Source organism: Dermacentor andersoni, chromosome 11 (genome assembly GCF_023375885.2).
Source record: "Dermacentor andersoni chromosome 11, qqDerAnde1_hic_scaffold, whole genome shotgun sequence".
In the NCBI taxonomy this organism is placed as follows: domain Eukaryota; kingdom Metazoa; phylum Arthropoda; class Arachnida; order Ixodida; family Ixodidae; genus Dermacentor; species Dermacentor andersoni.
The window spans coordinates 113,646,253-114,213,234 of record NC_092824.1 but is presented as its reverse complement, the minus strand read 5'-3'; the positions used below and the strand labels follow the sequence as shown (position 1 = coordinate 114,213,234).

Here is a 566,982-nt window from a genome sequence, read left to right as displayed (position 1 = left end):
ATACCAGAATTGTGCTGCATGCCACGGGTAATACAGGGTCCATTATGAAAGTAATGCGCATTTTCTGGGAAAAATAGATTTATTGACTGGACCCGTACAAATGGTTAAAATTCTTCAAAATACTCCCCCCTGCATCAATACACTTGTGGAGACGTGTTATACAATTCCGGAAAGGCACCCTGAAAGTCCTCGACAGGAATGTCACTCAGGAACGCTGCAACATGCTTTTAGATGTTTTCCACGGTCTCCCAATGCTTTCCTTTCAGCTTTCTCTTCAGTCGGGGAAACAAAAAGAAAGTAGCACGGAGCTAAGTCGGGACTGTAAGGGAGATGGGGGACCACCCCCTTGCTCCGGGCCAGGAAGTTGGTAACATTAGAGGACGTGTGGCTGGGGGCATTGTCATGGTGGAGCTTGACCGTGTCTTTGATGTCAGCCTTCACGTGCGCATCCCGGCGTTTCAATCTCTTGAGCACCTCCAGGTAAAAGGCCAAGTTGACAGTTTCTCTCTGCAATACAAACTCAAAATGGACGATTCTTCAGGTGTCAAAAAAGACAATGAGCATCGTTTTGATGCGAATCTTGCTCATTCGCGCTTTCTTGGGGCGGAGGGATGATTTTGTGTGCCACTCGCTGCTCTGCCTTTTCGATTCTGGGTCGTACTCGGACATCCAGGATTTGTCTTTGGTTACGACACAGTTAAGAAAGTCCGGCTCATTTTGAATCAAATCCAACAATACTTGACAGTGCAAAACTTGAAGTTCTTTCTGACCTTCCATCAACACTTTTGGCACAAGCTTCGTGCAGACCTTGCACATTTGCAGATTCTCGTTCACTATCCCATGCTCGGAGTAAACTGGCGACCGGCTGAGTTGGCAGGGCAGAACCTTCGCCGCATATCCCAACTGGTTTTACCGCGCCGCCATGGATAGTCGCGTCATAATAAAATCATGCGCATTACTTTCATATGGACCCTGTACTTGAAGTTTCTTTACTGAGAAAAGAATTTCCTATCTATTTCTTGAATTTATTATTCAACCACTCAACTGACTTGAATAAGATTTGTTTGGTTTAAAACATGACCGTACTGTAGTGACAGTTGCAGCTTGTTTCTGGTTTAAGTGCAGTATGATATTACCAAACTTAGCAAAAATGAGAATCCTTGACAAAATGTGTTTACAGCTCTAACTTTGCCATTAGAATGAATGTCATAGTTTCTAAACTGCATCTATTGGTGCGCCTGTATTGGCCAAAATTGATGTCATCACTTGATCTTTTAGTTACCAATAATTTGTGAATGCAACTTCTGCAAAACTCTTGTAAACTTATATATTTCTCCACCTACATGCTGTAGCGCTAGCTACACAGTCATGCCCACATCTATTCAAACACTTGCAACTCTTCCTTATTTTTTGTGTTAACTGCTTGTCGGCATTTTGAAATGCGTAATGACATCCCATGGCTGTTTTGGGCAATTCTGCGTAAGCACTTATTTCGTGTAAACTCCTAGTGGTTTCAGCGACCAAGATTTCGCTAATAGACCAAACTTGCAACAAGTCTTACCATAGACCATAGCTGTCTTAAATGTTGCCGGTCAGGCTAGTGCTTAGAGGGCTAAAAGGCAACTATAATAAAGGGGCCCTGAACCACTTGATTGAAGTCGAGGAATGCATTTGAAGTTAAAATGGACTATTTCAGAAATAGTTTGCTGCAAAAACTTCTTCGTTGATATTCAGCAGAAGCGGAGTTATCGGCAATCAAAGGTTGCATGTGATCCCCTTCAGGGTGCTTCCGTTTCTTCTTCAATGCCTTGCACTGCAAAGGTTGCAGTGGAGCAAACAGATGGGTATTGTTGAACCCTTTCAATCAGGAGGCGGCTCACGCCACCTAACCGTTACTAGTAACATATTTTGTACTAAGTTGAGGGCTAAATTTCGCTCTTGCCTTGATTTTAGGCACGAATCAGATAACCTCCATTTGGTTATTTCTACCGGCTTAAAGCCTACTTTGCCTCCACTGTCCATAAACCCCAATGCTTTGAAAAAATCAGCCTGTTGCTTTGAACAGTAGGGTGAAGCCCTTTATAGAAAAGTATCAGGTGCTCAGACATTTCCTCTTCATCTCCACACGCACCATGTTATGCGTCTAACGTGTCGGCAATGTGCCTGTCCTGGCTTCAAATAACAAAGACCTTCCTCTAGAGTTATTGTAGATATTTTCTCAGGCAATTTTCCTGCTTGAAAGTTCTGTACATGCTCCTAATGCTGACTTCGTCTGCACGCCTGTTTTCCACAGACCCCGCTCTGTTTCTTTAACCATTTTCCTAACCACTGTTTCGTGGTTAAGCTGTGTCTTCTACACCACGTAGAAGATGCAGCTATATGCTTTTGTAGTGCCTATGCGCAGCATTTGCTATGTGTACGACTGTGTGTGCTCATGTGCTCCAGCGTGGCCGTGCTACGTGGTGTGGACCTGCTTTGTTCTGCACCAGCTTGAACCACGTATAGTAGCCAGAATCACTTGCACATTTTGAAGCATTATCAGTATCTCAATGCGAGCAGTGAGAAATGAGTGTGTGCTGTGAAGCGTTTCGGAATGGTTCAAGCTAGTTTAGTGTTCAGAACTAATCGAAATTAGCAAGACCAAAAGGCTGGGACACCCATAAGCAGGGTGGCGAAAGTTTAATTCCTACGCGGGTGGCTGTTGTCGAGCGTCAGCTGAAAAACAAAAAAGAAACAGAAGAAAAAAACTTTTAGAGAAATCACTCACAGGGGCACAAAGGTAGGTCATGAGGAGATTAAGTCAAGTCGTCCATTTTGATGCAGTTGGTTCAAATTGACGAGCAGCAGCAGGACCTTTGGCGGCAATTTTCTGCGCGACAATGTGCTGTTTTGGCACAAGTGGAACGATGACAGACTTCTAGACGAATACTCTGTCTAACGTGACTGAATATTTTCGTTTAGAGTTCTTCTAATGGCGAATTTGGCAAATCGCACTGGGGCGCCCCAATGCCCCATTTCATCCAATCATCGTCGCCCCAGGGTGCCCCGGTGCGCGTCGGTGCGATTTGCCGAATTCGTCATGAGTGTCCTTGTGTGATTATTAAGAAGCGCATAGCTTTCTTAACCATCGTAGACCGCTAGAAACCCTTGAGCTTTGATAAGGCAGTGAAGTCAAGAGGAAGAGATGTTGCAGCAGGAGTAAGATTGAGGCGATGCGCACTTTCATTGCGTTCTTAACGATTCCCTGAAGAAAATCCACACTGGTATTGTTCTCGGCATTCCTTTTAAGAGCATGCTTTCCCCCGGGGCCAACTCCAATTTTCCCATACAAACACACGTAAAATGCAGAAATTCCTTCATGACGCAATCGCTTAAACCAATTTTAATTAAAGTTCTTGCATTTGGGTGATAAACATTGAATTATAGCAAGACATAGAAACACAAAGTAGATTGACGACATGATATTTATTACTAGCATTCCAGGTAATTGCTAAGTTAAAAAATATTAAAGCGCAATGTTTTCAAGTTCGAACCATATGCAGGAAAAATAGGTATTGCAGTTATGTAAACTGCGTCTGTTAGGTCATCTAAAGCTGACACAAATAATGTATGATAAATTTTAGGCGTAGATTGCTTTCGAGGGTTTTAAAAATTCCTACTCGCGAACCAATGGTATAATTGAGAGTGGTGTATAATTCATGTTCCTATGGGTGGGCTGTGCAACCCGGATGGAAGACAAGAGGAAGCTCACGATACGAGTGTCTTTCGTCCGGGTTGCGCTGCCCACCCATAGGAACATGTTCAATCACCAACTCGCCCAACTTGCCGTGCCAATTCAGTATATAATTCATCAGTTATGTGTGCTTTTGATGTCTTAGGTGCACTTTACAGGATTGTGATGTCTTTATTTGTTACTAAGTTGCAGGGTTGTAAATTGGGCACTTGGGTGGGAGGTTCGAGTTTTAAATTTGGTACTCGAGTGGATTTTGTAAATATAATTTTGCCATTTTCAACAGACTTTCGTCTCTGGCGTTGGCGAGCGTCGCGACACACATGGCAGGACTCACCCCCTGTTGCAGTTCGCGTCCTGGCAGCCTCTTACGTTTAGAATTGCCGCCATCCGCCGGCTGTGCCGACGTCTCGCACCGCACGAATTGCCCGTTCTCCCCCGCAAGGAGAGGCACGGTTCCTCGTGGCTACCGCGTGCTGTTGCAGCGTGGAGACGGCTTCCGTGACTGTCACCAGAACATTCCCTCCTAAAATGCAAGTCATCGGGCATGTCTTAAAGGCCGCACAGCGTTTCTGCCATCCTTCAGCGAACAGGTGCAGTCGTCACTCCATCTCTTTCGGTTTCCTTTTGCACGTAAGCCACCCCGGCTTGTGTGGGCAGTTTTGCCTTTTGCGGTCCTTGATACCTGGTCACACCCTTTCTAAGTACGAATTATAATTATAATTATTATTATTATTATTATTATTATTATTATTATTATTATTATTATTATTGCATGTTGTTGTTGTTCGTTTGTTTGGGCTGTGCACTTATAAATATTGGGATGGTTGATCGCGCAGCGCTCTCAACAGACCTTTATGCACCTAATTATGTGCTTATAACTGGATATATTCATCATTACTTTCGCAATTCATTGTATAGCGTAGCCTTCCTTTATAGTGTGTTTAACGGCATTTTCGGAAGCTCTTTTTAGAGCGCTCCAAGCTTTAGTGTGATTATGAGAGGTCCCCGATGGCGATGACGAAACCAGATTATCACTAATGCATCCGCTAATTCTAGTAATACTGCTACCCTTGTAGCGCAGCGAGAGCGCTATGAAGCTACCGGATGTGGCGCATCAAGACATGACATGCTGTCAATGCCTAGGTGCCTTAGAAGCATGACATAATGGGCAAGTTGGTTGTATTCAGAAAGGGATATCAACACTTGTTGTCCCCTTTTTGCCATTCCTGTAATCTGCCATACCGCTGTTACTGTACTAGGCAGCTGTCTAGTACAGTAACATTGGTATGGCTGGTGACACTGGCCGTTGCGCCTGGGTCTCGGAATAGAGTCGACGCGGGTTCGACCCTAGCTAGCACGCGTTTACCAGTTATATAATCTTGACGACGCTCACCGTTGCCGTGGTAGCGTTGTGGGTTACATGCGCTCGTCCACACATTTTCTGTAACCAAGCTGTCTCTTCTAAAGCGAAGGATAATACTGAAGTGGGCTTCTCCCCATCAAGATTTTTATTGCGACGAAACCTGCTTTCAAGGACGATATTATAGGGAGCTTAGGAAGCACGTAGGACTCTTTCGAGCCACTTCGCAATTGCACAAGAACGCCCAAAAAAATGTAGCAGGGTACGTTATGTGATGATCACAAAGTCTAATCCCGATGAGTAATAGGAGAAAGACTGAAAAACCAACTGCAACAAAAAATTCAGCGAAGATTACGATACTGCCTAATACGAAATTTGAGGGCAGCTCTAACGTGTTTTAATTTAGCGATATATTGGCTGGCGAGGACAGCCTGTTTCGTGCGGCACGTTCCATACGGAGCGAAGTCTGGAACGACTGCCTGACTAATCGGGAGATCGCTAGAGACAGCGCGTGGATGACGCGTAGGCGAAATTCACAGCAGCCGCCGCAGACGTCCGCTCATGCAGCGCTTTGGTGAACAGACGACGCGTAGATTGCCTCGATGCGCGTGCCACCGCGAACGGAGCAGAGGCGAGCGAGCACATCGAGGCAAGCTAACGACGCGCGCTTCTCTGGCGCCATCTTGTAGCCATCGTCACCATAGTCCGTCTTGCGCGGCACTACGCTTTTATTCTCATGCTTTCGCCGTAGCCTCCGCTTTCCGCCTCATGGTTCCGCTGCAGCCTCCTCCTACGCTTTCTTCCTCACGCTATTTTTTGCTCTCGCCCTCTTTCATCGTCCGATGAGCTCTGCTTTCACTCTCATCTTTCGCTGAGCTCGTTCGTTCGGTTACGAGGCACGACGCCGATGCTCACCGCAAGAACGGGCGCCGAAGAGCTGCGCTCTAAAAGTGCTATTTTCGATAGCTTATCGTGACGTTTCTACTCTTATAATATGTATGCACTATCTTAGACTTGACTATTACGCCGTCCAAAATTCCGTTGCACTTGGCCTGTGGGGAAGCAGCGTCTGAGTTTCTTGCAGTTATTGCGAGAGGGAACTCTGGCGCTATAGTGTCTTCTTGGGCTGCGAGCAAGGCTGTTCAGCTAGCGTGAGAACGTTAGTGCATGAATTTGCCATAGCTTCGTTCTTCTGGCTTTAAAAGGGTCCTGAACCACCCCTCGAGCTTGGCCAAAAAACATTCCGCGGATCGCGCATGCGCTTCTGTGAAGATCTCAGCGAAATCTCGCACTCGCGCGCGGCGCGGGGGGCTCACAAGCGGACGCAAAGTCGCCTTTTTCTCAAACACTCTCGCTTCATCAGAAACGTTCTCTTCACCTTTCGTAATATATCAGATTTCCATACACGGCTGCTATTGGCCAATAGCTTACATCAATCAAGGAGCATGAGCTGACTACCGTCTGCTCACGTTCTTACGCACCCGCCCACCTAGGAATGAAACTTTGGCCACACTGCTTATCGCGGTATCGTAGCCGTCGACACTCGTTAATTTCGATTAGTCTTGAAAACTCGACTAGCTGTGAACTACGAAAAACTTAAGCCAAGACCACATGTATAGTGCGTTATATCTGCCGCCCCTCGAGATGAATAGCGCATAGCATCTACAAGGTACGCGCGCTAGTGCATGCACGCTCACTCTCCGCCGCTCCTGGCCTGACGAGCTTCGTATTGAGCTTCGTATTGAGCGCTAGAAAGCGCGCAACCTGTAGGTGTCTGCGATTTGATTGCATTTTCTGCACCAGTTCCGTTGGGGTATAATGTGTGAAAGCAGCCGAGTGAAGTGACAGTTCAGAAAGCCCAAGTGCAGTGCCTGCACTATAGTGCTGCATGTTTGTTTCGAAAATTAATAGAAAAGTGCAAGCATTGTGGTCTGCTGGGCATATTTCTCTCGTTTGGAGCATTGTGTCATAGCGTCTGCTTTCTGACGCGCCACAGCGGGGTGCGGGGCGCGTCGCAGCTGTTGTTGTAGCAACTACTGACGCGTTTGTAGTTTGTGCTGCTGGGCGCGGTTCAAGAAATGTTTTGTTTTCAAGTACGCTGTGCTCAAGCTTTTGCTCGTGTGTAGACGTCGACATACTGCTGCGATCTCGTAGCACCTCCCGTCAACCTAGTGGGCTGGCGTGAACTATTTCGGCTAATGTTCATGTAGCGAAAGAAAGGCATTTTCCTTTCGCTTTCGTAATAATCGCTAATATGGTAGTACTGTATACGTTGTGAATATGGAATAGTGGGCGTGGACGCAGTTTTTACGCAGTTTTTCGTCAGAGAACACATGTGATCGAAAGCAATTTAACACGTCACATGGCTTTACTAAGTTGCCCTCACAGCCATTCAGGCATCGAACTTGTAACGCATATTCGTATTTACGCGTATTATTGCAGTAGCAATTACATGGACACTGCAGGCGCACTTCTGCTGTCGCCGTGATGTTCCGTATAAAATCTAAGGGCGATAAGATCGTCGCCGCGTGCCGTATGCTGTAAGTGCGAGTGAAAGCATGCGAGGGTGAGCCGACCATGGTGGCTTAATCTCGCGCATGCAAGGGAGGAAAGCGCCGAGGTAGCGCGTCTTTCCCCATCGCGGGCAAGGCTCCGGGTGGAGGGGAGGGAGAGGGGGGGGGGCGTTGTTCTACTTCGGCGGCGGTAGCGTATGGTGCGTCCGCGCGTGCTCTGTCTTGAAAGCGATCTGCGATAGGAACACAGTGCGCGGAGTGCTGATAGCTTCTTGTCCGCGATGTTCGCGCCGCTTACTTCGCGTTGAAGCGAGAGGCAGCACAAAGGTCAATTCGCTCGCTGCTGCTGCCGCTCTTTCTCGCTTCAGCGTTTCGACAGGGAGTGTGCGCGGTCATCGAGTGAGATGTGTTCGTGTTTGTGAATTGCTTCTTAATTCAGTTAGTAAGCATTAAACAAACTGCCAATCGCGATGGATATTATTGCCGAAGGAGCAAAAATACAGACGGAATACAAGTACACGATGCAGAGAAAGTGAAACAAGCTGGCTAGATTGGAAAATGAAGATGTAGTTAATATAAAGTTTAGCTTATGTTGAAGGAAATAACTTAGTAAATGCTATGAACTAACAAGATGCATACAGGACATAGATGTAGCGACCAAGAAGACCACTTTCACACACACACACACACACACACACACACACACACACACACACACACACATATATATATATATATATATATATATATATATATATATATATATATATATATATATATATATATATATATATATATATATATATATATCTATATACCATTCAGTCACTATCATTATACCTTATCTAAAACGAATTCTGTTTGGAAATCCATGTCAAATACTTCCGTCAATTAGGAGGGTGGTGCTAACGCAGAAACATACAGGCAATAAATTGTTGAGTTATACAAGGTAAGCAAACACTTAGTAAGACAGTTTTTTTTTTTAATATAGTCACTGTGCAGCACTAAGTGTGCTTCCTAGGACTGCAAAATTGACCCTAATAATGGACTATTTAGAATGCGTACTTGCGGATAAGTTATTCCATTCTCTAATACCTTGAGCCAGCTGTTGTAATTAAAAAATTGGGGGATGCTTATAAGCTTCGCTTTTAAGAGTGGAACGCGATAGCATTCAAGGATCCCTGACTGCTCCTCAGATATCCCGGCAACTGCAGCATATGTAACCGTAATGCCTACCGGGAAACGCTGGCCGCGAACGCTATTGCACGAAGGCGAGCTTTCCGGTAGAAACGCGGCCTCCTGCGTGGGCCGCGATGCGGCGGGGGCGAGTACCATCTAGAGGTGTTGCAAGGAACCGGGCGCGCCGCTCCGTGACCTCCAAGATATTTACGCACCGACACGCGCAAATGGTGGACGCCATGGCCGGCCTATGAGTGGTATAAACGCTAGAAAAGGAGTTTGTTTGAGTTTTCGGCTAACATAATTATGCTTTCTCGTATATTCAAATTACAATCAGACGCTATCAAGTCTGTAGGTTGTTTGTAAGTCGTACTTTACAATTTCTCTACGTATTTTATCGTTAGAACTACAATCAGTTCAGTAACTTCCTTGCGCCACATGGAGGGCCTGGGTAGTTAGAAAGTCGTTTTGCCGAAATGACATCTGACGCTGGACGCCGACGCAGTATCTTCTGCTACACGGGGCCCTTAGCGCTGTCGTGTTAAAACGGGCGATATTTGCGTCCGCGTACCAAGAATCTGCTATCGCTGCGCCATGTGGTCGGCTACAATGATTTGGTACAATGGCTACGCTCCCGAAGTAGGGTGATTCCAGAGAGATCAACGCGGGTCGAAAAATTCACATTTTAGATTCTCTTGAATATTTTATATTTTTGCGCACATCACTCGGCAGCACGAAAGTGAACGTGGCTTCTTGCCAAATGGATATTTTAGGAGGAAGAAAAGCTACTGAAATTCTTCAATGTGGAGGCGCCATTTTCATGCACTGGGCATTATTGCAAATTCACAACAATGTGAAATAGAAAATATTACGGCTACAAATAACACATCTTTTTGTTTAAGCCGTATACGTAAAGAATAGTCAGCTAGCATTGTTTGAGGTTTCTGTGCAAAACGGAAGTGTTTAAAAAAAATTCCTTGATTTATATACTTCTCAAAAGCTGCTGTATTTACGAAATTTTTTCTACTAAGCCAGTGCATGTAGCCTTGAACTTTTGTGGGATGTCATACCTTAACCTATTCAACTATTTTGCTGAGTATTGTTGGTGCATCACAGATTACTGTTTTTACAGTTTACCTTAAGTATGACGCTTTCACGAAAACGAACACTAAAAATGAAAAAAAAAACACAGCTATTTTTTCTCAAAATCTCGTAAACAGCTGTTCACAGACACTGGAAAAATAACATTAGAAAGCAGGTTGCATTTTTTTTCTTTGTAATAACAATACAGGTAGTAGAAATGAGAGCTTAGGCAGGATGCAGCAAGGTGCTAAAGAAAGCGACATCGGGTAAAAAGGTCGTGCGTAAGCGTCTGACTTGCCTAAACTTTACTTTGATTGCGACATAAAGACAATTTTGGCCTTATGTTAATACTTGTGCATAAAAGTGCGTTTAGTACAATTCTCATTCGCTTGAACGCAAATAAAGGTACGTCAAAAGAACAACCTTTGCATGGCTCGTTTTATCTAACGGCAAGTCTCCGTAACTTGCAGCGCAGATAATTTGTTCTTTCTGTTAATGTAGCTTCCTATTTTCTTGTTCGCTGCAGATTGAATGGTGAACTCCTTGTGCATGTACACAAGTAACAGAAGTTACGGCAGGCAAATGTCCTTAAAAATCTCGTACTGGCCATGGCTCCGTCAGAAACGACATTATATAACCTAAGATCGGGTGATGTGACTGGCGATAGTGTTGTTTAGAGCAGGGTTAGCTGGCAGATAGTGCCGGTGATTGCTCTGTTCTACCGCCTATTTAAAAAAAAAAGTTGCTAGATTATTACATAACGAAAAGTTCAAAGTCTCTAAGAATGACCACCACTTGTCTGAAAGTTCACAGATTCTTAGAAAAGCTGGAAAGAGGCGCGATACTTCCTCTCTCAGAAACTACGGTGTCTTGGGAAACACTACATGTTCTGTGCACTCATGAGGAAATTTTCTTCTTTGCAAAGCCTCAAGTAGAGCATTTTTCTTTTCATCGAAGTATTGGCAGGACCAGATGAACTGTTCTGCGTCACCAGTTTCGTCACAATCAATGCAGAGCGGCTTCTCGAACCTTGAAGACCGAAGCTGGGGTGTTCACAGCACTATATATAGTTCTTAGTCTATGAAACAGCGTATACCTTATGCGTGGTGGTTTCTCTGAATCACTCCTGGATCGTGAGGTGATATATAAAGTGCCCAGAAGTGCCTTATCTTTATATTAGAGGTGATCCAGTGGCACTCTTAATTTCATCTGTTGTTTCATTGCCTGAAAGTCCAACATTTGGCGGTGTCACTGAAACTTCACACTGAAATGGATATTGCTGAGCTCCTTCACCAACATCGATGACAGTCAGCGCACCCGAAATAGCCGGAGTGCACGTAGCTTCTGGTTAATGCGGCTGCCGCAGCGCCAGACACTTTCAATGTATTTCGCTTCACTTGCTCCGTCTGCCACCGCCTCCCATGGAACAAGTCTCCATTCTACTGCAGTTTACAACTGGAACTAGCCATCTTTATGACATCATTACCATGGTGGCAGAACGATTGCAGCGCCAGAGTTCTGTCTAGTAATTATTGTAGGAAACTCTATTGTTAATTGGAAAGGCTGTCCGTTTGCCTTCACACCTCGTCCCAATTTTACTTCCTGTGTTGTCAACATATGTGACTTCACAGGGACCCGACTGAGTAAGTTTGAGACGACATCGCTGCTCATTCTTCTCATGGCTTACCGTGCCTCTGGTGTAGGCTGACGAAACGCTTTTGTTATTCGAGAGGTGTACTCTACATGTGTGTTGGCAATACTTCTCCGAGTATTCTTTTGCAGAAATGCGCGACGCAAGGTAGATCGCGCTTTGCTTGGTACGCCTCGCGAAGTGTCAAACATCTATGACGATCTTTGCAAAACCAGAAAATGCAAGAATACATGTTAGTTACTTTTAAGCTATATATTGATGACATTTAACATTCGCGCGCGCACAGGAGCTCCTTTCTGCTAGTTTGGTAGGTTTCTTTATTGGTTTCTGAATGGTTAAAAGAAAATTTGTTGCCTGACTTGGTGGGTATTAATCGTAGAAGCCCCCAATAATGTTTTAGATGTAATGAATCCCGCTCCGTTTTCACAAGGGTCCCCTAATCACGAGAGGCTCTGTGACAACCTTGCAGCGTCGCACGAAGCAGGTTGGAGACGCAGCCTTCACGTGTCAGAGAAACATGGGTGTTTCGCACAACTCGAATGATGCTCCACGTTAGCCACCCTGGGTACTTAGTGGCTTTAGCGTTGCACTGCTAAGCATGGTGGTCGGGGAATCAAATCGTGGCTGCTGCGGTCTCGTTTTAATGAAAAAAAACGCCTGTGTGCCTGGCATTAGGTGCACGTTAAAGAACCCCAGGTCGTCGAAATTAATCCGGAGTCGCTCACTACGGCGCGCCTCATTAATATCTACATGTTGGCTTTGGCACGTATTGTGCCGGAATTTAATTTGAATATGTTAGCATCTTTAGGCTACTTCACGCATTTTCCCGGGGGCCAACTATCTATGTAGGTACGTATGTTTACATATAACCGTTTTCCCGCCTACGTGGGTCACTGATCAGTCGGTGGTGGAATTGGCAGCGCATCGGAAAGCTGTGCTGAGGTAACAGGGTTCGAAACTGACCGTTGGACCGACTTGGGTCACTGAGTGTGTGGAAATGTGTACATATGTGCCGGTATTCGACGAACCTCTTTTGTGCCGACAAGGGCCACTTTAGATGCGGGGCTGCGTGGGTACCGTTGTTTGGAGAAACTATTCGATATCGAGTGGAACTTCGTTTGTTCCACTTGGGCTGAGCTGGTATTCAATGAACCTCTTTGAGATTCATTGAATACCTATGATGATAGTATGACGGTAACTTGGGTCATTGGGAATGTGCTAGTAGGTGTATGCCACTCTTCAATAAACGTATTTGACGCCAACTATGTCAACTAGGTATGTGTCACTGGGAATGTACCGCTCTAGAATGACAGAAAAGATCTCTTAAATTTCTCCGTTGCTAAGCGGAATCGTACCCACGTCACAAGGGTTCCTCCTGGAGAGCAACTGGGGGCTTTATTTGACGGCGCCATAAATGCACTGGGTGTGGATCGCTTTTCAGTGATCGTCTTTCACGCGAACGCTTTAACGAGCTGCGACATGAATGTACTTGGTATGTAAGTTCTTCACGAACATCGTGCCAACTTGAGGAGTCGCTGAGTATGTGCTACTTATGGTGCGGCAAGCGACGGGACAATTCTCAGCGTTCGCAGGCGCACCACGCTTCTAGTTTCAGAGGCCACGCGTGGATTTCTCGGTGGCGCCACTAGATGACGCCGCCTGTTCAAAAAGGAGCGCGCGATTGGAGCCTCGTTTACGCATGACGCATTTCTGAGCGTTCGCGCGCCCCGGCCCGCCATGCATTTCGGAGGCTACTCGCAGGCTTCGCGGCTGCGGCGATAGATGGCGCCGAGTATTGTTGGGCAAGCGCCAAAGAGGAATCCGGTTGCAGTACACGTTTCCTACACAACTCGTTTCGATGGTAACAGCACGTTGTGTCGCTGTATTGAGTCAACACTCAACGGGTTACTGTCGGCAGTCATCTTGAGATGGGTTGTGCTGAATTTCTCGTTTAATGTTCCACGTCCGCCGCCATGACTGTGAGTGGCGTTGATTAAGAATCCTAGAACTCGGGAGATTTGGTACTTGTGCACGTAACTAGCTTCCTCTGCTGCATATGATTAACATGAATTCTGAGACACAAGTGAGTCAACACAAACCACTGGCATTCAGATGTTTTATCCAAAAAATGTGTACAAGGAATACAAGATCAGACAGGCGTTTCGGGCCTCGTCGCAGAAGAGGCGACGGTGTACTGCGTGAAAAAATAAATACTACACACCCTACACAAATGAGCTACAGCCTTTTGCAAAATGCCCGTGAGGATTTGAAACAAAAAAAATTTTTGAATGTCCAACCTCGGCCCGCCTGTGTCGTATAAGTACTTGGCACGGTGGTCGCAATAACGTTTTCCTTTCGCTGTATTGTTAGCAGGAGCAAATTGACAGGCAACCGACGCATAGGATAAGACCAAGGTTGTCATTGCCCAGAAGAGAGAGAGAGAAAAAAAAACGAGAGAACGAAAATATTGATCGCGCAAGAAGTGGCAGAACGTGCTGATTGAATGTAAGATATCTTTAGGCACGAAGTGACGTGAAATGTTCGAAAGCGTACCTTGTTTATCATGTGCATGTAAATTGTCCAGCAGCATACGGCATACAGAAGCAGAAATGTGCAAACTCGAACCGTGCATCGTCTGCTCGGCATCACCACGGACGACTAGCAGAAACGAAGACATTTGACTAAAGCTCAAGCCGAAATTCTTTGACTTTCTACGCAACATCGAAATTTCATTATTGAGGCGAAGACTATTGCTAGAAAATTGCATAACTGTTTTTGTATGTGTTCGATACACTGTTTTAATCAGTTTGTTTGAAACAATTCAGTTGACGCTTGCACAAATCGAGTGCTGTTTAGTGTTTGTGCAAAAGTCTCATTATGTACAGTGCGAAGCGCAGTAGGGGTTAGTTTAATAATGTTGAATGAACGCATAAAGGACGAGTGAGTTTTTAGATAATAGTCTTAGAGGAAATGCGTTAAATGATACTCCCTGAGTCAGTCATAAAAAATTAAAATGAGAATTTCTTGAGTCTTAGTTTGTAGTCGTAGTGTCACTTCGTGCCTAACTCGGACAGCTCGGCATTGTCATTGGGATGTCCTCCACAAGCGCTGTTAAGAATAAGAATAATAAAGCTAGTGTCCGAATTATTGCAATTACGGCTCTCAAGCACAGATTTATTATCACCGGGTGGCATTCACAGGTGGGTTTTCGAAGAAAATCCCTCGGGAATCCTCTAAGGCGAGATCGGGCAAGCTCGCCGCTATCCACAAACAGAAAATTAAAAAAAAAAATGTGATTAAAAGAACCATCGAAGCAATGGAACGAAGCACTCTTGCAATTGTTTAAACATTCCAAAAAAATACAACACAACTTCACACACAAGAAACACGCTTACAAACCGCGGGCCACGCTGAAGAGTTAATCGAGATGTGCATTGAATGCCGCAAAGTTACTCAATAGTAAATTATAATAATAATAACCGGAACATAAAATAGGACTAACCGAAATGCTAAGAACTGACGATGGTGGGAAGGAGAAAACGGTGGACTTGCTTTTTTTATATATATATATATATTGAAGATGAGTGGTGATGGCGTTCGTCTGATGTTTGCATTCGAGAGCGATTGCTGCGTTGCAGCTGATGGCGCATCCGATGATAACGCCCGCACTCTAGCATATATAACTAGATGACGACTGCTGTGACGTAAAAAAAAAAAAAAACTGTTGACCGAAATGCTCTCGAAGACGGAACATGATGCGTGTGCTGTCCATAAGATCACGTTCTTGACTGCTCAATGAAGCAGACGATAATTTCAGCTTTGAGAGGGAAAGAAAACAGGTGTAAAGTGAATGTCGTCTGCTCCATTCGCTGACGGCACCATACTGCATGGAGTTCCGCACAAGACTTATTCAAAGGTTGCGCCACTGTTGGCGTTGCTCGCTCGAGCAGGAGTTCGTAACGCGGATTTTTGGAACTGCCGACAGTGGACATCCATTTACATGGTATGCAGGTAAGTTCCAGACGACACGTGCTTATTTTGGAGTCGTAGGCGAACGAGCGCTGCACTATGTTTTTTTTTTTTAGCTTCAAATGCAGATGGCGCTCGTGTAAGCTACACTCGCCTTCGCCACACGATTTGAAAAGAGCATAAATAAGTGACAAGACAAATGGATGTGAAAAAAGCCGGAAGCGATAGATATGCCTGACATACAATCTACTAGAATCTTGTTTAGATTTCAGGAAATGAAGAAAACAAGGACTGTAACAAATATTTCGAGGCACTGCGCAGGGACTCGTTATAAAGCTGTAATTGACACTTTTAGGGGACTATTAGCCAGAAAAATACACGAAGAACATTAAATCTCATGATAAAGAATCGTTCGGTTGCGTTCACTGTCCTTGCCAAACTTCCAACGGCGATGTCCTTTTCCGCGACTGGAGGGGGGGGGGGGGGGTTAGCGGCTGCGTTTGATCATCGCTACCACAACTGCAAGTGCAGCTTTTTTTTTATTGCTTTGAAAACTAGTGCAAATTAAAAAAATATACTGTAACCGCCTACTTACACTCTTCCCAGTTTGCGCTTGGGAGGATTATTTGTCTTTTTCGCCATTTGCTTTTGGACTTGATAGATCGGATCCCGTGTTCAGCGAAATGATAAACATCAGCGATATCTTAGGGAACCTCGCGAAGTTAGGTTAAGCACTTCTAAAATCCCCGTTTCTTGAAGAAATCTTTCCAGACACTCCTGCAGGACGTTCAAGAAAGCCGCTGACGTTTTTCCGCGTGCATAAACTGAAAGCAGCTTATGACGAAACTGATCCGGCGCACTGCATCTCAATTAATGGTCGCCACGGGAATTAAGTCGTTCAATTACGTCTTTCAACAGTTTTCCTACTTTTTTTTCTTTGTCTTTATTTCCTGGTGGTGCGCCCTTGCAGTATACTTGTCTTATTCGTATAATGTAGCTCTGGCAATGTGAGACTGGTTCTCGTTCAGAAAAGCTCTTTTTCTTCTCTACATGGATACGTGAACGGTTAGCATACCTCCAGAAGTCCTTTTGCCGCGCGATTGCTTGTGACCTGACCTGGGCATTGAAAATCTACCGGACCCAAGAGACAACCGCAGAAACGAGACTCTGTCGCAGTCCCGCGTGTCACGTGGCCAACTCCTATCCTTCGGGAGCTGTTCGTCGCTTTCTGGACAAGGAGGGAAATGCGACGCGTTCATTCATCGTCACTTTGCCGTCGTCAGTCTACCACGTAAGCGAACTTTTGATCTCGAAACGTAACTATCCCAAACGTTCGAATCACGTGCGTTCTCCACCCGACCTCTTGGAGAAGTGACAAGATTCGATTAAAAAAAAGTGTTACTCTATTATATGGACGGCAATGCGAGGGCAGTGAAGAGCAGAGTCGGGATATGAGCGAGAAGGTGGGTCGTAAGCCGCGACACGCCTTCGAAACGACCACGTTTCGGAAGCGGTTAACTGCTTTTTTCTGTTTCTTTTCTTTTTCTTAGTTCTTAACGCTCGGAGGATGGCGGTGCTTTGTCTGTATTCGTCGTCATCGTCGTCGTGGATGGGTGGGCTGCGTGGTGCTTATGGTGGACCCAGGGGCGCCGCCACGCTGCGGCGTTCAGCACTTGTAGCGGGAGCACTTGGTGGTGTCGACGGTCAGAGCTGCGGACTTGAACACGCCCACTTTGTTGTTCATCCAGCCGGGTGCGAACTTCTCCATTACCCTGCGACAATTAGAGTGACATAAGGCTAATGCATATGAATGAATGAGCAAGTTAGTAAATGAAGACAAAAAAGCTGTTGATGGTATTTGACGCCTTCGAGGAGCACTGTATGGGGAACGCCACGTCATAGGTTCCTCGGTTATATCTTTGGTGAGAAAGGGAGACACGAAGAAGGGAAGGCAGGAAGGTTAACCAAGCCCTTGCCTCGTTGGCTAGCCAAAGGGTTTAGGTATGCAAGAAAAAGGAAAGATATAATAAAGAGACAATCAGTGACACAACACTCCCAGACGAATGTTCAGCGATAGCCCCAGGCGGTCCAACAGTCCGGTTGCGTTCAAAAAGCGCAATAGGGCTTTTGCGGCCTTGTCGGCCTTTTGCGATCTCTTCTTACGAGAGTGATTTGTCATCTAGGCGGCTTGATCTAGCTCGCAGAAAAGGCGGCTGACCGTCGAAAAATGGTAGAATGACCAGTTTAGGTTCTATACAGTGAGCCTAAATTGTTGCCCTCAGACATTTTTACATATTCTGTCTGCATCTAGCACCTTTAGGTGTTCTATAGTGGGCGAATAGGGGCACGCAGAAGTGCTTCAAAAGAGCTCCAACGACAAGTGCCGTTTGGAGTTTTAACGTTAAGTGTTAACGTTGTACGTTTTAAACGGCGTTGGAGTTATTTGAGCGCTCCATGCTTTCCAGCGGGTGAACGGCAACTCTCGCGAGTGCTTCGAAAGGGCTCCGGTTACCGCTCGGCCCGGTGGCTCGTCCGGAGCGTTCACTCACGTGAGCAGCGCCGACTTTCCGCGCACGTTGCTGACGGCGTCTCCCAGCTCGCAGATGATGCGGTTCATGCACTCCTCGCTCTCGACGGCGGCCCGGTAGATCTTGAAGTACCGCTCCAGCCGCTCGGCGTAGTCGCCCAGGTGCGCCCGGTTCGCGTCGTCGATGGACCGCTTCTTCTTGCCGCTCAGGCTGGTCACCGTGGGGATGAGCAGGCCCAGACCCGCCAGCGCCAGCAGCGGCATGATCACCGAGCCCAGGCCGTAGTACCTGAAAAACCACGAGTGATCGAAGGGCGCCGTTGGGCTTCTGCCCTCCCGTTCCTCCTGTTGGCTGCCTTTACTTGGTATTTTCTTTACTTGGTATTTTCTTTACTCGGGCTTTACGGCAGTGTTGAGTTCGTTATTTTGGCCGTTGCTTAGAAACGCTTATTCAGGGCCCTGCTCATGTCTTTAACGAGAGTCCGTACATAGCGTGGAGTCGAGTTGGACAGGGAAGCACGTTTACTAACTTACCGTTCTAGTCTAGAACTTTGTTTAGCGTCCATATTATAGTTAAGACACGTTGTCTATTCGTCATTAGATTCCAACTTCGTCTACAACCTTGTTCAATTTCTAAATGAAGCGACGGCAAGAAGATGATGCCTGGCCTTGCTCCAGCTACTCTTGCTAACGACGTTCGCTTTGGATCTGCATGTTTTAGTTTGGGATATCACACACCTTCATTTTAATATTTAGATTAGTCACATTGCCTCAGTCGTTTACGGTCATGTTTAGAGCCTTGCTGAGGTCTTTCTTTAGGTCTCCTTCAAGTACCCTGTTTTTTATTTCGTGTCCTTGTCTAGACTGTTGGTGACGGGTGGAACTCGTCCATGTGCCACTTTTTCGCGATGTCGTGTAGCTGTAGTGGATTGTACGCGATGTGTATGATGCTGGATAATGAACACTTTATGCTGTAATGTTGAGGGACACGCGGTTTAGAGACACGTTCGCATAACTCTTCCGATTGACATAAAGCAGCTCTAGTTTCCAATCCAACGCCACGTGATTTTTGAACAGAGCTTAGATCATCGAGCAATAACGTATATGTTTCGAAAGGGGGCACGTTCCGCTTCCAGCAAGACATCTTTGGACGTCGTCAAAACGATAGCCCGACTATGTGAGCGCACATGGTGATACGTTTTAAAGCAGTAGACAGACAGAAAGAAAAAAAAGTCAGCATGTTTTGTTCCTTCGGGCTAAAACTCCGGACGAGACATGCCGTGTAACTTCGATTGAAGTATTTGAGGCTAATGAAAAACCTTTAGTTGAAGCCGGGGGCAGTGCGTCGAGCACCGCAAATGAAAACGGACGGACTGGCGCTAAATAGCAGCGCACTGGCTCAAGCGGACTGGTCACAGCACGACGTAAGCAGAGAAGAAAAGGTATTCTAGCAAAGTGGCAGTTTGGCCCAGTTTCTTCATGTTCCCATTCAAGCTGGAAAACAGCGCCGAAGAAATATGAGCCTGAGAAGGCTTACAGTATGAATAAATAAAAAAAAATTAAGAAGGGGGAATAGGGACGAAGAAAGCAGGGCGCAGCACCTTCGTCCTCTAGTATTTGGCGCTGTTCTCTAGTACGAGTATGAGCAGGAGGGAGAGTTTAATGGAAACTGAAGGTGTCAGCCCTGCTACATGCAGAGATTTCTACTTCACAAGGGCACCATGGTAGGCTAGTTGCTCATTTCGCTGCATGCCGGCAATTGTGAGGGACGTTTCTAAGCGTGGAAGATACTATTAAGAAAAAGAAAAGGAAAGGACGCACGAAAACTAATGTAGACTCATCACATTATGAAAAGAGGGAGTGCCTGTGCGAGTGACTCCTCGGCATCGCTGTAAAGCTCTGAGATATCCTTCCTGGATCGCGCTGCTGCTTATTGATGCGCCCGTCCGCCTTCTGTTTGCGTAAGTGCACCACGGAGTGCGCCGACGTGTGCATTCTTACGCGAAGCAGACACTGAGTTCTATTAAATTCACGTTTGTAACTTTCGCTGTTCGGTTCAATATCGCCTTTGTGCGTGTGTGCGCGCGTGTGTGTTTTGTGTTTCCATTATTATTTATATTTTGAAATAGCAAGAAACTTGCTATTCCGGATCAGGTGTGCGAGAGAGCAGGGGAGTGCAGTATCCGCGGGTTCGCATTGTATTGCGGGAACTGACCTCTTGGACGTGTCGTAGCTTCCCTGGAAGGAAGGTGATGGATAGGACCCTCCGCCGCCTCCTCCTCCTCCGTAGTGGCCCGTGCCGGGCTGGGCGTACTGGGCATACTGCTGGGCGGCTGCCAGCTGGGGTCCGTACTGCTGCGCCAGCTGGCTCAGGTGGGCGTACTGCGCCGCGCCTGGGTAGTTCGAGAAAACCGCGCGGAAACAGAAAAACGGGGCTCGCCTTCGCACTCGCGCGCGTCAAGCACTGCAAAAGGCGGCTGGCGGCGTCTTGCAACCGCAGTGTACGTATCGCAATTATTCCCCGGGACTTCGTCGGACGGCGCTGTTGTGGGAGAGCGCTCAGGCTGGCCTTACCAGCGCATTTCTTTTGAACAATGGCCGAAATGGATCGCGACGTCACCGTTGAGGCACTCGCCACCCGTCACGCCCGGTTACACGCTTGTCCATGGGCCGTGTCGGGCCGAATGCGCCGGTTCGCGTCAGGACATTGAAGCTAAGTAGCGCTGGTCCCCGCCAGCGCTTGGGAGGGAAACGCTTAGCGTAACGCTAAGTGTTTACTGTTGCCGCGGAATGGGCTGCCGTGTTTCGCATTAGCAAACAGCCTACTTTCGTTTAAAAGTGCACGCTTCTTCAACGAGAGGTTTAACCCCAAAGAAAGTCGAGTGTGGTCCCGAAGGCTGCTTGTGCCCGTTTCTTCGACTGGTAACCTGCGAGAGCGAATGTCGAACCCGCGTCCTCCCGCAGCCTGGACGTATTCGATGCTCCCTCATTGAGGACTTTTTTTTTTCTAAACCGAGGAAAGGGTATAGTCCGTCCTGCACCGTTCCGACTCCGTTCCGGGGTGACCCCCGCGCCGCCGCATCGGTGCACTCACTGGGTCCGTAGTGTCCGCCACCCTGGGCGGCGTACGCCTGCAGCTGCTGCTGGTAGCTGGCGGCCGCGGCCGCGTTGTAGGCGGCCGCCGCGGCGCTCGAGTCGTGCTCGTAGCCCGACGAGGACGGGCCCCCGTCGGCCGAGGCGCCGTAGCCCGAGGACGAGGAGGCGCTGGCCGCTTGGTCGTAGCCGCCCGACGAGGACGGGGAGCCCGACGAGCCGCTGCCGGGCGCCGACACGCCCGCGTAGTTCTGCGCTGCGCTCGCCTGCGACAGGGGCGAGACACGCGGACGCGTATTGATTGATTGATTGATTGATTGATTGATTGATTGATTGATTGATTGATTACTAGTTCACAAGTAGACAGGCAGATGCACGTAAAGGAAGCGCTGCTCACGCGAGAGAACACCAGGACAAAGGTAAGCAAGGTTCACAGGCTAGGTGACTTTGCAATATAAAGCAGCGGCAGGCAGCATGCTATCTTACGCTATACACCACGTCATTAGCTCACGCAGGTCTCGGTGACTAATTTGCTGCCATCCCTACTGGAAGTAGCAATCATCATAATCACAGTACCACCACCGTCGTCGAATGTCTGAACCATCGTCGTGCAATCCCCAATTGACTCACAGCATAGTATACCTGGTATTCGGCGTCCGAGGCGCTAGAGGCCTGCTGGCCGCTGTTCTTAGACACCGGATAGTAGTAGTAGTACAGGTTGCTGTTGGGGCTCGCCTGGCTGTGGTACGTGTTGCTCGACGCGGCCGCCTCGTAAGCGCCCGCCGAGCCGCCCGCCGAGCCGTAGCTGCAATCGAAACGGCGACGATGTTAAATGCGGTAGTGGTAGGCGCGTGTGTTAGCGTCAAGGCGTCTACCAAAACCCGGAATATTCGGGACACTTGTCAGTTCTGCGCCATTCGGGGAACATACAAGGAATAATAATAATAATAATAATAATAATAATCAGGTCAATAGGTACCTGCAGTAGATATGGCTAATCTATAGCATGCCCAAAAGGAGCAGCATTTTCCAACTAAGCTTGCACAATCCATGAATAACCGTCTTGGCTATGTGACTGTCATCTAGGCCAGGCCGTTGGCAACACAGGATGCAGTCAGATCTGATAGCTCATTCCGCATGATTTACATCGTGCTGGTAGTAGTTCAAAATTGTGGGCTGCCATGCTAACTTGACAAGCTGTAAGCTACCATTTTTTTCTTTTGAGTCCGAACCTCCAATGGCATGGACTACTACGGATTCCAAGTAAATAAATAAATAAATAAATAATCAGCGAGAAGGTTAAGAAATCTGAGAATACAAAAATGACGAGGTAGCAGACGCCCTGGGCTGGGCCTTTTAAAGAGTAGATCGTTAGGTGTTCTTCGCATTCGTCCTGCGTGCCGCTGCCGACGCGTGCATGAGGGGTGCAAACCGGATTCCTGTGGTACACGCAAACGTTCTCTGCAAGAATTACCAGAGGGAACCACGGATGCAAAGATGCGACAATAAGCTGAAGTTGAAGCAACTCTGGCCTTGCTGTCGTTCAACTACCAAGGAGATTATGTGCAGCGCATGGGTTTGTCTAGCCCTCGTGCTCGCCGCTTCGGGCGTCCTCGTGGTGTGATTTAGGAGCCCTTCTATTTGGAAAGTTCCAAGAAATCGTCTCTTTTTCTGAACGCATCAATGCAGCGAGTCTCTGCGCGTGCTGCAATCACTGAAAATAACCGTTCGCAGTGATAGCGCAACATTTTGTCGCAGACGGTCAATTTGTAAAGCCATAAAGCTTGAAGCCATGGAGTCAAGAGCTGTGCCAGTTGATGCATGACTGCACTTGAAAAACCAGTCGAGAACACAGTGGGGACAGACTGAAACTAAAAACTGTCTTTTTTTTTTTTAACGGGAAGTGAGCATATGACCGCCGGCAGTCGTTTGGCACATGTGCGAAACCCATCGCAAAACAAACTCCAGAATCTCTAATCCAGAAACAAATCACGCGACATGCTACCGATCGATAAACGTCATTCTTTGTCACGTGAGCCTAAGGACGTCGCGCTCACGCACTTGTTTCCCAACCTAATGATGTAATCGGTCTCCAACATTTCTCTCTCTGCTTTAGTCTTTCGGCTGCCCTAAATACTGGAACATACCAGCCTCGTCCCGTCTTCTTCCTCCTTGTGTACGCTCAGATATTTTGCTCGTTTTCACGTTCAATCATTTGAATCCGGAATGTCAGAGTTTAGGCAAATCCACGTGCTACGCACTATTTACGTGCTGGCTGCACCGCCATACTTACTCAGCTGCAGCAGACACTAGTGCCACACTTCACCCAAGTTTTTTTTTTCTTCTTTAATATAGGACTCTGGAAGCTCACCGAAAGTTTCTAGTGTAGACAAGTATAGGGCGCTCGGTCGTGCACATCTTCGTGGATCATATTCGTACAGCGGTGAAAACTGGTGCGTGGAGTCGTCAATGAGGAAGCGCCACCGATGGTGCGACATTTATCGGCAAACGCTGGCGCCATACCGGACTCCTGGAAATGCTAGCGAGTGGCCCGTAACTCCACCTTTACGGCCGCACACATTAGTTGCTCCGTCACAATTGATGTGTGTGCATGCTAAATGCTTGTCGATAGATATCGGGCGGAATTTCTTTCCGCGAGAAATGTGTCGCGCCCGCTGCTTTTATGGTAAGCAATACATCTAGTCCTATATTGTGAGAGGTGGGGTTTCCCTGCTTTAATAAATAGGAGCTTTGCGTTCCGTGCTTCCAACTGATACGTACGCCACTGTATTACATAAATATGTGAGTCGGACCGCTCGTATACAGCAGTAATGTCTACTGGACAACCGAAATATCTTTGATGCCTTTGTCAGTAGTTTTAAGCGCCAGTACAACGTATAGGCTGATTCCTAGAGTGCAATAGATATAGTAAAACCTGATTATCTTAGGCAGGCCAAGTGACTATCTTTCGCTAGCCCTTTTCAAAAGGGACACCATTAGCAATTATTAATATCATTGTCGTTTTACGCGCGCGATAAATCGTGCCCACAGAGTAACCTTCGCCCGCTGTTGGACCCCAAATAACAGTACTGTAAAATACTCCATCCTTTACAAGAACGATAAACAAATGAGATCGTCTGCATGGCTGTGATGTGCATTTTTTGCTAGGATCGCCTCTAGCCTACGGCGCTCTCAGTAACACGCAGAATCGCTATTCTAATGTATCTGCTCATTCACAATTCATTTTGAAAACGTTTTCATGACTGGTGATGTTGAGTTATGCTCTGTTTATATTAGCTGTAGAGCCATAACTCGCAATCAGTTCTTGTGCATGGATGACGGATTGTTATCGCATGTTCTGTTTGTTATCTTTCCATTAAAATCGATGCGATGTGGGTATTGTGCAAACATTAAATGTTGGCAACGTGGACAAAATTAAGTGAATAAAGAAGGACCGTCTAGAAAACATCCAGGCGTTTATCATAGAACCTCATAAAAATAAAATATAATGCCGAATCTTGGCCGTAATTGGTGCCTTGAAGTTGACTTCTCCTGACATTAACTCAGTATGCGGAGAAGCACGCTTCTCGGTTATATGACGGTTTCGTGCAGACGTTCTACGTTCTGAAAGGAACTTAAGGCGATATTACATCGCTTAGGTTACCTAAAGCGTAACATGAACATCCTCTCTAGGGTCATTACAGCGGGCAAAAGATAATATTTACTAATAATTTCTATAAATACGTTGCGGTGCGGTGCCGTGCGAAGACGCGCAGCATTCGGTATGTTTGAGTGGCACATTTGTGAAGCACGTCATTGGTGCAGCCGATCTTTGGCCCACGATAGGCCGGCGCACATGTCAAAGCTATTCTAGCCAATAAAGATATAGCTTCTAGTGTAACGTGTGCAATAATGCGACACGCACCCTAGTTGCGGTGCGTACGTGAGCGCTTCGGATCGACAGTGGCGTACTGACGGCTTGCTCGCTCGCCTTTGTTTATAGATTCAAGTAATCGTCTTGTTAAGGCCCCTCTGTCTCGCTCTATTTTCACCTGTTCCGCATACTGCGCGTATCTTGTGACAGTTTGCTTTGCGTTGTCGGATAGCTTTAGCTGGGGAGTACTCTGGAATTGCCTTTCTGCAGGAATCAAGAAGTGCGTGTGTTCATGGTGCCGATAAGTGTTAATAAATACGAGGGCATATATTTCTCGGAAGTTGTGCTCCGGTTTATTGCTTAACGGGCGTGGCTTCGTGAATGCTTGGGTTCGACTCTGCACGCGGGAGGTGCGCCCTGGAGTGAATCTTTACAAGGTGATTGGTGAAACTTTTGTCAATTAGCTAATGCCGCACGTAGATTTATCGTGCGAGTTGTGTCCGCCTATTCGAGCAATTCAGCTGGCGTTACCTAACTGCAGTAACAGCGGTCGAACAAAAAATCTTGCTAGGAGTCAAAGTTTCGCTCTGACGAAGACCAGTCTCTCGCCGAAATGTTGGCTCCATCGGCATTCCTTGTGCGACAATTGCTATTCTCTTAAAGCCTTCATAACCTTGTGAAACATTATAAACATTATATGACTACGTGCCATATAATGCTTTCTTTTTAAATGTATGTCTGCACTAAAGGCAGTCAGCTGGCATATCTGCGATGAGCTTGCAAAGAGCTCCGAGGGAGCAATCTGGTCACCGAAAGGAAGACTCACCCCCCGGCTCCCGCTCCGGAGTAACCGGAACCGGACGTTCCGTACGGCGAAGAGGCTCCGTACGCAGACGACGGGGAGCCGACCGAGGGCGAGTACACCGGGTGGCTGGACGACGCGGCGGCGCTGAAGTCGTCCCTCTTGGTCGACGTCGAACTGGACGAAGATACGACGGAAGTGGACTGCGAAGATGGCGGCGACGAACCCGTCGACGATGACTGCGACGAGGAAGATGAGGGGGACGCCGCCAGCGACGCACCCAGCATGCACAGGAGCACAGCGGCTCTCGTCATCGTGATGCACCTGCGCAAGAGAGAGAGAGAGAGAGAGAGAGAGCAGACGGTCACTTGGCAGGCGACAAACAGGTACGCGGCTGAAAAGAATGCTTAGTCTGGAGGGAGCTTGAGTAAAGCTCGTTCTTAACAAACGTTATCCTTCTTTTTTCTTTCTTAGATATTTCTGGTCAGAGCGCCAGGCTGAGTCAGGATTTCGGTGAGGAACAATAATGCGCAAGAACTGTCACTGGCGCATCGCGATACCAAACAAGATGACAACAAAAACAGGATGGTGATAGCTTAAATGACAGACGACCATTGTGAATCTGAGTCCAAATCACTGTCTGGTGAAATGAATTTTAGAATACGTGAGTTGCGATCTCCGGCGTTACCTGCTTTCCCGAATGCGATTGCACTACGACCTGAAGGCCAGGTGGCACGGTGCTTGATTTCTAATCATAAGAAAACAAGTTGTTCTCGCGTTTCTTTTTCTTTCGTTGGTCTCGCTATCCGGCGTGTCAAACGTAGGTCGTAGCTAGCGGTCAACTTGCGCAGCAGGTATTACTGCCTCACTTGCCTCTCTTTATTATATCTGAACTGCGCAAAACCCATCGCGAACACATGACGTGGAACTCACAATCACTGCCGGTACGACGCATAAGTTGTCTGCATCTTCCGAGTTGGTTTCATCTACGCCCAGTTTAGCCGTAATTATCATTAGTTTATATCTCGCGGAGCTTACTGTTTTGGAAAGGTCACTTTGATTTTAATAAGGCTTCTAGGCTGGTGTAAATCTCGGCGTTTAGTCTGCAGAGTGCGTCGTTTCTACTTGGACGCAGGGACTGAGGCGTGATAGAAAATTCGAGATGTCGTTGAACCAACGTTGCTCGACGATGAGTTCACTCGCCGCACTTATGTTTCACATATGCACCCTGGAAACTACGTGCATTGCTATCATTGTGTGCATACGCGAACAGATATTTAACTTTTGTTTTTCGTGCGCTATACGTGCACTTATATTTGACATGCACTCACAAAGCCGTTATGAGAGCAGTGCAGCCCAAAGAACCCTACGGAAAAAACGGCCAGATTTTTTTGTCGCATATGGGAACGTCACTCGACAAAATGTGGAGCAAAAATGTCACGTCTGGCGAATGTGGTGATCGTCTAGAAGCGGCGACAAAAACGACGTGCGAGAAATTATACGTACTAATATTATATGTTGTACGCGAGGTCTCGCTGGAAATCTTGCGGCTAACACTCAAATATTCTATTACTGGGGCCAAGGGAAACTCTTTAACAGGTTTTTTAATCGCGCCAAAAACATTTCGCCAGAGCTGTTTCACTTGATGTTCTTAAAGATCATTATTTGAGTGTAAAATCTCGCAAGCGTCGAAGCAGACGTTTTTGTGGGAGATAAACTGCTTACTTCCATATTATTTTTTGTGAAATATTGTGGCCGTGACCTGCATCAGTGGTGGAAGAGCTGCGCCAAACTGTGCCGAGAGCGGTCCTTTGCGTTATTCTTCGCCAAAACGGCATTTTAGCGGAAAACTGCGCCTAGCCTGCGCCAAAGGATGTCTAAGAGCGAAACGCTCCTTACATCGATGCTTCGCAGCTAGCAAAACTGAAATCAAAACCAACAGTACGTTATCTTCATCACGATAGAAGGAAGCGGAGGCCCGTGCATAGAGTTACGAGTACTGTGGGCTCTTTGGGAGTCGTCCGGTTCGCCATTCACGCATTTTTCTCTAACGGACGTAGAACGTAGTGCCGCTGCACCGCCTTGCTATCGCTTTATTTCGGTGTTCATTGAACCCACCCACCCAGTACCTCGGAATTCGCCAAAAGAGGATGTCAGATTTTAGGATTGAAAGGAAGCTCTATCCCGGGTGCTCCTACCTAAATACATGTAAAAGGATCATTTGTTTTTCTCGGCAACCACTGCACCAAATTTGACGACGTTTGTTGCATCTAAAAGAAATACTTAAAATAGAGTGACTGTTGGTTTCGAATTTTCGATTTAGGTCGTCAATTTTTTATTAAAAATAACACTAATCGAAAATTTTCAGATAATGAAACTATCAGGTTTACAACTCTGGTAACTCATCAATGAAGAATGATATCACAATTATGTGAATTGAATCTGATAGTACATTTAAAGCGTAGAAAATTGATATCTTACACATGAAACTAAAAAAAAAATATCAGTAACATGGATAAACAGCTTTCGCAGAACCCTCGTACACATCGTAACAAATTGACGTAAGATATAAATTCACATACCAAATTTGTGCGCTTTGAATGTTCTAATAGATGCCGTTTACAGAACCGCGATATCTTTTCTTGGTGCAGCGCTATAAATTTATAAACTTCGTGCTTCGATTGAGGAATGAACGGAAAAGGAAGCGCGCCACCGCTTCCTAGAAGGAGCTTGAGCTCAGAAAAACGAAATGTTGGCTGACGCCGAGATGCAGGTGTCCCTCATTCAAACCAAAACAGACTGTAAAGCAGTGAAACACAACACTGAGGTGGTGTGCGCGGGCTGAGAGTTTGTCAGGACAGTTGAGGGTGACTTACCAGCTCTTGCGAGAAAATATCACTTGTGACAAAATTCGGGCCTCATACCAATGAGCTTGCCACCAGTTATAGAAATGGCTCATATTTGAAAATATTTGCTTCCGTATGCATGTCCTTTTTTATCGTATTTGAAAATGTTCGACTCGATTAGCAATGGGTTTTACGACTTTTCTCGAATATATTTTATCCGCTGTGCATTTTACAAGCCCCCTCCCTTCTGTTTTCTTCTGGAATAAAATAAACGCTACTCCTTACTATTCAAACTGGATTAAGTAGTTTTTTATGTTTTAACATAATTTCTAGATTGTGACAGCAAAGTCCTAGGTCACTCAGGTTATTTTATAAAGGCACTCAGGGAAAACCTGGAAAACTCAGGGAATTTGGAAATGTCAATTTGGTAGACCACCCTGCCATACCTTGTCTTTCATTCTTTACAAAGTTATGTCTCGAAATTTTGAGAACGGCAACTCACAAACAAATATAATGAAGAAAAAAAAACACCGACAGCGCATATCTTTCATGGTAGCTCTTCTCAAACTTATTGTTTCACACTTCTGAGAAGTGTGAAACAATAACAGGAAATCGACCCACGCAGGAGGCTGCGTTTCTACCAGAAAGCTTGCTTTCGTGCATAGCGTTCGTCGCCAGCGTTTCCCGGTAAACGTTACGGTTACATAAGCTGCAGTTGCCGCGAAGCATGAAAAGCAGTAAGGGGTCCCTCAATGCTGTCGCGTTCCACTCTTAAAGGCGAAGCTTAAGCGTCCTCCAAATTTTGATAGCGAGTGTCCGCGCTGACATCAAGCTTGTTAATTCAATTATCAAGCGAATGTTTCTAAGTATATACAGCCGATAAAACTACTATCCTTACTTCGCATAGCTCTCCACTAATTTGCTATCGCAATCGATACTTCGGCTTTCCGGCGAAACTGCGATGTTTATTAATGAAAGTATCGTGCGTCTCCGCAAACTTTGGAGCTGTCTGTGGAATTTTGTCTTTTTGACGTCGTCTGAATTGAAACAGCATTCAGCATTGTGATTGTCTAACTTACACGGACAAGGACTTGTCCGTACGTTGAAAAGATCAGGACGACCAATGATTATACGACGTGTTCAACGCTACAGCTCAGTTACCGCTTCGTTTGCATTTGTTTTAATGTAACGTGAACCTTCTGTTCCGGTCACTATGTATAGTGTGACTGCTGCCGTGAATACTAACATGGCGTAACGACTGCGACGTAGTGGTACTGTTTTAAGCAGCAGCCCGCCTTTTGTGGCTCTGTGTCTATGAGGTTCGTGCCACTGAGCACCATCTCAGTGGTTCGATTCCAAGCTGCCTCGGCCGCGTCGTAATTGGAGCGGGATGCAGAAACCGCTCGTGCATTTGGGTTATGATGAAAGCTAAGGCAGGTCGGCTTTGCGTGCTCAGACGTCGGGTGCGAATGTATGATGACACAGAGCCTCTCGTACGTCTGTCCCATGCAGTGTATGTGTGTAGCATGCTGCCCCTATGTCTTTATCCATTCTCCGACTGACGTCTGAAGGTGCATTTAGTTCTCGTTTAAGAACTCAGGGTAACCAAAGTTGATCTCATCTTCTTCCCTCCCTCCTTTCTGTACTTCGTTTTTCACAGCCCCTGCGTTAGGTCGCGACGTAAAACCTCACCGATAAATTTTTGAGCGACACGCTTGCTGTGTCAACATTGAATGTGTGCACCCTTCTCGAATCTCCAACACGAAGGGGATGTGTTGACCGCGCACTTGTGGGCACTGCCCTTGAAGGCAGAATTTCATTTGTTGTAATCTGGTGCATGTCATCAAGATTCCAGCGCAAGCATCCGGAAACCGGAGACTGCGTGACCTCCGTACTTGGTGGAGCTATCGCCTGAATGGCAAATTTCCATGAACCAAGTGAACTCCCGTTGACGGATACGAAAACCTGTAGACCGTGACGTCGCTTCAGGAAAAGCATACATAAATATGGGAGCAGGTAAAAATGGCTCCGCTGTAACGAATGGCGAAATTATTTATCGCAGAAAGAGATTAGCGCTGTACCTTTAGTCATTGAAACGTTTACAACTGTTGTAACGCCGGCAAAAATGGTGTTAACATATTGTGGAGCAATTCCACTTTGTCAAGGAGTTGACTAGCCAAGCTGTAGCACATCACCGAGGGTTTGACAAGGGTAAATGTATATTTTCGTCATTTGGTAATGGCAGTGATGATATTTTTGTGGTTACTGTGCTATACACTGATTCGTTCAGTTACAACCTTAGACAAAATCTTGGTCAATGTTAAATCTACACACGACGGTTGAGAAGTTGGGTGTCTCGGTTTGGTGTGGCACTTCAATCCAAACTTTTCTAGGATAAACTGAGGGAAGCATCTCTTTCCTGGTTTTGAAATTCCCACATCGAAGTCTCCACTCCCTTTTCGGTCCCGACATATCCACATAACGAGCACAGGGGTAGTGCCATCGCTACCAATCCACGCACAGTGAGTAGCCATAAACGTTACGGGGCTAGAAGCCATTGCTTCCGGGGTACGAGGCATTGATGATGACAGTTTTCTTCATGTTCTTTACGTTGTATGCGTCATTAGAAAGAATGTAAGCATTGTTTCCTGCACTTTGCTGAGTGCTTGTAGCCTCTGCTTCACGGGGCTATGAGTCATTGGATATTTTTCTTGCTTACGGGGGTATGAACCATTGATGAGGATAGTTTTTTTGACGCACACGAAAAATACACGGAACGCTACCTATATACAGGTCACAGCACATGCAAACAGCGACTGTCATAGCCGGCGTTGACATTCCAGAAGTAGGGCTTGACACACTCGCCTTCTGAATGCCGGATTGGAGCATTTTGCAACTTCTTATATTGATTATTTGGCCTTAACTAACGATACATGGCATTTTAGTGCGAAGGAACATGAGGGAGTGTTCCCTATGCAGCCTTGGACGAAACGAGATTCGAAAGGACGTTGCACACTCAGTTTGCGTGCAAGCTTTAAGAAACAAATCCAACATGTGGCCTTCGGAGTTCTCTAGTTGAGGGCTTGTCGGCCTGCTTTGATTGGTGGTTTAGGCCTTAATCGACAACACACGAGTTGGGCGTCGAAGCCACACCCGTGACACATACGATACCGTTGTAGAAGTGCAAAAATATTAAAGTGCACCACATGAGCGTCGGCAACGTTTTTTCGGACGAAAGGTGTGCCGGACCCATGCATCCGCATCCGGTTCATGCGGGCGGGGTTCGAACACGTGACTTTCGTCAGATCGTTAATCACAATGAAAAAAAAAAAGAACAAGAGCAAGAAAAGAAGCCCCAGGCCGCCCCTCTAGCAGCGATGGTCTACTGCAGTTCAGTTTCGTTCGATCGAATAATCGGCTTCTTTTGAAGCAACAGAAAAGGCGTGCGTGCGTGCGTGCGAAGAAATATGTTGAACGTATACTGCACTGCAACATCGCCGCTGAAGAAAAATAAAGATGCTGCAAAGGCATAGGAATCGGAGGGACAAAGACGATGAGAAGGAAAAAGAGGACGAGGATGAGGAAGGGAATAAGAAAAAAGAAGCGAATGAGAAGGAACGAAAAAGCAGACGAATAAGAAGGCCAAGAGCGCCATTATGTCTGGGACCTCATCCTCTCCCTGGCAAATGGGCGAGGGCAGACAGAGGATAGCTTGGGCGAGGGAGAGCAAAATACCGGGTCTTCGCTTGGCGCCGCCGGAAATTTCGTAACTAGGTCAGTGATGCCTCGCCGCGACCTGCGAGCGGTCACGCCTCGTGGATGGGACGTCATTCCTGACCTTGATCGTTGCGTAAGAACAGACGCCAAGGAGACAAAAAAAGAAAAAAAAAAAACGAAACTACCATGAGCGTCGCCGGCAAGACTAGCTACGAGCCGACGATAAAAGAAGCAACGTGGGAGAAGAAACTAGCCAAACTTCTTTGAACTCCACCGCCGGGCCGTGGGAAGTGGAGACGGCGACCGTGTTCCGTGAACGCAGTTGTTTTGGATATTGATGGGGCATGTTTGTTTCTCATGCTTCGTATACTGCATTTGTATTTTGCAGTGCCTGTCGCGTGTGTTTTGAAATGTCTCGTCCGTATAAACTTTTCGTCTGCTCAATAGGCGACTGCGGAGCGCTATGTGAGACGCTCTCGTTTCTTTCTTCGGGGTATCTCTTTAATTTTACTTTTTCAATGTTAGTCCCTTGAATTATTCTGAACCAGTGCCGGTATTATCGTCTGCTAATCTTTCCGTTCAGGACTTAGATACACTTTCTTTGTCCTTTTCGTTCAGGTCTTAGACCTATTTGTCCTTTGTTTTTTCTCTCTATGGAGGCTTGGAGCGTGGGGGTGACTAGTTTATGTTTTGTCTGATACAGCTTATAAGTAGCCTGTGCTCTCCTTGCCGTTGCCTAAAAATATATCGTCTGTTTCTAGTTCGGCATAATTTGCTTGTTGTTAATAACATGCGTTTTGCTTGTCCCTGCTTCGTGCTAAAGGAGGTGGTAAGAAGACATCTATCATGCTCAAACACTGTTCTCCCTGCGTTTCTTTCTTCTTGGGTGTTTGTTAGAAGTTATAAATTGCGCTACGCAACTTTCCGCCACATGTTGTCACTTTTAGTAGTAGTCGTTTGTTACGTGGGACATACGTGTTTCACATCTGTATCAATTTACCCGCGCCCGATATGGCGCCTGCTGATCGGTTTAAGACATGGTAAAATATGGTGATCGGTAGGAAATGGCAGGGGAGACAGCATAAAGATTGTCACTGGGTTAATAATTTGAACATCACTTTGCATTTCGAACAGTTGGTAGTCAAGTCCTTGCAGATCCTTGTGCGTTTTCTTCCTCTTTGTGGTTCTGCTGGGGAAAGCGAATAGAAGTGGAGTCCAGCTACGGAACTGTTGTTGCTTGCGGCTCAATTGTTTCTCATCCTTTCTCATCTTTTTTTTTATGTTTGTATACGTGTGTGTGTGTGTGTCAACTAGGACGACAGACTATAGATTATCGCAACTGAAGGTAATTGCGAAGGCGCAAGTACGCTACCGGTACCACGAAGCAATGACACTCGTATGCGAGCGCGTAACATGTCGTTTTTGGCTCAAGACTCGGCAATCGCACAGTAACTCTGACCAGTTGATGTCTGTCAAAAGTCAGATATAGGAGAAGTAACGATAAGCTAGCCATCGGGTACGTTCTATTGGCACATGCAGCATTTCACTAGCCACCAGATGACGCACACAGGAGAAGACAGCATTTATACTCGCCTCGATGTATATAACTTCGCTGCGGAATGTTCTCGCCTCTCACGATATATGTGATACTCTGGGTAACGCCGTAATAGCACCATCGTAATCTTCTATAGGTATTCATAGCTCCCATTACAGCTCACCAACCGTTGTTACCCTAATAACAATTTTGAAATTCCCAATGGGGGCGACATTTCAGTGACGGACACTAAATTTGGGTCAGTATTTCGAGGTCTGGGTGCATTTGCGTGTCTCGTGCTCGCCAAATATCACGCGCTCGCCACATGCTGTTTCTCCGCCCTCAGAGGACGCATACATCGCCCGCTGGCTGGCGAAATTGCGTCGCGATGAGTTGCAACGAAGTTTGGAACACAATTTCGCCACTCGCATGGTGAAAAGGACTGTCACGATTACATTCGCGGTGATCATGACAGCACTTTTATGGTCATCGTCATTATCTTAAGAAAGGACCACGTGGTAAAGCATTTGACGATGTCGCCTGAAGCGTGAGCTCGCGTGTACTTTCGACCGAATCGCCCCGAACGTGCTGATAATAGTTCCACGCGAATATCCGTTAGAAGAAGCCGCCGTAAAATCGGGCCGGATCACGAGGCCACGGAGTGGGGGCACCACAACCGCTGCGACGTCGGAAGGAAGGAACAAAACGCTCTGAGCGCCCCCACATATGGCCCCGTAATGACAACTGCAAAGCTGCGAAACGACAGACCTGCGTGCCCTGTTATTTTCGCGGAACCGCCTATTATCGGACCTTTGCGTGTGTATTGTACGCAACTGAAAACATAGTGAGGTCAGTAGCACGCTCCGTATAGCGTAGTTTTTATTATTCTATTTTTGTAGTCGGGAATCATGGTCTGAGGTGTGCGAAATACCATGGGACCGTGACGATGGTTTAAGCCTTCTGCATATAGTTGTTTTTCTCGTCGTCTGCGTGCACCAAACGGTTTCGTCTGCCCCCCTGACAAGAGCGTACTTCACGCCGTATGCTCGCTCTGTCTGCTCTTCCCGAGTACTATCATTGATCTTAGCTTGGCCGACGGTGGTTGGAATTATGAGCAATTCCGGTCCTGCGTGCTCACCGGCCTCACTTTTACAACCAGCTTGCCGTATTTAATTCCTCTAGACTGCCGAGACAGGTGACCTAATGCTCCAATGCTTTCTTCTACTTGCCTTATAGACATTTCGTCGTCGGCAGTCCTCTTAACATACTAAGGTATGCGCGTCTTTCGAGCTGGCGGGCGTCAATTTGTTCGCCTGATAATACAGCAGACGACGCCTCGGCGCCCCTTAATCGTCTGCCTGAAAACGGGGACCGCTCTCATGTCGTGCTAGAAGACGTGCAGAAAATGACTGCATGGAGGATCGTGAAGAAGTCGTGAAACCCCTGCGCGGTTCTGTGCTCCCATGTCCATTGCGACCGTTCAAAAAGATCATTAAAACAGCCGCTTTCTATGCAAAGGTTCAAACGTGCGCGTCTGCGTCCGTAGTCGTAATTCTTGTCGTCCGTTTATGGTATGTAAGAGAGTGAAAGTGCATTAGGATGGGCGTGTTTGCGCGAGCCAATTCGCTTTACGAGCCTCAGGTCGTAAATATGACTGCACCGAGACAACGTTCGACGGATCGCAGTTCTGTGTCAAATTTTGTCGCTCCATTATTATAGCACGACCATAACAGAGGATATGAGTGCATGTTGCGTAATTCGAATAATGCTTTGCTAAAATGAGTATAATTCTGTACGTCGAATGATTACGCGGCGTTCCGGGCTTATATTCGAATGCGGGCCTATCCTTACTAACATAACATTGCAAAGTACAAAACACTCCAACTGCCTTCCTAGTGAGGAAAAAGAAAAGAAACGAAAAGGAGGACGGAAACACGACGTAGTTGGTGTTTTTCTCACGTGCTGGATACATTTCTGGAAAAAATGCAGTGATTATGACGTAACAGGTAAGTGTGCTAGTTGAACGGAATTAATCATCTCACATTCACTGTAAATTATAACACTCACTGTAATTACTCCCCTGCATTTGTTTTCGCGGTTCTTAACGATGCATTATAGCAGAGTGTACGCAGCAATTAGACTTACTGATGCGAGAACATCTGCAACGAAAGAAAGAAACCGCTGAAGAACACGTCACGCTCGCTGCCTTGGTGTACAGTGTACGCACAGTATAGGAACGCGTACTACTTCAACGCTTTCGCTTTAACCGCTGTAGTTTTTTTTTAAGATTTCCGCAGGCACATTCGCGTTCGTGGGCGAAGGTGTTCAGCGAAGCCCAGCCGTTCTTTGGGCGGACACGAAATATCGTGATCCACTGGGCGTGAAAGGTGAGCACGCGGAACGAACTAAAGATGGTGTTGAACGTGAGTTCGCATTCAAAATATGCGAGTGAAAAAAAAAAAGTGACACGGATGCGTTACGGCTATGTGGGTTGCTAAAGATTAGACCTGCGTCTACACGACCGAACAAAAGCACGGCATGGTCACGCCCTGTGGGATGTGCGAACGTGTCCGTCGAAAAAGAGAGGTGTTGCTTTCTCTCTGAATAAGCAACACGTGGGACTTGGAAAGTGCGTCGCGTTGCGTACCTGGCGGTTTGCGCGATTTCATCGGGAAATGCCCAGTTTTTAGAGCTCGTTTACGATTGTCGTATTGACACCGATTATATCGCGACATCTTATTCGCGTGTAGTTTAGAGCAAAGCTGAATCGCTGACTGATTTCTTTTTCTGAGCCTAATTTTTCGAAGCCGACGATTATGCCGACCCTTCCGCAATCACGACATCAACCTCAACGACCAATGCATCACGATTGCTGGCCGCCTTACGCGACTATTTCGGTAATAATTCGTAAACAGTTATGTTATTCTTAGGTGCAGATAATCATAGCTGCCGATTTTAAACAAACAATCGAAATGTTGATTTATCAAACAGTTTTTAGTATACTTCATCAAGTATTGGTATTTTTATTGAGTTAGGTTGTAGCACAATTTTAATTTTATTTTATTCTGACATTGGGAGGGCTGAGTCGGTGTTGGCAGGCCTCATGTTTGCAAACGAAAGGGGCACTGCAGATCGCGGGTTCGCCTCCAGCTCACACTATACCATCCACCAAATTTGCTGATTCACCCCTAAATTTTTTTCTGGTTTGTCGTTTCCTTTCCTCCCACTTAGGTAGCAAAAAAGTAGCAGTTCGAGTAATGACAGGGACGAAGAAAGCGACAAGAACAGCGCTGACTTCACGCGGCTTGTACTATATGTTTTTCAAATGAACTTGACATGCGGTATCGTTATTTCAAAAGTGCAAGAAAAGGAAAGACGTGCAAGGCGAAATAAAATAAAACATATATAAAACAGATAGCAATTACATTAATAACAAGCAATCGAGCGAAAGAAAACAATAAATTAAGAAACGCGACACTATTGCTGAAGTGACATGGTTACCATGAATAAAAAAAAATTACCTCTTGAGTTTATCAACTAAGGAACTAAATGTTTCTGGTTGCATGTGGAAGCAATATCACTTAGACAACCGCATATATATATATATAAATATTTTAACAATTGTGTGTCTTATTATTATTATTTTGTTTGTTTCTTTCACGAATATTGTTTCTCTTGCATTTTTCTTCGTGGTGATACTGTATATCACATTGTTCTTGGCAAAAGAAAAGATAGTTGAAAGTTAGCACTGGTTCTGTCGATTTCTGTGTCCTCGCCAGCTAAACTCTACGCTAGACAGAATGCGACAGAAGGCGCAAAAAAAAAAAAGACAAGAAACATACAAGACGCGCAAAGAAGAAACGATAGAAATGCGCTACAAGAAAGCACAACAATCTCCTTCCAGGCAGAATATTTTTTAGTGAATATCGTAACGGAAATCGCATTTAATAATGCGAATACAGAAAGATACACTGACGTACGGCACGCCTGGACGCCATGGCCGTTAGATAGGCGAAGCAAAGAAGCAGTATCGACCAGATAATACTGAATCACTGGGCGCTCGTAAAATGAGACCCTGTCGTATTTTTCGGTAGGGATAGGAACCCGGTCCCGTGTTTTGAAAAACAAGCCGCCAGCAACTGCGTTCTCCCATGAAGTGCATCCACTTATAGATAACCCCGTCGTCTTTCTCGTTGCGACCGGGAACATCCACGTACGGTATCAAAGGACTCCCGCCAGTCTGAATCAGTCTGCGCCGCCCGACTCGCATCGTTAGACAAAGTAGACCTTACTACGCTGGCCGCGCGCTTCGAGATTCGAGCGCGATATGTGGAGCAATCCATTAAAAGCGGACGATAAATTCCGCCGGAAACTTGAGATAACTACCGTGGACTCGATATATGCCGCTAAACGGGAGGGGGATACCCTGGGAACTGGTCTCTGGAAGCGGTGCAGGTGCGTATACGAACGTGGTGGTGAGGAGGAAAAGACCGAAACGACAACCACGGCGGCCGGGGGGATCGCACCCCGCTTCGCTTCGATATCCGAGGCGCATCTGTAATGCCTTTCGGGTGGTGCGATCCGGTCTGCATTCTGGATGCTGCTGCCTTCCGCGCCCGCCTTTTTCCTTCCTTCCTCGAAGGCGCGTCGTGAGGCGGTCGCCGCGGCCATACGCTGACCTACTGGCTTCGACCGGCTAGTAGCCAGTCTTCCTCGTCGTCCCGTCGTCGGGGATTACCGGGTCAACGGGCCGGACGGACGACCGGGCCCCAACTGGCAACCAAGACGGCAACACGCAGCGACAGGAAAGAGCGTAGGAAGAAGCAGAAGGAATAAAGAGGAGCAGACTGGGGATCGCAGACGACGCATGCCGTGGGAGGAGAAACGCGTACAACGCAAGAAAAAAAAAAGATAACGTCAAATAAAACAGAAGATAATGAAGACGTAGAGGGAAACAAAAGAAAACAGACGCACAAACAAAGAAGCAGACGAAATAGAGGGAAGAAGAAACTGTCAAGCGACGAAGTAAACACAAGACGCGCAAGGTGAAGAAGAAGAAGCAGACGAGGACACAAAAACAGAAGCGCTATGCAACCAAGAAGCAGAACAGGGCAGACGACGCTTCACAAACGCGTAGTCGTGAGAGCCGAAGAGTAGGCAGTTCCGTTTCTGCTAGAAGAACGATGAAGGAAAGAGGGGAATTGGTAGGGGCTCGTGAGATTGCGTTCGTTGAGAGGTCGACCGCCGTAAAAATGACGGCACCGTCGCCTCCTTTCCGCAGCGTACGTATTCCGTGTCAAGGACGTACGGGCCCCGTCCGTGTTTTGTGCCGCGAACTTGACCTGCCTGACTGCCTTACGCCTCGTGTATAAACTTCTGCGTACAGCCTCCCCATCGAAGAATGACGGCGCGTCGCTTTTGAGGAAAGAAGCGGATGGAAGGACGCTTGCAGAGATAGAGATGTCGTTTATTTCAGTCACGGCCTGTTCGTTCCCGTATGCAACCGTGTATACTATGGTAGAACCTATTATAAAGCAAATAAAAATTATGATATGAAGCTCGGCTAGTGCTTCAATAATGCCGCTTTATCTACTGCACTTTGCCTGAACTTTATTCGACTTTCCGCCTGCAATAACGTTATTAAATTAATATTCTGACTATTATATATGTATAAGGAGATAACTCTGTTGCATTTAAGTTGAGCAGATACACAAGTCGTCTGCAAGGTCGCACTTGTCTTCAGTTGCGACAGAAAGCAGGACCCATTGTTAACAACGATCTGTTTTCAAACAATGGTACTCCGAGAACGGAAGAGGCAACTTGCGTCTCGTAGTTATCGCCGTCCTAGAATGCGAGGTGCCTCTGCGGAATAAGATGTGAGGTTGGCCGCCCGCTTAGCTAGGGACTGGCATGACCGCTTCCTGTGTCAAGACGGGCATGGCCTGTTGAACTTGACCTGATCTAGTTTCTTGGTCAATCGCGGCGCAAGGCCTTTCAGGGGTGTGCTGATTGGATTCCACATTAAGAGTATGTTCGAAGTGCCCGAGCTGTTCTTTTTATGGGCACACCAACGCGCCAAGATATCCAAGCTATCCAGGTGGTTCATTTACCAACAATAATTTAGGATGCGACCATGCCTGATCATTTGGTTTTCTTTAGAAGGAGTGGCCAACTTTGATTTTCATTTCAAATTGGTGTCCGGTGACACTTTCTCCACTGAGGTCCTAGAAGACAAGTATAAAGTCGGTGCCTTGGCGATAACTTCTTTTTACGAGAAAAAGGAAACGAAAAGGTACCTGTACAGCGGCCCCCACGTTTCGCCTTAATGAAGTTGAGATACTCATACTATTCCACCGAGAAATACCCAGTGATCCGCTCTGACATTATTATGAATGAAGCAACTAGGTGCGTGGCATTTGACTGAAAATTCGCTAAGCGTTGAATTGACAATATAGTATGTGGACATATCTAAAAAAAAAGAATCCAATGCTACAACCGTCGGTCAGTGGGACGCCCAGATTACAAGCCCGACCCCCGAAGACCAGCATTGTCTGGTGAGAAGGGCCAGCTCAGGCCCACGGCATCCTGGACAAAGGGACGCCGCCCACCTCGGACGATTTCACCGCCAGCTCATTTCTATGAATAAAGTTTATTCCTCTAAACATGTTAACCGACATAAAGAGAAAGCAGCCATTGCAGAATTTTGAGGTGATTCCACATGAAAGAGAGAGAGCGGGAGAGAGATAGAAGAAGTCGAAGAAGTAACAAGGAGGCTGGGCACATAGTATTTTGTATCAAACTGAATAATAAAGAAAAATGGAATATGTAGCTGATGTTCCCTCAGGGTTCTTTCTTTTAGTGACTTTCCGCTTTTTCACTAAGCTTTGTGAGGCACACCCAAAAATCTAGAAGGATCGATTGAACAAGGACCTTTAAGACCCAAACAATGCAGCTGCTGTCAGAGATGCCACACAGTGAAAGGCTCTGGATTTATTTGGCCACCTCGGGTTTTTAATGTGTACCTAAATCTTAGCATAAACAAGCGTTTTCGTATTCCGCGCCCGTGGGAATGCGCTGACCGCGGCCGGCTACCCAGCACTCGACCACGAGCTGCGGAGCAGGACGCCACAAATACTGAGCCACCGCGGAAAGTGTGTAGCTTGTAAAGCACCCTCATGTTGGTGGTGCAAAAGTGACATTCTGGGGAAAAACGAAAAAACTACAGAGGCATGTCTCTCTTTCTCCCTCTCTCTATTTAAGTCATCTTTGCGCTACCACTACGACAGTATGTGAGGGCACAGGCCGCCTTGAGGAACTTGAGAAGCACCACGAGTGTGTCCCTCGCGGAATTCGTGTGGCAGCTGGGCCCACTCCTCGAATGATTTGATTCGGTGGGCTCGATACATAGTGCGCGTATACGTAACGCCTCGTGTCTTTTTTGCAAGGCGTCTCCGGATGAAATGCTCCATTTTCGTTGTGTTGTTTGGGTGTCCGTGATTTCGGGCCTTCGCACCCAACAAGTCAGAGAAGTAAAACTACACAGAGAGAGAAAACAAAAACGTGCGCTGTTTTGAGCGTCAGTCTCGCTAGTTTGACACGACAAGCTAGTCTCCTCACTCGCGCGACACGGAAGCAAGGAGAAGCAGAAGTTCTCGTCAATCGTGTATTTTCATTTAATTTAATAAATACTTTGTCCTCCTCGATCATCTCGCCTTTTTTTTTATCATAACTTAAGGTCTCGCTAATCACGCGTGCTTTGTGCGTTTCTTTCTTCTTCTTTTTAAAAGGTTTTACGAACGCTTTTCGGCTACAATAGCGACATTGCCGCTCGTTGTAGTCATGTTCCATGAATGATCACCGTGGAATCGTCGTGACAGCCCACGAGTTGCGTTACGACAAATAAACGATTCAATGAATAAATAATCAAATAAAACAGATATGCATAGCCGCTTTCTGAGAGATTGGAACAAGTGAAACCGCTACAGTGTTCGATGGTCCAACCACGTTATTGATAAAGATTTCGCGGATCCCACGCACTGTGGGAATCGGTGGACCTAACTCTTCTCGATGTCTTCCATACTCTCGCAATACCAGGTTTTGTGGGGCAGGTAGAACACGCCAGTACGGGTGGCCATATTGAAAAGTACGAAACGCAGCGCTAGACCCGAGACGTGTCAATACCCCTCTCAAAAGCATGATCACTTGCCTATCCCAACCGGCGCCTGTAGCTCTTGCTATGACGGTTCGCTGCTGAGGCCGAGGTCGCTGGTTTGGATCCCTGCATCGGCAGCCGCATTTAGATGGAGGCGAATTGCAATAACGCTCGTTTACTTAGATTTAGGTGCACGTTAAAGAACCCCCAGGTGGTCAAAGTTAATTTGGAGTCCCCCACATACGGTGTGCCTCATCATAAGATCCTGGTTTTGACACGTAAAACCCCAGGATTGTGTTAGATTAACTTGCCCCTCCCAATCGAGGCGTTGGTCAAGTGTCCTTTAGCGCAACCACGGACTGTACGAGCATCATTTGCGACATGTGAAATCCAGCTCCGCTACGCCAATAGAGTGTTCACCAAACTCTTCCTCTACAACGCCGCAGCTCTCCTTCGTGTTTCCTCTCTAAGCGCGCAACTTTGTAAGAAACGCGCTCCTCCGCTATGTCTACTCGGCGAGACGTCGACTCGAAATCCAGAGGAACAAGCAAAGAAGCTTGGTCAACATGCTACACCTGAGCGTCTCTAATGCGATAACATCATTGAGGGTCAACCCACCTAAGCCTATGATTGCGTTCGCTCCAAGTCCGGGATTACAAAGCATGACGACGCCCTTTCGAGGACATTTTGCACTTATAATGCTAGGATCTGCACAACAACTTCCCATCTCTTATTGCCACTCTTCGGGATTGGCCCAGTTTGGATTATATCTGCGGTATCGGTCCGTTTTACTCGGCGAGACACGCCACGACACGTCGAACGCCGGGGGGGGGCAAAGAAACATTTTGCCCTATAAGGTAGGAAACCAGGGCTGGGATTCGGACGCACCGCTGGTATCTCCGAATTGGATCGCTGATCGCTCACCAAGCGTAATCGAATTCCTCCTTATCGGATCGATGCACGGACGCGCACCGACGCGAGAGATGCTTAACTGGTGAGCGCATAACGGGTATCTTGGTTTGTTGGTTCTGCATGTATGTGCAGTGGAATTCGGCCAGCTAGATAGTGAAATGAAATATGACTTGCTAAACAGTTGCAAATGTGTACTTCCAGGGTCGTATGAAGGAAGTCGTGCTTTTAGACGCTAGGAGATTCTCTCGTTCTTCGGGTGTTCTCAGTTTAAAATAAAATATTATCTCTCTTATTTCGTCGCGTGATGTTCGCTAGATTTACGAATACCAAGCTCGCTTATAAAATTAACTTATATTGCGTTTTAACTATAGCACTCTGCAATACTCCTGTTTCCCACTCGCACAACGGAAAAAAAAAGTTTGACATTCCAAGTTATTTAATGAGGAGTGACCTTGCAATGCACTCCTAACCAGCGGTCATTATCGGGGTGCGATATAGATGCATGTTTAATCAAAGTATTTTGAACGCAGCACACAGCACCACGTATAGCTTAATTTGAAAAGCGAATGCTATTTTCACTGGAGTATGACTAAGCATCCTCGTTCCGTATGACTATGATTATGGCTGCACAAAGCGTGAGCGCCACTGAAGAAATAGCATGTAAGAAATGCGAGGTTACACAATCTGCAATAGGGGGGGTGATTCTGTAAGAATCCACCTAGTGGACTATCCATTTCGGCCGCTGCTGATTGTATGCAGCTGTACGAGCGAGGAGGAAACGAGCGGCCCTAGCCAATCAGCAGCGCCCGAAATGGACAGTGCACTAGGTGGACTTTTACAGAATAGTTAACCAGGTCCTGCGCTTACAACGCGTACAACTTTTTTCCGTTATACGTCTTGAACGTAGAAATCACTTGGAGCAAACGAGTACTTTCACCAACCATGGGCATGAGCATCGATGAAATGCGTATGGCGCATCAATTTGATGTGTGGTGCCCTAAACGAAAGTGACACGACGCAGCACTCGCTGCAATATGACAATTTGAACGTAAACACATGAGCAACAATAAGAGAATAGAACTCTACGGAGGCAGTCATCCTATTGAACTAACGACATTCATTAATAGATTCATCGATCGATTGATTGATTTTCTGTTATAACCGCGCTTCGGAGGTGGTCCTGTGGCCGTAACTGCATGATTTGAAGTGCACCACTCGTTTCGTTGAAGCTTAATAGTTTTGAGGTCAGGAATGCCAGCCATGCCATGTGCAGAGGTTTCACTTTGGGACAAAGTTTCACGTTGAATTTGTGAACTTTTAGTTAAGCGTAAAGAACTTCCCCAAACAATTCACGCGGGCTAATGGAAATTCCTGGGGCCTTTCAATCCGTAATCACCTTTCCCCATGCGAAGTAACACATAGGGGAACATGCACACGCCGGCAGAAACCCCTGCATATCATTATAAAACTTTTTTTCTCTTTCTCCCTTGACTCTCTGTTAAATCATGAGAGAGAGAGAGAGAGAAAAAAAAATTATGTCGCAATACGAGAGGATGTGGACAGGTATTGGTTTACCTAGCACTGCAAAGAAATTTCTGCAGTTCCAATAACTTCAACCTTTCTTTCTTTCTTTTTTTTTTTGAGTAATTGATGATGGTGTACGTGACGTCAGCTTCGCCATTACCGTCGGATAGGTGCTAACACTGCACGCATTTTTACAACAAAAATAAAGTATTTTTGTACAATTACACTCAATTTCATTTTCTTGAAGTGTGACCATGAATCCCAAATTTTAAGTTCAGCGAAATGAGCTTTGGGGGTGTTTACAGTGTTGCCGAACTCATTGGGCTTCGGTGATGTGTAATTTTTTTTTCTCGCACGAACTGAGAAAAGAATAGATACGCAAACAATGGTTGTGATTCAGCCATTATAGAGCGCCTGTCGTAAGACGGCAGCATACCTGTATTTTACTCCCTAGGACCCAATAAAAATGCATTAACCTCTGGCTGTGCGACCCATGCTTTATGTTAAGTAGCAAACAAACTGCTGTAAAAACAACAAAATTGTACATGTAAGTACACTACTTAGGTTTGCTGAAATTGTAGCGTCAGACCCACAATTCGTCATATTATATATATGGATCTGTAAGGGGCTAAGTATGAATTCTGGCACTTTGCATGCGAAGGAATCCTCCAAAAACGGTCTTATCAGTGTGCTTTATGTCATGCGGATATGTGAATTCTCGCACATGTCGTCTGCTTGCAGTGAAAGAGGTCTCAGTTTCGTGACGGTAACACTGTCAGACAATTCGCTTGCAACGTGACGTCGAAGGAAATCCAACATGGCGATAGGTCGCACCGTGGTACTCTCATACGTGTTTTTGGCGTTGATTCATTTGAGTTTGGTGTCTCGTTCGTCTCACAAGTTCGACTGGATGGAGAGGAAAATGAGGGTGAAGCCAATTGAGTATACGTCTATCGTATTGGTAACTGCCTCTGCTTCGCGGCGATTGCATAAGTGCGTCTGGGACGAGTAAGTGACGCACACTGGAAAAAAAAAAATTTCAGAACTGCAGGTTACATGTAGCATCGACTCACCTGTTATTCGAGTAGCTCGCTGAGAAGTGACGTTGCCTCTGCGGAGACATCGACTGTGGTGGCGGTTTGGGAGAGGAGTACGGCGGAGGGAGACCGACGGTCACAAATCCAGGGTCGTCGCGTCACGAGAGAGAGAGAATCAAACAAAACAAAAACAAAATGCGCGCTAGGCCGGCGGCAAGGCTTGTCTGCAGCCGGTGCGCGTGTGTCTCTTGTGCAGACGTCGTCCGTTCGGCTGTGGGGGTCCTCACTTGCTCGCTTGCCGGACACGAGTGTGATTGTGCGGACAGTTTACCTAGGTGCCCTCACTTTACGTTAAATAACACGCCAGGCGGCGCCACGGGCGCGCCGTCACGTGACTCGCCGCATCCTCTTTCTCCGGACGCTGCCATTGGCCCGCCGCCCTCGAATCGGTCGTCACCTACTTTGCCCCGCAGCAGCGGAGAACGACGCGGACGTTTCGGCTACGCCGTAAGACGCTGCCGCCGTAACGTTACGCAGCTTGCGCGACGAAAGGAGGGGCGAGGAGGTACTCGGAGACGCAGAGAGGCTCCATCACACGGAGCGAAGAGCGCAGGAAAAGAAAGATAGAGGAATAGAAGAACGTGCGGGCCGAGGAGGACATGTGTCGCGTCGCTCTCTCCCAAATTCGAAATAAATGGTGGACGGCGCTTCTGCCTCGCTAGCTTAATTTTCGTGGGCTGCTTCTGCTTTTTCTGTTATTTTTCTTTTCGTCTGTTTGTCTTCTGCTACTTCCTTCTGGCGCCTCGCTTCGATCGGGAACCGTGCAACCTTGACCGAATCAAAGGAGCGTGCGCGCTCCGAACCGCCCCCCCCCCCTCCCCTTGCTTTCCTCTCTCACTCCTCCTCTCCGCCTTCCGCATACCTGGCGAGTCGTTCAACCGCCATGTTAAGGTGAAGGTCACTTGCGAGCTTCAACTTCTTGTTTTGCTCTCCTTCTGTTGCACTTTGTACGCGTGTTTTTGTTTCTAAATATGTCTCCCCCTTACCATCCACCGGTGTTCGTGGCTTCCCCTCCCGCTGTACCGAAGGAAGCAACCTACGAGCGAGCGAGGAATCCTTGCCGAGAAGAGACGACGCTCAGGGAAGCGCGGAAACGCGGCGTTTGCGTCTGTACGCGACCGCCTAACGGTTTTTCTGTCTCGATCTTCTGCACGAAGACGTGCGCACTGTTCGGCGTCTGTTTCCGCGTTGCACACGACGACGTGGAGGGGATACGCCTTTTCCTCGTAGGTTTGCCGGACGCGATAGATCCGGGCGCCAGGATTCGCCAACGATAAGGGGGCCGTCACGCTCCGTTCCGTCTGCTTCGGGTCATTTTTGGAGCAGACGATGACTTTAGGAACAGTCATTGCAGACGTCTCCCAGGAAAGCAAGTAGAGGATAGGAAAAATATGGTATACCGAGAGAGAAATAAATAAACGATAACGAAACGAGGCAAGCACGAACTACAAACTGCACCTGGTCGCGAGAGGGAGGCAGGAAGCAGTTTTGGGGCAGTGTTATTGTGTAATACAGAAGCAGACGGCGAGGAAACCGCTGCGCGCCGATGTAGAAATTGAATGGAGTACTTTATGACGACACGAAGTGGGGGGAAGGACGCCCGTGAAACTTAAGGCGTTTCCGCTGTAGGGGATGGTGTTTTGAAATCACGAAAGCTAGGATCTTGGTGGGAGCAAAGCCGCAATAAAGAACGTGGTGTGACAGGTTCTGGGGCAGTTTCCGCCAACGACAAGGAAGATTTAAGCATCTTTCCATTTGCTTCAGGCCATTTTCAGAGAAGGTACGATGTCTTTATTAGCAGTGGTAACAGACAGAATAGCTTGGATGGAATTTTCTCTCTAGAAAATAAAATATGGCAGTGTAAAAGCGAACGAGATAAACACGCTTTACATGAAGACAGTCGCTTGCGAATTCGAGAAAGTAATTCGGAACAGCAATTTACGTAATACAATAACGGGCGGCATCTAATCTCTATAGAATTTATGTTAAATTTGAATGGACTGATCGTAACACGTAAAACTACCGTATATCGCGACGACTTTGCGCCTGGAGAAGCTCTTCTGAAACCATCGAAGAAGGAAAGAAATTATTAATCTTTTTATGCGTCTCGAGGCCGCAAGTCTGGAGATGTCTGAAATACGTATAGCTCAGGTATATTCTTTATTGTCGAATGTAACACAAAGTAAACCCCCATAATCTTTAATCTGAATGCATTAGGGCATATAAACCTCCTCCATTGAAATATACAAATGTGATGGAGATTGTGTATGTGTGTCTGTCGTGGTTATGATGATGATGAATGATGTTCCACATGCCCGACAATGACTAAAGAGGTGAGCACGTGGCGAGCATTTCCATAGCGGCCTATAAGCATATCAGCCCAGGCTTTTCTTTGTATGATGTACTGTTTGCTGCACGTTAGTGAAATTTATTAAACCACACCACAAGCCCGCGCAGTTGTATAGTTCTTAACATAGCATTTCTAGGCACTGCCCTCCTTTCAATAGAAACTCGCCTATTGCTTACTAGCTATAATGAATATAAGCAACAACATTGTATTTATTCGATCATGTTGCCAAGCTTGTGTGGTACATCTCTAAATTTGCTTTGTCGCGTGATTTCCAGCCTTTCTGTGGTAACCTTGTCCTCGGTAAGTTTGTAGGTCTTTGCAAGAACACTTTTTGATGTTATTGTTGTTCTTCCTTTGGAGAGATGGCACATACTCACCGTGGTGGATCGGTTAAGAATGGGGCTGTTTTCAGAAAATGGATTAAAGAAGTTTTGAGAAAAAAAAAATACTAGGGAGACGCGTATTCTGCTTTGTGTTCAAAGTGGAAAAGTGACAACAGTTAAAAGCGGGCACCGACCGCGAAAGTTTATCAAAAGAAAGACGTTGCCTGTATATTCCCGACCAGATGGGTTTCCGTCCAATTCTTGATTTCTAAGTGGAAAAGTCGCCATGCTAAAGCTAATCGAAAAATAGGTAAATATCAGGATTTACTGTTTTAGGAAGGCAGCCGATTCGTGTCAGGAATAAAGTCTATCTCTGTGCAAACATTCTGGTAGCTGCATCCCAACGTGGAAGCTCCAAACGAAAACAAGACGGGGACGTTCATGCTGGCGCTACGCTTGCGTGTAGGGGCCTCGAGCAAACTTATTCCCAATCGCTGGCACGCAAGGAGAGAGGGGTCAATTGTGTCCGGTTCACCGCGCTGTATACACAACGGAGATGCCGCGAAATCGTCCCTGTGTGTATAGAGAGAGAGAGAGAAAACAAGGGTAGGAAAGGCAGGGAGGTCAACCAGAACAGCATCCGGTTTGCTACCCTACACTGGGGGTGGGGGAAAGGGGAATAGAAAGAGGAAGAAAGGGAGAGAGGAAGCACTGAGTACGTGTGGGAGCGACACCATACACAAGGACACTATAAACGGTCTGTTAAGCCCGTGCACTTCAAGTACCGCACTAGTGCACGAATCGCTTTTCGAGCCAGTGACGGGTGTGGCCACGGTCCGAGTATCTTTGACTCGGTGAAACATCTCGAGTCCAGTCTGCGTAAAGTTGCCCGCAGAGAGAGGCGTTGGACATCGTAGCGAGGGCAGGTACACAATAGGTGCTCGATGGTCTCCTCGCACCCACAGGAGTCGCACATCGGGCTCTCGGCCATTCCCATACGGTAGGAGTATGCGTTCGTGAACGCCACTCCCAGCCACAAGCGACACAACAAGGTTGCTTCGCCGCGGTATGCGGCAGCGTAGGCTCGTTAGTGTAACCTCTAATTTGCGTGTTGGGCAGAATTGACGGCTCCAGGGGTGGCGGTGGTAGCCAGAATACGAGGCCAGGCTCGGTCGTCGTTGTTAATCTCCGCTAGCGGCAGTGATATAGGCGGTCGGGGCAACGGCAGATTTAGTTTGGTTTGGTTTGGTGCCTACGGATATGACTCAACCCACTACGGGGGATCGGCGATGAATCAGGTGGCAGTAGGTAAAAAGGGAAAAATACTTAAATTGAATTAAATAATTTATGAATGATATAATTAATACTAATCGTTAATATCAATTTTCAGGCCATATATTTGTAAAACTTGAAGTTCATATTTTTGTGCTAATATTGAGGAAAGTAAGACCATAGTAAGACAATAAAATTAACATGGCACTCCTTTTTTCTTTCAATTACAAAATTAAATAAGGCATCACATACGTTCCTATCGCAATGCATTAGTGCCGACGCCCCATGAGGCACTATCGCTGGAAGCGTAATGACCAATCCAAGTTTTCGAAGGGGACCTTCTGGAAGTCGTTTTCGGTGCACGTCGAATCTGCGACACTGTATAAAGAAATGTTCCATAGTTTCAGGTCCGTTGCAATAAAGACATTGCGGGGAAGGTGCCAAATTAGACCTTTCGGGATAAAAATTAGGTAGTGGTATTCCGCAATCCATTCTCGTGAATGAAACTTCAAATTTTCTTGTTGAACACCATCTGTTATGCCAAGGGAACCTAAGGTGCTGAAAATCGGTATTATTTAGTACACACTATTTGTTATGTTTTCTTGTACACAAGATTTTTAAAATCTTGCGGCCGTGGTGTATTCCGAAGGCATCAGGATCCTCAGTACCGGTCCTTTAAGAGATGCCGCTGCTAGCGCGTCTTCTGACTCGTTTAAAGTGAGTCCCCTGTGTCCTCGTACCCATATCAAACGGATGAGCGTAAATGTTGAGGTATAGATGAATAAAATTGTCGGAGAATGGTACATGAATTTGGCACTAATAGAGCACAACAAATGGATAAGGAGTCGGCTATGATTACGGCTGAATAAATAGATGATTTGAGTTTTCGTGGAGCTAGAATGATAGCCTATAAGTATTGGTGTAATGTCGGGCAGTCAAAAAGCGGCAGGATCTCACTGTTCACACGCTGTTCACGTATGCCTCTTCGTTTTTTCTTTGTCTCTTAAAGTCTCGTGTACCGTAATAAGTTTGCACTCAAAATTGTAGGGCCGTAAGTTCATGGACATTCTACAAAGTTCGCAGAAAGACATCTGCAGGCTTTCTATTGGCTGTCTAAATGGATATTTTTGAAGACTGCAGTAGTTACGCTTTCTAGGGCGCCGCTGATTCAGGCAAAGATTTAAAAAAACAGACAATTTGGCGCGCGAGATCGAACCCACGAGGCTTACGTGGCAGAAGACGTGTGCCCTACGCTGCCGAATCCACCACCGTTACACCAAGAACTCGAAGCTGTCCGGCAGGTTCGAAGCGAGTTTGCTGGCTGCAAGCCCGTCTGGACGTCCTGCCACAAGGGCGCCGGTGCCCATCCACGTCGTCTGGCCTTCCCCACGCGCAGTCATCGGACGAATGCAGACGACGTAGCAGCTCGTCTGGCACGTATCCACGAAGTTGAGCGCGTCGTCTGGAACCGACCTACTGCTTCTGCCGCGCAGACTACGCCAGAATCCTCGAGACGGAAGTCTTCGGAAGCCAAAGATCGCGACGATGGACGCCGCTGCTCAACCTGTCCCTGTGATCATATTAGATCCCCGAGGCATGAGACCGAGGCGTTGCTGGAACGCCAGGTCCACTCAGGTGTCCATTATCCGGTCATTGCTCAGTTGGCCTCCGCAATCCTTCACCTCAACAGCAACTGCTCCGTGGCCACGTATGAGAAGACCCGCCAGGATCATCAGGTCGACTCCAGTGTTCTCCACTCAGCCATCTCACGCCGTTTGGCTGCGAACTTTAGCCTCGACATAAGGCCAATACTGATCGGCACTTCGATGACCCGCCAGAATAGCCAAAAAGCGTCCAGTGTGCTCCACCCGGGAATAGCGCACCTTGCCGCTCCGAACTTTAGTTCTCGTGACAAGAACGCTTCTGTCTTGGCGACGTAAACAGTCTTGCCTCGTCTCGCTTGTCACGGCTGCGAATAAGACTTCGTCCCTGCGTCGTGCTTACACAGCTATAGATCAGCATTGTTTGTTTATATTAATGTTTATTTTATATTGAAGAAGTAAATTACTGCGTTTCCTTCGTTGCGATTTTTGGCCTTTCTTGTGTATTACATGTAGCTGTCACGTGTAGCTGGCACACGCAGGTGTCACATCCAGCTATTCTCTGCAATCAGTAACCTGCTATTGTTGGCGCATTGTTTCTCGATCACATAACGGGCTTTTCTGTCTGTACAGGGCCTGTTAACTCGCACACCTGATGCTGAATTCGCAAAGCTTTTTATCCGTAAGGGCTCTTCGCCATTGGCTGTGCGGCTTCCGTATCGTGTGCACCGGTGTTGTGCACTCCCTCTTGATTCCCGTTTCTTCAAGCGTTTTACACCCGTTCATAAACAATACAATAACACTAGTAAGCTGGTAAAGTCCAGTTCGAGACGACGGGGAAACGCACTGGTGAAGAAGCTGGAGAGGCAGCGTCGTGTTGCAGACGACACTTTCGATTGTCGCCTTTGGACCTTGTGTAACTACCAGAGAACGTGCTGTCTGCTCTCATTTGTGTAGTAAGCATCCACTTGTCACACTTTGCCCGGTTCGTAAAACAGGCGGCAGGAGATTCCTGTCCCTCGACTCACGTGACAGCGTCGAGGAATTCGAACCCAAAACGGCGCAAGGCACAATGATAGGGGAGACCAACGTTACGTTGAACTTGAAATCATCCTACGGTTTGGTCATCTTGTTGTTTCATGCTTATTGTTTACGTGCCGTGTTCATGTTGCCGTGCTTAGCAGTGAGCTCGTTGTAATGATTTTAGCCCGACCAGGACGCTGCATTTGGGACTTTGTGGCTGTATGGATATCGCTAATTTATCAATACTTTCACGAGCAGCGAGAAAGACCGTGAAGATAGACAAATTTCGCGGAAGAAAACGCAGTTGACAAACAGAATGAGAAAAAAAAATGTTTTCTTGTGCTTAAGTTGCGTAGTGCCTCCTTACCTGACGGTTTTTATTTCTTCGTTTTATTATTTGTTGTGTGTACTCTTCATTACCTCTAGTGTGGCCAATCACCCTCATGGGTATGACGCACCTGCGTAGGCCATAGCAACAACAAATGTGGGTACGTGCTATTGATGGGAATCGTTATTCTCACCGTCATCATCCTCCTCATCATGTAGGAAGACGACCATTTCTTACAATGAGTACCAAACACCCCTAGCTTTCGGAACGTATGCAACTGGACCGCTGATGGTGAAGATTAGGGTTAGTCGGTTAATCTTGTCGAATATTCAGGCGCCGACAGGCAGTTTCGTTTCCCGCTGTTCTTCGAAAACATGCACACGATAAGGTATATCGGTGTTCTCTTTCCATCACTGTTCTAGGCAATTATATCAGTTTTCTTTATTGTTAATATTGTTTGGTAGCCCGAAGAAAAACAAAAAGACGCATTGGATAGTCTTTGGCCAATAGTTAATCTTATGTTACAGGACGCAAACGACTTGCGTGTTCAAGAATACGTGTGGCGTTAATGTGCAATGACACAAACAACAGTTGACTACCGTTAACGAACTCGAAGGGACTGTGAAACCAGAACGAAGTTTATAAATCCCTAATTCTGCAACAGAAACAGATATCGAAGTTCTATACACTGCACCTGTTAAAAGCGTATGTATATATATATATATATATATATATATATATATATATATATATATATATATATATATATATATATATATATATATATATATATATATATATATATATATATATATATATATAGATATTACAACTTACGTGAAATTAGTGTTTCCGAATGTCTGGCAAAAGCTCTATTCATAAATATCGCATAATAGTGATATCGTTTTTTATTGCTTATACTCTGTAATGCTGTACAATGATGCATTTTTAACGTATCATCAACATTAAAACAAAATAAGGTTCTTGGTTTGATTGATAATGCCCTTGTTTATTGTAGCCTGCCCCCCTTCCCCTCCTCCCACACACACGCACACCTTTTAGCTTTTTTTTATGCTCTGAAGGACACCTCTGTCCTGGCCAGAGCTATGTTGGTAAAAAAAGGGGAAAAAATTATTTTCGAGACCTTTGCTTCAGAACTCAGTTGTAATCAATCCTGAAATACTAGCATTGTATATATGCGTCACATTGCTCCTCATTTCAGACTTCGAAATTGGAGTAACAGAACAATGAAATGGAGGTACAAATTGCAGCGACACCAGAGGAGCATGTGAAGAGGTACATAACAGTACTAGGGACAGATGATCACTGGCATCGAACAGAAAACAGAAAATTTAACCTGAACTCGCGTTCTTGAGAAAAATGATGTCAGTGCGTGGTGCTAGCGTTGTTCACGTCGTGAAATGATGTTCAGCAGTTTCACAGCATTAACATACGTAGTTGTAAAAATAAGAAAAAGTTATGTATAACAATTTGGAAAGCGAGCGCGTGTTTCGAAAATGTATTGCATCAATCTGAGTTATTCAGTGTATCTATTCTAAGAATAGTGGAAAATATGTTCTGTTGTGCTTGCGCTCAACTTTATTTTGCTGGCAGCATTCTTTCATACGAGACGACGATGCCTTTGCCTGGTTAAAGTTCGGTGCTCATAGGCTGCGTGCTACCGGCGACGGATTACCTTCGCGGTTGTAACGAGGAACCCACGTCAGCTTTCGACATTTTTTTTCAACCACCGTCCTTAGACTATCTTCTTATTTTCTCGCTTATCGTCCACATAAACTAAGCAACAATGCTTATGCAGCCCAGTGAATCCATATACGTTTTGTACCGCCTGATGTCGGAGCAAATTTCACCAAATTCAAGACGATTCCGCAAAACATTCTGCATCACCGCCGCTTATCGTGCAGAAAACGTGTGGAATTATTGCGCCGCATATATAGAACGTTTGAGTTTGGGGAAAAAACAGATAGTGTGACGGATCTCGAGAACCGCGAGGCGTTCTTTGGTGGTGTATAGGCTCGCTCGGTCAGACGGGGTAGGTGAACTCGACTGACCCGTTTAGGCGAAACAGCCGGAGGCCCTCTATTCACAACTTCGTTCAACTTCGCCTCTTTCGCTTGAATTTCTCTTCGGGCGGCAGAGAAAGATAGAAAGACGAAAATGGCGAGAAACTAACGAATGAAGAAGAAAAATGGCAAAAGCAAAACAACAGACCCGTGTCCGTGCGAGCTTAAGAGAGGCGCGAAAAAAAAGAAAGAAGAATACCCCTCAACGCCGTGTTTGTACGTACAGTCATGGTATGGTGGGTGCTGTGTACGACGGCGATCCCGAGGCCGTTGCTCGCTTCGCTAGCGCGTGGTGTTGGAAGCGGCGAAAGCAAAGGCCGTTCTTCGAGACGGCCTCGAGGCGTTCGCGGCAACGCACAGCTCAACCCTGTGCCCCGTCCAGGGCAAAGACCTCTCGGCCGCGCTCAATCATGTCTGCACCGCGCACGGCGGACCTGCTCGAAGGTCGCGGATGGCTTCGTCAGGCGGTTCCCGAGCCACCTGCAGGTTCGTCTCGTGTTCTTTGAAGAAGCCGTGCCCAGGGTGGTGTGTGCAACCGTACGGGAAAACAGGGCCCACCCAATCCTGCTCACGCAGGCTGTTTACGTCCGAAAGAACATCCCGAATGTCCGCGCCGAATATTCATCAAAGGCGGTCGTGCCTCGAGCTACGACTCGTGCTTGGATCCTCTCTCTGCGTGTGCGTCCCGCGTAGCTGACGTGTTCAGTGTAGTTTATGTGTGACGGTCACTGTTCACATATCATTTCCGTTTTCATCGTTCCCATCTGGCGGAGCATGCTAGGCGTGCTAGGCAAGCTTTCCCAGGATTCCTTAAAAAGCTCATCTTTCTGGTCGCAGGATTGAGCTTGTTTTGTTGCTCTCCTTGAAGTAAGGAGCACAGCAGAAATATGTAAGGAAAATTGGGGGGGGGGGGGGGGGGGAGGCTTTTCATTTTGAGTTCACAGCTGACTTTAAGTTACGTACAACTTAGTCCGAATAACAGCTACAGTTGTTTAAGACAGCCACTGAATACAAGATAAGTTAACAAAAAGGGCAGGGCTTAATGCTGCTTTGATACACAGTGCCAGGGGCCTAATATGCGCCTTAGTGTTAAATGGCCTTCATTGAGTACTGCCTTATTTATTTGTACAGAGTCATTCCGTGAGCTCTGTAGTCTCTATATATATAGTAAAATGTGCTCGACCGAAAAATTATGGGGTTTTACGTGCCAAAACCACTTTCTGATTATGAGACACGCCGTAGTGGGGGGACTCCGGAAATTTCGACCACCTGGGGTTCTTTAACGGGCACCTAAATCTAAGTACACGGGTGTTTTCGCTTCGCCCCCATCGAAATGCGGCCGCCGTGGCCGGGATTCGATCCCGCGACCTCGTGTTCAGCAGCCTAACACCACAGCCACTGAGCAACCGCGGCGGGTTAGAACTTCCAAAGTGCCGCCTAGGGGGTGTTTAACAGCAAGAACTTTTCAAATTGGTTCATTATTAGAGGAGATACGAGAAATTGAAGTGCTCGACCGATTCCAAAATGTCACAGCTGTCATACTAAGGACTTGCATACTTTTGGCCGAGGTGGTAGGCGGGGTGTTATGTGTGTGAAAGAAAAAGAGGGTTTTGACGATGTGGACAGAAGGCGTGAATAAGTCGTCTTGCAGATGCAATCAGTGGCCTGAGAGGTCCGATTGTGTCAATGCTCTCGCATTACAGTCACTCAACTATAGCATATGAGGACCTGTTAGTTATTTTTAAGTATTTAAAAGAGCGATTTGTTTTGATGCTCGGAGGTTTTTTTTTTTTTTCTTTCGTGACGCTAGTGACCTACAAACTTTCGCCTTCGATAGGTACGTCCTTGTGAAAGCTCAGTTTCCCCGAGTATTTTTTTCTTGTGAAGTGCACATCACTCTATTCGAAGATGGACTTGGTGCGAAAATGAAAAAGATAGTCCAAGACTCACTGAATGCCAGTCTGAACAAGGAAAAAGGGGGTTAACCGAGGGTCCCGATTTTTATTAATCATAAAATGAGAAGCAAACAAACAAAGACGCCAAGGACAACATAGGGAAAATTACTTGTATTGATAACTGAATTAAAGAAATGATAAATTAATGGCAATGAAAGTGGATGAAAAAACACCTTGCCGCAGGTGGGGAACGGTCCCACGTCTTCGCATTACGTGTGCGATGCTCTAACCAATTTTGTGAGTGGTGCCGCTGGCTAACACTCCCAAGGTGAGTTGTAATAGTAAAACATGAATACCCAAGAAAGTCGATGGGGAAACGGCAGCGCGGTAGCTCGATTGGTTAGAGCATCGTACGCGTAATGCGATGACGTGGGATCGTTCCCCACCTGCGACAAGTTATTTTTTGAACCACTTTCATTGCCATTAATTTATCATTTCTTTAATTCAATTAGTAAGTACAAGTAATTTCCCCTATGTTGTCCTTGGCGTCTTTGTTGGCTTCTCATTGTACGATTAATGCCAGTCTGGTGGCGTTTGGCAGTTGTCTCCAGCGTCCACCTAAGGTCCATGAGAGGAGCTTCCCTGATCATGCGGGTCATAAACAGAGTAGCCGAGAAACAGAGCGCGTGTTCTCTGTTCGTGCCAAATTTCGCATCTGGATGAGCGGAGTATGAGCGGCCGGCTAAACACGTTCACTCACGGCACATCCGGGCGCGTCGCGTTTCATGCGAATCTGGTTTGCGTGCGGGCGATGCACTAAGCGTAACCAGCTAAGGAGGAAAGGGAACGCGAGGAAACAACTCGAACAGAGCAAACTTGAATGTTGCGTGTCTGCTCGTCCCCACCCGGATTTGAAAGAGAAATACTCTCGCACGTGCACAAATGCACTTTCGATACCGGTCAGCCCACGGAGTGAAGGACCTCCTCTGTTGGAGGTCGCTGTCGCTTGCCACCCGTTGAAATGAAAGGACGTACGCGCTCGCCCAAGTTCTTATTCTTTCTTATAAGAAAGTAAAGGGCGTCGATAATCGATGGATTCGTTAACCCCATGAGCCCCGCAAATCGAGGCGTACACGGGTGCCCATTCCGGTTGCGCGTTTCAAAAGGGCGAACGGTTTCACGTGAGAAGAGATTTATCACTCTCCAGGAGGCTGTGCGTGCCATCTTGCGATCGGTTTCGCTTTTGCTTAATGGTGTACGTCTGTGCTTGAAGGCAGGGGAGTGGGGAGGTTTGGGGTAGTCGATCTTGTATTCCATTCCAGCGGCAAGAACTAATCGATTCGAAGAGGGTGAAAGGACAAACACCTTTGAACTTCCGGCATGTTCTAGCTCACCTAGGAGACTGCAGTTCAGGCGCTGGAGTGGCGCTCAGCTTGCTGTGCCGTAATGTCGCTTAGCAAGAGGTCAAGGGTTCGATTCCCGGCCGCAGGGGTCGGCATGCAGATACGGTCGTCTGCCGAGATTTCATTGCACGTTAGGACACCCTGGTTGTTGGACAGTAATAGTTCTCTGCTGAAGGAACAACAAGGACAACACACATGTTTTGATGTCTTCGGGTGTGTATGTTTCCAAGCCTGCTTTTCAGTAACATAAATTGCTGACAACTTGCTCAACGTTCAGTCGTCCTAATGCATATATGATGTCCCATCTGCTGCTGCTTTATAAGGATAAAGCAATGACTCAAGCAATGAATCAGTTAAATAAATAATGCATCCGAATAAAGGATTCATGTAAGATAATGGAAGAGGCTTACATATATAACAGTGCTATTGAATGGTTCTTCCTATATGCAGCAAGGTGGAAACTTCCCTGCACAGACGATGTAATCGCCTCAAAAATATCGCGACGCGACCATCGATAGCGATGCCTACCGGTGCCTAACCACACGGCGTACAGCTTAGTAGAACCGACAAAAATAAATAAGTAAACCTGTGCCATTTATACCGAACACGATTTAGACATTTGAAGAACTGTACTATGCAGCGAAAACGCAAGAAGCCAAAAACCCCGAGTTTCATCACCAGAACAAAGGACATCACCAGAACAAGGACAAAGTGGAAGCAGATGGCACGCAAGGAGGGGGTGGTGGTGGTAGAAACATTTTATTCAAGAAGTTAATAAGAGAGTTGCTTGCTGTGGGCCTGAGTGGCAGCCCCTATTCCGGGACGCCATTAGAGATGGTCGCTGCCCGGGCGCGCGCCACCAAGGAACGTTGAGCTTCCAAGGTAGAGCAGCCGAGCAGAAGGCTATGGTACAAGAGCTTACTCGGAACTTTCATTCGTACACAAGGTAATATGTACACACGATATCATGTCATGATCTTTTACATAAGCACAAGCTTTTTAAACGAATGAATTAGAACACGAGGTTAATATTCGAAGCAGTACACATCGCACACAGTTGTGCTGGCTGCATTAGCCAGCCTTCGATATCGCTCTCGCAGAAGGGTACTGTACTATACAGGCGGTGACATGTACGTGCTCTTCCTTGTGCATATGTAAAACGTGTTGGCTTAACGTTGTGTGTGAATAAAATTTAGTTGCGAGACAGCGCTTGTCTGGTAGCCTTCTTCGTTTGTGTGATTTGTCTGTTTGGGCTTCTGTTACAAAATATAGTTATAACAATTCGCGCAACTGTCCATGCTATTGTTTTAAATCCTCGTCGCGTTGTTACGCGGAACACAAAAAACGTGAATGGATCGAACGAACCAAAGGCGCAGAGCCATACGGGATATCCGGAATTTTTTGCCCTCGCAGCAGCGTGCTTGTGACGTCACGTTTTTTAATCTCTTTAATAAAAGCTTGTGTGAAAGCTAAATGTAGTGTGGGTGCCCTAACCTGCGGACTCCGCTTTCCTCCTTCGGAGGGTGTACACGGACCCTAAAGGCTAGGTACGCTAAGGCTATGTTTCATTGCCGGTTTAGACGCTTCCTTTCTTATTTTTCGTACCACTATAGAGGCGCATAGGTACCCGAAGGACGGTTCGTATAAGGAAACACTGACGGAATAATTGCGATAATGTTGAGCCGCCCCGAAATGTAGTTTACCCTTGTTTCTGGGAGTTGTATGGGTGTTGTCCAAATTCACGCCTCAGCGATGGGTGCCCCGGCATGAGTAACAGAAACAGACCTCGAAGTCTATGTATTTGGGGCTGTATTCGCCGGAAATGATCGCGGAGCCGGAAACACGTCATTGCGGCCATGTTTCACATAGCACCTATAGCTACGATTCTAACGCGGCGCGTGGAGTAGGGGGGGGGGGGGGGGGGTCGTAGCGTAGAACAGGAAGCAGGCTGTGCGGGAGGTGTTGGTGATCGGCTGCTTCAAGTCGCAAACAGTAGCAATCTTTTGTAGGTGTGGCCACATACCGTCCTCGTCGACGAGATATTTCAGCACGGGGGCCTGACGCTCACAGAAATGACACTTGGTGTTTGAAATGAGGCCAGCTTCTTTGATGCAGTCCAGGACAACGCCGAACCATAACAATATGAAGCAAACAGACAGCGGAGCCAGAAAACTGTTATGCTTAACTGAATTGGAGAAATAGCAAGGGAAAAAAAAGGAATTAAAAGGACAAAAAGATAAGTTGATGCGGGTGCGGGTCGTGCCCTACAGCGTTTCCAGTGGGATGCTTTACCAATTAAGCTATGGCGGCGGCCATTCTGCCGTTGACATTCTTGGGCATTTGTGTATGTGACGAGGGGACGAGGGGGGTGTTATGCAGCGCCACTCGCGGATCTCCGGGCTTGTTGGGCACAATTCGTACTTGAATGAACTGCGCCTAAAATGACCAAGCAGCTTATAGAGCGGGACGATGCCTGTCTGTCAAGTGCAAATATTTGTCACGCTGGAGCGAGCATAATATACACGGGGCCAAGCTGTGCTTGAAAGGTGGAACTGCGTCACCAACATACGAGCGAGTGGCAATCGCTTAACTAAACAGAGTTTCGATGAGATGGGCAGGCATCAGTCGCAGAGTCAACAATAATTGTGTCGAAAACTTTCGCCACTTCACACAGAACAAACCTCAAAGAAATTGGGGAGTAACTGAATCTCACGTTTGGCAACTTATGCAGCTTCAACGCAGGCCATCTTGTCTTCCATTAGAGGCGACTTGTTCCTGGGATTTATTTTGGATATTTCTATTTTCAGTTAGTAGATCTAGAAATGACCCTCCTACTGTAAGCTTCAGATAATGGTGACCGCGGAGGTAGACCCGGAAGACTTCGTGAAAAGCGTGAGGAAGTGCGAACAATGGGTGACTTAGATGGCTTGAAGGAAGCCCTGGTTCCGTCTGCCCTTGCTTCGTAACAGGTTTTGAATGTGTAGAGCATATATACTAACACCTTTCATGAACGTTGCAGCAGCTTGACGACAGTATACGACTTTGAATTTCAGCGTCCGCTCAGCATTGCATTCCGATACCGGTTTTCTGGTCTTTCAATACGTACATCACCAATTTAATTACCGAAGCCTAATTTACTGACTTTATTAAGTAGGATCCATTAAGCCTAATTAATTTCTCGGCTACACCCGTCCTGGCGGCTCAGTGGTTACGGTGGTCTGCTGCTGAACGGGAGGTCATGGGTTAGATTCCCAGAAGCCGCATTGCGGTGGGGGCGGAATGCAAAAACGCTTATCGTATCATGTTTTTGGTGCACGTTAATATAGCCCTCTGTGGCCAGAATTAATTCGTAGGCGTCCACTACGCCGTGCCCATTAACTAACTCTACAGATTCAGGGCATTAAACTCAATAATAATAACAAAAAAGATTGTCCGGTAACAGAAGCTTTCTTCTGAGACTATATTTGGGGAATTTGGTGCATTTCTCGTGAGATATTCTTGGCTTCACATCGATAGTTAGCTCATCTTATTATTTAGATGCGATGTTGTTGTCTTTTTAAGTAAAAGGGTCATTATAATTTCGCACAGTGTGCATTACTTCATGAATTTTGCCGTTCATCGTCCCCGAATCCCTTCGAAATTCGGTTGCGCTAGCTTCAGTGGCAAACAAAATTATTTGACATTTATTTTGTATTTATAAGTAAATAAGAAATAAATGCGGCGAAATTCGGAGCCCGCATTCTTTGCCACATCTATCGCGCAAGTAAATATAGGTGGGGACCGAGAGCAGTGGAAGCTAGTATGCTACAAAAAAAAAAAAAAGGAAGCCAGTAAGACATTGTAGCAAATGTGTAATGTTTACAATGTATCTTTAGCATCAATAACAGCTTCATTGTAGCATGTCAGGCGTGCTGCTCTGTCTCTCATGTTGTCGGTCGTGTCTCGTTGCGAGAAACATTGTGCACCTTTTTGGCGTGCTAAATGGGAGCCGTATAGTCATTGCTCTCGCTGAGCGCACGCTGCGTTTCTGGATCCGCATTCACGAAAACGTCTTGTGCTAGAATTGTTTGTAAGACGGAATTTCAGCCACTCCTTATGCTGGACATATCTTTAGCGAAGTCAGTGGTTAGCAGCACTTACGATCGAAGAGCTTTGTGAATTCGGGCCCTGATTCGCGCCTGCTGTATGACAGGCATACAGTCCTCTATCGTTGGTTATGCATATATGCATGCAAGAAAGAGATAGAGAAAAATAACCTTAATTAGTCCCAAAGGGACTGAGGCCCCAGTCCGCGCCTCCTGGTAGGCTCATGCCACCTGGCCCAGCACGTTCTCGACGTGCTGCGCCAAGAGCGGCCACCATAGTTTTTCAAACTTTCGCAGGGGGAGGGGGGGGGGGGGGATTGGTCCACCCCTGCTAGCTGCCGGAACGCTGATTCTGTGGTGGTTTAGAAAGTATTGTCTTTCTGAAGATGAAGTTGCCAGGGCACTCCCACAAGGTGTGTTTATTTGATGGATAGGCCCCGCGTTGTTTGCAAGTAGGGTTGCCTGGGTCCCTGTTAACATAATGCGTGTAGTGCGGTGTAAGTATTAAGTGTCTGTGCTTTTCGTATGATTGAGGCTTCCTCTCTCGAATGCGAGTAGGATGGTGCATTGTGAAGGGCATACGCTTCCCTGCGAGTCTTCAAAATGTGTAGCCTTTCGTTCCGCTGCATCTACCGCTTTTTTCTGGGGTTGTAAATGTCTTCAACAGGCCAAAGGATGGTAGGTCCCGTATCTTCTGCGCGGGAGAGCTGGTGTGCTCTTAAGTTTCTCGCAGTCCTTGATGGCCTGGAACACATTATATGCGTCCATGTAGAAGTCGGTGAGCATGCATGTAGATGTGGAGCTTTGCGCGTGTGTGCAAAGGCGTGTCATTATTTTGAATGTCTCTGCAAGCCCTTTCCTTGACTGTCTGTTCGGATTGTAATCGTGTCATATTGTATGTGCAATTTCTGTTACGGCAAGCATTATAGCCAGCAATTCCGCGTCTTGAGGCGTTGGGACTCTCGAGTAACTTTTCACGAGTGCCAAGTCATGGCCCACGACCTGCTGCTTTTGGCATTATGACTGGCATCTGTATTGTATGTGTTTTTATCGTCTGTCTGTTGCATTATATTTATTCGTTTTCACCGCCGTTTTCGATTCGTTTCCGAGTGCATATTTTTGGAATGGGGCCTACTTTTATCCTTGGCAAGACATCCAATGGTTATAATTTGAGCAGAATTGGGGGGTAGGTTAGCAGTTTCGTATCCCAGTATGTTCAGCATTCATCGACCCTGATGAGATAGTTGAAGCCTTTATACTTGCACCTGATATTAGATGTCTGTTCCGTCTTCCAGGGAGTCAAGGGATGTGGCGTCTGTTAGTGCAGCCTGTCGTAGCATGTTCGATGGTTTGTTTATTCTTCATAAGGTCAGCAGACATCACATCGGTTATGGTTATCACTCAATCTGCCGTTCTTTCTTCTTGTACTTCAGCGCTTCCTTTCACACCATGTGATCACACCATGTGACGAACAATGGCTGAGCCTTCACCCACTTCTGACCATCTGTCTTCGTAGTTATCATGTGTGTAAATGCATGACCAAGTTTCAAGAGGTTAGTAAATATTGAGCAGCAAACCGCATTAGTAAATCGATGAATTTGTCTTCCAACAGCCGACCGTTTCCATTACGGATGGAACGAGCTCAGTTTATTGTAAGGTACCCTTTGTAAATGTATGTATGTATGTATGTATGTATGTATGTATGTATGTATGTATGTATGTATGTATGTATGTATGTATGTATGTATGTATGTATGTGTGTGTGTGTGTGCGTGCGTGCGTGTGTGTGTGTGTGTGTGTGTGTGTGTGTGTGTGTGTGTGTGTGTGTGTGTGTGTGTGTGTGTGTACGTACGTACGTACGTACGTAGCAGTTTGGAAACAATGCGCTTTCTGTGCAAGGCCAAGGGAGACTCTACGAACTGAGCTACTCGTAAATAACGGACAACAGACGGTATAGGACAAGGAACAAGCCGCGTCAATCACGAACTCGTTGCGTAAGCAGTGAACTCGTGGCGTCTGTAACCGCGTCAACTACGGTGATTTCGACTCTCATGACACGACCAGCACCGCGACTGACCGAGAAATTGATCTTGCGGCGCACGCGGCATTTGGCGCCGATAGTTTCGACAAACGACGATGCCGCGTCTTCCCCTGCCGCACACCCGAAGAGTAGTTTTCGCACGGCCCCCTTTCTCGAGAAGATGCCGCGGCGCATGGCCGAGCGCCGCTGGAATCGCGAAACTTCCGCTCCGAGGACTGGAAGCTGCAGTACCGAGGGAGGGAACAGCCCGGCTCGGATGCGAGGCTTTTCCCCTCCGCGTCTTCTTCTTCCTCCTCTTCTTCAGGCGGCTAAACCCGAAGAGGCAGAAGAAGGCACGCGGCGCACGCACCGCCAGTGACCCAGTGACCTCCGGCAACCTAGAATCGCGCGCGATGCTGGCATTCTCCGGTAGACTCCTCGCCCTCGAGCCATCTACAGGTGCTGCTGCCGCCGCCGCTCCTTTCTTGACTCGCTTTAGACTGCCCACGTTTTTTTTTTTTCTTTTTTGTGCGTTTCTTTCCGACCGGCCCCCTCATCGCGTCTTTCTGTATCGTGTTCATTGTGGATTTGTCGTTTCTTTTCCCAGCGCGCTCGGCCCCTAAAGCGCCTCAGCCGGACGCGCGCGTCGTCTGCTACTCGTTTCCGAGCGACGTCGTTTGCTTCCTCTGCCGGCGGCGGAGCAGGCAGGCACCATGCTGGCGCCCGGGTGATTATTGCTCGCCGCTTTCCAGTCGTCCTCATACCCTAAAGCTCGCGTTCTTGGTGTTGTTCACGTGTTTAGGTTTCTCTCTTCTTATTTTTCTCTCTCTCTGGGATGTAATATGTATGCGTATCCTTCCTTTTGTTTCTCTTGTCGCAAAGTTCATACTGCAAACCTAGTTTTCGGCCAAGTCCAGTCGTCTGCTTCGGACGTGACGCGTTGTTTCTAACTTGCCGACCGCGCACTATCGTCTGTTGCTTCTGTAGTCTGCGTTCTCTCCGTTTGTCATCTGTTTTAGAAAACGTCGCTTATATCACACTTTTCCCATCACCTGCTCGTCGTATACAGCTACTCCGTCCTGAAACTTTTATACGAACATTCGCTGAGTTTGCTCCACGTTCATGGCAGATAACTAGAACAATCTAGGTGTTCAATAAGGAACCGTGTCTGGTGTAATGTCGTTAGCTCAGTTCCCACAGTATCGCTGCAACCGTCTTGTATTAAATTTGGTAACTCCCCAGTTTCCGAATGTTCCTTGCCGTCTTGACCCGTTTCCCTGTTGATGCATTCAGAGGGCATACATCTATGTGCTCCTTACTTCATTAGCCGTCGTTATCGGCGCTTTCTGTTTTCTGGCACATGCCACTCCTACTTCCACTCCCATCCCGTTTCAAACATCCTCGGAGCACACCGTGGCATCTTATATACCCACGGCAGTCAATTTAAAAGATAACATGAAAATATTGCCCCGCCCTTTCCAACTCGCGATAGCAAGCAGAAGTTCAAATAAACAAGAGCAGGCGAAGAAGACATACAGCCTCCTCGGCTGATAGGCGTCGTTTCCGAAACATCCCGGTAAGCCTGGGGAAGTACGGACGTTAATTGTTATTCCTCTCGAGTTCGAGAGGTCTGGCGTCGATCCGCCTCTTGCTTTCTTTTTGCGTTTATTTTTGTTGTTGATGCTGATATTGCTCCATTCCTTGCTAATCCTCCAGAGTTCGCATTGAAACCCTCCCTGTTTTTTTTCCCCCACACGCCACCCCCACTTCTGCCATACGTGCTAACTCCGGTTGGCTGTTGTACAGGCCCGAAAAAATTAAGCCAAGCAGACGACGCTAAAAAGATCAAAGCGGAGGGCCCCGCACTGAACACATGCGATAAGAAAAATGTTCAAGAGATATCGTGACCGCGGGTTCGCAAGCGTTTCACTGAGGACCCTGCCGCAGACTCGCGTGACCGCCAAATGTGTGCTCTCCATAGAGAGCTTCCGGCCATTGCGGTGGTCTCGCCCAAGTGTATATATGTGTGGGGTAATCCCAGCTTCGGCTCGGCTTCAACTGCTGACTTCCATTTATCACCGTTTGTTGGCCAAAACGAAGCGGGACCGGGATACGGGAATACTTAGTGGGTGGGAGGTGCTTGGTGCGGGCATTCCATGCCAAGATATATATCGTGTGCAAAGCGTGTACGCCAAACGCTCTTCAGGCCAAGAAGCAATTTGTATTGGGGTGTAAGACCTGACGGTAGCTCGACTTGCGCTCCTTTTACGGTCCCCGCATCTTCATTCAGGCCAGAGAGCTTTTGAAATACTACTTCACTGGAATGGGGTCATGTTGTGCGCGTGTGTGACTGACTGCGGCGCTGTTCTGAGAACCGTATACAGAAGTGGTGCGAGCAAATAGATGTCATGTATGCCGTTGTGGTGTGCAGCTATTACGCATTCTTGCTCGACCGCTGCATTTGCTTCTGCCGTGTATGCTGGTCCGTATAGGCCTTGTCGAGCTCATTTAGGTACTTTTTGATCACGGACGTCAGGATGCGTCTTATAGAACTCTGATGTTGGAATAAAGATTTGATTTGCGGTGTAACCGTATCTCGGTAAATGTTTTCTTTTTCTATTACAGCATTCAGCGACAACGTATCGTTAAATCTTGCGGAGAGCATGGTAACGCAATGTGTAAGGGTTGGGGTCGGGCATGAAATAGATGGTAGCTGGCCCATGCCGTCGTCCAACTCATCCACGCTGAGGACGTTGTTGAAGGGAAAGACTTGTTCTCATCGAGAACGAGGAATATGGGATTCATTTACAGTATCTACATGAGAACGTTACAGTTCATCAGTCTAGCATGACTGAAAGAGAATGCACACTGAGGAGCCGACAACGGCTGCTTATAAACACTCTGTTCTCCCTAGATCCCTAGGTGAGGGAAAACGGCCGTTCAACCTTCGACCAATTCGGAGCGTCCAAAGTCATCGCAGCCAACCCGCCTTTGAGGGGGAGGGTTTACGCACTCACTTCCGCACAGGTTTCACTGACCACACCAAGGGGAGAGGGGTTTCGCAGACACGGGTCTTGCCCTGAGCAGGCGCCTCTTGATCCCAGAGTTGACCCCGCAGACAGTGGCCGCCGCGTCTGCCCATTGACTGACGAAAGGCCCGTGAGGCGGCGCCGCAAAACATCTTCTTCCAAAAGTTCCCCCGCTCTAAACAAACCGTGACGGTGACGACGAATCCACTAACAATACTTGGTCCGCCGTCTGCATCTAGACAACCCGGCGCCGTACGGCTGGGGACGCGTCGCATTGTCGTCCTTACAAAGCGAGTCGCCGCAGCGGGCTGGGAGAGTTCGGCAGTCGCTTCTCCGTAGATCGCCAGCCCCAGCTGGCCTATCGTAACAAATACCATGCTCGTCGTACTAAATTAAGTGCTACACTAGCGGCGTCGCACTGTATAGAAGCCGCGTTGGAACAACAACAACGTCGTTGTTCTGTGAGCACAAAGTCTTGAGTTCGATTGCTAGCCACGGATACGGCGTTGAGATGGAGGGGAGTGCAAAAGCACTCAAGTTGGCTACAATGAATTAGGCGCGCATTAAAGAATCCCAAGTGGTCGGAATTACTCCGGGCACTTCCAGTACAAGGTCCCCGGAAGCCATTTGTGCACCCGAAAGCCGTTTGTGCAGCGTTTAGATGTATAAAGACTGAATCAATCAATCAACAAATCAATCAGCCAATCAATCAGTACGTTCCGGCACACGTCTTTCCGTCTTACATGTGTCATTTACATCATAAGAAGGCAACAAATGAAATGCGAAAGTTGTGGGTTCGGTCCCCACCTGCGGCAAGTTGTTTTTTCATCCACTTTCATTTCCATTAATTTATCGTTTCTTTATTTTATTTATTAAGCACAAGTAATTTACCCTATGTTGTCCTTGGTGTCAGTGTTTGTTGGTTTCTTATGATATGACTGAAAAAAAAATCGGGCCCCTCGGTTAATCCTCTTCATTCTCATGTCATTTTACGTAGCTCACGAGTCCGTTGCTCTTTTTGTTTCGATCGATCGATTAATCAATCAATTAATCTGCCTACATTTTTACCATGGCATTGAAGGCACATTTAGTTCCGATGTAAAGTGCTAATTTGACCCAAGTTGCTAATTCACACGTCTGGAATCCTGTAAACAGGCGCGACCCTTTACAGCATCTATGGTAGCCACAGCTAGCCTTGGCGCGTCAAGCCCGTGATAGGGCTAGGAGGCCTAACCTCCCGGTCCCAACATGGGACTAGCCTGGCAGGTGGCAACACCTTGTACAAGACCTGAATAAATTTTTTTTCTCCTCCTCATCCTCCTCGTCAAGCCCGGTCAGTCGCCCATGAAGCAGCTGCGAAAATTTTGTCGTGGCTTCTGGCTGAATTAAAACGAAGTTTCTAGAGTTGTCGTACAATGAAGCTCCACGAAATCCACTGAACGGAAATCAAGTAGATAATCACAATATAGCGAAGCAGAAAGCAGACGCGCACAAGAAAAAAAAAATAAAGCTTCACGTTTTCTGTAGCACAGCCGAAAGGCAGACGGTAGAAAAGCTTGCGAAAACGAAAAGCGTGACAGGCTTGGACTGTTCCTGAGATAATGGGAGATCTATAGCAGGAAAGAACGAAATGAGTCAGTTGCAACACAGCTCTGGATGGAAAAGATACAGACTGACTGACCTTCCGGCACTGATATGGCAGCTATAAAGATGTCACGTGCGTACGCTCGCTAAAGAGAGACGATAATAAAGGAGACCTCCTGAGAGAAACGAATGGTCCAAGCATAAACGACGATAACGGTTTCGATAAACGGTAGCGTGCCTACGTGCAACCTCTTTTGCCTATAAATTGTCTTCAAGCTATGTAACTCATTAAGGTTTTTTTTTTTATCTCTCTGTTTTGTTGTAAAAGACACTTCACCGGCGGGATGGCGCCATGGTCGAACCGCCGGGGTTTCGCGTACGCATGAACAAAAGAAACGGTATCGAGAAGTGAGGTAGGGAAGTGATATCTTAATTCGGAGATTGTATCTCGACCGTAACTTTTTCTCTCATGTGGCGACTGAATAGAGGAACGTGTCCTCTTTTATGCGAGTGGATACGGACTGCTTCACCAAATTCTCGCATAAGAAAAATAAATATCGTAACAAACTATAATGCGTGACATTCCTTCTGAACCCGACACGATGTAGAGTAGCGTGAGAAGACGGTACACATCATTAGAAATATGTAGAGAGAAGCGTAGAGGCACTACACCCACGGATTCGTTCTTTAATTTGTTGTCCAGTATGTAGACTGGCAGCGGTGGTGTAGAGGTAGAGTATCCGCCTCGCGTGCAAGAAGACCGTGGTTCGAATCCCGGTGCCACGCAATTTTCCACCGGACAAAAAAAGTTTTAAAATCCGCGTGTTGATAAAATTGCATAAACAGGCCTGGTTTGAGGCCTGATCCCGGTGACCAGAACCGGCAACGCACTCCCTCACCAGAGCAGCATTGGCCACCCTGGTGCAGTACTTGGCCACAACCTCCTATATGAATACAACAATCAAACCCCGGCCCTCAGTCCCCAGCGGCTGCGAAGCAACTGACCACAGCGGCGGTCAGACCTGTGATGCAGCAGAGGGTGCTAAGAATACCTGGTTCTGAACAGGCCGCCATTGGAATCTGAACCTGGCAACGTTTAACGCTAGAACGTTATCTAGTGAGTGCCATTGGAGGAATTAGAGAGCACTAAATGGGATATAATAGGGCTCAGTGAAGTTAAGAGGACAGAGAAGCACATACAGTGCTAAAAAGCGGGCACGTCCTGTGCTACCGAGGCTCAGCGGAGAGACGAGAACTAGGAGTCGGATTCCTGATTATTAAGCATATAGCTGGTAACATACAGGAATGCTATAGCATTAACGAGAGGGTGGCAGGTCTTGTTGTGAAACTTAATAAGAGGTACAAATTGAAGGTCGTCTACCCTACATCCAGGTCTACGCCCCTACATCCAGTCATGATGACCAGGAAGTCGAAAGCTTCTATGAAGACGTGGAATGGGCGATGGGTAAAGTCAAAACAAAATACACTATACTGATGGACGACTTCAATGCCAGAGTAGGCAAGAAGCAGGCTGGAGACAAGTCAATGGGGGAATATGGCATAGGCTCTAGGAATAGCAGGGGAGAGTTATTAGTAGAGTTTGCAGAACAGAATAATATGCGGATAATAAATACCTCCTTCCGCAAGCGGGATAGCCGAAAGTGGACGTGGAGGAGCCCGAATGGCGAGACTAGAAATGAAATAGACCTTATACTCTGCGCTAACCCTGGCATTATACAAGATGTGGACGTGCTCGGCAAGGTCCGCTGCAGTGACGATAGGATGGTAAGAACTCGAATTAGCCTAGACTAGAGGAGGGAACGGAAGAAACTGGTACATAAGAAGCCGATCAATGAGTTAGCGGTAAAAGGTAAAAAGAGGAATTCCGGATCAAGCTACAGAACAGGTATTCGGCTTTGACTCAGGAAGAGGACCTTAGTGTTGAAGCAATGAACGACAATCTTATGGGCATCATTAAGGAGTGTGCAATACAAGTCGGTGGTAACTCTGTTAGACAGGATACCAGCAAGCTATCGCATGGGACGAAAGATCTGATCAAGAAACGCCAATGTATGAAACCCTCTAACCCTATAGCTAGAATAGAACTGGCAGAACTTTCGAAGTTAATTAACAAGCGTAAGACAGCTGACATAAGGAAGTATAATATGGATAGAATTTAACATGCTCTCAGGAACGGAGGAAGCCTAAAAGCAGTGAAGAAGAAACTAGGAATAGGCAATAATCAGATGTATGCGTTAAGAGACAAAGCTGGCAATATCATTACTAATATGGATGAGATAGTTAAAGTGGCTGAGGAGTTCTATATAGATTTATACAGTACCAGTGGCACCCACGACGATAATGGAAGAGAGAATAGTCTAGATGAATTGGAAATCCCGCAAGTAACGCCGGAAGAAGTAAAGAAAGCCTTGGGAGCTATGCAAAGGGGGAAGGCAGCTAGGGAGGATGAGGTAACAGCAGACTTGTTGAAGGATCGTGGGCAGATTGTTCTAGAAAAACTGGCCACCCTGTATAAGCAATGCCTCATAACCTCGAGCCTACCGGAATCTTGGAAGAACGCTAGCATAATCCTAATCCATAAGAAAGGGGACGCCAAGGACTTGAAAAATTTAGACCGATCAGCTTACTGTCAGTTGCCTACAAAGTATTTACTAAGGTAATCGCAAATAGAATCAGGAACACCTAAGACTTCTGTCAACGAAAGGACCAGGCAGGATTCCGTAAAGGCTACTCAACAATAGACCATATTCACACTATCAATAAGGTGACAGAGAAATGTGCGGAATATAGCCAACCCTTATATATAGCTGTTATTGTATACGAGAAAGCGTTTGATTCAGTCGAAACCTCAGCAGTCATGGAGGCATTGCGGAATCAGGGTGTAGACGAGGCGTATGTAAAGATACTGAAAGATATCTATAGCGGCTCCACAGCCACCGTAGTCCTCCATAAAGAAAGCAACAAAATCCCAATAAAGAAAGGCGTGAGGCAGGGAGATACGATCTCTCCAACGCTATTCACAGCATGTTTACAGGAGGTATTCAGAGACCTGGATTAGGAAGAATTGGGGATAAGAGTTAATGGAGAATACCTTAATAACTTGCGATTGGCTGATGATATTGCCTTGCTTAGTAACTCAGGGGACCAATTGCAATGCATGCTCACTGATCTGGAGAGGCAAAGCAGAAGGGTGGGTCTAAAAATGAATCTGCAGAAAACTAAAGTAATGTTTAACAGTCTCGGAAGAGAACAGCAGTTTACGATAAGTAGCGAGGCATTGGAAGTGGTAAGGGAATACATCTACTTAGGGCAGGCAGTGACCGCGGATCCGAATCATGAAACTGAAATAATCAGAAGAATAAAAATGGGCTGGGGTGCGTTTGGCAGGCATTCTCAGATCATGAACAGCAGGTTGTCATCCCTCAAAAGAAAAGTGTATAACAGCTGTGTCTTACCAGTAGTCACGTACGGGGCAGAAACCTGGAGGCTTACGAAAAGGGTTCTACTTAAATTGAGGAGGACGCAACGAGCTATGGAAAGAAGAATGATGGGTGTAACGTTAAGGGATAAGAAAAGAGCAGATTGGATGAGGAAACAAACGCGAGTTAATGACATCTTAGTTGAAATCAAGAAAAAGAAATGGGCATGGGCAGGACATGTAATGAGGAGGGAAGATAACCGATGGTCATTAAGGGTTACGGACTGGATTCCAAGGGAAGGGAAGCGTAGCAGGGGGCGGCAGAAAGTTAGGTGGGCGGATGAGATTAAGAAGTTTGGAGGTACAACATGGCCACAATTAGTACATGACCGGGGTAGTTGGAGAAGTATGGGAGAGGCCTTTGCCCTGCAGTGGGCGTAACCAGGCCGATGATGCTGATGATGTATGTATGTATGTATGTATGTATGTATGTATGTATGTATGTATGTATGTATGTATGTATGTATGTATGTATGTATGTATGGTGTCTCTTTACTGTCACTCTGTATGCAAACTCCAGCTAACCGGCTTGTATAGCACTGAATGTTTACTGACAAAGTATAGTACCAGTGAGCGCATAAAACGTGCGCATATAATGCCGGCTTCTAGGTAGGACACATACCTTTAGTAGCGCATTATATTGCTACGGCACAATATGCGCGATCACGAAAGGCCAGCAGTGTGAAGACGACGACGACGATGAGAAGCTAGCGCGGGCTGTTGCCTCTTGGCCAAGCGCAGCGTATTTTCCTTGTAAATATATTTGTACATAGCTTTTCGTCTGCGTCTTCCTACGTAACATATCTGGTGGAGGTGGACGTTCCCTGTACCTCGTCACGGAGCTTCGCAGTGGACGGTACGTCGAGCCTTCCTTCATGGCTCCCGGCGACGACAACCCGACTCCGCCGGCTCCGACACCTGCTGCCACTTCGACGACCTACATCACTCTCCCCGCTCCCCGTGATCCTGGCGTATTCTCGGGCCAAGATGGGGAAGACGTCGATGACTGGATCAGCCTGTATGAACACGTCAGCCGCAATAACCGGTGGGACCCTACTATTATGCTCGCCAACGTAGTCTTTTACCTCGGTGGCACACCTCGAGTTTGGTATCGCACGCACGAAGATGAGCTCACCAGTTGGGATTCACTTAAGACACAGCTTCGAGACTTGTTCGGCAACCCCTACGGTCAACAACTTGCCGCGCAGAAGGCGCTTTCCGGCCGTGTGCAGACGTCAACAGAGCCCTATGTCACGTACATTCAGGACGTCTTGGCTCTGTGCCGCAAAGTTGACACCCACATGACTGAGTCAGACAAGGTTTCCCACATCCTCAAAGGCATTGCCGATGACGCCTTCAACTTGCTCGTTTGCAACAACGTAGCCACGGTGGATGCTGTTATAAGAGAGTGCCGCCGCCTGGAACTCGCCAAAAGCCGACGTATTGACCAGCAGTTTGCCCGTCTGCCCAACACCCCAGCGACATCTTCCTGTGCCGACGCTCCTCGTCCCAACAACACTGCCGATGTTACCAGGATCGTCCGGCGTGAGATCGAGGCCGCCTATCCGGCTGCCTTCGACTCCAGTCCCACCAACACATCTGCAGTCACGGTCTCACTGATCCAGGCAGTTGTCCGCCAGGAGTTTGAAAACATGGGTCTTCACACCATCTGCTCGGCCCATCGCCCTAATACCCGCCCGGCTTCTTCGATTTCGCCCCGTCCCGCATCTTCTTACCCACCACGTTTCCGCAACCCATCTGAATGGCGCACTGCTGACGACAAGCCTATTTGTTTCCACTGCCATCGAATCGGGCACATTTCTCGGCACTGTCGTAGTCGCTGGAGTTCCCCGAGCCGGCCTACTTATACTGCCTACTCTCGCCCCTCAGGTGGCCCTTCTCGTCCCTATGCCGCACGCTCCGATAATGCCGCCACTGATTCTCCTGCAACGAACCGCCCCTATTCTCGTTCGCCTTCGCCCCAACGACGACAATCTCGCTCTCCCCAGCCCCGTCGCTCCTATTCGCCGACTCCCTTCGGACGCCGCTCCCAGCCGGAAAACTAGACGATGCAGCGCCTCGAGGTGACGCTGCATTGCTCCCTACGCCGCCAAATCCTCTACTGACTTTGCCCACTCATCTGAACCTTCTTGACGTGCAAGTCGACGGTGTTTCTGTGTCTGCTCTCATAGACACCGGGGCGCATTTGTCCGTAATGAGCGCTGACCTTCGTAACCGGCTCAAGAAAATTATCACGCCCGCCACGACGCCTGTTGTCCGTGTCGCCGATGGCGGAACAGCCCCCGTAATTGGTATGTGTACCGCCCGCGTCTCCTTCGCCGATCGCTCAACAATCGTGCTATTCACAGTCATCGCCCACTGTCCCCACGACATCATCCTCGGCTTAGACTTCCTTTCCGCACATTCTGCTCTCATCGATTGTTCCGCCAGTACTCTCCGCCTTGACCTGCCTGTTCTGGATCCTGCCGAACCACACCCCAGTCGCCTCAGTTCCGCCGACTTCGTTCGCTTGCCACCTTCGGCACTGACCTACGTTGACCTAGTGTCATCCCCACCAGTCCCCGACGGTCACTACATCGCGGCTCCTATGCAAGACGTCCTCCTTACACATGGGATCACAGTACCCCATACAGTTTTATCTATTACGGCGAATTGCGTCTGCCTGCCAGTGGTCAACTTTGGCTTGACGACACAAGTGCTGCCACGTGGGATGTCTTTGGCCCAGCTTTGTTCATTCGAGGATCACTCAGTAGCATCCATTGCAGTAGACGACACTTCATCCGATACTCCTCTACCATCGCAGTCGGCAAATTGTACCATCGCTGACTTACGGAAAATGATTGCCCCCGACTTGCCCTCCGAGCACGCTCGTGAACTCTACCGCGTTCTGTTTTCCTACCACGATATTTTTGACTTTAACGATCGTCCTTTAGCCCAAACTACAGCTGTCAAACATCGCATTAATACCGGCGATGCCCCTCCTATTCATCGCCGCCCGTATCGAGTGTCACCAGCTGAGCGTCAAGTTATTCACGCAGAAGTTCGCAAAATGCTTGCCAAGAACATTATTGAACCATCATATAGTCCATGGGCGTCACCTGTAGTACTGGTCAAAAAGAAGGATGGCTCATGGCGCTTTTGCGTGGATTATCGGCACCTTAACAGGGTTACCAAAAAGGACGTGTATCCCCTACCTCGGATTGATGACGCCCTTGACTGCCTCCACGGTGCTCGCTATTTCTCTTCTATTGACCTTCGCTCCGGCTACTGGCAGATTGCCGTGGACGATCTCGACCGCGAGAAGACTGCTTTTGTCACACCCGACGGTCTTTATCAATTCAAAGTGATGCCGTTCGGTCTATGTAACGCCCCTGCCACTTTTGAACGCATGATGGACTCCCTTCTTCACGGTTTCAAATGGTCCACGTGCCTGTGCTACTTGGACGACGTTATCGTATTCTCCCCAACGTTCGCTACGCACCTCGAGCGCCTCTCAGCAGTCCTGGACGTTTTTCGGCGAGCCGGTCTGCAACTCAACGCATCGAAGTGCCAATTCGGCCGTCGCCAGATTACCGTCCTTGGACATCTCGTTGACGCGAACGGAGTGCAACCGGACCCAGGCAAGATCCATGCTGTTACGCACTTCCCTGTTCCGAAGTGTGTCAAGGATGTGCGCAGCTTCATCGGCCTTTGTTCGTACTTCCGCCGTTTCGTGAGAAATTTCGCCGCCATAGCACGACCACTAACCGACCTTTTGAAAAAAGACGCTCCTTTCCAGTGGGGCGATAACGAGGCCTCTGCATTCTCTCATCTAATCGACATTCTCACAACGCCTCCCGTTTTGGCCCATTTCGATCCTTCTGCGCCTACCGAAGTCCGTACTGATGCCAGCGGTCACGGAATTGGAGCAGTACTGGCACAACGCCAGCGTGGCCACGACCGTGTTATCGCTTACGCCAGCAGGCTCCTCTCACCCGCGGAGCGCAACTATTCCATCACTGAGCGTGAGTGTCTGGCCCTAGTTTGGGCGGTTGCGAAATTCCGCCCATACTTATATGGCCGATCCTTTTCCGTTGTCACAGACCATCACGCGCTTTGCTGGTTATGCTCACTGAAAGATCCTACAGGAAGACTTGGTCGCTGGGCCTTACGCCTCCAAGAATATTCGTATACTGTCACCTATAAATCTGGCCGACTACACAAGGACGCTGACTGCCTGTCTCGCTACCCGGTCGACGAGCCTGACGACGCCGACAGTAGTAGCGCCAACGGCATTTTCTCTGTCTCTGCCTTCGGTAACATCGCCGATGAGCAGTACCGAGACCTATCGCTGCGAGCACTTATCGAGCGTCTGCGCTCTACACCTACCGACGCATCCGTTCGCCGATATGTCCTCCAGGGTGGCATTCTGTATCGAAGGAACTTCCTCCCTGACGGCTCTGACCTTCTTCTTGTCGTGCCAAAACAGCTACGACAGACTGTGCTCTTTGAGATGCATGACGCACCCACTTCAGGACATCTTGGGGTAACCCGCACGTACGACCGCGTCCGCCGCCGCTTCTATTGGCCTGGTCTCGCTCGCTCCGTTCGACGCTATGTTGCTGCCTGTGATCCCTGCCAGCGTCGGAAGACACCTCAGGTGCTACCTGCCGGTCATCTCCAGCCGATCACCGTCCCTGTGGAACCGTTCTTTCGTGTTGGATTAGACCTGCTCGGTCCCTTTCCCACGTCATCTTCTGGGAACAAATGGGTAGCCGTCGCGACTGATTACGCCACCCGATACGCTATCACTCGGGCTCTCCCTACCAGCTGCGCCACTGACGTCGCGGACTTTCTCTTGCGTGACATTATCTTGCTTCATGGCGCCCCGCGACAGCTGCTTACTGACCGTGGTCGAAACTTCCTCTCGAAAGTTATCGCTGACATTGTGCGTTCCTGCTCCATTCAACACAAACTGACTACTTCATACCATCCTCAAACCAATGGCCTGACAGAGCGGTTAAACCGTACTCTTACCGATATGCTGGCCAAGTACGTTTCCAAGGACCACCACGACTGGGACATTGCCCTTCCTTACGTAACATTTGCGTACAATTCTTCCCGGCACGACACCGCCGGATTTTCTCCCTTTTATCTACTGTACGGTCGCGAACCTACCTTGCCCCTAGACACGGCACTTCCTCCTGCTGCGGTCTCAACAAGCGAGTATGCGCGCGACGCCATCGCCCTCGCTGACCATGCACGCCAGCTTGCCCGTGCTCGACTGACGGCCTCACAGACCACTCAGCAGTGTCAGTACAACGCCCGCCATCGTGACGTACAGTTTTCACCTGGTGCGCTCGTGCTCCTGTGGTCGCCCTCTCGTCACGTCGGACTTTCAGAGAAGCTCCTTTCGCGATACACAGGGCCCTACCGCGTGCTGCGCCAGGTGACGCCTGTGACTTACGAAATTGCTCCTGTGGCCTCAACCTCGTCCTCTCCTGTGGCATCTAGTGATGTCGTACACGTCAGTAGGCTCAAGGCCTACTACACTGCTTCCGAGTCCGATCTTTAGTCGCTCCGGGACGGCGCTTTTGCAGCCGGGGGTAGTGCTACGGCACAATATGCGCGATCACGAAAGGCCAGCAGTGTGAAGACGACGACGACGATGAGAAGCTAGCGCGGGCTGTTGCCTCTTGGCCAAGCGCAGCGTATTTTCCTTGTAAATATATTTGTACATAGCTTTTCGTCTGCGTCTTCCTACGTAACAATATTTACCAGTTTCAATCATATTTTTATAAATTGCATTTCGGGAACACCATCTTTGGACAAGAGGATATGTCCTGCGGGTGCTCTGACTTATATGGCAGACCATTTTGGCAGACATTCTAGTGCCAGTAAGCGCACCCCTGTTCTACGTAGAAAGCAATAAATTGCGACCTAAGACTTGTCCATATGATGTTCCCTTATGTTAGTTAATTTGTTAGTTGGTTGGTTGGTAGGCTAAAATTCGCGGCAAGAAGGCGCGCGATGCCTGGAGAGAGCAGACAGAAGTCTTGGTGATCCTGGCGGGTCTGCGCAAATATTGCCAGGAAGCAGCTGCTACGGAGTGTGGAAGCCAACCGAGCAGTGACGGATGATGGACGCTGGAGCAGACCTGGCGCTCCCAGCAAAGCGTCTGTGTAATGCCCGGCATGTCGAAGGTGACCACAGGCGCATGCTTACCAGCGGCGTCTATCGTCGCGATCTTTGACTTCCGAAGACATCCGCCTCGAAGAGTATGGTGTCGTCTTCGCGCCATAGGAGAACGCTTCCGCTAGAGTGTACTAGAATACGCTTACGCCAGCTGCCCTCCTCCTCCGCGACGCTCAGGCTTTTTCCTCCCCACTTCGCTCAACGCCGCCCAGACTTTCCTCGAGTTGACGTTGCTGTGCCGCGCGCTCAGCGCACTACCCGATACTTTCGATATGACTGCGCAGCGCTAAAGACGGGGACGTAAGAAAAGACACGACACTGGCGCTGTTCGTCAACTAAGCTTTATTTGCGAAACCGCCAGAAATATGTTTAGATCTGAACAAAAAATGAAACTAATCGCGAATTGGGCAAATCGCACCGGTCGGTGCGCGACGGGGCCCCGCCCCAATGCGCCGTTTAACCCAATCATCGTCGTCATAGGGCGGCCCTGTACGCGCCTGTGCGATTTGCCGAACTCGCCAAAAGGCTTTTGCATGACGTCACACTTCTCATGATCCCTTATCGCATCGCAGCCAGATACTTAATTTAGTTTTTGGTGAGAGCAATAAACATGCCGTCTATTGTTGGTGCAAAGGCCTCCCAGCCGCTGTATCTTGTCGGTTTCCATAATCTCACGGGTAAGCTGTTCTCGGTGTTTGGAAATTACGGCACATCTATCAAATTCAGGCACGCAACCGCAGTCTGCAGTAAATCCTTAGATTACCTTGAACGGCTGTGTGAACATTCTGAATATGCTCTTCCTGTCTCACGATTACTCTCTACATTATTGCGAATAACATTCAAGCAATGTAGCGACACCCCGTATTGCTGAATATGCCTCTGTTCAGAATCTGTTGTTATTCTTAGATTCCTAACACTTCTGATATATGCGACATACACTGTCCTCGGCATCACTCCACTGCGTGACGACAACGCAATGACAACGGTACCATGGCAACGGCGGAATAATCACGAATGGACGACGGCAACGCGATTACGATAGATGACAGCGAAGGAATGACGTCGACGGCAGGATGACGTCGAAGGAACGATAAAGGCGGTATGACGAGGATGCGAGGGTGTTTCTGAAACGATGGTGATAGTACGGCGATAAAAGGACGACAATGGGATGACGACGTCACGACGGGTGCCGCATGACGACGCTGGAATGTTGACAATGTAACGACCTCGACGGCATGACGACCACGAGCACGTATTTAGTAGTCCAAGGTAGTAGACAACTCGGACCACTGGGTCAGCGTAAGATAGATAGATAGATAGATAGATAGATAGATAGATAGATAGATAGATAGATAGATAGATAGATAGATAGATAGATGAAAGTTCGTGAAATATTTTAAGAGTGCTAATCGCATTAAAACGTTGGACGGCACGCAACATATCAAACTTTAGTAATAACACAAGGTTTGCAACACTATCACATGGTCACAATGTGATTCTTACACATAGTCACGTAGCATAGTAACCGCGGCTTTCCTACCGTGGAATCTTTCCGAACAGTCAACACTGTCATCTGGCTTTTTCCCGCTCTACTCCAGTAAGTGTAGTTTTTCCCTATATTAGAATCGATATCAATATTCTACAACTTAGAATATTAAATTCTGGAATAGAATTACAAAGACTACTCGATTTTTTCGCAGTTTCGCGCACCTTTAAATTGTAATGTTCCACCTTCGCCCATTGCACTAATCAGGCTTGTGTCGTGTAGAGCTATCATGGGAGAAGAATGAAGAGGAAGAAGAAGAGCAGATGCGTGGCATTATCGCGTACGACCCACACGCTGGTTGCAACTATTACCACTACAAGAAACTGTCTTGCGTTTCCGTCTCGCAGCACACAACGCCCCTGAAGCAATGGCAGCGGAACAGAAGATTTCGCCGTCGGTGAAAGATGAACGCAGGCCATCTGCTTCGCTGTACGATATGCGCAACCTCATGGTGAGATAGCGCTGTTCCTCGCTTCTGAGAGAGAGATAAACTTTATTTAATCTTACGCGTCATTTTTGGCTTTGGCGTTGCGCTGTTCTGTAAGAGGTCGCGGGTTCGATTCGCGGCCGCGTTTCAATGGGGGTGAAATTCAAGAATGCTCGTGTACCGTGCATGAGTGTGCAATGAACAACCTCAGGTAGTCAAATTTATCGGCAGTCCCCTCCCTCCATTATGGGGCCCCCCGTAGTGTGGAAATAAAATATACATATGGCTTTATTGTGGCATGCTCTCGGAGAAGGCGCTTCCGGTAAGGTCGACGACTGAGAAAAATCGTCCGTGAGAGATTCTCTGGCATCAAGTTGTAAGGCGGCCATCGCTATCGAGCCACAGCCGTTCTTCCCAAATCTCCCGAATTTTTCATAAATGCCGCGAATTTGGGTTCGTTGTGCGATCGTACGAATGTTCCGTTAAATTTGACAAAGCATTCTGTTTGTGAAAAAGTGTTGCTCATCGGTTTCTAGAGATACACGAGCAGATTATACGGGCAAGTTCCTATAGCAAGAAAATTCGGCAACCTCAAATTCACTGCAAAAGTCACTGTTATCTAAAAAACAATGTATTGCTTGTCAGTTGATTGTTGTTCTGCGCTGTGCAGTGCGTCTAAAGGTAAATCATCATTAATAAAATGCGTATGTATACCGCATAAGGTGCGTGCTCAGGTGAAGTCTGTCTGTCTGTCTGTCTGTCTGTCTGTCTGTCTGTCTGTCTGTCTGTCTGTCTGTCTGTCTGTCTGTCTGTCTGTCTGTCTGTCTGTCTGTCTGTCTGTCTGTCTGTCTGTCTGTCTGTCTGTCTGTCTGTCTGTCTTGCTTTACTTGGAAGTCTCCATCTCTGACACTTTATTCTTCCTGCGTTGTCCTGCAGCTGTCGCAATAGTGAATTTAATGGCTTGCAGCAGTGCGTTCGCACAGCCGGTATCCACGGAGGGTCAACTAACCGCAGTTGTGCAAGTTGATACCATCCGCGTTCCCCAATCTACAACATGCCTTATGACAAACGTACGACTTCTTTCTTTGAAGCCAGTAACGTCAGTGCCAGTCAGTGAGTCGGTCCGTCGGCGCAATGGCGAGTGGTGGCGCTCCTTGGACCGCGCAGGTGTGCACTCCTGTAGGTTCCGCGGCCGGCGGGTTCCGACCACTGAGGGCGGTGACGGCGTGGAAAGTAGAAGCGCCCAACCCGACCACCGTGGTGGCATCGGTGTTTGTAATCTCTTGCGCCACATTCGCTCTGGCGGCCGTGGTTCTCATCAGGTGCACAAATCTATCTATCTATCTATCTATCTATCTATCTATCTATCTATCTATCTATCTATCTATCTATCTATCTATCTATCTATCTATCTATCTATCTATCTATCTATCTATCTATCTATCTATCTATCTATCTATCTATCTATCTACCTATCTATCTATCTATCTATCTATCTAATCTTGCGCACTGCAAATTCTGCTCCGTTCGGGTGCATACAGCTCTAGGCTAGCAGACTCACCGACAGAGCTACTCAAACAAGCCGGGATGCTAACCCTCCAAAACAGAGCAAAACTAGCGCGCCTTAAAACCATTTACCAACTCATAAATAATCAATTAAATCTGGATACCTCACGATACATAACGAAATCTCAAACGAGGAAAACACGTCATAACCCCCCCCCACACACACACACTAAACGAGTATTCATTCCGCACTGACACTTTCAGGTACTCATTCTTTCCACAGACTATACGCGATTGGAACGCTTTGAACGTGGGCTCTATTAATAGTTCATCACTAACTGCTTTTATCACGCTTGTTGAAAACGATCTACTTACATCTCAGTAATTATTTTGTTTACTGTCAGTATCACTTGGTTACTACCTTTGTTTTGCATTTTAACACATTTATCTGTCCAACCCAAATCTTGCAGCGTGAACCTGATTGTATATTTTTTACTGCTACTGATGTATAAGTTTATTCTGTGTATTAATGTGTATTTCCAAACCGTTATTATTGTCATGTTTGTATGTCAGTGTACTTTTTTGAATGCCCTTTCTGTTACGATCCCTGACGGGATTGACAGTATTGAATAAATAAATATTCAGCTGGGAACATGGCTGGCGCGCCACCGATCCCCTGTGCACGACGGACGACTGCCGCCAGCACGCGCAGCGTCTGTCGCGAGCCCTGGATCGCAAGGCGGGTCCCTGCGGAGACCTTCAGCGCTTCACGTGCGGCTCCTGGTCGTACGACAAGCAGGTGCCTCTGGTCACGACCGTTATCCAGGCATCCGAGAGGTCCTGGTTCAGCCGCATCGCCGATCCGGCCTTCCTCGTTCCGCGCGGGATGCCGGCGACAGCAGCAAAGGTCGGCGAGGGAGCATGCATCACCTTTATGACCGAAAAAGAAACTTAGACCATGCTTGTATATCTTCCTCACAACCTAAGACAGCTCAGGAATATTATCGCTTTTCATCTTGGTTATCATTACCATCTGGTATGTTAAGAATGCGAAAAAAACTGCTTTTTTTTTCGCGATAGCAGTATCACCGTGCGCATTGACAAAATAACCGTCGCATGTACTCCTTAAATGCGAGTGGCTTTTTTGGGATACCTCACGCACTATTGGGTATCTGTGCCGCTGTCTAACCGTTATCCTTTCGCGCCATCATGTGTCACTGGGTGTGTGCCACTGGTTGGTGTGCCACTCATCAATGAGAAAAGAAAGATGTTTAAAAATTTTACGTTACTCTGCAGAATCGAACACGCGTTATATATTTAGACACTCGCCTCGCGGCGGCGCTACTATATGGCGCATCGTGTCCAGAGAGAAGCGCGGGAGTGGAGCCTGGCTGCAGCACACGCCTAATACATGACGCGTTTCGCTGGTGGCAATACAGTGTGAATGGCTAAATTGCTTCATTGCTAATTACATTTATGTCTACGGTCACCCTGAGATGGTTTCTGCCGGAATTTTTTATTGCAATAGCAATTATATGGACACTCCAGGTGCATTTCTGCCACGGCGTGATGTTCCAGATATGTAGTAAGATCGCGCGGCGTGTGCCTTTTTCGTGAATGCGAAGAAAACTTGAATATGTGCTGAAAAATATTGTGGCTTGATGCGCGCAGTCTCCAGAGTGCCCAATGTTGAAGGTCACGTGATTAAATGCGCAGCTAGGGCGGGAGGGGGCGATGATGACGGGGGAGGCGAGCGCTTGGTAACGTTACCAAGCACGCGCGAGGTGTGAGGGGCCGGTGGATGCGCGTCTCCTCTAAGCTGGCCGTATCCACGCGCGTTAGAGTGCATGCACAGCCCGGCACCCTATCTTGGGGGTAATCTGCGGCGGGTGCAAGGCCGGGCGAGCCGGTATGGCTGGTGGCCTCATAAGTGCTGTCTTACCGCGCGCCAAGGGTTAAAAGTCTCGTAATCTGAAGTCTCGAAGACGCGTTGAAGCGAGAGGCAGTTTGAAGCATTCGCTTCCAGAGTCCGGCGCTCTACATCACATCTTCGCTTTCTGAAAGCGTGTGTTTGCGATCTTCGAATGGGTTTTGTTAATGGTCGCCTTCGCGGGCGTGACACCGCGCTTGTGAATTAATAAGTGAATGTTTACTGCAACTCATACGGCCGATAAAGCTACGAACTTTCGTGTGGTTGCCCAATACTTTCGTTATGCTACCATTTTTTTTATCGCTATCACTATCACTCGCGCTATTCTAAACGCAATCCAAGAATGCTTTTTGTCCTCTGAGGCGGCGCAACGGTCTATACCAAATTTGTGCCAACTTTCGGGAATGCTGACGGCAAGGATATGATTAAACGACTTCCATACACTTCCGCACTATTCTCTGTAAACGCGTCCGTGTTCATAAAATCATTCTCCTTTATAAATTGTACAAGTGTTCGTACGAGGGTGTGTGCAGTTAGAAAAATCCAAAATTAGTTTCGTACCATTTGCAAACACCGAGTGAATTTTGGGGGCTTACAAACAAGAGGTTCTCTGGGGCGAAAAAAATGCTCTTATATAGATACGTACGTTTTGTGAATGTGCGTGCTTTGAATCGGAAGGCGAAGCTCATCGCAGCTTATCGTTGCCTGAGAAACAGTTGGCGTGGTGGAGATGCCATCTTTGGACCTGAATAGATGCGTAGGCGTCTATTCAGGTGCAACATGGATCGCATAGACACCCACTTGGGTACGAAGAAATATGACACTTCTGTGTGGTGAAGTGTTCTCAGCGTACAAAAATATACATAATTCTATATACTTTCATTACAACATGTGGAGATGGGTTTGCCCGAGGCTCACCCTACGAGCGACGGTCAGGAAAGGGCACGACGCTCCTCCACTCCGCAACGCACAAGGGCGCTACGGCAGGGTTCGTCGACTCTCCGACACGGCGCAGAGAAGGCTCCAGAGTCAGATCGCCAACAAACTCGGGTTTATTCACCCGAGATACAGAGCAGGGCGACAGTCGTGGCGCTTACGAGCAAATGCTCACCGCAACACCGATCGAGTACGCGCGCCCGCTGCGCTAGGGCTAACCGGGAAGCGGTCCACCAAGCGCGAGAACGAGAAGTCGCGGGAGGAAATGTCCCATACGACCAACTCGTTGCGGGCCTGTGAGCATCTGCCGCGGTAATGAAGCGCTCAGCGGAAGAGAGCTCGGGTGGAGAGGGCGCCCGGGCACCGCCACTCGGAAGGCCAATCAGGGCGCGTCCCGGTGACAGCTGCTCGCGCAGCTATTCGAATCCAGTAAGGGAGAAGCACGGTTTGCGCGGGAAATTAGCTCCGGCGCGCCAGCCGCGTCCGCCATGTTGCCATTACGGCGGCGGTTCCTGGAGACCGAGCTAAGCACAACGCGCGAACTGGGGGACGAGGCGCAGGGAGTCACCTCGATCCCCACAAACGCCAAAATAAAGCCTGTTTTACAGCGAAGCTGTGTATGGCTAGCCGATTCGTCCGTCCTTCCGTTCGTCTGTCGTCTGTATGTGGAAAACTCCTCCGGCGCAACCCCATGCGCATGCGCGAAAAAGTTAAAAAGAAGAGGTGCGCGATTGCCTGCGCTAGTAGTCACGTCGCTGCTCTCTGTCGCAACCGAGCGCGCGCGCCGCAGTTTCTCTCCGGCTCCGAAATCGGTAGGCCACGTGTCATACCTACCCCTGAGGAACAGGCAGCTTTCGATCAACAACGCCGCGAGCAGAACCGGGAACGAGCTCGTCTACGCCGTGCCGATGCTGTAGTCCAGGCACAAGAACAGGCTCGTGCAGCCGATGGCAAGCAGCAACTGTGTGCCGAGGATCCGGCAGCCTTCCAAGCCGTCATTTAAAGAACTGTTGGGATCAACCCAGTGATAAACACCAGGGCCGCATGTTTCAGCTTCACTGCAGTTAACCATCTGTACGGAATGCTTGGGCGGTGATTTTTATAAGTTGAACCCCTAGAACACCGTTACAACGACTTTTAATCGCCTTGTGAATCAAGGTTTGAATTTGATTTTCTGCTGTACTTCCAATGTACTTTTTGTAAAAGCAAATGAGATGCAAGGTTATAATATTGCGTCTTCGCGTGCGCAGTTCGAACCGTCGGCGGGCGTCCGCAAGGCTGTGGAGCTGGTGCGCCAGTGCATCGACAGGGAAGGCGAGACGCCCGAGGCTACGGAGCAGCTATGGCGTAAGGTGGGCCCGTTGCGTGTTCATAAGGTCGCACTTAGCATATTCCGTTGCTCTATCCGGTGTATAACCCAACGGACAGTCAGAGAATAAGACTCGTTAAATTTGTGCATTTTTGTGTTTTTACTGCTACATTGTCTGTCTTTCGGTCGGTGTGTCTGTCGGTGTCTCCCGTCTTACCGTGTCACTCACATTGTCACTGTGCTTCTCACTACCTCAATAATTAATCACCTACGTGCAGGCGGAGCTAACGGCGTATAACCGAACTGGTGTTGATTTATTTCGAAAGCCTCCTCCTTGCGTTTCTTCTGCGGGCTCCCGCAGTTCCTGGACGACAACGCGTTCATCTGGCACCGGCTCAACGAGAACGTGACCGGCCACTCGGTTAGCGCCATCGAGCGACTCGTCGTGTTTGCCGTGCGCTGGCGACTCCCCATTTGGTTGGACGTGCACCTGACGCCGGCGACCGAAAGCGCAGCCCGGACCATCCACCTGCTGAGCTCGCCTTTTGTGCCGCTTCTGCATCGGGTGACCCCATTTGGCCACAGCTATTTCGATGGATTGGTCAACCTTGTACATAGATTTTTTTTTTTTCGAGGCCAAAAAGTGCAGCGAATGAGAAAACATTATGAGGATCCCACGCACTGTGGGAGCCTGTGGGCGCGAACCATTGTCGACAGCTTCCATCACACTCTCAATACCGAGACGCTGTCGATATCGCGATACGGGTGAAAATCCTATTCATTTTAAAGCAGGTGTTTACGAGTTTAAACTGGCAAAAAACGTGTTCAAACAGAAACTACTGACACACAAACAAGTCGGCATGGGGGCTTGTTTGGAACACATACCGATCATATAGCCGTTTGGTAGCCCTACTGTACCAGATCATACCAGTTTAGTGCTTGAATAGGTTTGAATGTGAACTATTTATGTGGCTATTTACACTTTAGCACACAGTAGAGCACGCACATAGCCATTCCTAGACCGAACAGTAATCGCGTGATAATAGCTAGCAATGAATGAACAGGCTTTTAATGAAGCTACACACACTATAGCACGCACACGTAGGCACGCACTCATGCACACAGTTGTTAAAGTATATTTTCCTTAATTCTCACATGTTTGCAGCATCTTTAATCCTGAAACGTGTGACCGTACATGTCTTGTAGAATTAATAACTATGTTGCTAGAAAGGGGTGCACATGTATCCGTAGTACCACGTTCTAGCAACTAAAAATTCAATTAAGAGCCATGGATTTCCTTTTAACGTAACGTAGCGCCAAATAAAGGAAATAAAGGGATGTGCGCACGAAGAACGAGCACAGGGGGGCAGGGCATGCAGAAGTGTGAAGTATAGGGACATAAGTTAGTATTCGTTTTTGCCTATTTATCGACAAGACAACCTCTGCTATGGTCCTAATGGAATGCGAAGGTATTCACCCAGCGATATCCATAATTACGTCCACCTTCCAGCTAGGAGCGCTGGGATTGAAAGCGGATGGAAGAATTAAGCGGTGGGCAGATGCCAATTGATTACTTCATCAACTCAAGCAAATTGGGTGACCGATTGTCGACACTCGGTTTCTAAGGGGATCCAAATAAATCGCCATCTTGGAAAGCGGCCTGTTGAAAAAACTGGCCTCGGTGCTTGCACCAGACGCCCGACGCTCCGTCGGCTGTTTGTTTACATCGAGGTTGCGTGTTCTCTCGTCGCACGTGACGCTCGCTTTGTGTGTTGAACAGCAACGCGTGGACTGGTTGCGAAACGACAGTGTGTAGAGCGCCGTGCCGTTTCCAGAAACTCGCTGACGCAGAACACCATTTTCGCGGCGAGAACACCAAGAAAGGCGAACCTTTTTGTGCCCGTTATATTAGAACGCCAAATGAAATGCAGACATCGGACGCAGTTAGCTTCGCACGTCAGACGCAAGTATGCTGTGTACATCAGTGAAGACGTTTTCTGCAGCAGCGAGCTTGAGGCATACGCCGATTCAATTCAAAAGAAGCCACCATGCATGCTTAGAAATGTGTGCAACAAAGACGAGTACTGTTTATTTCCTTCCTATGTGAAGCACGCTAGTAACTTTTTTGTGGAGCTTAATGCAATCTTTTTTGTAGGTGCATCTAAATGCAACCGATCAGCTTTTTTTTTTATTGCTAGTTTGCCTCAAACACTGGTCCGACAGCTCTGTGCAACCGATTTCAATGGCTTCGTACACGTTAGTCGCATGTCTTACAAAGGAAAAACCATTTTAAGAAGGAAACCGCATCAGAGAAATTTCTGTTGAGCGATTATAACGTCGTTGCCTGTTTAAAAGAAGAAAAAAAAACGTCAAGTAGCTTTTACTAGTGACCTTGCGTAGTTCAAGAACGCTTGCCATCAGTTAGTAGGTGAAGGACATATTTAAAAGAATGATAAAGTACCTTTCTTTGCGGTAACGGCTACGTGCAAATTGTAGTGCAGAGACTTCCGAAGGCTTATTAAATTAAACCTAATGTTTCATGATAAACACTGTGCAATAGCCAATTGTGTAAACTACTACAACAGTAGTTTTCTCACGGGCTGTTTAACAGGCTCGTAGAGCACGGGTTGAATTCCCGAATAACACCCATTATATTTGCCCTTTTCATTGCTGCCGAAAAATGATATATCGCACATACAGCGTTTCTAAGAGCCTGCAGCGTGCTCTTAACCGCGAAAATGTTCCTCGTGAGCTAGTCCTACACAGCGCGCTCGATCTTTCCCGAAAGGGGCCTGCATTGAGTAAACGCCTCCGTATGCACGAAGCTTATTAAACTCTATCGCTGTGTACGCAAGCGCCGCTAGATTTACCAGACGACGCGGGTCAAAAGAAAGCGTGCGAACAGAAATAACGTGCGATTTCACTCTGCATACAGGTCGGCGCTTGTCTCGCCGGCGAAGTTTTCTGAAATAGGCAGTTTTACGGCTGCTTTCAGTGTGTTGTGTTTTCGAGGCCATCGTGTCGCTGAAAGACAAAAAAAAAAAAAAAAAAAAAAGAAAAAAAAAAATGTCAGGGGCACTTAAGTATCTCTACGCGGATGAATGCGAAAGCCTTGCGACGTCTTGCCGGTGACGCCTCGTCCTCGTTCGCGTACTTGTGTCGACGTCCAAAGGAGCCGGGCGCAGCTACTGACTGAGAAGTGACACGCTTGCGGCGAACGCTATGCGCGAAGGCGAGCTTTCCGGTTCTGTTTATCCTCTCCCCCGCACGGACGGCGCCGCCGCGGATGGATGGATGGATGGATGTTATGGATGGATGTTATGAGCGTCCCCTTTGTAACGGGGAGGTGGGTAACGCCACCAAGCTCTTGTTGTTGTACTGCCTAATGTCCTACCTAGGTTAAACAAGAAAAAAAGTGAAAAACACCTGTGAACTCCCACAACCAAATTTTCTGATCCCCTATTGCGAACTGTGCTTTTGTACGTCTCCGTTTTGTGTCGTTTCCCTACTTTTATTCCACCAATCCTCCTATCGCCTCTTACTAATCCCTATTGCGGACGTGTTTACCTTTCCACTGCTCCCGCTGAACCCAAGGGCTTCAAGGAGGCCAGTGGTACTTAAATCGACCGCTGGGTAGACGTCTTCGCATTCTAATAAAACATGCTCCATAGTTTCCCTAGCTTTACCGCAGCAAGCACATGCTTCTTCTTCCGTCTTATATCTCGCTTTATAGGTGCGTGTTCTAAGGCATCCCGATCTCGCTTCGAAAAGTAATGAGCTTCCCTTTGAATTATCATAAATTGTTCCTTTCCTGATTTCGTTTTTTTCCTCTTAAGTAGTTTTTCCTCTTTCCGCGGGTGCGGGGAGGTGAGCGCTATCCGGTGTGTGCTTCGAGGAACCTAGCTTCCAGGTGGCCTACCGTTGATCGGCTGTGACAACTTGACTTTTCTGTACCATCTCCGGGGACGCCGCCGGATTTTCCGCTTCATGAGCCATATGTGATGCTTTCGCACTAATGATGTCTGCCAAACTTGCGGGATGACGAGGCCGCGCATGCCACCGTGGAAACGCAACCACCGGTTGCACGTGCTCCATCGCAGATAAACACGCTACGGTGGGACAGGAGGCGGGAGAGGGGGCGACGTTCGAATGGGAGGACAGGAATCGGCGCTAGCGTCACGGGCGGAAACTTGAAGTTTCCTGCTCTCTACAACAACATTAAGACAACTGCGAAAGTTGAAAAGAAGAGACTGTTACGGGCGCGCTGCAGGAGGAGAGGGAGTGTAAATGTAGTCTAATCTTTATCTATACCTTGTTTTTTTTTTTTTTCGTGTTGTATCAGGTCAGCACTTATTCTACTGAAGTTTGTACTACGTAATTAGTGTTCGTGGGTCTCTTTCAGTGAAGCAACATAACATTCAAAGGTATACGTGACAGTGGTATTCTCGCAGTGTACCTCATTAGGAGGCGGAGGAGGAAATAAGTTTATTGCGTGTCCTGCGAGTTGTTGGGTGGGGTCGAAGGCCCCGCCTAGGTGACGGCCAGGAGTTCGTGGGTGCTGACGGCATGCTCGGCCCGCTGGACGGCCCATAGTTGATCCTCGAAGGCGGGGCTGAGCAGCGCGGCTCCCCAGCGCGTGCGAAGGCTGTTGCTAGAGGCAGCGTTCTCGTTATTGTTATATATCCCTCGGCATTCCCATAATATATGCTCGAGAGTGGCTCTGGATTCACATGTGTTGCATTTTTCCGTTTGATATATATCCGGATATATGATGTGCAAGAGCGCAGGATTCGGATACGTCCTAGTTTGTAACTGCCGCCATGCGACAGACTTCTTTTTTGTCAATTTTGGGTGAGGTCGCGGGAATATGCCCCTCTATAACCTATAGCGTTTCGTGATGTCATTATACGTTGTCATTCTGTCCTACCACTCCCACTCATTTACTGCACCGTCACGTCCGGAGGGTGTCGGGGCGTCACTTGCGACTGCGGCTCGGTCCGTAAGCCCTCGAGCCGCGTCGTGTGCCGCCTCGTTGTTGCCGTCCTCCGAGAGGGTGTGAGCGGTTGTCCATGTGATGTACACCTTTCTTTTGGAATTTTGACCTCATTAGGTGCTAAAATAAATTCTGGGCTATTACGCGCTAACGCTACGATCTATTAGACATATGGTATACTGGGGATTCCGTATTAGTGTGAATCCTTGGGCGTCTTTAACTTGCACGTAAATATAGATACACGAGCGTTTCTGCATATCGCCTCCATCGAAATGCGGCCGCCGCTACCGGGATCGAACCCGCGATCTCGAGTTGATCAGCACAACGCCGTGGCCGCTGGGCATACTGCTGTGTGTTCATAATTCAGTGTTGTCCTCGTGTCTAATTGCAAGCGCTCAGATATGTTACAGTGAACGTTTTTAAGCGATATCAAGCCACCGGGGCAAATATGTTTGAACGGAGTTAAGCAGGACAGAACCAAACGGGTTCAAACGACGCCAAACAGGACACCGTTAGACGGGTTCAAACAGGATTGAACAGCAAAAGACTAAATGGATGCAAACGCGGATAAACACGACCGGACTAAGCGTGTTCAAACTAGATTTAGCAGGACCGGGGTTAAGCGGGTTCAAACGGGGCTAAAGAGAATCTAATGGTTAAACAGAACAGAACTAAGCGGGTCCAAAGAGGAGATAACAGAACTGGTCTAACTGGTTCAAACGGGTTTACACGAGACCTGGCAGGCTTAAACAGAACAAGACTAAACGAGTCCAAAGAGTATTGAACGACTAGACTAAACGTGTTCAAACTGGATTTGGTAGGACCGGGCTAAGCGGGTTCAAACGGGGTTACCCGCCGTGGTTGCTCAGTGGCTATGGTGTTGGGCTGCTGAGCACGAGGTCGTGTGATCAAATCCCATGGCCACGGCGGCCGCATTTCGCTGGGGGCGCAATGCGAAAACACCCGTGTACTTAGATTTTTGGTGCACGTTAAAGAAAGCGAGGTGGTCGAAATTTCCGCAGTCCTCCACTACGGCGTGCCTCATAATAAGAAAGTGGTTTTGGCACGTAAAACCCAATAATTTAATTTTCAAACGGGGTTAAACAGGTATGAACTAAACGGGTCAAAAGAGAAATAGGTTTGGACTCTACTGGATCCAATGAGATGGCTAAACTTGCTCGAACGGGTTTAAACGGAACCCAGCGGGATTGAAGAGAACGAAGCTGAACTGGCTCTAAGATGATTCACTACCACCGGACTAAACAGATTCAAGTGATAATAAACAGGACCAGGCTCAACGGGTTGGAACGGGCTAAACAGGCTTGGACTAAACATGTTTAAATGGGATTAGGCTGGACCGGTGTAAACGCGTTCAAACTGGATTAAAGAGGACATGACTAAATAGCTTCAAGCGACATTAGACACGACTTGTCTAAGCGTCTTCTATGTGTTACACTGTTTTGATACCTCACAGTTTTGAATTAAGCCATAGCCTGTAGTTGTGTATCCCGTGAGCTTAGAGAGCCTGTATAGTGGTGTTGAAGTCGGCAAACCAATTTTAAAAAATAATGACGTACTAAAGGAGCTACTGTTCGAATAACAATTCATTGCATGGTTTCTCATATGTACTCTCCATGGCCAGGAATAAAAAGTCAAAAAGTTCAAATTCCAACTAGCGATTAGAAGATATAAATGCGAAAGGCTATTTGTTAACTAATTTTTTTTCTTTCTGCTCGCCCCTTGATGGCCACTGCAGATGCACAACGATCTGGGTTTCATGTCGGCTGGAACCAAGTGGGTGTGGAGCTTCTTGCTTAGCGCCGCGGGGCGCGCCATGACGGACGTCGACAAAGAGTGGCTCGAGAGGACCACGGCGTTTCACGCACGTGTCACGCAGCTCCTGTACGGGCTGCGGCAGGTATGTATATATATGTGCGCGCTTGATCGTGGAAATGCACGTAGGCACGGGGACACTTCGTTGCCGTCGCGTTGTACCGGTACAGCATTAGCAGTAGCTTCAGTGTAAGTAGGCGAGGCTAAAAAGGACATTGGACTGCTCTTAGAAGCTAATGCCGTCACTGTCATCTAAGTTTATTTCCTTATTTCAGATGGTGTTATCCTTTGAAGGAACTGCAAAGCTCCTAAATAGCTTTTTCTTTTGTTTTCTTTTTCCATAGACTAAATACCTGCGCCATTGTGAAACCTACCCTGCGAACTGTCTGCCTCTTCTACGCCTCGTCTCTAATGTCATCGTAGAGTGTCGATTATCGACAAACGAAGCACTCGTGTATATACCATTTCTAGAGCATATCAGGAAGGGAATGTTCTGAAACTGTAGGGGGATAACTACACTTGCAACATTATGGCTGCCTGTTATCGCTGCTTAAGTTCAAAGAACAAAACCAGAAGTCCCCCAAAGTTTTTATTTGTGTAAACAGGGGAATATTCACCGTCACATTTTTAACCACTCTATGGGAAGTTTCGCGTTTTACACCCTGTGTACGCCACGCCTGTAAGAGTTCCTCCCATGATCGCAGGTTTCCGAAGCCCGTCGTGACGTCGACGCCCATCTTCGTCCTATCTATATTTTTTTTTTTGCTTGCATCCGCTGTCGCACGTGACACAGATAAATACCAAAGGGTGCATCCATCACCCGTGGTACCTGATAGATACACCCCTTTTTTTACCGATGCTATGTCTGTCATGTTACGACTGATAGATGCCCGTTGGTAGCTCAGAGCTGTACCATGTCAGGTGACGGCTGATAGCTAGATGCTTGTTGGTCGCTCAAAACTGTACGAGTTCCTACGATGACCGCAGGCGCAGGGCGTTCGGAAACCCGCGGTCATTCCGCTCTCGAAGATGGCGACGGTCGGCGGGTCGCTGTCGCCGCACGCGTGGGCGTCGGCGCTGCAGGCGGCCTTCCAGCTGGACCCGGCCGTCGCTGCATACCGGGACGCGCTGCACGTGTCCGACGTCCGGCTGCTGGAGACCCTTGAGCTGCTGTTCGCCGAGCACGGCGACCGCCAGATGATGGTGGACGTCGAGTGGTCCGTCGGTCAGCTGTTCGGTCCCTTGATCCTCTCCAAGATGGTGCACGTCCTCAGGTGGGGCGCCGTCGTTTAGGACTGGCCCTAAAGCATTGTGACGAGAGCATTGCGTTGCCGCTTGTTTCCAACGCCCACCATGTCATATCGTTGCCCTGGTATTGATTGATTGATTGATTGATTGATTGATTGATTGATTGATTGATTGATTGATTGATTGATTGATTGATTGTAGTTTCATGGCGCAAAGACATCTGAAGCTCGGAACTCCATGACTAAAATATTGACGATAGGCATAGGTTGAAATATCGGATCGATATTGTGAGATTCCCTCAAGTGTGCCGTTTAAAATTCAAAAATACGTTGTCCCGGTAAGAGGATAATTGTATCAGTGGATATCTGTCGTTTGATAGCTGATAAATTTCCTGAGCGATTAGAGTAAGGGGAACCACGTGGGGCTCGAAGTTTGGTAATTACAACCCCGTGAAACCAATTGAGAGACAACCAAGCCAGGATATACAGGCATATAGTTGAAACGTTTTAACTTTAGTGTAGAAATAATTTGGAAAATGGAAATAAAAAATGTACAAAAAGGTTACTTGCCGCCTGTGGGAGTCGAACCCACGTCTTTCTCATTAGGCGAAAGCCGTGAGTGGGACTGGCTAACTTTTCCGCGGCTAGATCTGTTAACGTACGCAAATACCCAGGAAAGTGGATGGGAGGATGGACCCTGCGGTAGCCTTATAGGTAATGTCTAAAACGTGGCGGCCTTACGTGTTTTCGGCTCTGCAATCACTTCCCACGCACGCAGTCCGCAAGAGGCGTACGTTTCGAAATTCGCGCGTGTCACTCAGAGGCAACGTACCGTCGCTGGGGCGTGGATTCGGGCGCCGCCTATTGGTGAAGCACCGCACGCGTAATTTCAGAAGATTTGGATTCGGCTTCTACCGGCGTCAAGTTGTCTTTTCGCGCACTCTCTTTTCTCTATTATTCTGACATTTGAACGGAAAAAAAGGAACAGTTATTTTTCTCCGAATCTATATCCCTGGCTTCGTTGTCTGTTATGTTGATGTGACTGATGTGTTATTTATTGCCTGCGATATAGATACCCGGGTATTTGTCACCCATGATTCCTGATCCGGGTGTTGATCAGAGGGTACGAGCCGATAAGTAATACCCGTTTATGAAATAAAGCTGATATACCGCGACCTTTGACGCTTAAGGAGGATCGAGGTCGCATAATTTGTTAAATTACCCGCGTGCTGCGTGGGAAGTTCAAATGCTACTGATACTCGCTTATTCTACGTATAACACTAACTTCGGTTTCATGTTGAGGCAGTCGACGCTGTAATCGTGTCGATCTCGTTGACAGGAACGACCGGTACACCTCGGGCTTTCTGGAGCGGCTCTGCGGCCTGCACGTGCAGTCCGTGTTCGGCTACGCCCTGGCGCAGTACGACAAGGAGCTGCGCGGCGCCGAGGAGCGGGAGAGGCTCTACGAAATGCTCGGCGTTATCAAAGACACCGCCGTGGAGAAAGTGCGTTCGGCCGAGAAGGCCTCGTTTCATACGTAGAGTGCAACGCTGCGGAGGCTGTCTAGACTTTTTGCTGTGGCATGCATTTGCACCAAGAAATAGTTCGTTGTTGTTTTTCACGAGCAATCGTACGAACTCGTTATATGAACTGGTTATACGGCTCGTAATGTACTGTTTCAGATCACTTAATTTTTCGTTGTTTTCCTTTTTAGGTTTTTCATTTCCGACCCCTCACGGCAGCTTCGCGTGCCGCCTCGCGCGAGCATATACGATTGCTCGACCAGGTTCGACCGCGAAGCTTGACCGCGGGGCGCACGGAGTGGTACATTTTGATTAACGAACTTCTTGCGTAGCTTCCTCAGCGTTGCAAGCTAAGTATGAAACGGTGTACATAGTCAGTCTGCCGAAATGCTTAAAGCAAGGCCAAAAGGAATATCGACGTGAACTGGGTGCTAGCGCTTTGAAGGGACGCCAAAGGCCAATATTAAAATAAACTGTACTGGTAAAATAAGGTTTTGCCATGGCAAAGCGACCAATGTTACTGCAGATAAGTTTTGTGGAAAGACGTCATGTAGTGGAAACCTTCGTGAAAGGAAGGAATGGCCATCCGGCCTGTCTATTATAACTGGAAAGCTACAAAGGAAGCCCGCGTGGATTTCTCAGAAAGAAAGTTTCGCAGTTCATGAAAAATTTGTCCTGGACCGGAGATTGAACCCGCGACCAACGCGTTTCTGGGGCGATCGCTGTACCATCTGAACTAATCAGGAGCCTAGCGAATCGCTGTGTGAGGCCGCATTAGTTAATCAACCGCACCCGCAAGGACGTTGGTCCCAGGTTCGATTCCCAGACCCCTTATTCAACTGCGATTGTAGTTGCGTGCTAAACTGTTGGCCGGATGACCACTCTTATTGTGAGAAAAAGTAGAACTGCCATCAAGTTTCACTTTGGGAGAGTTTGTATACATATGCGTAGCCTAAACTTGGCAAAGCTGCATGCACGGCTTGTCATTGTTTAATTTTCTTACGATCAGCCTTTAAACAGACCCAAAGCAGACGACGTGACGTAAGCAGGACGTGACGTAAATCCCCGCATGTTGCCTCCGAGATTTTTCAATGCGCCGCGGGGCGCCACAGCAGCCGCCTAATCCCGGAGGCAGTGCTGAGGAGCCGCACTAGTTGTCGACGTTCTGAATCTTGCGCCACTTCCGTCGAGCGGTTATGGAGGCGTTTTTTATATTTTTAATATTTTTATCCCACTTTCGGCATCAAAAACGTCAATTGCGAACTTTGCGTGACACATCCACTGGCATTACAAACGTAAAATTTTGCACACAAGCACGCTCTTCATCTATGCGCTCTCGTGTACTAAACGCCCTTTAAGGGGTAGAGAAAAAAAAAATGGTGGCGATGCCGCGTTTACCTTTTCGTACTAACTTGACGTGACTTTGTATATTGCGACAGCGTCTGCTCTGGTCGAGTTATTTGTTTATCGATTATGAAGCAGCTACATTCCATTCTCAAGGGACCAAGCATTCTGGCGAGTTTCGAGGTCTTCGCCTCGGCCAAAACGGTGCAAAAGCAGAAAGGTACTCCTAAATCTGCGACGTCACACTGTCATATTGGCGCTCGGACTTCATTGCGAATTTAAAAAGAAGGGCGCGCGGCCTTGCAATATCCTGCGCTATTCCACAAAGTGAATAAATTATGATTCTGAAAAAGCCACTCTAGACAAAATTATGGGTTCTAGAGTGGCGCCTTTAATACCTTTTAGTTTATGAGTTTGACTTCGCACAGGGGCATAGTGGATTATGAGTAGGAACCTTCCTTTACGAATGAAACCATAAACTCTTGATTTTTACTCCACGTACAAAATTTACGCAAATCGCGTGAAACCCGATTCCTCCTCAATGTTTGTCATTTAGCAAAGAAGGAAAATAAATGCAGGTGTTACAATACCGACGAACACTCCACGCCTTTTGTGAGCAAGTGGTCAAGACATATCATATTAGTATTAATTTATATATATTATTATGTTATAGACCTCGTTTTCGCATAAGTGAAATGAAAACCGGCACATATAAAAATATAATGCCTTCAGTGCCATGCTGGCCTTGAGTGAATGAAAGCTTGTCGCTTTTTTTACTATCGGCGTTTACATGAATACGCATTGCATCAAATTTCCCGCGTGTCGCATACATGTGAACGACGGTAATGCGCTTCAAAGTGAATTAACGCAGTGCTTACGCTGCTCTGGATTGCGAACGGTGGCTGTGACGTTTAGAGGATATTTACCCAATTACTTTACGTTCAAAAGTCGCAATTTCCCCAGAAAGGCGAAACTTTGATAGCGATAGCAAGTTATTACACAGCTATATGCAGCAAGGTTCGTAGATTTGTGGGCCGTATAAATTGCAGAAAGCATTCGCTTACCGATTAACAAGCATTGTGTCACGGGCGTACAGGCGAAGATAAATAGATCTCACTCGATGACTGCGGGTACTCGCTGCCAGGACGCTGGAGCGATGAAGTGCGGCAGCAGTAGCGAGCGAATTCCCCTTCGTGCTTCAACTTTAACTAGTGTTAAGAACGGCCAGCTGAGGTGCAAGTTTTGCCAGCCAGTTGCGACAGCGGCGTCAACTTTTCTTGGAGAGCCACCGTTACGCTCTAGCCTCGGCGCCGTTGTGACTAAACGCGCTCGGCAGGCCAACTATTGTTACCGAACCCGCCACCGCCGACCTGGTCTGCTGTGAACAAGGGAGTCCCCGAGGGAACGTAGTCGGAGGCCCCTGCCCACGCATCGTTCCTGACGTCAGCTGCGAGTTCTGCGAAGGTCGTCTGCCCTCGGTGGGGACCGTGAACCTGTGCGGAAGTGTGTGTGTGTGATCCCCCGCGCAATGAGGCGGCTCGTCTACTGGTTGAACGTTTCCCTCACCTTGGGATCGAGGGAAGATCGAGTGTTTATAAACCGCTGTTGTGCGGCTGCTCAGTGTACTTTTCTCTCGCATTCATGCTAGACTGATGAACTGCAACGTCCTTATGTAGATACTGTAAATAAACCTATATTCCTCGTTCTCGATGAGAAGCAATCCTTCCCTTCACCAACGTCCTCAGCGTGGATAAGTTGGACGACGGATATCCTCACAACTGGATATCAGCGCTGGGATCGTCCTACAACTCTAACACTAGGCGTGCGGAAACACAGCGCACACGAAGCCACCAGCTTTCTTGGCCTCCGAAACCACCGCAAATTATCTCCAACACATATGACGCGCTGTTAGGAATGGCCTGCCGAGGTGGCAACATGCAAGTTTTCGCAGCCAGCTGCAGCTGCGAGCGTGGCGAGCTTCCCCGAAGATACCATGGAAGCCTTCAACACCCGCCGCGATGACTCGTTTCGTAGGGACCACGAGGTGGCGCGTCAACAACCCCTCGGTGCCGCTATGACTAAACGCGATCGGCGGACCAACTATTGTCAGTGAAATCGCCAACGCCTTCGCGGTTCGACTGAAGCAGGGGGATTTCCTGGAAGGAGATGCCTTGCGGTGCCTTTTCACGGGCCTTTGAAGACGCCAGACAATGGACAGCGGCGGAGGCCACTGTGCGAGGTCCGCTCTGGAAGAGGCGCCGGCTGGGGTCGGGCGTGACCACCTGGCTAAGGGGACGCGCTCAACACGGGTTCTAGGAATCCAAAGTGCGTGAGCCCCCCTCCTCCAAGTGTGCGAGCCCTCCTCCTCCAAGTCGGGTTGACTACGCCCCATCGACTAGGGACAGTCCGATTGGACAGCAGTTTCCCTCACCTAGGGAAGTAGGGACCAATGGAGTGTTTATAAGCAGCTGTTGTCGGCTGCTAGAGTGTGCTCGTCGTCGTACTCGTGAGCTGCGTGCTCGTCAGTGTGCTCTGTGCTCGTACTCGTAAGCTGTGTGCTGTATGTTCGTCTTGCGGGCTCCATTTGGGAGTCACGCTAGACTGTGTAAATGTACCACTTGTTTAAAATGTAAATGCTGTAAATGAACCCTGTTCACCTAGTTCCTCCCAAGTTCCTCTCTACGACCTTTAACCCTTACAAATGGTGGCAGCGGCGAAATCGTCCGACAACTCTTACAACTGTGTGCCAGCGGTGTGACCGTCCGACAACTCTTACAGCGCCCAGCCGCGGCCGGAGTAGAAGCGGTATCATACGCTCCCCTGCCCCCCTCTCCTCTTAGCGCGCACGCATCTCACTGCTCCCCCCTCTCACGCGCGTGAAGTCGGCGCGCACCTTTCCTGTTTTCCTCCCTTGCGCACTCGTGAATGCGCCACCGCCACAAGCCACCACCCTTCTCGGCTCACCCTCGCATGCTTTCGCTCGCACCCACAGCACAAGGCGCGCGGCTGCAGTCTTATCGTACCTGTACTTTATACGGAACAACATGGCGACGGCGACGATGGCGGCGGCCCTTGTAATTGCTATCGCAGTAAATTGGGTGACGGATTCGTCTGGTTTGATATTCCTTGAATTTTGTGCAGGAGTGTATGCTGCGTACTAAAACAGAACGACACAGAAGAACGAAAGGCCCGGCATAGTCCTAGGATGGACACGGAAGTGCTCCTAATGCATATGATAATGTAGGTTAACAAGGTCTTGTAAGACACAGAAGAGCATCAAACATCTTGCGAAGCATACCGCCATGCCTGTGTGCACTACTATTTGTACATGTATTGCTTTGCTAAAAAAAATTGCAGACAACACATAAAGAAACTATCGCGAAATCATCTCTGTTTCATCAATCATTTGGACACTGCAGACAAATCGCCGTCGTCGTGAGGTTCCGTATGAAGTCTTAAGTGCGACAAGCTTGCGTCCGTGCATCGTGTGCTGTAGGAGCGAGGGAAAGCATGCTAGGGTGAGCCGGGAAGGATTGTGACTTGATGCGCGCCGTCTCCTCGTGCGCGCAATGGGGAGGGGGGTGCAGGTTAGCGGACGTCCTCTCTTCTAGCCCTACCGCGGCTGCGCATGGCACGGCTTAATGCCGCGCCTGTACTTGTCTTGGAGGTAAGTTGCGCAGTGGATGCAAAGGTAGGTAAGTCGAGATGGTCGACATTACCGGTGACTTCTTGTGGCGCTATGGTTTCGCGCGCCTAGTGCACGTCGAGGTGACAGGGAACACTAAGGGGAATTCGCTCGCCGCTGCTGCCGCTTTTCAGCACGCCAGCGTTGTGACAGCGAGTGTCCGCTGCCATCGAGTGGGATCTGTCCATCTTTGCCTGCCGCCCGTGACACCATGGCTGTTAATTTAATCACTACTAAGCGAATGTCCACTGCAATTTATACGGCCGGCAAATCTACGAACCTTACATTGTGTAATTGTCTAATACTTTACTTTCGCTGTCGCTGATTCACCTTTCGGGCGAAACTGCAACTATTTTGTAAATATGGTTTCCTTTAAATGCAATCATAATGCCTGACTACGACTATATGTAGAGACGAGTTCGTAACATGATTTGCGAGCAGCTCTCATTGACATCGCATGCCCTGTGAGTGATTCAGCTTGTTTAAATAGAACGTCTGTGTCCAAGAGGTCACTATTGCTTGCGGTAATCGTTTGTACAAGTTACCAAAAAAAATATGCCCGAAGTTTGGGCTGCAAGACAACAAAACATCCGATTTTTCCCCTGCTTGACAGCAAAGCCCGCGATTTCTTCCCAGTTTTCCTAATTGAAAATAACACCCCGTTTTTACCTCTGGAATTTAAAATATCTATATAAATCCCGAAAATGATGGACGACGTGGCGGAGGACTGTGTCTTAGATTTACCAACCATAGTTCTTCTTTTAACGTGCATCCGAAATACGTTGCACGAGTTCCCTTCTTCTTTTTTTTTTTTTTCTTCACGTACATCGGACTGCGGTCGTCGCCACAAGGAGTCCCACGCGCGACCGCGTGCTCAACGGCACATGACCGTGGATTCTGAACGACCGAAGTGCGCCTGTAGTACAGTCAATCTCCTTCTGCCAAATGAGCGAGGTTAGAGTATCGAACAAGTGCTTTAACAGTTTAAAGTGGTTCCATGGCTTTGAGTGCCTCTTGAATATCTTAACCACACCATCACGATGCTCAAGCTCGAGAAGGCAGCTTGCGACAGACAAGAACCAGAATAAAGAAGACCAGCAGAATACAAGTGTATTGCAAGATCTTGATGTTCTTTCTAGCTGCGAATTTGAAACCTGGGACAGCGAACCGAAATTAGCGAAGCCGTCGACGATCTCGACGAGTGAGCTCATCGGTCGTTCGCAGGTGAGCGGCGCCGTGTGGATCGAGCCGCCGGAGCTGAGGGCGGCCATCGCGAGTCACGTGAACGCCACGAAGACCGTGGTGTGGGGCGATTCCCGAGACGTCTCGGAGGCCGCTAACAAAGACTTGGCGGGCGAGAGCGAGGACGAGGAGTGGCTCATCTTCTGGACGTTCTACGCCAACGTGCCCGTCGACGGGTCGCTGTACTTCGAGCGATGGCACTCGGCCCTGCGATACACGCTCGAGTGGCGCAGCCCGCTCAAGCACGTGCTCTTTCAAAGGTACACTGGTTCCACCTGGGGATTCGGAAAGCGATCTTATTTTTGGCTAAAGTATCGTGTATACGAGAGACAGCGAGCTGTGTGTGGGTGTGTGCGCGTGTTGCTTGCTCCGTGCTTTTCGCATTACCTTGTAAATATTGACACGGGAGCAAGCGATAGTCCACGTTAGGCTGAAAAAAAAATAGCGATAGGCCCTTCGCCGACCATACAGTCCGGTCCTCTTCAATTCTTCGCCTGTAGTAGCTGCAACCTCAACACAAGGTAGCATCAGCCTTCTTCTAGGGGCTATGACTCCTACCTGCGCAGTTTCTTTTCCTTTGTTTGGGGGAGGGGGGTGCTGAAGAAATACAGATGACAGAGAATTAGCATTGCTACGACTGGAACTAGTTCGTTGAACACACGGGCCAGACGTGCTCCTTCGTAGCGTAACAGAAGACAAACTAGCGTCAAGGCGAGGCAGGCAGGATGGTGCACCAACTCACAAATGTTTATTTTCACTTAAAATATGTCGAATATCTTCGTTATAACACCTGTATATATGCGACAGGCTCTAACTAAAGAAAATAAAGGAATTATGGTATGGTTTCGCGCTCGTTGCTGTGACAAAAGTAGCGGAACAGCGGTTACATCGAAGAAAGACAGCTGGCTTTTTTTTTTTTTTTTGCGCATTAGTGTGCCATTTCGTTTGTTGTTTAGTGTGCGCTGCCGATATCTCACGAACCCCAAATTGATCCGGTCTCCAAAGAATATCTTGCATGTCTTCAAAAAGCAGACAGAAACGCCCGTCAAAACAGCTATAGTATATTTATATCATGGCGGCAGTCGAAATAGATGTATGCAGGTCTCCATACCATGTGGGAAGTGTTCGTGCTCTTTCAGGCGACAGTGCAGGATACCTGGAAAACCCCAACACTGAGCCATGTGCTGTCAGGTGCAGGCAGTGGGACTGTGGAGTCGAGATGGCCGGAGTATAGAACTAAACGACGCAAGAGGACGCCGAGCGCGCTGGTTTTCACCGGTACTTTGCCCCGTCCTTCGAATGCATTCGGAGCGGAGATACTTATTCTTTTTTTTTTTTTGCCACCAGAGAATTTTAATATTCACGGCGGCGCCGCGCCGTACTGAAGAATGATGATGCCCCATATGTTCTGTGTCTATAATACCGTATGATCGATCATAGCGGATCATGTATGAATACCTGTACGTTCGCGTGTCAACCATATAATCGTATAGGATTATTGTACGCGGTATGAACCATGGCCATGGCACTTTTGATTTCTTTTTTTTTTTCAACCGAGCGGGAATGGAGCGAAGTGGTTGCAAGCAATTTCCACCAGCCTGGCCCACTAGTCCTCTTGCGACTATATCACGGCAGGCTGGTTTGAAATTACGTCAGGCGGCCACGTTGTGCTGCAGTCATTTAGGAACTGCAGCACGTGGTTGGAAAGTTTTCGTTCTGCCGCTGTTGATAGTGATTGCGAGCCGATGCTAACGCGCGCTCACGGCAAGTCCAGGAGGTATCACGGTGGCACCCATTGGGCATCTCGGTGGGAAGGGTGACAAATATCGGCACAAGAACGGCATTGGTGTTAGAAACCGAGAAGTTCTGAATCGCGTATTCGCAGGCTTCGTCGCATTTGCTTGGATAGCCTCGTCCAGTATGACCCCGCTGCGAACGCCGTCGTATTGAGCCCGGCGTGTTTGGGCGCGCCGTTCTTCTACGGCCGCGCACAGAATGCTGTGCTATACGGCGGCCTGGGCTACCTGTACGCGCGCGCGCTGGCCTCGGGCGTGGACTACGCGCCTCCCTTCTGGTCCACCACCGCCAACGCCACGTCGTCCCAAATTGCTGCGTCAGTGACGTCTAGCGTGGTCGTCAAGCGATTCAGGAGGAACGTGAGCCCGTTTCCCGAGGAAAATGTACCGCATGGCTCGAATATCTCAACACTGAAAGCTGCCTTGATTGAAAACACGGAAGTCAGCTCGAACGGTCTATCATCGACATCGATATCTCCAGCGCGAGGCTTGCGCAAAGATGATGGAACGCCTTGGTCCGCAACGCCGGCATTAACAAAGTCGACCCCGCCACTCAAGCAGACGTCGATAGTTGCTGCATCCTCCACGCCCGTGATGCCGGTTGGGGCACAACTTTTCGCCATTGAATCCGGTGCTGAAGTGCTCGCGTCGAACCCGAACCAGGCGTCGATGAATCGGACGCAGACTGACATCTGCAAGTCGAGTTCTCTATCACCGGCCTGTCTGTCTCTACGAAGAGTTAAAAGAGGAGCCCGCCACATTGCGGCGTCGGGGCGTTCCTGGAGCTCCGTGAAAGAACCGTCGCACCTAGAAGCAGCATGGCCTCCGGTACCGGATGGCGCCCACGGGCTTCCAGGAGACGCCGGCTTGTCTTCCGGGCCGAAATCGCCTGCGGTATCGCCGGGCGCCGCGACGTCCGCGCGCGTCTCGAGGTTGAGCGAGCAGGCGTCCGCGCTTCGGGAGCGGGGACCGTGCAGCAGCGGCGGCGAGCTCGCCGGCGACGCCTCGTTTCCGGACGTGGCCGCGCTCGAGATCGCGTACGAGGCCTTCGCGAAGCTCCTGAGTCGCGGCGAGAACGTGCGCCTCAAGGACCTGCCCGAGTTCAGCACCGAGCAGCTCTTCTTCCTGACGGCGTGCCACACCCACTGCGAGCGGGTCCTGCGTCCGGAGCGCAGAGTGTGCAACGATGCCGCCCTCAACGTCGAGGCGTTCGCCGCGGCGTTCGGCTGTCCCGCCGGAACGTTTATGAACCCGGCCGTTCGCTGCCCTTTCACCTGGCCGCGTCCCACGACGCATTGACAGTAACCGCTGTTGGGGCCAGTTATTGGCGATATATTTTAGACGGCGTGGTCCGCTTAACGACCACGAACAGTGCCAGCACGAAAAAAAAATTATCGGTGACGACACCTACAAAAGCAGCACTAATGTATTATAGCTCATTTCTTTTGTCGTTTATCCTATGGTTCACGATTTACATTGCTGCATGTGGCCATGTTTCGCCATATTACGGTTATGCGGTTCACGTTTTTCGCAGCATCTTATATATACTTGTTTCCTAATTATGTAGTCGCCAAACGCCAGCCGTCTTTTTTTCTTTTTTAACCCCGATTTCTTTTGTTTCGTGCTTCGTCCATTGAAAACCATCTTCACAAACAATTCGCAGCCTGTACTGGATCCGCATCTGCCTGTCTGCATGTGCTAGCAATCTAAATGCATGTGACGTACTTTAGTTTACCTGGCGAAGTTATGCTTGAACTGCAGACTCCTCTGTAGACGTATAACAAGTACGGTCATTATTATTATGCGTTAAATCGTATAAACTGCAGTGCCGAACACTGTGTACGTGCGCCTTAGCTGGTTCTTTTTTTTTTTGTTGTTGTTGGTACGGACGCGTCGGAATACTGTTGTTCACTGAGTCCTGACTTCGTTCCCAGTGTCCACTTGGTGTGTGTGTTTATGTAACCGTAACGGTCATTTGAATGGCACGTTTTCGTGCGCTCGTTTTCCCCAAGTTCCGCAGTTCTTTTACTGCTACGAAGAAGGCATTAACAGAATGTGTATGCTAATGACCACTTAGCTTACGCAATCAGTTTTCCCGATGGCGCTACGCATGCGCATGACTTTGACCTGTGTTTGTATTTTTCGTACTGCGGGCTGACGTCATCAGCTACCTTTATGTCTACTGTTTCTAAAGCTTCTTATAGCTTGCACCATGGTTGGCATTCTCGAGAGTTGTGTATCTTTTTCAGCTTTCTTGCTGAATATGTAACTAGTGATTGATTACTAGAGTGCACACCTGCCAGCCCTCCTAAGTTTTCCTTAAAGTTTACGAATTCGAGATCGTTCTGTTAGTTTACAGATGTGCCGTCAAGAAATACGAAAAATAAGTTCCGTTTGCTGAAGTTCTTTTGATAGATCTCTGGCCATACCCTTGTCAGACTTCAAATTTTGAAAATACAGCTGACAGTGCCTGCATCGGGCAAGTTTGTTCAGGCAATTTCCCGAAGAAGGCGAAATTGGCAACAACATAACAGCCTGTGATCTAAAAACATTGTCTTGTCGGTTTGTTGTGCTGCTTTCAAATTTGCTGCTACTTGTGTACTGGTGCCTAAAAATGAATCATTTTAACAAAGTGCTTATACAAGTTTCCCAAAAAAGGTGCCTGCTGAGGGTGAACTGTAAGAAAACAAAAGGTGTTATTACCCTCTACTCCCTTTTGAGCTTGTGTTCGCTGAATTGCTACGAATTTGAAATTTCACAGGTTTGGAAGGTATGCCAGAGAGCAATTGAACCACCGCCTACATTACCGCTGGAAAAAATGTTCTCGATGAATCACAAAATTATGAAAAAATGTAAACCGATTATGGGTAGCCAATCGCTCATGGCGCGTTACACGTAGAAGCCTAGGACTCGAAAACGCACTCGACGAAGACAACGCCGTTGCTCGCTTTTCACACCGCTTTCCGGTCATGCGAGCAGGGGGCATGCGGAGTTATGCTGGCGTGTGCGTCACCGGTGACGTCATATACAGGCTGGGGGCCGCCCGTGACCCCGATGTATCGTCGTGAAGTTATGTGCCCGGTGCTCTCGAACATCACAAAATGGCTCCCGGTGGAGCGCACACGCTTTCGCGTACGTAACAACCTGCAACAGGGCCCGCTTTTTCTTGCCCGCCCCCCGGCTACGGCGGAGGTATGCGCGACCAAAATTTTCGGGGCGTCGTCGCCTGGAGGCAGGTACCAGCCCGTATCATCTTGCGCCCAAATGTTTGCTTCGCTGCTTTTGACGGCTTTTGGATGCGCGTTCCCGCGTCATGTTTCTGCTCTTTGCTCGAGGTGCGGTTGCGGATGTGTATATCGTCTGCGAGACGCGCGCGCACACACAGCCGCCGTCGTCTGCTTGCTTTCTGCGCTCGCGGAGCGTGCAACGGTCGCGGATATATAGATCGTCTGCTCTCATATACACACGAACGCGAACACGTACTCGGAGAATCGTCCGCTTTCCGAGTGACATGGTCGTCTGCACACTCGAGCATCGCCTGCGCAGTTTCTGTTCACGGATGTAGTTTTTATCGTCTGCTAAGCGCATGGAAGCTTTTTCAGCGCTCGCGCTTTTTTGGGGGCCCGTGCATGCAGCTGTGTCATTACGGATGTCAACGTCTGCTCCAGAGTGCTCTGTGCACTTACATCGCACGTGCCTTAGTGCACTGTCTGCATTAGCGGGGGCGCTGGCGCGTTGCAGACGATGTGTTGAGCAAGGCAGACGACATCGGCCGAGATGGACATAGGACGCATCCTGGATTGCAGGCGTGTGACGAAATTGTCAGAAGAACTTAAAGATTTGCGAAGCAATATTTTCTTCATTTTGTGTTTGTGGTGGGAGGGTTGAGGTGAATATAGGTGACTGCACAGCTAACGAGAAAGAATTGACAAGAACACGGATTGACCACTCCTCTTTCAATGATCAAAGCACAGGTAAATTATAAAAGGAAAAATACTAATAGATACCTTCACTGGAAAGACACAATATAGTCGCGTCCCAGGCTTCTCTAATGTAAAACTTAAAAAGCAACAATTCCTGATGAAGTTGTTTAAGACAAACTCTTCTGTACTGAACAAAACGATGACAAATGGAAAACAGGACGCGAAGTTTTATGCATCAGTGAAAGTGCTAATTAACAGCAATACATTCTAATACACAGGCTGCCTTCAAGTAGTCAGTATAGTTACCTATATAGTACTGTAAACTCTGTTGTCGTCGTTTGGCGTTCTTTTCGCAAACACAAAATACTATATCTAGCCGTGACGCACGCCTTAGCCTTTCCATCTACCCACCGAACACAAACCATTCGTCCGCACTTCTGCGTTGACACACTTCCTTGAACGCGAAACTCATTTTGTTTCCGAATTTATCACATATAGTTACCGCATATAGTACGGCATATCAGAGCCAAGAACGCTTTGATCGCATGCAAACCTAACATATTCGGCTATCGGTTTGCAATGCAAGATAAGTGTTTTAAATGGCTATCGGGACAACCACTTGTTGAAGAATGCGATTTTTGGATCGTACATTGTAACTAAAGCTTCATTGATCCAAGTGTGTACCTTTTTTCTTTGTTACGCTCGTAATAACTCACGTGCTGTTTCATTCTTGCTTTTTGCTATGGAATCATAAATTTCCTAGTGTGATTCGAAGAAGGAACAGACGTGCTACAAGCTAGGACATCTCGCCATCAAGCTGTCACAAAAAGCAACAGAAATGGCGAGAAATGAGCTCCATGTCCGCCCGTGACAAGATAGCCAGCCGAAGCGATGTCGCTGTACAATTAGGCACAGGTCTCACTCAAAACGCTCTCGTTCAACATACTCGAAACGCTTTCGCGCTTGTGAACTGGCTCATGCGAGTCGCGGACCGAAGACGGCGTCCTGCGTCTCGGCTGCGAAACAAGTGGAGCTAAGGCGAAAATGAAAAAAAAAAAAAGAAAGGAGAATCTTGCAAGGTTCAAGGTCAAGCGCCCTGCGGCGAACAAAGACGGCTTCAGAAGACGCGCCCGCGGTGGAATCGGCCGCTGGATCTCCAGCACGACATTTAAAAAAGAACAAGAACTTGAGAAGGGCAAAACAAAATGAGCGAAAAAGCGGCGAAGAACGAAGCAGGATAACTGGTTTCACGTGCCGCTAGTTTCGGGACGAGTTTTGGAAAGTAGGCTTAGCCGGCCGACTCATATTTTTCGCGCCGTTGCCCTCGCCATCCCGAGTTTTTCGAAGCAGCGCGAGGTTATCGCGTACGAGTGGGGCCGGGGAAATGCTCGGCGTTAATCACCTTCAAACGCCACAAGTCAAGTGCAAAAGCGCGTGGCGAGATCTGAAAGAATGGCGGCACGCATATGTATGTAGCGTGCACACACCGGTTACACGGGAAATTGAAAACAAGCTCGGGCTTTCGCACACCGGAGACGCCGCCAGCCTGCAACGAGGAAAAAAAAAAAAAAAAAAAACGCCTTCGCGTTCTATTTTATTTTCACCCCCCCCGCATTCAGTTACTTTTTTTTTTTTTTTCCACAACGACGTATGGTCTCGGCGACCCGTCATGTCTGCGTTGCAGTGTATATATATGTACGGCGTCGTCGTCTGCACCAGCGAAACTCTTGCACCTTGGGAAGTGGGCCGCCGTCTGGCTCGGTGTTTCCAACAAGAATCGGTGTATAGTGGCACTAGTGTTTACGGGAGCTGCCAGCTCGGTGGTTCAGTCGTGGTGGGAATGATACGGCTATATAGTGCATGGATTGGCCTAGACTTCATCCTTCTGGCTTCGAAAGCCTTTGCGACATTGCGAAGTGATGATTTTCGGCGAAACGTTGCGTCACCAAAATCCATCAATACCAAATTCTTAATTTCCCCAATGGTGATACGGTGATATCGCCGTGCTCCCCATCGCTTATTATTATTTTCCTTTTTATAACCGAAACAAATTATTATTCTAGCATCGCCACGCGTGAGGCTGAGATGTATATACGTCTCTTTGTGGCGCAATAGTGCCATGCATTGTGCAATTATAGACATGGAGCATAAAATTATTTTAATGCATTTCTGCAAAGGTTTGATCGAACGAAACGATATAAACAACGCGAGGACATAGACAGAAGGAAGTGCTTTCGTTTGTTTACCGTTGTCCTTGCGTAAACGAAGTTAGGTTTTATATATATATATATATATATATATATATATATATATATAGAATATAATATAATAGAATAGAATATAATATATATATATATATATATATATATATATATATATATATATATATGTATAGATACACACAGCAAGGGGCCCACAGCGAGGGATTTGCGGAGTTGAACTCCGCAAACTAACTGGCCGGATCAGGACCGATTAAAACTGCGGACGGTTGTGATTGCTGCGTGTGTGTGTGTGCGTATATATATATATATATATATATATATATATAATGTTGTCACGGGCGACGAAGGGTGAAACGGGGAGAATAGATCTATATCCAGAGCATATATTTACAAGGCACAGCGCTGCAGCTATGGTGACGCTAATGCGTGCACACCAGATAGCCAGCCGGGTGCGCGTTTTATCGCGTTTTGCTGGACCCAATAAAAGTTTGTTCGCTCATACCGTCGTCGTTGTCGTCGTAATCGTCCAAGCACCGACCAAAGGATCGCCGTTCGTGACGTTATATATATATATATATATATATATATATATATATATATATACTTCAGCAACGACGAGCAAATTTGAATAATTATACATCATTATTGTGACTATGATGATGGTGATGATGACGTTGGAGGTCGCATTCTTACGAAAACGTCTTTAATTTGCGTAATCTCCGCTCTCCTACATTTTTCCGCGTTATTTTAGCCAATGTTTAGTTGACTTATGTTTAATTTCTTTAACGTTTAAATCACCTCCGAGAAAACTACGCATTAACACTTCCGAGCTAAAAACCAGATTAACAAGCTGTGTACGAGGTCGCGAAAAGAAAGAAGCACCGGGGCACGTGAGCGCGTGGCAGAAGAAGAATCGCCCTGCCGGCTGCTGCTGCCGAGTCCGCCCGGTCCCCGGTCACGACAAAACGACCCGGACTAGGACTCCGAGTTGGCTGGTAACGACAGCGGATCCAGCCGGCGGGAGGAGGGCAACGCCTCGCCAGGAGAGGCCCGTCGTCTTCACGACTCCGGGTTGGCAGCATATTTCGCTCAGGAGGCGACGGGCGGCGACAGGCGTCGAATGGCGACGGCCGCCATGCTGCACAGTACTTCGTCGCGGACGGAGCTGAACTTCCTGCGCAGGCGCCGACGCCACACGACACCGTTCCACAGCCATCGTGGTCTTGGACTTCACGAGTTAAAGAACGAGCTAACGTATGTCGGCGCGCAGGATGCTCCCCCAGCTTCCGGTTGCCATTGTCGCTTCCATCCTGACTGTCCTGCACCACCGATAAGACCAGCTGGACTTAGGACCTGTTCGTAGTTGTGCTGTCCGCGGCATGGTGGGCCGTCACCTGCACGGCTGACCTCTCGTTCGACCAACACGAACACGTCTCTCGGGCCGGCGACTCATGGTCGGCTGCGTACGGCTTGTCTCGGCTGTGTGCGACCTTCTGGTGTCCGTGACTTCAACGAGGGGCACGCGTTGAGCGATCCAAGAATTCACTAAGATGAACTCTGTATAACCGACTCGCTCAAGCAGGACCGGTGTCCTCGAAAATAAAAGCAGCCGTGGACTGTGATTGCTGCCATGTATTTCTTTATGCCGAACAAGTGTGCATGGTGGTATGTGTGTGCATTTAAAGGAAGGTGTGCATTTAAAGGAAGGTGTGCAGGCTCTCCTGGTGTAAAAAAATTGCTTCAAAAACTGCTTTATAACTTGAATATTCAAACACGTATAACTTTTTGCTCTGGTCTGTATACAAGATGACTGCTCTTCATCGTCCTCATCATCATCATCATCATCCTGGCTACGCCGTCACTGCACTACGCCCTCTGCAACTACCCCGGTCATGTGCTAATTGTGGCCATGTTGTCCCTGCAAGCTTCTTAATCTCATCCGCCCACCTAACTTTCTGCCGCCCCCTGCTACGCTTCCCTTCTCTTGGAATGCAGTCCGTAACCCTTAATGACCATCGGTTATCTTCCCTCCTCATTACATGCCCTGCCCATGCCCATTTCTTTTTCTTGATTTCAACTAGGATGTCACGAACTCGCGTTTGTTCCCTCACCCAATCTGCTCTCTTATCCCTCCCCTTAACGTTACACCCATCATTGTTCTTTTCATAGCTCGTTGCGTCGTCCTCAATTTAAGTAGAACCCTTTTCGTAAGCCTCCAGGTTTGTCTCCCGTAGGTGAGTACTGGTAAGACAGCTGTTATACACTTTTCTCAGTTCTTAGTCTCTTAGACTCAGTGAAACATTCCTGATTGTTTGAGTGAGCGTAGTGGCTTGTCGTGCAAGCAATCTACATTTGAAGATATTACGATGTCAGCGATACAATGTGTGCAATAGTCAAAAGCACTAAGGCTTGTCGATTTCCATCGAAAGCTGCAGGGAGACAGGGTATGAGCGTGGAATCGAAGAGGAAATTAGGGAAAAGCGTGACGAAGAGGCGGAAACAGGTGATTACGCCAACCTCACGTCACAACGCGGCATCATTTTCGCTCGTTGGGTTGCGAAAATACGTTAATTGTGCTTTCTTACTGTATACGTGGAGATGCGGCACCTTCGTATATCGTCGCGGCAACTTGTTCGAATTGAAAGAAAGAAATCAGGGCGATCACAGCAGTCCACAGCTGCATTTTTATTTTCGACGCAATGGATCCTGCTCCGGCCAGTCAAAGTCTTGCGGAGTTCGTCAGTCAATTCCTGGACGGCGCAAAGCGGGCAGGCCTCTCGTCAAAGTCGCGCGTACTAAACGGCTGCGGGTGACCGTATGGTCACCCGCAGCCGCGCCAAGCCGTGCGCAGCCATGGGTCGCCGCCCCGGCAGACGCGTTCATGTTGGCCGAACGAGAAGTCGGCCGACGAGCCATGTGCGGAAGAAACGCAGAGCAAAAAAGCTTATTACAATTTTTTTTATCGCCATTGTAAGTTACGGATGCTTTCCATGTTTTGGAGCGTCGTCGCATGACGTCAATGTGACACCACGTCACACATCAGGGAGCTTTCATTGTGATCACGAAGTTTGTTCCGCCATCCATTGGCTGAAAACGGCTTGTAATGCTGAACGAAAGAGTGAATATCGGATGCCGAGTCAATTTTGTTTCCTTAAGTAGTTCTCATAACTGTTTAACTCCGCATTCCGAGCATTTCACTCGCCTGACGCACATGAGAGTGATGTATGGATGGATGAATGGATAAGGCTGAAACGTACTTACTGGAGGGTGAAATTTAACTATGCCTTGATTTTAGCCGCAAATCAGATAACTTCCGTTTGGTTATTTCTACCTGCTTAAAGTCTATTTTGCCTCCACTGTCCCTAAACCCCAACCTTTAAAAAAAAAAAAAAAAGAACGTTGCTTTCAACTGTAGGGCGAAGCACTCCACAGAAAAGTAACAAGTGTTCAGCCTTTTTCACCTCCTCTCCTAACGGACCGCATACCGTGTTTTCCCTTGCATACCGTGCATCCCTTGGTACTTGACTCGGTACGTCTTAGTCTGCTATACTCCCGTTTTGGCTCCAAACAACAAAGATATTCCTCTAAAATTATCGTAGATATTATAAAGGAGATTTATTGGGGTTCGTAGCGAGCGCCGGTTCTAGGATGCACCGAGCAGTTCCCGAGCTCGAGCCTCTGCTGCGCGCTTGATGCTGCCGATGCTGCTGTCTCTGTGCGCACGTTCGTTCTCTTCCTTACAATGGCCCCGCGGAAATAAAGGAGCCATCCTGGCGACTTGGTTTTCTGGAAGGACGGCAGAATGGTGACACGGCTTGAGACGCCGAGCGTGAACGACTTCGCGGTTACGACGTCGCATATCGGAGGGCGGCGTTAGCGGCTCAACCAGTTAATTAACGAGTGATGTTCTCTCTAGAACGCGGTATGGCCCGTCGTACTTCGGAAGGAGTTTTGAAGCGAGCCCAGGCGTGCCGTTTGGCACTAAGAACCAAACGAGAGCGCCCGGGAGAAAAGTGGGAGTCGAGGGGCCATTGCAGCAACCGTAGCATAAGTGACTGGTGTAGTCACGACCTCTACGCCACCGCTGCATTCTGGATTGGGTGAGGGAACAAACGCGCGTTAATGACATCTTAGTTGAAATCAAGAAAAAGAAATGGGCATGGGCAGGACATGTAATGAGGAGGGAAGATAACCGATGGTCATTAAGGGTTACGGACTGGATTCCGAGGGAAGGGAAGCGTAGCAGGGGGCGACAGAAAGTTAGGTGGGCAGATGAGATTAGGAAGTTTGGAGGGTCAACATGGCCACAATTAGTACATGACCGGGGTAGTTGGAGAAGTATGGGAGAGGCCTTTGCCCTGCAGTGGGCGTAATCAGGCTGATGATGATGATGATGATGATGATGATGATGTAGTCACGACATCCTGCTGTGAACAGCCGGCAGCGCTTCCGCGACCTCTTCATGGATCATGTTACGGAGATGAGACGGCAAAGTGCTGGCAGATTCCTGAGTGACGGACACCAGAGATAGCTGTCGTTTGACTTCTTCGCGCACGAACTCCTTGATTTGGGTTATCAGGGAGGCTTGTTCTGGGCCGGTGGTCAGGCTGCAGAGTGACGCCGCATTTGGTGTGGGATGTCGCCTTGTCAGAGCTCGCTGCTTGCGTAATTCATCATAGCTCTGGCACAAGCTGATGACGTCGCCAAGAGTGCGCGGGTCCTTGGCCAGAAGCATCTGGAACGCGTCATCATCGATTCCCTTCATGACGTGCTTGATCTCTTCCGTTTCCGTCATGGCAGCGTTCACGCGCCTGCACGAGCCCCAATAAATCTCCTTTATAATATTTTCTTTGGCAATTTCCTGCTTAAAGTTCTGATGTTCCCAGCGCTGATTTTTTCTGCATCCCTAGTTTCCACAGACCCCTATATATCTGTTTCTTTAACCTTTTTCTTAACCGACGATTCCACGCCCCTCGCTGCTGTCCAAATATTTTCTTACCAATTCTCTGGTTTGTTTCCTCCATTTTGTGTCAACATTCCTCATGCACAAGTAACTGAAAAAATCTTTCCCAGACACCCCCCCCCCCCCCCCCTTCTCTCAATCGCTCCAAATATTTTGTCTTGCTGCAAGCTTCCCTGCCCTCGAATGATGTCCATCCCATGTCACCCTGTACGCCCTGATTTGACGTATTTTCGTGTGCTCCCAAAAGAAGCCTGCCTTACCCACGTTGCTTAATTTCCAACTTTGCTAGAATCTCTTATCTCGTGCACAGGATCGCGTTACCGAAAGTCAGACTAAGAACCATCACCGCATTTACAAATCCCTTTCTCCACTTCGTGCCTGTTGTAGTTCTACAGTGCCCTATTTTTAATCACAGCTGCATTAATTCCTGCTCCCTTTAGTCGTTACATATTTTTCGTGTTCCGTTAGGTGCTCAAGTCGATTGTTTATCCACACACCAAGATATTTGTACTTGTCCACTACCTCCAACGTGACTTCGTTCATCATATGCTCGCCGCCCTAATTATAATTAAAAATCATGGCTGCCTACTTTTCGTTACAAAACTTCGAACCTAATCTTTCTCCTTCTTTACTGGAGATGTCCATCAATCCCTGCAAATCTTCCTTTGTGTCAGCCCTTAGTACTATATCATCCGCGTACATCAGTCCTGGTAATGACTTTTCAATGAATTCTCCTTGCTTGAAAAAAAAAAAAAAAAAAAAAGGTTGAAGCCAAGCGCATTCCTCTCTAATTTGGTCTCTAATCCTTGTAGGTACAACATGAACAACAAAGGTGACAGAGGGCACCCTTGTCTAAGCCCTGCCTATACTTGCATAGGCTCAGGTAAATTTTTTCTTTTATTTTTCCATATTATAACTACCTTGTTACTTTTGTAGATACCTTTTGAAAGATTAGTTACTCCGTCTTCCACATCTGGTGTGCCCAGTATATCCCACAAGTGCGCGTTTTGTGCACTTGCGCCATCTGTGAACTGAACGCAAACTGTTTCGAACAATGCATGGCCTCCGAAATTTACGAGCTACAGAGGCCAGCGTCTGTGGCTGGGCTTGGCTCAACTATGCTGCATTTGCAGCCAGTATTTATTTAGAAACTCTATCATATTGACTCTCTGAAAGTGGTTTTGGCACGTAAAATCCCATAATTTAATTTAATATTGACTCTATGTTCGCAACGCTTTTGTGCTACTTCGCAGTAGCTGCCCATACACGTACGCGTGATACCTTTGCGAAGTTGTACAGCTACATACCGTTACAGCGCTTAATTGACAGCACAAGTCGGTCACTCGAACTACACTGTTTTCTTTATCTGTCCGAACTTCAGCTATTGACTTTTGTCCTGAAATAGTCCTTTGCGGTCTTTTGCAATTATCTTCTGGCAGCGGTTGCAGAAAATTAGCCAGAACATCTAATAGAGAGACAACACACATACATATGTATGACATTGACCTGTGATGGTGCTTAAAAAATTTTGCCATAAAATTAGCATCGCAAACTCAACCCTAAGTGACGACATGCGCACAATAGACTTCTTATCGGCAATTTTTTCACCACAAAGCAGGGAAAACGTTAACGTCATGCTGAATTGATTACTATAACGCGATGTGAGCCCTAAGAGCTAAGAAACCTAGCTGTAAGTGCATTGACACGTACTGTTGAAGGTAGTTTTTGAGCACAGCGGCTCTATATCTCCAAAGAGCATCCTGGCCCTTTTTCATTGGTCGCTGTCATATCCTGTCTTGCGGTCCCTTCCTCCAACCTCGCAAGCTGGGGTCGCCAGACCTTGCGCATTCGTTAGACGCAGTCATGTCTACGATGACGAAGCTCCAATCTGAATTGGTGGCGCACAGTGCGAACCGAAGCACAGGGCCTGCAGGTACTCCAAGCCTCTTAATATGAGCTCTGACCAAAGGAGACGACCCGGCTTAATATTGTCGACCGTGGCGTCTGACCATGGTCGCTTGTCGAAGACCGCAGAACGTTCAGCCGACGCCTGTGCGTGGTCTCGAAACAGCTAAACCAAGAGTAGCGGATGTTGTGGGGGTCAGGAACAGCGGTCATCTACGGCTTCCTGTGCCGCGTGGTCGGGTTGAATAGACCAAAGCCTCCTTGACGCCTCTCTGGTGGCCTCGGGAGTCCATAGGGTTAGGTCGACGTTGATCACTGCCGAGAAGAGAGGGGCTGCGGCGGCCATCGTCGAGGGCTAGGGCGCTGGAGACGTGTGGTGTTGGCGTCATATGCTCAGCGGGAAGTGCGTCCCGTCTGGCTGTGATGACGTATGTGCATCATTTTTGCCGTCGCCATGCCGTCTCCCACGAGCAGTCAAGCGTGGCGCCAGTGTGCCTGCATCCACCGTCCTTCTTGGCAAGGCGTCGAGGCTGGCTTGCAGCCCGGGGGCGTGTCGGCCGCGGCTGCCTGGGTCGGGAACTTGGCCGAACAAAGTCTGGGACAGAAGGAGGTTCGGCGTCAATTTGTAGATGTAGATGTAGTGCATAGAGGATATATAGTGGCACATACTCACTCTGAGGGATTGGCCAAGAACCGGGTAGCTCAATATAACAATAAGAAAAAAGGAACATAAAATAACGTAAACAAATTGTTTGTTTGTCTGTTTGTTTTCCCCTAAATGTTGCTCATACATGGGAGACTGGCCAAGAATAAGGTGAGTTAAGAAAATGATTATACGAGTTAAAAAAAAAAAAAGCACCATTGAGGAATATTGAAAAGCTAAATAGAATGAAGTCAGATAGAACTTTAAGAACTGAGCAAGGAAATCTTCCTGGTTTCCTGCACTCTGTCGGCAGCGATGTTCAGAGGCTGAAACCGCGTTGTCTCGAGGTAACGTGTCTGCCTTTCTTCTTTTTTCCTCCGTGGATAGTTTCTTCGCTTTAAGACCGTTCGTTCTTGTGTTCGTTGATATTCATGGCTGTTGGTTGATTGTTTCGCTCTGTGTCGCTGACTGTCCCACAGCAACATTGGTTTTGTGAAATGTTAACCTCCTATGAACTATTTCGCATAGCATACATACAAATATACTGCACTGAAGGGACACCAGTGAGAGAAGCCATGTGAGCATACGTATTCATACTCTTTTAGGCGAAGTGCACATTCGAATAAAATCATAAATTTGTATTATGTAGGTGCATGCCGTGGGTTTCTTGAACTGCTTAAAGCGCGTTGACAGTCTCGATTGCAGCTGCTGCGCAGAATTGAGTTGCGTGGCCATCTCGGAGGCATGCAGAAGCAATAGCCACACGCCGGTTTCGGTTTCTCTTAGCCAGCGACAAGTTTCCTGTCGTGATTTGTTGCAAGCTGTTTAATTAAAACAGGTAATCAAATAAGGTACGGACATGTCTTGTTATAAATAATTTATGGTGATTCTGCTTTGTAGTGGCCCAAATGGGACTAAACCGGTGTCCGAATTTAAGACCATATATTGTACGAAACTGTTTGTAAAACTACGAGCCCCATCTCGGAGGTCGGGGAATGGTTCTCTGCTACGCCATGGGTCGGCGTTGCAGTCGTACGCGGCGCTTTCCAGTTTTTGTCTCGTAGTTATCGCAATGTTCGAGTGCAGGCGCCACCGTCGTGAGGTCCGCTCGTTTGTTGCTCCTTCCGCGAGGAGCGAGACGCACGCGCATGTGGTGCGCTTCGCGTTTTCACTGCTTTCGCTTGCGAGTGGTGTGACGACGACCGACAGCCGGTGTTGGTGCCGCGCGGCTGTGCTGTGGTGGCTGCTGCGCGCGGTGGCTTATTTTGTCCACGGCGGCGCGTCCGCGGCAAGTTGGTTTTTGGCGCTGCGACGAGGCCGGCCTTTCACGTGCGAGAAAGAGCGAGAGCTGCTCGAGAAGGGCTCTCACGTCGACGAAAGCAGACGATAAGCGAACGAAAGAGCGTCTGCTGCTGCCGCCGCCGCAGGCTCTTGTATTTTTATTACTTGCGCGAAACTGAGGTGCGCGTTTGCGCGTGCCGCTCGCGATTTCGTTTGGGTTTCCCTGTGTGTTTGTGTGACGACGGTTGCTGCTTCGACTACGACTACGAAGCGACGGATAGCTCGGGCTTACCTGCCGTGATTGGAGCCCGTAGCAACCGCAGCTTGCTCGAACGCCTACCGCCGCGACTGCTCGAAGCGAAGCGAGCGTATCGTGTTTGGATTGGTGCGCTTCGCCGTTGCCTCGGAGAGCCCCCAGCGGATACCTCGTGCCGAACATCACGCTTCGTGCGCCGGGCTGCAGTGATGGTATGTTGACTCTTCACACGTTTTTCTTCGTGTCTGCGTGGTCACGCGCGGTGGCTCGTGTCCGCGTACCGACTGGGTGTCCCTTTCCAGCGAAGCGTCATCTCGCACCTTCCATTTTGAGTCGCGTAAGCAGCTCGCGGCTTCGGCTGCGTCGAAAGCCGCTCTCTCGCTGCTTGCGAAAGCGCGCGGGACGTTGCACGCAATATTCGGACGTTCCGTATGGCCCACATAGATACCTAAACAAGCTAGAGACGCGTTTGGCTCGCCTGTGCTCTCTTACCGGGAACCACTGTTTATTTTCACACGAAGGGAGTTCTTTTCTGGTCTCGTTTCTGTATCGCTCGTCGCTCTCCGAAACGGGGTGTCCGAGCTCCAAACTTGCGCGATGATTGAACACGCGCGTAACTGGCTTCCCGCGTTCGACGTTTGCACGTACGATTTCATTTGGAAACCTCGTCCGCGAGTATCCCTTATTGCGCTCCCCCGTTTGTGGTTTCTGTTTCCTAGAGTGACGCATCAGCAGGAATCGCCATATCGATGAATTGCGCAATAAGCTAGAGGCTCGCAGGAGACCACGACGGATGTGCACTTATCATACGTGTGTTCCGCAACCATGCGATGAATTTAAAACGACCTGGACACCCTAACGAACCAATCGAGGAGATGACTTTTACGTCAGCGCACGTGACACCGTGCAGGCCTGGCACCTAGTCCACTTCGCTGATGAACGGCCTGACACCCCCCTCCTAATAGTGTATTCCGCGCAAACCTGCCTCCGTCCTCCCACGTTCGCGATAACAGGTCGATGAGTGAACCGTTTCGGCAGGGCGTAGTAGATAGTGCCGTACTGTGGTACATACGGTCCTGACCGCACCTGCGATGGCGTGATCGCTCGGGATGGGCGCAGATTTCGATTCGGACTCGGGGGAGGGCGTGTGCTGCGTAATTGGGCGGCGTTTATGCTCCCCGGTGTAGCCGCTTAGCGCGCACGCGGTAGCAGCGCCGGCGAATGACTGAGCGTCGCTGGTCACGCGATTTCGGCAGCTCCGTGTGTAACAGTCACTTGTAAATTGGTCATGGGAAGGAGAGAGTCTTTTTTATGTGGGGGACATGGTGCAACAGCGGTATGCATGTCAGGCGATCTGTGTGCGAAACTGTGAAAGGAAAAAGAGAGGGGGAAAATTATCGCTGTTTCAGGCGGCGATGGATGCTACACGCAAAGGAATCGTATAAAAACGCGCGGGTGCAAAAAGTAATCTGCACTGTCGTAAAGCTTCTTTTTTTCTTTTTAGTGTTTTGCCGAATTCATGTCCATATTTTTCTAACTCCGTGTTGGCTCAGCGAACACAGGATGTTTCAGCGAACACGTTAAAAATGTTTAAACAATGCCTTTGGCAGATAACACGATTCTACTCCACGAGCTGGTCTACTCGAAGAGGCGGACGTTACTCCTGTAACAAACTGAAACACATTATCGACTAATTAACAAAATTCACTAATTATGTTTTTAACAAATCATCTCAGTACCGGAACCGTTAGTGCGTTGCTAACGGTACGGTTGTTTTCGTACTGAAAAAAAAAAAAAAATACATGCTCCTACCACCGGTAGGCCTCTCCAACATTCATATTAATTAATTTGCCTTTCTTGAACAAGAAGGCAAGACTTGACAACATGAAACCCAAAAACCGCGTGTTGTGCGACCACTTTTTCTTTGGCCCGTATTCCTAGCAACTGCATACTTTAGAGTGATTCGACAACGGCCCCGCCCCATAGCGCTGCTTCTCGATAAAGTAATAATGCTTCTGCCTGCTGAATTTCGTAGGGAGCCGTCGCCGATAAAGTTGCGATAGTAGTTCCAGTAGGCTGATGTAGTACGATATATTGCGAGGAATAGCGCAAATAATACGCGGGACTCAGGGCAGGACGCGTCTCATGCGCCATATGCTGTGTGTATACGATATGCCGGGACAACAAGGCCGAATATCTTCCATTTTCTCGATGGCATACTATGGCGCGCTTTCGTCTCACAGCAAAACCGGGTCGGTTTGTCGAGGGAGCCATTTGGGTCCCGACTCCTATGTCGCTGTCCGAGTGTGGCAGATTGAGACACATCACAGAGAGATAAGATAACGGTGCCAATAAACCTACCTGCCCGCCGACAAAGGCACTCGTGCACCTTAAGGGTCTTGCTTCTTGTTTACACTTCTTTTATTATTATTTATTCACCTGGAAGCCGTAAACAACGTCGTAACGGAAGCGAATCGCCTATCGCCACACATGTGTCTGAGTCTCGGAATGTGCTTCGGTGTTGGATTGAACTATTGTATAGTAGGAGTGGGAGTGGTCACTGTAAGCATTTACAATAATTAAGAAAAATAATGAACACCTAGCGGCAGGTGCTTTATTGTCAAATACCTAGAACGTCATGCAGTAAGCCGGCATTTGTCTCGATATGTGCGGTTGCATCAAGTTAACCGTTTGGGTACAAAAATGTTAAGATTTGTACGGTACAATACGGCCAATTTCTTACCGCATGCGCATATCTTAACCACACTTTGATCTTTGCCAAAAGCCCGGGAAGTGATATAAACACACGCTAAAATTACCATTAGACTATAGGTAATCCCACGTTGAAGTTTCAACGCAAGAGAGAGAGAGAGACAGATGGAAAAGGCAGGCATGACATGGAAAGTTTATTATGAGATTTCTTTTCTGCAACCTTTTCGCGTAGACCGCCCAATTCTTGGCCGATTCCTCACGATGGCACGTGACCAAAGGGAAACAACGACATCCATTTCTTTTCTGGGGTTTCAGATCAGTATCCTTGACTTCTAGACTTTGCAATGTGTATCGCGCTGGCCTTTCGTAGCCGGGTTCCCGTCTGTCGCCAGCTGCCTCTGCGAGATTGAACTTTCTGTGGCAAGCTCCATCATCGTTGCCGCATTGTTTTCCGAGGCCACCTTCGAGTGCTGGAGTATTCGACAGAGCAACCTGCCGTGGTTGCTTGGTGGCTTTGGCATTACGCCGCCAAGGTCGAGATCTCGCGGGTTGAAATCCCGGCCGCATTTTGATGGGGGCGAAATGCAAAAACGCCCGTGTACCGTGCATTGGGGGGCACGGTAAAGAAACCCAGGTGGCCGAAATTATTCCGGAGCCCCCACTATGGCGTGTCTCATATTCATATAATGGTTTTGGCACGTAAAATCCCAGAAATAATTTTTGACAAAGAACACAGGCTGCTTTGTCGATCATGTGAACTGTTTGCTTTCAGCTAACTTGTGCTTGGGCTGTTTACAACATGGGACGTAACCTACTATACTTAACCGTCTTAATGAGGCCAAAAAATTTGTAGGATGCTTAAGCTTCGCCTTTAAGAGTGGAACGCATAGCATTAAAAAAAACATGCTGACTGGTTCTCACGCTTACCGGCAACTGCAGCGTATGTAACCGCAATGTTTACCGGGAAACGCTCGTAGCTAACGCTACGCACGAAGGCGGGCTTTAATGGGTAATTTTAATGGGTCGCAGAAAGGAGTAGGTTGTGTTGTGCGTCGTTTGTATATTTGTTGATCTCTCTCTCTCTCTCTCTCTCTTTCTCTCGTGAACCGTAAGTGACAGCCCAGTTGACCCAATCAAGTCACTGCGGTGTCGTGATTTGCCGTGCGGATATTTTGGAGGAGCTACCGAAGGGTTAAAACCTGGCACCCAACTTCTCACGAGGAGTCCGGACGCAAAAAAGGTCCCCGCACTTTCGGTTGAGTGCGTCGCTTCCAGTGTAAACGAAGGGTATTTATGGACGAAAGTACTTGTCGGTGAATATGGCAAATCAGTTTTGCGAAAGCCTGCAAGCTGGAAGCGCGTGTGTGTGCGTGTGTGCGTGTGTGCGTGTGTGTGTGTGTGTGTGTGTGCGTGTGTGCGTGTGTGCGTGTGTGCGTGTGTGCGTGTGTGTGTGTGTGTGTGTGTGTGTGTGTGTGTGTGTGTGTGTGTGTGTGTGTGTGTGTGTGTGTCATCCACCCGAACGTAGAACGAAGCTACAAAGAAAACTCATACGGGTTTCTCAGAAAGAAAGCTTCACCCTGGTCCGGGGTTCGCACCCGGGACCAACGCCTTTCCAGGGTGGTCGCTGGTGCCTCTACGGTTTCCCGCTAGGTTGACTCGGTTAATGAACGGCGTTCTGCTGCCAAGCACGTCCCTGCCGCGACGGCTGGACTTCGATAGTGTCCGAATACAACAATCGATAGTAATTCTCAGACAGCGTGAGATTGAGCGGCATATAATATATAAACACGCACCTAAAGGACGAAACAGGTAGGTGCTACACATCCGGGAAGTGGCATGGTACGCGGCGACTTCGCCACGTGACCCGCGCGACCGCGGAATTAAGGGCCTCCGGGATCGGCTCACTTGCTCGGTGGGAGGCCGACTAAGCAGACGCGCCAAGCACACGGCAAAAAAAGCTTCGGTTCAAATAAAGCAGTTATCCGCTTGAAGCCGTATATTTGTCGAAGTGAGCATATTTAGGTATCGTTTGTTTCTTCACGAAATTCGCTAGAGAATACAGCTGGTCACACGCACTTTTGTAGTGGTATATAGTGCAGGTAGCTATATAAGAGGCCGATTTGTTATATATGTGCCACATACTGTGTCGTGGCGTTTGTGGTCGGAGACCAAGAAACCACCCTGAATTATATCGTCGAAAGGAAGCGAAGGCTTGAAAGCCGACGCCTATGTAGGTTAAGATGCAGGTGGTGAAAACTACTCGGAACGCCTCCACATATCCCACCCAACACCACCTGCTTTCTAACAATATGGCTGACTCGCGCCGCCTCCACCAATTAATAAATATACAATTCGCTGATTATGGTGTAAATAACATGAAACAACGTGAAGAAACTAGCCCAGCAACAAGTATACATACACTGATACGATATCTTACCAAATTAATCGAACTCTGTTTACGAAGCGCATTCACAGCGAGTCCCACAACTCGTGGACTTTTATATTATCGCTCTGTACTCCCAAGTTACTATTCTCTACAATATACGCTGTCCTTTTAGAGTACACTATGCAACTTCAGGACGTGTAGCCCCATAATTAAACCGTACATTATGCTAAACGGCATCGAGAACACCTTCAGTGTCTTGAGAAAGCAGATCTTATTTCATCTGAATGTGTCAATTCGCACGTCAGAGTATCACTCCCCGCACTTAAGTGCCAGATCAGAGGAGAGGACTTCATTAGTTCCTCGTGAAAACACGTTTCCTCTGACGCACATATATTCATACGTCGGGGCAATTGTGTGTGTAGAAGAGGTTCTCGGAAACGTCTTCAAAGGCCAATGCTTTCGTCGCTGAGGTGCATGTGACAGCCCCCCGTGCGCTAGCGCTCCGCGCTCGCCTGCACAAGAGTGCGCGTCCGTGGAGTTTTAGCCACGAGCCAGAGTCTTTCCTTTCAAACACGCGCCTAGTCGTCTACGTCCAAATTTCCTGTTGGACAGTAAGTGCAAGGCGTCAACTGCCGTATTTCCTGCGCTGTACCAATGCGACAAACTCGACACGGCTAAAATTATTTTTAACGCCGTCTATAAGCACAACTATCGTGACTGCAACGCATCGATGAGCGGTTTTACGTTTGCCGGCTGCCTTCGCCAACATGTCCAACGTCACGGTTGGACCGCACATACTCTCACGAATATATATTGAGGGTGAGAACGTTTTTGCGAATGCATGGCGCTGTTGCGCTACGCCGGTGAGAGTGATGCAAGCCTGCCCTTTAGAATTTGCAGCGGACTGTATATGCATGTATACAAAATAATCGATAAATGAAGCACTCTGTTGCTCGTGGACGGAGCTCTTCCCTGCGTCCAACGCTGCCTCTGTCGACCGGAGATATCGCATCAGCATTGTGCTTTCCTGCACGAGTCAGAAAAATTGTTGGAATACCGCTCGTGCGAGTCACCGTCAGGAGTGGCCTTGATACGATATTTCCAGCACATATAGGCGTTCTTTTTCTTTATTTCTGATTGTTTTTCTTTTTGTTTCCCTTTTGAGCGACAGGTAGTTGGCCGCCGCCAGTGCAACGTCAGGTTAAAACGGCGCTCGGTCGGAAACCCGAGCTCGCGTCGAGAGGACAGTTGTGCGCGCGCGCGTGATCGCCGGCCTCGCGACTGCTGTGGCTGCAGCCTTCGCTTCGGGCCAGCGTCGATTTCCGGAGAGACTTCCCGCCAGGTGCTCTCGGTGGCGCTGCGGGCGTCGACTGCAGCAGGAGTAGATCGTCTGCACTAAAGCCCCACCACCTGCGCAGAGCCGTCTGCTAGTTACAACAGGTTCCGACCGGCCTCGAGCCCGTGGCAGTGAAACGGTGAAACGGCCAACTGTTTCATCGATCACGAGGAATGCCGATGCCTCTACGTCGCTCGCTCGCTCGTTCTCGTCGCATGTGCGTTTTGTTTTGTTTTTATTCGCTTGCCCGCACTGTCTCGCTCACGAGGTCAATGTCGAGCACAGCGTACACAGGCTTCATTAAAGTGATGCAGCTTTTATGAAAGCAAGCTATGGTATTTTGTTCGGTGATCTGTATTGCAATTTTAATGCTCCACATATAAAATGCTCGCACCTAATGCGTTAATTAGTGTACAGCGTTCGGGAATTCGTTACTTTGTGTGCAAGAGTTTAGCGACCGTCGCATTCACACATTTCTGGATAATTTGGAAAGCATTGTGGTACATAGAAATATAACATATAATAATAATAATAATAATAATAATAATAGAACATAATTCAGGGTGTGTGTGCGTGTGTGTGTGTGTGTCTGTCTGTCTGTCTGTCTGTCTGTCTGTCTGTCTGTCTGTCTGTCTGTCTGTCTGTCTGTCTGTCTGTCTGTGTGTTCTGATCAACGAATTGTAGCTATAGCGAGTGTGCAAGGCATATCGACTTAGAATAAATTCGCAGAACTTTGCCATTTTCGAGATAATAATTTCCTACGAACTGCATTGACGATCATTATTTTTGTGCTTCAATGCATAAAACATTGTTTGCATTAAAAAGGTATGTAGTACAACAATGCATTTTTACCGCAAGTTTGATGGCCATATGCTCCTGTACATCAGAACAGTTTCTCGCAATCAGATCCAAGGAAACATATGAACAGCATAAAATATGCGCTATATCGGGTTTGCCGTATGCGTTCTAGTAGAAGCAGCTTAGCATAGACAGTTGACGTACGTTTTCATTCTGGAGTTACAGGGTTAAACGCTAGATTTCATTACTGATATCATTTTTTTTTTTAATTTTCGACGTAAACTTATGTAAAGATTGGAAAGTTGGTAATATCTCTCGAGGTTCACTGGAATATAAAGCTTTAATTCATAGCGTACATATGTTGTTTAAGTCAGTTCCCTAAGAGCTATAGTGAGAATGCTCTTGCATGCGTTTCATGAAGCAAGCGCAATCTACTTGTTAATTTTGGCTTCCTCTTTCTGTGATGCGTTCCTAAACATAAACGAGTTACGGATTTCCCATTCCATCCGCATAGGAATGCGGCTGCCATGGAAGGGATTGGACAGCGAGACCTGGTTTGTCAGCAACAGGAGAACTCCTGCGCTACGGAGCCATAGTGGCCAGTGCAATAAATGAGGGGTTATCAGTATAGTAGAACAGCTGCGCCTATGGCGCCAGACTGCGCCGAGAGCAACCCTTTGCGCCATGCTGCGCCAAAACTGCATTTTAGCGGAAAATTGCGCGGAACCTGCGCCACAACATGTACAAAAGCGAAACCCTCAAAACCGTCGATGCTGCATGCGCAGCTAGTAAAACTGAAATCAAAACCATCAGCACGCTTTGATCATCATAGAAGGAAGCAGAGGCCCGTTCAAAGAGTTTCACCCTATATATTGAGAAACTATGGGCCCGCCGGAGACGTCCAGTTTGTCATTCACGAATTTTTCTCTGACGGACGTGCAATGTAGTGCCGCTGGTAGCGCCTTGCTGTCTCTTTATTTTGGTGTTCATCGAACTCGTCCTCGTGGTACCGCGGAGTTTGCCGAAGGAGGATGGCACAGTCTAGGATTAAAGGCAAGCTTTCCCCGTGTTTATGGGTGATAGCGGGGCTTTTGCGAAAGATTCCAGCGATCAGAATCGCACGTGATGCACAGTTAAGAATGGTATTAGCGAATGAGGTAGAATGTGGTACACCGCGACAGCCGACACTTCGATGGGTGCCGCCGTGTTCGCTGGCGCAAAACTTTTGCGTCGAGCTTGGGTCGCTGCGCTATTTCGGTGAAATAGCGTCGCCGACGCAAGCGCAAAACCTTATTCGCGTCTCGCGCATGCGCAGTGGCGCTGATGCTGCTGCTTTTTTATCTTTGCGGCCGCAAATATCTTTTGCGACCCCTGTTCGAAAACTCCCTAATGTGCATGGCATGAGTATATTGCAAGATGTCGTTTGTATAGTGCATGCGCGCGTACTCATGCGGTGAGCCTTTCCCCACAAGCCGTGACTGTCGCACTGTATTGCATCCTGGGTTAATAAACACGCGTTTGTTTGTTCGTGATCTGTCCGTGGTGTCTCCTTTGCGCCGTATCGACGAATCCGGCCGTAGCGCCCTTTGTGCGTCGCGGTGTGGAGGAGCATCGCCTCCTTTGCTGACCGCGTTTGCCGGGCAAGCCTCGCGCAAACTCGTCTCCACAACATACCGACTATATCGGTTAAAATTTGCTTGGTATATGGTTACCACCTGTGCGTTTGGGCCCTGCGCCAAATGTGCTTGCCGCTGCGCCAAATCGGCTTTTTGTCTGCGCCGAAAGGTGAAATGGCTGTTCCACCACTGCTACAAGAAGAAGCGTCTTTCCTGCCACGCACGTATTTGCTAGGCTGCAAAACGCGGTGCAGATGACGAACAGTTTCGTGCGCATTACTGCGAGGCTAAATGGCACAAGCCTGTTCGATGGCAGAACAACTATAGCTACAACCCCAAGCAGTCGCTGTCAAAAACTATTAAGTCACATGGAGCCGGCGTGGGAACTACAAGAAGGCGTCGCCACCTGTCTGCCATAGTTGTTTCCAGATGTAGCGCAACAAAGTACGCATGCACTCGGAGAAGTGACAGAGGAGGACGACGGAGGATGGGAACATGCCCCGCGCACGAGGGTTGCCGAAGCCAGCCGCGCTCGTCCTCGTCTGTTGTGTCTTCTTCCTGTGCATGTGTGCTCTTTTGCACAATATCTGGAAGTAACTATGTGGCAGACCAACTAGCCCAACACCTGTCCACCGTTCTATAGTTCTTCCAAATTATTGGAAAGGGAGAAGCGAGATCAGGAAGGAAGGCAGACTAAGCCGAAGACAAACGTCCGGTTTGCTACACAGCACAAAACTTGCGGGGTTTAACGTCCCTAAACCGCATGGCATGTTACGAGGGACGCCATAGTGGGAGGCTGCGCATTCATTTTGACCACCCACCCGGGAGTACACGAGCGTGCTTGCATTCCGCCCCTGTCGGAGTGCGGCAACCCGTAATCCAACCCGTGACCTCGTGCGTAGCAGCTCAGTCCCGCAACCATAGAGCGACCGCGACTGGGACCTCCTTGGTGGCTTGCTAAGCCTCAGATCACGTAGAGACACCCGCCAATTTGACCCTCAAGAAGTGTGCCCTGTACTGTTTACCGTTGTCTGATGTTTCTCTTTGGCGTTCACATGTGCACCAATTCGTAAATGAGCATTTAATCTGTGTTTGAACAGCGATTCCTGCAAAAGTATGTAAGCCGTGCAGTACATCATTGCTGTGCATACAGTTACCGTGTTGAAGAACACCGCTCGCAGAACGTCTTTTTTATTCCAGTGCAGGAACAAGGAAAATTACAGGATTTGAACAGCAATCTATAGTATCCCGTTTCACATTGGCGCGCCGTGCAGTTTTGAAACCCGCTCAATCGCTATAATCCCGCCCGATGTGGTCAATATTACTCCGAAGTCCCCATTGCGGCGTGCCTCATAATCAGATCGTGGTTTTGGCACGTAAAACCCCGTAATTTAACGTAATTTATAATCCTGCGATCGCTGTTTCCTAATACTATCCGGCTTTGCCGACATTCCAACCGATACCCCTCGCGCGTGCCTCCCATATCTCGCTGTCCTCCTATATCGATGGCTCCTCTTGCTCCGATGCCGTCGCGACAGCGGTCCACGTTGTGTGCGTCAGTGTGACGCAACGGATCGACGTCTGGCGCTCGACGTTGATGCATGGGATCGCAGCCGGCGCTCGTGCTCCTTTGCTGCTCGAGTGTCCGCTGACGCGCAGTAATTGAGCGTCGGATTTTGCGGTCCGAAGGCGTTGGCCGCACCGCAGGTTGCGGGGCGTCGGCCGCAGGAAGGCGAGAGATGACGTTTCCCCCTCCTCTCTCTCTCTCTCTCTCCTCGTCAAGGACGGCGGTGCTGGAAGAAAAGGTCACCGGCGTTGTGACAATAGAACACTTTTGCTTTTTTTTAAACAAAGAATTCGACAGCATTTTCTTGAACACCTACGCACACTTTCTGATTGTCTGGTGTCGAAGCTGTTCCATGAAGAAAAGAAAAAAAAAAAGTCACCATTTTGGTGGGTTTGCACCGAGAACTTGTTGGCTTTGGACCGAGAACCCCGCGACTGTGACACAGCTAGGCCCCCTCTACCATATCAACCAACGGGTTGCAAGAGCCTCCCCTACCCCCCTTAATTAAAAGAAAAGTGGTAGAGGAAGCCGCATCACGAAATATCAAATCTTTTGTTTTGTTTTCAGCGAAAAGAATATAGGGGGAACCGAGGGGCTCGATTTTTGTGAGTCGCAGTCGTACCATGTGACAAATAATGAGACCAGAGAAAGCGTAGGAGAGGTTAATTGTTATGCCTAAGTGAAATAATAAGATTAAAAACAAACGAGAGAATGCAGTATATGTATACCTGATAGTTTCCGTTGTTTGATGTTTTCTTTTTTTCGCTTCTGGCATAGCGTCACATTTTAGTTGGAAGTGGACGTTTGTATTCATAAATATGCTGCGAAATTCACAGTGCATGCTTTACAACGTATGTATTTTGCCGAGATTATACGACATCTTACAGGTGCACTTCTACAAAGAACCCCGGTACCTGTGTTTATCTATTGCGGTGTTATGGGTTGTGATGCTTCAATTTATTTTATTTTATTTATTTTTCTTCCGTCGCGCGGAAGCTTTTTATAAAGAACAAAAGTGCCGTAATAGAAAATGTTATCCCGAATGTTAATGGAACTCACCTGCGTTTTTGAAATGTCGCGAATTTCGCTCAAATCTGTTGACTGCATGAGCCGAGCTTAAGTAAATGCGTTTCGTTTCCTGTGAGCTGAGCCTGCGAGCTTGTATCGAGATTGTGTCACCGAGAAGCCAATAAGGCCAATCGATGCCAATAAGGCAGCCTACCAGGATTACGCAGCCTCTGTCGAGCTTCGTCAATCTTGAGGTGACACGGAAGATTCAATATGTACCTCTCTCGTACGAAGGCTGCGTATATTTGTGCAGTCTGCCTGCCTCACCTCCCGCGGGCCTGCCAATTTTCTCGATTCGCGAGGCGAGTGCTTCTCGAAATTGGGCGTGCGAAATTAAATTGGCCGAGCTGGATCTAAGTGTATGCGCTTTGCTGCAGAAAAGTAAGAAAGACGTGAAGAATGTAAATGAGGCGCGAAGTTTTCGCAGGAGAGAGCGCACCCAATTTACGGCACATGCGCGCTGGTGCACTTGTTCGTCTCGCGCAGCTCTTAACTTAATTTATGCAGAGTCGAGTATTGGATTGAACGTCGGTAGCTGCACTCTCTGCTTGGCTCGTGCCTTGTGCGGGGAAGCTTATTTCTGTGTCGCACCTCAACCGTGCCGTCCCTCCAGACGAAACGGGCAGTCTTTGTAGAAAGTTTCTTGGCCACCGGTCTTTCGTTTACGTTCTTTTTTTATTGGCGTTTCTTCTTCTTTTTTTTCACCGCCTTACAACTCTACCCTTACTTATATAAAAAAATGTTTTTTTTTTCTCAGTTTCTTTTCGTGTATTCTAGAAGTTTAACCAATCGATATCTAATCTAGTCGAGTTTGGTGTCCTTTGAGGCACTAACAGTCGCACGAATTCACAACTTGCACGGTCGTCTCTCTTGTGAGGTGTGCTCGCCATTTGATGCACGCGGCCTCTGTGTGATCCCGAAACAGCTTGGTATTTGTCGTTATGTCATCAGTAACTTGCCCTCATCTAGCTATTCACAAATTTTGTTTACATTCGTTTACATTTCTTTTGTTTTCTTGTTATCTTGAACTACCCAGTTCATGTTACCTGTTCGCAGGTGGCGCGAATATTTTCAAATATGTAGACTTTACCCGCTGCAGTGGCTGAATTGCTCTGACGTTGTGCTGGCGAGAATAAGGTCGTGGGTGCGATTTCGAACAAATTAAGGCAGCACCCTCACTCCGATGGAGCGCTCGTGTAGTGCTTTGGATCCACGTTAATGAAACCTGCATGATCAAAATTAGTGACGAGCTCCCCCTTCAGCATCTGTCATGGTCCCTGTGTTGCTTTGAAGGTGTTCCCTTGAGATGGGTGCCAGTAAATTTTCAGAACTCCATTGCATCACATTTTCCGAGAGCACGATTGTGCATGGGACCATGAGTTTGATTGACTGATTGAGTGACTGATTGAGTGACTGATTGAGTCAGTCACTCAATCCATCAATCAGTCAATCAAACTCATGGTCCCATGCACAATCGTGCTCTCGGAAAATGTGATGCAATGAGTTCTGAAAATTTACTGGCACCCATCTCAAGGGAAAAAAAAAAACAAAAAAAAAAACGGCGTGTTGTTTCTTTTTTTTTTTTTTTTACCCTCAACACACTCATTCTTCCTTAGGGTACTGCGTCATCGTCGCTATTAAAGTCGATTATATATATATATATATATATATATATATATATATATATATATATATAGCCTAATTTTAAGAGAGTGGAGACAATTCAATTAAGAGGAAGCTTTAGCTCGGGCCCAACTCCGACGCGGCCTATTCAAATACATGTAAAACGCAGAAACTCTTTTCTGAGAAAACCCCTTGACAGATTTTAATGAAACGTGCTGCATTTGAGATAGAAGGTTAAATTCTAGTGACTATTGGCAGCGGAATTTCGAATTCGGGCCGGAATATTGTTGAGAAAGATTTCTAAAATTCAAAAGTACGAAAAAAATAGAAGCATGAAGTTAACAAAGTAATAGCTCAGCATCAAAAACAGATATCGCGGTTCTGTAAAGGACATCCATTAGATCATTCAACGCGGACAAATTCGACATGTCAATTTCTATCTTACGTGAATTTCTTACGTTTTATACAAAGGCTCTGCAAAAGCTGTATTTCCATATTACTAAATTTCTTGAGATTCATATGTAAAATATCAATTTTGTCCGCTTTAGATGCACTATTAGATGAAATTTACAGAATTCGGATATCGTTTTTCATTGCTGAGTTAGAGTTGTAAGCTTGATAGTCTTTAAGTTTTTGTTTTTGTTCTCCAATGCAACAGACTTCGTCAAATTTGGTGCAGTGGTTGTCGAGAAAAAGGAATTCTGCTTTGGCATGTATCTGCATAGGAACACCCGAGTTAAAGCTTCCGCTTAAGGGCGTTATGACGCTGCTGAAGCCTTACTTTGATAAAAAGACAATTTATAGTAAATGGAAAAAGGAGGGCTTGTGATGAAGCATAGTGAAACTGCGTCACACGGTAGCAGAAACTGTGCGCTTGGCGTCCGAGATGACGTCGCAGATGGTGTTATATCCAGAAGCGCCTACAGCGCATGTTTATGTCGCAAATCGATATTTAATTAAGGTTATTGCGGCGGTCCGTGCGCGAAAGGAAACTGGGAGCACCCGCAAGAAAAGCTGACGGCCTCAGGGAGACGGTGACATTCGATTTTCGGCGTCACGCACGCGGGAGACAGCGCTGACACCTCGATTTTTGGTGACCCGCTGCGCAAACGGCATCGCTATTTTGCCAGCAGCGAAATAGCTCGACTGGACGTATTATCGGCGCCGAGCGGCCCAGCATGCGTATAAGCAAGTAGTATTCTAACTTCCCGAATTTATTTCCCGATTTCAATCAGTCATTAAAAAGAAATGTATTCCATCCACAAATCTGTTCTTTTGTGGAAGACGAGGGCTCGAGAAAAAGTGGATCGATCCGCTTGAGGAGCTTCGAGCCCCCGTTTCGTCGTACAGTCGGTAATAATACCGAACATGTCGGTATAATTTGACCCCCCCCCTCCTTTTTTCTTACCGTAACTGTTTTTCTTTTTCTTCTTTTCTTTTCGTTCTATTGAATGCGACAATAATCAGTCAAGGCGGTGCAGCAATAGTCATATGAGAGCGCTTCTGCGTTTCACGTGTATTTGAACAGGCATGGCTCGAGGTTAGGTCAGGAAGAGTCACCGCAACATCCGTGTCCATATTCGCCTCCCGCCCGCAAAGCGGCGGTATTGGTTCGGTTGCCAACCTGCTTTTTTTTCTCCAGCTCATACCGGCCGAGCGACGCCTTTACAATTCACTGCACGTAACTAATCTCTGGGCGCTATATACCGCAACCATGGAGATGCCGTATGGTTCCTGCTGTCCATCCGCGCATTCCGATCCCTCGAGAAGCTGGCGGAAACTCAATTCGCTGCCGATAGGGCCGCTTCTCCGTCTGGCGCATATCTCCGCGTATATGCATGAAAAGACGCGGCACGTGACCGGCGTGCCGGACGCTTCGTATCGCGCCATCTTTGTCGCCCTCACCGTTTTAATCCGGATGTTTTTCGTTCTTCACGCGGAGTGCCGCGCGCGAAGTACCGTGCACGCTTCCTCCTGCTCGCTCCGTTGTTATTCCCGACGTCGTGCGTTTGGACTGAGGCGCGGGCGTAATGGCGAGCCCATCTGTATGGATGGCGGCGGCGTCTTGGTGGTCCTTGTGCGCTTCTTTTTTGTTGCTTCGAAATTATGCTGCAAGTCGCATACGTGCTGTCGGCCAGCTGGCTCGGCCGCACAGTCTTTCACAACTCCGAGAAATGCGCATAATTGTAAAGGTGGCCGTGCAGTCGAACACGCGGCCGAGCACTTAGGACGATAAAAATGGGTCGGGAGGTTTCGTTTCGTTGTTGTTTCTTATTCCGCGTCTATATTACTTTGGCCTGTTGCTGTTCATATTTCCTCCCATATAGAATTCCTCTAGCTGTATATATACTTTACTATGATGGACAAGTGAAACTGCAGAGCGTGAAAATTCGCTTCGCTATAGAAGTTAGTTGCGAGATCTACAACTTTAACGTTATTTGCAACGTTATTTGCAAGAAAGAACGTAAGCGAAATTCTTGCATTTTTCCACCCTGACGGAAGTGCCCTTGTCGAAAGGTATGCTCCACCGACATTCCTTGTTCCACCATTGTCGATCATTTCTTTTCTTTTTTTCCTTTTTCTAAATGACTGCTCTCGGAGACGCAGTGCGTCCATACGCGTACATGGCAACAGAAGACGGCATGGCGTGGAGAGTCTGCTTACGCCATTGCGACTGTTTTGTGGAAGCGAGGACCCACCGCGATAGCCTATAGGCAGCACTCTGTATAGCCTGTAGGGGCTATGGCCTTGCGCTGCTTCGCTAGAGCTGGCGGGTTCGACCCTGGCCGCGGAGGCCGCATTTCGATGGGGGCGAAGTGCAAAAGCGCGCCTGTACTTAGATTGACGTGCATGCGTTAAAGCAACGCAGGGTTCTAAAGAATCGAGAGAGAGAGAGAGAGAGAGAGAGAGAGAGAGAGAGAGAGAGAGAGAGAGAGAGAGAGCGCAATGACAGGATAGGCAGAGAGGTCAAGCAGACGAGCACCCGGTTTGCTACCCTACACTGGGGCTGGGGGAAGGGGAATACAGAGAGGGAGCACTGAGTGCGTGTGGGAGGATGCTCAAATCTGAAATCCTGCACTTCGGCATCCCCGATAATCATATCGTGGTTTTGTCACGTAACACCCGAGTTATTCCTTCCCCCCCCCTTTTTTTTACTTCTTTTCTCCTTCATTTCCTTCGCTTTTTCTTTCTTTCTTTCTTTGGTTTTTTTGTTTAGTTACGCTGCGCCAAACGCCGGCAGCGCACGCATAGGTTTCTTTTGGCTCTGACTGTGCGGCTTTACACGCCAGATAACACCTCAAAATCAGAATTAATAAAGGGAATATTGAGGGGCCCGATTTTTCGCTGTAACAATATGAAGTCAAGGAATGTAGAGAAAATGACTTGCTGATTTATTTGAAATGTATGAATGATAACGTAAAGGGAACTGGAAGTGGGCGAAAAAGCAACTTGCCGCATACGGGAGTCGAACGCGCAGCCTCGTCGCAAGTTGTTTTTTGGCCCACTTTCGTTGCCCTTTACCGTGTCATTTCTACGTTCCAATTCAAACAAATTATTTGCCCTGTACTTTCCTTGGCCTGATAATGTTTACAATTTGCATACTAGCATAACTTTGGGCTCAAGCTAGAGTATCTAGAGAACTTGAGCTGCATCAACTCTGCCAAAATGCGATATTTCCAAATCTGTGACGTCACACCCACATCTACCGGTGCTGATTTTTCGGTGCGAAATGCAAGGAAGAAAAACCTGGCCTTCATCTTGCACATTACTATTAATCAACCTTTTTTCCGCCCAATGAATTCAAGCAGATTTTTTTTATGGATTCTTTGAGAAAGGCTCTTCTGCACCACCGGTGTACATGGCCTGCTCGACTTCATTTCTTCTTGCGAATCTGCGCGATAACCTCGGCTGCCCCCGTGTGCTCTGTAATCCACACTTCCTGTCTCAACGTTCCGCCTATCTATTTTGGCTCCATCGCTCGCTCCATGCCCCACTCTTCGTCTCTATCTTCTTTGTCTACAAATTGTATCTTAGCATAGACCGGTATAGAATGCAAGAAGTGTTCGCTTTTCGAGGTTATCGGCTGGTTGCTGGTCGTGACATGGTGCAATGCCTGCCGCATAGGTACCGCCGCCCATCTTTATCCTTCTGCAAGTTTCCGCGGAATACTAAACGACGAAACATGCGACGCTTTGTAGAGGCACTATATACGCCAGAATTGCGCATGCGTGTTTCAGGGTGTGTCACGAGGCCACCACATCGTTTCCCGGTTTACATTACAACACACTCCCTGGCACAAGGTCTCCGCGCAGCGTGCTGTGACGCGTATATATATATACACACGCTTCTCCGTATAGTTTGCACGGTGATTCACGAGCGGTATACCTTCTTATTCCAGGAAAGAATGCGAACGTACGCTACTGAAAAAAGAATATATATATATATATATGCTGAGGCCAGCGCATGGGATGTGTGTGTGTGCTGCACGCATGTACTACGTGCGCGACATTCAGCATCCTTCCACGGACTTAGTTTCACAACCCCTAATGCCAGTTCCCGCTCCAAGATATCGCTTTCTTTCTTTCTTCCTTCTTTCTTTTTTTTTTGTTTTTTGTCGTCATTCGTGTCACCACACTCTAGCGCCTCCACGTTTTCTCGGCGCGTGCGAGTGTTGAAAACCGGCCACGCCTCTTTTTATTTTCTATTTTTCTGTCTTTGCGTTCATCCTCTGTCAGTGCATCTTGGCGCATGATCCCCGGCAAGCTGATTGGCTCATCCCTTGCTCGTTTGCATGTATGGAAATCGTCGCCGGTTTCTGAGGAAGTGAGGGATCTGCGATGCTGTGGAAGCGTCAAGGCGAACGTGTCGCTGATAAGGCGTTGTCCAGGGATGCAGCTACATGACAGCGCTTTTATGGAGTGACCGATCGGTTTGCTCATTCATTGACTAGCTGGTAAACTGACTGGCCGACCGAATCTCTGACTGCTGGATTGGTTGATAGACAGGTGAACGATTGATTGGCTGATAAGTGTATATCAATTGACCGAATGGCTGAGTCGTCCATTGATAGGTATGATTGATAATCTAGCAAAGTGCATATTGATTGGCCGACTGGCTGACCCATCGGGGAATCGAACGTGCCGAAGCTGCTATTTAGGTAACGAGGGAAGCTACAGTGGAGATTTACGGAATAATTTCGACCAGCTGCGGTGCTTTCAGACCAGACGCCCGCAGATTTTCAGCACAGTTCCTCTGTACATAACGGAAGTTTTACTAGTCAAGGTTGTAAGTTATACGAAAGATTTTAGGTATTAGTCTTGAGGCGTAATTGCGCATGTCTCATATCTCAACACGTAAATATAGACTTTGCGCACACTGAAACAACTTGAAAATGTGCTTTCGTGATCCGGCGTAATAAGTGTTACGGGACGTGACCAGAAGCTTCTCGGGGCAGCGCATTCACTACTGTTACAGCGCACGTAAAACTGTCTTGTGCCCAACTTTAACTGTACTTGTGCGCGTGGTTTTCACGCACGCATGACCCGACTTCTCACTCGTCTAGTCTGTAGGCAACGTGCCTACACTTTCGCGCGTATGCGCATGCGTGCCGCCTTCTCGACTGGGCGCGGGCTGGTTGTGAGTTACGCAAGCCGCGCGCGTGCCTGTAACGTGCGACCCGCGGAGGTGATGAATCACGCGTCCCATCCCAGCGACACAGCGGGGGCGCGCGCACGCACACGCACACACCTATGTGTGTACTACAAATGCATACGCCCGAGAGAGAGACACGCGCACCGATCCGCGCAGGTCTTTGCTGCTGCTGCTGCCATGGCTGCACAGCGAGTCCTTCCAGCCTGCTCCGTTTGGTGCCGCGTGAGATGAGCTGCGGTGGCGCTTGCATATTTAGGACGTCTGCCGCACTCGACGCCCGCGGGACGGTCCCGGGATGCGTTGCGAAGCGCGGGACGGGGGCTGGGCTTGGAAAGTTGTTGACGTGCACCGGTGTTTGTGTAGATTCGCCTGCTTCTCCCTCTGGTTCCCGACGTTCTTTCTTTCACTTTTTTCTAGATTTTCGTCAAGCGATTATTAATAAGCTTCCGGTGCGCCTCGCATTGCGAGGGTTTCGGCTCTGGCAACTTTGATGCATCGAGGTGTGGGTCATATACGAGGGTTTATTGGCCATTTGTCTGCTCCTAATATCGCGCCGCGTACGTCTTCGGACGACAGGCCATCGAAGAGGCCGTTATCCTAACCATGAAAAATTAACTGCAACGTTTGCGGTTTAACGAGTGTTCCACATCATGTTCCTGTACGTGGGACATGTATCGCACGTCTGAACGAGTATGTATCCGCGCGCGAGCTACGTTATGAACGAGAAAAATACTGAAAGCCTTTCAAGCATCGCGTAAACGTGGTCAAAAAAACGATAGTAAGGATGCTAACAAAGATGCCGAAGCTCTACTCCTCTCCTTCTTCCTTTATTTATTTCTGTTCCTTTTTCGTACTGTGCATGATTTTCAATGTATGGTACCGTCATCGAAACCTAGAAGACGCTCAGTTTTTGAGACTCGTCCATCGGGCGCGTCAAAAGAACGTGCCGAGCTGGCGTGACGTGCGCACTGGAACGTGACGTCATTGTGCAATGACGGCTACGCCCATTGCCAAACAGCCGTCTATCGTTGCCCGATGAACTCGTGCGTTGAGATGTGGTGACGCACTTAAGGGGGGGGGGGGGTAAGTGGGAGGGGGGGTTCGACCTCCTCGGTCACGCATCAAGGAAGCATGCATCATCTTCTTGGTGCTGCTGTGGCGTTACGCATTCATTCCGTTTCACATATATAAGGGCTCTTGTTGCTATGCAATCCTCTGGCCGTATCCTCTGGCCTATGTGGTCCTATGCGGCTCGTATTAATCGCTGTGCGGTACATAAACACTTAATGGTCGAACTGAGGGGAAGGCGTTGCCTGCCTTTTGCAAGAATCGGCCTGTTAATTACCTTAGGCCCGTGTTTTAAAACACTCCTCGCCTCGACCACTTCCTCAGTGTCGTTGAAGGACCCAGTCCTCATTCTACTCCCCCTAAAACGCCCTCACTTTTTCCTTAGGGTCCACCGTTCCTTCTGATGGGTGCCGTTGGAAAGTGTGACGAAACGTCTTGACACAGATCCGGGAACGAGGGTAGTCCTAAAAGTATCTTCCCCATTGGTTGCATTGCTTCGGCACGTTCTGTCGTCACGACTGTTGTAGTGTGGTATCGCTCAGAAAGGCGGCTCGCGCGCGCTTTTGCTAACAGCTGTAAAACGCTACCCAGGAACGCGAGAAACCGTGTATAGACGCGTTGTATGGCCGGTGGCTTCGTTTATAGGTGGATTTCACGAACCGTGGAAGCCCTCCACTTGCTGAGCGCTGCTGCTCCGACAGTGCTGAGGAAGCTCGAAGCACCAGTGCTTTGTAGGAGTTTCCTACAAAAAATTACCAATGGCAACCGTTGCGCTACGCGAGCTGCAAGTGTGGCTGCACTTCAGCCAGCATGGGAATGATGGCTAGTGCATGGAGTTGCCTAAACTTCGTCCGTCTGGCTTCAAGCGGCTTTGTGACTTTGCAAATCGATCATTTTCGAGAAAATGTTCCGTCATAAGTGCAACGATTCGCAGGGAATTACACACGTACGCCGTGTCTTATTGTCCTGCTATGCTTACAAAACCATGATCGCTCGCGGAATTTAGACAGATACAGTTTAATAAGTAACGCCACAAGAACATCTAAACCAATAAGCACGCACATTAGGCAAGTCCGTGTGCTACGTAGCTACTATTCCCATGGTATCTGAAAGACCCCAGCGCCCGAGGTCTTTCTGGTCATTCCTATAATATGTCCACTTTCGCAGCATTGTCGCGCTTCTCCTTTGACGAACGCGACCCGAGACTCCCGAACTTCCCTGAGCCTTCTCGCGCAGTATATTTCGCATGGCAGGAAAACGCCCGTAGCGCTGGCCTGGTTCGGCGAGCCCGGCGCATAAAATTTACGCGCGTCGTTGTCCTTGACGAGCGTCGCCGACTTCTCGGTTGCTCGGGGTCTTCGGCTCTTCGAGACCCGTCATCGTCGAGACATCGGCCCGCGGCGGCCTTCTTTTGTTCGAGAGCCATCGCTGAAAGCGACGCGGACCCCTCGAGTCGAGCGACTGAGAGAAACCGCTGCGCACACTTCGGTGCGCGCGCTTTTGAGGCGCTGGTGAACTTGACGTGGCCGAAAGAAAAGGGCAGTGTGAGCGAGTGGTCTATTTCGAGAAAGAGCCGAACGAACGCGAGACTAGATAGACCTTTACCCGTATTCTTCTTCTCCTTCTTACTTGCGGCGGCTTTAGGTCTTATAGGACTCCGCCCACTGTTCGGTATTTCACGGACGCTCGCGAGCACGCGCGCTTTGCTTTATGCTCTGTGTGATGCTCTTATACGTGTGTGTGTGTGTGTGTGTGCGTGTGTGCGTGCGTGCGTGCGTGCGTGTGTGTGTGTGTGCGTGCGTGCGTGCGTGTGTGTGTGTGTGTGCGTGTGTGTGTGTGTGCGTGCGTGCGTGCGCGCGTGTGTGTGTGTGTCTGTGTGTGTGTGCGTGCGTGCGTGCGTGAGGATCCCTGTGGCGGTCGAGGTCACCGAGCCACTCGCCCTCCTGGTCGAGTTTCGAGGGCGGCGCGATGTGCGGCCGCTTCGCCGGCGTCTTGTAGTCGTTTTCCCTGCGTCGTTTTGCTTTTCTTCGCCTCTGCTTCACCTTTTCGATCCGATGCCGCCTCTTTTGAACGGTTCCTCTCTGCTGACGGTCGCGCTAGTCGGAGCTGTGTGTACCGTACTCGCGCGATTGCAAGCGTCACACGTACCGCGCCGTGCTGCGACTGCGAGTCGCGTTGCTCGTGCATTCGATATCGATGGCGTGTCCGGTTTTGTAGGCTGCTGCCGCTTTTAACCGGTCCTCGGGACCTTGCTTCGCAGTTTTTATCGTCCGCAATACTTCCAGGGGAACCCGCTGCGTTCTCCCGGCCTAATTTAGAGATTTGGGAATAGCCGATAAGGCCGGACATCGCCTGCCCGTCTGATTGAATAATTCGAAGCTGATAAACACCGCACGGTGCGAGGATAGCCAAGGGCCAGCGTGTCAGCGCCAGCTTTGCAACGTGTTTCGCGGCTCGTGCCATGCAAGTTGATAAGCGGATGTGGTCTCTTTGAACTGAAGATGGTGTTGGAGCGATTGCAGCTCCGTCTCATATGTCATTCCAGGCGGATGAATTTACGCTGTTGCGAAAAAGGGATGATGTTTGAATGAAACCAAGATAGGCCACTGCATAGAAGTGCCCGACCAGCGAATTCGGGCTTCGCAAACAGCGGACAAGTTTGTCACTTTTCCTGCAAAGTTGCTTTTGCAACTGCGTTCTCTGCCAACGTTCGTCGTGCGTGCCGCGTCGAAGAAGACCTTTATTTACTGAACCTTGCTTAGCTCTTGACAATCGCATATCAGACAAAGCACCACACATGTTAGGTGCGTGTAGAGGCTGCGAATCGGCCTGTCGTTCCTCATTTTCGCACCTTTAAGCTGCCGGTCCCGATAATCGCATTTCACATCCGCCTTTCTGTTTCTCTTTCCGTATTGCACAGTGTATCATTGTATATAGAGTAACCAGCCTTGGGCCAACTTCTTTGCCTTTCCATCTAACTAAACGTTCTCTCACGTTCAAGCTGCTTAAGACCGCCCGAATACAGTACTTCGGAGTGAAAGGCTGCGCAGAGGAGAGAGCGAAACTGGCACTGGACGCCGGTACACAATGAAGGCGGGCGGATGGGGGCCTTCGATTAATGCGACCGGCGCGCGCCGTGCGCGCTCTTGCGAACGTGTGGTAACCCCGCGCTGCCCCGACGGTGCGCTTCGCTCGCCTCGGCGAGGTCGAAGGACGGGTCGAGAGACAATCGACGACCTGCCCGCCTCTCTCCGTCCCCCATCGCCGCTTATACCGCGATCCGGAGAGCGAGAAAAGGTGCACGCTCCTCCGAGGGCCGTCGTCGTCGTCGTCGCAACGCCGTCGCTGAAGCACGACGCAGACGAAGCTGATTGAAGAGGCTGGGCACGAAGAACGCGTCTGCTGCGTTTTATTTTAGTCTGCGTGTGGCCGCACTTTTCGTCTGCGACTGGTCTGCAACTGCCGTTGCTTTCGTCTGCTGTTAACCCCGTTGTCTTCTGCAGCTTCGAGCATTTACGTCTGCTCGTTACAACCTATAATGTCGCAGCGCACTGCGTCGAAACAATGGACTATACTCTGGTGGTGTGGTGAGTTATACTGGGGATTCATTGCGAAGCTGCAAGACGATTAAAGAACAAGGATTTGTTGCAGTTGCAGCTGATCTTTTTGACGACGACGCATATTTTTTGCAAGGGTATACTCGCACTTTCGAAGTGGCTTGCTTTGCATGTCGATTGCTGAACACCGCGGGATTGTTTCAGCATGTCTCATGGAACTTTTTACGAGTGCATGGCTTGACCGCATGCATTCACAAGCATCGCTGGCAAACGTCTGCCCTTTTCACAGAAAAGCTGTATACCTATACCGTCCAAGCAAATTTTCGCGTCTTTGTTTTAAGCAAAAAACTCCCCATACGGGGGCCGATCCCGGAGATAGTGCAATGCCGGGCCGACCCGCGGTGGAGGTGCAGTTCGCCATTAAGGGGCCCACATACACAGCTTCGCTGGTCATCCTTCTTCGCAGAGTGGAAGCGCATTGAGGTTTTTTTGTTGTTGTTCTGCAGCGAGAAATGTTGAAATTAAAGTGGCGGATGTTTCAATTCGCAACTTCTTGTATTCGGACATGGCCTCCGAGATTTGCTAACGATTCCGAGATTTGGTCGTGATTCGGAGTAAGAAAGGGAGACAGTTGATCGCTAACGGTGGATATCAACGGATATAAACGTTCAGCGCTTCACAGTTACGTTCTCGTATTTGGTTCACTTATTCGCACTAAAGATTCTCAGAAGCTGCTGCTTGAACCCGCCGTGGTTGCTCAGTGGCTATGGTGTTAGGCTGCTGAGCACGAGGTCGCGGGATCGAATCCCGGCGACGGCGGCCGCATTTTGATGGGGGCGAAATGCGAAAACACCCGTGTACTTAGATTTAGGTGCACGTTAAAGAACCCCAGGTGGTCGAAATTTCCGGAGCCCTCCACTACGGCCTGCCTCATAATCAGAAAGTGGTTTTGGCACGTAAAACCTAATAATTTAAAATTAAGCTGCTGCTTGAGTCTTTTGTCTCAGGATTCAATGTAAGCATTCTTTTTCTCCGAAAAATAAGCTGCTACAGTCTCGAGCGGACGTCGTCGCATTCATTGACGTCACGAAAAGTTGCGGAAATGCGAAGCTTTTCGTCTTTTCCTTGTCTGTGGTTACCAGGCCTTAATTCGCTCAGGGAAAGAGCGACCTTTAAAAATTTTTAAAGTTTAGCTCACCGCTCCAGCATTACACCCCTCGACAGTCGTGCCTGCCACAGCGTGGTTAGGGCGCACCTGGATGCAACGTCTCTTGGCATCGAGGCACCGTATCCGTGGTGACCTCGACGTGCCCTCTGATGTGGCGCCATGCGACAGCACCGATGCCTTCGTGTATTATCGACCCCATGTGCTACTTTCACTTGCCGAGTGACCATGCAAAGACACGACCGCATTTGTTCACGCCGTATTCGGCTAAGCGTCTTCTTGGTCGGACTTTCAATCGATTCGATCGCCAATGTGTCTGGCGACTAAAGTCGTGTCCCGTATACGCGTCAGCATGCGTTTTGCGTCGCGAAGGCTTGTTCTGAAATTTGCTTTAAATTTAACGTGGTAGCTCCGTTGAGCTACGTCATACTTCGGGGCCTTTTTGATGATGGACGTCTCGAATGAGGTGCGATATCTTCAATATTTTTTTAAATTTGGGCGGGCTAGAAAATGTCACTAGCTGCCTCCGAATTTTCCATTTTGACAAAGTTCCCCCGAGTCGCCAATAAAAAAGTTAGAACAGTGCATTTTTGATAATTATTATCTCGAAGCTCGCGTTATATGCGGCAAAGTACTTCCGCCTCGCCTAGGAACCTGTCTGCAAAAACGCCGCGTTCACTGCGCTCATTTCATTTTGATAAAAAAATTATGTCATAGCGGTGTTCTGCTACGGACCACTGTCAGTTGCACTTCGCTCCTCGAAGGGGAGCTAGCTCCTGAACTACGCTTCGCAATTTGGTGAACGCGGTTTAAATCATGGATCGGGGACCTCAAATAGGTGCGACGTAATGCCAACGCATTTCTCTCGCATTAACCGCTAAATCGCGACTGACTTTACATAAATATTTTTTTCGTGGCTGTGCCGTTGCGCAAAGGCTGGCCTACTCTTTAGCGGACAGTTATCGGACTGCTCGGCGTCCTTACGAGTAACGCGCCCCCTCGCTAATAATAAGGGCACGAAGTAGGTTGGTCACGACCCTCTTAGGCACGGAGGGCGCGCCACGGAAAACGGCCGACCGGCCGCTTCGCGCTCGCCTTTCGCTCCAAGCGATGCTTCGCCGTCGTTTGTCTCGATTTCGCGTGTCGCTGCCTATCGAGAAGTTGCTGCACTCTCGCACAGTTTGTCTCGCAAGGGCAGTCGGGCAAGGCTATAGTCTCCCGCGTAAATTACTGCTCGCAATCGGGCCTTTCGTATCGTCCACTCGCGCTGCCAATCAACAAAAAGTTCATCGTGCGGCTTGTGCTCCCGCTTACTACTATACTCTCGATATCCCCACGACACAGTGACTTTCGGTTTCATCAAACTTGTTTATATTGCAGCGCTTTCTGAAAGTCTCTTGCGCGGCATCAGTCGCGACATCTGTCGCAACACAGGACGTGCCATCGGCCTCGCTACACCGACTCGAGCGCCCACATGTCACGTTGACTGAAAAAGGAGGTCCTTGAATTCGCGTGCAATTTTTTTTTTTCCCTCCGACAACAGGTGGCGAGGCAGCGCATTGATTGTAGAGAATCTGTTGCGGACGTATGCCATGACTTGCAGAATGTGCCGGCTCTCGTCTGGTCGTCAAAGCTCAGCAGCATTATATAAGCTCTCTGTCAGTTCTCGTGAAAAAAAAAAGTTGGCGGCTCATCCATCCTTTGGAGATGACTGGCGACGTTAATACGACTTAGCAATCTACGTTTGGTGATTATATGTTTTATATGTTATGGTGATTACTATGAATAGCGCGGCACATACCCAGTGATCCAAGTTGTTGTGAAAGGAAAACTGTTAGCTTCATACATACATAGATAGATACTGGAAAGTGTTTGAAGTCTCCTAAGAGCTCCAGTGGCACTAAACGACCGCCTGGTAACGACGACTGTTGATGGCTCCATTCTGCCGCGGAATATAGGCCAGCGCTCGCGGTAAAAGGCGTTCACTGCGCGCCCCTCCCTTGTCCTTAGCAGACACCATTTTATTGGCCGTTGCGTAGGAAGAAGCATTGGTGGTGGGGCTTTGAGGTATAACTTCGCCCGGCCCCTGCGCTTATATTTTGTCGCGTTCTCTATTTCTTGTTGCGTCCCGTCATGACTGATATTGTGTCTGTACGACGGACGGGGCTAAGCAGACGCGAAAACTGAGAATTGGCATTGAGCTGTTTTCCTCTGAACCTTGTTGACGTTGAGTCGTTTCCAACTGAACCTTGGATGTTGCTCGTGCGCGGGTGTTATTGTTGATGATGTTCCTTTTTTTCTGGGGGTGCGTTCTTGTTGCTGATCATGTTGTTGTTACCCATCGAACACGTGGCCTATGTGCATGTATGGCGCCACGTACTACACTTATTTCTCTTCTGCAGCCATGGCCGCTACGATGTAATTGTTGGCTGGGGTTCTCGCAGGTCGAACATCGTGTGGCACGATGACGTCTCGAACTCGTTGCATCGTCGCTCTATAATCTCCGAAGAAGCCCATAAGACCACGCCTGGCTGTCGCCTGACAGGGGGGCAGCCTCGGTTACAAAGTGTTTCCTCTGCAGCATTTGTGTGAAGACAGATGAGCGCCGTCTACATGTTCGATGTTATACGTATCCAAAGATTCGGCATCGAACAGGTGCACCAGTTGACAGGAGCGTAATCGTGGGATCAGCGCACGAGTGCCGGCGGCTACTGCAGTATGATCGATACGTCTGCGATTCCATTTCGACCGCGAGGCGGGCGCCCTCTTCGCTGGCTGCTTCGCCGTTTTCTTTTTCTCCGGCGTGCCTGCACGCTGCAGATGACGTCACGACGCCGTGACTCGCATGTCGGCTGCTCTGGTGGCGGTTCTGCTGCCACTGCTGCTTGGTCGATAGAGCCCGCGGTGCTTATCTTACGTCTCAGCTGATCACGCCCCCTTTCCCCTCCCTCTTTCTTTTTGCCATTTCTGGAAACCGCGCAGACTTCACTTTGCTTATGACACTCGATAGTATGGTAGTCCGATAACGTTAGTTGGAAAACTAAGATTCGAGGTTGAGTCATCACTTGTGATAAGGATTTCAGAGTTGGCGCACACATGTGTGCCCAGCGTGAGCGCAATAGAAATTACGACTCAAAATTGTTCGCCGGTCAACATTCTCAAAACCTACGCACGGGCGATGGTTACTCAGTCAACGAATGAATGAATGAATGGTCCAGTCTGCCGTCCGATCAATCAATCAATCAATTTCAAGTGACTTACTTTCATTCCTTGTTTTTTTGGACCTGCACGCTTCGCGACGTCGATTGCGCATAGTGAAACTGTTCTTGCCTCTCGTTTGCAGCAGCTTCGCTCGTGTTCGGTTCCCGATATCGCCAGCTCGGCGGTCGTCACTGCGTCGACTCCCAGAAGGAATTCGCATGTCGGCGACCGAGTGCTCGCGCAGCCGGTGCAGTCGCTCTCCGAAACTCCGTGCGAGCAATGCTCTCTGCGGTCAGTGCAGCTGCACGCAGAAGAATGCGTAATAAAAGCGCCCGCTCGCCCGTGTTACGCAAGAGTGAGACGTCGCCGATTCTTTTATGGCTCTCCGTTGTGGCAGTAAGGCGCGAACCGCATCGAACCACCAAGGCCGAACCACGAACCGGAACACGCCGCTCTGACTCCAACGTCAGTGTTGTGAACGCCGGAGTAAGCACATATTTTTCTCTCTTGTCTGGAGTAGAGGGTCTTCGAACGGTTTCTGAATCACTGCTGTGTGGGCATTCCCGCGTTGAGTCATCCGCCCTCGCTACTGCGTCTCGTCTTGAATCCATCCTCGCAGTCTCGCCTACCGGTTTCAACTCTTCTTCCAGCCTTTGGCGACGCGTTTGCTCTGTATCAAAGGCGAACGGTTTGCCGTCTGTACCCTTCCTAGCCAAGCACGCCTGGGACGCTTTGTTGTTTATTCTGTCGAGGGTGCTTAAAATGTTTCCTTCGGGTGACTTGGGGAGTGTTACGTTTCGCCTACAACGCGCGGTAATGCCGGCGCGGATGCAACGGACGCCGGGGCTTCGTTCAAAGCGGCGGACATTTTGGCCCGTTCGACGCCGCCGCAACGCCTCCCCGCCAAGCGTGTCCAGGCGTGTTTCAGTGCCACGTGTCTTCGTGTGTGCGTGTGTGTGTGTGTGCCCACGCTTGTCAAAGCGCGGCAGCCGGGGAGCGGAGCTCCCCAAGTGAGGAGCCAGGAGGTCTGTCCGTCGGCGGGTTGGCGATGCGTCACTACACTCGTCTCAACATGTCTCTCGGCTCGACCGTGCTCCGCCGTCGCGTGGGCTCATGCTCCGCCGTCGCGTGGGCTCATGCTCCGCCGTCGCGTGGGCTCATGCTCCGCCGTCGCGTGGGCTCATCCCGTGACCTTCCTTCTGGCCCGCGACGCCGAGAGTATAAGAGCAGCTGCCCCCGGACGCCAAGAGAGAGGCTCAGATTTCTTCTGTTGAGTTACGTGCTCTCCCGTCTCTCCACTTCGGTCGACCTGACCGGCCGCTCTTTTGCTATGTTAGAATAAACAAGTTGTTCTGTTACCAGTCTACTCTTGCTTTGCCGGGACCTTCGGATGCTTCCAGTGCCCCAGGCCGCCAGGCCAACGCTACCCTTGGGGCTTGCGACCCATTTGCAATAACGGGCGTCAGCACCGAGTCCCCAACAACTGGTGGCAGCGGTGGGATCGCGACAACGGAGGCCAGCAGCGAAGAGATGCGGTTGAATGTATGCTGAGCAGCACAACGACCATCCGGGAGCAGTGCAACGAGCCCTGTGTGATGACTGGTTGCCTGCAGCGGAACGACTGCGCTGAATTCTTGGCTGCGAGGTTTGGTGAGTGCGGGACTTTCTTCTTCTGAGTTTTGCCAGGCTTTTGTTAGTGTCAGAAACAGAGCTGGTAATTGTGGTTGTCGTTGCTGCCGGGTTAGTTTGCGGCAAGACAATAGTAGGCAGTAGAGAAAGCAGCATTCAGAGCAGCCATGGATTTGAAGTCGTTGCGCAAACCGAAATTGCTGGAGCTTGCAAGAGAGTTGGGTCTGGATGTCTCAGACAAACTCAGAAAACCAGAACTGCTAAGGGCTATTCTTGAGTTAGAAGCTGAGGATGACGAGCTGTCGGAATGCCTTGAGACCATTGAGGAGAGGGAGACGGCAAAAAGACAGGAGCGCGAACTTAAAGAGCAAAAAGAGAAACAGGAGCGCGAACTTAAAGAGCAAAAAGAGAAACAGGAGCGTGAACTTAAAGAACAAAAAGAGAAAGAAAAGAAGAGCGCGACCGTCAACACGCTTTGGAAATGAAGCGTCTCGAGTTAGAGATGGAACGCGCTCGTAATGGAAGTCAGGCACACGGTGCAGGAGAACGAGTATTGTTCAAAATGACTGACCTGATGCGGCCGTTTAAGCTTGGAGAGGACATTGGTTTGTTCCTGGTTAACTTTGAGCGAACGTGCGAGAAGCAGGGGTTCTCTCGGGAAACGTGGCCACAGCGCTTGCTCACTTTGCTACCCGGCGAGGCGGCCGACGTAGTCGCTCGCTTGAATAGAGAGGAGGCAGAGGATTTCGACAAAGTGAAATCGAGTCTGCTAAAAAAGTACCGGCTGTCAGCGGAGGCGTTCCGTCGGAAGTTTCGGGAAAATGAGAAAGGCAAAAGTGAGTCATATACAGAGTTTGCGTACAGGCTTATGTCAAACATGCAGGAGTGGCTCAAAGAAGAGAAAGCGTTTGGTGACCACGAGAAAGTTCTGCAGTGTTTCGGGCTAGAACAGTTTTATAGTCAGTTACCTGAGAACGTGCGGTACTGGGTCTTGGATAGGCCAGACGTTAGTACGGTGGCTCGAGCCGCTGAGCTAGCCGAGGAGTTTGTGACGCGTCGGGCTCGTGGAGCTAAGGACGGTCAAAAGGGTGAATTTGGCTCCAAGTTTGAGAGGCCAAAGTTCACGCCCATGAGAGCAAAGGGGGACACACGTAGTGCGGATGCGAGTGAAAGCAGTCCGACCGAACGTAAGGAGACGGCGGCAACCGAAGCCGAACGCAGAAAGCGGTTCGAGACGAGGCAAGCGCGCGTTTGTTATACGTGCCAGAAGCCGGGTCACTTTTCGGCGCAGTGTCCAGAAACAAAAACAAAAGTCGTGTTTTTGTCTTTATGCAGCACTGACGAGAACATGAAGCTTCTCGAGCCTTACATGCGAGACCTCCTCGTGAACGGGAAAGAGTGCCGAGTGCTTCGCGATTCCGCAGCTACAATGGATGTAGTTCACCCCTCTTACGTAGAACCCGATATGTTCACGGGCGAGTGCGCATGGATCAAGCAAGCAGTGGAAGCTCATAGCGTGTGTCTGCCGGTAGCAAAAGTGCTTATTGAAGGACCTTTCGGAGCACTTGAGACGGAGGCCGCAGTGTCATCTATGCTGCCCCCCCAGTACCCGTACCTATTTTCGAACAGGTCCGATCACCTCCTGCGCGAGAAGGGGCTTTTGTTTGGTGAGGCTAGCGTTCAGGCCTTAACCAGATCGAAGGTTCGGGAGCTCGCTGCAAAGGCGGTAGTTGCGGGGCCGACGTTGTTGAACGATGAGAAAGGGTCAGAGGCGCAGCAAGCTGGTATTCAGAGCACGCCCGAACTGAATAAAATTGAGCCTGGAGCGTTAAAGGCACCAGATACTGGAGAGGAAAATCCCGACACGGGAAAGTTAGAAGAGCTGTCTCCAGATTTGCTCATCGCGCCTACGTCAGACGGACTTAACAGGTTGCTAAAAGTCAGCCGGTCGGCTTTGATAGCCGAGCAAAAGAAGGATGGCAGCCTAGAAAACATACGCTGCATTGTCAAGGAAGGTATCGCCAAGAAAAATGCTCGCTTTGTGGAAAGAGGTGGGGTCCTGTACCGGAAGTATCTAGACCGCAGGGGAGTGGAGTTCGATCAGCTGATCGTGCCTCAATGCTATCGTCAGGATCTGTTGCGCTTGTCGCATGGGGGTTCGTGGTCCGGACACCTAGGAGTTAAGAAAACTAAGGACCGTCTCTTGCAAGAGTACTATTGGCCAGGGTGTTTTCGGGACGCAGACCACTTTGTGAAGACATGCGACACCTGTCAGCGGGTGGGCAAGCCAGGGGACAAATCGAGGGCGCCGTTGAAGTTGGTACCTATCATTACGGAGCCTTTTAGACGGCTCGTTATTGATACAGTGGGACCTCTGCCGGTAACAGCCACGGGGTACCGACACATTTTGACTGTGATCTGCCCAGCGACAAAGTTCCCTGAAGCAGTGCCGCTTAAAGAACTCAGCTCAGTTGAGATAGTCAATGCACTACTGTCCATATTTGCGCGAGTTGGTTTTCCTGCAGAAATCCAGTCAGATCAGGGCACAGTGTTTACTAGCGCTTTGACAACAGCCTTTCTCGAAAGGTGCGGGGTAAAGCTGTTACACAGCTCAGTGCACCACCCCCAGTCGAATTCCGTTGAGAAGCTCCACTCCGTCATGAAGCGCGTGTTGAGAGCATTGTGTTTTGAACATCAAACTGACTGGGAGCTGTGTCTGCCTGGAGTGATGTTTGCATTAAGGACCACGCCGCATGCGGCTACGGGGTTTTCGCCAGCTGAGCTGGTGTACGGTCGCTCGCTGCGATCTCCGCTTCGCATGCTTCGAGAATCATGGGAAGGCAGGGGCGACGACCCAGTCGTGGTAGAGTACGTGCTTAAGCTCCTCGAACGCTTAAGAAGGGCACAGGAGTTGTCAGGTGAAGCAATGGCAGAGGCCCAGCAGAGGGCCAAGGTTTATTATGATCGGACAGCCAGGGCCCGTCGTTTTGAGGTGGGCGATGAGGTCATGATATTGCGCACATCGCTAAAGAACAAACTCGACGTGCAGTGGGAGGGCCCAGCACGGATTGTTCAAAAACTGTCGGACGTTAACTACGTGGTGAGTCTGCCAGGAAAGCGGAAAGCACAGCAAGTTTACCACTGTAATCTGCTCAAACCCTATAAGCAACGGGAAGCAGTGGTGTGCATGATGGTAAACGTTCCCGAAGAGCTTCCGGTCGAGCTTCCGGGACTAGGCTCAGTGACGAACAGGAAAGACACCGATCAAGTCATTAGTGACTTAATAAGTAAAGCATCGCTGTCGCCTGAGCAGAAAACCGAACTACACCAGCTCTTACAAGAGTTTCAAGGTCTGTTCTCTGAGAGGCCTGGTAGGACTTCTGTCCTTACTCATGACATAGAACTTACCTCCCCAGAGCCAGTACGATCCAAGGCGTACCGGGTGTCACCCCGCCAGAGCGATATTATGGAGGCTGAGGTAAAGAAAATGCTACAGCTCGGTGTTATTGAGGCGGGTGAGAGTGATTATACCTCCCCTTTGATTTTAGTTGAGGTACCGGGCAAGGAACCTCGTCCTTGCGTCGACTACCGCAGGCTTAATTCCATCACTAAGGATCAAATTTATCCGATCCCTAACATCGAGGAGCGCCTTGAGAGAGTGAGTAGCGCTCAGTTTATTTCCACCCTAGATCTTGTCAGGGGTTATTGGCAGGTTCCACTTACAGAAGAGGCTAGTAGGTATGCGGCGTTCATTTCACCAATGGGGACATTCCGTCCTAAAGTTTTGAGTTTTGGTTTGAAGAACGCGCCATACTGCTTTTCAAGCCTCATGGATAAAGTGTTGCGGGGACAGCAAGAATTCGCTTTACCGTATCTAGACGACGTAGCGATATTCTCCGCATCCTGGCCTGAGCATATGGCCCACTTGCGGGCAGTGCTAACCCGCCTGCGCGATGCGGGCTTGACAGTCAAGGCTCCCAAGTGCCAGTTAGCACAGGCCGAGGTTGTCTACCTCGGACACGTGATTGGTCGGGGTCGTCGCCGCCCCTCTGAAATAAAGGTGGCCGCTGTGCGAGACTTCCCGCAACCGCGCACGAAGACCGATATTCGGTCGTTCTTAGGTGTCGCCGGCTACTATCAGAGGTACATCCCCAGGTACTCTGATATCGCGGCTCCCCTAACGGATGCTCTAAGAAAGACAGAGCCGCAAACAGTCGTCTGGGATGAGACAAAGGAAAGAGCTTTTAGCGCCCTAAAGAGCGCCCTAACAAGCCAGCCTGTGCTACGATCGCCCGACTACACAAAAAGGTTCGTTGTTCAGTGTGATGCTAGTGAACGAGGCATGGGCGTTGTACTGTGCCAACGGGAAAATGGAGAAGTAGAACACCCCGTCCTGTATGCTAGTCGTAAGCTGACGAGTCGTGAGCAGGCGTACAGCGCCACCGAGAAAGAGTGTGCGTGTATCGTGTGGGCCGTTCAGAAATTGTCATGTTACCTAGCTGGCTCGAGGTTTATCATTGAGACGGATCACTGCCCTCTCCAATGGCTGCAGACCATCTCTCCCAAAAATGGCCGCCTCCTGCGCTGGAGCCTCGCTTTGCAACAATATTCCTTTGAGGTGCGTTACAAAAAGGGGAGTCTCAACGGTAACGCCGATGGCTTAAGTCGAAGCCCCTAACGTGGGAATCAGCCTCAAAATTGCTTGTTACTGATGTTTTTCTTCCTGATGCAGGATTTTTAACCTATTGCTTTCGTGTAGTGTTTCAAAGTGATGATGTGCTTTCTAGTGCAATTTTCCGATTTGTGGACGCGTTCTGAGTGCTGCTAAACTACTGTAAGGAACTAGGCAGCAGTATAAAAGGGGAAAGAGCCTGGCAGGGCTTAGTGAGGGTTGTGCCGTGCTTGCTGACTGAGCGGTTGACTTTCGGCGTAGTTCTAACGCTTGCCGGAAACGAGAACAAAAATGTCAACTCTCCCGAAGTCACTTTGCAGTGTCCTGTGTGAACCTGAACGTGAGAACGAGGCCTTCTCTGTGCGCTGCGCTCAAGAAATGCCAAAGGACGCCCGACTTCGGTTATGAGCATCATCGAGCGACATCCCTCCGGACAGCGGATGCAGTCCCCTGACCATCGGGATCTCCTTCCCCCGGCGGGGCGGTCTGTTACGTTTCGCCTACAACGCGCGGTAATGCCGGCGCGGATGCAACGGACGCCGGGGCTTCGTTCAAAGCGGCGGACATTTTGGCCCGTTCGACGCCGCCGCAACGCCTCCCCGCCAAGCGTGTCCAGGCGTGTTTCAGTGCCACGTGTCTTCGTGTGTGCGTGTGTGTGTGTGTGCCCACGCTTGTCAAAGCGCGGCAGCCGGGGAGCGGAGCTCCCCAAGTGAGGAGCCAGGAGGTCTGTCCGTCGGCGGGTTGGCGATGCGTCACTACACTCGTCTCAACATGTCTCTCTGCTCGACCGTGCTCCGCCGTCGCGTGGGCTCATGCTCCGCCGTCGCGTGGGCTCATGCTCCGCCGTCGCGTGGGCTCATCCCGTGACCTTCCTTCTGGCCCGCGACGCCGAGAGTATAAGAGCAGCTGCCCCCGGACGCCAAGAGAGAGGCTCCGATTTCTTCTGTTGAGTTACGTGCTCTCCCGTCTCTCCACTTCGGTCGACCTGACCGGCCGCTCTTTTGCTATGTTAGAATAAACAAGTTGTTCTGTTACCAGTCTACTCTTGCTTTGCCGGGACCTTCGGATGCTTCCAGTGCCCCAGGCCGCCAGGCCAACGCTACCCTTGGGGCTTGCGACCCATTTGCAATAACGGGCGTCAGCACCGAGTCCCCAACAGGAGTGCGTGCCTATAGTCTGTTTTCCTTCCCAAGTATTCAGTGTGTGCGCCTTAATCCCGCGATCAGGCGCTATGCGTGTGCATTCGTTGTTGATTAAGTCCAACGGCGATTGTACTTTGCATGGCTTTGTCTTCCGCATCGTCATTATGAACAACAACAAGAGCAGCAGCAGCACCACCCCAAGTCCGCTGTAGGACGACGCAGACCCCGTCCGGAAATTCGCCATCCTTCCTGTGCAAATGTTTCGAATGAAATTGAAACGAATGTTTCACATTCATTTCACTTGCAATAACACGACGTCGTGCTTGAACGCTACACACATCGCACACGTGTTCGCGAGCACAAGGTACATCTAGAGTTGTGGTGCAAAACGCCTCACTTTGGTTCTCATCAGCGTTGTTCCACCGGCGAGACGATCTTGCCTCGCAGCAGAGCAGACGTGAGATCTGCGCCTCGAGGACATCCGTACGCCCCGCAGGAAACAGACGTCACGTGCACGGCGGGGGACAGCAGAAACGCCGGCCTCCACGTGCCCTTCTTTCGTCCTCTGCATTGTCTCGCTGCTTGTTGACCGCAACGCGGAACCAGCCACCCTATACCCGCGCGAGGGTGTATTATTCCGAAACCGCGGCCCGTTTGTCGCCTCTTTAACGCCTCGCGGCGCCAAGACTCGTCGTCGCGCGTTTGCTTTTCCTATTCACACAGACAGCCCCTCGGTTGTGTATTCTTTCGCTACGCTGCGGACAACCCCGTGCTCTCCCCCCCCCCCCCCCTACCGTCCCTGTCGTAGCGCGTAACTGTGCTCTCCTGCGAATAACGAGTCGAGCGGTACGCGGAAGAGACGGCCGTGCGGTCGCCCAGTAATTCTCACGGCTTTTCGCTTTCATTCATACATCCATTCTCTTTCTTTCTTGCTTTGTCCTACTCCTTCCATTTCTTACTGTGTTTCCTTGCGCGGCGGTATACAGCGGCGCTGCGAAAGACTAAAAAAGACGAAGAATGGCGCCCTTCCCTGGCCCGTGTGCCGCACCGCGCGGGTCCGACACGCACGCCGCTCGGCCCATCCGTGCGCAGTCAGGCGTGTCCTCTCGAGGAAACCGCGACGTCGAAGAGGTCGCCGATTGGAAACACTCTCGAGGTGTGAGCGGCTGGAAAGAAGAAAAAAAAGTGTGCGAAGGCGCCCTGCGACACGCTTGGCAGAAAGCGAAACGGGGAGCGCGGTGGAAGAGGGGGTTTCTGTTGTCTGCCTCTTGTCTACCTGTCGAGGAATTTGCCGATTCCCCATTACCCTCAGTAGGTCGCTGTTCCATCCGCATTTTAATAAATAGTCATCGTCACCATTTGCTTTGTTTCAAAGTGGGTCTCTTAATTTGCTGAAGTATTCGTTCATTTCATTATGTTCTATTCCTTTCGGTATACTTCTCGTCCATATTTCCCCCATTTCTCTCTCCAGTTACCTTCTCCTAATACCCTGCGATTCTTGGCCAATCTCCGTAGGTGGTGCGCCACATTTCCAGTGCTAGCTCGCGTTGATGACGGCCCACTTCCGAGACGTATTTTTCTTAACGTGCTCACCTCACCCGCGGTCGCAGCAGAGGACTTTTCTCTGCTGCTTTCTGCGAGTAGGTTTCCAACTGCTTCCTGCCTGTGTGTTTATAAAGGACCGAAAGAGCAGACACAATACAGAAACTCCTGCCCATGGTGCGGAGAAATACCAACTCTTTACCACATAACATGGGAATGTAAGCATAACTACACATTCCATAAACATAAAAACCCGAGTGCGGAGCAATGGGAGGGCCTGCTCACCAGCAGCGAGCTCACCGCCCAAAGGGCAATGGTGCAGCACGCGTGCGAAGTGGCCAGGCTCAGTGGAGCCCTGGAATAGGGGCACACCCGTGCTGAAGAGCCAGGCAGCAAGCGCAAGACGGCTCACCGCTAAACCCCTTGATAGCATCAATAAAGTTTTTCTCTCTCTTTCTCTCTGCTGTTTCACCTCCATGCATTTCGACTCTTTCTTTCTCCAATGGAGGGAAATGAACTAAAATAAATCTAGCTCGACGAGCGTATGCGTGGGTATCATCCCGCTACGTACACCGTTGTCTCCTTTAAATACCTTGCTGTGCTGAGGTGGTCTTTTCTGCTTCTTGCGATACTGAGGACCGTGTAACGGGCGATCGGCACGTATTATGTATGAAACGTGAGTGGAAGTTTTGTTCGACGTTGTGAATTTTGGGCGGGTCGTGGAAATTTTGCTGACAACCGGTAGTTAGTTATAGAGAGATTAGCATGATGCGGGATTAAAGAGAGAAGTTCAGTTAAGGGATGGAGATTACAGAAATACATAGTCTATAGTTGAAGGCCTTCGTGCACTTATCCTGCATGGGGGGCCTGATTAGAGTAATATTGTGGCGACGTGTGGGTCAGAGGATAGTGTTGAGCTTTGGCGGCGCTTACAGGCGATTTTTACTGCCGCCGGGTGTCGTCATATCGTGAGCTTTAAATAGACAAGTAGCGGGCGCGTAAACAAACGGGACGCTATGACTAAGTGCACTGTTTCGGCTCGGTCAGTTCACTGTCTTTCTGTTACTTTTGTGATTGCAGCGCTACACGACTATTTTGGTGTAATGGTTGTTTTTCTTCGCTTCTAACGGTAACATTGACCTGACTAAAACTTACGTGAGGAGTTTAAGGTCATGTGCAGCGCCAGGCGTCGTGCTATACCTGTCATGACATGACGCTCGGTTGCCGGAATTGATTAATCGCTGAGCTCTCTCTTGATGAATGTTCAGTTACTTGATGAATGCTTAGAATTATTCACTCACATGCTACATACCTCGAAACGTGGCCTGCCCGCTCCTGTGGGCAGCAGACGTCGTCGTCTGCTGCTTCTGACGGCGACGGCGTCGCCCTGGGAGAAGGCTTTTGATTGGCTGACGTTAGCCGCAGCCTTAAGAGCGCTGCACCGTTTTAAAGTGCCACAACGGGTGAGGCGGCCACTCCCACCCTTACCCACCGTCCGCCTCACTTTCCCCCGTTCTCTAAGCCGCGTCCTCAGCGAATGAATGAACTTCGTTTCGAATGCCAGGAGAGACAAAAAGGCGTAGCAGCGTCGTGTGCCTGGAGGGCTTTCTCCGCTAGCTCGTCGCCGCTTTGCCACCTTTTGTTCGAGGTCCGCTGCTCCTGCTTCTGCTGGAGGACAGCGGCTCACACTCATGCGAGCCTTTACAACCACTGGAGACTGCGGGGTGGAGTTATCTTCGCAAAACTGGGACAGCGGCATCGTCATCGGCAGCACGCTTTCTTTTTTGTCGTCTGGCTGCTGGGCAACGCCGCAGGCTTTTTGCATGTACTCAACTTTCTTTCTACGGATTCTTTTTTGTCTTATATCCTTTCTTTTTCTTTTCGTTTAAAGTGATGTCCTGTGCTGAGCTGCATACTGCGTTCTTCTGCGTCTTGCCCGCAGACGGAGGCAGCCATAGAAAGTGGTATCGTCGTCGTCCGCACCGTTTTTTGTCGTCTGCTGCAGCTGTAGCAGGCTTTTTTAAAAATATTTTTCTTTCTAGCTGCCTTTAGAAGTGTTATGTACTGGGCACTCTATGTCCGCTGGGCAGATGGAGCGAGCGCAATGACTCTGTCGTTTCTGTTACCGACAAAGAAGACGTGGCCCCAGAAGCTTGGGACTGAAGAATGGAAATGAGAAGAAAGAAAATTGAAACGCGGGCTAGAAAAACCGCTTCATTGTTGTACAGCTCGTTTGTTTAGCCGCCGCGCCGCCTTTTACCGCCTTGTCTCTTCTTTCTGCGAGTAGGTTTCCAACTGCTTCCTGCCTGTGTGTTTATAAAGGACCGAAGGAGCAGGCGCACCGGTCTTCTGACTGCTTTTCGTTTAATTATTTTCTCTCTCTCTGTCACCGTAGCACAGCCTTTTACCAGAGAGTGTGGTTTTAACACGTCGAACACATGGAAACGCGTTTCCACAATTATTGTACATTTGTAAATAGTTCTTCTTTACTCTAACCTTTTCCGTTGGCCCTTTTAATCTCCCCCTCCTTCACTGTTGACCGCCGTTCAGGTGTCAGCAGACTGCGTTCGACAGTTACTGCGGTCAGTAGCAATTGTTCTTCCTATCCTTTTCCTGTATTTATCTAGTTATCAAACATAAGCACTCAATAACTACCACAATAAGCGAACATCTCTTAGAATTTTGTACCGTAATGCAAGTGTTCACTTACGTGCCCTCCTGCAGCTTGCTGTCTTGTCCAAACGCACGTCTATGCCCTCATTTTAAAACAAGGTCAAGCTTCCTTGGCTTCATATGATGGTGACTAAAAAAAACATCGATCATCGGTTCCCTTTCCTCTCGCTCAAGCGCTAATGTGCCTTTTAACATTCTATTACGGTGTCATATCGCAGATTTAGTTATTATTCTTTTAAGCAAGTATTTTTGTTAGTCATTGGTTAGGGTCGTGGCCATAGCGTCGCCCTTGCACCTTAAGTCAGCTTTCGTATTCGTCGGTCCGTCTAATCTCGTGTACCACGGGTACACGCGCGCCCGGTAGTCTAACCTGCTCGGCGCCATCTCTTATTAGAGATATTTAGATTACGGGAGGCAAGTCACTTGGATCCCAGCAAAAACCAAGCGGACTTTGCCCCCCCCCCCCCCCCCCCCCCTTCCTCTTTTTTTTTTTTGTACTCGAGCCCGCTTGTGTCCCTTGGGCTAAGTCTCTCTTTTATCTGTTTTCCTTAGTTCACCCGAAACGCGGCCCACGTGTCTTTCATCCTTTCCGTGTTCTGATGTATACCTTTTTTGCTTCTCTGCGGCCCTCACTTCTTTCGGGCCGCCGTCGCTCATTTTAGATCACCGACCGTGGCTCGTGACGTCACTCCTGTCAGGTTTGTTGGGCGCCGACAGAGTGGGTTTCTAAGTCGGGGTGGCCAGGCCGGGCGGCACGTCCTTTCTTTCTTCCGGTGGCGGGTGTCCACGGCTGTTGATTTGCCCCCGCTGGGACTGGCGCGTTTGCGGTTAAGACAGCCGTTAAGAGCAGTTTGGCCAGGGTTTAGTAGCGTCTGTGGCTGATATGGTCGCGATTTGGTTCGAAAGAACTCGTTGCCGGACTAGGTGGCACATTTCATTAGGGAAGTCAGTGTTTCAGGGCGATTAGACAAAGGAACGTACGACGTACGCAGGACAGGCGTATGTGTAGGTTTATGTATTTTTGTTGTCCTTACCATTCGAGCTGAAACACTGTTTGTGTATGAGGAGATCATCTTATTTCCTCCATGCGCAGAACAAGCCTCCAGAAGAAAAATGCTGTTATACCCCCCCCCCCCCCCCCCCCCCATTTCTCCCATGAATCCCCAGTGTGCGATTTGTGAGGCGTTGGCAATCGTCATCGTTGCCATTGTCGTCGTAATTGCGTTTCATCGCCGTCATTTCTTCATCGTCGCGCTGTCGTCAGGCCGTCCTCGTCATCATTTGGTCATCATGTCATACCGTGCCGACGTCGCGTCATATCCCGCCGTAATCGTCGCCATTTTGTCGGCGTTATCATCGTGCCATCGTCACGCGTTCGTTATCTTCATCCTTATTGTCATTGTTATAGGGATATGGCTGCTACAGCTGTATTATATGGCACTCACGACTTTGATTTCTGTTTCATCTTTTAACGGCGCCGAGTCCTACCCTGCGGTCTACTTGCACGCATGCCTCGTCGTCGCCGTCGTTGTTGTTGATGGTGATAATGAATAAAACAGCTGTCATTATAAGTCAGTAAAAATTTAGCTCAAAGAAATATTCTTTTCTACCGTTTCTCGTCAGATGCGGTGACATCGTCTGAAGCCAGCGTGCCCGTGTGTGCGTGTTCTCGGAGTTCCGCAGTGCCGCCGAGCTGAGGTTGTCGCCCCCTCGAGGGATGAACGCGCAACTGGTGAGTCTGTCCGGATATGTATTTATTTCAATACGCCCTGCATAGCCGAAGTATTGTAGCGGGGTGCCACTGCAATAAACACAACTAGAAGCATCGAGTAAGGTAAGAATTAAAGTCGACAGCAGTTCGTAAATTATGCCGGTGCGCGAGAAGGGTACAGTTCACAACTCATTGATTGCTTTGGAAAATTCAGCATTCTTGACCAGCAGTTCTCCTCAATTCATGCGAATGCGCGTTGAGTTTGTTGCCTCAGCTTAGCGCAGACTGTGTCGCATGCATCTAAGTTCTGTCTGCTTGTTGGCTCTGAACGAATACACTTAAAAGCGTAGAAATCTGTTACCTCTCCTTTAACTTTCTCTTGCGAGTTTTGCGCGATGGTTGCAATGTATCACGAAAACAGGAGCTTCGGTCGCTCAATGTCCTATATATAGACGGGAGAAGTTGCGGCGAGTGCTTCGTTATACGCAGTATTGCCGATGACGTTCTGTGGTTCGGCTCCGTTCCCAGACGGCCGTGTGAGGAGCCATGCGGTGTTCACGTAAAATTCGATTATATCTCGACATCTTATTCGGAGCACGGCCAATTAGCGTCAATTATGAGCACAACGCGCCCCTTTCCTCGTTTATCGTATCTATGCCGCGGCAGCGACTTGCCTATATCACCGGCTGCCACTCAAGCCGCGTAATCGCTGGCGTCAGCAGTACACGAAGTCCAGTGGTTTCCTATCTGGCCTTAATGGCCAGTTACAACCCTTTCGCCTAATCTTTCCGCGTGTTGCGCCTTTTTTTAGCTAAGCCCGAAACCCTCTTCGTCCGACCGCTCGGGGCTTTGTGTCGTTTTTGTTTCGTTCCCCTTTATGTAAGTATACTTCGTTGTTTTCTTTGGGAATTTTTTTTTCCTGTATCGTTGCCTATACCTGTGGGGAATCCCATTAGTCCTAATGGGATCAGGGCCGACCGGATTGCTCCCCTCCACCCTTCCTGTCCTTTCCCTCGATCGTCCTCCCCCTCTTTTGGTTGATGCGCCGCTGAAGTGCGCGCTTTTTTACACCTATACCGTCGCACGTGCAGCCTGCCTGCCTCGTCTCCTGCCATCCAGCTTTGTTTGCGCGAGCGCGGGCGATATATTCGGGTCATAGCTTCCCTCCGCCGCGGCAACCACTTCTGGCAGCACCCCCGAACGAGCGGTAGTTTAAACGACGCGTCGATGAAGCGCGACATAAGCATGCGTACATGATTACGTATGGCGTGCAGCGTGCATGCATCAGACCAGCTAACCTGCCTGCACGTTCCAATTTTGACTCGCATACACATCTTCGCATTTTCTTTTATGTGCGAGCAAGCAGTTGCATGGCGAAGGTTGGCGCACGGATAGCAGACGGCGATCAAAACGGCGATCACATGCAGACGGCGCGGAAAGGAGACGCAGTTTTCGTTCTATATATTACGGGCGGGTCATGTAATCTCACGAAACTATGCAACGTGATTATATTAGCTGATGACTGACTTCAGCTAACGCGTAGCTCACGTTCATAGGTTTACTGCTTAGCTCTACAGACATATATGACCTCATTGCGCGAGGTCGCGAGTTGTGTTCCAGGACGGACGGACGGACGGACGGGTTCGTGTACTTTGATTGTGGTCACATTGCAAAAACACGTAGGCGGTCAGTCAATCCAAAGCGTCGATACGGCTTTCCCCATCAGTTGAGCACATCGCTTACAAATTTATGAGGAAGTTGTATATATAGTTATGTCATCGGTCTCGGCAATGCACGCGTGCAGCCTCTCTTTGGGCTGCTTGGATTTTGTTGGTGGTTACGAGCAGCGCGACAGACCACATACTTGCGCGCACAGCACAACGCTTGCCTTAATTGTACCGTTTGGTTGTCGACCGTCGCGCCTTCTTTGGCTTATCGGAGGGGATTGCGCGTGAGCGACATCCGCAAATTTCACAGCCCCTTGATTTCGCCGTAGATCACGCTCGTCATGATGGCAGCGTGTCGAAAGAAAAAAAAAAGGGGGGGGGGGCGCTTTGCAAGCTTTACTTAGCTGTAAAGCTTGCAAATGACGTCATCAACGCAGCTTCTCACCGTGTTGGTCTTCCGAGATGATGTCTAGCTAGGATGACGTCATGTATCATATTCAGTGCCACCTGCGTCAGTGTCGTAGGCTGAACACAAGGCCGCTACGCTGCAGCTGTCTGTGTCAGAACCACGGGGCGAGGCGCAAACCGACGCCCCACTTTTCGCCGCGCTGGTCCTCCAATCAGACGGCTAGGGTGACGTCAGTGAATAATCCATATACTGTATAGACGTCCATGAATTGAGGCTTGTAAGGTGGCATTTCAAGATTTCATGTCCATTCATTTTGGCAGGAAGAATGATCGCTGGTGAAGAAAAATAGTGCCAAACATCGCTTTCTCGAATTTCGCGCCAGAACTACACAGCGCTGCCATGTCGAAATGACGTCTCGAATTGCATATCGAAAATTCTACAGAGTTCTCACAAAAATTCCCAATTAGAGCCCTCAAACTGGCCTATAGTAGATTCTGCGAGGGCTGCAAGTATATATATATATATATATATATATATACGGCCGTTCAGCCAGCATGGAATGATGGGTTTATAGCACACGGATTTGTCTAAACTACGGCCTTCTGGCTCCGAACAGCTTCTTTAGCAAATTGATCCTGTCAGCAAAATATTTCGTTATGAGTGCAAGAATTGGTAACGTATTTGCATGCAGTATTTACCTTGCGTTGTTTTAAACTTGCTTGAGAATTTGGAAGCACATGGCGTAATAACAGCCCAAGAACTTCCGAAGCGAGTAGCACGAAGCTTAGACAAACCCATGTCCTACCGATAATTCCCGTGATAGATCAGCTGTCGCAGCACCAGGTCGGTATGTTCGTTCCTTAACGACCACCGCGGCTACCACCTGCCAATCCCGAGGATTATAAAGTGAACGGAGCGCTGCCGGGACAACTGGCTAAGCGCGGGAAGGAAAAGAATTGGAATAGAACCGTTGCGTTATCCTGGGCCTGGCAAGGGTACCTCAAGTAAATTTTTTAGTAAGCTCTACTCTAAAGACCACATTACATTCGGTGGGAAGTTTCTGCTCAAGAATGGAGTATTGGGTGAATTGGAACTGATTGATGATTTACAGCGCAAAAAAGTCAAAGGCAGAGAGAAAGTATAGGGACGACACGAGCGCGCGTCCTTTCAGTGTATTGGAAACATGTGCCGGCTAAATAGATGTTCTTTTCTAGATAACACGTAACTACATTTCGCTCCACGTGACTGCTGGCGTTGTAGTTCCATTTTCACAGTCTCATCATGTTTCCTATTTCTCGTGTGCCCATGTACATTTAATCGGTATACCAGTTTTCAGTAAACCTTCAGTTGAAAGACAGCGCTCGTGTCGTCTCTACTTTTAATGTGATTAGCATTCTTTGAGAACTTCAGCCAGTTTGCGTTATGCATGTTTATCTGCGCTTAACCTTTCTGACGCCAACATTGGTCACCGGGGATGTGACAAGTGTGCCGCTCTTCAATGGCAAAAATAAAGATCTTTAAAATTTATCCGGTGCCGAGCGGAATCGAACCGGCGTCGTATATGTTCAGTCAAATTTGTCTGAGTAAATGTTGGCGCACGCGCCGCGCGCGCACTTCGCGGCGGTACCGCTAGATGACGCAGCTGACCTCGAGAGGGAAGCGCGAGAGATAAATCCTATACTGCAGTACACGCCTGATAACTGACGCGTTTCGGCGAAGGCGTTACGGTATGTCGCTACAATGCTTCAATGCGAATCACATTAACGTCGACAGTCATCCTGAGATGGTTCCTGCAGGAAATTTTCCCTTGTCTTCGTCATTTTTGCGCTGTAAATCGTAAGTCAGATCCCGCTCTTTTCGCAATGAATGGATGAATACTGCCTGCTTCTGCTTGCTGGAGTAGGCTTCGTGATAATCGCATTTCCCGATCTCGTGGTGACGCCGTTCGGCACGCCGTGGCATCCATTGCTGCTACCGTCAACCTCGCGGCGTGGCTCGGCAGTTCCGGTCTGTCGAGGAACGTCGGGGGGACTACGTCGCCCTCTCACGCGGGGTCCGTGGCGGAACGCTGTGACCCTCCATCCGCGACCGCCTTGTGCTGTGTTAGCCGCATAACGCTGCGACGACGTCGCTTATCAATCGAAGACGCGGCGGCGACGACGATACGCGTCCATTGTCTTGCGGTCCTCATTACGTGGGGGGGTCTCCTTTTCCTCGGCTCGTCGGGCATCGTTTGTTCGCGCCCGCGGGGTCCTCTCGACACGGTGTGGTCCCGTCGGCCGGTTGGTTTCTCATCGGAAGAGAGAGAGAGAGTCGCTTCGCAATGCGGGCGTGCATCGCCCGGAGGCGTCGTGGCGTCGACCGAAGAGGAAGCGTTGGCGCGTAATTGTCGAGCACATGCCAGCACTTCCGCGTGTGCCTCACTGCCCGATGGCGGCTTGGGGAGAACGCTTGCGGCTGTGCGAAGAGCGAGGCGAATGGCGAACCGAGTGATCGTGGCACCGTGTCACGTGCGCGAATAGCAATGGACGATTGGCATTCTTCGTGTTGAGCTATAGCGCAGCGCGATCACCGGCACGTCGTGCATGTGCGGCATACACCTCAAACACGCTCTCTCTCTCTCACCGACACAAGTACATATGCGACAACGCAGGCCCCTCCGTCGCATCGCGCCTTGCGTTGTCGGATGTCCTTGTTCTTTTTCCTTTCGTTTGTACGTGTTGTCGTTCTCGTGTCGGTGTTCTCCCTGCGCCACTAAATATGATCAGATCACGTACCAACAAGCGCAGATCGCACACGTACCTAGTACTCAACGGCAGCGATTCGAATAGGAATCAAGTGTCAACGGTATACCGAATATGAGACAATTTCGTGAAGTTATTCGTAATCGTTGAGCAAACATTGCACGAAATTACGCGTTGCGCATCTTATGGGATATTTTACGCATCGTATTTGTTCACCGCTTAACGAACGATTCGCTGCATGTATAGATTCCAACACGTGCGTTGGATATGTCTAAATTTGTAGTACGACGAAACAGTGGGTCCCGCCTTTATCGTACGTCTTGTATCGTACGTACTCGCTTAAGCACGTGTGACACTCCTGTCCTTACTATCGGAATAGTAAGGACTTACTTCCTCTACTTAGAACCGCGACTGCAAACACTACAGTGACTAAAGTAAAGGGCTATCGCGGACGGGTCTTTTAACCGCCGTCCTTGGCTGTAAATTAAGCGGCAGCCACCGCATCCGACGATGCCGGCGTCAGATGCAGCGGTCGATCGCTCGCATGACCTCCTCGTCTTACAGACGCTCGTGTGTGTTCTCACGCTGCGCTAGATGGGACAATCGCGCGAGGAGGACGGCTTTCCCGCAAGGCCGAGCGAGAGGAAGCCCGCACCCGCGAACACGCGTTGCTCGCCGCAACGTTCGTGTTTTGCCGCAGCCATTGTCTCGTCGCCTGCCGGTCACCGCAGTTCAAGGAATGTGGCCCCATCGCCACTTTGTATGCCGTGGTGTACGCGTGTGCGCGAGGCTTATAAATATATGTCCGAGGTGCATTGCTTTGGCTGGAGAAAACGGTGCATAGCTTTTGCGGAGGCAAAACGACTGGCCTCGTCTTGTCTGAGTGTCTACCTCCCTCGTGGCGGTCCAACCTAGATGTGTGGCAGTCCAACCTAGATGGCAGTAATGGGTATTGCGTGGATTTGCCTAAACGCCACCCTACCGACTTGAAACGGCGTTGCGACTTGGCACATCGATAATTTTTCAGCAGAACGTATCGTTATGAAGGCAACAATTAGCAATGATTACTCACGCACCTTTCTGTGTTTGGAAAACTACGGTTGCTTGAATATTTGCGAAGTTAAAGCGTAATAAATTATACGTCACATGAGCGTCTCGAGCCGCAAGCATGAAGACTATACAAATCCGTCTACTACCCATAATTTTATAGTCCAGCTGAGAAGCCTGTTTCGCTGTAATGCGTGTTCCTTCGCGTCTACACATCGTCTGTGCTATTTTCTGAAAAGTGACCCTACGTTATGGTCCCTCGTCATTAAGGCTCGCTCGATTCGATGTTGCTGGCGTCCACGAACCGAAGAAACGAATGCAGTAAAGTTGGACAAAAATAAAAGGAGAAAAATGAGGATGGGGAAGGGGAAAAGGAGGTGCGCAAGTATTGACGATGTAAGTTTACACATTGTGTTGTAGACACGGAGAGCGACGTCACGCCTTTGCGAACATGTATCTATAGTAGCGGCAGAGGCGCCGGGGTAGTGTAGCCGGGGCTACGCCGTGGCTGGGGCACTATACACTTTCTCTGCGACACCGAATTTAGTCACTCCTGCGTGGCTCGTCGCTTCCGCCACACTGCGCAGTATTAGTAAGGAAGGGTGGTGATTTCACTCGGACCGCTCCCGCTTCATTCTTCCGCGCCGCGCGATGTAGGTTACTCGCCGGGGTTAACCGGCCTCACAATGCGTGGGTTATTATAAGCGGCCGCATCACTCCGCGTCGCTGCCTCCGGCGTGCCGTGCGCGCACGGCGGTGGTGTTTTAATGCTGTGTGTGCGGTGCGCCGCGGGCTCGCCGAGCGTGTAATTGCTTCCGTGTCGATTTCATCGAGCGGCGGCGCCTGTCCGGCGGCAGTGTTTGAGGGAATCGGCGCCGCGGTTTAGCTCGGCCTCCGCGCCGTTGTTTTACGAGCGTTGTTACCCTGACGCCTGCCAGCGCGAAGGCTCTTCTTCCGACGGGCCGCCGTGTCCCCTGTGTCAGGGACGCTGGCCCGCATTCCTCGCGTCCTTCCCTGCGATGCGCGTGTGTACGGCGCGTAGTGATACTCCTCGTCGGGGCGCCTCGGCCGAGCGAGCCCTTGGTCGACAATCTAATCTTCCTCGAAGGATACGCGCAGCCTCCTATCGTCGCTTCACGGCCTCGCGGGCTGCTACTACTGTACGCTTCACGTGCGCGGCGCTCGCGTAACTTCCGTGCAGTATGTGCACAGCAGGAGTGCCACTTCTTTCCTGGGGCGGCTTGCGCGAGCATTTAATAACGAAAATGTTAACGCATTTAAGCGCGCGTTCTCCTGCGGGCTAGGAGTTGTCTGGCGAACATTTGAGAACGCGTTGTTAAATTCGTCGTTGAATGTTCGCGCAAGCCGCCGCCCCTGGTCGAATTTCAGCACATGTTCTTCCCTCCTCTGAGAAAGGCAGAGCGCACGTGAACGCTCCTGCACCTGATTGGATAAGGGGAGCTAGCGGATTGCGATTGAGCCAAGAATAGCCGCATGGTGACGTCAGACACGCGGAGGAAAGAGTCGCGTCGTGCAGCGAGCTTACGCAATGACGTTAGTTGCTTCGCCCGCTCAAGCGCTCTAGAATCCCGGATATGATCGTGAATTTTTACCGTGCATGCGTAAGTGATCAATGTATGACGTCCGTCGCCTCTTCCGAACAGAGCATTACATTTCGTGGTTTTATTAATAGGAGACAGGCCAGGCACTCGCTAACTTTACGATCTTCTCCTATGATGGATTATGCGCGTGTGAAATTTCCTGTTAAGAAGCATATCTTTTCCCCCTCGCCACCCACATATGCCACGTCTCTGCGCAAATGCACTAACGTGGGGACTAAGTTCTGTATTGCACACATAAAAGACAAAAGGCTTCGGGGGGCTTATCTTCCGTCCCCAAACAATCATTGTCATCTGTCTAATTGCGTGCATATACGTGATTTGATACCGCGTTCGCTGCTTTCATGTTAGGAAAGCTTTGTCGCGGTTATGCCGCCGTTCGTGACTTGAAAGTGTGGGCGCTTAGCGTTGGAGACAGAAACTGCTCGCAAGATATACGACTATAGTTGTTCAGAGGCAAGATAAGCCCCAAAGGTTGTAACGTTCATTTTAGAAGCCTGCGTTGTGTAGTATTGTTCCGTATGAACCAGATCGCTTGGCTGCGAGTTTGCTGATTGTTATTGTTTCTTTGAAGGCGTCTTCTTTATGCCCCCCCCCCCTTTTTTTTTTAGCGGATATACTTCCGCTCTGGACTATATTCGCCTTCCGCCGGAAGTGAATAGGAGGTGAGGTGTCGCGGTGTGGCAGTGACCAGAACTAACTTGGCGCGAAGACGCACTAATGCGCGCTCACCTTGTGACATTCCTCGGTCGGCGTGCCGATTGCGGGACTTTAATCTAATCTCTGTCCACACGTCACCGTCCCCCCTGTGCCGATGGCGGAGTGGCCCCGCCGTGTTTCGCTTCTGCGCCGTTGGGGCGCGCTTTCGCCTCGCTCGCGACTCACTGGCTTCCTCTTTTTGTCTTGTCTCGGCTCGCATTCACCTGCCTTTCCCCCCCTCTTCCCTCCGTTCCTGCACAATCGTCGTAGCTGTCGCGACGATGTCACGCGACGCGCGGGGTTTTGCGGTGGTTTTGTGCCCTTAGCGACCGGAATCCCTCCCTCCGTCAGCATCGCGCGCGCTCCCGCGCAGTCCGGTGTCCCGTAAGCCGTGCCTGGCCTACCTGCGGAAGTGAATGGCTGCGCGCTGAGAAAGCGACCTGTTGTTGCATTGTAGCGAGAAGATTGGATACGGTGCATTGGGCGTGCGTGAGTCGTCGTACTGTTCCTTTCGCCCACCTGTGGAGTACTCGGCGCGATCGTCGTCTTCGGCGTGGATGACGTCTCTGGAGTACGGCTTCCCGGCGACGCCGCTGGATCAACCGCTCGAGCGACGATGGAAGTCCGTCCTGGTCGTCGGTAAACGTGCAGCCTTGCTTACCTAGCTCCGTTTTTGCCATTGAAGCTAGCGAAACATTTTTTTTTGCTACTTCTTGCTTTCGTTGCATCACACGAACACCAAAAGATAAGGACGGGGGATGCTCATAGCAGCTGACTATTGTCCTGACCTTTATGAAATGCGTTGTGCTCCGCGAAGGTCCGAAGTGCAGATACGATAGTAGCCGAGCGGTGTTGGTTCCGAACTTCGCGTTCTCGCATATCGTTTGTTGCTTTTTCATCTTATTTCGTGGAGATGGATGCGTTACTGCATGCAGCGCAAATAAGTGTAACCAAATAATATTTCGTTTGTGATGCGCGTAGGCGTGGCTTTCTGGTGGTAGTGTAGTACCTCTTCGGTTTGACGACTCGCGAAACATTCGCGGGCTATCGGCTGAAAGCGCGATTGTCGTTGCCGCCGAGCCAGGTTATTAGCGGTGCGCGCGATTAATACCGCATTTCTTATGTTAAGCCATTCTCGTACGCTTTTTTTTTTTGTCTGTACTTGCGATTCCTGTTAAAAACAGAGTTGTGGTTAACAGATGTTGGCTGCGCGTACGGGCGTTTGTCACGCCGAGGGTCTAATTTACAAACGCCGGAGATGCACTTTTGTTCACGATATATAGCTAAGAGGCATTCGCCTGCCGTTGCCTTGCAGTCGTCCTTTGTACTAGCGCTCGGGGCAGCGGGACTGCCTTGACATATATAGGGGAAATCGTGTATTGCGTATTCTGCTTTAGTGAATGCATAGCTGTAACCGCGGATTTCCTGAAAACGCGATCACGCGCGTATAAAAACGAACTAAAGCTTAATCTAGACATTTTGCGAACGAATCGTTCTGTCGAAAACTAATTCGACGTAAGCTTGCACTATCGCGGTCGCCACGTTTACGTTTCTCTGTTCCGATGGTTTATTCAGGATTCTTTGGGCTTTTTCGCGACAGGTCAAGTGGACATCAAATGGCAAGAGTAAATCAGGTTAGTCTGATAAGGCATTATTTCGGAACTCTTCTTTTTCGTCGTTATCGGTTCCGGCTCGTTATTGAACGAGAGAATGAAAGCCAACTTCCGGCTTTCTTTTATTTCGAGAACCGAAACCTCAGCGCCGGTACGTGAGTGTGGCGTCATGGATTTGGGAGTATCTTTCTTGTATTTGGGTCGTTCTGGCTTAGTCGAAAGTCTTCAAACTTGCTAAGCTCAATCTTGCACTCCTTTAGATTACAACGCAGTCCCCCTTCAGCCGTAAAAAATTACCGAGTCCCGAGCAGACGGCGTCAAAATTAGTGAAGTCGCGGCGAGGTGATTCAAGGCAGCGTTGCCGTCTGTCTTTCGTTCTTGCGTCTTTCTTTTCTGGCTTACCGAGCCTCTTCTCCCTCGGTGAGAGTGGCTTTCTCGGCATTGTGCGAGGGTCACTTACTAATGCAGCTTAGCCTGTTTTTCTCTTTAATCTGCCTCTAAACTGTCGCTGATATAAACACACTGCCACCCCACCCCCCTCCCCCCAGTGGCATCTGCCCCAAATTGCCTCCGAGCTCTAAGTGGTCGCACCTTTGTAGACTCAGTCATCGCGCCTCGCCAATCCTTGCAGACTCGCTCGCTCTTGCACGTACAAAGGGCCAATATTTACACGAGATCAGCTGCGATACAGCGCCGCAAAGGTGTTAGGTGACGTCACCCCAGCTGCGGGCGCGCTCGGCCTGCGCGAACAGCCCGCGACATTTGCTCCGTGGAGATCGTTGAGTCGACTCGTCAATTCCTGCTGCTTGCGTGTATACTCCGTCTGCTTATATGCATAGTCGATAATATCTCCCGCATCATTAGCCTTCTGCGCGACCTTCGTTTTTCACACTGAACCGTCGCAACGGTTCCTTGGCTCTGCTGTTTTGCTGCTGAACAAGAAGTAGCAGGTTCGATTTCCTGCTACGACGAGCGCACCCCAATGGTAGTGGGGAATGAAAAAAAAAAAAATAAAGGCGGTCTTGCGCATTTTTTATGCCGCGTTGTGTAGTGCACCGCACTGTTTCCGTGGCTATGGCGTTCTGATGCTGACCACTAATTCGGGGCTATGATTCTCGACCGCACCCTCAGTATTCCTGTTACGGCATGCAGTAAGCAAAAACGCTCATGTCCTCAGATCTACACATGCTCTTTGAAGAGCCCGAGGCGGTCGAACTTAATGTGGTACCCTGCACGTACTAGTTCTGTCACAACCCTATAGTGTCGCTTCAGAAAGTTTAAGCCCAGTAAATTCATCATAGTGCAAAACGTGGCACGCCAGTATGTGTGCCTAGCCCGCTCGTTGTGTATTGCACTCCGTTGAACAACTGACAAACGACCACAACAATGCAAACATGAGCAAGGAAAAACAAATATATTCTTTTGTATATAAGACTACACGTTATGTTCTCTTAGAAAGAGCATAGTGTCAAACGTTGAAGTTTCTGATCAAGTATGGTTGTCGTCTGCTTCAAGCATGCATATGCAACAAATAACAAATTATGGTGTTTTACGTGCCAAAACCATGATGTCATTATGAGGCACGCCCTTGTGTTGAACTCCGGACTAATTTTGACCACGTAGGGTTCTCTCGCGCCCACCCAATGCACGGCACACGGGCATTCTTGCATTTCACCCCCATCGAAATGGCTCCACCGTGGCTGGGATTCGATCCCGTGTCCTCGCGCCTAGCAGCGCAACGCCGAAGCCACTAGGCCACCACGGTGGTTTTGAGCACATGCAGTCTTTATATATTGCTCTGCTGGCACGAATTTTCGGGTTCGGTTTTTGTTCATCAGCTGTACTTACGTGTTACGCCATCAGTAGTCCATTTTAGCGGTCGAGCTTCTTTTTCGTCACGTCAGCAGCCTTGTTGAGCTATGGCCCCTAATTTCAGCACTATATCCCCTGAGTACAATGTGACGTCTCTAATGGCATTATATATCACTGCTCGTAGGAAAGATAAAAAAAAAACATACTGTTTGTCGTGTAGGTGGCGTGACTCACGTATCGCTGTATAAGAATGGTCAACAACTGCTTTCCAGCCGGGTCGTTAGTGCCGCTTCTGGAGAAAGCCAACGTTGGTCCCGTTTAACTTCTGCCCGTTAAAGTTTGCTTCTTTTTTTCACTTTTTGGTATTGTTTCTTTTTATCCTGAAGGTTATTTTTCTTTTGTGCGAGCGCTGTTCGTAGACTTTGTTCCATCAAAACACGTCTCGAAATACGACTGGATTTCTTGAAGATGTTGAGGAAGAACGGTGAAAAGCTAGTTGCGGAGTTGCGGTCCACGATTTTCTGGAAAACAAACAACAAACATATTTCGACGTTCAGGCCGGGGACCGGCCTTCATCAAGAAGGCCGGTCCCCGGCCTGAACCTTTAGGTGCGACTCAAGCATCTGCCACTTTATTTTGGGGGGGGCTCCTCTTTGGCGAGTTTGACTTATTTCCATACTATTTAGTTATTCATGGTGCATGCCTTAGTACTCACAATACGAAGATATATATATGTTTTGCCTGGTCGGACTAGGTGCGCAACGAAAAAATGGTCAGTGGGCTCTACTGCAAGATACGGTTGGTAGGTTGCTTGATTTTTCATCTTTTTTTTTAATTCTGGGATTTTACGTGCCAAAACCACGATTTGATTGAGGCGCGCCGTATAGCGGCAGACTTCAGAATAATTTCGACCGCCTGGGGAACCTTACCGTGCGCCCAATTCACGGCACACGGGTGGCTGGTTGATTTAGTTATTTTCATGGTTAGGCGGATGACCCTCCTGTCAATTCAGGAGGGTAGTAGCGGCAGGAAGTGCAGTTGCTTCAGCACCTGATGGTCTTCCAATAGACCGCGCCTGTCGGCGGCTGACGAATTTGTGAGTCGCCCGTAGTTCCTAGATCTGACAAGGCAAATTTCGACTTGCTTTTTTTGTTGCGTTACATGAAGTTACAAGCCGTTTAAGCACTAGGAGTTAATACTTCCAGGTTGCAGTACCCCGTATAGGGGAATGAATGAAACCACGTTTATTCCACATTAAAATGCGCCGAAGACGCTGCGGTGGAAAGAGGAGTGGTATTTCAAAAGGGGAAGGGTAAGGCTGCCTCCGTTTTATCCAGTATAGTTTTACCGAGACAGTTTTATCCCGTATAGGTGGGATCCGTCCTGAGTGGTGACACATACATTCGCTCCCTTCTGCTATTGCGATTACTGCAGCTGCCCGCGCGCGATCGCAGCTGCTAGAAACGCGTGCCGCACTCGTGTTTATATTCTTTATGAGTGACGTCACCCTACGTATAGTATTGCGACTCGGCGTCGAAGACGAGAGACACTCTTGGAGCAGACGAAAGAAGAGACGAAAAGCTTTATGCAATATGTACATATAGCAGGTATAATAGCATACAAGTAGCGGCGCCGAAGAGCGCACCATACCGACGGGGGCGGCTGGTGGAGACCCTCTCTCTTATGTTGAATTCCAATGGCAGATCGCGAGCGCTCGGCCGGATCACGAACGGAGCGCGTCGCTCCGACCGAGATCGCTCTCATCTGCTCGCACCGTATCTGCGAAGGGAATGCGTGCGCTCCCACGGGGGCACTTAGTACAGCAAAATCAAGTGAGAGGGCGCTAGAATAGAGAGAGGAACAAGCGCTTGGAAGCGCAACCCACCACCCCACTTCACTGTCCGTGTCAGAAGAATCATCACTCGACATGGAAATTGTACTGTCTGAGTCGGAGCTGTCTAGGAGCGCGAACAAAACCCCACGGCGCGAAGCGCCGTCCACGTTTCGCATGTCGTCCATAGCTGCCCGCGACCGGAAACAGGCGACCGTGACAGGAAGCAGAGGCGGGTGAAGGAAATACGTCACGAAGACTTCCGGTCAAATCTGCCGATTTCGGCGGAGCAAATATTTTTGCTCCACAGAGCAATCTGGGATCAGCGGCTGGTCCCAATCTGCCATTGGAACACACAGCTCACGCTCCCATTCTGCCATTGGAATAGGATTGCTCCATACAGAGCAAAAAAACTTGATCTGGATCTGCCATTGGAATTCAACATTAACAATGGGCCGGTTCTGCCTTAAATCCCTTTGGCAGCAACGAGGCGTGGCGGGTGCTGACGTCAAACGCGTCGCATTCCTCGTTCGCCCCGGGGGAAGTTCAAGCTGCATACCACCGTACTCCACGGCAAGGGGTTAGCAGCTCTGTGGGATTCTCAAGCCTGACAGTGGATTCGCCATGGCGCTCTGTGCACCCGGGCTCCTCAGTTCGACTTACGGAAAAGGATCGGCAGTGTCCTGGAACTTCGAAAGTCGTCAGTGGATGTTCAAAGCCCAGAATAAGGGCAACCACTTCAGAAGAACGAGGGGCGAGCGCCCTCGATGATAGTTGAAGAAAAGAGCGCTACAAAGACGCGGCCTAAAAGAACATGTACGACGGACAGGCGTTTGTCCGTAGCGCCTGTCCGTCGATGTTCTTCTTTTAGTCCGCGTCTTTGTAGGGCTCTTCAAGTATGTTAAACCAACTCGCCCACATCAAGCTTCTGCTGCCTCGATGATAGGTTCGCAGTGCGGCACAACAGTGGCCTTATCGCTACAGTACCTCAGCAAATTTCGGTCTTTGTCACGATACTACGACAGTGTTGACGACCCAGACCCGGCATTTCGAGAGCAAGTTCAGTATCGAGATCAAAATTTATTCCTAGAATTGACCAACTATTATACTTGTCAAAGGTTAAGGAATGATTGTTAGGCTAGTTTGTCTTGCATTATTATTATTATTTGTTTTGAACACATACACATATACACAGGTATCAGGAAAGGGAAAGCGAGGAGCAGGCTGGCAACTGCCACCGGAAGGGGCACAACGCCTGCCTACTCTTCTGAAGGGAGGTGACAGCAACACAGAAATGGAAGATAGGAAGGAGGGGAGGAAAAAGGAAAGAGGAAAGGAAGAGCAACAGGACAAATCTGGTGAGAACAAATGACGCAGACATAGGAAGGATAGGCGATGATAGATGCTACCGTTGAATAGCAGGAAGAGCTTTATCAATCTCGTCACGCATGCGCACTAAAAGCATACAGCCATATCACGCGATGACACGCGTGTGCATCAAAAACGGGTGCACAATAATTCGTATTCTGAGGTGTGCAGTGCAATTGGCGGCTCAGTTATACAACAATATCTGTTGTTTTCCATAAAATAGGCGTCCAGCGCAAGCTTTGAAGAGGTTTAGCCGCTCCTCCCCGGAATGCTCGACTCCCGAGAATCGACCCTTACAACCACATGTAGTAACGTTAAATATCGTTGATATCAAATGTTACGCTGTACGCTGTACTGCTTACTGCTTACTGATTACGCTGTACTGCTTCAAACGTGAGAATATGTACGCCTGTGACTTCGCTCCCTGACTGCGCTGCGCCGTCTCCGGCTTGCAGAGCGCTGCACGATCCCGCCGTCGAGGTAATTCGAGGGTCATGTTCCGCATATCTCGCCCTTATCGGGCCGCTGCAATTAGCCTCGAGTCCCCGGCCGACTGCTGTCGCTCTTTCCGGCGGCCCCTTACGGGCGCAGTGACTCACCGGACCAGCGAGAAGACGGCATTGGCGCCGTAAAGCGATTCGATTGCCCCGACGTGTCTAGCGCGACGGATGCTTCGGCCACGAACCCGGAACCTGGGGTGCTCGTATATAGCTGGACACCGTCAAATGGCACCGTATTTTCAAACTCTGTATTTCGGCGTTCTTGAGCCGTATGGCAGCGCTGCGAATTAATCGGAACTGAACAGATGTCGAGTTACACGATATTGCGTAAATTGACAATGTCCACAATACGCTACCCCCTGCGTGGGCCGGTATAAGAAGGACGACGCTCGCTGGTGTGTCAGTGCGTACATTCTAGGTGCTGCGCTGCCTGTGTCGTTAAATTTCTGAGCGTAAGTCATAGTTCATGGGTCCGGTACTAACGCGCCCGGGGCGGCTCAGTGGCCACGGCGTTCAACTGCTGAGCACAAGGTTGCTGGTTCGATTCCCGCACGCGGCGGCAGCATTCCGATGCACAACCGCGTAATGCGAAAACGCTCGTTTGCCGTCCTTCGGGTGGACATTAAGATTATTTCCCCATGTGGTCAGAATTAATCCGGGTCCTTCCATTAGAACGTCCCTCTGCTGGTTTAGGACGTTGAACGCATAACTCGATTTAAAAAAAAAAAAAGCCCAGCTTCCTTTGCCAACTGTTTACCCCTCCTCCTTTTCCATAGTCTTGCCCCCATCACATATAGATTCGAGCATATGCGTTGGATGTGGATATCTTCAAAATACGTTGCTAGCCTATGAACCCTTACCTATTAACTGTGAGTAAATATACGACTTGCACGTTAACAAACACGTTTATGTACTGCAGTTGAACGGACTGCAAAATGACAGTGTATAGTTACTCGTTAGATTCGGTTGGTTAGTAGTTAAGTGCTGCACTTCAGTGAGCGCAGCTCCCGTTAGCTGGCTGTTCTACATTTCGAATGTTTTGAGAGTAACGCGTCAACGGACCCGAAACCACGCGTTTCGAATAAAGTGCTGGTTCTATTCTGAACACTGAACTTTCTAGAAAGCGGTTGCGTCCTCTGACATAACGAAACAACCACGCAGGCGAGTATTAGGGATATGATGTTGAGAAGGACATACTGGGTAGGCTAGTTTCTATGGCATTATTTGTGCAGTAGCGCGAAAAAGCGCACGGACGGCGAAAGAAGTAGACGGGACACAGCGCCGTGTCCCGTAGGCTTCTTTCGCCGTCCGTGTGCTTGTTGCGCTACTGTGTAAATAATCAGGCACATGTATCTAGTTTATATATACCTGACATATAGGCATGCATTTGAAACTTTTGACAGAGTGCGTAAATTTATGCGGTTGCAGTGCAATGTATGCGGTTGCAAATTTATTTATGCAGTGCATGCAGTATGTAGCCACATCAATGGCGTTAGCATTAACGATGGCTTACTTGTACTCAAAGTTGTTGGGAAACTTGGACTTGCATATGCGGACACACTAGCCTCGGTTCAGCTTAATCTGTGTTAAATGGGGCAGTACGTAAGGCATAGTTACGCACAAAACTTTGCTCTTAATACGACTAGCAATCTTAGCTTCGTCATACTATATCTTTCTTTCCGGATATCTGACTGTCTAAGCAAAAAAACGGGCCGATCTCGAAGATAACTGTCTAAACACGTGGGCCTATTCCGAAGCTAGTCTAAAAAAATGTTGGTCGTTCACGTGGGTGGTGTGACGCTGGGTGTGGGATCCAGGAGCCACTGGGTATGTGGCGCTCTTCGACGAGCCAGTTTGATGCCAGCTCGGGTCACTGGGCGTGAGCGGACGTCGCGGTGTCGCCGCTAAACGACGCAGCGTGCGTCCAGAGGCGAGAGAGGAACCCGGCTGCAATACGCGCCTCATGCCTGACACGTTTCGGCTATTCGCATATTTTAGCAGTCATCGTACATGATTTCTGCACGATTCTTTTTTTAGATGCCTTATCACACAACGATTTCGTGTTTACGTCGCTGAACGTAGCGGAGATAGGACCGGAGATTCCTTTGAACTACGCGTTTAGCACGTGTGCTCGTGTAACTATAAATGGATACCGCTCTGCCATCGATAGAATGCGGCCAAGCTGGCGGCCGTTCGTTGCCGCGGCTCCTCCAAAGACGGCAGCTGCTTGACCTTTCCTCTTTGTCTTTCGCGGCGACAAGGCACGCTCCGAGGAGACACGCCGCTGGCCCTCTAGACCGACCTCGGCGGACGGGGCGTCGCTTCTTTCCTCGCACTTGAGACGGGCGCGTGCTGGCGGGCCAGCGTTTAATTCCACCTCATTGTTGGCGTCTGCTTGCTCGTTTCGTTCTCGTCTGTCCCGGGCCCAGCCGCCTCGGAGCGGGATTGCGTGCTTTAACCGAGAATGGAGGGAGGGCGTGAGCACCAGGGGGTGCTTTCTTTGCAACAGAATTGCGAGGCGGGTTGTTTGGAGTTCCTCGTAGCTTTTAGCGCGGCGGTGAATAATCCCGGGGCACGTGTGACGGCAATGCTAAACGTGTCGGAGTCCCGAATTCGTTTTCGAAGCGTAATGAGCAATGATTATATAAAATAAAAGGCATGTGGCGCGCTTTCTTTCTTTAATCCGGTGATCGGCAATTTTTGTTTCTCACGTCGCCCTATACGTACCGGGACTGCGGCGGCGCAGAGAGCTGGCGCCGCGGTATGGCGCTGTCACGACCGCGCTCGAAGCATGGTGGCAGATGCCATCACCCTGTTTCAAAGGGGACGCTCCTACCTTCCATCCATCCATCCATCCATGCATCCATCGAACGCAGCAAAATGCCACGACTGTATGCTGTTATTTTCAGTGAAACAGGCTTTCGAACGGTGCGAGAACTCTCCACTAAACAACACACATTCATTCAACTCGCTTATGCAGCTTGGCTGTCTTTGATGTATCAGTTATCAGATTGACACACATCTGCGAAAGATTTCTTTGGTCGACGTTCATCATTGACGCGAGATACATGCCAGGGGCGGCTCGATAGCTATGTGGCGTTGATTCCGTTGTTGAGCACAACGTCGCTGGCTGTATTCTCGGAATGCAATAACCGTCGAGGGCTTAAATTTAGGTGCACGTCAAAGATCCACAGACTATAGAAATTAATCCGGAACACCCACCACTTCACTGCGTGTCTCGTAACTCAACTGTGGAGTTCCGGTAAGTTAAGCCCCACAATTTCATTGTTAATCTTTTATGGGAGAAAGGAGCGCAAGAAGAGAACAGCAACAACGCACGAGGCGGATGTTTGCTTGCGTGGACCGCGCGTGTTCCGTGAGCGTGCATAGTTCACGAAACTTTTTAGACTGAGCCTTTGCTTGCTCTTAGAATCCAACGTGGTCATTCTTCCCTGGCGATTATTATCATTAGGTTGGTGAGGCGTAAAAATGACCAGAGGTCTGAAAGAAAGTTGGCAAGCGCCACCAGAAGGGATAAACAATTAACATCCGAGTGACGTCACCGCCGAACGCAGGTGCAGGCATAGCGATCCGTTACCCGTCTGTCGTCTCTGCGTTTCCCATGCCTCACAAAGCCTCGTTCTTAAGTAAAAGTGGACCGCTTGTTATCTCAAGAGTGAAGCAATCGAATGCAATCTCTGCAGAGGAAGAAATTTCGGTTGTTTTTTTGGAAGGAACACGTTGGATATGTCAAGGTCTCGGGATAAGTCGAATTAGCGTGATCGATATGCAGATTTTTCGGGTGAGGCCGCTTTGATCTTTCGGGTCTGTCCCTGACCCTACCCGTCGAATACGGTACGACGGTGACCTTTTGTTCGCCGCTCCATGTTTCTTTCCTTCTTCCTTCCTTTCTTTCTTTCTTTGAGTAAATTGATAGAAAAGAACCGTTTCCCTGTCCTGTCGCATTTTAATAGGCTGACACAAAGGGGGCATGCGAGAGACAATGAGAACAGTTACGCGTGTTGCATCGATAATGAATATGCTAATGAGCTTTTCTCTTTGCGCGGTAGTCGAGCATGCCGCGGTGTCTCAACTCTGACGGCGTTCAGCTGCCGAGCACGATGTTGCAAGTTCTCGGTTTGGGTGCAGCATTACAATGGACGCGCAATGCGGGGGGCTCGCGCAGCACTTCGATTTGTCGGTGCACTCTAGAGAAGCCAACCCGGAAGGGTAAAACTACGCCGGAGCCCTCCAATACGGATGTCCCTCGTTCGCAACCCGCTCGAGAGCTCTCGGGCGTGAAACCTCGCGTATACTTTCAGTAGAATGCTTGTTCGGCACAAATGAACTACGCACAACGATGACTCCCCTGCGAACCGTGGCTCCATTTTCGCGATCAATGCACTAGACTGTCATTTGCCTCACAGAAGCCGCGTAGTGTTTTGGTGTGTGTTTAGAGTGTTCATTACTCGGGTTGTTTTTACGATCCCCAGTCCCGGTCGCGCTCGCTGTATCCTGCCGCATTGCATGAACCCGTTGGGCCCGTTCCGGTGTAGTCGCCATATTTTCCAACCCGGCCATTCCGCAGAACCTGGCGCACGCTTCCCTCACGAAGCGATCTTGTGATCGGTTCTTGCCGCTCGCGCCAGGAGCTTGATAGGACGACCTTGACGATGGCATGGACAAGGACACGCCTTAGGATAGCAAGCTGGGCCAGTTGGCTTAGGTGGGCATTTCTATTGTTTACGCATATCGTTTGAGTACTTAACCTCTGTGCCTTTGGTGAAGTATAGTCGAAAGCTGTTATTCTTTTCTGACAGTCCTTTTGTTACATTGGCGCCAGAACAACGTATACGATACCGCGCTGACCAGGAGGCTTATTCGTTTGGAAAACCGTTTTTTCAGCAGTTAACGATATGACTTTTGCGGAGCACAACGAGAGCGCAGTACGACGAGGGCGATGGGGTACAGGCAACTGGGCACTTTATAAATTGTTGACGTTTATGCACTATATTTGAGTCCATCTGGTCTGGTGAACAGTGAGAGCGGAGAATGCGAACACAGTGACATGCCAACGAATAGGCGCATACATGCACGATGCCGAATCTGTATAAGTACAGGAATGTTATGTAATACTGGTGTCACACGGCCAATTTCGATCGCGATCGAGCCCGATCCGGGTCGCAATTCTGGACCGCGATTGGCTCCCTCTTGCAGCAAAGGGGAGCGGGCGGCCGAAAGTACCTGCAGCAATGGTGAACCGTACGATCGTCATCGTAGGCCTTTTCTCCTTGTTGCTATAATACGGTGTATACAACTATAAAGTACGAGTTCTCGTACCAGGTTTTCGTGTGCCTAAATGTTTTCAATTATGACTATGAACAAGGCCACGCACACCAGGTGACCCAAGCCACGCAGAGCGTCGCCTTCAGCCTCCGCGCCGCCGTATTGTTTCAGTGGGTCGGAGTGCGGCGATCCGAAGGGGCGCGGTGGAAGGGCTTGGACAATGACGACACGCACGTGCTTTTGACTCTTCTTAAACAAGCTCACGAAAGAAAGAAAGAAAGAAAGAAGGGAAAAGAAGCAGCAGGCTTCTATAGGCACCAGTCTTCTGGTCTGGTCTGTCGCGTCCGCTGGGCGCCCGGCGTGTATTCCATTGTGTGCGCGGCGGCGGAGAAAGACAATGCCGCTTATCCGCCGCGATGCGCTCCATTAAAAAGCGATGTCGTTCGGGACGGCTGATGCTCGGGGACGCCTGCGGGCGGCACGTGTGCCAGGCCCGAGGCCAACGCTTTGGGCCGGCGGGACCAGTGTGCCGCGGCGCGCGTCTCGCGAGGGGCTTCCAACGTGTGATTATTTTGCCGTCGGCTGAAGGGTATACACACGGTGTTACCCCGTTGCTTTGACCCCGCAGTTATCGCTCCTGGTTTGTTTTGTGAGGGATCCTTTTTTTTTTTTTTTTTGTCCTCCGCATCGGTAGGAGTGTGGTGAACAAGTGTCATTACCGCGCATTCTGCGATGAATAGACAGTCTGGATTGTGAACTAAGGTCTAGTTCGCGCTGCCGTAAATACCGTTGCGGAGGCGAAGATAGATGGGCGTCATGATGGCGCCGCTTTCGCGGATGTAATGGTGGGTTCGGCTCCAACAGGTGTGAAGGTGCATGCTCCTTTGTTCTACTGAGGTTTGGTCAGTCGGAGACCAGTATTAGTGGGTCGTTATGATGGTTCTGATAAAAGTACGAGAGAGACGGTGACACATAGATGCCCCAGTTATGCGTTAAACTGCGTAACACACACAGTTGCGTGCGCTGAACTAGTTTGGAGCCAAGGACCTTTCTGCCGTTTCTTGAGACTTCCTGCACGAAATAAATGTGTGTGTGCTCGTGGACATATCTCGCAAGCTTCCGAACTAAAAGACAAGACAGTTGTTGAGCAACTTGTCAGCTGCGTTCCATCTTTTTTTTTTCTTCCCGTGTGCTGCCGTGGCGCTGTTGTCGTAATGACCGTCATCCAGCTCACCCAAGCTCGGGCCATGCTATGGCCGCCACTTTCTCTATGGGCCGTGATCTTGTCTTGTTAGTCTTGGAGCTCCAGATGAGAATCCGACCCTGTTGTCCTGACGTATAGCGCCCTGACGTTTTTGCATCCTTACCCTTGAACGTCTGCCATTGACAGCTAAGATGTGCCGCTACCACGTGCGAACAACCGCCAGTTCGTACTTGATTCCACATTTGCTAGCTGACAGCGGAGACGTAAAATTGTACAGGGTGCTACTGCTTGTTGTTTTTCCGATTTCTTTCGTTTGTAGTAAAATTTGTAATATGTGTATGCAAAGTGCGCGTGAAGACAAAGGAATGTGAACTGTCTAGCGAGAAACATAAGCACGCTGCAAACCTGGCCAGCTACTGCAAGTCGGCCGACGTAAATAGTCCCTGAACCAGTGTGGGAGCCTCCTCCGCGACATAAAGCGCACCGAAAACTTTCGCTTTGCTATTATATCGCCGACCAACAATGCGCTGAAATGCGTAGTATAATATGCCGCAAGCTCGCCTACTTTCGCCACAAGTAGACATATCGAAGTTAACTTGCTGAAGTGCAAGCGCCTGCCTCGATCCAATGCTACTGCGCAGCGATGAAACGACCTTGGTGTTGGTTGCGCAGGCATGCAGTTTTATACAATGCGCCAGTATTTCGCATCGCATTACCGATTGTTTGCGTACCGCAAGAAGAGCTTGTTGGTCGGACCGCGTGTAGCAACGACGACAGCTGCTGTTCTCGGTGGCTCGGTATGAACAAGCTGCCGCAGTGACGGATTCAGTGTTTTGCATGTTGCTGTGTTTTGCATACAATACGTGACGTGCTTTATTTTCGAGAAAGGCGTGTTGCATTTCACTGCGATTAGTCAAAGCTTCTACGTGTTGGTTACGTCACTATACGCTGTAACGTGTATATAGTCAACTCTTATTTTTTTTCTACGCTATACCTGTCTCTTCCTGCATTCTTTCCTTAACCTTTTCTCGCCCAGGCTGCTGCTAACCATACTTTCGCTTATGGTGAGGCCAATGGATATGCCTTACTTTCTGCTCTTATGCCGGGGGCTTTGGTAAAGTTCGTATTATCGGTGCCATAAATTGGGAACAGGCGTAAGCTATAGGCATCAACATGAGCGCGCGTCGTTCTAAAAATTGTGTTCTGTGTAGCATCGCGGAACACCGCTAGCGCACCGAAACGAGTGACATACATGTCCATCAGGAAAGCCAGTTGTACGAGCAGCGATTCGCTTTCTGAGTTTCAAGGTACCCAATTCATACCGAGCCGGTGACTATGTTGGTCACCGTACGCTCGAACTCGAAGCTGTTGCACGTTTATCATTAATTTCATGTTATAACGTGAAGGTGCCGCGGATTCTATATGACTTCGTATTGGTGTGTCAGTTTGCTAGCACTCTCTTTCTCTCTCTGAGGCCAACGCATTCTCAGTAGGGATGAGGCACAAGGCGCTACTAATGAATGTCCACCCGCCGTGGTTGCTCAGTGGCTATGGTGTTGTGCTGCTGAGCACAAGGTCGCGGGATCGAATCCCGGCCACGGCGGCCGCATTTCGATGGGGGCGAAATGCGAAAACACTCGTGTACTTAGATTTAGGTGCACGTTAAAGAACCCCAGGTGGTCGAAATTTCCGGAGTCCTCCACTACGGCGTGCCTCATAATCAGAAAGTGGTTTTGGCACGTAAAACCCCATGATTTAACTAATGAATGTCAGCCCCGAGTGGCGCGAAGACACTCGAAGCAATGAGGGTAGCGGCTGCAGTTCAATCGGCCTCCTTATGTTCAGTCCCTCGGCAACAAATACCTTTCTTGTTGCTGCTGGCATCGAAGTCAACTCAGATATTTGTTAAGTGCCCGCACGGAGTTTCTTTTTTAAGCTGAATCGGTATGCAGAGAGGGTAACGGACATGTTTCTTGAACTGTTCGGGCCATGTTAGTTACTACAGTACCTTGGCGTAGGGTATGTACTAATGTAGCGCATGCGTACCGTGCAATACAAGAAAACGTAGACGATAATCGAGATAGTGTACAGAGAATTTCCAGTGTCCTCGGGACACTCGTTTCTTAGCCTCAGGTCTTGGCCGTCAACGTGCTCTCGCCATCGTATATTAATCGATGGACCATACCACCGACATTTACGATCTGCGTTTATAACATTTTCCTGTTACACAGAAAGTTATTCTTGCATTCTCTCCTTACTTCTTTTTTATCATCTTCCTCTAGCATCACTTCCTCCCGGGCGAATAGGCAGTCAGGGAAAATATAGGCAGTCAGAATAGGCCACGCAAGCGTCCCGTACGCTTGCGTGGCTAGAACTTGAGTTCGTCTGCGCGAAGCTGGAACAGACGGCGTCTGCGATTTTCGTCTGCAGAATTTCGCCGTGGAATCGGCTGCGTTTTTTGCGCGTCGCCTGCTAGCGCGTCTGCCGGGGCGTTGCACGAATGCCGCGCCGAGCTCTTCCCGGGTGCATTGGAGCGTGCGCGAGCGGCTCGGCGAGCGTTGTTGTGCGCCGAGCGGAGAAAACACCCGCATGGAATGCGGTGGCACGCACGCGCGGCTATCCTCCCCCTCTTCTTCCTCCTCGCGGTATACCTGAGCTGCTGCTGCTTATCGCAGCGAGGAAGCACTTATTTGCGCAGCTTTCTTCTTCCATCCCCTTCCTCCCTCTTCGTGCCTTGCGGCGCCTCCCTTGGTTCAAGCGGCGCGTATGCGCGCCCGTGTGACGTTGAATGGAGACGCCGTGTTACGGGGGAAGAAAGCGTTGTTGTTCGGCCCAGCGCTCCGTGCGCTAGTGTACGGGCTTTCGGAAAAGTTCTGCGCAACGCCTTTCTATAAGGTTGACCCCATCGCAGACTGAAGTCGATATGCGGTCGCACTGCTTCCAGTTAAGGTAGCTTCGTTTTCCGACACTGTCACAAACAGTCGACGAACTCTGGATGCCTGCTTTAGGTGCTGGGAAGTCTGCTTCGTGATACTCCGCCCACGGTTCAATTATACGATCGTGTGTCCTACAAGTCGGATCTCTCTGTCCGCTGTGTTGGTGGAAGCGAATGCACAGTATATCCGCTGAATATACCGGACCAGTTGAGTGGAAGCCCGCTACTTGGAGAAAATTTCAGGAAAGGGGAAATTGCCATCCTCCAGACAGTAGCACGAAGCTACAAAATGTTTCTCTAAGCTTCGTGGTTGAAGGAAAAAAAAGGATCTGGTCCGTGAATCGAACCCGGGACCAATGCGTCGCCGGGTCGGTTGCTCTACCATCTGAGTTAACCAGGAGGCGAGAAGAATCCCAGGCAAGCCCGAATCGATCTAAAGTTCAAAGCGCAGGGACACTGAAAGTGGCAGCGCAGCACATCCGCCGAGCTTGTGCCCGTTCAAACGCACTATATGGCGCTTCCTTCTCCACGAAATATCGCCGTATACTTGTAAACGACTTCTAATGCGTCAGCATTAGGAGTGTAAATGGGGATATACGTATATGTGTATGTAGTTGTGGCTAAGAAAATCACGCTGGCCTCGGTAATATAATGAAGTAAAAGAGAGTACGATTTACGTCGCATGATTTGTAGAGTATATTTTACTTACGTTTCGGCTGGTGGACCAACTGAAGCGTCAGTAATGTAGCGTGTGTGTGTGTCAGTGTGTGTCAGTGAGTGTGAGTGAGTGTGAGTGAGTGAGTGTGAGTGAGTGTGAGTGAGTGTGAGTGAGTGAGTGAGTGAGTGAGTGAGTGAGTGAGTGAGTGAGAGAGAGAGAGAGAGAGAGAGAGAGAGAGAGAGAGAGAGAGAGAGAGAGAGAGAGAGAGAGGTCTGCTTCGGACCACCGTCAGTTGCACTTCGCTTCAGGCGGGACGTGTCCAGTGAGCTCCCGAACATGTTGTAATGCGATTTGAAAATTATAACAGCGCTAACACATACAACCACAAAGAAACAAGGACGAGACAAGGACGAGTCCTGGTATGCACCAACTCTCCCAGAAAGAAATTTTAATGAAGGAAACCGCATATAGGGGTGCGACGTTATGCTAACGCATTTCTCGCGTTTACCGCCAAATCACCACTGATATATTTCTTTTTCAGCAATAATCTGAACCCGAATCTGTACTGGGTTTCTCGGCGTGGTATAATGCAAATGATCAAGACGAGCTGACGAGCAACTGCAGTTATTGAGGAACACTTATCCCTGAATATCTTGTCTCTCACCGTTCCTCTCATCGTATCGGAGCGAGCGTCTCCAGCAGCGGTATAGGAGCGAATGTAGATCCGCTTTGCCACTGGTCAGGCGCGCTGAACCTTGACCGAGTGGTCTCGGTGCGCGCTAACTGCCCAGAAACAACAGTTAACGATAAGCGGCCGTTGCAGCGGAAGCCCTGGATGATGGCGTTTTTAATGGCGTACTCGGCGCTTTCAGGAGTAAGGGCTCTCGCGCGAGTCCGTAAACGCGTCGCCGTTAGCACACCGTAACAATTGCTGCTAGCAGCGTATAAACGACCACTTCTCACGACGCGGTTAACTGCAAAGCGGTTTAACGAGCTGCTCGACGGTCCGAGGAATTCCTTTAATGCCCGAACCTAGTCACGGGCATAACCTGCGCGAAGCGCTCTTCGGCTGTTCTGTCGGCATCCCGTCAAGTCGAATACATCAGTCGCAAACTCGGCTCTAAAAATAGCCGCGACAGTTTGTGGACTCCGTGAAGGTCAAAGAGAATGGTTTTTTGCAATTCGACACTATTGATGATTTCCGAGTGTGGAAAATGAACGTGCAATATTGTTGGTTTCACATTCTATAATTTCGTTTTCCCAAATACTGTGTAGAACTGCGTCCTAGATTCCCACAGTCGAATCATATTCCAGCAACATAATTTCTCCGAAATTCAGTTGAAGTACGCGAAAACAACGCACACGGCAAAGGCACGAGAAGGAGAATACTTGGGGACGACGCTTCACGTATAGCCAAAGCCACCTAGAAAAAAACATTTTTTTCTAGGTGGCTTTGGTATAGCGGCCGGAGATCACGTGAAGACTTCGAGCAGGGCGCCGCCGCCGCTTGAGCAGCTTTCTCTGTAGGGCAGTCGTGCTGTACCGAAATACCCTCTCTCTGCCGATGAGCAAACCTGTAGTGTTCATGCGGGGCCTGGCGTAAGTTTCTATTTTTTTATCTTTCACCGTTGGCGTTCCCTTACCCCATCCTCGTGAACTCTCCGCTTCCTGCTATTCTTCTGCCATACGGCATCTTTCTTTTTATTCTTTCTGGTTCGCATGGCAACGCCGCTAGAGGCGGGTCGAGCGGCATTCCTCCGCCTCCGGCAGCTGTGTCGCTCGGCGCACGCCCCACAACGGTGCAGCGTTCTGGAAGCTGCTGAGGCCATAGTTTAGTATATAAATGACTAGCAGGAATTACATTTTGCGCACTTCACTACCCGCTGTGGCGGCGTGGTGGCTTTGACGGGCACTGCTAAGCCCGAAGGCGCGGGATCAAATCCCAGCCACGCAAGAGGTCGCGTTTCTACCGGAAAGCCCGCCTTCGTGCATAGCGTTCGCGGCCAGCGTTCCCGGTAAACCCCCCCCCCCCCCCCCCCCCATTACGGTAACGTAGGCTCCAGTTGCCGGGAAGCGTAAGAAGCAGTCGGGGATCTTTGAATGCTATCGCGTTCCACTCTTAAAGGCGAAGCTTAAGCGACCTCCATCTTTTTGTCGAATTCGCCATCTTTTCAACTCTGGTTGGCGGAGAGGCCTGCTACGACGTCTCTTATTGGCTCAAAATGCCGCCATTACAAGATTTTACTATATGGCCGAATTCGGCGACGTCCATAGTAGCACCCCAGCATGGAGTTGAATAGCGGTACGTGGATTCGCCCTAACTTCGTGCTTCTGGCTTCAAACGGCTTTGTGACTTTGCAGAGCGGTCATTTTCAACAATATATTGCACTATAAATGACCGTTCACAATGATCACATGCCCGTGCGCTGATACTCATTGCATCGCTTTAGTTACGAAACTATGATTGCTCGAATATTTCGAAAGATGAAGTGTAATGAAATAACACCTCGAGAACGTCTGAACGCACAAGCACGGTGATTGACAGATCCGTGTTCTGCCCAGCTCGTCCGCATGTTAGGTGAGCGATCGCAGCTCCAGCGTTCCCTCGAGTAAATTTTGCGGGAACCTCTACAGAAAGTAGTGCTGAGCCGTGAGCGAATGAGTTCGGCGGTAATCCGCAGAATGTGCAAAGGAAGGAATCTTCGTGTGGAAGGGACAAATGCGGGGAGCTTACCTGAAAGCACGACGCGAGGCTATACTGCAAAGGAAACTCGCACAGCTTTTGCGAACGCAAAGAAGAAAAAAAGGGAGCCTGAGAGTTAAAAATAAGAGAACAATTCAGTTCTTGTTCGGGGATTCAAACCTAGCGCCATCGTTCTCCCGGAGCATTTTCTGTCCCTACTGAGCTGACCTGGATAACAAAACGCAAATTCTTTCTGTACCTTCCTGCACTGTTGAATGCTGAAATATACTAAACACGTACAGTACCAGTTATGAATAGGGCTGGGTGATAGACGTAACCTACCCATTACGCAATCAAGGCCTTAATCGCGGTTAGTCGGTTGAGGTCATACGAGTATGAGTATAATCAGGGCGGCATTGGTACTCACGTCCCCGTTCCACTTGCTCAATAATGAAGAGTGCAGCTCCCTCACAGGTGGAGCTGCAACGTTCCATATTTAAATTTGTGCTAAAAAAAAAGGGAAGGAAGAAAAAATACGGGACAGCACTAAGCGCAAACTACCAACTGTTTATTTTTAGGAAAACTTGTGAATTTGTGTGGCCACATCTCATGCTCAACGACACGTCGACGCCACCGACTGTCACCGCATTCGACGACGTTCCAACTAAGGCTCTCTCAGCCGTTAGGATGAAAACCACCAATGCGCTGTACTGGAAAAAAGTGGGACAGATAACCAAGCGAATACCCTATAGTTGCAGCTGGGCTTATAATTTCATCTGTTTGATGTGCTTGGTGCATGTATGTGCACTAAAGAAAGCCGTCGCTTACACAATAAAGGCAACCGTTAATTCAAATAAGCACGGTTTTTTATAGTCCAGGAATTTACGTACAGAAGTTCTTCATTCTGATTTTTTTTCTCATGTACGTAAATCCACAAATATAATTATTAACCGTGTAAAATGTTCCCGTTAATTTTTTTAAACGATGCCCAACCCTATTGATGAAGCCTTCGTCAAAGTTTCACCGATAGGTGCTTGTGTGGACCTCAAGTTTAATATGTAATTTGCAGCTACATGACACTCTGTGCTTATAATGCGCCAAGTACCACATGCAATAGGAAAATTGACTCGCCCGCCGTGGTTGCTCAGTGGCTATGGTGTTGGGCTGCTGAGCACGAGGTCGCGGGATCGAATCCCGGCCATGGCGGCCGCATTTCGATGGGGGCGAAATGCGAAAACACCCGTGTACTTAGATTTAGGTGCACGTTAAAGATCCCCAGGTGGTCGAAATTTCCGGAGTCCTCCACTACGGCGTGCCTCATAATCAGAAAGTGGTTTTGGCACGTAAAACGCCATAATTTAATTAATTTTTAAAATTGACTCAGTGATATCACAGGTCATCGGTCGTTTACTATACTTCCACGTTAGACAGAGAAATGACCCTGCTGAGAACCGCGCGTTAACTTTTCTGCAGTTTTAGTTCTGTTTCATTCGTTCGTGTAAATACCGTATATACTCGTATAATGGCCGCAGCATTTTACCAAGATTTGCGGTGAACATCGGGGATGCGGCCATTACACGGAGAGAAGGACGCATTTTTCTGGTAAATATTTTCGGTCGTACTTGCCTTTATTGAACTACAGTACTCGCCTGCACTGGCTCTGGTTATTCTTGGCTCTTCCCGTAGCGCGTCAGCTGCCGGTTGGAATAAATGGTGACGTGCCACGACTAGCGTCTAGGAGGCAGCCGGGTGCGGCCTATACACGGGTAATTTTTAAATACATTTCCGGACAATTTTCCCCCCAAATTTCTGGGTGCTGCTTTTACCCGTGTGTGGCGATCACACGAGTATATAGGATAGGTACGTGGAGATTTTTGCGGAAAATGGTCAGTAACAGTGCTCCGCTGCATAAGCAGAGAGGCTTTCGAATACGTAGTTCGCTTCATTGAATCGTGGCCTTGGGAAGCCACGAGCGCGGGTGTTATATGGCCATTCAGGCTGCCGCCGCGCTTCCTACGCACTGATGACGTCATGGCCAGAATAGACTGGGGTAGCAGGTGTTGCAAAATGCTGTACACGTGGCAGATTATCTGACGCCAGCCACTTACACAACACTGGGTTACTTTCTTGCGACAGTGTACGTTTGTGAGAGGTTATAAGGGGAACATGTGTTGCGGCATGACGCTGTTCTTTCTCGCGTAGCCTCGGGGGTGTAGTCGTGCTTGAGTTTTGGTCGTTTTGAGGGATAAAATTGGCACTGTGGGCGCGTGTGCATGTCTGTGTGAAAATTAAATTGTGAGGTTTTACGTGCTTTCCGCATTTCGCCCCTATCTAAATGCGGCCGCCGTGGTCGGGATTCGACCCCGCGACCTTGTACTTAGCAGCCCGACACCATAGCCACTAAGCAAACCACGGCTCTCTCTCCATGTGCGTGCGCGTGCGTGCGTCTGTGCGTGTGTTCAGGCCTTTAAAGATATGCCGCAGGTTCATTGAGTTTCAAGGAAAAAGAAAGTCACAGTAGGTCACGGATGTTAGCAGAGAACAATCGACGGTTCTTTTCACACGGAAGAAAAATGCGAAAAAGGCAGTGTACCGAAGAGAAAGACGCCGAAGAGAAACACGCAAACTAAAGCCAGGCAGCCTCGGCTCACGCCCCCCACCCCCTTCTTTACCGTTCTTTACTTTTTCTTCAGCTATAAGTGAGCAGTAGCCACTCTCAGACTGCGAATTTGAAATTGAACGTAGGACAGCAGCTAGCTCGCTTGTGAGTCTAAAAAGATTTGTTCGGATTCGCGGCCAAGGGGTGCTCTTGGGCACCGCGTAATCTACTTCGCCAAATCTCCTTGTGATAGTGCTTATGATGAGTTTGCTGCGGCTGTTCGTATAACCGACGTCCTTCCTTTATACGTGGACTAGAGGACGCGAGCTTGCTAAGTATTCGACTAATCTGAATGTTTGGACCTGGCATCCGCGTTAGTACGACGCGGGGAGAGCTCCTGCACCGACCGCCAGACTGCGAAGTCTTTTCGGCATTTCTGTAGCGATATGGACAGTAGGTAAATGTTGACATAACTTGACATCCTGCATCCTCATTACGATTACCTTTTACTTTATTTTCTTTTTTCTGCGGAAAGTAGAAACATTGAGTTCAATCGTACCACGGCACCCTATATATTGTAACAGGAGATATTTTCTGAATATCTCGGAAACTGGCCGTGTGTGAATTAGCCCTCCACATTACGTCTCTCGTACTATAGCGCGCAGCATTGCACGCTATAGTTGAAACATCCTCTCGGCGCAAAGTAGAGCTGCCGTGCTCTCCGACATTAAGTGCGTGATACGCAAATGGTTTCCAGCTATATTGGCTAGCAGAACGCTTTCGCGTTCATTCCAGCCGTGCTTAGCCGTGTCGGTGCAGAGTGCAGCCGGCTGTGTATAGCGTGCCATACGATCACGTCTCGCGGTCCTTGCTTAGGCACGCAATTCTGCACGGCTTTTATAGCAGACGAGCCAGCGGCGCCGTTTCGATCAGCAGCACCGCATTCCTTCCCTTTGTGCATTCTTTCTCGTCTGTTTCCACGCGTCGTCTGCATTCGCGCATTTCTTCTTCTCATTTCTTTTTTCCCTCGTCTGCTTGCGCCGTCTGCGTCGTCCAGTGTAGCATTCTTCGGTACATCGAGAGCGTTGCTATGCGCGTGGTGCGTGCAGAGCGCAGGACTTCGCTCCGTCTCTTCCCGGCATGCCCCGCGGCATGCGTGCGTATTCTTTTCGAGAAAGAGCGACGTTGAAAGAGAAAAAATGCCCTCAGGCAGCGCGCAAAGTGGATGATCGAGAGTGCGTGCCGCTGCTGGTGCTTCATACACTCAGCAACGTAAAAGCACAAGCGCCGCACATATATATAAAGATCCACGAGGAAGCGCCTGTGCTGCCTTCGTTCTTGTCGTTGTTTTCTGTCGCGATTTGTTTGTCAATGTGTGCGATCGATGTTTTCCGCGAGTGTGGCACGAACTAGCCGTGTCGAGCCGGGCGAACGGGCCACAGAGACCAGGTTGAAGAAACCCCGGCGGCAAACGGTATAACACAATGGGGGTAGCGCCTCTCTCTCTCGATCGCGCGCCGCTTTTCCCGTGCGATCCGAGAAATGCGCTGAATGGAGTTTTCGAAGCGGGTGAAGCGAGAAAGAAAACACGAACAACAAGCGTTGCGCCTGTACGCTGTTGTTGCCCTTTCATGGCGCCGCAGGTTTTTCGCTGTGTGTGCGATCGCCCTCCGCTGCGTAGAGGGCTTCGACTTCGTCGGCGAATGCGTATACAGGAATCAGACGTGCAGTTTCCCTCCTATTGCTCCGACTGCTTAAGAAAAGAGAGATTGGGTAGGATGAGGAATAAATCGTGCAGTATGCTGTGCACCATGGCCTCCGAGTTAGGGTGGCGCGTAATGCTGCAGCCATATCTCTGAAGCCATGCGTGAAGCAGAAAGATTCGTGGCGAGAACACCAACGGGAAATTTAGCGCTTGTGTCTGCTTGCGCAATGACGAAGGATGGGTGAGTACGGGGATCTTTCAAAGCTGTTATTCTTCTTTCTAATTACCCTCTCGAAACTAACTTTTGTAGCAGTGTATAGGTTCATGCGATCTTTGATTTTATTGTTCGAGTGTTTTCGTAACGCTATAAACAAAAAGTAATTCTTCGCGAACATTAACAGTGATGAATGATTTTGAAAATAATTCCAGTCACATTCTTCCGTGCCTTGTCGGGGTAATTTGGCTGATTTTAAACGCACTACGTTATCAAGCGCTCATTTCTTCTGGTTTAGGTCTGTTTTTCGTTATGTTTACTATAAGGTTGTTGTTAGTTAAACTTAGAGGTCGTGCAAGTTTTGTACCTTAGTGTTGCATGTTTACTCGTATTGCATCTTTCCTTCGTTATATAACCTCGTTATGTCTATTGTTTGTTTGTTTTAATTTGTACCGTACTAAGACCATTCTACTTAATGTATTAACAGGTCCGCAATATTTTGTAAAATAAAATAAGTTTTCTAATAAATATTTACTTGCGCGAATAGATTTGTTGGTTGTTTGCTTCGTGGTTCTCGCTTCCTCTGCTTCTCGCAGTAACTTTATACAGGTACACATTTTCATAATTTAGAGGTACCAGCGGTGTTTACGCTCAAGGTAAGAACTTCAGTGCGGGTCGATATTTTCGGTATTTCTCAGCATTTCTGAAGGTACCGTCGATGTTATGAAGTACGCGTACAGAGTTATTGTTCCGGTGCATATCTATAATTTATTTCCCCTTCAAGAGACCCAACTATAGGCACTACGTAATGAGGGAATGAATAGAAGAAATCGAGTGGACCTTTCTTTTTTAAAGCAAGCTTGGTTCTCCTGAGAAATGTGAAGCAATAAACATGCGAACAATAGAAGTGACAGTGTTTCGGCAGGTGCTTCTCAATCGAGAAACAGAAAACAAAATTTAAGGAAACTTACAGAAAGAATAATAGGCACAAAACCCGCACTGGTAATTGTATATCGTTCATGTTACTAGATAATGATGTCAGGATTATGATAATTATAATTAGTATTATCATTAAATTTTCAAGGCGTCAGAACCCGCGCTGATATTTGCCATCATTTGAGGTAAATAGTGCTTATTATGTATTGTGAGAACTTGCAAGCTTTATGAAGGCGACAGAGCTTCAAAACGTAGGTTTCGCCACCGTTGCACGGTTCTACGGAGAGGCGAAGTTTTGCAGGGAGGCCCGTCTCCCCCTCCTTTCCCAGCTCCTTTCGTGCGCGCAAGGTGAGGCTCACCTGGCAACGGCGCCTTCGCCGCGTCGGCATTTGTTATTCCTGTGCCGTTCGAAAACGACCTGCAGGCACGTCCGCGCACGGGTCGGTGCATGCATTCGCCGCAGCGCCTTGCGTCTGCGTCGCCGAAACGCGACGATATACGGCGCCCACGCTTGTGTCGCATTTGCGCGCCTATCCTTTTATACTTGCCACGGTGAGTTGTACTTACTGGGCTCTTCTAGAGTTCCTTTTTAAGAGTCCCCAGAGGAGATGGGGGAGGGAGTAACGATTAACCTCTCGCCACACAGCACACGCGCCTAACCCAAAATAACCCGCTTTGCGTCGTCTGAACGTCGCCGCGAACATCGCGTCCACGCCTCCTCGTAGAAAATAATGAACTCTCAGGTGTACTTTTCATTTCGTAAAATGTTGCGGATTGCATTATTTCGTGTTTGTTTTTCTCTGGCATCGTGTTTTTCGTTTTCCTTCCGCGTGCACGAAGGGCGCTGCAATCGCGTGACGCAAGCCGGGAAACCGTATGAAGCACTTTCCCGACGGGGCAGACCGCTAATTGCCAGGCGGTCGCTCGTTGGACCACCTTACGTTCTAGACCCCGTATTCTAAACCTCCCTGTTGTTTGCGGTGGTTCCCGAAGAGTGCTGTCTGAAGCCTGTGTCTGTCGTGTGCGCCTCCGAGCCTTGCACGGAGGCTCGATAATCTGCAAATGGCATTAAAACTACGCGTGCGTATAACGACGCCACCTTAAAATTCCAGCACTAGCGTTTCGCGACGTCAAGAATGTGTGTAGCGTCAGACCGATAATGAATGACAGATTACAGTCGTATAAGGGTGGCGTCTCTATTTTTTTTTATAATCGTGACGCATCTGAAAGTGTTCTGTAATGTCATTCAGCGAGCGTCGTGCATTTCTTTACCGCAGACATTCCTCGTTCGTTATCGGCAGTGCCGAGTCGGCTGCTGTCTTCTGAGGTATTTACTTGCTGCTGTTTGTGCTGATTTTCAATGCTGATGCCCCTTAATGAAACACCTAGGCAGTCGGTGTAGAGAAATACGTCAATATCCTGTCGTGACGCGTCAGCAGTTCAGACGCCGCAGCGCCGCGCTGGTAATGCGGGTCGCACCGACGCGTCGGTGCGACCCGCATAAGTAAGTGAACTGCGTGAAAAAAAAAAAAAGACATAGTAATACAATATTTTGTATGCCCCCTCTCTCCCGTCGCGCTCAGTCTGCTCTCGCGCGCGCAGACGGCAACTATACTATAATAGCTGTCCCGCTCGATCGTGCGCAGGCGCGTGCAGACAATACGCGCAGAAACGCAGCTCTGTTACGTCGTCTGCTCGCGGTCGAAGCCCCGTAGCGTTTCAGGCGAACTAATCTAGAACTGACGCAAGCAGATGCGCAGCACTATACTTAGCTCGAACAAAATGAACACGCCTCCAAAGAATATGTCCGCTTCTTCAGTCGTCGAAAATAGACTTTTCGGGTGACCATCACGTGCGGTGCATCTCGTTGTACGCTGCAAGCACAGTTTCTCAGGCACGCAGCCGCTTTCCTGCAACCTGTATTTTCCACCCATATCGTTTCGCTACAAGTGACGCAGGATGAACACGCTACGTTGGTATCGAAGCTTCGGTGTTTGTTCTGAAGGTATAATGAAACGCCTGCACCTCGTGATTGACCTGCGAGGCTTGGCGACGCTGCGGAGCGGGTAAGTTCCGAGTACCCCGGCCGTGCGTCATCTCGTGCACCTGAGTGCATGCAATCAGTCTTCCTCCATCACAGTCGTCGCCCAGACTGCTCGCGAGTACTAATCTGTACTTTGTATCAGATTAAGGACTTTGTGACCTTGCCGCCGCAGACTCGGATGCTGAAGACATTAACCTTCTGCTCCGTACGCTTAATGCGCGCAGGATGAAGCTCTTTGTATAAACGCCAAAACACAATATTCCAACAAGTCTTTCTTCGTATTCTTTCTTCACTGTCACTTTGGCTTCGCACACGATTGGAACTGCAGTCTGCAGCAGCAGTGAAGTCAGCGTCACGCTTTGTGTCAGCTACACTGAACAGTTACAAAGGCATTATATATAGAGAGGTATAGGTAATGATATATGTACTCGGATCGGTAATGGCGTGATCAAAAATGTGGTCTCCTGCAAGGTACGTTGCTGGCTCAGTTCAGTCTCGTCGTCTGCTACTGTACCCAGCTTTCGGGGCGTATACCTTCATGTCCTCGCCGCGATGGATCTGTGGCTATCATTTTCTGCATCTGTTGTACACGATGTCGAGGGTTCCATTCCATGGTAACTGTGTAGGCATTCCATTTTTTTTTTTGTGTGTGTGAAACTCAAACCCTAGATAAACCGGGGTACAAGGTCCCTCATAGCCCGTGCGTCACACTGTAAAATAATTCACTCATTTAAACGTGTCTATAACTCACACCCTTAGGGTGTGACAGATTTACACCCTTTCTCACTTTTAAGGGTGTAAACTATTTTACAGTGCAGGGGGCGCTAAAGGAGAATACCCTAAGTCGAGCTAGATTTAAATATTGGGCTTCTGTAATAAAGAAGTCCTCATGCGTAGCAAGAGCACAGCTTTTGTAAGCGAGAAAATTAACGGAGTGGAAAATCTGAGTGGCGCCAGCAGGTGGCGCTACTCAGATTATGGTTGATTCACACAGAGCGGCAGAGGTCACATAGAAATCACGCCAGCTCGTCCGTTTTGGCGAGGACGGTTCAAATTCAGGAACAGCAGCGGAGACCTTTGGTGACGATATTCTACACAACAAAGCCACATATTTGGCGCACAGACGTCGTGAATAGGCTTCTATATGAACAATCTATCGATCTAACTCTGCTTGATATTTTCTTTTAGTGACCTCTTAAACGCACGAACATTTCACGCGCGAACATTGAGTCAACGTCGCGTTCTCCGGATGAACGTGTAATGCGGACGCCGTGCCCATAGGTGTAGTGGCGCGACTATCGCCTAGACCGGGTGAAGAAGACGGTTCACGATCGTCGAGGGCGAGAAAAAGAACACGCTGGTGCGCTGGACCTCAGCGTCCGCAGCATCGGCCGTTCCAGAGATCCGGCGCCACCGTGGCTGGCCGGCCTAAATGAAGTGTGGCCACGGCGGCTACCTTTTCGCGCCGCCTCCCACCAATTGGTGTCCCGGACGACCGAGTCCAGCCAAGCCGGCGCCAGCGCACCGTCTCTACCAAGGCGCGAGTGACGTGGCATCACGCGGTCCGGCAGAGGTCCCGAGGTTGTATGGTTTGCGGGAATTCTACATCGACTTGCCGGACGTCTGGTTCATCCGGCTGGACAGCCACTTCCTTCTCAACAAGGTTCCAGGCTCCGGTTGCCACCCCGCGGACCCGACTTCTGCGAGCGCTTGCGGGCAGCCGTCCTTACTCACTACGTCACCTCAAGCGCCCAGCCTCCTCCAAGTGGCCGCGTCAGCTCTCACCATCTGAACCATCGCGTCATGTCGTCCAACATCGTCTGCGTCCACCCGTGCCGATCGTCAGCACGTGCCGGCCCCAGCATCAAAGTGACGCATGTATTTTCCATCTCCCTGTCGCGCCCCTTCCTTCCATATCTATGAAATAAAGACATAGCGGGCTTCGGACATGCCTTTTCGAGCCGCTTCTTTTTCCTTCTTGCTCATTAAAACTCTCTTGCTCAGCTATCGCTGTAAACTGCCGTTTACTCAGCATGATTAAGGGTAAACTGACAGCAGTGGTTGTGCAACTCTCTCTTCTGTAGTTTTTCTTTTCTTTCTTCTCAAATCGAGTTACTTCAGCTGGCAGGGTGCAGTCTAGCGTACGAAAGGCACAGCTTTGTTTCGCGGTCGATCGGTCGAAGCCATGCTGGCGCCGGTACGCGCACTTGGTTCTTACTATCAGGGCACGTGCGGTTTACCCGAAACGAGAACTAGCCTCGGCTTTGTGTCCATTGTGTTTGCCACCGTCCTTTCCCGCAGCCCGTTGGCGAAAAACAATGGACCCAGCGCTGTTTCACTGTCCGCTCGTTTTGCTCCAAGTGTTTTCGTTATTGCTAGCTTCTTGCTACGGCGTCCCCTCTGGCTGCGGTTTTCTTTTCTGCCCCTCGTATTTGTCCAGATAAGCGGTTAACGGTGCTGCCAGCATCGCGGGTCGCAGCACGTTTCGCACGCTTACGTGCTTTCGCGATATCGCGCTCCATCGTCGTCGTAGCAGGCAGCACCCGCTGGGAATAGGCGCGCACGGGGCGCATGCAGGTCGTGCCTTGTGCGCGAAAGGGCGACCGGCGAGGAGGTCTCGTTTGGGTGTGTTTGCGTACGACGCGCACGCTGTACTACGCGCGTGCGGAGGGAGAGCGGAGGAATAAGTGGGGCTGACGAGGGGCGCCGATGGCGTGTAGCTCTTTCGCCGCTCTTGTTACGTTCTCCTCGGCGCAAGCGTAGGGAACGGAGAAAGCTACGCAAGAGGCGCGGCCAGGCGAGTGCGTCTCGTGAGACGCCGCGCAGCCGTGTAATGTCCGAATGAAACGCGGCAGTTGAATGGGAGGGCGAGTCGGAGTCGCCGGAACGTACATGCTCTCAGTACGTAGACGGTGAGCCAATGTGAAAAGGAACAGCAGATTTGCGGTCAGTCGGTAATTTTTCTTTCTGCACCGAACTAACGGAGTGAAATTTTTCTACCGCTTCATTCGAGTCAATGTTGTGCGATAGAAATAGGGAGATTACAGCATTCGTTGAGCATCCATCGACACCCGTACGAGTCCTTCCCTGTGGTCATGTCTGATCGAGTTGTGACTTCACGATCTGATGGTACTGCATGCGTACGAGTCTACGACGTCACATATCGTCAGGTGAAGCACGACAGCAATCGTCTACTGCAGCGAACAATTGTAGAGGCTTGTGGGAGTGTATATATGTAGTTCGTGTCAAAAACGCACGTTGAAAGTTCGAATTTAAACTTTTGAATTGTTGAAAGTTAGGCGCCCTGTGTGTGTCCTTCTTGCGTTGTCCTCGTCTTCCGCGCCGTGCTTAATTTTTCGCGCACACACTTGAAGATGTTACGATGATACAAAAGTGTCCACAATTCATCTCGCATCCTCCGCCAAACACAAACATATAACGCTTTAAAGCAAACCTCCTTCGTAATAATAATAATAATAATAATAATAATAATAATAATAATAATAATAATAATAATAATCTCTGCCAGGGCCGGACACCGCGACACGCTTGACTTCTTCGCGAACGAGACTGCTTGCTTGCAGGCTTTCTAATCATTCAGCTGCTGTCAGTGTTCTGTTTGGTCGAATGCATAGAGTTAATATAAACAGATACGGTCGAATGCATTCGCCCACTGAAACTCGTCGCGGCTACCGAAGCCGTTGCACGTGTGCCGTGCGAACGCGTCTACCGCCGACACCTTATCTGGCGCGCGATGTGGGTCACGGGACAGGTGTCTCGCCGCCTCTCCGCAGGCAACGACGTGACTGATGATGCGCACCCCCAACCCTTTGGGAATTGGTTTCGACGACCTTTGTGTGCGAGCGAGCGTCGTCGAGTCGCGGACACTGTGTACACGCCGCGCGACATATCTGCGCGCACACACACACGCCGATATTCGAAGCCTCGACATGGCAGCGGGCCCCCTTTTCCTCCCCTCTCACCTTCTAGAAACAATGGACCCGCACGTGGAAGGCTGCCAACGGCGCTGGGTTTCATGCAGGCCGGCATTGCTGGGGCGACGCGATACAGTTTGGTTCGACCTTACCGGAGGAAAAGATGGCGCAGCAAAAGCTCAGCCAGCGCGGGCGCCACCTCGCGATGCAGCGCGGGAAACTACTGTTCGCGGACAAATGGACTGGACGCACGAAGCGCTTCGGGTGTCCAGTTCGTGGTTGCATGCTAAACCGACTTGCTTAAACCTAAGCCCCTGCCCAGTAGGAACGACGTTAAGTGTACGGACCTCGAGAGACTACTTGTCGCAATTCGATTGACTCTTAACTATACTTAGAGCATTTTAAGTTTTCTCCTTTCCTCCTTTCTCTCGCGCGCATGGCACATCGAAGCAATTCCAATTTCGATGCGAAAGAGCAAAATTGCCACCGTTTTCTTTCTGCCTTAAGGATTTGTGCTTCCGTGCGACTCCCTCTGTGGATATATGCCCTCTGTCACAAAGAACGTTTCACTTGTTATAATAGGCCACATTTCGTCTTGCTGCCTCTGTGTTTTGCCCTTATGAACCTCGGCTTTACGCAGCTGCGATAATTTCACTAAACCGCAGAGAACGATAATGAAACCCGCATTCACAACGCTAATGGCGGCCAATCCGACAGCAGTTCCGCACGTATGTAGTTACACCTGTGATTTCCTTCGTTGTCGAGCGACTCTTGCGCCAGGCGGCTGCGTCCCCCTTGTGATCGTCACATGAAGCACCATGAACAATCGCCGCGCTCCACCAGCCCAAAGAAAGGCGCTCGTGGAAGGCTGCCAAGGGAATATGCCCGCGGCGTTCAGCGTGCGCGCATGTTCGCTGCACAGAGGCGGGAATACGCCGCGCGGGCAATTTCGCGTTTGCGCAGTTTTGTGTGCGCGCCCATACCCGAGAACGGGACGAGACAGGTGCTGCTGCGACAGTGCGTGGAGCGCTTCTCGTCGAGTCTGCGCGGCAGTTCTCGTGCGGATGTACGGGCACGAGACCGTTTTCTACGTCACGTAGCACGTCACGCGGAGTAGTCACGTGAACGACCCAGGGAAGGTGGCCACTAGCGCGAGAGACTATGCTACGTGAGTACTGTCGGATGCACTTACTATATAGGCTTACAACATGCTGTCACAGCGACAGTATAATTGTTGAGACATATATAAATTATTCGCTTTTTTGTTGAGACTGTTCAGAAACAACGCAGTCCCTTTGTGGTGTATACATTGAAGATGTCCCAGCTTCATTCTATGCGCCGTCTTTTCGTGCTTAGCGTGTAAACAGCATACGCACCGAGTTGCTCAACGAAATGTCAGCGGCAACATCACGAGACACTTGTTTCGGTCTCAGCTTCAGCGCGGCGCGTACGCGTTTATTTGGCGCCTTGCGACCTGTATTAGGCGAGCGCGCCCCGTGTACTCTAGTTTCTGCTTCAAGCAGCCACAATTTTCGGCACGTCTGCTTTGCATATTCGCCTTGGGGATCGGAATACGCAAAGGAGATGTGCCGATGACGGGCTAACTTACTCCAGGAATACGCCGTATGTGGTTGCTATATGTTAAACAGCCGAGTTGTGTAGTTTACCGCGAGGTGGGAATCGATTCACGAAATTAAAGCGTTTTTATTTCATCCACCCGACCTTGTGCGTAACGGAACTCACACGGTTTCCTCGGACGGGTAACATCGTTGGCGAACGATTTATCGTCGGTAAATGGCGACAATTTTTTCGTGTTCTTCGCTTTAGCGTGTAGTCGCTGTACAAAGCATACCCCCAAAAATTACTAGAGGGAAGTCTACCATGGGTATGATGGTTAGCGTGTGGGTTTCTCTCGTCTTCGTGCTTGCGGTTTCAAACGTTCTTGTGACGTTAATATGTTTTACGTTCATTTCCAAGCACCAAGCGTATCCAATCGCTAAGCATTTATGAGTAGGTATGGGAATATCACGTTTTTTTAGTAATATCACCTGGCTGCCTCTAGCACCACGACTGCTTGTAACGTCACGTTTGAAACCTTGGAAACAAAAATAACATTGAGAATGAAAGCTAAGAACGCGGACAAAGGTAAAAAGCACGTTGAAGCTCACCGTGTCGTTTTCGATGTGACTTTAGCTTTGTCCGTGTCCTTAGCACTGTTACTACTCACAAAGTGACCCCCCTCCCCCCCTCAGTGCACGGTGTATACTTTTGGGGAAGACCAGTCTTGAGCATTGGTCACGTAAACATTCGCTGGATTCTTCGAAAGAGGTTGCTAGGCCACGCGAAGGGATACATTGCAATGGAGCTGCTTAGCGCAGTCATCGACTCGGAGCTGCCGAGTCCGCGCCTTTTTTCGTAGGAAACGAAAGCCGCCGTTGTCGGTATTTACCGCGCTGCGTGCAGACGCGTGTAGGCGCAGCGATGTGTGGCAACCGGCGGCTCGACTTTCTCCGGAGGAGGCGACACCAGCGCAGAGCGCGCGCGCTGCCGTCCGTGGTCGTCGAAGAAGCCGTCCGCATTCTTGCTGCCCTTGGTGGGGATGAGCGCAGCAGCCCTCGGGGTTACGCGAATGCCCGCCGCCCGCGTTTCCTTCCAAGGCCAGCCGCTCTCTCTGCACACACTTCTCCACCGCGAGTCACCTACGACTGGCAGCGGTGTTCGCGTGCCGACGCATCCTCTCTGCCCCGTCCGCCTCTTCGGTGCGCCCGCTTTTGTCTTTAAGTGTACCCGGAGCATGCAGGAAGAAAGAGGGCGCGCCGGGCAGCCAGGCGTCTGGCCCACGTAGGGAAGCGCGCTGAGCGATTCGTTACGAGAAAGCTGCGCGTGTGCCAGCAACGAGGTCCCGTCGCGTGCGGGCGCACTTTAGTTTTAGTGCTGACGTGCAATAGCGTAGGCTCACCACAGGGCGCACCTTTCGTAGATGTCGCCGGACGCATAGCATTAGCCGCACTTCGGGTGCCCAATGTCGTCTTTGTCCAAACGGGGTAGCGCGGGCCTCTACACGTGCCCTGTCCCGCTGAGTTCTTCCGCGGGACCACGGCGTCTCCTCTGTATCCCTCTGAAACCGACGACGCTGTAAAAATGCACTCCGTGATGTCGTGCAATTCTGTGTCGAGCCCGTGAAAACGTCAATTTAATGCACTCACGCAGCGCTTAACGAGTCAGTGCCACCTATTTTGTCCGTCCGCAGACTGTTATAACGCTGTACACGGTGTGTTCGGGCAGTATTGCAGTATACTGGACTTTTGTATCGGTCGCTCGACTTCGAGCCGACACCTATACATTACGCCAGAGTCGTGTGCCAGCTCCGAAGTGTACGACGCCATATAATCTCAACAGGACCTTCTAAAGCTGCACGGTTCTTCATGCGCGCCGTTTTTTAGGGAAACAAAACACAAAAGCACCATGTTCGTTTAGCGACTGTGTAAACCACCCGTGCACTTGGCGAGCGTGGGTTCACTTGTCGCAGGCGCCCACGTTTTCTTGCTTTCTTATTTCCTCGAAGCGTGTGTTGGCTGGCCGAAGAGGCGAAGCACCCTATAATAATTCTGGTTCGGCCTTGTAGAGTTCGTCCCTGATAGTGCATGTGTGTGCGCACGCGCTCGTCTTTGGAGATGTTTTATTTACACCGTTAAGTGGCGCACTGCAAGCTCTTGCGTGTCGACTTCGCACGTGCACCCTAAATATATCGGTCGCACGTTACGCAGACTGTCTTTGCTTACGATCAGTCAGTGGCACGCGACGATATCTAACCCACGTTTTCCTTGTATCAGGAGCAAAAAACAAAACAAAACGCCCTACGCATTTGCGTACTGCGATGACGTTCTTGACTTGAAAATTCTGTCTCTACTGCGTTGGTGGTTTGTGCGTTCCGTGGTTTTCGCCTTCAGCTTTTGTGTTAAGGATGTAAGAAGTACATGTCGCCCACCTACTTGGCACCAATTGACGTTCTCCCAGCTGTGAGTGAGAGCGTCGCTGGCACCACACCTGTTTGACTTTGGTTGGATGGGACAGTATACGCTTGGGGGAAGGCAACAAGTGTTTATGCGATGGCCCGAGTTTTTTCTCAAATTTCGCAACAAGGTTACATATTTCAATTGGTCCGGAGCGTTCAATAAAACACTTCGGGCTTTTGTTTGTCTTGCTTATCTAGTAAGAGAACAAGGAAAAACAATACTATGTATTATGTATACGTCGCACACTTTGGCAACTCATGGTCCAGGAAACCGATACCAACTAAAGCCAACTTTTTCGCCCAACAGTGTTCTTCCTTTTGCGAATTTTGAGCGAGAATAAATCGACGCGTAAGCGCATTGTGTTCTTTTAAGTTTGTTTCAGAATGCAGGGTAGCTAAGAGGGCTCGGTCTGGTTAATATTCCTGCGTTATCCATATCATCTCTCTCTCTCTCTCTCGTTGGAATAACGACGCCTCCTGAGGAGAGTATGCGTGTTGTTAATTACATTCCACTAGTCACTGACGCAGCTTCTACACGAAGAAGGCATTCACGCATTTAAGTACATTATGCCGTGTGACAGACCGTGCGAGTAAATGAAGACTCATACGTCACTGTACTCCGCTTTTGAACAGGCGGGCTCCGAAGCCGAACGTTCGTAAGCGAGTTGTTTGTGCTCCGGTGACAGGTATAGCACTTGCCGAGCATGCAGGCGGCCATGTACGCGTGGCGTATAAGTATAGCTCACGAAACAGATGTGCACGTCACCGTCTGACGACCGTGGTCGGCCCTGACTCTGAGCTAACAACGAACTCGTCACCTGTAATGGTACTACGCCCTCGGTGGATGCTTAACCTGCCAAAAAAAAAAAGCAAATTATAAAAGACGAAAGGGGGAGAGAAGGTCAGTGTTATGTTCCGAGTAAATGATTGGAATCTGTCTCGTGCGCCGTAATGAAAGAGCGGGAAGTCACGGCTCACCTTGCGGCAGCTCGATCGCGATGGGGAAATGTGGTTCTCGGGGAGTTCTCTCACAGCCCCTGAGGGGGTGCAGTCTGCAGTACGAGATTGTAGTAAGGTTATGCTGTGCAACGAACAGTTTTCGTTCGTGACTAAACTGATTTCTCCTCTCTTAGCCTAGTCTGTAGTCGTGACTGTCCTTTGCGGTTAGAACTGCGCCATGTTCGGTCGTGAGGTGTCCGGTGCTCTAATTGGGCGTCTGCGCCACGAAGACGCACAAGTGCCAAGTATAAGGCTATATAGCCTTATGCAGAACTTACGTGTGTTATCTTTGGGCTTTTCTTCCTCTCTCTTTTTTTCCTGACAGGTACAAGATACGGTTGTCGGGAGTTTCTCTTGCACCGTTGAGATAAGCCAGTCCCATCTCCCCTCACCTTGGGGCGTGCTTAAAGGTCCGTCGGGTGACACGTCGATCTGAATCGCGGAAGGCTACAGTGCTGTATACAACTCGGCAAACAAACTGGTCACAAATTCACTCGAGGAATATCGCAACAGAAATTCGCCGAGTTCGCGCGCACTCTTTAAGCTATCGTCCGATACCTATGTATGCCAACCCTATATCTCGGGTGATCGCAGAACGGGCTCACGCTGAGCCCGTGAGATTTAACGCAATGTTCGCTGTTATACCTCAAATTCGTGCCCGACTTAATATGACATCACATTTCTGGTTTCCATCTGCTGAAGGAACAGAGTTTCGCCTTTTGCGATTTGTTCCCGTTATGCCTTGGTTTGGGATATCTGTAGCTCCGGAGGCGATCGATACAGCGTCGAAGGGTGCGCTCTTATCTCTCGATGTTGGCGGAGTCCATTTCTGCGTATCACCTGAGGTCACGCTGGTCCTTCTAGCCATTTGCACTCTGGAAGCCCTTCTTCGCATTCCTTTTGCGCCGCTCTTCGTAACCTATCTCCTCCTCGTCGTTGGCCTTGGTGCTAGACGGAATGCTTTCATCTTAGCCAACGGACCGCGCTGTTGTGTTGGGCAGCGACGGGGGCCGGTTGTGTGTGCCTTTCTCCTTGAAAGCCTCGTCTCCTATAGCTCACTGAGTGTTGTATACGCAAGCGTTGTTGTATATGTGTAGATGCGCTTCGCCGCTGCCACCTTCCGTGGAGACTCGTGGGCGAGCGGTGAATCCCAAGGGCGCATGCGCAGGAGCTTCTTGCTTCTCGCAAGCGACGATCGCTGGTATAAACATAAAAAGAAAAGGTCGGAACACAGGTCAATTGTTGGGAGCCGTCTATGCATAAAATTGGGTGACTCTTGTGAGCCGCCCGTCGCTTGCCACTTACCGATGTGTTTTTTCAACTCGTGGATTGAATATTTGGCGACCCCTATGGATACTGCGACGGTAAGTAGCGCGTAATATATACGAACTTTGTTTTCTTTCAGTCTTTTGCTTATCAATTTAAGTTGGCAGCGTGCCTTGTCGTTCCTTTTGTTGTTGTTCAGCCGCGACACGGAATGTGTCGCAATGTGTGGCTACTAGAGCCCACTGTTCGGAAATTGCAGTGCGCTGAGGACAAAAACATAAAAAAAAAAATACCAGGGCATGAACTGTGAATAAATGCAATGTCGTCTAAAAAGACTACAATAAACTTCAACTCGCACGCACGCACCTTCCTTGTCGGTGGATTCTGGTACTCTTGCGTTTTTCGTAGGGCCAGATAACTCGTACGCCATATTTTTGAACTCAAATATTAGGAGCAAAATATCGTAGCGAAAAGAAAGAGGAAGAAGACAAGGACGTAGGACACAGAGACAGCGCGCATGGGCAGGCGCGATACCCGACACCGGCATGTTGAAACAGCAACGAGCAATGATTATGGGCGCTTGACTTGTGCATACCGCTTGGCAACAGAGCGCCATCGTCCTTCTAAACGTCGTTGCTGTCTCAACATGCCACTCTCGGTTATATGCCCTCTCCTGTGCACTGCGTTTCTGCGCTGCGTTATTTAGATATGATTGACTTTTATTAACATTCACCGGAACTACAAAGAATATTCAAAACCTTATTTGTACGCATAGCTACGAAGAGTGGTAACGGGTCCAGCAACGACATGGACATTCAAAATGACATTAATCTCTAAATTTTTCCCAATTCCTCCGTATTTCCGTAACGAGATAACAAAATTTTTAAACAATAAAATAATAAAGCTAAAGTTAATCACAGATTGTTCCTCGTTACGAATGAACTCCCTCAATTAAAGATATTGCTGATCGCATATTACAAAATTTTGTAGTTTGTGTTCCAATCCTGATATACCAGTTCATTAATGTGTTTATTCTTACGTTGTTGTTTTCTTTCTGTTATACCTGTATGTGGGCCCCTGTCGTGTCTGCTTAGCATAAAGCCTCGCACTAGCAGCACTTTTGAGATATGCGACCTTTAAATGTGCCACGAAATACAATTGGCGTTCTAGTTAAGAGCTTGTCAAAAGCGTGCCTTCGGCAGTTCGGAGCGCTCTCAACTGGAACGTCGAGGCATTTAAAAGGCAATATATTTAGGGCGGGCATTTCAAAGAAATTTCTGCGAAGCAAAGCAGAGATGTCTTCGCTACTCCTCGGCTTGAATTTCGCGATCGCTAAATGTTATCGAAAATGTACAATTAAAAAGGTAATTAGCAAAACTATTGTTTAACATTTTCTTGCCGCTAGTGCCCGCGTAGCCAGCAGGCTATCTACGAAAATGGCAGCGGCCTGGATATCACTCTTTTTTTTTTTTCAAAGTGGTCTGTGTAAGAAGAAACACCTGGCATAGATTAGTCCTGCTGCGCAGGACTATAAAACCAGTCGCCGTTTTCTCGGGCTATCTACTGTAGAACGCGCGGCACACGGCCTACATTACGTGATCCTATATATATATGAGCCATCTGCCCACGATGCGGTGTAGATAATGTTATACAATCTGTGGCCACGTGCTCGTCGTACTTCTCATGCCTGCGTGCAAAGTGCAAGCGTTGCTCGCCTGGCAGATAAGCACAAGCGGCGACGATTCGGACCGTATTATGCGCAGAAAAGAGAGATAGAGAGAGGTGGGAGGGTTCAGAGAAAGGTCAGATTCGATTAAGTAATGGTGGTGGGGGGTGGGGGGGGGGTAGTGCTTCACGGCACGGTCCCTCTAATCGACAAGCCTCGGATTTTGTGCTACTAAATATCCACTCTCCAACCGCCCTATGACCGTTCACCCGTGTAGGGAAGAGTAAGTCCGGTCCATGAACTCCTTCGTGATATAGTTACATGTGTACTTTCTTTTTCCTAACCCCCCACCTTTTTTTCCCCTCTTGTGGAATACCACGTGACCGGTTTGTCGCCGAAGGTTCGTGAGTGAGTGAGTGAGTGAATAAACTTTTATTTGGTCCAGCACACGAAGGTTCGTGTAGGGTCGGTATTCTCCCGAGCGCCCGGGGAGATAAATAAGGAGAGAGAGTGGGGAGGGCACGCAATGATAGCGCGTGCTGTACTGTTCCCTTGAAGAGGAAGCCGAGCTTGCGACATAGAAAGATATCGGGTCCACCGAACGCGCGGCGCCGCTTGAATATTTTTGGCACAGATGTTGCGAGTGATCTTGCCGCGGCAACTTGCGGAAGTGTTCGCTCGGAGCGGTGGGACATTGGAACTCGGAGACGCTTTTAGGGGCTGCATGGGAGGTCGACCAGACGCGGGTCTGCACTGCTCGTGCATCCACGGTCGCGTATATGGCGAACTGAGTTAGCTTGTCCGCATTCAGGCTTGACGAAAAAGTGACGTCAGTGAACTGCGGGCGCAAGTACGGGCTGATACAGATGTTTGCGCTCGTTGACGTCTCCTCGAGTCACCGTCGGTTTAACCCATACCCAAATGCGTTACACTGGTTGCGTCCACATCGGGGGAGATTGCAAGCGCCGATGCAAAAATGCGGAAGTGGTCAGGATTTTTTTTTTTTTTTTCGCGTGCATTTTGCGCAGGAATGCAGTTGTTTACTGAGGCATACGCTGGCATGTCGTCATGCGGATTTACAGCTTATGCGTCAATTGCTCGGGCCTGTACTATGTATGCATCAGTGACGTGTCTGCTGCTTTATGCAGGTATTCCTAGACAGTACTCCCTTCATCATCCACTGGTTTAGTGCAGCAGAAGCATAACCAAATGGTAGATGAAGACTAGAGAAAGCGAAAACACGTAATGAAGTTAACATATCTACTGAAATGCTTAATTTAAATGTATAGAAGTGCGTTAAATATATATATATATATATATATATATATATATATATATATATATATAATGCCAGAAAAGTAACCTTTAATGTGCCGAACCGGGCGACTTCGAATTGCGAATTCATTTCAGCCAAACAGCGCAGAAAATTCACACGAGGACAAAAAACGTAGATAGAACGCTCTGCCTACGTCTTTCGTCATCGTGTGGATTTTCAGCGCTGGGTAGGACGAGGTTGGTGGCATTCACCACCACCACCTTCCTTTAAGAAAGGCATTGGTGTCGTCACGAACGCACAATGTGTAAATGGCGCAGGAAGCATCGGCCACGTTCTGTGAGTAGACCACTGCATCCATCCAGCGATAAGTGGGAGCGTAGTTCTGGGACCCGTGCGGGAAACGCAGATACATCTGTGGTGGACGTCAGAACAAGGGAGAACTTGCAGTGAAGCGAACTTTCTGTTACAAATAACGTAGCTTAGTGCACAAAAGTATTGAAACATGAAGACACACTAGAAGTGCAAAAAAGAGCGAGGTTGTTGGCATGTGTTGCGGAGCTCCTAAGATTGGAGCTCGTATTTTTTATGCGTGGACCAAGTTACGGCGATGTCCAATATGGATGCAGGTGCGTAGAATCTTGGAGTCAATGGAACATACTTGCTCTGGGGGATTGGCCAAGAACCGGTTAATTGAAGATAACATAAGAAACAAGAAATCTGAAAGAATTCAAACAATCTGAAAATATCGAGGTTAGAATCAAGAGAGAGTATCGAGAAACTGAATTTACGAAAATAAGTTGTTCAATGAAAAACGTAATAGTAAAACAAATGGAAGTAAATTTGTTCAAAGGAAGCTTTAATTGCGTAATTTACAGCTGAAATCGCTTTGCATACTATGAAAAAATCCTGGATGACTGCACGAGCCTTCGCCTCGCAGTCGAGCGACGTTTTTTTTTCCTTTGTTTGTTTTCCCTCTCTTAATGGATCATGCCCGCTGTGGAGGAGTTGCCCAAGATGTGGTCGTTTTTCGTTGTCTTCGGGGCCCGTGGTGGTTCTCGTTTCCCCCTTTACTTCGATGTCACGTCATTGTGAGCACGGTGGATTTCAAGGAACAAGCTCGAGTCGAGGCCCACGCACGAACTCTTTCTCCTCCTCCTCGTCATCTGCCAACCTTGTGCTTTTGAGTGGACGACGCGCGTTTGGCGAGAATCGCGCAGCCTCGAAGCTATCGATTCCGCGCCGATATACGCGGGCCGCTCTCAGTCCGGCGGTGATCGCGGATGTTTGTGGGGCGTGACGTGGCTGTGCGCACGGGTATTCCTGCGCGTGTTTGTGCAAGGGAGGGCGGCGGAACTGGCTCGGCGGCATTCGACGACGCTAAACACACGTTTCCGCTCTGGCAGCGGAATGCTGGCTCGCTGATTACTGCCCTGAACTATATAGTTCATTGAAGCGTCCGTGAAGGTTACGCTGCTATAGGGTATCCGACCGTGGGACACTTCACCTTTCATTCTTTTCCTACGTTTATGTGTAGGCCCTCTGGAAATTTGTGTTATCATTTAGCTGCCTAACGCTTCGTCTTGAATGTTTGCCTTTAGCCCTCTTGTTTCTGTTCTTTTTATTTTGTTGGATGTACCTTTCCAACAATCCAGTGTGGCCAATCACCCTCGCGAGTACGAGCCGTGTTTTGAGACAACAAGAACGGCGGAATGCACTCGAGTTCCCTGCACTCGCTGTGCGAAGGGAGGTCGTTTCGCTGCCACTGTGCTCCGATAAGCACATGTTTCGCGTCATCGTCTCTCGACCTCAAGTTCGCGGATGTAATTCGGCGCTCGAAAAAAAGCTTTGCGCATGGAATTCTTATTCTTCTTCCTTCGAATTTGCCATGCGCTTTCCTTCCTTCAAATTTGCCGCATGTGGATTCCGCATCTATGGACAGCGCGAACTTGTATTGCGCAGCCCCGCTTTCTCGTGAGTTCGCATTTTTCGTAGTATTAAAGCGAAGGGTTTTTTTTTTTTTTGTACCTATGAGCCTTCTTTGCATTCCGTTCATAAGTGCGCCTTGCGACTGGCCTGCCGGCCGCCTAGGCCAATAAGTCTAGCGTCAATTTTGGCTGGCGTTTGCTGTTACAATTTTAGCATGCGCGCACGTTTGTCCATTCGGGCCCAGAAATTAACTCGCTCCCGCATGTACGCTCAGTTGGAGTTTTAGGTACGCAGAACCTCTTGTTTTTGTTAGTTTTTTTTTTCATTCGCTTCGTTGCGCTTTTGCTCTACCTTTGACTTTCCTTGGGCACCATTTTCCGGAATGCCGGCCCCGATAACCGCTTCTCCTGTCTCAGCTTTGAAGACAGCCTATACCAAGAAATATAGGTTCGAGCCACGCACCAAATGGAACGCATCTTAAAGACTTCTCTGCTAAAGCCCCTCGTTTTCCTCCGACCAGTTTTCGCTCTGCGAGCTAACGCGTCGGCAAGAAAAAAGGCTGTATTGGAAAAGCACACATTGTCGCTTTATTTCAACTTGCCGTGTGCGCACCTGTGAAGAACTCGACATGGCTTACGATAAGCGCGTAAGAAAGCGTGACTGTGCGTTTTCTTTCGCGCGCGCGCCACCTTCCCGTCGAGTTTCCAAGCTCAGCCGCCATCTTGTTTGGACAGAAAAGAAGCCTGCGTCGTTCTTGATTTCGATGCCGTCTTCTCGAAGCTCTTTTTTACCAGTTTGTAAGAATTATTTGAACGAAGCTTAAGAAGAACGCTGGCCGTCTACATCGAGGTTGGAACGCAGCTGCCGAAGGTTCGGAAAGAAAGCGCGCTGCCGAGAGAGGCTATGCCCTTATCGTAACTCCGGTTCTATCGTTAGCCTGGTCAGCCAGGTTTCCTGAAAGCCCGTAAACAAAGCTAATCGAAGCTACGCGATATAGGATACAACATTGTCGCCCTTTTCGACGGGACAGCAACAGTGGAACCAGAGATTCTCCCAAAATAACACAATCTAACACGCGAAGCCCTTTCCTGCCCTTTCGCTCCCTGGCGGAAGCGAAACAGCTCTGATTGGTTGCGCACGTTGCCTGAGCGCGCGCCTATGCAGCTGAAATCCTTGCTGATGACTCACGCTCCGGCGCCGTTGCAGCTGTCAGCTCATGAAACTACCCTTTCCCGCAACTGCTCTGCTCTGGGAGCAACTGAGAAATTAATTGTCCACAACTTACAATGATGAAACTATAAATATCGAATGACATCACATGTGTGATGCGTGTCAGGGGTTTTTTACTCCCCCACTGCTCTGAACAAAAAAAAAACATGGCTGTGGCTTAGCTAAGGTTAAGCCCAGGATGCGAAGCATACTAGCCTTTATTTTAGTTGTTGAACCACTGTTTAGCCTGGTGAACAGCTGTTGCTTGGCTATATTTGGTTCGGCTAGACGAAGAAACAACTCATGCGTTACTCTGCTTCGCCTTCAAGAGTGGAACGCGACAGCGTTCCCGTCGACCCGCCAAGGGGTGTAAGACAATGGGCTACGGCGCAGCGACTACGCGCCGCGCATTGGACGCGGTGAGCGTCGAGCAACGCAGCGTTCGGCGCGGCAACGAAATGCGCGCCTGAGCAAGCGACGCACGCCTGAGCCTTAGAAACAGCTCGTTTCTAAGGCAACACCGCATTCACTAGAGGCGCTTTTGTACCGCTTTGAAGCATCGTACTCGTGGCTCAGTGGTAGCGTCTCCGTCTCACCCTGGTTCGATTCCCACCCAGCCCATCTTGCAAGAGTTGAGCCAAAGCCACCTAGAAACAAGCGCAGCTGCTTATATACCGCCGCGACGCCGCGAGCGACGGCGCGAGTTGGAGCCCCGTTTCTCCTCTGTCGTGACGTCACGGTGTCACGTGGTATGGCATGGGGTCAAAGGTCATTGAAGGAGACACCGCCGCGCCTGAGGAGCTGGGTTGAGCTCTAGTAATATGCTTCGCATTAAAGTTAGCATGGCGAGATTTTTGACGGGGCCGGTGCTTTGTAACGATTCTTTTCGTTTGTTCTTTTCGACCTTCGGAGTTTGCTGTTCGCCCGCCGCAGCGCCGCTGCTATCGTGGTATCGTTCGCTTGGCGCGATGGATAATGAATGAAGACAAGTGTATGTAGGGAAAGATTCTTATAGAATGCACAGCCTGCACCGCACGACGTTTTCTTTTCGCGGTGCAAATCCGCCAACTCGAATATTCAAGCGATCGATCAGTCAGTCGACTGCACTTTCACGCGCCGATCAATGAGCCCTGTATGAAGCCGGGACCTCGCAGAACAGGGCCCAGAATTGTACGAGATGTGCGCATACTATAGATAATCAAATTCTTAATCGCTGGTTTCGATTGTTTCAGAAGAACTTCAGTTTGGCCTAGTTGGTATTTACTGCATATCGTATTGACCGCAAATAAAGACGGGGACAGCGGAAGAGAACACATGCATCCGAAGGTTTGATTGTTTACCCTATAGACCGCTTAGTTATATGCTGTCCTATTCCTAACGTATATTCACTTGTTTCTTTTTGCTTGTTTATGCCTTTTGTCAATTTCAATGTATATTATTTAAACATTAACACTGCCGTCGTTGCCGGATGTCACCACACAAGCCTCTTTGTGGCTTTTGTGAGCCCGTGCTTTTGTTTTTGTATGTTGAAATGAAAAATGACGAACCCTTCCCCTGAAGCTTGTCCTAAGTGCACTTGACCTTCATCACGGTTAAGTAACCCACAGGTAGCGGTGCCGGATTGCTTCGCGGCCTCCCGCTTCACCTCGGGATCTTCTCGTTGCTGTCTGATTGCCTGGGCTCTGGCGGCTCTAACGGCGAGCCCTTTCACGGGCGAGTTCTCGTTGCCGCTCGTTGAAAGCTGCCGGTTCCTCGGGGGAACTGGCAGCCGTCCCATCCTTTGTCCGAGAATGAACTGAACGAAAACGAAGCCGGCGCAGCGCACGCGAAGCCCTTTCCTGCCCTTTCGCTCCCTGGCGGAAGCGAAACAGCTCTGATTGGTTGCGCACGTTGCCTGAGCGCGCGCCTATGCAGCCGAAATCCTTGCTGATGACTCACGCTCCGGCGCCGTTGCAGCTGTCAGCTCATGAAACTACCCTTTCCCGCAACTGCTCTGGTCTGGGAACAACTGGGTTTTTTTGCGTGACCACAACGCCACCGAAGCTTGTGAGGCAACACAAGCTTCGCTTGGAAGCAACAACAATAACAATAAATAATAATAATTTTTATTATTAATCTTGTTACGCTGTTGAGGTGTCAATGTCATGTTAGACAGGAAAGGCAGGGAGGTCAACCAGGTTGCACGTTTGCTACCCTATATAGTGTGGGAGGCGCAAGCTGGAAGCAAGAAACAGACAAGAGGAAAAGGTTATAAAAAGTGATGCAGACAAAGCAGCGTTGACCATGCAATTAGAAGTTCTCGCACAGGCAGGTCGTATATAACATGTATGGCGGTACACTTGTGAGCGCATGGCGGTTGAGTCCATGGTCCCATTTTGTCCATGGCCCCAACCGCACTCAAGCGGCCCCGCACACTGTTACGAGTGAAGTTGTTACTTTCGACGTAAGTGATTCATCATGTAAGCTGAAACAAATATTCTTATTTAGGCCGAGTGACAGAAGCGACTCCTGTCCGTTATTCGAAATTTCTTCGAAACTTGGATGTCTGCGCGTAGTCTTCGGAACGCCGGCGCTTCCGTCAGTTCTGTGTGCTTCGCGAAAACTGTTGGACACAAGGAAAGAAAAACCGGTCTGACAATTCCACGAATCCTGTTCGCGTTAACAGTTACATTGCGACTTGCAGTACTTTCCTTTCCCTTCTCGGCAACCAATAGCCATGGCAAGTTATTTGCCCCAGCAATGTTTGTGCCCTATTTCGTACGGGCCGTAATTTGATTATACCTCCTCGGAATGGCTGATAAGGCGCTCTTTCGTTCGACGTGACCTTCCGCGGGGCGATAACTGAAAGCCCGCAGACTCCGCTGCCTTCGCGGCGCGTCGTGGCGCAAAGCGGAAGCCCAGTTCCCCTCCCTAGGCCACGGTCAGCGCCGTGCGGCCTTATCGACCCCAGACCAGCGCGCTCGGATCTCGTCTGCAGCGAGCTCGGAATGAGAGCGCCGCGAACGACAAGAAAAGAAATAAGAAAGCACACGAAAAGAAAAAAGAAAGCACATTCGGACACCTTGGGAAGAGAGCCGCGACCTTGTTCCCCATTTACCGTGTTTCTGCTCGCATAACTGTCGCTCTGCGGTGCTCTAATTCGTGGCTCTGTCCTTGGTGTCTTTTTTTTTTCGGTTTCATTTCAAGCAGTGCAGTGCCATCGCCCTCGAGCGTCCACTCTTCTGTATAGCTCAATCATGATTGGTAATTGTGACTCTCATCCACAAGAGTGAGGAAGCTGGAGAATTTGGATCGTCGTCCATTCAGGGTAACGCTCCGGCAAAAGCATGGAATGGTTATTCGTCAGTGAACTGACCTGCCCGACTGAACATTCAAAGCAGGAAAAGTTCCGAGGGTTAGTCATCGACAAGTGCTAGGGATTCGTTCATACGTTCTAAGGACTACAGACATCAAATCCTCGGCTTGATTTTTTTATTATGCAGAATGACAAGTCAAGCCTTGGTACGTGCAAAATGTATCACCACCTTTTCGAAATTATCGCCGCCATGGGACATTCTTTCTCTTATAGCGCCAGCTCGTAACTTTTTCTGTGCTGATGTTTCTGGTTCGGTGTAATGTCCAAAATATGTTGCTCATAAGCCGCGTTGTTACCATTCTTTTTAAGCACGAATTGGGTACATGCGCATTGCATGGCGTTTCGGATGGTCGTTGTGGTATTGCGTGTCACCTGCTGGCAAAATTTCAGAGCACTAGTTATCCCAGTGACGAGCTTTTGCGCTGGTGAACACCGTTCATCGGCGCATGGCATGTGTCGTTTACGGCACAGAATATATGTGTCGATCGACTTTTACGCCACTGGAATTCTCCGGCGTCAGTAATGCGCGAGGAAATTCGACATGCGTAGGCTAGGCTTCCTTTCCTCCTCGTCCAGGAGTGGAGGGACCGGTGGATCTGCACCGAGGGCTCTGAGACGACGGGTTCCTTCCTCATGTATAGTATAATGGCTTTCTCGGAAGAAATAAGGGAGTGGTCGCCCGGACGGCTCGCAGCGGGAGTGGAGCTTTCCTCTTGCGGTGCTGGCTTACCCGTTGTTTAGTTAGCTTCTTTTTCCCGTCTTCCGGTCTCCAGTACCACCCTATCCCTTTTTTTGCTTTTCTTTCTTCCGGGGTCTTCCCCCGCCGAGCGCGCGGCAAGTGCGATGTGCAACCCGCGCTCTGCGTCTGGTGCATTTAGGGAGGGGAACGGGCTCACATGTGCGAACGCCGAGTTCACACGGTCGGTACGCGGCTCGGCGCTCCCTGAAGTAGATGGGCTCTCCTTTTCACGGGCTTCTTTCTCGCGCGAAGAAAAGCCGCTCGGCCGAGGCCGGGTTTGCCTGGTCTCGCCCGCTCCTCTTTCTCGTTCTTTTCCATCGTCTGCTTCCCCTTTTCACTTATTTATGGTGCCTTTTTCTTTTCTACGCATGCTCGTTTTACTTCTGTTTACTTAAACCCCAACTTCTACTGCTTTACTGTAATTCTGGACCTTCTGGATTTACTTGTGCTTTTTGCACATCTGCTTCTGAATAGTACTTCTGGATTTACTTTTGCTTCTCGTCCTTCTGCTCGCCGAACGGAAAGGAATGGCGGCGCCTCTGTTAGGCGCCTTGCGGCGCCTCTCTTTACAAGTGCATGCACTGCTTTGAGATTGGGACACATGGCGCGACAGCTATTTTCCCGGAACGTGCGTGGGCAGGTCTTGTTTCCTCAGCAGATGCGAACTAGGCGAGACAGTTTGAAGCGGAGAAGTGAGTTTGTAAGCAGCGCTCGGACGCCTGAACTCATGTGCAGCAGCTCGTATTGCACACGTCCTCGAGTGTTTACTAAAAGTGAGCGTCAGTTAAAATTTAATCTGTTCAATCGTCAGTCTTGATTGGTATATTGATTATTGATTTCCACGCTTATCATACGAAAAGTAACTAACTGCTTGCGTCTTGCTATAGATATACTAGTTGTTTCAAATAATCAAGCCGCATACAGATTGATATATCTTATGTGTAATGTCTATATTTTGAATATCATCTCTATGCTGCGCTGGGGATAACATAAAAAAACAAAGTTGAGACGCGCGCTGGAAGATATACGAGTGTGACGAAAACCATAACGTCTGTGACGACCCTCATCAGCACTACGTACGCAGAGGATTTCGCCCCTATTTAGTGAGCAACTTGCACGCTGAGACGATCCGTTAATTCGTGTAGTATTTCGGGAACACATGTTCAGCTAACTTGGCTGATTAACTTTATTGATATTAAAGAAATCCTTATTACCGTATCGCTAGAATAATCAATCAAGTCAATTGCCTTTGTATTCTTGGCCGTCTAGTAAGCGGTGGATCGAGGGGCTTGACAGATGAAGCCAAGGAAATCATAGAGAAAATTACCTCTGCTTAACTGGAATGCAGAATTAGTAAAAAGGGAAATGAATGTGGAAGAAGACACAATTAGCTGCCGGTGGGAGCCAAACTCACAACCTTCGCACGACGTGCGCAATGGCAGCGGCAGTTTCTCTGTCCACTTTTCTTTCGGTGTTTGTGCACGCGTGCTAAACGTGTAGGCGTTAGCCAGCGCCATTTACCTTCATAGCGGCTTCGTACCGCTGTGAAATGTTCTGACGTTGCGTTAGTTCGGCGTCCTTGCAAGTGCGTCTGGCGTTTCAGCACGCCCTTAGGTGACAGGCGTCGTTTGCGTTTCCTCTTGCTGCAGACGACGCAGACGACTTCACATGAGCGCCAGCGGGCGCCTCTATCATCTCGGTATGCTAATGTTTCGTTGCTGTCGACCTGCTGCCAGCAGATTATATGCATCTGCGTAGGCGCCTTGGGCGATTCTCGCTCGCTTCAACGTGGCGTCACTGCGCAACGCAATCAGAAAAATGTGATACCAGTTGGTGTTTTCGAGAGGCAAGTCTCGATGTGCTGTTGCCAAAGCGCGTTGCTCAAGCGTCATGTATGTTACATTAAACGTTCCATTTGTGGCATTAATATATATGTATATATATAAATAAATAACGCCACTAGCCTTACAAACGGAAATAGCCGCCGATAGAAAGGACGCAGTCTTATTTCCAAAGACCTTACAATCAAAAGGCCGGACTCTCATTTCTGTCGCTGAAGATATGACATGGAGTCAGCTTTGCTGTTTTCCTTTGCTATATACCTCCCTTTTACATTTTCATTTTATCGCCCCGAGCAGAACTAGAATTTCCCATATAATAGACGGTAATTACATCGTCGGGGTATGGATCATTAGAATACAGAAACCTCGTGAATAGATGCGAGTAAAAAAAATGTAGATGCGCAGAAAAGGTAGCAAAAGTAAGGCCGCAAGCAGTACAGGGGTCACCGCAGTCCATATAAGAAGCCTCTTCTCCAGCCACGAACACACGACTATGGCGAACGAACTCATCAGACGTGGATTGGCTGCAGCTCGGGCTTCTGTGCAGTAGCCTGCGACTCGGCGATCGAAGGGCGTTGCTCCGCGTAGCTGCGATATATACTGTGTTGGTCCCAGCAAATGGGAAACCCATGTCACTCTGGGGAAATAGAAAGCCGCGTATAAAAGACGGGCAAAGCGGTCGCTGATGCTCTCACCACCATTTGCTCCTTTATTACTTTTCCTTTTCGCTTTGCGCTGCGCGTTCGCGAGTGGACTGCAAATGGAGATTGCTACGAAGTGCCGCGTTGTATAAGGCACTGCAGGCGGAAGTTTAGGAAACGGTCTAGACAGGACCAATTCCGTCTGCTCCATGTCAGAGGCAATTAGCCGAGGATTCGTCTGTTCGTTTTCACAGCGTCGTCTGCAACGTCATTTGTGCATGCAACAGCGGATCACTCTCGCTCGACGTCTGCGGCGAAAATTCGGCTGAACATTCAAAAGGAATCATATAAGACTTCCGGACTATTCTGTACGTCTGGTTACACGTATGTGCAATGAGTGGTGCTGATTCTAATCCAGTCAATAAATTTCAAGTTTTCGACATAGTTTCCCACAACTATTGCTAGAGGGAACTCGGGTGTCTGTGGAAGCTACAAGTATGACGGTTCACTCAGCATGGGAATAATGAGTAATTGATTGGAATGAGCATGCACTGATTGTGCCGAGCTTGCAATGTACGTTAGATTGTACCTCGCAAATCTTCTGTCAAAATAAAACATTATCGTATCTGATTCGATGATTTGCATAAACTTCGTCCTCCTGACTTGAAGAAAAGCTTTGACAGTTTGCAGACCGGTCATTGTCGACGAAATGTTGCTATGCAAATGCAAAAATTCGCAATGATTGGGCACGTTCGCGGAGATTTGCTGGGTTTGGAAAACTAAGGTCGCTTGGAAGTTTAGAAAGATAAATCGTAATAAATAGCGTCACAAGAACGCCTGAAGCCACGGGCACGAAGATTAGACAAATCCGTGTACTTTTACCCATCATTTCCTTAGTGTCTGATCGATCGCAATGCCAGATTTCCCTTAATGATTGTCGCAGGAAGCTCAATGATTTTCGTGGTCGCTGCAGCGACTGTGGCCTTGGGTCCGCGGGTGTCAGCTTTTGTTCTGTGCTCCGCGCCTTATTCGCAGCACGAAATAAAAGGAAGAAAAGAAAGGGAGGGAGCACGGGGCAAGAGATAGAAGATATCGATCAATGCAGCGCTATCGACGCAAACCACGTTGTTTTCATTTGCACTCGGGCTAGCTCACACAACCTGTCCCCCATCTGAGTAATTGGCACTCCGAAGGTTCAATCAATTTTTCCTGCGCCGGCGGGCGAGAAAGCGAAAGTAATGAGCTTTATGTACGCAAGGAAAGCCTTCTTGATGCTGTCTCTTTCACCACTCGGAGGAGGAAAAATAAAGAAGGCGCCTTGCTGAACTTGTGCGCATCGAGACAGAGGGCCGGCACGGAAGCTTGAGAGGGCGCGTTGTCTGATATATGCTGCGGACCTCACAGTAGTTCCGTGCTCCGGAAGCCTTAATATCACCGATCCGTGGCGTCGTTCATGTTCATTCACAAATATTGCCGTTTTTGTCGCAGACCCCAACAAATGTGCCGGAGGCGCACGTGATATGAATTAAGTATATTTGGACATGATCGATGTACAGGGTGTTTCAGCGAACATTTTCTAAAGTTCTTAAAGGTTGCCTAGCTGTGGCAGATGGCACAATTCTAGTTCATGAAGTGGCCTAATCGAATCGGCTGACTCTACTTGCAATAAAAGAAATTAATATACATAATCGACTAATTAATAGAAATTTACTAATTAACTTTTAACTAATTATCTTATGGCCCATGTTGCAATTTAAAAACTTTAGCGTTGGAGGTCGCAAGGGGCCCACTTGGAACGAATTCTCAGGATGAAACCAATTTGCGGGAAAATGCGGAAATGCCAACTTTGCGGAAAAATGCATTGGCGTTCCAGTTACGCTTGTGCTTGAATGCATAAAACGACTTTTTGTTAAGAAAATAACTGGAATTTCGATGCATTTGCAATATGCAAATTGCAATATGGGCCATAAATTAATTAGCTAAACTTAATTAGTGGTTTCTTGTTAATTAGTCGATTATGCGTTAAAATTTTTTTCAAGTATTGTCCGCCTCTTCAAGTAGACCAGCTAAACAGGCAAACAGCCCCACGTGCACCACATGCAACATCGATGAGACTGTCGCACATATCTGTGTCTACCCGCGATATAGTGCCCAGAGACAAGTACTGCGCAGAGTACTGGACCAGTTGGACAATCGTCCACTATCAGAATTCAAAGCTTTACGCCACTACTCCCTCAGAACACCCACGCTAAAGGCCTTACTCGCGTTATTGTGGTTCTTGCGGTCTGCGGGGATTCACGATAGAGTGTAAGAACGCCGCCCCCTACCGCTCTGTAGTGTACGCGGTTTGGTCGTGCTCGTCTCTATTTCTTTTTATCCCCCTTCACCCTTGCGCTCGTGCAGGGTAGCCAACCGGAACTGCCTCTGGTTAACCTCCCTGCCTTTCTATGCATCCTTTTCTCTCTCTCTCTGAAAGTGTTCGCTGAAACATTCCGTATCGCTAGTTCGCAATGAAACACCAAATGTGTTTGTTTCAGCGATGTTATTGAGCTCTGATTCACATCTTTGAAAATATATTCCAGTCAATTGTGCTTATTTGGCTTGTAGTATTAGCGTACGTACTTATATTGTATATTAGGAAGAGTAAAGAAATACGTGTAATCTACATATAAATGTGACGGCAGTACCACGTTCTTTCATTCATTATTCTGCGCTGCAAGCAGTGTCGAGATATTAAACGCTAAAGCTTTCGATAAGTGACGACGCTGTATCGTTCATGACTGATCGCGGTCTCACCCTGTCACTCTGCATCCATGCGCACTTGCACGGTAATTACTTTTGATGCGTTTGCATAAGTGTCAAAGTGAGAAAAAAAGAAGTGTACATCAGATGTGGGAAGCAGGTCACGTGATAGAGGCGCATTTACCGCTAAATCAGCTCTGAATGTTTATCACACATATATGAAGAAACTGCGATCTCGCGTGGTGATGAATGCGGTGGAGTAGATCGTCGAGCTTACTGATTTGGCGGTACGTACCACGTGAATCGGACAAGTTCGCGTCCGCACATGGATCACCCTCAGAACTGACTAGTTGATCTTATTTTTTTTTTAAGGCGAAACTTCGCTTTGTTTGGCCTTAAAGCACCCGCATCAGCTAGATATTCCTTTAATTTATTGCCATCGAGAGGTGGGCAGCATATGTTTGCAGCCTTTTCGATGAATCGATCAATCAATGAATCAATCGATCAATCAATCAATCAGTACAATCCACTGGCTCTAAGGAGTCGGAACAAGCGCCGGCTCCTGCGCAATCGCCTCCCGGTCTACTGCACGCAACTGCGAAGCACGCTACAGAGACAGTGCAGCAGAAGCATGCGCTCCCCCCCACCCCCACCCCTCCCCTCCCGCCCCTTTTCGGCTTCCTTCGCCCTTGGCGCGGCCCTTGGGTCATTTCGGTTCCGCCGTTTTTCATTCTCGTGCTCCCCAGGGGGCGGCACAGTTGCGGAACGCGAGATATCCTTCTTTAAAAAGGGAGCGCATATATATGTAAGGGTGTATCATCCGCGTCTCTCGGGACGACATAATGAGGTGTCATTTGCGATGAATGGGGACCCCCCCCGTGCGTCCGATCTATCCCTCAAGCACGAACACTAACTAGGAGTCTTCTTTCTTTTTCTTTTTTTCATCCGACCTTTTCTGGTCCCTGTATTTTCCGCTTTGTATATATACCTGCGGTCGATTTGTGCTCGGGCCTCTTTATTACTCTCGTTTCTTTTCTTTTCTTTCTTTTTTTTTTTTGCATCAGTCCTCGCAGTTCTGTCGTTTAGCCTGACATGTCGCAGATCCACTGTGTGCAATGGGTTCGCGGTGTGCTGCACTGTTCAAATATTGGCTTCGTGTAATGAAGGTGGCTCAAATAAAGGTTCCGCGGCCTTCGCTTTATCATTGGCTTCGTTTGCTATAACGGCGCTTCCCCAGTGGGGCCCAGCAGGAGAGGGGCTCGCGAGAAACACCTGAAAGGTCGGCCTAAATCGCAATTCTGACCAGCTGCTCAGCATTGAGGAAGGGGGTTGAAAACAGAAATGTTGATGACGGAAGTGGTTATTTGAATGGATATAAACAGCGAAGTCAATTCACTGTCAGATTGAAACCACTCTGTAGTGCAGGAATTTTTTGGCAGCCTTTTGGCAGCATCATCGCCGACGACGAGGGTCCGGCCAAGGCCCTGACGAGAATCTCGTCGCGCTAAAGTTGATTGCTGAAACTTGTTCAATGCTCTGCCATTGTCGGTCCTGTCGGAGAACGTCGTTAGATAGCTTAGTTAGTAGCCTTCGAGTCTCAAGCCTATACGTTATGATCGATACTGTTCTATTCGTTTCGTGAACCCACGGGCATGCGGTCGTCTATGAACGGACGCTGATAAATCTGATTACTGGGATATAATAGTGTGGTTTACTTTCTTGAAGCACCGTGCGTTTCACCCACAGGAAAATGGGCGATTATTAGCAGAAAAACGGTGCGCCTAACTGATTTTTATTTCTTAAATTTTACCTTGACGCCCAACCCATGGCGTGCCCTCGACATCCGCTCGCGTGATGTCATATATTTGTGTTGTCAGCTTTAGCGGATTCCTTCCAAAGTTATCGTGTCGAGTAATTGCGTTTATTTTCTGGCGCAATTTATTCCATAACGTTTTTAGTTCAATAAATATCAGCCCCGACTGTGCGTGTTCGCGATGCGTAACGTACGAAGTATACGGGAATTCGGACTTACTTCGCCAAACCGTCATTCGCACGACGTTTCGCCATGCGGTAATGCCATTTGAAATAGCCATCAGCGCCATCACCTCCATATTCAGCAATTTTATATGAGCATATACGAAATTATGGAAGCTTTCACATAGGCTGTTGACCGGTGGCGCCAGTAGGCAATGCCCTTTTTCTAGTGCTGGCTTTCAGTTATAATTGCGGCCGCCAAAAGCAGATACTTTTTTTTTCTCTCGTGCCCAAGCATCTGCGTGTTGTCTTTCACAGACGCAAACAGACAGACAGACAGAAAAACTTTATTCATAGCAAGTGAGTTTGGACTCCTCTGGGTCCCTGGACCACCGCACGGTCCCGCACTACGTCGAAACGTTCATGCTCCTTTTGTTCATGACGTCGGCAGCCCGAGCCACCGCAGTAACCTGCGATGTCGGGTCCGTCGACGAGAGCAGGACCTCCCAGTCCTCCCAGCTTGAGATGGCGGGCTGTCCCTGCGGGGGAGGATCGGCAGGGCAGCCAAAAAGGATGTGGGAGAGTGTGGCGTGAGGGTCTCCGCATAGGGAGCATGTAGGGGAGATGCCACAGTAGTGGGATAGCAGCTGAGGGGATGGGAGAGAGCGGGTCTGGAGGCGTCTCCAGAGGATCTGTTGGGAGTGCGTCAGGGAGGGGTGGGGAGGAGGGTAAGTCCGACGGTCCAAACGGGGTATTTGCGTGAGCTCCGCAAAGCTGTGTACCCGCTCCCTCGAGAAACCCGGATCGAGGCTGTCCTGAGCCCGGCAAATTAAACCTCGGGCGAATTTATCGGCAGCCTCGTTTCCGGGGTTCCCAGAGTGAGCCGGCACCCACCGGAGCTCAACCCTGCGTGGTAAATTCTGGGTAGGGATGTTCAACAAATTCCAGGCAGGGCTGTGAATTCTGCCTCTGGCAAAGTTGGACAAAGCAGTCTTTGAATCGCTAAAGATGTATTCAGCATCCGAAAGGGCAAGGGCTAAGGCGATGGCGGTCTCCTCTGCTTCCTCAGGTGTAGAGCCCGAGGGAAGATGGTGAGTTAGGGGTCGGGGTAAGGTTGGGTTGTAAGCAACTGCTACAGCTTCATGCGTTGTACATGCGGCGTCCACCCAGATGGCTTTCTCGACTTGTCCGTAATACTTGTGGAGGGCATTTGCGCGAGCTACGCGGCGAGAGATGTGATATTGGGGATGGACTTATGCTCGGATGTCCCATCGAACCCGGGCAGGGATCGCACCAGCCGATGAGAACGATAAGGCGAGCTTTCTGGTAGAAACACGGCATCTTGCGTGGACCGATCCCGGAGGTTGTTGTGCCACAACCGCGCCAAAAAAGATTACATCCTTTTCGGGTTTATGTTATTCTAATATTCTTCTAATATTTCAGTCTGTGAAGCTTTAACATAAAAGGCATGCGCTGCTGGTGTTTTGTTTCTTGACGTTTGTTTGTAGGCTGTCAATCTCAAAATTCCGAGGAATAATTTTATCAAGAATGTAAGACAAGGTATGACCAACCTTAGAGATAGAATGGTGTGCCAATATAACCCCCACATACATGTCACATAGCAAGGCGTGGCATATACATACAAAACAGTGTGTCGCGTTTCATCGTTTGCGATTACAAACGATCGACACTCAAGCGTGACCGAAATGAAGTCAAAACTGCCACTTTCGTCTCTCGAGCCACGTCGAAACGTTTCACTCATTTGCCTCCTCCATAAAATAATTTACCGTCATCACACTTCTACGCTGCCGCTTGCTCATGCCCATCGTACTTATCGTCGTCTCCATAATCAGCAAAGCTTGCAATTTTGTTTTTACTTTTGGCCTTCTCATCAATAAAAGTTTTTCACTACCACCACCAACGCCTTTTCTTGTTCACGCTTGTTCGGTCGAACAAAAGCATTTCATTTATCGGCTTTACCACGTGCTGTTTCCTATCGGAACGGTCTTCCAGATAGAGTGAGTGGTCGATATGCCAAACACTGATGCATTCAAGGAGGAACTGCACGTCCTCTTTTCATAGCTTACATCGCTTGGTTTTCTTTCTTTTTTTCTTTTTAATGAACTATGTAGCCATTGTATAACGATCAGCATGGCCATTTGTTGGGCGTGTTGATAAACTGATTTGGAAAGCATATTTAGCGCCAGCAAACAAGGACAGCAGGGGCGCATTGTGGTGTCGTCTCCCTTCTGTCCTTGTTTGCTGGCGCTAAATATGCTTTCCAAGCCAGTATAACGATACTCCAGCAGAACTTTTTGTTGGGCTAGTTGGTGCATGTTACTGAAGTACTAAAGCGCCAAACAGACGACACAAGAAGAGACACGGACGAGCGCTTACTAACAACTGACGCTTTATTGACATTGTATATTTCCGTCAATGAGGCATCAGCTTTTAGTAAGTGCTCGTCCGTGTCTCTTCTTGTGTCGTCTGTTTGGCGCTTTAGTACTTCAATAAGTATAACGATGTTTGATTGGTACTAAATGTCTCGCTTTTGCTGGTCTTACTTTAGCACTCACATTGAGAAACATTCTCGTATCTGCATTTATTGCCTAATTAATACCAACCCAATATGGCCAGCGCATTCAATAATAATGTACGTACTGATTACGTGTATTGCGAAACTCGAACACATTCGCTCCATGTTATTGATCTTACAATTTTTTGTGAAACCTCCTTCACACAGTTTTCCAATAGGAACCTGTGATCTATCTGAATAAAAATAAATTTGAATAAATAATTCAATATTAACAACTTACAGAGGTGTGAACAAAATGTTATTACGGTATATATCTGGTAAGACTTGCTCATATTTAACACGGACGGATTAGTTGCGTGCACTGGGCAAAATGGGACAGTGGAAACCCTTTCCTTGTTGTCTTTCCTCATTGGCCCATGCGCAATATGTGCGTGCCTTCGACTGCACTGCATCGCCCAGATTTGGCGCTTTCCTACGGTACACGTCGCACCGGCTTTTCTCTTTCGTGTTACAAGTGCACTTTCGGCCTCATCGTGCCCGTTGTTTCTTTGCGATTCGCAGACGGCGAGGACATGTCGCTGAGCGAGCGGCTCAAGCCCCGGCAGCCCGCGGACCCGGGCTCGGGTTCTGTGCTGGCCCGGAGCCGGTCGTTCGCGGGCCTCCTGCACGGCGGCCACCGGCGGACCCCGAGCGCCGCCTCGGGCTCGTCCTCGGGGCAGCCGCTGCACGGCGTCGCCGCCGACGGCAGCCTGAGCAGCAGCAGTGGAGCCAGCTCCGGATCCAGCACGCTATCCAAGAGTACGTGCTGTGTTCGAATCGGTGGAGTTGCTTTATATATTCGAGAGGAGAAGGCCCGCCTTCGTCGAGTTTACTGGATCGCAGAAGTGTACAGTCTACTCCTGTTAATACGACTTCTCGGTTAATTCGAACGCACGGGAAAGTCTCAGCAGGTCAAAAGCGTGGCAGTTTGGGCGAGTTGTATGTCATGCAGAGGAGGATGCCCGACTTCGTCGAGTTTACTGGAGGCAGATGTGTACAGTCGACTCCCGTTAATTCGACTTCTCGGTTAATTTGAACGCCCTGCAATGTCCCGGAGAGTAATCGTGCATTGCTACGGAAGGAAAACTCGCCTAGTTCGAACGGGAAAGCAAGCCGCTTCGCTTAACTTGACACTAAGCGGCATCTCCTCATGCACGCAGTGGTTATTAAAAGCTTGAAAACACAAGAAATTCAACAGTCCGCGTTGCCGCTTTTCTAGAAGACGGCGGCGACGGCGGCAACCTGTCCTGCAGTGGCCACGACGAGAGCCTACTCAACAACAACAACAAAAAAAAAACTTCATTTTGCCGCCGTTTGTTAATTTAACGCTTCGAATAATTCGACCAAATCTTGCAGTCCCGCAAGGGTCGAATTAACGAAAGTGAAATGTATAGTGATTCATGTCGCTGAAAAGCGGCCGTCCAAACACAGGCACACGTCAAACGATAAGGGAAGCACAAACGCAGGCTCTAGCAAGTAGGAAGACGCAAAACCTATCTGCGCGTGCTCAAGGGAAGGCATGCAGACCCCAAGGCCGGATCCACGCAGCCGTCAAACGCCCCGTCCTATCGCTGTCACGGCACCGGCGTCCGTCATGAAACGGTGTTTTCTCACCGGTTTTTATTTAAAAAAATAGGGCACCGACGACTTTAGGAGCGTGAGCCAGGGTCGCCGGTGGGCTATTTTTGAGAAATCGGCGAGAAAGCACTGTCTCATTGCGAACGCCGGTGCCGTTACAGTGACGGGAGGGGATGTTCGACGGCTGTGTGAATCAGGCCTATAAACCCTCAATCATGGACACGTCCGGGCACTCGCGATAGATAACTGTTTAGGCATGCACAATTCCTATTTGTGCAAGATTATTTCAAGAACTGACTTATGCACGCGGGCTACCGCTATTAATGATGTACCATGCCTCTACCATAAGGCGCACTTCGTTCTCATGTTGAGGAGTACACTTGCACTCGCGACATTGTAACGAAAGGTAGGACGATGCGTCACCGATCAATGCTCGAGCGTTTTTGCCCAAATAGTCTGATTGAAGAGAATCTCATATTCTTTGACATTAATTAACATGGCAAGCTATTAAAAAAATTCCCCCGCACCTATACGCCGGATCGTGCGGTAGTCGACAGCTTTGTTGAATCTACAATTTCGTTAAGCTGAGAACTTCATTGCTTAATATTTCGCCAAATCGGAAACGCGCGTAAACTGAGGGTTTCGTTGTACTGAGGACTTGCGATGTTAATCGACAAATTTCTTTAAGCGTAGGTTCGGTAAATCGAAAAGTGCGGTAAGTAGAGAAACTCTTCCAAGTCGCTACGCAGGCAGGCGAAGTTTATCGATTTGAAATATTGCAAGCGCAGACTTCTGCCGCGCACTGCACTCTCGCGGTGGCGGCACTTTGGTTTTATCTTGCTATCCTCCTAATGGCCTATAGTCTGTGTCGTGAGAATTTTCTCGCGTAATGCTGAACCCTTTCTCCGGTGATTTTCTGCCTTTTTCTTTCGTTACATATTACGACACTTCTGAATTCTCGATATGAGCGGGGCTTGAAAAGGACATCCAGAACAGCCGTTGGCTGCAGCTGGTGCCACGCGTCACTACGATGCACAATTTATAGCGTTTTCTTGGTGAGAAAGTCGCACATGGTCCATCGGTGCCGCGCGTTGGTGATTCAACCGCGGTCCGTGTAATGCCAGTCCGCGATTTTCGTTTTTGCCAATTTCATTTCGTTCACCCTGCAATTCTGGGATTAGCTTCGCCACGCAACAGCAAAGCATTGCGTAGCCCGATATACAGGAAACGTTTTGTGACTGTATAATGCGTTTCTAGACTGGAACACTCTCAAACAACCTTCTATTTTCTGCTTCGCACAGGTTCAGTGCTAGGCCAACACCATAGTCCGCATGCACCTCGACGCATCCTCCAGGGCATTTCCTCAACGTGGTCCGGGAAACCACCTAGGTCTCCTCGGCCAGCCAGGACTCTGCTCATCTTCAACGCCGTGGAAAGGGGCCTCAGGTCAGGATTACGTCTGTCAATGTTTTTCTGTTGCACAGCCATATAAAAGCTTTATCTGTATAAAGCAAGATAGCATCCCCAAGTTTATTAATTAATTACTCACGTTGAAGTTGTATATCTATTGTTTCCGAACCTTTCCTTCAAGATATGGCTAGTACAGTGTTGCAAGTCTAATGCTTCTTTAATAAGAAATCCTAACCTTTTGTTCATATCTCGCTCTTTTAAATAAATAGAGAGTACCTTCATGAAACGTGAGGACCATGCTGGAATAATTTAGACTTGTGCATGATGCACATTTCAAGGAGTATGTTCCTGAATAAATCTGTAAAAAGGACATGTGAATATGGATATAAAGCGTGAAATGTTCACTTTCATCCTTCTCAACTCATTGGCTTCACTCAGCTTGGGGGGGGGGGGGGGGCAAAGGAAATGTCACTCTGTTCTTTTCGTCCTTCCATCCAGTGCTTATGATAAACCATGTTGAAATTGGTGTCGGATAAAAATGCCAGAGGTTGACAAAAAAGTGTTGACATAAATAATGATTATGATGCATTAATAACCTCTTCTTCCCCTACTTGAAGGGTTTGGAAGGGTGTACACTTGCTTGCACAATGGCTGGAGTCTACGGGCTGTCGCACCCCATATGATATCATTGCCGATGTTGTAGGACAGGAAAATATGCCGGGATATTGAAGGCCACAGGAGAGAGCAAGCAGCCTCTTATGTGAGGCTGTGGTCTCCATGCTGTAGGAGGCAGAATAAGTTGGCTTGCATGTTCATGGCAGCGTTGTCTAAAGGTCGGAGACATTTTCTTACCAACTTGTAAAAGCGTTTTGGTGCTCTTTAATTTACACTATAGTAGCATCTGGAAAACGGTTTAACAGTGTAAGTGTGCAGGATGTGTTGAAATATGCAAGTTGGAAGTGGTCCTTTGTAAGCAGCATGCAGACGGACGAAGATGCCTGAGCAAGCACACGAGCACTGTCTGTCTTATTGAAAATAAACTTTCACTCGATAGACAGTGCTCATCCTGTAATGCTCATCCTGTGTTCTTCCTTAGTTGTTCTGATACATTTGGACTCTGCTTACAATAAACTGCAAAGACTTGAGGAAATTTGACACGCTGCATGCTTGCGTAATTGTTTCATTTGGTCAATTCTTCATAGCAGTGGTAGTGAGTTAGGCTTGTTATGTTGCTATCTTTAATCCCTAACTGTTGCAGTTTTTCTTTTTTTTTTTGTGCAGGGAATGTGTCAGTTTAGCACAGGAGGACATTCTCAGCTTGAGATCCTCCGTGGATAATCTGTCGCTCTCCTCATCGCAGGTAGGTTTTATTTGCATGGACGAGGACGCTTAATTGTTTTGTTTGCTTTGCAGCTGCCTTGATTATCTAGTCAGGCTTGAGTGTAGAACTTAGGATACGATTTAAACATGCTCAGTTGAAGCTTCAATGTGTAGTGCTGTGTTTTTCAGTGTGCCAAATGTTGCATAATTAAGGGAGGCAGATATGAATGGCTTTTACAGTTGAACTTCTGGGTCACTTAAGCACAGATGGCATTTCACAGTGTTTCGTTTAATGCCAGTACTTGGCTGTTCTTCTGAGAATAAGCACATCTGTGAGAATTCCAGACAAAAAAATAATTTTTCTCAACAGTCGAATAGTGACATAGCTAAAAAAGGAGATTCTTGTACTTTAACTGTGACAGATGGTGCCACTGTTTTATTGGAAAATGGAATGAGGCATTGCTACAGATGACACATCTTTGCTTTCTTCTGGACAAAGCAGGCAACACATCCAAACATGCTATTGAACACAGTGCAGCACAAGATGCTACTTGTGTACCAAATTTGATCATGAACGAAGGCAGAAATCTGGCTGGAGGAGCTGTTTATATCTGGCTCCCTTATTAATGCAACATATTGTACAGTGCTGTAGTTTCCACGCTGTGTCATCTAGCTTTCACATTTAGTCTTGTCTAGTGTGTGTACGTGTGTTCTCTCTGTCCTGGTCACTTCCGTTTCTTGCCTCTTTTGCTTAGATATGTTTCCTCTCTTTTTCTTGTCTTGCCTGTCCTGTCATCCTCTTCTGTCTCTTCAGTCTCAGGGAAAACTTTACGATTGCGAGAAGGTGAGGAACCATTGGCATATCTGTGCTGTGGTTCTGCTATGGCATGCAAGCTCTTGTGTCCCTGTTGTTGTGGATGTTGATGCTGATGTTTGAAAAGCACGAAGTACTGAATCTTATAGCATCGCAAGCAGTGTGTGTGACAGACTCGCTACAGGGTGTGTACACCCATGAGCAATATGGAAAGGGACACGGAATGTGTTCTCAAGCTACGATTATTCATGATATATAAGTGGGTAGCTGACATATGCACTGAGTAGCTTTCCTGCTGAATATCTTGTCGCAGATTACTTTTGTGTTTGGCATATATGCTGAGCCACTATGGTTGCTTGAGTGAAAATTTGGGTCTTCCCCACAAGATGCTCATGGGAGTATGAAAGGAATCTCTTCCTGCTATTGTTCTTTTTGTGTTTGTGCATCATGTTCAGCATGTATTTGTATGACTTTGCTTCTGACATATTTGCACATTATGTGCTGATTAGCAATGCAGCACCACTGCTTCCCCGCTGCCTTGAAACTTGCTATGATGAATTTTTGTTATAACAATCACTTAATGAATGCAAAGGAGTGCATTTCAGTCTCCCGGTAATGCATATTGCCACAGATTTTACTCTTTAATATTACTTGGTCTGCTTGCATGTTTCTGATCATATTTGTCTTGAAGCCTGCTTTTCACGTATTTTGTGTTCCTGAGTGTAGATATTTTTCCACCAGCACTTATGCCTGCTGTTCTAAACAATGCAATGTTTTGAATGTGTTCGTAGAATTTGAATATGTCGCTTATTTTCTTCCAGCAATTGAAGGCAGCTGAGAGATACCTCAAGCGAATTGAGTTCCAGCTTTCTAAGGTAAGTATGTATGTGTTCCTACTAACTCCCTTGCTTAGATGGCCCTTCTTTGCAGGCGAGAGAGGTGACTATAGAAAAGTACATTGAGACTGTACATGTGCCAAGTGCTGCAATTTATTAAATGATTAGTTACCATGCTCAATGAAATTGCTCGCCAAACTAGCTTTTATTATATTAACCAAAAATAACAAGGTTGTCAGTTCAACTGCAGTGCATGCCAATCTTTCTCTGTTGTGACACAATGACAGTTGTTCAAATTGAGTTAGTTATCTGGTCAAAACATGTCATAAAAACAAGAAATGTGGATGGTTAAAGCAACATTAGTTGGGAATGTCTCTTTAAAGGTTATGACATGCTACTTGTATAGATGCAATGGTTTAAAAAGTGTGATAATGCTCTTTATATGGCTACTTCGAGGCTTCATTTCAATCACATTGCAGATTGAAGGTGAAGCAATTGAAAAGGTTTACTTATTCATGTTGGAATATGAAAAAAAGAAGCGCCTGCATGCAAATCTATCATCTGGCACCTTGTGGACACTTACGACCAAAATTGCCATTTAGTTTGCCGACTACAACTGTGTGCTGCCTACAAGCTACATGGGCAGACAGGCAATCTTCTATTTGATTGATTGATTGATTGATTGATCCATTCATTCATTTATTGAACACACCAAAGCAACACTTTGGCCTTAACGCTCCTTTCAGAATGCGGGCACCAAGCCCACAAATCAAACTTGCAAACTTGTGCTCAACGGTACAATGCTAACGGCATTCATTGAGTCAGCACCGCAGATAACTGTGAGCTTTTCTAGTTGCAGCAATGTACATGAGACTCGTGCTGAATCCACTGTACCATTCTTTTTTAAGGTGGAGGAGTTGCGCGAGCACTATGAGGTGCAGCAGAGGATGCGTGATGGCGTGCGTAGCATGGCGTATGCCTATGTGCTGTCTCCTGGCTGTGAGAAGGACAACGCTTTGCATGGAGTTCGTTCTGGATACCGGGAGTGCGTTGACACCCTGTGCATTCTGGAAGCCCACTTGGAGCAGCTCATGGGCACCCTGCAGTTCCAGATGCGTGGTGAGTCCGTGCCCCCATTTAACTCTAGTGGTACAACACTCTTTCAAGTCTGCTTCTCAGTGATTGTACAACTTAACCTCTGGTTTCTTGCATTAATGTTGTCTCGACTTCTGTTTAGAATTCAAGTGCTACTAGAACTTTACTGCTAGCACTACTGTTACTGCAGTACTGTTACTGCTACTAATAATAGCACTGCATAAAAGCCATATGTCTAAACAGTCTTCCACTCTCTATCACATTTTACATCTGTGCTTTCAGAGATGTGATTGATTCTTATGTGGAGCATCTGTGATGTCAAGTCAAGAGCATAAAGATGTGCTTCAAGATGAGAAATGACACTGTCCATCCATATAAAATCAAAACTACCAGCTATATCCACTAACCATGTACCATATAACCATCACCTAATCATGTCATCATATCGTCCTTATAAGATTAATGCATGATGATGCAGTCGTATGGAAAGTGCTGTTGTATTTTTATTCTTCAGTTAGAGACGCTCGTTTTCTATTTGACAGGAATCCAAGGCTTTGCACGTCTCTGTGCTGGGGACATTTTTGAGATAAGTGTTAAGCATGGGGACCAGAAGTGGAAGTCGCGGGGCCGCGTCCAAAAGAATGGCCAGCAGGTCTGGGACAACCAGCAAGTCATCATGAAGGCCTTGCTGGGCGAATTCCTCTACATCAAGGTGCAGTAGCACTCGCTTGGAAACTTTGTCTCATTTTCTGTTCCGACGTGAAAAAAAATATTGTATATCAACGAATGTAGTCTAAAACCTGTATGCAGAGGCGAAACTGCTTTCATTCCTGCAAATTCCCCATGTTCCTCACAGTTCTTGAAGAAGTATTTTTATAACAATTGTGCTACAGCTTGAGCGACATTGATGGTCCTGAGAGGACATATAAGAAGACCCAGGTTGACACACAGCACCTAGCGTGGCCGTAGTACAGACTTTGAACAGGCGTGTTTGCAAAATAGGGTGCCCACTTCTTGCATCTTAGCATGGACTTAGGATGACGGAAAAACCCATACCTGCCCCGGTACATGGACTGCGTTCATACCACCTGACTGAGCACTGTACAGGGCCCGCTAGCAGACACAGTGATACACAGGTTGTTCCTACACTGCTGCGAATGTCTTCTTCAAGTGATGCTGTGCTCAGTGCTATAGATCTTCTGTTCCACAGCTAGGGCAAAACTGCAAATTTCTATTTTCTTTTCAGTCACACTAGGAGGTCTAATTTTTTAACTGAATCTTGGTTCCACTGCTCTCGGTAATGCAGGCAGTGGAAGTGCGTGGCCTTGGAAAGAATGTTCTTTTGGGCAACAAGTCCTGCGAGATCAAGGAACTTTTCAGCTCTCATTCACAGCTGATGACCATCAATCTCAACTCAAGTGGATCGCTCAAGCTTAATCTGGTCATCACATGGAAGTGAGTGCACTCAAAATGTATATGAAGCACACGCAGCGTCCTGCTCCCAAACATTTAACACTTCAAACGACACAAGCTGCATTATCGTCAAATCCTCCAGTAAGGTGCAAAACCTAAAAGGAAGCAAGAGAGCACATAGCATGCAAGGAAAGCAGTTTAACAGAAGTGAATCATAAAATGCTGTCTAGATGAGGAAGCAGGAAAAGAAAATGAGGAAGTTGTAAGGGAAAATATTGTTATGAAAATTGTTAAATGCACCTCAGTAAAATGCTGTCTCCTGGAGAACTTTCACAATTGTCACAAGTGTCCTGTGTGCTTTCTCATTATGGTCTCCTATCTATTTAGTGGTAGTTAAGTATGCCTCAATCTTGGGATTTCTCTCATGAATAAATGTGTATTCCTCCCCCTCTAATCTCATTAGTCTTTCTAATGATCATTGGCTGCATTTGCTTTCTCTTGGTAGCCCTTCTATTACTCAGGCAGAACGTTGTTCACAGGTTGTCCTTTCGCATTTTAGGATTTCAGTAATGCTCAAGCCAGCCCACTTCAATACACTTGTGCAGTTTGTTTGCTTTTCTTTCACCGAAATCTTCTAAAATGTTTCTTCAATTTTTTACTTGCGTGCTACCCCTAGTCCTCTTCATGGCTGCATGGAAGATAATCTCTCGGGCAGCAAGCAGTCGCCTCCAGTGCTGAGTGTGATGAGCTCTCCTTTCACAAGACGGCGTGGCACATCACCATTCAGGGGTGAAACCATCCTCGAAAGGACAGGGGTGAGTAACACGTGTAGCACTATACACTATGTGTTGCCTAAATAAAGAATCCTGGTGTGAATGACTGTTTCAGCTAGGCTGCTGTGCAGTGCATTTCATTTCAATGCCCATATTTGGAGGCAGTAATTGTTTGGTTTATCCAGAATAAGTAAGAGGTATGTATCATCTGCTACAATGACAAATGAAAATCATTTTTCATTGGTCATGAATTGTCACCTTCATCTTACTCTCTACCACTCAACTGCTTCTCTTCTTTTAGCACTCATTCTGTTACTTGTTATCTGGTCTATGCATTATGACCTGCCCTGGCTGCCTCTAGTCTCTTAATATCAGCTGGAATGTCACCTGCCAATGCCTGATCTCTATTATACCTTGCGATCTTTGCACCTTTTAACTTTTGTGCCTATGACACGTATGTAAGTTTTGTTACCCAAGCACCTTCAAATGCATGTATTTGTCATGGCTCTAGCTTGACGATCTAGAAGAATAGCACACACAGGGTACATGAAGGGATGAAACAAGGCATGAAAAGATGCTCACAGTGCTACTTTAAATAACATTCTTTATTTTTCAGGATTGCCGTATTTATACCCTAGCTTGATGTCTGCCCTGGGTACATGTTTTTGTTAAACAAAAAACAATTCAGGAGAGAGTCTGAGTGACCTGTTATTCATTCAGATAAGTTATAAGCACTCAATATTTGAGAACTGCCTTTTTGACATACCTGTTAAAGTTTATAAATTTATTGTGTTGTGTTCAATTTTTAGACCTTTTCATGACAGCAACAATCTTGCCATTCTTAATTTGCGTCTAGCTTATGGCAAAACTGATTTCAAAGGGACACAATTATTTGTGCCTATCCACAGTAGTATCAACCATATACAAACAATGTATAACGGCAAGCAAAATTTCAGATGCTATTACGTGCATATTTCATTAACCTCATGCACATTGCTGTTTGTCTGTGTCGCAAATCATTATATTTGCCTGTGACAATAGAACAAGGTGTCAATTTGCAGCATTTACACAGAACAATGTCTGAATTATACATCTACAGCAATTTTTTTTATTCTTCACCAGTTTATAATGTTTTTTATGCCAACTAAGTAATTCTCACACATTAAGTTGACAGGTCTGTGAATATGTGAGAGCTGCTACTTTACTTCAGAAGAACCTGTTCTTGGCATAGTTGGTACTTGCTGTGGGACATAATTACTTTACTAATTGACTTTAAGCATTACTTGTGTTGATGGTTTTAGACCTTGTTAAAGTTCTCGTAATCCATGGACCTTCCATGCTTACCTGGGGCTTCCTTTTCAGAGCATGGTGCATGAGCTGGAGACGGGACAGCGTGACTGGCGGCCTCAGGTGACCGAATGGGAGGGGCCTCGGCGAAGGATGACCCCGCAGGGAAGTAGCCCTGGTGGCAGCCTAGGGTCAGCTGGAAGCATGTCTGCACCCAGCTCGACCCTGACTAGCCCGAACGAGGAGTTTCCACGAGCGGCTGCTGGTCAGACTCTTCTTGTCAACTCGTACGTGCACAACAGGCCACAGAGCCCGACACTTAGGGCTGTGGAAACTACAACTTCACAGAGGTGAGTATCTGGTCCAACCTTGTTATTACAAATTTGCATTTGACACAAATATACTTTTTTTATCAGTAGTATTCATTATGAACACATGTTTGTTAAAAGGGGATTTCAGCTAAAAGCATTTGATTTACTTCGTTATGTCCAATAATTTGTTATGCCTCTGTCTGTTATATTGAGGTTTGACTGTATATTATTTTTTTTATGTGGCTTTTCTCTTTTTTCTTGCCTTGAGTTTCAATACGCAATCTCTGGTTACGCCTTGCTGTAGAGGGTACAACAATCACATGTATAGCCTTTATAAAAAAAAATTAGAGCCACTGGGAGCATGAATGTTGCTGAGTCGTGCATGCATTTGGAACATCCGGTGCTAGAAGGTTGTATGGGTTGCATATGTTAGGCTTGCCTTCCTGTTCACATCTTTCCAGCAGTGCGGATGCAACAGATACCAGACATCTTGGAGTTATGTGCAGTCATGCATGAAATGGCTCCATTTTCTTCAACAAAGGCTGTACTTTCAGCAGGTTTATTATGTTTTACTTTGACAGTGCATCTGTCTGTGACAATGGTGCTATTGTGAACAACTTATGGATATAACACATATTTTTAGCGCTGCTTATTGTCACTTGCAGTGCTGGTGGCAAGAATTATTGATGCTCTTCTCAAAGTTCTCGTAAGCAAATGAGTTCCGCAGGAAATTCAGCTTTAGGCCAATTCTTTCCCTTTTATTAAACTGTTTCTGTTGTGTTTCTGCTACTTCCCAGTGCTAAAAAGAAGGCGATACAGAAAGCTGTGGTGATATATGCCATTTCCAACAGATTTATACCAGCTTATAAGTGGAATACAGTTTGGAATCGTCAGTCACCAGATGTCACCACCGGCACTGTTGCTCAAGTCTGTTTCAGTATTCTGCTACAAGTCCTCAGTGCCTGCACTTTTCTAAGGCTACCTGGTATCTCAGTGACACAAGCATGAGAATCAAAGAGGTTACAGTGAAGGCTATTTCGCAGTGTCGTGAAACTAGCACTGTCTTGCACATGTTATGTGCGAAGTCAACTTTTTGTGTAATTCAAAGTGGTTTGAACTTAACTTTCGCTGTGAACTCCAGGTGGTCGAGCATGGGTGGCGACAGTGGCTCTGACTGCTGCAGCAGCCTTGACTTGGCTGAATCGGGTGGGAATGTGTCTCCACCTTCGTCGGCGCCGTCACCACTGCGCGAAGCCGTTCAGGGCCTGAGCTCCTGCCTCGAAGACATCCAGGGCCACTACCCCGAGCTTCACTCACTCGAACAGAGCATAGCCGAGCTGGATCGCATGCTTCGGGTGAGAAACTGCACGGCCACGATGCTTCACTTCTGAAGTGCACAGCCTTCTTGAATGGGGAGGCCCTCTAGAGAACAAGACACAAGGATGTGCGGGGAGGGAATGGAACAAACAATTGTCATCAGCCCGGGACCTCTCCATTTCTTAAAGGCATACTGACATGCATTTTTCAAGTTTTACAAACTTTACCACACTCTTGTTTCGCATAAGAGCATGACACTTGGCAGGCTGAAAATGTGCCAGTACTATTTTAATCTCGCCGTTGGGCATTGTTACTATTCACTCGCATTCAGGGCACTTTATCATTTTTATGGTGCAACATACATCATGATGCCTCTCTGGATGTGGTGGGAACCTCTCCAATGCTCTTGAGAACCAAGTGACAAAAACATAATGCCGGTACGAGGCCTGCCATTCTTCTTGCCATACTTCTGCTGAATATTTAGACAATAGACATACCCTTAAAGTGGCATCCCCAAAAGTAGTTGATTGCTTCCAGGCTATTTTGTTGTGTCTTCATAGTTCATTAATGTTATGAGGCTACAGGACAGGTGCTGCCAATGTTCTCTGCCCTGTGCCATGGATATGTATTTCGATGTTTGGCATAATTGCTACCTCTGCTTCTGTGGCTTCTTAGCAATATTCATGTAAGTATCAAGCACAATGCAACTCAAAGGCTTCACATTAAGAGACATCAATACTATTAACTTTGTTTTATCCTTATTGCCAGTGCAGGAATGGATAACAATCACTTTGTTGATGGCACCTTCTTGTGTTGCTGTATTAAACAGTGCTGAGTTATGGTAGACTACTTGAACAGGACTCAAAGGGACAGAAAAATGTGTCATGTTTATCCAAAGTTTCATTTAAGTGAAGGGCACAAAAGTTGCTAAGAATCGATTTAATCAAAAAGCGTCAGTGTTCTGATATTAGCGTGGTGAAAAAAAAGCTTTACTGTGCTCTTCATTTAATATTGTAGCTTCTCTTGGACATTGTTTTGTTTATGTGCAAAAATATTCCCAATAACTCTGCGCAGTCCTCGCATTCAAGATAGCCGTGCAGACTTTCAACTGAAACTCTTACCATCATGTCCGAAACAGTAATGCGTACTGGAATAGTAATATCTATACCTTCATCAATAGACTCATTGTCTGCACCAGGAATTTCACCGATTATGTACTTCCAACCATCTCTTCAAACCAGGTAACAAGAGCATCATCTGATGTCTTTTATTCCTAGCAGTGTGAACAAAGCAGTAGTGGGAGCATGACTGCAAGATTCTAGCTACTCTGTAGTGCTTTCTTTCAGCTGAGGGATCATTATAGTGAAATCCTCATGATGGAAACACCGGCATGACTTCAATATCTTTAGTTTGCATAAACTTTCACGCAACTGCCTAATGAATTGCATTTTCTTTATTATTACTTTTGCTGTTCCATATGCCGATGCTGCAGGTGGCGATTCCGACTAAACTTCTATTTAATCGGAGCTTACAAGCATATGGGTTCTACATAATCAAAGTTAGTCAGCATTGACCCTATGGTCAGACTACCAAAGTTGATATGATTGATCCATTTATCTGGCATTTCTGTATAAGCTAGTTTCGTTTATCCAGAGTTCACTGTATTTTACTCACTTGAACTATTACTTGTCTACCAGCTTAAGTGTGAAGCTTTGTATTGCTAGGGTAGCCATGTTTCATATGCTCATGTTGTTGATGTGCCATTACACTGATTTGTGCAGTTAGTGTTGCTTTGCTGACGTCTCATAGTTGGACTTCAGAGCAACTTGCTGTCTTCTTACACAGAACGAGTCAGCTTTACGGGTGTTTCAGTACTATTAGAAACTGTGTGTAATAAGCTTGAAGTTTTTTTTGTCTAGCCTAATAATATACTGGGCCTTTTGAGCACACTACTTGTGTATGCGCTTTTAACGTATGAGGTGCGCAGAGACCAATGAAGCTTATTTTTTGCTGTACCCTAATGTTTGCATTAAGACATAGCTTGTCTTTTTCATTCAATGTTGTTTATCTTTGTGTTACCATTTTGCTACATTACACATGCAGTTTATGAAATCGTTTTTACTGAGTAATTTTACAGTTCAGTGTGCTTCGTTGCTCGCATTAATTTTGCAATCTCTAATGCTGAGAAATCTATAAACTTCTGTGTTGCATTGGCCATGGTTTTAGTACAGTATGTGCAGCATTATATATAGTATATGACCTCAAGTGAACTGCAGTGTATGCAGCAGTAAGATGCTATGTTCATCTTGTACAGATGTCGTAACATGACATATCACTGCCATCTTGTCATGTCATGACGTCTCACTGCTGTCTCATCATGCTACAGAACAACTGTAGCATCACAAGCATCAGTTTGACTGTAACTGTCGCAAAACTTATAATGTGCTGTTTGTCCACCTGGGAACATGTCATGTGGACTAATGTCCTGAACGTTCTTTCTCTCTTTTGTCTGCTTTTTCTACCTCAAGCAATTCTTTCTTGTACTGCTGCGTAGCATGGAGCGCATCTTTCTGTTCAATTTGTTGGCATCTGCCGTTAGCTGTTGTTGTTTCTGTTGTTGTTGCTTTGTTTCTTCTCTCGCTGTTGACCTCTGTCTTCTCCTGCCACTTTCTGCAATAAACCGAGAGGACCACCGTCATTAAGGAGCTCTCTTCATAGCTTTTTATGAAAACCTGGCATTCATTTTCATGCCAGCCTACGTTGTTCATGAACTTTTCCTTAAGGTAAGACAGCATTTCTGAAAGGCCTGACTATAGATGTGTGGACTTGCTGTGCAATCTTCCCCCGGCATGTAAGAGGGATGTAACATTGCAATGTAAATGCATACCGCTAACTTAAAGCACCGTTCTTGTCATGGGCTGCAATATTCCTGGTCACAATTATTGCATTCTGCTGGGATGAGAATATTGGAAAAGAACTGTACCATGAAATTTTGATGCATATTAAAAATCTTAGGTGTTTGAAGTCAGTATGGAGCATGTCGCTCCTCACACACGATAAAGCTGTCGTAGATTCACACAGTATCTTTGATACCTAAAAAAATCAGCCGACATTCACCCTGCTAACATACATACAAAACTGTGTGAATTTGTGAACGTTGTCACCGATCCATTGGCAATCCGGAGTTTGTTCAAGACACAATGGCCCAAAGTGGTGCACACGGGCTAGAAATTACACGTTCCAGCTAATTCCTCCAATTGGATCTTCTCCCTGCAAAGCATGAGCACAAAGCATGCTAAATATTGATTAATCCAGTCCTTATTTCTTGTCCTTTGCTCTTACTTCTTCCCATTCATTTGCCGCTACCAAGTTTCTGACTAACTGTATTATAAAGTCATGGCTGACTGGGTCTTTAACAATGAAACTGATTTTTCTTCAGTTCTCTAACCTTATGGCATGGGTTTCAAACTTTCAGAAACGAAGCCATCACCGACGCGGATCCACGGGCTCAAATGTGAGCATCTCTGTTGAGAGTGCCCTTGGCTGCTTCGACTTCCTCGACAGTGAAGAAACTGAGTCTTCTGAGAGCAGGTGTGTTACTGTGCTGCTACAGCACAAGTGAGCAGACAGAGGAACGGGTCAAACCCTTACATGCATGTCATAGCTAATGTGCCATTCCACATCGGGACAACTCGGGCCATGTTCACATTGTTACTGCAGTAGTTGTTCTAGCTTGTTGTTAAATGAACATTTTAGCATTTAAATGGTTGAGGGCATGTTCATTGCCTTTACTTTCCTGTGCCTTGGGGCAAACTAAACTAAGAAATAATAGCTGGCTTTACAGAACACTGACATCAGCAGGATGTAGACTCCATTAGAGTAGCTTTGTTAATTAGTGATCATACATCGTCGCACATTCAAAGGCCCTATGGTTGGTCTGCACGCGGGCGGCATTCAACCCAATTAAAGAAGCCTATTGGGTCCATCCAGTTGGTGTTCGAAAACTCGACTTCAACCAGTTTGAACTAGTTGAAAGCAATAAAGGCTGTGTTTTTTTAACACAAACAAGACAAACCCAATGGGCTATATTATGGGGGCAAGACCACAGCAACACATGGGGAAAGTAGGCAGTACACATACAGTGCCATATCTGTGCCTAGGTATCTTAGTTTCTCTTGTCGTTAAAGGGGTGCTGAAAGTCTTGTTGAACATAGTACAAGAGGCTCCTGTGAACATGCGAGCCAAATACTATTGCACAACATGCAGCAAAACAGAGTGAAAATCACTGGCTCTCACCTTCACAATGTTGTTGTGCAGCTACATCACAAGCAGCGAAGCCAACCAACAACTATTGACTGACTCTGATCACGCAAACATTCTCAGTAATACCATTATGGCTAATTTTCAGTAAAACAAATGAAAAATATACATGCCTGCGATGTCGGAAAGATGGAAAAAGCATTTAATTTTTGCACTGCCGGTCTTCACACGACAGTCACGCATAGCTGCATCTGCTGCAAGCGACCTCCAAGATAGCAGCTGTGTGCTGCATAGCAGTGATACCGCAGCCACCGTGGTATGCTGCGATGAGCCCTCTTGCCAGGTCTAGGCTCTCAACTTTTGGGCGGGGCCTTGCTTCCAGCGCTCTCGTGGAGACAAAGGAAAAAGCAGCTCATTAGTGCAATAAATGCGTCTAACTCTGCTTATACTTGAAGGATACGAAAAATCTTTGTGGTAAAGAAATTCGTGAGGCGACAGCCTTTAAATAGTGAAGCCATTCTGTGATTAGTCAAAAAACTGCTTCAGGGCCCCTTAAGGGCTGCACTTTTGTTACAAAACAATGAGCCCCACATATGATCGAAGTTAATCTTGGTGCCCTCCACTGAAACATCCCTCATAAAATCTATGTTGCTTTCGGATGTTAAACTTCATTTATCAAATCAAATACATCTCCTGCTGTTTTCAAAATGCACATGTTTGTATCGTGTTCTAGCAGAAATCGTTGAGAATACTGTTTTTGCAGTCCTATTAGGCAAAGTCCTTACAAGATCCGGGAGACCAAGAATGGTGGAACGGCTGACTCCGGTGTTGCGCTGCTCAAGGACCGCAAGAGTCCGATCAGCAGCGGATCCACCCCGAGCCCAGTCACAGTCTCCACCGGCTCAGATCAGCTGGACTGCATCATCGCTGTGCATTGTCGCTACTGCATTCGTCTAGTTGAGGTTGGTAGATTCATTTTCAATACTTCTCCCTGAAGCTTTTCTCTGAATCAAGATTTGCATGCAGACATTTCGGTACTGGAGCTAAATAAAAGCTTAAATGGGTGGCAGCCTGTTCTAATCACAAAATAACTGCAAAGCAGTAACCCGACCTTTAAGACAACAGGGATATAAAAGAAATATTGAATATAACAAAGTAAATCTAAAAGGTGCCACACAGATATAGGTGTCTAACAAATATGTTTATGATGAATATCAAGTATAACGAAGATATCTTCAGGTTGGATGTGACTTCACTATAACGAGGTTCTATTATAATACATCCTCACATTTCAAGTTCCAACTCTGCAAATGAAAGAGTATAGTATAGTGTCGTATTAAGAGTATAGTCTTGTTCCGTTTTATTCTTTGCCATGGTGTTTCATACTGTTGAATTTCAAGGAGAAAGAGTTGTGTGTCATGAAGTCAACTAATAAGAGATTAGGCTGTTTTCTTCTCACCCCTGTAACAAATCAGTGTCTAACTTGAAGGTAAGCATGCATATTCCTTTTTTATTCAAGGATGATCTTCATGTAAAGGTTTCATAGCATAAGCACAGGTATGTGAAGGTGCTCGTGCATTATCAGGTTCATCTAAAGTAACCAAGGTGCCACCTTATGATCAGGTTAGGTTATGCCTGTTATGAATGCACTATGTTTATAGAGAGTAATGATGGCATGCACTGAAACTAAAATCGTCATGTGCCTGGCTCTATTTTGCAGAGTTTGGGCACCTTTGGACCTCTCCGGTGTCGGGAGAGGACATCGATAGAGAAACTTCAGCACCAGTCTCGGCTTCTGTACAAGCTGTTGCGTGTGGCAAATAGATTTGCTGAGGATAGGAGGCAGCTCTATGGTGAGAAGATGGATCTATCAGTACTGTGTGGTATACACTCCCTTCCTGAATAACTTGAATAACTGAACACTGGCAGTGAGCTATATTCACTTTGTGAGTCACTATTCTTCACCTATGTGTTTCTCATGAGAATCCTATGTAGAAATAACTGTTGCTCAAAACAATGATCTTAGCATGACTAAGATGAGGTGTTAATAAGGGAAGGCGTCTCTTTGTTTTCACTAATTTATCTAATGATAGTTGCAGACTTAGTGATGCAATTTCTGCAGCTAAGTCTACTGCAGATGCAAGTCTTGCGGGCGACTGGCCTGTGTCAACGTCTGACTTAGTGGTGCCTTCTGCGCACATGTGCAAGCTCCAATTGTATAAGGCAGTTTTAGTAGGCTACCCACAATACAGCTTGCTGATCATGACAAATATTTGCCCTTCCTGCCTGCATATCTTGGAGAGCTTACAAGCTCAAGCATTGCGAGTATGTCTAGGTCTGCCACGCTACACTCCAACCAAGGGCACGATTGCTGAAGTAGGCGTCTGCCCATTAGATGTTTACCGTTTTTACGAACCTCTAAGAGTGTATCCTCAACTGTTGACCGATCACAAACGTCATCCGCTTTCAGCAATTCACATTTCACATCCAGAGAGCTCTTTTTCTCCATCTCTCTTCATGAAAGTGCCATTTTATCAGCTTTTGCTCCGGCCAAAGTAGGTAGTGTACCAGCATAACTTTTATCAAGACCTGTGGTGCACCTCTCCATTCTGGGAGTTAATAAAAAGTCGTGTCGTGTATACCCTCATGTGGTCTTAGGCAATTTGCCCTATTCCATATGTCTACAAAATATGCTGCTTTTATGCAGATATAAACTGACGGATCAGTGCCTCTAACTACTTCAACAACGGCATCCATAATACTAAATTTAGTGATTTGTAAGCGCTTCTGACTCGACCACCAAGCTACATCAAGGGCTGCAGAGATTGTAGCCATCCACGAAGCAGTTTGTTTTATATAGAATCAGCCGCCTCAAGTATGGACTACATGTTGTGACACGAAACCAGTACTGATTGATTCTGCCTTTAAACAAGGGCCTTATTATCTTGTTGCTCAAAATGTGGTGGAATTATACAATCTCACCCTGAGAACTGGCCATTGTATGGCACTTCATTGGATTCCAGGGCACTGCGGCTTATATGAAAATCAGCTGGCTGATAAAGAGGCATGGATGACCCACAATAATGCCACGCAATTGTCCATCCCGTTTTCTCGACTGGACACTAATGCTCTAGTGTATACACTATTGTACGATATACTTAGAACATACTGGGTGCTGCTGACTCACCGTCATCAACTTTTTCGGACTCGACACAAACATACAAGTTAAATTACCGCCCAAGATCAGTAGAAGTTATTAAAAAGACCTATCATTTCCTATGTTTCTTCCTAAGCCTTCATTTTTCTCTTAGCGCAGCAATGTATTCGTTATGGAAGCTTGCTTCACAGGTTACGGCTAGGTGTGGCATTCGCTCAGCGATACCAACACCCTATTGGCTGTGTAGACAGCCTGAACTGCGAGGATTGTGAGGGACTCGAGACAATAGAATGTGTCTTGTGCATTTTCCCACATTATGTTGTGCAAAGACAATCACTGGTAAATTTGCTCAAGTATACCAATCAACCATTGTCTGAAGAGGTCCTATTGGGACCTTGGCTGGATTCTTGTTGCGATGATGTTGCAAAGGCTTTAATTAAATTCTTGCACTAGAGCCATCGAGATTTTAGACTTTGAGGAGTGTTTGCTGTTCAAGTTCACTCACTGTCATCTTCACCCTCATCATCATCTCCTCCTCTCTTTTTTACTGCTGTCTCCCTTCCCCAATGCTCAGTAGGTCAGCACATTGATTCAGGCCGACATCTCAGCTTTTCTAGCATAATGAATCTCTCTCTCTCTTCAGCGTAGGGTAGCCAACTAGACGCATTTCTGGTTAACGTCCCTGCATTCTCTTTCTTTCCTCCTCCTCCCCGATCTGAAAATGCTTCTTTGCTGCATGAAACGAACCTAGCCTATACCCAATATTTGCTAATCTAACACCGTCAAATTTTTTGCTATCTCAACTGCGTTTTACCTTGCCTTGGTACATGTTCTTATATTCCGTTACACCACTGGCTATCTGTGCTGTACACATTACATGGTCTTATGCAATCACATTTCTCCCTTACAATCTTAACTAGATTATAACTTACTCACTTTTGACCCCAGTGGATACTTTGGTATAAAAAATAAGGTTGTTCATAATCTCTGGAAATCCTCGCAAGAATTCCAGAATTGCATGTTGGGAATATCAGAACCAGATTGAAATGCATTTTTCCAAGAAGCCCCACAAACTGCTCTTACCTACTTGCGTGTAAATTGTTTTTACCCTCCACCCTCGCGGAGGACGGCAACAACAAAGCGGCACACGACGCGGCTCGAGGGCTTACGGACCGAGCCGCAGTCGCAAGTGACGCCCCGACACCCTTCGGACGTGACGGTGCGGTAAATGAGTGGGAGTGGGAGGACAGAATGGCAACATATAATGACATTACGAAACATTATAGGTTACAGAGGCGCATATTCCCGCGACCTCATGCAACATTGACAAAAAAGCAGTCTGTCGCATGGCGGCAGTTACAAACTAGGACGTATCCGAATCCTGCGCTCTCGCACATCATATATCCGGATGTATATCCTACGGACAAATGCAAAACATGTGAATCCAGAGCCACTCTGGAGCATATATTATGGGAATGCCGAGGGATAAATAACAATAAAGAAAACGTGGCCTCTAGCAGCAGCCTTCGCACGCGCTGGGAAACCGCGCTGCTCAGCCCCGCCCTCGAGGATCAACTATGGGCTGTCCAGCGGGCCGAGGATGCCGCCAGGACCCACGAACTCCTGGCCGTCACCTAGGCGGGGCCTTTGGCCCTCCCCACCAACTCGCAGGGCACACAATAAAGTTCTTTCCTCCTCCTCCAGGCTATTGAAAGTGTATTAAATTTTTAGGTGCTTTGAATTGATAGTACTCATACTGCCTGCGTGAATTCTGTTATATTATTTAATTGCTTCTGTCAACAAAGTTGACAACAGATTTGTGGTCCTGTTTCTCAGGATCTCAACTGGTTGAAGAGGATGACATTGGTCACCTTTGGTGTCAAATGGGCACCAACGATGGCCTAGTGACAACCTTGGCAAGGCTGCGTGACCCACTGGCCCGACTTGTCAGGTCCCGCCTGAACAACGGCGCCATTTCTGAAAGAGGCAAGTTCTTTCTTTCATTAGCAGTGAATGCTGCATTTGGTTATTACTTACAATAGCATTTTCTAACTTTCAAGATTTTCTTCTTTTGACATCTCGCTGCAGATATGCTTAGCTGGTTTCCTTTGCATCATCAGTTTTTGTCGTTGCTTCATTTCGTTCATGTCGTACTTCATAAAGTGGTTGAACCATATCTGTCTTCTCTGGTGAGCCGTGGTCAAGGGCATAGCCAACTAGGTGGGTGTTGCAGGGTCAAAACCCTCACCAACATAGTCATTCTAGTCCTTATAACTACAGTTTCCTAAAAGAGAGAGGTTATGAGCTAGATGGCCATCATAATCCCCAGAAAAAATCCCCAGAAAAAACACCATCTTAAACACACCCTCTCACCCAGAATGAAGTTCTCACCCTATAACTGGCTTTGGCTATCACACCTACATTCTCCAGGAATGCTCATTCCAAACACAATCTTTTCTCATTACATTGCAAGCTTGTACACAGTAGCCTCAGTTCAGTCTTGTGAAAATTCTGAATGCTGGACGTGGTCATAGCCAGAGAATGTCTGTGCTTATTTGGGTGTGCATGTGGGCAAGTACATTTTTGTGGGCCTTCTTGACGTAATTAAAGCCGTGGTTACTCACTTTGTACATCCCTGTTCCAGTGGTGATGGTGGTACTTCAGAAAATGCTGGATATCGCAAGGCTGGAGCCTGACATGCTGGTGACAGTGCTGCAATTCCAGACGTACTTTGCCCAGCTGGGCAGCACACTGTTCATGGATCACGTGGAGCAGTTGGAAGCTGAGCGTAAGTACTTGTGACATGTTGCGACACCACAGTGACGTGTGGGGTGCTGTGACCATGAGATAATGTTGGCTGTTGTCTATCACTGAGTGCAATATGTGTGGCTTACGTGCAAGTTGATGGAATTGAATATAAGTTAGTGCTGCTTGTCATGGGACAAAAATGACAGTGAGAATCGCAGCAGTAATGACAGCAGTACGCTAGTTAAACTAGCACTTGCAATAACAATGAAGGTGAGTGAGCTGAAACTACTAAGCATAGGAAAGCAGTGGAACCATGCTTTTACGTGTGCCCAAATTTTAGAGTGCAGCTCATAGGTGCCCGTTCCTGCAGCGAGCATCAGCATCGGTGGCGTAGCTGAGCGAGCGAGCACAAGAAAAGATAGAGTTAATGTGGAGCGACAGATGAAAGACGTGAACCGTGAACAGCAGAGACTAATGAGAGTTGCCCCTTTAGTGACATGCATGTAGGAAACTTGTCATGCGGACCCACCCAACCGCTCAATGCGTACTCATATCTGGTCTCCACCAGACCACTCGTTTCATACTATCGTATGCTCGCGTCAGCTCTTGCTCGCGCTTGTTTGGTTTGCTTGGCTTGGTCTCGTTCATGCTTGTTTCGATTGTCATGGTTTGCAATTGTTTTGTAATCTGATTGCACAATGCGAATTGTGTAGTACTTTCTGGAAACCATGTGGCACCAGTGATTACTCTGGAACCTTCAACAAGTTACGTATAAAAGCCGACGCACTTGATTTGCAGATCAGATTTTCGGTCACTGCTGACTCTGCTACTTGTTTCTCTCAATTTCTTTGCCTCAGTATATCACGAAATGCAAACATGTATAGAACTGTGCTCAAATTTCGCGTTAGGGAGTATCATTACTGCCGGTGAATTTTTTTTAAAGCGAATACCTTTCTTTGGCTCTTTTAGCCGTTTTTGTGGTTGGTCAGCTGTCAATGGTCGGTGGTCGGACTCGACAAAAAACATTCGTTCTTTCTCTTGCTCTTTCGCTCTCGCTGACATTTGCTCGCCAGCTGTTTCACTGGCTTTCTCTTTCATTAGTTCATTGACGATGGTCATTGATGGTTGCTGCACAATTTTTCTGAACATAAAGATTTAAAATGTTGACAGTGTGCTTTCATTTTTGCTTGACATAACCTGTGCTCACTTCTTATCTAATGTTTGTACCAAGACATTGTTTATGAAACACTCTCGTAAAGGTGAACTTTTTTTTAGGTTCAGCGCAGGAATGCTTGTTCTACTGAACTACGCAGGAATGAAGTTTTACTGTACCAAGGAACAAAGCATGTTTGATTAATTGACCTTATCATGAAATTTGCAAACTGTGCTAGATACTTAATAAATTGTTCACATCATGGCAGAACAACAAAAATGGACTGGGTAGTACTACCAAATTTGCATAAACAGTTAAATTTTGTTGACCCACATTCTTTCATGGCTTGCATTGTATGCAGTGCACTTGTGCGAATAAATATCGCTAATCAAGGTATCACTACTGCAATAGTTTTACTGATCCTTCTTGTACTTGTAATCCCCGCATGTGTTAAGATTGCCTGTGAGTGTACATCTGTCATTCATGTTCAACATTGCAGTGAAGGTCCTTGATTCTCTATCCTCGCGGGAGCTACCCATCGTGAAGAGGACACTGTCGGCACTGAAGAATGTAGTGCCTACCCGGGAGCTGGTGTTTGCCATTTCCCAAATTCTGGTCTGTGGAGATCGACAGCTCTCCAATCTAGCTGGTGAGCCTGATATCATTTCTCACTGTGTGGTTTCTGAGAGCAGTTCTAGGTTTTCCCAGTTTCCTGCAGTGGTAAGCTTCAGTTATCAATTCTACTTAGCTTTACTTGATATGTAATTTCAATAGAGGTTAAATGTGGCCCTTGGAGATGAGGGTACTGAAAGAAATAGAAGCACAATGCTCATTCTTTCTTGCTACTCTGAACTGAAATTGCTGTTGTCAAACCTTAATGTAACTAGTTATAAGATCTAACAAAGTAAATGTAAAATGTTTCTTGCCTCTATCAGTGTCTGATGAACTGTGTATATACTCGCGTAAGAGCCATACTTTCATTTCTTATTTTTTCAGGGTGCGGCTTGTACACAAATAGGCCACTTGCAATTCAATTCTCGGGCGACATATTCGAAAAACATGTTATTTCTGTGATAGTAAAGGCATGCTATCTAGAATCTGTTTGCAGATGCACTTGTTAGCAGTCTTCATTACTATTGCAGTTGCTGCAGCTCAGATGAGGTTCATCAGCATCTTCAAAGAGGTAGTCATCCTCAGTGCTATCCACAGCATTATAAATGCCTCGTATGTGCTTAGCCATTTTCTTCCCATAACAGGCAGTCATATTATGCAGCTGTGAAAGTTACCAACACAAAGAAGTAATGGCGCATGGCTCTAGCAAAACACAAACTGGACTAAACGAAGGAAAATCTTGCAGATAGCGCACAACACTGGGTCATGCAAGATTTTGGGCTGCCAAGTTAGGGGGTGTGGCTCTTAGATGAGTGCGGCTCTTATTTGAGTATGTACAGTAAACACTTGCAGCAAATATATTTATAAAGATATTTTCATGGTAGTTGCGGCTTTGTTATACTGAGATTCGATTGCACAATGATATGCCGTTATGCAAAGGTGCTGGCAATGGCCCTCCATTCTCTGGTCCAAGGGCGAGCTCGTACTTGCAGCTTGGGGTTATGACAGTGAGCAAATCGATCAACTAACATGCGGTGCTTGGCAATGCATACTTGACAATGTGCAAAGAATGATGTTTCTCATAGAAGCCAGCACATCCAGTCAAGAACAGTACTTCACTACACTTACTCAGCGAGGAACAGGCAGATTCAGGCTATTTCAAAGCTTATAAAGGTTGAATGCAGCCAAAGGCAGGCATGCCATAGTAATTAGAGCACTCGGTTTGAGCAAGTACAAGCACTGGTCCGATTCCCCGAAAAATCTGTGCAGAGCTTTTTTAATTTGTAAGTCATTCAGCATTCTTGTGAAGAGATGCAAACAAATGGAAACACTTTATACATATACTTTTTTTCACTTTGACACTCCTAATGCAAATGCATAAAAAAATAAAATCTCGCCAATCTCCGCTTGCTTTACTACAAATAGCAGCTGGAAGGTCAGGGATATATATAAAAAAGAAACCTCGAAATCAAGTCCCTTCGCCTCAGACTGAATAATCTTTTTCCATTTGGGGGAATGTACCACACATGGTAGTTTTGTTGCTTCCTTTCAGAACAATACCTGAAGACAGCAGTGAAAGTCACTTCCAAGGCTCAGGTAAGCATCACTCATATGTGTACGTAGTAGAAGTGTTGCTATAACAACTTCTGGTTTCTTGCAAGTCTGTGCATCTCGTTGCAGATCTGTGTACTGCTGGTCGAAGGGTTGGAAGCTGATGCTGCGCTCACCAGGCAAGGGTGCTGCAGGGCCCTGTCTTTTCTACAAGTAAGTAACATGTAAATTCTAGGGGTGCGCCAATATCAAAATTTTCGTATAGAAATAGAATATGAATACTTAGCATCAAATATAGAATCGAATGTCAAATGATGATATGCACATGCATTTGCTAGCAAATTGGCTAATTTTAACATGTTGGAACATTGCAATCATGTTGTCATCGGTAAAAAAAATTAACTAGTAAGCCGTCATGCTAAAAGATTGTGTATTTAGCTCATGTTAGCTTTGGAAAATAGACTAATTTCCACTGGTTCTCTGTTCTCGCCAACCTGTGCCTTATTATGCCGCATCAATTTCCCGTAAACTCGGAGGCATTTGACTCTGTACCAGCCGTCACTCATCGTATTTGCTGTCAAGCAATAAGCTCAGCATTGGGGGTGGAACCTGCGAAAGAGTGCACCCTCTCTGTTGGCAAACCCGTGCCCCTTGATACTGAGGGGCTGGCTTTTCTGCAAAGTTTAGATGTCCAGTGGCTAAGCATGTTTTACAGGTGAAATTTCGCCAGCAGCATGAAATTATCGCAACATTCAGCACAACACCAGAGACTTTCTTAGATTAGATGGAAATAAATGCTAAGAACCATGTATGCTCCCGCACAGCCAGCAATATATTCGATTTGTTTCGAATGTTCGTATCCAATCGAATATTCGAAAATTGTCGAATGCCTAGTTTTTAAATTGAATACGAATATTGAATATATAATATTCGATAATATTCAAAATTTACGAATATTCGCACATCCGTAGTAAATTCATCTGCCAAACTTGTTTTGAGAATAGAAAACTTGTACACACTCAGCAAGATTTACGTTAGGTTAGGTTATAGAAATACTGCAATCAATTTTCCACAAATTATAGCAACAGAATTGGTGTGTTATAGAGAGGCATTGCCACTGTGGCAAAAAAAAAAAACAAAAAAAAAAAAAACAAAGAAAGCTTAGCTGAGCTTGTAGGGGTCGGCAGCGACGCAGCCATGACCACATTTATTTTAAGATCCCTCTGAGGCAAGAGAGCCCAATGGACATGTCAGCTCAGCACTCTGAGCCTGGAATGTTCTAAACTCGCACTCCTTGTCGTCGCTTTCATCTTCAGCCGGAAGCACTGCTGCCGATGGCAGCGCCACTACAAACTAATGGACTGCTGAACTCAAGTGATGATGGTATTTTAGATCATAATGTAAGGAACTGCGCAGGAAAGATTGATGCATGGACAGAAATACAAGATACATGGACAAAGTGCAATGTTGCGAATACGTGCAGAGCAAGCAGATGGAGACAGAGGAAGGATAGTGCGCCATCTTGTTCCTTGCTCGAGCTCTATGTACTTGCAATGCCTGGCCAACTAGCACAACAAAAAGAAGTGTTAGTGCAAAGCTTAGCACCGAGTGGTAGCCGAACTCTACTGCAACGCCTGTCACAGGCTTTTACCTCCAGTTGAATTGATAGTCTTGAACTTTTTGGTTGTAAGTGTCAGTACACATAGTGCATGCTTGAAAAAGGAAGAAATCTGATTAATATGCTAAGAGAATACCTTATCTTGGGGCCAACTCCAATTTCTCTTCAAATATGAATATGCATGTGAAATGCATTAATGCTCTCATTAAATAAACTCTTGACCAATCTGAGTTCGTTGTGTATAAGAGAGAAAGCTGATTTCTACCGATTTTGGGAAACTGAATTTCCATTCAAGATTTCAAGGTGTTTTTTTACAATTGCCAAAATTTGGAAGATTAAAGAAGAATTGAGGCATAAGTTTACAAATTCATAGCTGCGCATCAAAAATCGGGCATTGCAGTTCAGTAAATTGAATCTGTTCAAGCATCTAAAACAGACAAATTTGATAAGCATGTTAGAAGAAATTAAATTTAACTACATCATGGGGTTTCACCTGCCAAAACCGCAGTGGCTTTTTTGCGCTTCGCCACCATTGCAACGTGGCCACTGTGGCCAGGACTTGATCCCGCGACCTTGTTCTCTGCAGCGCAGCACTGAAGCCACTGAGCAACGACAGTGGGTGATGGGCATGTTTACAGTTTATGTGCAGTTGTTGCACTGTTTACGAAGGTGTTGCGAAAGCTATACAAGCATGCCAATTTCACAGTGGCAAATAATACCTCAGTTTTGTCCACTTTGGAAGCCGTAAAGGGTACAGTTTACATAATTGTGATATTGTTAAGTTAACAAGTTGCAGTTGAAAAATTACTACTTCATTTTTTAAAAATTTTGCAGTGTTTAACAAATTTTTTAATATTGATGGCCTAAGTAACCCTTTACCCTTTATAAACTCTTTACAGGGTTTTTGCATACTTTAAGCACTTGTCATTCTTTGTGTTGTGATGGCTGATACATAACAGGTTTACTATGAAATGCACAAGTATACGGAAGGGTGTAAACAGGCGCCAATTGTGCCATGGACTTCCACAAGCCTGTGGGGAGATTTTTTTTTTGTTCTTGACACATTAAACTGTGTGTACTATTGTAGCAAATATCACAGTTGTTGCGTCTACTGTGGTGGCAATATTGTCAAACAGTTGAAGTCATTCTTGAAGCAAGCGATGTAAAGGGCAGACAGATGCAGAGTAGTGCAGTAATCACTACAGGTAGCTGGACAAATAAGTTATGCTCTTGCTAATCTTGACTAAAATTGTTGGCTCTTTTGCAGGCTCAGGAGTACATGGAGGAGTTGGTGCACCTCTCATATGCTGATGAAGTGGCCAAAGTGCGACAACAAGCCAAAGAAGCACTATTCTCATTCGGTAGGCGATGGTCAGCTCATTTTTATGAGGACCGAGCACCTAAGAATGATTGCTTGCTTAACAAGCAACAGTAGTTGAAAGAAGAAAGTTGAAAGTAGCACTTCTGTTTGTTTCTTCTTTCTCTCGTCCTTGGTTGTTCACCCTTGGTCCTTAAAAACATATAAATTCTTTTCTACTATGCTGGTGTGTGTTTATCAATAGATTAAGTGTGCTTACATTCTTGCTTGCTTACTGTTTATTTTGCTTATTTTTTGTTATAGTTCATACTTTTCTCGCACCTACTGTTCCTTCGGCATGGTGCACAGATACACTTGATGCTATGTGCTGCCCTTATGTACTACTTTCCCACTGTAATGCCTGTAAATATGTTGTGTTACTGAATGAATGATTGTTTTGCCATTCTGCGCTTTTTCAGGAGAAGACGGGCGAAGGGAGTTCCAGCAGTCCCAGTTGGTTGCGCACGGTTTCCAGGGTTTGACTGTCAAGTAGACCTCTGTCAACATAACCTAGACCACCACGAACAAATGTGCGCTTGAAGAGCGTCTATATTTTGACACCCCCCCCCCTTTACCTTCCAAACGCCCATGCATGCTCTCTAGTGATTCTAGCCTCCGGGACTTAAACGACCAAGCGATCCATTCTATCTGCAGCTTGAGGCCAAGATATTGTTTCGTTTCATGGCTGTTCGTATCAGCTTCTACCAAGTTACGACCGAGCCTTTTGTTTTTGAGTTCCTGTTTATTACTGCTGCTTTTGTAAATAATATCAGGATATCCAGTGAGAACTCTTTTAGTTCAGGTGTTTTACGTTATTCTTTTTTTAATTTTTAAGCTGACCATGCTTGTTTCATCTGATGTTTATTTACTATTTTCTTTGCTATACTTTTTTTTATTCTTTCCCATCATGCAGTGCAGTTGTGCTGAGCAGCGTTTTCTTTTTGTCTTTTTAATTTTAGTGCAAAAAAGTTAAGAGGAAGCTTTAGCTCAGGACCCTCTGATTTTCACATGCAAATCCGTGTAGAATGCAGCAATGCTTAGATTAAATTTGAATAAAGTTAATTGTATATAAGAGACAATATTTAATTCTACCAGATGTAGCAAGCAGAATTTTGGTTCATGGTTTCTAATTTTTTCTAAGCTATTGCCAAAAATAAAGTATTGGAAAACAAATTTAACCTGTGGTGTACCAGAAACAGGTACCACAAGTCTATAAACTGCATCTGTTATTCTGAAGAAGGCAAAAGTGACATATTAGTTCACAACTTATATGAAATCAGCACATTCTTTACAATGAACTTGCAAATGATATTGCTATGGTTGAGAGCAGTGTCTAATTCGCAATTTTGTCCACTTTATATGTACGAAAAGTTGTAGTTTACATAATTGGGATATCATTTTTACGAGTTGTATGCTTAATGCCTTAATTTCTTAGTTTTCTGATTTTCAGTAATTTTTGTTCGGAGATTCACAGCCTGAATCGATGATCTGCTTTCTACAGTTGCTAGGTTTTAAAACTCCTTCTCTTTTAAATGCAACAAGCCTCATCAAATTTGCTGTATTAAATGCCAAGCAAGACGATTTTGCTGTTCTTGTGCATTGAATAGGAGTTTGTGAGGTAATGCTTCCTCTTAATGCAGTGCTTATTGTCAGGTGTGCCTGCATTGCTCCATGCATATCAGTCGAGTGAAGCTGCGTGAGAGTTGATGGCATGTTCATAGTGATGACACATGTTTGCTAGCTTGCCAGCGTGCCATGTTGCTAACGGGAATCGACAGTGCAATGCTTGTTCCGACGGCTGATCGAGGCACTACTGGCAGTACTTTCTCCCTACGAGCGCCACCCATGCAGTCTAGTCAGCAAAGTTGTTTGTTTGTTATCATTCCAGAAAGACGAAGAAAAGTGAGCAAAATATTTCTTTATTAGCATCGAGAGATGTTTGAGCGCCCCCCTCCTCCCCTTTTTTTTCTGTTGCCACTAAGATGAAGCGTCTGCCAAATCCTCGAGACCGAGTGCTGGTTTTTAATAAACAAGTTATTGCATGACTGGGTTGCACGTCTCATTCTTAGCCCCACTTTAACCAGGCCTACATGCATATCAATTTTTAGCAGAGAACTTGCTGTACAGGACAGAGGCAAGAATGAAGATGCGCGGAATAAATTTAATCTGCTTCATATTGTCAGTTGAAAGTGACTATTACGAATGTGCATGATGGACACAATTTGCAGGGTGAACTTGAGAGGATGCAGATCCGAGGCAACTTACTGGTGCATAGTTAATGCTCAATGATTGGCTTACCCACAAACTGGGCAAGGAGTGTCATCATCATCAGCCTGGCTACGCCCACTGCAGGGCAAAGGCCTCTCCCATACTTCTCCAACTACCCCGGTTATTTACTAGTTGTGGCCATGTTGCCCCTGCAAACTTCTTAATCTAATCCGCCCACCTAACCTTCTGCTGTCCCCTGCTACGCTTCCCTTCCCTTGGAATCCAGTCCGTAACCCTTAATGACCATTGGTTATCTTCCCTCCTCATTACATGTCCTGCCCATGCCCATTTCTTTTTCTTGATTTCAACTAAGATGTCATTAACTCGTGTTTGTTCCCTCACCCAATCTGCTCTTTTCTTATCCCTTAACGTTACACCGATCATTCTTCTTTCCATAGCTCATTGCGTCGTCCTCAATTTAAGTAGAACCCTTTTTTTAAGCCTCCAGGTTTCTGCCCCGTAGGCGAGTAATGGTAAGACACAGCTGTTATACACTTTTCTCTTGAGGGATAATGGCAACCTGCTGTTCATGATCTGAGAATGCCTGCCAAACGCACCCCAGCCCATTCTTATTCTTCTGATTATTTGTTTCATGATCCGGATCCGCGGTCACTGCCTGCCCTAAGTAGATGTATTCCCTTACCACTTCCAGTGCCTCGCTACCTATTGTAAATTGCTGTTCTCTTCCGAGACTGTTAAGCATTACTTTAGTTTTCTGCAGATTAATTTTTAGACCCACCCTTCTGCTTTGCCTCTCCAGGTCAGTGAGCATGCATTGCAATTGGTCCCCTGAGTTACTAAGCAAGGCAATATTACCTGCGAAGCGCAAGTTACTAATGTATTCTCCATTAACTCTTATCCACAATTCTTCCCAATCCAGGTATCTGAATACCTCTTGTAAACACGTTGTGAATAGAATTGGAGAGATTGTATCTCCCTCCTGATGCCTAACTTTATCGGGATTTTGTTGCTTTCTTTTGGAGGACTACGGTGCCTGTGGAGCCGCTATAGATATATTTCAGTACTTTTACATACGGCTCATCTACACCCCAATTCCATAATGCATCCATGACTGCCGAGGTTTCGACTGAATCAAACACTCACTTTCTCGTAATCAATGAAAGCTATATAGTACAAGGGTTGGTTATACTCCGCACATTTCTCTATTACCTGACTGATAGTGTGAATATGGTCTATTGTTGAGTAGCCTTTACGGAATCCTGCCTGGTCCTTTGGTTGACAGAAGTCTAAGGTGTTCCCGATTCTATTTGCGATTACCTTAGTAAATACTTTTTAGGCAACGGACAGTAAGCTGATCGGCCTATAATTTTTCAAGTATTTGGCGTCCCCTTTCTTATGGATTAGGATTGTTAACATTCTTCCAAGATTCTGGTACGCTCGAGGTCGTAAGGCATTGCGTATACAGGGTGGCCACTCTTTCTGAACCACGGGTGTGGTATATGAAGCAGATGGCCTTTTGCACTAGCTCTGCATGTGCAAGTCTGCAAGTCCTGTACCTTTGTAATAGTCAAATGAAAATCCGAATGCTTAAAGTTGAATGTTTGTCCTTCCTTAATCTTGTATGTTGGGAATTGTTATGCTGAAAATAAGTGCAAAACAACTAGTACTCCTCTACCTTTAGAGTTCATGTGGGGTACATTTTACATAATGAATGTAGATTTGAGCCTTGTTATAACACCATCATTTAACACTAGAGTAACTTATATCTGGTATTTATTTTAAGCATACATATATTTGTTAGGTGCTGATATGGCCAAGAAACATTTTTGATTTACTGTAGATTGTTACAGATTGAGTGCTCTTGTACAGTCCACACTTTCCTATGTGGGGTTTTTATTTCATTAACAGAATTTTTAAATATCACCCGTGGCGCATAGCACTATTCTACTTGCTGAGCTAGATTACTCTTTTGAAGTAAGCAATATTAGCCCAAGAATTCAAAGTAAATATTCGGCTAACTTGCAAATTTTTGTGACATAACATTTGAACTAATTTTATGGCACGTGCTGCAATTTATGAAATGTAGCAGGTGACATCTAAAGTCATACCCACTAGGAAGAAATTCTGATGATGACACCAGTTTTTATACGTGCATACTCAGTCTGCAACAAAATGCATTGGTGTTCTGGTAATTATTGAGCTTCAATACATAAACAAGTGTTGTTAAAATTTGACTGGTACAACAGTACATTTTTACTGGAACTTTGACTGCTTATTCAGAACTGGTACTAGTTTCAAAATCTGTTCCAAGTGGATGTGCCTAGTGAAATCGATGGCTTCAATTTACATACACTGAATGCAGTGAATGCACAGCCTGGGCGTGACCCCGCCAGATTGCGCCGGGGAGATCTCTGAGGCCAGGCCCAGTTGTGACTGCCTGTGCGACGCGCCATAGAGAAAGAGAGAAGTGAATGCACTAATTTTTCGCACCACGGTGCTAACTGCGCAACGTGGCACAACTTGTACGGGCTTGCATGTGACCCTCGTGATTGCGCCTGGAAGATCTTCGAGTTCACGCCCTGCTGCGCCTGCCTGCACGGTGCACCATGCAGAAATGGATGCACTAATGTTTCGCACCGCTGCGCATAAACGTGCAGTGTGGCACGGCTCGCGCAGCCAGGCACGCGCAAAGGGTGAGAGGTCAGTGGAGATGCGTGATAGTGAACTGCTGCTTGTGTGCAGGTGCGCAGCTACATGCAGTGGTGAGAAATACCAGTGTTGCTCAAAGACTTATTTGATGTGGCAAGGCAGGAGTTTTGAACTGCTACAGCGGATGCGTGCCGAACCCTGCGGATAGCAATGTACTCGGCGTGCAACGGTTGGATATTTTTTCGTTTCGGAGATGAATCTAGTTCAACATATCCATTGGCAGTACAATTTCACTTTGTTATAACGAATTTTTAAATACATGGATCTCTATGGGGATTTCAAGAGAAATTTTATTTACTTCGTTATATCCCTTTTCGTTATAACAAGGTTTGAGTGCATTCCAATGTGTATGCTCGAGTAATTAGTTTTAATATTGATTAGCGGTAGTTTCTAAATTTGTCAATTATGCTTGTTGATTGCTAGTGCAAATAGTGTCTGCCTCTTCCAATATGTATATATTTTTTTCAGAAATGCTAGTTGTCCTGTACAGTCGTTTAGAGGACATGCGATGCCAGGGAAAAAATATTTATCAGCCTGGGCACGAACCATGATATTGGGTTTCTAGTCTATTCTGGTATATGCAACTTTTCAGTGGAATCCACGCCCTGCGATGTTTTGACACCATCTGTACCTCCTCGTATGGCCTATGTTGTGCAACTCTATGAAAGACACAAGGCAGTATATTGGCTAGACAAAATTTGATGCACACTGCGCATCGCACACTAGTTGGGCAAAGCAAAGCCCCAATTTCACCAGTGAGGATTTATTTACAGGATGGGATACATGTGACAGGTAGTTACACTGTACACAATGATGGTAGCAGTCTTTGAGCCAGGCTCCCTAAAATGAGTTTGCTCAGGTAGGGCTTGAGCAGCCGTGAGCCTAATTTGGACGACCGCGCCCACCCCTTCCGCCCCTGCCTCCTTGGCTGCCGCCTCTTCGTCCATCACCATCACCCCTGCCGCCTCGGCCTCCAAACGGACCGCCTGGAAGAGAAGACCAGTGATGCTTTGTACACCTCTTTTTCTCAAACATTAGTAAAACAAAAGAATTATGCAGATTCGATGCACATTTTGGAATCTATGTGAAGCGGTTAATTAAAAGCCATAAAGCTCTTGTAAAGCTATAAAGCTGCAGCACAGCAATTGTGCGCCTGCCTGGAAAATTAGCAAGACGTGGAAGCCCCCACCACACGATCAACACAACTGTGGATTAGTCTAGCACAGCAATTGTGTGCCTGCCTGGAAAATTAGCAAGACGTGGAAGTCCCCACCACACGATCAACACAATCTCCAAGACTGGCCCATCTTTACTTGGTAAACCCTACGAATGCATAGAACGCTTCAGATTAACAAAGTACTCATTATGCACTTAAAGTTGCACATTTGTAGCAGTGAGGATAATTAGGTACCATCAGTTGTTTCACTACATAATTCCACAGAGAATGGCATGTCTGTAGTGCCCAGATGGGGCCACAACAGGCCAATTTGTCATAAGAGTGCCATTATGTGTGCGAGTTATACGGCAAGAAAGCAGCAGCAGCTATGGTCAGTAAAGTCCAGGAAGCTTCAACTTAAACTCTGTTTTCCCAAAAACTAAGCATTGAGAAATGCTTTTGCAAACATCCACACTTGGGATCCACTATTGGCTAAGTGAAGCCAAGTAGTGCTTGTTAACACTTGTAAAGCCACAGGATTATGCATGTACAGGCACCCTAATTTTTAACCCAAACAGTGCTTAAGCACATTCTTGCTTCTCCTGTGGAGGTTGCTTAATACAGTGTGTTCAATAGGGCTAGTTGGTTCATCTTCAGAATAAAAACAGGAACAGTGCAACACAGGACAAGCGAGTAAAGAGCACAGGACAGCACTCTGTCCTGTGCTCTTTACTCGCTTGTCCTGTGTTGCGCTGTTCCTGTTTTTATGCTTAATACAGTTAAACCTCGGTACAATGAAGTCAGTAAAATCAGCAATTTGCTTCGTTATATCTAAACTTCATTGTACTGAAATTCAACTTATTATGCAAATAAGTAGCTGCCGATCGATTTTTCTTACAAGGGGCCGCAGACTTTTGTGAATTATTGGGCAATCGAAAAAAGCAAACTTGAATGAGAAAATGCATTTCCATGAATTTGGTAGCTGGCGACGAATGATGCGGTTTCATGCTGCGTCGACGATATCTTCACATTGGCAGTACGAATTAAGTGGAGCCAGCTGTGCCTTCACGTGCACTCGTCTCCCACGGTTGATAGCATAAACCACACTGTAAGGACGCTACCGTGAAAAGCGCCGGCAGTGGGGAGCAAATACTTTGTCTGCCTCTTGCTCCAACGGGTCACCGCAACTCGAGATTATGCAATCTTCAATCCAAAATGCGTGGAAAGACAGGTTACATAAATGCCACACACTTTTTGCACATGTGGTAGATTACTTCTAAAGCAGGATGTGCAGCTGTGTATGTGCTCAGCTGCACTTACAGCCATGCCCAAACTTACCCGACCCCCCTTCACCTCTTCCTCTTTGCTCGATGGGAAGGCGGCACTCGTGAAGCCACCATATTTCACACAGTGTGCAGGGCATGATAGGATCCTATCGCACTAGGACTTTATGCGAAACATGATGCGAGCTGCATCATGTTCATCTTTAGCGGTCGCTCTTGTTGCGTGGCACGTCATTCGAGAGATGCATTTGCAAGCAGCCACTTGCAATTCAATCATTTGACCATCTGCATCAGTGGAAGCTTCAAGTTATTGTCTCGGCATTCCTTTGTGGTGGCAGTGAAATTTTGTTATGTTGAAATTGTATACAAACACAATTTGTTATATTTAGGTTCTAAATACATGGGTAAAATACTCTGGGTAAGATGTCATGAAAAGTAAAATACTTTGTTACATCAAGAATTTTGTTATAGTATTGAAGTTCATTATATTCAGATTTAACTATTTCTATTTTGGGTGCCTTGAATGTGGTAGCTTACTGCATCTTCCTTCTAAAGCATTCAATATTTGCATGTTACAGCCACCATACGTGCATGTTCACTGTTCTGGTCAAGTGTGATGGTAGCTGCACATGAATAAAGAAAGTGGACACAGGGACAGCTGCTCCTGTAGCGCAGAATTCGTCGTGCAATGGCTTTGACTTCAGTTCCTCTCGCGGCAACTCTAGGAGCAACTTCTTCCATTTCCTAAATAAAAGTCTTAACATCCAAAGAGTCTAATTTTGTTTCCCGTACGCTTGTTTTGTCATCAATGTCAGTTAGCTCTGTATATTTATTAAATGACTGAATTTGTGATCCTCACTTCTTAGTGCAGCAAAAAGCTGCATGTTGATCAGATGCACTTATCTTTAGAAATGTAGAAGGGGCTGGGAGTGTTCATGACAGCCCTTGTAAGCAATCATGTAAAATATGAAGTCCAAATGGGCTTGGTGTGATGATGGTCTTGAATTTGTTGACTCGCATCAACATTGCCTGATAGCTGTAGTTATATTGAAATTAGAAAGAACTACCATCGAGTTGCTGATGAGGCAAGTAACCACACCATTCAGTAGTGATGCCTTTTCAGTCTTCACTAACTCTACCTAACATGATGGTGTAGCCTTCCATGATAAACCTACATAGCACACAACAAATGAGAGAAATTTAAGTCGCACGACCACACACATCAAGTGGTTGCATGCCTTAAATATATCTCGCATTTGTAGTGTGCTGTATATATGTTTACCACAGCTTGCCAACTTGCCCGAGCCAATGCACCTTATCGAATGCGGGTGTACAGTGGAAATAATGCAAGAGTTGTAAAATTTACACACCTCTTCCACCTCGGCCACCGCGTCCTCCGGGCCCACCACGTTTGCTGGCGTCGCCGCGTCCTCGACCCTTGACCAGTGTCTCTTCCTTGACCATGTCAATCACTTCGTCGGGGATCCTGAGGTACTTGATCGTGCTGCCACGGATATAGCACTCTGGCATGCGCCAGAACTTGTCACCATCCTGTTGAAGAATGTGCACGTATGAGCCTGCATATTCCCCATAGGACAGTGATCCTAAAGTTTGTCGACAGATGCCAGCACCACTCCTTCTCCTAGAGGAGATCAACGTGCCACCATTGTCTCGCGATGGTGTAACAACCGGGTCGCCAAGGGGCCCAGTACTGTCGCATGGTGAACTGCCACAACAGTGACCAAAACACCCAGGGCTTACCACTACTGGTCAAGTTCTACAGTTTCCAAGGTAAATAGTATGAAAAGGAATGCAGGCAGGCATGGATCTGTGAGTTGTGTTGCAAGAGAAGGGCAGCGGCAGTTTGAATCACTTTGGCTCTGTTTTTCTTTAATATTGGTGCAGTACGGGCACTTCTGATCCCGATCAAGGCCTATATGGATCAAATTAGATTGTGATCAAGAATGGTCAGTGCTGCACAGTCCAACATTCTGGATCGAGTTCAGCTCACTCAGTGTGACAGTGCAGATGACGCCCTACGATCACAATCTACTGGGTTCAGGTCATGCAAAATGCAAATTCGTTGTGTTCAGAACCTCAGGAACGTCATAGTCGTGTCGTGCGACGTGATAGTTAAAGGGTCTCCCTTGGTGCTTGTGAGGCAGCTTTCCCTGCGAGTTCATTCACGCATTCATTTATTTATTTTTCCTGTTTCTGATCAATACTGCACCTCTTTCTCCATGTTTGTTTTTAACATGCAGTGATTTCACGATACGGATAAAAATCTCGCATGCAGAAGTGAACAAGTGTAATTTACTTGACTCTGAACAACTGCAGCGGTGCATGCTTGTCTCCTCTATTTCTTCTACTATCTGCCCGGAAATATGTAGAATTTCACGGGTGGCTGTCGACCCTGGAAGTTTTCGACGCTGTTGTGGCACTGAAAGGCAGGCTTATGCGGACAAATGCACAGGAGACAATTACGCAGCCTGTACACAACACGCCTGCGCAACCACGCCTTTTACCGCGCTTCCTGCCGACTTTTTCATTTGCTCCCGCAAACGGCGCTGCACAGCAACGTCTGCAGCGCCGCATAGCCCAGGTTGGGAACTCTACTGATTCGTCTGAAACCAACACTGGGGCTACGAGAGACGCCGTAGTGGACGGCTTCGGATTAAGTTTGACGTGCACCTATTACACAAATGTTTTAGCATTGCCAGTAATTTCCGTACAGTATATATTACACCTCTGCACAGTTGCCTAACGTAATCGACATCCGTGGGTGTTAAAAAGGTGGTCGTGATACCGAAAAAAGTTTACAACGCACAGCTTGAAGTGGCACAGCGCAGACAATCGGGATTACTTGCGGTCGGCTACTGACGACACGAATATAACGATCGCCAGCATTGACCTTGTTTAGTTTCATTAAGAAATAAGATCATCCAAAATGCGCGTACCCTGGACGTGCAAATAACCTCTCTAAGGTTGATGTTCATCCAGTTGTCGCAGCTGACAAGGTGGCCGTTGTATGTCTCGCCGTTCTTGAGCTCCACGAGCTGCAAACAGGCGCGCATGCCGGTCAGAAAGGACGCGCGACACAAGTGTGTACCGTGTAATATCGTTAAGATGTCTTGCTCTTACCATAGGGTGATTTTGGGCTGTCCGTAGCAGGGATAACGGCAACTGCGTGGAGCGCAGGTCACACTTTAGCTCGCTCGACACTCAAAAAGTTTAGCGAGTTAGTTTGAAGTATTGTTGCGCCAATATATCATGCAGAGATAAGGCTGAATAGCTTACCATTTTGACCCGGGAGCAATCTTTCTGGTTGCTTTTGTAAAAACCAGGAACTTAACGCAATCGCAAACGACTACGATACGCAGCAGTTGCAGTACACAAGCGCCGGTTCTCAACACAAAAAGTATCCAGTCAGTTCATTCCGCCAATCGAAGCCAAGCCAAACTGCAGCTGAAGTGCTGAAGTTGACAATATAGACGTAGGTTGTCACCTAAGTGTTTGATTGCAAGTAACTGGCAGCGCCCCTAACATGCAAGTGAGTAGATAGATGAGTTCCCACACACTATATCGTCCCATCTGTGGGCACTGGCGGGCACGAGCGCAGTCGTGCCAGGCCGTGCGCCGTGCTGTAGGCGACTCGCCAGTCGTCCAGCGTTTCGGCGACTTCGGGCAGAAAGTGTATGGGGCAGCGAGTATGACAGCTACTCGGGGAATGGCTCCAGCGTCGTGGTCTCTGCAGAGTGTGATCCTGATCGTAGCACTTGTGTCATGGCAAAGCGCAAGCGCGGGTGAGTTTCATGTCTATTCAGCCAAGCAGAAGGTTCAGTAAAACCACAGCCCTTTCTTGAGAGTGCGGTAGCGTGTGTTGCGCCCAACTGCATGCAAACGCGAGCGCTGAATTTGTTTACTTGCTACTGACACACGATCACAATTGTCACCCACCGTATAGTGTCACATCGCACGTATCGTTATTTACACTACCCTTATCAGCGTTTCCGATCTTATCTCCGCCTCGTCTCGTTGCCTTGGTAACACAGTTACAGCTCCAGCTCAAAACAAGTTCCGTTAGGTTGTTTTGCTTGTTTTTGAATACTGCTTTCGACCACGTTATCCTCGAAACCTGAAGTAGTACACCTCGCGAGTAACCTCTACCCCTTATTTGTTTTCTGGTTGTCTTTGTCTCCTTTCTCTGTCGACCAAAACACTTCTCTGTCAAGCGATCGCACTTGTTTTGTTGCTATTGCAACGCCCGAAACACGTGCAGCTCTAGCGCGGCGCGCTGTGCTCAAGCGCCTCGTTTTTATCTGGGTGACAAAACGGAACTGCGAGATAGTATTGCACGCTGGCTCTTTGGGTTTCATCAAAAAACAGGACAACTTGATGAAAGTGGTGTCGAACGGCCGGGGTCGTTGCACTACGCTGTCTTTGTTTAAAGTCTCGACGCCGCGGGCATGGACTGTCGCGCGACCTTGCCCATTGCGTATTCTGCAGTTTTCCTGAATGGCTTTTTGTTTTCTTCTCGCGTTCTACGCAACGACGCGCAGTCGATGACGTCTCTTGTTATCGTCCTCTCTTTTGAGGAAAAATAATAGCCCGACAAAAGTGAGGCGGGCTTTGTAGGTGATTAGAATCGTACAAGCCGCGTCGAAAGGCTATTAAGGAAGAAAAATGTCGCGACGACAGTTCGCACTTTTGAAACGCGCTTAAGCGGTAATTACGAAGGCGAAGTTTGCGCGTGTGTACTTAAAAAAAAATATATATATCCCTGCTTCTACTAGTGTAAAGGCTTGACCCAACAACTTAATTTCTTCAATGGAAACATTGCGCTCAAAGTTATGTTGCCAATGCTGGCATGGAAGTGGATAGCTGAAACTACCACATACATGCAGTGTTATTCAGAACCTGGATCTCAGCTCATGCAAGACCAATTCATTGACCTGTTTCCTCGTATTGTTTTGCTGTACATTCCTGACGATTGCTACAACAATCATGTAGTGTTCTATATAGAGAAGTGTATATCATTGTTCATGAGCATCAAAGCGTTGCGACAGTGATAGTAGGTTGGGCGGCTGGGGTCATTCACTTACAGTGACGTATCAAATGTGGCTTCGGGAGTGTTGTGTACAGATATACTGCATTGGAGTCAGGCTGATCGATCGTATATATATATATATATATAAGTTTTACCATAGTACAGAAAAACTTGTGCACCTACTCTAGGACTGCATAGTGATTAATTTTATTTGTTTTACATGTGCTCACTGCATTGCATTATTGAGCAGAGTGATTGACAAACATTTACAAACTCGTCATGTAACATCTACAAACCAATTAAACGTCCTGGTGCTTAGGCAACAAATATGCATGTGATTATTATAGTTATGGTTGATTTTACGTTACCTGGTCAGCTTCAGATAAAATGTAACATGATGCGATACTAACAAAAAGAAATGAAATAGAAAATTGTGAACATACAGTGTTCTAAGTGCTTTCTGCACCTTGTACTTGGGAAGTATGAAGGTTAGGAAACGAGTAAAAGTCATTTGACGCAAAAGTTAGTCTCTAAATGTGAACCTGGGGAGGAGGGGCATTATCATGATATTATGACACACCATAATTTTCTGATATGTAGCAATAAGGCTAGGTATGATTGTTTTTTTTAATGAACAATAGCGCCATGTATGTGTATTTTGGCTGGGTTTGTATGGGACAGCTGCAGCAATCGTAGGAATATTATTATAGTAAATTATTCAGGGTGCTCTGACTCCTGCCAGTACATTTACCAGAGTTTAAAGGGCTTGGACCTCCATAAAAAAAAGTTATGCCAGAAATATCAGTACTCTTTGGGCGTCACTCATAAAAACAAGTAACAAAAACACACTTAAAATCTATCACATTGCATCGTTTTATATAACATTGACGTTTGTGGTGAGAGATCTGCAATGCCTGTTTTAATAAAGTTTAGGGAAGTCTGTAGGTGACATAAAGAGCAGATGCTTTGTGTTTCTTTATTTGTGTGCAGTTATAGGCTTCTCTAGAATGCACCTTTTTTTATGGCGGGGGTTGTTAAGACATTTTGCCAGTACCCCCTTCATCCACCCTTTATGTGTCAGGTAAAGGCTGGATGGATGAATAGACAGATTTGTCTTCACTAACCTATTGTTCACACCTAGTGCACAAAAAACTCCTCCAGCACGGTGAGGGGTTTGCTGGCAAGGAAAGATCAGAGGAAAGCTAAGGCAGAGACGTGAATTTAAAAAAAAAAAAAAAAAAAAAGGGGGGGGGGGGGGGGGGGCTGTAGACAATGTGATTTGGTGGTATATGTATACATAATGCCTTTTGAGGGAGTCTTGCATCTGTATTCTTGACCCACCCGCCGTGGTTGCTCAGTGGCTATGGTGTTGGGCTGCTGAGCACGAGGTCGCGGGATCGAATCCCGGCCACGGCGGCCGCATTTCGATGGGGGCGAAATGCGAAAACACCCGTGTGCTTAGATTTAGGTGCACGTTAAAGAACCCCAGGTGGTCAAAATTTCCGGAGTCCTCCACTACGGCGTGCCTCATAATCAGAAAGTGGTTTTGGCACGTAAAACCCCAAATATTATTATTATTATTGTATTCTTGACCCGTCACTAACTCTAGTGAGTATGCGGTATTGGTGCAATGCAGATCTGGACACAGCTGCCATGAGCCAGAGCCTGGAGCCCCGGCAGGTGTACCCGTTCCGGCGGTATGGAGATGTGACGCTGCTGCCGTTTGTCATCGCGCAGGGCACACACTCGGCCACCTGGGCCTTCAAGGCCAATATCAGCAGCCACTGCAGGCCGGACGTCGTCCACCTGTGAGTCATCATATACATACCTTGCATACCTCACATTCTTCACAATGATGAATACAGTCAACGACCGATTTTTCGGACCCTCTAGGGAACGTAAAAACGTCCGAAAATTCAGGCAGTCCGAAAAAATGAATGCATGCAAAAAAACGCACCCTTTTTATTTTTTTCTCAGATCTAGAGGTAAAGGGCGAAGTAACAGGCTTCCGAAACCCTGCCACAGCATCAGTGAAGTGGCTATAAAAAGAGGCGTTCAAAAACTCTGTATGCAGCCGACTGCCGGTTTATTATGTACATGTGCATCGTCGGGCAGGCGGTGTTATTGCTGCAGTGGCTTGAAGAACTTGTTCATTGTTGTTTTGACGGCGTTCCGGTTGCATGCGATCATATTCGCCTCGATCTGAGCAAGGGTCATGTCAGCACTGTACACCGATGAAAGAGTCAACAGTGCTCGCGTCAACTCGGCGCCTGTAGGTGGCGCAGGCATTGGCTCCTCATTTTCAACATCGGAGTCTTCTGAATCCCCCACAACCTGACGGACTATTTCCTCGTCAGTCAGTTCTGCGCTGAAGTCGAGCTCGTTGTCAGCGTCAACAAACTGTTCAAAAGTTATTTCCGTGGGTATGGAAACCCCAGCACAGCGGAGGTCGTTGATCACGTCGTCCGACGGTACTGCTTTCCGCGCTTCGATGCCATCGGCGAGGACGACAAAGACGGAGTGGGCGCCATCGAAGGCAAGCGAAATCCTCAAGTTGCGAACAGTGGAGTTCGCTCACGAGCGTCGAAGCACCTAGGCCTAGCGTCGCAGAGCACACTTGACACAACAGACAACCACACACCACGCTAGCCAAAACGTGGCCTGCGCAAACAAACAAACAAAATGGCGCCGCTCCGGAAACTCTGCCGGAGGCGGAAGTGCGGCGATGAACATAGCCAGCGTGGCCAGACCAAATCGGTGTGTGACGACTAGATTCGGCTAGTTGTGCTTCAAAGCGGTGATATGCTTCGGCTGCAAGTGGATTTCCTTCTCAAGGGCCCTGCGCGAGGAGCCTAAAATTCCTTCCGTCCGTCAAAAAGTTTGGAAAATTGGATGGCGGGGGGTTCGAGCGTCCGAAACTTCAGATGTCTTTATACATTGATTCTATGGGGCTCGTGGCGGTGCCGCGAAGACGTCCGAAATATCAGGCATGTCCGAAAATTTGGGTGTCCGAAAATTCAGTCGTTGACTGTATTAAGAGGAAGCTTTAGCTCCGGTGCTCCTATCTCAATACATGTAAAAGGAGAATTCGTTTTTCTCGGCAACCACTGCACCAAATGTGATGAGGTTTGTTGCATTTAAAAGAAAGACTTAAAATCTAATAAATTAAAAATTGGCAAAAATAAAAAATTTTCAAGAAACGACACTATCAAGTTTACAACTCCATAACTCAGCAATGGAAAATGATAATACAATTCTGTGAATTGCATCTAATAGTACATCTAAAGAGGACAAAATTGATATGTTACACATGAATCTCAAAAAATTAAGTAACATGGAAATACAGCTTTTGCCGAACCTTTGTAAACAATGTAACAAATTCACGTAAGATGTAAAATGACATATCGAATTTGTCCGCTTTCAATTATCTAATGCATGCCGTTTACAGAACCGCGATATCTGTTCTTGAAGCAGAGCTATGAATTTGTAAACTTAGTGCTTTTATTTTTTTCGAATTTCTAAAAGTTCTTTTAAAAGAACTCGGGCCCTAAATCGAAATTCCGCTTCCAACAGTCACTAGAATTTAACTTTCTCTCACAAATGCAACAAATTTCATTAAGATCAGTCTAGGGGTAAATTCAGGAAAACGTTTTGCGTTTTACATGTATTTGAATAAGCCGCGTCGGAGTTGGGCCCGAGCTAAAGCTTCCTTTTAAGGCTTAGGGAGACTGTGTACTAGCAGCAGCATCATCAGCCTATTTCTATGACCACTGGCAGGAAAACGGCTTCTCCCAGTGATCTCCAGTTACCCCTGTCTTGCGCTAGCTTATTTCAAGTCATGCTACCAAATTTTCTAATTTCATTACCCTACCTAATTCTCTGCCATCCTCAACTGCGCTTCCCTTCCCTTGGCACCCATTCTGTAACTCTAACAGAGCACTGGTTGTCAGCCTTACACATTACATTGTATGCCTAGCTTCATTTTTTCCCTCTTACAGTTAAACCTGGATATAACGAAGTTGACAAAAGCTCGCAATTTTTCGTTACATGCAGGTTTTCGTTACATGCAGGTTTCGCGTGAAGGCTCGTACGAATGATGCAGAAACGAAACCAAATAGCTCAATATATCCGTGAAGGTGAACTCACCCTTCAATCATTTATTTTACACTAAAAAAACTGCGTAATTTCCGCTTGCTTCTTCGGCACGAGTGTAGGCACAACACGCCGCTCCAAAGAGGCTAAATCGTGTAGAGCTCCTTCATCGTCGAGCGAGCCGACGAAACGGCGCATAACGTCCATTGCGTTCATCACCTCCTTTGCAGTAGGCACGTCACACGGATCTGCCTCACAAGCACCATCATCACCGCCATCCGGATTTTGCACGCTTTCAGCTACTGCTGCATCAGACATTTCTTCTGTAGTCACGGCGGCGTTGTCGGCAAACAAAAAGTCAGTCAGTTCAACGTCGTCGGGTACACCACCGTTAGTACATAGCTCGTTCCACGCTTCGGCCACATTGGACGGAGTAGAAAGGTCTTCCTCCTCCTCGTCGGCACCAGCCCGTGCGTTTTTGGCTATTCCGGCCTTTAAAAAGCAATTCGCGATAACTTCTGCCCTGACCTCTTGCCAGGAGGCAGCAAGCATCTCGACTGCTTGATAAATGTCGATCTTCATCTCCCGTTCCAGACGGATGTCGAGAAGTATTTTCAGGATTAGTCGGCGCCGGTAACAGCATTTAAAACTGTTAATGACCCCTTTGTCCAGGGGTTGTATTAGGGACGTGCAGTTGGCCGGGAAGTAATGCAGTTCGATGTTCGACAGCTGCAGGCCCTCGACGTGGTGCGCCGAGCAATTGTCCAGCAGTAGGCAAACTTGACGGCCTTGCCGCTTGACGTCCTGGTTAAATTCCTTTAACCACTCAGAAAATATTGGCCGAGTCATCCACGCTTTGGAATTCGCCACATACTTCACGGGCATACGCTTCGTTCCCTTAAAACACCTGGGACGGGCACTTTTGCCGACAACTAGCGGGACTCGCTTGTCTGTGCCGTCGAGGTTGGCACACAGCAGAATCGTTATGCGGAGCTTGCTCTGCTTTCCACCGCGGCAGTCATCGCCTTTTAACGCTAGCGTGCGGCCCGGAAGCATTTGATAAAATAGAGCTGTCTCGTCGGCATTGTAGACATCAGCCGCCTCGAAGCGACTCAGGATTCCAGGCAGCTTGTCAGCCACCCACGAAGCAGCAGCATCGCTGTCTGCGGAGGCAGATTCGCCGCTGATTACTCTTCCGACGACACCGTGCCGGCTCTTAAATCCCTGCAGCCACCCGTTGCTTGCCTTGAAATCGTCATGACCCAAGATACACGCAAAATCCTTTGCCTTCTGTTGCAAGATCGCGCCGCTTATGGGTACATTTCTGGCTCGCGTGTCCAAAAACCACGTGAACACTGCCTTGTCCACATCAGTGTATGTGGACAGCTTCAGTCTTTTTTTCTTCGAGCTTGTTCCCGACTCCACTGCGTTTCTGATGCTGTGTTCCGCACTCAAAATCGTTGATAGTGTGCTCGCTGGAATGCTGAAACGGGTGGCAACGTCCTTCTTCTTCTCGCCCGCGGAGACTGCATTTAAAATTGCGAGTTTGTCTTCGAAAGACAGAACTTTTCGTTTTCTGGCAGTAGAACTCATCACGACCAACCGACGACGCAGTTAGAAGCGGAGACGCACGACTACACGCCGACAGGCAGGCCTAGCACCTCCAAAACAAGTCGGACAAACCAGTACCAGAGCACAGTTGACACACGCACACGTGCAGAACGCAGGACAACACTCAAGATGGCGAATGCAACGCACCCATAGAGAAAGAAAAAAAAGTGACGGATATCGTTCGTCATCGTCCCTCCCCCTCTCCCTTCCGGCGCCTTGGCAATGAAAGAACCGGCTATCAGCGTTGCTTTTCAAGTGAATTCTTACACATAAGTGTGTATAAGCCGTTGAAACAAATGAAAATCACAAAATAAGAATGCTTGTCCTCAAATCCATACGAAACAAAATAATTCTGCAAGAAAAATCAGCTGCCGATACCAATGCCACCTGGTGCCACGCTAGACAAGCAAAGCCTGAAAAGACTGCTACGTTAGGCACGGAGCGGCGCTAGTTGCCGCCATCATCATCATCATCGCTAACTTTGCTCGGTCGCGGCAATCCCTGGCGTGCGCGTAGCTGCTGGCTCCTTACAGCATTAATATTCAATAATCTAGAGCATTTCTTCGGCCGAATTTTCCTTAAAAGTGCTAAAAGTAATGACTGATCAGCTTTGGGAGTTCGTTACATCAAGGCTAACCGCCGCAACGCATTCGTTACATCAAGGTCGAAAATACATGGGCTTCAATGGGGGCAGCGTTGGGGAATTCAAAAACTTCGTTAAATCCAGGAATTCGTTACATATAGGTTCGTTACATCCAGGTTTAACTGTATATGTTAACTAGAATATTGGCTGCCCTCTATTGCTCTCTAATCCACACTGCTGGGTTCCCGTCGCTTGATGTTATGCCTAACATTTTTAGCATCACACATATATGTCCCAGTAATATAGTGGCCATCCTTGAGGTGTGTTGGCTTGGTATGACTTTATTTCTGAAGCCACAAAGCTTGGCAAGTGCTGTTAAAACCTGTGTTCTCAGTTTAACTTATTGCTAACATTGGTTGGGAGCTGCCTTCTTAAGCGACAGTTGTATATATCGTTTTTCTCAAGATTGAAAGGGTCTGTGCAGCAGGCTGCCACCGTATCATTTCAGTGGCTCCCAATGCATTGAGTGCTGCACATAAGCACATAAAACATAGAACAGCGTAATGCATACAGCACTGCGTTAGTAGATACAGGAAGTAAAGTCAGCCACAAAAGTTTTCAGGATGCAGGTTCCACAAAAATGTGCATTTGTGCTCAGTTATGACATGGCTCTTCTAATCAAATGTAGTGCTGTGTAAGTCACAACAGCATTTACAGATTAAATAAGTTCAAGGCTATGTCCCCAGGTTTCTTGAAAATTCAAAATTTTCACATATATCATGTCCAGTACACTTTTGCGGACAGCGGTAAAGTACTAAATATGACACAAGCAGAATTGAAATGAAAACATTGACAGTAGCCATTACACATATTCCTTTAGAGGCACAGAAAATGCATTACAAAAAGCTTGTCATGGCAAGTAGTAGTACTTCTTTTTGCAGGAAGTCGCCGACTAGCAAACACGCACTATGATGAAGCATAAATCTGTTAAAAATCGAACGTCAGCATGCGTCTGAATGTGATTTAATTTTTGTTGAAAGTACCGTATTTACTCGCATAATGATCGCACTCGCGTAATGATTATTGCGCCCCTGAATTTTGTCGTCAAAATTCGATTTTTTTTAATTTCCCGTGTAATGATCGCACCCCGAACTTGCCGCAGCGATATGTCGTGTGCCGAGTCTAGCTAATAATGATCGTGCTTACCATCTATCGAATGCTACGCGAACGACTCTTCAAGACAAACCAAGCGGTCAGCACGCACCAAGCATTCTTAAGTAGATGCCTCATTTCATTACTTTCATCACTTTTCGCACTTCCATGACAAAAAGAGGTCCAACCAAACTTGCCTTTATTATGTGTAGGCTTTATAATGGTTGTGGTCAACAACAAAAAAAAAAGGCGCCTTTCGATTCTTTTCATCTGCATTCGTGGGCACGCAACAAATCGATACAAAGCAATGATAGTAGCCACGTTTACACTGATACGTTAAAAGTGTACCTTATTCATATGCCAACACTTGTAACACAGCTAAAATATTCACCCACCCTTAGCGCAGACGTGTGGTATCAGGATAGTAGTGAAGACAGATGCCGCAGTTTCCGCAGCATGCCCGCCATGTGTTTCTATGTCACTGGCAGCTAAGCGCGCCCATCTGTGTCTGCCCCCTCAAAGTGGACATGGCTACGTTATTGCCGCAAACTTGCCGATATTAACGATATTATTCATTACTGATACGGAAGAAACTGTTTCAATGCACGTAATGTACTCACGAGAAGAAAAAAAATCGCGTTCAGCGCGTTCGGCTTGCTCCGCCGGCCGCCATCTTTATTTTGGTGTCCCGCAGCAAACGCGGGATGAAAAAAAATTTTTTTTTTTGTTGCGGGAAATTTAACCCGCGTAATGATCGCACCCCTGAATTTGCGTCAGTTTTTTCTGACAAAAAAGTGCAATCATTATGCGAGTAAATATGGTAACTGTGTGCAACCTGTACTTTTGCAGGCACCTACAGTTTGGAGGGCTGCCCGTGTTGAGCCCCCTGAATGCTTCTTTTCCTGACGACTTTGTCACCAAGCGGCAGCGGCTGCGCAGCCTCCATTTTGCCACGGATTCTGAGCTGCGCTTTGTCAACATAAGCTCACCTGACCCCGGCCAGTGGTTCGCGGCAGCTTTCACGCTAGATCATCATGAACGGATTTTGCAGAAGGTACAAAACACTCTCTGTCCCAATGCTCCTTTTCTTTATACTCTGATTTTATACTTGCCAACCACCCGGAATATTTTGTAAAGTTTACAAATTTGTGCTTGTTCTACAGTTTTCTGAATGTTGCATTACGTTTTGCAGAAATAAATTCCGTGTGCAAGGAAGTGCTGCTGGTTGGTTTCGGAACCTTTTCGCAAACAAGTTCCCGAAACAAACGAAAGAAAATGTAACTGTGATCTAAAAAACAATGTGTTGCTTGTCAGTCTCTGCTGTTCCAAGTTTGCTGCAGCTTGCGTGCTGCATCTAAAGGCAAATAATTGTTTATAAAGTGCATCTGCATCCCACAATATGTTAAAAATATGTGTGCTATTCCTTGCGTTCCGTGCCCCTCCCACACTAAGTGTCCTGTCCACATAATTTATGAATATTTATGTTTATAGATTGGTAGGTCAGACTTTGGATGTATTTTCATGTGTGAAAATTGTCGCAAATGGGTTGTACCTAATATCAAAATCGTCTCCTGAAAGAAAACATCACTGTTAGTCCTGAACTATGGCTGGTCTTAGCTATTTGTGTGAGCTACTGTAACTTTCTTAAGTAACTGTATTTACTTGCATAATGATCGCACTCGTGTAATGATCGCACCCCTCAATTTTGTCATCAAAATTTGATTGTTTTTCTTTCTCGTGTAATGATCGCACCCCGGCTTGCTGCAGCAATATGTCGTAAGCAACGTCTAGCTAATGATGATCACGCTTACTATCTGTCGAATGCTACGCAAACGACTCTTCAAGAAATACAAAACAGTCTGCACGCATCAAACATCCTGAAGCAGATGCCCCATTTTATTCCTTTCATCACTTTCCACGCTTCCGTGAAAAAAAGAAAGCTACAACCAAACTTGCCTTGGCTTTATTATTTGTAGTCTTTATAATGGTTGTGGTCAACAGCAACAACAAAAAAGGCGCCTTTCGATTCTTCTCGTCTGCATTCATGGGCACGCAACAAATCGCGAGCGGCAGCGATAGTAGCCACATTTACACTGATACTTTAGAAGTGCACCCATATAAGCTGACGCTTGTAATGCAGCTAAGATATTCGCCCACCCTTAGCGGAAATGTGCCGCATTAGGATAGTAGTGAAGACAAATGCTGCAGTTTCCGCAGCATACCCGCCACATGTTTCTATGTCACTGGCAGCTAAGCACGCCCATCACTATTTCTGTACCCTCAAAGTGGACATGGCTACATTATTGTCACAGACTTGCTGATATTAACGATATTAGCTGATACAGAAGAAACTGTTTCAATGGGCGTAATGTACACATGAAAAGAAAAAAATCGCTTTCGGCGCGTTCGGCTTGCTCTGCCGGCCACCATTTTTTTTTTGGTGTCCCTCCCTGTTACACCGGCAGCCGCCTGTTTGTTGACCTGTTGTTGGATGAAAAAATTTTTTGTTCTTTTCGTGGGAAATTTAATCCGCGTAATGATCGCACCCCTGAATCATTATACGAGTAGATACGGTACTTTCCTTTTAGTGATTTTATATATATGTGTGTAAATATTGAAATAACTTGGGGTCGCTAAATTTTTTGAAATGGTTGTGCTGTGCAGCTGGATAAATAGTTATTGCAAATTATTTTAGGAGTCACTTCTCCTGATTTCAAAGCAATTTGCAGAAATTGCAAAAGTGACGTTCTCACGGATGTCTTTTTTTCTCTGCTTAGCATTCCTGTTGCAGAATTTTTCACAGTCTGCACACTTTTACCAAGCCTTGTTCACATAGATCTAAGAATTTATTTCACCTACCTATTTCACCTACATTATACCTTCTTTTATATTTTGCTTTGGATAACTGCATTCAACTCATCAGAGCCTCCAAAGTTCACTTAAATGTAAAATTAAGTCAGGACTGGCTGGTATATGAAGTGCTACACACACACACACAAGCGCACGTGTGACACACGCGCACACACACACACACACACCAACTCCAAGAAAGAAAAAAAGAAGCACTTGGTTGGCATCGGTTGGTGTACAGGCAAATTAGTAGTGAGAATTTCTACGACAGGAACTTGTAAAACTATGTTGAAAAAATTGGAGGATGCTTAAGCTTCGCCTTCAAGAGTGGAACGCGACAGGGTTCCCGTCGACCCGTAAAGGGGTGTAAGACAATGCGCTACGGCGCAGCGATCACTTACGAGGCGCCCCGCATCGGACTTTGCACCCACCAATCACGCGGTGAGCGTGGAGCAACGCAGCGTTCGGCGCGGCAACGAAGCGTGCGCCTGAGCAAGCGGAACAAACCAAAGAACTCGGTATCATAAGAGAAATTTTATCCTCTCTCAAATGGCAACATTGCCATTTCTGCATTGTGCCGTAATGCGCCAGCCACACTAGCGGCAAAACACACACCGCAAGAGGGATCAGTCTTGGGCTGATTTTTCAGGGCTCGCCACGACAGCAAGCGAGCGGCGAGCAGAGGAGACCAATAAGAGTGGCCGCAACAGTGACGTACACCCAGGAAACTGGTATTATGCAGGCTTGCTTGACCACTCTATTCGTGCTCGTGTCTGGTTCAGCTGGACTGCTTGTTTTGCACTATTGTCTGCTCGCGTCAGTGCTTGCTCAGGCTTGTTTTGGTTGGCTTGGTTGGTCTCGTTCGCGCTTGTTTTTTTACAATTATGCGTCTTAAATCGAGGCACCCCGATGGGAAAGTTGTTGGAGACAGTGCACCATATCCGATTCTGTACGATGAGACAGACTCTGACTACAAGAACGCGAAGGCGACACCCAATACCTCATCCTCCTTGTCTTTTGAATGCGGCAACGCCGCAACAGAAGGGGCACACCAACATGATTATGATTATGACGGTAAACACAGTGCCGATCTGTCAGCAGACGAAAGAAAAAACATGCGAGCATGCAGAGAGAAGCAGCAGTGGAGGCGCAGTCCTGGCCTTGGCAACTCCACTGCTTTGGTGGCAGTAGGTGACAGAGGTAATTAGTGCCATCCAGCAAGCTGGTGGGAAAGCAAATCTGTTTCCCTCCCGCTCTTCCTCGCAACTACGCTCCCCTTGGCCTCCCTCTCAACTCCTTCGTAAACTCCCTCATTGTCGACGGTCTCTGCGTGCTGTTGTGCCATTACCTCCAGCCCGGATTCCGAATCTGCAAGATGCAAAATTATCCTTCGAGCGCCCAAATTCTCCCTTGAAAAGTCAAGATGCTGAGCCGTCAGGCAGCGGTGTCCTGCGAGAGAAGCATCGGCGAGCCACTTTGTTCGGACGTGTCGCCAAGTGCCAGACAGCCCGGCGCCGTAGACACCCACTAGGTGACCTCCGGCCCTTGCCTGAAGGTCACCGCGCCCGCCACAATTGAACCAGGTGGCCAGCGCGGTCGCTGGTTGGACCTCTCGGACGACCGTCGAGTGCTCGCTTTGTGTTGGGCCGTTTGGGTGACAATGGTTTTGGGGGCTTATAAGCGGAGGCGTGCCGCCTGAAAAACCGGATCCGCCGACCCACCGGGAGCCAGTGCCGCTCTCGACTGGAGCGAGACGTGTCACGCGTTTTCGCCGGACGTTGCCGTGCGGGAACAGTCGCGTTCGCTGTGAGCTCTCGGCCCCAGTGCCGATCCCTTCATGTCCTGTATAATGACCTGTATATAGTGTATAAAGTCCCTTTTGTTATTCTCATCGACGCCTGGCTCGGAGTCTTCGCTACCAACGCTCTGTCACGAAACGGGTGACGAGTGCTACGGGACCACAAAGTCGTAATAGTGGTGCAGCGGTGCAAAGTCGTAACAGTGGATGGCAGCTACGGGATTGACCGGCATCAGCTACCTCGGCGCGGTGAGTGCCTGAAGTTTACCTCAAACACCAGACTTTCTCTGACACAGGTTATAGTAGCTTAAGGAAGGATTTGGTGTTGCATTGTGTTAACCTTGTGTGTTTCAAGCCTAGTTAGAGTGTTTTGAAAACCAGGGGATGCTGAGGGGGTAAACAGGGCAGTGTGTGAAATACTTGCATATGTCTTACTAGTAGCATTATAGTAGCGTACGGCAGGTATATTCAAAAAGGGTAAACAGCAGGAGGACAGTGTGAACGATGGAGAAGTACAAGGTCAAGGAACTTCTCCAAATTTGTGAGGAGTTGGGCATTGAGTTGGGCTCAACCAAAAGAAAGAATGCGATCCTTGAGGTCATGAGGACTAGGGACGTAACGGCTGAGGAAGCCGAAGAGGCCTGGGCGGATATCAGTGAACGTCGGGAAAGGGAGGAGAAGGAACGTTGCGAGGAGGAAAGGAAAGAAAAGGAACGCCGGGAGTGGCAGGCAGAAAAGGAACGTCGGGAGTGGCAGGCAGAAAAGGAACGTCGGGAGTGGCAGGCAGAAAAGGAACGTCGCGAGCACGAGCTTAAAATGAAAGAGTTGGAGACCCGAAATAGCTCGCCGGCGCCTAGTCTAACTTCTAACGTTCCAAGAATACGCGATCAACTTCCACCCTTTGTCGTCGGAGAGGATATGGCCAAATACCTCGTGAAATTTGAGCACGTGTGCGAACGGAATAGCATTGAGCGATCCCTCTGGGCACAGAATCTGTTAGCCTTGCTTCCTGGGGAGGCATCAGACGTAATAACTTGCTTATCGAAAGAGGCGTTTGAAAGCTACAGTGATGTGAAGGAAGCGCTACTTCGGAAGTACAAATTGTCGCCCGAAGCTTTCCGGCAGAGGTTCCGGTATGCAAAAAAGGGCAAGGAGTCGAATATTGACTTCGCGTTTCGTCTAAAAGCCGACCTGGTGGAATGGCTGAAGGGCGAAGAGGTTTACGACGACCGCGACAAAATCGTCGAATGCATCGCGTTGGAGCAGTTCTACCGTTGCATTGATGAGGATGTCAGGCTCTGGCTGCAAGATAGGCTAAAGGAGGTTAAGCTAAACAAGGCAGCAGAGTTAGCGGAAGAGTATTACACCCGCCGCAGCTTGCACAGCAAGGCAGTGCGCGTAGAAAAAGCAGATAGCAGAGATGGGTTTTCCTTGAAGCCCGACGAACGGAAGCAAATCACGCGTCGCGAGTTTCGGGAAGACGAGTCCCTTCCCAAAGAAACTGTAAGGGAAGGACAGAATGCATCTCAGAATGATGACGATGGTCCGAAACAGCGAAACGATACGACGCGTTCTTTTGAAAAACGGAAACCGTTAACCTGCTACAATTGCAAAAAGCAAGGGCACATCGCTGCAAGCTGCCCAGAGAGAATTGCTTTTGCAACAATACAGGAAACTCACAAAAACATACGTCTATTGGAGCCCTATGTGCAGGAAATTAAGATAAACGGTAAGAAGTGCCGTGCACTTCGGGACTCTGCAGCAACTATGGACGTTGTTCACCTGTCTTTCGTCTCCTCGAGTGATTTTACGGGAGAGTGTGCTAGGATACGGCAAGTGGCCGAGGAGGAGAGTGTCTGTTTACCGATCGCAACGGTTATCATTGAAGGAGAGTTTGGGAAACTTAACACCGAAGCCGCTGTGTCAGCCGCCCTCCCGGAGCACTTTCCCTACCTCTTCTCAAATAGCTCGGAGCAGCTGCTGAAGGATCAGGGCGAATCGTTCTTTGCCGACGGGGCGTACATGGCCCTCACGCGATCCAAAGCGCGCCCGCTGTCGAGGGAACTTGACTTTGCGTCGGTGAGCGAACAGCGGTGCGGCACACGGACCGATCAAGGTAACTTGAGTGGCGAGCAGGCACGGGAGAGGCAGAGCTCGGAGGCTGGCCTGGGCGAGCGTGTCCTGGAAGTGAGTGGGAGTGACGCGTGCAGTGCTAGCCGCGATATAGACGCGACGCCGCAATTAGGCGACGCGGGCTCCACACTCGCTCCGGTTTCCGCCAGCTGGCAGGAGCAGGCGGCAGTTGAAAGAGAAACTCTGATTCGCGAGCAACAGGAAGACTGTTCACTAGCCGATCTGAGGAAGAGCGTCAAACGGGGAGTGAAAAAAAAGAGGGTTTCATTTGGCAAGGAATCTGGCTTATTGTACCGCCGCTACACGGATAAGCAGGGTCGCAAATATAAGCAGCTTCGGATTCCGCGAAAATATCGCCGGGAAAAATGAATGACCTCATTTGCTTCCTCAGTAGTATGTTTTCGGTCCAAGTGATTTCAAGGGGACCATTCTATTTGTCATTATTATTGTTGATTATTAATTGTCCTGATACTTCTGGTGTGTTGTTAGTTTGAAAACTGGTTGTTTGAGCCTTGTGTACTAGATCGTACACCTGCCTCTTGTTGCAGCGGGAGCAAAAAGGGGGATAGCAATTCAGTTAGGTTGATTTGGATTATAGCCTTGTCTGGTGTTTGACGGGAGACAGAGGGCACTTGTTCGTGTTGGGTGTTGCCTCTTGCCGGTCGGTTTTGCAAGCTGCAGAACGACCAACCGGGACCAGTGGCGAGAAGCAAGGGCTTAGGAACGACCCGAGCGGAGCTGGTCGAGGTGCCTTGGCGACAACGCGGTGAGCAGAGCTCCTGTCCTGGCGAGTTGGACCTGGGCACGTGAAGTTACCTGGCGTCCCGACACTGGACGTGAACTTGGACGAGCCTGACGAACGTGCGCGCCTGGCATCCGAGCCACGTGGAGGCAGCTCGTCTTCCCGGCGCCTTATCTGAGGGCGGGGATGCTGTTGTGCCATTACCTCCAGCCCGGATTCCGAATCTGCAAGATGCAAAATTATCCTTCGAGCGCCCAAATTCTCCCTTGAAAAGTCAAGATGCTGAGCCGTCAGGCAGCGGTGTCCTGCGAGAGAAGCATCGGCGAGCCACTTTGTTCGGACGTGTCGCCAAGTGCCAGACAGCCCGGCGCCGTAGACACCCACTAGGTGACCTCCGGCCCTTGCCTGAAGGTCACCGCGCCCGCCACAATTGAACCAGGTGGCCAGCGCGGTCGCCGGTTGGACCTCTCGGACGACCGTCGAGTGCTCGCTTTGTGTTAGGCCGTTTGGGTGACAATGGTTTTGGGGGCTTATAAGCGGAGGCGTGCCGCCTGAAAAACCGGATCCGCCGACCCACCGGGAGCCAGTGCCGCTCTCGACTGGAGCGAGATGTGTCACGCGTTTTCGCCGGACGTTGCCGTGCGGGAACAGTCGCGTTTGCTGTGAGCTCTCGGCCCCAGTGCCGATCCCTTCATGTCCTGTATAATGACCTGTATATAGTGTATAAAGTCCCTTTTGTTATTCTCATCGACGCCTGGCTCGGAGTCTTCGCTACCAACGCTCTGTCACGAAACGGGTGACGAGCGCTACGGGACCACAAAGTCGTAATAGTGGTGCAGCGGTGCAAAGTCGTAACAGTGCGTGTTGGCGCCTGCATCGCCAGCCTTGTCGGCCCGGTGCCAGCTTACCCTGCTCCTTGAAGTTTCGTTTTCTGCCATTATCGGGGGAACCAAGCGTTGGCCGGTCTAGTTTCGTGGTCCTTGCTCGCTGTGTGCTTGGGTGCCGCAATATTTCATGACTCGCACCATTTGTGCTTCGTGCTATGGCGCACGAATACTTCAAAAACAAGTCCTTTTAATTCAAACAAATTTTCGGGCTCCTTCGAGTTCGAATTATCAAGGTTCGACTGTATAGTATTTAATTACCCCAATTCTTTGATGCATGCAGGGCCTGTTCGCACCCTGTGAAGTGTACCTTTCAAGCTCGCTGACCCCATACCTGCTGGAAGAGGTTGTTGACCTCCTGCCCGCCCAGGCCACCACACACCGCATTGCCAAGCCCACGTACTTCAGGTGAGTAAACCGAAAAGGCGTCCAGCTCTTTCCTTCTGCTTCCTGTCTGTTTTGGTTTGAAGCCCACAGTCAAGATTACCCGAGAGCCAAATCTGTCATCACCATCATCATAACTAGTATAACTAAGCCTGTTGTGGGAAAGAGGGTCTCTAGAAAGGCTCTGCACTCACCTGTGTCCTATGCTGACAGTGTCCGCACTGTACATTCGATTTATGCTAATTTGATGTTGTATATTTCGACCTGAGATTGTTCAAAAGGAACACATGCTTGTCGAATGTGCCTTTCATTCAAACTTGCAGGTAATTCGACTATTTTTATTATGTTTTCCCAGGTTTATGGAAAAGTCAACCATACCCGCTGATTTTCTGATTTCACAATTTGATTCTCAATAACCTCCAGCTATTTTTTCTTTTCTTTTTTGTATTATTATTATAGTTCCTTTTTTTAATTAAGGGTAATGATGGTGGAACCTCTAATTGTGAAGGAATGAAGAAATCCACATTTTTTGCCCAGGTTCTAGTTTTTTATTCTGGGGGAAGCATATGAGCACTGCATCCAAATGTGATGTTAAACAAAGTTCACCGTGAAGTGCATCACTGCCAGAATGTTTCAATCATATCAATTCTGAAGCTCTGCCTGAAGCTTTTCCTGTTTTTTTTCTCCCAAGTTCCTTGCTGCATTGCAGTGCCTAATTAAATACCTCAAATGCTCCTGGATGTCCCTTCCTACAGCTTAGAAAACACTGCAGTATAGTGGATAAGCATGCGAATCAAAGGATTAAAAGACTAACAAAAAGCACAGATTATCTTTCAGTGTCTCAACTGCATCTGAATAAACTTTTAGTTTCTTTTATTCAACCAATTGTTTCATTTGAGAATTTAGGGTGTGCAACCTCGTCAACCAAGTTTGCATAGCCTTCAAAAGAAGGTGATAATGTAACAACGAACCCATGCATTTCATTATAAAGATACTCAACTGTATTTCACTGACTATTGTGAAACTTCCTGCTTGAAGCCAGTGACCACTTGCATTTTGTGCACATTGGTATGAAAAACAGATTTGTTGCCTGATCTCTTTCATCTAACCATCAGGTATATTATTCTTGTTTTTTATAGATTGATTCATTTCAGTTTACCAGTACATAATCTTGGTGCACTGAAAAGAGAGCAGGCTATAGGTATTACCAACACATGACATAGGCTCACCCTCCTAATGTGCAAAAATAAAATAAATAAAAGACAGCGTTCACGACTAATTCTACAATTTACAACAAACTGATACAGCAGCAGTAGGTGACTGAACAGAAACGTCATTAGACACCAAAAGTACAACACTGTAAAAATAGCAACGCGGATGCAACATCTATCATTTATTGAGCAATCTATGGACACTTTTCTTATAGCATTCATCTGACATATTCTGCAGTGATCATTCAAGCAGTTTTAGGTATGAATTCAGTGTATTCAATATGTGTACGTTAGCTCTTGAATTTGTATGAGACCTGAAAACATCATTATATTGCATATGCTCAAGATGGCACGTTGTCCTAAAAATGTTTATTGTCCTTTTCAAAGATTTGCAACGTCGCGGGAGATGTGGAGCCTGGACTTCACCCTATCCGAGTGTAAATTTCAAGGCAATGGCACTGCAGACTCATGCCCGCTGGTAATTAGTGCTACTGCCGAGGTTCCTCCCATGCCCCAAAGTGACGGAGTTGACATTGAGGTGTCGCGACGAACTACCACGGTTGACTGTTCGGAGAATGGGACCTGCGGTGGCACCATGATTTCAGCTGTGGATGCATGGAACTACATTCTAGTCCAACCGACTATAGATGATGCTGTGGAGTTCAAAATCCTTCTGTCCCCATTTGGTAAGTTTGGTGGTTAGTAGGATATTTGACTTTTTTGAAGTTGTCCCAGCTGAAACTGGATAGGATTTTAAAAGATAAAACAAGGTCGTGCAAAAACACATTGCTGCTGAGTGTGTATGTTAGTTATCATAGAGCCTTAAACTAACTGATTGCTTAGGTACTTCAGCTTTTTATGGAGCAAGCCATGCTTTATGATTTAACTTCAATCCAAATTTAATTTTCAATTCTATGAATATGTGATACATGTTTTGTGCAATTAACAGGATCACTTACTTGTTGTCTAGTGCAGACATGTTCAGATAGCAGGACGTAGCATACAACACTCAGTAATATTTTCTTTTCATTCAGAAACAATGATGCAACATAAATAATCAGTATACAGTACAGTACATTTTGCGACACTGTTGGTATGACGCCACATAGCAGCAAAAAATAAATTGTGACTGTTTACACACTCCCACGCAGCTAAGTATTCATCGCATGAAGTGGTTCAAGCTTGTTATGTTTCTGAATGGCCGCTTTAGTAGACAGTTATAAGTTAACTTTAGCGTAATAGCGGGGTTAAGGGAAGTAGCGCTACTGTTTTGCAAACGAACATTACAGAAACAGAGTTTTAGTACAGTAGACTCTCTGTAAACGGAACCTCAAGGGGCCAGGGAAATTGGTTCCGTTTATGAGGAGTTCCATTTACTGCGAGACAAAGCTGAATACTATTGCATGAATACAAAACCAACCTACCACGAGGATGGTGTTCCGTTTAAGAGGCAGTTCCTTTTAAGTGATTTCTGTTTATCGAGATTCCACTGTATAGCATGATGGCGTAGTTTACATGCATTCGATTACGCTTCTAATTTTCACATAAGTACGCGTACGTAATTCTATTCACCAAGCTTTGCGTGCGTGTCCAAAATATGTGAGAGGCGGTGCAATGGAAGCCAGCAGCGCATTGTATTTGTAGTTTCTATGTCTGCCAATCTGCGGCAAAATCAGTACAAGCAGTACATGCTGTCCACCATGGCCTCCGTGATCTGACAGTGCACGCATTAGGACGAGCTTCATTCGGGATTTGCCTGTGTTTGTTCACTCGTTTCTTTTGTGTTGGCGGCAATCAGACTGCAGGACAGCACATGTGAGCCCCGCCGTCAAGAGCAGGAGGAAGGAGAACCTGGAAATGCTGGAGAAGATGCTCAGTGCCAATGCAACCACACTCAGGACGGTTCTCCAGGAATATCTACGAGTACCCAAATTTTCTGATTCCTGCTGGCCGTCTCACGAGCTTGCGGTGAGCATTCTGCATGATAAGTCATGCAACACGATGAACTTTGGGGCAATGACAGTGTCTGCAGAGCCACAAAGGATGAGACACACCTGTTTGATAGGAAGTCCATTCATGGGAAGTCCAAGCAAGCCAGAGGGGCATCTCTGTCAGTAGGGAGTTCTATAAACAGTTAAACAGTGCACCCTAGTGGCTTAGCGTACCCTAAAGCCTAAATTCCATTGTAGACCCTTTGCATTAGTTTGTGCTCTCTCTATGTTCTTTTGCACACCCAGCAGTTTGTGTCCCCTAACTTTGGGTCTCCTATTTCTAAATCTTCCTAGTATCACAATGATCGAATGAATGTCCATTATTGTTAATAAAAGTGTTTTGGATTTTTCATCCCTCATATACATAGTTAGTAGAACAATAGCAAGGCAAGTACAATGTTTCTATGAGGAATTTCAATTTGACCGGTTGTAAAGAAGCTTGAGAACAAGTTAAGGACTGCGCAAAGAGCGATGGAACGAAGCTGGTGGAACGATGGAACGAAGAGACAGAAAGAGAGCGGTTTGGATCAGAGAGCAAATAGGTATAGACGATATTCTAATTGACATCAGGAGGAAAAAATGGAGCTGGGCAGGTCATGTAATGCGCTAGTTAGATAACCATTGGAACATTAGGGTTACAGAATGGGTACCAAGAGAAGGAAAACACAGTCGAGGGCGACAAAAGACTAGGTGGAGCGATGAAATAAGCACGCCAGTTGGAATCGGTTGGCGCAGGACAGGGTTAATTGGAGATCGCAGGGAGAGGCCTTCGTCCTGCAGTGGACATAAAACAGGCTGATGATGATGATGAGTTTGAACAGACGTAGGCACTTTATCATTTATATAGCATAGCACAGAGAGGCTGAACATTCTACTGAGCCGGTCTTGCCATCAAACCATTGAATGCATAAGCAGACGTAACAGCATGTTACTGAGTGCAGGTGATACAGTGAAAAATTCACTCCTTTATGGGATGCCAAAACAGTCAGTGCATCTCTTTCTTGCTTTAGTCTTTTCTGTAAAGAGAGGGTAATAACACTCTCTTTGTACACTTGTTCAAGTCTGTTATTAGTCCATGTCTTATTGTGCCTCAAACCCCTTCTGGTAGCAACCATGTTCAGCTTGTTTGGTTTCTCATACACCATTTATGTGATGCGACATCGTGACGTGCACTTGCTGTTCATATATAAAAAAAAATTCAAACAATTGAAAAAGAGCTAACAGGAGGTTAAGGAACTAGAATGAGATGGAAGACGAGCAGACAGTGATTCGTGACCTTCGGAGGAGCAATTGTACAAAGGCGCGCATTCGCCACACACTCCGCCAGTGGAACGAGAAAGAAAGGAAGACGGTGGCTGCTGACCCACCCGGCGGCAGCGCCATGTCTCAATACCCTATGTTTGAGGAATCGGCGAGAGATTGACCCGTCTGCTCCGAGGGGCAAGGGTTAACTTCGCTCACAAGCCTCTCTTCGTGGTAGGAAGTGCAGTGTGGTGGCAGAACACTGCAAGGTTTTTGACTACCAGATCAGCCCTGATGGTGCCGTCTGCTTAGAAAGAGAAAACAACCGCTGGCGGCAACTCCTTTTGAAATCCTGGCATATCCAAAAGACGTCGGCTAACATCAATCATTCATCAGAAACACTTCCCACCGTTTACTCTCGAGGACTGCGAAAAGTGTCCACATGCCTGTCAAAGTGTTAAGAAAAATGCATACTAAAAGCACTGCTATGCTTCATGCTATCTCGCCCCTGAAGAAGGAGCTGGTTGGGCTCTGAAATGTTGGGCTTTAATATTAAGATAAATTTTGGTTGGAGTTTTCTTTGGCAATTGATTTAAAACAAATATTGTGGCTCTCTAATGGCATGTGAAGTGTAGCCTGACAAGCCATTTGAACAAGAAGGCTGAATAATAGTCATTGCTTTTGCTACTGACAGAAATGAAATCCAGTTTGTGAATGCCTCTCCACAAAGAAAAATATTTTTTTTGACGCAATTTGTGTTTTCGAAGTTTTTATGGTCAGGTCTAGTCTGCAGTTGGACACTTTATTGAAAGTTTATTGCCTTTTTTGTTCCACCAGCATGTGAACATGCCCGGGACATTTGAGTACGGCTACCGACTGGATCCAGGCCCGGACGAGTCCAACTTCACGTCTGTCTTTAATGTGAGCCTGCACGAGCCAACGCTCATCACATTCCGAGTGTTTCCAGTCTTGGACTCTGGTGGAACACTGTCTATCAATTTGCATCTCATCAGCCCAGGCAAGGTCAGAAGAAATTTGTTTTTTCTAGTACACAGTAGATATTTACATCCAACATAAGCATGCCTCATATGTTTTTGTAACTGCTGTGACATTTGAAATTTTCATATGTATGCTTTGTAATGTCCTGTTTTGTCCTTTATAAAAAATACCCGAAAGAAATGTTTATTTTTCGTCAAGATGTGTTGAATACACCGAAAATAAGGATATTCAATGAAAAAAAAAGGATTATTCTGCAAAAATTTTTTCAGCAATAGGTGGGCAACACCAGGCAGAACTGGAATTGAGCTTGACCTCAAGCCACATATGGCTTCATGTACAACTTGTACAGGCTGTTCTTGTTGAATGTAAGACAGAGGGGCACTTTGATCTTTCTCTACATAACCTGTGTGATTTGCATAGTTCTTTGTTCACTGAGCATGCTTTCAAAAGAAAGTGAGTCACTTGTCAAACTTCTGTTTTCTGTAGGCTCTAATCCAACAAATAATGTTTGCTGCCTGACATTCAGTGTTGGCTGAAGACATTTAGCCAGAAACACTGTACTCAAAGCCGAAAAGCATAAGAAAAAAAGGAGAGAGAGAGAGAAAATTCTGTTTACAAAGGGTTAAGCACTTTAAATGATGCCATAGTTTGACATCTTCAATGTTTTATGCAAAACAACGGGACATTAATTTATTGGATGGTAGTGATGCCTGTGCTCTCACTATGATTTACAAGAATGCTGTGTGCAAAGGGTGCAGTTCTAAATGGTGCACACACGAAACGCAGGACGAGCACACGCCAACCAATGTGAGCCTGCGGGCAGTGTTGGCATACGGGTCACGACCTCCGCTCAACGAGGACCAAAAGTCATGGGAGTGGGGCAATGAGTTCCAAGTGAACACCAGCAGTGATGACCACTCCAGGACAGTGCTGCATGTTCCATTCCCAGAGTTTGGGCTCTGGTTCCTTGGGCTGTTGCCGCTATGCTATCTCGATGACGGTGGCAATTCCAGGTGAGTCTGGGCTTGACGTCGTGTTTACAGCACACACCTTAACAGTATTGGGATAATAAATTTCAAAAATAAAATTAATTATCGATATTAGAAAAATGCGGGCATGAAATATTAAATTGAATAAAGAACATTTTCTTGCTTCTAAAGGCAGGAAAAGGCTTTTTCTGTAACTGGTAGCCTTTAGCAGTCATAGTAGCTGCATGTATTTGGCAACAATAAAATATTTGAAGAAATGGAATATCAAATTATCAAGCCAAATAGTACTTCAACTTGAAACAGAAGTATACGATTTGTATTCAATGTTTTCATATTTCATCATCCTTAGTACGCATTGCTCAGATTTCCGTCGCCTCCTAAGGTAGACCAGCGAAATATAAGCTGATATGTTTGGTATGCCCAACTTTCACTATATTTCACAAGAAAATCCTCGCAGTTGAAGAGTCTTTCGAGGAACCTGTATTTATATTCATCTTCGTTATTCATTTGAATTCTTTATTACCCAGGGGGCACTTCTGTTCTTTGTTATATATATGGTTGTATGTGTTAAATAAACGGCTTTTGTACAGTAAAACCTCGTTAAACCGTACCCGCTTAAACAGTAGTTTCGGTTTAAAAGTAGTAAAGTCAATTCCCCGACTCAGCGGCCATTGAACATAATGTATTTAGTATCCGCATAAACCGTACCAGCTTATTGCGTACGCATCGGTTAAAACGTAGCGTTTCCACTTTTCGTCGCGCAAACACGGCGGTGCGTCGTCTCCACCGGGCGGTCCAGCAGAACAACAAGCCTCAGAGATCGGTACAACGGCCTCCAAGCGCCCTGTGCGTTTGCACGTGAAGCCGCATCAACATCAACATCATTTCGACGCCGTTCCAGAGAGCGAGAGAGCGTCATGGCGTCGCGCAAGCGAGGACTCGCGTCATGCCGAAGCTCGGATAAAAAAGACGCCGGGTGCTCAGCATAGAAGAAAAATTAGACATCAGAGTGTTTTAGTTGAGCGTCTTTACGGTACGCTCCGCTCCGAGCGGCCCCGCTAAGCCACAGCGGAGCGGCGGGCGATTTTCACGTTTTAGTTGCACGTTTAGCGTAGCGGAGCGGACCTTTCGTAGTTGCAGCGCCCCCTGGCTAAATTCAGGGTAATGAAAGAAAATAAAAACACTTTATGATCACTCTTATACCGTAAAACGTATATATGTATATATATAACTTGTTTCTCCATGAAGTATCTAGACGTGCGCTTGTAATGCGTTACCGGTCCATTTTATCCAATGGAAAATAAAGCGCCGTCTTGGGGAACGCCACGTGTTAGCCAGCACGCTTGCTTTCGGCATCCAATCCAATCCGTTCGGACGCCAACGCTAGCCAAAGTGCTGCGCGGCACGCTCCGCTCAGGCAGCTTCTAAGCGGACCGTGTTCCTCGCTCCGCTATCCCGCTTACGGCTAAGCGGACGGCGCATGCGCATTCGCGCTTCCGCTCCGCTTAACTGCTTAGCGGAGCGTAAATACGCTCAACTAAAACACTCTATCGTCTGTGCTATCGAACGTGACATGAAGAAGTCGGCGCTGGCCCGCGACATGGATCTGCTGTTGACTACAGTGTGTGGCATTTGGAATGCGAAGTTGCTCGGCAGCGCTGCTGCGACCGCAAAGAGATGTCGGCTACGAGGTTCGACTTTTCGCCATCGTTGACTCTGTTGTTGCCGAAGTGTCGACTAGCGACAGTGATGAGGACGACACGGAAAGCGACAGCACGGGCGATTCAGGCCCGACAGTGGCAGAAGCTGCGCGTTACGTCAGCCTCGTGAATGCAATCGTCGCAACGAGAACAGGGGCGCGATAACGTAACTATTCCAAACCAAAAGTTTTCCGAACTCTGGCACCCGGCACCCGGCAATGAAAAAGGTGCCCCGGAACTTATGCAGCACTAGTGCGCGCGTACACGGAGAATACGTAACGCCAACGAGGAATCTGCCGTGCGAGTGTTTGCCGAGAGGAGGGGGGCTGGCTGAGAAGCTGGCACGCAGCTTGAGTAAGTTTGAGGCTGCTGTCGTCGTGCTAGGCCGCTGCGGCATCAAACGAAAATAACACTTATGTCGCGCGAAGTGAATAAATACTGCATGTTTTTTCCCCTTTCATCGCACTCTCTCTGAGTTCCGTTTTCTACAGGTAAGTGGGCGATCTCATGCTAATTCGGTTAAACAGTACTACCGTTTAGTACGTACTTTTTCCGAGCTCCGGCCAACTACGGTTTAACGAGGTTTCACTGTACTTCGGAATGGCTGGAGTCTGACTCCCACCTTCGAAAATATCACATCCATATGGGTTTCCTTTGTAGCAATTGCTACGATTGGGTGGATGTCTCATTTTCCTTTCATTAGTTACTTAACTCCACCTTACGGGTTTCCGCAGAACTATTACATCATAAGATGTGTATGAAAGATGTGTTGTCAACAGGAGGGAAAGTCTTCATGGACATTTCTGTTTATTTTGGCAGACCATTCTGTGATAGAGCCCAGTGCCTTCTTGTAATGTATTTCATAAAACATATCAGTCAATTTGTAATGCACTGATTGAAAATGACTAGGCCATCTCATCCTGTATGGTGTGTCCTTCTGTGTTTGCAGCTGTAGTCAGTGTCGCTCAGCGCCTTACAAAATGAATGAGCACCCATTAGCCCATTTCATTCCTTTATTCATCATATAAGTCTTTGCGTGCCTGTAATGCATGCTGTATCCCACGCATTTGCAGTGAGCCAAACTGGGTTCCCTGCGAGATGGAATTGATGCAAGTGGAACTCAGCATCAACTCTACAGCCTGCCTGAACAACAAGTGTGGTCTCTTTGGTCGCTGCTTTCAGTACATCAGCGGAGGGATGATCTTCAGCAGCTGTTACTGCACATCCGGTAGGCTACCTCTTGGCAGCATGCGGGAAACAGGCGAGGCTATTAAAGCGAGACTATTGAAGGGACACCAAAGAATAACATCCCATTCAGTCACAATGTACTGTTACAACGTGACATAACAAAGTTCAGTGTAATGAAGTATTTAACTATTCATAACTTCATAACCTCAATTTAATGAAGTGTGTTTCTGCTTGATTTCAATATAAAGAAATTTCACTGCTGCCTCGAAGGAACACCGAGACAATAAATAGAAAATATCGCAGACACACATGGTGAAGTGGTTGAATTACAAGAGACCATCGAAGCAAAGCAGCGTCATGTTCTGTATAAAGTCCAAGTGCAATAAGATGGTATTGCACCTTGCATGCTGTATGCTTTTAGTGCGAGTGAAAGGATGCAAGGGTGAGCTGAGAAGGATGGTGGCTTGGTAAGCGCTGTCTTCCTGCATGAGGAAAGGGAAAGGGGGTAGGGGAACGAGTTTATGGTGATGCGATCAAGTGCACGCAAGTGGGAGGAGAGGGGGGGAACAGGTTGCGGTGCACCTGCTTTTCTACGTCGGCCATCGCTTTGCGTGGCTGTCGATGCAAGTGAGTGCATACACACCCTGTACATCCTGTTTTTGAGTTAATCTGGTGTGCGTGCAAAGAGTGGGCATGCCTAGATGGTGTGGAATCTTGTGCTCTGTCTTCCCACATGTTTAGTACTGGAGATTGCATAATGTTGAGTTTAGGAGAAGCATTGAAGCAAGAGGCAGATGAAGCATTCGCTCCCCGGCGTTTTTCATGACCTTTAAAGTAGCATTGTCTCACTGTGGGTGACACTGTCAGCCAAGGGAGTGGAGTTCGAGTGTACTAGAATAAGGTTGAGTGGGCCAGACAGTGTTAGCCCATTGAGGCGCCATGTGGCGAAAAATTGCCCCAGCCCCAGGGGGACCAACAGGCTTTGCGAGAGAAGGAACCAAAGCAATGATTGTATGCTAATATGAACAAAGTGTTAGGGAAAGGATGTTACCTACCATATCTACACAATGTAAGTCGACCTATTTTCTTAAATTTGAAACTCTGAAGTGGGGGGGTCAACTTACGCCAAGGAAGCTCGAGCTCGAGAGGTGAAACACCTCACAACGAAAAATGAAACGCTTTGGTTTACTGTCATGCTCTCTTGCTTAGCGGATGGTACCAAACTCTGCCCGTACATTATATTCAAGTGAAAGACAATGTCATTGGAAGCGTTCTATAAAAGTGTAGTTGTGAGAGTTGGTGAGAAGGGCCACATGACGGATGACATGGTGGTCAAATGGTACCACGTGGTGTGGCTCCCGAGACCGGAGGCGTCCCTCAGAAGTCACGTTCCCAACCTCCTCGTTTTGGACTCCTTTCGAGGCTACCTCACAGCTAAGGTGAAAGTGGAACTGTAGAAAGAATGTTCAGATATGCTTGTGATTCCTGGCGGCTTGGCGGGGCAGCTGCAGCCACATGATGTCGGTGAGAACAAGCCTTTTAGAGACCTGCTACGGCGTGAGTGCAAGTGCCTGGGAGCAGAAGACCATAAACTTACACCAAGTGGGCTTGTCAAAAGACCCTCCCTGACGGCTGTGTGTGGTTGGGTGCTTTCGGTGTGCGCGGCTGTTCCACAGCATGTGCTGCAGTCGTTTGCGAAATGTGGAATTTCGCTGCATGATGACGTGTTGTGGGACCGTAGCAGCGATGACAATGGCAGCACTAGTGAGGACGATGGCACAAGTGAAAACGAGTAGTCCAGTGACTGTGCCAGCTACTAATGAATTTTTGTTAGGGAATGCGCCCACGGGTATGCCCTCTTTTTTTCTTGACACACGGGGTATGGGGCGTGGGCTTACATTCAAGTCGACTTACAGTCGTGCAAATACAATATGTACTCAGAGTGAATTGGGGAGATTGGGAAGTAAAATGAAGTAAAAACATAGAAGTCTAATCAAATGGTATGTGCAATACAGATCGTATTAGGTATCAGAATTCACTATAAAAATTATTGAATATAGTCATTTCTGTTTGAATGTAACGCATAACAGCACCTTGAAGTCTAGAGGGCGAGTGACCGATGTAAGTAAGGACTGTTCCAAATGATTCTGGTGCTGAAGAGTCTCGGCTGTTGTGTAGAGGCGCACCATTTCCTGAGTGAACTAACGCATAGGGGTTGGTAACTTCTATTTAACAAGCTTCTAGCTGTCATTCAGTATAAATGCCCTGTTTTGGGGCAGCTTGTAAATCTGGTAGCTCGATTCAGGCAAGGAAATAATTTTTTTTTTTTTGCACAATCTCACCATGTTTGCATCCCACTAGAACTGAGTGTCGCATGTGGTATCACACTTATCTCCTTCAACGAACACAGTAGATATAAATATATCTTGGGATTCTGAGCATGAGGTCGCAGGATCGAATTTCAGCCACGGCGGCTGCATTATGATGGGGGCAAAATGCAAAAACACCCGTGTACCTAAATTTAGGTGCACGTTAAAAAACCCCAGGTTTTTCAAATTTTCGGAGTCTCCCACTACAGCGTGCCTCATAATCAGATGGTGGTTTTTCCACGTAAAACCACATAATTTAATTAATTTAATTAACTTAATTTTTATTGTACATATGTCTCCACGTGTATGTGAAGCATGGTCATTCCTTCAATTACTTCATTACTGTCATTGTGGTCGTGTACCGGATAACTGAAAGCAGCTGTTTATAATGTTTATAATTTACTAGCTGCTCAGTTGAGTGGGCGTACAATTGGAAACAGCATTACATGCAGGTATGAAATATAAGATGGGTGTAACATGTTTTTCTGGGAAATCAGACTCAAGAATAATTTCTTAATGACACATCTACTTTCTTTTTTAAAATTAATCAAATTCTGGGGTTTTAGGCGGAAAAACCGTTATGTTACCATAGCCACTAAATAAGCTCTTATAATTATTTTATGTTTAGTGTGGTCTAGAAAGAACTTGTACACTGCTTATGGACCAACGATCGGTACACGAATGGGTAAATAAATCTGTTCTCAGTGCCCGAGGTCCGACTGCAATAAAAAGCCCGTACCTATTACTCTGCATTCTGTTATACGAGGAAGACGGAAACATGAACGGAATGTTAGGCTGCATTTTTTTTTTGTATTTCTGTAAGAACACTTCACATAAATCAGAGAACAGGGCACCAGATGGGGCAGACATATTTTATTTGTTTAACGCGGTAAGCAGCAGGTTGCATGCATTTTTCCATCTGCGTTTTGCAAGAGCTACTAATGGTAAACTGTATGCATAAAAATACACATGAAAGACACATGCTGCTTGAAGAACAAGCAAAATATTTGTTCTCCAAGGGAACTACAGTAATGTAGTAGAATGAAAGCCGACACTGTGGCCTCAATTTATTTTGCACAATCACCATGCGAAAAAAAAAAAAGACAAAAAACATTCATTCTCAAGAGTTATGACATAAATACACATCATATTGTAACGCACAGTTGAGTGACGGTGCTTTAATCACTTTACCTTGGGCGAACTTGTGCCTGACAAACAGCTAAACGAGAGCCCCACTAGAACGTCCGCAGTCTTTTCGCAAGAGACCCGCACCTCTTCTTCTTCTTCTTCCCTCGTGTCCCACGCTGATGGCATGTTGCTCTGATTGCGCGTGCCTTGCGAGCCCGTGTTGCCTGCTTCACTGCCGCTATCTTTCACAGGTAGCAGTAAACAGCTGGATGAACGCAGGAGGCGGCTGGCGCGTGTAACTTGAAATAATCTTGTGTCAATATGTAATTAGGAGTGGTCAGGGCCATTTGAGCTGTCTGATCTAATACCAGCATGCAGAGTAGTACGAATGACCCGACTAAGCAGTATCGCCAGCAATTTCCAATAGTGCGACTTTGATGCGACCCAATCCACTTCAGTCGCAGTGCCACCACAGTATTTTTCAGCGTCGGGCGCCTCACTGCAAAATACATGCCATCCTGGCTGCTCGTCCCACTCAAGCTTATTCTAGTACATTCGGGGCAGAGTGGATGCGAAAGCATGGCTAGCTTTGCTTTGCTGATGTGAAGTTATCGTCGATGTGGCATGAAACCGTATCTGTCATTGCAGACTCTCAAATTCAACAAAATGATTGTGGTTCTCATTCAAATGTGCTTTTTTCAATTGTTCGACAATTTGGAAAACTTTGCGGCCCCTTCTGTTTAAGAAAAATCCATTGGTGACTGTATGTATTTGTATAAAAAAGTCGAATTTCGATGTAATGAAGTGAATTGCCGATTTCGCCAACTTCGTTATATCGAGGTATAAGTGTATTTGTGGCCATTTCTGTCCATTTGTGCAGCAGGTTCAAAGTGTGTGTCCTCCATTACAGGCTATCGTGGCTGGGGGTGTACGGATGGCCGGGAAGCCCGCCACTATTCATACATGTTGACTGAACTGCTACTGCTAACGCTCAGCAACCTCTTCTTCATGCCTGCTGTGCTGCTGGCCTTGTACCGACGCCACTTCCTCGAGGGCCTGGTCTACCTCACCACCATGTGTGCCTCTGCGGTAAGTATTGAAACAGCAAAAAAAAATGCAGCATCAATCTTGAGAAGTAAACAGATCTACCAATTAAAACACAAAAGTTTGTCATATCCTTTGCAATATTTTTCTGCTCAGTGCTTGTGCTTCCTTAGCTGCCAGATTTTGCCATGGTTGAAGAGCAGTAGACAAACTATGAGGTGACATGCCACAAAGGTGTGGCGGCACTGCCATCGCATTATGTACAGGTAAAAAAAAAAGATTAGGCAATCTCTGCTGGTGAAACTTTTCTCGGAAGCCAGGATTGGCCTAGTTTTTGAAAAGTACTTTGTTGAGATTGATGTTGAAAGCAAAAGAGAAGTGTCAACATGGTCGTCTGCTCTTCTTGCATAACATGCAGCTTTTAACTGCTGTCAGAGTGGAATTGTGTAGACTCCGTGATTTGTTGCCCATGGTTTTTCAGCGTCTTATTTATTTGGCCTGCCGCCCTCTTGGTGCAGAGAGGCGAGCCACCTTATTGTATTTTGGCTCCGTTGTCATGTCCTACCTTCATGCAGTTATACCACGCCTGCGATGCGGACCTGTCCCCCATCTGCGTGCTGAGGCCAAGCGTGCTTCAGTATTGCGACTTCCTCACAGCTGTGGTGTCGCTCTGGGTTACTTTGCTCTGCCTGGCCGAGGTCTCAACGCCACTGCGCACCCTTGTGTCGACCTTTGGCACCCTGTGCATCGCCATCGCTGTTGAGAATGATCGCACAGGATTTCTTGTCATTGCTCTGCCGGCGGGCCTGGGCTTGACACTTGTGTTTGGCTCCTGGGTAAGTTAAAGAACACTACTTTATTTCCTTGCAGCACATGCCAAAGAGAAATACTATTCACTTTAGTTAGATTGATAGATTGCACTTACGAAATTTCAAATAGGATTGTCTTACCGTTAAAGGGACCGTGAAACGATTTTTGACGATTTTGTACAAACATACTGACTCGTTAGAGTTGGTCTTTCTGATCATTAATTGACTCATCTAAGTGCTCCGCGTAAAGTGTGTACTTTATTATAAGGTTTTAATAATGTACATCGCTGCTGATCGCAGCACACTGCTCGGTAGAATTTTCAGCCGCCCCTACCCATATGACGTAAATCACCCAATTGACGTCAGTAGGGCGAGCTATCCGATTGGGTGCCTAGGGCGTGTCATCGATAATTTTTCTTCCTTTATGGTGAACAAATGATGTTCGTATAGTTGGAATGTTAGTTAATGTGTTTCCATAAAAAGAAAGTAACAGAAAGAGAATGCACAAGAACAATTTCTTACTACACTTAAGCACTTTCGGCCCACAGCAAGCGCCATCTGCTTGTGTTACAATGTGCTCCATTTTGACGAGAGCTCCGCGGTCAGAGTCGGTCTCATTCTTTTCGCGAGCACTATGATTAGACTTTGTTGCATTGTGGACTGCAAACGTAGCGACTGGCAATATGTCAAGCTGCAACATTGTGTCCCCCTACAAGGCAGCAGACGAGTGGCCTGGCTGCAGCGCATTGGACTGCCGCTATCTGATCGGCACCAGGATTTATGCGTTTTGAGCGTCCGGTATTGGGGCAAACGCAAGCGCTAGGGGACAGGGCCTGGCCGTTTGACTGAGCCGTTTCACAGGATGAGCAGAAGCGCAAATGTGAATGGTCTGCACGGTGCAGCCACCTGGTGGCACAGAGCTCGACCACACACAGTAGCAGTAACGAAATGTATTCTTCTTTGCTGCTAGTGTAAATTTTTTGCAGGAGTGTAATTGTTAACACATTGTTCTTGTAAATGTTTAAAATGTTTTAAACTTGGTTAGAGCAATATTAGCTCTTTGTTTGGCTGGTTAAGCTCTGTGCCAACGGGTGGCTGGACCGTGGAGACCGATCTGTCGAAACTTCGCCCAGCTCGCCTGTGGTTACCGGAATACCAGGCACGTTCGGGGCTACGACAGAATGCTCAGAACGCACGCTGCTTCTATAGCTCTCGCTTGGGGTCGACTGCCAAGCAGCTGACTGAGAGTTTGGAGAGGCTTCGCGCACTCACTCCTAGAGAACCGAAAGTTGACAACACGACGTGCCATCATGACGCAGAGCCAGTGAAGGCGGAGCTTAGCCCCAATCACTCGGCGAACGAGTTGAGGAGAAAATGCATGGCTATGGAGGAGGGTAACTTGTAATTCTCCGTAGCTCTCTTAATATGAGATGTTTCACACAAATTGTGGTGCGAATGATTAACTTTAGCTGTACCCTACGCATCTACAAAATTTGTCCGAACTGTTTCAGGGGCCCTTTAACAGAGACTTGGTAAGCCAGAAATGAAAAAAGAGGCGCGATTTCACCTTGGAATTCTTACGCCAGATCTCGGTTACCACATGTGTTTTGGGAATGCCTTCTTCGAATTAGATAACTGTTTACAAATAAAAAGGGTCAGATAACATTCAAATGTAAATATGGTTATATGGACTCCACCTGCGCAAAGGCAACCTGAACAGACACCCACTACCTTGCACTGACATCATTGGCATCACGATTTGTACATGAAATTCAACACATAACACTTATTTCTCATTCCTTTTTTAAGTGCACCTTTAACACTTCACATAAACTCCATACAGAAAATTGAAGGTGACTCATGGCATGTCAACTTTGACATTCTCACAGATAGCATGCTCTCTAATATGTGTTTTGATTGCGTGTCTCTGCAGGTTAGGCAGTGTGCCACACGAAGGAGCTGCTTCCCACATCCACGTTTCTGGCTGATAAGCCTGGCACCCGCTGCTGCACTGGGCGTTGTAGGTGCGGCGCTCTATTTGGGATTCGAGACACGCCGCAATTATGCCTATGTGCACAGTGCATGGCACGCTCTGGTTGGCCTCTCGCTCTTCCTGGTCCTGCCGCCAAAGCGGCGGTGCCAATGTAAGTGGTACACCGTCTGTGTCCAAAGCCATTGATACCTATACTACTATCCACATCATGAATTTACAGGGCAGGGTTCCTGCAAAAAAGCTCATTAGAGTATGGTAGACCTATATTAGGATGAACTCTGTTGAGATAAATTGTGCGATAAGGCTGGACAGCTTAAGGTGTCTTATTTATTTATTTATTGCCTTTCTTGGTTTCCCATAGAGCCACTGCACTTTGGCTAACCTGAACTTTTTGTAGGATGAATAGATTTCCGAGACTTTCTTTATGCTGATCCTAAAGGAAGCCTACTGTGTTTAATTATTAATAAAGGCTTTAGAAATTGTTATTAGTTGCACAGCCCAGGGTTGTACGACAGACGCTAACTTGTCTTTCCTTTTTTTTTTCCTGTTCCCCTCCTCCCTTATCCTTTCTTGTCATGCTTCTTGTCCTGACTTTTCTGATATCTTTATATTCAAATGGCAATGTCGATTCAATTGCTTTCTTTTAACTTTGCGGCCTCTTTCTTTTAATGACATACCATTCACGTGGCAAAATCTTTTGTCCCCCCTCCCCATTTCTGTCCTTCGCTCTGTCCCTTTCTTCTGCAAATGTGTGGAACAGCAGCTGCTGAGAAGAAGGAATCCGTGAACACATGCAGTTATGTTAGGGTGGAGGAACTGAGCGACATGATGCCAACACCGGAGCTGCCGTCGGCACATGCACCCTTGGTGATAGCAAGAGTCACGTGATGAGTGGGAAGATGTCAGTCTTTCACGGTGAATTCGGCAGCTTCCTGTTAGGCTGCTTTGAGGACTTGTGTTCTGAAGTGAGATTGGTATTCATCGCCGCAGTGCCAATGGACATCTAAGGCTGGCTGCAACAACGTTGAGGCAGGACCTCAGTGTGACTTGCCATCAGCGTAAATTGAAATGCGAACAGGTTTAAGTATCCTAGAGCAGGTTTTGCGCACAATAATATGAATGTGCATTGTAGTATTTCTGTAGGTGCATTTGCTTAACGTTGGTTTCCTTAGCAATGCATTCGGAGAACAGATGACACTGTTATTCCTCGTGCAGGCGAACGTAGACATAAGAGCACATGTTCCAGTCTGGTATGACTTGTTTGCATTTGAAATTACGTTGGTAGTACATGTTGGTGAGAAGTGTGTGTCATTTGCCTGCTTATTGAAGCATGACAACATTTTGTTGTTATGCTGATGTGGTTCTATTTGTGACACACGTATACATAACGTATACCTGTTTGCTCTATATAAGATCATCGACGTAGTCTATCCAGTTGCTTATTAGTTGTGTGGAGTGCTCGACTAACAGCTAAGTAACACGTTTGCAGATGCATGTAGGCAATATAATGTATTTCTTGCTCCAGTACAGTTACTGGGCTTTTGCAATGTGATATGCAGTGTTACACACCCATCACTTCCAGTCATACTTGCCTAATTTTTGTTTTTCTTCTCGGAAGAAGTGAACACTTATGTCTTTTATCAGCTGTAGCCAATTCTAGGAGGTCAAATGCCTTGTTGTGTTCTCTTTATTTGCAAACTACATTCAGCACAGGGTCAAATCATTCAGGATGCAAGTTATTTGGACCACGGTTCTTTAAAATGGATTCCAAACAAGAGGGAGGTTCACAGGAAGATGGAGGCTTGAAGTGATCAACTACGGTCGGGCAAGGGTTGTCGCTGGGTACTCGAATCCATTTTAAAGTGATTAGCTGTGGCCAAACGATTTATACACTACACTCGGCACAGAGTATAACCATTCTGAATGGGAGTTGGGAGTTTGCACTATGGTTCACCAATATGAATTGAATATTGCACACACTACTTACTGTTTAAGCGGGATTGGAGACATGACCAATTAACAGTGTCCAGTGTTGCAGGGTGAGAATTCAGAGTGCGTGACGAGCGAGGGCATTCAGCAGTGTACTCCCTCCACTGTGTGTGTCTACTCTCTTGGAAAATAATATGGCACGAGGGTGGAGGCTATCACAGTATGCACTAATACTTGAGTCTTCACTAGGCAAAGTGGCCCAGGCTGCACTTGTGGCAGCGGACAACACTGTAACACAGACACACAAATTGTAGGGAAACATATATGTTCAGGCGACGTCCCTTAATTTGATCCTGAGGGGACCAACGAAATTGGTCGAATTATCTGACAGGTCGAATTAAACAATGTGCATAAAAGACGCCAAAACACTGCTGATTCATTGGGCAGTATTTGTGCAATTCTAAAACAGCCTCGTATGAAAGGTGTGCCAGGTTTCTGTGTCCAAACTAGGAAACTAACGTAAAAATGACATCAAATCTCCTAAACAAAGTATAAATATAATGCACACCCAATATTTTAGCAATAACAATAGCCAAGGGTCTAATATGTGTTGTTCAATGGCAGCCGCTGTTGCTTAAGACAGCTTAGCCGCACAGTTATTGAACTTGGCTTCGCTGCAAGATAACCACATTATGCGGTCAAGTGTACAGACGCCGCAGAGACATTTTTGGTTTCGTATCATATAGCACTGTCCAAGCAATTTTTTTACAAACTTTCCTGGAAAAAAAGAAAGATGCACATTAGAATAGGGTAAATACTGTAATAATTCACTGTGGGCTACCGTTTTTATTGAAAATCTTCCCGTGACAGGCCCAAAGTAGGCATTCTTGGCAAGAAATGACGCATGTTCGGTGCGTTTCCTGTACCCTAAGCGCTGCCGAGACGTACGCTGCTGCTATACAAGTCACCGCTGAGGTCACCATAAGGGTAGGGTGTGTGCATGATGACTAGCCAAGTTCGAATTATCTGGCAAAGACTAATTTCAGGATCGAAATAATGATAGTTTTGTCCTATAGTATGTATAATGTATGGGTGTTGCCTGGGAGCTTTGGTCGAGATCGAATTAATAGAAGCCGACTGTATTCGTACGAGTACACTCATGACTGGTTGGCATTGTTTGTAGCTTCCGCTTCCAAAACATGTGAAGCATAGTACAGTCAAACCCACTCGCAACACTCCCATGTATAATGGATCTATCAGTTTTGAGTACAAGACTTGTGCTACCATACACATTAGAATGAGAAGAAAGAGGGTTAACCGAGGGGCCCAATTTCTTCTCATTCATTACATAATGAGGGTCTCGAATCCAGCAACATTGATGCCTTCAGGTACCACGTGTAGGTTTATTGACCAGTTGCTTTCACCCAAAAAGATCACGTACTCGTGACACCTGCATCAGAAAAGACGTTCCAAATTTGCCGTCAAGGTTCATGAGTGGTGGCACTGGCTAACACTCCCAAGGTTGGTTGTAGTAGTAAAAAAAAAATAAATACCCAAGAAAGTAGGTGGGAAAATGGCACCGTGGTAGCTAAATTGGAGTATTGCACACATAATGCAAAGACGTGGGATTGTTCCCCACCTGCGCCAACTTTATTCATCCACTTTCGTTGCCATTAATTTATCATTTCTTTAATTCAATTAGTAAGTGCAAGTAATTTCCCCTATGTGGTCCTTGGTGTCTTTGTTGGCTTCTTATCATACATGTTAGAGCTACACTATGGTAAGCCCAAATATGATAAATTACTAATACAATGCTTGCTTTTCAGGAAATTATCTGATTTCTTATGAGGGGTTTATACTGTATAGCTGAAATACAATATGTGAGGTAATCAATAAAAAAAAGGCTTCGACATGACCTGTGCCAACTACAGAGAGCAGTGAATGCATGAAGCCAGTGTCAACCAGTGAGCAGTTATTGAAAGTTGTGCACAGCTTCTTTTCTGTTTTTTCATGGAATGCCTCTGTGATGACATCAATTTTGAATAGCATACAGGTGGTGGAAAGGACGGTGTTAATATGTTTCTGGTGACAACATAGGTTGCCTTGGAGACAGTAATGCCTTTAATGAAAATGAGAAAGCTAGAGAAGGCACGCTAGTGCATCTTTGATTCTTGTTTATTTGTGGTAAAGACTGGTGTGACGTTAACCATAAGTTACGGTGAACCTTTTGTGCTGGTGACTGTGATGATCCCAGTGCAAGGTGCTTATCTATGTTGCACAGAATTGGCAGTGTTACTAGTGTTGGTCATAGCTGCCATTAAAATTTATGTACTAGTGTTCACAAGTGTTACTGCCATACTGCCACAGATTGCCATTTTTTTGCAGTCACATTGTCTGGCTGACAGCCAGCCCCTGTGGCTTTACGTGAAGCTTCACATGGAGTTCAACTCTGGTTTTCTTTTTTTCTATTCATGGGAAATGTAGAAATGCTCTTGCTGGGCAAACACTGCATTGATCTAAACGAAATATGTTTCATTTAAAAGAAAAATTTTAACTCTTGTGATTACAGTAAGCACAATTTTGAGTTCCCAATCTCTTGCTTATATATTAAGCAGACATTGTTAAGGTTATAACCTGTGTGCCTTGGCAGCAAAAGAAGCTATAAATATCTGTAAATTGCACCTTTTTGATTGTTTAAAGCAGACAATATTGGCATCTTGCACTGCAACATACTCATATGTTATTACAGGGATTTTGTAGAAAGAATTCACTTAACATGGTAACGATTCATGCATAGTGTAATTTAACATTGAACTTTGTATGTTTTGTATAATTAAAATTTTACATCACTCCAATATACTTCACAAAACTTCAGATTCCATTACGGTTGTAAATGTGGCATTGCAGCATCTTCATTATTTTTATAACTTGCAATTTTTTATAAAGGGTTCACAACGTACATTCACTGGACTTGGAACATTTTATTTTAAACAACAAAAAGCTCTGTTCAAATCTGTAGGCAGTAATGAGAGAATGTCTGTGCTTACTTTGTATGTGAATGGGCAGATCAGAGTTGGGTGAAGCTTTGTGAAGCTGAAAGCCATGTAAGTTGCTTTAGTTAGTGAATAGTAAATGGCCATACATTAAGCAGTGAGCAGACTTTTTTTTCTGTGCATGTTAGTCAGTTGGTGGCTATTAATTGAGGCTATCAAGTGCAGCTAATTCACATACCTTGATGCGCTCTGTGCCTTTAAAGTAATGCCTTTGTTAGGAATACAATGGAATTTTTTTGTTGGACTTAGGCATGGAAGAAGTTTTTCATGACGCTGTCATAACTTCACTATGAAATTGCATTGTTGGCTCATTCATTTTATGATTCCTTGCTGTTCCCACTTTTGTCTTGTGCTTGTATAATTAATGTGGTATGCATTTTGCTGTGATGTTTATTGACTATTTTTTAAAATTGTTCTTATCCGTCGCATGTACACTGCAGTTCAGATACTTGCCATCATTTTAATAATTAGTTTATAAAATGTGTTTTGTTCTTGCCATACAGACGGGCTTTGCATAAAATGATCACCCAGATTTTGCCACGATCTTGCTCTCACAAACATATATATATGTGTAAGAAGACAAACTAAGTTCCATTAGGAGGCTAAGCACCAACCCCAAGTGGGTGCCCGTGTGTGCATCTATGCTGGCGAGGATACTGAGGAGATCATTTATGCTAGTCCTGCAAAGTATTGCAATGGTGCCATGTCTTTAAATGCCAGCACTGACTTTTGTCAGTAGTTTACAGGTACAGTCGAATGCCTTTATGACGAAGTGCTTGGGGCCTTCGAAATTGCTGTTGTACAGGTCACTTTGTTGTACAGGTTGTGCACTGCACAGCTCATGATAGAACCGGGACAGAATTATTCCTTCGTTATACGGGCCTTGTCATTGTAGAGGTGTTCGTTGTAGAGACACTCAGCTTTATCCCTTTTCTGAAGCAGTCCCACGGCTGCCATGTTTTTGCATGTGTGGTGCGTTCTTGATGTGATAGCTGTGGCTACAACGTAGACTGTGACTTTTTTGTTCTAATTGGTTGACTATTTTCATGACAAGTTGGAGCTGCCATTGTACTCGAACAGTTGTCTGAGCCAGACATTCTCTGGGCTATTTATTATTACTGCTGTGGAATGTAGAATGGGGACAAATGTTTATAAATTTCATTTTATACTATGGAATAGGTGTGATGCTTGTTTGTGATCTTTTGAGGTCTCATCCTTCACTGAAGAATTTAGGTTTTCATGATAGAAGTTCACTAGTTTTGTAACGCTATTTGCATTGAAATGTGAGCAAGTAGAACTTCAATTTTGTGGAGACCTTTATGCTTTACTTTCATAATAAAACATTGATGTAGTAGCATTGTTTTACTTGAATATGGATAAAAATGCCTTTACTGTCACAATTGTTACACCTTGTAAAACACTAAGGCTGCCAATATGCACTGTGCAAAAAAGATCAGTGCTACTATTTCATGTGCTGCACTATAAAAAAGTTTGGAGCATATTTTGTCCCCAAAGGATAATTGTCATCTGTCTGACTTGCGTTTATTTTCTCAGAATCTCTGTGCTCACTTCTTTCCTGTCAATAATGCTACGTCACACTGATAATGCGCATGTCGTTTGTGATCTGGAAATAGCATGTGTGCAGTGTTAATTAATTAATTGAAATAATTTATTTATTAATTTGAACATACTGCTAGCCTTACATTTGAGGCTCTTGCAGGAAAGGAGCAGGATGCATATTCAAGAGAACACGGTTCAAGTAGGCACGGACATAGATAAGTTGAGTTGAACGAGGCAGTACATATGCACTCTATAATCATTATACAAACACTATAAAAGGATGAGAAAAACAGTATTTAATGGCATATTGGAAGGTTCAACAAGCACAAAGAAAGTGTAGGTACACTGGATATTCATTGCGCATAAGATAAGACTCGGCAGAGATACTGGGGGTATCATGAGCAGCAGAAAAATCTCGGCAGGAAAAACGAGAAACTGAAACCTGAAACTGAGATTGGGACGCAGTGAATATATATGTTACCTGCTTGTCCTATTTAAGATCTGATGAAATTATGAGGCCTAAATATTTATACTCTTCCGCTTTCTCTAACATCAGTCCTAGATAATATGGTAAGTTCATGGGTACTCTTTTATCCATCACTGTCATACATACACTCTTTTTGTGTGTTAATCACAATCTGCCATGTTTGATGCTATTGTGTTATACTTTCAATTGCACTGTTTAAGGTTATCTGGTCTTCACAATGAAAAGAAAGGCACACATAAATTACGATTATAGTTTTGGGACAGGGTAAGTTTGAAAGGGTGCAAACTTTTTTTAGTGTTTGTGTACCAAACATAATATACTTGCTTTTTTTGTAATGTCATCGCCATAAACTAGCTTCTTGCACTGTGCCAAATGGCTCTCATAAGCTGTATATACATGGAGATAGGTGGTATTGAGAGGCTGTTATCACTACTGTAGGCTTTATTAAATCTACACTGGCTAATTTAATATTTTATTTAATTTGATCCAAGATGACAGTCTCACGACAGTCTCAGCCAGGACTTGTACATTTTAAACGCCAGAACTTTGATTATTTCAATCTTGAAACTTGCCCCTACTGGAGAATTTGAGCTTGACTAGTCGGCATGAGCGTGCCTGACCCAAATTCTGACCCCGCTCCTCGCTCCAGTGGCTGCAGAGCCTTGACTGTGCCAGGGGTCTGGATGCATTGAGGACGTAATCCCCAGCCAAAAACGCTTTCTTTTGGCCTGTGTTCCACCGATAAACATTTACCCGTTTCCAGTGCATGCGTTTTTTTTCCCAAGAAAGAAAATTGGCCAGAAAATAGCCTGCACGATGCAATCGGATACGAAACTGCATTTGCAACAGCCTATGTCAGAGCCATTGTCATCACAAGACAGTGGCAGAACCAGAATGCAGTATTCATAGCCTTTGATTACGAAAGCTCGTACAGAAGGTCAGCTAATTTAGTATGTGTTAAGCTAACTGCTACGAAGTATTGTGGTTGTTCTTGGCATGCAGAGTAGCATGTGTCACAGGGCATACTAGTGAAATGATGAGTCTAGGTGTGGATGCCATTTCTTTTTGTGTGTGTGTGTGTGTGCGTGTGCATGTGTGTGATTGGTAAGGAGTCGTATGATAAATCCGGAATATAAATGCATAGTGGGCCTTACAGAGGATGACATGTTGTTCATAAACGGCGATAAACTGCTGTTTGAGAGGGACGACAATAGACATTAAGTGTAAATAAATTTTCATTTTGTGAAAATAAGCTTTGCTGGTTTCACCTTTTTCCAATTGCCAGAATTGGAGGCATGCTACATATTTGTCATCAAAAATCGGATACACAATAAATTTCTGTGTTGTTTAGGAGCTCTAATGTCATTTCTAACCTAGCCTAACCTAACCTATAAATACAGCAGGGGTGCACATTAGATTTGGGGTGTGTTAAAATAAAACAAATGAAGCAGCGGTGCATTTGGGCATATTATTTCTGCCTATTATTTAAGTCGGCCTGCCAGATAATTTCATTAATTTCGTCTGTCACGTCAAGGTCAAATTAATGAAAGTTGGCTGTATTAAACTTTCCTGGCCTGAGGCCTGAGCAAGCAATCGCACTATTAGTCTGTTGTGGGTGGCTCTATTCTAGAGCTTGTATTTGAGCTGTGGGCTCTCTGCAGCCCTGACCCATTATCAGATGAAGAATGTGTATACTATTACAAAATGGATTCAATGAGCTTGTCTCAGTACTTGGTTCCAAAAGACTTCCTGTAAAACGTACACCTGCATTTATTCTTTTGCTAGGTGAACACTTCGGCTGGCCACCTTCCAAGTCAAGCAACCCTTCACCAATGGCTAATATACATGCAGCCCATCGACTAGGTATACAAGCAATAAATATACAAGATACTGTCGAACCTCAATGTAACGAGCATGAACATAATAAATTTATTAAATTACGCTTCTTGACGATGCTAGCATGTGATGAGTACTGTATGCTTGTAGCAAATATTGACTATAACGAAGGCATTTTCGTGTTGGATGCGACTTCGCTATAATGAGGTTTGACGGTGTCGCTGGAGTTCCAGCTCCTAATGTAGACAAAACAAGCACATTCAATGTGCTATATAGGTCAGTTTCTCCAGTTTTGATCTTTTTGCTTCTGAGAAGTTTGTTCTATAAATACAAAATATATTGGTCTTTGTTAAAGCTGGATGGAGACTTGTAGACAAAATTTGAAACTCGGGGTAAAAAACTTAGCTCCAGCTGGCTTCTGCTGGCTCCAAACGGTCCAAATTGGGACTTTTACTAACGCGAGACTTGTTGATTCTGGTTAAAACTGGTTAGTACCTTCATGTGGGATTAAGAGCTAGTGAAAGACACAAGCTCTCACGTAGTCTTCGGTGAAAAGATGGGATTTCAATTATTTTCATACTGACTAAATGTAATTATTTAATTTATGCTTGCAGTATCTGTATTTGTGATATCTTTTTTCTTAAATAAACAAAGCGTTCAGTGCTTCTTTTATGTAACAGAAGTTCAAAGCTGTTTATTTTTCAGTGTTAATCAAATGTTTCCTAATTTGACCTCTGTGGGACATGAAAAATTGGTTCCAGACATCCCAGATGAAAATTGACCACTTGAACTGGTTTATTGTCCTGTTGCCAACTTGTATAGTTGGTTTAAGGCTGACTTCTTATGGTATTAACTGGTTATAAATAAGAATTGGAGAATAATTCAGCTAAACCAGTCGGACATTTTCATTTGATATATTAAGTTTGAATCAAGTGATATGTTTAGTGTGCATAGGTACCTTTGAAGCACAATCAAATGAAACAAAATATGGCATCACTTAGTGTGGAATCAATGGAAGTAATTCATTTTCTTGCACCCTTTTCTATTGGTGCTCTTATACCTTTGATTACCAACAATTCTTGCTCCATAAACTGGGTTTATAAATATAATTCCAGCTAGTATTCCTATTTTTGTATTTTCAGTCTTTGGGAGGAAATGCTGAATTAGCCATACTTTAACATAACTCCACTGTTATTTGATACATCAATGGAGTCAAAATACAAGAATGTTCCATCTACTTTGATATAAGTGCACATTGAAGAACCTCGGTGGTCAATATTTTTCTGGAGCCCTCCACTACAGCTTCCCTCATTACCCACTGTACAGTTTCAGGATGCTAAACCAATTTCAATGTTTTTCAATTCAGTTAAATATTTATTTCGTTACGAGATATGAACATAATATGCATGGGGCCCACAGTAAAACCTATCTGTCTCTAGCTTGACAGAGCCATGTACAAAACACTGGATCAGGCAGGATATAAAGATTGAACAAACTAACATTCCTACAGAGTTTAACAACCTTACGTAACAACATAAAGTTCAACATTGCATAAGGAAAGTCATCATACAAGCAGAAAGTCATTAATTAAAAAAGAGGCCAGTCTGAAGTATCTTGTTGACAAAGAAACGGAGAAATGGAAATATATTGCAAAAGCAACACAAAACGGTAGAAAAACGTGTTCATACGTCAGTTTTTCAAGTTTAAGAAGAGGCGATTACACATTTAGCTGGACTGAGCTAAATATTCTGGAAAAGAAAGTATTCACTCTTTTATATTTTCATAGTTAGAAGCATAAATAAAACTCTATTTAGAAGTCTGTCTTTACAATCGTCATTTTCTTTCACCCAATAACCAACGTCTGCTTTGTCGTAATGCTGACAGTAGTGTGTCGATACATGTAGTGGTTTCAACATGTTGATATGCGTTTACATGTAGGTCTAAAAATTTCATTGTACAGATATTTTTCTTTTGTTTTCCTTTTCAGCAAATGAAACGTCGTGGTGGAGCAGAGGTTCCAAACTATTTCCTTAACCGGTCTTTACCATCAGCCTGCCTGAACTGCAAAACAAATTTCCAAGAAAGGGAGAATGTCTCTTCTTCTGTGTCATTTTCATTTTGGCTGTATAAAGTTTTTGCACATTTCATTGTTGAAATTGTTGTACCTTAAGAGTCGCAGTTTGTGCATGCGAGCGGAAACAATTTTCATGGCACGTAGCCTTATCTAGTAATTTGTTTCAATGCTGATGCTGACACTCATTAGCCGTTTCCAATTTTATCCATCGTTAGCTACTATAAATTTGTGAAGTAGAGGAGAGGTTGTTCGACAACTGAGGAAAACCCATTCATTGTGGATTTTTCTGTATGCATTCATTTATTTAGATGAAGTTGTTAGAGGTTCAGATGGCGTCCTTGAATGAAATAAAAGAGCGAATTTGCGAGTTAAAATCAACAACGACTGAGCTGGAAGATAAAGTGACATACCTGCAAGACAAGGTTGATGAACTAGAAAACAGGAGCCGGAGGAATAACTTGATTATTTTCGGAATAAAAGAAGAGAGCGATGAAACTGCTGAATCTCTTATCACGAAGGTGAACGAGAGGCTGTTCCAAGAAAAACTAGATGTTACTGTTAAAGGCATAGAGAGATGCCACAGGCTTGGAAGAAAGAGCAAGAATGGTCGCCCAGTAATCATTAAGTTTTTAGACTACCGCGAAAAGGGTTCCGTCCTAAAAGCTTGCTATAAGCTCAAGGGAACAGAATTTTCTATCACGGAAGACTTTTCTTTCGCCGTTCGAAATATTAGAAAGAAGTTGTGGGAGAGCTCAGCGGAAGAGAGATCGAACGGAGCTAAGGTCAAGCTTTTTTTTAACAAGCTGTGTGTAGATGGTACGATGTTTGCTTGGGACTCAGCGAACAATGCTCGCTACAAAATTTCTGAAAGAAAGAAATGACCACAAAAGGAAAATAGGAGGACATTAACAATAATTAGTATTAATTGTCGTAGCGTTGTGAACAAAGTCTCCCATCTGGAAGGTATGCTGTTAACGCATAATCCGGACATAGCTGTGCTAACAGAGACATGGTTAGATGAAGAAATATTTGATTCCGAGTTTGTGCCAAGAAACTATAAAGTCTTTCGGAAGGACCGCGACAGAAGAGGTGGCGGAGTGGCTATACTGTTCAAAAGCACATTTCAGATTTTAAAACTGCCTGATGTTGCTACAGTTGAAGCTGTCTTTTGTAAAGTATATGCTAACAATTTCCGATATATCCTTGGTGCTATTTATAGGCCTCCCGGTTCCTCTGTAGCCGTCTTAGATGAAGTTAAGAAATATCTTTATTGCTACACGAAACCAGACGATAAGTTAATTTTAGCTGGAGATTTTAACTTGCCAAACATAAACTGGGATACTTTTTCTGTTCAATCTCCCCACGCTGTAGGAGATGCTCTGCTTGATATCATGTTTCATTTCGATCTCTTACAAATTGTGAAGAACCCTACTAGAATCCAACAAGATTCTTCATCAATATTGGATTTATTCTTGGTACGAGGCAATATCAAAGAAAACCTTTCATGTAATGTAGTGGCCGGTATTTCTGATCATCAAGCCGTAATCTTGGTAATAGAAGACATATTATTGGACCGAAGGGGTGATATCCGACACTTTCCGAATTTTGCCCGTGCTGACAATGAATCGATTATTGATATCTTAGATCTTCATTATTATAATTTTCTGCACAGCACTTGTAGCGTGGATGACCTGTGGCTTGTTTTCAAAAACATTGTTCGTGACTGCATTCAGCGTTTTGTACCAGTGATATGCAAGAAGTCAGACAATCACAATCCTTGGATTACGCGAGAAACTTTGCAATTGCAGCGCAAGCTAAAGCGATTAAAGAAAAGAATAAAAACATCAAGCTCAGCCTTTTTAGAGGCAAAAATTCATGAAGTTTCAGAGAAATTAAAACAGTGCATTCTGAAAGATAAAGAAAAATACTACAATAAACAACTTCCGGATTTTATAAAAACTGCACCTGAAAAGTTTTGGCGGTCAATTGCACCAGTTTCTCGTTCTACCGATGCATTCATTATAAATGGACAATATGTAAGTGACAATGTCCAGGTTTCAGCAGCATTTAATAACACCTTTAAGAAAGTTTTCACGAAAGATGACGGGCGTCTCCCACCCTTTAGCATGTCTCTTCCTTCCATGCCTGATGTTATAATTTCTGAAGAGGGTGTTTTTAATCTATTATTAAAACTGGATATTAAGAAATCACCTGGACCAGATGATATACCGAATGCCTTCCTTAAACAGTATGCAGAGTGGTGTTCAAAGTATTTGTGCGTCCTATTCACTCGATCATTAAAAGAAGGTGTTCTACCGTGTGATTGGAAAACTGCTAGAATTAAGCCTTTGCATAAAAGTGGAGAGAAGACGTGTATTGAAAATTATCGCCCTATTTCATTAACTTCGACAACGTGCAAATTATTGGAACACATCATTCATAAGCATCTAACTAATTTCCTCGACGAGCATAATGTACTGGCAGCTGTTCAACACGGGTTCAGGCGAGGGTATTCCACATGCACTCAACTGGTCGAAACAATCCATGATTTTGCGACAGCAATCAACGAAGGAAAACAAACTGATGTTATCTTTATGGACTTTCGAAAAGCTTTCGATAAGGTTTCGCACAAGAAACTACTTCACAAACTCAGTTTTATTATAAATAATAAACAGATATTAACATGGATACAATCGTACCTATCTGATCGCCGTCACTTTGTCGAACTGCATAGAACTTGCTCCAATTACGTTCCTGTCGATTCTGGTGTTCCCCAGGGATCCGTCCTCGGCCCCCTACTGTTTTTATTGTTTATTAATGACATTGTTAAAAACCTGTCAGTACGTGTTAAGTTATATGCGGACGACTGCGTGCTGTATGAGAAAATAAGTTCGACTGATGATCAAATTAGCCTGAATAATGATTTTGCAAAAATAGTTTCTTGGTGTGAGAAGTGGCAAATGTCAATTAACTTTGAAAAAACCGTATTTATGAGGATAACACTTAAAAATATCCCTCTCCTATATTACTACACTGCTAATAATAATTTTCTTCATGAAGTCACAGAATATAAGTATCTAGGTCTATGGATCTCTGATAACCTTTCTTGGACCAGGCATGTCGACTATGTTTCAGCAACCGCTCTCCGAAAGCTTTTTTTTCTTACGACGCTCGCTTAAGCTAGCGACCCCTGCTACACGCCTCCTTGCCTACAACACTATTATTAGACCAATCTTAGAATATGCAGTAATTATCTGGGACCCTTTTACAAAGGTAAACATAAATAAACTTGAAAGAATCCAAAAGAAAGGAGTAAGGTTTATATATAACACTTACGGGCGAGCATCAGTCAGTGACCTCCTCAAAAAAAGCGGTTTACCCTCTATTCCTAACAGAAATCGCATATGTCGCCTAAAGTTTTTCTATCAATTAATTAATAATAATCTCAAAGTTGACACCTCCAATATCCTTACCTATTCCTCGGGGTACCAAACTAGAAATCGCCATTCTCTTTCTATAACACCATTAAATCCGCGAGTTAATTGTTTTAAATATTCCTTTTTTCCAAGGACCATCAGTGATTGGAATAACCTCACGGATGATGTTGTCAGACAGACATCATTACATTCATTTCAAGAGCATTTGAATTGATTGTTGTTAATTGACCTTGTCGCTGTATTCTCTTGTTGAAATTCTATGTGCAATTTTGTTTTCTTTGTGTCTGTAATTCTGTATCTTAACACAATGTTTCCCACCTGCTATGATCTTGTGTACAAGATCGCAGTATTCATAAATAAAAATAAAAATAAATTTGATGAATGACCTTTTCTGAAGGCTTTTCATAGTGGCCTCGAGAAAGAGAATAAACACTTTAATTCACACCTTGTCATGTGTTACATGTGCATCGTCCAAACTGAATGTTTCAATTATTAGATTACTTTTAACATGTATGAAATTTCTGGTTAGCGTTTGCAACATCACTTGACATGTTTAAATTTTTGCGCCACTTCTCACGCATGCGCACTTACGTATCAATATAGGTATGCATTTCAATTCCGCTTCCGGTGTTATGGGTGATAAGCACGTTTCGCAAACACCGGTGTGGTTGGTTCAAGGTTGTGTTGCACAAGACGATTGTTGTAATTTTAACAAGGCTTCAACATGCATCATCTACTTGTGTGCTTAGCGTTAATACCTTAATTCGTGTGTGGTTGCTGCTTTCCGTGCCTTTGCCAAACCCCTGCGAAAAGACATGACTGCGTTCTCAAAGCTCAAGGCGGCAGTAACCACACTATTTACCAAGCACCTGTTTGTTACTAACGTCGTTCTCGGCACAGGCTTCATGATGGTCGGTGACACGATGCAACAGAGCTACGAAATCTACGCTGGAAAAGAGAAAGAACTTGACACGAAGAGATCAAGTAAGTTGATGCAAGCGGTGGTAGTGGATCGTCGGCTGCTAGCCAACTGGAGCGACTGCGGTTTTGGATGTAGCAGAAGTCGTTTCCATTTAATGATGATCTAGCGCTTGTAGTGCTGATATATTATGAAAAAGAAAGAGCAAAGGGTTTACTGATTGGATCAACTGCAGGACAATGGTTGCGTTTTTGTAAGCGCACGATTATTCTGTCTAGCATACCGCATACTACTGCAACTCCACCACTTCGTTCAGGCATTATTCGAGGCTGTGGATGGCTGTGGTCTGATATTCGTATAAGTGAAAATACTTTACTGTGATCCTAATGCTTTAACATCGACGTGTTTGTGATGAGTTGAGTTGATGTAGAACAATACTTGAATGAGAGGAAAAAGTTCAGTAACGCTTTACTAGCACGTTAGTAATGGGCACTGGCAACCAACCAGGCATCAGCGAAACGTGTGGTTCTGTTTGCAGAGAATATGCTGATTGTCGGCGGTACATTCGGCGTTTGCGGTCACAAGTGGTACTCGTTTCTAGACCGCAAATTCCCTGGGAAGACGCTAGGGATGGTTGGACGCAAGCTGCTATGCGAATTCGCCATCTGCCCTCCGCTTGCATTCGTCCTTTTTGTCGGCGTGGGTCTTCTGAACAGCAAGCCCTTCCAGCACAGCGTCACTGAATTCAAGAAAAACATCGTCCTTTTTTGCATCGTGAGTAGCTTCCTTGACAATCGTGATTGATCGACCGTATTGGCAGCCAACAACCCAACGCAGGGTTGGTTTCGATTGTAACTGCTTCCTTGTAAGCTGTTCACCTCTGCGACAGAATTTTAACTACGTGCTTTTTTATTCTTTTTTTCTATTTTCTAACTAACGCATGGAGGCCATTGTTAATAAGTTCTCTGGAAGAACCTGATGGCATAGTCATTTCAAAGGCCATTCTCATTGCCTTCCTGTTAAGAAGGTTACATTGCAGACTGTGTCTTTCTTTACCAGTTTGACAGTGCAGATACAAAGTTTAGTTATCAGCATAAGTCCTACTTCACTCTCTAAATAATATATATATATATATGTCAGGTGGGCGGATGAGATTACGAAGTTTGCAGGGACAACATGGTCACATTAGTACATGACCGGGGTAGTTGGAGAAGTTTGGGAGAGGCCTTTGCCCTGCAGTGGGCATAACCAGGCTGATGATGGTGATGAAATTGGCCTATCAAAGAGGAAATTCAAACAAGACAGAGGGTCACAGGAAGATGTTCAACTTGACGTGATCAAAAGTGCCTTAATATGGGATGTCTGAGGCTAAAGCCAGTGTTTCGACACAGGTGCTTGTCCCTGTCAGGGCTGCCCTGATGGCCCTGATGAAGAGCAGTCCTTTTTTCAAAACGTTGACACCAGCCTCATTTCTTCCATTAGGAAAAAGTTAAATGTGGTTAATGTGCCATATCGTAGCCTTACCGCACTTTGTAAGCTGGCTGTGAATGATGTTTTGCCTTGGTACTTGACATTATAGTTTATGTAGCGGGGGACAGGCTTCAATCAGTCTAATATGTGGCTGTTTTCCTTTATTTCTTAGTTGGCACAGCATGAACCTAAACACATTTCATACAGTTGTTTGCATTTTAATCAAACATCTAAGACGTAGCATTTAGTGTAGTTCACTGGCAATTCAATCTGATGCTTGCATTGTTCTTATGTCATTTTCACCTGCAGCATTCACACAAGTTGTAAGGAACACTTTGTTGAAGCAGTTCTGAAATAACTTTCGTTGTGTGTCTTTGCAGGCTGATTGGGGCTGCTTCGTTCCAGCACAGGCTCTCAACTTTTTCTTCTTACCTCCACGCTACCGGTTCCTTTATGTTTGTGGCCTCACAGTGGTCTACGACATCTTCCTGTCATTCATCCTTCATAGGGTACAAACATAGCTGTTGAAAGTAGCAGGCTTCTGTTATCCCACACTTGCTGGACTAGTACTGCAGTGATCGTTTTGTAGTTTGTGTATAGATCTAGTTTCTGTTGTGCACTGTTGTCTACCATAAAGCGCAAAATGTGAATCCATAGCCTCATTCTTAACAACTTAATGGTGCTAAAATGCTATCTGTTTTGTCCTTAGTTCTTCACTTATACCAGTTCCAGATAAGTGCTTAGAATGTAGAATGTTTATATCAGCAAATACAAAGAATAGACAGTGATAATAGCCCAGTCTGCATAAGTTCTTGGTTTGTGTGCATGGCTGGGCAGCCTCGGTTTAGGTGTGCCTGACTTTACATCAACAAATCTAGGGGAAAATGAAAAAAAAAGAAAAAGAAAGCAAGAAACAGACAATACTCTTGATAAGGTCGAAAAGGTCAAAACATTGCCTATATAAAAACATGGTTACGCAATTCTTCTCATAAGAAAGAATGAAATAAAAGAAGAAGCAAACAGTGCTCTCGAACAGAGGAAATTTTAAGCATTTTCTTGTAAGGGCTCACACATTGGGCCTGCAGCAGGCACGTACCCAGGATTTTTTTTTCGGGGGGCGTGGGTAACGTTTCTATGCAAATGAGGGGCAGGTCTACTTTTACCAGTACAAACGTTAATAATTCCAACCATTCGCTATAAAGGCATGTAAACCCACAAAAGAGAAATGAAATAAGGTGTATCTCACCAGCACACCTGTGATATACATCTGTCCTTTGCTTGGCAAACCGGGAACCACATGAAATTGACTCGGGCAGGAAGGACACGTAAACAAGCAAAAGTGTAAAATGAAGATTCCTAGTAGTATTTTTCTAATGAGCTCTGGAGGAATTATAGTGAAAGATATATTTCCGGAACAATCGCAGTTGTTTTGGATCCCTCGTTTACTGTTATACCAAGTGAGGTGCCAAGGCCCATAGAGTTTCATGCAATAATTACTAGAGGGAACTCTGGTGCTAGTGTCTACGGGAGCTGCAATGGGAGCGGTTGTACCAGCATGGGAATTATGGGAAGTACATGGATTTGCCTAAACTTTGTGCTTCTGGCTTCAAACGGCTTCGTGACTTTCAACTCATTTTCAACAATGTACTGTGCAGTAAGTAATTAAATAAACTTTATTACAATTGTCCGACTGCAGGATTCGAACACAGTACCTCGAGCACAGAGGCCTCATATTGAAACTACTAAGCAACACACGCATGTGTCAACAAGCGATGCGATACGCCCTTATGTCAGTGCCTTGAGACACTAAGCACGTTTTGATTTGGCAACGTCGACAACATGAATCGTTGCAATTAGTAGCGATTGTTTGTGTTTGCAGTGTCTTCTGCACTGAGATGTATACATTGCTCTGAAATTTACGACAATGAAGGCATAGGAAGCGTAATAAAGGAATCCACAATCAAGAAGACCAAAAAATCCATGTACTTCCCATCATTCCCATGCCACTCAATTTCGGATAATTCCAGGTATTTCCTGATACCAGAATGAGGTGCATATATCTTCTGACAAAATGAAAATTTACTTTGAGGCATGGTTGTCGTCATCATTTGTCAGAAAAGGAACTGAATAGAAAGATGGTTTAGTTAATTTCGGTTTCAGTTCATATCTGGAGTTTTTATTTTTTTGTAATATCTTCTATTTGCAGGGCTCAGTGAAGTGGCGCAATTTCCTGGAAATCCATACATCTTTTTTTTTTTTTTCACCAGAGTTAATGTGACAGTGGAACCTCACACTTCTGGCCTGCGTGCGTCTCCACATTCAGAAACATGGAATCTATGGCTATTGTTCTTAGCTTAACACATTCATTGGGGTAGCAGTTTCGGAGTCTCGACTCCTGTGCATGGTCACCCACCGGTAGGTCACATCATATTTCTCTGGTATGTCGTGACCCACCGGTGACTCACCCAGGAGTTGTGCTCCTTTGAAGCTTCAAGGTACAGAGACGTGGTGCCATGACACATCACATCACGAGCAACAAAGATAATTTCTCTCTGTTTACCTTTAGCAAAGATGTTTGTGCACTGCATTAAGGCTCCGCACAGGCGCTCAGGGATAATAACTGCCATTACCCACCTGTGAGGCACATTGCAGTGACTTGTTAGCGTTTGGCCTACACAGAGGCCTAGCTAAGACTCGCTCGCTAGTCATCCGAGAGTGTTCAGCACCTACCTCATTTTTATCCCAGAAGAATTGAGCAGAGGAAAATGTTAATTGAAGGTCACAACTGAGTTATATTCTGTTGTGTTTCCTGTGGCCAGGAATAATTTTTAGCTTATATGGAACTTGTAGTCTATGAATTTGCGAGAAGAATAAGTTGATCCGAGGGGCTCAGCCCTTTTTTTTCTTCTTTTTTAATCGGGTTCATACCAAGTGAATATGAATATCAAGCCTTAGAAAACATGGGGGACGTTAACTATTATGTTAACCACTCCACCTCCTTACTAACAGTTCATGGCTAGGCTTGTGGCTTCATGTGCAGTAGTGGGATCTGGTGAACATACACAGTATACGAAAAGTAATTTTCATTTATAGCTTCTCACTTGAGGCAGCTATGAAAAGTAGACTTGGTTATACAACTTGTTCAGTTTAAGCATGGTAGACACATACTTATCCATCTCTTGTTTATTCATGTAGTTATGTTCGTTTACTCTGCAAACAAATTGTTTTATTGCACATAAGTTGATAATTTTGCCAAATCACCGCCCTGTAAGCGCTGCATTGCGATATGTGTAGGTTTGTGCCAAACTGAGGACTTGCAACCTGGGTAGCAGCATGCATTCTTTTACCTAGAGTTGTTTTACTGCTTGTTTTGTAGGAGGGCCTTGTCTACTACACCTTGAATTATTGTTAAGAATCATGAAAGGGACCATGTGGTTATACCATAGCATTGCTAAAAAGCACTTCAGAAAAAGTGCCTTTAAGTTCCCGCATTATTATGCCAGAAACAAGGGATTGTGCATTTCTTTGTATTATGTCACTTTCTTTCAACTTCAGACTTTAATTTCTGGTCGTGTATTTTTCTTTCTAGGATTCTCATGAAGAGGAAGTCAAGAGTTGACGGCATAATGTGAGTAGTCACTTGCCTTTGATCTGCTGTTACCTGTGTAGTCTATACATATTGAGCCTTTGAATCATGACGAAAAACCCAGTATTGTGACAACACAACTTTATTTAAAAAACACGCTATCATTTTGTTCCAGAATGTACAATTCCAGTAGACATATTCCGCTTGTTTATGATGAAAAACATTGTATGTATTTATACATATATATCCGTTCTCACTAGCAGTAACAGTGCACGCAACTTTGTTTGGCCTGCAGACAGAGCAGGCTGAAGACTGTGAATGTGCTCTTGTAAAAGCATGCCATGAAGCTACAGTGTTTTAGGCTTCATATCTGTGACATCTACAATAATGCTAGTGGCGTTCTGCGCTGAACGTGGCATTCTGCATTTCTTTTAAATCTTTCTTTCAAGCTAGTTTAACTACATTGCATTTATGTGACCCTGAAATCCTTTATAACTTTTCATGTTTATGTCATGTTCTATTTTTTGAGTATCTGAGTTACATAATTACTGCTGCTTTTTATATGCACAGCAAGACCCCCCGCTTTCACTTCACTCACGTGCTTTCTGTCTTGCAAACAAAAGCAGTGTGAAATGCTGTGTGCTGTGCTATGTGCATGTCTGGAAATTATTAGTCACTGTGCCGCATGAACACGGCAGCAGTGTCTGGCAGTCCACTTGGTGCAAACAGAGAGGAAAGCAAGCTACAAGAGGAGAAATGAAACAACACATTTTCATAGCCAGACCCTGATCTTCAGTCAGATGGACGTGGCTTGTCTTGGCTTTGCGTCAGCTTACATCGCTGCAGGACAGACTCTGACCGTCGCCTTGCACTGAAGACACACACACAAAGAAAAAGCTGCTGGCTAGACAGTGTAGAGTCCTTGTCTTTGCAAGCACTGGGACCTTGATATGTTGCAAAATGTGTGCCGGGCGGTCCCTTGCGGCACTGTCCTGTTGGGTTATTTCTTGCCAGTGACACAAAGGAAGCCATGGCTGGAGCTTTGTGATGAAACGATGAGAGGTTCAGAAGCCACTTCCATTCAGGTTGCATTGCTGCAAAAGGACGTATGCTTATTTTTAGTTTTCTATGCAGAGGCTTCCACTTCCTTGTACTTAAGTAATGCCTGTGATGTTGCTAGCGTTTACTTACACTTGTAAAGGCATGTTGAAATGTGGATAATTTGGCATAATGGGATTACAAGTCCTTTATGGAAAACGTGGGGAAGGCGGGAGATGGAAATTCAAGATCATGAGCAAAATGAGAACAAAGTGAAAGCGAGAGCCAACCTTTCAACAATGGTGTTAGGCTGCTGAGCACGAGGTCGCGGGATCGAATCCTGGCCACGGCGGCCGCATTTCGATGGGGGCGATATGCGAAAACACCCGTGTACCTAGATTTAGGTGCACGTTAAAGAACCCCAGGTGGTCGAAATTTCCGGAGTCCTCCACTACGGCGTGCCTCATAATCAGAAAGTGGTTTTGGCACGTAAAACCCCATAATTTAATTTTTTTTTTAACCTTTCAACAAGTGGACAAGTCCATTTGTCAAAATTTTGGCTCCTGCTTTTACCATGTTCTCGTATTACAAGTCTTTTAGTGCAACATGAACACAACAGAGAAAAGAAGACAGAAAAGATGCATTGTAAGTGGCAGTGCTTTGGTCTCTCTTGTGAGACTTGTTTTTTTTTTTTTTTTTTCGTGTAAGGATGTACAAAAATTTTCATGACTTTCACACAGAATTTTAGAGAAGGAGGAAAGAGGAAATTTGAGTGCATAGATTTATTCATATACATTGAGTGCTGACTTAAAGAAACTGTTAAGGGCTGCCAAACATCTTTTTAATCTTGTCCTAAACTTCTGTTAACCGCAGTCAAGCTATGCAGCACACCACTTGTTCCTGTTGAGGTCACTATGTGCTTTCTGCCCTAAGGTGCCCATCTTTTGACTTACTTGAACCTTCTATACTGCATAAGCAACCCGGACAGTTCTTAGCTCCATTCTTCTTTTTTTTTTTTTTTGCACTCTAAAATAGGTTTGGCATGACAGACCATAATCGGCTGCACCTTGTTCAAGGAAAGGATTGATAGCCATAGATAGGTGCTGTAGGGGACAAATTAGCATTTCTGATTCCATGCATGCACTGCTTTTGGACATGCTTATTGAGCATGTAGTCACAATGTACCTTGGCAATGGGTACCATATCCCCTCATTGGCTGCAAATGTTAACGGCTAAGTTTTTTTTAAGTGACATAATTTATAACCAGTGGCATAGATAGGAGGGTGGACAAGCCAGACTCTTCTGTTTCTCAAGTCTTTCCTTTCCTTCATGGTGCTATTCCATGTAATGCAACATCGACCTTACAGATTAGATTTCTGTTGAGCATTACTTGTTTATCCAAAGGTAACAGTAGGATATTTTATCCTCGGTGTAAAATAGTAGTGATTGCATGTTCAAAACTAAATCATATACCCGATGAACCATGATGTAACAAATCTAAAATGTTTCTCACTTAATCTTTTTCAACATGTAATGAATATTGCTTATAATGAATATCAGATATAGCAAAGGTATTTTCACATCGGATGAGACTTCATTATAACAAGGTTTGACTATTGGTTCCTCTTTGCAGCCTAGGTCAGCTATGTCAGTTGATTGGATTGTATGTTGTGCTCAATGCCAGCATGTTTCCCTGTGACAGGACACATGCACTAACACATAAACACATGCATATGCATGATGTCTATATAGACTCACACTGTTCTTGTGGTTCTCAGTAGTCGTCATCGTACTTGACCGAACTCTGATGGGACTGGGCAGAATTGGAGGCCGCACCCTGGCGGTAGAGGTAGGAGGGGTTTGCGTCGGATGCTGGTGCCTTGTTGGGAGCTGGGATTATGTAGGTGCGTGTTGGGGGAAAGCCAAAGCCGCTGCCACTGGATCCTCGGCTGGGCTGGGCTCCTCCAAACTGTGCGGGAGCTGCGGCGGGCTGCTGGTGGCCATGAGGAAAAATGAACATGTTTTCACTGATCTTCAGCAACAGAGTGATCGATGTTCAAAAAAAGTGTAATTCACAGAGACGAATGCTCCTGTCGGCTGGGCTTTCTTACAAGCACTTTATACTGCAATCTTGCTATGACAAAAAACGCAGATGTAACAAACTGCAGTATCTCGAAAAGGCACAAGTAGGAAAACAGATAGAATTGAGGCTATATGGGTGGTGGCTGTGAACATTAAAAGGCTCTGAATTTGAGCATGTTGGTGTGGCTTCATTAAGGGGAAACAGTGTAAAAAAAAAAAAAAACAAGAAACAACAAGACAAGAAAGACAGAGAGGGCAAGTGCTGTCCTGTCAGTCTTTCTTGTCTCGTTTTTTTTTCACACTGTTTCCTCATAATGACTCTGAACTTGTTTGCGGGTTCTTGTGTGGCTGCACGGAGTGTCAAGCCATGAAACGAGTCATGTTTGTTACAAATGGACAGACAGGCAGGCATCAATGATGATGCTCAAGGTATAGTTTCTTATGTGGTAACTGTAGACGACCTGCAGAGAGTGATATCCTGAAGAAGCAACTTTGCTGCTGTCATATTTAACATAGGCAAGATATTTTGGCGAACTCTTTCTTGAGTTTTCTTGGAAAGCAACACAAGCGAGCTTGCAAAAATTATTTAAGAAAGATTGTCATTAAAAGCTGCAAGCAAACTGCAATGTCAAGCTTGAATATATTTTGAAGTGCAGTGACATAGACTGGACCGTAGAGCACAAAACAAAACAGAATCCGAAGTGAGACAGGTCTTCTATTCTACCCTCCTAGTTTTGTCATTATTAAAAAAAAAAAAAAAACCTTCAACACGAGCATCAACCAAATAGCCTGAATCGCCATCTTGCTACGGATCGTCAAGTAAAGTAGAAATGTCAATGTAGCTGCCTGCCGGCTTTTTTTGCTGGCACCATGTCCATCTGTTTATAAAACCATAGCTTGCCTATAGACTGTAATACATTGAAGTTGCCTGTACCTGGGAGCTGTACTGTGGAGGTGCCTGTGACTGGAACTGCTGGGGTTGGAACTGGGCTGGGGGTCCGCGAGGGGTGGCCTGTCCACGGAAGGCCTGCCTTGGTGGGGCCTGTGGCTGGGGCTGAGGCTCATACTGGGCCTGCTGAGGGAGTCCCTGAGGGCGGGGGTTCTGGCCTCCAGAGGGCACTGGGAAGGGGTCACCGAGCACGTATCCCTCAGGGTAGTAACGCTGGGCGTAGAGCACGGTGTTGTTGGGACCACGGGACTCCAGCTCCTGTTTGGTTGTGATGGCAGAGAGAGAAAACAAGGTTGAAGGCACCAGTTGTCCACGACGATCAGTGCTCTATGCTGGTGCAGCACTGTCCTTTATGGAAAGGCAATGTGGCTAGTGCTCGCTGCGAAAAACTGGGATGAAGCACAGTGCTGTCATAACTCACTTTTTGCTTTGGTTTCATGCAAGAGACATGCCTGCAAATTTCCATTCCATTATGATATGGAGAACTCTCTGCACAGGGAACTGCTGTATAGGAAAACTGTCAAATAGCAAATGTTTCATCTCCAAAAATGTTTTGCAGCAATATCTTAATTAAAAAGCTGTGGCAGTGAAAAAGTCCACAGCAGCAAAACTGTGTTCACAATAGCATTGTGGGTGTAGCAGAACCACTGTGATCAGCCCTACAGTGCAGACCACCTTGTTGTTAGGGCTGCTGGTTTCCAGTTCCTGTTTTGTTTAAAAATAAAGAAAGAGTCAGAGAAGACGTTGATTTAGTATTCTTTTCTTTCTGGTTGTGCTGTCTCTTGTACTTAATGTTGAGTAAATAAGGCAGCCTTGTAACTGGCTCTTATTGCTAAGTTGCCGGCCATGTCATGCTCTAGTGGTGCAATTGATTTAATGCAAAGTTTAGATGCAGTGCTGACCTGTTTTATACAGAATGAGTAGGAACTAAGCATCGTCTGCAGCGGTTCCAGATGAAAAGTGTAGATTTTATCAGCAACGGTAAGGTTGGCACCATCTGCGACTTAGCCAAAACACCAGCATCCATGTTTACAGTAACATGGTATTTCTGTAAAAAGTGATACATTACAAACAAGGCAATACTTGGGGAGTGTTATCTTATCATGTACTATTTATGTACATGATAATACATGTACATAAATACATGTACTATTTATGGAAATACTGGGTGAGCGTTCTAGCTTATGCATATACATATTACTCTTTGTAGAATTGTTAGAGATCTTGTAACACTTCGTCCAACAACAACGCACGACACATTTTTGTGTTACATGGCTGCTCTCGTCAAAGCAACATAAAACAAAAAAAGCTACATGTTGTCGATTGCGTTGCCACCGACCCTTTACACCAGTAGATAAATAGAATATGGTTAGTTAATGCCATAATTGTTGTGTCCCTCCCCTCCCCTCCCTGGTTAAACTCGGCACCACACGATGGTGCCACCAACCTGGCTGCTTGCATTTGTGTGCCCAGTAACCCAGAACTCTGGACAGTAATTACATATATGAGCAAGCTAAAACTCGGCAGCGCCTAGATTATATAGCATAGAGAAGGCTACTTCACAATGCTAATTTTCGGATGTCTGCACTTAATTCACCTGTCCTACCTACTGGCTGGATTCTGATAGTCATCTACAAATCAATAAGACACAGAACATTGCATGTGTACAGTGCATGGTGTGCTTGTGCAGTAAATGCATTTTCTTTTTTTCTTGGTTATAAATTTTTTTTATAACAAGACATTCCACAGCTAAAGCTTTGCTATAACACAGCAAAAATCAAACTAAGCAGCATTCAACAAAATTTTCTACACAACTAGGATGTAGTGATGTGTCACTAATGTTTCTCTAGTGGAACACTAGGCAATAAGCATGGCTTGCTCATTCAAACCTTTACACTCAGAACAGACTATGAGACACATGGCACCACTCAGAGCTTGCAGGAACCTCGGCTGTTCGAATTCTCGTGTTATCTTTCTTGCTTCATGTTGTAGGCTGTGACAAAATTGTGTGTGCTGCTTTTTTGCAGCTGCTGTAAAGGGCTTGGAGTGTTGAATTGACAGACTCTCAGGCTTGTGCCTTTTCCTGTTTTGCAGGTCTTGATCAACTCGGGCACTGTCCATGTGGCAATACAGCATCTATAGCATGTAAATATAGCGATAGTACATACAGTTTTTAAGCTTATTGTTATTTCTTAGCAACTGTAGTTGTCACACCTTTTATATTTTTCTTCAGCGTGTGCTTAGTAAGCGCAAATTGATGTAACGAATGGTCCAAATCCAAAGTGGAGTGCATAAAAAGTTAGTGTTGGAAACGGTTCAAATCAAGCAAGGACCTAATGGACAAATAGGTGCGCGATTGAGTGTTAGCGTTCGGTTGACGGCCAATTTCCATCGACGACGTACGCTTATAAGCAGCTCGAGCTAACTGCTGTACCGTTAAAACGCTGTTCGTTGATTGTGCTAGGATGACATCTGACGTTCGCTCTTATTGCTGCAAAATATTTGCCGTAAAAAAGAATCTAATAAAAAAACAATAAAAGGTGTGCTAAACGAACAATGCTACTGGTTGTTTTTGACCGTCAAATACAGAAACTTCTTATAGGGTCTGCGAAGACCATCACAACCAGTTACTGACGGTGGTTCTAAACTCTTGCGACACCTGTCGAGATGTACCATCGTGGACAAACGGAACAAAAAACTACGTAGTATAACACTTACTATAGCCATCGTAGCGCAAGTAAAACAGGCACAAGAAGGACAAGAGTAAACATCACGAAGACAGCACATCACGAGCGCTCCTGGTGTCCGGTCGTGCCTTGTGTCTGTTTTATTTGCGCTACGATGGCTTCTCCGATTATCAACGAAATAGTCCAAAAGCAAGTTATAGAAAAACTCCTTTCGACAAGTAATAACTATTGTGCGCGATCTTACGCCTTTAGTCAACCATCTGTTAAATACGGCACATGCTTCACACTGAGCCTACGAGCCGAAATAATTCTGATATTTCACCTGTGCACAAAATGAGAAACGAAATAACGCGTTATAATTAGCCCTAAGTTGTTCTTGTTTCAATTGTCCACGATAGTACGCTGTGCAGTTAGCTGCTTCATTACTGCACCTTGTGACTTCGCAATTGATCGAACATTCGTACCGTCCTGGACATTCTTAGCGGCTCTGCTGGCAACACATCGTAGTGGCTGGCTCTGGTTTAGCTTTGACCAGTTGGGGTTTAACGTTCACTCAAAGGACAGCACACGAGCGTTTCTGCATTCTGATCCCCTCGGAATGCGGCGGGCAGTTGAACCCGCGACCCCCCGCTCAGCAGCAGAATGCATTTACACTTATTTCCACCGAGCTACCACGACAAGTCAAGAAGGCCGCTCGTGCTGCTGGAGTACTCGCCTTGTGCAGGTAGTCGTTGACGAAGAAGAACTTCTCGGCAGTGTTGCAGATATCCTGGCTGGCGGGCACGCAGTTCAGGTGCACCTGGTGGAACACTGTTCCTTCGGGGCACATCCACGAGTGCTTGGCACCGGCGACGCAGTAGTGGAACACCTGGCAGTTCACCGAGTTGTCCGCGTAGTAGCCGTCCGTCTTGCTCGAGCAGGTGAACGTCGACTTCTCCAGCAGAAGCGTCAGCGGGTTGGGCTTCTCCTCCTCCTCCTCCTCGCTCTGGGACTGCGTAGTTTGAGAGGAGAGAGATGCTGTCATATTCGAAGAGGAACGGTGCAAAAGGGAGGCTTTTCCGTCATGTGGGTGTTAGTGCCGTGAAGCACGCTTTTCAGGCGACATTGATAAACGAAAGCCAGCCATCTTATAGACCGAGTTGCGTTCTGCCGCACCTCGAGGATTAACGGACGTAATATAACTTGGGGCAGTAATATAACAAATCTGTGTACTTTCCATTAGACATTTCCTTAAGTAACTGGCCTTGCCACAAGGTGTGTCAGATATTTTGGATTAATGACGTACAAGCGTTGTTTCGTTTCAAGATAAGTAAAGACCACTCCGAATAACGTGACATTGTTTTTGATGTATTTCTTTGTTCCTACGTGGTGCTACAGTTTCAAAATTACGCATTTATTAAACGTGGCACTTTTATCTGAGACTGTCACCCTGGTCTTCCGCCTTTTGCTAGCGGGGTCGGCAACGTTCAAGTCGTTTTTAGGGTATCGGAGTGCTGTCTGAGCAGAGTGAGTGGTTTTATCCCACAGAATCTTTTTCGAATTGTCATTATATTTTTCGATTTGTCAATAATGATTTGCTCAGTTGAAGCCCGTCGAGAGCGAGGGCTTCATGCTATGTACGAGGAAGGGGGGAGTGTCGCTTCGTACCTGTTGTTAAGTGCGCTACCACATTTGCAATGTAAGCGTGAGCGATGACGAGAAGAGGGGGCAATGTTGCTTGTGGCGTGCTGCAAATTTCTAGTCAACTGGTTCTGGCAGGGAATTAGTGGATGTGACGCATCGTACCTGCACTTCCTTTGAAACCACAGCTTCGTTGACCACGCGATAAGGATGAGTGTTCCGTTCGAGAAATGATTGGAGAGTAAGTGAAGCGCTGAATTTAAAATGAACACTAGGAGGGCACTGCGCTTCGTAGTCGCAGGTGCTAAAACTTATACTGTTTCTTGCGCCTGTGAGAAACAGGTCGACGATCCGCTTCATACTTGCCGTGCCTCTTGCAGCTCTCGCTTCGGTGACTACGCGATAAAATGCATGTATGCTGTGTTTTAGCTCGTCAAAGAATGCGAGCGTAGGACGAAGATGGCACTTGCGGTCTTCTTAAGCTGCCTAATCTATTGGCGCCTGCGCAAAGCATCTCGAGGTGCCGCTTCATATTGATGTGCCTTTTGCGGCTGTTCGGTGACTGCGTGACATAGCGGATGTCTACAGTGCTTTAGCTCGCCGAGAAATACGAAAAGACGTTGAGGAAGGCACTTCCGGTCTGCTAAAACTTCCTAATATGTTATCGCCTGGGCGAAACAGGTGAATATGCCGCTTCACAGTTGCTGTGATGTTTGTGGTTGCGGCTTCGACTAACATGTAATAAAGCGGACGTGTACTGCGTTAGGTAATCTGGGAACGCGAATGCGAAATGCTGAACATAAAAGGGCGACGAGGAGTGCAGTTGCGCCGTCCCATAACTTCCCAGTGGGTTGATGCCTGCGGGTTGCACATGCGGACGTGACGCTTCGCACTTTTCGTGCCTTTGAGGCTGCTGATTCGAGAAGCACGTGATGAAGCGTGTGATGAAGCGTACACTACACTGGCTTCGCAGGTAATGCAAGTACTAAGCGCTGAACGCTAGAGGATGACTATGAGAAAAGTTGCGGTGCGCAAAAACTCCCCAAAATGTTCGCGTCCGCCTGAAGAGGAGCGGTCGTTGCTTGGCGTACCTGTTGTCCTCCCTGCGACTGGGACTGCTGCGTGGGCCTGGCGAGTCCGCCGCCGAAGGACTGCACCGTGGCCCTTCCCCGCGGAGCTGGCTGTCCCTGATAGGCGGACTGGTCGTAAGACTGCTGCGGCGCCGCCTGCACCTGTGGCCTGAAGGACTGCGCTTGCGCCTGCTGGGGCTGGTAGGCGTCGTAGCCGCCGGCAGCCGATCCCCGGCTTGCCGCACCACCGCTGGGCTGGTAGTGCGTCTGCCGCGCCGACTGGAACGACATGAAGCACGACAGGTTAATGTTGCATACAAGCGGCGGAGACGTAGTAGCTTGTAGATACTCAGTACACTCATTGGTAAGAGATTCTCTTACCCTAGATGCGGACACTGCAGCGATAGTCACAAATACCGTGACCGCCAGCACTGTAGTCCTCATGGTGCACCTGAAACGAGACAAATAGAAAAAACGTTACTGAGTTGGCACCTCAGTGGTCGATGACATTCTCGGACACGAAAACGGGGCGAGCTTAAGCGTTTCAATGTTAAGGGCTCGATACGTAAGCTCTTAAGCCGACTGGGCAAGAGAACCGAAGCAAAGCTCTGCAGTTAGCTTCTTGCAGCCCCGGAACAAGTTAGGCCATAGTAAGTGCCGTACGTTGTAGTCGGCGTAGTGTGACTAGAGGAAAATGAAGTGCACAGTGACGGTGGTACTTCGCTTCAAATTTCGCGCGTCTAAGTTTGCATGAACTGCACGAACTGCACGAACCCGACGCTGAAGACAGCACGGATGAAACGGCTTTTCTTGCAGCAGCGGTAACTTTGCTGTGTTGAGGTAGCAAGTATACAGTGCGAATCAGCTCTGCAGGGGGCCCGAGACGCGTCGGTGTCGCAGTTGTACTTGATGAGCAATCCAGCGCACGCATGCGCAGTAGTTCTCGAGAGTAGGCTGGGGATTTGTCAAACTCCGAAGCAACGATGTCAGATCCTACTACCGCTGCTTCACGGCGAGCACTATACACCGACTGGGCGACTGGCTGTGGTTCTTCGACGACTGAGGTGTGCGTTCCCGCGCGTCCATCTTTTATCCAGACGAAAAAGGAGTCAATCGTATGCGATTTATACTCGCACCGTTTTTACCTGACTATAATGAAAAACAAACGCTTTACCTAGGAAAAATTGTATTCAAGCGTATGCGCGTTAGGGACACTGCCCTCAGCCAGACGAGAATGAAGTTTTGCATATACACTGTTTATATATATACTTCTGTAAAGTGCTAAGTATACACCAGTGGCAAAAACCTTGTGTCGTGCATCCCAGCATTCCATGCGCTCGCAGACGAAAGCATATTGCGGAATGAATAGCACTCGAAGGGATGGTGTCTTAAAACAGACGAGAAATGAACAAACAATAAGTTAAAAATAAAGAAATAAAAAAAAGAAGTATGTAAGTGCATTTTTCTAAATTCTGAATCTGAATACATTTGTACCTAAAATCCTTGCCAAGCGTCCCACCAAGGTTACGCGCGGTCGACCGTGTCTCGTGAATGAGAAGGCGCTTGCGAAGAGCCCAGCGAACATGCAAATGCTTCCTTCATATTCCAAGGTCGCGTGCTTTTGGAGGCGAAAGCGCGGAGTCGCTGCTGCTTCTTTATTAATAATGTTTCCCCCCTTCCTTCCTTGAACTGAAGAGATGCTCGCGCTGTCGGGAGTCTGGGTCGCTTGTTCCCGGGGTGCGTGTTTTTGTTTGTGTTTCGTTTTTCAGCGCTCGCGCGGCAGGTCGCCAACCCAAATCACTCATCTCGCACGGCAGCTTCACTTTTTTTCCTTGGGGCGTTTTCCTGCGTTCTTGTTTTTCATACTCCCTCTCTCCCCCCTTTTTTTTATGATTTGCTGTCCCGCTTTGTTTCTTGCTCTCTTTGAATCTGGCGTGGCAACGTACGCGGTTCTGTTTAAGTGCACACGTGCATGAAGGGGAGGGATCCTCGCGAAAACACGAGAAAAAAAAAAGTATATTGTCCTGCACCGTGGGCCGTCGAGCTAGCTGTGTTTTTGGGGTAGTTGTGATTTAGGAACCTTCGCTCTTGGGAAGGAGTGAAGCCGCTGGGTAACCCAGTTGGTAAGCATAATTTGTACGAAAAGGTAATTCCCGAAACGAAATGAAATGAACGGAGGGAGAAGGTTTAGCTGTGCTTACCGGCTGCCATTTCCCGACTCAGACGCGTACGAAATGCTGAAGTGTTCTCACTGGGCAAGGTTGAACCGATTTGAGTTAAATTTGACGCAGGTCGGGTTGAGTCATAGCGTCGTAGTCTAACACGTGGAATAAATTCAAGTCAGCGGCTTTATCTTGAGTCGCTTCATATACAGACAGCGGCACGCACTTTGAATCTTAACTACGAAAAGCTTAACCCTATCTATGCCTGCACCTTACGTCATGTACTCAACAGAATATAACCTTGTACCCACTCTGCTTCCCCTTCATTGTGAACAAAACTCCCGTGCGGGGGCCGAAACGCCAGCTTTTTACATAATTTTTTTCACCTATGTCGGTGCCTGTATCTTTTTTTTTTCGGTTTGTATTAAATTTGTAGTGCTAAATAGAAATCACATTCTAATGACTGATCGGAGGCAGTGTTTGGATCTGTTACGCGCCGAGTTTTTTACTGAACTGGAAAGATCGCCCGAAATTTCAGTAACTTCAACGAAAGTGTCAGTCGTAGCTTCGCGAGAGTAAAACAACGGAATTCTGTAGATTCGTCTACTAAAGCGTTGAGAACGGAACGCTATTCAAGTAATACACGCTGTGTTAGGGCATCGCAATATTTCGTAAATGGGCTTTAGCACTACTACCGGTGTAACAGTTCTGGGTCATTACGTCGTGCACATTCTCGGGTTACAGTGAAGCAGGCAATGTCGTCTATGCTTGTAACATTCGCGCCATACTTTGCACATCTATCGAGTCAGAGAAAAGAGAAAGATGTTACGTTTTGCTTTACGATTGGAGAACTGCGCCGCCTGCATGCTGTATTCAGTTACTTTCGCCGCAGAAGTGGAACTGCGGGCCAGGCCTGGTCATTTTGCTCACCGCAAACGAACGATCCCAGTGCTGTCACGAACGACAGTTCGCAGTGTGAGACACCACCCCCGATAAAGAGCTCAACGGACGCCGCCTGGCTGTCCGACACGAATCACTTTTTTTTTTCTTTCCTCATCTTGGACAGGAAGCTGGAAACTCCTTGCAAAATGACGATGTGACCAGTTTGCCGCTGTATGTTTCTTTTTTCTTTTCTTTTTAGAGCGAACCGCCGATCCTCTTGTGTTGTCAGTATTTTTGTTTTCTCTTTCTCTATACTTCTCTATATTTTCTTAAGACTGCAGTCAGCTTCTCTCTCCCAGACCCACGACAAACCCTTCGCTGAATGGGATTGACATTGAATTCTTCTGCGTAAGCTCCATGCCATTGAATCGAACGCATTACTCTGTCACTACTTGCTTTCTTTCTCTTCGTGGATTCTAATTCTTTTTCCTTTAATAGGTGAGGGTAGTAAACGCTTGGCACTTGTGCACCTGTGATTGTTGTTACGACTAACAAATTGTAGGAGTGCTGCAACTGTTGGGTGACGGAGAACAAGTTCTCAGAGACACTGCTCCAGTTCCTAGCCGCAGAGCTGCAGAATTTGTGTTTTCTTTTCTCTTCTCTCTCGCTCGTTATGAATTTAACTAAAATCATAGGTATTGGGGTTTAACGTCCAGAAACGGCACAGTAGATGATCGGGTGAGCAAGCCCAAATTTCGACTATCTTGGTGCACGGTAGGTTTTGAGGGACGCCGCAGTAAAGAGCTCAGTAAATTTCGGTCAGCTGGCGTTGCTAGCGCGCAAAGAACGGCACACGAACGTTTTTGGCATTCCCTCCCCATCGGAATGTGGCTGCGAATCGAACCCGCGACCTCGTGCCTAGCAGCGCAACACCACAGCCACTGGTTCACCGCGGCTCTCTCACTATGCGTTGTGGCAAATGCTTCCAATAAATAAAAACAAAGCAAATATTTGAATCATATTCTGTAGAAATCACATTACATTCGAGGTCGTTGCACAGCGCATTCACGATGAGGGATGAAGTCGGAGCTCCAAATCTCGTATAGACAAGAGACGAGGCGTCTGATTGTTCGTTTCAGAACACCGTTGACAATAAGTGACAGCACATTTACAATAGCTGGACGCTATAGAAATGCTGGGATTTTGTGGACCGCTGCCGTCCCCGTGCATTCGCCCGCACGAGCGGGTCTCTGACGTAAGGGGGATGTCAAAGCTGACCTGGAATGCGCGCCCAGATCTCATTCTTCTCAGAGACACGCCCAAGCCATAGCGTATTGTGTATGCGGGCTCAAGAAGTCTTGTGGGCCTTTAGCAACAATGCGATCCGGAGAACGATCCGATCCGGAATTACGAGTCCGGTCAGACGTCCAGCATCCACGAGAGAAGGCGGAGGAGTTGGCGCGGGGTTTATTTGTTTGTTCTGTCACGCAGCCACAGGAACGAAAGCACAGCTGTCTAGGCTGTTGACAAAAACGCGGGGAAGTGCTTGGCACGGCGCCGGCTAACCTTACCACCACCCTCCACGTACTTACACACCCATAGACGTTCTTCTACTTCAATTCGGCATTGCGCGTACCAAAAACAGGCACAGTCATTACTGTTGTACTGAAAAAGTTATGCATATGGCATATTTAGCAATGGCAAAGCTTTGTATAAGTCTAAGGGGAATACTCTGTCTACCCTATACATGTCCGATTATCTTGCAACCTGTGTGCCGCCTCCTGGTACATTTGAGCACTACTTCCCTGCGCGGCTTTGCGATGTCGGCACCATTTGAGTCATTTACGGTGACCGTAGTACTCACTATAACGAGGGTCTGGTCATTACCGGACGGTATCGAGACAGCGGCAATGGGACCGACTGTCCGCTAGTTTTACCGAGTTTGGGCAGCACTTGTTCAGTACTAAATTTTACTTTGAATCACTCACTTTTACTTCAGGTGTTGAGAAATTGGAGCCGGATGCTTAAACAACTTTTGTCCGTTGCTTATATAGCTAGTCTAGACCAGACACGGACTGCCCTTTGAGTTGATATGTAGAGTGCTCAACGATTGAAACGCGATACTTGGACAGCATGGCGGCCGGCCCTTTTTGCGCCACCGGTGGTCGCTGGGTCATCACCGAGGAGGCCGAACGCAGTTACGATGCATCAAAAAGATTCTCGCTTTCATGTGACACAAAAATGCATCATCTCAGTGTCACCAGCGCCCGCCGGTAGCGCAAGAAAGTACCGGCCGCCATGTTGTCCGAAGTATCGCGTTTCTATCGCTGAGTACTGCAGTACTTATACTTCATACGTGTGTATCATGCTGGAATCATCTACCTCACTTTTGACCAACACAAGTTTGACTTTCTGGCGGTGCAGACGACAGAGAGATTTATTTCTTTTGATTTTTCACGGAAGCATGTTTGTATGCGGTATCGTTCATCAGAGAGGTAGCCTGAAACGAGCGAGCGCGGTTTGTTGCAAAACAATGCCTCCCGCGATTATTTCGCGATCTCGTTACCCGAATCCCGACACGCAACGACCGCCCGCCGGCGCACGCAACAGAGTTTCAGCCGTGTAACAGAAACGTCGACGACGCGATAACGACGTCGGGCGCAGGAAATGCGCCCGGGGCCGTGGAGCGGCGCGTGGCCGCTGCACGTAACGTGCACGCGTCTTATGTTTCGTCAGGCGTGAGCACGGCACGCACGCATGCACGGGTTCGCTGGACACCGCTGCGAGACGCACCGTTAATACGGTGCACAATTGCAGAAGCTAGAGCCCGCCTCTGTACACTCACGGCAGGCAGTGTCTTATATGTGCAGCTGCCCAATACTTGAAGAGCTAGGTTTATCCGTGAGCTATAGGGGTGCCCGAATAGTAATTTTCGATACTCAATTGAATACTTGTCGAATAGTGCCAGAAGCGAATAGAATCAAATACTTTTCGAATATTTTTTTAATAAAGAACGCCGTTTTCGCATGTAATATAGAATTATATTCACACGCTATAGTACTGATAACATTAGCAAGTTTCTTTCCTTACATTGCACGTTACGAAGCATTGTTTGTTAAAAGCACAAAAAGGAGCATTATGAACAAATAATCAATTTATTAGCGTAGGCGGGACTCCTCGGAAGGTGCGAATGATCGTCGTATAGCCGCTAAAGTATGGGCTTCCTGAGCGAAGTGGCCTGCTCCACTAGGTAAGTCTTTAAATTTTGTGCTTATACAATGCCCGCGGGGTTGAAATTGATCGTGATTTTACTGCAGTTTCAAGTTTAATTGCCCACATTCGACGCTTTGAATTCGTATTTGCGAATAGTCACTATTTGATTCGTTATTCGAAAGTTTCGAATATTCAGATACCCATATATACTCCTGTCTAAATACATGGGAACCGAGGAGTCGTTTTGCTCGGCATCCAGACCACCTATATTGATGATGTTTGTCGCAAGATGTTAAACTCTGCCGACTGTAGGAAGCAGATTTCATACTTAAACCATCAATTGTTTTAGGAAAATAGATCTTGCGATTCGCTAAACTTAAGAAAACGGAAGCATCCAGCTTACAACTCCGTAACTCGGCAATAAAAAAGGGTGTCGCGCATTCTCTAAACTGTACCTACTGAGACATCTAAAGCGAACAAATCGATGCATTACGCACAGCTCTGAAATACACGACTAATTTGTAAGTGGGACTTTCGCAAAGCACTCGTAAACATTGTAACAATTTCACATAGGCTGTAAATTCATATATAAAATTCGTACGCTTTAGGCGCTCTAGTAGACGCGGTTAACAGAACTGCGATATTTGTTTCTCGTGCAGGGTTACGGATTTGTGAACTGCGTGCTTTAATTTCATGGAACTTACCGATTTCCAGCAATTTTTTGGAAAAACTATGAGGCCCTAAATCAGAATTACGCTTCATACAACCGCTAAATTCAGTTCTCTCGCCTAAATTCAACAAATTTCGTTCAAATCGGTTCAACAGTTTTGTAATTATAGTTCCTTTCTTTTTTTGCGTTTTACATGTATTTGAATTGGGAATTCGAAGCTGGCGCCGAGCTAAAGCTACCTCCGAGAGCGACCACATCTTCCCCGTCACAAGCCGTTGACGCGCCGATAAAAATTAAAGACGCTGATGTTGTAAAACTGGATGACCTGACAGCGAAGCACGCGTATTAGCAACCGCAGCGTCTGCTCGTTTGAGCAGTCGGAAGACCACGCTGCAAAACATGCAGGGCAGCGCTTGTCGCTGTAAGCGTATAAATCGGACCGGTTATAAAGCGGTAAAAACTGCGCGTTTGAAATGACGAAGGGGTCACTTTTACCAGGTAGGTCGCAAAACGGCTTTAAACTTATCGACAAGCGACGACGCTGTCATAAAACTCGTTGAATCGATGTGACGTCGCAAGTTTTGACAGGCGCCACTGGCCTTGGCTAGTGACTATAGTCGAAATACGTGCCAGTAACTCTGCACTGGGAGGAATAAATGAGCACATGTGATATGCGGAGTTTACACTGTCACATGAGCGAATAAAATAAATTATAATAATGAACACTTCTACAAAGCTGTCTCTATAGCTTGTCTATGTGGCCAGACCTGGAAATATTTATCCCACACACTGGCGGCGACCTCGCACGATATCCCGCAACGCTGCGCAGTATTAAAAATATGAATGTTGCTTGCTTGCAAAAAAAAAAAAAAAAAGAGATAGAGAGAGAGAGAATGAAATAAAAAGGAAATACACACGAAGGCGGGACCCTCGTTGCGCCCGACTGATCCGTCAGTGTGTAGCTGCCCGCAGGAAACGCGTTTTCGTTTCCTGGGTGGGAGTATGTCGAGAAAGCAGCGAGACTAAGTAAAGAGACGGGGTCAAACTTTCCGCATGATCGGGTCCCCGCCAAGACGGCGTTTCTCCGGGCACTGCATGCGTGAGCCGTTTCTCGGCTTGCTAAAAATGATCGACCCTCGGCATTTGCCTGTGACGTATAGTACGCGCCGTCCGTCTGTCGCGAGCGTGTCCCTACAGCACAAGAGTGATAACCATATTTTTTTCCCGCTCGCTTGTTTTTAGGCGGTAGCCCATCCACGTTGGACACCTGCTGAGCTCATTTTTTTTTCTTTTTCTGTCACGCGTTCTATACGTCTGTCTCGGTAGTAATCGATATCGTAAAACAGAAGTCCTTCTGAGGGTAGGTGTACCGAGTCTCGGAATTCCTACTGGAGAGGGTTGTAAGTGCCGCTTCTGGCCAGCCTGTTTGGGCTCAGATTTCGTCCCGTTAGGAGGGCGTTCGATAGTAAATTTTGCTCTACGTCAGGTTTGGTGACTGAAGTTGTCTGTCGACTGACATCGGCATAAATAATACGCTTCCGTATTCGCCTAGGCGTAACTGCGCAGGAAGCTTCGGTGACACCGTCCGCTATCTTCGAGTGATCGTCTGTTACCTTCAGCACGTTGTCGATGCATGTTTTCTTTTTCGTCAGATAGAGCAGAGAGCATTATGTCGCTAGCAGCGCAGTACGTTGAGTATTTGTCCCAGAGCAACAAGTGGGGTCAGGAGGATCACTTTTTTTTCTCTTGTATAAATATAAAAGATATACAGATTTGACAAACGTACGAAGAATAAACAGTTGTTAGTCGCGCTTTGCCATGTCATCTTGTGTTTCCGTCTTGTTTCTTCGTGTATTACTCTTAAATCTGTGCGTTCTTCAAAAAACCTTCGTTCTATCGGCGGCGATATCGTTTTAAAGCTATTGTTTAAAAAAAATATGGGGTTTTACGTGCCAAAACCAAGATCTGATTATAAGGCATGCAGTTGTGGGGGACTCCGCAATAACTTGGAGAACCTGCGGTTCTTTAATGTGTACCGAAACCTCAGTACACGGGTGTTTTCGCATTTCGCCCCCATCAAAGCTATTGTTTACGTATCAAAGTATAAATAAGTTGTTCTTCCGTCCACGAAGTCATCAAACCTGTTGGTAAGTTGGAGTTTACGTCAAGACAGTTTTTGCTCGCAACTTATTTCTTACAATCTTTGTTTCCATCTTTGTTTCCTTCCTTTTTCTTGATGATGTTTTCGAACGGCGTAGTAACATCTTTGAACCGCTCTCAATTACCGTTATTTTATGTCCACTCCTGCAAGTAGTGGGTGGATGCAGAGTGAATACCACGACGAAGAAACAAAACAAAAACAACAGCGGTCCGCGCAATCGTAGCATGGCATCAGTAAGGAGCGCTGAGAACCCGGACAAGGTAAGAAAAAAAAAATACTAGTACTGCATTTCCCCTATACCACTGTATCGCACTTCGCCGAAGGCCCCTGTCGAGATACGAGTACCTCTTTATGCGCAGTACGTTGAGTATACGTTGATCCCCTAACGGCCATTCGCTCTTCGGCATCCTTACCGAAGCTGTTACGAGTATCGGATAACATATTTTGGGACAGTATCTTTTAGAGCATCCATCACGGCTATATCGCCGTTCGTCCTCTCGACAATCGTTCGTTATACGTATGCTATGCGCACGCGCGTCGAAAGAGAGATACGCCCTTTCCACAGCGGAAGGAGAATTATTTCATATCGCTGTAACTCCAGGCGCGGGCGTGGTCAGCTTCACCGGTCCCTCTCGGCCCCAGAGAATCCAGCTAGCACGGTTCAAGGTAAGAGACTCCGGCGCCATTCTTTTCCCCCGCCTCCCTTCCTCTCACTCGCCCCGTGGTCTGATTGTCCCGGGTGATGAAAATCGACGGCCATTTTGTTTTCCCCTCAATGGCACCGCACCTGTAGCGCGCTCTGGGCGTCCGTATCTCACTCGCTAGTCTTGGCGCTGCGGGCGATGCTAATTTCTTTCCGCAACGCGCCTTGCTTTGAAACTTGCTGCGCCGGGCACCGCCCCGGGTCATCCCGGTCGTGGACGATTGCTTTACTTTCTTTTTTTTCGCACGCGCACGCGTTGGGGCGCGGTCGTCGAAGCCGTTACGTCCGCAGCGTCCGTATCCTTGCTTGCCGCAGAGCGTGGACTTCCGTTGTAGGCTGTGGTCGTATGCGCAGGACAGCCACGGTCCTTGACGGTTGGCGACCGGTTAGCCTGCGCCTCCGTTTACTCGAGAAAGTCGGCACAAGGAAGCGTGTGTGTGTGCGTTAGCCGGAGGTTATCCAATGCTTACGCGATTTCCGTTAGAGATGCGTTACCGGAAGTCTACGGGACACCTGGCCTGTCTCGGTTACTGTTTTGGTCAGAGCAGGGTACGTACGAGTACTTAGGCTGACGGAAAGCTGAGAAACTTCGCAGAGAGACGCGACATGTCACTAATGACGGTAGCAAGTGCGTAACTCCGCCCTCAATTATCTTGAAAAATAGGAGCTGTGCTTAAACCTCTATCTTTCGCCAATGCCTACGTGTGTCCGTAAGTGGCGGATTGGCACTCATTTCCATAGAGCATGCGCAAATAGTTTTTGTCATCCTTATTTTTGCCAGCATTCAGACGACAGTCGGCGTTCTGTTGTCCATCTCGTTCTTATTGTGTCGTGTTTTGTACGCCTGCGTTTTCGTACCATGAACATTTCAAGAACATAACGTGGAAGTCGGGTACGACACGAGGTGGACGAACAACTGATCTTTGTCGCAGCCAATCGTAGCCAGTTGCTTGTACATAAAAAAAAAAAAAAGAGCACGGAAACATGCATAAGCATCAATGAGTGGGTTCCTCGGTCGCGCACGTGGCGACGACTGCACCAGGGTACGACACGCCACCTGCATCCGATGACTGATTACGTGTAACCGGCAACTGGCCACTTTTCGTTGAGCCTAACAGTTCTCACCGTAGATTTGGCTAATTCGATGTCAGCCAAACTATCTCAAAACAAGGCCTTCTTGCTGTCCTGTCCGTCCCTATAAAATTTCTTCTCTCTCTATACAGCAGGGAGGCGCGTTCAAGGTTGAGACAAGGCCGTCTCCGTACAATCCATTGGCCGTCGGTCGTATACCGGATCGGCTATTCATGGCTCGCCTTTTCCGACGTCGCAGGCGCGGCCCCAATTTTCGCGGCGGCGTCTTTGGACGGGTCCGCACGCTTCTTCTTTTGTCGTCGTCGTCGTCGACCTCGGAATGGTTCACGCGCCCTTGGGCGGTCTCGCATCTAGAGTGTGATGAATGTCCGCCGCAGCTGAAGGAGCGGCTGTCTCGCGCACGACCGATGGCTTCGCGCCTTGACAGCCCGAAGCAACCCTTCCGCGTGCGCAGACGCTGCAGTGGTGCGCAGAGTCAAGCACGCGGCGTGGGAAGCTTTGTCGCTGGTCGAGGTCACAGGTGTCGGCAATGCAAGTTCGTTTCGGCGTTGACTGGTTGTACCTAAACGTTTGCGCGATAACTAACACTGTTCCAGGCGATGCGGCTGCGTGGGTTTTAGATATTCTTGTCTGCTGACCGCGAGATCTCTGAGGTGCGTCCTGGCAGAATAACATCTTTAATCGCAGAGGATTGCCGAAGACCTTAATAGTGTGAAGGAAAGGGTACATCAATACTATTGAGCCCCACAGGCCAGCTTCTACGACAAAGTTCCACAACGGGGTTACATTGCCTGGATTTCATCGTGACACTCCCACAGCAGGCATCCACCATCGAAGTGGCTATGTGTAGAACAATACACACATATGGTGCGAACATTGACGTTTGTGGCGACACCATCGGAGGATTCCTTCCGAAAGCGCCTCACTTTTGCGAGTATGCCCGCAGGGTATATAAACGGCAGCGGCGCCTGGCAGCTCGACCCGGTGTACTAGGATTTGCGCTTCGCGTGGGAGACCACCAGAAAAGGTATAGTTTGTCGGTATGCTTGAGCGTAAACGTCGCCTGGCCTCTTGCTTGAAGAGCGGGGAGAGTGTTTCGGCAGAAGCGACGTGCAGAAATGGTCACCTTCTCCGAATTCGTGAGCACGCTGAAGTGAACGCAGTGCCTTACACTACATTTGCCGTCTGCGCTCGAGTATGTTCATTTGGGAGGTAACTGACTCGACGCAGTTCCGACTTTCAAGGTTTCCTGAAGCACTCGCGGATCATCGTTTTATTTAAGAAACGTCGTTGACGTTGTCAATAATGTGCGAACAGAAGTCGTCAAGGTGTCCTATAATTTAGGCATTCACAAGCTAATTGCAAGATTATCAGCTGGGATCAATTTCTTTCGCGACCTGTCATGCAGAGAACAACGTAATTGTAGCTCCAGTATCAGCCACAGTAGTCAGCACTGAGTTTTGTTATCTTCATTGCTGCATCTGACGTATACTGTCTAGGTCAACGATTGCGTCTGTGAACTTCTTGAATCGTCTTCGGCGCAGTCCTCACGGCTGGTCACGGCAATCAGCTATTTTCGTGCAGTTTAGGAGCGACTGCTTGAATTCCTCTTTTACCTCGTATACCGCACGAAACATCGTGTGCGCCAGCGCAATTAGTAGCCGATGACACACTTTCACGCATGCGCACGAGGTGAACTTGAACATAAATCGGTGCGCGCTCAGCAAACCATTCATCACGACGACGTGCGTTTGTATGCGTGCGCAGGGATGTCTTAGCTACAAGAGGCATGTTCTTTTCTCATTGGATGTCTGCGATCGTCTGTTCGTGTTCGAAATGATCGACAAAGCTTATTCCATGCGAAGTTTGTCCATGAACGGCAATAATCTTGGGCAGTGCGTCGACTGCCGCTGGTGAAACAGACCACAGTGTGCACCGGCTGTAGCTTGTTGCTCGAGCTACAACAATCGTGAAGAAAGGCAGATGTACAGTTGTGAGCACTAATGCGCGGCAGAAAATAGTGCCGCGTCTTAATTGGGATTGTGTACTGCCTGCATGTGCCCTTGCGCGGTGCACCGACAAACTTTTTCTTTACAGCCAGTCGAGACGCAATGGCGCCTGTCCTGAAACGCCATCAGCATACTGATGATATGAATGACTTGAAGAATTATTGCGTAAATGTAATTAACACTGATAAAATCGGCGTAATGCCTGCACCATGCACATATTTGCAACATATATCGAATAGTTTCCTATAGTACCCAAGTCACTGCAACCGGGCACTGCAAGAGACGGCAGAGGACCACATTCCACAAGCACTACACACTTGCTACGAAATACTTCAGCACTACCGTCTCTAGAGAAGAACGGTGCCGCCACCACGCCCATCTCTCACCAGAGCTGAAGCTACGGCCTGGAGGAAACTCCAGACCGACACCTATCCTGATCTCACGCTCCTCCAGGTGATGTACCCCACCCTTTATCAACCACATTGTCTTTTCTATACAGGACGAGCTACCCTATACCATGCCACATGGGCCTGCTAAAAAACCTCAATAACTCTCCCAACTGAAGCGCAACGCACGAGCAATGGGAGACGGCCTCACCAGTTCGGCATCGGAGGATCGGCGAAAGCTGATTGCCAGAGCCGCAGAGAGAGATAAACGAAGAGGGCAAGGTAGGGAGGTTAACCGTGCCCGGTTGGCTACCCTACACTTGGGGAGGGTAAATAGGGTAGAACAGATAAGGAGAGAGGAGAAAAATAATAAGAAGTCAGTCATTCGCAGAGTCACTCGCAGATGAATCTCCGCTGTCACAAGCGTTCGTACAGTACACTATCCTTCATGAGGTGCAGAAGGGATTTTGTGGCATGCAAGAATGGCCAGAAAAAAGAAGAAAAAAACGCAGTGGACTGACATACTATAGGCTTGCTTTGATCATTGGATCTTGCCCGCTCCCTAGCTTTCATAACGCTGAACTCTCTTACCGAGTCCGTGCGCAGAGTCATTTAAGGCCCAATTAGGCGAGAAATGCGGTCGGTGTTGGGAGGGGGAATTCAGGTCCAGAGCGGCCGCGTGCTGATATCTGACCGCGTAAACCGCAGTCGCTCGTTCGGGTCGTCATCGGCGGAGTCAAGGCACAGCTATAGCTGTGGCTGCTGCGCGAGTGTAGTGCTTTCACTGATCATGCAGTGCTCACGCAAGACATGATAATGACTGGCGCACGGTGACCGGTGTAGAGAGTGTTTAACTAGCGTGCCTCGATAGTTTTGCAATCCCCGCGCCGAGAAAGTGTTCTTTTCTCTGCGGGGATGTTCTGAGCCTGTCGAGGTAGTTCCGTGTCATACAGCATGGCTTGTTGTCTGCGATTGAATAGCGTATGATAAGTCACGACTGAGGCGTTTAGTTGCCACGTCGTGCAATTAAGAGGAAGCGTTACATCCGGGGATCCTATGTAAATACGTGGAAACGGAAAATGGTCCTCTCGGCGTACACTGCAGCGACTTTGATGCAGCGACTTTGATTGCACTGACGTTGTACGTGCGCATAGCATCATCTCCGTGTACATTGACAAAGTGACTCTCTCTCGTGCTTCTTCAGGAGCAAACCCCCTTTTTTTTTTGTGCACCTCATGTTAAACGCACCGCAGTCCGTTGTACTGGTTCATCATGATGGTTATCAGCGCAGCCTTATGGTATTAGACTTGTACCGCACTGGCGTTTTACGTCGTCGGTGACGATGACAACAAGACGATTAAATCACTGATATGTGGTGCCGCATGTATCTAGCTTCAAGCTAGATCTGAATGATTTCGATTGTCATTTCTAGCCCAGTTTTCCAAAGGATATAAAAGCGGACCACTATGGGCTCTCAGGAGGCTATAACGGATGTGGCAGTGTTGAGCGCTGCTTCCGCCTTGGGCACCACCGCGTAATTGTGACGTCGCGCACAGAAGTAGGTCTGCAGCGCGGCGACGATCAGGCGGCCGCGCCGCAAATGCGTCGGAAGCGTGTACTCCCTCCACGTGGTCGATATGCCGCTTAAGAATGGCGGCCCTCCGCGAACAGCGAAACGTGGCTTTAATCGGTCGCAGTCGTGTTTGGCTCTCGTTTCGCGAACAATGCGCAGCCCCTTGGGCTTCCATTCGGGCCACAAATCGGTCGCCGAGCGGCAGACCGGTTCCGCCGTATACACCGCGAGCCAGGCGCGCAGAACCATTACTGTCTGAACACGACGCCAGCGGCCCTTTTGCGACTTCCCAGCACTATGCTCCGGCTCGCAGATTTCTCGTGCAGTGCGGCGGGAAGGCTGCGACCGCGGTTTGTCCAGTCAGGAGCCCGTCTAAAGGCAAGCTGTTGGTAAGCGGGAAGATGGACATGCTTCGTAGAAGTAAGGGCGAGCTATAGGAATGACACTTCGAGAATAAGAAGGCCGCCTTGACAAAAATAGATCCGCCCATTAAAACATCAGCGTGCCTACGGATGAACCTTGCAGCGACTTGTCTCTATTGTCGCCGTTAGAATAGAGCGCGCGTTGTACTTGGGGTGTATTGCTTAGCTCGTTCGCGGCAGATATTGTGTTGCATGGTTTTTCGGAACGTGGGAATTTGGATACGTTCACTGCATCGGCTGCACGTAAAAAAAGAAAGAAAGAAAAAGAAACAAAAAATACTTGTGGGAAATGAGCCCCCAGCCCGCGAGAGTCGCGAATTCTACCTTAAAACGATACCCACAGTCCCAATATCGTGGTCCATACTTGTACAGCTGACTACCAGACCGCCTCTGAAACTCCGGTGCTGCGCGTTTCTTTCTACCGGAGATCTTGGACGCCGATGTCTATATAAGTCGGACCTCCAGCCTCATAGATGCCACCGTTACGCTTGCGGAAGACATTGCAGCAAAGTAAAAAAGACTGAGATTGCTTCATCAGCCAGCTTCAAATGGAATGCTGATAAAATCCATCCATTCATAAGACGGTCGAGCAGAAAGTCGCTCATGCTGCAATTTGCTGTCGTCGCCACGATTTCAGTGAGTAAGAAACTTGGGGACCGAAATCAAAGCAGAATCGGAAGCAATTGATTAAACTTCAGAAAGATGTTGGAGTGCCGACTAAATGCCTGGGCATTAATTGGTTTGACAAACGTCGGCACCGAAAGTACGATATAGATGCGCGAAAAGAGGCTATTCGCTGTCTATGGTGCGCAGGTTGCTAAATGTTTACGTGGTCCTGGTTTTTTTATTCTGCTGTATTGTTTCTTCCCTCAAATCTTTGTTTTATCTTGTTTCGGAAACTAATGGGCATTGACCCTTGTGATGATTCACACGGCTGAACTTGCGGAAACTGAACCAGGCAGAATTTCAAGGCTGTACAAATTTGGAACCACACCATCGAGAAAAGGTCAGTCGAATGTTGAAGAGTACCGAATATTTTAACTAAACTATGTGTTAGAACAGTTATGATGGTTTAATACTAACCATGACTTTCTTGTCTAACTGGAATGTACCGTGCGGATCGCTTGACGCAAGAACTACGTGCAGTCTGGCACTTCTGAGTGCGAAGTAGTCCTAATATTAAGGTAAGCTTTATAAACACGCATATTAAAAAAATCATGGGGTCGAGAACAGCACGTTAGAACACTTTATCATACGACATCTAGCCCCTTAGTTAACTCTGTTTGCTCTTTTAAAATTTACTTCAATTGATGTCCTTCAAATTTGACGAGAAATAACCAAAATGCCAAAACCTGCAGTTGTCGCTATATGTTGTAACAGTAGTAGTACGGAGGTTACTTTTAAATGACAAATGCATGCCTTATAAAGATTATGGTGACAAGACTGCGCCACAGTAAAACCTCAGTTGAGAACAGATGCGGCGACTCGTGAGCACGCAGCTATCACGAACCGTCGACGCACGGGATGTTCGATGAGCAAGACCTCGAGGGAACTTCGCCTCAAGAGGCAGCCTACAAATAAGCTTGCAGGCGCCGCCAAAACGAGAAGCGATAGTCCATCGACGCCGTCGGTGAAAGTAGATCGGACACGTTGCATGCTCGGCAGCGGCGATTCAGAAGCTGTAGAAGAAAGCGCTCACGGAAGGTCGACATGGTGTAGCGTCTATGAGGAAGACCTGACGAGAGCTTCGCGCCAAGAACAATTCACATCAAATGGCCTGCAGGTGCTAAACTGTGAAGCGTTGATGCGTCGAAGACGTCAGCGAAAGTGGACCATACACGGTATATGTACCGCGGCATTTGCGGGTGGGAAGCTGTAGCGAGCGGGGACTGTGTTTTGCACAGGGCGCCTAATGAAAGAAAGAATGGAGAAAAAAAAAGCAAGCCTTTGAGGCCAGGGCCGCGTACCTGTTTCATGCCGTCTGAAAGGAAAGTCTTGTCAAGCACTGCTGCCGCGATTCAGAAGCTAGAACAAGAACAAAGAAGTCACGGAGTATCGTCTTGCAGGAGCGTCTCGAGTAATGTGTCACGAGAGCTTCGCGCCGAGAGACAGGCTGCGAACCAGGTCGTCTGCTCCTTCTAATTGACACAGTGCAACATTTTGAAAGCTGTTGCTAGCGCCGAGCCAATCGTGAGGTGACTTCGGCCCGTTTGGTTGTAGGAATGCTTGGCTATTGGGTCTTGGCTGTTTTGATTGGCCAATGAGAGAGCGTCAACGATCGTGTGTCTCGTCTGCTATATGCCCTGTTCTCAACGCTTCCTTTTTCTTTCCTTAAGCACATATGCACCAATCTGCCCCACTCAGCAGAATGCTGACGTAGCACCAGTTAATCACGCACAGTTATTAGGCGTCAGCTTGGCTTCTGCGAGCACTGCGAGCTCGCTTTCTGATTGGCTGACGGTGGGTTCCAAGTCTTTGCAACATCGCACAGTTTAAACGCGACAGTCTGTTGCGACTTTGTGTATCTGTGTGTGCGTGGACGTTGTCATACTTTACCCGTGTTCATCTCAGTACTTCACGCACCTTTTCAGTAACTTGTGCTATTCGAGAATAGTAGCAAAATGGGTGGGTTGGCATAGGCTGATATTATAAAAGGCGTGAAAAGTGAATAAATAAGTAAATAACACGGCACACAGACGTCCTGTTTTCCACATTTACATCGTCCTTCGTTCTATACATGCCTTTTCTAAAATGCATTGTGGCATTTCTTTTTATACTGAAAATGCATTCCTGAATGGGTGTTGGAGATGTTTTCCAAAACTTACGTCTAGCATTCTGTACTCCAAGTAACATTGGTGATGCATGGAATGACTCGCTTAAAAGCACGCATACAAGTTGCACGAGTGACAAGCACAAGCATACATGGTAACAAGCGTCTGGTCCGTGCCAGTGTTCAGGAGTAACACTTATTAATAGCGACTTCGTTAATTACACGCGAAGTACCGGCCTAATATTATTTTCGCTCATTGCCACGTGAATAAGATTAGCCGTCACCGCTGTAAGGTGCACTAACCGTGTTCCCTTGCTTCAATTTCAATAACAGTAATAGTCAGACCAGAGGTTGCTAAACAGAGACCTGATCGTCCGCCAACGTCACACCGGCATGCATGCGTCAGTGGGAAAAAAAAAAACAAAAAAAAAAAAAACGGGATCAGGCGTGTTACACACATCGAGACCAGCGGCACACCGGGGGATCTCGCTTAGCGCGTAAGCCGAGCTATTCTCGTTTTCAGCGAGGCACTGCCAGGCGCGTCTTGTCGGCAGCAGTGTTGCTTCTCGCTGTGCGCGGGCTCAGCATCCCTCGGATCGGACGGACGGCACAGCGGCTTTACCGACAGCGCGTATGTACGCAGAGGCGCGGGCGCGCCTTGCTGGCTGTAACGACGACAGCGCGAAGGCACTTCCTCCATCCTGTCTCGTCAACCTAAGAAGCGACGCGCTCGGTTTTTCCCATGGAGGCCACGAGAGTGCGGCCGCTACCTGCTATACTAAGCATCCCCGGACTCTTCTCAGTATCGGCGGCGCCGATGCGGCAGCCATCAATCTTCGCCGAAGCTTTACCCGGCGGGGTATCGAAACGGAGCCGTCTGCGAAAGAAAGAAAAATAGGAAGAAGAAGAAGCAGTAGTTTGCCAGAACTTGCCAGACCCGGCCGGTTCTCGAGCTTTCGTGATTGGTGGCACGCGAGCAGGAAATGATCCGCGGCTGGTTGGCTTTTTTAAACGGCGCCCGTAAAACTCTTTCGTCATGCGAGCGCGTAAGGACTCGTGAACAGAGCCGGCAAAAATCGTTTCCAGGATGACGGGCAAAGCTAGAGCGCCGAATTAAGGCAACGCATATTGCAATATTGCAACGAAATGTGCGTGGTGTGTGGGATAACGTCTGTCGAGGAAGTGGCGGTGGACATATAGGGGCAGCTGTCGTATATACGCCTCGTCTTTCTGGTCGGGTCCTTTCTTCGTCTGCTCGGCGAAATCCGACAGCACGACCCATTCCACTTGGGCGCAAATTCGCCCAGTGTGTAATTACGGGATCTAAAGTCCCAAAGCGAAATCACGGGTTGTGACATGCGCCTTTTCCGGCTTATTTCGACGACCGAGGGTTTCAAAAGCTTGGCATCAACGAGCGTTTATAATTCCGCCCCCTTGTCCGAATGCGACGACTGCTGCTGGCAATCGAAACCGCGACCTCCTACACTGCAACAGAATCGCCATAACTACTGTGTAACAGCGGCGGGACTTGCAACTATGGCGCGGTGGCTTAGATCGTCGGAGGCGACAGTAGGTTACTGAGTTCAAGCTTTCGTCTTTCAATATCTACAATATCAAAACAAAGAAGCTGTCGGAAGTCGGTGCTGTGGGCATCATTTTCTTCTGTCCTCGTCCTGTGCTTCGATGTTCGAATTCAATGTGATCAACCACCAAGCCCAAACTATGACGTTATTGACGAAGTTATACCTCGCAGTAAGTGGCTCATAGTGTCAAAAATCAAGAACTTTCGTGCAAGTGTCACTGATTTGTCGACAACTTGACGTACGGTAACTTACCGCCGCTGTCAACTGCGCGTAATTTTACCCAGGGGTAAAATACTTCGCGCTGGTGGCGTGGTTCCCGGTCCTCGAATTGATCTAGGCGACACCGCTGGTGGCCCGTCGAGGTGCATCCGCATACTTTTAGCGTCGGCATACAGCCATTCTCAGAAGAGACAGAATCGCCAGGACCGAGGTGGCTCGATTAGTCCTGCCCGCCTCGTGGGGTGGAAATTCCTGAAGGGTATCGAGGGTTCGCATCCCTATATCCAGAGCTCTCGAGCAATGTGGAAGCAATTGCAGGCCGGCTGGACGTCCCGGAGCCGCCTTCTGTCGTAGGCGCAGTGGCTTCGTTTCTTTTTTGACAAAAAGCTGCACGTGCCGCGGCACTTTGTCCGCCTTCAAAGGTGTCCCGTGGAAGCAAGAAGTCGAACCAGCAACCTGGGGCCCGCTAGAACAAAGCGTTCTCCTCTCCTCCACATCTGCAGGTCGCAGGCATGGTGACCCCGCAGCGCTCTGAACAGCGGTTCAGGCAATCTTCTCTTGCAGCCGCCGCGGTGACTCAGTGGCCATGGCGTTCCGCGGGTTCTGCTGCCAAACACGAAGTCGTGGATTCAATTCCCGGCAACGGCAGTCGCATTCCGATGGGAACGGATTGAAACAACGCTCGCTTACCTATATTTGTTCGCTCGTGAAAGAACCCAAGGTGATGAACATTATTTTGGAGCCCTCCGCTATAGAGCGTCTCTCGTAACATATTTATTGACGTTGAACTCAACCGTTTGTTGCTCCCGCAATTGTTCATTCTTTTCACGTTGCCGTTTCTTTTAGCCTTAAACAAACCGCAGCGCCCAGTCCGAAAGATTTTCTCAGGAACACAACGTACAACGAATGTGCACTCATCCGCCGGCGCTTCGAATTATGCGAGTCCATTTTACAAAACGCGTAATTGTGCACAACGACCGGCGCGCGTGCGTCGACTCCCAAGCCCGTTCGTCTCTTGCAGGTTTTTGCCTCTCTGAAACATAAACAAAAATTGGCAGTTGCTCAGCTCGGCTATAGCAGGATTTACGTAGCGAAAGCTAAGGCATAGCATGGTTAGCCTTGGTTAATCTTGATTGCAAGTCCAAATTAGTCTGGTTGTCTAGCTATGTTGCGGCGTTTAGCCAGTCGTTCGGCGCGCTGTTCGTCTGTTTCCTGGGCGATTCGTTTCCTCTCCATCTCGTTCCGATGTCGATTCCAGGCCGCCTCCTGCTTAGCAGAATTGTCGCCGTCCATACTGCCGCCTCAACTGTAGTTGCGGCGCACGTGAGCTCTCCTTTTCAATCCTCCGACATGTTATCAGGCATGCGACGCAGCTGGTGAAGCGAGCGGAGGCGAGCGCAACGACGAGGAAAGCGGTGTGACGTCATGTGCCTCCTCGGAGCACGGCCACGTCGAAATCGCGAGTTCGCGACCAGTGAAGCTTTAAAAACAGCGTCGCACAATGCGGTGCGGCTGTTTCCGATGTGTGCGAGAAGCGCACTTTACCGCCAAACGGCAATGTATGCCGACGGCGCCTCCCTATACGCGGAGTAAACACACTTTCGAAACGAGAGCGGCGCGTGGTCACGCCGACGCGCGCAGGTCACGATCGGGGAAAGTCCGGTTCCCACGAGAGCCCCGCAAAAAAACGACTCCTCCCTCGCGCCAGCCACTGCACGTCCTTTCCTGGACGCACCGCGTCCGCCAGACTCGCTTTCGATCGGCGTCGAACCCGCTGTGCCTCCGAAGTCGAGGTGTGAGCGAGTTTAAACGATCTCCCTCCGGCTTCGTGCGGCCCTTCTCAATTCGTCCGGAACGGCGGCCCTTCTTGCGATGGCTGCGTCCGGTAACTGGGCCACTCAACCTGCCTGCCAGCCAGTGCGTGTTCCCGGACAGCAAGCATGGCGCAGTCGCATTGACGAATTCCCCGCGCTCCGCTGTTTAAGCTGCTATGCGCCACCCTCGGGCAATCCCCTCGTGCGTGATAGGTGCGCAATTTGCCTCGTGCGTCCTTGAGCGACGCGAAATTCCTCGAGTACCCTGCGGGGAGACGAGACTTGCGTTGAGACATTTCTTTCTTTGTTGGAAAGGAGGCCACGGATTCTGGGAATTGTTCGGCTGTCTGACTGAGTGATTGATTAAACTTAACGTATTATTAAATTAAATAATGGGGTTTTACGTGCCAAAACCACTTTCTGATTATGAGGCACACCGTAGTGTGGGACTCCGGAAATTTTGACTACCTGGGGTTCTTTGACGTGCACCGAAATCTCAGTACACCGGTGTTTTCGCATTTCGCATCCATCGAAATGCGGCCGCCGTGGCCGGGATTCGATCCCGCGACCTCGTTCTCAGCAGCCCAACACCATAGCCACTGAGCAAGCACGGCGGGTCTTAACATATTATAGCAACACACAGGCTATGAGATGATTGATTAATTGATTGATTGATTGATTGATTGATTGATTGATTGATTGATTTTAATGTCCAAAAGGCAACGTGTGGACTTATGAGAGATGCACCTTAGTTGTGGGAGCTTCGGATGAATTTTGACCGCTCGTGATTCCGTCCCCATTGGGATTTTCGTGAAAGGATTGAGGTTCGGAGACCGAGTAGTTTTACTGATGGGTAAAGCGTCAGTGATTCTAACTACAAAGAACGCAGTTGTCATAACGACGGCGCACGCATTTGGGTACCTTGAATCAGTGACGTTTAGGCGACCATAGATACCGTCAGGTGTTCAGGTGATAACAGCGATGAAGTGCAAGATTTTGGTACCCAAAGGTTCCCCACTAAAAGAGCTCGAACCCGCCGCGGAATCTTAGTGACTATGGCGATGCGCTGCTGAGCTCGAGCTCCCAGAATGGACACTCCTTGGCGTGCAAGCTACGCCTCTTGGGGTCTCGGGCGAGGACGAGGAAGAACAAAACGGGTGCTAACTTCGCCGCCTCGGGGTTACATTAAAAAAAAAAAAGGAAGAGAGAGAGAGATAACTTGCCCACCTGTGGAGCTTGCAGCGTTTACCGTCCCGAAGGAGCGCACGAACACGGCGCAACCAGAGCCGCTCCAGCGCGCTCGCTCGCCGGTTCAGTGCGTCTGGGTCAGCGGGCCGCCCACGTCTTCCCGCTGGTGCGAGTCCCGCCGGCAAAACTCCCCTTGGCGCGCGCGCGCGTACTCTTGGCGTGCGTGCGTGCGCGTGTGTGTGTAAGCTCCGGAGGGCGTACTTCTAAATATAAGCGTCGCAACGCATGAATCGGCTGGTCGGTCCGCGCGTCGCCCGCCGTTGTGTTCTTCGATCTGGCCAACTCGAGAGAAACGCCCCTGCCTGCTAAAAGTAGCCGCCACTGCACGCTTGCATGTTTGGCTGTAGCTTTGCGGACATTGAAACGCCGCTCCTCTTGGAGATTGTGTGTACCTGTGTAAGAACTGTGGACATCCGGGGATGTCCCGGGGGCCAGCGGATATCCCGGTATACTTCCTGCCTAACCAGGTGTTAACGAACGCGTGTATCTTTGTGTACATACTTGTGTGTGCGCGTCAGAGCGAGAGAGACACCCTGGAAGTTGTCTGGTCATCCTGACACTTCTTGTCGCACAGTATAACGAGTGCTTGGTGTATATAGTAATGAGGCATGTCCGGTCTGCTCATGAGCCTGGTGCCATCAGTGAAGGCAAACGGATACATCCCGATGCGCTTCTTTCTTCTTCTTTTTTTGGTCGCCTGGTTTGTTACGGCTGGGTAGCCAGCGCTACTTTCGGAACTCGTGCGTCTGGTTGTTCTCAAATGCTTATTGCTGCCAGGACTGTGACGGACGTGCAGCAGTTTTCTGTGAAGTCGCGTGACTGTTTACGGGTGGCCTTCCTCGTGCACACCTTTTTTCTTTCTCTTTCTTTTTCGAATCGGAGAAGAATAGAAAATAGAAGAATAGAAGAATTTATCTCTTTCAAACAGGCTAAATAGACAGGACAATAAATGTCGCAATGTCGCATTCAGCGTCTGCATTTCTGTGAATGATAAATTTAGGCATCAGACTATATAGATAAAAATTAAGTAATTTGCTGGTAGCCTGAAGGAAAACCGTCCCTTGTACAATTAGCTCGTAGCAAATAGTCGGACAGCATGTGTGCAGCGAACCTTTTTCTGCTTTTTACATATGCAAAAGAACCGGCGTTGCCGTGCTACGCACTCCCGGATGACAGCAAAGCCGCATTCCGTTCGGTATTTTTATTCGAGGATAGCTTATTTGATCGTTCGTAAGCTTCTTCTTAATTTCTGTAGACCGTTAGTGCAAGTCTACACCGAGCGTGCCGATTGTTAACGGCATTGGTCGAGTCCTGTGTCTTTCCTATATTTAGTTTCTATACGAAACATATATATCGAGCTTACTTTCAAACAATTAGAATGCCCAAACGTATTGAGTGTTCCATGATAATTTTTCTTTAAGCACTGCTGAAGAAGTCACAATTCCAACAACATATTTGTCGTCGTCGTCGTCCCCGACACACACCGTACGGAACACCTCCTCCGCATTCGCTCTCCTAACGTTACACAATGCCTTCTGCTTTGCACCGCTGCAGAAGTGACGTAGATCGCTTGGCAAGCGCGTTTTGCATGCCCTATCGCGGATCGCGACTCTGCGAGCCAGGAGTTTTGGCGTTCGTCATATACCGTGAGCTGTTTCTGCTGCGCGACCAAGAACCAGTCTGCAGTCCTCTCCTCAACGGATCACGCCCATCTAGGGGAGAGTAAGGATTCCTCGGCCTATCTTGCGGTGGCGGCATGGTGACCTAACTAAAATCCGAAAGAGCCGGCTGCTGCTGTTGTCAGGGGCCCATGGACGGAAAAAACTCACAGACGATAAAGAAGGAAAACCGGTCTTTCCGCGGAAATATAAAGCACAGGAGTACGGCGCGCCCTCTGCCACCTTCTTTCCTTACCAGTGCCTATGTTGTTTAGCCACTGCTGGAGGAGCAGCCTCACTTGCACTGCAGGCATACTTGGGCGTAGCAAATGCGTGCAGCGCTGCAAACGGTGCAGCTCACGTAGACTAATCAGCAGAGTCGAGTACATGTTGTCAGCGTATTCTTTCGTGGCCTGCTCCCGCGCTGTAGGGTCTAATTCTGCTCTCGACTGCAGCAAGCAGCCGATTCGGCAAGCAGACGAGACCAACAGACGATATCAGACAGATCCACTAAAGTGCAATTGCGGTATTGTGGCGTTGCCTTTTGTGCCACCTTTTGTGCCATTCAGTGCTGACAAGCTGGCGAACTCGGCAACATGAAAGAATTACACAATGTCCAGAACAGGGCCCCGGTTCTTATATACCTCCCAAATTTCGTGGCGTTCGAGGCACTGTTTCATCTACTAAACGCATTCTTTCGTGGTGTGAACTTCACTGTAGCGTCTTCTGTTCTCGAGAGCGGTAAGCAGACGACTTTGTTATACTGCTACGAACAAACTGTCTTAAAACTACAAGCTGGTCTTGTAATTACTTTTCAGATCTGAACACCTGATTGTGGTGCTTTTTCATTTATAGCAACAAAGCTTCGCAGAGCATCTTTTGGGACGAAACACGTTGTTTGACACTGATTTGCTTTAACGAGTACGGAGCGATATCGTACGCTCAATGTAAACGCTGGCAGAGCTTAGACATTACTAGAGCACCGTCCCCACCAATCATCGGCTCAGAAGGCTGTGAAGGCACTTTTGTGCTTTCTCAGAACGCCTGGCTTGCGAGAGCGGCTTTAACTCAAGTACTGTCCGTACAAGTATCTACACCTTCTCTCTCTCCCTTCTCTCTCTTCCCCTTCTCCCTTCCCACAGCGTAGGGTAGCGAACCAGACCCTTGACTGGTTAACATCCCTGCCTTCCTATATTCCCCCCCCCCTCTCTCTCTGACAGAGCTTGGCACTTTCTTTTTTCCAGGCGCTTTATTGACTTTTTCTGCGAGCCCATCAAAGCTTTCTCAGCAGTTTCCTAATCTCGCGATACACAACGCAAAAGAGTTCTCGCGTTGTCAAAAAGAGAGGAGGGTTCTTTCGCGAGAAGGCAGGGCGGGTAAGTTAACTGGAGAACAAAGTTTGGTCGGCTACCCTGCTCTATGGGGCAAATAACGGGGATCCGCGACGTTGCGCCACGGGGATCGATGGGTTGACAAATAGGAAGAGACGCGATGCCTCGCTTTGTGCCTGTCCTCTGTGTGTCTCTCGCCCTCATACGTGCCCGAGTATCTGGCGACGATATCTCTCATCTCCGTACAAAACTCGCCGACGCGAAGCGCGAAAGACCCGAGGCACGCGGAAGCGGATCCTGTGTACACGGTACACCCTGCAGCGTATAATGCTATACGCCCTACCGGAGCGGCAGCAGCGGCAAAATCAGTAGTGTAGCGGGCACGCAGACTGTTTCACGATCCCGGTGGCCGATTGGGAAAATGAGAACGAAGCTGGGATTCTTCATCCGTTGGTGCGAAGGAAGGCGTGTTGCATGGGATGGGGCGCTCTTTATGCATGCGCCGCACATCGCGTACGAACGTCTGCCGGCGCCGAAAAGGTCATCGCTCGAGCCTGCTGTCGAAGCACGTTTGGCGGTCGATTCACGTATCCGGGCAAGGACCAAGCAGTAGCTGGGGGGATGTCGGTTTGCGAAAACTTGAAGGCGTTGATGGGATCGCGCACGCGGCAGACATGCGCATATGCCGCATCATTCCTGCTGCATAGGACGACGGTTGGTTAACCTGGGAACCTTTGAATGCGACTCGTTACCGATATCTGTCTCGAGTGGCTTGCATTTCCCTCATAACAGTGTCGACCGTATTGTAGACAATGACCGCTACTGCAATGTCGACGCGTTGTTAGTGCCCTATTATACATAACGGAATCACGACGCGTTCTGCCGAGAGAGAGATGTCGTGACTTTTTCGGATAGAACGAAGGATTCCGCAAAAGTTCTGCTGGTCTACGTATTTCTCGCATAATGAAGATGTGTATCTCCCGGCTCATTGTTTAATGTGATGGCAGTGATATTCCTATTCCTATAGGAGTGCGGGGAAAGCTGCTGAGGTACGCCACTTATTCATGCTCTCGTCGAAGGTATATATCAATAATAACGAGATTCTCAGCAAATATGCTTAGATAAGCGCGCCGTTTTTGTTCGTTGCTGGGAAAATATACATGCACTACTGGAAGTGGACCAGACCCCCTGGGGATGGACGTCGTCCTTCCTAGATAACGAGCCTGGTACACTGGGGCCCAAGGAACCCAATCTCATTCTTTTTGATCGCGCGATTCCTGAATACCTGCGAAATGGTCTCACGCTTCGCTGCGCACTCTAATCGGACGTTTGCCAGGCCACAATTGGCGCTGAATTGCACTATGAGGGAGTGTTCTGTTTCCGTGACGAAATAATATACAATGAGAACCTTATTAAAAGAGTGGAATGCAAAATATGTATACCGCCGCTACTGATATCGGATTAGGTTTCACCGAAAAGTATACGGAAGTTGTCACTCTGGGGGCAAGTTCAGCGTTTTGCTATCATTTCCACGAAGGCCGGAGTATACGAACTTCACTGATAGCAAAATGATGCGATCACATTGTGTGGCTCCAGAGTAACTCCCGCGTGAGGTCAGGTCGGATCAACGGAGTGTTAAGTTACCTAACCTCTTGGTTGCACGTTCTCGAAGCAACACAATCCGTGGTAAGCTCCACATCAAGATCTACGCGTTCCCGAAAAAAAATTAAAAAGAAGGAATAGAAAGAAAAGGAAATATCGGTGCTTTCCATCGCCATATGCTTTGAGCATCATCTTCAGACAAAAGCGCAGCAGATGGCGTCTCCGCGGCATTCACGGTATCTCCACAATCAGAAGAGAGCGCGTATGTTTTCTACGGCAGATTCCCATTCACCACCGTCAACTGTTCACGCGCAGGGTTTTAGCCCGAGGGTCACATTCACATCCGATGTATATACCTACCGTTGAGTGGAGGTTGGGGTGAGAAGAAGATCGCCGAAGATGCGGCGAAGATGAAGACAGTCCGTTATCAGCGATCGTCGTCGCAAGCAGACGAGTCACAGATGAAGCGTGCGAGTGGCTGGTCGCTGGGCGCTTCTCGACCACGGCGCACACAGCACTGTGTGAAAAATGCAGGGGACAGCCGAAAACACCCGGCGGCGGTTTAAGAGAAAACGAGTCGAGAAGAGAAGAGAGACACACGGCAACTACTCCGCATGCCGCCGGACCCTGCGCTTATATACCTCCTCTTTCGCGGCGAGCTGCCCTAGTTTCGCCCTCGCCTCTCAGGTGGGTTGCCTGCCTGCTTGCCTTTCGCTTTCGACGCTCGAGCCGGCCGCTCGTCGAGTCTGGCCCACATCGGTCCTTCTTCGCCGTCCCTGGCAGCGGCACACGGCGGCCCGCTCGCTCGCTGGGAGGAACGTTGCAGCCGCCGCCGCCCTTCTAGCTGATTCCGTTGGCATGCTCTGCATCGAGCAAGGTTTCGCATACCTGGTGTTTCTGCACTCGCTGCTAACAATGCGGGCCGGTCGCACAGCGTCGGGACGCTGTAAGGCGATACTACGCGATGCCGTGTCGACGCGCCCAAAACTCGAACCTTGGCATCCAGTCGTTCGTCGTCTTGCAGCGGACACGTTCTGTCAGCGACTGCCTTCGTTCATCTGGTACTCTTCTTGACAATGGTTCGCCCGTTCCTAAAGCGTTCTTTCGTTGCTCTGTCTTGGGCAAGCGTTTGGCTTCTGCTGCTGCTAACAGTGCCAGTCTTCTGCGAATCTGGACATATGAATTCTAGGGTGTACAGTAACGGCCACCGTCTTCCAGGTAGACGTTACGGTACTAGACAGTTCTGCAAGCGTTATGTACACTGCATAGCGCCCGGACTGCTTGCACTGACTTCTGCAGTTCCAGCATGTGCGGAAGGTATAATCTAGCGAACGCTGCAATCCTTACCGCTAGCTTGAAGACCTTCTCAATATCAATACTCCCTTTCCATCAGTAGCTATCTTCGATTTGTAGTCCAGGATCGTCCAGGCCTGCCATAGGCGCTGCCTTCTGCCAATGAGCGCTGGCGTAAGCAGCTTCTTGGGCAGTCCAGGACGATAGGTCGAAAAGAACCAATATATAGCAGACGGAGCTGTTAACTGCGCTTTCGACTATATAGGTGTGTAGGCAATATAGAAGGTGTGGAGATGTGAAGTTTTCGTAGGTTTCGCTTGTTGTTTTCTGCGTGCTTCCTCCGCAATGGGCTTTTCGGTTGACATCTGAAGCTCATTACATGTTTGCTGTACATCCACTGCCCTTTTTCACAGGATGACACAGATCTTAGACAGCTGCCAATCGAACATCCAATGAAGGTTGCAATGAATTAAAGCTCATTCTTGTTTAAGAGCCCCGGCCCACGTTGCACATAGCGAGGTCGCAGCAAGGCATACCCGCCACATTCCGAAGCTACCCGCCGTGGTTGCTCAGTGGCTATGGTGTTGGGCTGCTGAGCACGAGGTCGCGGGATTGAATCCCGGCCACAGCGGCCGCATTTCCATGGGGGCGAAATGCGAAAACACCCGTGTACTTAGATTTAGGTGCACGGCAAAGAACCCCAGGTGGTCGAAATTTCCGGAGTTCTTCACTACGGCTTGCCTCATAATCAGAAAGGCATTTTGGCACGTAAAACCCCATAATTCAATTCAACATTCCGAAGCCACAAGCACGAAGATTAATCAAGTACATGAACTGTGCCCATCATTTTCATGGTAGTCGAACGATGGTGGCGCCAGAGTTCCCTGTAGTAATGTTTGTGAGAAACTCTGTGCCGAGAATAGTACGTACTCTCACGGCATGCATTCGTATCTGCAGCATCGCGATGTCAAGGCTGCCTCGGCGACATCGCCACAGTCCGTGCTTGCGCGAGATCCCATCGGCCAGCTGCCTGCCCCGAGGCTGGGCTTCGCGCATTGTCTGCCGCCGGGGTCGTCGCGTTGGCACCGCGAGTGTCTAGCGGTCAGACCTGTTGTGTGGACGGCCGCCACGCTCCAAGGTCTCGGGTCGCTAGACGGACGACGCCGACGGACTGAGACGAGGAGGGGGACACCACGGGGGCCTATTTCCGGCCCCCGTGGTGTCAAAGGCTCCTTTGGCAGCTTGTCGTCTTCGCGAGCGAGTTTGTCCGCTTTGCAACAGCAGTAGCCAAGGGTGACGGCAGCGATCGTCGAGTTTCTCGCTCTGTGTCGGCCGCGCCTCCATTTGCGTAAGCAAACAAGCGCAATTTAGTGGTGCTCTGTACGGTGCAGTATTACTTACGTTCCAGTACCTCCGCATGGTTCTGACCACTCGGGTGGCCTCAACCACAGAGAGGCGACATCGCTCCGAAGAGTTCGCGTGAGTGCAGCTGTTTAACCGCGCACGGTGGGGGATATAGCGACGCCTCTTCGAGTTTCCCTTTCTGCCACCGCAGAAGGCAGACCTGCACCTTTTTCTGTGAATGCATGTCAATTGCAGCAAACCGTCCATCGAAGTCGTATCTTCACCGTCTGTGTCTTCGTCCTGACCGGATACCAGACTTGGTCAACCGGACAACACGGACCACATTCCCGCTCCGTCTTTAAAATTTTATGCGACAAGTTCGCGGCGCATCCATACTTTGAAGATGATTGCCACGCGCCGTGGTGGCGTAGTGGCTTCGGCGTTGCGCTGCTAAGCCCCGAGGTTGCAGGATCGAATCCCGGCCGCGGCTGCCGCATTTCGATAGGGGCGAAATGTAAAAACCCTTTGTACCGTACATTGTGTGCACATTAAAGAGCCCCGGGTGGTCTAAATTACTCCGCAGTCCCCCACTACGGCGTAGCTCATAATGATATCGTGATATTAACGTAATACCCCGGAATGAGTTATACGATTGCCGACGTTATTGCGATTCGCGATCTATATTATGATGAGTCTGTAATTGGTGATTAAAAATAAGTAAGTTATGTGATTTTACGTGTCAAAACCGCGATATGATTATGAGACGTGCCGTAGTGGGGGACTCCGGGTTAATTTTGACCACCTGGAGTTCTTTAATGTGTACCCAATGCAAGGTACACGGGTGTTTTTGCATTTTTTCCCTATCGAAATACGGCCGCCGCGGCCGGGATTCGATCCCGCGACCTAGCAGAGCAACACCAAAGCCACTACGCTACCACGGCGGATGTAATTGGTGATGATATGTTTTACACGTTAGGGTGATTATTATGAACAGCGGCACTACCCAGTGGCACATATCCAGAGACTCAAGTTGGCGTGAAAGAAAACTAGTTAGATCCGGACATAGATAGGTAGATAGATACTGGAAAGGGAGGGACGCATCATAAGAGTGCTAGCCACATTACACATTTTGATCCCGAAGGGCAGAATATAGGTAAAGGAAATTGCGCTTATGTGCTGCAATCGCTGTTCGCTGATCTTAGCTCACTTGGTGACTCAGTGGCTATGGCGTTTCGCTGCTGAGCACGAGATGGTCGTGAGTCTGATCCCTGGCTCTGCGGCTGGACCACCTTCCGAGCGGCATTGAATGCAAAAATGCCAGTGTACCGAGCTTTCACGGCAGGTTACTGGACCCAGGTGGTAACGATTATTCCAGCGCATTTTTGCAGAACTTGAAGCTGTGGGTACACTCTAATACACTGAAGAATGTTTCTTTCCTTAATTATGCGCGTGTTAATATCATCGTGCGTTCTTTACAGTACGTTTTCCCGAAATATAAGTACGCGGAAAGAAAGTATTTGGGATGGAGATTTTTCATGCAACAAAGAAACATTACGAAACACACAGGTAAGTTATGTCTAGGGTTCATCTAGATCCTTGCGCATTCGGGTTCTTCGCAAAAAGGTGCTCCCTTTTTTTAATCGGCCCGCGACACGAACCGAAGCACCTTTTTAATGAAACCGATGACGTTCAGGCGTTACTGCCAAACTGCTGCGTCAAGGACGACAAAGCTGAGATCATGGCGTGAAGTAAGCGACTCAAAGACATCGGGAAGCGATAAAAATCACAAGGCTGAATAAATAAAGGCTAAGAGCACTTATACCTTATGCCTTTGTAGCGGTAACCTTGTTCACAAATACTGTGAAGAACTGATATCTGAGTTCAGCAAAACTAGAGGGAAGAGGGAGAGAGAGACATTAAGGTAGGAAAGCTGAGAGGTCGGCCTGAATGGACGTTATCGATGTGTGAATCAACGTGAATCAATTCTACTCAGCATTTGGGAAAGGCAGTGGAAGAACAGTAAGCGAGAGCGAAATACTGCCGATGAAGGCGACAATGGTAATGGATGAACTGGAACAGCTGAGACTCTACGAAGTCTCAAATCCAAACCGCTATCATGCAAGCATCTGACGGCAGCCTTTATGAGAATATCACGCCTGCGACAACGGTCCGGCCGTGGTCAATTCCAAGAGAACCGTTTCAGATAAAGGTTGACTGATGAACTTGGACGGAAGTTCCGTCAGTGATTGTCTTTCCACAGGATAGTGTGGAAAAAAAAGGTGCGTGACGTGGGACGAGTTTGTGGTTTGAAGGCCTCTAGCAGATCCGGTGCGAAAAACGCGCGCTGGTAGAAAAACGCACGGCCTGTCAGGCAAATGTTTGCCTTTAGCCGTGTCCCCTAAGACAATCTGTTCATTGTCTTAAATGAATCAAGAAAGAAAGAAAGAATGCGGCTGCCGCGGCCTGGCGTGAAATCTCGATGAGCATCAGAACGCGATAGGCACCGAGAAATCAAGAAATCAAGAAGGTAGCCGTCACAGCAGAGGAGCAGCAAAGAAGCGCTTATGCACACCCATACTTCCGCAAACGCCTAATAAAAGGCCAGTTTGTTTCGCTGCCATTTCAAATTTCTCCCGCTGCTGCTGTTAAAATGGGCCGAGCGCGCACGTTTTCGTCGTTATCCCATTTTCCCTGCATTCAGCGTCGGTCGTGCGTAGTCGACCGCTTATTTTAACGCAACGTGACGACGGCGAAAATTGCTTTCAGTTAACCCTGGGTAAGCATTTCCGCTCAGAAAAGAAAAAAAAAGAAAGAAAAGAAACGGCCTTCAGCACTTCCCGCGCGTGATGCATTCCAACTCGACGACTGCTTTGAATTGCGGTGCCCACCTCTCGCGCTCTTTGTTCGTTCGCGCGCGAAAGTCAACGGTTTTCATCTTGGAATCGTCGGCGCGGCGCTCTTTTGTCGATCTTTCGGGGCCTCTGCCCTCCAATTGTCTGCGCGAAAATCCTTCCAGTACTGCGTCTTGCAAACTCCTAGATTTCCTTTTTATCGGAGACGCGGCTGGTTTGTGGCTATAGGTCTCCGGCGTATACTTCCGGTATCAGAATGCAGCGGAAATCATGCCATGTCCGGACATGGACGGCGTCGTGCCTGCGAGCTTCAAGCCAAACTATGACTTCTTCGTTTCTGACAGCTAACCCAGCTTTACCCCAGCTAACAATGGTTAGCCTATCTCTGACCTGTTAGTCCTCTCCACTGGAAGTGGGTGGTGTTGTAGACTTTCGATACTCCGTCATATCAGCTCGGCAGGAAGGTTCAGTCGTTACCTCGGTGGCCTTCCTGATATTATGGTTGTCGATGTTTATGTACGAAGTCCTAGCCTACGGTAACACACAGGTGAGTTGCGATGTCACTAGCTTGGATTGACGTGGCTTCAGACAGCGTCAGGTATTTTCCTATATCTGGAAACACGCCAAGACAAGCAATAAGAAAGAAACACGCCTGTGTGTGGCATGCGTTCGGCGGTTACGCAAACTTCGACTGTCTCAGTTTGGAGTATGGCTGACACCTTCGAGGGACGATCCGAAAGTAAGTTTCGTTATTTATTTTCACACGGAAACTTTACTGATCAAAGAAAAATACACCATGGCATCATGAACTATACACCTTGCACTATTTTTCCACATAGTCGCCACCGATATTGAGCCATTTGTTATAGTATGCAAATATGTTCGAAGAATCCACCCTGGCAAAACTCGGTGCCTTATACGATGCAAGGAATTGTCGCACAGTGTGCTCCACCTCAGCATTGTTTTGAAAGTGATGTTTCAAGAGTGTGGCTTTCAATGCAGGGAACAGGTGAAAGATATAAATTAATGACTGAGTTATTTCATATTTTATAGTTAGCTGATACAGATGTGAGGTAAATAATAGCTAAGGTTACATTTAAAAAAGAGCTGAACATACGAAAAGGGAGAAAATATAGCATGCAATACTTTTTTGCCTCACTCAGGAAACTTAACATGACGTCAAAAACATTCGGTAGCACCTAAGGAAAGTACCACTGGAACAATCAAGCTTACTCCAAGGTTTCGAAAAGGCTCCACCAAAAATATTATCATTTAGGAGATAAAAGGGCCACAAGCTAAGAAGAAATGTTCAATAGGCTCACTCTCATTGCAGAAGCAACATAAAGGGGACGGAGCCAGACCTGACTTCTGTAGGTGAAGTCCAATCGGGGGACTCGACAAAGCAGTCCCGTAAGCGAGACTTCAAACTTTCTAGAGGGGCACCGTATACTGTTGAAAATTAAACTTATTATACAGAAATTACGTCTTAATTGCAGAAATTGCTCGTCCTGTCTTCCTTCTTGACCTTGTCCGTCGTTCTACACGCTTTTTTCAAAACGAGTTGGAAGCTTCTTTTTTAAGGGCGAAGTTTTTCTTGGCGAGTTGCTCCCACTTTTCCGTACGGGGTATGTCTGTTTATAACCTCCTTCATCAGCCAATCCCGGAGACAGCCAAGCCTAAAGTGCCCGTGGGGCCTCTACTGGGTGTGAGATGATTATGATGATGATGACGGTGACCAACATTTGGAAGGCGATTTAGTCTCTCCTTTACGTCGATCAAACGTTGCCGCTTCAGCGTGGCTGTAGCGATAAATGATATGGTTAGTACATACACCCCGCCTCCATCCCCATTTGCTGAGGGAGACTTTCTTTCATCGGCGTCAACTAGAGATTGAATCACTTAGCAATTTTTACAGCGCAGATCTTACCCGCACCTGCGGCGAGTGCCGACGTTGTCCCTCGTAACCGAGAGAACGCCCGCTGCGAATGATGAAAGCGAATGCAGAGCGCAGGGCTAGATGAAAGACGGCGATAGCGAAATGAGCGCGATGAGGAAAGCGGAAGAGGAGGATGTGACGAAAGCGTGAGAAGAAAAGCGTAGTGCCGCGCAAGACGGGCTCTGCCAGCGTCCTCTAGAATATCTGCTTTGCGGCGATGATGTCTACGAGATGGCGCGAGAGTAGCGCGCGTCGTCTGTATGGAAACAAAGCGCTGCATGGGCGGAGGTAGCGGTGGTCTGTCTGCGGCGGCTGCTGGGATTCGCGCCCACGCCTCACCCACGCGCTGGCCCTCGCGGTCTCCAGATAAGCGAGGCAGTCGCGCCGCACTGCGCTTCGTTTGCAACGTGCCGCACGAGACAGATTGTCCGCGCCAGCCAATATATCGAGAAATGAAAACACATTTAGAGCTGCGCTCAGATTTCGCATTAGGGGGTATCGTAATCGTCGGTGACGTTTTTTTTTACTCTGACAGAAAACAAATTCGGGCCGAAAGCGCTACACTAGCTTTCATAGACCTCGTAGCAGCCCTTTTGTGAAGGCCACACGCAACCACCTTAGAATCGTCAGCCACGCGTAGTACGAGGACTGTAGCATATATATTTATTTATTTTCGTACCTTCAAGGCTATATATGGTGTTGCAGTAGGGAGCAGGCTGATATAAGCTCACACGTCTTAACACAAATGGCCAGCAGATGTTGGAGTAACATTAAACATTAAAAAATGAACAACAAAGAAACAACAACAAAATTGACACAAGAAGCAAAAATGACAACCACCAGGAGAAAGTTAAAGATACCTTACTAAACAACAAAAAAGATAGTACAATCATAAGTAAATGTTTAGAAAACATAAATCATGCAATACAATTTCGAACTGCACTGTTAAACAAAGGTGGTTGAAAAAATTTGACAATGAAAGTGAATATGGTGTTCCATTCCTTGCTGGTCAGTGAAATGAACGAAGAACTAATTTGCTCTTGTGAGGATTGGGAGGTCAATCCCACCGCTCGTTACCCGTTGTCAAGATTGGAGTCGGGCATGAATTAGATGGTAGCTGGCCCATGCCATCGTCCAACTTATCCACGCTGAGGACGTTGTTGAAGGGAAGGACTGCTCATCGAGAACGAGGAATATGGGTTTATTTACAGTATGTACATAAGGACGTTGCAGTTCATCAGTCTAGCATGACTGCGAGAGAAAAGTACCATGAGCAGCCGCACAACAGCGGTTTATAAACATTCGGTCCCCCCTCGATCCCTAGGTGAGGGAAACGTTCGACCAGTAGACGATCCACCTCTTACGCACACGCACACTTCCGGCTTACGCACACACACACTTCCGCACTGGTTCACGGTCCCCACCGACGTCAGACGGTCTTCGCAGAACTCGGGGCTTATGTCAGGAAAGGCGCATCTTATTCCCCGAGCTGACCCCCGCATCGCGGCCGCCGGTTCTCCATTGTCTTGCGTCTTGAAAGGCGCGTGGGAAGGGGCCTCCAACTACGTTCCCTCGGGCACTCCCTTGCGGGTCGGCGGTGGCGGGTTCCGTCACAAAGCCTGGTTCGTCGAACTCATCTCGGCAATCCCGCGACGCAGAGTGGCGGACGTGGCGCATTGTCCTGCGGACACAGTAGACTTAGTGACGCCGTTTGGCTAGAGGATGATGGTGGCTTTCCAGGAAAAGTTGACGCCGCTGTCGCAACTGGCAGGCAAAATTTGCACCTCAGCCGGCCGTTCTTAACACTGTGCAAAAAGGAACGTGGACCTTTTGGCGTTGATGTGTACATATGTAGGTGTGCTCTGCGAAAATGTTACGTCCGAGATATTCATTATGACGGCAATTTTTTTTTATGGTAAAAGACACAAACGCGCTACTTTTCGCCTAAATGAAAGCAATGAGAGACCTCAGGTTACTGTCATAGATGACATAGACATCCTTCGCATGGAGAGCGATAAAGTTGTGTTACGCGCCTCGGCCGACATTTGCGTGCGCGCGTTCAAGCATTCACGAGGGATCGACGGTAGCGACACCATTAGGCAGCGGCGTTATCCACCGTCGGGTCAAGCTGCAGTCGCTTTTGCTTTCTCACTTCATCCGAGAGGAGTAGATTGGCGGCGTTTTGGTTTGGCACAAACACGCTGTACAGCTGCGGCCAAGGCAGCCAAGGTCAGTCGCGCCTGCGACGACGTTGCGCCGAGAGCACACTCTCCGTCAGGGCGCCGCTAGATGCAAGCGCGCTACTTTTCGCCTAACTGAAAGCAATGGGAGCTCAGCACTCAAGTTACGATCATACGAAGAAAACAAACGATGATGCCGGGGAAATCACTCTGCTTAGGGGATAAAAATAGAAATCTGAATACTGCGAAGCGTTCTGTATTTCTTTCCCCCTGAGCATAATGAACCGACTAGCCCAGTAACACAATTTCTTAAACCATTTTGGCAGCCTGGATGCCGTGCGGTAGCTTACAACGGTTTATTTATTGGCCGTCGGCTTGTTCCTGCTAGCGACGCTGGCTGGCACTCCCACATGTGTATCTTTAGACATGCGCAAACGCCCAAGAAAATGGACGTGAGTATGGTCGCCGAAGTAGCTTAATTATTCGAGCGCCGCGCACGTAATGCGAAAGATCTAGGTTTGACTCCCACATGCGGCATGTTATCTCTTCGTTCAGTTTCGTTTCAATATTTATGATTTTCTGTGTGCGCGTGCGTTCGTGCGTGCGTGCGTGCGTGCGAAAGCTTTACGTAAACAACTTGTGTAATAACAGCTGTACGCTGTGATGATACGGATGATGACAGGAACTGCGGCATATTATCCCCGTTGGGGGATCGGCAAAGAATCGGGTGACGCGAGGAAAGAAAATCTCAAGGGTCACGAATTTAAAATATATATGATTGGGAACCTTCTAAAGAAAAATTCAGGTAAAAAAGTATAATCGAGAGCACTCAGGTTATAGTATAGACAGAAGGAGAGGAGGAAAATAAATAAAGGAAATCTGTGACAAGCAATGAGAAAGTGCAGCTCTATTTCTGGATCTCGCATGTTTTTGCAGTATGAATTGAACAAAAAAAACGACACTTACACTGAAGGAAACAAGTAGACTGGACGAGCGCTACACATTAACTGAGTTGATCACGCAGGTACACACAAATATACAGGTATAAAATACAGGCGCGCACGCGCAAACGCTACACAAGCGAGGGTGAAAGCGTACATATCACCAAGGAATCGTCATGTTCCACGGGCACTACAGGCACACAGAGAAGAAAATGCGCAAGTAGGACTATCACCACCAGACCACTGCAGTATGACTGTCACCGCTGTGCGTTTGCATCCTTGCTTGTGTAGCGTTTGCGCGCGTGCGCCTATATATTATACATTTGTGTGTATCTGCGTAATAAACTCAGTGTATGTCTAGCGCTCGTCCAATCTCATCATCATCATCATCATCATCATACTATTTTATGTCCACCGCAGGACGAAGGCCTCTCCCTGCGATCTCCAATTACCCCTGTCCTGCGCCAACCGATTCCAACTATCACCACCAGACCACTGCAGTAAACTGTCACCGCTGTGCGTTTGCATGCTTGTTTGTGTAGCGTTTCCTCCTGTGTAAGTGTTTTTCAAGTTCGCGCTCCAAACGTGTATGCGGGATCCAGCAACCAAGGATAAATAAATGAAATGAACTATCCCTAAAATAGACGAGGGTGGCGATATGGGCTTGTTGGTCGGTATTGTTTTCATACCGTCATGTACGTAAGTGCATCCTCATGGTTGATATCAGAGTGTGCACGTGGTTGATTGGGTGTAGAAGTATGATGGATCCCAGAGGTAACATTTTTGTTGTTGATAGTTAGCGTTTGTCTTCGTCTTCGTTTCTGCTTGTGTCTTTGTTTTGTTGCGCTATACAGATACCTTTCAATGAACTAGCTCGCTTCGCCGCCTTGAGTATTAATTCTGGAATCCTTACTTCGAATCTTCCTTTTCTTCGTATGCTTCTCACATTTAATTTTCCGCGGCGCATATGCTTTGCGACGCACACAACTACGCTTTGTGGAACTGTTCATTCTGGACCACTGCTATAGGTGGCTGCGCACTGCTCCATTAACCTTAATTTCCTTACTCTTATTCTTGCTTTTTTTTTGTTATCCCAACATTTACGCCAGCCCCGTACACTCGGTTTCCTCTTCGAACCATCGCTATTCGGTTAAGGCCACAGCATTAGGGCGATCAACGATGTATATAGCACACCTTGACCGGCTCTTTTCTTCTCTCTCCCGACTTTTTACTCGCGCGCAAATGAAAATCGCCACTTCAGTCAAGAGTTATGCTGCTTTTACAAGTTGAGTCCGCAAGTCGTTCACGACGCCGTACAGGCGATGATGGCTGCTGCCATTGCGGTACGTATGCCGCCCGCTTAACCCAACCTTCCGAACGCGGACAGAGATGTGACGCGGAGATTAGAAAAATCTCCTCGCAGTTTCTCCTATAGCTACAGCACCGCTGGGTCGGAATCGCCGTTCTCCTCGCGGCAAGAGCACGACGAGGTGGCTTCAAGTCGGAAACAAAGCCCTTCGCCTTCGCTTTGTTTCGCGTCGTATATCGCCGTGCACGCTGCGTTGCCGGCGCACTGCAGCGTCCGGCGAGGCGGTCAGCGAGCGGCGTGGAGGTCTCCGCCCATCTCTGGTGGTCAGCGCGGCGGTTCGGCCGACCTCGACGCTGAATTCAGTCGCCGCGCGCAACAACAACGGCCGGCGCGCGCCGCCTCACCTCACTGCCAGGCGTGGCCCCGGAATGCATCTCGCCTGGCACGTCCGTCGACTACAACGCGCGGCGCACACAATCGGTGCGCAGAATCGGTTGGGGTCGCGCCATTAGCGGCGGGGTTGCCGAGGCATGCGCTTTGGAGGCTGTCGCCGCGCGTCGGGTGACGTCACATCGAGTCGACGAGGTGTGTCTGCTCGTGTGAGTCTCCCCGCCTGGACCCGCGGGATGGGAATTGAAGAAAAGCGGCGCCGAATGGCCGCGTATTCAGCCGAGTGCTTGCGTCACACACTCTCTTATGCATTCTTTCCTCGTAATGCCTCAGCGGCTGGTGCTCTCCTCTCGGGACCCTAGGAAATCGTTCACAATGTGACACATTTGGCGTGGTTGGTGCTGCAATGCCGTTTCATCGGACGAAAGACAAGCATCAACGTTGCTAGCTATAAGGAATGCTCAGGCGATTCTCGACACCGGTGAAGAGCTGCGAGTGCCAGAGACCAAAGAACGCCCGTGGAAAAGCAAATAACGTCCATAGAAACGCCGGCTAAGACGGAATATTTGCGTCTGAAAAGCCTGCCATTCGGAACACCCACGACGACTATAGGAGCGCAGGTGACTCGCTCGCAGTACAGCGGCTTTAGTGCTTATGAAAGACGCGCCAGCTAGAGTGTACCATATAGAACCTTTATGTATTCTAGTTCACTGTATCGCAGCTATAGCGAGGCATACGGGTGTACACAGACATCCATGGCCGTCGAAGAATATATGAAGCCGCTACTGAGGAGGTTTAATTATATGCGTCAATATGTGACTAGCGGCGAAGGCTGAAGCTATCAATGCATTGGGGACATGTGGAGGTTCATAACTACTCTCATGATTGCAAACATGTGCCAGCAAACAATCAAGTAAACGTCTTCCGTCTTACGCGGAGCATTGTCTTCGTCTTTGCCCCATAGTGTAACAGACTATTTATTTCAAAGTCTGGCTCTTGGGCTTCTTTCGAAGAAGGGGTGACGGTGACGGGACGATCGGGACGTTCCAGGTAGAAACTTGCACAGGTCCCATCTTTCCGACCAGTATAGTCATCCTCTCGCTATAAGTACGGGCAACGACCACCGATTATAATTTCCTCCATTCAAATAGCGCCTATCGCCCCTGCATGCACTCTACATCTGCGACATGGCCGTTACCTCCTGAGCGTCTAATGATGGACGATAACAAGAAACGTTTAGTGGTGTGGTTGAGTTATTGGTCGGTTTTCTATCTTCCTTGGCAGAAAAATATCACGAAAACACACACACAAACAAACAAATAAAAGAGAGATTTCATACCTCAGAGCAGCGCTGTTGCGAATCTTTGCGTCTTGAGTCAGGGGAGCGGCTGCACAGGAAAGGCTTGCTCTGGGATGCCGCTCGCGTAGGCTTGCAGCATTTCATGCAGATATCACACAAGCAACCACAGAGTATTACTAGCCTAAATTCAGGGAAGTGCCGCGCTCAACCAATCAGTCGATGGACGCGAAGAGGATCAAGAACACGTGATGGTGAGCAGGTATAGAAATGCATATATACTGCGTAGCTGCTTTCACGCTGAGATGGAGACCAACCAGCCTACGCAGTAAACGGGCGGCTTGTACAGATAGACAAAGGCAGAGGAGTGGTTAGTCAGACGCGCAAAGACGCGGACTTTATCTGCAGGTCGTTAAAAGAAAGAAAGAAAAAGGAAGGAAAAAATAAATACACGGTACCACGCTCCCACAAGCGACGCACCTACGGCCCGAACAACACAGTCGTACAGCTCGAAAACCGTAAAGCACGCATTGTATTGAAACTAGATCCGAGGCTGTTCGAGAACTCGTTGCGTCATACCTGCCGCGCCGCACGCATAACTGAATGTCTAATTGAATCAGTCGTCCCTTGTTCACCGCCATCATCGTGCAGCCTTTTCATGTCTTCCTCCGCGCGAGTAGCTAGTGCACTACCGGACCCCATGTCCTCCTTGTACATGTACAGACCGGCCCGCCACTATCGCGGGGGCGTGGACGACTCGACCGAAAGCTGTCGGCGGAGATATGCGCCCTAATTTGTGTCAGTATGCAAAGTACAACGCTCCCTACGGTTGTGCTTTCCCTCTCTTACTCCTGCCTCGCTTGAGTGTCGTGCAGCGTCATGCATGAAATCGAGGACCGGCATGCAGCCAGTCGGGTGAGCGGTTAATGTCGGTGCTCAGCACTGGCTTCCGTGGCACATGCGTTTGCAATTACGTCGTCTGCTCCGCAGGACACGAACAGACGAAACTGTCAGGTGGCGCGACGTCGAACCAATCTATTTCCGCACTTCTGCAAAGCGATAAATGTGACGGAGAAGGGCTGTTCGGGCGCTCTGAGCTGCACGTTCAAACTCCAGAACGCTGCACGTCCCGCGGATGCACGGCACAACATCTCGACGTAAGCGAATTTGTTGATTATATAACCTGGCGGTGCACAGCGGTGTCCATTAGCTTCGGAAGCCTCAATGGATGAAAGAGGAAATCTCACGCTGACAAACCCAGTGTCGGCGTTCCCTTTGGGTCCCGCATTGTTCGCCGGGCATGGTATCGAGATGGATGGGCAGACCCTGTCGATCTCAACTCTGCTCTTGTAACTGCACCTCCGTTTCAGAACAATGGTCTGCCGATACATTTTCGCTTTATTATGCAGCGTTGTCGATAATCATCGACTTGTGGACCTTTTGTGGACTCTGCGAATACGGGAAGGGGAGGAGTCAGTGTAGAACGGCTGTGCCAATTTGTTCGAACAATAGATGGGCGATGCTTGCATTGTGCTAACAGCACAGGTCCCATGCAGTGCACTGGTCCTAAAAGTTCAGGCTGTGTTTGGTTGACTCCTGGTGTACGTTCTAGTAACTAAGTGCTGGGTTGCAGTGCTGGGTCAGGTTCCATTCAGTAGCGACCGCGTTCCCAGTGGAGCGAAATGCAAAAAAAAAGTAATAAAAAATGAAGGAATGGCAGGTTCTTTAGTTTAGTGCCACGTTAAGAAACCCAAGGGGATGAAAATTAATTTCAAAACTGCTAATTAATACGTCGTCCCTCATTGTCAGGCTGCGGCATTGCGGCGTCAAGCCACAGTGGCTAAATTAAGAGATGGTGTATGCACTGATACACGGAGCTGCAAAAACTCGAAGGGACCAGAAGCACGGAAAGTTGGGCTGCTTGGTACGGTTTCATTTCTGATATAATGTTGCCACAGAAAATACACGAGGCGGAAAAAGAAGAAAATGCGATGAATTCAAACGCCCACTGCCAACTCAAACTTTATCCAAAAAACAGACAGAATATATGAGAACACGTTGTCACATGTACTGATGTCATCCATTCACGCGGAAACAGAGTTTCTTTCTCGTGTAATGCACTCAATGGGTGACTGACGCATCTGTTTTCTCCGTGTGCGTGAATATGCTTTATTTTCGCAAGCTTCATTATTTGGTGTGAAATGCGTGATAGAGATACCGAGCAATATTGACGCAAGGAATCACAGAAACGAATAAACTACAGCAATGTGCCTGTGAGTATTTGTTCATTTGATTACTGCGTCGGTTCTGCGCTCAGTATTCGCCTTATAGAAAAAATGAGAAAGTTGCAGTTCTTCCTCCAACTGTTTGCTCATTTACTTCAACCGGACACTTAATCTGATTAACCTCTTTGCCTTTCACCTCTTGTTTTCTTTCCTTCCTCCTTGACCACATAGCAGGCTATAGCAGCGGATACCGCTGTTGTTGTTGTCGGCGTCGTCGTTGTTGTCGTTGTTGTTTACGTGAAGGACCGTGAGGCATACCTACCATGAGGGATTGTCCAATCATCTGTTGGTTAGGACAAACGGAATCCGCTGCCGTCTTCTCAAGACAACTTTTTTGCGATGCACACGTTGTCCTTGTTCGCAACAGTATGTTGCCTTTTGTGACCTCCGAAATGTATGCACAGGCACCACCACTATTTCTTTACACGTATACTAAATGCAGAAAAATGGGGCGGTAGGGCCTTTTCAGGGTCGGCTGTCCAGGAATACCACATAAATTACTCAGGCATAATGATGAAGGAAAAAAAAAAAAGCAAAAAAATGAGTCACTTTAGCATACACCAAAGAGGATGAAGGCTAACGCCTGCGCGCTCATGAGACATTCATTAAATTACTTATTTCATTCGAATACGTTGTTACTCATGATTACTTGTTTTTATCTACCAAAGGTCGAGGGTTCGGCTCTCACCGAAGGTCGTGGGTTAGAGTGCCTGAATTAACTATCTTAATTAACTTTGCATTTTTTTTTTGGGGGGGGGGTGCATTATGAGCGGCTCGGGGCCAGCTGTGGAAGAAGACGACGACGAATGCGGGAGCAGTAGGCACGAGCGCGTGTCTTCGCGAGGCGAGCTCACATGATTGTCTGCCGCACGCCGCGTTTTCCAGGCCATCGGGGTTATGAGCAGCCTCTTAAGGTTTTGCGCCTTAATAAGGAAAGAAATCTCAAGACGTGTTGGATACACACACGTCACAAGCGCACAAAAAAGAGTCACTATGCGGGCATCCGCAGTGGCAGCATACGTATGGTATGTGTGCCACATACAGTACCTGAGGTGCCACCATCCTCAGACTCCTGTGCGGGCCGCAACACAGTGCAAATCACCAAGCGCCAATACTGTGCGATAGCGCAGTGCTTGTAGCTGCGAAGTGCTCCGAAGTGCGCATCATCGCAGTGACATACGCTTGAGTCCCAGTGGCTGTGGAAAACCTTTTTTTGCCGCCTTACGGCAACGGTGAAGCTGTGAGGTTGAGGAGGTGCCTTACGATTACGACTACGGCGGCCGTCGGCGTAAAGGAAAGATTATGGACGTAGGGACGTAAAGTATAACCACGTTACAACAAAATCGCTTCATACGAAATATCGCTTTACTAGAAATTTATCAGGGTCACGACCGCAGTATATGCATTTTAGACCGTACTATTCGAAGCGCAGTATAGCACTGCATTACTGCATTAATACGAACAGCGAAGCAACAAATCCGCACGGGACCGCTCGATGCCGCATATATGCGATGGCCCTTTGCGTTTCTTCGGACTAACCTGCAGAAGGAAACTGCGCTGCGAAGGTCGTCCCATCACGTGGCTGTAGCTCCTTGGGACTAACCATGTCACGTGATGATAGTAGGGAGACTAGGAAACTGGTCACGGGCTTCAGCGAAATTTCACCTCTGCGGTACCACCACTATCGAGAGCTTCGCATACATGTCTTACGAGCTCCCACGCTGTTGGAATGTAGTTTCGCGCTAATATGGTTATCCTATAGCTTCTCCGCTTCTGAAGAAATGAAGTTTATAAAGAATTAATTTCCTATCCGGATGACTTCGTTGTGACGAGTGTTCCCTGTAGCAAGGCCAGTCTCGAGGTTCTGTCTGCGGTCGCAGGAAAAGAAAAGCAGGTGGTGCGACAGAAGATAAGCGAAAACCTGGAACATGTGCCACAAACAACTGGACAGCTTCCCTTCCTCGCGACAGGAGCGGCGCGAAAGGTCGCGCTTGACTACTATTTTCGCAGGTCGGGGAGGCCAGGACGTTTTAGAAGTGAAAGCGTCCCAGTCGGGGTGACCGGGCTTTTCTCTCGCCGGCACGTCTCGGCTAGACGACGTCCGTTGTGCGCGGTCCAATAAAGAAACGCTCTAATCTGCAGTCCAAAAAAGTGCCTCAAAGAACGAAAGTGCTACAAGCAAGCAAGCAAGCAAGCAAGCAAGCAAGCAAGCAAGCAAGCAAGCAAGCAAGCAAGCAAGCAAGCAAGCAAGCAAAGGAAAACGAGTTGTCGGTCCTAAACAAACGTACCACCACGTACATATACACTATACGTGGCCGTTTCTCTGCCGGCGCGCCTTGAAGCATCATTTCAGCTCTCTGGGACCACTTTCGTCTTCTTCCGCGGATGCGGGGAAGAGGGAGACCATTGTCTCAGTCAGGCAGTGCGTGCGTGACCTAGATGAATGTTATACCTTCAGAGGCAGGGCCACGGAAGGTGAACGAAGTGAGCGTATCTGGGAGGGGGGGGGCATGTTTTCGTCGCTATGATGAGAGAGTGAAAGACGGAGAAGGGCCACTCTGCTCGGGCGAGGCACGCGGTCTTGCGGTAAGCTTGTTTCTCGTCCTTTTCCTACCGAAGTTTTGCAGCCGCGTAGCGTGCGACTCGGCGCCGTTCCGTTCTCGCAAGTTTCTTAGATCGTCGTGCTTTTTGTGATGGACTACCGTATCTGCCGGTCTGTAGTCGTCACCACGCGTCGTCGCGGCGATGAGCCTTGCGGCTCCGAGAAATTTCCGCTTCTTGTGTCTTTGCGGTCGACTGCATTTGGAAAACAAACAAAACGCATTACTCCACTGACGAATAACATCGCTAAGCACACCAGTATGATCTGCACTGTTTCATTTTAAGGTATCGACGTCGCTGCCGTATTGTCGTTTTCGTGACCAAGTTGATGTGCACTTATAAAGGACCTGTGTGGACTTACTTATTCCTGTACACCCGCGCCGCGGTATCCCAGTGGCATTGCACTGCGGAGCTCCAGGTCGCGGGTGCGAAACTCGCGGCGAAATGCAAGAACACCCATGTACTTAGATTTAGGTGTGCGCTAAGGAACCATAGGTGGTCGAGATTAATTCGATGTTCGCCACTACGGTGTGTCTTTTAATTACTCAATTTAATTCCTGTGTAATGGTTGACCGTCCCAGGTACTGGACAGGAACTGTTTTTGTGCTTGCGACGTGTTCATCTGTGTATAGCGCGTGTTTGTCTTCTCTCTGTCTCTCTCTCTCTCTCTCTCTCTCTCTCTCTCTCTCTCTCTCTCTGTGTGTTTACGTCTGCTTGAGTAACATACTTGGAATTTTGGGATAGGTGGCTCTGACGAAGCTTGCATTTCCATTTTTTCGTCGTTTAAAGTAAAATTGAGAAAGACGAGCACCTTAAGTTCAATAGTAGGTCAATGTACTGTACGCTATGCACACAACCAGGAACATGTCACAGATGTTCACGACGATGGTGATTCTACGCTGAGGCGCTGGAGTCACTTTGGGGGCTACGGCCACGATCAAGCAGCAGAATTAAACCTGAGGGCAATAAACACTCCAATGAGAGAAAAAAGAATTGCAAAAGGATGCAGACTAAACTACCAAGAATAATTCGTAACTGAAAGGTGAGACCAAATCAAAGTAAATAATTTGAAGAGAGTTTAAACAACGTGTGGTAAAGGAGAGCTGCATAAAAGGAATCGGAGAACAAAGAAGATGAAGAGAAATGAACCGCGAATATAGCTTACTAATAAAAAATTAAGAAGAAATTAACATGTTAATTGGAAGCGACAAATTTCACTTACATGGAGACCTCTTGAGAAAGAACTGTGCTATCTTTCTCGACCAATCCACAAATGCTAAAACTGTCATTGTGGACCGTAGTAGCTCATTGCGGAACTATTTTCGTCGCTTTTGTTGTAGTTGTTTCTCCTGACGCGCGCGAAAGAGAAATTTACGTGCAACGTTCGGCCATGCCTTTCTCAAGCACGCATTTACGTGTTTGCGGTGGTTTCGGAAAAAAAAAATGCTATGCGGTGGTAAGAAACGACAGTGAAATATTACACAATGACCGTAGGAATGCCGTGGATATGTAGACCATACCGAACGAAATTAAAGCACGTGTACAGTCCGTCAACTATAGACCGAAAAATGCGGTACGCGTATTTCGTGATCCTGCTCGCCTTCTTGGACTTGTATTTTTAGGCGTACCTTTAGCATTGTCCTTCTGGCGAGACGGCCCGCCGACTTTTGTCCGACCGCGCAGGGGCAGATTTAGAGACAGATTGTCGCTGTCTCGAACCTCTTTGACTAGCAACCTTGCGCGGCTTCATCACCGCGTACGCTCTAACTCGTCACCTTCTCTTCCTCATTTCGCCTTCTCGCGCAGCCACTTGTCCCGTCTCTCGACTCGCATCAGCCATTTTTAGCAGTCATTCCCGTTTGTCCTTTCTCTGGATGTCCTAACCGTCCCGGTATCGCCCCCTTGCGTTTTTCTATTGAAAGCGTTCGTCTGCGTATTCAGCATGCGCTCGTCGTCGCATAAGTCAGGCCCCCATTAGCTAGGCAGTCCGCCACGTGCTATAACGGCTGTTGACGCCGCATTGCGGGCGCCACGACGGTTCCCCTGTATGTCGCGTCTGGTTTACTAACGAACAGGTCTGGATCGAGCCTCAAGGAGTCTTCTTTTGTCGTCGAGAGAATCGTTCACAAATAGTTCCATTCTGCAGGGTGCGTGTTCGTGAGGAAGGAGGAGGAGGGGGGTGGGTGGCGAGATAGAGTGAGGGAGTGAAACAAAGACGCATTGAGCGATCGTCATCGCATTCTCGTTCGGGTCCCTACTACGGCAGCCCGAACGGCATTACGCGGAGCCCCCCGCTCAGTGCCGTACCACGCGATATCGTGCGACTTTCTTTAGCGCCTTTTCCCGTTCGCTTCCGTCTGACTCGTCTGGCTTGAACGAGGGTTGGCGAGTCGCAACGCTCGTAGCGTTAAAAGCGGATTGAGTGGGGCGCTGATCAATAAGCGGATGATAGGCGCTTCGCGCCGGTACGTTTCCGCCTGCTGTGTTGCAGTCGTTCGAAGGCGCTGTCCATATACGTAATCTCTGCGAGCGGCCTGCCTTCGGATACGTGCCGTGTCGCTGTGCTGTGTTTCTCAACGCGGGTGCACGTGCCTAACGGTTGTTGCGGCTAGAGGTTCTATTCCGGACGTTGTCGAACTGTGTAATGGCGGCATTTTGAGCCAATCAGGTTTTGAGCCAATCAGGCATGCCGTAGAAGCCCCTGGGCCATCATTGAAAGGTATCTGTATAGCGCAACAAAACATTGTTTTCATGCCGTCATGTACGTAAGTGCATCCTCATGGTTGCTATCATAGTGTGCACGTGGTTGTTCGGGGGTGTAAGCATGACCGATCCCGGAAGTAAAATTTTTGTTGTTGATAGTTAGCGCTTGTCTTCGTCTTCGTTTCTTCTTGTGTCCTTGTTTTGTTGCGCTATACATATACCTTTCAATGATGACCGACCAACAAGCCCACATCGCCACCCTCGTCACCCTCGTGCACCCCTTGGGCCAATCAGAGCTGATGAGATTGCGAATTTGACAACACTGGCGGAATTTGACAAAGTCCAGAATGGTACCCCAGGAGTAAGAAAGGCTAAAGAAAGAGAAACTTGGCTGTCAACGAAGAATAAAGTGAAATCTTATGAAGCGAGAATTACTCGATTTAGAAAGCAGTCATATAAGACAAATAAATCCAGATACAAAATGTAACCAAAGGTATACATACCTCCACGAACTCTTCTTTTTTTTTTTTTCGCAACGATGTTCGAGTTCGTCTCTTTTGGGGTGATCGTATAATTTGACGATTTCGATTATGCGTGCAGGAACTGGGATGTGCAGGCAGAGTATCGTGTTTCTTTTTTCTTCTTCTTTGGCAGGTACAGTCCTTATTAAAAATTAAATTGTTTAAATTATAGGGTTTTACGTGCCAAAACCACGATCTGATTATGGGGCTCGCCGTAGTGGGGGACTCCGGAAATTTGGACCACCTGGGGTTCTTTAACGTGCACCTACACGGGTGTTTTCGCATTTCGCCCCCATAGAAATGCGGCCGACGCGGCCGGGATGCGATCCCGCAACCTTGTGCCTAACAGCCCAACACCATAGCCAATAAGCAACCGCGGCGGGTTACAGTCGTTATTAAGAGAGTGTCCGGAGCAATTAGTACAATGTTTTAATATTTACACTTGAGCTGCAGTGCCTTTTCATGCCTTCAAATGGGCAGTTTCATGAAGTGAAACCGTCTGCTAAGGAGTTGTGTTGCTGAAATGATTACTGACATTGTTGTCCTTGTGTACATGCGTGTATATGTGCATGCGTGCGCGGGTGTATGCATGAGTGAGCGTGCGCCCAGGTGGTGCTGCTCTGCGCCTTCTCATGTTTGGGGCTTATGCATGGGGTATATGTGTGCTGAGAAATCAAGGGCGATGGAAAATTTTATTTTTCCCTTTCCAACCTCATCCACACATAACTTGGTTGGCGTTTATTTTCCTCGTAATATAAGAAACTAGTTATTTAACAAGACGCTGCCTTCGTCCTCTTGCACTAGTTTATTTAGACAGTCTATACAAAAAGCCTATAGAAGTTTTTACTCGGAGCAGATAGTCTGGAGATAAGCCGTGGACTTCTCGTCTTACCGTTTTTGTCGATCAGTGCTTATACCCCTTGTCCAAAAAATGCGTTCTGAGGTAATTGAGGCTGGAAAAATATGCTTGTAAACGAGCTTTTTGCATGGACAGTCTAAGGACGTTATATAGCCCTGAGAGACTAGTCAACCAGAAGTCATTGCTGTTTACAAGAAACCTAAAGGCTATTGACGCACTGCTCGAAATCTATTTTTACAAGGGTGAGACCGCGCTCCTATAGTTCGACCCTCTTCGCGTGGACGCGGTGGTCGCTTTGAAACACGATCGCTTTGCACTTGCCGAACGAGACCATCCGCCTGACCAGATTTATCGTCGCCGTGACGTAGCTTTTCCTAGCACCGCCGGAACCACTTCGAGCTTGTGGGTGGCAAAAGTAAAAGATAATTCACAGCGGCTGTTCGAGTCGCACGCTGGCTTGGTTTCAATGGCGCGCACGTCTCCCGGTCGCTGCGGACTAATGTCTCTTGCTCCTTTCAAGGTTCTTCCTCTTTCGTTTCATCGCCCACCCAAGGAAAAGGAAAAGCCGAGCACCGGAAAAGGAGCCGTTTGTATACGCTTCCGGCTCTTTCCGCCGACGCCGCACCGTTTGAGCGCCCACGCTACTTTTTGTTCCAGCGCTGTTTTCGAGAACTCACACCGGTCACGTCTTAGCCGCCGCCCAAGCGTTGTAACCCGCGGATCTTTCAGCTATTAGTTACGTGCAGCCGTACGCACCGAAGGAGACGGCACCGCCGCGATCGTTTCGAAACGTGAACGCCTGCGTGCAGCACCGGCCTGCAGCGAACCTAGCGGCGCGATCCGGCGGAAATGGCGTGCGTGCAACGCCACCCGTTCGGCGGTGCTCCTTCACGCGCTTGGACTCACCGGCACTCACCTTCGCGCCCACGTGCACTCACTAGCACTCACGTCCGCACACATTCGCCAGCACTCGTTCGCTAGGCGTGCGCATAGGGGGGAGGACCACGGAGGGCTGCCCATGGCCCGCCGAGAGGAGGGGAAGGGGTGGGGGCGAGGCAGGCGAAGGCTGACTGTGATGTCCTTAGTATATCACATCCTATATGAGCGCATTTCATGGTTGCATTTTCCTTTAGTCGAGCAGGACATTGCGCACTCTATACTATTGTAGCATGGTAGACAGCGCGCAATGCCCTGCTTAGATCATTGAGCCTTGGTCAAAAGAGTGCAGGCTTTTGCTTGAAATACGTAAGTACGGGATGTGTAAGCGCTAGAGCCTTTCTTAAACTATCTATGTTTGTTAGCATATTGAAATGTTAATGCGCACTGCCTTGGAAAAAAAAAAAGCACAATGTGCGACTACTGTGGAAGCTTTTTTCCAGTTCTAGGAAGGTGCAACTTTTTTAAGTGTCTTTGTTTGTGCTATAAGAAAACAAAATGCACTTTTATTGCAACAGCGTACCACATTACAATGTGCGAGTGTGATAAGCGATCATCGAATAAATAATAAATATTATATTTTATGATGGCTCCTTATCTTTTCGCTTAGTCCCGGTCTGGATAACACGCCATCATAGTGGATGGGGAGGGGAGAGGGGTGCGGCAAGATAGTTTGTTCCCCCCTAATAAATACTCTTGCGCATGCCCATATATGCTCACTCGCATGCGGTCACACTGTCGCCGCCTGAGAAGCGAACGTAGTACATGAGGAGTGCACGCATGAGTACACGGCCGCGCTGTAACAGAATGCCAGCACTGTTAGCGTTCAAGAGCGGTCGTGGTACGACGACCTACGGACGGCGCCGCTCAGTGCGGAATTGAACGCTCTAAAAAATATGTTCGTGTGTCTTCTTTTATTGCGATACCGATCGTACGAGAGCGACCGATTGACGATTCGCGGAAAACGAAAAACAATCGTATGGTTGCGTAAGGTTCCTGCAAGATTACCAACTGTGCTGCTGAATTCCCATTACTATCTCGATTGATTTTGTTGTTCAGTTATCTTTATTATATTACTCGTTATGTTGCTTCTAATGTTTTATTATTTATATTTTCTGTTGACGGTCCCGCTGCAATCTTTGACTTTAAGACCCTCTCGCGTATTATAATGTGCTACTTGTATTTTCCAGTTTTGTAGCGAATTTAACAATTCTTTATAGAAAAGAAAATGGGGGGGGGGGGGGGGGGGTTATGCGTTCCGGATTCCACGATTTGGCGTGGAAATTCAGGATGGAGCGTTAACATATATCAACCTAATCTGCGATGTTTATTTTTCATTTCATTTTCATTTTATTTCATCGCACCAAAAACCACAGTGTGCTAGGAGACTGTTGGATCGATAACCGAAGCTTGTGATGCCAACGATCACACACAATTGGCAGTACAGCACATATGAGATTAGGCATCGCAGCGAAGATGTAACACATTCAAGTAATGGTTAGGGCAACCGAGCCGCACTTAAGCAAACAGTCAACAACATGTGCACAAAAAAGCCAAAATAGAAATTCTAAAGATGTAAATGTCCCCATCTCTATGTTAAGGCTCAGAAGAGCGTCTCTTAAGATAACAAACATAAGACGGTGGCAAGTTTGTCCTCAAGTATACATAGAGATATTACATTCAGAATTTAACGTGTGTATTAAAAAAATAAATTTCTTGAGCAATATACACCAGTCGGGAATAACAGCCGACGGGGAAAACATTTACGTGCCTAAGCTGTCTACGGGTCTGCGAAAGGATACTTAGCGGCTTAACTTTAACAAACACGGGCTTTACGCAGAAAACATCAAATGCATTGCAAGGAACATACATTCAGCTTGCACACCCAAGGAATTCCAAGTCAGAGAGAGGCGAAAATACACTTAAGGCCAACTGCAACAAATTTTCCGCCTGTGCAAAGATCCTAGTTTGAGACAATATAGATATAGAGGAGCCTTTGTGTGAACTTTGACGTTTGAAATACGAGCGGGAGCGTCACGAAAAGCTTGCAGACATAGCCTTTCTTGACACCGAAAGTGAAAAAAAGAAAAAAAAGCACCGCCGCCATCATTGGCGCATTACTTCCGGCGCATGACGGTATAATGCGACGGAAGTGAAGCATGACTCTGAGCGCGGCCCCTCGACATGACCTCCGAGATAAGGCGGTGTCTGCGGCGCGCTGAATTATCTCGGAGGCAACGTTCTGAGACTTGCGTCATAACCGCTCGCCAGCAGTTGCACGCGTCGTCTGCTTAATCCCGATTAGAAGGCGGCTAAAAGAAAATTACACAGCTACCAGCCTTGCAGCTTTGCCAAGGTTGCTTCAATACTAAGTACTACTAACATGTTACCAATTTAGCCAAAGTGAAATTTCATTTCCGTTTGCGTTAAGGCATATTCGGATTGAGTATGACGATAACTGTAGATGTTCATAACTTAGTATGCACGTATGCTACTGCACCCAGTACCGAGTGTGGTGCAACTTGTCATCGCCTTTTGTCTTTCTTTGCTCCAGTGTGCCTAGGGCTCTAAAAAAAAGCTAATTAACCATAGGCTACCGCCGAAGGTACCGCGAATAAAGCAAATTACTGTCGTGACAACTGTCTTTTTTTGTGCCAAAATGCTTTGACACGTAATTATATGTTATTTTTCTTTCTTTACGTCCAAAGGCTTAACTTCAGGTCACGATGTGTGTGTCTCGGTTAATTTTGACCACCAGAGGTTCTTTAACGAACGGCCAAATGCAAGTGCACGAACACGTTTTCATTCCGCAGCCACGGGAATTCGGTCTCCATTGCCACGAATCAAACCCACCACGTCGTGCTAATATAGAGTGCTTGTGTTTGTGTTCTCCACATGTAACCCAGGAACGGCAGAGCGGCAAGGACGTGACATTCCGTGTTGCATCATCGTGACCTCAGCATGACCTCACCATAGAATCTGTGCGTAGAGTGGTGAGTTTATTACCTTATTGCTTTATCTTTTATCACCTCGCATGACACTTGTATGTATACGGGTGCAACAGCACTCTGCTATACACTCTACAAGCTTTAAATAGAATAACTGGCACCCACTCATAGTAGGACGAAGTACAAGAGAAATCCAGACGGGCATCTCGCAGAAAGCTTCACAGTTAAAGCAAATTACTTTTGCCCCGGAAATCTATCACGGGTCCAATACGCCTTTCCATATCGTAGAGAGAGGCCGAATTATTAACGAATCGAAACGTGGAGAAGCTTAACGTGGCAAAGATGATGATGTGTTTCTTAAAAAATACTGCTTAGTTTAAGGTGAAGTTGAATATTTGTTCAATTTTAGCGGAATATACATAAGTGGATACGTATGACGTGCTTAAAGAGGTCCAGTTTTAGAACACTGTAGTGAGACCTCGTATAATACAAAGAATAACAGTACAACTGAACCACAAAAGAAGAAAAGTAACAAAAATTTATTGGAGTATAGGTACCAGCATTTGACATACTTGTGCAGATAATAATTACAACAATCGTTCTTAAAATAATAATAATAATTAATTGCCGCAAAACAACAAGGCTGACATTATCTCGCAAATTAAATATTGAATACGAAACCATGCTACGTGTTACACGTGAAATCATGAAGTGGACGTTCAAATGATGACGCCGAAACAGCAGTTTTAATATTATAGGGCAAGGAATCCCACAGCTTGACTAAATAAAATCTACTCTTCTGGTGCCATAGCTAGTGCTGACCTTGGAAAGTAAAAATTTTTGAATATACAGCATGGCTTGGTATAGGCGGCTTCGTACGAAAAAAGAAGAACAGAAGAGAAAGCAGTGGAGAAGATGCAACTCAAAAGGCAAGAACCATACACAACTCTGCCGTCGTAAATTGGTAACGCGAAAACAAAGGACGAGGCAGAAGGGGAAGAAGGCTCTGCCATTGTGCGCTGCTGTCTGGGACCGGCAGCACGCGTTCACTTTTTCTGCGATCGGAAAACAACGTTGGCGGAGAGTCGTCCCTTGCGCTGCCGATAACGGAGCACTTCCTCGAGCAAGATGCTTTCAATGGACGCTGCTGGCCCTGCCTGTGCCAAAACCTTTGTTCCGTCTGGCCCGAAGGTGGACCACGACGCGCACGAGGTCGAAGCGACGACGGCGGTACACTCGTGCCTGGCTTGTTCCTATCTGCTGCGTGTTGTTTTGATTCACGTACCGCGTTTTCCGGAATACAGTCCGCGGGGTGTATACATGCCTTATTATTACTACTATTTTTTCAGTGTAGAAACATGCCTTACGGAATAGAACTGGCATGCTAAACACCAACTGAACTCTGCAACGTTTAATCTATAGCCTTGAACTTGAACCATGACCTTTGTTTATCTGGCCTGGAAAAGAGGGCATTCATTGCTGAGAAAGACATTTCGATTAAGTTTAGGACACGTGCTCAAACGTAGATTGCGCGTATATTTATTTATAATTGCCTGGCTAACATGTGTTCATTATTACACTGGCACATGATAACTATTTATAGCATTTTCTGAAAATAAAAACTGAAATCAAGTAGCGGAATGCGTCTGACCCGCCGTAATTGCCTAGTGGGTGTTGGGCTGCCAAGCACGAGGTCGCGAGATCGAATCCCGGCCACGGCGGCCGTATTTCGATGGGGACGAAATGCAAGAACACCCGTGTACTTAGATTTAGGTTCACAATAAAGATCCTCCAGGTCGTCCAAATTTCCGGAGTCCACTACTACGGCATGCCTCATAATCAGAACGTAGTTTTGGCAAGTAAAACCTCACAATCTCTCTCTTTTTTTTTAAGCAGAACGTGTCTCGATTCCAACCTCTCCATCTTATGCACACCTCCAGTTTGAACCTACCTACATAAGAAAAGAATTGTATATTTTACCCACAACGGACATCCTACGTACTGCTGCCGAGTGCATCGCGGAAATGACGGTATTTGCCGTTAAATGGCCCGGCATTTTGCCCAGCGCCCCCCTTTCCTCGCATCTCCTCCACCGCACGAGCCGTCCCGCCGACGATCCCCGTCTCTTCCCACGATTACGCAACCGCGCGATGAAGCGCCGTGCGTTGCCTCCGTTTAACGACGCGCAGCTCTCGTCCCTGTAACCACGGCGTATCCCGCCAGCGGTCGGGCGTGAGAAACATCTCGAGCAGCATAAGCTACTCCCGGAGCGAGAGCGCCTATCGATAATACGTTCTCTCTCTCCCTCCATGCCCTTTTCTTTTCTGACGTCGTGTGAGGGAATGAGGCAGCGTGATTGGTGTCTTCCGAGCCACCTAACCGCCCCATTCAATATCTTACGGGCAACCTGCCTCCTCTAAAGAAACAAAGTAGATAAAATAAAAAAAAGGAGAAAGAGCACCCGACCTCTGTTCGTATGCTACCGCACCCCGAGCCGACGATCGTATCTTCCGCGCACATCGCGGCCGCATACCGCGAGCTCGTGTTTGCTTACATCCGCTGCTGTGCGGACTACCGACTCGCCGAGGTAAACTCGATCACCGCTCGCGCAGCTTTTGATAAATATTAATGGCGCCGGCAGGAACGCGCGCATCCGCATAATTGCCCCAGCGGCGCTTGTGTGTGTGCGCGTGCTTGTGTGTGTGCGCCGCCTCAGTTTGCGGTTTCGCTTCGGCATGGACCTCGCAGCGTCGCACTTGGGGTCGCCTTTGTTATACTCCAGGCCATTGCGTAATCGCCCGAATGTGGCTTTTAACAAAACGCACACTTGCGCATCAAGCACTTACGGTTGCCCTAGCGGTGGCTGAATTGATGATTCCGTGTTTGTTTAGTTTCACGTCGCTTCAGGATGTGGGCGGCGGGAGAAGTAAAAAAATTCGAATACGAGTTGAATGCTTCTTTCCTATTGAAGTATATATTCGAATGGAGGAGTTGATATTGACAGGGGTCGCTGTCCTACGCTTTGCCGGGGTTATCTTTAATTGGATTATCGCTGTTATCGAGCTGTCGATAGACGCGACGCGCGCCGACAATTATATGCAAATTTTCTTTGACGTTATCGCCAATTCCATAGCCGAGGAAGCATATGTCTGATCAGATTGAGAGCGCGTTGTGAATAGTGTTCTGCTGTCGGGGACAAAAGGTCGCGGAAGGCGCGTGACGCGAGAATACCGGAACTTTGTCGACTGCATAATCAGAAATAGTGATGCGCTACAATGCTTGAGCAAATTTAGTTGTTCCTTCCCAGTTGGAAGTTGCACACGCAGGCCATGAAAAAAATCAGTCTTTTCTCTGTGGGCGTGGCCCACAAAATTGGTCCCCGACCACATTATCTAAACTATGCGCGCACTAAATCGTTTGATTTGGAATGTACGATGGCATGAGACATGTATAGAAAGCGCATGAGCTCGACCCGTGAGATTAGATTCAAAGACTGGGCTCGCCCGCTATTGTTTCTAATTCAAGTATTGTTGGTCTTTCGAGGCGCAAGCTTGAATAATAATAATAATAATAATAATAATAATAATAATAATAATAATAATAATAATAATAATAATAATAATAATAATAATGATGATGATGATGATGAATTCTTAACTCGCGTTTTTGGCAGCGTTTTTGTTCTCCACCGTCATTACGAAGTGACAGTATTCGATTATACAGCCGAATATAGAGGACAGCTGCTATTGTTAGAGCCTGCATATGCAGGATTGAATCTGACTCTGTAGGTATGCACTCGAAACTCTGCAGGTCGACAGCTAGTACACACCACGTATACAGTTAACAGTTGTCGCAAACACGGGAAGCCTCAGCCTAGAGCCAACGTTTCGACACGTTTTTTCTTGTCTAAACTACCCAGGCTCTAAGCTGAGGTTTCTCTTGTTCGGCCGTTGTCGATCAATCCAAGCTTAAACATTCCTGTCATCGCTTTGTATGCTCTGTATAAAAAGGCGATGAGCCCGGATGAAATGGAAATCCATGCTTCTACGAGGTGCTTCCCTCGGGAAAAAATAAAATAAAAGACCGACGTTTCAAAAGTTTGCCTTTCCGAACGTCGTCCATCGTATCGGAGCCATTTCACCTGCGTGTATCCCGTTTCACATACCCATAATAGTGGTGCCTGTGGCAGTGAGGGAATTCGCGTGTTCGGACGTGTTGTTTCGTGCAGTCCCGGTCGCTGCTGGCAGAGTTTCACTCTACGTTTTCACCGCGGGACAGTATGACTCTTAATTTGCCGATAAGAACCCCGATAAGTGGTTGTACGCGAACGTAATTCGCACTTCAGTGGGAGCTTATGTCTACCGCGGTATCTGTTTGCGGTATCTCTGCAAACACACACATACACACACACACGCGCGCACACACCACACGCACACACGCACGGGACAAAAAGAAAGAAACAGAAAAAAAAACGTCCGCACATGCACGGAATAACAAAGCCAAGCAGGCAGCTCGTGCCACGGAGTCCGGTTAGCTGCGCGGGATTTCCGCGTCATCAAAATGTCACTTCGCCGAAATCGACGCTCGCGTCTCTGTCGTCCACGTCGCTCCGACGACGGCATTCCTCGCGGCGACGTTCTCTGTCGACGCGACGTGCGCGACGCGGAACATGTCACATCGTCCGCAGCCGGGACCGATCGCTGGCCACGACACACGCAACACGCCGGCGATGTGAAACGGCACCCCCCCCCCCCTTCCTGTGGTCCCCCCTGCCCCCCTTGGCTCGCGTGCTTGCTCGCCTGCTTGTGGTTACGCTTTCGACGGCGGCCGCCCGCTCTACCGGAAGTCACGGTTGGCATCGCTATGCAGAGCGCGTGTGTGTCGGTCTTCTTCCACCTCGTCCGCCGAGCACGCTGCCGCTGTTACGGCGCCGTGCAGCAGGTCGACAAGGAGGCGAGCAGTGCGAGAATGAAATAAACGCGGAAAAGAATAATAAAAAAATGCGAAATAACAAAAAAATTAAGAAGGGAGCACAACGGGATAGGAGAGAGTGCAAAGAGGTGCTTCCGTTATCGCTCGTTTTTTGTGTGGGTCTCACGTGATCCGTCGCCTTCTCTCTCTCCAACTCACTCTCTTAAAGAAAAGTAAAAGAATAAAGACGAAGCAAAGAGGAGAGAAAGCTGGAACTGAAAGGAAAGAAAGAAAGGAAGATACGATCACGGCAGGAGAGCAAGGAGTGTGTCAAGAGGCGCTTCCCTTTATTTGCTCGTTTTGTGTGGCCTCGTGTGATGCGCAGTTTACCCTTTCACTAACGGTCTCCTATTCTCTGTAGCTAAAAGACAGAAAAAGAAAAGGAAAGACGGAAAAAGGGGGAGGGGCGAGAGCAGGGGGTGTAGAAATGTAGGAATGAAAGTAAAGTGAAAGAAAAACGACAAACAGTCGAAGAATGCAGACTCGCTTCCGTTATCACGCATTTTGTGGCCGTGCGTGAACTGGACGTTTCGCGCCTTTTCACTAACTCTCCCTCTGACCCCCGCGTAAGCCTTTCTTTCTAATCACGTTATCGCGGGTATTTATTTCTCGCTTATTTCGCGTGGGAACGGCGTACGAGCCGCGTACCTTGTTGAAGCGTGACTTCTATGCGCTTCTGCGGTCCAAACTGTGTTGTTGTTAGAGCCGCGAATGGTTTGTTGTTTGACTCTACCACGCCTGCAGGTTAAGCGATTTCGTAGAAGTGCTGTAGTCAAGTGCGACACGATGGTTAGACTAATTCGTGCAAAAATGTATCATGTTGAGCACGAACGAAGCAGCGCGAAGAAGGGCAGACATATCGAGGCGTATCGTATAGTAATCTCTTTAAACAAGGGACGCATGGTACCATAGACAACGTTGATGATAATGACCATTTAACGGCATCCCCTTTGAAATGGGGCGGTGACAAATAGTCACCTAGCCTGCTTCATTTAATCAGGCATGCTATACATGCCCTTTATCCAGAACTTTTGTATACATTTCCTTAACGTTTTCCCCCCCTTCAATATCTCCCTTGTACCACTAAGTATGACTGTATTAGATGCGGCCGTATCAGTCTCTTCCTTGCTTTTTTCCACTAATACTCTAAACGACTCTTGTTTATCTCGACTGCTGACCGGTTCACGCTTCCGTCCTCTTTAAACCGAAGCGCTTCTAGTAGGTGTAGCTTATCTACAGTTCTCACAGGGTGAATCCCTTCGCATTACATTAGGATGTCTCCGGATTTTTGCTGCAGCATACACATGCCTCATCTAGTATGAATATTTGCTCCAATATTGTTTTGTACTTAGGCAACCGACTCGAGCCTCAAATAGCAAGGAACTTCCGTTTGTGTTATCGTACAGATTTTTCCTTATAATTTCTTTCTTCTCACTCTTGTAAGTCTCCACGGTTTTTCTTGTTTCCATTCTTTGCATCCGATTAACTGTCTCTGATTCTCTCACTTTCTTTCTGAGGACTCCTGGTTGTCCCGTTTACAGCTTCAATTACCCTGTACTTGGTTGCCAATTTTCTAGATTTCTTCGTCCATTCTGTGTCCACGACTTTCAGGTACAGATGCTTCAACACTTCTTCAAAACTAATTTTGCTCTGTGCTCCTCTGATTTCAAAAGAGGCCCAACCTATGTCACCCTGCACTGCCTCATTTGTGATTTTACCGTGGGCTCCCCAAGCTAACGGGCCTACCGATCTTTGGTTAACTTCCAACCCCAACAAGATATCCGATTTTAAGCATAGAATGTCATTTAATGGCATTTGCGAGCGTCAGCGTTGGCACCATTACTCTTTTCCAAATTCCACGCGCCACCTCCTACTTATTGTAGCCCCACAGTGCTCTGTGTTTCATTATTGCAACATTATGCTTCCCCTTTATTTTCAGATTCTCTCGGCGGGTGCTTGAGTTAGACTTTCCTTCGTTTATGTATTCGCCGAGATACTTATATTGCTTGACTGTGGGTAGGACTTGCTGTTGAATTGGCACCAAGTAATTACTCGTAGTTCTTACAAAATAGTGCGCGCCCTTTCCCGTGCAGTGGCCAAACTGCAAAATCTGGTTGAAAAGCATGGCATAATTCGTGACTTCGATAGGTCACAATTTTTTTTATTAGCTCTTTACGCAATGACATTCTGGATCTGTAAGGTACTCTGAAATAAATACAAAATAAAGTATCCCCGCTATCGGTCATACTTCACTGATTCTCGGCCAGCTGAGTTAGGCTGAGTAACTTGCGTTTCTCAAGGTAGCGATAACGTGGTCTAGAACGCGCGCTCTTCCCGACAGGCACCACAGTGACGCCAATTGTTTATACTATCTCAAGGTTAAAAAAAACAAAACAAGCACGTTAGCGTCAATTTACGAGAACTCAATCCGTTTCTTAAAAATAACGGAACGTCCATAAGCGCCTTTGGATGGAAGATATACCGTTGTTGCGCATGCGCGAAAAGTTTTCAGATTGCCCATTCCGCTTCAAGAGGGGGTAAATTTGGGCCAGTTGGTCCGATATGTTTAAAGAGGAAAAGAACCGCGACTTCAGACGGGACTTCAGACGAAGAAGTGGACAGGACGAGTGGTAATGAGGCTATAGGGCAGAAGCCACATTTGCTACTTGACGGGTAGTAATGTAAAAAAGAGCCCAGTGTAGGAGAAATCAGGTTCCGGAGGGGGGAACTTTGGGCCAGTTAGTCCGACATGTTTAAAGAGGAAAAGAACTGCGACTTCAGACGGGACTTCAGACGAAGAAGTGGACAGGACGAGCGGCAATGAGGCTAGCGCAGAAGCCACAATTGCTGCTTGACGGGTAGTAATGTAAGAAAAAAAGCGCAGTGTAGGAGAAATCAGGTTCAAGAGGGAGGAACTTTGGGCCAGTTGGTCCGACATCTTTTAAAGAGGAAAATAACCTGATTAGAGACTGATTACCGCTCCTCCTGTTCACTTCTTCGTCTTACGTCCCGTCTGAAGTCGCGGTTCTTTTCCTCTTTAAACATGTACATTCCGCATGTTATCTTGCTGTAACTTAGTGGAAAGTGGTTGCACCAGCGACCACATGCAACCACTTTCCACTAAGTTACAGCAAGTACCAATAGTTTGCAATTAACACCACGTGTCTCCGTCTTTAATTGATAAACACACGCGCGTCAAGTCATAAGATTCATTAGAGATTGTCTGCTCGGAGTGCCGGAACTTGTGAGTACCTTGTGGAAAGCCTGATAGAAGCGTTTGTTGGACCTCTTGTTTGTGCGACGAACCGGAGGACTTCTAGGCATACGGGTACTTGCGCCGGATATCCTGCGGCTTGCGAGGTATAGAGCAAACGCTTTCTCAAGCGAAGTCTCGTTGGAAGCAGGCGAGCTTGTCATGCACCTTGTGCTTCGGTTCGTGTTGCCTGCTCCCGCGGAATCACGACGGAAAGAACGCCGTCCATTTGGTGGCTGCTATACTTTCCTCCCGCAGTGGTGAAGCTGTCAGCAGTGTTCGAGTAATATTTGCATTGTGTCGCAGTCGGGGCATTTACGTTACACACCAGCGCGCGCAGCTACGCTCTAGCACCAATGGGTCAGCTGGAACCTTTCGGAGGTGGCGGGACACTAAAACCGGAACCTTGCGTTGCGCTGCTGAGCTCGAGGGTTCGGTTGCGACCGCGGCAGCCGCATTCCGATGGGAACCGAATGCAAGAACGCTCGTGTACTGCACGTTGGGTGCACGTTAAAAAACCCCGGGTAGTAAGTTTGATCCGGAGCCAAAATGAGATGGTGGTTATAGCACGTGAAACCCCAGAATTTAGTTGAAAGATTTTATACCGGCACCTCCGAGGTTGATGGTTGTGAACTAGCCCGCAAATTGTTCTGTCTGAGGTGAGAACGCAGGAGTTCAAGCATGTGTTGATCAGTCTGTTGTCTCGCGCAGAAGCTGTGCGTGTTTCGGAGGCAGCGCCCGGGTGCAGGCACAGGAAGAAGAATCCTTATCTGTCTGTCTTATGCTGTATTTATCAATGGACAGGACATCATATCCCAGCTGATCGGTGCAAAGCGCCAAGCACGGATACGTGAAAACCATTCGGCATAGGTTGGCATACTCACTCACGAGTGCGCATGCTCGTTCCACATTGATTTAAAAGGCATTGGATGGAGCGTGAGTGAGTGACGAAACGTGTGGTTGAGTGCGAGTGGGAATGAACGTGAGTGCCGGTGAACGCGAATGTCGGCGAAAATCATTCACCCGGAGTTTGAGTAGACTTCATCATGAACGTGTCGGTGAGTGAGTGGACATGAGCATTAGTCCATGGGTGCCGGTAGGTGTGAATAAAAACGAGAGGGTGTGTGGAGGCGTGAGTGATTGCCGATAAGTGAGTAGATGTGATTGAGTGTATATAGAAAGAAACATATTGGAGTCAGTGTGAGTGAGTACCCACTCGTTGTTTCGGGCTATGCCGTCCGGTTCGTCGTGCGAATGGTGGTATCAACAAAGGATATTTACAAATCTTCCAACGAGTTCCCAACAAGTTCAGGCATATTCCACAAGTGCGAGTAACCATCTTGCCGACATTTCATCGGACGGCTCGGACTGCTGATGCGCAAAACACGAGTTCCTAGAAGTCACCCGGTCCATTTTGCGATCAGTAGTACTAGCAGCACACCAAACAACTTTCCATCACCTTTTTATCACCAGCCCGACCTCGAACCAAGCGTTTTTAACTTTGACGCACATAAGTTTCCCAAGACAAATGGCGCGACACGGCCGCTGATATATCGTGCGGCTCGTCTGAAAGATGACCGAGTCGGCTGCAGAGACCTGACGGTACCTGGTGGAATCCGTTGGAACAACACGGCACTTAACACAACTTGTTGCGAACTTGTTGGGCGTTGTGTTTGGAACCAGCCGTATACGTCGAGATGGAATCATGTGTCTCTCGCTTCACTTGAGGTCGGCAGCATGTAAAAAAGAAAAATAAGAAAGGAAGAACGTGTCGGTCACAAATTTGTTATCTTTCCCACGGCACTGCTCTCAGAGGCGAGTAAGCGGGTTCGTTTGATCATACTGTGGTGTGATAATTGAGCTGGTGCGCTTGCCGTGTCAGTGTATGGAGGCCTTCGTTACGAGTCAGTTGAGATCTTTTCCGCCGGGGTTCTTCCGTTTGACCTCGGCAAACCGCTGTGGTGAACTCGGCGATCCGGGTCGCAGTCAGCGCAGCGCTCCACTACTTTACCGGTTTAGGCGCTGCATGCGCTCATGCAGTTGACTCTTGGTCGGGCCTAGTTTCGTTCTGTGATTCCCGCCCCACTCGGGGTTTAATGTCACTCACGATCCCCCTTCCAATTCTAGCTCTCATTCGACACTAACCATTGCAGTGCTCGAGAAGGCTGAAATTAATGATTTCTCGAAGAACGAGCCGCATTTCGTGTTCCTGCGCTGTATGTCTAATCATTAATCGACGACAAGCCGAACTTACCGCACTCCAAGGCTCGCCAATATACCAATTGTCTAGTGGGTCTCTCTGAAAACCTCAGACCGGAAAAACAACGGACTGTACCAGGTGTTCTATTTAGTTTCGCGCTTATGATATACGTTAAGCGAGGTGTATGCGGAAGCATATACACCAGCCTACAGACTATGGACAACAAGTTCCGCATACCACTTGTGCAGCTTCTTGAAGAAGGACTGCACGCATTTATTTGATAATGATATGCCGCGTGGCATACCGCGTGAGAAAAACATATTAATGCAATAACGGTAAGTAAGAATATGGAAAGGGCGAAACACTCGAAATAATATTTAAGCAGATAAATATAAAAGTGCTGCTTCTTGTAGGAATTGGTAATTCATGCTGTCCTGGGATGTAAACACATTGTCATCACAACACTTTCAACCGGTCGTGACTGTGGCTGCTTCCCGTTTTTTTTTCTTCCAGTCTCCAGCACAATTGGCTTCCACAAAGATTAACGTACGCCTGGAATTATAGAATCAAAGCCATAATCAGCGAAGGTGCCAAGTTTGTCAGCACACCATCAGTTTTGTTGTCGGCAAGCGAAGTTCGCTTCTTATCTCAACAGTGCATTGTACTCGGATATGGGAGTTAGCCAAGCCGCGATACAGTGGCTCCTTTCCCATTTCCTCAGCTTTGTGGTGTAGCGCATGTCTGGAACAAATAAAGGACTCAAAGACTCAGTGGGATAGATAGGGCTTGTCACGTGGCTGTACAATGATGTTTACATATGAACACGTGGAATTTTCAATAACCCTCAGTTGCTAGAGTACTTCTGTATGTGTATCCCGCGTTTGCCTCACTCTGTCCTTGTCTTCCAAGCACACCCCAGCTCGTATAATTTTAATTTTATGATGCTAAAAAAAAAAAAACAAGCAAATTGCTGTTTAGATAAATCACGCCGTGAGTTCCTCGTGATGCGCAGAGAGTCGACTTCAAGGGTCAATAGCAGATGTTGATGTAAGCACACAGGCAAAAAATAAAAAAAGAAAACCGCCTCGTTCTGACGAAATCAGGGGCCGCGTGTTATCCAGGGAGAAGAAACGAGTATCTTGAACAGCTCTCGACAAGGGAACTGGGCGGGGCGGGGGGAGGGAGGGGGGTGGGTTTCGCAGACGCGTTACGTGGGATCCCAGCGGTGGTCATTCGCTACGAGTGAGTTGCTCTGGGTCGCAGACGGCTGGGAAGGTGACTCAAGCCACCAGGAACCGTCTCTGTCTCCAGCGGTGTCGTCTCCCTTGTCGTCTTGGACTGTGGGAAGACAAGCAAGGCAAAAAAAAAAAAAAAATGGAGCACGTGCAAAGGGAGCCAGGCCTAGCGCCACACGACACTCGCAGTAGCCAGCGGGTCGTCGATCTCCGTCCGCTTTATGCGCACGAATCGCCGTTTTCACTGCATGCAGGACTGCAGAGAAGTCGAAATACGAGGGGAGAAGTAGTGATGTTCTCGGGAGATAAAAGTGGAGCGAGCGAGCACGTATGCACCACGTTTCGAAAAGAGGTTAACATCGGTCAAGGCTACGGGGAGGCCTGTGAATCAACTGCGTTTTGTTTTTTGTTCCAGATAGATTTATCTGTCTATTACAAAAATAAAGCTGGGAGGTCGGCCTGAACTACTGTGTTTAGCCGGCTACTTAACGTTGACATAACGGTAAGAAAAGGAGAGGGTGAAAGTGGAGGATATGATAAGAGAAAAGTAAATGTGCAGGAATGAGAAAAAAATATATATAAAGCTGGAAGCACTTACTGTAGTCACATATCCAGTACACTTTCTAAAAAAAATTAAATAAAACGCCTTCATGGCCAGACAATCACAGTATTTTGGTCTTAGTCCGAAAGGATGACTTACAAAAAAGTGGCCTGCTGTCGGTGCGTGACAAAGGTCCAACCATTGACTACCTTTCTCTCGCAACTAAAAGGCGCACGCTCAACTCACGCGATATATAGCCTCGCATCTTTCGGGCTTTGCGCATGGTCAGTAAGATAGCGACAGTGTTCAGTAAAAGCCATGCCAAGTCGCAATCAACGTGGATGACCTGCGTAGTTCTTTTTGGATTCTCTAAATATGGTTTGAAAACAGCTGTCACATCACGGCGCGTACGTGCAAACGTACTCGCTAAGCCAATAAATGACTCACTAGTCAACTATACAAGGGTTTACTGAAAAAAAAAAAATAGGTGGTGGTCGACATACGCTGCGGAAAATATCCTAGTCGTTCAACAGGTCGGATGGTTTTTACGCGCGGATTTTACGAGCCTTAGTCATTATGATGCAATCGTCATTGGACACTAAAGACGGGGTCTTCAAGCGAAACAATTGCCGACGTACATTCGCAAGGTTATCTCTTGTCTGGAGTTAGCAACATGCTTCTACACCATCAGCAATATATTTCTTTTTCTATTTAAAAAATTCGGTAGCGCGGAACAACAGATACAGAAAGAAAATGGAGTCTGAGCGTGCGATAGCTACAAACAAGTTCTTTCCTTCCTCTTTCTTCCTTGTCTTTTCTTTTATATAACTACTTTCACGCTGTTTGTCTTTTTCGCAGTATTTTGTGTGCGCTGGAGTTGCGCTGACCATACTGAGCAGGCTACGCTCTGACGTGGAGGGACACGTGACTTAAATGACACGTGCATTGTCAGAATCACACTCTTGATTGGCTGACGCGAGCTGTGATTCTGACTCCACTGGCGAATTCCTGTGAAAAATTATTAATAGCACCTTGCAAATAAATCGTTTCTCTGTCTATTTAAAGCAACTGTGTTAAAGGTGTCTCTATTAAAGGTATAGTTACATGTAATAAACACTTCAGGTGAGAGTCAGTGCATCTCTCGTCTACTTTTTTTCGTCTGTCCCTTGTTTCACGTTTGGTCACAAAAAGGAAAAGAAATTAGAAGTGTGTGTGTGTGTGTGTGAGAGAGAGAGAGAGAGAGAGAGAGAGCGAGAGAGAGAACAACTTTATTGAAAATGCCTGCAGAATCGGTTAGGCTCCCTCCACGCAGGGAGGACAAGCTTTTACCGCGACGCGGCCACTACGTTAGTCTCGTGCGTTGTGCTCCTCGAGGTCTTGGTCCCTCGCTACTTCCGCGGGTCCGAGAGGGCCGCCGCCCCCTTCCTGGAGGTGCTGCCCCCCTTCTCCTCGGTTTCGCGCCGTCGCTGCCCCTCTAGAGCTGCCGAGACCTGCTGGACGGCCTTGAGTTGTGTCTCTTGGTCATAGCTCCTTGTTGCAGCCTCTAGCTGCGGCGGGATCGTCGTCTTCTCGCTGGCTTCTCGCGGATTTACGCTACACTCCCAAAGGATGTGAGCCGCCGTGGCTCTCTCCTTCGCGCACAGTCTACACACGTCACTCGCGTACACGCTCGGACACACGTGCTTAGCTAGCACCGGGGTGAACAGGGACCCCGTCTGTAACTGCCTGTATAACACTGCCTCCTTCCGGGTAAGCCCCGGGTGAGGTGGCGGCATAGTCTGCCTGTTCAGTCTGTACCACCTCACTATTTCGTTGAAGGTTATCATCTTGTCCTTGGCACTGCACCGCGACCAACACTCCGAGTCGGCCGTGCTTGCAGCTGCGCGGTTGGTTAGTCCTCGCGCGGCCGAGTTGGCCGTCTCGTTGTGGTTCACGTTCCCGCGTTCCGACACGTCACTGCCCATGTGGGCCGGAAACCACTTGATCACCACAGCACTTTTACGTCCGATGCCTTCGGCCTTGCGCAGTATGCGCGCGGCCTCACTACATACCCTACCCTTGGCGTAGTTCTTCACTGCCGTTCTAGAGTCACACAACACTGTAGTGCATCCGGGGTCGGAGACGGCCAAGGCGATGGCCACCTCCTCCGCCCGGTGCCCTTCTCGAGTCCGGACGCTCGCCGCGGTCTTCGTTGCACCCGTCGATGCCCCGACAACCACCGCCGCGTATGCGTCGCTGCTCCCTCGATACTCCGCCGCGTCCACGTAGACGGCGCCTTCTTCTCTGGCGTGGAGGTCCACGAGAGCCCTGGCCCTCGCCAACCTCCGCTCCTTGTTGTGCTCGGGGTTCACGTTCCTCGGGATCGGGCAGACACTGAGCTTTCTGTTGATGCTATCCGGTATAGGTACGTCTTTCTGCTGCTTGCCTTCCCTCGGCTCGAGGCCAAGGTCCCGCAGTATCTGTCTTCCGGTTCTCGTTTCAGAGAGACGCTCGAGTTGCGCCGTTCTCTGTGCTTCGGCTATTTCGTCCAGCGTGTTGCGGACTCCCAGCGCCATGAATTTTTCGGTGCTCGTGCTTCCGAGGAGACCGAGTGCCGCCTTATACGCCTTGCGTATGGTGGCGTCTATCTTGTTACGTTCGCTCGGCCTCCAGTTGTGGAAGGCGGCCACGTACGTTATGTGGCTAACTGCGAAGGATTGAACGAGCCTAGTCAGGCTCTCCTCCTTCATCCTCGCTCTTCTGTTGGACACCCTCTTGATGAGACTCATTGCCGCGGCCGCTTTGCCCGCGAGCTTGTTGACCGTTTCACCGTTGACTCGGTTTCGCTGGATGAGCAGCCCGACCACTCGAATCATCTCGACCTCCGGCATTACTTGTCCTCCCGCCGTCTTGACCGTGATCTTCGGACGCTCGTACTTGACTTCCATATTGTTTCTTTTCCTGCCCGCTCCTGTCGGTGGAATCACCAGCAGTTCTGACTTGGCCGGAGAGCAAACGAGTCCAGACCCGTCCAGCTGCTCCTCGATGGCGCTGACCGCTTCTTGCAGCGTTGTCTCGATGTGTCCGTCGCTTCCTCCCGGTACCCATAACGTAACGTCGTCGGCGTAGATGGTGTGCCGAACTCCCGCTACTTTTTCTAGCCGGTTGGCCACCCCGATCATCACGAGGTTGAAGAGTAGCGGAAAGATCACCGAGCCCTGCGGAGTTCCGACGCTGCCCAGCTTCTTCTCTTCGAGCTGCAGGTCTCCCACACAGATTTCGGTGGTCCGTTCCGTCAGGAAGTCTTTGATGTACTGGTATGTCCTCCTGCCCATGTTTAGCCTGGATACTTGGGCCAGGATAGCCGAGTGCCTCACTTTATCGAAGGTGCTCTGCAAGTCCAGCCCGAGTATGGCTCTGTTGTCCTTCGTGCCCGTCGTATCGTCGATGATCTAGTCTTGCGAGATCATGGCGTCTTGCGTCCCGAGCTTGTTCCGAAACCCGATGATGGAATTTGGGTAAATCTCCGATTCTTCCAGATAACGCTGCCACCTGTTCATGAGAACGTGCTCGAGGACCTTTCCCACGCACGAAGTGAGCGAGGTCAGCCTGAGGTTCTCTATGTTAGGCGGCCTGCCAGGCTTGGGGATGAGGATCGTCTTGGCAGCTTTTCATTGCTTGGGCAGCCTTCCTTCTTGCCAGCACTTGTTGTAGAAGTTCGTGAGCGTTTCGATGGCCGCTTCGTTGAGGTTCTTGAGCGCTCTGTTGGTCACTCGATCGGGACCCGCGGCGGACCTGCCATTGAGATCCTGCTGGGCAACTCTGACTTCCCACGTCTGGATGTCTCGATCTAGCGTCTCGTTCTCGTTGCCTTGGTAATCCGGGTGTCTTTCCGTGGGGGTGGTCGGCAGGTACTCGGCGTCCAAGCACCGCTTGACCTCGTCCTCCCCATGTTCGCAGATTGCCTTGTGCAGGATCCTGGCCAGGTTGTTGTTTTGGTGGCCCTTGGTCTTGGTCTCGTCGAGGAGGTGCCGCAGCATGTTCCACGTCTTGCCCTTGTGCATCTGTTCGTCGGCTTCGTTGCAGGCCTCATTTCACTGTTGGGTGCATAGCACCCTGGAGTGGACCTCGATCTGCCTGTTGAGGTCGGCGATCTTCTTCCTTAGACTTCGGTTAATTCTTTGCTTCTGCCACCTTGCCTTTATGGACTGCTTGGCTTCTATCAGGTGGGACAGCCGACTGTCCATCTTGTCTATCCGTTCGTCCGTCTGCAGCTCTTTGGTGGCTCCTTTCGTCGTCTCAACGACGTTGGCCACCCATTGCTCGATGTCCTTAATGTCCAGTTGCACCACGGGTAGCGCCTTTCGAAAGGCGTCCCAGTCCGTAATGCGATGCTTCCTTATGCCGGTGTTGCCTTGGCCTTCGAGCGGTACGACGACCTCCACGATGTAGTGATCGCTGCCCAGCTCTTGGCCCGTGTTTCTCCATTTCGCTTCTCGCGATCCTCCGTCGGTTTTGACGAAGGTAAGGTCCGGAGTGGTGTCTCTCGTAACCGATGTGCCGATCCTGGTGGGAAAGGCCGGGTCCGCGATTAGGTTCAGTCCCACGTCGGTGGCGTCTTGCATCAGCTCTCTCCCCTTGACCGTCGTTCTGTGGTAGCCCCAGTCTTGGCTCGGAGCGTTAAAGTCTCCGCACACTACGAGCGTATTGCTCCCCGCCACTGAACTCGCCTTGTGAAATAGTGCCTTGAACTTCTGTTGTCCGTGGGACGGATTGCTGTAGACGTTCACCAGGAAAGTGCTCTCCTTCCTCCTCTTGCCCGTGATTACTTCCCCCGTGCAGTGTTCGATGGCGCTTCTGCCGATCATTTCGTGTTCCATGAAGGTGATCCCTTTCCTAACGAAGGTGCAGACTCCTCTGCCCTTGCCCTTGGACGTGTCCCTTTTGCTCGGCGGGCTGTCGTGCGACCGGTAGCCCGGGAGTCTCGGCGTCTCTTCGCTGTGCGTTTCTTGAATCATTATGACGTCTGGTTTCCTCGTTAGTTGCTGCAAGTGTTGCTGCAGCAGCGCACTCTTGCCGGTAAAGCCGTTGCCGTTCCAGTGCCAGACCAAGAGAAGTGAGACCGTACAAAATAATGACACAATGCGGCTACTCGTACACCCCTATGCTGTACTCCTTCTCGCTTCCGTATGGATGAGGCGAGGATGGCACCATATTACATCGCGTCCTTTTCAGTTGCTTTTAAATACGGAAGTCGCAAAAGATCATTCCACATCAAAGAAAATGAGGATAACTAGATCACCTTTATTTCTGTCCGTGGAGAGTGCATTCAGCCCCTCCCTAAAGAAGCTATCAAAGGTCGTTGGAGTAAAAGGAATGATTACAGTAATGATTTAATTCTTTATACTAATTTGTGGGCAGAGCTACCCACAAATAAAGCTCCGCTCAAGCATGTCAAAAATGCTACTATGTGTTAATATTTTTAGCCCATTCGCACTTTTTAAATATCAAAGTCAGCGTATGAAAAAAATAATACAGTGTGCTTTCCTTGGTTATAATTGTCACCTGTGTGTCGTGGTTCTTTTCGTTTTGTTTTTACACGACACAACTCGCACACGTTGCCACATCTAGGACTTTCTTCGTCTCTCTCAACAAGCGGAATGAATGCAAACAAACGTAACAAAACAACACGGAAGAGGTAAAAGGCATTGCGCTGCAAGTGCTAGTTAGCTACGCGGACGACCTGCCGCGGGATTCTGTACATCACTGCGAAATTTCCCGTTTCCCCCATTCATACCGACGGGCGTGTGTGGCCTCTCTCGACATGAAGCCGTTTTTCTTTGAACTTGACTGAACTTTGAGACGCAGTAATCTCAGTGCGGGATTGCGTAGAGATTACTCTGCACACCACACAAAGATAGTTTTTTATGGCTTCTTTTTTTATGTTTTCCGAAGCTTTTGCAAAGAAGTGCACCTGCTGTGTGGGACCCACCCAGACCCTGCCTATCCACACAATCGCTGCGCCATTTGGAGTCCTTCTGTGTCACCGGTTGCGTCAAAACGTCTCGTACACGGGCAGCCATCTCTACAGCGCAATCCACGGAACACAAGTTCGCTTTACGGCAACGCCGGTACCGTGGAATAGGTTTTTAATCGTTCTTTTTATTAAGAGCTTGCGTAGCCGCCGTTGTGGTTGGGAACAGTGCCACGCGAATTCGTCAGAACGGTTGTCGTTCAACAGTTGGACCACGTGCACTGACTTATGCCGGGTACGTTCTTCACGTAAGGCAATCAAGTGCTTGCGCAAGATGCTTTGTGCATACACAAAGCGACACAGCTGATTGCAGAAAACATCCTGCTTGAATGCACAGATTCTGCAGATACCGCGGAACGCCACGTACTGCATGAATATGCAAAGGCTCGACCACGGCACTTGGGTTGAAAGTGGATGACTGGTCTCCCTGGCTGAGCTCTGACGCCAGGCAGACCTGGAGACTTCCTGGCGCCGAGCTCTGAATTTGTTTTTATACTTTGACGGCCCTTGAAACGATAGGAATGCTTCACCTCGCACTAATTTTTACAAAGACGACCCTAATGCATGGGCCCCATATCTAATAATTCCATATGAACACATCGCGCTTCCATATAAAAACCCGTACGTTCTTATACGTTATATGAGGATTATATATGAGAATATGCCGGCGGGTTTGTATGTGGGACCCCTATATGTTCATATGAGATTATTGGATGTGGGGCGCATGGGTTTTTCGGTAGGAAGTATTAAGATCTGTCAAGCTAAGTTTCGTCGCATCTTTGACAAAATATCGTCTTCCTGATTTATTGGAAGATGTCACCAGAAGAAAAAGCTCTGTCCCGACGAAGGACTCAGTTCCGGATTTATGAAATTTCTGCAAGAAAAGATAATAATGAAGTCAAGAAAATGACGATGGGGTGCTGATCAGGCGTGGGAAAACGACCTCGCGAGGCTTGAACTCACCTAAAGGTCAGATTTGAGGCGTTCACAGAACTCAACGATTTCTCAGCCTCATTTTGTGGTTGTGCTCGGCTCCACATCTGAAAACGCATCTCGTGTGTTCGACGTCGGGTTTTTAGTAGCAAACGTACGTAGTTATTCACGTTTGCCATCCATAAATTCACGTAAACGGACTCCGTAGCCTCTGATACAGGTTTCTCAAAGCCATGATACAATAACTTACCATAACGCTTCACAATAACACCTAATCTGTAGACTTCAGCTAAAGAGGCTGTGTCAAGTCGCCGTATAGATTACGTAAACCACACCTGTTTTGTCTGTTATATTAAACTGCACCTAAACCGAGGCATGTGCCTAAATATATAAAAGAACTACACCCGAAGAAAGCCTACTAAAAATACTACCGTCGCATTCGTTCAGGAGGAGCAGATATGCATATAAACAGGAGCAAAAACTTCGATTGGACAAATTCACCTTGTCCAGAATTTGACAACACCATGTTTCAAGGTCATACTCGAGATCAAGTCAGACTTCTTACCTCAAGATTGCGGATCTTTAGGCTTTTGATTCGATATCGTTACACATCATAGCGCGGAGATACACAGACGGACAGAAATATAGATGACAGATGAGCGCTAGATACCAGCAGAAATCGATTTTCAGCAATCCGTGTTTATACTGAAACTTATCGCCTATTCGCATACGCGATTCACTTTCTTGCATAATTTTGCTATTTACCTGAAATCTGCATACAACGAGAACCCAACTGCGATATTGCTTCTGCTTCTACATCTTTAGAGCGCAGCTCTTAAGCGCCCGTTCCTGCGACGAGCGTCGGCGTCCTACCTCGTAACCAAGCGAACGAGCACAGCGAAAAATGAGAGCGAACGCGGAGCGCAGCGGTGGATAACAAAAAAAAAAAAAATGCGGCGAGAGCGAGGAGAGGGCGAGGAGGAATGCGTTGGAGGAGGTTATGGCGAAAGCGTGAGAAGAAAAGCGTAATGCCGCGCACGAGGGGTTTTACGGCGACGATGGCTAACAGATGGCGCCAGAGCAGCCCGCGTCGTCTGTATGGAAACAAAGCGCTGCATGAGCGGAGGTTGTCTGCGGCGGCTGCTGTGAATCGCGCCCATGCGCAACCCACGCGTTTTCTCTCGCGATCTCCCGATCAGTGAGGCAGTCGCGCCGCACTGAGCTTCGTTTGCAAAGTACCGCACGGCACAGATTGTCCGCGCCAGCCAGTATATCGCGAAATGAAAACACGCGTACAGCTGCTCTCAAATTTTGCGTTAGTTAGTATCGTAGTCGTCGGGAAATTGTTTTTCGTCTAAGCTCATCGCTGGTTATGTGGGTACCCCATCTCTGCACCTTCCAGATAAGCATGCTAGCCTTTCTGAGAATGAAATCGCGACAAGTTTGGGTACAAATATACGTCGCTGAAAATGAGACTTCGTTGCTAGCTATCACTCGTCTGTTCTTTTTTTTTATGTCTCTGTGTACCTGCTCCATGATGTTTCATTTTGACCTCATTCGCAGCATTTCTAGCAGTCGCCAACGTGTCGTCAACTTCACCTCAGTTCGTTAGGTGGAGGTCAAATAGAAATTAAGATGGGCCTTGAGAGATTTCGAACACCGTAATGTTGCCCAACTTTGTTGCTGGTGCATGCTTATGGTCAAAGGCTGTACAGTCAAACGCAAAAGCTTTCAAGCACGGCAGTCACAAACAAATAAAAAATGTTCCTCATGGCTGCGGCACTCAGTCCGTTATTTCGGGGGACATGCGGTAATCGCATGGTGAAGCATATTATAACATGCACGCTTGAAATCTTGAAATGTTGCGCCTATTGCAACGAGATTCTTTTTCTTTTCGCAGGTACAGCGCTCCGTAAACGTTTTTTTATAGCAAGCGTGACTAATGGTTATAAGGTTATACGGCCGACCTATCCTCAAACATAATCGGGCATAGGCAGAGCACAAACACACAATTCAGTTCAAAGTTGGTTGAACGTGTACTCAGTGATAAACGTGCAAAGGTTTCTGGTTGACCTATTGGCAATATCGACAGCACTGCGCGCAAAACGAATAGAATGGCTTCACCTCAACAATGGTTTTTCATCTGAACTATAGTTGGTGCATAATAATAGTTGCGCGCAGCTTCAGATTGCGGCCAGTACAGACAGGAAGCAGGCGGACGCATTTGTCGATCTGGTCCGCAGTCTTAGGCAGCGTGCTACAGCAAGAATGGCTTGAACTGCTGGTTCTAGGCATTCTCGAGTTAGCACACCAAATGGCAATTCAAGAATGGTAAAAAAAAAAAAAAATTCGAGCTTGTCGTACACTCTCTTTCCTGCCGACTTACGTAATCGATTTGCCGCATTGGGTTTCTGCCTGGTCAAGTTTCTGGACACGGTACGCTGACCTCTGGTCCGGTAGACCCCTTCCTGCGCCTACAGAGAAATGGGGCAATCGATTCCCTGCCAGGAGAAAATGTATTCCTTTCATTTTCCTGCAATCTGTAGGATCATCGTGGGATCATCGCGGCATAGTTTGCCCGGTTTTAGATGGGCTGCGAGATGGGGACACATTTTGAAAAAGACCACGCGGAATTCGATATGCGCCAAGTCGGCCGCCACAGCGAGCGAATTTGCGATCAGGCAAAGATAAGAAAAGGAAATAAGCGTGTTCGGCCGAAAGTCGAGCACGGCAGGGTGCCGATAATGTAATTATTGCTTTGTATCGCAGCTGAAGGCTTAGTTAGAGCTCGTACGTTTGCAGGGCATGCAAAAAAAAAAAAGAGAGAGAAATGGCACAAGGGCCAGAGTCCACTCTATAAGCGTGACCTCTTGTACCAGCAGACTTCATATATACGCTAAGCGCGAGACACTGTCGAAGCTTTGCTCTGTTCCATCCGGCCGCACAAGCGTGCCAAGTTATGAAGAAACTCAAAATTTCCGTTAATAAGAGTCGGCTCTGCACAAGTGGGAGGGCAGCGATTTGAGCTTACTATCATGAAGTCTGGCATAGCCCGAAGAATTAGTTACCACTTATATTGTACAGCTCATCGTAGTGAACCGGTGCCCTGAGCCTGTCGTCTTCGACCGTCGACCAACTCTCACACACTACATGGACGAAAAAAAAAACAACAACAAATGTCTGCTGTATTTTGCGTCCTAATTGATGTTCGTTCACAAAAGAACCTTATTTATCATTCAGTAGCCCCACGAGGCTGTACGGTTCTGGCACATTTAACGTTTTAGGTTTGAAATTGTATTATAAATGCAATAGTCAGGCTCTACTTGTTTTTTATTTCTCTCAACACATGTGGGGTTCACTCTTGACATCTCAAAGTGTGAAAGCGCAGGTCGCGGCTGCGTCTCTGAAGCTTTAACCAGCGCGAAATAAAGTGATTTCGTCTTTCTGACTGCAGCATCTCAAATATTGTAATATTTCCTTGTTTCTATTCAAATTCGACTCGAATGTTTCCCACCGTCCAACCTCCAAAATGCGCTTGAAAGCACACGTGGCTTTTTGCTGAAAGTATAAGAAGAGCAAAATTTGACCTACGAAAGTCTTTTCTCGCACTTACTTTCATTATTTCTTGTTGCCTTTTTTTTTTAATTTTGCGCGTTAAAGCCCTCGGTAACAACAGAGTTAGAGTACGGCCTAAAATTCGCAGCGTACCGTGTAATGTTGCTAGGTGAACCTTCGTTGATTCTGCACAAAAAAGAATTAGTAAAAAGAAAAAAGCTGTTTCCATTGCTTCGCGCGCATCAAAACCCACACGCTCAAGCTGACGCGCTCGAAAACGAGTTTTCTTTAAAATACACTCACAGCAGCGAAATAGCACTCCCCCGCTGCGGCCGTCTCGAGCTGAGCATTTATAATGCGCGCGCGTATACGTGAGAATCTCGGTGCCGATTGTGCGTGCGAAGAGCAAGAGTTCGCCTTTTAAACGTTCTCCGAGAACCCCAACCTCGTCCTTAATTTGCATATAAGAATCCAGAACCGCGCTCCGATTCACTACCAAGATGCGCCTCGTGTACGCGCATAGTGTATGCTGATTCGTGCGAGTCTCCGCAAAAGCCGAAGCGCCCCAAACGCTCCGAAGCACGCCGAAAGCGCGCGCCGCGGCGTGTGCTATGTGAACTGCGCGTCGACGTCTGTCACTTAGTACGCCGGGAACGCTCCGCGCGCCCTGTGACACGCGCGCGCAGAAAGACAAGACAGAGAAGAGACCACGCGTCCCGCATTTCTCGGCTAAACGCGCCGGTCGCTCCCACGTCCCGTCGGCGCGCGCTGGCCTGCCGCGCTCTAGTAAGCGTCGTGCGTCGCTTGAAGCGTACACGCGATGCAGCGCCGCCGCCACACTCTCGGTTTCGCGTCGCCGGGCGATCCGTCTCGAGACGCGGCGTTTCCTCGCATTTGCATGTCGCGGGTCGCGTCGCGAGAGCGCGCGCGCGTGCCTCGGCATGTAATTGGCCCCTTTCTGTTGCTCCGGGCTGTCGACGGCGTAAGGAGACGGAAAAGGACTTCAGAAAAAAATGAAAAGGGGCGGGGGAGAGGGGGCGGCAGGGATGAGTCGTGTTTTCCGTCTGCGTGCTCCGCACTGGGCTCGAAAGACAGCAGGGGGACAACTACTTGTCGTCTTCTAATTCGAGCACTTTCGGAGAGAGAGAGGGAGAGGGAGATTTCAACGTCTCTAATGAACTGCGTGGTGAATGAACTACGTTGGGGCGAACGGAGGCACTTTTTCGGCGCTCGAAATGTGTTCTGGCGAGTGCTCGCGCCGGCCTCGCAGGCGCTGTTGATGAGGGGTGTGATCCAATACTCGGCCGCGTAGACGGCTACACGGACAGCAAAGCGGACGGCGGCCACCTTAAGCTTCGTTCCAATGCCGACGAAGCCGACAATGAAGACAGCTTCGCGAAGGCAGCATCGAAGTAAAAAAGGACGGATGGCGATGTGCCAGGAACTCTTGATGATGATATCTTAAGATATCGCTATAAACAATACTTTTAACGATCACTTTCCCAACGTAGGTAGTAGCAACAACACGATTTCTTGCAACAACCCGTGCACTTGCCTTCCTGGCGGGAAAGATGTGAATTCATTTTCCCTTCGCTCTGCAACCGACGACGAAATTCAATAAAAAATTATTCTTGCGCTGACGAACACGAAGTCAGTAGGTGATGACTGCATGTCGGTTGAACTTACAAAGAAATCATCTACACTTTTAGTTCAACCATCGACACATGTTATGAATGATATTTTTGAAACTGGTTGGTTTCCTTCTAAATTCTAAATTCTAAAAGGAAATCAATCATACGGCAAAGCTACAACAGCCCTAAAAGATATCATTCTGCTTTCATGCATGCATGTAAACTTCTTGCTAACACCCCTAAAAGTAACTATGTTAGCTTTGTCCGTAAAAACACTCATTTTACGTCTAATAACTAGCTTGTAATGAATAACACGCCATTAAAAAGAGTCAGTAATACAAAATTTTTCGTTGTACACTTGGACCCACAGCTTTCATGGCACACATATGTTCATGAAACAACACTTAAGATTTACAGGCAAACACCTATTCTTTACAGGTTACGTTACATTTTCCCTTTAAAGACATTATTAATATTATATTATTCTTTCCTACATTCACACATTACATATGCTATAGCAATTTACGGATTAACCGACAAGACAACGCTGAAGCGCCTTGGAGTAGCACAGAACATAGCACTAGGTGCTATTCGTATTATACAAAACACACACTCAGTTTCATATGTTTATGAATTAGTAAACATACAACCAGAAACAGTTTGTATGAATTATCGTGTTTTACTACTTCCTTACAAACTTTTACATAACTCTGTTCTATGCCTGTCAATAACGTTTACATATCTAAAATCCACGTATTCACTGCGTACTACCTCAACTGTACCATTATGGATACCCTATACATACCGACTACCTATGGATTGCGTTCATTTTGTTATAGTGCCGCGAAACTGAGGAACAGCTTATCGTACAGCATCACATCATCCACATCTTTTCATTTATATAAGCAACTTGTTCGCGTTCATCTGCTTAACTTGCAATGGTAACCATGTTAACGAAGAAAAAGGAAGCGTTTTGCACGCATTTGTAACAAAACAATTCTGTAGTCCTACCTGTATAAAAATAACATTTCATTATATGTATCAGAAACAATAAAAATTGTTTGATTGATTAATTGAGGCAAGCTACTTCTCTGTCCAATATCAAAATCAGAATCAGAATCGGTTTTTATTGAGATCATTAGAATGATTACAAGTTGTTAATATTCAGGAGGAGGTCCCGGAGTCAAAGACTGCAATGGGACCTCCTTTACAAAGTAAACGTAATAAAACAAAAGTACAGCAGTTTTCAACAAATTGTTAAAGAATTACAGGTTTTAGTATGAATACCATGATTGAAGAATTACATATGCATAAATGTCAACTTACTTGACAAGTTGTCAAGTTTACGTTAAGTTACTAAGATGGCGGTTGAGCAGCCTGCCTGGAAGCGACGGAAACTCATCGTGCGAAAGCGTAGTCTGGCTTTGTCATGCACTTTAAGTAAGCCACGTCGTGTTTTTCTCGGGGTCGCAAGGTTTTCAAACACAGCGTGTATATAACTGATAGTTGGGCGAGTTGGTACGAATTCATAGTGAAATATCTAGCGCGCACAGTCGACAAGGACACAGTGAAGCGCTCGTATGTCCCCCTTCCCTGTGTCCTTGTCGATTGTGCGCGCTAAATATTTCCCTACAAACAGGATGTATACTTGATTTTCTTGGCATTATTTTGTGTTTGAATGGAGTATACTGCTATGTTGATCATCCATCCTATCTTGTTATCATCATCCGTACCCATCTCTTTCCCTTCTCTCCTTCCCATTCTGCCTTTCTACAAACAATATTCTTCTTGCCCTGTTTTCTCTTTCTTTCTTTCTTTCTTTCTTTTTTTTTTGCCGATGGGAGTTGGCGTCAAGTCACAGATACGCGTTCTGAATGCATTCTAATGCTTAGGCTCGAAGTTGTTTTAGCCGTCCTACTAGACAGGCTTCAACGCTCTTCAGAATTGGAACGCACCTTCAAAATCTGCAACGAGCTTTGTTAATGATCGACAGAGAGGAGCCCTACAGTCTTCACTCCACTGCACGGAATTGGCGAGGGAATGCGTGTCCTTAACACTTCATCAGCTTTCAGGAGAACCTGTAAATAAATAAATAAATAAATAAATAAATAAATAAATAAATAAATAAATAAATAAAGAACCTTCCGCAGGCATGTATTCCCAGAAGGATCAGTTATAACCCACAAAGAAACTTCGTCTTCTTATCGCATTCTTAAGGTCGTAGGCCACACAAGTTTCTTTTTAAAATCGAAAGTCAGGATCAAAATGACGTCTTTTTCCTGAATAAGCATGTCTTACTTTACTTATTCAACTATTTAGAGTGCAGAAAATGGTTAATTTTATTTTCCGGCAGGTAATTTTAGCCCCAAGATGTGATAAAAGTGCTAGTCGCACCAGCAGTGATAAGTAACTAATCAATCGCTGAATTGAGTAAAGCTTTGGTATTTATGTAGTTAAGTGGGGACCTGTGCAATGAATCAGGATAAATGCAATGTGATAAGTATTAAGCAAGTAATATTTGAAATAGTAAGCAAAGTGAAAAAAGTTGCCAATTTGGACCAAATTTATTTGCAACATGAGCTGTAAATGCACAAATATTGCATCAATTTCTTTTGGTCTAGTTCGTTGCACGCATCTCTTTGTGGGGAATGCATGGGCTAAATTTCATATCAATATGTTCATTAAAAAACGAAGTAACCAATCTTTGCGTAACATAAGGTGGAGCAAAATCTTGTTTTCAGAAAAACTTAAACAAATCGTCAAACCATGTGGAAGATGCCAAAAGCTACAGACATGCCTAACATGCACCATCATAATAGCTGGAGCCCCAATGGGATGCATTAGTCTCCTCTTGTTCGTGTGGCTGCTCGGCGACAACATAATATGAAAAGAGTATTTTGAATAATATTTATGTAAACGAAATAGTACTGATTTTCGGTTTCGCAATACGAGGGTATGGGTTGCAAAACTCACTGTAACTCTCAAATTAATGACGATAGGGAGATAATTTTTTTCGCAACATGTTGATAAATACATACATAAAATATAAAAAAGCTAAATGATCAATCATTTGCAAGAAAATTACTTTTGAATGTGGCCTACCCCCTTAAGAGAGACTGGCGTCATGGACATGCGGTGAAACACCGCAGTGATATTGTAAGAGACGCCCGGGTGAAGCAATTCGCGGCCTTTATCGCCAGGCTGAAGTCACCTGTTGCTACAACCCGTCACCCTTCATCCGCAGGCTGCGACAAAATTCTGTGGCTTCCGGGTGGCTTCTGCGAGGCATGCAGGACAAGTGGGTGCGATAGCGTGGCGAAGGAGCAATTAGCGCGCCCACGTGGACCTGAATCGGTCGGTGTTGGGGTCCGCTGAAGTCGGGCGCTTCCTTTAATTATGGGTGGCGTCTCCACTCTTCCTGTCATTAATGCTCGTTTCCTGTCTATACAGCGATTCGCTTAGCCCAGTTATGCCCACATATACGGTTAGGGGAATGCTTTTTCTTCGCAGTAAGTCGCAGAAACTTCGAATAAAGCGATTACGGCAGAACTCATCTCGCAGTGACCGTCGAGGTTAATGCGAATAGCAGTCGAGCAATGTGGCGACAGACCATATTCCTGGAGTCACGTTTATTTAACACTTGCAAGGGTGTCCATACCTTGTGGCTCGCGGTGAAAGAAGGCAGACGGTCGGGCGGGCGGACGGACGGACAGACATGCTCAACACAGCTGAAGTAGGCAAATAATGCTATTCGTGAAGTGGTTAATGCTATAAGTTTGCCCATTGCATTCCTGCGTATTTTTCTTACAGTGAACTGGCACGCGTTCATGAGCTCATGCCCATCCGTGCTACGCAATGTGACAACTCGTATATTGGATTGTATTTCGTCATTTCTTCTTATTTGTTTTGTATGTGACCGCTCGCTTCTTGGTCAGTCCCTCGTTATGGGTATGCGCCACAGTATGGAAATCATCGTCATAATCAAAACGCGACTCGTAGTTGAAACTGCGCAGACTCATTGTCGCAATTTTGCAGATTTATTCCAGAAACATTGCAGGCTCATTCTCAAAACTCTGCAGACGTGTTCTCTAAAATTTCCAAACTTATTCTCAGAAGTGCGCAGACTCATTCCCGAAACTTGGGAAGCTAATTGCGAAAATTTCTCAATAATTCTGGGAACTTTGCAGACTCAATCTCTCACTCATAAAACTTTGCATATACTCATTTTCGTAACTGTGCAAACTCATTCTCGCAACATTGCATATTCGTTATTGGTACATTGGAGAGGCATTCTTGAAATCAGTCCGTGAATCACCAGTTCAAGGGGTACATCACCGAAGTAGTCGTCGTCCTCGTCGTCGTCATCATCATCATCGTCCTGATTTGCGCCTTGGATATGACGTAATAGACAATCCCTATGATTACCATCGAGCGAACAACAAAGACGTTGTTCCCAAGCCCAAAGCCTATTCCATCGTGGTAGTGGCATCGGGACTACGCCGGACTCTCGGCAGTCAGGCCCTACACGCCGGCTGGCTCGGCGGCATCACTACGCGCAGTGTAGGGAGTAAACGATGAAGAAGAAGGATCTCGCCACAGCGCGTACGCCCCGGTGCTGGTGAGTCTCCCTCCGCTGCGATCAGGGCGACGAAGATGCACGGCTACTACCTCGGCTACCTGCGCACCTCGGGCGGCCAGCTGAAGATGTTCGAGGTGATCGTGGGCCTGGTGCAGCTCTTCTACCTGATGGCCGTCAACTACGACCGCAACCACGACTGGTACGTGCTGCGCATGGACTTGCTCATCATGCTCATGGGCACGTTCACCGCCGTCTTCGCCGCATCGTTTCTTCTGCTGACCGTGCTGCTCGGCTCCACAGAGGTGGGTACATACGTAACTTGAAGGGAAGCGCGAACTACAAAACGTATACAAAGAAGGACCAGGAAAACAAGGCGCTGAACTCACGACAAAACTTTATTGGAAAGAATTGAACTAATAGATACGCACCTAAAAGTGACCATGCATACGCAATGAATGTCGGAAAAAACAAACAAACATTAAGAATGAAAGTAGTGCATGATCACATGCATTTCAAACAACTAGCTCAAAAAACTAGCTCAAGTATCAGTTTCTATATACCTTTGTTTGCTAAGGTCCCTGGATATGACGAGGAGTAGATTCTAATGAAGAGAAAGGAGGTGAGGTCCCTAGATAAGCTTCCAGGCAGCACCGTTCTTTCTTTCCCGCTCCCCTCTCCTCGAATCATATTTCTACATGGAGCGTGGCAAGCGCCCCAGAAAGGTTCCATACCTCTCAACACACGTGCGTTAGATGTCTTGCACTGACGTCATCCCAGGCGCCATGTTGTTGGAGCAGTTGCGTGCGTTGGTGTCTCGTGCGGCTCCAACACGCTCCAACAGATGCGCTAGGGCAGGGGCCTCTCATAAGCATTCCTTCCTCCGTGGAAGCAGGTTACCCGTGGTAGTGAATATGCTGCACTGGCGTCATCCTAGGAGCCGTACTGGAGAGCCATCACGCCGAGAAGCTTCGTTCGAGCCGTCACGTACAAGCCATCTTATTTCTAGCTTGTGTCGCACTACATTCATTATCAATACTCGTTCTGATACTGCATTTGATTTGATGTTTATTTTTATTTTTTCAAACGAAAGGGGAGGCCAGGGCAAAACGCGGCAGGACTGGCTGGGCCTTGGCTCCCTGTTACAGACAGGAGCACACAGATCCAGTGCGTATATAACAACAAAATACGCGTGTAAACAAAATACACAACTAGATATAAAATAATAGAAAATACATTTGTTATGTAAATTTATAGAGAACAACTATGACGATCACTACAAAAATGAAAATTTAGATACATTAAACAAAATATATAACTAGATATAAAATAATAGAAAATACAAAGGGTATGTAAATATAAAATAACTATGACGATCATACAATAACTGAATATTTATATGCACAAAAAAGATCACAGAAAAAACTTGTCCTACACCATGTACGGTAGTATAGCGAGTGCAACTATATAGGATATTCATTGAAATATTTCTTAATATTATTTTTAAATACTTTTGCTGAAGTCGAAAATTCCACATCTAGGGAAGTTTGGTTGATGACAAATGATACCTGAAAGGGTAATTTCTGTTTCCCGTATTTAGTCCGAGTGATAGGTACTAATTTTCTACGTGTTGTCAGAGGGTACGCTATGGCAGGCCTGTCAGGTAGAGTGGCGTATAACGTTTTGTTTTGGTGAATATGTTGCAGTAGACGATAGTAATAAATTTGATGTGCAGGTAGAATAGTACATTTCTTGACTTAGGGTTCTGTAGGCAAATCCCGCCGTCTGCCAAGACAACCTTCAATGGCTCTAAGGGCTTTTTTTTTCTTGCAGAACAAGCAGCATATTTAAGTTTCCAGATGAAGTGGTTCCTCACACAAGAATACAATATGATATTTCGGAATATAAAGAAGCGCGTAGTATATAGAAATGTTGAGCCATGTGGGTATGTGGGTATTTGGGTATGTATATATTTGGGTATATATTTGGGTATATATTGGGTATATATTGGGTATATTTGGGTATATTTGGGTATAATTGGGTTTGTATGTGGGTATGTGGGTCATGTGGGTATGTGGGTATTTTGAGCCATGTGGGTAACACACGACCTGGTGTGTGTGTTGCACTAATATTATAAAGACATCCTATAGTATTACTCAAATCTTTTACTAAATGAAAACATAAACATTCCGTGCAAGGTTTTCATTCAACTAAACACCTAGAAACTTGTGATTGGTAACTTGTTTTATGATATTGTTTTTATATTTATTAACTACACTGCTTCGTTCAGTAGTGTATCGGCCGGAATTTTGCACTAAGCTAAATCGGCCTAAATATTATAAGTAAGCTAAGATTAATACTTAGCTTATTTGTTATGTCCTTATTCATGCGTGTGTTGGCGTCAACCATGCTATGTGAGAACCTTTGAGACCTTTTGGGGGCGCTAGTGATCAGTACGGTGGCGTGGAACTGCCATGTGACCACATACGTCAATCACGCAGAGGAAAATTGCAGAGGAAAGCGAGGATAAGCGAGACGTCGGCCATGTGAATAGTGTGTGTATATCACATGAATATATCTAATTGTCGTGTTTGTGGCTTTATGCGTTCTTGCTGCGTTATTTATCATTCTGTATCTTTATAGATTAAGAAATAATTTTCTAAGCGCATGAAAGGCAATCATTAGCTGCGCAAGCGCTTAACTATTGCAAACCGTTGCGTTTACAACACATAGTTTTGTTCAGAATGATAATCGGCAAAGTAAGAAATTAGTTCGAACTCGGAAAGACGGACTTTAGGCAAATAAATGTACTACACCCATCTCTGCAATGCTGGCTTATCCGCCGCACTTGTACTTCTGTACACACTAACGCTACTCATTTATAACGTTGCACTAAACCTTCAGCTCTTTCTCACAAGGCCCACGCGAGTTTTATTACGAAAGAAGCCAACAAGCTGCAAAACGTCTGCCTCCTCATGAACTTACGGCTGTGCCTGTCGGCGCATTCCCGGTCAAGGTCCATGGTCGTGAATTACTTTTTTGTTTATATACAATGCGGGACTGTAAAACTCATTTACTGCCGCCATCACGAGTCAGTGAGCAGATAGCGGCACGCGAAGGTTTCGAACGACTGAATGCTGGTATGTCAAAGGAACGTACTATCGAAGAGGCGGCGTGTTGGGGGCGTTACTACGAGGGCTGTTTATTTGCATTTTCTGTATTTCCACTTGCTCATTTCTGCCGCCGCTAACCGCACGACGTGATGACGCTCCACTGCCCACATACGACACGTTAAGGGTGACAAGGCCGCCTTTGACATAGTTTTACGGTCACAGCGTTGATCAGTGCATCTGATCCACTTCATCTTGTTAGTTTCCACCAAATGGGAGGGTATTTCTTATTCCACTCCTAAACACTTTGCTGTACATGAGTTTCTGGCCCTCTGGGATGTCAGGGCTTCTTGCAGGGCGCTAGAAGGCGTTCTGACGCGCACACATTGGGTTGGAGCAGCGAAATATCAGGATGGCGCTCTGCTTGATGTCCATGCTGATGATGTTGGTGAGGATCACGATCAGGATGATAATTCCATGATGATGGTTGTACTGACAATGAGTGTTCAGACGACTCTTCATTCAGATGCTCTTTCACTGACATCGACAACCGGCGATAGATGGGTCCTACGTACCGGAATCACTTTCACTATGTTTCGATCTATCGTGCTCTAATCTTGGTTCCCCAAACAATTTGCACCAATATTCTTAGGGAGACTGCGCTTACCCCAACAGGTTCCCTTCTCGCTTCTCTACCGGCTGCTCTACCTGTCTCTGTGCGTGGTGATGATCCCAGCGACGGCTGTGTTCATCAAGGAGACGCGAATCCACTCCTCGACGCGGGAGTTAATCGTATCGGCCACGGTGTCCATCTGCTTCTGCATCGGCCTGCTGGGCAACTTTTTGCTCGCCTACAACCCGACCATCTTCGAGACCAAGGTCACTCAGAAAGTTCCCAAGGAGAACAAACCGGAAGGCGCCCATTGAATGATAGACGGTGCTACTTTATTGTATCCATCACCACTCGCCCCCTATAGTTTTTCTTGTTTTAAATTTACGACTCCAGTCTACCAGTCTCAACGGATTCTGTCTTACGCCAATGCCGCGTTTTCCGAGCGTACATTGTGTTGCTTTCGCGTTTTATTCATCATTTATGTGCCAGTTTACAACAATTGGAACGACAATAATGGCGGACGGAGTATGAAATGATGAAATTCTAGTTTACCTCATTAAGATTTTACCTACACTGTGTAGAAAGGTACGTATTAGGGTCACTTGGCGTTTATTGGCACAGTGGCCACTTGGGGAGTGCTATGCCGAGAGATATCATGCGTATAGAGATCACAAAGGGAAGCATCTTTAACTCCGTTTCCTCCGAATTAAGCTTCATTATTCGCTCCTTTCATTAGGGAACCCCACTGACGCAGAACACTAAAGACAATATTAAGAAATTCAGGTAAAATTTTGAATCGGTGAATACTAGTTCAAAGAAATAGCGTGATAGATGAACGACCTGGTGTTTTGTATGTCATTTAATTTGAAATACGGGTACGAGCGCTAGTCCACAGTATAGTACTTACAGTGGGGCGTGTCTTAACTACGGTATACGAAATGAGTGGCTATTTTTAGCCTGCGTAAAACAAGTAATATATGCAAGAGACACCAGAACACACTCACGCGCTCAGGACAAGCGCCGACCGACTAATGTAGTACATAATGGATGAAAATACTCCGCAAAGGCACACCGCTACCACAACCGCGACGACGACGATAGTGGTGTCGGTAGGACGAACGCCACAAACCGTGACATGTTACGTACCCGAGAGTCTGTTCGTACCCGAGGCCGTGGTTATATCGCGTTCTGCTGCTGCGCGCGAGGTCGCTTGTTCGACTCGCGGCCGCGCCAACATAATTCCTACGAACGCACAATGCAACAACGTTCGCGCACTTAGATTTAGGTACACCCGAAATATCCATTGGTAGTGGAAATTGATTTGCAGCGACGACTGAGGCTCGGCGTGGCGTTCACATGGCCTTGTATTCGTGAGGTGGGCCGCGAAAATGACAACTGTCAGTGATGTAATACTACAGAGACGATCGCGCGCATCCTTTGCAACTGCACTTGTTGCCGCACAGAACGTCAGACACTTATCTGATTGGTTGGTTCGCACCTCGTTCGAAGCGTAGAAAATTATGGCCATGGAACAGCAGTCAATGTGCACTGCGAGCAACAAGAGCGCTGTTGACATTTTTAACGGAGAGCGGTCTCCCCTCCCGGGCTCTAGAACTATATATATATATATATATATATATATATATATATATATATAGGCCACATAAACGCTTCTCCTTCCGACCTCTCGGCTTTTCTCAAATTAAAATGTCCTCTCTTTGGACGTTAAACCCGGTAATTGGAATGTTCGCGTATCAAATGCGCTGTGAGGTCGCAGCGATGGCTTCACGCATGCGCACCACATGGCGTTATTGGCGCTATCTTTATGGATATTAAAGCTGCGTGCTTTATACGTACGATATCAGTACTCAACTCCGCATATTCAGGAGTCACTGCGCAAAGCCTGCCGAGATTAACAAGAACCTTTCCTCTTCCTTTTCTTCCTTCCTTCCTACAAGGTACGGAAGAACTAGAATTTCCAGCACGCGGGTGGCCTGCCGTTTCCTGACGGCTGAGTGATAGCTCCGAGCCTTTTCTTTAGTGGCGTGCGGTGACATGTTCGAATCCCGCACTGCTGCTTCGCTTTCGACAGCCCGTGTCCGCCCTATACTCCGAAACCGGCCACTCTGGCGCTGCATGCGAGCTATCCAAACACGGACAGCACGTCAATCCACCCGCTCTGTGCCCCACAGCGGAGAAGGCAGTCCCAGCAGACGAAGCGTGCAAAACAGACCAAGCGGGCGCAGCAGACGACGCGGCCAGTTCAAAAGGGCTTCAACGACAGCAACGAACATCACCACGCTTCTTCTGGCTTCCGGTTATGGTTAGGTACGTGCTGCCGCGAACGTTTGACCTGGAAGCGCAAGCACGCGTACAAGAAGGCACGAATCCGGTTGGCCAGAGCGAATAACGAATAACGAGAAAAGAAACGCTCGTACACACGCGGTGGACGAGCTTAACCTCACGCACAATCGTTCCTGCGCCGTCTGTTCATTCTGTACACGACACCCCTTTTGCCTTTCTCTTTCCGTCGAGTTTGTGAAGAGCGGCGGTTATTTTTGAAGACGAAAGCGAGGCGCACGAAGTTTCTAGGTGGCCCCGCGGCGGACGGATTACTCTGAGCGACTCCGGGAAAACAAAAACGCAACGCGCCGGCTTGCCCATATTAGACACGCTTGTAGGCCTAACGAGGATCCATTTTTGCCGGCTGCTTTCTGTTGTAAAGCACGCAGGCGTGACGTGCGTGGGTGGTTGTAGCGTTATCGCATCATTCGAACTCTCTCTTTTTCCGTACATCTTACAGCATCATCTGTAAGGCTCTTTTTATAGCGTTGCCTATATGTAGATGTGTTGACGCTAAGGTCATTGTCCCCCTACCACCCATTCCACACACCACGCTATATGACGTCACGTGTTTGTGTTTTGACTGCCTCCCGTCTGCGTTGCATGCATCTTGTAAACGAATCAATTTAGTTTGGAGGTCTCTCTTTCTGCTGTGTGTAGCCTTTGGCTTAGATGACTCAGCGTTCGTATAGCTTTCGTACAGTATTCGTGACAAGTAGTCTTCAACAACTGTGCACGTGACCGTACCTGTCTTTGCTGCTCTTCTACAGAGACCTAGTTTATCCCTGCACACAAGAAAAAAAAAAAGGTTTTGAGCTTATTGCTTGTCTGTTCTTTCTCAAATTTCGCAGCAAGATCATATTTAATGGCTCAGACTCTATATAGTTTAATGTCACTGTTTGGCGCTTTTACGTTCCTAGATAAAAAAAAAAGACATGCTAAATTACTTTTGTCCACGCTCCTTTTGGCGTTTACATCGCACCATCCGCGATTATTGGAAGGCAACCTCGAAGGTCATGCTTTGCTGTACTTCAAACGCCGGAAGTGACGTGGCTGACACGTTTTGAACATTACTAATTCGAAGGGCGCAGACAAAGGTAAGTTCACTCTTTATTGCATGTTACAGACCGTAAAACGGGATATTGCTTCGAAATTTCAGCAAGAAACGAGCAGAGGTAGGCGCAAATTTTTTTTTTGATATGTGCATGGAAAAATGCACGTCTCCGTATTGAACAAAGTAGTAGTGCCAAAGCTCCAGAGATTCAGAGAGGCAGAGATGCTCTCACTTTTGCGCACCAGATAGGCATGCAGGATCCTAGAGTAATACTTAAAGGACTTGGCGACAAGTCTTGTTACTCGCGGATTGGCTACAAAACCTTTGACAAAGAGTGTACTACGCAGTCTTCAACCCATCTCCGCCAGGAGTTTTCCTGAAGTGGCACGACTTAACGGATCCAATGCTAGCACGCTCAATGCATGGTACTTCTTGCTGCGCGCTCAGTATGGTCAGCTACACCGGCACACATCGCTGAAACGCGTGAATTTGCGTCGGCTTTTGAGGAACGAGAACTGGGAAATTGTTTTATCCGCTGCCCCACTGTGCCCATCCGTGATCCATCCATTCAGTTGCTGCTCACGGGAGGATTAGTGGTGCAGAGTGGACGAGCTGTTCTCTTGGTTCTAGTCTTCGGTTGGCCCGCGTCGTCCCTATAGCTTTGACTCTAGTGCACGGATTTAGCGAGACCGAGTATATAGCGCTGCCTGCTGTTATGCAGGCAGAGGCTATAGCAGCGGTCGGGGCATTTTGCGTGCCTCACTTTTACCTGCAGACATGTATGCGTGCGCGCGTTTAGTGTTGACCGGCGCATTTGCTTCTTGCCGCCAGAGATGCCGTGGGAGCGCGCGTGCGGCGCGTATGCTAATGAGATCGTGCAGCTTTCGACGGCGTCGACTACGCGGTCGCTCTCGGAACGATCGGCGAGTTCGTGCGTCCGGTGGAGAAGAGGTTCACTTATTTCTGGGTTGCCGAGGCGAGAAAGGAATTGCGGCGCATCGCGTGCCCGCTTCCGCCTGCCACCGCGGGCGCCTATGTACTCGTGGTATACGCTCTATTATAAGTGCGAACGACAGGCGCGCTCGGGAAAGGTGTTTGTTTTGTTCGGCGCGATTGCTTCTTGCGACGTTACACCTTCGTGTCTGTGTTTGAGAAAAGAAAATGAGATTTTACGACGACAAAAACGAAGAGATGGTTATTTTCTCCATGTACACCGAGGTGCTGTCTTCTACATCTAACCGTGGCTAAAATAAACAAACAAACAAACAAACAAACAAACAAATAAATAAATAAATAAATAAATAAATAAATAAATAAATAAATAAATAAATAAATAAATAAATAAGTTTTCGCGTTCGTAACACAGCAGCCGGTAATAACCGATTTGAAAAGCTATTTTGTCCCTGAGCTGTTTGAGGAGGAGATAGTTGAGATTAAGACGGAGGAAGCTGAGTTGGGTTTGTCATATGATGCGTAGAAGAGACAACCAGCGGTCTCTTGGCAAAAAGCTGGTGGCGCATCGATCCCTTGGAGATTATTGACATCGTTAATGCGGTTAGCAATATACCTTATGATGAGTGCGTAATTGGTAATGATTTGTTTTATATGTTATGATGATTATGACATACCCAGCCACCCACGTAGTCGAGAAAAGAAAATGGTTATATCTGTACATAGATACTTCTAAGTGCGAGAAGTATCCTAAAAATGTTAATTGCATTATTAATATATTAGGGGCCAGGGGAAGGGAAGCGCAGTTCATGGAGGCAAAGGATCACATGGAGTGCTGAAGTCAGTAAATCTCTATGCATAAAATGGTGTCGATCTGACAGGCAGTCGTGGACGAGGTGGACTTGCTTGGGTGAAATGGTAAAGGTGAGTGTTCAACCTCTTAGACCAACTTGTTGTGTGATATGTAAAAAAAACGAGGCTGATAGTGATGGTGATGATCCAACTTAACGACGTTGGTAGTGATACTACCACTTGACTCCTACATGCGACTCCTACAATCGGTGAGCTTGGTGGCAGTACATTTTGTCGGATTTCAAGCTTACCACGTGAGCGGGTTTGTTGGAGTGACTTTCGAATCATTACCGCACTAGCAAACTGCTATTTCCATGTGACGTCTTGCCGTAAGGAACAGCGTGAACGTTCGAAGGACGGGTTACATGACGTCACTCTGCTTCTAACGCCTTGGTGGTTTACGATGACCTCGATCTTCGCGATACTCCATCTCTAGATTCATTGTGGTTACGAGACGTGATGACGCCATTCAAAAACAACTCCTCTAACGATATCAGTGCGAGTTGTGTGACATCAGTAACGCTTTTACGATACTAAGCAGGTGACATTGCCAGTAGTCGGTTATGCTGTCTAGACGTTGAGCGAAGATGCAGTGGCACCTCCGTACTCTGTCGTCAAAGAAAGTAGGAAAGAAAAGTACCTGTATATTCAACTTTATAGTAGATAACTGAGAGCATGGAGGAAACGCATCTGATTTTCATGATTTTTAGAGATCATTCGAAATACTCACAAATGCCAAGCACGTGTGCACCACAAATGAACTAGCACTTGCGTGCAGTTCCATGATCCCATTGATTAATCACGCTTACTATTGCTGCTAAAATGTTACACGGACTGGGGCTAAAGACAAAATTTTGTGAGCAACAGCAGTTTATCTACCACAATGAGAAAGGCCCGAATAATTGAGCAGTTCTCAAGTCTAGACCTCTCATCGCCACGGAGGAACGCCGAGATGGAAAACGATAGAGAGTGTTTAACTGACAAAGGGTAATAAAAGCGACGAGCACGTTCTCTTGTCGTACCAATTAAGGATGATGTACTGCCCATGATTACTAATGGGGTGGTGGAGCGATATCGGCGCCAGATTGTTCTTATGTCCCATCACGAAGCATCGTGACGGTGCCGCGCCGTACCCCTCCTTGACCCGAATCGAAACCGTCTCTGTGGCGGCGTCGTTCCGAATTCCGCGGCCGTCCACGGGATGCCCCCTGGAGGCCCAATTGTTTAATCAGGCTGGCGGCACTCGGCGTCGACGACTTCCGTGCGCGCGGTTCTGCCCCGCAGGTCCCGAGGAATCGGCGGCGTTGACCAAGACCGCGCGCTCGCCCCTGAAGAACTAGCGAGCGTCGCCGTAGCACACGTCAAGAAGGGCGATTTCGAAGGTGCTCAATCATCGGCCAAAATTCATTCGGGCAATGCATGAACCATAGAAATTCCCAGCGGAATTACTAGAGGGAGCTCTGGCGCTGCTATCCTTCAGCCACCATGGGGAATGACGGTTAATGCATCGATTTGTCTGATCTTCGTGCTTGTAGCTTCGCACGTTGTATTGGCTTTACTTGCTACATTTTATGTGCCTTTATTGGTCTAAAGCTGGGAAACAATACTTTCTGAACTCGGTAAGCAATAAGACCCTGCGTGGATACATCATTATAGCGGCATTTATAGCACAGTATTCTATTCAAGATGATCAGCTTGCATTCACAAATTTGTTTGAAGTCAGAGAAAGTTTAGGTTCAACTATGTACTAACCATAATTCCCACGCAGACTGAACAGCCACGCTTACTGCTTACATAGACACCAGCGCCAGAATTCCCTCTAGTAATGTTCGTAAGAAACAGTATGGTATAGACCATAAAGTTGCATACGATTAGTAATGGCGTTCCAGACACCATTCTTAGCGGTATGCAAATGCCTGTGCCAGGGCCACCACTTTCAAGATAACTGCTACAGAATCTCCGGATAAACGCGCTGTCTTGCACGATACCAACACCGGAACGACTTCATATAAAGGGACGCAATATGCACCGCACACAGCTGACAACTCTCCTGTGCTGGTTTTTTGCTTATAGACAGGGGAGTTTATCCGAAACAATGTATACAGCCAAAATCTGCCCCATTTCAGCTTTACTGCTACAGGAGACCACATTCACAAAGCGTAGATTAACGAAGCGTTGGCGAGCTTCTAGGTTAATTTTGTCGCGACGACGCGATTCTCGTGGCTGCCATGATAGCTTCTTGGAAGCTCCCCCGAAATGTGTGTTCAAGAGGCCACACTTCTAACAGCATCTAAAAATCTGCGAGTAGCCGAAGTGCGGGAGAGAGTCGGCAATCGAGATCTGTTCACGGAAGAGAGGCCTCGGATGTCACCCGCTTCAGCGGGTCTAGAAGTTACCAGATTGCGCAAAGAGGTGCTTCTGCTTTTCTGAGAGGGGGGGGGGGGGGGCGGAAAATAGAGAAAAAAATACTGTGTTGATGAATTTTAGAGTGCATTTAACTATGTACAGGTTTGATGGGAATACGGTGTCCGGCGCTCTAACGTACACATCGCAACACGCACACACACCCCAACCTCCGCCTTACGCGGAGGTTGTGGGTTCGGCTCCAACCCACGGCAAGTTACCTTTTCGTTCACTTTCATTACCTTTTTCTTTAATGTTTTCTACATCTCAATTTCAACCACAGCTAATTTCTCCTATGCGTTCCTTGGCTTCATTGTATACGTTGGCTTTATGTGAATGTGCACATTGAAAGTCGTACTGCGGTATCAGAATTGAATCAGAATGATTCGCTCCGAGAGTGGCCGGTAATCAAAACGAGGCAACATGGCATCAAGTGTCCGGCGTTCTGGGCCACGATAAGGGCAAGTGCAGAAAATGTGCGAGATTGTTTCTAGAATCCTACGCGCGTGACAGTATAGCGGTCGCCTCTGCGATCTATTCCCTTGTTGCGTGAGTAAAACCGTTGAGAGCCGGAGCTGTGTCGTGTCTCGTTAACTTCGTGTTCGCTCTAACTTAGCTTGTATATAATTGTTTTGAGGGCACGCGTAATGCGAAGACGTGCGTTCGTATTCCACTTGCGGCCCCCAAAACCCGCCGCGGTGGCTTAGTGGCTATATGGTGCGCTGCTAAGCAAGAGGTCGCGAGATCAAATCTCGGCCTCGGCGGTGGCATTTCGATGCGGGCGAAATGCAAGGACGCCCGTGTTCCGTACGTTGGGGCACGTTAATGTTCCCAGTTGGTCAAAAATTAATCCGATGACCGCCACTACGACGTGCTTCATTATAATATCGCAATTTTGGTATGTAAAACCACAGAATTCAATTCAGTTGTTTTGGCCTGTTACGAGACGGCCGGTGACAGCCTTTATTTTGCGAGACTGTGTGAGCTCATAATGCGGACGCCAGCATTCGGCGAAATCTTCACTGAAAGCTGCTAAAGCTTTTATGCACGAATCACAATGGTTCAGTGTTGCATGTAAGCGAATGGTTTAGCGCGAACCTTGTGTCTAGTACTGAAACAACGTCAAGGCGTCAGGCTTCAAGTGACGTAGTCTTTGCGAACATCCTCTTGCATTTCTTCACGTATTTACGACGCCTTAAGAGATCGCGTGTATTCACCGCACCTGCACATTCAGCGACGTCCTTGACGAACGTATATTCGGCTGTAAGCTCCACGAGGGGACGTACGCGCACTTATCTCTGTGCGTTAGATTGAAACCGATAAGCAGGAATACTGCGATGTCGAGTCGCGTGGTTCAAACCGACCGATGCCGCATAGCGGAGACACATACGGCTTACACTGCGTACGTTCCATCGTGTTTGTGGCAGCGTACGTTCGTCTGTCCTTGGAAGCATACGGCGGATGACCTCTTTTATCTGTTCCATACTGCCACCCGTGCATTTCCCAAAGTCGTGTAGTGGGTTCTGTTTCCTGTAATATTATATACTTGAATTTAAATGAGGTTCTAGTTCCAACATTTGCGTACGCGGAGGGTTTCACGCGCCTTCAAATGCACCGGCTGCCTTCTTTGGTAGTTTTTAGATGGCTTCCCCGACAAAACAGTGCATCCCAACGCTCGAATCGTGGATAAGGGGTGCGTCTGGTTTACACGTGTTCTGCCTTCAGAGAGCCAGTAAGGAGGGCGCACAGTGAAAAAGATGTCACCGTTGATAAATGGTGAATGATGATGCGACAAAGCATACAACCGTATCATATACGAATGCACACGCAACGGGCACAAACGCTGCGCTCTCAAATCTCTACATTAAGCTTCATCGGATCCGGTAGATCTTACGAAAGGTATTCTTACGATCCGGTATTGTTACGAAAGTCAAGAAAATTTAGCTGCGGGCACCGCCTAGGCACTAGTTATTCATCGGTTGGGAATATATCGTAGTCCGAAGCTGGAGTCGCGACGCAGACGTAGCGAACCTTGAGTCAATCTCTGAGACGAGCAGTCCAGGTTACTTTATTTGGTTAAAACAAAAGAAGGTTTGTGTATCTCTCTTTGACATATTAAACCTAAACATGACTAAGAACGAGTAATATGCAACAATTTATTTGACAGATTTTATATAAAAATATAGTTAGTTTTACCAGACGTGCACGCTGAAGGGCCCGATGAAGCTCTATACTCAAGTACGCTACGTGCATTTGTTCGAGTGAGCCCGCCGCAGTTGACTATGGCGCTCTTCTTCCGAGGACTAGGTCGCGGGTTCGTTTCCCCGGCCATGGCGGCCGCGTTTAGATTTGCGCGAAATGCGAAAACGCCGTGTGCTTGGATTTATTTAGGTGCACGTTAAAGAAATACCCAGGTGTTAAAAGTTTATGCGAAGTCCCCCGGACTAAGGCGTGCCTCATAACCATATCGTCGTTCTGCCACGGAAAACCCCAGAATTAAATAAAAAGAAAAGCTTATAATTCGTGCGTTTGCCCCTGATCGCCGAGCATCATATCTTAAAAGTCAAATTTTTGCTTTCCTTTTTCTTCTTTTTTTTTTCTCCCCACCTGCCGGGCACTCGTGCGCGCCGGACGAGGTTGATGGGCTCCGCTCGCGGTCCCCCAACTTTTCGGCTGCAGAAGCTCGCGGATTCTCGTCGCGTGCTTCGCGGTATGCCAAAGATAAGACCGCGGGATTTAATGGCCCCGCGAACGGACCGAGTTAGGACCAATCAGGGCCGGCGCAGGCGAAGAGCAAGGAACCGTGGCAAGGCCAGTCGCTGAGAGAGAGAGGGGGGGCCGAAGAATCTTCGGGCTCACGGGGCCCTCTAATCGTGATCTCTAATGAGCCCGCGACTTGAGAAGCTACTGTGGGAAAGCGTGCGACGGGGACGCTCCGTCTGTGGCGGCCTAATACGATGCGCCGGTGAGATACGGCGCGAACTGTTGCGCAGGCGCGCGCACCGTATCTCGCCCCATGCCAGCGGCCCCTGACTGTGGACCCCTCGCACAGACCGTCCAATCGGGTTTTCTGTGCAGAGAAAAACTGCTCCGCCATCGTTGTCGGCGGACAGTGCTGGCCAGCATACCGCGCAATGTGTGACATGTCGCATCGCAAAGGGACGCAAAAGCAAGACTAAATCGGCTCGGATTGATAAAGTTATTTCAGGACTCCGCTCGCATATATTTGACGTAAAATAATTGATAGAGAGTGGGAAAAGTGGACTTGAACGTAACTTTATTTAATCTCGCGTCCGTATACCGCTGCCCAGGCACGTACGTCAGTGTGGCGTAACGCAATTCAAGAGTATACATATATCTTCTCGCATTTGTGCCGATTTATCGCGGATGAATTCCTAGGTTGAGTCTTTGGTTTACTTTGAATATGGTGTAATTATCCTTTATCGACAGGTAAATAACTAAACCGGATGATACGCGGTGTGAATCATTGACGTTACGAGAAAAACAGTCTTTTGTTCTCACGGTTCTTCTGTCTGTGTACCAAGCCTCCACTCACAGAAACAGCGAGCTTTTCGACATTCGAGAAGCGTATAAGGTGGTCTTCAAATTCGCAGCCCAGCGACGGTTGTTTCTAACAGAAACAGATCCCGAAGGCTACGCTTTCGTGGCCTGCACGCGCCGTAAGTGATTGCGGAGCCGAGAACACGTCATGACTGCCATGTTTAAAAAATTAAATTAACGTGCACTAAAACGCATTAACGTGCACCTAAATCTAAGTACACGGGTGTTTTCGCATTTCGCCCCCATCGAAATGCGGCCGCCGTGGCCGGGATTCGATCCCGCGACCTCGTGCTTAACAGCCCAACACCATAGCCACTCAGCAACCACGGCGGGTGACTGCCATGTTTTAGACGACACCTATTTAACAGTGCGGCTTAACTTCATAGTCTTGTTTAGCGTCTCTTTAGTGGCTGAGTTAAAGGGACAATCACATTCACATTTTAGCCCCATGTAACTTGCCGCCTCTCATGCACCGCACTCAGTGTAGAGAGAGAGAGGTTTAATGATGCGAAATGCATAGGCCGGCCTGAAGTACATTCAGCTAGCTTGCGCTGGGGGAAGAGGGAAAGGAAGAGGAGCATGATGGTTGACGACAGAAGAAGGATGCGATACATATAACAAGCAATTATAGGTCTACTCAAAGCCTAGAGTCCGGATCCGTACTTTCTAAAAAGTCAAGTAAGACGTGGATGGCCTGAAAATTTGATTTCACGTCACGCCAAGGGCCTAAAATAACGTCCTCCGACAATGGTGGGCTGTGTAACACGACAGACCGAAATTGCTAATAAGAACGCGTTGTGTGCTTCGAACACAAACGTGAACAGACCTGAAAATAGAAGGTTCTTGCCAGAACGTTATATTTGAAGAATGATGAAAACGTGATTTGATCGACGTGTAGGGTTTATACAACCCAGTAAAAAACACTGGTCTATATGGACTAGTAACAACAAAATGTGGCCCAAATGGTGTCTTTTCACAAATGTTCGTTCGTTTTTTACTACAGACGCCATCAAGACCATTTAATACGCATTCGTTCACAGCCAAATTAATAACCGCATTTCATCATGGGGCAGTATACTTACATTGTCTGTATACATTCCATCGCAACATGGTCAAAATCAGGCCACAAGAATAACAACATTTAGCAGCTTTTTCAGCAGCAAACGTTCTTATGGCTGTGACCTAGTAGCGATGTTCGAATAAAGAGTATAACAAGGCTCGTATTTTCAAACATTCCATTGTATTTTCCTTTCTTTTCGGCCTTCGTCGTTGACTATAGCGCCCCCGCTCCGGCGTTATCGCTGAGGTCGACCCATCGGCGCGCCGCATGATAAAGAAGGAAAGGCTAATTAAATGGAGCATTACAATAAACTGTTCAAGCACTATAGATAATTTCAACTGAAAATCACGAAGTGGAATCTCAGGAATTCGTTTTTAAAGTGCCTCTTTCGCCCATTGTCGGGGTTCGTCCATGGTCGTGCTGGGAAACGAAAACGCCCATTTGTTTTTTTTTTGAGCTGTTTGCTTACATTGACAATCACCGCCGATGTGTACTGCAGATTTTTTTTTTTTTTTGTAGAAGGCGGGCGCCTAAATTAAAGAAGAATGTGATCAATTGATTGCAGTTTATCGTAGATCTAGCCCAAGTCCAAAATAAAACTTCTAACTTCGTTTAAAACTTCGTTTCTCCGACCAATAACAAAAGGTCCAAATGTCTTTGTCTGGAGATTCCCGAGGTGCTTTCAGGGCGGTCGTCTAGGTTCGTCCTTCACGAGACGGCATTTTCGCACGCCACGCATCTATGGCGCGCGGCGGCGCGGTGAAGACCTGCCGCCGATTGTGTGCGCGAACAGCGGCGACGCGAATGCTCATTGTGCGAGTACACTTGCTATACCGCCCGAGTTTCCCATAGAGCTCTGGCCCGCCTGCTTATTTGCATGCTGCTACTTTCATAACAACCTATACAACAATATGCAGATGTAGAAGTAGATGAAAACAGAAAATAGCAACGATGAGGAAGAGGACGATGTCAGGAGAGAGACAGAGAGAGAGAGAGAGAGAGAGAGAGAGAGAGACTTTGTTTAGAGAGACAAAAAGAGTACCTTGCTGAATTTCTAAAATTATAAATTATTTCTATTACTCCACTTCTTTACGCCAAATTATTTTATAATAAAATTCTTAACAATATTGTTCGAATTTCTAAATCGCATTTCATTAACCCACGCTCTGCTATTGAAATTTAGTTTTGTTTTAATTCTACACATACTTGAAACCGCCTGCTTCTTGGCCAATCCCCCGTAGCGGGTATGAGCCAGTGTGCGAAAACACAAGAGAAGACAGAGAGATTGGCCTGAACTGGTGCTATTTAGCCTGCTGCTCTGCACTGGGGAAGAGGGAAGAGAAGTAAAACTAGTGGGATAGATGATGAGGAGGAGGAGGGAAAGCGTCAGAGAACGTCGGGTAGACAACAGCCGCAAGCAGGTCTTGTACAGAGAGCTTTATGTTTAGCAGGGTGATGAAAGAGGGTCTGTGCACTGCAGCAACTCTCTTCCTGAGTATACCTCAGCGGCACTGATTCGGTAGGATGGAGAAAGCAAAAGAAAGGAGGAAAGGTCTGTAACAGAGGACCTGGAACACGAGAAAAACTTTTTCAGGATCATACAAATGGTTTCGAGTGCATTTGGCAGCCATTTCCAAGTCATCGGCAGCTCACCATGAGTTTTGAAAAGTAAAGTTTACAGTGATTGCATTCTACCAATAATAACTTATGGAAGGAAAATTTGGAGGGTGACAAAGAACCCGCAGGAGAAGCTAAGGACCTCACAACGAGCGATGGAACGAAAGCTGATAGGCGTAAAGACAGGTAGACAGCGGTCTGGGTACAAATGAGAAAAAGATAAAGTTGTGCAGGCTGTGTAATGCGTACAACAGAGAACATGTGGTAACAAGTGGCGTAGCCAGGGAGTGGACCAGCGAGCACGTGCCCCCCCCCCCCCCCCCCCGCCCCCCACTACCGCCGCGAAATTACTGTGTTGGTATGCAATTTAATTTCGCAGCCTCCCTGCCCCTTCCATGGTCAGCTGGGTGCGCGCCACCGCGAAAGAAAATTCTGCCTACGCCATTGGTTGTAGCACAATTGGTGATGAGGAAGCGTAAACCCAGTCGAGGACGGGAGGGATTTGGCTGGTGTGATGAAATTTGCTGGCACAGAATGCAATCGTTCGATGCGACACAGTCCTGTGCATTTGAAGATCACCGCGAGAGGCATTTGTCCTGCAGTGAACATAAATTACTGATGATAAGTTGACTTGGTGGTGGTGGCGGTACGCTGCGGTAAGTTGACACGAAGAATGGCAATGGCGTGCGCTTTTCACACGACAGCCGCGGTTTTAGCGTGTCCGTTGAGAACGCGAAGCGGAGAGGCGAGCGGTATGTGGGCCACGAGGGCGTTGGATGCAAAGGATGCGTGCCACCTGACTTTTGCATAGTGCTGTCACTCCGCGTCCTTGTAACGAAAGACAAACAAGAGTAAATTTAAAGAACGTCTTCGCGTGCTTTTGCCTTCCACTTTCCGAATGAAGCGCTCGGTACAGGCACAATAGGAATTAAAGATTGAAGGATGTTTACAGGGATTGGAAAGAGTGTCGCGCCCCGACGAAGGCGAGTCCACTGATCGGAGCAATCTACAAAGTGTCATCCAGAACGAACGCGCAATAAAGGTTGAAACGCTAGTCCACGGAAGACGTATCTCAAAGGGTGGGGTGTTGACACTGCGCAAAAAGTAGCAATATGCCTTCGATTGGCATAGAACCTCATGTCGACAAAACGGCAGGCATACACAACAGGCAACCCGCCGCGGCGACTCAGTGGTTATGGCGTTCTGCTGCTGGGTACTAGGCCGCAAGTTTGATGATTCGCGAGGCTGTCCGTGGAGGCTGCATAACGAAAAGGAGGTGGGTAGGCTGGATGTGAAAACGCTCGTGTACTTAGGTTTAGATGCACTGTATAGCGCGTCTCGTGACTTTCATATTGCTGTGCGACGTTAGACTATATATAATTTCATTTGGCTTTTCAATTTTTTAAGCAGTCGGCTCATTCACGTATACTGGCGAGAACTCATCGATTCTAGTTCGAAATATCGTGGAAATTACGGAAAAATCATGCATCAGTGCGGAGACGACCGCGTGGACGCGAGGGAGAGGGAGGAGACGCTTTATCCGAAAGGTAGGTTTATGTAACGTCCGAGCCCTCAACCCATGGCCTCTGTGGCGCAGTCCTTTAGCGCTGTTCCGATGGAGTCCGCGACGTACCTGTGGTCGTTCAAGCCGGTGGCCTGAGTCAGCCACTCGGCGACAGGAGTTGGCGACAGGTGTGTATACGGTTGGGGAGGGACGCGCAGACGAGAAAACACGCACACACCTTCTCACTCCGGCTCTTGGGTATGTGTGTTCAGTGTGCCTGTGCGCGTGTTTGGTGTGGAGGTATGCCCCGCAGACTGCAGCGTGGGTGTTGAAACCGTCCACAGACGTCAGGGGCAGAGGTGTCGCGAAGCTGCAGGCGTGGTGCCGGCAGCCAGGCTGCGAGCGCGAGCGAGCGTCGCGTGGGGCGGGCCTTTCTTTCCCCCGTGGGCGAAGGGCACGGGAGGTGGCCGGCGAGCGGCTGGAAAAAACAAAACAAAACAAAAACAAAAAACACGTTGACCTCGCTTGCTTTCGAAACCCTGGCTTCGCACGCCTTCGGCGCTACGCCTGTCGTCGTCTCGCCCTGCGGACGCTTCTTTTTCTCCGCTGCGCGCGGCGCCGCTGGAAGAATGCGCGGCAGATGCGTGCGACTTCAGGAACGCGCTGCTGCCGCTATTGGTTGCCGCCATTGTTTGTGCTCCGGGTGTTGCGGAAGGAAGTTCGAAGCAGTGACGGCTGTACCGCGCGCAGTTTATTTATTGATTTATTCGTAACACGTCAAAGGTCCCCGGAATCTAGACATTAAATGAGGGTCGCGCACAAGAGAGGTGGCAGGAAAGGTTAGATGGTGGGATTTGACGGATGGTGTTCTTCAATAGCACTCTTGAAACGAGAAATGTCGTTCTGGGCGATCGAAGGCGAGCGAAGGCAGACATAACCGGTCTAGTATTAAAGCCGAATAACCACGCCTGCGAGTGCGTTGCCTCCGGCTCACTCATTGCTCCGAAGAGCCTGTCGTGGTGTGCGCTGTTTCGCTGACAACTTGCGAAGGTTGACACCCAACCTAAAGTCGGGTTGCTCTTCGCACTCGTCGTGAATTCCGCATGTCGACTAAATGAGCTCGCAATCACGCGGCATTGTTTGCAATCATAACTCAGCCTGAAGCTTTCCGCAAGCTGTCTTTCGCGGTGTCCTATCTGGGTGAGTAAACTGGGCAGTGGAAATGGTGGTCTTAAATTCTCAAGTATTACTTATACGAAAGTGCAGTGATGACTGCGTCACCCGCTTGAATACATGTCTGCACACGACGCTGCGCATTGTTAAACATTTGTCGGAGGGTTGCTAGAGTTATCTGTTTAATGTGCTGTGAGTAACGGCTGGGCCTGCGTTTCCTGCAGTGGGCGAGGATTGTTCTCGTACACCCGTCCTCTGAGTGCACCCCACAGATGTTATCAGACGAACTACAGGTCTTGCGCTATCACAACGCACGTGAAATTGCGATGTCATTCACAGTGACAGTGACAAGAACTTTATTAGAGTGTCCTGAGGAACTTGATTGGGGGGAACCGAAGGCTCCTCAATCAAGTTAGTGGCTCCGCCCACGACGGGACAGGGAGGTGGTGACTCTCCCTGTCCCGTCATTCCCAATTACCACCATACTTTTGTTTACTTCCTCACTGCGCTTTTTGGACATCCTGAACGAGCTGTTCAAATCGCACAGATCGCACGCCGCACACACACACACTGCGGTGTGCTTCCATTTCTTTTATTCATTTATTATCATTATTATTATTATTATTTAGCTCACTGCTAACGAGAGAGTTCGTTTCTCTGCAACGCAGAGAGCATGCAGTCAGTCAGCAGACCACTCGCATTACGGCATCGCAGTTGCAAATGCGCATAACAAAACCTTCCACCGTGGACGCACTATAAAAAAAAAAAAAAAAGGGACAGTGAATCCACTGTTGCAGTCATGGCCCCGTCTTGCGTGGCTTGGCGTGTGTGACGCTTCTCTGTCATCACAAAAGCAGTCCTGCACGTATTTTGTTTCTTTTTGACAAATAACCTCGCGTGGCAGCTGCTCGCCTTTCACTGCGGCACTCGACCTCGCCGTTGCGTAGCCTGAAACTAGTGGGGTTGCGTTAGAAAGAACCCTTACGTACTAGGCGATGTACAGGGTGCCTCAAGAATTGCGTTCGAAATTCCTTACGAATAGGAAAGGTGAATGGTTTTATTTCACCAGTATATATATATTTTTTTTGCAGCAGCAACAGACACCTTAACATGGTTAGAGGTAGTAATCGGGCGGGTGATCGCAAAGTTAGAGCAATTTACTTAAAAAGAAAAAGTCAGATGATCTATCCTAATGCGGGACTTCAGAGTCCGCCGTCCTAAGAGTTCATAACCTTGCAGACTTTCAAAAATCTAACGCTGCAAATTTTCACGGAGTAATGAATTCCAGTGAGCTTCAGCCGCAAAACAGAAAGTGTGCACTTGCGAGGTGCCTGTAGGAGACGCCCACGAGTGACGTCAGCGCTCCCGCATCACCGTCGGGCGAGCACGAATGGGCGCCGGTATCAAGCTGCGATCTCCTTCGCAGCGCGCTGACTCAATCGTATGGCTATTTTGGTTCAAATGTTAGCTCAGTATTTTATAAATATAGTTACCTTTAAAGGAGGGCTGACATAACGTTCCTAAAACTTATTTTTGTGCTTTAAATGAAGGTATTCGACCTTGAAATCTTGAAATATTGACAAGCCTCAGAGTGCCCTAAATAATTTACTGTGAATGCATTTCTGTGAACCACTTTCAGCTTCGTTCCCCAGGAGCTGCATGACGCATATGGTGGTGACGTGAGAGGAGGACATCCTCTGCTATGCTGCTACATCGGGGAGCGTAGCGAGCGACACCCATACTCCGAATGTCTTTCACCACCAAGAGGGCTGTTCACCACCTACTATCGCAGAGTTTGCTTTTGCGCTACAATCCTTGGACAGCCAATTAAGAGCCGCTGCAAGCCTGGTCGTTCAGTTTACATACGTCTGGATAGGTGCTGTGACGCTTCAACAATTGATTCAATGGTCCGCACAGCTTTTCTACAAGGCGCGCTTGAATCACCTTGGTATATTTGTTCTTGTATGGAGCAGAAATGTGCGGAGATGAGAGTGCATTTCCGATGGTGCCCAACCATTAGTTTAGGCATGGTAACGAAATAGCAGTTGAAATAACGTATTCTACGTATACAAAAGTGGCGAGCAGCACATCATCAGCTCTTCAGCCATGGCTTAAAAGGTCATGGCTATATATATATATATATATATATATATATATATATATATATATATATAGCACAGAAAGTTAGAGGTACCGCTATGGGAATCAAAACTCAAGAGCAAGCATATATGACGCAATTCGATGTATAACGTGTTCAATACGACCCAGTTCCATTCTAGCTGGTCTGGTGTCAGGACGCATGGTGCTCGCGTGCTGCACTGTTGACTGGGCAGGTTGTGAGGTAGATTCAGCATCCTTTCTTGCCAAAACAGCATTTTATCACAGCTGGTCGTCGACAGTGTTGCCATTTTAGCGATCTTCTCGCTAAATTTAGCGACTTTCTGGTCTGTTTAGCGACAAATGTTTCTGACAGAACAAGTGGTGATATTTTATTGACTTCGAAGTTAAGGAAAATCCTTAAAAATTAACCTGCTAACGCTTAATTATTATTCAAGCTCCAGAAAAAGGCCACCAAAATTGCCTGTACCGCACGTGGACTACGTGACAATGGTGAAGCAACGGTGGTCTGCACTCACGGAGGCCGTAGGCTATGGATAATTGCACCGGGGAAGACAGCTTCAAACTGCGCTACTATAATACGTGTCTTTCTTATTCTTTAGAAAATTTATTAGCAAGGGTCTTAACGACGCTGGGCCCAGTTTCACCAAATAAGTTCGATTAGTGAATGGGCACGTGCTTAGAAGTAAATTAAATAATCAAAATATCACAATAAATTTAAATCTTGTAGTGGTATCTGGAACGTAGCAGGTGAATAATAAGGACATGTGGACATGTGGACATGTGAACATGTGAAATACGTATACATATCGGAGCGGCTGGGCTTGATTCACGCGAATCAACGCACTACCTCCGTTTCTCAAGGCTACTAGAGAAGTCACTGCTGCACGAAGCATTCAAGTGGATCAAGGAACGGCAACGTAGTGTCTGACCTATACGAGTTCGCGTAATTTTTATCGCCATTTTAACACGATCAATTAAGATCGTGTCGCGCAATCTATTTCTCCATTTACGAGCGCCTAAAGCTATAAAGTTTGCGAATTACGTAGACAGATTAAGTGCACCTTTCTGATGGGGGAATCGGATTACCGATTATCTTTTGAAGCGTGTCGAGTTTTTAATCTTATAATCTGAAAGTAAAAGCCTGATTTCAGCTGTCATCATGCACAGTTTTCTAAATTCAATAATAAGTGAAGTCCTCTACAACATCCTAATAAATTCAGTCTCTATTCCTCACCTGCGAAGATGCTAGAAGAATGTTCGTACGTTCTTTTAGATGAGTTTAGCCTATATTCCTAAATTCCTATATTCCAAGCGCGATGTTAGCCCACATTCTATATTGTAAGTGTTCCAGGAAGCCTACATTACATTACAATCACTCCATAGTTTTAGCGACAATTTTAGCGACTTTGGAGCAATACTTAGTGAAAATATAGCGACTTACTTGCCTCAGTTTACCGATATGCTCAAAAAAAAAAAAAAGAAGAGAAAGAGAGAGAGAGAGGGACCAACACTGGACTCGCCAAAGTTTTGCGAGACGTCCTGGGCATTCGCTGGTCACCAAAGTCGTGAACCCCCCGCCATTTTTCAGACCTACTAAATGGACTTTAGAAGGATGGATATACATCTCACGGTTTCAGGCTGTTCGTAGGGAATTAAGGACTCTCTTTGAGCCTTCGTGAGAATCTCAAGCCAAAATGTACTGCTTTAGCGCAGGCCGACTGTGCTACGCCGTAAATTCTTTTTCTGCGAGAACTAGAAAAAAAAAAGGCAATTTTAGTGTCTTATTTTTCTTTTTGTTTTCTATTTTCCGTTTCTCATGCTTTCTTTAGTTTAGCTAACATCTTCTGTGATGGATTTATCCGTGATCTAACATCAAAACAATATTTTTACGTAGTTTACTTGTTTATGGGACTAACTTTTACTCCCCTGATGACTGCATCTTTCATGGAGTACGAAATAATCGAATGCAGCGATGCGGTTGTAACAGATCATAAAAGTACAGGTAACCACGCTACGTAGAACATACGAGATGCGACAATTAATACGCCCGGCAACAGGACACCCGGTGCAACGAGACATCCAACGATCAACCCTATTAGTATAACTATATAACCACGCTGTGAGTGGCGTGACTCGTCCGGAGAGCAGCTGTATCTTTTTCTAGAAATTAAGACCAATTAGCTCGTGCAAATGAGGTTGACTTGCCGGCCCTTTAGTGCATCGCTGGTGAAGCTGCATGATTTTTTCGCTTTCCAGTATAGAAACAACTTCCCTTAAACTCAAGAGCAACCTGCAGGACTAACAAGAAAAGAAAATCAGTCTTAAAATCAAGGAATCTCTATTTTTTTCTGTCGGAAGAAATTTTATCTAGTAAAAATATCCCGTGTTTTCTTTGTCAGATATTCTTTCGCAGTGTAGAAGTAGTACCAGTGCTCTATAACCGGCAAGTCCCATTGAGCCAGTTGTACTGAACTCATCAAGCACAGTAACACAAGCAAAGACTCGCGGCGGCGTCTAAACCACAAACAGCTGTCAGCGTTTGCATCTTGCACGGTGAGATGATTTAGATAGAAGCGCACGGTGCCCGTGTGACCTAGTATTTTGTGATCGAGCCTGTGGCATTACCGCTGCAAAGACGCGTCGGTAGAGACTAATTTCTGTTAAGGTAACATGCGTAGCGCACTACCATACGACATGTAGTAATATGATAATAGGGCCGAGTTCATGTACATTCCTTCCGGTCACCGCGACATACTTTCAAGAATGTTTTGTCGAACCGCAGTCATACAATAGGGAATGATGCTGCTGATGATGATGATGACGATTCATAGGCATCCTGTTCGAAACGGGGCGTTAACCAGTACTCCAATAGCCTGTTTGATTTAATCAGGTATGCTACACGTCTTTCATTCTAGCACTTTTTTTTTGTGTACATCTCCTTATTCTCTCTCTCTCTTAGAACTTCTCTGCCTTGTACTGCTACCTATGCCGGTACATGATCTGGTCGTATCAATCTCTTCCCTGCTTCTTTTTTCCACCAATACTCTAAACGTCTCCTGTTTATCTCGACTGTTGACCGGTTGAAGCTTCCGTCCACTTTAAATCCAAGCGCTTCTGGAAGGCATACGCTGCGTACTGGTCTCGCTGCAGGTGAATCCCTTCGCATTCCATTAGGATGTGCTCAGTGGTCTCCGCATTTTCCCTGCAGCTTACACATGACTCATATAACTGGGAATGTTTACTGCTGTATATTTTTCTCCTTAGTTGTTGTTGTTGTTATGAAACTTTATTTGGCTCTATTTACAGAGGTGTTGCGCGGCTGGCCGCCGGGATTTTCCGTCTTGATGCTTAGGGAATAGCGGCGTGCCTGCTGCCATCTAGCGCTGCTTCCTCGAACAAATATGGAAAAGCGTTAACGGTCGCGGGTGTTTTGAAAATGCGCGCATGCAGTTTCACCGGCAATCTCGACTCATTAGCTTCGAAAGTCTGCACTTGGCAAATGAAAATGATGTAAGGACTTCCCTAACGCATGTCATAACAATGCCCCGTGGAAGTCGCACACAGACTATTAATCTCGTTCGACATAGGTTCCACTAAGTGAAACATACTTTTGGAAATTTCCCGACGTTACGAAGTGGAACCTATGCAATACAAATGCCCTTGCGAGCGAAATTGAGAGAGATAAAAGAAGAGGGAAAGGCAGCGATGTTAACCGAGGACATGCCCAGTTGGCTACTCTACAGGGGGAAAGGAAGAAGAATAGGTAGGAAAAAGAATAAACAGGCGAACACAATCGCAGAGAAATGTTCTGTAACAGCCACAAGCATTCGTACAGTCCGTTCGCCTTTGCAAAGTGCAGTAGGGTTTTGTGTGGCCACGGCAGAATGCCAGTGGCCGAGGAACACGGAGCCTTTATTCCTAGAGCGGTCTGTCATCAAAACGGCGGAGTCTAGCTTTGATCGTTGAGCGTCGAAGGATGGACAGTGACACGCAGGGTGGTCTGTCGTCTCGTCACAGCCGTAAAAATTGGACGCCGCAATGTTGGCCATTCCTGCATACAAATGGATGTGCGTTTGTAAATGCGACGCCAAACCACACGCGACACGTTAAAAGTGTTAAATATATCCGCTGCTGTAGAAGCAAATCGTAGAGCTACGCGCACGCGGCTACAACCAGACAACGTTGGGTCCAGCAGGGCGCTGTGCAGGGAGCAGCACAAGCCGTAGCTCGCCGTCGAGGCCGGGCGGACAGATCACATCGTTCTCGTGAAAATGACGCCGAGAGTCTTCGCCGCGAAGCGAAGACTCCGTAGTGCGTGCTGCCGAAAATGTAGCCGCTCCAACAGCTTATACACTGTGGCTGTGCCGAGTGTGCCGCGCTGGCCTGCGACTTTATTCCACGTAAGTTTCACTAAGTTGGAACATTTTACTTTCATTCCACTACGTGGAGCATATTTGCAAAAACATGTTTTGCTTATTTAGTCAACCTTTCATGGAACAAAATTCAGAGTGTGACCCTGCCGATAACATTGTTCCTGTCTTTGTTGTACGAAGCTATACGCTGGGAATCCGTATACTGTCCCGAATTTCACTAAATGCGTGACATATATTTGCAAACGTGTACCACTTACTTGGGTGAACTTATGTGGAACAGGATTAACAGTGTACAACTGTCGCACTGAAATATAAGATTCTCTAGTTCATTCCACGCGCTGAGCATGTGACTGTTGGCGGTCTGTTTTCTTCAGCGGTACGCTCGTTGCTTCTCGCAAAAACAAGACGCGCGTGTTTATTTTTACCGTGGCGCATATATGTGTTGGCCCTTTCTTCAGGAGGAGGAGAGCCAGTCCGCGAACGCCAGGTGGGACTTGGCCACGATTTGGGACCTGCCGTTGGCGCACACCAGGCTGCCGTCGGCCCTGAGTACCACCAGCGTTGGTATGGCGGCGATCTTGTACCGGGCCTTGAGAGCGCTATCAGAGAGAGAGAGAGAGAGAGAGAGAGAGAGATTTTAAAACCAAATTGCAAGAGACTGCAAACCACCAGCTGTCCCAGCTAGATGTTGCCAAGAATAATAATAATAATAATAGAAGTAATGGCAGGCTTTACGCCAACGGTGACTTCTGTATTTTGATGGGCGTTGCTCATATGCTAGTCATGAGAATGTTTTTTTTTTCATAAATAATTACTTAAGCTTAAACAGCAAACATTTAATTAAGTTACTTGATGGGTAACACGAACGTTGTGGAGGATGTCGCGAAATCACCGATGACAGCATTTAAAGCAAGCTAGGTTTTGCGTGGTCCTTTTCATTTCGCCCAAAAAAGAATAAATTCAGCACGACTACTAAATGTATGTTGTGCTCGCTAAAAGGCCGCCTAAAGATCATAACAACAGCTAAATCAAACATGCAGGCTTCCCATTTAACCTAAGCTTAACAATCTTAGCAGAATCTGTAACGAGCTGAGCACTATCTTTAAGAATTGCCGGTTGCAGATGGCACAATATGCTCCTTGAGCTGGATCGCTCGAAGAGGCGTACATTAGTTGCCCGAGAAATCGACATGCGTATTTAACTAATCAACAAATTTGCGCTGATTAACTGTGATCCGACCGTTTTCTTTAGGCGCAGACTGCAACGGATTATTTGAAGCTGGTGAGTTCTCAAGACAAAACCACTTGGAACAAAATTTCAACCTTGCGTCAGTTGCAGATAAGCTCTTTCAGCAGCAAAAAGTGCACCGTTATTCCACTTACATTTCGACCATAATGCAATACTGCACACATTTATCTGAAGCACCCATGCATGTTCTCGCCGAACTTGGGCATCTCAAAACTGGAGCCAGCCTGAGATTTCCTTCTCAGTGGATATGACTTTCAAACTCACCGGCCCTAATTTGGCTTTAATTAGTGAAACCTTCTGGATAAGTCAATTACGCACTTTTATTCCTGCAAATAAGACCTGCCTCTTAGTAGTTCAGATCGGCGAGTTAATTTAAGCAAATGCCACCGGTGATCAAACGAAATTTAGGATTAACAAAACACGTGGAACATTATCTTTCGAAGGTAAACGGTTTGACAGAATCATCTGTTTCGTTGGGATCATAAGTAGGAATCTGTGAACGTCTCACACCAAATCGTGGATTTATTAAAACCCGAAGTTTCGGAGGCGATTTGGCTGCTTCCTCAAAGTTAAGTTAAACGCTGATGGAGGTGGGGTGCGGCTAGCTATTATAAAATACTTTCAAAAAGTTGCACTCCGTTGCCCTTATCCACCATTAACTTCTGAGGAAGGAGCCGAGTTGGCTACGAAGCGTCGCGTTTTAATAGATCTACTATTTGGTATGCGATGTTCACAAATTCTTATAGTTGTCTTTGAAACGGCTGTGTTCACATAAGGACAGACTAAGGAGGCTTCCGACTATTTTTATTTTTCAGCAAAATATTTATATAAGGTGGGAAAATGTCTCTGTTGAAAGGAATGAATCTTCGTTTTACAAAAATTAGTACGAAAAGGCGCAACAGAGTGTTTATATTTTACAGTTTAGAAGGCATATAACTTTAACGAATTGAACCTCGCCTAATTTTTTCGGTAGATCTACAACACCAGCGCTGCCCCACAGGAAGCGGAATTTGTGTCATCGACAGTATGTTTTTGAAATATTGCCGAACTTTGTTTTTTCAGCAACTGCCTCTGACTGAGGGCTTTTGTGTGTGAGTGTGCGTGTACTGTGTATGTGTAGGGGGGGGGGGGGCATTTCAGCTAAGGCGATGAAGCTGCAAAATATTTCTGACAAATCTTCAAAAGTTTCTCGTAAACTGAAAAAAAAGTATTTAACTAAACCACGTATTTATTTCGTCATAAAATCCGAGAGATGTCAAAATTGCAAAATATAGCGAAAATTGGAACATTTTAGAGAGATATTAAAGACAATAATTATTGCCGATATTTATGAATATTTTACAGAATGCCCGCTCAGGGCTGGCAAATTAGTTACTACAAAAACATGTCGCATTGTTTTACTTCAAGTGAAAAAATTGAGCCTACCTACGGTCATCCCAACGATGCTTCTCGTTCTTTAAATAAAATGATAACCACAATCGTGTTGAATTAGGATATGTTTAGTTTCGCTGTAGTAAAGAAGAGTGACCCATACAGTGTCTCTCTTGCCTCTCTTTAGCCATGAAAGGAGTTGAGCTTGAGTTTTCCGGGCTTCTGCATCCGTGTTCCTATTATATGGCACGCTGAGGTAGCAAGCACGTGAGAGTGCGTACAGCAAGTTCTTTTAAGACTAGTCCGGGGAACCTATCTCTGGCATTGATATCTAATTACATCTCATATCTGAGATGCCCTCCGTGAACGTGAACGACTGGACCAGACTAGTGCGAAAGCGCGGTGATGCCACTGCAGTGGATGAGCCAGCTGGGTATGTTCAGATGAGGACAGTCGCAAAACAGACCCCGAGTGTTCTTTCATCATCGCTTTAACCTTTACATTAAGCGTAAAAATCCTTCCACAGAGCCGTACTGCGACTGCTTTTGCAACACGCATTTCTTGCACACACACACACGAAATTTTAACTGACACAAAGTGCAAAAATCTCGTTATCGAGTCGCAAAACGTTGCAAACTTTAAATGCGCGGTATAGAGAACACAACATTCTACATGTTAAACATCTTTTCTATACCACCTCTCATGCGGAATTAAGGCAAACTGAATTTAATTAATCTAAATGCATTTTAAAATTTGATTATCGTGGCCAAATGCTACTAGTGGTGTAGATTTACTGAACGAATATTGGCGGCGTACAATGCGTTAGTTTTTTTTTATAGAGTGATCTGCCTTCGAATTTGTAATATCTGCAAATCGTGAAAATTCTCTTTTCCACCTTTAGTGGAAAGAATTTTTTGAAGAAATCCGTGCCAAGTTTGGAAAAACTAAGGTTGATTCCTTTCTACACAGGCATTTTCCCACCTCGTATAAAATTTCGCCGAAAACTAAAAACAGTCGTGACCATCCTTGTCTGTTCTTATCCGAACACACCCTAACGGCAATAAATTGGCGGTAAACGACAAAAAAGCGCCAGATAGCGTCCTCCTTTTTCGCAAGGACCACCGTCGTTGGCCTACAGTCTTGACGACTGTAAGGCATGGCAGTCTGTAAGGCTTTTGTCTAATTGCGTCCACCCTGTTACGTGTTCTAGACGCTGGAATTGATGGCTGCAAAAAAAAAAAAAAGCACAAAGCTTACAAGTGCTTCGACAGAAGGCCCACGAGGACAGGACGCTTACCGGTGCTGATCGACTTACAGCTACCATTGTTTTAACCGCTGATAAAATTTACCCGCAAATAAAATGCGTCGCGCGAGCAGCCACTGTTGTGTGGCCTATCAATAGATAAAAAATTAAATTCTGGGGCTTTATAGGCCGCAACCACGATCTGATTATGAGGCATGCCGTAGTGTGTGTGTGGGGGGGGGGGGGGGGGGGGGAGGGGAAGGAGGGCGCTGGATTAACTTTTACCACCCGGGAATCATTGACGTGCACCACATACACGGCAAAGGGGCTTTTTTTTGCATTTCGCCGCCGTCGTAATAGGGTCGCCACAGCTGGGATTTGATGCCGTGACCTCGTGCTTGGCACCGCAACACCATAGCCGCCAAGCCGCTACAAGGTGGGTCATGTCGCCTACGAAGACTCACTAAGTGGCTTGCTGTTTTCCACAACAAGCGCCTCTCGTTAGCAATGCGTCCGCCGAAGTGAGCTCAGTACTCACAACTGCAGGTTGTCACCGTAGGGAAGCGCAGGCCAGTTTTCGTGGGTGCTGTTCAGGAAGGCGTTCATTTCGTCCTCGTTTCGGTCCGAGGACACGTACACTACCTGCGTCAACAAATCTGAACATGCCCTTTCTTGCCATCTCCTGGCTCGGGCCACCGCATTGGTGATTGTGTGTAAGAGTCAGTGTCAAGACTTGTGTAAAAGGGACACTAATAAAAAAAAATACCTGAATAGCTTTAAAGTTGTGAAGTATTTGCTCAAATATCTGTTGTTCATTATTTTGCAGTAACCGGTTGATGGTTATAAGAGAAAAACATGAAGGTCAATGTTTCATTATTCTTTTATTTCGGGCCTAGACCCAGTGCTGCTATGGCCAGTGTGACGTCTTGAACTTCAAAGTATCTTCTTGTATTTGGACTGTTGTGGGACATTAAGTGTCCCATTAAGTGTCCTCGAAACTCTTTAGGTTCAGTCTTAGGCTTCTACGATGAAGCCTGTCTTTACCGAAAAAAAAAATAATAAACTGGGCCCGAGAAGATGCAGTCCAACTCCATCACGTCATGGAGAGCTGGTGCGAAAATTTCACGGCGGTGTCGCCACCATTCCTTACCTTTAGTGTATGCCTATATATTGCGACAGAAATTATGTCGACACTCCAGACGAATTTCCACCGACGGCGTCACCGGGGCCGTGATGTTCCGTGCACAACATACGTCATTGAGCGAAGTCTGTGAAGGGTCTGGGATCAGCTGAACACTGCGCTTGGATTTCTTTGATTTTAACTATGGGTTTGCTCTCAGCGGAAAATGTCATTGACGTATGCCTTCTGAGAGTTAATTTGCATACATTTATAGCCCAGGTTGACAGATGAGACAGTTGGCGAAAATTCATTTCGCATGCAGTGCAAAAGGAACGTAAGCGAATTCAAAAGCATATTTCAGAACTGGCAATTTTAGTGATAAGGACGAACACAAAAAGCCAACTTGCGGGGAATACATGGCGATGATATGCTGTGTTTAGAGGGACAGTTAAGGAAAACATTAAACCAGTTAAAGGAGTACCGACATTACATTTTTGACTATTCATGTTTTGCTTTAGATGAAGGTCGTAGACATCGAAACGTTAGAAAATATAGTGAGAAGTCTCATAGCGCCGTTAATAATTTCATATAATAACTTTTCTGCAGCCAGTCACGACAGTATGTGGTCACGTGGGAGCAGGGCATTGCGACATGTTGACGCTCGCTCCGGTTCACTCCTTCACCTCGTATGGTATACTACATCGGCTCTCGCAATGAGTAGCAGCATACGAGGCGACTGAGCGAGCCGGAGCGACTGTGAAAACGTGGCAATGTCCTGCTCCCACGGGACGACGTTCTGTGTCGTGACGTGATGACACAGCATCCTCCTGGGGAAGCGAAACCGAAACTGGCTGTAGACGTCTAGGACCTTCACTTAATGAAAAAAAAAATAATCAACAGTGGAAAATATAATGTCAGTACTCCTTTAAGACCAATAAAATTGCATTTCAAAACAATATTTTCGTTAATTTCGCGGTATTAGTTTGTTTAGAAGAGCAAAACAATATTTTCGTTAATTTCGCGGTATTAGTTTGTTTAGAAGAGAAAAGAGGGTCACAGTACCGATATCTAAATGTCGCGCCGGAACTGTACCTTCAGAACGTCACTGTGACGTCACGGAATTGAAATCGTTTTTTCGTATCGGGGTTTTTGTGGCTCGGTGAAACGTTCTTGAATCTTGCAAAATTCAGTCTTTAGCTTCTCTAAAATACAATGTACTATTCCCCATCTCTTTACCGGTAAAAAAGAAAGAATACTCACTAGGCCCTAGCCGTAAAAGAATCCATGACGTCACGGCGATATGGTGCAGGCACTTCGCGGTGGTGTCGCCACCGGTGATTCACTCTTGCGTCCATTCTGGCTCACCGTGCCTTCTCTTATGGTAAGAGCAGCCTTTCTTTTTGCATTGTAGCAGGGTAACTTATTCGTATAGCTCAAGCTATCTTTTGTTTAAATTTTCTTGAACTATTTTACGCACTTGCACTAATCGCGCCGCTGTATAGTCTCGCTCCTATGTAGTTCTATAGCGCGTCGTTGATACCTCGACGGGCAGTCCTTGGCTCTTGGCCTCGCGGTAGGCGTCGGCCAGTACTAGCGTGAAGGTCACGCAGGGAGGACACCACTGGGCCGCGAAGTAGAGGCAGATGAGGCGCTTGGAGCGCAGTGCGGCGTCGGCCGTGATGATCGTGCCGTCGCGCCTGACCAGGTACTTGCCCCGGAACGAGTTCATCCGCGCTCATGGGAACGTGTGCACGGGTGAGGGAGAGCGTTCGCTCCACCTGGGTAGAAGGGAGGAGAACAACAGACGAGACAATAAAGGCCACACTAAAGAGCAACGCTAGATTGGATCTGGACGGTTAGGTTACTGCAAACTGCAGTTGTACTTCGGCAGAACTTGGCACCGCTGTCTCTGTAGCACACTTGTAGACTGACGTATCTGCAGCCGGGCGCAAGTGCGTCACGAGCGACCTTGTGCACTCTCGTTTACCAAAGTGACGGTTTCTATACCGGGTATCCCTTACGAACTTACGATTTCGTCCACACTGTGACGCGCTCGCCTTGCGCTCAAAACACCTCAAGTTTTCGGTTAGATACTACAAAAGTTGGCAAAGTCCGCCTGTGATGCTAGGAAGAAATGCGTGAGCGACGTGGTCGAATCGAACCTCTCGTCTACGAGCGCAGCAACAGCCCAACGAGCTCTCTCTCTCTCTCTCTCTCTCTCTCTCTCTCTCTATCTATCTATCTATCTATCTATCTATCTATCTATCTATCTATCTATCTATCTATCTATCTATCTATCTATCTATCTAATCTATCTATCTATCTATCTATCTATCTATCTATCTATCTATCTATCTATCTATCTATCTATCTATCTATCTATCTATCTATCTATCTATCTATCTATCTATCTATCTATCTATCTATCTATCTATCTATCTATCTATCTATCTATCTATCTATCTATCTATCTATCTATCTATCTATCTATCTATCTATCTATCTATCTATCTATCTATCTATCTATCTATCTATCTATCTATCTATCTATCTATCTATCTATCTATCTATCTATCTATCTATCTATCTATCTATCTATCTATCTATCTATCTATCTATCTATCTATCTATCTATCTATCTATCTATCTATCTATCTATCTATCTATCTATCTATCTATCTATCTATCTATCTATCTATCTATCTATCTATCTATCTATCTATCTATCTATCTATCTATCTATCTATCTATCTATCTATCTATCTATCTATCTATCTATCTATCTATCTATCTATCTATCTATCTATCTATCTATCTATCTATCTATCTATCTATCTATCTATCTATCTATCTATCTATCTATCTATCTATCTATCTATCTATCTATCTATCTATCTATCTATCTATCTATCTATCTATCTATCTATCTATCTATCTATCTATCTATCTATCTATCTATCTATCTATCTATCTATTTCGTCGCGATTGCACGCGCCCTTCTCTCGTGCCAAAGTCGCTTTTGGAAACACTTTGCGCGATCGTCACGTGCCACTTTCTCGCATTCTGCCTTCGTGACACTGCCTTTGGTATCGGTCGGCATTTTTTCGTCAGATGGGTACCTATATAGGTGTGTGCAGACCGCATCTAACGTCTCTGTATTAATATCGTATCAAAAGGGGTTTCGACGCACCGAACGTGTTCGTCGGCAACAGCGGACAGCTGATGGTGCTGCGCCAAGGCTTGCGGTGCTCGAGCAATCGCTGCGTCTGCACAGCATAGATCTTTACTGCATCTCAGCTGCATCACGGCCACCGCCACATCGCTTTATTTCATAAGAGACTCTGTAGTATAAGGCATTGCATAAGGGGTGGGCGTATATCACATACAAAGAGGTGTTACCATACGGTTTAAGACCAGTAAGGAAGTTGTTACACCGCCAACAAATTGTGATAAGCAGGTGCCGACAGTGACTTGATGAGGAAGGGCATTCCAGCACGCTTAGAAATGAATCACTGCACCCTAAGAAGGGAATATATGTACAGTGAAGCAGAGTTAAGGGCCCCTACTTAATTTCACAGCACACAACAGTGATCGGCTAGGAGATTGGCTTAGGTCTGTTCATTCGAAACATGCAGCTACCACCTGGGCGGCTGCGCCATGTTGGTTAAGTTTTTTTTTCGTCTTTCTTTTTCTTTCCTGCGGTACGTTAAGATACAGCGCAGCACGTTCTTACATATTCTTGGATTGTAGCTCGAGATGACAGGCACAGAGACTAGAAGAAGACAGGACGAGCGTGTGTGTGTCACTTCGCGCTACGAATGAAGGATATGTTACCGTATCAACTCGCCCAACTTTTTATCCTTTTGCGTTGTTACGTAACCTCTTCTAGGTTTACTCATAGTTTCTCATTCATTATTTCCACAACGGTATCCAGACCACGGGATCATTTGGAAATATTGACTAGTAATATGTTTAAGCTAGAAATTTAAACTAACGTAAATAACATCCGCAATATCCTCCCCAGTTACGAAAAAAAAAAAAAACATTTATTCAACTAGATGTGGGGAATCTCGGGATGTGCTCACCCTTTGTTTAAACACAGGTAAACAACGTTCACAGCACGCGATTTCATCGCTTCTAAATATGTATCAAATGGCTCACTTTGACCTGTTTACTACTAGGTACCGCGAAATTCGCAAGAGGTATACAACATAAGAATGGAGGTATAGAATTATGTCGTACAGTTACGAATGTTGAGACACTTGAACACCTGTTCATTATCACTTTGCTCTTATTATTACTCTCGTTCCGACGTTTGTGTGTCTACACTATTTTCTGTCTATTCTATTACGGTTATTTGTCTTGCACGTGTTTCTATAATAACTGTCTGATGGGTGCATCCGCTGCTCCTGCTGAAAGAAAAAGAGAACGGGGGAGGGGGAGATGCAGGGACTTCGTCAAGCTGCCTGGGACAGCTTCTTTCTGGAGCTTTTTTATCTGCTACTAAACGGATCAAAATAAGCAATTTGATTTGGTGATTCTCGTGGGAGGAGACGCGCAAGCCTCGACATACGCTCAGCATACCAACCGTAGAGAACAAATCGTAGAGACATACACGCAAAACTTCGAAAGCCGTGGCCGCCGCTGTCGACGCTCGCCGCACGTGTCAGAACTTGCCTGCGGCGAGAGGGCACGCTGTATAGCCCTGCCGTTGGCGCAGGTCGTAGGCCGCAGCTCCACCGTCTAGGACCTGGCACGCACCTGCGACGAGGGATGCTTTGGCCCACAGGCTGTGCCCCAACGTGCGTGCTTAAAGCTCTTTATAGGCCGTGTACCTCGTGAAAGTGAACGTGCACGCTATTATTATATATACAAACAGATGTGAGTACGCATTATAAATATTGTGCACATAATAATACAACACATCAATAAGGAGACTGACCTGATCTGACAGGAGATGAGACGAGAGCCGTCGCTAGGGTTCTTCTTCTTCTTCTTCTATATTTGCTAACCTTGTGGCTCTCGGCTTCAACCACAATACTCTTTGTCTTGTCATGTTTGGCCTACTTTCTAGCAAAAATAGATTGCTGCGCTGATTCGACATAATTTTATTTTATTAATTGGAAAATTTCGTGCAAATTTAGACCTTCGTTTCATTCTTTTTCAAGTAATCCTGATTCAGTTCTCTGTTTTTTCTCACCTGTTCAACTTCTTTCCGTTTTGAACATTTGTTTTGTATTTTTCTATGTAGACTGACTGCTCACGTGCTTCTTATTCCTGTCTATTGTTACCATGGTAGTACTATTACTACTGCTTTTTCATGTCTTTTATAGTTTACCGACAGCTTTTTGACCAATCCACCGCTGTGGGCACGAGTTCATGTTTCTTAATAGTTTTGTGAATCGTCTGATTCCGCCATATTCTCACATTTTGTAACGGCGGCATTCTGAGCCAGTCGGCAAGACTGTAGCAGCCCTCTGGGCCAATAGGTGCTTACTAGATGGCAAATTCAAAAATCTGGCGGAATTTGACATTTTTCAAGGTAGCACTGTTGTTGAGCGGGAACACTACAACCTACCGCGTGCTCTGACGCGACGATCACGTGTTAGGCTTATACGTTTGGCTCCTCTCTCACGTTTCCCTCCGGACGCGCTGTACCATCTAGCGGTGCCGCCGTGAAGTTCGATGCCCTACCATTAGACCACGGATTACCCAGTGACGCAAGTTGGTGGAAAAACGGTCAGGGACAGGCACACATAAGTAGATACCGGAAAGTGCGTCAAGTATCCTAAGAATGCTAGTCACTGTAAAGGTCGCTAAATTTAGCGACCAGCACTTGTAAGGGGAATTACTTACATTTGTGTAGGCTTTTCCAAATTCCAAGAATCAAATCATGCACGTGTGTGACGGAGACTGGCATCCCAGTACCTTTTACTGGGCTCTTTAGTCATTAGTGGCAGTGCTAAGCAGCACTACAGAGGGTGAGATAAAAGCAAAGGAAAGGCATCCAAGGACATGCTCCAGCATGTAAGAAAAAATGAAACGAGGTGAGTAAACAGTAAAGCACGACAGATAAGGTAGAGCGCTCTACCTCCCTCCGCGCACCCCTTTAATTTTTCTTACGCGCTGGAGCATGTCCTTGTCTAAATTCAAACTAGACCAAAACTCGCTTCCTTAAAGGAGAGACATCCATATCTATTGAGCGACCGGGCTGAACAAACAGCCGATTATAAGCGGACAAAGATGAAGGAAAATTGGCCACGAGCGCTGGGGATCACGCGCGCGGAGCGAGCGGCTTCAAGAAGACCTCCTGCTGCAAGCGGCGGAACACGGCGTTCTCTGCTGCAAGAAGTTGGGACGAGCCACCGCAGCGAGAAAGCAAAGCCAGTCATGGGCAGGGTGCGGCGCTCCGGAAGCTTCGCGTCGCTGATGCTGCCACTCCGGTTCCGGCCTTCGACAGACCGGGGCTCGCTCAGCGCGACCGACACCCAGATGCAGAACATGGTCGTGTTCGGCTTCGGTCGCTTCCAGAGGTTCGTGCTGCTGTGCGCACAGATCACCGCGTTCGTGGCCTACTCGCAGAGCATCGCCGTAGCCAACGACCTGGAGCCCGTGAACCACTGGTGCCGCCAGGGCAGCGAGTACGCCAACGTGAGCGCCGACGCCTGGAAGGAGCTGTACCTGCCCCGCAGACCGGACGGCCTAGGATACGACAAGTGCCACCGCTACGAGACGCCACTTGCGGCGCCGGTATCTGCTGCCACGGAGGTGCGATATGCAAATCGTCTCGCTAGCACGCACACGCTTTGCTCGCTTTTAGGAGCGGCGCCACGTGGGAGGGTTGACGGCTACTGCATTTCATTGGCGGACGCCGGCGGATATTCGGGGTCGAAGCCGATCCCTTAGCTATCCGCTAAGCAGCCAACCGATCCCACACGATACACGGAAACTATTATTGCATCATAAAGCTTAGAACACCTTAGCTGCATTTAAGACCGTTAACTGCCTTTCTTTCGCTGTTTACGTTCACAACTCAACAACTCACGCAGCTTACTGCGCGAAATTTTATTTTCTTGTATAAACATCAGACAATCCTTTGTTTAGACCAGATATTTAAAAGAACCTTAATTTTCTAAAGGATCGCATAGTTAATTTATGAGCCAACATTGTCGTGTATCATATAAGGTACACCATGCAGTTACGGGTATATTTTGTCGCCATAACGGAAGGACATTAGAATAGCACAAAACCTGCAAAAATATCTGAACCACTAAAGATAACTTGAAAATTTACTGTAGGAAATGGAGCGTATTTCTGGCACTTTCATTTATTACAGGTTTCTGTCAAATTTTATGAGGCACTCCTAGGTTAATTGGTATCACAAATATTGGGGCCGTAATTCTTTCCCGCGCTTTCTCGTATATGAGGTTTAAAGCGAGAGCTTTCCATATCGTTCAAGGGTCTAAAAAAAGCGTTGCCCAATTCGGGTGTCTTAAGTTAGCTTCACCGCGATACAATTAAGTTTAACGGAGAAACATACGTAATGTTCTGCGGTGAAGCATGTCAATGGTATGAAGGGGCCACTGTGACGGAACCTGGTATGTGCTGCCTAATTAGACATGCCTACATGTACATGCCTCCTCGTATTGTGACCTCTCTGATCACAGTACGAGTACCGAGGTGCCGAATAACTCTATTGGTAGCCATTAAAACCTGTTTCGGACGTTTCTGTGGTGATTTAAGCTCTTGTTTTGAGGTTACAGCTGTGGCCCTTGGTGTAGGAAAGTAATATTTCGTTTATTAAGCAATTGTTGATGCGGTTCATGTTTTAAAGCGAATAACATTATCTGCCTCCTTCGCCCGTTTGATGAGTGGTCGGACCCGGCAAGGAAAATGCTCCCTCGTTCTTTCGCTTGTCTGTTCGTTCTAGCTATTCCCTTACATTGACAATCATTGTCGATCGTTGCGGCGCAATTTTATGTGTGCTTAATTATTTTCGTTTCTCATTTTCGTGACGCAAAAATTTTGATTTACCCGCCGTGGAGGCGTAGTGGCTTTGGCGCATTTGCTCCTCCTCTGCGTGGTCTTTCTACGGCTCATTGTTGTCTGCAAGTAGTGGTCTACGTGCTACATAGCGCTCCTAGCACAACCGGGCACTACCTGTACCGACGAGTGGAGCAAGGAGCCGCCGAGTCGATCGCGGCCAGCGAGCGGGCGCTTTGGATGCGCGACCATCGGCGACAAACTCTGTAACCTTGGAAGGCCTTGCGTTTGACCTTGGCTGTGACTAGGCAAGGAAATGCTTTGCATTTGAAATATTCTGCGCGATGGTCGGTTACGATGAGACGTTCCCCGCACTTCGTGCAGGACCCCGCCGCGGTAAACTCGACGCGGCTGGTGGTCGCCTGCGACGCGTGGGACTACGACACGGGCAGCACGGGATTAACCGTGCTGGTCTACTGGAACATCGTGTGCGACCGCTCCTGGTACCGGTACTTGTACCAGGTGGCGTTCATGTGCGGCGGCGCGCTGTCTGTCCCATGCGCGGGCCTGGCGTCCAACCGCTGGGGCCGCCGGCCTGTCATGTGGGTCTCGGTGTGCGCCCTCCTGTGCGCGAGCAGCGCCACCTGTCTGGCGCCCACGCTGATCGTGTTCCTGGCGCTGCGATTCGTTGCCTCGGCGGCCGTCAGCGTGCTGGAGGTGAGACGAGGGGCAATTTTCGATCTTACGAAGTCGGGCTGTTGGAAGACGGGCGCGAATTTCCACATATGCGCAGTGGAGGACCAGCAGGTTATGGAACCGGTACTGAACTAAAAACCGAAAGAAAAAAAGCCTTATTACTGCCCGAACCGGAACTGAATTGGAACGTTTTCTCTACGGAGCAAAACTGAAAAAAAGAAAGAAATGAAATAATGGGTTCAGGTGCGCCACCTTTTCTATAGCTTTTCTTCCATGCATTGCTTGTACCTGTGTATCGGACGAATTAATTGACAACTCCAGGCACTGGGACACTGAATAGAAACCGCATGGATTTCCTTTGGAAACAGGGGGAAGGCGGGAGATGGAAATTCAAGACGATGAGCCAAACCTTTTGCTTCTTTGCTCATCGTCATGGGTTTCTTTGGTACCTTCGGTCTACAATTCTGGTGGATGCCAAGTTATCCCTTTCATGTACTTTCCTCCACCTTGCGAGTTTCCTCAGAATTGATTTCCCATATTCAACTTTGCTACCTCATTTACCCGTCGTCCAGCGGTTTTAGAAGCGGGAGCACCGTTAGTAGGGGTTTCAGCATATCATTGAAGGAGGCAGAGTAGGCGCTACGTTTACGTGACAATATTTTCGTCGCATCCAACGTGTGGACTCGCCAGACTGTGATGCGTGCAAAGTACCTGAGGCAGTGGAGCACGTACTTGCTGCTTGACCCCAGCGTAACTGTGAACCGCATGCATTGGCCTCTTCGTTAGCGTTGATTATACAACACGTCATTGACTGAAAAAAACTTACTGGGCTCTTAGCCAGGCATAATATCAATGAAGCATAATATCAAGGTCTTTCTTTATAATGTCTAGTTAATACAGGCCTGGATCCAAGGCTGTGAACGGGCCTGTCGAACGCGAACTTGTAATAATCGCATCGCAATGTCTAACCTCATCGTCATTCCTCACTATCCTAATTTTCTCCGCTTCTCTTTCCCTCTGAGCAGAGTACCAGGCCACACGACTCTGCGTTTCCTCGATTCACACACCTTCAGTAAAGTTTCGCTTCACATAAAAATTCTAACATTGGTGTTGGATCTGCATAATTCTTTCTTAAATACGGGCCACTTGAAAAGCAACACGCGCAGTCTTTCCGTGCAGCTTAGCAGCAGCGTCGGATTTGTGCACAAACTGTATTTATGCTGTTTTCCTGGAATTAGTGTTTAGTTCAAATGAACTGGAACGTGTTCAAACCGGTTTGAACCATTACGTTTCAACCTGAAGTTGAACTGAAACTAAACCGTTTTGGAACGGAAACTGGAACTAAAGATGTTTCGGCTCGACGCCATTTTGTAGTCCTATTTGAAGCTTCCACTGAAATGAGTCCTAGATAATCAAAAACACCAAGGCTGTTTTCTCACAAAGGCGAATGCCACCATTTTACTCTGCCACCGCATATCTTACTCCGTGCTCGGAACTAAGTACTCACCTAGAATCAAGCAAGAGAAGTTTTACAGCGCAAGCTGTATATGACTAACCTTCCGTAGTTTTCTTTCGGCGTCCGTCGGCGCAGACCTCAATATGCGGAACAGATTAGAATGCTCGCCGTGAACAATAGCGTGACATCAAAGTTATCGCAGTATATAAGCAGCAGAGGTATCGGCGCTAAAAACAGCTGCGTTATTGATGGGACGGACATGTGTAGTTCGTACCCCCCGAAGAACAACATGCGTAAGAGGAGCGCCGGAGGGAACTGCAACGAAAATGCATACGGCGCCGGCGCGATACGACCATCGACGAAGAACGTTCCCGCGATGCTGAACGAAAACGACAATCGCGGCCCGGGTGGGTACCTCCGAACGAGCAACGACGCCAGACTCGCAACGGGAAAAAATGACAACCATTCCACTCTGTGAAGATGGAATGGTAGCGAAAGCACTTTGCTTTTCGTTCGAGAGGTTTGACTGTCATCAGCTTTCGCTGCCATTCCATCTTCACAGAGTGAAATGGTTGCAATTTTTCATTGCGCTTTTTCTGTCGTGAATCGCTATGACAGCACATCGTACATTACTGTTTGCTATGTGACAGTTTAATCGGTTCACCTCGAAAGAACATCCGAGCACAAAGTACTTCATTTTGATTTCAATGCCGGCTTGCCATCGTCTGGTACCTTTTACGGCTGATGCCACTTCTCTGCTCCCTACGGCAGGTATTTTTTCCTTCTCTCCCCTGCACGTCCCTCTGCTGTCATTTCGTTTTTATTGTTTTATTGTTCGCAGTTCACCTGTTCGTCGATAGCATCTGTGGTCGCGCCTTCTTCAGTGGCGTTTGCAAGCTAACAGCACGCCGCGATAGCATCGCTTTTCACGGGTCGACATGAGCAAGAAAGTTCGGTGTGCCAGACTAATTTTTGCTGCTTATGAGGTTTTCGACGTGATCAATTCGTGACTTGTGCGCAGGGAGGCGTGAAATTGTATTACCCGTACATAGGAAAGAGCGAAAAAGGAGTGCCTCGGAAAGCGTAGGAAATGAGACGAGGGAAGCGGAGGCAAAGAGTACGGCGGTACCTTGGGTGCGTTTTAAAGCGAAAGAGTTACTGGCCACGAACTTGCGATTTCGCCGTGGCGGTGCTCCGAGGAGGCACATGACGTCACACCACGTTCCTCGTCACATCGCGTTCCTCGTCGTTGCGCTCGCATCCGCTCGCTTCGCCAGCTGCGTCGCATGCCTGATAACATGTCGGAGGATTGAAAAGGAGAGCTCGCGTGCGCCGCAACCAGAGTTGAGGCGGTAGTATGGACGGCGACAATTCTTATAAGCAGGAGGAGGCCTGGAATCGACATCGGAACGAGACGAAGAGTAAACGAATCGCCCAGGAAACAGACGAACAGCGCGCCGAACGACTGGCTAAACGCTGCAACATAGCTAGATAACCAGACTAACCAGGACTTGCAATCAAGTTTAACCAAGGCTAACCATGCTACGCCTTAGCTTTCGTTACGTATATCCTGGCATAGCCGAGCTAAGCTACTGCCAATTTTTGTTACTTGGACACTAGTTACCCGCAGCAAATGCATTGCAAGATGGGCAAGTCGACACTCCTGTCTATCTTACTCTGTGGTTCTGCCCATGGAGATAAACGCATCTTGATAACGCGCGCAGCTTTTCACCGTGCAGGCTGTACGGAAATATGGCGCCCTCGATGACATCAGGCCACACCCACAGTGTGGGTCAGTTTGCGTCTCTCTCCTAAGTTATGGTTCGCCTACTATCCCAACAGGAAATACCCCGAAGTTGGGCTAGCTTGAGCTCAACATGGCGCAACAGCGCAGGGGATGGTACCACTGAGGCAGGCGGAACACAGAATTGGGTTACTTTGCTTGTGGCCACCATGGTCAATAACGGAGCAGACGATTTGTCTAGACAGTAGGCAGACGGACGGGCGTTCTGTGGGGATTAATGTCGCGCAAGCATACTTCTGCGATTGCCGGCTCATGTACGTTTGGACACGTGCAACTCTGCCTTATATATATATATATATATATATATATATATGTATATATATATATATATATAGCCGTATATATATATATATATATATATATATATATGTATATATATATATATATAGTGTGCGTGTGTGATCACACCTCGTCCAAGACTCTAATTCTTTATTGGTGGTTGGCAACCAGGGGCAATTACGGGTACTGAAACGTCTCTTCATGTCGTTTTTTTTAGTCTTTACTTCTGACAGTGATATAGTAATGACAAGAGATGCGATGGAGGTGCTCATAATGGCAAAGCCTTTAGCGCAATTCAAAAATACAGGGATGTTACAGAGACACAGGACAGATCTGTCACCTCATCCCCTGCGCTGTCACGTCCCTGTCTTTTTGAATTGCGCTAAAGGCTTTGCCATTATGAGTAAACCGTACCCACTAGCTCAAGAATGAGCCTTGATTGAGGTGCCGATGTCCTGACTCTGTTTCGGAGGTGGTGTCCTTCGTGCTGCTCTTCGAGTCGACTCCCACGGGACCCCGAGAGCCCTTCTGCGCGCTCGCCATCTGCTGGCCCATGGTCCTCGCGCCCGTGTTCGTGGTGACGGTCGCGTACATGGGGTTCAACTGGCGCGTGAGCCACGCGGGTCTCACGCTTCCCGCGCTGTTCCTGCTCTGCACGGTGTACGTGACTGAGGAGTCCCCGCACTGGCTCATCGTCAGCCACCGCTTTCGCGAGGCCCGCCGAGTGGCTCTGTGGGCCGCCCGGCTGAACGACGAAGACCCCGACGTCGTGATCGAGCGACTCGAGAAGGTCAAGGAGACGCTAGCGTCCTCCGCGTCAGCTGGAAGCTTGGCGGAAGCGGACGGAGTGGCGTCTGCCAACGCCGTACGGGAAGCGGAACACGCCGCCGGCATGCGCCATACGGCACGGCGAAAGCATTTGGGCTACTTCCGGTCGCGCGCCATGCTGGCCCACTGCTTCGTCGTGTTCGGCTGCTGGTTCATGGTGAACGTGAACTACTATTTCCGCAGCCTGGACGTGCCGCACCTGAACTTTATTAAGTGGGTCGTAATCGCGTGCAACGTGCCGGCCATGACGATCGCCTACTTCATCATCAGGCACCACGGCCGCCTGGCGCCTCTGGTCGTCTTACTGGTGGCCGTGTCGGTCCTGCTGCTCTTCAACACCGTGGTCCGGTTCCTAGGTCTTAACTTCCCGTCACAGCTGGGCCTCATGTGGCGTATGCTGCTCCTCAACATCGCCTATGTCCTGCTCTGCATACACACCGTGTCGCTGTTCCCGACGCAGGTACCCGCGCGCGCAGATTGTCTTGTCTTGTCGCATCGCCGTATTGACCAGTCGTTTATTACAGCTGTGGCGCCCACAGGTGCATTTCTCGCGCACCATGCGTAAAAGAGCATCGCAAGATCTGGCACACATACCCTTGGAGGTGCATTGAAAGCATCATCATTAGCGTAATTTATGTGCACTGCAGGTCGAATGCCTTTCACCTCGAATCACTCTTGCCTTGGATCAGCTGATTGTACCATGTAGTTGCAATTTTCCTAATCTAACCACATCACCGAACCTTCTCACGTCCTCGACTGCTGTTTCCTCCCGCTTTCCTCGGCACTCCTTCTGGTACTATAATTCGCCACTGGTTATCTGCTACGCACTACACGACTTGCCCTACTTCTTCCTCATTTCAACTGGAAAGTCAGCTGCACTCGCTTGCTGCTTAATTCACGCCGCTGTGTCGCCCTCTTTAAACATTACGCCTATCGTTTTTCGCTTTCGATCCATTTCTGTGGTCCTTAGCTTCTCAAGGTTTTTAATGACATTAGAGTAGTAAAATTTGCCGAGATACAAAAAATAAAATGCAAATAGTTGTACAGCCTTGCTTAGCTTGATTACAAAACAAAACGTAAAGTTGTTTTTCAGAAACTCAAATTTGAATACGTTAGAAATAGAATGGCAGTGCATCTATATCGCGATATCGCAGCAATTTACTAGACTTGCAGCATCTCGAAGTATTCAGTATCATGCAAACTGAATAATAAGACAGCTGTGCATTAAAGAAATATCACAAACGCAAGAAAAATGCACAATCAATGGGGAAGCGTTGCCGCATAGCGTAATAGGCTTCATCTTCTGTATTTATTGTATATTTTAGATGATGAAAATACGTCTATGACTCACCGCGGTAGCCTAGTGACTAATGCGTTGCGCTGCTGAGCTCAAGGTCGTGGGGTTGGACCCCTGTCGCGACGGCCGCATTCCGATGGGAAGCGGTACGCAAGAACGCGCGTGCATCGGGATCATTGGGTGCACGTTAAAGAAGCCCGGGTGCTGAAAATTACTTCGGAGCCCCCCACTACGGCGTGCCTCATGATTAGGTCGTGCTTTTGGCGTGTAAAGCGCCACAATTAAAATAAATCTGTTATCCTGTGACCCTTTGACTTTGTTAAGCATTTGTGCCGTTAGGTTCGCATCGTGGCCTTCCCCAGCCACGGCAGGCAAGGCACCATGATGACCGAAGCGTTGCAGGTGGTTTCAGGTCAGCGTAACAATTCCACTTTGAATACATCAGAAATAGAATCGCAGTGCACTTATATAGTGACATCACAACAAATTTATAGACACGTGGCATCTCAATGTACTCATTATTACGCCAGTTGAGTGCATAAGAAACCGCATGACAGTGCGCTTATATCGTGATATCGCAAATCGTTTATAGGCGCACGTTCATAGAAAATGTACGTACATATCAGCTTTCCGTATTTAGTGTAAGCCTTATGTCTAATGCAAATACGTCTACGATCGCACAAACTCCTTAATTTTGTTTCGGACCCGCGGCACCAGGTTCGCAGCGTGGCCTTCTCCTGGGCGTACACATTTGGCCGGCTGGGCGCCATGACGGCCGAGGCGTTCCAGGTCGTCGAGTCGGTGCTGCGCTACGACATGGGCGCGCTGCCCATCGGAGTGGCGGCCTTGAACCTGCTCGTCTTCTCCCTTCTGCTGCTGACGCTGTCCGACAAGACGCTGCTCGACATCGTGACGCGCGTGGACGTGATCAACGCCGCCGGAGCGCCGCCGCCGGTGAAGAAGCGCAAGATCTCGCCGGACTCCTTGTTTCCGAAGCAGTAGAGGGCCTTTGCGTCCTGGACCAACTTTGACACGCCAGACACGACATAGGCAAAACGTTTCGTCTGCGTGGTCAGTAGCCAATGACTGAGTGACTTTGTTTCCAACTCGACTCCTTTCATTGCCATTTACGCGCTTAAAGAAAGTTTATATTGCTGTGTATGGCAACCCTGGAAACTTTTTTTTTTATTCTTCGTGATTTTTGAGTGAAAATGTGTAAACCAAACGTATCGCATCCTTAGCCGAGACACTGCCGCCGAAAGTCAACGTTAATTGTCTAAGTCATATTGTGCTGATCCCCGTCGGCATCTCGGATGGTATTCATAGCGCTTGCTTTCGTCACGTTGCTTTATGCTGTGGCTAGTTCAATTTGCATGCTATACATGAGAGGTCAGGTAACAACCGAACCGCTTTGTTTGAACTTGACTACTTTTCGCTGCCATTGCCGAACAGTTTGTCGCTGTATGTAGGGGGTAACACTGGATACGCTTTTTTTTTCGTTCCCTCGTGGTTTCTGCCCGAACGTTGCTGAACGAAATGTCTATTTACCTGCGACATTACCTTAAATGGTGATGGTGGTGTTAGAGCGCGCTTTCGTCTCGTTAATTTATGGTGTGGCTTGTTGCGCCGCACACGGACATAGCAGCGATTTTCATACTGCAATCGCTGCCTTTGAAGAAGTGCAGTTTTGTTTTAGCCACTCTCCTATTTGAAATGATTAGGCACGAAGCTGGCAGTCTTCTCGCTGGGAGAGAATTAACACGCATGTTAGATTGCTGAAGAGATTTCTGTACCATCTACATGTATAACATTTTTAGTGTCGACAGTTTCTTTTTCACTTTTGCAACATTTATAGCCGAATTTGTTTTTGAACGTGAACATTGTTTGGCAAATATGTTACTAATACTTATAGCCTCGAAGACGTGACTTGCGTGAATGACTATACCCATGATGTGCGTCGGTATCGACATGAGCATATGCCGTTTGGTTTTGGTTAAGGCCCGGGTAAGATTTTCCCTGACGTGACTTGTTATGCAATGATCTTTTTTCTAGTTGATGCTAGAATTGACGAATAAACCGAAGGAAATACCTTAAACTTTTGCGCAGTAAAGTGTAACTGATTGCGATAATGTATCTGCGGGAGCAGACGTTATCGAATCTATTACAAGCGAAACGTACGCTTATATCCCTAATTTGTATTTCGAGCAGAGCCCGTGCAAGGCCCGGCCCGCGGTCTCGGGCTGGCTAAGCAATAGTTGACGCGGGCCCGGTACCGGCCTGTGCTTGTGCGCCTCGGGCTTAGGTAGGGCCCGGGCCTCAGTCAGGCCCGCATTGGGCCCGGGCATGCTATTCGCAACTCCGCGCTACTGAAGACTGAAAAATGCAGCTCTATGAAAAATTGAGGTCGGTGATGGTGTAGATTATGGGAAATTCGGTGTATGAGCGCCACGGGACAGCTGCGATATGCTGCACAGATTAGTGTACATTAGCAGCACTTTTTTCCCATCACAGGCATAACAACGGCACCAGTGACCAGCTACGCCCACTATACGCCCCACTTTTCAATGCGATTAACATTCCTCGCATTCGTACGTACGTACCTAGTTTCATCGACGTCATTCCTCATTCTTGATTACATCATCTTCACTGCGTGCGCCATCGGCATACAACCGTCGTCATGCCTTCATGGTAATGGAGGACCTCGGAGAGCGAGGGTCATCGCAAAGCGGGCCGATCACGAAAATAGAGTATGTCGAATATAGTTGAAGCACTTGAAGTTTCAGAAGGACCATTGTAGATCCTAAATAAAGGCACCTTATATGCAACGCGGTGTGTCGCGACAGGTTGGCTGCATTGCCTGAATGCCAATCGCGTTAACTTCGATAGTCATCTCAAGATGAGTTCTGCCGAAATTCATTCGTCTTCGCGATACAGAAAAAAAATCTGGTGAACATTGTTTCCAAATTATGAAGACTTGTAATTCCTAGAAGTGATCATAGCCAGTCAGGTCAGGCCAGATAGACGACCCGACGTTCGAATGGAGGTAGCGCTGTGAGCTTGACAGTGGTCCCGCCTCTTAAGAAGGTGTCCTGTATTGCGGTGGTTGGGAATGGCGGGCGAAGGAATAAATTTAAGAGGGGCAAGACATCAAATAGTTGGATCAAAATGCCGAAGATTCAGAAACATATCTGCATTACAAGCACGTTGAAGATATTGGAAACAATTTGAATGGTGGGAGACAAAACATTCCTTAGGTTGTCTTCAGTTGTCCAAAGTCCTTCATATAGCAGCCTCATGAGGAATCAATGAAAGAAGTGCCCGTACAGCTGGTTACATTATTCATGAACAGAAAACATGCCTAAAGGCAGAGCTTTTTAAAATGTTTTGTTGCTGCCCAAGAATGCGTATATTTTCGGCAGGAGTCATTGTTGTGCCGCTTTGTACTACCTTCAGCGGGATAATTTATTGGAAAAAAAAATTGAACAAGTTATTAAAATATTGAAATAAGATGCTTGCAAAGAAATTCTGAAATATTCATTCACAAATGAATTTGTGTGCATTGACTCAGTATAGCGACAGAGCGTGTTGCCACCGTGGAAACAAATTATGCATGAGGCGTGTACTGCAGCGGGACTCTTGCGCTTCCCTAAAAGCACTCGGCGCCACCTGGCGGCGTCGCCGCGAAGCCAGCGCGTGGCCTCCAAAATATGTGCCGCCCACCTGTAACCCACGTCACAAGCTTCCTCAAATACAGCAACGCGACGCATTAGCAGGCTGTGCCATTAACGCACTGCGTATATGCTACTGTTCAATGAACCTTTTTGCCTACCTGGGTCACCGAGTATGTGTCACTGAGTGTGCGGCAAGCGGGGGAACCAGTCTCAGCGTTCACAGGCACCGGAGCGCCACGCGCGGGCTTCTCGGCAGTGCCGCGAGAGGAGCCCTGTTGCCACATGACGCGTTTTCCCGCGTTTTTTCGCGTTCGCACGCGCCGGCGCGCCATGCATTTCGAAGCCCACGCGCAGGCTTCATGGCGGTGGCGCTAGATGGCGCTAGGTGGCGCAGAGTATTCTTATGTGCTCAGGAAAGCACGCAAGAGGAATCAGTACACGCCTCCTGCATAACTTGTTTTGACGGTGACAATATATTGTGTCGCTATATCGATGCAATGCTAACGCATTACAGTCCACAGTAACCGTGAAACGGGTTACGACGCAATTTTAATGTAAGCGGTGGTTCTCGTCGATGAGCACGGCAAAGTACGTCATTAGTTTTTTAATCCCGCTATCAAAACATGTGGCCGAGGACTTCTTTGACGCGACGCTTTTGTTTGCATGCTTCCCAGGTTCATATGTAACTCAGCCAGTCCTTGAATGCCTGCGAGCGCTTGGTCTGGATGTCGGCCCTGCCATTGGCGCACACCAGCGCTCCGTCCGCCTTGACCACCACCAGCGTAGGTATGCCGGCGACCTTGTAGCGGGCCCTGAGAGCGCTGCCAAAGAGCGTAAATTAACAGGTGGCTTGTCCTGTTTTAGCATTAAGAAGTTTCTAGTGCAATGCATTTATATTTATTTATTTATTTATTTATTTTTTACCACCACCAGCGTAGGTATGCCGGTGACCTTGTAGCGGGCCCTGAGAGCGCTGCCAAAGAGCGTAAATTAACAGGTTAATTGTTTTAGCATTAAGAAGTTTCTACTGCAATATTTATTTATTTATTTATTTATTTATTTATTTGTTTGTTTACAATACTGTAAGTCATTCCGGGTTGTTAGAGGGTGGGAACAAACAAAGCAAGAAGTTCAGAGGAGCAGTTTAAACATGCACGTCATGGAAGGCTGGAATAACAATAATATATAGAGAATTACCATTGAAATGTCATGTATACAAGGAAGCATTATTTTTATTTAACGCAAGTTTCCAATTTACGCACAATATTCTCTGTTGAGGTAGTGTCAAAGAATAATCGCGGGTAAAGGTTATTCCAATCTATTATTATTTTGGTTAGAAATGAAGATTTAAAAACATCAACACTTGGTGTGTAGGCCACAACTGCATATGGGTGATTCATACGAGACAATAATCTTCCAAGAGGTCGCTGGTATAAGCCAGGATCGAGACTTAATTTGCTGTTATATAGTTCATACAAAAGCTTTTATCGGGCTATCTTTCTTCTATTGCTGAGTTCAGGGAGTTGCGCAAGAGCGAGCAGAGCTGTTACCGATTGGTGTCGTTGGTAGACGGAAAAAATAAATCTGACTGCAATTCTTCGAACCCGTTCTAATTTATCAGTGAGGTACTGTTGATAGGGGTCCCAGATTATGGCTGCGTATTCCAGAGACGGACGGATGATAGTTTTATATGCTTTAAGTTTAACATCAGGGTTAAAATTCTTAAGTTTTCGTTTTAGGAAGCCGAGCTTTCTTTTTTTTTTTCGCCTAACCACAGATACGCTTTACATGTTCACTCCAGTTTAGGTTGCTAGGAATTGTGGTTACATTCGCCTATACGGTTACGCTCTTTATGGCTTGTCTTAGCCGCAGAACAAGGAACGTCTCCTACACTGATTGACCTGCCGCAGTGGCCCAGTGTTGCGCTGCTGCGCGCGAGGTGCCGGCTTGCATTTCCGGCGCCGCATTCCTACAGCGGGTGCGTAAAAAAAAAATGCGTTCGTGTACGTTTCTTTGGGTGCATTTTAAAGAGGGACAGGCATTCAGAATAATCCGGAGCCCTCCACTACAGCGTTTCATAACCCACTGCATATAGACCGTTTCATCGGGCGAGGAGGATAGGGCGCGCGGAGAGGTTTTCCTCCTCTCTGGCTTGAGCGATCCGGCGCGGCGCTGCTTGAAAGTATTGCTGTCGCGTGCTGCGGAACGATTTCGAGATGTTTTAGACCTTACTTAGTGAACTTTACGCCATGTTCGTTCATATAAGGTCGTCAGGGAAGCCTTTTGGTGCATCAGTAACTATACTGTAGGCAGAAATATGTCTTGAGGGCGCAAAAATGTGACGCGCGTAATCAGCCGCGATGGACGCACATTATCAGTCGCGGTGCGTGTTTGTTTACTATTTTGCTTATATCGGTTTTAATTCAACAAAGAAAGCCGGCGTCTCTGCATTACCAGCATTAAATGGTAAATCAGCTCACTGTCTGATCCACTGGCGTAGGGAGTAAAACATAAAACATAAGAGCACCCACCGCGGTTGCTCAGTGGCTATGGTGTTAGGCTGCTGAGCACAAAGTCGCGGGATCGAATCCCGGCCACGGCGGCCGCATTTCGATGGGGGCGAAATGCGAAAACACCCGTGTACTTAGATTTAGATTTAGGTGCACGTTAAAGAACCCCAGGTGGTCGAAATTTCCGGAGTCCTCCACTACGGCGTGCCTCATAATCAGAAAGTGGTTTTGGCACGTAAAACCCCATAATTTAAAATAAAACATAAGAGCGCATGCTCGTGCACGGCCAACATAAGGCAACCACGAACCATCTGAGTGGCAGGATTTATCAAATATTTGTGATACACTGGCATCGTTCTGACGCATTTCAAGCCTAGTATGCTTCGAATTACCTTATGTCTACGCTAGCCTTGCTGCATGAGACCCATGGTGCTGCTCAACACAGCGATCACTGCGGTTGGTGAGCCAGCACGGTACATATATAAGCTGTGTGCTTCGGCATTGCCTTTTTTGGCCTGTATACAGCCATAATATTCGAGAGGGTTCGCATAAAAAGAATGCGATGGCTATTTTTCAGCGCAAAATTTCCGTAATATGTGTGAGCGTGTCGTAGAGAACTGAACGAACACAATTAACCGAAAAAAAAATCGCTTACCTTCCTCTTTCTCTAAAAAGCAAGAGAAAACGGGCTAACGTCTCACAACGTTTATAAATATATAACCGCTGATGCCATATGCTTGGACCATGCGCTATATAGAACAAAGATATCTGTAATCCAGCACCTACTACTACTTAGGACGCTCGCGCAGTTCGTAAATAGTCGCTTTGCTGGACAAGCTTAATTCAGACTATAAGGTATGCTGCTATTACTAGCCAAAACTATCTTATTCATAGGTGGAAAGCTCATCCATCCAACCAAGTAGTCACGCAATGTAACCTGCAGTGAACAGTTTGAACGCTTGTCAAAGTATAACAGCACCGCTCCCATCGTAGCAGAACGGTACCCACACTGTTACGATCATCGCGTATGTTTCATGGCTCATAAACCGCAGCTTAGAAATAGAGGATAATACTGCAATAAGGTCACATTAGTGATTGGAACACTCAGAAATAAACAATTGATCTCCGAGGCTGATTGTAGGCTCAAATATGCGCGCACACATCGCGCTGCGTGTTCCGTCCACCTCAACGCCAGCAGAAATTCCGGCCATGAGGCCTTAAACCACTTCAGCACGTTTCACAGAACCGTTTACCATGTAGAAGACGCACGTCATACTAAACAGACCGCACGACCGCGAAAACAAACGCCAGAACCTACCGCCGAGCGTATACCTGCCATGCAAAAGACCGCTTTCACCCAAACCAGTATGGCGCTGCTCATAGGCGGCGCCACTGCGTTCACAATATGGCGGCGCCTACGAAAAAACGGTCTATAGGTTCCGAGACGTTAAACACTACAATTGATAAATGTTGTGAGAACTGCAGCCGTGATCTGCGACATCACAGCTGTAGTGGTGGAAGCGAAGGAAGGAAAACGTGCGAGGAGTGGCGCAGCGCGTGTGTGGCTGGACCTTGCTAGCCATGCCTTCTATCCAGGCCTACTCTCCAGGCCTACTCTCCAGGCCTACTCTCCAGGCCTACTCTCCAGGCCTACTCTTCCGGCCTACTCGCCAGGCCTGCGGGGCCTGTCCCCCGCGCTGCAGGCACCGAAGCCCTCCACGGGGCTGCGTTCCGGGACGAAGCACGAGCTTCGGGCAGGCAGGGCCAGCAGCAGCTAGCAGCTTCTGGCCCTGTCTTCAGGACGATCTCCACAGTGCGAGCTGCATTTCTGGCTGGCGACGATGAGCGCTTTTCTTCCGCTTAGGCCTCCTCCGTCCCCGTCATCGGGACCCTCGGGCGCCTTCTCGAACACGCTGTTGTGGCTCCCGGCACCGCTGTTGGAAAAAGGGCACCGCCGGCGCGTAGAACGTTATCGACACAATGGCACCGACATAGGCTCGAGGCGCAGTTACGTCTCTCAGCGACACAGTATGTACACAATCGCGAGAGGTCTGGTGGCGCGCTTGGTGGGCAGTGCTCAATGTTCCTACGAGGTGTAGTTGAGGGAGCTCAAGAGCTAGTTCTAAGCGGCCGCGGTGGTAGTGACATTGACGGAGCGTTTTCATCGCGGATGTGGGCTGACGTCGTACCTTGGCCACATCACTCTATGTAGCCGCTGGTCTCCAAATGTAATGCGTGCTGGGAAAGTCCGCCCTGGTTCGGCGAAGACCGTTTACACACTTTCTTTCTCGTTACCTGCGCACCTTGTAGGTGGCTGGTATTGAAGTTAGTTTGCGGCTGGGCCTACCGGTTATTTCTGCGTGCAATCTTCAGAACAAGGTCGGAAAGGGAGACCAAGAGTGCGTCTGGGAAGCCGGCCGGGTTTGGGACCTTCGGGCTCCTGGAAGATCTTGGAAACTCGGAAGGTTCATTGCCTAATCTGCCGTATGTTCTCCAGTTGCATGTTCGGGGAGCCAGTCATGTTTAGAATCTTCGGGCTCCATCCTGGAAGATCTTGGGCACTCGGACATTGCTTGATCCGCCGCATCCACATTCGGTGCACCAATACCGGTACGCTAGGTTTTACCCGTCAGCGGGGTACCGTGCCATGTTTGTCAGCCACCACGGCCCAGCGTGATCGCTTTCGCAGAGAAAGGAGCAGTGTGATAAATTGCGCCGTGATCCGTGACGTCGTAGAGGCTTAGCGTGTCCGGTATTCCGGCAAACGTGGGCGGTTTGCAGCACATGGTGACAAGCGTGATCGAAGGTGGTCCTATAAAAAAAATCACTCGGCACAAATTAAACGCGCCTGGATACATATACTCACGTCTGCAGCGCGTCACCGTAAGGAAGCGAAGGCCAGTCCTCGTGGTCCTTCAAGGAGGTGGTCATGTCCTGAAGGCTTCGGTCCGACGACACGAACACTACCTGCGCATATAGATGTAGTGCATCGACTTTTTATTTCATGTCATATATCATGTTATTAACCTTGTTTCGCGAGTACCGCTTGATACGTGAGCACGCTACAACTAACCTTAGCTGTCTAGTACCAAAGGCTAGTCAGAGAAGATAAATAGCAACTCGTGTCAGCTAGGTTATCTAGTAAACAAACCTCAGCACGGGACAAAGAGCTTTACAGACCACAGCACGATAATATAGGCCGCTATTTATTCTGTGAAGCCGCCATGTCTGCTTCGACTTTACGTACTGCACCACTTTTTCAAAAATTCATATGCGACCAATACCTCAATAACCCCGCTCAACAACCCCCATGCCCTGTTCAGGACATAGAGCCATGCCTTCTCCAAATACAAGTTTTATTCACTCTTTCTTTCATTCTTCCTTTACAGGCGGTCGTCTCTTCTCGCGTTTGTCATCGTCGGCTTGGTGTGAAGACTTATTTTGCATCAAAAGACGTGAATTTAATAATTAATCCTGACGAACGGCATCGTCTCGTGCGGCCGGCTGTGTGTAAAACACCGTCGATGAGAAAAATGAACTTGAGGACAAGAACGGAAGGAAATAGGGTGGCTACCGCTGTTATTTGCCTGCTTTTTGGAGGAAACTTGTTTCTCTTTCTTTAGCTCTGTAGTGGCAAGTTAAAGAGTGCGAAAGGATGCAGAGAGATTTACAGTCAGAGAACAGCGCTGGTCCTGTGTACCGCCTTCGTCTCCTCGTGCTGTTTAAGCTCTGCCACACCAACTTGTCCAAAACTGCAGTGCTCCATAACACCGTACACTCGGCGAGAACATTGCGCAGACCTTCAGAGACCTTCGCAAACGACTAGAGGTGTCCTACCTCAATGGGAAGTCCCTCGTCCTTGGCCGTCCGGTAGGCCTCGGCCAGAAGTGGCGCGAAGACGCGGCACGGCGGGCACCACTGAGCCGCGAAGAAGATGCAGATGAGCTTCTTGTTCCGCAGCGAGGCGTCAGCCGAGATGGTCGTACCGTCTTTCTTGAGCAGTGTCTTGCCCCGGAACAGATCCATCTCCAGCGGCTCAGATCCAGCATGCAGCGGAGGAGGGCCACGGAATCGAGAAAGCTGCCGCGGAGGAGGAGGTAAAAAAGGAAGACGAAAGGAAGCATTCAGACGAGTTTCGGCGCAACATCTTATTGTGATAGCAATTATATGGACATTCATAGCGCATTTCCACCGTCGCCGTGAGGTTCGGTATGAAGTCTAAGGGCGACAACACCGTCGTCGCGCGCCCTATGCGCTGTATGTACGAGTGAAGGCGTGCGAGGGGAGGCGACGGTCGCGGCTCAATCTCGCCCGCGCGAAGGAGACGAAAGCGGGCAGAGCGCGCACCGTGTACCGTCGTGTGTGAGGCACCCAACGTTGCGAGGCACCGGAGGGAGGGGGAGGAGGGGCGTGGCGTTCTACTCCCCGGCCGTGTCTTGAGGACGATCTGCGTTGGGGGCAGGAGTCTAAGTGCGTCGGGAGCTCGTAACTTGGTGGGTACTGTGTACTCTCGGCGCTCACTCTTCGTTGAAGCGATAGACAGCACACATGTCACTTGGCTCGCTGCTGCGGCCGCGTTTGCTCGCGTTCTGACAGCGAGTTTCCGCGGTCATCGAGTCAGACGTGTTTATGTTTTCTTGTGCGCGCGTGACACCATGCTTGTTAAAGTGTGCCTATGTTTGCACGTTTACACGGGCGTTAAAACTACTTTCGTTACTTAGTATAGCTGTCCACTAATTTGCTATCGCAATCGATGCTTCGCTTTTCGGGCGAAACTGCGACTCTTTTTCTTGACCCCTAACTCTTCTTTACCCCTTCCGTGTCGTGGACTATCTGAGTTCGTCTCAGTGCTTCGTCGGGCTTCTGCATAGTAGATGGCAATATCTACTGTGCAGAATTTACCAGGAGCGAGTTTATCCTGGCGGAGGAAGAACAACATGTTGGGAACCTGGTTCTTTAAAACTAAGGTAGCCTATTTCGGTCAGAACGTGGCATAATAGCGCGTCACAGATGGGGTTGAGGTTGCTACAACAGATTGTCATGGGCCCAGTGGTAAGGGCACGAATGTTCAACTCGTTCATCGCACTGAAGTAAGGAGGATATTCTCATAGGCCATTTGAACCGACCACCTCAAGACGGGCGTGTGACTTCTGCCGCTGGTGACATCGTTGCATTGGGAAGTGGTTACCACGTGGCAAGACACACCAGTGACATCAGCTTCACAGCCTGGTATAGCACTGACAGCTTATGATTAACGTTAGCAACACTGCGATGGTTCCGCCAAAAGCTGAACGTGAGTTGAACATGGTCTAAGAGGTCTCACTGGTCCCATCAGATAAAAAACGACACAGGAAAAGGCTGATGAGCATGCGTTGCGTTCCCTGCGAAGCGACATGCAAGAACTCTTCAGTTACCGTGTTAAATACGAAGGAACGTCGTGTGGGAGGGAATGAAAGAACTGATTTGGCTGCTTCGGAAGTGACTGTATCGCTTTAGTCGGAAGGCTCGATAAGGGGCACAGCCTGGGCTGCCTCCTTTGTATAGGATGCAATGCCTCGAATACAATATGTAGAAAGCATATAGAAACTATATAGGATACTATGTTCGAGGTCGCTGCACTGGGCTGGATATCCAGACTGCGGCTACGTGGTCGGCGAGTTCCGCTGACGCGCGTGATACAACTCCCCGATTTCTGCGATATCACCTGACTCACCAAGCCACGCCGTACTTGGCAAATGTTTACAAATGGTCGATTTTAAGCATGGCGCAACTGCACTTTGTGGTCCGTGTGAACTTGGCAGAGTCACCACTCGGTTGACAGATGTCGGTCAGCAGCTCGTAGCTTGGTGCGTGCTGTGTACTCTCGGCGCTCACACTTCGTTGAAGCGATAGGCAGCACATATGTCACTTGGCTCGCTGAAACACACACAGATGTGTGTGTTTTAAAGCAACGAAGAAGGCGAGGCGCGAACGCTCGATGACACTTCACCTATAAGAGATTGCGCGGTCAAATCATAAAGGCGACCACAACTGCACACTGGCTCGCCTGTACTGCCATATTACGCAGCGATTAAAGGAGGAAAGCCGAGTCCCGAACAAACTTTGGTGGACAACGTCAAAACCGAGGGCCGCACGGCTTAGCAAGGGAAACATGGAGATAATGATTAAAGCAATTATACACGCCTCTAACCTAGGCAAAGGCTATGGGAGTGACGGTGTAGTGAAAGGTTCCGGATTACGTTTACAACCTGAGGTTCCAGCTGCATGCCTAATTTCCCAAGTACACGAGAGTGGATTTTCTTTATTTCTTTCTTTGTACAAATCTGAATAAGCAAATTAATATTCTACAGCGGGCTAGTTGGTTAAGCACAATTAAATTTGTGCCCGAGACTACGAAAGAAGTAGACTGAAGCATGTGCACAAACGCAGCACACCAAGTGCGGAGCCGTCGCGACCGGGAGTGGAATTTACGACCTCGCGGCTAGCAACAGAACGTGATAGTCGCTGCTAGCAACAGAACGTCATAGTCGCTGCTAGTACAGCTACGGGTCTTTAACGCAGAGTAGAGAACTCGACTCTCACGACGTATGCCCGGCATGCTGCTCTACAATGCCAGTGATCAAAAGTGTACAGATGTGCGCGCACACAGAGCTCGTGCACCCCCGAAGCAGCCTCATGGTCAAGGCTTGTGACCCGGATGGGAAGTAAAACGCGCCTCGGTCGCCGCGAATAAAGTTATGCGACCGACCTGTTCAGGAAATTGATGACGGATCAAAGCTGGCTGAGCGCTACGAAGCGTAGCGTCGATGTAGATCAGCCGCAGTGCATGATCGGTTTGCCCGGCTTGCCGTCAATCTTCTTCTACTTTATCTTCTCGCCTTTTCAATCCAGCCACACTCTATTTCCAGCACGGGACAAGAACTGACGGTGATTATGAATTTTGAACGTGGCACGTGCCCACAAAGGGGTATGAGCCGTGAATCGGGTGTTTGTAGGAAACGCACAGATATCAACCACTACAAATCGAACTTTGTGCAGGAAGAATAGGATAGTGCGCAATTGAGTATGGTCAGATCAGATAAATTGAGGATTGCATTTAGGACATCAACATTCACAAAGGATAGCATACAACATTTTCTCCTTCCTCCTAATTTACTGCACAAAAATATTTATGTATTATTTAGCGCATATATTGAAAGGGGATTACACCGAAAGGGTATACATACATACATACATACATACATACATACATACATACATACATACATACATACGTACATACATACATACATACATACATACATACATACATACATACATACATACATACATACATACATACATACATACATACATACATACATACGTACATACATACATACATACATACATACATACATACATACATACATACATACATACGTACGTACGTACGTACGTACGTACGTACGTACGTACGTACATACATACATACATACATACATACATACATACATACATACATACATACATACATACATACATACATACATACATACATACATACATACATACATACATACATACATACATACATACATACATACATACATACATACATACATACATACATACATACACGCACGCACGCACGCACGCACGCACGCACGCACGCACGCACGCACGCACGCACGCACGCACGCACGCACGCACGCACGCACGCACGCACGCACGCACGCACGCACGCACGCACGCACGCACGCACGCACGCACGCACGCACGCACATACATACATACATACATACATACATACATACATACATACATACATACATACATACATACATACATACATACATACATACATACATGCATGCATGCATGCACCTGCGTTGATTAGGTTTGTTGCATTTGAAATAAGAAAGTTAGTTAATCGACTGTGACGTCATCAATATCATATTGATAGCAGAGAGCGTAGGCGCTCACTAGACATTCCTTACATTACTTGACATTTTCATTCGAATGCGTTGTTACTTCCTATTACTGGTTTTCTCCCACCAAAGGTCACGAATTCGAGTGCTTTATTTAACTCCACCTTAATTAACTGTGTCTTAATTAACACTACATGTCGTAGGTTCGAGTGCCTTAATTAACTTTATCTTAATGGACTGTGTCCGTAGGTAGTGGGTTTGACTCTCGACCTTCACGATGTCAATTGGAATCCAACTTGGAGCTATGGCCGGCTCATGTCTCCAAGTTGGGTCGTACGTTCGAGTGCCTTTATCAACTTCGCCTTAGTTAACACCATAAGTCGCTGGTTCGACTCGCACCAAAGGTGACGGGTTATACTCTCGACCATATCTTGGATCTTGGAGCCAACTTGGGGCTCCAAGTTGGCTTGCATTTTGGTGCCATAACGCCGCACAATGGAGGAGGTGGAGGAGGAAAACGTTTATTATGCTCTAAATTGATGTAATTTTCGCGGTCTTCAGACGGCTTCTTCCATCTTCTGATGGCGTCTTCCGTCTTCTTCAGACAGGGTCGGTTCCCCTAGTCCAGGGCTCCGCTGAGGACTGCTGTCCAGTGAGCGCGCCGGACCAATCCACGCTGGACCAAGAGCGATGTAAGGTTTTCGCCTTAAATATGATTTAGGTCATCAATCTTCTGCAACTACTAAAAGCTGCTAAATTTAAGTAAACTGAAGCCCCAACTTTACAACTCTAACTCAACAACGTAAGATCAATAAAATGTACCTATCGAGACACATAAAGTAGACAAAATTGATGTAATAGACTCCGCCCTCAATGAACGATAGCACTGATTTTTGAGCAGGACTTTTGCAATACCCTCGTAAACATCGTAGTAATTTTACTTAAGTCACAATCTAATATATCAAAACTATCCGCTTCAGATGTCCTACTAGTTTCAGTTTACAGAACTGCCTTATCTGTATGGTGTACAGTTAAAGATTTGTAAACAGTGTTTCAGCTCGTTCTTCTTAAGTTCAACGACCTTCGGCGGTGTTTATACAAAAAATTGAGGCCCTATTATATTTCTGCTGTGCGGGGATTTCACTCTGTGCGTACCCATATTTTGCGATATTTTATATGTGGTGATGTTCCCGAAAACTACGATGTTTAGTCTTTCGCGCACAGTGTAGCCTTTCTTTATTGACAAAAATCGGGTAGCGCCGAGCAGGCGCTGTCAATAAACTCCACGTCGTCACAGGCAGCTGATGCTGATGAGCAGAAGTGGCGCTGCTACCCGTCTTGCGTTTTCTTGCCTCCATCCTGTTATCCCAAAGGCTTTCTGGGATCCCATGGACTCTGGGCTAACTTTCTATTCAATTCAGTCCACTTTTTTTAGCATTTCAAAGCTGTGTGCATAATCTTACAGGATCTAACGGACCTGTATTCCCAAAATTCCAATGCGTGACATCACTTTCTTATGGGCCGGTGTTTGAGTGGCCGCCACTGTTGACAGTGACTGGCTCGACGAGATGATCACTGCTCTATGGCCAATCGTAGCAGTCACGATAAAGAATTTTGGAAAATACGGGGCCCAAACCTCTGTTCACTTTGGGCGTTATGCGGTTTGCCCAGCCTCGACACGGTGAACTACTTGGAATTGTGAAAGTTAGCCTGCCGATCTATACGTGAACTTGGTATATTTCTCTCTTCGCCGACTTCTCAATGCGACCCCGTTTGCGATCCGGCATCGGGATTCGGCATCGTCGCGGAGTGGCGCAGATGTCTACTCTGAAGATTGCGATCGGCACAAGCTGTAGAACTGTCGAAGCAATTGGACGATCCTGTCGTGGAGGACGCGCTTGGCATTGACGCCGTAGATGAAGTCGTTGTGGTTGAACGGGCCCGACCCGACACGCTCGTCGACAACGACGCTGGAGACGCGGGAACGTATCAGGTCGATGTCCTGCGGCCTGGAGAGCGTGTCCCCGTGTCCCCAGAATATGGCGACGGGAGTGCGGATGTTCTCCAAGGGATAGCAAGGGGGCACGGTCTGCGAGTAAGGAGAGAGGGAATGCCCTTTCATGAAATGTTAACCCTGCCCCGTGTAAGTGCGTACATGCTACTCAGCATAGGGAATGAGAAGAAAGGGAAGGATAGAGGGATTTTTTGTGCGTTTACCTACGTGAGAAATTATACTAATTGTTTGTCTTGTAACATAACTTCCGGGCTAAATTAAATTTTTTTCTTTTTACCTACAAACATACTGCTGCCTAATGAAAAGGTCAATCAAGTCGGTGCGCACAGGTCTTAGCATAGTAGCTTGTTGGAACAAAGAACGAACGCAGTTTACACAAAGCGAACAATCACTCACATTGTTTAGAATAATCCATCGTCATAAATCTTAACTATGTGCAGGCACTCGACAATGAAGACCTTTACATGCATGCCCTCCTCTGCTAATGAACTGTCAAACAGAAAACACACAACTACACAAGAATGCTCACACGAAGAAAGAAACAACTAAGAGTACTAGTTCATATATATAAAGACATGAATGAACAGAACAAACGGTCGGAGACACTCAAGCGTAAAGAACGAAGCGATCACAGAACGACGACTCGCTCAGCGATAGTTTTCAACAATCGAGAAGGAAACAGAAAAATGTAGCAGGAAGTTGGCACGCGTACTCGCACCCACAGCGTAGATTTCAAGGCATGCTCGAAAATTCTTGTCGAGTCTCGTAAGAAAACGCGCAGAAGGAAAAATTTTAACCAATTTTAAGAAAACTACAGGAAAGCTGTGAAACAAGTAATATGACTGATGCTTACCTGACCATAAAGTCGCTTGTTCTTCGCTGCGCCGTAGTCGTACTTGCAGAAACGACCGGTCTTGACGAGCTGCACAACGGAAGTGAACGAGAGAGAGAGATATGACCATGTGATTTCTGAACAAAGCTAGGTTACCGCAGAAACTGAGGCCGCTGATTACCTTAGTGACAATGACAGTATTCACAAACAGGTTTGCGAGTATATATATATATATATATATATATATATATATATATATATATATATATATATATATATATATATATATATATATATATATATTAAATGAGTGTTCGACCTCCAGAGCAGCCAGCAAAGGCTGTATAATCTTGCCTGAGCGAAGTGCAGAAGGTTCTTCCACGACGTTCCAGCGGGTACCTGGCGCAGGTAGACGTGAAAGCGGCTCTGCGAAGTAGGATCGAAATAGTGATCTCTGGTAATTCATGACTGGAATGCGCGCAAAATATCCAAGTTTGTACGTCTTTTCTACGTCTCCTTGTTTTTCGAAGTGTGTTCTGTATTCCGTTTTTGGCGAAAGGTGACAGATTGTGATCGTAGGAGCAAAACCTCCCATTTGCATTGTTTTTTTTTTTTTCATGTGTATGCGAAAACACACGCTGAACACGCTGAAGTTTGTGTACTGCGCGGTTAGCGGCGCGGTACAGACGTCAAGTGACCGCTCGGTTGCGGCGTTATTTAACCTGTGTTTCGCTGTCATTTCTACTTGTTTATTAATTTACTCATTCATTTATTGAGTTACTTGCTCATTAATTAATCAGTTTATTTATTCATAAAGAAATATAGTAAAAGAGGTACTGTCTACCTCTATCTCCCCAGACCAACTCACGTATAAAAGAACGGAATTCATTGATTGGACACAGGTGATGGTTCTACCAGTATACGAGGAATATGCCATAAAAATAGGGCTGTAGTAGTAAAAGAAATAAAGAAAAAAAGAAAAGAAATACCACAAATTATTCTTCTTTAAATAAAGAAAGGATTATTAAAGAATTATTAACAGCTTACATATCTGACAAGATGGATATGTTCTAAGGCTTGGGTATGACGCCTATACGACGCTCTGCACAACACAGCCTCGCACACAAGCACTTGGGCTTAGGCGGCCTGATCATAACTTTGAAAAAAAAAAAAAAAAAAAAAAAACGTGCTACGGGAAATGATAACCTTCAAACTTCGATACATTAATGCATAACCACACAGTAAAGGAACAAAGGTTCATCATTTTGCCGTCCTAGCTTCTCCATCGTCAATTGACACTTACCTTATTGACCATGACGGACGGTCCGAAGAGGATGTTCCACATAGTCTCGCAGAAAGACACTGACTCCTCCGCGCGGCAGAGTCTGTCCGCGATCTGCTTCCACACGGGTCCGTACTCGCCTATCTCGCCCATTTTAAGCACCGTGCTCCGCACCTTCGTTCCATCCCATGCGTCACACGAATCGCACAGTTAGAGCTTCCAGGTTTGTACCTGACAAAAGCACGATCTGGTTATGAGGCAGCGGGGGACTCTGGATTAATTTCTCCACCTGGACTGCATGGAAAGGTGAACATTGCATCGAAATTTTGGTCAGCGTTAAAGGTATAATTTCAAATAGTGTAGATATGCAGCTGCCTCCGTACAAAATTCTCCGTTTAAAATACGAAGGGGCACGTCACAAAAGTGTATGAAAGGAAAAGGACTCTTCTCATAACAAAAATGAAAAAAAAAGAAATGTCGTCAATATCGCTCGCTGCAAGTGACGCATGACTCCGAACGCCCGGCTTCCCGGCATGACCTCCGAGATTACGGGGCGCCCGCGGCAGCCTGCGGCACGTTAAATAACTTATTAGTTAAATAACTAATAAGCACCTTCATACAGCGTCCCTCATGACACACTGCCGTTACAAGACAGTATTTCTCATATCAATATAACATCTACATAGAGAGATGCCTATCTGTATCGCGGTAGTGAAAGGGGTAAAAAAACACGCCCTCATTTTTTTTATCCTCTCTGTTAGTCACACTTTCCTCCAATCACCCAACCTCCTCTTACATATCCGTACATTTTTCATACTGGCTTCGTCATGGCTTTTAGATACCTCTCATTCATGGGCCTCTGTATTTGCCTCAGCGATATTTCATTCAAACAAGAACGGTTTCGCCCCCCCCCCCCAACTCGCAATCGAGACCTGTTCTCTTGGCTCGTCGTTCCTGCGAGATTATAACCTTCAACCAAGCGACCCAACTACGAGTATATAGTGCTGAAAATACTCACCACTGGCTTTTCGGACATCGATAACAACAGCTGCTTTGCAATCAAAATCGAGTGAACCGGTGTGGTTACCGGAGCCAGCGCCACGAAAAGGGCCACCTGCGGGATAGTGTTATGTCGCGTCAAACCAGTTTGGAGCAAGAGCGTCCCCTTTGTGGTACTTCCAACACCCACAAGGACGATCCTGAGCACGTGCATAAAGTTCGCGCTGTGTTTTAAATATGTTATTTATTTACGTCGTTCGTGTAAATACTCGAAATGAAACCTAATTGCGCGCCACGGTGTTGTGCTATGGGCGAAGCGTTCCAGTGGCACAGTCCCGCAGTTTATTAACATCCCCTTTAAAACGAGGCGGAGGCAAAGAGTAACCTAGCCTGCTTGATATAATCAGGTTTTTTTGCATATATCGCTATCTAGCCTCTTGCTTATCTGATCTCGATCTTAACTTTCTTATTTAAAACCGCTATCGTGTACCATTATACGCTTTCAATGACTCCGATTCTATCAATCTCTTCTCTGTCTTCTTCCATCAATACGGGATCACTGTGGACGGGGATGAAAGACGATATTTTATAGCCAATAACTCCGCTCCTGCTAGACGCATTCAAACCTTTTTTTTTTACAAAATAATACTAAAATAGTGCCGTTATTGACAAATACGTTTCGCGACTATGTTGAAAATTCTTGCAGGGCCCCTTTAATTACATGAAGACATCGGTGCTGGGCTTGGTTAGTGCGATCGTCAGGGGCTGACTTTGAATTACGACGAAAATTTACCTCGCCTATATAAATACACGGCAAAGGAGAAATAGTTTTTTTCTCGGCATTCATTGAACCAAATCCTATAATCTCGGTCGCATCTAAATGAAAATGTTAAAACGCACCTGCGGTTCGAGCAGATATTGTTCCCGCCCTCAAATGAAAAATAAGAAAAAGATTCGTGAAAACCGAAAAAGAAAGAAGCAACAAGTTGACCACACTGTAACCAAACAATAATACCTATATCAGAGTTTTGTCTGAGTTGCACTTATTGGAACATCTGAAGCGGATAAACTCGATGTATTATAGAACAATGCTCTAAAGCATCACAATTTTTTTAGTTGAGCTTGAGCGATACCTTCGTGAACGCTGTCGCAAATTCATGCAAGTTATAAACACATATCAAATTTGGCCAATTTACACTGTTTAAAAGATGCAGTTTACGGAACGGCGATATCCGTTTTTGGTGCGGAGTTACAAATTTCTAAGCTTCGCGCTTCGCTTTTTTTCTATTTTTGAAGCACCACAAATTTACTGACACTTTTGTACAACATTTGGAGCCCTAGATCAATATTACAATTCCTGCTGTCGCTAGAATTTTTTTTCTCTGAAACGCAACAACAACAAAAAAGTCCAAATCAGTTCAGCGGTGTGTAAGGAGAGTAGTAAGTCTAATAGTAAATCGTATTTGAATAGTAAGTCGGTGGTTGGCACCAAGAAAAAAAGTTTCCTCTTAATTACAGCAACAGCAGGATTTATCAGAACTGGTTCATTGTTAGGCTAGGCGGACAATCGTCGGGTGGCGTGACCTTGTCGTTGTAGGCGGGCGCCGCCGACAGTAGCCCGAACATGACGAGCGTCCCCTGGGAGTGGCCGACGTAGCCGAGCCTGGATTTCCCGGTCTCCCGGAGGATGTAGTCGATCGTGGCGGGAACGTCGTATTCGATCATCTGCTGGAACCTGAGTGCAAGCGCGCACGGGTTCAACCACGCGGGAAAAGATTGGGAACGTAATGCAAATTCCAAAGCAGGAAGAATAGGTGTGAAAGAAAGGGCAGCTGGGGTTTCTCGTGAAGGGAGTCGCGAACCGAAAGATGATTCGAACTAACCACAATTACATTTTGGCTTGTTTAAGCAAGATATATTGGTTATATAATTAGGGTCGGCGTTTTCGGTTGCAATATTTCAGTCGGCGTGCTTTATTAAGTGCTTCTAACAAAAAATATTTTGGTTTTTTGTTTTTTTGGCGTCAATGTCCCTCGATTGAAAGCTAGCGGTGGATTGTTTTAATGTGTGTTTTCTAGTACATACGCGCATACTTTTCTTTTTCTGTGTGTGTTTTTTCCATGGGGGCATTAGCTTCAATAATATTAGTGGTATTTCTAGTTGGGTTCATGTGCGATTCCTGGCCTTCGCTTTTTCATTGGCGCGAAGAACTGCAGTAATCAAAGAAGCAAGCATAATGGGCTTTAGGTGGCGCCGTACGGAAGGATTTTCAACAGTTGTACGTACTGTTCATGAAGTACAGTAAATATGCTTCAGATATGGTGAACGTATCACCCCGAATATTGACGGGATCACAGTGACAAGTTTGTTTAGACGTTCTTTGGTCACGACGAATATTAAGGGGAACGATTGCAACGCCTCGCGCAACCATGATCGAAAGAATTGTAGATAATCTGTAATGCCTAATTGCTCAGACGGGAAGACCGGGTAATTCATAACCTGTTTGGAAACGGTGAAAAATTGACATTTAGGCCTTCAGTTGATTGGTAGGCAAGCTATACTGGTAATTTGCTTCAATGGCTTGTGGTTTCACAGAAGAAGAGAAAACTTATGTGCATGGTTCTGGCACTAGTGCTCTGCGTAATAAATGCTATTTCACCAGCTAACCGACAACGTTGAATACACGGCGGTTTCGTTTCATTTGCTGCGTACTGCACCTAACCTAAGGCCAACTCACGAGAAGTTCCAGAAGCTGGCGTCTCTGTCGGGGTCGATGTTGATGTGCTTGCGGGAAAGCGTGCTTCCGCGAAGGTTGGCGAGCCAGACGTCGTAGCCGGCGTCGGCCAGTATGTACCCTGCAGTCACGTGACCATCAAGATACTCACTGTCTATGTAATTTGCATGTTAACTGTTGTAGCAGAGGCCCACAGTTCTAGCATTAGTTTTTGTGAAACACCGAGACAAAAACGCGAACAGCAGCGCTTGCTGGATATGTTTTTCGTTGCGTATTTTACGTTCGAGAAGTTTATTAGTGTTTGCAGTGGTTCGCAATTAGCGAAGAGTCTTGTCTACCGTATCTTGTGTATTGCATGCGTCTCTGAGAGGAGCAGTCGCACAAAATGTCACTTGGAATTAAATCAGTGTTTGCACTAGTTCGAGTTATCTTGTCTGAAGCTTCTTGCATTTCATATGTCCAATTAAAGGATGCGCCACAAATATCGTCACAAGGGTTGTTCGGAATATTTTCGCTGAGAATAAAAGAAATATCTCAGTAAATCTTTTGTATGACATATACACGATATATTAGGAATATAACACAAATCATTTTATTCTATGTTTCCGCTCTTGGCCTCGATGAAGGCCACTAAACGTTCTGGGTACGCTTGAGTCGTGGTTCACAAAGTATACCCAGGAGAACCTATTTTCCATGCTCGCTCCAGCGATGCTTTCAGGGCCACCACACTGGTGTTCTGAAGGGCGCGGGCCTCCTTTTCAAGAATAGCCCGCGCACAGAGAAGTCTATTGGGTTTAGTTCACGTTAGCTCGCCGGCCACTCTTCAGCTGGAAGTAAGTAGGGCCCGAGAGCGCGGCACCGCAGCTGTGGTGTTAATTCGCTCTTTCATTGTTGTGCTGGGGCACCGCCCTGCTGCAAAGTCCAAGACTACTCGTCGAAGTGTGACAGAGATGAGGGCAGCGAACCAGGCTCTAGAATAGCCCATCTTTAAAGCACGCGTGAGTGCCGATTTTTGCGCGTCTTTTCACATGCGCACAAGGAATGGTGCCAGTGGTGGTTACCTCGGCGAAAACCATGACAGACCGGACACCGCCACGGGAATTCCTAAAGCTTGTCCGACTGGCTACATTAACAAGCTAAGACGTCGGAACAAGTACACGAGAATTCTGAGTGTTGTGACGGGCCACTAACACGAAAGCTTTCTCGTCGGTGGAGACGTTCCCCCTTCGCGGCCCGTGCCAACGGCAGCTGGCATGTTCCCCATCATACCTTTCTCAGCAATTCTGTCAGTCCAATGTCTTCTTCGGAACTTCTCTGGAACATCTTGAGGTCCCTTCGCAAGGCTCTTTTGTTGCAACCGACACATTAATCTCCAAGGCCAGCCTTCTGATGCTTCTCCGTGACTGGTATCGGATTCTCTTTCTCACAATTTTATTAAAGTGGGGAGCAGCTGCAGAGACAGAATGACTAGTGTGGGTTGCGTCCTCAAGTGTACCGCGTTTGAGAGCCCATTGGACAATCTTGGGGTGAATTCTTAGAATTTCGGCGACATCGGAAGGAGCGTCTGGCCCCTCTTTATGACAAGATTGCGGGTCGATGTGACCTAGGACGTGCCATTTTCCGAAAAATAAACAAATAAACACGGTCGAAATGCAGAAGAAAGATTGAAAAAAATGTTTCACGAAACTATGTGGAGAAATGTAAAAAAAAAAAAAATAAGTGGTACAATTATCGCTCAAAGTGTGTGAAAGTAATCTGGCGCATCCTGTATACGAAACGACGCAAAACAAGATGCTGAAAAAGCTGCAAAGGGGACTTTTTCTGTCTGATCGATAAACCAAATGTCCGAAGAGGTTGGTTCCGGATCGTGTATAGGCCAAAGAGAGGACTTAAATACAGCTGGGTATCCTTAAACAACTTACGGCATAGTGCAGTGACACAACGGCACGACGACGACGGCACAACGACGGTGCTTGGCTGACTGGCATCGAAAACATCGAAGAGCTGTTCCCGTAAGGGGAACGTTGTCAACAGCCGCGTCGAATTCATTCCGACAATGGTATGTTTTGAACGGCGTCGCTTGCTCGCTTTCACCGACCATTGAAACCGAAGGCAATAATAATAATAATAATAATAATAATAATAATAATAATAATAATAATAATAATAATAATAATAATGCCTTTGTGTCAGATGTGGGGTACACGACACTGGAGGCCGGCAGTAAAAGCTGTCATAAATGACAGTTTGGCAAAGCCGCAGGCCCCCATGTACTTGACAGCAGTACAGTAGCATTGCCTGATATCGGAAAAAAGAAACAAACGCAACACGCAGTGCAATACACAATACGCCCTGATAAATTATTTCCATGTTCCGGAAATGGATAGAAACAAAATTATCGTTATAATTAGCTTAATTGGCTCCTTTGCGGGAGTTCGTGGAATGAATTGTCTTTGTCTTCAATGGTAACCGCCGCGTGTTACTGCAATATCTCCCCTGTTATTCTTTTTTCAAACTCTACTGTGTTTTAGCTTTCCCTTGAGAAACATTCAAATTGTGCACTGCTCATGACGGTCAAACTCTTCGCCAGGACATGATTAGTTTGCGCAGTAAAATTTCCCACGGAGGCAAGGCATTTCGTAATGTTTTCACCGGAGTTCTTCAATCGTGCCAGTTTTGAAATTCCGCTTCGAGATTGGCCTGCTACCTTTCTAGGGTGAGGTACGTGACTCCGTGGGCTCGCGAGCGTGCTTTTGGGTCAAGGGAACGCCAACACGGTAGCAGAGACAAATCAAGGGGCATTCATTGCAGCTTCTATAAAATCGGCACACCTAGCTAGCGCATACGAGTGAACGGGAAGGCGTCCGCGGGACGGTCTCACGGAGTGCCCCGTCGACCGCTAGCGCACCCAGTTACCACAGAAAAAAAAAAAGAAGAAAAACTGCGCTAGCTTCTCGTGCGCCCCTGTATCCCAGCCGTCAGATTACATCAGCAGCGGAACGCGCGCGCCATCTCTCGTACTACGGCGCAACTACCGACTACCGCCGTCGCATCTGCCCCGCGGGGAAGTCGGATTCCAGGAGAGGCAAAAGCCATGTGAGGAAGGAGGAAGACATCACCAGGGGACGGCAGAATGTCGAGCCTCCCCACAACTGACCCCCCACCAGTGGGCGACAAGATGAAAGTTGTTACCTGTCGTCTGCTTGCTTAGCACAGTTCACAGTGCGTACTTAATAGGGTACTGAACGGCAACATTATTGTTCTGTTTTTCTGTGCCAGTTTAACGAAATCAGTTTGTTCTGTTGTAAAGCCTAACTGCCGGTAAATGGCATAACATTATTTTGCTCGAATTGTTTGGTGCTCCCTAGCTGCACGAAAACAACTCAAGAAAGGTACGTGTTTTGTTCTTCTCGTCGTAATTAGTTACAGATGAATCACAATGTGGGAACCACACCTCAAAAGCAGTACGTCGGAGTCAGCAGATCATTTCCCTCGCACCTAATTGAGTTTACATACCAGTGTGATCGTAAGCAACCGGCCAACTAGAAGGCGATTCGTTTCCGCGATTATCGAGCTTTTCCACCATTGGAGGACCATTCCGCGGTCGCCTGTATCAGGCACTCACGGGCGTATTACCAACGTGCGTGCCACCCGACTGTCACACGTTGAAAACCGCACGAACGTCGCAGCCATTCTTAAACTGACAGCAGGCCTCGCGTGCATTACAAATGAGGTAATGTGGTTGAAACACTGGTACGACTGTGCATGGATGCGCCCACCTAAACATGAAAACAATTTTTTTTCTCGGTTTCGTTCCAGAGGGAGAAGGCATCGTAAGATTCTGGTTCAGTTCCGGTTGGAGGTTCTGGTTCAATACTCTGGCGCTTAGCTCTGATGTTATTGCGCTCGGGAAAGGGGCTCGTTATAAATAATTTTACTGTCTTTAAATGACGCGACCGTCAGTATGCCCGAACGCTGTTCGCCCATGGTCCCGGTTTTCCTTCTACACCCCCCCCCCCCCCCCCCCCCGCCACCAAAGAAAAGAAAATGTTGTCTATGGACAGTTCCACAACATGGAAGAGCTTTGGTTTCCGCACCAAAATACAAAACACTTCACAGGTGCACCGTACCGAGGCTCTGGTCTGCGTAGTTGGCCACCCACGTGATCGCCGAGCCGAATAGCCCGTGCATGAGCAGCATGGGGGCTTTGCTGGCGCCATCGCAGCCAGGTGTGGTCGAGCCTGTACTGGTCTTTGTAGCCTCTTCGATATCCACTCTGCCGCGTGGTATCCTGTACAGGCCGAGTACGTAGCCGTCGTGGGTCACCACCTGGTGGGACTCGACGGGGTAGCCCCGGGCCTCAATCAGTTCTTCCTGCGCAAAAGCGTAACCAACGAAGGTTGGTCGAAAGTTTACTTTAAATTAAATGGATGGCTGCTTCGTAAATATTGGATTGCGTATGAGAAGCAGACAGAAATGCAGCAGACACCGCGGTGTGCCTGTGTTTTTCTGTGTTTCTGTGCCCTTGCTCCTCTTAGTGATCCCTGCTTGTATTGTTCTGTCATCAATTATATGCGCCATTTATGGCACCATAGTATTAACACAGCACATCGAAGAAGCAATGTGAGAAATTAGGCAAAACGTCGTACTGCGTACAAGGTGCCAAAGAATTAACTGCACAATTTTGGGTAATAAATTTATTATAATTATGCGTTAGCATTCTTATGGTACTTCACGCACTTTTCGGGGGGTTATCTATCTATGCATGTTTGTTTGTATCTAACCCACCGTGGTGGCTTAGCGCCTATGTTGTAGTGCTGCTAAGCACGAGGTGGCGGGATCGAAGCCCTGCCGCGGCGGCCGCATTTCGATGGAAGTGTCTCAAAACGGTAAAGGGCATTCCTTATGCGCTTCCCGCAAGGCAACGCCTTCATCAGCGCCAGCCCAGACGGCGACGCAGCCCTGGCGCTGCCTGTTGACGGGTCAACAAAGAAGCTCCAAGACCAACGGATTCTGTAGACGCGGTAACAACCATGAAGGCCAGGCTTCCCAGCTCACTGCAAGCTCACCTTCGTGTATTGGAAGCCTACCAACTGATGCAAGGGGCCAACGACGAGGACTTCCCTAGGAACTGCGTCGACTTCAGGTTCCCAACTTACCACGCGGTTGCCTCGTACGCAGTGGGTGGTCGTGCTACATTGCAGGCGGACTCCGGCGAAACGGTGCGACGTCATGGGCGGGATTTTGCCAACGGTTGGAAAGTTATGATTGGCCGAGACACAGTCATCAGATTCCCTGGTCTAGTCACCTAAGGAAGACGTCTTTTTTTTTACAAAACCGACACCTTTGGTGCAATGAGTGTGTTCTGACGTGTGCTGACTTGTGCAAGCTCAGACATGTAGTGAACTCAGACATTTAAAGTGCTCCTACATAGAGTTGGGTCCCATATATGGAGTGAGTGTAAAAAAAAAATCATGAGCCATTGCACTCTGTGAAGGCGGTAGACCAGCGAAATAGTGTAGCAGACTACAAAGAGGTGACACAGAGTTTATCTACACAAGTTCTATTAGGTCACACAGAATTTCGAACAAAGGTACGGACACATTTATTGTCTTCATGGGTGCTCATTGTGACGAAAGGTAAGCACACACATTTATTTTTATACATTCGTGTTCATTCGTGTTATAAATTCGTTATACACATTCGTGTTTTCATTTCGCAATATACTGAGACAAAGAATTTGAGACCGAAATCACCGCACCGACTGGCAGTGGTGCGGCCCTAAATCTAATAGAAATCGAAATTGCCGAAAGGCGAAATATTGAAATGCAGACCCTAAATCGAAGTTCCGCTTCCAGCAGTCACTAGAACTTAACTTTCTCTCTCCAATGCAACAAATTTCATTAAAATCGGTCCACCTCAGAAAAGCGCTCCTGCCTTTTATATGTATTTGAATAGGCCGCGTCGGAGTTGGGCCCGAGCTAAAGGGCTTCTGGATTGTGCGACAGGCTTTGAACGGTGCAGCGCGAACCATCGCGTTATTGTGTGAATTTTCTCACTTTATTCTTTTTTGTTTGTTTCTTCTCTTACCTTTTATTTAATTTAACTGCTTTCCCCAAAACAGGATAGCCAGCTGGTACTTACTCTGGCTAACCTCCTTGTCTCTCATTCCTTCCCCCCTCTCTCTCTCTCTCTCTCTCTCTCTGTCTCTTTTGGAAACTGTCAACATAAAAAGGGTCTCACAATGCTTTTCTCGGCGTCAGCGTCCTTGGGCAGCAAGCGAGCGAGGGCGCCCCCTGCCCGCCAAGAGGGAAGCGTGCCGCCGACCAGAAACACGAGCACGGCATTCCTGCACGAGCGCAACACACATCCATCACTGCAACCTGGCTGTACGAGCCAGTTCAGGCATACGCTAACGAGAAATGCTAGTAGGCGTGTACGTTGCCTTTCTTTTATTGGCTCGAGCAGTTAAAGACAATGCACAGTTGATGCAGCGCAGATCGGCCTGTGGGGATACTTAGAAGGGGTGGACGCTACTTGTGCGACAAATAGTAATTCTCAGGTGGCGAAAGAAATATGTTCAGTAATTTACTTTTCTAAACATTCTCTTTAAGGTACACGCTCTAATTGCATAAGCGAAGCCGAACATACTGAAGTGACGCCTGTCTAGCAAGATTTAACGTTAGTGCCACCTTTGTGCGCACTCTGTTCTCGCCGCTCTTGCGTTGAAGCGATAAACCCCACGGAAATCACTTCGCTCGCTGCTGCTGCCGCTCTTGCTCACATCGGCGTTTTGACAGCGACTGCCCGCGCTTATCGAGTGGGATCTGTTCATGCTTGCTTGTGCGCGCTGACACCATGCTTGTTAATTCAATTAAGCGAATGTTTCGAAGTTTATACGGCCGATAAAACTACAATCCTTACTTCGCATAGCTGTCTGCTAATTTGCTACCGCAATCCATGCTTCGGCTTTCGGGCAAAACTGCGACTTTTTCTGAAGCTCCAACTTGGACAAGAGAACAAATAAACGTATAAATAAATCGTTTCCGCGCAACTGTCACCAAAGTAGCTTTTGTGTTATTCAAGGGACGCTAAACAGAAAAAGAAGTTAAGCTGCATTACTAAATCACCCTTCTTCAATAGCAAAAAAAAAAAGCTATTCTTACCGTGAGAGGCTTGATGAGATACAAGAGAAGCAAAAACGAAATGGGTGCCAACATCGCCTTGAAGTATTCTCATCAGCTCGCGCTGAAGTCATGAATATTGACGGCATCTCTTCGAGCCTAGTTAAATTCTTATCGGACTGCATCTCATTATAAAAGAGCCGGAGACTGAGCTCAGCAAGCTTCAGGGAGTCAACTTTCAGGGAGTCACAACAGACCAGTACGAAAGTATTCTTTGATTTCTGTGACGTCACGATGATGCACCAGCGATGGGGTGTAACGGAACTGTGACCTTCGTTGTAGGTTTTAATACTAATCAACCTATTACCGCAAAAATAAGGAAAATAATTGTGAGAAATTATCTTATAAGTCTACATTTTAGATTAAGTGTTCCTGGTACATAGCCCCTTCAAGTACAATGAACCTGAAGTCGGTTAAGGAATTGCTCATAAATGGTAACTGCTTTTCTGCGTTTCACATCAACTTGAGCAGGGATCTCGATTTCGGCCCAATTGTAAAAGTTTTCCTCTAAGCTTTTCAAGGCCGTCGAAGACTTACGCATAGCAGCGGTGAAAGACCAACGGCCAACCTCCTCGCGGGAACAGCCCGACACATCTCTTGTTAAGGTTCTCAAAGAGCACGATTCCTGCCATATACTATTAGAATGCGCTGTCTATGCCTCTTCTAGCGCACGGGTCCGGGCAAGCTCTCCTGGCGACTGGGCAAGCATTGCTCGGAGCCAACGATCATCAGTCTTCCCACCTGCAGTTTGAGCTCGGACATTGCGCGAGGCATCGATGCGATGTTGACCCTGGGAGAGAAGGCACATAAAGGCGCCTCTCGGCCAGAGGAGCGAAAACGAGGTCAGGGTCACCTGCTCTGAGTAGACGCCTTATGCGCGCGGTACGATGACTGATAACGTTATTTCACCATTCTGTGTTTTCAGGCGAGCACCGAAAGTTCCGCTATTATTAAGTAGAGGATATGGTTCTAGTATATAAGGAAAAGGAGTTGGCACATTTGCACAATGATGCCCCTTATTATCGCACGGCTGGTGTGCCATCTATGAAACTAGTATTTAAGCAATTCACTACGCCTACTGTGTAGAAAATGCCTCGAGGCTATCTCTTTAAAACTTATCTTCTCAGGTAGTAGGTTAAACTTAAAAAATTTTCGGCACACCAGTGGTTTGTGCTGTTATATCAGACGATGAATACTAGTATGGGGAAAGGTCGTTGGCGAACTTGTCACGGAAGTCTGTTATCATCGAACGTATAGTGTATCATCTATGAAGCTAAATGTAAATATTCCTTCGTACTCACTGCGTAGAAAATGCGTCGGGACTATCTATTAAAAATTTATCATCCCAGACAGTGAAGCAGGCTTTAGAGGGCTTCCAGAACGCCAGTAGGTCCGCTGTTATAAATTAAACTATAAGGTTCCAGCACAGGGAAAGGCTGCTGGCGGCCTTGCACAAAAGCCAATTAACTTTGCACGTCAAGTGTATCATCTCTGAAAGAAAATGTAAATCTTCCGTTACTCTCACTGCGTAGGAAATGCCTCGGGATTATCATTTTCATGTTTATCGGCTCAACGAGCAACTGGAACATCTTTTAGAGCCATCTTGCACATCTCGCGCAGTCCACTGATACAAAGTTAGCGTTTCTCTTTGTAAGACCAATCATTTTGAAGCGATACTTTCTTTGCCTACGATTCCATGGTTGCTCCGGGTTGGTCGTTCTGTCGCTGGTCGGGTTCTCGTAGAGTAGATTCGCGCGTCCGGGGGACAGGATTCGAAGCCCGGCCACCCGCGCATCAACCCACTGCTCTAGCCATTAGGCCACAACCGCTTTTAACGCGAGAACGTTGAGGACCCCGTTTCGCAGAAAATCCGATGTCGGCGTCGGCGTCCGGCCCCGGCGTCCCCGAGAACGCAAATTCCCGCATATATTAATACGCTCGTACGCTGGTACGCTCGTACTCGTTATCGAAACTCGGAAGAATGACGCACTTCTGATGACAGGCCTGTTTGCTTCTGCTGTGGACGCGTTGAACACAATTCCCGCCATTGTCGCAGTTCTTGAAACTCGCAGCCTTGGCCGAACTTTCGAAATACCAGGCGCCCGCCTGGTAGTCCCCACCCGCTGGCACACATCGAAGAAAGACACTGTTCCAACATCTCTGCCCGTATAACCAAACCGCTCCCCTTCGCCACGCTTACGTCTTTCCTGCTCGCCTGTGCCCTGTCGCTCGCCGTCTGCTTCTTACTCCCGTCGATACTTGGAAAACTAACGGGCGCAGCTCCGAGAAGTGAGCCTGCCATGACGACCCGACCCGAAATTCCTCTGCTTAAGTTACCTGGCCATCACAACCTGATCAACGTGGACGTGGACGGTATACCTGTAATAGCACTGACTGACACAGGAGCAGACATATCGGCTATGAACTCGAACCTCCGTACGCGCCTAGAGAAAGTCCTAACTCCTGCCCGGCTCGCTGTCGTCCACGTGGCCGACGGTGGAATTCCAGCTGTCACTGAGATGTGTTCCGCCCGTGCCACTGCGGCCGGACGCCGTACTTCTGTTTTACGTCTTGGAGCTGTGGATCCGCACGAAATTGTCTTATGCCTTGATTTTCTGTCGGCAAATTCTGCCGTTATTGACTGCTATGCGGCTGTTGTCCAACTCGCCCTACCGCATGCCATTGATCCTCCTGATCCTATGCCTAGTCGACTATGTTCCACCGATTACGTTCGCCTGCCTCACCGAGCCGTGATCTATGTTGCTGTTTCACCCGATACACCTGTTGCCGACGGCGATTACATCGAGTTGCCCAACGCCCCTGTCCTGTCGCGGAACGTCGCATTCCCCCACACGGTCATCCGTATAAGAGACAATGCCACATGTCTTCCTGTGGTGAATATCGGCCTATGCCCTCAAGTGCTACCTCAGGGCATATGTCTTGCAACCTTGGCTCCGACTTGCGACTACCACATTTCTGCACAAACTAGTGATACTGCGTCGCCTACATCTGTTGGTTCGGACCCTACAACCCAAGTATTAGAACCTTTCACGACAATGATCGCTCCATACCTTCCGACCCACCATGCGGACGCACTTCGTTGCCTTCTGGCCTCGTACCGGGACATTTTCGATCTCGATGACCGGCCATTGGGTCAAACGTCCGTTATGAAACATCGGATACACAACGGCGACGATAGCCCGAGTTACCGACGGCCCTACCGAGCCTCCCGTACTCGTAGAGTACCAAGTCATACGGAAGGAAGTCGACAAGATGCTTGCCCGAGATACCATTGAGCCTTCTCGTGGCCCTTGGGCTTCCGCGGTCATGCTCGCCAGAATGAAGGGCGACAGCTGTCGCTTGTGTCGACTATCGTCATCTCAACAAAGTTAGAAAAAAGGACGTGTTTCTGCTGCCGTGGATAGGTGATGCCCTCGATTGTGTATATGGTGCAAAATATTGTTCTTCGATAGGCTTTCGCACCGGGTACAGGCGGTTTATAGTTTACGACATGGACCGTGAGAAGACCGCTTTTATTGCACCTGAGTGCTTTTGTCAGTTTGACGTGTTGCCGTTCTGGTTATGTAATGTCCCAGCTACATTTGAACGTATGATGGACACTCTCCTTCACGGGTTTCAGGGGTCAATCTGCCTGTGCTACGTCGATGACGTTATTGCATTCTCACTACTGCCACGCACCTCGATCGCCTTTCGACATTTTTTTTATATTTTCGGCAAGGCTGCGCATCCGCTCAATTAATCAAAATGTCACTTCGGCTGCCGGTAACTTACTGTGCTCGGACACCTTGTCGATTCTTCTGGCGACCGCATCGAACCCGGGAACCCGGAAATTTCCCCGTGCTGACTTATGCCAACGACGTTCGAAGGCTTGTGTGCCTCTGCTCATACTTCCGTCGGTTTGTACGCAATTTCGCTAACGTTGCACGTCCTCTCACAGAACTTCTCAAGAAAGACGCAGTTTTACTGCGTTTGCTGAGCTTAGCGTGCGGCTCACTTCACCACCACTTCTCGCCCATTCTAATGTGACCGCACCAACGGAAGTTCGCACCGATGCCAGCGGTCATGAAATCGGCGCTGTTTTCGCTCGGCGCTAGCAAGATTGCGACCATGTTATTGCGTACGCTAGCCGTCTTCTATCCCAAGCAGAGCGCAATTACTCTATTGCTAAACGCGAGTGGCTTGCCCTCGTTTGGGTAGTAGGTAAATTTCGCCCCTACTTGTACGGCCGGCCATTCACAATTATCACCGACCATCATGCCATATGCTGGCGTTCATCCCAAAGGGTCCTACCGGACGTCTCGCTCGGCGGGCTCTACGACTCCAGGAGTACTCATACACTGTTGTGCACACGATGTTCCTACCGCACCTCACCTCAGAGTCTCTAGGATCTATCGCATCGCTTCTTTCGGCCCGGTATTTACCTTTCCGTCTGCCGTTACGCCGCTTCCTGTGAACAATGCCAGCGCCACAAGAAACCAGCTGTACTCTCAGTTGGCCGCCTTCAACCCCTTGATATACCATCTGAGTCATGCTTTAGGGTTGGTCTTGACCTCCTTGGCCCTTTCCTGCTGTCTGTCTGCGGCAATAAGTGGATACAGGACTCGGTACGTGACTCGGTACCGAATACAAGACTCGGTACGTGATCACTCGCGTTTTCACAACCAGCCGTGCAGCCGATGTCGCCAACTTCTCCTCGAAGACGTTATATTTCACCACGGCGCTTCTCGACAGCTCCTCACAGACTGGGACCGCTATTTCATATCAAAGTTTGTTCAGGACATCTTGCACTCCTGCGCTACACATCACAAGCTGATAATGGCGTACCACCATCAGACCAACGGCCTCACAGAACTATCAAAGACATGCTTGCTATGTATGTTTCTCTCCACCATCATGACTGGGACGTCGCTCTGCCCTTCGTACCATTTGCCTACAATTCCTCCCGACATGACTCTTAGGGTTTTTGTCCGTTTTATCTCTTGGACGAAAAGCAAAAAATCGCGGGCTGCCATTTGACACGCTGCTTCTCGCCGTTCTTTACAAATCGCCAGAATACCCCGTGACGCCATCTTCAAAGCTGTAGAGGCACGCCAGATTACCTACGTGTGCATGCCTTATCGCTTTGCAGGAAAAGCAACGACGCTTCTATAATGCCCGCCACCGTGATGCCCACTTCAACCCTGGTGATATGGTTGGACACCGTCACGGCGAGTTCCCTTTACGATAACCTGATTTCGCCTTACTCTGGCCCGCACCGTGTCTTGACCCAAATGACCGACGTCACATATGAAATCACGCCTCTCGATTACACCATGTCTAGACCTTCCACCAATGTCGCCCACGTCAACTGCCTTAAGAAATACCACTCAGACGATCGCCACCGGGGGTCATGTTACCAAGCACACCCAGAGACGAAGCCGAGTACAGTACAGAAGACGACGACGGTCGCTGATGTCACGCGTACTGTCTTCCACCTTGTGTGCCAGTGAATGCTTTGTAAATGCCCTGTAAATATACTTAAGCCTCTCTTCTCTCCGTAAGAATATGTATATGCTACGCCTTGCCATATGACATGCGGTATATGCAGATTATATTGCCACACCATTCTAACATGAAAGTTGCTCATACTTTGTCTTACATTCTTGACCAAGATCAAAACGCCAACAAGGTGAATGCAGGAGCCAACGTTTCGACAAGTGGACTTGTCTTCTTCGAGGTGACAAACGCTTTCCTCGCCACGGTATATATAGGTGGGGTTCTTCTAAAGGGCAGAGGGTGTGAGGCGGGAGGTTGCGGAAACGAAGGAAGTTGTGTTAGCGTGTTGAATTGAGAGTAAAGGAACGCTGTGCACAAGGTCAAAGCGGGGGTCACTTCCCCCCCCCCCCCTTTGAGAAGCTTGAGAATGACAGCCCACAAACAAACGTCACGAAACAAAAAACCAGCAGCGCACGTCTTTTATGTTAAATCTTACACAAAAACCTGAAAGTTATGTAATCTTTTTGGCGCGGCTGTGCACTACCTCTGGGATCGGCCCACGCAAGAGGCCGCGTTTCTACCGGAAAGCTCGCCTTTGTGTTTAGCGTCCGCCGCCAGTGTTTACCGGTAAACATTACGGTTACATACGCTGCAGTTGTCTGGAAGCGTGAGAAGCGACCAAGGACCTTCGAATGCTATCTCGTTTCACTTTGAGAGGCAAAGCTTAGACGTCCTCCTTCTTTCTTTCTTAAATTTATTGCATTTACTCAATTCACACAGAAATCCAATATACAAATTCCATACTAATACGCCAGAAGTAAAGACATACATAGAAAAAAAAAGAAAGAAAGGAAGAAAAAGGGAATGGTGATACTTTGGGGCAATCACTGTTCTATTTGCTTGAAACCTAGCTGAGACAATTGAAGACGTTTTTATACACTCTTGGAGATGCTACATTTTTTTTGTATATGCTTCAAAGACCTTTAAAAGATGACTTACCCATAGGTAGCTGTGGCATTAGATATTTACCATTCGATAATGACGGTGGCATGCTATTTGACATGATAAATGTTTCTGAGCCTACATAGTATTTGGATGTTAATAATGGCCGATTGCGGTCATGCCGATCCGGATGTGAGGCCAATAAGGAGTTACTTTCGCGAGTCTCTAAGCAGAATGGTTCAAGTGCGTGAGCTGCAAGAACCGGAACCAGGCTGGCTTCCGATGTAAGAAGGGCTGATGCGCACATCAGAGTTTTGATTGTTTCTCACCTCAGCTCTTGTTGGGCTTGTATGACTTAATAATTAGGCCACAACCGCACATACACATTCCTCGTGCCAACACCAACTAGCTCTTTGCGATGATTGCCCCGCGTTTATGATTATGATTCCCATACTGTGGCACATACCAACTACGGGGGATCGCCTAAAAAGTGTGTCCGCGTGTTGATTACGATGATGATTTCCATATTGTGGCACATAACCACAATGAGGGATTGGACAAGAGCAGGGCGGGGCATATCGCGCCAATGCTAACAAGCTTTTTGAGATGATTGCCGCGTTTTGATGATGATTATGATTTATACCTGTGGCCAGTCTTGGCCAGTCTTGTACAGAAAAAGAGTAATCGATTATGAGTACAATTGCTTCTTTCATAAATATAGTTTATTATGGTTACCAGTTAGGGACCCACTAATGTAATTGAGCAATTACTAAAACAGTAATTAATTGCTTTACTGCATAAATGCAGGAAATACCCGCCGTGGTTCTTCAGTGGCTATGGTGTTGGGCTGCTGAGCACGAGGTCGCGGGATAGAATCCCGGCCAAGGCGGGCACATTTCGATGGGTGCGAAAACACCCGTGTGCTTAGATTTAGGTGCACGTTAAAGAACCCCAGGGGTCGCAATTTCTGGAGTCCTCCACTACGGCGTGCCTCATAATCAGAAAGTGGTTTTGGCACGTAAAATCCCATAGTTTAATTTAATTTTAATACAGGAAATAACGCGAGATGGCGTGGCTTTTTCAACGCGCCTTCTGCAGCCCTTCACACGTTATCTTCACTAAGAATGGTTGCTCAAATTTTTTTAGGTCTAGTGCAGCGTGCACGACGGAGAGCAGGGGCCAGCGGAGCCCTAAACTCAGGGCAGCCGACCATTTCGAGAACGGGCGAACGAAGCAGCGGGTGAAGACCTCTGGGGTGGCACAAGGACGAAGACTCCCCTGAAGAATCCACCCCAGCCGCAGAAAAACACAATTACTAGAGCTCAATAAAGTTTTCACTCACTCGCTCACACACTCACTCGATAATATTACCCCGGTTTCTTGCGAACACGTGTGCAGGAACACTGAAAACTTGCTCAATGTGCGCGCCGAAGGTTTCATATTAAAGTGGCGCTGGCACCATAATTTCGTGTCCCGCTTTTTGAGGTAGCTGTCAACTCTATAATTACGGTGCGAAGCCGCAATTACCCGATAGCGCCACTATAATGATTACAGCACTTTTGTGTGCGGCCCGTCCAAACACGCGCCAAGTGTGAAACGCTGAGGTGGTGGTCACGTGCTCTCGCGAACAACTCAAGAGCGCCCCAGTAAGCCGCAAGTACGGTGGTTGAAGGCCACGCAACGTCGGCGTCGCAGACAGCTGCCAAATAAACCCAGGGCAACCCACTCTCTTGGGCCGTCGAGTGCTGAACGCATACTTGGCTTTCGGCAACACGGCACGCATCAGATCTGTGTGGAGCCACGAGAGTGTCGCGTCAAGTTTCGGTGGCATGAATGGTCTCATTTCTGACGTCCGAATCAGCACTTCTGCGTTTTCGACGCAGTAGCGTAATTGCTGGGTCGACGACTATCCAACAAAGAAGCGAAAACTACACCAAACGAACAAGGGTGCAGTGAGGGTGTTTCCATAACCAACCCACCCACATAGGTGTAATTTCTTCAGTGGTGTTCCTTTTCTCGCGCAATACATAAACGCAATTTCATCACCAGCGCGTAGAGCGAGGCAGAGGAGCGTCCTTGAACGAAGCTAGTTTGTCTTCGTTGGCAGAGCACAAAACAAAGGGATCAGGCGAGTCGCCTCGCAGCTATGCAGCTGGATTAGACACAGCAAAAAAAATAAAAGAAAATCACGAAGATTATTGAGGCTTCGACGACAGGCAAAATTATTGGTTATGAATGCCGATGGGCAAAACGAAGTTCACGTACGCCACCGAGGAGGAAACAGTGGAACGTTGGGCCCGAGCCATGAACACTCTAGCAACAGTCTACAGATTGTCTTTGAGCGTGATGCTAAAAACATTCGGGAACTGATAACTATAAACTTTTTGCTGCAATCTGTGTCTAATCCTCGTTCCGCAAGTTTAAATACTTTTCTTACGCTAGTGTTAAGTCTACTACTTGAGAAAACGACTGTCGAAACGCTGCTGCGTTCGTACTTTGCTTACTGTTTCAGATTTATAACTGTACTTATTTTCGTACGAAAACAAATGTTCACTTTTGTTTTCTTTTACTTCTCCCCCGTTATACATTACCCCATCCGTGCCGTTAAAGGTGAAATAAGCGGTGATGACGAGAACGACTTGTTTCTAAATGGTTTTGAAGAATTACCAACGAAAGATGTTTGCAGCTAAAGTGGCAGAGAACATGTTTATAAATGCAAGTATGCCAGTCCTGCGACGAGCGGGGGCCCGGTGCACAGGAAAACCTGCAAAAACAAGATGGGAGGCGAATCCCCGCGCCCTGTGTCGTCGTAGGCACTGCTGGTCCGAACACAGCGTCGGACAAATCACAACACACGAGAGCATTGCGCACGAGAACGTTTACCTTCATTCAATGCGCATTTACCGTCTACTGCGTCCTCAAAGAACATCAGAAGATGTTTGAATAACACGTAAGTACATGACAAGCAAACAATGTCAAAGAGATCAACATTCATACACATATGAAATTTCCAATGAGAAGACGCCGGTAAACATGCTCGTGCAAAATCGGACAGCAAAGGAAGAGAGAGAGAGTGAAAAAAAAGTTACGTCCCCCCAAAAAAGCAGGTGATTCGATCTCAGGTTTAAATTCGCACGAATAAGCTTATACGACTACACGAACCGGTAAGCCACTTCGTTTCTTATCGTGCTTATCAGAAAAAAAAGAAAGCCGCAGTTATTTTTCTTCTCGCGGTACGCGCAAAGTCAGTCATGGCCGTGGCGATAGTCCGGAGCGTCTACGCGTGCCCACCCGCGCCTGCTTCGTCACGGTAGGCACGCTCTGCCATCCCGTCCTCGCCCACTTTTCGTCTTCGCGTCGCTTATATCGAACGAGTCAGCGCTCGTCTTGCGGCGGCTCCAGCGGCGGAGACGGAGGCTTGTGCGGCGTGGCCGGCACGTACGACGACCGCTCGCGGGAGAAGACGTCCAGGTTCGGCTTCATCGGAGTGGGCGCCTGGGGGACGCCGCTCAGCGCCGCCACGTCACTCGGGGCGGAGGCCACCGTGTTCGGCGTGCGCTCCCCCGAGGGGCCCTCGACGGTGGGCATCAGCGCGGCGTCCGCGGGCGGCTCGACGACGACCATTGACGAATGCTTCCGGGAGTAGACGTCCTGGTTGGGGTGCATGGGTTCGACGGTTCCAACTCCTTGCCGCCCAGGCCCGGCAGTTCGGGCAGGAAGAAGTCGTCGTCGGCGATGTTGGCGTCGGCCATGTGGGCGTCGGCGGTTTCAGCGGTCGTCGGGGGTTTCGCGGCGGCGACGACGAGGTCGTCGGCGGGAGCCTGGCCGATGGTCCAGCCCGCCGGTGGGTACGCCGCGGCGTCCGACTTGGTGTCCTCGATCATGCCGGACTTGCGTGACGTCTTGGACTTGGTCGAGGAACGACGGGTGCTCGTCGGCGGCTTCGGAACGAGTGTGCTCGGTTGCGAGCGCTCTTGTGGGGATGACAACCCGCTGCTTAGGAAGCCATCGGCCGCCGAGGTAAAAGGCCTGCAGTGCGCGCGTACGCGCAAATGCTCGCCATGTTATACAATATTAGGTAATGCTTTCCGAAAGTTCTACTTAATATTAATGGATACAATGTCAGACGAAATTCAGTTTCATTATTTCAATGCACGCGTCTAAAATAATGGTGAGTAACATGTACACGCAGAAATTCTAACATACTTGTCTGGAAAATACCTGCTGTTCTGTTAGTTATTGCATTCGTTTTATGACATGTCTTTTTTGTTATTGTTCGTCACCTCCCCCCCCCCCCCCCCCCCCATATATGTAATGCCCTGTGGTAGGCCCTTAACGGTAAAATAAGCGATGCTGATACGTAAATCTGCCCCAATAAATAGATGTCTCAGTTCTGTGCACTGCCTCTGTTAGAGCATCTCAAGGGGACAACGCACGAGCTCACAGTTTACGCCTTACCGACGGCCGCTTCCCGCTTTTCGCGAAAATCGTCCGCATGTTTTGTTCCAACTGCAGCGTGCAGACGGCCGTGAACAAGCCGGTAGTGAGTACAATGAAATTCCCGCCTTGCCTGACCGATGCTTACGCGTGCACTGTTCGTGTGCCTAATGCGCGAAGTGGTTTCAGAGACACAAAGCAGTTAAGCGGTACACGAGTGGGAAACTAAAATGGAACACTTTATCAGTTTAGATTGATATAGCATTCTGTAAACTCTACTGTCACTAATTGCCCTATTACAAAATAGTTCTCGCTCTGCAACCCCAGCTCCGCTATATATACGAGACTAAGACGTCATGAATTTAAGTACCTTTGTCTTGTTGAGGCCGATGTAGCGCAGTAACAATTGCATAAGCATCCTAAGTTCAGTCTTTCGATTCTCTGAAATACAATGTAGTCCGTCTTTACCGACAAAAGTTAACAGGGCCGAGCAGGTCGCTTCCAGAGTTCATGGCGTCGTGATGACGGGGTGAGGGAACCTCAATGCGGCGCGGCCACCCGTCGTTCTTCGTTTTTGCGCCTTCTCAAAGCCTGCTCTCCAGGTGAGAGCTTTTTTTTTTTGCTTTTGTAGGAAATCTTACTAACAAAGCTCAGCTTATTATGTTTCTTAGGGCCGATTTAAGCTTCCTCGGTAACAAAACACTCAATTTCACCGTGACAGAATGCTCGATATGCCTGAAAAGTCGCTAAATGCCTCTGTCACACGGCACGTGTAATATCATACACAGTAAGCAATATTAATTCCGAATGTCATTGCAGTTTTGCGTTCCCTGTCTAAATGACATTCGCAATTGATGGCGATGTTTATCGGCACCTTGCGCACGCAGGCACTCTGCAATCGACACGTGCACTTTCAGGTTGCGCTTCGGACTGCGCAAATCGGTGAGGTGGTCTGCCCACGCTTTCAGTAGCGCGCGCGTCTTGTCGGTCCAGTGCGCTTTTCGCTTCTCATTCTCCGCTGATGAAGCTGCGGAGTTTGCTTCCGTGGTTGGTGGATAGGCTTTAGCGCGGCACCACTTGGAAAGCAATATGCAGAAATGTGAAAAACAAACAAACGAGCATTTGTAAACACGGCCGGCAAGAGGTGCCAGCGTCCAGTCAAGACTGGGAACAAGAATATAGTTGCACGAACTACTTCACCTATCGTGCTGTACGTAATAAAATTATTAAGAAGTTCATAGCAGCTATTATGACAACCTCTGCTCCGATTAAATTTCGTTTTAATATATCGATTTTGTAATTTTTTGCCAACCCTTTGTCGTCGAGATTACACAAGTCGCGCTTTCATGAGTTCGGGAAACTCATTCAATGGCCGAATGCCGTTAGCGTGAGTGTTATTCCCTATGCCTGTGTAGAAGCAACAAAGACGTAATCTCATTCGCTGCAAATGACATTACGCGTGCCGTGTGACAGGGGTATCAGACTGGTAGCGACGTGAACTTCAGTCACGTGATGTCGTTAATTTCGAATTCACCCGCTGCGTTAGCTAAGTGGCTTTGGCGTTGCGTTTCTGACCATGAGGTGGCGGGTTCGATGACAGCCCTGGCGGCCGCATATCAGTGGCGGCGGAGTGGAAAGAACGCTCGTGTAAACCGTGCATTGAGCCACATTAGAAAACCACAATTGATAAAATGAATCCGGAGTCTATCACTACGGCGTGCCTCCTAATGAGATCGTGGGTTCGGGAGGCGGAAATCCCAAAATTTAGTTTAATTTCCAGTCTACTTGGCTTTAGATTATCCGTTTATCGGTAAACAGCGGCGTAGCAACGGGAAGGGGGGCGGGGATAAGTTACTCTAGTTTTTTACTCTCCGGTTAAGAGGAGGCTTTGCCTCAGGAGCTGCGACCTGAACACACGGCGATGGAGAAATTGTTTCAGTCAGATTCCATTGCACCGAATTTGATTAGGTTTGCTGCCGTTGAAAGACAGAATGTAGAAAACTTTATTTAGGCCACCAGTTTTATGCAAATACTCTCACAAATGTGAAGCTTAAGAAGAACCTCAAGGATCAAGTTCACTATGCAAATACTGTCACAAATGGGAAGCTTAAGAAGAACCTTAAGGATCAAGGTCACAACTCCGTAAATTGGGAACAATAACCGATACCTATTCACATATTTAAAATGGACGAAATTCATAGATTATACGCCGCTATACATTATACACTCTGAAGTATGTCATTAATTTGTGAGTAGGAATTATCCGAAGTCCTCGTGAGCGTTGAGAATTTCACGTATACTTTGAACTCGCATATTGCACTTGACCGCTTTTGACACTCCTACAGATGCAGTTTACAGAACTGCGATATGTAGTTCGGAATTTACAAGGCTTTACCTTTTCCTTTAACTTAGCGATTTTCGGCATTATTATTATTATTATTATTATTATTATTATTATTATTATTATTATTATTACTGTTATTTTAATTGCTACCCAGAATGAGCTATCGACCTATATTCGGGACCAAAGAATCTCGAACTACTTTCGTGAACAAAGCTAGAAATAGCACCGAGCTAATGGAGTTCTTTCATTTCGCTCGTTGTAATCAACAGACTAGCTTTAAGTAATACTGCATAGCCAACGCACGCGATGGCACCGATGACGACGTTGTTTGGGACGCCGATGACGCCTGAGAAGCATCCGACGAGTACGCATACTCTATAGCAGTTGCGAAGAGGACGCAGCTTGTGACATCGACTGACCGCCAGATTTAGTAGCCGAGCTCGCGGTAAGTAAATTTGTGTTATCTTCAAAAGCTTTTCCTTTTGCTGAAAAGATATTGGTTGACCTATATTCGAACTATCTTTATTTCTCGGCGAGCTCAATATATAGGGGCCGACCTATATTCATGTTCGGCATATACTGCAGCACTTGCGGTACACCTTTCTTAAACACAACAAACTGAAGTTGAAATCAATCTTGTCGAATTAGGTGGTCAAAATAAAACGAGCACTCGCTTAAGCGTGAAAGAAAAACATGATTGATGATTAGGGACAGCTACGGTACCCTTGTTCACAAACTAGGGACAGTTACCAAGCGCATCCTTCGTCTCCCGACTTGTGCGTGTATCTCATTTTCGGCTAGCAACCACGAAAGCATACCAAACTTGCCCAATATTCCGTCTTGCCATTGTTAACAAGAGACCCGTGGCGGCCCCGAGTGCTCGTTTTATTTCGACCACTCGCCTGACGCGTTTTCCTCGAACGTTGAACCTTGCTGAATTGTAGCATTTCTGCGTATTACGTTTATCTGAATAGGGAAAATCGAAGTTGGTCTCTAGCTAAAGTTTGCTCCTGTGGTCGCGCACGCGACGCCAACGCACTTGGAGTCCTTTCCGCGCCGGGACTTGTGCTTCCGTTTGGTGGTGGTCGTGGTGTCGGCGTCGGCACCGACTTCGGGCGGGCTCCCGGCGCTTGCGCTGCCTACGCCGCCGCCCTCGCGCTGCTGCTTCTTGGACTTCTTCTTGTGACGCCGGTGTTCCTTGGTCGTCGTCAGCTCCGCCGACGCCATGCCGCTGTTCTCCTCATGCGCCGTCTGGTCCGCCGCCTGGCCTCCAGACGTCCTCCCGATGCCGGCTGCATCTTGTTCCTCTTCGTACGACGAACGCTTCCCTGCACAGTCGCCGACGCCGGCGGAAGAAGAAGCTTAACGGTGAACGACGTACCTCGCTATTTTTTTTTAAATTTGAATGGCATCGAAGGCGGACCTGGCATGCTTTGTAGCTATCCGGCTGACGGAAAATGTGGCCCGATCCCGAAGGCAGTGGAGTCTAGCTGAAAGCGCTGGCTGTCGCGTAGGGAACAATGTGAGAAACTGGCATCTGACGCCGGGCTTCAACGAGAGACTTTGGTGCGAGAGAAGGCATGCGCGCGCGGTCGTGGTTCCAGCATTCGGCTGCTGTGCTGGGAGGCAGGGCTTCGGTCTGTAACCGAACACTCCAGGTGTGTTGGAGCGTGTGCGATCGCGTCGCAGTGTGTACGAAATCGCAGGGGATGCGAGTTACTTTGTAAATGAGCGTGTTACCTTGCCCGCGACGCACGTCCGCGCAGCTGTTCACAATCATCACTATCTAACTGATGAGTCAGCGGTGCTACGTTCCCGCCGAGTTCTCTCTCTTTCTCTTTAATGCGAAAGCATTGTATATCTCATGAGGCAGAAGAGCCGGCGTTGATTAATAGTAATTATGAAATGATGAGGAAAGTAAATGAATAAAAGTGAACAAAGTGACGTAAAGGAATAAAAGTTAGAACAAATTAGAGTAGTTGACTTAAGATGGAGTAAAGTGAAGTAAGGTAGATGAAACAATGAAGGTGGATTAAGGTCGAGTTGTGAAGCAGACGTGACAACGTGTGACGCCGAATATCATGGGCGTATTAGAGAAGTCATTATGCTTTCTTTCGTATCGAAGTCACGTCAGGATACTAAAGTGACTGTCAATTATTTTTTTTCTCACAGCGATGGTGTTAAGAGGCATTATATTAAAGGGCATTGGTGAGAACGCGCAGCCAGGCGCCGGTGCCGATGGTGATCTCGAACGGTCGGCACGGCAGCCCTACCTGGACGCGTTGGAACACGGGGTCTGATCCCGCCGTTGATAGAGCCGGAGCAGCACGCAGGGATAAGTGATAAGTGTAACAATAAGTGGTACAGCGTTCTTTCCTGTCTCTTCGTTTCTCCTTCCCATAAGATTGTTGCGCTTTACCTACGTTATTTACGCAACGATATGCGTCGCTTATAACGTGATGTGGAAGGTATGTAATATGCAAAACCGTTCTCCGGAAACTTCATTTTGTTTCCGCTATATTCATGTACCTGCTTCATTGATAGCATATGATATTATGAGAATAATTTTTGAGACCGAATCGAATACGAATCGAATAGTGCCAGGAGCGAATTAATGTCGAATATTTTTCGGATAGTTTTCGTAGATTGATAAGCCGTTATCGCAATTAATATAAAACGGTGTTCGCATTTTTTTATTCATAACGTTAGCAACTGCTCGTCATTACACTTTGCGTAATTAGGCATTCCTCATGAAAAAAAAATAATAAGTGTTAGCAAGAAATCAGCAGCTTGTTGGCATATACAGTACTCTTAAGAGAGTGCATATGAATGAGTTTTGTGTAGCCCGTAATGTGACTATCTGAGAGAAGTAGCGGGATATAGTGTGCAAGTTAACCGGCCACGGCGGCCGCATTTTGACGGGGCAAAAGCTATCAGTTGTGCTGTCACATAAATTACTCTCGCGATGATACGGGACTCGTACATTTCGACTACAGCACTCTTTTCTAGCAAGACCCACCTGTCGTATCCAATTTTTAAAGTGCTGCTTCTTTCGGGGCATGTTACAGAATTTACGTGGTCACCGCGAACATGCCTGGAAGAGCCGATGCCGCATTTACAAGAAACGGTCGCACGCAAGCGCCGTGATTGAGTTCGACGACAACCAACGGCACTTGTTATCGGCGCATCGAGTTGCATCGTGGTTTAGTGGACACAAAGTTCGCCCGATAAACTGTTTATAGTCCTCGTTTTTGCCTGTGTGCTTGGTTGCTTGCTTGCTCGCCTGCGCACCCTCACACTCATGGGACGATGGTTCTGGCGCCTGTCTTGACGAAAACTATCAGGCTCCAAAAGGAACGCCCCCTGCCTTCCACATCCAACTCTCACTAAGTACCCTTGTCATTGTGTTGAAAGCAATCGATCTTTCCGTAAATACATGCGCACCTTCAGAGGCAGCCGCAATACGGGAAAGTTCATGGCGCGATTTTTTGCCGCGCGAAGCACTGGAGTGCGAAAAGAAACGAGAAAGAACGAAGGTTCAGCGAAAGAAGCGCTCGTGTATGCTTTCCCTAACGTTTCGTTCTTTTTCTTTTCTTTCCGCACCTCAGTGCTTCGTACTGCAAAAAACGCGCCACGAACTTACACCAACTCGGCCACACAGCTATTCTTGTGCAGCGTGGGAAGTCGGAGCGCCTGCCGCCGGAGACTTCCCATAGCGCCTTGCGGCTGCCGCTGAGGGTGCGAATGCATTTCTGGAAAATGCCATTGACGATGGTTCACCTGTGCCAGTAGCTGCAGCATTTGCGTCCTCCGCGCTATTCGTTCTCGAAGGCTGATCAGGAAGCTTGTCCCCTGTGACGGCGAAGACCCATCCCGACGACGCCTTCGGCTTGTTCCGAACGACGCTGTGGTCTAGGCTCTCAGGCGCCGAACTCTCGGGCCTCTTTTCTCCCGCCGCAGCGTTCCCGGCTTGCTTAGGCACCGAAGCGGCGACCGCAGCCGCCGCTGCCTTAGCGCCATGTTTTTTCGGACGCTCGTCGGGAGTCGCCGGAAGGTCCGTCGCACCCGAACACTCTACGCCGGGAGGCGGCACCGCATCCGGTCCCGAACTGGGCGCCAGCGGGGCCGTGCGCCCTGTGGCAATGGACGGCTTGTGCGCGGCGTCGGGGAGGCCTCGTTCGGGAGCCGAAGACGCGCCCCTCGATCCGTCCGCACCCGCTCCGACGGGCGGGCGCTGCTGCGACGTCTTGCTGGCGCGCCTGTGCGAAGAGGCGCCGTCGGCCAGCGTCTCGTCGCCCCTGGGCGGCTCCGCGACTGGAGCGACGCTGTACTTGCGCACCAGCAGCCAGAGCAGCACGAACAGCATGATCGCCCCCAGCATGATGGCGACCAGCGTAACCAAGTCCATGACCGGGTCGGGACGCATTGTGAGATGATCCGGGACGCCGCTGACTCGAGACGTAAGCAGGCGTAGAATACGAGACTACGCTGTGTAGGCGACAGCGAAGCTGCCGCAGCCCCTCCAGATTCCAGCGCGTTCGATTGGTTGGTCGTCAGTAAGATGCCGCAACCCACTACAAGGGATAAGCCACGAATCGTGATTGAAAAGGTTAAGAAACAAATACATGCGAAACCTCACGGCAACGCCGACGGCGAGAATCAATTTGGGGTGTCCATAGAATTGCTATCGCAGTAACCGTAATAATAAAGAAAAGGCCACGCGTTGAATGTGCTTAACTTTAAGAGAAAGTAGCAATATAGTAATATACTCGCGGACAACTTTCTGTCGTAATGAACGGAACGCTACGGAGGCGGAAAAAGAGAGAGAAGGGAAGAAGGAAAGGTAGGGAGGTTAACCAGCTTCCGCATGTGTGTTACCGCACCAAGAAGTCCGGCAGCGTTTGGCAATGCTTTTGGTTTTTCGGGACAGTCGCTGGGGAATCGATGCCGCTTCCTCGTGCGACAGTTTCGTGTTTGCCCAGACGTAGAAGGGAAAAGCCACAAAATAAGTAAACTTCAACACTGAATGCTTTGTGTTGCCTTATGCAGCTCTTGTAAATAAGGTATTTGTGTTTTCTCTTCCCCAGCTTAAACTAACGTGGCTGAAAACACGGGACTTCTTTCAGCAGCGTGTTCAATTGTGCGTGCTTTGCCTCCGTAGCTTTCCCTATACTGCCACAAAATATTGTCCTCGTATATAGCAATGTAGGAGCTACCATCTTATTGGTGTTGTTGTTCTTGCCTTAAATGAATGGCGCGTACTTACAAAGGAGATCGACAAAGGTTTGCAATGGAAACGTAATAGTATGGTTTCCTCCCGCTAACTCAATGATCAGTAATACCTATGTCTAAATATTGAAACAATAAATAACTGAAGAGCGATCACGCCTATTTTTTGATGAAGCTGATATAGAACTAAAAAAAAAAAAAAACGCTAACCGAACGTTAAAAATGAGGAAAAAGTGTTTAACATGTCAAGTCTCCCTGTAGCAATGATGTACTCATACAATATCTCACATACTAACGACCAAATCTCACATACTCACGACCAAATCTCACGACCAAAGGTGCTCGCACGAGAAGATATAAAATACCAAGTACTGAGATGCTAACAATAGCTCAATACGCGATTGGGGTGGCTCTGAATATGTCCTTCTGTCGGGATTACGTCTTCGGCAATACAGAAGGAAATGGTCCAATGATTCTGCGTTAGGCTGCGTTTTGTTTTCTGATGGATCCGCAAGCAAAATTCGGTGTCTTATTCTATAAGAACGAGAAGCACTACGTTTATGTCTTGCGCTTCCTGAATTTTTCGCGAATGATATCTTATATCAAGAAGCACGTCTGCCTTCTCATGCGATTTCATATACTAACAGTACAAACTTTCCTAACTATACATGCATCTCCACAAAGGAGGTCACGATGTTCTCATTATTGATTAGGTGTCATTTTTTTGACCATCAGTGGTATCGCTCACGTTGTCCTCAAGTTGTTTTCGTACAAAATCTATTGAACTCATTAAATGTTCACTTATGCGAGATGCAGCTTACTATATTCCACTGTTCCAGTCGCTAGAATTGAATTTGAGGATATTTTTGTGAACAACGATAAACATGCGCCATATTAATATTTGAGCGTTATTTTGGGAGACCACGTACCTCACACAATTAGATACAAAGACCGTGATAGCGACCGATGCTTCCATCTGTGAAGAGAAGTCAAGTGTGTGCATTGTATTACCATATCTAAATTGGTCTTTTTCCATTAGGCTACCTGACTTCACGCCCACCCTTTAGGCGGAATTATTGGCATTTGTTTTGACTTTACGCAAACTACCATCATCTCTGTCATCGGTCATAATTTTAACCGGTTATCCGTCTATCTGCTCTTCACTAACCACATTCAAATGGTTGAATTCATTATGATGAGTGGTTTTAAAAGAGAAAATAGAAGAGATAAGTACAGCGCCGTTACTGCCTCTCGTGCGAGGGCACCTCCGCAGCGCTGTACGGGTGAGGGGAAAGGAATAGAAAGAGTAGCGGAGAAAACGGTATAGAGAGAGATAGCCGAGCGGTAAGGCACGTCAAGGAAGACGCGGCGGCTAGAAGCAGCCTATTCTTTCGTCCCAAGAAATTTACGTCTCGTTCGTTGAGTATGGATGCCACGCCACAAAGCTCTAGCCTTAAATGAATATGCAGACGCACTCGCAGTAGCATCCCACGATGGTCCTGTAATCCCCATTTTACCAACGTCAGCCTTCATCATTGCGGTGCGATTCAGATAATCTTAACCAAATCATCGTTGTGAACATCTGATCTCCCGTATCGCAACTTTCCTCAGAACAACAAATGGTGCTCCACTAGAAAAAAAATGGAAGTAATGATTACGAGTTTACGGTGCCGAGTGCCCCCACTGACCTTTTACCTCCACAGGTCTGGTCTGCTCATATCACCTCTTTGTTCTTTATGCAATGAGGGTGAATCTATGCGACACTTGTTTTTGACACGTCGCCGGTTCATTATTCAAAGGAAAAAGATTTTAAAAGGAACACTTAAAAAACCTTGGCTTGAATTTGACTCTTCCTATAATTCAATGCTTTGGGGCTACCGTACTGCGTTATAGTACATAGCCGCAGGAACACTTGTGAAGCTCTCCGCTACTTCCCGCGCGAGACGAAAAGAATTACATGCTAAAATTGTAATTTTCTTACTTCTAATGCTGACATAACTTTTATTGTAATGTTTATAAAACAGCAGACAAATTAATTTACATTTACAAGATACTCGCATTAAGAATGAAATGCTTTTGGCTCCTTTTGTAGGCGACCTGCAAGTGGCCTTGAGCCAAAAGCCAGAGCCTTTAACCGGGCACTCAAACGAGAACATCCTGGCAAGTTGCGAGAACAAAACGAGATCATCCGGGCGACCAGTCAAGACCGCATTACATACACAAGTTACTTCCCACACAAGTTACAAAAAATTTAGAACGACAGAAAGCTGAGCTAGTTCGTAAGGATTCATAATGCAAAAAAGGGTAAGGTATGCAGACGCAGACACAAGAGAAGAGAAGTGGACAACACGAACGTCGACTATCAACTGAAGGAAGCACTGAGGCGAAGATGAGTTTTGTGTCTTCTTTCTTTTTTCGCCTCAGTGCTTCCTTCAGTTGATAGCTGGCGTTCGTGGTGTCTACTTCTCTTGTGCACATGTCTGCACGCCTTACCCTTTCTTTTGTTAAAGAAATATGGCTTCCGAGTTCTTCCAAATGTTTGTTCACAATATCACTCAAGCTGTAACTTCTAGTCCGCTGAAGGTTTATTTGTCATTTCCAATATGCGACCATCAAAAAGCAGATACAGGGCACTATACCCTTGAGTGTCATCTTTTTGTGCTGAGACAGAGTTGCTTATGCTCTTTTCAACTCCAGTGGTTCGTGAGGTCCGTGAGGCAGCGTCCAAGCGGGTACACTCAGACGCAGAGCGCATGGCTGCTTGGCCAAGACGAGACTTGCAATGAGGTTCTGTCTGCGACAGGAAACCATCGCGTCCATATGGACCAGTGAACAGTATGGCGTGGCATGGTGCGGTGTGGTGTGGTGCATGGGGTGTGCCGTTGCGAACATGCACTGTACCCTGATTTTATGATTCCGGCTAGCATAATCGCTAACCAATCTGATTAACCGGTATTCATTTCATGCTTACATTTACTCACGATTACGGGAGAGCCAGCATTTCTTTCTTTACATTGCTATGGTCGCTAGATAAGAAAAGAGTTCCTCGAAAACGTCATGTTAAATAGATTCCCACGGTGCGTTTCATCTTTCAAGAACCCTGTAAGGCAACCCCACATGCTGTGAACTTTTAAATTCCACGATAGCTAGCCTTTACAAGCCGAGTACAGAAACAAATGTGTGAATGAAAGTCAGCCTCTTGAAACTATTTAGGACTACGTTTGTGTAGGAGCCAGCAGGTAAGAAAGATTGGTCAGAGGTATCTAGCAGACTCGTATAAATAAAGGTAGTATAATCGTATGCTAAACCCTTCAATGCCCAGAGGGGGATGCGGGAGGATGTATATTAAAAAACACTGTCAATACCAACGTTAACTATAGTCAACGGGCAAAATATTGCAAAACTAGCTCTCATCACGTACTTCACTGCGCGACCCCCCCCCCCCCCCCCCATTGTGCGAAAGCACTGTACTACAAAATGAGCCTGATCAGAGATAACAAATCGACCAGGTAGCTCGTTTCCAAAGCGGTATAAACGTCAAAACGCGAATTATTTGTACACAACACTACCATGTTCTTTACATTCTACGCCTTGCGGTCGTCATCCTGGAGGTCGAAAGGTGCTCTACAGATGTCGTAAACTTGCCTTACCATCACACATAGCCATAAATGGCTTTCGTGGAGCAAGGAATCGGTTCTCCAGCTGTTATAGCTGCTGTGACCGTCAACGTGGAGCTGGGCACCGGCCGTTCAGACGCAGTGGTTAGCATACTGCGAGAAACATTCGTTATTCTCATGCCATGTAGCTCCTGCAGCTATTACCTTGCAGTGAAAACCAACTTTTCAGACGTTATTGGCCCCACCGCCTATAATCTGGGAGCAAGAAAATGGCTTTGCGAACGTCCTTGACCTGGTGGTCTTCACCGTGGAGTGAGTCTGGCTGTTGTGTTCGAGGCAATGACCATCATCATGGCGTGTGAAACTGTTCACGCTTCGCAGCCTTTACATATTACATCTAGGATCGATAAATTAGGTTTTCAGGCCTTAGTGGCCCTGCTGTATTCATCGCGGAGCCTACTGCTCGTTGTACTGGCGAGCTTGGCGCAATGGGGGGTTATATCATGGAGCGAGTTTGGTAACCCAGTTGCCAAAGACGCGGCGACAATCACCACACGTCCAGAAACTCGTAGTCCAAGTGTCGTCGCTGTTATAGCTCGCATTTTTTAATCCAGAAACTAGCATTTTGGGCATTGGTGGTGCCGCCTGCTTCATTGTGGAGCCTGAAGCTGACAATGCAGGCGTCCTTGGCGCAGTAGTCCTCATTGTGTAGCGAATCTGGGTGGCCAGGTATCCCAGACGTAGCGAGCATTATTTTATCGCGGGAAACTGGTTGTCCATGTACCATATTTTTTGCAGCGCCTACGTTTGTCATATAAATAAGTTTATTAGGACTTTGTGGCCCCACCGGCCTTCATTGTGGAGGCTGAAACTGACTGCGCAGATATACTTGACGCGGAGTCCGTGATCGTGGAGCGAGTCTGGCGGTCCAGCTGCTCTAGGAGCCGTACTCCTTGACAAGGCACCAGGAACTGGCTCTATTTTTTTTAGGCGTCCTGTGTAGTGTCTCTCAGCTGTCGCATTTGTCTTTTATAGGTCTTGCATCCAATGTTCCCGGCTTTGGCGGTTTCGCGCCAAATTGGCTGCTTTCCCAAGTTCGGGACGGGAAAAATTTCTGGTTGGCTACTTATTCGTAAGATTTGAAACCAAATTGTTTGTTCTTAAATGCTACGAATAAAGCTCTCGACTATTGCTGGAAGGGTACTTTACGTTAAGGCGGCTAAAAACATACTGCGATGCACTCTAGCACTTAACTTTTGCAGTCCATAATTATGAAAGTAAAAACGGGTTCGTTTAGTAGAACGACGCAGCTAGGAGCATAATACGGGTTCAGGCCACAATAAGAATTCTTGCGAACTGTGGCAAGGCGAGACTCCTTTCTAGCTATTTGTGAACTCTCCCTAAGGAGTAATTCCTAGAGGAAACACCACGTTTTATTTATCGTTTAGCTTCTTTAACGTTAAACCAATTGTGTACACATTTATTGCTGCCTTCCTAGTAACTGATGGGTTGCTGTCGCTTTACTGGCTTCTTTAGGTTACTTGATGATATTGTAGGTTGCTATAGAATAATTAAAGTGGCAGGTGAAATTTAACCTGTAATAAAGTGGACAGTGTAGTTTTCTGCACAATGGAGAGTGTAAGCACTTAAGGTGCAGTTCTGCATTCTCCGTTGCACTGCAGTATATTGATGGGCGTATAGTTGTAAGTGCTAACCGAATACTTACGATGGCGTATTCTCTCGAATTTGTTGTGTGTATAATTTCTGCCGCTCTTTAAGTGATTACGTATGATATTCTTTTTGTTACTCTTGCTCAAAAACAAGTATTGGTTTGTCACTCTTCCAGTCGTCTTCACGAATCGTCTTTAAATTTCTACCTCTAGGGCCTTAGGATTGTCTGACGTGTGTTCTATTTAGTTAAATAAACGAAAACGAATATCTTCTTTATTTCTTTCATGAAACCTACGAAAGAGGTCTTTATTGCAATGCAGGCTTCAACCGAGGCTTCGATTGGTATGGGTAATTGGCAGAAAGAATGTGTATTTTAACATTATCCAGTAGCGGGAACGACTTTAGAATAATAATAATAATAATAATAATAATAATAATAATAATAATAATAATAATACGTTGTAAATCCGTAAAAGCAACACAGGAGAAGCATAGCACATGACTTCGTCACTCGACGATCAGCTTGGCCCGGCCGCACGCGAACATAGCCTTGTAGGTGCCGACTTGGACCCAATACATAAGCTCCTCCTGTTAGGGAAAAGGAAAAAAATGTAACAGTTCGAATACTCGACATCCATCAAATTGATATTCATGTAGTCGGTCACAACAGAAGGTACCTAACATTATCACGTCTGAAACGAACAGCACAATAGGCGAAACAATATTGCAGTGATGTATAAAGCGTTGTGCATGAATTTCTCTTCTTTGTCTCGAATTATGCGCTATTCGTATAGGCATTGCTGGAAACAGGTTTTTCATATTTACGCCTTGAGGTCTTTGTTTGAGGAAAAATGTTTAACTTTCTCAAAATTCAAACTTTAGAACGTTCGAAGCACATAAAACATGTTACATGCCAGCCTGACATGAATCACTACGGGGTGAATTTCTAGAAACTTACGTAAACAGCTTAATGCTTACATGCTTGAAACTGATATATTTGTCTGCTTTCAACACATACGTGCAATTTGCGGAACTGTGCGTATGTGTATGTCTTTAGATCGGATTTTGGAATTGGATATTTATAGTTACAACTTACTTGAAATGTTCTGCTGTTAGGCAATTTTTATTAAACAAGTTATGCTTTAAATCAACATGCCGCTTTTAGCAGGTCGTATAATTGTTCCCTAAGTGCAACGATTATAATTCATAGGCCTAGAAAGATCGCTAATGTGGTGTATTTTGCATTTCACACGCATTTGAAATCTGAATTGGCACAAGAAAAACTTGGACGCCGAGCACAGCCAAATTTCTCGTTTTTTTTTTTCTTTCTTGAAGTTTGATTGCGACCGGTGTCCTTGCATTCCCTGTTCCATAATCGTTGCCGGCCTTGCGAAGCTTAGTCGGAACCCCTTAGTCGGAACCCCGAACCCTAAAGCTCTAAAGCTCTATAGCTCGCCGCCTTTCGTATCCCGTTCGCTTTAGGTGACCCCATACGTACAGGAGCGAAAGTGCCGAAGCTGAGGCCGAAGTTGTAACTTCCACGGAAAAGCTCTCCCTTGGTCACGTTGCAGGGGAAGTCCCGGAAGTGGCAGCTGACCGTCTGACCAACCTGGACCAGGGTGGCGTTGGACTGCTGGTGGACGCTGGTGCTCAGCATGACGACATTCGTGTTTGCGGCTGCAAGTGTGCGTGTGAATGACGTAGAGGGCCAGGGTCAGTATTTCCGCTTAGTTTCCTTTTTTTTTGTCTCCAAAAGAAATGTCTTGATTGTATTACTTGTATGGGTAAGCTCTACTGCTTGAAGGTTTGTCAAGAGCTCGCAGCATAGATTAATATTCCTACTAGAAGAAAATCTGGTGCCGCTGTCACTGAACCAACATTCAAATGATGGAGACGTGCATTTTCGTCATATGGTACGGCTGCGCTTATAAATCATTACATGTGAATGTTCTTTGCATTTTAGTTAGATGCTATCTTAGCTTCGCTACCTTTATTTAGAGCTCCTAGGCACCTGATGTTCATAACTAATCCATTATTGACTTAATTTTTAGCACATTAATCCTAATCCTTAGGGCCCTGAACATAAGTTAATCCTGACTCTTTGGATTACTGGTGTCGTTAAAGTCTAGATGTTCGAACACTAACGCTCAACATGGGTGCTACGGAAAATTCACCCTTAAAACATTTTTTTTTCTTTGAGATGTTCGGTGGTGTGAACAAAAGGCTAAACAGGGCGTTGTCATAAGCAAATTTTCACTGACAAATCAGCTTCAACAGTGTAGTTCGAGACCAGAAGTAGCAGCTTTAGACAAATCTACGTACAATCAATATTAGAGCCAGTCTAATAAAGTGGCGTCTCAGTTCACGAAATTAATTCGTTCCGTGTCTGTAGTCGCGTGAACGTAATTGGTGGCAACTGAAGCACTTTTTCATAGGAAACAACGTAAATGTGATAATTCTGTTCAGGCTCTAGGGATTTAAGAAAAATTTAGTTAGTCAAATTTAAAAACAAAAGTACTGTTCAGTGCTTATGAAGAGAGAAAACACCCGGACACTTATGCTGGGAGTTACATGGTAGTAAGCATGCGGCAGGCGGTTATTGCTTGGAGCGTCCAATTCTTCAGCGTCTCTTTTTTTTTTTCTCTCTTTTTGGTCCTTCGGCTGCAATGTCAATTCTGGCAAAGATGTTTATATTTAAGATCAATTAAATTTCCACATAAAAAGTACATTTTAGACAAAGTTGTTTATATTAAGGTTGTTTTCATTTAAAATTAGAAAATGACGTTATCTAAACGTCACACGAGCGATCTCCGTAATCCCAGTACGAGGTTCGTGAAGCGAGGCAAAATTTTGCGAACGCCGCTGTTCGTGAGCCGAATTGCTCGTGAACAAAAGCGTTCGTAAACCGAGCTACAACTGTATTCTTATATGCTGTTCTGTGCAGTGCAGCGTAGGCTACAGATCGCGTCAGACAACCATGAAGAAAAACGACGTGGGCTCTTCCAATGTCCTCCTCCTAGCACGTGACGCCGACTGAGTGGAAGCTTAACAGAAGGATTCGCTGAGCGCAAAGGGCGATCCATGCTGCACTTTTTTCTAAATCACCCACCCGGCTCTCGCTTCTGATTGGCTGACATGAGCCATAGCATCCACTTCACTGCACGGAGTCGGTCAGGCTGTGTGCAGCCACGTAGATTTGGATCTGTCATTCTTACAGGGGCAGTACACTCACTGGCTTCAGCGAAGAAGGTGACGTTGTAGGTTTCACCCCTCTTGATCACGCATGGGTCACTGTCGCAGGGATAGATGGTGAAGTTCTCGAATCCGGGAACGCCATTGCCTCCTAAGAAGGGTTGGACGGTACAAAGAGTGCAGGGAAGATTCAGTGGCGTTTAAAGCGCCTGCAAGAACACTTCCGGCTAGACCTCTGCGGTGAAGTTGCTTACAAAACAATATTGCAAGACAGGAGCACAACGTTTTTTGTGTTCTTTTATATGTTCTCATATAGTGCATTGACTATGGCTATCAATTTCCTGCTTGGTCAAATCACTACTGTGTAACCACTACTGTATATACTTGAGCAACCCGTGCGAAGAGAGTACGACTGCGCCCAGTACCCGCCGTGGTTGCTTAGTGGCTGTGGTGTTGGGCTGCTAAGCACGAGGTCGCGGGGTCTAATCCCGGCCGCGGCGACCGCATTTTGATGGGAGCGAAGTGCGACAACACCCATATACTTAGATTTAGGTGCACGTTAAAGAACCCCAGTGGGTCCAAATTTCCGGACTCCCCTCTACGGCGTGCCTCATAATGAGATCGTGGTTTTGGCACGTAAAACCCCATAATTTATTATTTTTTAACGACTCCGCCCGGCACCGGAGATTAGGCATTTTTCATCAAGAAGATGGTCGGTAAGAGCTGTTAGACAAACACGAACGTGCCGACCGGAAAGTGAGCGAAGTATTCTAAGAATGTTAATTGCATTAAATCTTGGGTGTAATGTATCGCTCTCGAGAATTAGCCAAGCACAGTGGAGAGCATACTCAACGAGGGCGTCGCGCCAGACTTACGCGCACATTCTTCCATAGAAACCAGGTTCTGCGCCGCGCACAAAGTGGCGAACAACAACGGTGTCCATAGACACTTAACAAAGCGGCGGCACATCGTAGTCGTCCGTACTCGCAAAGCAGAACCGCCTTCGAGTGAGACGAGCCTGGCCGGTGGGACCATCAAACCACAAATGGAGGCACGCAGCTACGTGCCGGTGAGCCGGTTCGCGGTATTGTCGAGACCTCCGCGGTCGGTGTGGACACAGCCGCCTTTTCCATTCAAGCTCGCACCACAATTGGTGAGTAAGCGAGGGTGCTTTGAAAACGGTCTTGCAAACCACTGTGTACGACTTCATAGAGACGGCTAGTATTGCGTTTTCTTGCTGCAGAGGCTCCCGTTACAATATTTCAAGGTCGTTTTTTATGCCGAGCCATTTCATGCAAGTCGTAAAAACAAAAACGCAAGAGGGGTTGTTGCTGCGCTCAGCGAGATATTGCTGTCGGTGAGTATTGGGTAGGATATGGTTGTACGTAAAGATAGGTCAGCAAAATACATTGTGGTTTATAACCCCTATAATGGCTCAGCTACCATAATTTTGTTTTCTTGAACGTAATAGGCATCAGTAACAGAACGAAGGCCGCAAATAGTGTGAAAAACCTATTTCACTCAAAAGGGATGATAGGATGTCGCCCCTGTCAAGAAAAAAAGAAAACATGGTTTTACGTCTTCTAGCGTTAATAAAATTTCTGAAAGGGGCGAAATGCTCAAGAAAATGATGCGTTATAAGCCACAGGTGGCGATTGCTCATGACGAGCTGAGGTGAAGATTTCTTAAGGTCTTAGCTAATTAGAAAACTAATACTAAAACTGAGGTGCTAGAAAATGGCTACCTATTTTTTTTTATTCGAATTCCCCCCAGCTTCCTCCAATACCTATCCCCCCTCCCTTCTTTTTTTGGAACAAGCTCGGCATAAGTCTGCCTACATATATATGAGCCACCGCGGTGGCGTAGTGACCAAGACGCTGCGCTGCTAAGCCCGATGGCGCGGGCTGAAATGCCACAGCGGCCACAGTTCGATGGGGGCGAATTGCGAAAACGGTCGTGTACGGTGCACTGGGTGCACGTTAACGGAACCCCAGATGGTAATAATTAATCCGGTGTCCAACACTATGGCGTGCCTCATGATCATATCGTGGTTCTGGCAGCCAAAACCCTAGAATTTATTTACATTTACTTGCATATGGCGGGAGTTCAGCCTATGGGATGTAAGAACCACACGCGCTGGTGTTGCGTAAGCGAAAGAAACGATGTTTAACTTCTTGCGAAAATTTTTATGTGTGCAGGTGCCTGCCGCAGAGAATTGTGCAGATGTACAAGCAGAATCCTCCGCAAAGATTTATGTCTCATATTCGTCCTATGACGCTATTCTACCAGGTATTTTTTTTTGTTCACGATGTCGTACCAGCTAGTGCCATTACACGAGCAGCTGTGCAACATCAGGTCTTTCCGGTATGTGCCATGACGTTGTGCACGTGGCAGTGACACAACGCTGCCGACAGAGAGGGCCATTTAGTATCGGGCACCTTTTGATGGCTCTTCAAAGAAAACATCTGTGAAAACAGCGAAAGTCCATTTTTCAATGTGTCGACAGCAACGCATTGGGGATGATATCCAATTATAAAAAAAGTTCCGCTTTCTGCCTCTGTCGATTCAAGTATGCGACACGCTTTCTGATAAAAGAAAAACCTACGCATGAAGTTTACAACTACTTTCACAAAAAAAAAAACAACGAATCACTATTCAGAAACCTAATCATTACGATAGCTAATTCAGACTGAGAAAAACGAGAACAACGTGAAAGCAGGAGCCAATGTTTCGATAAGTGGACTTGTTTTCTTCCACTTGTCGAAACGTTGGCTCCTGCTTTTACATGTATAATGCAGTCTTCTATTTCAAGTTGCATTCTTAGGCAGCGAACAAAATCGGCTTCATCGCGCGATCCCTCGTCCGTAAACATTTCCTCAGGGAATTGCGACCATGCGACGATACGCGGGGTGTTTTATTTTATTAAATTTTTTTTTTTAGAAATAACCGCATGTAGCGCAATGCTACTTCTTGAGTGAGACTGCCCTCAGAGCCGCACAATATTTACACGAAAAATGAAAGAGAATAATTGCATAATAAATGTATATTAATTAACCGATAAACTAGTTGCTTTGTCGCACATGTTGCGATTTGCGAATTGTAGTCGGTGACTTTTAAAGTCATACCCACTTTCAACGAACTCTGAGGATGACACCAGTTTCGAGATATACGTTCGCGAAGTTTGCGGTGAAATGCTTTGGTGTCCCAGTAATTTTCGAGCTCCAATGCATAAAAGGGGTTTTTGCTGAAAGAGCAAACGGAAAACTGCATTTTTACCGCACGCTCGACCGCGCTTGTCCAAAAATTCGTGCTAGTTTCACAATTCGTTCCAAGTGCTTAGTCAATCATGGATATTGATTTCCAGTGTAAGCAATGTCGACCTTTTCGAGTAATACAGCTCAACAAGCAGATAGCCAATATATGGCACAGGCGACAGAAAAAAAATATTCTGCTAACGTTAAAATGAAACACTCGGTATAAATGCTTGTCTCTGAATCGGCACAGCAAACCCGCGCTTACCGTCGACTACGGCTCTCCGCTGCGCTGCCGCTACAGTTTCTTTGTGAGGCACAAGTTCGCCCCCTTACCGAGTCTTGCGAAGCGTCGAAGTACCGCGAAGCTGGGTGTATAACAGTATGGCTCTCGACACTCATATTTTCTTCTTTATCTATGCAACAAGTTTCACTCAAGTCGGTGTAGTGATTGCATAATCAGTTTCTGCTTTTAACGGGAATTGGAATATAGGAATGAGTGTGTCACATCACGTTTGAAAACTCGCAACCGCTAAAGATTCCCATCGGGAGCAATGCAATCTTTGAGTGAGTGAGTGAAGAAACTTTATTGCAGGTCCGGCGAGGACGCGAAGGCGGCGCGCCCGGCTAGCCCTACGTCGGGACCGGCAGGTCTAGCCCACTGGCCCGGTGGCGGGCACCCCGGACAGCCAGGATTTGGTTGTCCAGAGCGGGGCTACGCAGAAGCGAGTGCCACTCCTCCTTGATGAACTTGGGGTATGTCGACCCGCACTCCCAGAGCAGGTGTGCTAGAGTGGAGGTCTGCCCGCAGGAGGGGCAGGCGTCGTGGCAATATACGTCGGGGTAAGCTTCGTGTAGAAGGGGACAGACACGGATATGTGCTGGTCTGTAGAAGTCTAAGCGAAACGGCGACCGACTGCGCAGCGACCGACTGCGCGTCTGCATGTATGTCCGCGCACAATGTTTTGCTTTCGCTGTGAGCGTGTTTTCGCACCATGCCGTGAGCTTGAGGCCGCAGCATATGATCATCTGACAGTACACTAGCAACCATTGTTGCGTGGACGCTATCAGAATTGTTCAAAAATATTTCCGTTATAGAGACTTCGACGCCTAGCTACGGCAACTGTGATGTGCCGTCACGACGATTCAATCTTTTTTTTGTCTTCTGAATTCGTGGACATTTCAATATTATTTCTCAAGTTGCGTCGCACTGTATGTTTATCGGTCTTTTCAGCGTGCGATTTCCCTCTGCTTGATTTTCGTAATCCAGTGCATTAATTCATAACACAAAAATGCCATATGCCGTGCCTTTTTTTAATGTCCGTTTTATAACCGCTCCCTTTCCGTTCCAGCGAACTTGCCAGTACCTAGCATCAACGAGTTGATAGACCAAACCGTCATGATATTAGCCGGACAGCGGGCGCGGGCGAGCGTCTCTGTGCGCGTTTTCTGCTACTCACCGAATATCGCGCAGTCCCGGCGCCGTAGCAGAAATGTTCCTCGCGCCTGTGCTTGCTGCATACCCGAGTTCTAGCCGATGGCTGTCTGCCGGTTCTAAGTTTCGCCAGCCAAGCTTCATGCAGCTCCTTGCCCTGTGGCTGCGTGCTCCGTTGCGTGCATCCGGCACTGCGGCACCGAGCAGTAGCCTTCCATGCTGCACGCCTCCAAATGCAGCCACTACCTATTATAGTACTTTCAAATGTTGTCAAGCAGACACCCAAGGCTATAAAGCCTCACCACTTAATCAGAACCGCGGCGCAGGTGGGACTTTAAACTTTCGTTTTCAGCTCGCTTCGGCGCTTCCGAAGCAGCCGACGCGGCCGCTGTGTCCCCGTGATCCCTCACGCCACGTCACGCCGACGGTGGCGCTAGCTTTTCCAGTGGTCGAGCTCGCCGCTAATTGGCAATATTCGGCAAATGATTTGTACTCGCCATCTGCTCGAACCACTGCACACCCTTCTTCATTTTTTTAGTCAAGATTAGAATGGCTTTCCCTTTGACGTTGTGCTCCACCCCAGTAGCACTGACTACAAGACAACGATCGGAAATTGTATAACATTTAACACATCTGTAATAGCCCCCTCCCCTCGTGTAGAACCCCATCACTGGAGCCTCTTATGTGTTGTAAATGAATGAATGAATGTATGTTCGCAGTTCCAACTGCTTTGAGCTTTCGGAATTGTCTCGAATATATTTTGGTGTTTGACATTTATTGTAACAGCGTAAAAATACAGAAGTGTGTTGGTGTACAAGTGCTACAAGATTAGTTTATAAAGCAGATGAACCAAAAAATCAGCAAGCATAGAAATTATTTAAAAAGCATTAAGGAAATAAGCAAGAACACTTAGCGTGCAGTAGATAACAGCGAACGAAACCCTGTAGCTTTGCTTTTCACTTTACCAGCAATACCTTGGCATAAAGAAAGCAATAACAAAATAACATGCAAATCCATTCATGCTGCTACCTTTATTCACTTAAGCATTGTCCTGATAAACTGCCATATTCAGCGCGTGTCGAAGGGCACACTGCATATCAACAATTTAGTCGTGTACATTTTCGCAAACTTGAGCGGCTAGATCGAAAACAGACATTAAAGACGACACAGCATTAAATGTGCACGTTGATTCCAGGTCACACCACCAATGAATGCTGAGTGAAGAAATAAGCGGCAGTTCGGCTTCACGTCCCTCGGCGAAAGCAGCTTGGCAGCAGTCTGCTCGTGCAAGCATGGTAAGCTGGGCCTGAGCGTTTCTTCTCTGTGTCACGTGACTCGTCTTCGATCGAACCGTTCATTCGACGGTCAGCTGGGCGACTCCGCATGCGAGCGTTTCCTTGTCCCCGGCGACATCAAGCTCGTAGGTCATGTTGCCCTGTTTATAGAAGAAATGGGCGTCACGGCTGGGTTTATTTATTGAAGGATTGAGTGCCGTAACCTATTTAGGGTGCTGCAAACACAATTTTACGCGCCAACACGAATCCCTAGAATGTGAATTACCAAAGAAAAATAGTTATAACGTGCTGCGTAAAACAATGCATTCGTCCTTGTTTTCAAAGTTGACAGACACGTTCAAAGTGGCAAACAGTGATTGAACGAGAGATGTCTCTGCAGCCTACGTTTGGAAAGGTGGACCTGTCTGTCAATTCGAGTCAGTGTTAAAGCCCGCCCGTTGAAACGTTGGCCACTCGGACACATCTTGCTCTACAGCACCACACTATTTAACACTTTTTCTCCGCTTTCTTGTGATCATTTGGTGTTATGCGCAAAATGTGTGAGACGAGTTGTAATGTGGACCTGCTATCGGTGTTTGTTGGCTGCGTCAATGTGTGACCATATTGAGTTCTTCCGTTTCGCTAACTTTGGCCGCAATGATTTCCGTCAGGTAAACTTCTCAGGTGTAGGCGGTTTCTTTAAGCACACTGCACGTGAAGTAGCCGATTGTGATTCCCAGTCTGAAGTAGTTTTCGAGCTAGGACTTGGAGCCCACATCTGTGGACGTAATAACATCCACTGAAAAAAAAAGAAAAACGTTCAAAGAATGTGCCAAAAGGGCTTCGTGGCCAAGTTGGTGCTTAGATTTCCTAGGTATACTTTGTGGCGCAAAATGCATTTCTTGAAAAGGGACAGAAGAAAGGAAGTCCTTTCTTCTGTCCCTTTTCAAGAAATGTATTTTGCGCCACAAAGTATACCTAGGAGTTCAAAGAATGGTATCTTGTAAATGGTGCTCAAAACACAAGAAATGACTCAAAACTGCATCTTCGTCAGATGGAAATATATTGCGTCTTGAAAGGGGTTGTCTGAGTTATTGCAAACAGCAGCTTGAAAAGCGCAAGCACGGTAAATGAGCACAGTCAGTCACGCGTAAAAAACCGCCAGCTTCTCCGAAATGTAGCTTCAACAATATTTAGAAAGTCACCCGGACAGACAGTATTGGTCCATTACCAACGTTTTCACAATTTTCTTCGTAAACCTTTGATTCATTGCAAAAATTTCCCACAGTCGAAATAAATTGAAATTTATGCTACATGTTTATGTCAGTTGCGTTGCTTAACGTGAGAAAGTTGCCAATCCGGGACGCCGCATGGAAAACTTTGGATTAATTTTGACCACATCTTTCTTTATTTCTTTCTTTCTTTCTTTCTTTCTTTCTTTCTTTCTTTCTTTCTTTCCTTCCTTCTTTCCCTATTTCCTTCTTTCCTTCTTTCTTTCCTTCTTCCTTTCCTTCTTTCCTTCCTTCTTTCTTTCCTTCTTTCCTTCTTTCCTTCCTTCCTTCTTTCTTTCCTTCCTTCTTTCTTTCCTTCTTTCCTTCTTTCTTTCCTTCCTTCCTTCCTTCTTTCTTTCTTTCCTTCTTTCTTTCCTTCCTTCTTTCCTTCCTTCTTTCTTTCTTTCCTTATTTCTTTCTTTCCTTCTTTCTTTCCTTTCTTTCTTTCCTTCCTTCATTCTTTCTTTCCTTCCTTCTTTCCTTCTTTCCTTATTTCCTTCTTTCCTTCTTTCTTTCCCTCTTTCTTTCCTTCTTTCCCTCTTTCTTTCCTTCTTTTCTTCTTTCCTTCTTTCCTTCTTTCTTTCCTTCTTTCCTTCCTTCTTTCTTTCCTTCTTTCTTTCCTTCCTTCCTTATTTCCCTCTTTCCTTCTTTCCTTCCTTCCTTATGTCCCTCTTTCCTTCTTTCCTTCCTTCTTTCCTTCCTTCTTTCTTTCCTTTTTTCTCTCATTCTTTCCTTCTTTCTTCCTCTCCTTCCTTCATTCTTTCCTTCTTTCTTTCTTTCCTTCCTTCTTTCCATCTTTCCTTCTTTCTCTCCTTCTTTCCTTCTTTCTTTCCTTCCTTCTTTCCCTATTTCCCTCTTTCTTTCCTTCTTCCTTTCCTTCTTTCCTTCCTTCTTTCCTTCCTTCCTTCTTTCCTTCTTTCTTTCCTTTCTTCCTTCCTTCTTTCTTTCCATCTTTATTTCCTTCTTTCTTTCCATCTTTATTTCCTTCTTTCCTTCCTTCCTTCTTTCTTTCTTTCCTTCTTTCATTCCTTCCTTCTTTCCTTCCTTCTTTCTTCCCTTCTTTCATTCCTTCCTTCTTTCTTTCCTTCTTTCTTTCCTTCTTTCCTTCTTTCTTTCTTTCCTTCTTTCTTTCCTTCTTTCTTTCTTTCCTTCTTTCTTTCCTTCCTTCATTCCTTATTTCCCTCTTTCTTTCCTTCCTTCTTTCCTTCCTTCTTTCTTTCCTTCTTTCCTTCCTTCTTTCTTTCCTTCTTTCTTTCCTTCCTTCTTTCTTTCCTTCCTTCCTTCTTTCCTTCCCTCTTTCCTTCCTTCTTTCTTTCCTTTTTTCCTTCCTTCTTTCCTTCGTTCTCTCTTTCCTTCTTTCTCTCATTCCTTCCTTCTTTCTTCCTCTCCTCCCTTCCATCTTTCCTTCCTTCTTTCTCTCCTTCTTTCCTTCTTTCCTTCCTTCCTTCTTTCTTTCCTTCCTTCTATCCTTCTTTCCTGCGTTCTTTCCTTCTTTCTCTCCTTCCTTCCTTATTTCCTTCTTTCCTTCTTTCCTTCTTTCTTTCTTTCCTTCCTTCTTTCCTTCGTTCCTTCTTTCCTTATTTCCTTCATTCCTTCTTTCCTTCTTTCTTTCCTTCTTTCTTTCCTTCTTTTCTTCCTTCCTTCTTTCCTTCTTTCCCTCTTTCCTTCCTTCCCTCGTTCCTTTTTTCCTTCCTTCTTTCCTTCCTTCTCTCTTTCCTTCTTTCGCTCCCTCTTTCCTTCTTTCTTTCTCTCCTTCCCTCCTTCTTTCCTTCTTTCCTTCTTCCTTTCTTTCCTTCCTTCTTTCCATCCTTCTTTCTTTCTCTCCTTCTTTCCTTCGTTCCATCTTTCTTTCTTTCCTTCTTTCCGTCTTTCCTTCCTTCCCTCCTTCCTTCTTTCCTTCTTTCTCTCTCACCTTCCTTCCTTCTCTCCTTCTTTCCTTCTTCCCTTCTTTCCTTCATTCCTTCTTTCCTTCTTTTCCTTCTTTCCTTCTTTCCTTCCTTCTTTCTTTCTTTCCTTCTTTCCTTCCTTCCTTCTTCCTTTCTTTCCCTCTTTCTTTCCTTCTTTCCTTCTTTCCTTCCTTCTTTCTTTCCTTCTTTCCCTCTTTCCTTAATTCCGTCTTTCCTTATTTCCCTCTTTCCCTCTTTCCTTCATTCCTTCTTTTCTTATTTCCCTCTTTCCTTCCTTCCCTCATTTCTTTCCTTTTTGCCTTCCTTCTTTCCTTCTTTCTCTCCTTCTTTCCTTCTTTCCTTCTCTCCTTCCTTCCTTCTTTCCTTCGTTCTTTCCTTCCTTCTTTCCATCCTTCCTTCTTTCTTTCTCTCCTTCCTTCCTTCTTTCCTTCCTTCCTTCTTTCTTTCCTTCCTTCCTTCTATCCTACCTTCCTGCCTTCTTTCCTTCTTTCCTTCTTTCTCTCCTTCCTTCCTTCTTTCATTCTTTCCTTCTTTCTCTCCCACCTTCTTTCCCTCTTTCCTTCATTCCGTCTTTCCTTATTTCCCTCTTTCCCTCTTTCCTTCATTCCTTCTTTTCTTATTTCCCTCTTTCCTTCCTTCCCTCATTTCTTTCCTTTTTGCCTTCCTTCTTTCCTTCTTTCTCTCCTTCTTTCCTTCTTTCCTTCTCTCCTTCCTTCCTTCTTTCCTTCGTTCTTTCCTTCCTTCTTTCCATCCTTCCTTCTTTCTTTCTCTCCTTCCTTCCTTCTTTCCTTCCTTCCTTCTTTCTTTCCTTCCTTCCTTCTATCCTACCTTCCTGCCTTCTTTCCTTCTTTCTTTCCTTCTCTCCTTCCTTCCTTCTTTCTTTCCTTCTTTCCTTCCTTCTTTGCTTCCTTCTTTCCTTCATTTCTTCTTTCCTTCTTTCTTTCCTTCTTTCTTTCCTTCTTTCTTCCCTCTTTCCTTCCTTCTTTCTTTCCTTCTTTCCTTCTTCCCTTCTTTCCTTCTTTCCCTCATTCTTTCCTTCCTTCTTTCCTTCCTTCTTTCCTTCCTTCTCTCTTTCCTTCATTCTCTCCTTCTTTCTCTCTCTCCTTCCTTCCTTCTTTCCTTCTTTCTTTCTTTCCTTCCTTCCTTCTATCCTTTCTTTCTTTCCTTCTTTCTTTCATTCCTTCTTTCTTTCTTTCCTTCCTTCCTTCTATCCTTCTTTCCTTCTCTCCTGCCTTCTTTCCTTCTTTCCTTCTTTCTCTCCTTCCTTCCTTCCTTCCTTCCTTCTTTCTTTCCTTCCTTCTTTCCTTCTTTCTTTCACACCTTCTTTCCTTCTTTCCATCCTTTCCTTCTTTCCATCCTTCCCTCCTTCTTTCCTTCTTTCCCTCTTTCTTCCCTTCTTTCCTTCCTTCTTTCTTTCCTTCTTTCCTTCTTTCATTCATTCCTTCTTTCTTTCATTCCTTCTTTCTTTCCTTCTCTCCTTCCTTCTTTCCTTCTTTGTTTCCTTCTTTCCCTCTTTCTGTCCTTCTTACCTTCTTTCTTTCCTTTCTTTCCTTCTCTCCTTCTTTCCTTCCTTCCTTCTTTCTTTCCTTCTTTCTTTCCTTCTCTCCTTCTTTCCTTCTTTCTTTCCTTCCTTCCTGTTTTCTTTCCTTCTTTCCTTCCTTCTTTCCTTCTTTCCTTCTTTCCCTCTTTCCTTCCTTCTTTCCTTCTTTCTTTCCTTCTTTCTTTCTTTCATTCTTCCATTTTTCTTTCTTTCCTTCTTTCCTTCTTTCTTTCATTCCTTCTTTCTTTCCTTCTTTCCTTCTTTCTTTCCTTCTTTCTTTCTTTCTTTCTTTTTTTGCGTGCATCCAAATCATGCTCCACAATCGTATTTGCATTCCGTCCCCATCGGAATGCGGCCTGAAACTGGACCCTCAACCTATCTTGTTTTAGGCTTGTAGCGCAGCTCTGGACGAGCAAAAAAGGAAGGAGGTAGGGGTAATCAAAGGGAGCGGAAAACAGGGTGAGCCCTACCTTTGATTACTTCTACCTCCTTCCTTTTTTGCTCGTCCTGAGCTGCGCTACAAGCCTAAAACAGTCATGACATACCAACTCCCCCAAACTGCCACGCTTTTGACCTCCACCTATCGCTCACCTCCATATGTTTGAAATTACAACTCAGCACAGGATAAATATCTGTGCAGTGTGAACTGCATCACTGAAGACGTCAAAAATAGACAAATTCAGCCCTCAAAAATGCGCTGATTGGTCAGTACGAGTTTCATTAACTTTACAGTTCACACACGGTGTGACCATTCCACGTGATACTTAACTGCTATAGTTGCACGCTTTAGCGGTTTACGAATCGCTATTTGTTTTTGATGCGGTATTTACGAAGTTCTAAGCTTAGTGATTTATTTCGATTGATCAATTTTTTCCTCTAAGATTGTACAAACCTTCAGGCCCCCCAAGATTCTGATTCCAGCAGAATTTTAGTATCGCTTAGGTACAGCAAGTTCAAATTCGTCTAGATGCTGTCAAAGACATCCTTGTGTTTCACGTGGCGTTTGAGTAGGGAAATTAAAAAAAGGCGATTTCCTGATTTCAAACTAACGTGACATCTTTAGCTCAGAATGAACCCTATTTAAATGCAAGTGAAAAGCAGAAATGATCCCGTTCTCGAGAATAGCGGAACCAATCTAACATTTCTCGTATTTAGGATAGAAAGCCTAATTCTACAGACTGATGGAATAATCTTTTTTGATCTTGATCCTGAAATTAGGGAGAGAGATGTGACAAATTCGTAAAGAAATATTGCAACATAATTTAAATATCTGCAGCTTACCACACAAAACAGATATCACGTAGAAAAACGTTAAAATTGGTTTAGTTGATGCTGACCAGGATTATGTTTCCATTCATTTAAATAGCTCCTGGACGAAAGCATCCTAATAATGCTCATAGCTTAAAAGGACGTCTTGTTGGGCGAGTTGGTCACAATTCATCTTGGGTACTAGGCGCGAAAACACACACGACACAAGGAAGGAGACGGGACAGAGCGCCACTTACAACTGCTTTTATTCGGAGGCACACCACACACTAGGGAAGTGATTGAAGCTTTCTTTATCGAAAAGAAAGGAAGCATGTGCGTCAGCGACCCGTCAATATCTTTATATATGGCTGAAAAGAAATATTTAATCAGTTCGCTTCCATATCAATCTTGATGTGATTGTGGTCCTTGCGTCTCAGACGGGTATATAAGTGTGTGGTGTGCCTCCGAATAAAAGCAGTTGTAAGTGGCGCTCTGTCCCGTCTCCTTCCTTGTGTCGTGTGTGTTTTCGCGCCTAGTACCCAACATGAATGCTCATAGAACTCCCGCCATGGCAGGTGCTTTAGGTGCACGTCAAGGAACCTCCACTTGGTCTAAATCGGTATCCCTGTACTACGGTGCGTGTCGCATCCCCATTGTTGGGATGGCCCACGCCATAAATTAGTGACGCTTTTAAACACACAGAAACACGACATAACTTGTTCACTTGAGATTGAACGAAATGATTTCTCCGCTTTCATGCATTCACAGAGGATTTCCCGAGCAAAGTGTCAGAGAAAGAGAGAGAGAAACAAATGAATGCAGGGAGGTTAACCAGACTGACGTCCGTTTGGCCACCTTGCACGGCGGAGAGAGCATGAGAGATTGAAAGTGGGATAAAGTGGATCTTCTCAGATCCGTTGATCTTTAGGAAAGTCATCAGAGCAGTTGCAAATTTCTGGAGTTGATGACTGACCCTTCACAGAGGCAAAACTTAAGTTCCTGAGTGCTCGACCTCATCAGTAACCAGCCTGAGCCGAGGCTTTCTAAGAATGCGAATGCGATGATTGACTTACGGGCATGAATGCACCGTACAGTCTCAGTGTCGTTGATCCTTGGACGACCTCCCCCTTGGTCACGTTGCAAGGCAGGTCGACGAAGTGGCAGCTCATCGAGCGCGCGGACTGGACGCTCGTCGTGTCGGCTTGCTGTTGGTCCACCGTGGTCAGCATCAAGAAGTCTGCGTCGCTAGCTGCATGGCCGCGCGTAGCACGACGTTAGCGTTGCATTAGACTAAAATAAATAAATAAATAAATAAATAAATAATTTCAGCATCACTGACATTTAGTGGGTAGTAGCGAAAATCCCTCTATAGGCTTGATGGGGCCTGCAGCCCCGATTAGCTAACAAATCCTTAAATGAATCATAAAGGTAGCATAACAACAAGCCGTTACGCCAGGAAACACTTGTACACTGAAACAAGTTGCAGATCGGTTTGATGTGCAAAAGATATATATATATATATATATATATATATATATATATATATATATATCAGAAATAAAAAGAAACATAGCCGTAGTTGTTCAAGTGTGAAACACTGAAGAAACTGCGCATACTGACCTATAGTAAATGTGACGAAACAGACGTTTGGCAGCCCACAGTTCATATCGTGACGTCAGTTCAGATCTAGACAAGTACAAACTAGCGAAAACGGGTATTTTCTCAAATATGGAAAAATAGCCATTTCTAATAAGAAACCCTTGCATTGGTTCCTTTCGTTACCCCGTGGCACTTTCTGGTGAATCAGAATTTAATTTTATGAATTAGTAATTCGTCAAGCATGAACAAATAATAGATCTGCTGAATTTGCTTCCTTTATCTGACTTTTTAATAGTGTGGCGGGACTCATTTTCAATCTTTTTTTGTCAGCAAGCAGCGCCTTTTGCTCCTGCCCTTTTTAGTATAGTGCGCGTGTTGTGGGTGTTGTTTTCGACATTACCAAATACAAGTTTGCCCAAATTCCAATCATTCTACATGACACCGCTTTATTGGTCTGTTGATGACTTTCCTCTGCATTTGTGTAATAAGCGATCAGGCTGACTAATTACTGGTTTAGGTCGCCAGCGTAAGTCCGCCTGTACAAAAAGTCGTTTTGATTGGAACGGCGCGTAAGTTGTGCACGACCAAACCCCTTCCATCTCGGGAGGATATATTCAGACATCTATTCAGACGATAACTGCAAACTATGCGGCAGGGCTCACGCATCGCTTAGACACATTCTCTGGGAATGTGAGGTTATATGCAGAGAAAATGCAGTTTCCCCAGATGAAGCTGTGGTGCGATGGACGGAGCTCAAACCTCCAAAATCATATATGGGCCATCCAGCAAGCCCGTGAGGCGGCGAGGAGACAGGATCTGCGAACCTCTTCGTGGACGGCCTAGGCCCAGGCCACGAATTTGCCAGATTGTCCATAAAGTTGTTACCATCACCACCACCACTGTTCTTGCTGAACGCTAGCAATGTCAGATGCACGGGGGATATGCAGCATTTTGCAGGCGCGTTTCTCCACACATGTAGTTCGACTTGCGCAAGATAGCGGACGTCGCCCCGAGAAGTAGAAATAAAGTTGGCGCACACGAGCTGGTGCCGCTATACTTGCCGCCATCTCTTCCACGCCGCATCTCTCTAGCATATCGTTAAAGCTTGCGTCTTTCTTCTATATCACATCCTCGCTATTTGCAATTCTGCCCTTGACTCAGTGTTGCCGTAAGCGGAAGGTCGGCCATCTTTTGTAGGTCAACTGGAAAACGAGTGCCTCTTATGCTGACGAAATGAGGGAGCAGTGCACCCAAACGTGTTTAGAAAAAAAAAAAAATATTGTCCACGATGAATTGCCGCATCTGCGCAAATCTTGAGTACGAATTAAGTTTAAGGGTTGAGGGGTTTCTTCGTATATCAACGCACTCCGTGCCTATTACAAACGCAGCACACCTGTTTAAAACAAACGGTATACTAAAGGTCTGTAACCTAGCCACATATTCTTCCTGCTTACTTCCTGTTTGAACTTATTCACGAGTAAATTAACAACTGTGACTTTGCGTCATTGTCGAAATAATTAGCGCGCTTGGCAGCTTTTTCTATTACCGCGAGTACGCTCTAAGTATACACAATTTAATAAGCAATTTTGAGGCAGGATCTTGAGTAACCTGAATTCTAATATTACACGTGTTCCTCCTTTGCACTTGTTTGAAGCAAAATCTAAAGAAGTCGCTTATTAACCCTACGTTGTACTAACATGTTGATCACGCTAATTTCTGCCAATGTTGTTACAAATATTTTTGTATGCTGATTTAATTTTTTTTATTTGGAAGCCTTAAACAATGCTCATGAGGGTTGAATGGTGTTTGAGTGCGTTGTACACAAAAAGTGTCAGTTGTTTATGCCTGGCGCTCCTAATAAAAGGGACACCAAAGAGAAAAGTTGTGTCTGCTTCATCAGTTAATTACCCTTCTACGCCATCAAAAACACCGCTCTTACCACGGTAAGATGCCTGGTTAGCCAGAAAAAGTGCAATAACAAAAGACTGCTGTCGACGCCTCCTTGAAGTTCCCGCACAAGCTCACTGTGACGTCAGAGATTTTGACAGCGTATTCTAGGGCCTAATTAATTTTTTAGCGGTAAAGATAGACCACATCATGTTCTGTAGAAGCCAGAGATTCAACGCGGTGAGTTATCAGAACTTTAAACTGAGGTAACGGGGCATAGATATGAAAAAAGATGCTTTGAAATCCATGATGTCACAGTGACGTACCGGCATTCAGGATTCGCCGCGAAATTGAAAAAAAAAAAAGAAAGACTGCAACTCTGACCTTTATTTTTATCTCTTAATAATCAACCTATTATTTCGAAACTAACGACAACAGAATTTTCAAATAGCGTTTTATCTGTCTAAACTGATTTAGTGTAGTGCTTTTTAGTGCCTCTTCGATGCATTTTTGTGTAGATGCCACAACGGGTACGTCATCCCATATGTGCAACGATACTCACTCGCTTCGAAGGAGAAGCTGACGTTGTATTTCTCGCCTATCTTGATCACGCAAGGATCTTTGTCGCAAGGCGAAATGGTGACGTTCTTGAAGGCGGGGCTCTTGTCTGTAGCAAAAAAGTAGGAGCGTGTGAAAAAATTTGCGTGGACGATCTGCACCCCTCCCCCCCCCCTCCCCCCCCAAGTAGTTTATCGCACCAGGTGGTTAACCGGAACTACTTGAATTGCACTCATTTCATTGAAACGCAAGCGAAGAAGCGCAATCACATTTAATGCGCAGGATATACGTTTTTTACTGAATAAATCGAAATACGTAGGTATTTCTCACCACATATTTGAGTCCAAAGCAGCTCGGAACAATCACAACAATTTATTTTGTTTGTTTTAAATTCATGGGCCTAGTTAATTATTTAGCGGTTTTATTCATACCAGTTGAGCGATTAGTTAAACAGAGCATTTCTGCGTTTAACAAGCATTTTGTCAGGACTTGTCCTGACGCTAAACCTGCCTTTCTTGGAGATAAATTATGCCAGGTAGCTGGCGAACAAGCGGCTGGCGAATAAGTAAACACGGGATCAGTAGCTCCTTGTCAATTCTAGCTTTGCCATGATCGAAATAAAAAAAGCATAACGGAATCTAAAGGCGCGCTAGCGACGGACCTTTTAGTACCTGATGCATTGGCCGAGTGGCTAGCGCTCGGTTACTGCATACAAGATGTCGCCGGTTCAGTTGCGGGCTTCAGCGGTTGCATTCTGACGGGGACGCAATGCAAAAACTCTTGTGTGCCGAGATCTCGTGGACGAAACGTCACACGCTTATTATTCAGAGATTCTTTTCGATAATTGCACTTGCTGTTAACGAAATGTCCTAACCCTCCCGCATTGAACTGTTGATGGTCGACGACCCATCACGTTCGCCCAACAGTTCTGTCCACTCTGCTTGCAGCTGAAGACATGGTGCCAACGCAATAATAGCGCGCAAGACGAGCTCCCCGTGTAACGTGACATCCCAGATTTGTGTGCAGCGCTTTCTCAAGGACCCTCTACAACGTGAACGGTGAGCACATTTACGCGACAGGTTGCAGCCCCGGTGTAGACGTGCTTCTTGTAACCAACGTTTTTGGCACATGGTCATGCCCCATTTAGGAGATGTCCTTTGGTGGTCTTATGGGTTTAGTTGTGAACAGCAAACTAATTGATTTGATTTGATTTCGTGATTTCGTTGCGAACTCTGTACTTGTACTCGGTCTTTGCGTCTGCTTTACTTCTACATGACATTCGCGTATGCATGTTTAATACAGCCACTAATTCCGTTCCGCATAAGTGTCACTAAGCAATGCAACATATGCGCATAAATGTTCAATTTGCTAAGTGAAACGAGATTAAGATGCTCCACTCAATAAATGAAACTTACGTGAAACAATGCTTAAGAGTGATATGTATTAACAGTGGCGAGAAGTTTAACTGAAGGAAGCGCCGATGCTCAATGACGTTCCTTCCACGCAGGTTCCATCCACATACAATATCTTCCATTTATTTAGCGGTAATTATGTGGAACGAGACGAAGAGAGTAGTGGCATTATTTTAGCTTATTGTCATACATTATCGGTAGTACACATGGTGAGCCCCACTTAGCTTTACGTTCTTTATTGTTTTAGTTACGTAATTAAATATCTGTTGTATTTATGAGCGCGTTATGTGAGCCTTGATTTATTGGATGTATTCTGTAATAGCCTGCTCGAATGTAGCCGATGCTCTCGTATGTCTACAATTTAACGTTAAACAACAGCGCTGGTACTATGTGCTTTTCTTCCTGCGTTTACATCGTCTCTTTCGCTGCAAGCGAGCTGAATCTTGATGAACTCGGCTTAGCTACCCCGCTAATAAACTACATCCTCGTGAACCTGCTTGCACTTTGTTGCGCGCATTGCTTTCTATTCTCTTCAATATTAACTCTGAAGCAATTGCGTCAAATCTACGGAATCCGATATGACTGTAGTGTTGCAGAAGACGCTTCAATAGCGTCGATTTCGAGAAGCTCGACTGGAGCGCATTGCGTAGCCCACTTTAACGTCAGACATTTCGAAAACTTGTGCTAGTCGTAGGATTTCTGCTAAGGGATCATGAATTCACTACTGCTACTATTCAAGGCCCCTATTCACAAAAATCACTTACACTAGAATTGTTCGTAGAAAAATAAAAGCGCCACCAATTGAATCGTGGTGCTGCAGGCATATCAAAGCGAAGCTGACCGGCCGATGGGAAAGAGCGCTCAGGAAAAAGAAAGTTGATAACTAATTAGTTGCTTGCTCTTTGCAGTTTATCGTGCACGTATTTCAAGAAACCCACCTAAATCGCGCTGCAGTCCCCGTTTCTTTCTTTATCTTAGCTTCAAAAGATGTTCTATATATTCAGGGCGTTTCACGTAACTTGAACCAAGGATTTAAAAAATGGTTGGGCGTAGCTGAATGAAACCAACGACATATGGTTTGCCGTCATGTGGCGCTTCTTAGACTATATTTTGAATATTTCGATTTATTATTTAACTAAGATCAATTATACGAAATCTTTAACATTCACTTTAGGACCAAGTGCGTTTTGTTCGTGTGTTCAGAAATGACCAATCAAATTTTTTGTGGCAGCGTACATGCTGCGTGGCGATTTCTTTCGGCGTTTAAAGAAATCCCGCGAAATATGAAATAAAACTACACGATTGCGCTCGTGCTCGAATTGAGCGGGCGCGTCTGTATAGGCATAGGCTTCACAGTGCGTCAGCATCTTTGACGGTGGCACACGGAGACGAAGCGCCGTCGTCCCTTATAGGCGATAGGCTCGAAGCACAGTTGAGAGCGTTCTAATGCGACGGCGCATGAGCGCAGTCACGTGGTTTGAATTCATATTTCGCAGGCTTTCCTTAAACGCCGAAAAAAATCATCACGCCGCATGTACACTCGCGGACAGAATAAAATGGACCACGGGATCTCCGAAAACGTTCAATTCCCAAGCAGCCTGTATCAGTAACCAGTAAAACTGCCCACGACAACGTTGTTAGCATATTCTAGTCGAGGTCCAAAATGCAAATACCAGATTGCGTTGTGAGGTTGCGGAGATATTCAGCTTTTTCTTAGATTTCATGGTCCGTAATATTCTGTCCGCGACTGTACGTTGCCACAAAATTGGATCGGTGGTTTTTGAACCCCCTGTACAACGTAACCAAATGAACGTGGCCCTAAAGTGAATACTAATGTTCTTTGAATAATTCATAACAGTTATTTATCGAATTAAGCGGAATATTAAAAAAAAAAAAAAACATTTGATGAGTGCAACACGACGCAAACCATACGTCACTGGTTTCACCCAGCAGCGGTCAACCACTTTTTTTTTTTTTAAATCCTTCGTTCAAGTTACGCGAAGCCCCCCGTACAAGACGATGTAAGGGATATCATAGGTGTGGCGGGAGCAATTGTAAGTAAAGCTAGTGAAATAAAGTGAACTTACCTTTGCATTCTTCTAGAGTAAGTAGCTTCTGTGCTCCGCATGCGGCCACTAGCAGAAGCAGGTGAGCCAGGAATGCGTGGTGACGCATCTCGAATCTGTAATTTTAGCGTCCCACGAGTACGGCTGCAACAAAGCGAATCGTACTACCTGTCGGGAGACGCCGGTGCGCTCTCATATACCTGGGCAAGCCGCTTATCGGCGGCTGTAGTCGGACGGGGGCGCAGCTGCGCGCTGTCGGTTTCCATGTGTCGTCCCATGCGTGGCTGCCATCTCATCGACCCACTGCCTCCGTCGCACACTCTTTCCCCATTAAGCGAAGCATATACCTCGATCGCGAGCTCCTATCTGAATACATGGGAAACGGAAACTTCGTTTTGTTCGGAATCCGCTGCGCCGAACTTGGTGAGGTTTGCCGCAGTTAAGAGGAGAAAGATTAAATCTACTGGTTGCATTAATTTTTATTCGGGCCTTCATTTTTTAAAACAACAGCCTTTCTTTCGCTCTTACCCTCCCCCCTCCCACATACACACACACTTTGTTGTTTGTATGCTTCTGGCCGCTTATGGAAATAGTGTCAACATGGGGGGGGGGGGGGGGCAGCTAGATGTAGTCTGCCTTGCCGAGCAGACATGGGCTGCTGCGTATGTGTCCGAATAGACAACTTGCTGCTAGCTACTGTCTGGCCTAGTAGACAACTGGCTCACTCGGTATGTGCCCTAACAAGGTCGGCACTCAGTACGTGATGTTGGTACGTGCCCATCCTAGGCCAATACCCCCGTAATGAATGTGCCAAGGCGATACAAATGCTATGCAGCGCTGAGTATATTAAATATCTATAGCGTCCAATTCCCAACAGGCACTTCCCTGTGGAGCACGGCCACTTGATGAACAGCCATCACAACGAGTTTGCACTCAGGATACTAGGGATACTACTGAGCGCTGAGGTTACAGAAAGATATACTATGTTCTGGTATTATTTGGCATTGTGGTTGGCAGCGAGATGTTTCCACCTCATGTGTCAGCCGTTGTGCCCATAAGGGTTCGCGATTAGATGATGGCATAAGGATATGCAGCAGATAAAAAAACATTTGTCACTGACTTTGACAATAATCTCCTTTCTTTTCTTCCCTTAAAACCCCTTCCTTTGTGTAGGGTAGCGAACCGGACGTGCATCTGGTTGACCTCCCTACCTTTCCCTCCTCCTCCTCCTCCTCCTCCTCCTCCTCCTCCTCCTCCTCCTCCGTTGGTCTGTGCCACAGTTTATTTACGACAGCTACCAAAAATTAAAACAACGAAATTTATGCTGAAGCGTCAACTCAGTAATAAACTGTAAATGTTCAGGTTTTCTTCCCGGTGCCTTGCAAGTTGTCTAAGCTTTATTCCATGAACCGAGAGAAACGCCCGGCTTGTTCAATTCAGCATTAGAAGAAGTTCACTGAATGCAGGACACGTGTCGTGTACCAAATCCCTCTAAGCTGTGGTCGCTGCTATATCGGACAAACAGGTCGATGCTTCAATGAGCGTGCAAAGGAACATTGTCGTAATCTGCGCAACAATGAAGGGGGCTTCCTTGCAAAGCATTGCAGAGAATGCACTAATTGCCACCCTCAGTTCGACAAAACTAAATTTTTGAAGTTTGGAAAAGACAGGTTCGAGTGGAAGATTGTCGAAGCCTATTTTATCAAGAAAGAGGGAAACGAATGCGTCAGTAGGCCGTCCATTGGGCTTAGTGACAAGGAAACTACTTTTTTAGAAGGTTTCATTTAGGCCGCATGTTAGAGTGATTTCCTTTAGGTTTTTTCCGTCTGTCTTCGTTTTATTTATCTAGTTTTTATATTGTTGACGATTTTCTAGTGGCTCTTACAGGTTTTTCGTCTTTTTTGTTTCGTTTTTTTTGTTGACGCGGACGCTGTTCTTTAGATCCTTTATCGTTCAACTGTTCCGTCCATTTCATTGTTGGTCACATGGCTCATTTTTCGCGCGGTCACACGTTTTCTCAATTTTGTAGGTGAGTGACTATTAGAGATTTTAGTTTTGATGCAGACGTTGTACTTAGACGCCCTTTCTTCATGTTTTTCCGTGTTATTCGTTGGTCATTATTCCCATAGTCATGCGGGTTTTATCACTGACTGGGCCTTTGGCGTTTGAATGGTGTTATGTTTTGGATAGTTGATAGTGCAGCGCAGACGGTACTTTTTATGTCTCGTTTTTTTCCCCGTTGGCTTGGTAAAGACTGTGTTCGATGAATTGCTTCCCGTGCTGCTCCACGTGTGCTTCTTGGTTGCTCATTTGATCTTTTGTGCCAGATATGATTCCTGAGTGGTCGATGGATTGTTGCATTGTACTTCTAATGTTTCGTGTGTGATTCGGCTTGATTGACCTACATAAGGCAGGCTTGCTACGGAAATAAACTTAGTTGTGAGTAGCGCCGGTCCTGTCGTTTGTGTCCTTCTTCAGTCCTGGTCTTCTGCGCCTTGCCTTTACTCATTCATGTAACTGTAACTCAGTAATAAAACAATGAGGTTAGTATTATTTATACTGCCTCTACTGGGATATATAATGCGGAACAACTTAGTTTATACAAAACTCTGAAGAATATAACTTATGAATAGGATTGTTTCAAAAACCACGTAAACAACCTAATGATAGCATGCAAGCTCGGAACTGAAGGCACGCACACACACATACGCACACGCACGTACACAGTTGTGAGCAAATGTAAAAGGCAACAACGATTTTTATTTTAAACGTCAGTAACTCGTGATGCGCGGTTTCAAATCTAGGGACTAGAAACATAGCAATTAGTTTTCCTGCTCAACATTTCGTCTACATGAACAACTTTATTAAGGGCATGTTCGTTTAGCTCCTACCTACTTTTGCAAAAATCTTGGTGCTCCATTTCATATTACTGACCAATGTACAAATAACCATACGTCTACTACATACACAGTCATAGGCAACAGTTAATTACAGGCTACAAGTGTACGAGTATTTTGTTCATTGCACATATAAATGTCTGTACACCTTCTATAAACTATCTGGACTAGCTTCGTAAGGTTTAGGCAATTTTTAGCTTCCGGCAGTGCTGCGTGGATTTCGCGACGCGGGATGTAGCATTGTTCGGAGGTACGAGAAAAAGCGAGAGGGCTTGGCTGAAGCTATTCCGTGCAGCGGCGCGCGGTATACGAACAGCCAGCCAGAGAACAGTGAAGAAACACGGCTATCCATTCGTATTTCGACGTGCTCTGTAACCAGTATCCGTTGGAATAATGAAAATCGAGTGGCGGTCTTTTGATGTGTATTCGTTGCCGTTTGAATGACAGCTACGAAACGGCTGACGCCCAACTCTATCGCGTTTCGAAGGACGTCGAGCTACACCTGCAGGCGCAGGCAACACGGATAGCGCTGTGTAGTCGTCGCAGCAGTCATCGCGATCAGCGGTTTTGCGTGCCGGTGTTCACAAGGGGTGCGCGCAAATTTAGGCCCACGCTCTCTGAGGGTGCAGTGTAGGTGTACAGGGAGATAGGTGTTTGTATACGGCGAACAACGGTTCTGATGCGTGTCAAGTGGCGTCCGGTTTGATTCTCTTTTCTTTTTTTTTTCTCATCGCAACGCCGCTGACTCATCCGTGCGCGAACAAGTGTGCCGCGAGCCTATCGTGAGCGAGTGCGAGTATTGCACGCGTTTGTGAAACCCCGTACTTCGTCTCCCAGCGTTTCCATGCTCCAAGCGATCGAGCTCGCCCGCTACGCTATGGGAGGCGCAGTAATGCTACCGACACACATCCGCCGAAATAATTGGTCGCACTTAGTCAAAATAATCGGCTAGGATTGCAGCGCCGACGGGCGTGTTCTTCTTCTGGTGGGCGCTACTATTTAAAACAGCGTGGCCATTTTTTGTTGTCGCTGTTCATCCTTCTTTCTCTGAAATTCCTCCGTTGCACGCCATATGCACCGTCTCACTTGGAATTTCCGCTCCCCTATTTCAACGCGCTTATAACCTGAGTTGTAGTCGGGGAATTTCTTTCTTTGGTTTCTTTGGTTGGAAGAGAACATTGCAGGGCAGTCAACTTATATTTTGCAACGAAGCTGTATATGGCTAGAGCTCGGTGTATTTTTTGTGTCGGTCAACAAGAGCTATCATCATAAATGGCTCACATACCCCGGTAGAAATCCAGTGAAAAACACTGGGAAGGCGTTAGAGGGAAATTCTAGACTATTAGCAAAACGAGAACAAGGTAAAAGCGGGAGCCAACGTTTCACGTGGACTTGTATTTTTTTTTTTCAGAAGGACAAGTCCACTTGTCGGAATGTTGGCTCCCGCTTTTACCTTGTTCTCCTTTTGCCCAGTGTCATGGCCCGGTAAGCAAACATACCCCTGTAAGGCAGAAGCTACAAGCGCTCAACAAAGTGAAGTGAACAGTGCTTACATTCTTTCTAGTCACGCATACAACATAGATAACAGCATGTCGAAAACTGTCATCATCAATGGCTCATACTCCCGGAAGCAACCGAAAAATGCAATCGCTCATAACCCCATAAGGTTCTAGTCCTTTGTGAACAGCACATGCACTCACGAGAAGGAGGCGTTGCCATATACGCAAAGGACAAAATATATGTACAATTGTCCTCTTGAATGGCAAGAGGACAATGCCGGCGACTGTGGGGATTGGTGCTTGTGCCGTACTAACAAAAGACGGAATTGTGATATCCACTGTGCATATATCTCCAGGCAGACCCAAGTGTGATATCGAGAAGTTCATGACCACGCACTTTGCACGGGTCAGCCGTGATGGCAGTATCCCTGGGATCATCGTTGGATACTGTGTCTCCGCAGTGGGGGTCATTGCCCCTTGCTCCGGATATCCAGTTTGCCTCGCTGTGAAGGCGTCATTGACTGTCACGCTCGATAGACAGCAGAAGGTGGAAAAGCTGTCCCTATAGTACTACTGGGGCTGCGCACAGCAATCAAGGATCAATCAAGTCAGCGCAGCCGAGATGTACGGGTCAGCAATCCGCGTTCAGGCCAGTTTTTCGGCATTCCCTTGTAGTGACCGTTGTCCCCGCCGTGGGGGTCATTGCCCCCTGCCCTTGGAACCAAAGTGGCTGCCTGACTGGGGCGCCACTACTGCCACTGAGCAAACCTGCTTTTACTTTTGAATAAAGCCAGTCGACTCTCCGTTCTCAAACTGTCAAAAGATATATTCCTTGCCTTTGCTAAACCGAGCTCCCAACAACTTCAATGTGGACATTTCAAAACCAGCAAGAAATGGTTCACTCAGTTAGTGCTCGAAAACTTCGATTTGAGGTGCCACACTAATCCAAGTCACTCAACAACGGTCGTGCGTATATTTAACTTCGATAAAGATTCTGTGTAAGGTTGTAACCGAACCAATCAGCGTATATCACATTAATCACAACATCTATCGTCACTGACGTTACCAAATGATGAAAATAAGTATATTTACCCTTGACTAAACCTGTGTGATCTGCTATAGCTTCTCTGGTCATCCACCTTCACAGATTGAAATGGCTCTTCAATTTTATTCGGAAATGTTTTTCTCTACATGCATCGCCCTAAAAAGCCATTAGTTTATCTCTTTCATGTGTGTGTGTGTGTGTTTGTGTATATATAATGTGTGTGTGTGTAATGTGTATAATGTGTGTAATGTGTATAATGTGTGTGTGTGTATAATGTGTGTATGTGTATAATGTGTGTGTGTATGTACATATGTATGTGTATAATGTGTGTGTGTACGTATGTATGTGTATAATGTGTGTGTGTATGCTTATATAGAGCAGGTTAACCCGAACGGCAAGGAATCAAAAGCTATGGCAAGGTCTGGCGTTTTGCTGAAGGCGTCTGTCATCATGAGCAGCATTGTAGTCGTCGGACGTCGACAAAGACCGATGGAAAAAGGCTTGTCAGCACCCGGAGAGAGGTCTAGGTGGAATGAGCTCGAATGTGCCGCCCATTGCAGCGTGTGCACACGGCGAGAAATGCATGCAGCTGCACAGCGAGAACAATGTGTTTGCGCACAACGCTTGCACCCCGAGTTGAAGCCAGAACGCTGCCCTTGCTCAGGCAGAGCCGTTTCATTGGATCGTCACGTTGCGTCCACTTGGCTATGACTTGGCTTTGTCGCCTTCGGAGCCAGGCGCACTTCCGCGGCTCTGGAGATCTTCGAATCCTTCACGCATGACTGCGCATGAGTGGTCCGTAGAAAGACAACACGAAAACTCGTACTCCGATGGCTGCTGCGACGGCTACCGCAATAAAACAGGGTGTGGTTGGGGAGGACAGCCTTCTAAATACTCCACGACCAAAGTCGCGTAACTGCAGCAAGCCAAAACGCTAAGACGACACTAACTGCAGCAAGCCAACAAGTCCTAGATACTTGTACTAAGGACGCGGTGCACCAGCAAGCTGTCTCGATGCCGCTTAGCGCATAGCCAACACTCTCTGCCGGAAACACTTGTTTCCTGACCACATGGCGGGAAGCGAGGTCCCGAATCCCGACGCTGGAGGTCGCTACACATTTTTCGAATTACGTTGGTTGAACAGGCGCACTCAAGTTGTACCACTTGATTTCAGTCTGCATGCCAAGGCTATGAAGGTAAAAAAATCGCGGCATCTATAGTCTCCAGATTTATCGCTTGTGTTATGTAACGTTGGTAATGAAAACAATACATTTGGACCGCAAATCGATTTCAGCCATGCGAAAGCGCTGTATTTCAGTACCGAACACCAAGTGAGCACAAATAGGTTTCAGTCAGAACTAGACACGAGAGATAAGGGACAATGGCATGCTTCAATGAAACAGGGCCGTAGCGATACCATTCTTATTTTTATTTTTTTTGCCTCTGTTAACGCGATACCTAAAAGTACTGGGCGTAAGCTAATCGCAACTGCTGTTTTATCTGTTTCTCTACTTAGGAAGCGCGACGAGAGTTGACCGTGTAAATACACCAGCGTGCAGGAAACACGATAGAATATCACGTGATAGGATTTTCCAGTTGTACCGGCGTCCATGGGTTCCCTGACAGGAAAGGCGAAGTCAAACGTTATTTACGTGACACTTGTCTGGAGCTTTCACCCGTACGACCGAGATAGCGCGTTGTCCCCTTGCACATCGTTTTCACAATGGGAAGATGTGTTCACATGTTGCACATTGTGAACCCGTCTTCTGTTAGCCGTCTGTCAGTGATCGGAACAGACAGTGACGTCTGTTCCGATCTCGGTGGCTCATTGTCGGCAACAGAGGGCGAACAAGTTGACGCCGCGCCAGCTCGTCTGCACTGGCATGTCTGCCTGATGTCAGGCGCATAAATGGGATGTGCATATATGCTTAAGTATTAAGTTAAAATCACGTGATTGTAGGAAGCAAATGTTCTATATAGATCGTCAATTTCTTATAAAGGATTTTTGAACATTTCAAATAAAGAAACTACGGAGTTTACACCACTAACACTAACACATAGATTACTGCTTCATAAACTAAATCAACTAAATTTAGACCCTAGTTTGTGAAAATTAATTGAACTTTTTCTTACATATCGTTCACAGTTTGTTGTCGCGAATCAATGGTGCTCTGCTTTTAGCCACGATTTTTCAGGCGTTCCGCAGGGTTCGGTTCTCGGATCAGTGACTTGGCGTCTCTCTTAAAATCTAACGTTATTTTATTTGCTGACGACTGTGTTATTTTTTGCGAAATGAAAACTGTTAAACTCTTACAGTCCGATCTTGATGCTGTTACTACCTAGTCCAAAGCATGGTTAATGGAACTTAACACTAGCACATGTAAAACAGCGCATACTTCTCGTACTAAGACCTCCACATCTCCTTTTTACCTTAACAATGTTCAATTAGAATCAGACACCTCGTACAAATACCTTGGCATTCACATTACCAATAATTTAACTCTAACCTTCACACCGAACATATAATTAGCAAAGCAAACCGCATGTTAGGTTACTTACGTCGTAGCTTCCTTAGAGCGACATCGTCACTTAAACTATTGCTGTACAAAACACTAATACGTTCCAAGCTAGAATACGAATGCTCGATATGGGTTTCCAGTCAGGACAAACTTGTAACGGCACTAGAACTGGTTGAAAAAAACTCTGTTAGGTTTATTCTGTGGAACTACAATCGAACCACTAGTGTTACTGCCATGAAGTCTAATCTTGCCCTCCCATCCCTGTCTGTGCGCCGCCAAATTTCCCAACTCTTTTTCATAAGTTGTATTATTGTCCTGTTCTGCGCGACCAATTTTTCTCTAGGCCAAATTACTGATCCCATCGCATCGACCACAGCCACAATGTTGGACTTGAAATTTGAAACACTAAGCATTTCTTTCGTTCTTTTTTGCCCAGGGCTAGTCGCGATTGGAATCACCTTCCTTCTGATGCTTTATCTATAAGTGATAACGAACACTTCCGAAATTTTCTACCTAACAGTGTATAAACAGGCTCTTTGTAATGTTGGCTTTTTATGTTATTGTGTTAATATTTTATGTATTTCTTTCGATATAGCTAACATTGTATTATGAGCGAATATTGTATAGTTCTTTTACATTTTGCTTGTATATTAACACTGCTCCCCTCTGTAATGCCTTTGGCCCTGAGGTTATAATAAATAAATAAATAAATAAATAAATAAATAAATAAATAAATAAATAAATAAATAAACTCAGCAATGAAGAATGACATCACAATTCTGTAAACTGCACCTAATAATACATCTTAAGCGGGCAAAATAAACCTTCTGCGCACCGCTCTGAAATGAAATTAGTTTGCCAGTATGGCCTTTGCAAAACCGTCGTAAGCATTGCAACTTAAGCTGTATATTCATGCAGGCCGTAAATTTATATATTAAGCTTGTCCTTCTTAGATTCCCTAACACCTGCAGTTTACAGAACTGCGATATCTATTTTGGGCGATTATTGCTGCAGAATTCGTCAATGTTGCCCGCTATGTCCTTGTGGATTAGGAATCCTACCCCGTCGTGCTTCTTATTTGGGAGTCCTCTATAGCAGAGTACGTGGCCGTTAGTACTGTATAAGCCTCACCAGTTCTTCTAACCGCACTAGGCCAATAATATCCCAAACAAGGACTGATAGCTCGTTATATATTATTATTAACCATTATATATATATATATATATATATATATATATATATATATATATATATATATATATATATATATATATATATATATATATATATATATATATATATAATGGTTTTCAGAAAGCTGGTGCTCGGAAACATGAAAACTTTCCGTCTATGGTCACGTCTACTATGGTTGTAGACCGTAGGAGACACCTGATCGACAGTAATTAAGCTGCTCTTGTTTTGAAAGATGGACTAAAGTCATTTAGCATTGTTGACAAACTGCTTAGCGCAGGCAGCTGACTTGCGCATGTCATGTGATTGTTAGCTAAACAATGATGTTTGGGTAAAACGTCATTGGGGGCACGTGATCAGATTGACAGAGCATGTGCAGAACGCCGTGGCGACGATCTTCCATGATCCTTCATTTTTCCCAGCTTTGCAGGGACGAGAACCTTCCAGCGAGCAGTACTGCGGCTACAGACGTCGTCCAAGCACAAGACCATAGTTCCTGACGAGGTTCGTAACCGACATCAGCAAGCAGGAGTGGACCTTCGACAATGAGCTGGCTGCTAATAAGGTAAGTCGGCACTTTCTACACACATTCACTTTTGAAAAAAAAAAGCACTGCAGACTTGTGTGGCCTTGCAGAATCGCAACCCAATTACCAGCGAAGTTGTTTCTTTCACACTTGCAATAACAACATATTACAACCTATAACGTCTTCGAGCACTTGGTAGAGTTTAGAACTTTTAGTTTAGAAGATGTTTAGAAGATGTTACATATGCAGTGATTCATCTACGCGCATTTTACTTTGCGTGATTATTGGTCATAATGTTCCTCCATTTTCACCACATGTTATCTTGTTGGTATTTATAGTTGCCCCAGGACTGCAGGGTTATAAATTCTGCGCTGTTCCTAAAACACAGGTATTACGCTCCGGATAGCTTGTATAAGTCATTTACTCCTAAGGCTTTTTTTTTTCACACACCCTGAATTTTGTTCACACACTACTTATAAACAGCCTCTAAGTTTAGAATATATATATATATATATATATATATATATATATATATATATATATATATATATATATATATATATATATATATATATATATATATACACATATATTTCGTAGAAGACACTGGGTAAACCTGCTACAAATCTCGTAAAACGCAATATTGAGAAAGAAACATGGTTCATTATTTGTTACAAGGCTTCTAGTCCGGCATATTATGTTTACGTTACGTAGTACATTGCACTGATTATGACCCCCGCTTTCAAACAAACATATACTTGTTGTCAGATAGTTATCTCGGGTTATTGAGTAGCTTAGCTGATAACGGCACAATGACACTTTCGAAGCCTTACTTACCCTTTTTGCAAGGCCAGTAATTATTCCAGACGCATTTACATTAGCACACGTCTTTGCCATAGCCTTCCATCCAGTTTCGCCAATTATTTTGCTGGGCAACTACTGTTTTTGTCCAGGCAGGGAAACAGGATCTATTCTAAACCACTCGTAAAATACTCTTAATGTTCCGGAGCTTATGCATACGTGATTTATTGCAAAAGCCTCAATAAACCAAACCATTGCCAACTTGGCTTACACATCATCCATTACGCGTCCTTTACTGTCGCCGAACAAGAGAAAGTTGCCTCGCTCAGTCATCGAGGACAGCCGGCTAGCCTTGTGTCATGCAAGAAAAATAATAAAATCCAGGTTTTAGTAACAGTTTTCATGGCTAATAATTTATCCAGTAACGCTAAACTTTCCGAACACACTGCACATAGGGTGCCTCCCATTTGTGTTAAATATAAAAATTGTGTAATGAAACGGTCTCTACGAAATTTTGGGGCGCTCGTAAAAGTCATTCACGTATACTCCGGAGCTCTTGATTGCGCAACTTATTGCGAAACAAGTGATTAACCAAAACACTTTCGATTTTGCCGGCCCATGAGTTCCCTCGGGACAACTCGGAAACATAGTGTAGTGCAATCGAGTGCTACGCGCACGCACGCACGCACGCAGACACGCACGCAGGCACGCACGCAGGCACACACACACGCACACACACATACGCACGCACACACGCACGCACACACGCACGCACGCACATATACGCACAGACGCGCACACGCACACACATGCACACAGACGCGCATACGCACAGACGCAGACACGCACTGACGCGCGCACGTACACACCCACACACATACGCACAGACGCGCACACTCAGGCACGCACACGTACGCACACACGCACACATACGCACGGACGTGCACACGCGCAGACGCGTACACGCACGGACGCGCACACGCGCAGACGCGTACACGCACGGACGCGCACACGCACGCACGTACGCACGGACGCGCTGATGCGCACACGCACAGACGCACATACACGCAGACGCGTACACGCACAGACGCGCACACGTGCTGACGCGCAGACGCACACACGCACCCACACTAACGCGCAGACGCGCACACGCAGGCACGCACAGACGCGCACATGCACGCACCCATACGCACACACGAGCACACGCACGCACGCACACGCACAGACGCACGCGCACACACACGCACACACCCACGCACACAGACGCACATACGCACGAACGCGCACACGCACGCACATACGCACGGACGCGCACGCGCACGCACGCACAGACGCATACACGCACACAGACACACGCGCATACGCACACACACACACACACAGACGCGCACACGCACGCACATACGCGCACGCGCACACACGCACAAACGCATACACGCACACAGACACACGCACAGACGTGCACATGTGCACACGCGCGCAGACACGGACGCGCACACGCGCACAAATATTATTTACATACGTTGTATTTCTTCACAACTATGTCACTTCACACATGAAGTCATCTTAGTTTTTTCCGCATTATTTCCAAACTTGGCATTGTGGTCTTTTTATTCATGTCAGGGCAGCAGCCTACATTTTACGCCACTCGTAAAAAACATTCATAGCACACCGGAGCCCTTTCATACGTAATTTATTGCAGTAGCCACAATAATCCCATGGACCCTCTTTGAATTTTGTCTGTACATTGCCCACCACTTGGCCCTTAGTTTCACCGATCAGAAGCAATTTGCAGCCTTGATTTCATCGAGGACACCAGGCGAAAGTCGTATAGCACGTGTAAATACAAAAAAAAAAGACTGAGCTTCAATAATTATTTGTATTGCTCCTAATTAGGCTAGTAACTTAAAAATTTCGGTATGCATCGCACTTAAGAAGAGGCTTTGGCTCAGGGGCTCGTACCTAAATACACGAGAAAAGATAAATCGTTTTTATAGGCAACCAGTGAATCAAATTCATTGAGGTTTGTTGCCTTTTACAAAAAAACTATTAATATATTCACTGCTGCAAGTGGATTTTATTCTATACATGGATTTTTTTACACATACTGTGGAGAATTGCAAATTTTCGAAAAATTGAGAGTAATAAATTAATGACTCGGTAACTCAGCAACGAAAGCAGTTATCGCAAATCTGTAAATTGCGCGTAATAGCAAAATCGCATAAACTATAAATTAATACATGAATTTTGTCCTCTCGATATTCTAACGGACGCGGTTTACAGAACCTTCTTGGTGCAGAGTTAAGGATTTGCAAACTGTGTTCTTCTATTTTCTTCGGACTTGCCGATTTCTGGCAACTTGTTTGTATAACTATTTAGGCCCTGAATTAAAGTACAGCTGTACACAGTCACTAGAATGCAGCTTTTTCTCCGAAATGCCCCAAATTTCATTAAAGTCGGCTCAAGCATTCCCGCGTTTTATATGCATTTGAATAGGTGGCAACAAAGTTGGTCTCAAGCTAGAGCTTCCTCTTAATCTGCCCCCATTTGTACTAAACCTAAAGTTTGTGTAATTCAGAGTTTGCTCGGGACACTGGGAAACGTTGCTGATAATGGCAGCGTATGACACTTGTGAACACTTGCTTAAAATTTGTTTTTTTTTGAAGATATGTGCTTGGTCCGCACACACTTAACTTCGCGTCCAAATTTTTAATACAGGTCTGCCCATTTTTTTGCTAAGTTTGATCTTGATAGCATATCTATCGAAATAATTGCAGTGGGCTAAGTACTTAAGATACTTGCAGGGGGCTAAGTATTATGCTGCACGTAAAACACACTCATAATGCTCCGGAGCATATGAATGCGTAATTTACCGCAGATGCCGCCGTTAACCCGCATATTTCGAACTTTGCATACGCATTAGCCATAACCTGTCCTTTATTCTCACCAAATATAAACAAGGTATCGTGTCTAATCCACGAAAGACATCGGAGTGACTAACTACAAATCTGGTGAAACACATGAAAATGGGGAAGAAAGACAAGGGTTGAGCAACTCTTTACCAATCTTCTATTCAAACCAAGATCACGGAAGTTTCACCGCAACTTACACCTGACATTGCCACTATTTTCCCCGATTTTGAAAGTGGTGTTTTGTGCAGTTGTCGTAGGACTTTGGGAAATTCTGCGAACAAGGGCAGAATGGCACTCCGCAACAATTGAATAAGTATCTTTCTACAAAGGCTTATCTGCGGCTACAGAGATGAAACATTTATTTTTCGTCGCGCGTGACATGCTTCCAACTTCAACGAAATAAGAACACCGTGCCTCGCATAGTTTACAAACGACGCCACACAACTGCAACTGCCGTGAGTAATGTTTAAAGATCGGGAGAAGACCATTACTCAGTAATTATTTTCAAAGAGCGTAATTAGCATAGGCACTAGTGAGCGCGTATTTTAAGAGAGTGCAATGCAGTGGCAAGAAAATACAAATAAATAGTTAATTAGTGAGAAAGCATTATGCGGCTTATGAAGTGGAAAACCCGGCGTTGTCGTGACCGCCGACGGTCAGACAATTATTCGAACCACCGACCACTGGTGGGAATCAAGCCCACCACCATTAGTGCTGGTTAAGGCGAAGTTATTTAAGGCCCTCGTATCTACGACCATTGGTGGGAGATTGTCCGTTTTAGTATTACGAACCGTGGGACTGAGGAAGCAGGTGTCATTATGCAAAAAGGTGAGGTGTGCAGACAGGACACAAGAGAAGTGGAGAACACGAACGCCATGTTCTCTTCTCTTCTCTTCTCTTGTGTCCTGTCAGCACGCCTCACCTTTTTGCATAATGAATCCTTACCAACTAGCTCAGTTTTCTGTCGTTCTAAGCAGGTGTGTGTCCTAATATATCACAGACACAATCGAAGTGAAAACAAATAAATCACATTAGTTCCGTGTGAACAATCATGCGTCATGAATGTGTGAATGTGTGCTATGGCTTTTAAGCCAATTATGGGCAAAAATGCGCCACATACACGTAAAACGAGGTAAATAATTGTCAGTCACTTAAGTATTACGTGATTTGAATGCGAAAGGAATATGGCTTATGTAACTTATCAGCATTAAAGACACCACTACACAACCTTAATCCATCTTACTCTAACTAGTACCAATCTTAATCGACTTTGTTCCACTTTTATTTACCTTGCTCTAATTGTGCCAACCTTAATCTTCCTTAACCCACTTTAATCCACAATAATTCATTTTAATCCACCTTACTTTATTTTGTACCAATCTTAATCGCCTTTAATACACCTTATTCCACCTTCATCAACCTTAATCAATATTGGTCTAATTTGTACCAACCTTAATCCGCCTCAATTCACTCTTATCCTTCCTTATCATCCGTGCTTTAATTCGTACCAACCTTAATCCTTTCTAATCGACCTCATTCCACCTAACTGTAATTTGTACCAACGTTAACTAACTTTAATCTATCTTAAGCCACCTTGCTCTAATTTGCACCAACGTTAATGCACCTTAAATCAGGTTATTCCTCCCTAATCCATCTTGCTCTAATTTGTAACAGATTTTATCAACTTTATTCCACCTTACTTTATTTATACACTCTTAATAAACCTTATTCCACTTAAATCCATCTTTGTCCACCGTGCTCTAATTCGTACCAACTTTAATCCACTTTAGTCTAATCTGCACCAGCTTTACTCCACTTTATAAAACCTTAATCCACTTTATTCCACCGTAATACACTTTATACCAACTTAACCACCCTTGCTCTAATTTCTAGGAACCTTAAAACATTTTATTCCTCCTCAATTTACATCAATGCACCTGACTGTAAAACTCATGAATTTATTAATTTTTTTGCAAACATTAGCTATTTGTGAAGGCATACACAAACCGTAAAGGCGGCTGCCAGTTTCCAGGAGGCCTCCTTCCAAGGGCGCTGATGGAAGCCATTATGAAGACAGTTCTAGCACAGATGCGCCGCAAAAGAAGAAATAATATACGAGACAGAGCATTAATGTCCGCTAGAGTGAGAATGATTAGAGGATGCGAGGGGCTCGGTGTTTTGTTAATCACAACCGTACGATATAACAGACAATGTAGCCAGATGAAGCGCAGAGGAAGGTAATTGTTTTGTCTAATTGAAATGTGGAAGTAATAAGTTAAAGGGAAGTGAAAGCGGACGGAAAGGTAACTCGCCGCAGGTGGGAGTCGAGCCCTCGTCTTTCGCATTACGCATGCGGTACTTTATAGCTTAAGAAACCTCGGCGGCCATCCTCTCGTCCACCTTCTTGGGTCCAAGGTTAGGCACTGGGAGTGTTCGCCAGCGCCTCTCACGGCCGAGGCGGCACTTCCGTGAACATATTTATTCCGAGAGTACAGTTATTTACACACTTTCGCAACAGCCCTTGACATGCATGCTTCTGTCACTTTCATAAACCTAATATTCTTGCTCACATAGTCAGAACGTAGCCTAGAAATGTGTGCAGCGTTTATAACTTAACGCGGCAGCTTAAGCTTCTTACTCAAGACAGCGCATGCAGTGGAAATATGTTCGCAATATTTGCCCAAGTGCTCACCAATGTACATCGAACGCAATGCTGCTTAATGTCGGTGCTCTCTGTGTGTGTGTTTACGGTTTCGTTTGACACTGTCTCGCTCCCACGACACAGGTCAGAGGAGGCCCAGCCTTTGCAACAGTCGAGCTTAATCACGCCTCCTTCAAGCGACACAACAAGGGGTGAAGTCAACACGTTCGTGGCTTCCGTGTTCCTCAAGTCACGTAAGTATACGACCCTATGCCTCGTACATCTTAACTAAACTGTGTCGCGTACACAACAAGGAAAATTTCCTATCGCAGAATCGGCTTCTTCCCGGCTCGAAATGCCGCTGAAGACATTATTGGTGTCTGCTTCCAGCGGCACATAGTGGCCTCTGTACGTAATGGGCTGTTGAATGCCGAGATACTTCTTGGGAAAACAGTTGACTGCAGGTCTCTTTAATTACGCCATGTTCGCCCTCAGATTCACGAATCCAGGGCCGCGCCTGGGTATAATAATTACTATATTCAGTAGGTTCCCATTAAAACTAACTCGAAAGAAGCGTGAATATCTGCTCACCGCATGAAAAGTTCGCCTTAAGAGAAAGGATCTGACTGACAGAACGCATTATTCCTGGCAAACCACACAAACCAACAAATGAAATTGGACCAAAATCAAAAGGCAGATGTAAAATAGTAACTAGTTACATTTTTGTGATGCAAGACGTTGCTTTAAGAACGCTTAAGCTCACGAGTAAATGTTGCTTACAGGCATTTCGCAGACCTCCGCGCTGTCACGAAATCTGGAATTTTACTTAGTTTGCGAAAAATTTCTTCGTTCTTCTCATGTTGCTGAAAAAATATGCCAAAGGGTCCAGGCCATTATCAGCTAGATAATGTGTGAGCACCGCAGGACGATGTCCTCACCGTAACTTTATAGACTGCAGGGCCACATCGAGGACTTCCTTAATCACCCTTTTCGGGATCAGCCTTGCGGGTTTCCACATCCTCGTCAGCATGTGCGTAGCTGCTTGTGTCTACAGAATCACCATTTGCTTCCTAGGTAGCTAGCATCACTTCCTCAAAGTTTGACGATCAGAACATCTCGCCAGACTGAGTAGCAGGTGTCAGGAACGACCGACTGCGGAAGTTCGATTTAACCGAATTAGCGTTTCGTTTTAAGCGGATTGCTCTTGCGTCGGACTTGTCTGAAACCAACCAAATGTACAGTGTTCCGCATACCCCCAAATTCGCCTTAACCGGGATCGTCTTAACAGCAGCTTACTGTAAGAGAAAATGGTAAGGGTTGTCATGCGGGTAGAAGCAGAAAACACCGAGTATGTCTAAAAAATAACGACGTTGCCACATGGCGCGGACGCGCTCGAGTCCTTCGTGGCGTCGGGCCACATCTCAGTGCCATTTCTGCATGCATGCTTGTACTACATCTACCGCTACTGCTCTTTAATATCATAGTTCATTGTCGTAAAACGTAAGTCGTGACGCCTCCCCACCGGAATGCGTGATAATTGATAGTGACTCACTCCCCCCCCCCCCTCTCCCCTCCCCGTGTGTTCTACAAATGGGAGAATGGCCATTAGTATTACGCCGAATGAATGAATGAATGAATGAATGAATGAATGAATGAATGCAACGAAATACCTCAGTTTATTAGTGAGACACTCTAGAGAAGCCCCAACTTAAGTGGATTTTGTTAGTTTAGTTTGCATCCTTATGCTTGCAGCTCATCTAGGCGCTGGTCGGGGACCACTTCCCGAGCACCCCGAAGCAGCAGTGCCCGCCGAGGCCCAGATCCGCGCCGAATGCTACAGCCGAGGTCCCGTACCAATTCACCACGGCCGAGGAATGTCGGGAAATCTGTGGACAGCGCTCAGGGAGGAGACAAAAGGCAGACGGCATACAAGGTGCCAGTCGTCGCACTCACACGTAGTGACACAATCTTGATTTTAAAGAAACAAATAAAAAGAAAACACCCCCACAAATTGTACTGGTATAGAGGGTCCTTCAATCACTGTGATTTCATTTAACAGTACAAATAAAGAGAAACGCAGAGTGAAATTGTACTGGTAAAGTTTTCTTCCTGCTGATTTTATTTATTTAGGGGATGAAGGATGAATATTAGAGCGGGAGACCTGAAGGCCCAGCTTCCTTTTATTTTTATTTAAACAGCGTTGCAAACTTCATAAATTTCGCTATTTTCGCGTCATTGGCTCTTTCTTTTTTTTGTGCAGACATTTACGAAAGTTGTCAGTAGAAGACTCTGGCTGCATTTGGAGGGAATGTAATGCAATTGTTTATCGATAAAAATATATCCCCAAGCAGGCATTCTCAAACCCATGAAGCAACCATACAAACTACAGTATCTCCAGGGAAGCATTTCCACCAGTATTTGCTCTTGCATCTTTCATTGCATAGGAACCTGCACTCAATTTTAGACTAATGTTTAAGGAATTCCATAAAATAACAATAGCAAGAAAATTTTCACTTTGCCACTCTCCAGCGGTCGCACGTAATTGCAAAGGAAAAGGGAAAGTCACTATAGGGAGCCATTATAGCACTGAATCGCACTTGTATAGAGTGGCCGAGTGTCCGCCAGCATCCGCAGTTACTACCTCGAGGTAGGTGCAAGGTTACACTTATGTTGGTACTATAGCGCATAGACCTAGCATGTGAACTGACCATACGTGGCCTCGTTGCGGCGTTGGCCTGTGCTTTTTTTTGTAAACGACAGTCAAATAGACCGATTGACCACTCTAGACAAGTGCGGCTCCGACTGTACATCAAAATTCCTGAGGCTTACGAAGACACGTCCTTACTGACAAAGAAACATCACGCAAACGAAAGCGTCATTTCAAGGAAAGACAAGAAACAAAGTAAGTACAACATCATCCAGAAACACCGATGGACACCCGAGAAAACGCAGCGCAGACTGCAACCTCCATACAATGGTAAGACAAATTAGACGAGGCTCCACGATCTTTCAGAAGAGGCCAAACCGCGGAGAAAGGTAACAACAACAACAAAAAAACCTACGGCGTCTTTACCCGGCAAACATTCATGTCATTTATCGCTGTTCCTTGATAATCATGATGTCAAGTATAAGATTCTCAAAGAGGTCAGCTCGTATGTTCCAGAGGATTTCAACTGTTGGATAACGAACAGCGAAATGGCACTTCCACCATGACGTCACTAAGTGAGCGAACATAATTGGTCGGCGCATATATGCATATATACAAGTCGGGCAGTAGTGTCCTTACCAGAACAGTCTTAGTATGCCACTTTGTGACAGCGCGTTACCAAACACTTTCGAAGGCCGGTCGTGAAAAATGTAAAGGAATCGATTTGGAAAAAGAAGAAAGCGCCACAAGATAGGCACGGGCATTCCAGAGAGTGCGGACAGCGTGACACAGGTGTCGCTGTAAGAGTTACCACGAACCATGAAGTTAGCTACAAAACTCGCTATAGCGAAATATAGAGCTGGTTTATCGAAAGTTGACTTGCGGAAATTAGCTGCCTGACGTGATGCTCCCTCTCTCCCCCTTCTCCCTCTCCTTTTTTGTTTTAGCAAAGGGGAGCGTCAGAGGTAATTGATAATCCTTTGTTTATCCCCGCATCCGAAATGAGCCGCACCGTTCCTTACGAATAAAAAATTGTTCGAAATTCGCTCGAGAAGTTCGAAGTAACGAGGCTTTAGGAAAAAGGGGCGTGGGTATTTAGAAGCATTCTGAGCAAAGAAAATAATTACTGTCGAGCGAGCTACAGCGCCGATTGTAATGTTGCGAGGTCTTCACGCAATTCGAATGGGTCCGCTTTCCGCTCGCTGCAACAGCTACTCGCGGAACGGTAGAAAGCGTGCGCAAAAATTGTTGTCTTGGTTGCGTGCTCGCTAAATCAAACGCAAGATTAACCATGTGAGCCTGTTGCTGAGCGGAAGTATCCAGTCAAGTCGTGGACGAGTGGTTTCGACGAACGTTGATCATACTCTCGGATAAGATGAGGGCTAGGTCACGGGCTCGATTCCGGAGCTTTGCATTTTTCATTCCTTCTTTTTTTAAATGTGGTTCCGCTCATATTTAATTAGGGGCTACACAGGGCAATAGATTCACCATCAGTTCCGGGTCAATTATTGTGTAAAGACGCTCCAAGGCCATGCAACGCTTCGCCATTCCATAGCACCACTCAAATGTTAACGAAAGTAATGCTCATAATTGTCCTCCCCTTGAACGCACTCTAATGGTGTTGAATAACTGTTGTCACTAATTGTGCCTCCAAGCGGACAAATACATACCCCAAGTGGTGGTTCGGGTTATCGCTTAAAATATCAAGGCCTCAGGTTAAAAAACGTCTATTCCCGTTCCAATTAATGCTGATCAGAGTATACCGATTGACTTCACAAAGATTCCCACGATATGTGGGAACATGCGTCGGCCTCACCGCAATATCTATCCTAAAAGCTCTGGGAAAAATACGCTTCGGTACGTCAGCTGCACCGCAATGCAAAGCGCCACAAATGGGCTTCATCGCAGCACAGACCGTGGGAAATTTTTTTACGCTGTTTCAGGCCGATCTGAAGCCCCTCAGTGCGTACGCAGTTCCATCCTTTTAAACTTGGCGCCAGAGTATTCCTTATTATGTACCCTACATACGTGCTCCTGTTTCGCTTCTTCCTATTGGACTACAGCCATCACGTGATGTAGCACCCTTTACGCATGCTTTTGCGCCTTTGGGACCGGCAAAGCCTGTTGCAAGGCAATACGATGAATTATGCCGAAGCAGCGCCCTCTACTGGAGATGGGATAAAAAAAAAAAGGAAGTGGCGACACATGATGTGACGTCCAGTAGGAAGAAGGCGAGCGGGAGGGTGAGGCCCGAGGAAAGGAGAAAGACGGGGAAACTGTTTAGTGGCGCGAAACTTTAAACGGTGGCCTTACTTACGCAGTGCGAAGCTTATCTTTTGCAAAATCAAGCCAAATATTTTTTCCCACGGTCTGTCTTGTAGTGAAGCCGACTACTTACAACGTCTTGTCTTACAGTGAAGCCAATGCTTGGTAAAGTTAAGCAGCGCCCTCTATCGGACAGGCGATTAAAAAATAGATAGGATGGCGTCACGTGACGTATAGTCGAGTAGGAAGAAGGCGAGCGGGAGGGTGAGGCCCGAGGAAAGGAGAAAGGCGGGGAAACTGTTTAGTGGCGCGAAACTTTAAACGGTGGCGTTACTTACGCAGTGCGAAGCTTATCTTTCGCAAAATCAAGCCAAAAATTTTTTTCCCACGGTCTGTCTTGTAGTGAAGCCGACTGCTTACAACGTCTTGTCTTACAGTGAAGCCAATGTATGGTAAAGGTAAGCAGCACCCTCTACCGGAGAGGCGATTAAAAAAACAGATAGGAGTGGCATCACGTGACGTATCATCGAATAGGAAGAAGGCGAGCGGGAGGGTGAGGCCCGAGGAAAGGAGAAAGACGGGGAAACGTTCTAGTGGCGCGAAGCTTTAAACGGTGGCCCTACTTACGCAGTGCGAAGCCTATCTTTCGCAAAATCAAGCCAAAAATTTTTTCCCACGGTCTGTCTTGTAGTGAAGCCGACTACTTACAACGTCTTGTCTTACAGTGAAGCCAATGTATGGTAAATGTAAGCAGCGCCCTCTACCGGAGAGGCGATTAAAAAAACAGATAGGAATGGCGTCACGTGACGTATCATCGAATAGGAAGAAGGCGAGCGGGAGGGTGAGGCCCGAGGAAAGGAGAAAGGCGGGGAAACAGTTTAGTGGCGCGAAACTTTAAACGGTGGCGTTACTTACGCAGTGCGAAGCTTATCTTTCACAAATCAAGCCAAAATTTTTTTTCCCACGGTCTGTCTTGTAGTGAAGCCGACTACTTACAACGTCTTGTCTTACAGTGAAGCCAATGCGTGGTAAACACGCACACACACACACACACGCACGCACACGCATACACTTTATTGGACGTCCATGACAACAATGCTAAGCTTATCTGTTGAGCCCAAGACAGCTGCCACGGGGCATTGCATACCGAACCGAATTCACATACGTACAATTCTGCTGTCCATTTTGTCAAGTGAGCACGCATGTCACCGACACGAAAATATCTCTTGAATGTAGCCATTTTCGTGTGGGCGCGACGCTAACATCCGTTAACTGTCACCTTTGTGATCACTCTGTTTCACATTTGCAACAAAATACTTACCCGTGTGCATGTTAAGCAAGCCCAGCAACGAGCACGCCGACCAGCACCAACCAGCTGCCTCCCACCAACGTTCTCGCGAACAGCGAAGACATGCTGCTCACCATCCGACGCCAGCTCCAACAACAGTGCCCAGACCCACGTATCGAGCACGAAGAGAAGCGGCCCGCGATCACCGCATGGAATAATTCGCGGCCAGAATGGCCGATAGGAATGTTGAGGGAATATTGCGAACTTCATTGAATTCGCTTTCACCTCGCTGGAGCAGCTAGTCAAGAAACGACGATAAAGTTCTGAGTTCTTTATTGCGCAACACTTTATTTGAGAAAGTGCACAACATACTTGTGGTCCCATAGCCAATGGCTAGTACGGGTAGAAAAATACATTTAAAAAACTCTCAGTACAGTAATACAGTGAACACGGAAATTGGCGTTTATTCTGAGGAGATACAGAAACACGACGCACAATTGAGAACAAAAGAAAAAGAAAGAGAATAGTTATACGTTAGAGAGTGTGGGGATTTGGGGAATTCGACGCGCTATTGCGCGGGCGCATTTCACCTATGTTCTGCAATCCTTAAGCCACATGGTTCTCGCTCCGAACCAGTTGTCAGCGGTGGCGCTCCACTCGCGGTGGTTCACGGTGAGGGCGGAGCTAGTGACGTCACGGAGCGGCCCCTGGTGGCTACTGCCGTGACGGTAGCGGCTCTCTTGCTCTTTAGGACGGAGCCCGGTACGTACATGCTTCATCTCGTCCGCCGACACCTTTGTGACAAGGACTGAGCTCACGCACGGTGGCTTTGCCCGTGCGGGGATCGCGTACCTCGTGTTGATCCTATCCCGACGCTAAGCCGAAGAACGGGTGCCTAGTGCTCGCGCGAGGTCGTGCCACGCCGAGCCGCACTTATCGGAGGCCCAAGCCGAAGGAGATTGCCCGACCTCTCGCTAGTTGGCCCATCGGTTATCGCGAGAGCAAGTAGCATAGCCGCCGGGTCTTTTCCTAACGGCGTGTCCCAGCTAGAGCCTGTGCTCTCGCAGCGACGTGCTACAGGCGCCCCTGACTGTATTTCCCGTCCTTAGTGCGGGACCCTTTGGTTCCCCGCCGTCCCGGGACTGGGCGTTCGTGCAGTGTTGGGTGCCGTTGGAGAGAATACACGGTTTCCGCTAACTTAGGGCAATACTGTGTTCTTGCGTGCATTGCTCGGTAGCCCCTTGTGGCCTGAGCTTGCGCGCAGCGGCGCTAGAGGCTGACGGCTGACGCGGTCCTGTGGCTCGCTAAGCTCGAACCCGCGGTGGTCGGTACTACTTTGAGACCCTAAGACCCCACAAAAGAGAGAGAGACAGAAATGTTTCTTTATGAAGAAGGGAATGATTGGCACTGTCTTCGGCTGCCCTTGAGGAAGCACGGTTCAGCACAGACGTCGCGTTCAGGCTTTTCGGCTGATATATATATAATAGAATAGTAGTATATAAAACACTTGACAATAAGCACAAGACAACAGCGTAAAAAGGAATTACACAGGAATTTGCAAAATCTAAACACAACCACCCATCGCATCAGGAAGCAGAAAATATTAGCTAAAAATAATAATTTTTCATTTCTCTTAACGAATTTTGCGAGATCCTAATTTTACGTAGTATGCTATTGTATAGTTTAATTCCAGCAAACACTAGCAGACGTTTGCCATATATACATATTACTGGAGGGATATTTACATCATCAAAAGGTTTTTTTCCTAATCAGATAATTTGGAGTGTAGAATAATGAAATATGAAATGACTCGCTGTGTGTTATTAACGTAAGCGGCTCACCTCAACTCCCGTGAAGAATTGAAAGTTTAAATTTACCTTGGAAAAGAGGGGCTTACTTGGTGCATAACATGGCGAGAAAAAGTTAGAATGCGCACGGCCCGTCCTTGCACTCGTCGCACGCCTGTTTCGAAATTGCTGTTTTCGTAACGTGGCCACCAAATCAAACTCACCATGCCTGCTGGTGATCCGGAGTAATTGTTTCAACTGTTGCCGAGTGGTTTCGGCTAACGTTGATCAAATTACCTTATAAGGTGAAGGCGAGGTTACTGGTTTGATTTCAGCGCGTCGCGTATTTATCGTAGACATGGGTATTTATTCGATACGCGTATATTTTTTTACTTCAGGTAACGGGCGTGCCGAGCTAGGCTCAGACCATGGCTATAGGAAACGGGTAAACATGATCGGCCCATTTCGTAGCTCATAACTGTCGTTCGCGGTAAAAACCCACCAGTGTTCCTGAGAGCAACCGCCTTATTAGCTAATGTATGCACTTAGTCGTTTCGCCCATTCGAACGCATTTTGAACGATATTCATTAAATAAAAAAATCGAGGAATGCGTGTTGCCATGACGAACCAAACCAGCGCTAACGTGACTCGAAGCCGTGCACTATAACCACTACTACGCGCATACCTAATCAGCCGTTGCTAGCCGCGAGATAAGCTCAATGTGTCATTCTCGGCTGAGAGGATTTAACGGGATGCGCAGAACGATACGCAGTACAAAAGGACTTCGACATAGTGACTGCGATGCCAGAGAGGAGCATAAAAGAAAGAAAGAACGATTAGAAAGAAAAACGGCCGTTGTTCTATTAAGTTAAACCGCATTTCGCGTGAGCGTACTTTCATTTCTTACTATGCACCGATGCAGAACTGACTACGCGCATTTCGGTAGCCAACCACTCGCATTCCTGGTTAGCATCCCTGCGTTCTCCCTTTATTTTCTCCTCCGAGCTGTTCTCAATTACTGCTGTGCGCAGTAATTGAGTCTGCCAGTGCGTGTGTGTGTGCGTGCGTGTGCGTGCGTGCATGCGTGCGTGCGTGCGTGCATTTTTTTCTGAGGATTGCTTTCAAACACACATGCTTGCGATAGGCTGCGCAGGCTGTAATGTGCACGCGTACCACATCGTTCTAAAAAAGGAACAAGAAATGGCCTGCCCACCATTCGTGAGCATATATGTGCTCAACGCAGCAACAGCCCAAGATGCCGTATTTCCTTTAACTTTCTATGTTTTTATTGAAGTCCTTTCGCCATTATCCTGGAAGTGGCTCTAGAAAATTGGCGGTCAGTGGACAGCAGCAAAGCCGTACAGGCTACACATGAGAGCAGGGAAAACAAGTGAGTGCGTATTGAATCGCTCGGTTACGATCTTGGGCACAACTCGTTGAAGACGGCACTCCGTGAGGTGGCCAGGACCGCAGGTTCCACGCCGACAAATAACTCCTCCAGCTCAGGATAGCCTTTCCGAGTAAATATTTTTGTTAATCGATAGCTGCAGCTGAGCACGAGGTCGCCCGTTCGATTCCCAACTGCACGGGCCGCATTCCGCTTGGGGGCCTGGCGAGAGAACGCACGTATCCGTGTTTTGGGTCGACCTCATGAAGGTGGCCTAAATTAACTGGCATCGTTGCTTGAGGGTTTCTCAGGTGGTACTGTTGTTGGCATTATTGCCCTAAGCGTGTCTTTGTAATGTCGTGGTGCTATTTGACTTGTATGTGATAAGGCAACTTTTTTTGTAACTGCATGTTAATTTTTATGTGTTGTAGGTTGCAAGTGTGTGTTGTATTCAAGAGTGAAGAAGTCGCCTTGCACCATGCTTGTGCGCCAACGTCTCCTTGTATCGCGTCAATAAAAGAATATTAAAGTCCAGAGCCTCCCTTCCCATTACTCTTTGCGGCGTAGCTTCGCCTAAGCCAACCGTAAACTGTCACCGAATGGCCTAAATGAGTACGGCTTCTTTCATCCGTATCCGTAGTGTAGCGGCTGCGCTGTTTTTTCCCGGACCACAAGGTCGCGGGTTTGGTTCAGGACCGCATTACACTGGGTTCAGGCCGTAGATTATTGTCCGTAGATCTATCTTGGATTTTCAAATATCGCTTTGCTATTTGTGCCATTCTGGCTCATTAAAAGCTGCTAAATCTTGCTGAGTTCACTCTTTGGCTCTTTTGGAATGTGATATGTTTCATAATTAACGATGGAAAATTAACCAAACCCGAGCGGAGCCATTACATGGTCATGACATCACAGCGACCTTGCGCGTGCATCACACCCGTCATTTGTCCTCACGTCTTTTCTGGCTTAGCAAGCTACCTCACCTACAGACACTTGCTTTTTTATTTACTGTAGAAAGGTAATTTATCACAAATCTCGAATTGCTGGTGCGGGATATGGCGCTATTAATACTGTATCGGGGCACGTTTCCGAGCGTTTGTGTGCGCTTTGTTTCTTCTGCGCCATAGTGATGGTAATTAATACGCTTAGACACCCAACAGAAAGGTCTTCACAAATGCTATTCCCGTCAAACAAAGGGCGAGGTGGTAGCGCAGTGGTTAAGGCGCTACGCTGCTGTGCGTGAGGTCACGGGTTCGATCCCCGCTGCCATACCGATGGGGGCGGAAAGCGAGAGCATTCCACGCACGTCGATTGTAGTAAAAAACTGATCGGGGCAACTCGGCCACGGCGTGCATCATAACCAGATAACGTTTTGGCGCGTGAAATACGCGAAATTATTTTCTTATCTTGAGTAATCTTACCGGAAGTAGGCTTTGCTTGACAACATCCGGTCCCTCAGTTTGCAAATGGCGTTCTACAGCGGAGGGCGTTGCTCGGCTGCCTTGCCTTCAGGAATTTAAGAACTTTTTTATTTCTCTGCGTTTTAATGGTGTTTTACGAGAAGACAAACCGGCAGCATCAGCGGAAGAGAAACTAGCATTAGAGAAGCTGCGGATTCCAGCCGGCGTTTGCATAAGGGCCCGAGCACTACCGGCCATGGGCGGGAACCAGAAGTCGACGGCGAGTACCGTTCCTATTTTTTTACTTTAATTTTCTCGTGTCTCAGGTTTTATAATGCATTTGCTAAGCTTTTCCAGTTGTTATTATACTCGACGCAGGAATATAAGCCCTAAGCATTCGGCACCTTTCAGTTTTGTCGTGTTCTGTGGAGGCAAACACTCGCAAATTCGAGGAATTTACTGCGTACGTCTGCTCAGTTAAAGTTTGAGGACTACTCAAACGAGTGCGGAGTGAAATGAATACGAGAAAGACAGTGCGTTAGTTAAAAAAGTTAACTGCTTATTGTATTTGTCGATAAAAAAATGTTCGTTGCCTTATTTCCGTGTTTTTCGGCGAAGCCTGCCTCAGATTCGTAATAATAATAACAAAAGACCAACAAAAACGGGGTTACTGAGAAAATAATTATTACTGCCCGTACTTCATAGAAATGGTGGAAATTCTTATTTCCGCAATAACTGTTGATAGAATGACTACAGTGTAAAAATAAGCAATACCAGTATATTCCATGTGTAGAATGACTGGTTAATTTCGCTCAGGCAAGAGAACTAGAGAAACTGAATTTCGGGTTTTAAGATTTCTTTCATGATGTCTGGTGTAATTGCAGAGTTGATGCCAGCTACGACTGAAAGTTTTATCCTCTGCCTGAAATTCTGTGACTCGTGCCAGCTTTGAGAATCGCAATGTGCCGGGAAACGGTTTGCTGTTGCAGCGAATGCGTTCCGGCAGCCAACGTAAATGCACACAACGGAAAGGTTGCTGGAGCAGCAGTGCATGTCGTCGCATATTTTAAAAACCGCATTTTGCGAAACATTGCAAGACACAATGCTTCTAATAAACTGTTTCACTTAAAGCACTGGCTTACTTTTACTGCTAAATTACAACTTCCCCCTACAGTATATCAAACAGCTATTATATAGTGAGTAAACTTAATTTTGCAAATTAGTTGTTAGTCAATAAAAACGTATTTCATACAATACTCTCATTTAATACAAGCAATATCTTGACGTTCATGTTTGACAGTTAGGGAGCTGTGCGCAACGACTTCACATCGTTTTATGCACTACGTTCTTTGCGCAGCCTGCTTCAAGCGTGTCCACAACGAGACTGGCCCCGGAATCAAGCGAGGATCTGTCCCATCTACCGGCGACCACATCAGTCATCGTCGGCCTGTGTGAGGCGAGGTCACTGCTACGGCGCGGTGCACAACGGCTCCTCGACCCTGCATATACAAAGGGACCATCCGCTTGTGGGATCTTCAGTTTGGCTGCAGTGCTCAACGACTTCACATCGTTTTGTGCGCTACGTTATTTACGCAGGTGAGTTTTGTTTCACTTGCCTTATACGGTAAGGGCGCTGTCCCTTGCACTGCTGCCAAACAATAGTGCTTGTGTTTCATGTCATGGCGAAGGATATTAACGAAGCGCTCGTGGACATTGAGCGAAATTCGTGCTGAACTCCGAGGTTTCGAACAGAGTGTCGATCACTGTAGTGAAACATGTGACAATGTCAACTTGCTCTCGCAAGAAATTAAGGCCTTGCGCGAGGAACTGGCAACGACGAGGAAAACTAATGATCAACTCATTACAGAAAATAGGCAGTTGGAAACGAAAGTAGAAGAGTTAGAACAATATACTCGTGCTAACAACCTTGAAATTAAGGGCTCACCTAATGAGGGAGAGGCGCTTGACATTGTAAAAGAAAGTATGTGCTGCTATTCGGGAGCCAGTTACCGAATATGACATTGATACATGCCATAAGGTGGGTAAAAGTAAGCAAGGAAGTAGAAGCATTCTTGTACGTTTTGTGCGCCGCGACAAAAGAAATGCTGTTCTTTTGAAAGCCAGGAAAGGAAGGCCCTCAGCTAAAACAATTGGTTTTAAGACTTCAGCTCCAATCTTTGTAAATTAAAACTTTACCGGCAGGGTAAACAATTACTTGGTGCTGCGCTGGCAAAGAAACGAGAAGTTGGCTGGAAATTTGTGTGGACGCAGGGAGGAAAATCTTTGCAAGGAAATCGGAAGCATCAGGGAAGCTTAGAATCTGTTGTCGGGAAGATGTTGACGAGATGCATCAATAGTTAATTTCATGGCATTCGTGTTTTGCAAGCTGCCCCAAGATGGCCAAGATAGCAGGTTGCCAAAATTATGACCAAAATTGGCTCTGTCATAGCTTGAACGGATTGTCTAAACAGTTCGCTGCATTTCATCCAAATGTTCGTATGTATTAAAAATGAAACGGATAGCCACAGTTTGTTCCTTGAGCTTCTTGACATTAAATTTGATGTTTTGTTATTTACCGAATCCTGGTTAACTCCGAATGACAGACCACCACACTTTGTAGCATATGTTCATAATGGCATTGTCCGTCCTTCTAACCGAGGTGGTGGAATTCGTATGTTAAAGATTCCCTCACCCATGATGTTATTGACTAAATGACCTGTATGACGCCTAGTATCAACAGTGCGTGTGTGAAATGTTATCGACCTCCCACATTGTACAAGTCTGAATTTTTTAATTTCATAGAAATGTTACTGCGAAAAATCTATTTGATGCATAGTCTATTTCTTATCATGGGCCATGTAAACATCGACATGCTCAGTGGGGATGCATATTGTAAACAGTTGGAAACTATTCTTGATTCATTTGTATGCCCTCAAATGTCATTGTACAATCTACTCGCCTTACTGACCACAGTGCCAGCCTACTTGACATCAGTATCACAAACACCCAAAACATAATCGCACTAGAGGTATGTTATCACTCGACATTAGTGATAACCTTCCTATCTTTATATTTTTGTCACTCACCAGCGACAGACACGACTCTCATGAAAAGTCGTACTATCGTGAGATAAATTCAGATCTACTACGTCAATTTTATTATACGCTGGAAAAAACAAACTGGAACCTGGTTTATGCAGAAAGTGACCTTGACAAATCATTCCGCCTTTTCTTTCACACACTTAAGGATATCTATGATAGATGCTTCCCACTTGTTCAATGCTCCCCGAGGCAAAAAAGAATTCGCAAACCCTGGATTAGTCGATGCCTATACAAAAGGATCAAAACTAAAAAAAAAAAAAAATGTATCACGCATTTGTACAGACACGTGACGCTCTTCTGCTCAGCGAATACAAAAAGTACTGAAATAAATTAAATGCCGATCTGAAAAAACTAAGACTTGCTATTTCCAATGCCTTTTTGCTAGGATTTTTATTGACCCGAGAAAGCTTTCGAACGACGTTAACAATTTGTCTAACAATTCTAAAGTGAAGCGTCCTACTAACATTGCAGCTTTCGCTCGTGGTAACACGGAGGTTGAAGCACTCACAGATATGAATGAATACTTCACTAACGTCGCTGATTTTCAAATTTCTGGCAAGAGGGACCTTCCTGGCGAAACTTGTCTTCATTCAGTCCAGAAACGCGTAAGCTTGATACACTGCATTTCGTTGTTTCCGACAAGTCCACAAGAGGTGGAAAGCTTATTGGGTAAAATAAAAAAAACAACGTCTCGGCAGGAATTGATGATCTGTGCGTTGTACCCCTTAAATATGTTGCGTCTGTTATCTCTACCGCTGACGCATATAATTAATCGAATGCCGGAAACTAAACTCTTCCCCTCCGATCTTAAGCTTGCCCGCATATGCCCAATACACAAGTGTGGGGCCCTTAGTGACATACGTAATTACATGCCAATCTCAGTGCTGCCCGTGCTATCTAATGTCTTTGAAAATGTTATTAACACGCGTCTCGGGAATTTTATAACTAAACACCACGTAATGATTGACGCACAGTACGGCTTTCAGAAAAATAAAACAACTGAACTAGCGTTATTACGCGTTAAAGATAAAATAATGAGTGACATTGAAAATAAGCTTTACACCGTTGGTCTCTTCATTGATCTTATGAAAGCGTTTGATTGAATTCACCATGACATTTTATTATTTAAACTTCATGATTACGGCATTCGCGACGTTGCCCTAGATTAAAAAAAATATATATATATTTCACGCAGAAAACAGTGTGTAAAAATTGTTGTTATTTTCCCAACTACTAAGGTAAAACAAGGAGTGCCTCAGGGGCCGATTCTGGGGCCCTTGTTATTTGTACTTTACGTAAACGATATGTTTGATATACATAACTCACCAAAGTTAGTAATTTATGCGGATGATACCAATATATCGTTTTTGCGCGTACACTTAATGACCTTCAGAACACGATTAACGACTACCTAATGCAGCTTGATAGTTGGCCTCATGCAAATAAATTAGCGCTGAAACAAAAAAAAATTAACTACGTCTTGTTTAAACCCACTAACAAAGCATGTGACAATTAACTCACACTGACATTTTAGGACACCGTCATATAGCACGCATAAAGTGTAAAACATTTCTAGGTGTGTGGTTTGAAGAAAGTATGTCGTGGACTACACACATAACCAAACTAACCTCGGAACTAAGCAAAATAGCAGGTTTATTATTCAAATTGTCGGGTCTAATTCCTCTGCAGTTAAAGAAAGCGATATACTATGCCCACTTCTAATCCCGTTTATCCTATTGCACACTAGCTTGGGGTACTACAACGACTACGAATTATAACAAACTGGAGGTATTGCAAAAGAAAATAGTAAGGATTTTTGAGAATTATCCTGGTGAACCCAAAGATCCAAGAACGAATCCTTTGTTTATTAAACACAATTTGCTCAAAGCCAGTAAAATTTATGACTACAAACTCCTGCTGCACGTACGTAAACATAACCTGTTACATTCAGCACACACAATGCCGGCTCGTTATGGACTGCGTAACGAACGGATGACAACACCACGAACACGCACAAATTATGGAAGGGCTGTCGTCGCCCATCAAATACCCGCACTAATAAAGCGTGTGAATTCACAAATAAATTTCAACATGCAACATTATAAATTCAAATCGCAAATCAGATTGTTTAGTTGAATAAGTGAAGAACCCTTTAACACAAGTGCATATTAATTTTTTGCGTTTCTATGTTTTCACTGTACATGAAAAGATGTTCGTAGTTACCATAACTGTATTTGTTTTTATATTGCATTGCATATTATTTTCACTATTTCAAAATACCCAGCGATGTAAAGTCCTTCAAATTTTCGTTTTAGGAATGTATCACTTTGCCTGCTGTCTGTATGGTCCACAGGTCCCTTCAAGTTGTCTATGACAACGTTTTTGCCTTGAGGACCCCCACAATTGTGTTGAAAATAAACTGAAGTGAAATTAAACCTATAATTCTCAAACGCAGTTGCCTATTAAAGTAAATAAAAGCAACTTGTGCGCTTTTTTTTTCTGGCAATGGAGAGTGCATTTGCAAAAAAAAAGAATAGAAAAGGGCGATTAAAATTTTGTTTTAGTATAGTAATGATTTATTTAGTAATTATTGTTTTACACTATCCACGGCTGAAACCTCGCTCCAGCGTATTAAACACGCTGGTGTACTCTATGAGTTAAGTTCATTTGCTTAAATTTGATTTTGAGCTGTAAAACTCAACGTCTAATATAAACGATAGGCTGGGCCTTACAGGGCAAAGGCTCAGCTTTACAAGATAATAATTGCACAGTCAAGACTCGATCATGAGCTACGACACGCGTGAGCGCACAGGTGGCAAAAGGTTGTTTCCCTCTCTACGTATCGCAATTTCTTTCTCAAGACGGCAAGTTGGGAGACTTGGTAGCCTACCATCGTCCAAATCGGCATCTTTTTCTTCATTCCTTTGGCGCTGTTTGGCCAAGGCAATTTCTTTGCACTGGGACTTCGCCGCAATAGCAGGCGATGTAGCCAGCACTGATATCGCGGCTAGCTTTGACCTTAGCTGCCATTTTGCCCTTTGTCGGTGAATGCGATTGCGTGCGAGAGTGCCGACTTGGCGCGCCTGATGAAGTCGGCGCGTTCTAGGCCAATCCGCGCGCTCCGAACAACCGATCTCCGATCGCGCCCCTGATTTCGTGAAGTATAGCTTCTGCCGCCGAGCCGCAACCCGCGCCGCTCTTTCGAAGGGATCAAAAAGTGACAGAAAGAATGCGTTCTTCACATCAGTTACATTCCGCTGGCTCGAATAACGCGTGGTAGGACAGCGGGGCGAAGCTACGTTTCTCAGGAGACGAGGTGAGACCAATTCTTGCAACGGTTTTGAAAAAATTACGGCAATCAACATT

General features: G+C 47.1%; 13 protein-coding genes, 3 long non-coding RNA genes and 1 pseudogene across 24 annotated transcripts; 8 read left to right on the top strand and 9 right to left on the bottom strand.

Moving 5' to 3' along the window:
- Positions 1-13,621: 13,621 nt before the first annotated feature.
- Positions 13,622-45,920, bottom strand: LOC126539626 (uncharacterized). Its single transcript, XM_050186513.3, has 7 exons — positions 45,543-45,920; positions 25,809-26,108; positions 21,751-21,913; positions 21,110-21,374; positions 20,231-20,408; positions 18,038-18,304; positions 13,622-17,260 (listed from the first exon to the last, which is right to left on the bottom strand). Exons 1-7 carry the CDS (start codon positions 45,590-45,592, stop codon positions 17,155-17,157), a joined length of 1,329 nt encoding a protein of 442 aa, XP_050042470.2. The 5' UTR covers positions 45,593-45,920; the 3' UTR covers positions 13,622-17,154.
- Positions 45,921-118,416: 72,496 nt separating this feature from the next.
- Positions 118,417-256,272, top strand: LOC126539527 (rho family-interacting cell polarization regulator 2-like). 4 transcript variants are annotated; one of them, XM_055075450.2, is made up of 23 exons: positions 118,417-118,979; positions 159,798-159,906; positions 226,140-226,376; positions 228,497-228,641; positions 229,887-229,965; positions 230,740-230,769; positions 231,561-231,614; positions 232,484-232,694; positions 233,213-233,382; positions 233,977-234,125; positions 234,760-234,898; positions 236,219-236,493; positions 237,596-237,809; positions 241,247-241,362; positions 242,795-242,993; positions 243,752-243,884; positions 247,025-247,174; positions 247,833-247,976; positions 249,589-249,738; positions 251,254-251,297; positions 251,382-251,465; positions 254,138-254,231; positions 254,647-256,272. In XM_055075450.2, exons 3-23 carry the CDS (start codon positions 226,151-226,153, stop codon positions 254,718-254,720), a joined length of 2,880 nt encoding a protein of 959 aa, XP_054931425.1. In that variant the 5' UTR covers positions 118,417-118,979; positions 159,798-159,906; positions 226,140-226,150; the 3' UTR covers positions 254,721-256,272. The 4 variants fall into 4 exon arrangements, with proteins under 4 accessions (XP_054931425.1, XP_054931426.1, XP_054931424.1 ...); XM_055075451.2 differs by lacking the exon at positions 118,417-118,979 and adding an exon at positions 125,308-125,418; XM_055075449.2 differs by lacking the exons at positions 118,417-118,979; positions 159,798-159,906 and adding an exon at positions 168,319-168,709.
- Positions 256,273-259,848: 3,576 nt separating this feature from the next.
- On the bottom strand, positions 259,849-265,053 carry LOC126539525 (U6 snRNA-associated Sm-like protein LSm4). The gene is made up of 5 exons (XM_050186397.3): positions 264,902-265,053; positions 264,746-264,787; positions 264,562-264,660; positions 262,975-263,155; positions 259,849-260,151 (listed from the first exon to the last, which is right to left on the bottom strand). The coding sequence occupies exons 1-5, from the start codon at positions 264,902-264,904 to the stop codon at positions 260,048-260,050; spliced, it is 429 nt and encodes a 142-aa protein (XP_050042354.1). The 5' UTR covers positions 264,905-265,053; the 3' UTR covers positions 259,849-260,047.
- Positions 265,054-265,203: 150 nt separating this feature from the next.
- LOC126539524 (transmembrane protein 8B-like) lies at positions 265,204-310,555 on the top strand. 3 transcript variants are annotated; one of them, XM_050186394.2, is made up of 14 exons: positions 265,204-265,407; positions 268,288-268,459; positions 274,939-275,143; positions 282,780-282,904; positions 284,479-284,777; positions 285,890-286,059; positions 288,162-288,347; positions 289,110-289,336; positions 292,086-292,240; positions 296,608-296,786; positions 297,317-297,577; positions 299,484-299,694; positions 308,358-308,435; positions 310,396-310,555. In XM_050186394.2, the coding sequence occupies exons 1-14, from the start codon at positions 265,314-265,316 to the stop codon at positions 310,440-310,442; spliced, it is 2,409 nt and encodes an 802-aa protein (XP_050042351.1). In that variant the 5' UTR covers positions 265,204-265,313; the 3' UTR covers positions 310,443-310,555. The 3 variants fall into 3 exon arrangements, with proteins under 3 accessions (XP_050042351.1, XP_050042352.1, XP_050042350.1); XM_050186395.3 differs by lacking the exons at positions 308,358-308,435; positions 310,396-310,555 and adding an exon at positions 300,307-305,896; XM_050186393.3 differs by lacking the exons at positions 308,358-308,435; positions 310,396-310,555 and adding an exon at positions 300,304-305,896.
- Positions 310,556-314,531: 3,976 nt separating this feature from the next.
- On the top strand, positions 314,532-326,520 carry LOC126539523 (mpv17-like protein 2). Its single transcript, XM_050186392.3, has 5 exons — positions 314,532-314,903; positions 315,377-315,612; positions 316,689-316,817; positions 319,898-319,936; positions 326,058-326,520. Exons 1-4 carry the CDS (start codon positions 314,735-314,737, stop codon positions 319,925-319,927), a joined length of 564 nt encoding a protein of 187 aa, XP_050042349.1. The 5' UTR covers positions 314,532-314,734; the 3' UTR covers positions 319,928-319,936; positions 326,058-326,520.
- Positions 320,021-357,458, bottom strand: LOC126539521 (uncharacterized). Of its 4 annotated transcripts, none has more exons than XM_050186390.3 (7): positions 357,199-357,458; positions 329,722-329,791; positions 329,362-329,619; positions 327,366-327,641; positions 323,949-324,221; positions 322,691-322,925; positions 320,021-320,988 (listed from the first exon to the last, which is right to left on the bottom strand). In XM_050186390.3, the coding sequence occupies exons 2-6, from the start codon at positions 329,782-329,784 to the stop codon at positions 322,707-322,709; spliced, it is 1,089 nt and encodes a 362-aa protein (XP_050042347.1). In that variant the 5' UTR covers positions 329,785-329,791; positions 357,199-357,458; the 3' UTR covers positions 320,021-320,988; positions 322,691-322,706. The 4 variants fall into 4 exon arrangements, with proteins under 4 accessions (XP_050042347.1, XP_050042346.1, XP_054931423.1 ...); XM_050186389.3 differs by lacking the exon at positions 357,199-357,458 and adding an exon at positions 352,227-352,508; XM_055075448.2 differs by lacking the exon at positions 357,199-357,458 and adding an exon at positions 342,830-343,323 and having other exon boundaries at positions 322,691-322,922.
- LOC129386944 (uncharacterized) lies at positions 338,476-445,809 on the top strand. The gene is made up of 4 exons (XR_008614286.1): positions 338,476-339,094; positions 383,192-383,278; positions 439,335-439,440; positions 445,168-445,809. It is a non-coding gene; the product is annotated as an uncharacterized lncRNA (long non-coding RNA).
- On the bottom strand, positions 396,675-399,659 carry LOC126534441 (uncharacterized; annotated as a pseudogene).
- Positions 412,004-416,259, top strand: LOC126539393 (uncharacterized). The gene is made up of 2 exons (XM_050186215.3): positions 412,004-412,446; positions 415,927-416,259. The coding sequence occupies exons 1-2, from the start codon at positions 412,219-412,221 to the stop codon at positions 416,176-416,178; spliced, it is 480 nt and encodes a 159-aa protein (XP_050042172.1). The 5' UTR covers positions 412,004-412,218; the 3' UTR covers positions 416,179-416,259.
- On the bottom strand, positions 438,421-443,535 carry LOC126539392 (uncharacterized). Its single transcript, XR_008614287.1, has 3 exons — positions 443,277-443,535; positions 439,302-439,475; positions 438,421-438,554 (listed from the first exon to the last, which is right to left on the bottom strand). It is a non-coding gene; the product is annotated as an uncharacterized lncRNA (long non-coding RNA).
- A 2,883-nt stretch (positions 445,810-448,692) lies between the features above and the next one.
- Positions 448,693-459,203, top strand: LOC126539625 (solute carrier family 22 member 7-like). The gene is made up of 4 exons (XM_055075328.1): positions 448,693-450,626; positions 452,226-452,558; positions 456,549-457,364; positions 458,919-459,203. Exons 1-4 carry the CDS (start codon positions 450,102-450,104, stop codon positions 459,201-459,203), a joined length of 1,959 nt encoding a protein of 652 aa, XP_054931303.1. The 5' UTR covers positions 448,693-450,101.
- A 3,162-nt stretch (positions 459,204-462,365) lies between these two features.
- LOC140214049 (uncharacterized) lies at positions 462,366-495,126 on the top strand. The gene is made up of 4 exons (XR_011890966.1): positions 462,366-462,658; positions 472,897-472,984; positions 488,005-488,179; positions 494,922-495,126. It is a non-coding gene; the product is annotated as an uncharacterized lncRNA (long non-coding RNA).
- Positions 473,431-487,931, bottom strand: LOC126539516 (gastric triacylglycerol lipase-like). Its single transcript, XM_072285523.1, has 9 exons — positions 487,906-487,931; positions 486,397-486,502; positions 484,284-484,527; positions 480,157-480,307; positions 478,985-479,154; positions 476,652-476,714; positions 476,442-476,560; positions 475,160-475,228; positions 473,431-474,381 (listed from the first exon to the last, which is right to left on the bottom strand). Exons 1-9 carry the CDS (start codon positions 487,929-487,931, stop codon positions 474,115-474,117), a joined length of 1,215 nt encoding a protein of 404 aa, XP_072141624.1. The 3' UTR covers positions 473,431-474,114.
- A 6,309-nt stretch (positions 495,127-501,435) lies between the features above and the next one.
- LOC129386997 (uncharacterized) lies at positions 501,436-505,081 on the bottom strand. Its single transcript, XM_055075617.1, has 2 exons — positions 504,337-505,081; positions 501,436-501,884 (listed from the first exon to the last, which is right to left on the bottom strand). The coding sequence occupies exons 1-2, from the start codon at positions 504,980-504,982 to the stop codon at positions 501,550-501,552; spliced, it is 981 nt and encodes a 326-aa protein (XP_054931592.1). The 5' UTR covers positions 504,983-505,081; the 3' UTR covers positions 501,436-501,549.
- A 6,283-nt stretch (positions 505,082-511,364) lies between these two features.
- Positions 511,365-515,413, bottom strand: LOC129386996 (uncharacterized). Its single transcript, XM_055075616.2, has 4 exons — positions 515,141-515,413; positions 514,306-514,416; positions 512,572-512,750; positions 511,365-511,661 (listed from the first exon to the last, which is right to left on the bottom strand). Exons 1-4 carry the CDS (start codon positions 515,298-515,300, stop codon positions 511,581-511,583), a joined length of 531 nt encoding a protein of 176 aa, XP_054931591.1. The 5' UTR covers positions 515,301-515,413; the 3' UTR covers positions 511,365-511,580.
- Positions 515,414-519,705: 4,292 nt separating this feature from the next.
- LOC126539517 (mite group 2 allergen Lep d 2-like) lies at positions 519,706-533,935 on the bottom strand. Its single transcript, XM_050186387.3, has 4 exons — positions 533,735-533,935; positions 530,240-530,344; positions 527,265-527,440; positions 519,706-520,386 (listed from the first exon to the last, which is right to left on the bottom strand). Exons 1-4 carry the CDS (start codon positions 533,820-533,822, stop codon positions 520,306-520,308), a joined length of 450 nt encoding a protein of 149 aa, XP_050042344.1. The 5' UTR covers positions 533,823-533,935; the 3' UTR covers positions 519,706-520,305.
- A 9,346-nt stretch (positions 533,936-543,281) lies between these two features.
- Positions 543,282-551,824, top strand: LOC129386995 (uncharacterized). The gene is made up of 3 exons (XM_055075615.2): positions 543,282-543,429; positions 549,889-549,998; positions 551,497-551,824. Exons 1-3 carry the CDS (start codon positions 543,410-543,412, stop codon positions 551,715-551,717), a joined length of 351 nt encoding a protein of 116 aa, XP_054931590.1. The 5' UTR covers positions 543,282-543,409; the 3' UTR covers positions 551,718-551,824.
- The last annotated feature ends 15,158 nt before the right edge of the window (positions 551,825-566,982 follow it).

Excerpts from the sequence above, each read along its gene's own strand:
- LOC126539626 (XM_050186513.3), bottom strand. The coding sequence starts at position 45,592 with ATGTCTCCGCAGAGGCAACGTCACTTCTCAGCGAGCTACTCGAATAAC. Across the intron at positions 26,109-45,542 it reads GCGAGCTACTCGAATAACAG|GTGCATCACGATGACGAGAG; the intron begins GTGAGTCGATGC and ends TCTCTTGCGCAG. Across the intron at positions 20,409-21,109 it reads TGGCGGACACTACGGACCCA|GCGCGGCGCAGTACGCCCAC; the intron begins GTGAGTGCACCG and ends CGAACTACCCAG.
- LOC126539527 (XM_055075449.2), top strand. The coding sequence starts at position 168,628 with ATGACGTCTCTGGAGTACGGCTTCCCGGCGACGCCGCTGGATCAACCG. Across the intron at positions 247,977-249,588 it reads GGAGCAGTTGGAAGCTGAGC|TGAAGGTCCTTGATTCTCTA; the intron begins GTAAGTACTTGT and ends TCAACATTGCAG. Across the intron at positions 249,739-251,253 it reads ACAGCTCTCCAATCTAGCTG|AACAATACCTGAAGACAGCA; the intron begins GTGAGCCTGATA and ends GCTTCCTTTCAG.
- LOC126539525 (XM_050186397.3), bottom strand. Across the intron at positions 264,661-264,745 it reads CAGCCCAAAATCACCCTATG|CTCGTGGAGCTCAAGAACGG; the intron begins GTAAGAGCAAGA and ends GCCTGTTTGCAG. Across the intron at positions 263,156-264,561 it reads AGGTTATTTGCACGTCCAGG|GATGGTGACAAGTTCTGGCG; the intron begins GTACGCGCATTT and ends ATTCTTCAACAG.
- LOC126539524 (XM_050186393.3), top strand. The coding sequence starts at position 265,314 with ATGACAGCTACTCGGGGAATGGCTCCAGCGTCGTGGTCTCTGCAGAGT. Across the intron at positions 288,348-289,109 it reads ATCTCATCAGCCCAGGCAAG|GACGAGCACACGCCAACCAA; the intron begins GTCAGAAGAAAT and ends CACGAAACGCAG. Across the intron at positions 297,578-299,483 it reads CACTTGTGTTTGGCTCCTGG|GTTAGGCAGTGTGCCACACG; the intron begins GTAAGTTAAAGA and ends GTGTCTCTGCAG.
- LOC126539523 (XM_050186392.3), top strand. The coding sequence starts at position 314,735 with ATGACTGCGTTCTCAAAGCTCAAGGCGGCAGTAACCACACTATTTACC. Across the intron at positions 314,904-315,376 it reads ACTTGACACGAAGAGATCAA|AGAATATGCTGATTGTCGGC; the intron begins GTAAGTTGATGC and ends TTCTGTTTGCAG. Across the intron at positions 316,818-319,897 it reads TGTCATTCATCCTTCATAGG|GATTCTCATGAAGAGGAAGT; the intron begins GTACAAACATAG and ends TTTTCTTTCTAG.
- LOC126539521 (XM_055075447.2), bottom strand. Across the intron at positions 329,620-329,721 it reads CTGCAGTGTCCGCATCTAGG|TCGGCGCGGCAGACGCACTA; the intron begins GTAAGAGAATCT and ends ATGTCGTTCCAG. Across the intron at positions 322,926-323,948 it reads CTCCACAGTACAGCTCCCAG|CAGCCCGCCGCAGCTCCCGC; the intron begins GTACAGGCAACT and ends CATGGCCACCAG.
- LOC126539393 (XM_050186215.3), top strand. The coding sequence starts at position 412,219 with ATGCACGGCTACTACCTCGGCTACCTGCGCACCTCGGGCGGCCAGCTG. Across the intron at positions 412,447-415,926 it reads TGCTGCTCGGCTCCACAGAG|GTTCCCTTCTCGCTTCTCTA; the intron begins GTGGGTACATAC and ends TTACCCCAACAG.
- LOC126539625 (XM_055075328.1), top strand. The coding sequence starts at position 450,102 with ATGAAGGAAAATTGGCCACGAGCGCTGGGGATCACGCGCGCGGAGCGA. Across the intron at positions 450,627-452,225 it reads CGGTATCTGCTGCCACGGAG|GACCCCGCCGCGGTAAACTC; the intron begins GTGCGATATGCA and ends CACTTCGTGCAG. Across the intron at positions 452,559-456,548 it reads CGGCCGTCAGCGTGCTGGAG|GTGGTGTCCTTCGTGCTGCT; the intron begins GTGAGACGAGGG and ends TCTGTTTCGGAG.
- LOC126539516 (XM_072285523.1), bottom strand. The coding sequence starts at position 487,931 with ATGTGTCGGGCTGTTCCCGCGAGGAG. Across the intron at positions 476,715-478,984 it reads GGTCACGCCACCCGACGATT|TCCAGGTGGAGAAATTAATC; the intron begins GTCCGCCTAGCC and ends CTTTCCATGCAG. Across the intron at positions 474,382-475,159 it reads ACAAGCGACTTTATGGTCAG|ACCGTGCCCCCTTGCTATCC; the intron begins GTAAGCATCAGT and ends CCTTACTCGCAG.
- LOC129386997 (XM_055075617.1), bottom strand. The coding sequence starts at position 504,982 with ATGCGTCCCGACCCGGTCATGGACTTGGTTACGCTGGTCGCCATCATG. Across the intron at positions 501,885-504,336 it reads TGCTGCAGCTACTGGCACAG|GGAAGCGTTCGTCGTACGAA; the intron begins GTGAACCATCGT and ends GCGACTGTGCAG.
- LOC129386996 (XM_055075616.2), bottom strand. The coding sequence starts at position 515,300 with ATGGTCCCACCGGCCAGGCTCGTCTCACTCGAAGGCGGTTCTGCTTTG. Across the intron at positions 512,751-514,305 it reads CACCTTCTTCGCTGAAGCCA|CCGCAAACACGAATGTCGTC; the intron begins GTGAGTGTACTG and ends GCACACTTGCAG. Across the intron at positions 511,662-512,571 it reads GCTTCGGCACTTTCGCTCCT|GAGGAGCTTATGTATTGGGT; the intron begins GTACGTATGGGG and ends TTTCCCTAACAG.
- LOC126539517 (XM_050186387.3), bottom strand. The coding sequence starts at position 533,822 with ATGCGTCACCACGCATTCCTGGCTCACCTGCTTCTGCTAGTGGCCGCA. Across the intron at positions 530,345-533,734 it reads TACTCTAGAAGAATGCAAAG|ACAAGAGCCCCGCCTTCAAG; the intron begins GTAAGTTCACTT and ends TTTTTGCTACAG. Across the intron at positions 520,387-527,264 it reads TGTACGGTGCATTCATGCCC|GGCAACATGACCTACGAGCT; the intron begins GTAAGTCAATCA and ends TTCTATAAACAG.
- LOC129386995 (XM_055075615.2), top strand. The coding sequence starts at position 543,410 with ATGAGCTGGCTGCTAATAAG. Across the intron at positions 543,430-549,888 it reads ATGAGCTGGCTGCTAATAAG|GTCAGAGGAGGCCCAGCCTT; the intron begins GTAAGTCGGCAC and ends CCCACGACACAG. Across the intron at positions 549,999-551,496 it reads TTCCGTGTTCCTCAAGTCAC|CTCATCTAGGCGCTGGTCGG; the intron begins GTAAGTATACGA and ends TTATGCTTGCAG.